General features: G+C 42.8%; 9 protein-coding genes and 2 long non-coding RNA genes across 21 annotated transcripts; 7 read left to right on the top strand and 4 right to left on the bottom strand.

Annotated features, from left to right (window-relative positions):
• Positions 1-18,681: 18,681 nt before the first annotated feature.
• LOC129821727 (protein furry homolog) lies at positions 18,682-240,951 on the top strand. Of its 7 annotated transcripts, none has more exons than XM_055879325.1 (63): positions 18,682-18,790; positions 86,896-87,095; positions 97,580-97,633; positions 99,239-99,381; positions 101,307-101,397; positions 101,847-101,926; positions 102,026-102,106; positions 103,393-103,561; positions 104,284-104,376; positions 107,199-107,297; positions 112,517-112,618; positions 112,752-112,855; positions 115,369-115,477; positions 118,272-118,358; positions 123,825-123,996; positions 124,197-124,329; positions 124,707-124,814; positions 130,875-131,019; positions 131,160-131,270; positions 133,654-133,836; positions 134,303-134,389; positions 136,954-137,213; positions 145,115-145,307; positions 148,216-148,340; positions 155,067-155,124; positions 155,718-155,809; positions 156,373-156,545; positions 157,729-157,889; positions 162,105-162,215; positions 163,310-163,464; positions 165,075-165,174; positions 165,737-165,908; positions 168,739-169,004; positions 170,666-170,812; positions 171,042-171,216; positions 171,481-171,571; positions 172,207-172,289; positions 175,631-175,781; positions 176,198-176,301; positions 178,818-179,006; positions 182,577-182,778; positions 183,379-183,500; positions 183,754-183,941; positions 184,167-184,261; positions 185,093-185,329; positions 185,539-185,897; positions 191,922-192,019; positions 192,283-192,453; positions 192,774-192,914; positions 199,843-200,019; positions 201,315-201,479; positions 207,694-207,768; positions 208,730-208,903; positions 216,525-216,725; positions 217,290-217,439; positions 218,471-218,637; positions 218,943-219,150; positions 224,358-224,507; positions 224,798-224,896; positions 225,275-225,358; positions 228,365-228,475; positions 233,564-233,775; positions 237,873-240,951. In XM_055879325.1, exons 2-63 carry the CDS (start codon positions 86,976-86,978, stop codon positions 238,129-238,131), a joined length of 8,922 nt encoding a protein of 2,973 aa, XP_055735300.1. In that variant the 5' UTR covers positions 18,682-18,790; positions 86,896-86,975; the 3' UTR covers positions 238,132-240,951. The 7 variants fall into 7 exon arrangements, with proteins under 7 accessions (XP_055735300.1, XP_055735297.1, XP_055735302.1 ...); XM_055879322.1 differs by lacking the exon at positions 18,682-18,790 and adding an exon at positions 53,657-54,054 and having other exon boundaries at positions 216,525-216,722; XM_055879327.1 differs by lacking the exon at positions 18,682-18,790 and adding an exon at positions 53,658-54,054 and having other exon boundaries at positions 171,042-171,210; positions 216,525-216,722.
• A 14,262-nt stretch (positions 240,952-255,213) lies between these two features.
• On the bottom strand, positions 255,214-262,378 carry LOC129821726 (uncharacterized). Its single transcript, XR_008754398.1, has 3 exons — positions 262,288-262,378; positions 258,263-258,343; positions 255,214-255,918 (listed from the first exon to the last, which is right to left on the bottom strand). It is a non-coding gene; the product is annotated as an uncharacterized LOC129821726 (long non-coding RNA).
• On the top strand, positions 262,331-271,735 carry n4bp2l2 (NEDD4 binding protein 2-like 2). The gene is made up of 5 exons (XM_055879319.1): positions 262,331-263,340; positions 263,584-263,708; positions 264,082-264,170; positions 264,286-264,362; positions 269,614-271,735. The coding sequence occupies exons 1-5, from the start codon at positions 262,331-262,333 to the stop codon at positions 269,780-269,782; spliced, it is 1,470 nt and encodes a 489-aa protein (XP_055735294.1). The 3' UTR covers positions 269,783-271,735.
• Positions 271,736-283,324: 11,589 nt separating this feature from the next.
• On the top strand, positions 283,325-291,689 carry LOC129822618 (sister chromatid cohesion protein PDS5 homolog B-A-like). Its single transcript, XM_055880985.1, has 4 exons — positions 283,325-285,233; positions 290,188-290,498; positions 290,895-291,049; positions 291,303-291,689. The coding sequence occupies exons 2-4, from the start codon at positions 290,385-290,387 to the stop codon at positions 291,406-291,408; spliced, it is 375 nt and encodes a 124-aa protein (XP_055736960.1). The 5' UTR covers positions 283,325-285,233; positions 290,188-290,384; the 3' UTR covers positions 291,409-291,689.
• Positions 291,690-296,758: 5,069 nt separating this feature from the next.
• trmt9b (tRNA methyltransferase 9B) lies at positions 296,759-325,616 on the top strand. 3 transcript variants are annotated; one of them, XM_055879317.1, is made up of 6 exons: positions 296,759-297,082; positions 301,993-302,045; positions 312,176-312,378; positions 313,064-313,237; positions 323,508-323,738; positions 323,917-325,616. In XM_055879317.1, the coding sequence occupies exons 3-6, from the start codon at positions 312,216-312,218 to the stop codon at positions 324,618-324,620; spliced, it is 1,272 nt and encodes a 423-aa protein (XP_055735292.1). In that variant the 5' UTR covers positions 296,759-297,082; positions 301,993-302,045; positions 312,176-312,215; the 3' UTR covers positions 324,621-325,616. The 3 variants fall into 3 exon arrangements, with proteins under 3 accessions (XP_055735292.1, XP_055735293.1, XP_055735291.1); XM_055879318.1 differs by lacking the exon at positions 301,993-302,045 and adding an exon at positions 299,641-299,740; XM_055879316.1 differs by lacking the exon at positions 301,993-302,045 and having other exon boundaries at positions 296,760-297,082.
• Positions 325,617-327,884: 2,268 nt separating this feature from the next.
• On the bottom strand, positions 327,885-329,995 carry hdac12 (histone deacetylase 12). The gene is given in 7 exon segments (XM_055879253.1): positions 327,885-327,925; positions 327,928-328,028; positions 328,030-328,060; positions 328,354-328,473; positions 328,515-328,547; positions 329,016-329,169; positions 329,972-329,995. Coding segments are annotated over 7 exon segments (504 nt in total).
• An 11,285-nt stretch (positions 329,996-341,280) lies between these two features.
• Positions 341,281-356,272, top strand: zgc:162872 (BAR_ACAPs and ArfGap_ACAP domain-containing protein). Of its 3 annotated transcripts, none has more exons than XM_055879314.1 (23): positions 341,281-341,918; positions 342,115-342,172; positions 342,281-342,400; positions 342,553-342,606; positions 342,707-342,765; positions 343,244-343,427; positions 346,174-346,257; positions 346,379-346,423; positions 346,619-346,714; positions 347,298-347,372; positions 347,458-347,561; positions 347,677-347,728; positions 347,857-347,957; positions 348,229-348,340; positions 348,593-348,762; positions 349,018-349,087; positions 349,315-349,409; positions 350,055-350,131; positions 350,282-350,436; positions 350,838-350,947; positions 352,223-352,333; positions 352,422-352,483; positions 354,651-356,272. In XM_055879314.1, the coding sequence occupies exons 1-23, from the start codon at positions 341,866-341,868 to the stop codon at positions 354,818-354,820; spliced, it is 2,217 nt and encodes a 738-aa protein (XP_055735289.1). In that variant the 5' UTR covers positions 341,281-341,865; the 3' UTR covers positions 354,821-356,272. The 3 variants fall into 3 exon arrangements, with proteins under 3 accessions (XP_055735289.1, XP_055735288.1, XP_055735290.1); XM_055879313.1 differs by having other exon boundaries at positions 348,566-348,762; XM_055879315.1 differs by lacking the exon at positions 346,174-346,257 and having other exon boundaries at positions 348,566-348,762.
• Positions 356,273-359,843: 3,571 nt separating this feature from the next.
• On the top strand, positions 359,844-393,090 carry LOC129821720 (protein IWS1 homolog). The gene is made up of 15 exons (XM_055879310.1): positions 359,844-360,261; positions 360,987-361,072; positions 363,551-364,511; positions 369,846-369,905; positions 370,141-370,342; positions 372,041-372,098; positions 373,853-373,968; positions 374,077-374,227; positions 374,312-374,394; positions 385,079-385,208; positions 385,312-385,429; positions 385,730-385,841; positions 391,085-391,141; positions 391,232-391,343; positions 392,383-393,090. Exons 1-15 carry the CDS (start codon positions 360,219-360,221, stop codon positions 392,506-392,508), a joined length of 2,415 nt encoding a protein of 804 aa, XP_055735285.1. The 5' UTR covers positions 359,844-360,218; the 3' UTR covers positions 392,509-393,090.
• A 600-nt stretch (positions 393,091-393,690) lies between these two features.
• LOC129821721 (coagulation factor IX-like) lies at positions 393,691-410,875 on the bottom strand. Its single transcript, XM_055879311.1, has 8 exons — positions 410,670-410,875; positions 409,953-410,119; positions 401,039-401,063; positions 400,811-400,924; positions 396,969-397,103; positions 395,205-395,464; positions 394,678-394,792; positions 393,691-394,554 (listed from the first exon to the last, which is right to left on the bottom strand). The coding sequence occupies exons 1-8, from the start codon at positions 410,737-410,739 to the stop codon at positions 393,989-393,991; spliced, it is 1,452 nt and encodes a 483-aa protein (XP_055735286.1). The 5' UTR covers positions 410,740-410,875; the 3' UTR covers positions 393,691-393,988.
• Positions 410,876-411,185: 310 nt separating this feature from the next.
• LOC129821719 (diacylglycerol kinase delta-like) lies at positions 411,186-464,273 on the bottom strand. The gene is made up of 26 exons (XM_055879309.1): positions 464,170-464,273; positions 459,688-459,820; positions 457,838-457,944; positions 451,431-451,556; positions 451,061-451,163; positions 450,220-450,382; positions 449,990-450,098; positions 448,949-449,088; positions 447,797-447,881; positions 441,935-442,029; positions 441,574-441,797; positions 440,597-440,743; positions 440,180-440,308; positions 439,188-439,284; positions 438,859-438,969; positions 437,883-437,979; positions 437,266-437,373; positions 436,055-436,168; positions 423,436-423,570; positions 422,880-423,034; positions 422,449-422,560; positions 419,828-419,920; positions 419,620-419,739; positions 417,955-418,072; positions 416,787-416,917; positions 411,186-414,886 (listed from the first exon to the last, which is right to left on the bottom strand). Exons 1-26 carry the CDS (start codon positions 464,221-464,223, stop codon positions 414,794-414,796), a joined length of 3,099 nt encoding a protein of 1,032 aa, XP_055735284.1. The 5' UTR covers positions 464,224-464,273; the 3' UTR covers positions 411,186-414,793.
• LOC129821722 (uncharacterized) lies at positions 460,054-462,519 on the top strand. Its single transcript, XR_008754397.1, has 3 exons — positions 460,054-460,682; positions 461,340-461,399; positions 461,562-462,519. It is a non-coding gene; the product is annotated as an uncharacterized LOC129821722 (long non-coding RNA).
• Positions 464,274-464,654: the final 381 nt, after the last annotated feature.

Below are 464,654 nucleotides of genomic sequence, written 5' to 3'. Positions count from 1 at the left end.
GAATACAGTGGAGGTAAACCTAGGTATTGAGTGATGATGAGAGAGATCTTGTCTCTAGAAACATCATTGAAACCAGGTGATGTCATCGCATATGTGGGTGGTGGAACTGCAGGGTTGGATATGGTATAGAGAGCAGGGCTAGAATCTCTACAGTGAAATAAGCCAATAAACACTAACCAGAACAGCAATGGACAAGGCATATTTACATTAAGGAGAGGCAAGCTTAATCGAGTGATAAATAAGGGTCCAGTGAGTAGAGGTTGGTTGGGGTCGTGGCGATCCAGACAGCTGGCCGGGTATATGGCTATCGGTAGCAGCATAGGATGGAGGTCTGTTTGTAGATACCTCGTGCGTTTCCGTCGGTAGGTTCCGTGTAGTGGGGTTTTGTTCAGATAGCAGCCGATAAGACAGCTAACAATTAGCGGGCCTCAGATGAGCGTTCAGGTAACGCCGGGACGGAGGTGCCGGTTGGATAAATCCCTCGGGCAGATAACGTCGGCAGTCAGTCGTGAAGGCCCGGTGGGGTTCCGTATCTGCAGCAGCAACAAAGAAGCGGGTCCGGATGGTGATGGAACTCCTCAGCTGGCTAGCTCCAGCATGATTTGAGTTAGCTCCGGGGTCGACGTAAGCCAATAGTCACACGGTATGCAGCTAGCTAGCTGCGAAATCAAGGTGCAAGTGTCCAGAGGCTGCGGTTGGAATCCGGGGAAACTGAGAGAGAAAAAAGTCCCGGAATGCTCCGGTCCGAGTCGCGTTGCACAAAAGTGCCGGTAGATTATCGAGCTAGAGGAATAGCTGATGACCGCAAAACGGGGGCAGCTGAAACACCAACGCTAGCCAGCAAACCGGCTAATTTCGGGGCAGCTACAGATTAGCTTCTGGCTAGCTATCGGAGTAGCTTCTGGATTAGCTTTCAGGCTAGCTTCTGAATTAGCCCCTGGCTATCTTCCACGATGGATTTTCAGATTGAGGTAAATAGTACTTATTGTAATTGGTGAAGCGGGTTGCAGGAAAGCTTTTGCAGGAAAGCTTTTGTAGTTGAGTTCTTGGATAATAAAATAAATAAAAGATATGTGAAGAAAGGTGTAAATATATATATATACAGGACACGACACGACAACACGGAAAAATACGTCTGAACTGCTAAGCCACCTTGGTATAGATTAAGGTTAATTAATTAAGGTTAATTAAGGTGGTGCTCTTCATAATATAATGTCTTACTTGTAGGAAGCGGAAAAAGTCCTGCTTTGGGAGTCGATATTTCTCCACCATCTGCTCAAATGACAATAGAATTTTATCAGCAAATAAGTCATTTAGTCTGCGTATGCCCTTATTAAGCCAAAAGTTAAAGCCAGCATCCAGCAATCCTGGACCAAAATCTGGGTTGTTAAGAATTGGGGTAAGAGCAGAGGTTAGTTTGGACCTTCCCAGGAAGCGCTGAACTGACCTCCAAACCTTGAGTGTGTTAAGTGTAATAGGATTATTGCAGTGATCTTCTACAGACTTGAAACTTCTGAAAAATAAAAGATCCTGTAAGGGGTATTTTGAAAGAGAAGTCTCAATGTCTAACCAAATAGAGGAGTCATCGTTTGTGATCCAATCAGAAATATAACATAGGTGGGCACACCACTGATAGAACCTGATATTGGGCAGATCCAAGCCCCCCATAGAACTTGGCAGCTGCAATATTGCCATCTTAAGCCTTGGCTTGCGTTTACTCCATATGAAGGAACTTAGCCAACCGTTTACATCCTTTATTATCTTATTGGAGAGTAATACTGGGATAATTTGGATTGGGTAAAGTAGTCTAGGTAAAATGTTCATTTTCAAGAGGGACATTCTACCCAACCAAGAAATCGGGAGAGAGTTCCAGCGCTCCAGATCCTTTCTTATTGTATCAAACAAGGGAACAAACTTGGCTTTGTACATTTGCTGGAATTTAGGAGTTACAAATATACCCAGATACGTAAAGCCTGAGGGAGACCATTTAAAAGGGAAGGGGGGAAAAGTATTAGGTACAGAGTGAAGGCTACCAAGTGGCATAGCCTCTGATTTAGTTAAGTTAATCTTGTAGCCTGAGAATTCGCTGAATAATTGAATAATATTAATAAGAGATGTAGTTGAGGTCTCGGGATTAGAGATGAATATCAGGACATCATCAGCATACAAGCTTATTTTATGGTGAACATCACCAATGAGTAGCCCCTGTATAGCAGGCGTTACCCTGATAGCCTCGGCCAGCGGTTCCATAGCGAGTGCAAATAGGAGGGGGGACAAAGGGCAGCCCTGTCTGGTACCCCTGTATATAGAGAAGCTATTTGACCTTAGCCCATTAGTAAGGACAGCAGCCTGAGGATCATCATATAAAAATTTCACCCATTTTATAAAGTTGTCCTCTAGACCAAATTTATTTAGAGCAAAGAGTAGGTAAGACCACTCCACACGATCAAATGCTTTCTCAGCATCTAGGGAGAGCACAAGACCATCCCTAGCACTTTGTTGGTAGGCTTGAATTACATTAAGAAGCCGCCTGACATTGTTGCACGACTTACGGCCCTTAATAAAGCCAGTTTGGTCTCCTTTCACAATTAGTGGCAGTGAGCCCTCTAATCTTGTGGCTAGAATTTTAGAAAGTAATTTTCTATCCACATTCAGAAGGGAAATTGGTCTGTACGAGGAACAAGACTCTGGACATTTTCCCTTTTTGAGAATAAGTGATATGTTGGCTTCCCTCAGCGTTTGAGGGAGCTGGTCATTTGAAAATGAGTGGTTAAACATATCACGCAATGGCTCAAGGAACAGGCCATGAAACTCTTTATAGAATTCACTACCAAACCCGTCTGGTCCTGGGGCCTTACCGTTTTGCAGATTCTTAATTGCGAACATTATCTCTTCCTCTTCCTTCTCCATTAATTTGGGTGCGTCATTTGGCAGTTCTGAGGCATAAAGATTTGCATAAAATTTCTTAAATGAGTCATTTATCAATTTATTTTCATATAAATGATTGCCATCCGAATCAGTAATAGTAGCAATTGACTGTGAGTCAGCTCTCTTTTTAGCTAGGTACGCCAAGTACTTTCCTGGCTTATCGCCATGTTCATATAGTTTTTGCCTGACAAATCCCATTTTCTTTTCAGCGTCCTGTGTTAGGAGAGAGTCCAACGTTGATCTGAGAACTGATATTTCCTTTAATAGGGCAGGAGTGGGAGTTTTAATGTAGTCCTTCTCTTTAGTTCCTAATTCAACCTCTAACCTTTTTTGCTTTTCACGCTTTTTCCGCCTCTTAGTGCCTGTGTATGACATAATCAGACCCCTGGCGTACGCTTTACAGGTTTCCCAAAGGAGCGAGGGATTATCTGTTGATTGAGAGTTAATAGAGAAAAATGCTTTAAACTCTGTAATAAAATATGATGTGAACGTATGGTCTTTAAGGATGGTTGTATTCAACCTCCAATGTCTTGACAGATTGAATGCCCCGTTGAGTTTTATGTCCAGGATCACCTCCGCATGATCAGATATGACTATGCTTCCTATCCTAGTGGATAAAACAGACTGAAAAGACGTCCTGGGCATAAAAAAGTAATCTATTCTAGTCTGACATCCATGAGGTGCAGAGAAAAAAGTTAACTCTCTGTTGGAGGGGTGAAAAGTTCTCCAAACATCAGCATACCCCAGATCATCACAAATAGCTTTAAGTGACTTAGCTCGAGGAGAGAGTGAAGCTATACCGCTGGGCAACTTATCAATAAGGGGGTTCAACAAACAATTAAAATCTCCTCCAACCACTGCAGTGTCTGAGTTTAATTCTGAAAAGTCTAGAAATACCTTAGTAAGGAAATCAGGGGGGTGGGCAGGGGGGAAGTAAATATTCATTATGGAGATGTTCTGCCCTTGTAAAGTACCATTAATTATAACAAAGCGACCAAGTTTATCTTTCACACAATTCAAGACCTTAAGTGGTAAGTTCTTTTTCACAAGAATTGCTACACCTCTACTTCTGGATGTAAATTATGAGAAAAACACTTGACCAAACCCCCCTTGTTGTAATTTCAGATGCTCCTTATCATCCAAATGAGTTTCTTGCAACAGGGCAATGTCAATATTTTCTTTCTTCAAAAAAGACAGTACCTTCTTCCTTTTAATGGGATTATGGCTCCCTCTAATGTTCCATGTACATACACGCAGTGTGTTACCTGCCATTGCACTTTGACCGTTTCATATTCAGACTGAATCCCACTGTAAAAATGGGGTGGTACCTTTTTCCATGTGTTGAACTCTCTTCTATCTCACCGAGCATAAACAAACGATATGAACCCAGAACTCGAACTATACTAAACCCAAAAATGAAACATGTAAAGATCCAAAAGGGGGTTTTCCCACTAGCTAACATGCAGGGGATTTCAACTTTCCAATGTAGACTCTTAAGTCTGCATTGCCACTCAATAGCCTCGTCCTTTATACATATGAAAATGAAAATCAATATATGAAGATTGAGGCTCTTCCACCTAAAACCAAGCCCGGGCACCAATATAGATTCACCCATGTCTCAGCCTGAGCTATAGCGGCAGTTACTTTAGCAAGAAAAATAATAAAAATACGAATATTACTGAACCGGAGCATGTGAGAACTCACACCACTGTTTCCTGATCAGATTCAAATAAGATAATAAAGTTATCCAATGCTGCGGCGGCGCAGCTTAAAGTTATTTACCCGAGAGAGTCAATAAACGCAGCAGCCTCCTCAGGTTTGGAGAGTTTCTTAGGCGATCCGTTGACCATAATCTTCAATGTGGCCAGGTACAACAGAGCGTAGTCCATCTTCATTCTCCTGAGTCGAGCCTTCGCCTCATCAAACCCTTTGCGTCTTCGTACAACCGCTGTGGAATAATCATTGAAGAATGAGACCTTTGGACCTTTACGTTGACTACCGTCAGAGCCGATGTTTCTAGCCGCATCCATAACGCGCTGCTTGTCGGTGAAGTTGTGGAACTTTATAACCACTGGCCGTGGGCGCTGGTTGGGACCGGGTATCGGTGCTTGAGAGCGATGGGCTCTGTCCAGCTTCACACGACCAGCCTTAGTGTCCATTTGTAAGTAGTCAGGGATCCATTCCTCAAAAAAATTTACTGAACGTGTCCCTTCAGAATTTTCCGGGAGTCCCACAACCCGAATATTGCATCTGCGTCCTCAATTATCCAAGTCGTCAATGTGCTCCGCCATTTCGCGCACCTGTTTCTCAAGTGCTTTCATCTTAGTGTCCATACATGTAGTTGAAGCTTCCACTGTAGCAATTCTTCCTTCCGCCTCATCGACACGTTTGACCACCCTCTGTAACTCAGCCGAATGGCCTGCTATTGCTTCCAAGACCGTTCTTATCTTAACATCGATCACTTTAGTAATGTTGTCCGTCATCTTTTGAATCACCAGGTCCATTGTGCCTGGATCCGTAACGGTGTTAGCTTCGCTAACGTAAGCTAGCTCCTCCTGCACATCTACAGGGATGGTGGTTTTGGTCGAGTTCTTAGTAGCTCTGCTGGGCATGTTGTCAGAGATTTTTGAGAAATAACCGTCAAGACTCATTGCAGGATAACTTATTTAGCCAATTCTACCACATTTTCAAGCTAGAAGATTAATGAAAGAATATAAATTTACGAATGCCACGGGAGCTCGCTGGAACACAGTGTTCTCTCTACGGCGCCATTTTGTCCCCCCTCAGGCACTGAGTTTTAAGGTAGGCCTTGAAATACATCCATAGGTACACCTCCAATTGACTCAAATTATGTCAATTAGCCTATCAGAAGATTCTAAAGCCATGACATCATTTTCTGGAGTTTTTCAAGCTGTTTAAGGGCACAGTCAATTTAGTGTATGTAAAGTTCTGACCCACTTGAATTATGATACAGTGAATTATAAGTGAAATAATCTGTCTGTAAACAATTGTTGGAAAAATTACTTGTGTCATGCACAAAGTAGATGTCCTAATCGACTTGCCAAAACTATAGTTTGTTAACAAGAAGTTAGTGGGGTGGTTGAAAAACAAGTTTTAATGACTCCAACCTAAGTGTATGTAAACTTCCGACTTCAACTTTACATGGTACTTTTATATAAAGCAGTCACATATTATAATAATAATAATAATAATTGTAATACATTTCCAAACATAAGCTCTTTAATCCCAACTCTCAGCCCATCCCACCTATCACCATAGACCACCCTTGTGTGGTTTCCATATGCCATATATTTTCAATTGTGCTGTGATGTTTTACAAAATGTACATTATCCACAGATTGTGAGCTAAAGAGTACTTTTATGAGTACTTTTATATTATTTATTGACTGACTATGGCTTTCCAAATGACCCAACACTGCTATTTGTAAGGTTCATTTTAATTGCATGTTGTGATTTTTTTTTTTCCCCTTTCTGAACCTGTGACCAGAAACAAACTACATCGGGGAAATACCCGAACAAATTATCTATTGATTCTGTCTCTTTGCAGAAAAATCTACCGAGCTGAGATTGTTGTATTCCCTATAAATATATAGCATTCTGTTGGTGGCAAGAATTTTATATAATAATTTAAATTGAAAAACTTGTTTAATCAAGTGTAGTATTTTGTACCAGTTCATAACTCTTCCGTTTCTATTCATAATATCATTAACAAATATAATTTAAAAAAATGTTTTACCAAAAATAATGTTTTGTTATTCATCAGTATATTTGAATTTAACCATAACATTTTTTGTAATATTTGTTCTATATTTTCTGGTGGATAAAACTGAAATTGTAACCAGCTTTGTATGGCTTGTTTAAGAAAGAACAATACTTTAAACAACATTTAATTTTCAATTTGTCAGAAATGAGAAGTTGTAATCTGTATACAGGCAATTTTTGCACGAAGGATGAGCCTTTCTTAATAATCTACCCGAGAATCGTTTTAGGTTTAAGTATAACTTATGTATGAGTGAAGCTTTTAGTGAGAGCTTTATTTTACTTTCATTTTAGCCCCCCAAACTCATATTCATTATATAAATAGGCACGTTTAATTTTGTCTGGCTTAGCATTCCAAATAAAATGAAATATTCTTTGCTCATAGGATTTAAAAAATGAGACACCTGGAGTAGGCAGTGCCATTAGTAAGTAAGTAAACTGTGATAGGTCCAAAGAGATAAATAGACAAGTATTTACCTCTCCATGGTTGCAGAATCTTATCTATTTTTGTTCATTAATTGTGGTAAGTTCATTTATATTTTGAGATGTGAATACCAAGCATGTCTACTTCACCATCCCCATTTTATTGGTAAACTATAAGGTAGTGTAAACACAATTTTTTTACTATCCAATATGTAATATGGTACACTTGTCATAATTAGGTTTTAATCCAGAGAGGCTAGAAAAGTGAACAAGATCTTCAATGAGACTGTGCAGGGATCCAGATTGCGGACTGAAGAAAAAACTAGAATCATGGACGCTTTTGTTGTTATTGTAACGAACGTCTACTTCGTCCTCCTCCACAGATGAGGAGAGGCGAGAAGGATCAGAGGACCAATGCGCAGCGTGATAGTTTGACATACTGATTTATTTAAATGATAGACGAAACACGAAAACACTTTAACAAACTATCAAAACAAATAAACGATGTAGACAGACCTGGACTTGAGAACTTACAATAAACGAAGAACGCACGAACAGGAACAGACTACATGAAACACAAACGAAACAGTCCCGTGTGGTAGACATACAGACACGAGATACAACCACCCACAACAAACAATGTGAAACAACCTACCTATATATGGTTCTCAATCAGAGGAAAACATCAACCACCTGCCTCTGATTGAGAGCCATACAAGGTCAATTAACACTGACACTTAACATAGAACAAACAACACAGACTACCCACCCAGCTCACGTCCTGACCCACTAAACACAACTATACAAAAGGAAAACAAGGTCAGGAACGTGACATTACCCCCCCCCCCCCAAGATGCGGACTCCGGCCGCAAAACTCAACCTCAAGGGGAGGGTTTGGGTGGGCATCTGTCCATGGTGGCGGCTCCTGCTCCGGACGCTGTCCCCACACCACCATAGTCACTCCCCGCTTCCGTATCCCCCTCCCAATGACCACCCTCCAAATAAACCCACCTAAATTAAGGGGCATCACCGGGATAAGGGGCATCACCGGGATAAGGGGCAGCACCGGGATAAAGGGCAGCACCGGGATAAAGGGCAGCACCGGGATAAAGGGCAGCACCGGGATAAGGGGCAGCACCGGGATAAGGGACGGCAGCTCCGGACTGGCTGACGGCTCTGGCTGGTCATGGCTGGCTGACGGCTCTGGCTGGTCATGGCTGGCTGACGGCTCTGGCTGGTCATGGCTGGCTGACGGCTCTGGCTGGTCATGGCTGGCTGACGGCTCTGGCTGGTCATGGCTGGCTGACGGCTCTGGCTGGTCATGGCTGGCTGACGGCTCTGGCTGGTCATGGCTGGCTGACGGCTCTGGCTGGTCATGGCTGGCGGACGGCTCTGGCTGGTCATGGCTGGCGGACGGCTCTGGCTGGTCATGGCTGGCGGACGGCTCTGGCTGATCCTGGCTGGCGGACGGCTCTGGCTGATCCTGTCTGGCGGAAGGCTCTGGCTGCTCCTGTCTGGCGGAAGGCTCTGGCTGCTCCTGTCTGGCGGAAGGCTCTGGCTGCTCCTGTCTGGCGGAAGGCTCTGGCTGCTCCTGTCTGGCGGAAGGCTCTAGCGGCTCCTGTCTGGCGGAAGGCTCTAGCGGCTCCTGTCTGGCGGACGGCTCTAGCGGCTCCTGTCTGGCGGACGGCTCTGAAGGCTCATGGCAGACGGGCGGCTTTGCAGGCTCAGTACAGACGGGCGGCTTTGAAGGCTCAGTACAGACGGGCGGCTTTGAAGGCTCAGTACAGACGGGCGGCTTTGAAGGCTCAGTACAGACGGGCAGTTCATGCGGCGCTTGGCAAACGGACAGTTCAGACGGCGTTGGGCAGTTCAGGCGCCGTTGGGCAGACGGGCAGTTCAGACGGCGTTGGGCAGACGGGCAGTTCATGCGCCGCTGGGCAGACGGGCAGTTCAGGCGCCGCTGGGAAGACGGCAGACTCTGGCCGGCTGAGACGCACTGTAGGCCTGGTGCGTGGTACCGGAACTGGAGGTACCGGGCTAAGGACACGCACCATCAGGCTAGTGCGGGGAACAACAACAGGGCACACTGGACTCTCAAGGCGTACTATAGGCCTGGTGCGTGGTACCGGCACTGGTGGTACCAGGCTGAGGGCACGCACATCAGGGCGAGTACGGGGAGAAGGAACAGTGCGTACAGGACTCTGGAGACACACAGGAGGCTTGGTGCGTGGTGTAGGCACTGGTGGTACTGGACTGGAGACACGCACCATAGGGCTAGTGCGTGGAGGAGGAACAGGGCTCTGGAGACGCACAGGAAACCTGGTGCGTGGTGTAGGCACAGGTGGTACTGGGCTGGAGCGGGGAGGTGGCGCCGGAAATACCGGACCGTGCAGGCGTACTGGCTCCCTTGAGCACTGAGCCTGCCCAACCTTACCTGGTTGTATGCTCCCCGTCGCTCGACCAGTGCGGGGAGGTGGAATAACCCGCACCGGGCTATGTAGGCGAACCGGGGACACCATGCGTAAGGCTGGTGCCATGTAAGCCGGCCCGAAGAGACGCACTGGTGGCCAGATGCGTTGGGCCGGCTTCATGACATCCGGCTCAATCCTCAATCTGGCCCGGCCGATACGAGGAGCTGGTATGTACCGCACCGGGCTATGCACACGTACAGGAGACACCATGCGCTCTACTGCGTAACACGGTGTCTGCCCGTACTCTCGCTCTCCACTGTAAGTACAGGGAGTAGGCGCAGGTCTCCTACCTGACTTCGCCACACTCCCTTTTAGCCTCCCCCCAAGAAATTTTTGGGGTTTCTTTTCGGGTTTCCAGCCACGTCTCCTTGCTGCCTCCTCATACCACCGCTCCTGGGCTTTAGCTGCCTCCCTCTCTTCAAAAGAGCGGCGATATTCCCCTGTCTGAGCCCAGGGTCCTTTTCCGTCCAATATTTCTTCCCAAGTCCACGAGTCCTGGTTTTTTGGCCGCTGCTGCTGGTTCCTCTCACGCTGCTTGATCCTTGTTTGGTGGGTGGTTCTGTAACGAACGTCTACTTCGTCCTCCTCCTCAGACGAGGAGAGGCGAGAAGGATCAGAGGACCAATGCGCAGCGTGATAGTTTGACATACTGATTTATTTAAATGATAGACGAAACACGAAAACACTTTAACAAACTATCAAAACAAATAAACGATGTAGACAGACCTGGACTTGAGAACTTACAATAAACGAAGAACGCACGAACAGGAACAGACTACATGAAACACAAACGAAACAGTCCCGTGTGGTAGACATACAGACACGAGATACAACCACCCACAACAAACAATGTGAAACAACCTACCTATATATGGTTCTCAATCAGAGGAAAACGTCAACCACCTGCCTCTGATTGAGAGCCATACAAGGTCAATTAACACTGACACTTAACATAGAACAAACAACACAGACTGCCCAACCAGCTCACGTCCTGACCCACTAAACACAACTATACAAAAGGAAAACAAGGTCAGGAACGTGACAGTTATCCCCTGGATTTCTAACCCCTTGATGTTCTTGTTGGATCTAATTTTAATAGCTAGCATTTCAATGGCCATAATAAATAGATATGGAGACAACGGACAGCCTTGTTTTACTCTTCTTAAAAGCTCAATACTTTCTGAGAAGTAACCATTATTTACTATTTTACAGCTGGGTTTTCTGAACATAACTTTAACCCATTGTATAAGAGATTCACCAAAATGAAAGTAATCCAGGCATTTATATATACATTCTAGTCGTCCTTTTCAACTTTTCATATACATTCTAGTCAAACACCTTTTCAAGATCTGCTATGAAGACCAGGCCTGATATCTTCGATGTTTCATAATGTTCAATTGTCTCAAGTAACTGTCGTACATAATCTCCAATATATCGTCCATGTAAAAAACCTGTCTGATCAGGATGAACAATATCTGGTAAAACCTTTTTTATTCTATGTGCTATGCATTTCGCCAGGATTTTCACATCGCAACATTGAAGTGTTAGAGGCCTCCATTTTTTAAATGGACTGGATCTTTATACTTACCACCTGGGTCCTGTTTTAGTAGTAATGAAATCAGGCCACCTTGTTGAGTACCTGAAAGTATACCATTTGTATAAGAGTAATTAAAACATGCTAATAATGGATCTTTGAGTACATCAAAAAAGGTCTGATATACCTCTACTGGTATACCGTCAAGCCGTGGTGTTTTTCCAGACTGAATAGATTTTATAGCCTCAAAACGTTCCTCTTCTGTAAGTTGGCCTTCACACAGGTCTTTCTGTAAATTTGTTAATTTGACATTATTATTAGGAAATAAATCCTTACAGTTAGCATCATTCAGTGGAAATGGAGGAGACTGAAAATAAAAAATATGCTTAAAATATTTTGCTTCCTCTTTCAAAATATAATTTGGTGAATCATGGATAACTCCATCATTTGTAATGAGTTTCTGTAAATAATTTTTGATTGAATTTTTATGTTGAAGATTCAATAAATATTTTGTGCATTTTTCACAATTTTCCATCCAATTCGCTTTATTTTTTTAATACATTACACTTGATCGTTCTTGAATAAGTACCTCCAATTCTTTTTGTTTTTCTTCTAACCTATTTTGTGCCTCTATAGTACAGTTTCCATTACCATCTACCTGCTCTGTTACTTCCTCTATTTCCTTTATTAGTCTAATCTCTTTTGACCTAAACTGCTTTTTGTTTTTAATGAAGAGTATTGTATTGAATGGCCTCTAAAATTACATTTGAAAGTGTCCCATACAATAAGGGGATCTGCCCTGTACAAAAAAAGTTAATTATGAAATATTTTGTCTTAGTTAAGAACAAATTGTTATCCATTAGGCTTTGATTACATTTCCAATATCCCCGTCCATGTGAAAAATCTGTAAGCGTTATATGGAGGCCAATTAGATCCGATCGCATTCGGTCTCCTATTAAAACTTTTTTTAAACTTTTGATGCCAGGAAGAATGAGACTAGTGCCTTTTACTGAGGAGTGGCTTCCGTCTGGCCACTCTACCATAAAGGCCTGATTGGTGGAGTGGTGCAGTGACGGTTGTCCTTCTGGAAGGTTCTCCCATCTCCACAGAACTCTGGAGCTCTGTCAGAGTGACAATCGGGTTCTTAGTCACCTCCCTGACCAAGGCCTTTCTCCCCAGATTGCTCAGTTTGGCCGGGCAGCCAGCTCTTGTCATTATGGGGTATTGTGTGTAGAAAACATTTAATTTAATCCATTTTAGAATAAGGCTGTAATGTAACAAAATGTGGGAAAAGTGAAGGGGTCTGAATACTTTCCCGAATGCACTGTATTTTCCTGTCATATTACATCATTTATGCAGCAGCATACAATACATTTTTGGGCTCACCTTGTTGTGCTGTGCTCACTTGGCACGGCGGTGATTCTTGTGGGCTCTAGAAAGAGACCCGAGTCCCTGACTTGGAATTCCGAGTTCGATGACCGTTCAAAAGAAGTTGTCTTGAACTCACTGATGTCTGATATTTCCCAGTTCCGAGTTTCCAGTTCTTTTGAATGCGGCAGAAGTGATGCTGGCTTGACAGCATGGCCAATGTATTCAAACTTTAAATTAGATATGACAAAATTCGGCAGAAAAAGGTTGGTCCATTAAGAGCATTGGAATTTGGGCGCTCACTGAAGAGGCCTCCAGATATTCAACGCTTCAGAGGCTGTAAGTATAATAGGAATCAGACGGGACATTTCTGACTTTTCCTGGCATGTTTTAGCCAGGGACAATTACACTGAAGAAAAGGCTGACAGCTGATGAAGCTGAGAAGTATTTCTGTCTGTAATGAAGCCGTTTTGTGGGGGGAAACTAATTCTGATTGGCTGGGCCGGGCTCCCAGGGCCAACCATGGCTACACCCCTGCCCAGTCATGTGAAATCCATAGATTAGGGCCTCATTATATTTATTTATTTCAATTGACTGATTTCCTTATATGAACTGTAACCCAGTAAAATGTTTGAATTTGTTGAATGTTGTGTTTATATTCTTGCTGATGACCCATTAGCTGCTTTAAGACTTCCCTGTGAAAATGAAGGACATACTGTTATTCCATTGGAAACCATTTAGGTTATTAACATATAATTAAATGTTTAACAGATATATTTACATTGTTTGTGAGGCAAGGAAGCAAATATATATATTTTTAATGTGGACATTTTTGTTACAATACTATAGCAACCTTAGCTCAACACCTAATCAAGAGATACAAGAGGCATGGTTCAGCCATAACTTAAGAGGTAGTTATGTATCTCTTTGCTGGAAGTTTGAGGACATTATTTTTGCTATAATCATTCCAATTTTTTTAATTTTATTGTTGAGAAAAGTGAAGAGGGGTATCTGATAAACATTGAATTTAATTTGTATGGCCTTAACAGAAATGGAACCCCCCCCCCCAGATGATACAAGGAATAGTAGTAGTTCAGTGCATGACTGATCTGGCAGTCCCAGATAGGATTTATGTGATTTGTCAGTGAGAGACTGGATTGGTACAATAGCTCTACAATATAATCTTAGTGTCAGAAGTTGATAGTTATGTGGGGAGTTTCTCTTGAATATTTGAACCCTTGCGACGAAGAACCATTTATCTCCGTTTTGGAAGATGTTGGTGATATGACATATGACATAATTATATAGTCAATATGAATCATCCAATGTTTTGATACAGAACATAAATGTGCAACATATACAGTGGTTCTTCCTATAAAAGTTGCGTCATACTGCAGCACACCTTGCGGGCTGCCGCAGAATTCTATGGCACGTTATTTAAGTGTCAGCCATTGTTGCTATTAATGCTAGTTGGTGCTAGTTTGACCACCAGAGGGCATCTTTGAGAAGCATTTGACAGTCTTTAATACTGGCTATACTTGAGAATTTAAACTTTTTTTATAGAAATGTAGCTTCATTTATTTGATTAATATTATGGTGTTTCTATTCCAAGAAAAACGGAACCTTCAACGTGTGCAACGTGACTGGTCGGGAGTAGGCTACAGTACTAAGAGCAAAATAATCCTAACAATACCCTAACAGAGATTCAGTGAAAATAAAAATCTCATTGAGACCAGTCCCCATGCTTGTCTCAGAGGAGTACGAAACGGTGCTGAAATAGTTGACCACACGCAGGTAGGCTATTGCTTCAAATCCTTTTGCTTCTATCTTCAATATGCTTTAAATGCCACAATGTCACAAATAATTGAACACACACAATTCTTAAAACTCTGAGAAGGGTAATCGGAGCTGATCTGCACTGCATATTAAACTGACATTCTTATTGCTATATTCCACGCGTTACCATGTGTTTTTTGTCTCTCTCTCTCTCTCTCTCTCTCTCTCTCTCTCTCTCACACACACACGCACTTGCTGTCTTGACCTCTGAATGCTCGGCTATGAAATTTACTCCTTAGGTGCTGACCGGTTGCACCCTCTATAACCACTGTTTATAATATTTGACCCTGCTGGGTCTATGAATGTTTGACTGGCGACTTTAGTGAGAGGTCTAATGCTTTAATATTTAATAATTTCTGCCCTCCAAATTCATATTCATTATATAAATAGGCCCATGTGCACCTTGATATTGGGGGTGCGGGGAAAGGGGGAGCGGGGAAAGGGGGAGCGCTAAGCGGCTGTGCCTAATGGGGAAAGGGGGTGCGCCATGCCCCCGTGCCTAAGGGGAAAAGGGGTGCGCCATGCGGCCGTGTCTAACGGGGAAGGGGGGGGGCGCCATGCGGCCGTGTCTAACGGGGAAAGGGGGGGCGCCATGCGGCCGTGTCTAATGGAGAAAGGGGGGATGGAGCCGGTCGGGCGCAACCCAGGTGACATGGAGATGCTGGGATCCAAGTTCGGGAGAGAGCCGAAGCAGCCCACCCTCCCAACCCTCCCGGCCCAGAACCCCGCGCCGAGGGAAGGGAGAAGTGGAGGGCGTGGGCCCCCTACCCTACCCAGTCCTTAGAGAGTCATAGATACTCCTGTTTACCCGTGCTTCATTGGTCTGTTTCGCTTGATGGCCCTCCGACCTGCAACCGCTTTCTACAGTTATATACAGTTGAAGTCGGAAGTTTACATACACTTAGGTTGGAGTTATTAAAACTCGTTTACCAATCACTTCACACATTTCTTGTTAACAAACTATAGTTTTGGCAAGTCGGTTAGGACATCCTTGCCTTTAAACAGCTTGAAAATTCCAGAAAATTATGTCATGGCTTTATAAGCTTCTGATAGGCTGATTGACATCATTTGAGTCAATTGGAGGTGTACCTGTGGATGTATTTCAAGGACTACCTTCAAACTCAGTGCCTCTTTGCTTGACATCATGGGAAAATCAAAAGAAATCAGCCAAGACCTCAGAAAAAAAATTGTAGACCTTCACACATGTGGTTCATCCTTTGGAGCAATTTACAAACGCCTGAAGGTTCCACGTTCATCTGTACAGACAATAGTACGCAAGTATAAACACCATGGGACCACGCAGCCGTCATACTGCTCAGGAAGGAGACGCGTTCTGTCTCCTAGAGATGCCACCTAAAGACTCTCAGACCATGAGAAACAAGATTCTCTGGTCTGATGAAACCAAGATTGAACTCTTTGGCCTGAATGCCAAGCGTCACGTCTGGAGGAAACCTGGCACAATCTCTATGGTGGTGGCAGCATCATGTTGTGGGAATGTTTTTCAGTGGCAGGGACTGGGAGACTAGTCAGGATCGAGGGAAAGATGAACAGAGCAAAGTAGAAAGAGATCCTTAGTGAAAACCTGCTCCAGAGTACTCAGGACCTCAGACTGGGGGCGAAGGTTCACCTTCCAACAGGACAACGACCCTAAGCACACAGCCAAGACAATCTATGAGTGGCTTCGGGACAAGTCTCTGGATGTCGTTGAGTGGCCCAGCCAGAGCCCGGATCTAATATTTCCAGAGAGACCTGAAAATAGCTGTGCAGCGACGCTCCCAATCCAACCTGACAGAGCTTGAGAGGACCTTCAGAGAAGAATGGGAGAAACTCCCCAAATACAGGTGTGCTAAGCTTGTAGTGTCATACCCAAGAATACTCAAGGCTATAATCGCTGCCAAAAGTGCTTCAACAAAGTACTGAGTAAAGGGTCTGAATATTTATGTCAATTTGATATTTCAGTTTTATATTTTTTCAAAATTAGCAAACATGTCTAAAAACCTGTTTTTGCCCTGTCGTTATGGGATATTGTGTATAGATTGATGAGGGAGAAAAACAAGTTAAAAAAGTGGCTGCTAAATGGCATATATTAATAACAGCATCATTCACAGATAAATTAGCATCTTAAAAGGTACAATCTGCAGTATTTACAGCTGTTCATGGACAGTTCAATATACAGTGGGGAGAACAAGTATTTGACACACTGCCGATTTTGCAGGTTTTCCTACTTACAAAGCATGTAGAGGTCTGTCATTTTTATCATAGGTACCCTTCAACTGTGAGAGACGAAATCTAAAACAAAAATCCAGAAAATCACATTGTATGATTTTTAAGTAATTAATTTGCATTTTATTGCATGACATAAGTATTTGATAACCTACCAACCAGTAAGAATTCCGGCTCTCACAGACCTGTTAGTTTTTCTTTAAGAAGCCCTCCTGTTCTCCACTCATTACCTGTATTAACTGCACCTGTTTGAACTCGTTACCTGTATAAAAGACACCTGTCCACACACTCAATCAAACAGACTCCAACCTCTCCACAATGGCCAAGACCAGAGAGCTGTGTAAGGACATCAGGGATAAAATTGTAGACCTGCACAAGGCTGGGATGGGCTACAGGACAATAGGCAAGCAGCTTGGTGAAAAGGCAACAACTGTTGGCGCAATTATTAGAAAATGGAAGAAGTTCAAGATGACGGTCAATCACCCTCGGTCTGGGGCTCCATGCAAGATCTCACCTCGTGGGGCATCAATGATCATGAGGAAGGTGAGGGATCAGCCCAGAACTACACGGCAGGACCTGGTCAATGACCTGAAGAGAGCTGGGACCACAGTCTCAAAGAAAACCCTTAGTAACACACTACGCCGTCATGGATTAAAATTCTGCAGCGCACGCAAGGTCCCCCTGCTCAAGCCAGCGCATGTCCAGGCCCGTCTGAAGTTTGCCAATGACCATCTGGATGATCCAGAGGAGGAATGGGAGAAGGTCATGTGGTCTGATGAGACAAAAATAGAGCTTTTTGGTCTGAACTCCACTCGCCGTGTTTGGAGGAAGAAGAAGGATGAGTACAACCTCAAGAACACCATCCCAACCGTGAAGCGTGGAGGTGGAAACATCATTCTTTGGGGATGCTTTTATGCAAAGGGGACAGGACGACTGCACTGTATTGAGGGGAGGATGGATGGGGCCATGTATCGCGAGATCTTGGCCAACAACCTCCTTCCCTCAGTAAGAGCATTGAAGATGGGTCGTGGCTGGGTCTTCCAGCATGACAACGACCCGAAACACACAGCCAGGGCAACTAAGTAGTGGCTTCGTAAGAAGCATCTCAAGGTCCTGGAGCGGCCTAGCCAGTCTCCAGACCTGAACCCAATAGAAAATCTTTGGAGGGAGCTGAAAGTCCGTATTGTCCAGCGACAGCCCCGAAAACTGAAGGATCTGGAGAAGGTCTGTATGGAGGAGTGGGCCAAAATCCCTGCTGCAGTGTGTGCAAACCTGGTCAAGAACTACAGGAAACGTATGATCTCTGTAATTGCAAATAAAGGTTTCTGTACCAAATATTAATTTCTGCTTTTCTGATGTATCAAATACTTATGTCATGCAATAAAATGCAAACGAATTACTTAAAATCATACAATGTGATTTTCTGGATTTTTGTTTTAGATTTCTTCTCTCACAGTTGAAGTGTACCTATGATAAAAAATTACAGACCTCTACATGCTTTGTAAGTAGGAAAACCTGCAAAATCGGCAGTGTTTCAAATACTTGTTCTCCCCACTGTACATTATCCTTGATATATGAATAATACATCATTATTAATTATTCTTGAAGAGGTCTTGGTGCAGGCAGACCTTCCCCATTGCAAAACAGAAAACACAGAATCTGTTAGTCTACAGGAGTTACTGGTCTGGAGTAGAAGGTAGGTACAGTCATAAAATAATATTGCAACGCATGGCCAATTTCTCCTGATTTTTTCCATAATCTTTTCCATGTTTCAGTTTACAAATCTAACTCTTTAAGTTAAGGCACATCAGCAGTCATATTGTCACAAAGTATTTTCTGGAAAAGGTAAGTGATCATGCTTTTAAATATTTGGGCTGCTATTCTCTGATTCCAGGTACCCTCTCCTGCCATTGTGCCCTTGAGCAAGGCACTTGACCCCTTAAAAACGGCACCCCATACAGGTGACCGACGGCGACTGCTCTATTCTATTCTATAATATTCTATTCTCCAGAAACAAACTTCTGCTGTTCATTATTCATCATCACTTCTCTCGATGAGTCTGTGGTTGCTAGGGGTGGAACCTGTCTCTGTGCTTTAATAGTGCAGGGAGCAGTGTCGATGGAGAAGGCATCTGAGAGAGAGAGCGAGCGAGCAAGTGCAGTTCGACAACATGTTTGGCAAGGAGATGGACTAAGAACAGAACCAATGAGCACCTGAAACAGTTACAGGTATTTAACATTCTTTCATAAGCACATTTCTTTATGTACGACATTATCCTTTAGACCATTGTTTTTTAAAGGATATTTTTGGGGTAAAAAATACTAAAATCGCTAGGAATTCTGCAAAAATGTGTTTAATTCAGGAAATCTGTGTTCAGGTATTCCCACAAATAAAAATGAGACATATCCCACGGGCACAGACGTCAGTTCGATGCCTATTCCACGTAGGTTTAATGTAATTTCATTGAAACGATGCGGAAACAACGTTGAATCAAGCAGTGCCCAGTGGGATGTGACTGTGTCTCAATGTAATCAAGGTATGAAATGGTTCCTATTTTTAAATACAATCTCTTTTTGGGCTTACTTGCCCCCGAACATTCGCTCCGTCAAAAATCGAGTTACTTACCCCTGCTTTATACAGTCAGTCATATGATACCGCATGGAAATAGACACAAGATAAATTATTCAAGCTCCTGCAGAACACAAGATTACATAAGGACTTAGTTTATTGTACTTTATCGATATGAGAACCAACAGAAAAAACCTTTGAGTAGAAGTTTGTCTAATGGGGATGAGATGATATTGGTTATGTTGAAATGCTTGCATTATTAATTTGTCATTGCGCATAACACATTATTTTAACCCATTTGAAGCAAATGCTTGAAGTGGGCGATGTTGGCAAGGACTTTTAAACAGCAAGCGCGTGGGTGTTTGGTTTTCTTTCAACGTGCTCCAACAATGTTGCTTTCGGTGGAGCGTTGGGGTATTTTAGTTAGGATATTCTTTGCCATGATTGTAGGGCTGGTTGACAGTCTGCAGTACAGTATATGCCATCAATAAGGATGCTATTACTTGCTTTTCCTCTTCAATAGACGTCAACCTATTTTGATTATTTATTTAAGAATCTATTTGCATGTGGCAACAACATTTGTTTCATGCTTTTACAAATTACAAAGCGCTTAGTTGTAGGCCTAGTCTGTAAAATATTTGACATCAAATAAGCAATAAGGCTGGGGGTGTGGTATGGCCAATATACCACAGTTAAAGGACTCTTCACACTCTATGCAAACAGAGATGGTCCGTGTAGGCCACACTTTACGCAAATTACTCAAACGCAGCATAATTCTTATGTGGTTCTACATACTTTTGTTCGGCAAACATTTTTGGAACGGACCGTACAAGACGCTCTGTTTGCATAGGGTGTGTAGAGCCCTTAATGTAAGGATACAATCCTTTTTTCCAATTTTCACCTAAAATGACATGCCCAAATCTAACTGCCTGTAGCTCAGGACCTGAAGCAAGGATGTGCATATTCTTGATACCATTTGAAAGGAAATACTTTTAAGTTTGTAGAAATGTGAAATGAATGTAGAATAATATAACACATTAGATCTGGTAAAATATGCTTTTTTTGTATTGTACCATCTTTGAAATGCAAGAGAAAGGCCTTAATGTATTATTCCAGCCCAGGTGCAATTCAGATTTAGGCCACTAGATGGCAGCAGTGTATGTGCAATGTTTTTAGACTGATCTGTTCAAAATGTTGTATCAAGACTGCCCAAATGTGCCTAATTGGTTTATCAATACATTTTCAAGTTCATAATTGTGTGCACTCCTCAAACAATAGTATGGTATTCTTTCACTGTAATAGCTACTGTAAATTGGACAGTGCAGTTAGATTAACAAGAATTTAAGCTTTCTGCCCATATCAGGTATGACTATATCCTGGGAATTGTCATGTTCTTTACAACCTCATGCTAATCACATTAGCCTATGTTAGTTTAACCGTCCCATGGGGGGGACACTGATCCCGTAGAGGTTTAAACCTAAGAGCTGTTACGCACGATGCAATGCGGAATGCCTGGAAACAGCCCTTAGACGTGGTATATTTGCCATATACCACAAACCCCTGAGGTGCCTTATTGCTATAATAAACAGGTTATCAACGTACTTAGAACAGTAAACAAGTAGTTTTGCTTCATACGACCCAGTTTATAATAAGCTATATTTTCTGACTACAATCAACTTTTTAACTTAAAGCAGGTGCATTGACTACAATGTAGGCTATATCTTACACACACACACACACACACACACACACACACAGATTGGATTTGCATAAAGTCATACACGTATTTCTTTTCACCCAACTTTCAACCTAAATCCAATGACAGCTTATTTACTTATTATTATTTCATGTTCAATTCACATTAGTTGACAACTCAACCAAATGTAAATCAAAACTAGACGTTGAACTAACGTCTGTGCCCAGTGGGTAATGCTTTCCATCCAGCAGCAAGATTTTCAAATTCTCACATTTGACTTTCTTTATTTAAGAACTGGCATGGTGTAACCTATTTTGATGTCTTGAAATTTGAACACAAACATTTTTAAATGTCGTTTTACGATAAGATGTTTGCATAATTGATATCCTGATCCATTTAGGAAACTTCAGTTGGTGGTTGAAACGGTTTCTTTTAGACTATGAGAAGAAACAACACCGTAGCCCATGCCCCCTACAGCCTTGTGTAGATCATAAAATATTGCGTATGTATAAAAATAAAGTAGGAGACCCTCCTTTCCATTTGGAAGGCTGTATGGAATATTAGCCATATTGCTTACACATACTGTATCCAGTTCTCCTAAATCTACAGAAGTGTCTAGGGGGTAGGGGCTAGGGAGTGTTTATGGACAATGACTGCCTTGCCAAAATACCCTCAAGCCCTTACCTGTAAAAAAGGGTGAAATAAATAGTGTGCTATATTGTTCAGAGCCTCTGAAACCTATTCAATCCATCAATCCATAATGACCTTAGGTGTCACTTGATATGGCTGTTGCCCACTGGTGTCCGTAGGTCGACTGTCCAATTTAATCCAACAGGTGATTTCCCTTTCCTTTCCAAAATGGAAGACAGTAGCTGTGTTCGAATACCCATACTAACATACTGTATACTACATTCTTAATGAGTATATACTACATACTATTAGTTCATTTTAGTATACTGTAAATGAACAGTAGTATGCTTTCAGTTGAGCGTACTAGCGCTTCGCCTGTCTACCGGAAGTTGATGCTGTTGCTATGCAACTTCTTGCTAGCTTGTTAGCATAACAAATTACTAGCTAGACTTCGGGTGTGTTTGTAAATTCACTCTGGAGTGCCAGAGAGGGCTAGGAGTGCGCTCCGGGAATTCGCAAATTTAGAGGGTTGTCAGATTGTCTGTTTGTAAATTCAGAGCATTTCGCTCCCGGAGCGTTCAGAGCCCACACTGGACGCTCTGGCCGAGGAGTAGGTTTGATCTGAGCATTTTTACCTCACAATAGCAGTCAAGCAACCAAGCTAACTGGCTAGCTACTTCCAGACACAAATGAGAGAACACCTCACTCTGAACATTTTACTTACCCTAGCAGAGCTGGTTAGGCAGTTTTCATGTTATCCAGAGTGTTGGTGACTGTGCTGCTGGTAACAATTTAATTATGCTTTTTTTGCCAACGTTTACTTCACCGGCCACATTCAACGGGTGTTGAGCGTTCGTAAATTCATCAGTTTATTCTGTGCACTTGCTCAGTCAGACGAGAGTGCTCTGAAATTGGAGTAGATAGTCAGAGAAAATGTATGAACACACCCTAACCACTATACTACTTAGCTAAGCTATGAATGACGTGAATAATCATGTCAATAAACGTTGGGTAGTTAGTTAGATAGCATAAAGTAAATATACTGGCAAGTTTGATGTATTAGTAACCAACTAACGTTACAGTAGGTAGCTAACATACCCGGTACAAACTCCTGTAATGATATGCTATGCGGTTCGTAAGAATAACGTAGCTAACAAATTGTCAGCCAACATAATCTGTAACGTAATTTATTTGAAAAGTCATTACTGAATTACTTTGCTCAATTTTTTTTTAACATTTGTCCTAATTAGTTGTAGCAACGAATTTGTATCCGCTCTCGTCAGACTTCAGCTGCATATTTTCCGCCATTTTCTTCAAATCTGAAAATGTTGTGAAGCCACACCCATTTTCTGAAGAATTGCAGCATGGCCCTAAAAGTACGGAAATATTGTCCTCTGCGTGTATACTTCGTATTTTGTCGAATGTAGTACGACATCCGGGAACTTTTGACACACTAACTATATCCACACTATGGCTAATAAGCATACTACATACTCAATTTACGTCCCAAATAGTACGGTTAGTGCGGTTAGTATGAGTATTCGAACACAGCTAGTGAGTGCTTGTTAACCATATCAATACTCAATACAAATCAAAACAGTAACCTGACTGTAACTAGATAGGCGGATCATGCTGCTCGGTGGCGAGGGCTGAGATTATGTTGTCATCTCAATTGCCTAAAGTGTCTCCCTCCCCTCAATAATTTCAATTAGATTCCTCTGTACGTATCCTTTGATGGGCGTATCTCAATAGTCTAAAGTTGCTTCCTCATCTCCTTGTCTCCTTTCCTGCACTGGTGTAAATGTTCTGGACAGGTGAGAGCAAGGTCCTCTTGGTAGGCTTCAAACATATTTACAGTACCAGTCAAAGGTTTGGACACACCTACTCATTCAAGGGTTTTTCTTTATTTTTACTGACAGCTTTGCACACTCTTGGCATTCTCTCAACCAGCTTCATGAGGTAGTCACCTGGAATGCATTTAAATTAACAGGTGGAATTTGTGGAATTTCTTTCTTTCTTAATACGTTTGAGCCAATCAGTTGTGTTGTGACAAGGTAAAGGTGGTAGGCCTATTTGGTAAAAGACCAAGTCCATATTATGGCAAGAACAGCTCAAATAAGCAAAGAGAAATGACAGTCCATCATTACTTTAAGACATGAATGTCAGTCAATGCGGAACATTTCAAGAACTTAGAAAGTTTCAAGAAGTGCAGTCACAAAAACCATCAAGCGCTATGATGAAACTGGCTCTCATGAGGACCGCCACAGGAATGGATGACCCAGAGTTACCTCTGCTGCAGAGGATACGTTTATTAGAGTTACCAGCCTCAGAAATTGCAGCCCAAATAAATGCTTCACAGCGTTCAAGTAACAGACACATCTCAACAAAAGAAGACTGTGTGAATCAGGCCTTCATGGTCGAAAAACTAATACTAAAGGACACCAATAATAAGAAGAGACTTGCTTGGGCCAAGAAACACGAGCAATGGACATTAGACCGTTGGAAATATGTCCTTTGGGCCCTTTGTGTCCAAATTTGAGATTTTTCGTTCCAACCGCCCCGTCTTTGCGAGACGCAGAGTAGGTGAACGGATGATCTCCGCATGTGTGGTTCCCACTGTGAAGCATGGAGGAGGAGGTAGCTTGGCTACCATAGAATTCCACAGCGATACACCATCACATCTGGTTTCGGCTTAGTGGGACTATCATTTGTTTTTCAACAGGACAATGACCCAAAACACACCTCCAGGCTGTGTAAGGAGAGTGATGGAGTGCTACATCAGATGACCTGCCTCCATAATGACCCGACCTCAACCCAACTGAGATGGTTTGGGATGAGTCGGACAGCAGAGTGAATGCAAAAGCAGCCAACAAGTGCTCAGCATATGTGGGAACTCCTTCAAGACTGTTGAAAAAGCATTCCTCATGAAGCTGGTTGAGAGAATGCCAAGAGTGTGCAAAGCTGTCATCAAGGCAAAGGGTGGCTACTTTGAAAAATCTAAAATATATTTTGATTTGTTTAACACTTTTTTGTTACCACAGTTGAAGTCAGAAGTTTACATACACTTAGGTTGGAGTCATTAAAACTCATTTTTCAACCACTCCACAAATTTCTTGTTAACAAACTATAGTTTTGGCAAGTCCGAAAGGACATCTACATGGTGCATGACACAATTAATTTTTCCAACAATTGTTTACAGACAGATTATTTCACTTAATCACAATTCCAGTGGGTCAGAAGTTTGCATACACGAAGTTGGCTGTGCCTTTTAAACAGCTTGGAAAATTCCAGAAAATGATGTCATGCCTTTAGAAGCTTCTGATAATTGACGTAATTTTAGTCAATTAGAAGTGTACCTGTGGATGTATTTCAAGGCCTACCTTCAAACTCAGTGCCTCTGCTTGACATCAAGGGAAAATAAAAAGAAATCAGCCAAGACCTCAGAAAATAGTAGACCTCCACGTGTCTGGTTCATCCTTGGGAGCAATATCCAAACACCTGAAGGTACCACATTCATCTGTACAAACAATAGTATGCAAGTATAAACACCATGGGACCATGCAGCCGTCATACCGCTCAGGAAGGAGACACATTCTGTCTCCTAGAGATTAAAGTACTTTGGTGATCAATCCCAGAACAACAGCAAAGGCCCTTGTGAAGATGCTGGAGAAAACGGGTACAAAATGATCTATATCCACAGTAAAACGAGTCCTATATCGACATAACCTGAAAGGCCGCAGGGCAAGGAAGAAGCCACTGCTCCAAAACTGGCATAAAAAAGCCAGACTACGGATTGCAACTGCACATGGGGACAAAGATTGTACTTTTTGGAGAAATGTCCTCTGGTCTGATGAAACAAAAATAGAACTGTTTGGCCATAATGACCATCGTTATGTTTGGAGGAAAAAGGAGGAGGCTTTACAAGCCGAAGAACACCATCCCATCCATGAAGCACGGGGCTGGCAGCATCATGTTGTGGGGGTGCTTTGCTGCAGGAGGGACTGGTGCACTTCACAAAATAGATGGCATCATGAGGAAAGGAAAATTATGTGGATATATTGAAGCAACATCTCAAGACATCAATCAGGAAGTTAAAGCTTGGTCGCAAATGGGTCTTCCAAATGAACAATGACCCCAAGCATACTTCCAAAGTTTTGGCAAAATGGCTTAAGGACAACAAAGTCAAGGTATTGGAGTGGCCATCACAAAGCCCTGACCTCAATTCTATAGAAAGTACTGAAAAAGTGTGTGCGAGCAAGGAGGCCTACAAACCTGACTCAGTTACACCAGCTCTGTCAGGAGGAATAGTCCAAAATTCACCCAACTTATTGTGGGAAACTTGTGGAAGGCTACCCGAAACGTTTGACCCAAGTTAAACAATTTAAAGGCAATGCTACCAAATATTAATGGAGTGCATGTAAACTTCTGACCCACTGGGAATGTGATGAAAGAAATAAAAGCTGAAATAAATCATTCTCTACTATTTTTCTGAAATTTCACATTCTTAAAATAAAGTGGTGATCTTAACTGACCTAAAGACAGGGAATTTTTACTAGGATTAAATCTCAGGAATTGTGAAAAACTGAGTTTAAATATCTTTGGCTGAGGTGTCTTTGGCTAAGGTGTATGTAAACTGTATATGATTCCATATGTGTTATTTCACAGTTTGGATGTCTAAACTATTTTTCTACAATGTAGAAAATAGAAAAACCTTGGAATGTGAAGAGAGTAGTACACAGCATTGTGCCAGATCTTCAGTTTCTTGGCCATTTCTCGCATGGAATACCCTTAATTTCTCAGAACAAGTATAGAGTTGTTGTTTTTTTTTTGTTTCTGGCCATTTTGAGCCTGTAATCGAACCCACAAATGCTGATGCTCCAGATATTCAACTTGTCTAAAGAAAGCCAGGTTTATTGCTTCTTTAATTAGCACAACAATTTTCAGCTGTGCTAACAATTACAAAAGGTTTTTCTAATGATCAATTAGCCTTTTAAAATTATAAACTTGGATTAGCTAACACAACGTGCCGTTGGAACACAGGAGTGATGGTTGCTGATAATGGGCCTCTATACGACTATAGACATTCCATAAAAAATCAACCGTTTCCAGCTACAATCGTCATTTACAACATTAACAATGTCTACACTGTATTTCTGATCAATTTGATGTTATTTTAATGGGCAAAAAATTTGCTTTTCTTTCAAAGGACATTTCCATGTGACCCCAAACGTGTGATCGGTAGTGTACATACATACATACACATATAAATACATACATACACACACACATAAATACAAACATATACACATACATACATACATGCATATAAATACATACATATATATATACACACATCTTTAAAAAAAATGTTTTTTCCTTAATTACTTTCTAACCCTACCACCCCTTCCTTAAACTAGTGACTGGTACTGTAGATAAAGATCTTGATTTTTCACATTAATAAAGGAAAGGAGATTAGGAGAGGAAGCCACTTTTCACTATTGAGATGCAGCCACAGTGTCTAGTGTGTGAAGCCCCTGGCTGATAATAGATAGGTAGCATCGGGACAGGTGGACAGGTGTGCTGTGAGGGCCTCTATGCAGCCAGTGAATGGTACTATTGTCTGATAACCCTGCTGAGAGAGAACATTGCCAGGGAGTAGGGAACAATCTGTTTAATAATTACTTGCTTCATCTTGGGTAAGGCCTGTTTCAGTGATCAGCTGTGCCCAGTGTTTGTTTAATAGTTATTGGTTTTCCTTGTAGCCTAGTTGCAAGGCTATCATGTTAGGAAAGTAAATGCTACTGTGAAGTATTTTTTATATTTTTTAAATGTAACCTTTGTTTAACTGTGTATGACAAGTATACTGTACATAAGCAGGTATAACAGTCCAATCGGTAATATCAGCCATACGGTCAGTCAGTCAGTTAGTTAATCAGTGAGTTTGTCTGTCCGTTCATTTGTTCGTTCATTCACTCGTTCGTTCATGATACTAGTGCTGTTGGTGTGTGCTTTGGAGAGCAGGTGGGCCAGTGGGAGGAGGGAATGGATGTTTCTAGAGCCCCAGGTGAAGTGTCCCCCATCCTAACCTTAAGCATTGGTGCGGGAAATGCTAAACCGACTCAAAATCAGCGTGTAGGGGCAACTTCAACCTACTCCATTTCTAGACGGCATGTGAGTTCATAAGGTCATGGTTTACCAATTTGGGCAGGTAAAACGAGAGTCTTGATGAGCCGCTTTCCTATTAGCTTGTCATCATGGAATGTCTGTTGTCTTGCATGCGTCACATTCCCCAAGTCCTCCTTTGAAAAACCACTGGAGCAACAGATTAACCAAGACATTCTACATCCAGTAGGAGTCCAGTCATGATCCTGTGTGGCTCAGTTGGTAAGACTGTGTAGGACTAGTTGTGGGGATTTCCCACAGGGATCACAAATACATACTCAAAATATACGCACTGAAAATCTAAGCACTCACTATAGGTCACTTTGAAATATGTTAAAGTGTCTTCTAAATGGCGTACATTAGACATGTTAGTCTCATTAACTTTACCCAATGGTATCTAATGACAAACTTGATATTTCAAATGGGATTACAATGGGACAGTTAGTGTGTCATTTTGTCGACTGCTTTGCGCTGACTGGATGTTTTGTGTTTGTCGCACCATTCTCTGTGAAGTTAGTTGACCTTATATGAGCTTGTACTAACATTAGCTCGATATCAATTATTCACCAGGCTAGCTGCTTGTGCTACTGCTGCTCCCCATGGAAACAGCTTGAACAGGGCTTTATGTGTCTGAAGGAGTTGGTTTCGCTGACCATACTAAAGCGTGCTCTGTTTTGCCATTCTGTCAGAGCCACTCTGTCAGAGAGAAATTGTTGTGTTGTCTGTCTGGCATTATATATTACACTTCATTTGTACACTAGAGTGCACTACAATTTGGGTCATGGGTCACTGGTGACATACAGTGCATTTGGAAAGTATTCAGACCCCTTGACTTTTTCCACATTTTGTTATGTTACAGCTTTATTCTAAAATGGATTCCATCGTTTTTTCCCCCTCCATTTTCACACAATACCCCATAATGACAAAGCAAAAACAGGTTTTTAAAAATGATTGCAAATATATTAAAAATAAAAAACTGAAATATCTCATTTACATAAGTATTCAGGCCCTTTACTCAGTACTTTGTGAAGAACCTTTGGCAGCAATTACAGCCTTGAGTCTTCTTGGGTATGACGCTACAAGCTTGGCACACCTGTATTTGGGGAGTTTTTCCCATTCTTCTCTGCAGATCATCTCAAACTCTGTCAGGTTGGATGGGGAGAGTCGCTGCACAGCTCATTTCAGGTCTCTCCAGAGATGTTCGGTTTTGTTCAGTCCGTGCTCTGACGTGCCATTCAAGTACATTGAGACTTGTCCCGAAGCCACCCCTGTGTTGTTTTGGGGACCAGATCATCTTGTTTCTCATGGTCTGAGAGTCCTTTAGGTGCCTTTTAGCCAACTCTAAGCGGGCTTTCATGTGCCTTTTACTTAGGAGTGGCTTCCGTCTGGCCACTATACCATAAAGGCCTGGTTGGTGGAGTGCCACAGAGATGGTTGTCCTTCTCTGTACCACACGTGGACTCCAATCAAGTTGTAGAAACATCTCAAGGATGACCAATGGAAACAGGATGCACCTGAGCTCAATTTCAAGTCTCATAGTAAATAAAGGGTCTGAATACTTATGTAAATAAGGTATTCAATTTTAGAATAAGGCTGTAACGTAACAATATGTGGAAAAGGGAAAGGGTCTGAATACTTATGTAAATAAGGTATTCAATTTTAGAATAAGGCTGTAACGTAACAATATGTGGAAAAGGGAAAAGGGTCTGAATACTTTTCGAATGCACTGTACACTCAGTGATCAGTTCCAGTATTTCAGAAACGGCTGGATTCCTGGGCTTTTCACGCACGACAGTGTATTGGGTTTTCCCGAAAATGATGTGAAAAAAACCAACAACATCCGGTCAACGTTATACTTGTGGGCGAAAACAGCTCATTGATTAGAGAGCTTGAAGTAGCATGGCAAGAATCGCACAGGCTAACAGGCGGCCCACAAACAGGCAAATAATGGCGCAGTACAACAGTGGTGTGCAGAATGGCATCTCGGAGTGCACAACTATTGCAGCGGACGACCACACCGCGTTCCGCTCCCATCGGCAAAAAACAAGAAGAAGAGGCTCCAGTAGACACGCAAATCAAATCAAATCAAAAATTGTATATAGCCCTTATAGGCCAGAGTGTCTCCTGACCCTAGCCCCCCGACATAAACTACTGCAGCATAAATACTGGAGGCTGAGACAGGAGGGGTCAGGAGACACTGTGGCCCCATCCGATGATACCCCCAATCAACACTGGACTATTGAGGAGTGGAAAAACATTGCCTGGTCCAAGGAATCCCGGTTTCTGTTGCGTCATGCTGATGGCAGAGTAAGTATTTTATGTAAGCTGCATGAGTCCACCAGGAAGTGGGATGCACAGGGTTGGATAGAGAGCATACTGTTCTTGCCTAGCCCAGCTTCTAGACAGAGATTGTACAGTACACCTTGTGAGTTATTTGCCGACCCGTACCTGTGCCTGTTTGGCGATGATGTTCCCATGACAGGGGTAATATCCATGGACGGTTCTGATAAGAAGGTTGTTTTATGCATTGCTGAGCAGTGCCCAGGAAAGAATTACATCCAAGATAAGATATTGTTACCATTTATATAATGAATATGAATTCAAAGGGCTAAAATGATTAAATATTAAACATACAAAAAAAAATGTTGAGTCAGAATCAAAAATAGTCATTTTTACAGTATCTCTATTGATGCTGTGCAAACAGGAATGTGGCCATGATGAAAATACAGGGTTCCTTGGAGCTTTTTTCCTCTCCACTTGTTTGACAGTTGAGGGCGCTCTAGCACCATAGCAGAATGCATGCTCTACATTTACATGACTTGATTGTAGAGGTTGTGCTGGTTTTAGGCTTAAGTCAGCAGAACCAGTCAACAGAACTCACTGCATTTATGTCAACAGAACTTACTTCAGGATACAGCTCAGGTTGACATCATGCCACATGACATATTTCCGTTGTTTTCTTAATAATATCTTAAATGATAGTCTAAACCATTTGGATGGTTGTTTTCCAGAATGCCTGAAGCAAACTGAAAATGTAGGTGCCTTCAAAAACATTCTTACACAGACAGTTAGTAACAGAGGGGGAGACAGGGGAAGGTACAGTGGGAAGGGTAAACGTGGGGATTGAACCACAGTCTACGGCGGGGAGTAGTATATGACTATGTGTGAGCATTACCGCTTGACCACAGGCTCTACTCAAATTATTTTCAATTTTGGCTTACCTGGGTCCCTAGTTGGTTCCTTGAATGAGCATATATCAAATCAAACCAAGTTTTATTGGTCACATACACGTGTTTAGCAGATGTTATTGCGGGTGTAGCGAAATGCTTGTTCTTCTAGTTTCAACAGTGCAGCAATATCTAACAAGTAATATCTAACAATTTCACAACATATACCCAATACACACAAATCTAAGTAAAGAATGGAATTAAGAATATATAAATATATGGACGAGCAATGTCAGAGCGGCAGAGGCTAAGATACAGAATAGTATAGAAAACAGTATATACATATGAGATGAGTAATGCAAGATATGTAAACATTATTAAAGTGGCATTATTAAAGTGACTAGTGTTCTATTTATTAATGAAGAAATCCAACCGGCAGAACTCCTGTCGCGGTGCTGTGCTCCTCATATCAATATGTAAATATCAGCGACGCGCAGGTTACGGCGAGAGCAACTATGACTCTCTTAAGTTAAGGGGGGAAATGATTTCAAGTCTGTGAATATATTTAACAGTCTGATGGCCTTGAGAAAGAAGCTGTTTTTCAGGCTCTGTGTCCCAGCTTTGATGCACTTGTACTGACCTTGCCTTCTGGATGATAGCGGGGTGAACAGGCAGAGGCTCGGGTGGTTGTTGTCCTTGATCTTTTTGGCCTTCCTGTAACATCGGGTGCTGCAGGTGTCCTGGAGGGCAGGTAGTTTTCCCCCGGTGATGTGTTGTGCGGACCTCACCACCCTCGGGGGAGCCCTGCGGTTGTGGGGGCGTTGCAGTTGCCGTACCAGGCGGTGATACAGCGTAACAGGATGCTCTCAATTGTGCATCTGTAAAAGTTGGTGAGGGTTTTAGGTGACAAGGCACATTTATTCAGCCTCCTGTTGCGCCTTCTTCACCACACTGCCTGTGTGGGTGGACCATTTCCTTTTGTCAGTGATGTGTACGCCGAGGAACTTAAAATGTTCCACCTTCTCCACTGCTGTCCCGTCGATGTGGATAGGGTGATGCTCCCTCTGCTGTTTCCTGAGGTCCACGATCATCTCATTTGTTTTGTTGATGTTGAGTGTGAGGTTATTTTCCTGGCACCACACTCATAGAGCCCTCACCTCCTCACTGTAACTGTCTCATCGTTGGTGGTAATCAAGCCTACTACTGTTGTGTTGTCTGCAGACTTGATGATTGAGTTGGAGGCCACGCAGTCGTGTGTGAACAGGGAGTACAGGAGGGAGCTGAGTACGCACCCTTGTGGGGCCCCAGTGTTGAGGATCATCGAAGTGGAGGTGTTGTTTCCTACCTTCACCACCATGGGGCGGCCAGTCAGGAAGTCCAGGACCCAATTGCATAGGGCGGGGCTCAAATTTAATGATGAGCTTGGAGGGTACTATGGTGTTGAATTCTGAGCTGTAGTCAATGAACAGCATTCTTACAAAGGTATTCCTCTTGTCCAGATGAGATAGTGCATATTGTAACGTGTGATGGCAATTGCATCATCTGTGGACCTATTGAGGCAGTAAGCAAATTGGAGTAGGTCTAGGGTGACATGAAGATGGAGGTGATATGATCGTTGACTAGTCTCTCAAAGCACTTAACGATGACAGAGGTGAGTGCTACTGGGTGATAGTAATTTATTTCAGTTACCTTTGCATTCTTAGGTACAGGAACAATGGTGGACATCTTGAAGCATGTGGGGACAGCAAACTGGGACAGGGAGAGATTGAATATGTCTGTAAACACACCAGCCAGCTGGTCTCCGCATGCTCTGAGGACGTGGATAGGGATGCCTTCTGGTCCGGCAGTCTTGCGAGGGTTAACACATTTAAACGTCTTACTCACATCGGCCACGGAGAAGGAGAGCCCACAGTCCTTGGTAGCGGGCCGCGTCTGTGGCACTGTGTTATCCTCAAAGGGGGCTAAGAACGTGTTAAGCTTGTCTGGAAGCAAGACATCGGTGTCCGCGACGTGGCTGGTTTTCCTTTTATTGTCTGTGATTGTCTGTAGATCCATCCACATACATCTCATGTCTGAGCCGTTGAATCGCGACGCCACTTTGTCTCTATACTGACGTTTTGCCTGTTTGATTGCCTTGCGAAGGGGATGACTACTCTTTTTGAATTCTTCCATATTCCCAGTCATCTTGCCATATTTCAGTGCGGTGGTTCATGCTTTCAGTTTTTCGCGAATGCTGCCATCTATCCACAGTTTCTGGTTAGGGTATGTTTTAATAGTCACAGTGGGTACTACATCTCCTATACACTTTCTGATCAACTCAGTTACCGTTTCAGTGAATTCTTCAATATTATTCTCGCAAGCTACCCGGAACATTTGTTTACCTTTTGCTAATACAGGCCAATTGACAAATGTTTCACTAGTTGAGGCCTCTCTCAATCGCTGCTCTTGTAATTTTATCTCAACATGTTCACCCAATACATTTTAAGAAAGTTTAAGCTCATTTACTGCATTCTAAACAATTTAAAAACTCAAAAAATGCTATTTGGAGAGCAGAAAAAACAAAAATGACACCAGCCATTATCACATTGGTTGCTGTAGCTTCATTCACCTCACTCGATCTACAAGTACTTAGCCTATTCGCTATACAATTACCCGCTACACATTCTCACATTAACTCAGCACCAGGATTAAAAACGATAAATTAATACGTACGGAGGGATTGTCACGGCCGTCGTAAGGAGGAGACCAAGGCGCAGTGTGATAAGCGTACATTCTTCTTTATTTAAAGAATGAACACTGAACCAAACGAACAAAATAACAAAACGAACCGTGAAGCTAATATGGCTAGTGCAGACAGGCAACTAAACATAGAATAAGAACCCACAAAACCAAAAGGGAAAATGGCAACCTAAATATGATCCCCAATCAGAGACAACGATAAACAGCTGCCTCTGATTGGGAACCAATTCAGGCCACCATAGATATACATATGCCTAGACTTACCAACACCCCTAGACATACAAAAAAACCTAGACAATACAAAACAAGCATATCCACCCTTGTCACACCCTGACCAAAATAATAAAGAAAACATAGATAACTAAGGTCAGGGTGTGACAGGAATCTGTTGGCAGAAAAGAATTGTATTAGCAAACGGTAAACAAATTTTTTCTTTAACCAGTTAGGCCAGTTGAGAACAAGTTCTCATTTACAACTGCTACCTGGCCAATATAAAGCCAAGCAGTGCGACAAAAACAACAACACAGAGTTACACATAAACAAACGTACAGTCAATAACACAAAAGAAAAGAAAAATAGAAAAATATATGTACAGTGTGTGCAAATGGAGAAGAGTAGGGAGGAAAGGCAATAAATAGGCCATAGAGGTGAAAATAATTACAATATAGCATTAATACTGGAGTGATAGATGTGCAGATGATGATGTGCAAGTAGAGATTCTGGAGTGCAAAAGAGCAAGAGGATAAGTAACAATATGGGGATGGGGCGGTTGGGTGTGCTATTTAGAGATGGGCTGTGTACAGGTGCAATGATCGGTAAGCTCCTCTGACAGCTGATGATTAAAGTTAGAGAGGGAGATACAAGTCTCCAGCTTCAGAGATTTTTTGCAATTCGTTCCAGTCATTGGCAGCAGAGAACAGGAAGGAAAGGTGGCCGAAGAAGGGTTGGCTTTGGGGATGACCAGTGAAATATACCTGCTGGAGCACGTGCTACGGGTGGGTGTTTCTATGGTGACCAGTGAGCTGAGATAAGGCGGTGCTTAACCTAGCAAAGACTTATAGATGAACTGGAGCCAGTGGGTTTGGCGACGGATATGTATTGAGGGCCAGCCATTGAGAGCATACAGGTCGCAGTGGTGGGTAGTACATGGGGCTTTGGTGACAAAACGGATGGCACTGTGGTAGACTACATGCAGTTTGCTGAGTAGAGTGTTGGGGGCTATTTTGTAAATGACATCGCCGAAGTCAAGGATCGATAGGATAGTCAGTTTTACGAGGGTATGTTTGCCAGCATGAGTGAAGGAGGCTTTGTTGCGAAATAGGAAGCCAATTCTAGATTTAATTTTGGATTTAAGATGCTGAATGTGAGTCTGGAAGGAGAGTTTACAGTCTAACCAGACACCTAGGTATTTGTAGTTGTCCACATATTTTAGGTCAGAACCGTCCAGAGAAGTGATGCTAGTCGGGCGGGAGGGTGCGGGCAGCCATCGGTTGAAGAGCATGTACTTAGTTTTACTAGCATTTAAAAGCAGTTGGAGGCCATGGAAGGAGTGTTGTATGGCATTGAAGTTCATTTGGAGGTTTGTAGGCACAGTGTCCAATGAAAGGCCAGATGTATACAGAATGGTGTCGCCTGCATAGAGCTTGATCAGAGAATTACCAGCAGCAAGAGCGACATCATATATATATACAGAGAAAAGAGTCGGCCTGAGAATTGAACCCTGTGGCACCCCCATTGAGACTGCTAGAGGTCTGGACAACAGGCCCCCTGATCTGACACACTGAACTCTATCTGAGAAGAAGTTGGTGAACCAGGCGAGGCAGTCATTTGAGAAGCCAAGGCTATTGAGTCTGCCGATAAGAATGCGGTGATTGACAGAGTCGAAAGCCTTGGCCAGGTCGATGAAGACGGCTGCACAGTACTGTCTTTTATCAATGGCGGTTATGATATCGTTTAGGACCTTGAGCGTGGCTGAGGTGCACCCATGACCAGCTCGGACACCAGATTGCATAGTGGAGAAGGTACGGTGGGATTCAAAATTGTCGGTGATCTGTGTATTAACTTGGCTTTCGAAGATTTTCGAAAGGAAGGGCAGGATTTCGGGTTTTCAAATCAGTTGATTCAGGAAGTGAATTGAAATGAAATGTATGAATTGAATGGTTTTCTATGAGGATTTTTCTGTTCATGAATCTAATTTCCAATTCACTTCCTGAATTGAAAACTGAACTGACCCCAACAGCAGTGAAACACTCTCAGATAGATAACAGTAGTTTGGGGCGGCGTCCCAAATGGCACCTTATAGGGAATAGGTCTTTACTGTAAACATGTCAGTGTTGTGGTTATCACAGTGCCTGACCCCAGGAGGTACTGTTCCTACAGCTTCCTGCTTATTTGAAAATACAAACATTGACATGGGGTAGAATAAACAAGATAGGGGACAATTATTCTTTGAGATACAGTGTTTGTATCAGTCTTGAAATGTTTAAAATACCAGTGATAGATACCGAAATGTAATAACCTCAACAGGAGTATTTGTGGAAAGTTAGTGGACAGTAGAAAACAGAGGCACTTGCACACAGATAAAGATCAGTGGGAGTTGTGTGTGTGTGTGTGTGTGTGTGTGTGGGTGGGTATGTGCGTGTCTTAGTGATTGGTTTGACTCATAACCCGTGTTCTCCGGGGTGCGGTTATATCCTCGTTGTGAGCCGGTTGAATAAAGAGAAAACAATGGCTAAAAAAAATCCATAAATGTATCATTCTAAGTCATATCTATAGGCTACATTGAGGTTTTTTATCTGCCATTAGTGCGTAAGCCTAAGCTTTCGGGCCTATATGTGCGCCAACTGAAACCTGGCACATTGGATGGTATTCTGTTTCTCAACACTGCTGCAAAAAAAAGGAAGTCAAAGTAGGCCATTATAGCCTCAAAATGTAATTGTTCAATAAATTAAATGGCAAAGTAGCCTAATTGTGCAGTGCATTTTCACAAAAGCATGCGCAATGTGGGATTTATTAATTTATTTATTTTTCGCAAAAGCATGCGCAAGGTGTACAAAATGTTGTTTGACGTTTTCTTTCAGCGAAACACTAGCCCACTGTTCAATAGGCCTACATTTTACAGTAGGGTAGCACTCCAGGAACAAAGTTGGTCAGCCGTGCATTCAGCTGTCCTCTAAATATAGAACTATGCAAAAAGGCATTACAGGTATTGGATATGGGAAAGTATACTTCAAATATTTGAACTCAGCACACCTCTCAGCTTGTTGGGCTAACAGAGAAGTGTGAACAGGTGTCTTTATCTGCATCCCAAATGGCACCCTATTCCCTTTTATAGTGCACTACTTTTGACCAGGGCCCATAGGGCGTACTGAGCTTCATCAGTTATATTGTTTTTTCTTTGCTCAATTCTGTCATTGACTCTAATCAGAGAGCCTGGATCTTAGAGGACTTTTTCAAAAGTAGGTCAGAGGCCTAACAAGGTAAACTGTCAGCTACAGGAGTGGCATTAGGCAACGGTGGTGGTGAATGTATAGTAGGCCCTATGTCTGATGACTTATTTTACAGGTTTGTTCTAAGCACACGTTTTTCTTAAGGTTACCTGTTTGTCTGACAGCTTGATGGAAGTCAAGGTGGAGAAGGGGAAGTGCGATGAGGGGGTGGTGTTTCATTCTGCTCGGATCTATGTTGTATTTCGGTTCACTGCGATTATACTGTCTGGTAGAAAACAATTGAGCTAATTGTTTTTCAGCCTGTGTATATAGGCTACTTCCTGAGTTAGAGCTGTTGTAATTATATCAACATAGTTTATATTTGTATAATTACTGTATATCTAACACGTGTTATTTTGAAGAAAAGAGCATAAATGAGCCTGTTCAGATACACTCAGTTCAGGTGCTTTTATGAATTGTCTCTCTGTATCCTGTTCGATTGAGTTAATTTCTGTTTGTTCAGTTTCGAGAGTACCAATCCACATGTATTTAGGAAACTAATCAGCAGCTTCATTCAATAAACTAATTGGAAATGAGTTTAGCTGCCCAGGAACAGGGAAGAATGGTCCAGTTGTTCGCTGGCTAAATGTGGTGACTCTTTCAAACAGAAAACGCCTTCAAGTGCATACACAGTATGTTTGTATTACTGATGTAGCCCGACCAGCTTAGGAAAACCTTGTACATGTACAGTAGGTGTGTCCAGTTTACTTGTCTATTGAACATGATGGATTGAATACACCCTGCTCAGAGAGAACAATTTTTTTATTCATGTCAATACTGCAATATATTTGTTTTACTTGTTGTGTTTAATATTTTAACCTTAAAAATGTTTACAGTTTTGAAAGTAAAAGTGGTAAAAGTGCAGTAACTGCATTGCATGGTGTTATTTTCTACGCAGTACTAGCCGAATCACTGCAAAATAACTGCAGTGTATTGCATTTGAACTGTTATACTGCACTGTAACTGCAATCTTTTTTTCGTGAGGGAAATTTACTTAAAACTCTAGAGACATTGTTGTAAATGCTGGGTTGACATGTGACCCTGACCCAAAACGGAACTGGCTGTGGATGTGGCATCTGATGATTGTTTGAAACTGGGTCTTGTGCACGCCACAAGACTGTGTTAGCCCACTGAGCAAAAGCCTAGGTGTTTGCATAAACGTCACACAGCCTCCGTTACACAGGATCAGGGTAACGGAGGAAGCAGGGAGAGGCGGAGGTGACTTTCAGGTTGATATGGGGGATGCATTGTCCTGACGACCATGGCGGTATTCATAAAGCGTCTCAGAGTAGGAATGCAGATCTAGGATCCGTTTTTTCTTTTAAATCATAATGCATAAGATCACATGGACAGGGAAAACCTGATCCTATATCAGCACTCCTACAATGAGATGCTTTATGAATACGGGTCCAGTAATTAACATGAGGAGTAGTCAGCTCGAACACATTAAACACCAGTGCTGTCATTCTCTCTGGTTCTGAACGCTGCTCACAGCTAGTTAAAACATTTTTGAAATGGGGAGGTTCCTGAAATAGTTCAATAAGAAATGTTAACTTTCAGAGTGGCTGATCAATTAGAGGACCAGTGTTTGTGTGTGTGTGTGTGTGTTGTCTTGGGAGAAAGTGCAGACTGCCTCATGCCTGGACTGTGTTAAATGTATGGAGAATGTTTGTTTGGTAACACCTCCTGCACATAAAAGGTTCTGTTGAAGTTGGCAGAGCTCTGCTTGCTTGGCCCTGTTACCTCTCCTTTCACTCCCAAGCTTTGGCTCTGCCCCTCTCTCTCTCTCTCTCTCTCTCTCTCTCTCTCTCTCTCTCTCTCTCTCTCTCTCTGCGCGGTGGGCCAACTCTCTCTCTCTCTCTCTCTCTCTCTCTCTCTCTCTCTCTCTCTCTCTCTCTCTCTCTCTCTCTCTCTCTCTCTCTCTCTCTCTCCTCTCTCTCTCTCTCTCTCTCTCTCTCTCTCTCTCTCTCTCTCTCTCCCTTCTCTCTCTCTCTCTCTCTCTCCCTTCTCTCTCTCTCCCTCCCCTCTCTCTCTCTGTCTCTCTCTCTTTCTGTCTCTCTCTGTTATCTTTGCTGAAAAGAGGAGGGGCCAACCATGAAGTAATCAGACACCTGCCCAATTCATGCATGTTACTGTAACTCGCTGAACTGCTCTGACAAGTGCAGGGGTTAACACACACTAGCAGGACTGGAGGCTGGCTGGATGCTCCTCTACATCTCTTTACAGCAACACACGGTTATTCTCCCCAGACGGAGCGCTAGATAACAAACGGTGGGCTGGGAAGGAGGAAAAGGACGGAGGAGAAAATTCAACAAAAAGCAGAAATACACTGCCCTCGCAGGCTCTCGATGTTGCTCGGACAGAGGTCTTGAACTCTGCGCGGTGGGCTCCTTGCCATTCAATCAGCATGTCTCTAAAAGAGTGGGACGTGGGGGAGAGTGCTGAAGCGGACTGCTCGAAGGGACAGGATGAGGTGGTCATGACTCGCATGGCCAGTCTACATGTGGACCTGTTTCCTGCCAAGGACTTCCAAGGGAAGTTTAAAAAGATGCATCCCAAGAAAAGGCCCACCATTCTGGACCTGGAAAGTAGGTGCTGTTTTGGATGTTTGACGCGCTGGGAAACATCTTGGTGCTGAAGGCTAGGGTTTCATCTGCCAATGTAGTAGTCGGAGGATAAGTCTTGGAACCTGGTTTTAGTGTGGGACCTGTGTAGACTTGATGCCAGAAAACGAATAACAGACTAATTGCAGCTACTCATATCACCACTCTATGAAATACCTCACTCTCCACTTATATTTGTCACGGTTACCTCGAATCTTAGGACTTTGTACTTGAAGATTCATAGAGAAACTTGTGTGCTATGTAGGCTACGTCATATTACTAATTTCAAGTTTTAATGTCACGTGCACAAATACAGTGAAATGCCTTTTTTGCAAGCTGTAAACCCAACAATGCAGTAATCAGGATCAATGTAGTACTAAAAATAACAACAGGTACAACAAAAACAAGAAATTCAAATAAGAAGAACACGAGAAAGGAAGTAAGCTATATTCAGGGTCAGTTCCAATACCATATTTACAATGTGCAGGGATAGTGGAGTGATGGAGGTAGATATGTATAGTGGTAAGGTGACTAGGCATCATGATATAAGATAAACAGAGTAACAGCAGTGTATATGAAGATTATATGTGAGTATGTGTGGGTGAGCAAATTAAGCGAGTGTGTGTGCGTGCGTGTGTGTTGGAGTGTCAGTGAGTGTGCATAGAGACGGTGCAAAAATTAAATTCAAGGGTCAACTCAGATAGTCCGTGTAGGCATTTTGTTAGCAGCCTTATGGCTTGGGGATAGAAGGTGTTCAGGAGCCTGTTGGTGTCAGACTTGATTTTTTATTTTATAAAAAAAAAAAAAAAAAAAACTTTATTTAACCAGGTAGGCCAGTTGAGAACAAGTTCTCATTTACAACTGCGACCTGGCCAAGATAAAGCAAAGCAGTGCGACAAAAACAACAACACAGAGTTACACATGGGATAAACAAACGTACAGTCAATAACACAATAGAAACATCTATGTGCAAATGTAGTAGAGATAGAAGAGAGGAAAGGCAATAAATAGGCCATAGAGGCGAAAATAATTACAATTTAGCAATAACACTGGAGTGATAGATGTGCAGATGATGATGTGTAAGTAGAGATACTGGAGTGCAAATGAGCAACAACAAAAAATAACAATATGGGGATGAGGTGGTTGGGTGTGCTATTTAGAGATGGGCTGTGTACAGGTGCAATGACCGGTAAGCTCCTCTGACAGCTGATGATTAAAGCTAGAGAGGGAGATACAAGTCTCCAGCTTCAGAGATTTTTTGCAATTCGTTCCAGTCATTGGCAGCAGAGAACAGGAAGGAAAGGCGGCCAAAGAAGGTGTTGGCTTTGGGGATGACCAGTGAAATATACCCGCTGGAGCTTGTGCTACGGGTGGGTGTTGCTATTGTGACCAGTGAGCTGAGATAAGACGGGCTTTACCTAGCAAATACTTATAGATGAACGAATATGTACCGAGGGCCAGCCAACAAGTGCATGCAGGTCGTAGTGGTGGGTAGTAAATGGAGCTTTGGTGACAAAACGGATGGCACTGTGATAGACTACATCCAGTTTGCTGCGTAGAGTGTTGGAGGCTATTTTGTAAATGACATCGCCAAAGTCAAGGATTGGTAGGATAGTCAGTTTTACGAGGGTATGTTTGCCAGCATGAGTGAAGGAGGCTTTGTTGCGAAATAGTAAGCCAATTCTAGATTTAATTTTGGATTTGAGATGCTGAATGTGAGTCTGGAAGGAGAGTTTACAGTCTAACCAGACACCTAGGTATTTGTAGTTGTCCACATATTCTAAGTCAGAACCGTCCAGAGTAGTGATGCTAGTCGGGCGGGAGGGTGCGGGCAGCAATCGGTTGAAGAGCATGCACTTCGTTTTACTTGCATTTAATATCAGTTGCAGGTCATGGAAGGAGTGTTGTATGGCATTGAAGCTCGTTTGGAGGTTTGATAGCAGTGTCCAAAGAAGGGCCAGATGTATACATAATGGTGTCATCTGCGTAGAGGTGGATCAGAGAATCACTAACAGCAAGAGCGACACCATTGATATATACAGAGAAAAGAGTCGGCCCAAGAATTGAACCCTGTGGCACCCCCATTGAGACTGCTAGAGGTCTGGACAACAGACCCTCCGATTTGACACACTGAACTCTATCTGAGAAGAAGTTGGTGAACCAGGCGAGGCAGTCATTTGAGAAACCACGGCTATTGAGTCTGCCGATAAGAATGCGGTGATTGACAGAGTCAAAAGCCTTGGCCAGGTCGATGAAGACGGCTGCACAGTACTGTCTTTTATCGATGCGGTTATGATATCGTTTAGGACCTTGAGCGTGGCTGAGGTACACCCATGACCAGCTCTGAAACCAGATTGCATAGTGGAGAAGGTACGGTGGGATTCAAAATGGTCGGTGATCTGTTTGTTAACTTGGTTTTCGAAGATTTTAGAAAGGCAGCCCAGGATGGATATAGGTCTATAACAGTTTGGTCTAGAGTGTCACCCCCTTGCCACCTATACCGTGGCATCTTTCCAACCTTTGGGGATCTCAGTTGATACGAAAGAGAGGTTGAACAGGCTAGTAATAGGGGTTGCGACAATTTTGGCGGATAATTTTAGAAAGAGAGGGTCCAGATTGTCTAAACCAGCTGATTTGTAGGGATCCAGATTTTGCAGCTTTTTCAGAACGTCAGCTGTCTGAATTTGGGTGAAGGAGAAGCGGGGGGGCTTGGGCAAGTTTCTGCGGGAGGTGCAAAACTGTTGGTCGGGAAGGGGTAGCCAGGTGGAAAGCATGGCCAGCCGTAGAGAAATGCTTATTGAAATTATTGATTATCGTAGATTTATCGTTGCTGACAGTGTTTCCTAGCCTCAGTGCAGTGGGCAGCTGGGAGGAGGTGCTCTTATTTTCCATGGACTTTACAGTGTCCCAAAACTTTGTGGAATTAGTGCTACAGGATGCAAATTTCTTCTTTCCTAACTGACCGTGTATATTGGTTCCTGACTTCCCTGAAAAATTGCATATCGCGGGGGCTATTCGATGCTAATGCAGTATGTAACAGGATGTTTTTGTGCTGGTCAAGGGCAGTCAAGTCTGGAGTGAACCAAGGGCTATATCTGTTCTTAGTTATAAAAAAATTTAATGGAGCATGCTTATTTAGGATGGTGAGGAAAGCACTTTTAAAGAGCAACCAGGCATCCTCTACTGACGGGATGAGGACAATGTACATCCAGGATACCCGGGCCAGGTCAATTAGAAAGGCCTGCTCACTGAAGTGTTTAAGGGAGCGTTTGACAGTGATGAGGGGTGGTCGTTTGACCGCAGACCCATTACGGATGCAGGCAATGAGGCAGTGATCGCTGAGATCCTGGTTGAATATAGCAGAGGTGTATTTAGAGGGCAAGTTGGTCAGGATGATACCTATGAGGGTGCCCATGGTTACGGATTTAGGGTTGTACCTGGTAGGTTCCTTGATAATTTGTGTGAGATTGAGGGCATCTAGCTTAGATTGTAGGACGGCCGGGGTATTAAGCATATCCCAGTTTAGGTCACCTAAAAGTACGAACTCTGAAGATAGATGGGGGGCAATCAATTCACATATGGTGTCCAGGGCACAGCTGGGGGCTGAGGGGGGTCTATAACAAGCGGCAACGTTGAGAGACTTATTTCTGGAATGGTGGATTTTTAAAAGTAGAAGCTCAAATTGTTTGGGCACAGACCTTGATAGTATGACAGAACTTTGCAGGCTATCTCTGCAGTAGATTGCAACTCTGCCCCCGTTATCAGTTCTATCTTGTCGGAAAATGTTGTAGTTGGGGATGGAAATTTCAGAATTTTTGGTGGCCTTCCTAAGCCAGGATTCAGACACGGCTAGGACATCCGGGTTGGCGGAGTGTGCTAAAGCAGTGAATAAAACAAACTTAGGAAGGAGGCTTCTGATGTTAACATGCATGAAACCAAGGCTTTTACAGTTACAAAAGTCAACAAATGAGAGCGCCTGGGGGATGGGAGTGTTGCTGGGGGCTACAGTGCCTTGGTTGACCTCTACATCACCAGAGGAACAGAGGAGGAGTAGGATAAGGGTACGACTAAAGGCTATAAGAACTGGTCGTCCAGTGCGTTGGGGACAGAGAATAAAAGGAGCAGATTAATGGGCATGGTAGAATAGATTCAGTGCATGATGTACAGACAAAGGTATGGTAGGATGTGAGTACAGTGGAGGTAAACCTAGGCATTGAGTGACGATGAGAGCGGTTGCGTCTCTGGAGGCACCAGTTAAGCCAGGTGAGGTCTCCGCATGTATGGAGGGTGCGACAAAAGAGCTATCTAAGTAAGGCATTTAGGGCAGAGCTGGGGGCTCTACAGTGAAATAAAACAATAATAACTAACCTGAACAGCAGTAGACAAGGCATATTGACATTAGGGAGAGGCATGTGTAGCCGAGTGATTATAGGGTCCAATGAGCAGCATTGGGTGAGTCAGGGAGCCGTTCGGTATTCGCTATTACGCTAGGCGAGCTGGAGCTAGCGGGCCATGGCCAGCAGATGGGTCTTCGGCGACGTCACAACGGAAAAGCTTGTTGAAACGACCTCGGACGATTACGTCGGCAGACCAGTCGTGATGGATCGGCGGAGCTCTGTGTCGGCAGTAAAGGGTCCAGGCCAATTGGCAAAATATGTATTGTAGCCCAAGAATTGGCTGGTAGACCTCTTCGGCTAGCCGGGAGATGGGCCTAGCTCGAGGCTAGCTCCAGGCTAACTGGTGCTTGCTTCGGGACAGGCGTTAGCCAGGACTAGCCACTCGGATTGCAGCTAACTAGCTGCAATGATCCAGTGTAATGGTCCAGAGCTTGCGGTAGGAATCCGGAGATGTGGTAGGGAAAAAGCAGTCCGATATGCTCTTGGTTGATATCGCGCTGTGCAGACTGGCACATGGGACAAGACAAAACACGCGTCCGACCGCTACGCCATCTTAGATTTATGTTACACGTTTTGGTTTTTCCATTTATGTTTTGAGGTTGGACTTTTAGCACGTATAGCATATTAGCACATAGGGCTTACAGATTGGTGTCACCTCGTCAGTCATTACGTTGGTTGCCAACTCGTTAGTGGGAAGGTGTTTTACCTGTGTTGGCCCAGGTGCTAATGAGGAGATGCTGGCCCAGTGCTCCAGTGGAGCTTGAGAGATGCTGGGAGAGCTACACTTCAGGTCAGCTGAGGTGCGATTTCGAGCTCAACTTAAGTTTGAAAGAAGCATGACTTGTGATGTTTTCCCTGTTTAGTGTTTTTTTCACCATATCCTTTTTACTCCCTATCTTAAGTTGTGGGTTCTTCTTTTAGTTTGTCTTTTCGGAGGCAAACCTAGTGGGCATCCATGGTGGGTGTCTTTTAGTGCCCCTAACTAGTCTCTTTGCCAACTTTGTGGGCACCCATATCAGTGCCTTTCAGAACCCCTTTTTAACTCCTTTCTGTTTTGCTTGGTTGTTAAAGTGATTTTCTTTGTTCGTTCCTTTTGTTGTGAGCGACATTTTGAGTTTGTCTGGTGGGAACGTAACACCCGCGCACCACTGGCCTCCACTATTTCAGCACCATTTCAACTTCAACATTTCAACATCATCAAATGACCTATGCTTAGTCTAATACAGTGACAGCTAAAAGATACCAAAATCAATGTAAGTTACATATGGTGTGGCTTTCCATGGTACTTATTTCTCTTTGTGTGGGTGTGTATGTGTGAGTGTGTGTGTGTGCATGCGTGTGTGTGTGTGTGTGCAAGTATAAAAAACATGTTGACTTAGAAACGCCAATGCCATCCTCCTCTTTCATGTTGCCGAAACGGTCTATGACTCTGTCAAACAGTACGCTCTTTTAGTTTTTGTTGTCCTAGGCTATCTGGCTAAAAATGCTTGCTCGCTAGCCTAACTTCCTTTCATGGGTAATGATGAGCCTGCTAGTTAACATTAGCATACTGCATCTAGCTACATGTTGAACTTCCATCCTCTCAGGCCAGGGGCAAAATGTATGAACTTATTGTTGGATCAGAATTGCCCTTATAATCATTGGCCAGTATGGAGAATTAAGTTTAACCACAAGACCACATCCCTATCTCCATCCATTTAGGAAAGGGACCATTTTAGCTAGCTAGCTAGCCACCGGAGGACAAAGACACAACGAGATGCAACAATTAAATTTTTTTACATGACATTTTACTTTGGCTTCCCTTGACACCTTTTTTTGGTGTGCCAGGACCATTCAGGTGTGCCAGGACTCACTGTGCCAGGAGTGATGGGCGGATGGGCTATTATTTATACTTTTTTTTATCAAGGAGAGGCCAAATTCTCACTGTTTTTCTTTGCATTCAATGTCCTACTCTTTCTGACCAGAAAGCATCAGATAGATGTGCTACACATACAGAGACAGAAGTGCGGTGTTTTGTTCCATTTGATGATTTCTCCGGTGAGATACATTCACCCTCTTGTGAATTGAAGGAAAATTATGAAACAGAGAGACAAAAGATACATTATTTGCTATATTTTAGTATTTTTTTGTTGTTGTCATTTTGTTGGGGAGGCCTGGCTTCCCTTGCCATCCATAAATACACGCCACTGACCACACTGTCAGGTCACTGACCTCCTCCCTTGAGGCTGTCTCATCATCGTAGGTGATCAGGCCAACCACCGTAGTGTTGTGACATCGTGTGTGTGTGTGTGTGGAAGGTGTTGTACAGCACACAGCTGCAGGCGAGACAGATGCAGTTTCCTAGTAAAACTTGTGATAAGCCTTCACAGCTGGGACATCGCTGAACTCACATTTCTCTGCTTTTCTAGCAGTGGGGCTGTAACTTTGTAGCAGTGTGTCTGTAGCTTTCTTGCAGTGTGTGGCTGTAACTGTAGCTGTGGTGCTGTAGCTTTCTGTCATTGGTCTGTAGCTTTCTTGTAGTGTGGCTTAGGGTTGAATAGAAAGAACCAGGTTACCGAGATTTACAGAGAGTTCCCGCCCAAACCCACTCCCTTTTCGCAGGATAAGTTACTGCGAGAAACCAGTCAATTATAATACATTATTTATATGAACAGACGTGAAATGGAACTGTTAAATTATGTGCAGTGTCTATATCTGACTTATCTAGGGCCTTCTCTCTGCTATCTGCATGATCAATCATCAACGCTCAGGGTGGGGACAGACAGCGCATCTCAGTATGTAGCGCACTTCACAATGCATGTATCACCTCGTCGTGGTCACTTTTTTTCTTGTGACAGGTAGGCCTAAATTTGCTGCAACATAGCCTATAGCTACAGTAATATGTAATATGTAATATGACAGAATGCGGGTATATTCCCAAATTTCCATCTGGCTTTTGGTGGTCATCTTATTTTTTATTTGCAAAGATGATTTTTATTTGAATTGCAGTTGCAGAGTTTCAAAACAGCCTACCACTCGAACATCGTTGCTTTAAATCAATGTGCAGATTATTTTGTGCCCAATTGAAATGAATGGTAAATAATGTATTGTGTTATTTTGGAGTCAATTTTATTGTAAAGATGAATTAAATATTTTTATGAACACTTCAACATTAATGTGGATGCTACCATGATTATGGAAAGTCCTGAATGAATCGTAAATAATGATGAGTGAGAAAGTTACAGATGCACAAATATCAAGACATGCTAATACAGTTGAAGTCGGAAGTTTACATACACCTTAGCCAAATACATTTAAACTCAGTTTTCACAATTCCTGACATTTAATCCTAGTAAAAATTCCCTGTCTTTAGGTCAGTTAGGATCACCACTTTATTTTAAGAATGTGAAATGTCAGAATAATAGTAGAGAGAATGATTTATTTCAGCTTTTATTTATTTCATCACATTCCCAGTGGGTCAGAAGTTTACATGCACTCCATTAGTATTTTGTAGCATTGCCTTTAAATTGTTTCACTTGGATCAAACGTTTCGGGTAGCCTTCCACAACCTTCCCATAATAAGTTGGGTGAATTTGGCCCATTCCTCCTGACAGAGCTGGTGTAACTGAGTCAGGTTTGTAGGCCTCCTTGCTCGCACATGCTTTTTCAGTGCTGCCCACAATTTTCTATAGGATTGAGGTCAGGGCTTTGTGATGGCCACTCCAATACCTTGACTTTGTTGTCCATAAGCCATTTTGCCACAACTTTGGAAGTATGCTTGGGGTCATTGTCCATTTGGAAGACCCATTTGCGACCAAGCTTTAACTTCCTGACTGATATCTTGAGATGTTGCTTCAATATATCCACATAATTTTCCTTTCCTCATGATACCATCTATTTTGAGAAGCGCCAGTCCCTCATGCAGCAAAGCACCCCCACAACATGATGCTGCCACCCCCGTGCTTCACGGTTGGGATGGTGTTCTTCAGCTTGGCAAGCGTCCCCCTTTTTCCTCCAAGCATGATGATGGTCATTATGGCCAAACAGTTCTATTTTTGTTTCATCAAACCAGAGGACATTTCTCCAAAAAGTACAATCTTTGTCCGCATGTGCAGTTGCTAACCGTAGTCTGGCTTTTTTATGGCGGTTTTGGAGCTGTGGCTTCTTCCTTGCTGAGCGGCCTTTCAGATTATGTCGATATAGGACTCGTTTTACTGTGGATATAGATACTTTTGTACCTATTTCCTCCAGCATCTTCACAACGTCCTTTGCTGTTGTTCTGGGATTGATATGCACTTTTCGCACCAAAGTACGCTCATCCCTAGGAGAAAGAACGCGTCTCCTTCCTGAGCGGTATGCCGGCTGCATGGCCCCATGGTGTTTATGTTTGCATACTATTGTCTGTACAGATGAACGTGGTACCTTCAGGCGTCTGTAAATTGCTCCCAGGGATGAGCCAGACTTGTGGAGGTTTACATTTTTTTTCTCTGATTTCTTTTGATTTCCCCATGATGTCAAGCAAAGAGGCACTGAGTTTGAAGGTAGGCTTGAAATACATCCCCAGGTACACCTTCAATTGACTCAAATTATGTCAATTAGCCTATCAGAAGCTGCTTAAGCCATGATATCATTTTCTGCAATTTTCCAAGCTGTTTAATTAAAGGCACAGTCAACTTAGTGTATGTAAACTTCTGACCCACTGGAATAGTGATACAGTGGATTATAAGTGAAATAATCTGTCTGTAAACCATTTTTGGAAATATTAATTGTGTCATGCACAAAGTAGATGTCCTAACCAACTTGCTAAAATTATAGTTTGTTAACAAGAAATTTGTGGAGTGGTTGAAAAACAAGTTTTAATGACTCCAACCTAAGTATGTAAACTTCCGACTTCAACTGTATCTCACCATTACAATAACAGGGGAGGTTAGCATTTTTGTGGGTGTGATATTTACGGTTTGCCTCTAACTTTCTCACTAACCATTATTCACAATTCATTCAGGATTATCCATAATCATGGTAGCATCCACATTAATGTAGAAGTGTTTCGAAACACATTCTATTCTTATTTACAATAAAAGTGACTCCAAAATGAAACAATATATTATGTACCATTAATTTATATTGGGCACAAATAATCTGAAACGCAACCAAAACAAACAGTAAATGCATCCAACCTGTTTGTAGAGTGAGAAGCGTGATGTAATCATTGTGTGCTAGGACTTTTGACTACTTTAATACACATATAAGCAAATTTGTCCCAATACTTTTGGTCCCCTAAAATGGTGTGACTATGTACAAAAACTGCTGTAATTTCAATACGGTTCACCTGATATGATTGAAAATATCAATATTAAAGCTGACAGTCTGCACTTTAACTTCATCGTCATTGTATCATTTCAAATCCAAAGTGCTGGAGTACAGAGCCAAAACAACAACAAATGTGTCACTGCCCCAATACTTTTAGAGTTCTCTGTATTTCCAAATTAAAATCAAATTCGCTAGCCTATAATTGTATAGGCCGCGTGTCCTGCACCAGCATCAAATGTTCTCTCCCAGCTTCATCGTTTGACGGACGTGCGTAATTCCAGTCCACGTAATACAGTATAATACAATACAGTACAGTAATACACTCCACACTCAAAAAGATTAGCCTACTGGAGCTTGTTTCACTGATTTAACCCAGAGAGCAAAGCTACATCCAAGGGCTTTGATTTTCTGTGCTGTGTTTTTTCTGTCCAGCGTAATGTGCGGTACACTGTCATTTTCAACCTCTGCCTAATCCAGTCTGTAATACCTACATGTTTCAAGCAGACTACCATAGTCCCTGTGCCCAGGAATGCCAAGGTAACATGTCTAAATGACTATCTTCCTGTAGCACTCACAACTGTAGCCATGAAATGCTTTGAAAGGCTGGTCATGACTGACATCAACACCATCATCAACACCATCATCCCAGACACCCTGAACCCACTCTGAACCCACTCTGAACCCACTCTGATCTCCATATCGCCCCAAACAGATCCACAGATGACCCAATCTCTAAGGGGCGGCAGGTAGCCTATTTGTTAAAACGTCTGGCCAGTAACTGAAAGGTTGCTGGATGGAATCGCCGAACTAACAAGGTAAAAATCTGTTGTTCTGCCCCTGAGCAAGGCAGTTAACCCACTGTTCCCCAGGCGAAGAAGACATGGATGTCGATTAAGGCACCCCCCCCCCCCGAACCTCTTTGATTCAGAGGGGTTGGGTTAAATGCGGAAGACACATTTCAGTTGTATAACCCTTTTCTATTGCCCTTTCCAATCTGAATAAAAGCCACACCTATGCAAGAATTCTGTTCACTGATTCAGCATGAAACACCATACTGCCCTCCAAGCTCATCACTAAACTAAGGACCCTGGGATTAAACACCTCCCTCTGCAACTGGATCCTGGACTTCCCAACCGGGCCGCCTCCAGGTGGTGAGGGTAGGTAGCAACACATCCGCCACGATGACCCTCAACACGGGGGCCCCTCAGGGGTGCTTGCTTAGTCCTCTTCTGTACTCCAGTTTCACCCACGACTGCGTCACCGCGCACGACTCCAACACCATCATTATTTTCGAAAAAAAAACAACACGACAGCGGTAGACCTGATCACCGATGACAATGAGACAGGTGGTTAGAGACCTGGCAGTGTGGTGCCAGGACAACGACCTCTCCCTCAACATCAGCGAGACAAAGGAGCTGATTGTGGACATGGAGGGCCGATCACGCCCCCATTCACGTTGACAGGCTGTAGTGGAGCGAGTCGAGAGCTTCAAGTACCTCGGTGTTCACATCACTAAGGACCTATCATGGTCCGAACACACGAACAAAGTTGTAAAGAGGGCAAGACAACGCCTCAGTTGGCTGAAAATATTCATCATGGGCCCTCAGATCCTCAAAAAGCATCACCGCTTGGTATGGCAATTGCTTGGGATCCAACCACAAGGTGCTACAGAGGGTAAGGCGTACAGCCCAGTACATCACTGGGGCTGAGCTCCCTGACATCTAGCACCTAAAAAGGCCCTAAAGAAATGGTCAAAGACTCCAGTCATCCAAGTCATAGTGTTCTCTCTGTTACGGCACAGCAAGCGGTACCGGAGCGCCAAGTCTATGACCAAAAGGCTCCTGAACAGCCTCTACCCCCCAAGCCATAACACTGCTGAACAGTTAATCAAACGGCTACCAGGATTATGTTTTTACACTGCTGCTACTCACTGTTTATTATCTATGCATAGTCATCCTACCTACATGTACAAATGACCTCGACTAACCTGTACACCCGCATTGACTCGGTAACAGTACCCCCTGAATATAGCCTTGTTATTGATACTTTGTGTTACTTTGTGTTTTATTTTTTACTTTTGTTTATTTAGTCAATCTTTTCTTAACTTTATTTCTTAACTGCATTGTTGGTTATGGGCTTGTAAGTAAGCATTTCACGGTAAGGACTACACCTGTTTTATTCAGCGCATGTGACTAATAAAATTACATTTGATTACATTTTGTAATTTTTTATTTTATTTAACCCTTATTTTACCGTGTAAGTTGACTGAGAACACGTTCTCATTTACAGCAACGACCTGGGGAATAGTTACAGGGGAGAGGAGGGGGGATGAATGAGCCAATTGTGACACCATTTATACATAATAAAAAAAAAATCACTGGCTCTATGCACACTCACTGGACTCACACATGCTACACTGACACGCGCACGCACGCACACGCACACACACACACACACACACACACACACACACACACACACACACACACACACACACACACACACACACACACACACACACACACACACACACAGGAAGGGTAGCTGCTGCCTAGGGATCCAGATTAAAATACAGAAACAGTCTCAATACTGAGCATGACCTCAGTGTTGTACTGTCAAAAACTGATCCCAGAATAGACCTGCTTGTTAAACTTCAACCAGCTACACACCTCTCATTAGGACTGTGTTTGTGTTTTCTGGTATACATCTGTGTTATGTGATCAAACAGTGTATTCCCATTCAGAATGCAAATTATTTATTGTATTTTAACAGCAACAGTTCCAACCAAATGTTTTTTTTCAACAATACTTTCTATAGTAAGATGTACAGCAGGCCTGATCATTTTTCTTCTGTATTGTTACTTAGGGTTGCACTATTAAAATTATAAAAATACAAAACTGAAATACCTTATTTCCATAAGTATTCAGACCCTTTAATATGAGACTCAAAATTGAGCTCAGGTGCATCCTGTTTCCATTGATCGTCCTTGAGAGTCCTCCTGTGGTAAATTCAACTGATTGGACATGATTTGGAAAAGCACACACCTGTCTATATAAGGTCCCAGTGCATCTCAGAGCCAAAACCAAGCCATGAGGTCGAAGAAATTTTACGTAGAGCTCTGACACAGGATTGTGTCGCAGCACAGATCTGGGGAAGGGTACCAAAAAAATGTGTGAAGCATTGTAGGTCCCTAAGAACACATTGGGCTCCATCATTCTTAAATGGAAGAAGTTTGGAACCACCAAGACTCTTCCAAGAGCTGGCCACCCGGTCAAACTAAGAAAATCGGGGGATTTGGGAAACGGAGAGCAGGCAGATGGTTATTTTTGGCATTATAAGGCACAGGACCCTACGGCGTTCACAGAGCGCTTTGTACACAAATGTCAGTCGGAACTGGTCCAGAACCCCTCAATGGGGAACTTAACATCTACGATTAACCCCCCACAACAACAGCGCCACGGGCGCCCAGTGTGGCAGCCCCCCACTCCAAAACCTGTATGTTGGGTTAAAAGCGAAAGTCAAATTTCGGTTGGACCTTGCAATTGACCAATAAAGTGAACTCTCTCCCTTATGAAGCTTGCATTATCCCAATATTATGAGATATATGTTTTGACTGAAAAATATGTGTTGAGCCAAATTCCCAGTAGGAAAAACTCAATACTTTCAACATTGTTTTGCCCTCTGTGTTACTGATGTTGGTAAAGGCATTACTGTGGTAAAAATATAAATAGTCAGTCCCGAGTTGATGTGCAGGGGTAGAAGGTAATTGAGGTAGCTATGCACATATAGGTATGGTTAAACCCTAGGCAACATGATAGATAATAGACAGTAGCAGCAGCATGTGCGTGTGCGTGTGCGTGTGCGTGTGCGTGTGCGTGTGCGTGTGCGTGTGTGTGTTGGGATGGGTTGTCAAGTGTACTGTAACCTCCTGTACTATAGCTCCCATCCTCTCCAAGTCTGAGAGTCTCAGGTTGCTCAGTGACAGGGCTCAGCAGCTCTAAGAGGGACGAGTCCCTCATCGCTATCATCATTATCAGACCGCTGCAGAGACAAACACTGGTTATCATTAACTGAGCTCCGCTAAGAGGATTGCTTCCTGCACTTCCAGCCTCCATGTAGTTATTTAAAGGGAGCTTGCACATCGCCGCCCTGCATGCCTGCCTGACGCGCGGCTTTAGATACACAGAGAGAGAGAGAGGGATAGATAGGAAGAGAGAGGGCAGGAGGGAGGGTGGAACAGAGAGGGACGTAGGGAGGGAGAGGAAGAGAGAGGGAGGGGAGAGAAAGAGAGAGAGGGATTGGAGAGAGGGGAAGAGCGAGGGAGGGAGCAGGAGACAGGAAGAGTGAGGACAGGGAGAGAGAGATAGTGGGAGAGCGAGCAAGTGCAGGGAGAGAACATGATGGAGTGAGAGAGCAGAGAGAGAGAGCGAATGAGTGAGTGAGCGAGGAGAAGAGAGATAGAGGGCTGAGCGCCAGGAACAGGAGGAGGAGGAGGAGAAGGGGCAGCGCAGTGTCAGTTTGTTCTGGTGCTCGCCAGCGCAGCAGAAGTGTTATGCATCACAGTGTGGTGACAGTGACAGCAACGGCAGCTTAAACTGCTGCTCCAGAGCTGCAGGAGTAAACAACAACAACACCAGTAGCATCAACAGGGAGACGTTCTACCTGTGTGCAGCCTGCATAGGCATGGCCAGCCAACAGGACTCAGGCTTCTTTGAGATCAGCATCAAGTCTCTGCTCAAGTCCTGGAGTGGATGTGAGTATACACTAGTTTTGCCGGCCAGCCTGCCTGGCTTCCAGCGCAGCATGCTTGTTTAGTGCTGTTAGCGTTAGCTACCACACCAGACTAAATTTAGCGTCAGTCATTCAGAATGACAGACAGCGTAGAGATGATAGCGTAGCTTAGTGTTGCGCACATGTTGGCTGAACTACTTAGTGGTGCTGATTCACTATGTGTTTCCCCCCAAGTTTTGGGGGTTTTGGCTCCTTTTCCTGTTTGTGGGTAAGGGTCAGGGTAAGACTTCTTTCTACGTGAGCTGCCTGCCGTGGAGTTTAAATAGCTGCTGTTCAATGCTGGGCTGCCTAATAGGATTAGGGAGGTTCAGCTCTAGAGTGCAGCTTCACCACCCTGCCGTCCCATAGAGAGGCAGGTTGGATAGGATGCTATTTGATGTGATTTATTAGGATCCCCATTTAGCCCGACGCCAATGGCGACAGCTAATCTTACTGGGTTCCCGGCGCATAGCGAGAAATACATTACGTACACAAGAATATACAGTTTCACATACATTTAAAAACATTACCATGTAGTGTGTGTGCATCTATCAGTTCCACATGCATGTCAGTACATACACACAGCAAGTAGGTCACATGGGGGAGAGATTTTGGGGCCATGAGGTGTTGCTTTATTTGTTTTTTGAACCCTAGTTTGATGTTCACTTGCCCTATATAAGAATGAAGGGAGTTCCATGCACTCATGGTTCTGTATAATACTGTGCGTTTCCTTGAATTTGTTCTGGACCTGGGGACTGTGAAAATACGCCTGGTGTTGTGTGTGTGTGTGTGTGTGTGTGTGTGTGTGTGTGTGTGTGTGTGTGTGTGTGTGTGTGTGTGTGTGTGTGTGTGTGTGTGTGTCAGTGCTGCATGTAAGTTGACAATTAAAACCGTTTTTTTAAACGTTCAACTCATTAATGTTTCTTTTAAAAACAAGACGTGACACAGTCAGTCTTTCCTTAACTCTTAGCCAAGTGAGACTGGTATGCATAGTATTAATACTAGCCCACTGATTACTATGAAGAACAAGATGTGCCGCTCTTCTTGACCAGCTGCAGCTTAACTAGGTCTTTCTTTGCAGCGCTTGACCATATGACTGGACAATGATCAAGATAAGATCAAACTAGAGCCTGCAGGAGTGTGGTGTCAAAAAAGCAGAGCATCTCTTTATTAGGTACAGACCTCTCCCCATCTTTACAAACATTGAATCTAAAGTTGAAATCGGAAGTTTACATACACCTTAGCAAAATACATTTCAACTCAGTTTTTCACAATTCCTGACATTTAATCCTAGTAAAAATTCCATCTTAGGTCAGTTAGGATCACCACTTTATTTTAAGAATGTGAAATTTCAGAATAGTAGTAGAGAGAATGATTTATTTCAGCTTTTATTTCTTTCATCACATTCCCAGTGGGTCAGAAGTTTACATGCACTCAATTAGTATTTGGTAGCATTGCCTTTAAATTGTTTAACTTGGGTCAAACGTTTCGGGTAGTCTTCCACAACCTTTCCACAATAAGTTGAGTGAATTTTGGCCCATTCCTCCTGACAGAGCTGGTGTAACTGAGTCAGGTTTGTAAGGCCTCCTTGCTCACACACACTTTTTCAGTTCTGCCCACATATTTTCTATAGAATTGAGGTCAGGGCGGTGTGATGGCCACTCCAATACCTTGACTTTGTTGTCCTTAAGCCATTTTGCCATAACTTTGGAAGTATGCTTGTCCATTTGGAAGACCCATTTGCGACCAAGCTTTAACTTCCTGACTGATGTCTTGAGATGTTGCTTCAATATATTCACATAATTTTCCTTTCCTCATGATGCCATCTATTTTGTGAAGTGCACCAGTCCCTCATGCAGCAAAGCACCCCCACAACATGATGCTGCCACCCCCGAGCGTCACAGTTGGGATGGTGCTCTTCAGCTTGTAAGCTTCCCCCTTTTTCCTCCAAACATAACGATGGTCATTATGGCCAAACAGTTCTATTTTTGTTTCATCAAACCAGAGGACATTTCTCCAAAAAGTACGATCTTTGTCCCCATGCAAACCGTAGTCTGGCTTTTTTAGGGCGGTTTTGGAGCAGTAGCTTCTTCTTTGCTGAGCGGCCTTTCAGGTTATGTCGATATAGGACTCATTTTACTTTGGATATAGATAATTTTGTACCTCTTTCCTCCAGCATCTTCACAAGGTCCTTTGCTGTTGTTCTGGGATTGATTTGCACTTTTCGCACCAAAGTACGTTCATCTCTAGTAGACAGAACGTATCTCCTTCCTGAGCGGTATGATGGCTGCATGTGCACATGGTGTTTATACTTGCGTACTATTGTTTGTATAGACGAACGTGGTACCTTCAGGCATTTGGATATTGCTCCCAAGGATGAACCAGACTTTCTGAGGTCTTGGCTGATTTCTTTTGATTTTCCCATGATGTCAAGCAAAGAGGCACTGAGTTTGAAGGTAGGCCTTGAAATACATCCACACCACAGGTACACCTCCAATTGACTCAAATGATGTCAATTAGCCTATCAGAAGCTTCTAAAGCCATGACATAATTTTCTGGAATTTTCCAAGCTGTTTAAAGGCACAACCAACTTAGTGAATGGAATCTTCTGACCCACTGGAATTGTGATACAGTTGTGAAATAATCTGTCTGTAAACAATTGTTGTAAAAATTACTTGTGTCATGCACAAAGTAGATGTCCTAACCGACTTGCCAAAACTATAGTTTGTTAACAAGAAATTTGTGGATTGGTTGAAAAACGAGATTTAATAACTCCAACCTAAGTGTATGTAAACTTCCGACTTCAACTGTATATGTTTTGACCATGACAGTTTTACAATCTAAAGTTACACCAAGTAATTTAGTCTCCTCAACTTGTTCAACAGCCATACCATTCATTACCAAATTCAGCTAAGGTCTAGAACATAAGGAATGGTTTGTACCAAATATAATAGTTTTAGTTTTAGAGATGTTCAGGACCAGTTTATTACTGGCCACCCATTCCAAAACAGACTGCAACTCTTTGTTAAGGGTTTCAGTGACTTCCTTAGCTGTGGTTGCTAATGTGTATATGGTTGAGTCATCAGTATATACACATGCTTTGTTTAATGCCAGTGACAGGTCATTGGTAAAAATAGAAAAGAGTAGAGTGCCTAGAGAGCTGCCCTGTGTTACACCGCACTTTACATGTTTGACATTAGAGAAGCTTCCATTAAAGAAAATCCCTTGAGTTATATTAGATAGATAGCTCTAATCCACCATATGGCAGAGGTTGAAAAGCTGTAACACATACGTTTTCTCAACAAGAGGTTATGGTCAATAATATCGAAGGCTGCACTGAAATCTAACAGTACAGCTCCCGCAATCTTCTATAAGTATGCTGAAAGTCTGCTGTTAATTTGTTAACAGATTAAAACAATGTTCAACAGTTTGTGAGATGCTTGAAGCAAGTTGCTAGGTCTGCTGTTAGAACCAGTTAAGGACTTTGGCTTAACTCCAGGCTTGAGGATAAAGACTTTCCTCTAGGCTTAGCTATGATATGTGTCACGCCCTGACCATAGATAGAGAGCTGTTTATTCTCTATGGTGGTTGGGGCGTGACAATGACTAGGGTGGGATATCTAGGGGAATTATAATTCTATGTTGGCCTGATATGGTTCCCAATCAGAGGCAGTGTCACGCCCTGGCCTTAGTATTCTTTGTTTTCTTTATTATTTTAGTTAGGTCAGGGTGTGACATGGGGAATGTTTATGTTTTGTTGGTTTTGGGTGTTGTTTATGGTAAAGGGGTTGTGTATAGTATATGGGTTTGTGTTGAGTGTAGATGTCTAGCGTTGTCTATGTATGTTTAGTTATCTAGGAGAGTCTATGGTTACCTGAATGAGTTCCCAATTAGAGACAGCTGATTTCGGTTGTCTCTGATTGGGAGCCTTATTTAGGGTAGCCATAGGCTCTCATTGGTTGTGGGTAATTGTCTATGTAGAACGTTTGTAGCCTGTATGTATGTGCACAACGTTTGTAGCTTCACGGTCGTTTTGTTGTTTTGTTAGTTTGTATAGAGTTTTGTGTCGTGTTCATCTTCGTGGTGTTAATAAAGAAGATGGCTTATTTTCCAACTGCTGCATTTTGGTCCGTCAATCCGCCACACGATCGTGACAGAATTACCCACCATAGGACCAAGCGGCATGGAAGGCGGCAACAGGACCTACCCACAAAGGATTTCTGGAGATGGGAGGAAATTCTAGACGGGAGAGGACCCTGGTCACAGCCAGGGGAATATCACTGCCCCAAGGCAGAGATAGAGGCAGCACGGCGACACGGGAGGAAGCCCAAGAGACAGCACAAATTTTTTTTTGGAGGGGGGCACTTGGAGCAGTCGGCGAAGTTGAGGGGTGAGTCTGAGTGTGTCGAGGAGTTATTGGACAGATTGGAGGAGAGTGAACGAAGGGGAGATTATGAGACATTCGAAGAGTTGTTGACGAAATTGGAGGAGAGTGAAGAGAGAGAGCTGTTGGTTTGGCAGAGTATGCAATGCATTCTTCCTGAGGAGCGTATTAGCTGTCCGATGCCACCTGTGTCAGTTCCTCGTACTCAGCCTGAAACTCGTGTTAAAGTTCCGGAAGATTTGATGCCGGCTATACACACCAGGTCTCCAGTACACCTTCACAACCCGGTGTGTCCTGTTCCTACTTTTTGCACTCATCCTGAGATGCATGTCCCCAGCCCTGTACCACTAGTTCCGGCACCAAGCACTAGGTCTAAGGTGCGTCTCCAGAGCCCTTTACGCACTGTTCCTGCTCCCCGCACTAGCTTTGAGGTGCGTGTTTCCAGCCCATTACCACCAGTGCCTACACCACGCATCAAGCTTCCTGGGTGTCTCCAGAGCCCTGTTGTTCCTCCACGTACTAGCCCTGTGGTGCGTGTCTCCAGCACATTACCACCAGTGCCTACACCACGCACCAAGCCCTCTGTGTGTTTCCAGAGTCCTGTACGCACTGTTCCTTCTCCCCGTACTCGCCCTGATGTGCGGGTCCTCAGCCCGGTACCACCAGTACCGGTACCACGCACAAGGCCTATAGTACGCCTTGAGAGTCCAGTGTGCCCTGTTGCTGCTCCCCGCATTAGCCCTGAGATGCGTGTCCCCAGTCCGGTACCACCAGTTCCGGCCCCACGCACTAGGCCTAATGTGCGTCCCCAGGGTCCAGTATGCCCTGTTCCTGCTCCCCGCACTAGCCCTGAGATGCGTGTCCCCAGCCCGGTACCACCAGTTCCGGCACCACGCACTAGGCCTAATGTGCGCTCCCAGGGTCCAGTATGCCCTGTTCCTTCTCCCCGCACTAACCCTGAGATGCGTGTCCCCAGCCCGGTGCCACCAGTCCCGGCACCACGCACCAGGCCTACAGTGCGCCTCAGCCGGCAGGAGTCTGCCGTCTGCACAGCGATGACTGAACTGCCCGTCTCCCCAGCGCCATCTGAGCCATCCGTCTCCCCAGCGCCATCTGAGCCATCCGTCTCCCCAGCGCCATCTGAGCCATCCGTCTCCCCAGCGCCATCTGAGCTATCCGTCTCCCCAGCGCCATCTGAGCCGCCCGTCTGCCATGAGCCTGCAAAGCCGCCCGTCTGCCATGAGCCTGCAAAGCCGCCCGTCTGCCATGAGCCTACTGAGCCGTCCGCCAGACAGGAGCCGCTAGAGCCGCCAGCCAGACAGGAGCCGCTAGAGCCGTCCGTCAGACAGGATCTGCCAGAGCCGCCAACCAGACAGGATCTGCCAGAGCCGCCAACCAGACAGGATCTGCCAGAGCCGCCAACCAGACAGGATCTGCCAGAGCCGCCAACCAGACAGGAGCAGCCAGATCAGTCAGCCAGCCATGAGCAGCCAGATCCGTCAGCCAGCCATGAGCAGCCAGATCCGTCAGCTAGCCATGAGCAGCCAGATCCGTCAGCTAGCCATGAGCAGCCAGATCCGTCAGCTAGCCATGAGCAGCCAGATCCGTCAGCTAGCCATGAGCAGCCAGATCCGTCAGCCAGCCATGAGCAGCCAGATCCGTCAGCTAGCCATGAGCAGCCAGATCCGTCAGCCAGCCATGAGCAGCCAGATCCGTCAGCCAGCCATGAGCAGCCAGATCCGTCAGCTAGCCATGAGCAGCCAGATCCGTCAGCTAGCCATGAGCAGCCAGATCCGTCAGCTAGCCATGAGCAGCCAGATCCGTCAGCTAGCCATGAGCAGCCAGATCCGTCAGCCAGCCATGGGCCATCCCTCAGTCCGGAGCTGCAGTCCCTCAGTCCGGAGCTGCAGTCCCTCAGTCCGGAGCTGCCCCTTATCCTGGTGCTGCCCCTTATCCTGGTGCTGCCCCTTACCCTGGTGCTGCCCCTTACCCTGGTACTGCCCCTTACCCTGGTACTGCCCCTTACCCTGGTACTGCCCCTGACCCTGGTGCTGCCCCTTACCCTGGTGCTGCCCCTTACCCTGGTGCTGCCCCTTATCCTGGTACTGCCCCTTATCCTGGTACTGTCCCTTACCCTGGTACTGTCCTTTAGTCCGGAACTGCCCCTTAATGCAATGGGGTTAATGTGGAGAGGGGTCATTTTGAAGAAGCTAAGGAGGTGGTTAGGGACTGTGGTGAAGTGGGGACCACGACCAGAGCCGGAGCCGCCACCGTGGAGGGAAGCCCACCCAGACCCTCTCCTAGACTGTGTATGGTGCGCCCGGAGTTCGCGCCTCAAGGGGGGGGTTATGTCACGCCCTGGCCTTAGTATTCTTTGTTTTCTTTATTATTTTAGTTAGGTCAGGGTGTGACATGGGGAATGTTTATGTTTTGTTGGTTTTGGGTGTTGTTTATGGTAAAGGGGTTGTGTATAGTATATGGGTTTGTGTTGAGTGTAGATGTCTAGCGTTGTCTATGTATGTTTAGTTATCTAGGAGAGTCTATGGTTACCTGAATGAGTTCCCAATTAGAGACAGCTGATTTCGGTTGTCTCTGATTGGGAGCCTTATTTAGGGTAGCCATAGGCTCTCATTGGTTGTGGGTAATTGTCTATGTAGAACGTTTGTAGCCTGTATGTATGTGCACAACGTTTGTAGCTTCACGGTCGTTTTGTTGTTTTGTTAGTTTGTATAGAGTTTTGTGTCGTGTTCATCTTCGTGGTGTTAATAAAGAAGATGGCTTATTTTCCAACTGCTGCATTTTGGTCCGTCAATCCGCCACACGATCGTGACAGGCAGCTGTTTATCGTTGTCTCTGATTGGGGATCATATTTAGGTAGCCATTTTCCCCATTGTGTTTGTGGGATCTTGTGTTTGTCCAGAACGTCACGTTTAGTTTGTTTGGTGAGTTTCGATTTATTAAAATATGTGGAACTCTACGCACGCTGCGCCTTGGTCCATTCATTGTGTCGAACGTGACAATATGACAGATAGGAGTGGCTATAGAGTCAGCTACCATCCTCCGTGGCTTTCCATCTAAGTTGTCAATGACAGTAGTAGATCAGATTTAATATTGCAGATATATTGTGGCTTCCATAATTGTTATTGTCTGCATCATTTACAATCCCCCATATATATGTTTTGTGTATATATATACAGTGCATTCTGAAAGTATTCAGACCCCTTGACTTTTTACACATTTTGCTACATTACAGCCTTATTCTAAAATGGAATCTATCTACACATACCCCATAATGGCAAAGCGAAATCAGCTAATTTAGTCAAAATTAAAACATTTAAATATCACATTTACATACAGTGGGGAGAACAAGTATTTGATACACTGCCGATTTTGCAGGTTTTCCTACTTACAACGCATGTAGAGGTCTGTAATTTTTATCATAGGTACACTTCAACTGTGAGAGACGGAATCTAAAACAAAAATCCAGAAAATCACATTGTATGATTTTAAGTAATTAATTTATTCTCTGCAGATCCTCTCATGCTCTGTCAGGTTGGATGGGGAGCATTGCTGCACAGCTATTTTAAGTTCTCTCCAGAGCTACTCGATCAGGGTCAAGTCCGGGCTTTGGCTGGGCCACTCAAGGACATTCAGAGACTTGACCCGAAGCCACTCCTGCGTTGTCTTGGCTGTGTGCTTAGGATATTTGCCCTGTTGGAAGATGAAGCTTTGCCCCAGTCTGAGGTCATGAGCGCTCTGGAGCAGGTTATCATCAAGGATCTCTCTGTGCTTTGCGACGTTCATCTTTGCCTCGATCCTGACTATTCTCCTAGTCCCTGCCGCTGAAAAACATCCCCACAGCATGATGCTGCCACCACCATGCTTCACCGTAGGGATGGTGCCAGGTTTCTTCCAGATGTGACGCTTGGCATTCAGGCCAAAGAGTTCAATCTTGGTTTCATCAGACTAGAAAATCTTGTTTCTCATGGTCTGCGCGTCTTTGGGTGCCTTTTAGCAAACTCCAAGCAGGCTGTCATGTGCCTTTTACTGAGGAGTGGCTTCCGTCTGGCCACTCTATCATAAAGGCTTGATTGGTGGAGTGCTGCAGAGATAGTTGACCTTCTGGAAGGTTCTCCCATCTTCACAGAGGAACTCTAGAGCTCTGTCAGAGTGACCATCGGGTTCTTGGTCACCTCCCTGACCAAGTCTCTTCTCCCCCGATTGCTCAGTTTGGCCGGGCGGCCAGCTCTAGGAAGAGTCTTGGTGGTTCCAAACTTCTTCCATTTAACAATGATGTAGGCCAATGTGTTCTTGGAGACCTTCAATGTTACAGAAATGTTTTTGTACCCTTCCCCAGATCTGTGCCTCGAAACAATCCTGTCTCGGAGCTCTAATGACAATTCCTTCGACCTAATGGCTTGGTTTTGGCTCTGACATGCACTGTCAACTGTGGGACCTTATATAGACAGGTGTGTGCCTTTCCAAATCATGTCCATGCAATTGAATTCACCACAGGTGGACTCCAATCAAGTTGTAGAAACATCTCAAGAATGATCAATGGAAACAGGATGCACCTGAGCTCTGTTTTGAGTCTCATAGCAAAGGGTCCAAATACTTATCTAAATAAGGTATTTCTGTTTTGTTTTTGTTTTAATTTGCAAAAATGTATACACAAATGCTCTGAACCTTTCTATTCTCATAGATTCTACATATTGTAAATTACAGATAAACATTATTATATTATTGATCGATTGACTATGACTTTATAAATACCCAGTAGTGCTGTTTGCAGTTAGCTCCAGGTAAATATTGCAATGCTTCAGCCATTACTCCAACAACTTAACAAAATGTAAACTTACAATGCCTTTCCTTCATTATGAGTTTTTTATGCATGAGTACTCACTGCTCACTGTTTATTGTTGTCATTTCCTGCTAAATTTTCCCACTTTGCCAGTGAAGTAATCATTAAAATAATTGGCAACATCAAATGGTTTTGTGATGAATATGCCATCTGATTCGATGGAATTGAATTAGTCTTTCTGCCCATAATTTCATTTAAAGTACTCCAAATTTGGTTTGCTTCATTCTTTATATCATAGATACTGGCTTTACGATACAGTTTCTTCTTATTTTCGTTGTGTTTCGTCACTTACTTTCTCAATTTGCAGTAAGTCAAGATGTGCAGCCAGACTTCTTAGCCACCCCATTTGCCCCTTCTCTTTCAAACATACAGTTTTTAATTTCCTCATCGATCCATGGAGATGTAACAGTCAGTTTCTTAACAGGTGCATGTTTATCAATAATTGGAAGAAGCAGTTTCATAAATTCATCAAGTGCCGTGTCTGGATGCTCCTTATTAATCACATCAGACAAAGAAATATTTTAACATCATCCACATAAGAGTCACAGCAAAATCTTTTGTATGATCTCTTATACACTATTTTAGGCCCAGCTGTTGGAACTTTGGCTTTCTTTGATTAATAAGGTTGATTAATAACCTGAACCAGATTATGTGCGCTGGTTACAGTGAGACGCTTCCTCTTCAGTCCTCTCAGTCAATTTTCAGGTCCCCAAGAAAGTAAATCTCTGTTTACATCGCATACACTATCAAGCATTTCACACACATTATTTAGATATTGACTGTTAGCACTTGGTGGCCTATAGCAACACCCCAAAAGAAAAGGCTTCAGATGTGCCAGGTGAACCTTCAACCACAACACTTCAATAACACTTGACCTAAGATCTTCTCTAAGGATTACAGGGATATGGCTCTGAATATATACAGCAACACCTCCCCCATAAGCAATACTGTCTCTTCTATAGATGTTATATCCTTGTATTGCAAATGAATTATCTAATTGAGTCTCAGAAATGACTAGTATATAAATGTTATCTGATGTTAGCAAGTTATTGATTTAATTAGCCTTCTTTCTAAGGCTGCATATAGTAATATGGGCTACTTTCCTGGGTGGCTTATCAGAGATAGACCTAATATGTAAAATATCTAACAAAGCAAGATAAAATAAATATATTCAGCAGTCCATTAATCAGTTAGCCTTGGCTCTCTCATCCCTTCCAGGCTTCTGGGAGGGAGCATGGACAATGAGCCTGTCATGGCGGGTGTAAGCAATGTCCCCACGCGCTCTGTCAGCTTTCATGGCTGGGATAAGTACTTCCTCTTCTGGCGCACAGCTGGGCCTGTCACCTGGGCTGATAGTGGGTTAGCCAGTCCTGTGGGCGCTCTCCACCTAAATGTTATTGTGGTCCATCTTTAGTTTCTCCGAAATCATTTCCCTCACTTTGTCCTCGTGGGGAGATTCTGCAATTCCGTCCACAACAATGTTGTTCCCCCTTGATTGTCCCTCGAGATCATTTGATTTCTCCGTCACTGTTATCATGGATTCACATGCAGAACTGATATCCTCTCTCAGTGACAGATTTCTGTCATCTGCCGTTCTCCTGTTTACACTCACTGAGCTGATCCTGGGAGAACTGCAAACTGTTCTTCAGGTCCTGAACTCTGGTCAGGTCGTCCATTCTTTTAGTAGTTGACTCCACCAGTATTTGGACACAAGACTTCAAGCAATGTTCTTGTTGTTGTAACAACTGCTTGCAGAAGTATTTTTGTTCGTTCAAAAGATCCTTCACCTGTGATAGAGAGACACCACTGTCCTCAACGATAATCCCACCAGCTTTAGTCTTTGTTATGGTAGCAACGTTGGTTACGCTGTTACCCTTCGCAGTTCCACACTGGGCAGGTCGCAGGGATGATTGGAAACAACAACAACAAACAGCAGGGATATAGAGAGCCACAAGGCCGGGACAAGCCACAAGGGGCTGCATTGCGGGGCTGCATTCAAGACCTCAAGAAAATACCACTAGCTTGATAGGCAGCTAGCTATGCCCAGAAGCTCCTCAGACCCGTACTTAGTCGGCAGAACCATTGGAATCACATTTTTGTTGTGACCCTTGCAAGTTTAGACCGTTGCGCCATTCACCTGCTTGCTAAAGCGCTACCAGACTTTGGTTGCTTCCCAATGGCACCCTAGTACCTTTACGGTGCACCACTTTTGACCAGGGCCCATAGGATCTTAAAATAACTAAATTAACTAGGCCTAAACCCCTTTCTTTGTGGGGTCACATATCTTAAAAGCATTTTTAAAATCACACATATCAATGCATAGCATTCAAATACACAGTTTTAATCCAGGATATTGACAGCCCCCAAAAAATAAGTGAATGTGTAAGAATAATATGAAGTACTGTACATATTTAAGTGCATTCTACAAGTTTGGCATTTCATAAGAACATACTGTAATACAACAGAATTATGTTATTCTAACAATAGAGCCTTCTTGGAAAGTTATGAAGGATTTGATTTGTTCGTTTGACCATTTAAAAACACAATTAAAAACGAATGCTAAATTATGTCACCCGTTCTACATGGTAGCCAAAAGGGTTCTATCCGGAACCAAAAGGGTTCTACCTGGATCCAAAAGGGGTTTTTCGCAGGGTTCTCCTAGAGTGTAGCTAGCCAGCCAGCCCATAGAGAGCATTGCATTGCATTGTGGGTTTTGTATTCGACTTGAGCTGCAACAGATTTCCACAATAATTTTCACGTTGCTACCAACCTCATTATAACAACAAAATGAAACATTTGTTCACAATAAATATTGTTCTCACGTATTAGTGTTATTTAACACTGTAAATTTACAGGAATGATTGGTTTTGGGTATATTTTTACTTTAAGGTTTTTGGAAGTTTATAACAAGACTTATGGTGGCCTTTTTGGGTACTTCAGATTATCACAGTAATTATCGCTGGCCCTTTTTGTAGCCTTACAACAAGTAAAATAATCAAATAAGATAATACGTTTAATAAAAAAATAGCATGATAAAGCTGTGAAAGATTATCCTAAATATAAACCATCAACTTAGCGAATACCTTTTGGTGTTTAATATGAGGGTTTATATTTATATTTATTTTTTCACACTTGTATTTCATTTACTATGTCAATAATGAATACCATTGGTGTTTAATATTATGTCTTTGTTGTAAATGTTTTGGCACCAAACTTGTCAATAGTTGGAAGAGTTGTAGAGTTAATTGAAAATAATACCGTTGTTGATTAGATGCTTTAAAAAAAATTATTAGGCTATTTTCTCTGAAACCATATGTTCTATCCCCTAGAAAATCATGCATATTATGGACACAGATAAAAAAAAAAATGTGTACTATATATAAATACATATTGCAGTTATTTAAGTATAAATGGCCAAAGTTACCATAGATTTCATTAATTACAAAAATTACTGAAGATTCCGGTCACTTTGGTAAATTATTTGCAATCCTACCTAAAACTATGGATAGTGTGGTTTAATCTGTGGAGATATTGATTGATGTTATCTCATATGTATAGGTACCATACAGGCAACACTTAAGCCAACATTTGAGGTAAACAATTAGCCACTAAACTTTGTCCGGGATTCAATCCAAGTTGCATTGTAGACTAGAGAAGTGCATTGCATTGCCGACAAGATGCCTTTTAAAGGGAATATTGTTTTGCTTGACACACAACATGAAAATGCTTGTAAGCAAAACTATTATACTTGTTTGATCATTTAGATTAGCTGACTAGCTATTGGTCAAATAATTTGAGTAGTCTACACCAACATAAGTTTCCATTCATACAAAGTGTCAAAAAGATTTCCAGACACTAGTGTTGGGCGATATCCAGATTTTCATACCGTTTTCATACTGTACATTACCAAGTTATACATAAGGGGCACTATTTAAAAAATGTATACAAATGTTTTGGCACACAAAACAATTTAGGCAACAGGGATCTTGATCCAGGTTGGGGACTGAATGTCTCTGCTGTAACCAAGAAGTTTCATCTTGACATCTAGCCACTTAGCTAGCAATGGCTAGATTTGGTTACCATACCAAATGTATAGCTGGAGCCCTGAGTTTGCTACAATTTATTTGACATGGCACAGCATGCACCCCCTGCAGCACCAGCAAGGTGGGGGTGCCACCAACCCCCCCCCCCCCCCCAAAAAAAAAAAACAACCCAAAATTAAGATATACAGTGCCTTCAGAAAGTATTCACACCCCTTGACTTTCCCCACATTGTGTTGTGTTACAAAGTGGGATTAAAACGTATATCTATATACAGTATGTGTATATATATATATATATATATATATATATATAATTATTATTATTTTTTTTTTTTTTTGACCATTAGTACCATTTGACCATATATATTTATACACACACTAATGGTCAAAAGTTTTAGAACACCTACTCATTCAAGTTTTATTTTACTATTTTCTATATTGTAGAATAATAGTGAAGACATCAAAACTATTAAATATCACATATAGAATCATGTAGTAACAAAAAAAGTGTTAAACAAATCAAAATGACATGTCATATTTGAGATTCTTCAAATAGCCACCCTTTGCCTGATATCTGGTGATGTAACTGGAAAGATGAGACAGATGTTCTTCTTCTCTGTTTTGTTTTATTATTTCACTGCCATACTGTGTTCGATCTTGTCTAGCCATCTTGTCTCAAGAGGACCACAATGGAAATAAGTCCCAGAATTTATTGTGTGTTATCCTCCATGATTTTATTCATGCGCATGTATGGCTTTTTCAAGTTTTATGTGTGCTTGTTTTTTAAAATGGTCGAATTAATAGACTTAACTAAACTTGCCTTGATGACAGCCTTGCACACTCTTGGCATTCTCTGAACCAGCTTCACCTGGTATGCTTTTCCAAAAGTCTTGACGGAGTTCCCACTTATGCTGAGCACTTGGTGGCTGCTTTTCCTTTACTCTGCGGTTCATCTCATCCCAAACTATCTCAATTGGGTTGAGGTCAGTGTGATTGTGGAGGCCAGGTCATCTGGTGCAGCACTCCATCCCTCTCCTTCTTGGTCAAATATCCCTTACACAGCCTGGAGATGGAGGTGTGCCACTAAACGTAAACCAGATGGGGTGTCGTATCTCTGCAGAATGCTGTGGTAGCCATGCTAGTTAAGTGTACCTTGAATTCTAATAAAGCACTACCACACCATCACACCTCCTCCTTCTTGCTTCACGGTGGGAACCACACATGCGGAGATCATCCATTCACCTACTCTGCATCTCACACAAAGACACGGCGGTTGGAACCAAAAATCTAAAATTTGGACTCATCAGACCAAAGGACAGATTTCCAACGGTCTAATGCCCATTGCTCGTGTTTCTTGGCCCAAGCAAATATTTTCTTCTTATTAGTGTCCTTTAGTAGTGGTTTCTTTGCAGCAATTCGACCAAGAAGGCCTGATTCACACAGTCTCCTCTGAACAGTTGATGTTGAGATGTGTCTCTTACTTTTATTTGGGCTGCAATTTGAGGCTGGTAACACTAATGAACTTATCCTCTGCAACAGAGGTAACTCTCTCCTTTCCTGGGGCGGTCCTTATCAGAGACAGTTTCTTCATAGCGCTTGTTGGTTTTTTGCGACTGCACTTGAAGAAACGTTCTTGACATTTTCCAGATTGACTGACGTTCATGTCTTAACTCTTAAGGATCCCACCCCTTTTTTTCAATTTTCGCCTAAAATGACATACCCAAATCTAAGGTCCATGGAACTGTAGCCAACCTCCATGGGCGCGGCCGCAAGAGGAAAATCAACCCCAGAAGGATAGTGCGAATGGTAGAAAAAGAACCAACAATAACTGCCAAAGAGATACAAGCTGAACTCCAAGGTGAAGGTACGTCAGTTTCTGATTGCACCATCTGTCGCTTTTTGAGCTGAAGTGGGCTCCATGGAAGAAGACCCAGGAGGACTCCACTTTGAAAGAAAAACATAAAAAAGCCAGACTGGAATTTGTTAAAATGCATATTGACAAGCCACCCTCCCTCTGGGAGAATGTCCTTTGGACAGATGAGTCAAAACTGGAGCTTTTTGGCAAGTCACATCAGCTCTATGTTCACAGACGAAGAAATGAAGCTTTCAAAGAAAAGAACACCATACCTACAGTGAAACATGGAGGAGGCTGGGTTATGTTGTGGGTTAGCTTAGCTGCGCCTGGCACAGGGTGCCTTGAATCTGTGCAGGGCACAATGAAATCTCAAGACTTTCAAGGCGTTCTGGAGCGAAACGTACTGCCCAGTGTCAGAAAGCTCTGTCTCAGTCACAGGTCATGGGTCCTCTAACAGGATAATGACCCAAAACACCCAGCTAAGAGCAACCAAGAATGGATAAGAACAAAACATTGGACTATTCTGAAGTGGCCTTCTGTAAGTCCTGATCTGAATCCTATCAAACATCTATGGAAAGAGCTGAAACTTGCAGTCTGGAGAAGGCACCCATCAAACCTGAGACAGTTGGAGCAGTTTTCTCAGGAAGAGTGGGCCAAACTATCTGTTATCAGCTGCAGAAGTCTCATTGATAGCTACAGAAAACGTTTGATTGCATTGATTGCCTCTAAAGGTTGTGCAACAAAATATTAAGTTAAAAGGGTCCCATCATTTTTGTCCATGCCATTTTCATTAGTTTTATTATTTATAATATTATGTTGAATAAAAAATCAAAAGTAAAGTATGATTTCTATTGAATATGGAATACACAATGGTGGATGTTAATTACTTTTGTCAGTTTCAAGCTATTTCAGAGAAAATTGTGCATTCTTTGTTTTTTGTGGAGGGGTACCAACATATACTGAGCACATCTGTATATGGGCTCCTGAGTGGCGCAGCAGTCTAAGGCACTGCATCTCAGCGCTAGAGGCGTCACGGGGTAGGCCGTCATTGTAAATAAGAATTTGTTCTTAACTGACTTGCCTAGTAAAATAAAATGTAAAAAAATTACGAACTCGTAATGCCGAAGTGTGTTGCTCAGACCACTGCGCTACTGCAGTTCACATTGCTCTAGCAAACCGTGAGAATACTGATGATACTTGATGTTATGAGGTCGGTTGGTTTGCAGAGCCTTCCCAAACCCCCTAGGCACGTTACTGCACTGTATAGCCTACGAACACGCCCCCTGGCAGCAATTCTAAATATGACATATTTATTAAAGTCCTCTTGCTAAAGGATTCTTTTCCTCCTGGGACGAAATGGGTCAAATCAAGATCTGACATCTGTAGGGAGCACCACCATGCCCAGAGAGTTTGTCAGTAGCAGTGTGCTGGTGATGTAATGCCCAGTGTGCCTGAGCTAGCCTGTTGTTTATCGAGTCACATGTGGCGTACCAGTCACAGCCTCTGATACAGAGCCCAGAGTGACTACCCACACTGGTTGCTTTCTTCAGCTCCCCATTTACAGCTGAAAGTATGCAACATGAGACCCATTCAGTCAAAATAAGTCGTTTCAGGGAACACTTATCTTTCATTTAGGCTAATAGTCCTCATGTTTAAATTAACAGTCGAAACTTAGTTGTGTTCGGTACTTTGCTGAAAGGACAACCTTATTTTTGGTTGGGTGTTTCGATTTTCCGTTGCTTACGAGCATTGTTGTCACGTCACAAATTCTTTGCATTACATCAACTAGACAACAGACCATTGGCCAAACATACAAGTCAACGCCAATCAACTAAAAGTACCTTGATACATAGCCGTGGGAAGTAGGGGTGTTGAGGGTGCTCCAGCACCCCCTGAATAATCTGAATTGAAACAAAATATTAATATAACAATAAAAAAATTATCAGAAAAGTAGTGCACTGAGCCTTTACTAGTATTAGAGGACCGATATAGACATATTTTTTCAGTATCTCTGCTTTGGCAAGAAAAGGTTGTTGTATAATTAAGAACAGTATCTTACAGGATTCAATTGTTGGAATTGTAAGAGTTGTTGCTCTGTCCACATCTCTGAGATTGTCATGCTAATGATATCCAGAAAGAACAAATCCCTGTCCTCAAACATTTACATCGAAAGGTGGAAAGTTATGGGCAAAGACACAAAACATCCACATTAAATTGAATATTTTTCTTGAACAAATAACATGGAAAACAACAACTTTTTGTGCAGTATTATTCATTTACCATCCTTACGGTTTAAGAATCCCCATGTATACTCACACTATATGCAAGTATTTGTGTGTTTTCTTAAAATTGCGTTAAACAAAGGAGTCACAAAATCTGCAGACAATTTAAATGTAGGATGACGTTAAATTGTCTGCAGATTTTGTGACTCTTTTGTTTAACGCAATTTTAAGAAAACACACAAATACTTGCATATAGTGTGAGTATACATGGGGATTCTTAAACCGTTTATAAGCCCCTCCATGGTTCTACAAACTTAGAGGACTGTCCATTTGCTGAGAGGATAGGAGTTAAAGAGAAGACCGTGGTTCGCTAACTTTAGCTTTAGCTATACAGCACTAGGCTAATTTTGCTTTAGTTGGCTGGCTGAGCCTGACTGAGACTGCTGTTTACACTCTGCTGCTTTGCCCTGTGCCTCATACTCTAGTGGGAGGGAGGGAAGGGGAGGAAGGGAGGGAGGGGGGAAAGGGGAGGGCTGACGTGTCAGTATAGTGTGTACCCCAGGATAAATATAGTCACACAACTATGCCACCGTAGCATGTTAGCCCTCGTCATTCCAATGGGCCGTGGCTAAAAAATTCCTGCCTGACCTTCACTCTTGGAAGGTACTGGTTGATCACAAGGCAGCACACAGCCACAGAGGCAGGCTGGAACTGACTGGGAGATATAGGAAGAGATTTGTGTGGATCAGCAAACAAACCCAGCCTTTTAAACACACCTGTCTCTACAGACCCACCCTGGGTCAGTTCACCATGGAGCGTACACCCAGGAGCACAGACAGAAAATCAACAGAGTCCAGGGACAGACAGACGGAAGGACATTAGAGGATTTGTAGCGTGTGTTTGTCAGACTTTTACAACCCTGGCCACTCTCCCTCCCTTCCCCACCATGGACGGCATGGCTGTGTGCTGGAGCAAGGCTAGTGTCATCAGCTTCATCAAGGGCCTGGGTAGGTGCTGGGCTGGGTAGGTGCTGGACTGGGCTTGGTAGGTGCTAAGTTAGTTCTGGGCTTGGCTGGGTAGGTGTTAGACTGGGCTGGTTAGGTGCTGAGCTAGCCTGAGCTGGGTAGGTGCTGGATAGGTGCTGGGCTGGGTAGGGGCATGGCTCCGCTTAGTATGTGCTGAACTGTATAGGTGCTGAACTGTATAGGTGCTGGGTTGGGTAAGTGCTGGGCTGGGTAGGGCGCATGCTGGGTAGGTGTTGGGCTGTAGGGGCCTGGGAAGGGGCTGAGCTCAGTTGGGCTGGATAGGGGTATGGGAAGGTGTTAGGTTGTGCTGGGGTGGGTTGGGTAGGAGCCTGAGAAGGTGATTGGGGTTGGTAGGTGTATGGTAAGGTGTTGGGATGGGTTGGGCACAGCCAGTTTAGGTGCTTGGTTATGGTGGCTAGAGACTAGTGTACGGCACTTGGCTTTGGTGGGCATGAGAATGAGAGTGTACTGTAAGCCGTGCCAGATAGGCACACATGCTGGGCATTCCTGGCAGATAAAAAGTACATATAAGAATGCGCCATGTGGTTGATTAAAGCAGAGGCATGGACGACACTTCTACTGCTGCCAGCCCCACTCTCTGGCCCCTTCCGACGCGCCGCTTGCTGCAATACTGTAACATATATTTCAGAAAGAAAATATTTACCATGTAGACTAAAACAAAAAGTAAGAATAAAAAGTAACACAATAAGAATAACAATAACGAGGCTATGTACAGAGGGCACCGGTACCGAGTCAGTGTGCGGGGGTACAGGCTAGTTGAGGTAATCTGTACATGTAGGTGCCGATGAAGTGACTATGCATAGGTAACAAACAAACAGTGAGTAGCAGCAGTGTACAAAGGGGGGTCAATGTAAATTGTTCGGTGGCAATTTTATGAATTGTTCAGCAGTCTTATGGCTTGGGGGTAGAAGCTGTTGAGGAGCCTTTTGGTCCTAGACTTGGCACTCCAGTACCACTTGCCGTGCGGTAGCAGAGAAAATAGTCTATAACTGACTGGAGTCTCTGACAATTTTATGGGCTTTCCTCTGACACAGCCTATTATATAGGTTCTACATGGCAGGAAGCTTGGCCCCAGTGATGTACTGGGCCGTTCGCACTACCCTCTGTAGTGCCTTACGGTCAGATGCCGAGCAGTTGCCATACCATGCGGTGATGCAATCGGTCAAGATGTCCTCGATGGTGCAGCTGTAGAACCTTTTGAGGATCTGGGGACCCATGCCATATCTTTTCAGTAAACGGTTTTGTTGTGCCCTTTTCATGACTGTCTTGGTATGTTTGGACCATGATAGTTCCTTGGTGATTTGGACACCAAGGAACTTGAAACTCTCGATCTGCTCCACTACAGCCCCATCGATGTTAATGAGGGCCTGTTCGGCCCGCCGTTTTCCTTTAGTTCACGATCAGCTCCTTAGTCTTGCTCACATTGAGGGAGAGGTTGTTGTCCTGGGACCACACTGCCAGTTCTCTGATCACTTCCCTATAGGCTGTATCATCGTTGTCGGTGATCAGGCCTATCACTGTTGTGTCGTCAGCCAATTTAATGATGGTGTTGGAGTCGTGTTTGGCCACACAGTCATGGGTGAACAGGGAATACAGGAGGGGACTAAGTACACACCTCTGGGGAGCCCCAGTGTTAAGGATCAGCGTGGCAGACGCGTTGTTGCCTACTTTTACCACCTTGGGGCGGCCCGTCAGGAAGTCCAGGATCCAGTTGCAGAGGGAAGTGTTTAGTCCCAGAGTCCTTAGCTTAGTGATGAGCTTTGTGGGCACTATGGTGTTGAACGCTGAGCTAGAGTAAATAAACAGCATTCTCACATAGGTGTTCCTTTTGTCCAGGTGGGAAAGGGCAGTGTGGAGTGCGATTGAGATTGCATCATCTGTAGATCTGTTGGGGAGGTATGCAAATTGGGGTGGGTCTAGGGTGTCTGGGAAGATGCTGTTGATGTGAGCCATAACCTGCCTTTCAAAGCACTTCATTTAGGCAGGTTACCTTCGCTTCCTTGGGCACAGGGCCTAGGCCTGGTTTGCTTGAAACATGTAGGTATTACATACTCGGTCAGGGAGAGGTTGAAAATGTCAGTGAAGACACTTGACAGTTGGTTCGCGCATGCTTTGAGTACACATCCTGGTAATCCGTCTGGCCCAGCGACTTTGTAAATGTTGACCTGTTTAAAGGTTCTGTTCACATCGGCTACCGAGAGTGTTATCACACAGTCAACCAGAACAGCTGGTGCTCTCGTGCATGCTTCAGTGTTGCTTCCCCCGAAGCGATCATAAAAGGCATTTAGCTCGTCTGGTAGGCTCGCGTCACTTTTTATTTTTTTATTTTTTTTATTTCACCTTTATTTAACCAGGTAGGCAAATTGAGAACACGTTCTCATTTACAATTGCGACCTGGCCAAGATAAAGCAAAGCAGTTCGACACATACAACAACACATAGTTACACATGGAGTAAAACAAACATACAGTCAATAATACAGTGAAAAATAAGTCTATATACAATATGAGCAAGTGAGGTGAGATAAGGGAGGTGAAGGCAAACAAAATATATATATAAATAAATAAAAATATAAAAAGGCCATGGTGGCGAAGTAAATACAATATAGCAAGTTAAAAAAAAACACTGGAATGGTTGGTTTGCGGTGGAAGAAGGTGCAAAGTAGAGATAGAAATAATGGGGTGCAAAGGAGCAAAATAAATAAATACAGTAGGTAAAGAGGTAGTTGTTTGGGCTAAATTATAGATGGGCTATGTACAGGTGCAGTAATCTATGAGCTGCTCTGACAGTCACTGGGCAGCTCGCGTCTGGGTTTCCCTTTGTATTCCGTAATAGGTTTCAAGCCCTGCCACATTCGACGAGCGTCAGAGCCAGTGTAGTAGGATTCAATCTTAATCCTGTATTGACGCTTTGCTTGTTTGATTGTTAATCTGAGAGCATAGCGGGATTTCTTATAGGCGTCCATATTAGTGTCCCACTCCTTGAATTTTGGTTGGGTCGGGGTGTGACTAGGGTGGATCATCTAGGTGTTTGTGTGTCTATGTTGGCCTGTTATGGTTCCCAATCAGAGTTACAGTTATTTTACTGCTGGTCTTCAATGATGTGTTATTTTTCTTTTTTCTTTTTTACTTCCACTTGTTTTTTACTTAACACTTATCTTCCTTAACTGCTTAAAACTGCTTTGTTGGGCTTTTAAGTAAGCAATTCACCTGTTGTATTCGGCGCATATGACAAATACAATTTGATTTGATTTCTTGGGGACCTTCAATGCTGCAGAAGTGTTTTGGTACCCTTCCCGCAGATCTGTGACTCAACACAATCCTGTCTCGGAGCTCAACGGACAAAAGCTTATATAGACAGGTTTTGTGCCTTTCCAAATCATGTCCAATCTGTCAATCACAACATTCTTATTGGCAGACTCAACAGCCTTTGTTTCTCAAATGATTGCCTCGCCTGGTTCACCAACTACTTCTCTGATAGAGTTCAGTGTGTCAAATCGGAGGGCCTGTTGACCTCTGGCAGCCTCTATGGGGGTGCCACAGGGTTCAATTCTCGGGCCGACTCTCTTCTCTGTATACATCAATGATGTCGTTCTCGCTGCTGATGATTCTTAGATCCACCTCCACGCAGACAACACCATTCTGTATACCTCTGGCCCTTCTTTGGACACTGTGTTAACTAACCTCCAGATGAGTTTCAATGCCATACAACTCTCCTTCCCTGGCCTCCAACTGCTCTTAAATTCAAGTAAAACTAAATGCATGCTCTTCAACCGTTTGCTGCACGCACCTGCCCGCCCGTCCAGCATCACTACTCTGGACGGTTCTGACTTAGAATATGTGGACAACTACAAATACTTAGGTGTCTGGTTAGACTGTAAACTATCCTTCCAGACTCACATTAAACATCTCCAATCCAAAATGAAATCTAAAATCGGCTTATTATTTCGCAACAAAGCATCCTTCACTCTCGTAAAACTGACCATCCTACCGATCCTCGACTTCGGCGATGTCATTTACAAAATAGCCTCCAACACTCTACTCAACAAATTGGATGCAGTCTATCACAGTGCCATCCGTTTTGTCACCAAATCCCCATACACTACCCACCACTGCGACCTGTAGGCTCTCGTTGGCTGGCCCTCGCTTCATACTCATCGCCAAACCCACTGGCTCCAGGTCATCTACAAGTCTCTGCTAGGTAAAGCCCCGCCTTATCTCAGCTCATTGGTCACCGAAACAGCACCCATGCGTAGCACCCACCAGCAGGTATATCTCACTGGTCACCCCCAAAGCCAATTCTTCCTTTGGCTGCCTCTCCTTCCAGTTCTCTGCTGCCAATGACTGGAACGAACTGCAATAATCTATGAAGCTGGAGACACTTACCTCTCTCACTAGCTTTAAGCTGCCAGAGCAGCTCACAGATCACTGCACCTGTACGTAGCTCATCCGTATATAGCCCATCCAATCTACCTCATCCCCATACTGTATTTATTTATTTATATTGCTCCTTTGCACCCCAGTATCTCTACTTGCACATTCATCTTCTGCACACCCTACCATTCCAGTGTTTAGTAGCTATATTGTAATTACTTCACCACCATTGCCTTTTTATTGCCTATACAGATTTTTCTACTGTATTGATTGTATGTTTGTTTATTCCATGTGTAACTCTGTGTTGTTGTATGTGTCGAACTGCTTTGGTTTATCTTGGCCAGGTCGCAGTTGCAAATGAGAACTTGTTCTCAACTAGCCTACCTAGTTTGTGGCCTGCTGGAGGTCATTTTGCAGGGCGCTGGCAGTGCACCTCCTTGCACAAAGTCGGAGGTAGCGGTCCTGCTGCTGGGTTGTTGCCCTCCTACGGCCTCCTCCACGTCTCCTGATGTACTGGCCTGTCTCCTGGTAGCGCCTGCATGCTCTGGACACTACGCTGACAGACACAGCAAACCTTTTTGCCACAGTTCGCATTGATGTGCCATCCTGGATGAACTGCACTACCTGAGCCACTTGTGTGGGTTGTAGACTCCGTCTCATGCTACCACTAGAGTGAGAGCACCGCCAGCATTCAAAAGTGACCAAAACATCAGCCAGGAAGCATAGGAACTGAGAAGTGGTCTGTGGTCACCACCTGCAGAATCACTCCTGTTTTGGGGGGTGTCTTGCTAATTGCCTATAATTTCCACCTTTTGTCTATTCCATTTGCACAACAGCATGTGAAATTTATTGTCAATCAGTGTTGCTTCCTAAGTGGACAGTTTGATTTCACAGAAGTGTGATTGACTTGGAGTTACATTGTGTTTTTTAAGTGTTCCATTTATTTTTTTGAGCAGTGTATATATCTACCTCCTGTCATTTCATAACTGTGTCAATAAAGTGTCAAAATACCCCCCAAATATCTTACAAAATATGTGTGCAAGTCAGTTCAATGATTTGTTAATTTAATTTTCCCCAAATAATGTAAATCCAGCTTAATATGTTGCTCAAAATGTAAGTCTATTTCATGAAGAGAGATACCATAGTGATTGAAGTCAATGTCAGTCTTTGGTTTTAAACTCCTTGCATTTTCTATCTCAACACGGGACTCTGTTTTTAGAGGATTGTGGGTAATTCAACATTTTTAGACGACTTTATGATTCTTTCACACAATGTTTCTTTCATATGCATGTTTGAAGAAATCAAAGTATATTTCTATATTGCTATTAATCTTGTTGTGCAATGAGGTGCAATGATTCATGATGAACAAATATCAAAATTGTCAGACAAATTGATGTTTAATGAGGACAGCACCCATTCCACACATGATTGCCAATGGATTTTAGGAATGAGAAAGAGGGAAGTGGGTAATTGTAAATGGTGGTGAGGACTAAATGGAGAAAAGGTTGGTGAAGCAATGGCTGTGCTGGAATGTGAACAAAATTGGCAATCCTACGAGAACACAAACTCTCACAGCAAAGAGCAAGGGAGTCCGAGGGATGACTGGAGGAGCAATGGAGGAAGTGGAAGTGTTGAGCGATTCTCTTGGCATGAGTACAGTTGGTGAGAATGAGTGGACGATTGTGAAGAAGGGTGGAGTAAAAAGGGTTAAAGTTGGAAAGGAACAGCAGTTTATGGTTGGAGTGCGATTCGAGAGCAAGGATGTTTTTTGGGTGACCCGTTTACGGTCTCGAAGATGGTGAAGGATGAATTTGGTTAAGTGGAATTGGTCAGAGTGACCATGAACAGTATGATGTTGATTTCGTGTGTATCAAAAGCGCAAAAGGAGAACGCTCTGTGGCTCTGCTCGATGTCGACGTATGTTGTTGAAAACTATGATTTTCAGAGTAGGGCACCGGTTAAAGGTGTCCTCTCTGATGTCTCGTTGGACATAGAGCCTGTGTGGTTTAGGGATAACATTCCGGGAGTGGTAGACTCACGTCGCTTGAATTGAATGATAGACGGAAAGAAGGAGCAAAGCCTATTGGTTTTACTGTTTGATGAAGTGGTTCTCCCAACTTATGTAAAACTTGGATATGTGAGATATGAGGTCGCTGCAGTGTCACAATTATAAAAAAGTTTTGACACGTCGCAAGTGTTTGTCGAAGGAAGAAAATGTAGCAGTTGAAGAGTCAGATGTAGCATGTTGTTGTAATTGTGATGGAATCACATTCCTGAGTTCCCGGAGTACCCTGTACAGATGAAGGAGGTCACAGTAGCTAGGACCAGGGCCATCCAGCAGTTATTCTATGTGGAAGCAGAGAAAATAGCTGAAGGAGTGAGTAGAGATGAGATTGTAGTGAATGTCCCACAGTCTCCAGTGAAGGCCATGCAGGAGAAGGATCCCAACACACAATAAAGTGATTTTGATTAGTGTTTCTTGGTTTTGGTAATTAGTATGAATTTGTTCATCCAAACCATTATATATATATTATTTTTTTTACTATCCCGTACAGTATGTGGCGGCAATACACCATATGAGTGCCAATAAACCTTAAAGAAGAAGATGATTGTCAATGGATGGCACAACATTAAGGGGGAAAGCTACAGAAGATGATGGAGGGAAGATTGACGGTAAGTTGGTGGACAGGGAAAAAAAAGGAGGAAAGTGGAACATATGAGTAAATATGGAGTGGGGGAATGCTCAACCCTTCTAGAAGATCTGATGAATGGGAAGATGGTGGACAAGAAAAAAAGGAGAAAAGTGGAACATGTTTTGAGTCAATATGGGAAGGTGGATCACACAGAACTTTTGCAAAACAGTTGGTGAGGATGAATTAACTGCGATGGCAGGTGCCGTGATGACCGCCGAGAAGAAGCTGAGTGCAGAGGGAAGTGGTGTGGTGAGGAAGGTTGGAGTCGAGTGCAAAAAGATGGACACATGCTCCAGTAGCTTAGAGATGGAACCTGACGAGAGTGATGATGAAGTACCTGCGGGGGCAGGTGCAGTGAGGACCACTGAGTTTGAGCCTCATCCCGATGATGACAAGAATGAATCTGGCCCAGTGGGAGTGAGATTTATTGGAAAGAATGGATCCTTGTATTCTGGCTGGGTGGAGAAGAGGTTGGGGACTGTTGAGTCGGTGAAAGTAACTCGAAGTCGACTCGTGATGATGTAATGTGTTTCTTCCATCCAGAAAAGTGCCCCGGGTGCTCCGGACCACTAGACTAGGGACAAGAACTGTGACTTGCTTTGCTCATCGGAGCAGGGCGCCAGTGAAAGGAGTGATAACGGGGGTGGCATTAAGTGTTTGGGAGGATCAGCTGAAATAGAACTCAGACCCGGTGGAGAGTGTGGTGAAACGGAGAAGACATTGTCTGTCCTGCTGAGTTTTGATGCAGAGTCTTTCCCCGACAAGGTCAAGTTAGGATGTTCAGTTATTCCATGAGAGCTTTTGTTGCAGCAGTGTGTAGGAGGGAGATTCCTAGATGTGTGAAGGAGGGCATGAGACGAAGGAATGTGTAATATCGGTAGAGAAAGTCGTGTCTGTTAGTTCCGGGGGTGCCCATGGGGCTGGAGATTGGAGGTGTCTAGTGAGAGAAAGGCCGGTTGAGGTTGCCAGGGTCGGAGTAGTACTGACAGTGTCGTATGCTGAAGCAGTAAAGAGAGTGGTAGAGGAAGATGGGTACACGGTGAGAGATCCTGAGAGGATTCCTGTGAGTAAGTAGAGACCTATAGAGAGTGATGGGATTAATATGTGCTTCAGTAAGATGGGTTTCATAGCATTCATAGCCATGTTTGTCAACTGTACTGCAGAAATGGAAGGTCACAGGAAATAGAGGTTGTGGTGGCAGCTGCAGAGAAGTTCTTGGGATTGCGAGGTTTTACTGCAGAAGAGTTCCGGGGGGTGTTGAGTCGTAATGTTTTGTCCTTCCAGACCGTTGGCCTGGAGTAAGAATAGATAGGGTTACATAGTGGAATGGGGTGGTGTTTTTTTGTTGTTGTGAGGGCAGATTTTTTTTCCTTCTTCCCAGTTTTGTATTACTATAATGGATTGTACATTAGGTGGCGGAAATACACCAATAGGTGTAGTCTGTCCTTAAACCTAGAAGAAGACGAAGAAGAACATTGTCAATGGAAGAGGCAAGTGCAGAATCCTCAGTTCTTGCAGTTCAACCTCCAATTACTGCTGATGGTTTGAACACTGTGCTTGACAATGCCTGCCAAATAACATATAATGGCAAATTATCTAATACATAGAACAATGTTAAACATTTAGACACTTCTGAAAATGTGATCTAATTCTGCACTAGACAGGATGAAAAACATAATAAATGTTGTTTAGAAGCTTAGAGAGAGGAAATGACACCAAAAGAGAAGGTATCTAATTCTGCACTAAACAGGACTTGAATCACCAAAATAGTGTTTTCAACCTTTTCTGTTAATACTCCCAGTCCCTGGCAAGGTGCTGCACAATATTTGATTAAGTGGTGTTCCAACACACCATGTAATGTTTCAAAACGTCTCAGGATGATGTGGTTCAATATTTAAGGTTCCATCTCCTTCAAGTTGGTGGCAGCTCAGTTGCCACTAGATTTTGTGTTACAACAGTGTAATGCATGTTTCTGAGGGTGTATTCTGGGGTTGAAATCGTACTTTATCTCAGAGTGAGAGTGTTACAAAGTAGCAAAAGCACATTGAGGTCAACATTGGGATCAAGGTTGAGACAATGTTGTGTGGTGATTTTGTGTTTTCTGGGAGTCCTCATCAGCCTTAGGCCATGGAGAAGGCTTTTGTTGCCAACTAGAGTATCTGGGATTTGATATGTGACTCTGATCTGCTTTAATGGCCCCTGATACTAACAGTAAAGACTGTGTAGTAAGGCTGCCACTGATGACCTGCTAGCTGTCCATTCTTATCTATCACACATACAGGCACGCATATATACATACACACACACACACACAATACACACACAATTTTAACCAGCAGATGTACCCCAGTTCACTGACCTAGAAGTATAATTCTGGGTTGAGGTAATCCATGCTAAGGGAACATTTCACACCCCTATTAGGCGTTAGCACACGGCTCTTTGGCTATTTCTAGCAACATTTTCTGGTTATGGGGAGTTGAAGTGAAACTGTGAGATAAAGTCAAACGAATGTGTCAGTTGTTTATGTGTTTTATGGGCCGGGCCAGGCCGTCAGTGATTAAACTCAGGCCTGTATCACAGCGTTGGCTGAATGACGGTCACATGCAAGGGATTTCTTTCCTCAAAGGGCAATGACATCTTGAATAGCAGATGAAAACACCAGCTGCTAGCAGCTAGCCAGGGTGTTTTCATTTCCCTAGCCAGCCACAGACAAGGTCAGATCAGCTGGCTAATGCAGTGGAGCATTGGGAGATAAATGCTCCAGGTTGTTATCCTCTCCTCTACTATCTGCTGGAGGAATTTTCTCCATGTCGGGAACTTTAAATAAAACTTTTCAAAACCAGAAAGTGGAGGCACAGAATCAAATATTAAATTCTGCAGCAAATGCATGGCTTGCCTTCCCACGGTACCCAGTGGGCAAAATTTGGCATATAATGTATAGATATCTTTTTCATGACAACATCAAAATGTACTGCGAACGACGTCATATTTTGGTTATTATCTTGTCAGTTACAACTAGATAAAGATGTATTTTTCTTGTTTCTGAAAAGACATTAATGCAAAAATACTAGCGAAACGCATGGCATTACCAGGTATTGTTCATCCTGATCAGACAGGTTTTTTACATGGACTATACATTGGAGATAATATATGACAACTGGTAGAAATAATAGAACAACATGAAACATCTAAGAAGCCAGGCCTAGTATTTCTAGCAGATTTTGAAAAGGCCTTTGATAAAGTAAGACTGGATTATATTTATAAATTCATGTAATTTTTTATTTCAGTGAGTTTCTTATAAAATGGGTAAAGGTATTGTATAGTAACACCAGGTGTAAAATAGTAAATAGAGGCTACTTCTCAGAGAGTTTTGAATTGTCAAGAGTAGTTAAACAAGGGTGTCCACTGTCACCATATCTATTTGTTAAGGCCATCGAAATGCTAGCTGTTAAAGTCAGATCAAATACAAAATTAGAGGATTAGAAATCCAAGGCTGAAAAACAAGTTTTATTTTACGTCCGCAAGCTAGATCCCTGCAATGTCTCATTGAAGATATGGATCACTTTTCTGGACTCTCTGTACTTAAACCTAGTTATGATAAGTGTACAATATAGAAATAGAAAACTAGTAAAATTAGACAGGATCTTGCAACCATGGAGATGTAAATATCTGTCTATTGATGGAAAAATTACACTGATTAACTCCTTAGTCATATCTCAGTTTACTCACTAACTTATGCTGCTGCCTACTCCTGATGATTTGTTTTTCAAATCTTGCCTGGATGCTAAACCAGACAAGATAAAGTGTGCCTGTCTATGTAATGAATATGAACTGGGTAGGTTGAGATTATGACATATAAAATCACTAAACCTCTCTCTAAAAGCTTCACTTGTACAAACATTTTACTTGAACCCTAAATGGTTCTCAAGTAGATTACTAAGAACAGCTCATCCATTGTTTAAAAAGTGCCTTTGTGCAGATTGCAATGTCTCATTTTCGATTGATTGAAAATGAAATCTTTTTCAAGGTATCTCCCTTTTTCAAACAAGCATTGGTTACAATTTCAATTTCATCCCCACCTGAAAAGACATAACAAATATTATGGTTGAACTCAAATGTGCTTGTTCATTAAATATCTGTATTTATGGGAAAGATGTTTGAAAAGGGTATTTTATTTATAAATTATATTGTAAATTGGAATGGTAGAGTTATGTCTTTCATTGAGTTATCAGAATTGTATGGGAAGGTCTGCTCAATCCAAGATGACAACCAATTGATTACAGCATTACCCCAAAAATGGAGGAGGAGGGTGACAGGGGGAGGAGGTAGGGAACTGGTTAGTCTGCCCAACATAAAGGTTCAAAATTGGCAGATGAATAAAAAAAGCGTTAACCTACCCCCACCTACTCCGCCCCCCCCCCCCCCCCCCCCCCCCCCCCCCCACTGATTAGCATCGCTAGCATAGCGTCACAATTAAATAGTAGCATCTAAATATCATTAAATCACAAGTCCAAGACACCTAATGAAAGATACAGATCCTGTGAATAAAGCCACCATTTCAGATTTTTAAAATGTTTTACAGGGAAGACAAAATATGTAAATCTATTAGCTAACCACGTTAGCAAAAGACACCACTTTTCTAACTCCATCAGTTTCTTACTCCATCAGGTGCTATCACCAATTCGGCTAAATTAAGATATTGATAGCCACTAACCAAGAAAAAACCTCACCAGATGACAGTCTGATAACATATTTATGGTATAGGATAGGTTTTGTTAGAAAAATGTGCATATTTCAGGTAGATAGAGTTTACAATTGCACCCACCGTCACAAATGGACTAGAATAAATGTATAGAGCAACGTGTTTACCTAATTACTAATCATCAAACATTTCGTAAAAATACACAGCATACACTAATCGAAAGACACAGATCCTGTGAATACAGACAATATTTCAGATTTTCTAAGTGTCTTACAGTGAAAACACAATAAATCGTTATATTAGCATACCACATATGCAAACGTTACCAGAGCATTGATTCTAGCCAAAGAGAGCGATAACGTAAACATCGCCAAAATATATTAATTTTTTCACTAACCTTCTCAGAATTCTTCAGATGACACTCCTGTAACATCACATTACAACATACATATAGAGTTTGTTCGAAAATGTGCATATTTAGCCACCAAAATCATGGTTAGACAATGACAAAAGTTGCCCAGCTGGTCAGACAATGTCGTGCGCCATATTAGACAGTGATCTAGTCGTATACATAAATACTCATAAACGTGACAAAAAAATATAGGGTGGACAGCGATTGATAGACAATTTAATTCTTAATACAATCGCTGATTTACATTTTTTTAATTATCCTTACTTTCCAATACAGTTTGCGCCAAGCGAAGCTACGTCTAGCAAGATGGCGTCATAAGCGATTAACATTTCTCGACAGAAACACGATTTATCATAATAAATTGTTCCTACTTTGAGCTGTTCTTCCATCAGAATCTTGGGCAAAGAATCCTTTCTTGGGTCTAATCGTCTTTTGGTCGAAAGCTGTCCTCTTGCCATGTAGAAATGCCCATTGCGTTCGGCATGAATTGGAACCGTGCCCAGAGATTCACAGTGTCTCAGAAATAAATGTCCCAAAATCGCACTAAACGGATATAAATTGCTATAAAACGGTTTAAATTAACTACCTTATGATGTTTTTAACTCCTATAACGAGTAGAAACAGAACGGGTCGGTGACCACCGTGTGTCCGACGCAGCTGGAAAGGAGTGCCTACCTACACGTGTTTTTGTTTTATAGGGGCTGTGATTGCGCAATCGATACCATTCAAATCGTCATCACGTAAAGGCATCCAGGGGAAGACGTAAGCAGTGTCCGTATCCTGATAGCGTTCACAGTGGCCTTTAAACTGACTCCAGATCAGGGGCCAAAATGTGTGAAATCTGACTCCATGTCAGGGAAATTGCTGTAGAATGAGTTCTGTTCCACTCAGAGACAAAATTCCAACGCCTATAGAAACTAGAGACTGTTTTCTATCCAATAATAGTAATAATATGCATATTGTACGATAAAGAATTTAGTAGGAAGCCGTTTAATCTGTAATGCAATTATGCTAATGAGAAAACAGCACCCCCTGTAGTCGCAAGAAGTTAATAAGAAAGTATACCAGTTTCATTTGAGGTCCAGGATGTTAACAGCTGTGCCAAACAGATTGCAAAATAGTTGGGAAGAGATTTTTGATGTACCGATTCCATGGTACATCAAAAATGAGTTGAGTTGAGTTGATGATATATAAAACGAAGCAAGACTCAAGACTTTGTGTATTTCAGAAAAAAAAAATTACAGAATTTTTGTCACCAACAAGATGTTAAATATTTGGGGCATACAATCATCGCAGCTCTGCAGATTTTGTTGTGAGGATACAGAATCAATAGACGATTTGTTTTGGTATTGCCCTCAGCCTGTTTCTGGTCTCAGGTTCAGTAATGGCTGAAAAAGCATAACATGAATCTAAAATTGACTATAGAAATAGCATTGTTGAGAGATCTGGAGAGACCTGGTCAGTCAATTACTAATATACTAATACTCTTAGTAAAAGTATTAGGTGCAGGTGTTTGTACGCGCGTAACACATGCATATACAGACACTAGCATTTAAACGCACACACGTGCACATACACAGACACACACACATACTGTACATACACACATGTAAATACTGCCATACACTCAAACGTATTCAGTTGGGCTTGCTGTTATGATTTTTGTTGTCCTTGTTGTCTTTTGTTTTTGCAATGTTTTCTGTTTAAATTAGTTTTTCTCTTTCGTCATTTTGTTGGTTGTTGGTGCATTGGGGGGACGGTGACTTGAGGGGGGTCTTGTGAATGTAATTACTTTATTAGGATTTTTGGGGGGGGGGGGGGGTCTGTGGGGGGGGTCTTGGACGGTTGAGGGGCAGCTCTCGGGGAACTGTGGGGGGGACTTCGAGGGCTTGTGGCATGACGGTTGGTAGCTTGGGCCATTGGCATTGACCCTGGTTGCTTCTGTGGGTCGCTCTGGATGGGAGTCTGTTAGATGACTGAATGTAACATAAATGTTGAGTGGCTTCACTGCAAGTACTGTAGAATGTATGTTTTAATATTCAATAAAAAATAAAATAACATAAAAGAAGATAACAAAACATCCTGATTCATCCAGTATACAACCTGACTATAACGTCCTAAACGACGGAGTACACTTCTAGCAACAGTACGTTGCTGCTCTTACACAATTACAGGTAGAATATGTCACATGTCCGTCATTTCCTAACCCTACCTGTGTGCTGTGGTGTGTCCCCAGCGTCTCCAGTGGGAACCGGATACAGTAAGCCACCCATCCCTCCAGTGCTGAGTCCACAAGGAGACAAGGGTCCTCCAGCCATGATGCCCATTAGCATCGACCCAGAGAGCCGGCCGGGGGAGTATGTCCTCAAGAGCCTGTTCGTAAACTTCACCACGCTGTCCGAGCGCAAGATACGCATCATCATGGCCGAGCCGCTGGTGAGTCAGCATGTCTGCCCTGTATATCTATCTGTTTGCCTGTCCATCCGTCCATCTGTCCATCCGTGTCTGTGTCTGTCTGTGTCCATCTGTTCGTCCGTCTGTATGTCCATGTGCCACAACTGTAGACCAGGCGTTGTTAAAGCTACAATCTAACTTTGTTGCCTTACAAAGCCGTAGTTGGTTTAAAACTTGTACTTAATGTGGGCAAGACTAAATATACAGTACCAGTCAAAAGTTTGGAAACACCTACTAATTCAAATCAAATAAAATTTTATTTGTCACATGCACCGAATACAACCTTACCGTGAAATGCTTACTTCAAGCCCTTAACCAGCAATGCAGTTCAAGAAATAGTTAATAAAATATTTACTAAATAAATACAAGTTTTTTTTCAAAACGTTACACAAGAAATGTAAATAACAATAACGAGGCTATATACAGGGGGTACCTGTACCAAGTCAATGTGCGGGGGTGTCAATGTAAATAGCCATTTGATTAGTTCAGTTGTTCAGCAGTCTTATGGCTTGGGGATAGAAGCTTTTAAGGAGCCTTTTGGTCCTAGACTTGGCGCTCCGGTACCGCTTGCTGTGCGGTAGCAGAGAGAACAAGTCTATGACTTGGGTGACTGGAGTCTTTGACAATTTTTTGGACCTTCCTCGGACACTGCCTAGTACATAGGTCCTGGTTATAGTATGGAGGTCCTAGAAAATAGTTGGGAAAAAAAGAAAAACCCTGGAATGAGTAAGTGTGTCCAAACTTTTGACTTCTACTGTATGTTGTTCTCTAATTCTCTCAAAAATGTTTCCGATGGACTTTTTAATTTTTTTTATAATTGAATGGTTCTCCCTTCCAATGGGTTCCTATATCTGTGCATTTGGATTGGCAAGGATATAACATTTAAAAAACATACTGATCAGCTAGTTAAAAGCTATGATTTAGAAATAGATCTTGCCTCTCCCTAAACAGCAGGAAGCAGATTGTACAGTCAACTTTCCAGCCAGTTCTTGACTATAGTGACACCATTTACCAGAATGCAGCAGCCACTACTCTTAAGCCTGTGGACGTCATCTACCATAGTTCTCTTCACTTTATCACCGGTCACGGTTTTAATACTCATCACTGCATCCTGTATCAAAAGGTTGGCTGGTCCTCATTTCAGTCCCGTAGATCACTTCACTATTCCTCTTTTGTTTACAAAGCTCTACTACTCAAGCTTCCGACTTACGTAACTTCATTGTTGAAGTATAAAAACATGAGTTACCAAACCCGTCCACAGGGTTGGTTAACTCTTGAGGATACTCGGGTCACTACCGAATTAGGTAAATAATGCGCCTCACTGCTGGAACAATTTACAAAACTCATTACAATTGGATGTTCTGGTGCTGCTAGGGCAATTTAAAGTGTTGATTGTGGACCTAGTAGCTGAAGAATGTAACTGCTTTTCTTAAATGTTGTGCTGTATTTTTATTTTACATTGTATTGATTGCTGTTTTGTTTTATATTGTATTTGATTATTGTGTTGCTGTGATCATAATAGTAATATAGCAGAGCAGTTTAATGATCAAGGGAGTTCCTCGTGGCATGGGGGGAAGTGAGGGCATGACCCTAGGTCAGAGGAAGGTCAAGTGCCAAGCCTGGAGACATAGAGAATGTTGCATGCTGGGTAGCACACTGAATGGTTTTAGGGTAATATTGATTTAGATTGTTCAAGTATACAGTGGCTTGCGAAAGTATTCACTCCCTTAGGCATTTTTCCTATTTTGTTCCCTTACAACCTGGAATTAAAATGGATTTTTGGGGGGTTTGTATCATTTGATTTACACAACATGCCTACCACTTTGAAGATGCAAAATATTTTTTATTGTGAAACAAACAAGAAATAAAACTAAAAACTTGAGCGTGTGTAGCAATTACAGCTTCAAGTCTCTTGGGGTATGTCTCTAAAAGCTTGGCACATCTAGCCACTGGGATTTTTGCCCATTCTTCAAGGAAAAACTGCTCCAGCTCCTTCACGTTGGATGGGTGTACAGCAATTTTTAAGTCATACCGCATATTCTCAATTGTATTTAGCTCTGGGCTTTGACTAAGTCATTCCAAGACATTTAAATGTTTTCCCTTAAACCACTCGAGTTTTGGTTTAGCAGTATGCTTAGGGTCATTGCCCTACTGGAAGGTGAACCTCCGTCCCAGTCTCAAATCTCTGGAAGACTGAAATAGGTTTCCCTCAAGAATTTCCTCATATTTAGCGCCATCCATCATTCCTTCAATTCTGACCAGTTTCCAATGAAAAACATCCCCACGGCATGATGATGCCACCACCATGCTTCACTGTGGGGATAGGGTCCTCGGGGTGATGAGAGGTGTTGGGTTTGCGCCAGACATACCATTTTTCTTGATGGCCAAAAAGCTCAATTTTAGTCTCATCTGACCAGAGTACCTTCTTCCATATGTTTGGGGAGACTCCCACATGCCTTTTGGCGAACACCAAATGTGTTTGCTTATTTTATTCTTTAAGCAAGGCCTTTTTTCAGGCCACTCTTCCGTAAAGCCCAGGTCTGTAGAGTGTACGACTTAAAGTGGTCCTATGGACAGATATTCCCATCTCCGCTGTGGCGCTTTGCAGCTCCTTCAGGGTTCACTTTGGTCTCTTTGTTGCCACTCTGATTAATGCCCTCCTTGCCTGGTCTGTGAGTTTTGGTGGGAGGCCTTCTCTTGGCAGGTTTGTTGTGGTGTCATATTCTTTCAAATTTTTAACAATGGATTTAATGGTGCTCTGTGGGATGTTAAAAGTTTCTGATATGTTTTTATAAACCAACCCTGATCTGTACTTCTCCACAACTGTCACGACTTCCGCCGAAGTCGGTCCCTCTCCTTGTTTCTTCGCTAGAAGACGGGTGCTGTTTTCACCCGTGCGTAACTGATTATTGTTTATTGTTGGTCAAGTCTATTGTTACCTTGTGCCTTTATTGTGAGTAAAGTACGTTGCTCACTCATTCTGCTCTCCTGCGCCTGACTTCATGCACCAGCTACACCCACCTTCTGACAACATCTTTGACCCTGACCTGTTTGGAGAGCTCCTTGTACCTTCATGGTGCCGCTTGCTTGGTGGTGCCCCTTGCATTGTGGTGTCCCTTGCGTTGTGGTGTTGCAGACTCTGGGGCCTTTCAGAACAAGTGTATATATACTGAGATCATGTGACACTTAGATTGCACACAGGTGGACTTTATTTAACTAATTATGTGACTTCATAGCAAAGGGGGTGAATACATATGCACACACCACTTTTCATTTTTTTTTCTATTGAATTTTTTGAAACAAGTCATTTTTTTTGTTTCACTTCACCAATTTGGACAATTTTGTGTATGTCCATTACATGAAATCCAAATAAAAATCAATTTAAATTACAGGTTGTAATGCAACAAAATAGGAAAATCACTAAGGGGGATGAATACTTTTGCAAGGCACTGTATACGTCATGTGTGAATAACATAATCATTGATGTATATACACTGTATGTACATATAACTAGTAATAAAGTGACAGATAGTAAACAGTAGAAGCATCGTTTGTGATGAGTCAAAAAAGTTAGTGCAAAAACGGTCAAAGCACATAGTCCGGGTAGCTATTTAGTTAACTATTTAACTAACTATTTAGCTGTTTTATGGCCTGGGGGTAAAAGCCGTTCAGGGTCCTGTTGGTTGCAGACCTGGTACATTAGTATCGCTTTCCGTACAGTAGCAGAGAGAACAGTCTATGACTTGGGTGGCTGGTGTAAAGTGTTAGGGCCTTCCTAAAAGTGAAATCTCCTACAGTTTGTCGTGTCATTGGACAACTGACCCTGCCGACTAACATTTCACAACATTGATCCCTCTTATGGAGGGGAAGGACTGGAGCAGGTGGGAGCGACGGGTAGCTGCAGGTTCAGGTTTCAGGTTTAGTCAGTGGGGGATCCTGTTACTACAGGATGTTTACCAAGACAAACTCTATGTACATGACCGGTGTTCACGTCCCTGACGTGTTCTCTCTTATTAAGAAACTCTTTAAAAAAAAAAACTCTGAAGGAAACTCCTAAGAAACTTCTTAACCATCTTTATGTTCAGTAAGTAGACCTATGTCCAGTTAATCAGGACCCATTATAATTATATTTTTCTTAAGACATGTTATTATACTGTATATATAAATCAAAGTTAAGGATTTTGTCAGGTTATCATGCACTGGTGCATAAAAAATATATATTAGACCAGTATTCAAAAGAGTAGTAACTTGCAGATAGAAATGTAATGAATAAAATCTGACACAATTTCCTATTCTACATGACAGACGTGTTCTACACCGTACATTTCTATCTTGACGTCTTTAACTTTGCACCCTCCTGAGGGTGTAGGGTAAAGTTGCCCCGAGACGCTGATCTGTGTTCAGTTTGGCATTTTCCCCATTAATGGCTAAGGTTTTTATTTTATTTATACTTTATTTAACCAGCCAAGTCAGTTAAGAACAAATTATTATTTACAGTGACGGCCTACCCCGGCCAAACCATAACCCGGACGACGCTGGGCCAATTGTGCACCGCCCTATAGGACTCCCAATCACGGCCGGTTGTGATACATACCTGGAATCAAACCAGGGTCTGTAGTGACGCCTCTAGCACGGAGATGCAGTGCCTTAGACCGCTGCGCCACTCAGGAGGTTAGGAATGGGGGAGGGGAAGCTGATCCTAGATCTGTACAGAGGGGAAACTCCACCCTGCACTGACCAGTCACCAACTAGATGTATACCACTCCAAAACCCTAGGTGAACTGAGGGAGACCCCATTTACATTTGGTATTAACATGGACTTTCTGTTATCTGTTTCACATTTTAATAGTAGTATAAATTGGGTCTGAAAGTTACCCTTGAATATTTGATCCACATAAAGTATGATGGAAAAAAGGTTTGAAATACTTTTAAAAAAAAAATGAAATTATGATCAGAAAGACTAATTCAACTGCATCTTTCATTGAATCAGGTGGCTCATTTCTTGCAAAACCTTTGATTTTGCCAATTACTTTCATGACTATTTCATTGTCAATGTAAGCAAATTTAGCAAGCATACAATACCTAATAATGAAGAGAAAGTGTTGTAATTTTACATTTTGTAAAGTTAGTGTGGGTGAGGTGGATACATTATTGTTGTCCAGCAATAATGAGAAACCACCTGGTATTGGTAACTTAGATGAAAAGCTACTGAATATGGTAGCGGACTATATTGCCACTCCTATTGTCATATCTTTAATCTGAGTCTGGAGAAAAATGTTTGTCCTCAGACCTGGAGGGAAGCCAGAGTCATTCCGCTACCCATGAATGGTAAGCACTCTTTACTGGTTCTTACAACCAACCAATCAGCTTGCTGCCGACTCATAGCAAACTTTTGGGAAAAATAGTGTATGACTATATACAAAGCTATTTCTCTGTAAACAAATGAACAACAGACGTTCAGCATGCTTATAGAGAATGGCACTCAACATGCACTGACACAAATGACTGATGATTGGTTGAAAGAAATGGATAATAAGAAGATTGTGGGAGCTGTACTGTTTGACCTCAGTGCAGCCTTTGACATTATTGACCATAACCCGTTGTTGAAATTGGCTTTTCAACCTCTGCCATATAGGTGATTCAGAGTTATTTATCTAATAGAACACAGAGGGTTTTGTTTAATGGAAGCTTCTCTATTGTTAAACATGTAAAGTGTAGCGTACCGCATGGCCTGTGTGTCTACGTATGCTAATGATTCAACCCTGCAGTATACGTGTCAGCAACCACAGTTAGTCAAATCAATCCCTAAGTTCTAGTCCTCAGCTGAATCTGGTATTGAATAGTGTGGCTGTTGAGCAAGTTGAGGAGACTAAATTACTTGGTGTTACCTTAGAATGTCAACTGTCATGGTCAAAACATACTGATTTAAGGGTTGTAAAGACGGGGAGAGGTCTGCTCTGCTCTGTTGACACCACACGCCACAAAGCAAGTCCTACAGGCTCTAGTTTGATCTTATCTTGATTATGGTCCAGTCATATGGTCAGGTGCTGCAAAGAGGGACTTAATTAAGCTGCAGCTGACCCAGAACAGAGAAGCACGTTTTGCTCTTCACTGTTACCAGAGGGCTAAAATCAATACTAGACCGACTGCATCGCTTCTTGTTTTTATAAGGAACATTAATGTGTTGAATGTTGTAAATTGTTTGCATAGTCGACTGCACTGACACACACATTATCCCACCAGACATGCCAGCAGTGGATTTTTCACAGTCCACAGGTCCAGACGAAATTCAAGGAAACATACAGTATTAAACAGAGCCGTGATTGCACGGAACTCCATTCCGTATAGTGCACGTGAACAACGAACCGTGTTTCAAAAAGCAAATTAAGAAACACCTCATGGCACAACGGCTCTCCCCCACGTGACCTACTTTTTGTGTGAATGTACTGTCAAGTATGTATAACTGATAGATGCACACACAAACACACACTCTCTAACACACACTCTACACACACCCACACATTATTTGTCTTTAGTTGTATTCTTTCTTTCATGACATTTGTGTGTATTTATTTATTAAAATGTTCATGTATACTGCATTCGGAAAGTATTCAGACCTCTTGACTTTGTCCACATTTTGTTACGTTACAGCCTTATTCTAAAATGGTGGTGGCAGAATCATGCTGTGGAGATGTTTTTCAACGAGAAGGGACTGGGAGACAAGTCAGGATCGAGGGAACGATGAATGGAGCAAAGTCCCTGAAAGATCTTTGCAGAAAACCTGCTCCAGAGCGATCAGGACCTCAGACTGGGGCGAAGGTTCACCTTCCAACAGCACAACAACGCTAAGCACACAGCCAAGAGAACGCAGGAGTGGCTTCGGGACAAGTCTCTGAATGTCTTTGAGTCACCCAGTCAGACTCCGGACTTGAGCCCGATGTGCTGTGCATGATGTTCCTTAACAAACATGACAGAGCTTGAGAGGATCTGCAGAGAAGAATGGGAGAAACTCCCCATATACAGGTGGACCAAGCTTGTAGCATCATACCCAAGAAGAATCGAGGCTGTAATCGCTGCCAAACTAATGAAACCAACCTTTCTCTGCACTAACAACAAGCACAGCCACCACATCAAACATGCACTTGAAACTTTGCAACAAATTACTGTAGAATGTATAACTACTGAAAATGTACGTTACAGCCTTATTCTAAAATGTATTAAATATATGTTTTAACTCATCAATCTACACACAATACTCCATAATGACAAAGCAAAAACAGGTTTTTGGAATTTTTTGTAAATAAACAACAGAAATACCTTATTTACATAAGAATTCAGACCCTTTGCTATGAGACTCGAAATTGAGCTCAGGTGCATCCTGTTTCACCTATATATCTATATAAGCTCCCACAGTTGACATTGCATGTCAGTGCCAAAACCAAGCCATGAGGTCGAAGGAATTATCCGTAGAGCTCCGAGACAGGATTGTGTCTAGGCACAGATCTGGAGAAGGGTACCAAAAAAATTCTGCAGGATTAAAGGTCCCCAAGAACACAGTGGACTCCATCATTCTTAAATGGAAGAAGTTTGGAACCACCAAGACTCTTCCTGTAGCTGGCCGCCCGGCTAAACTCAGCAATCGGAGGAGAAGGGCCACAGAGTTCCTCTGTGGAGACTGGAGAACCTTCCAGAAGGACAACTATTTCTGCAGCACACCACCAATCAAGAATTTATGGTAGAGTTGCACGACGAAAGCCACTCGTCAGTAAAAGGGACATAACAGCCCGCTTCGAGTTTTCCAAAAGGCAAAGGACTCTCAGACCATGAGAAACAAGATTCTCTGGTCTGATGAAACCAAGAATGAACTCTTTGGCCTGAATGTCAAGCTTCATGTCTGGAGGAAACCTGGCACCATTTTTCAGCAGCAGGGACAGGGAGACTAGTCAGGATCGAGGCAAAGATTCTGCTCCAGAGTGCTCAGGACCTCAGACTGGGGCGAAGGTTCACCTTCCAACAGGACTATTGGTTAGCCAATGACAAACCCCCGATACTGTATGTCCTCTTCCTATACATACACTGCTCTTAGAGTGATTACGTCCATGCAGGAAATTGGATCATTATAACCGCTTGATTATTATAACCTCATTCACTACAAGTGGAATGCGCTGTTTATCATTTTAGCTTAAGGGTTTAAATGTCATGTAATGTTATGGACTACAGCGGCAGTATATTGCCATAGCAATGTAAATGAGTAGTATTGAATGTGATGATCTGTGTCTCCACATTGCTACTGTTTGAGAATAATAGTGTTGGATTAACCCTCCACCAACGCCTTGAACTCCATCTAGATTAAAAGTGCATGAAAGTCTTTCATCAATTATGCACTGAAAACAAGACTTAAATATCACTTAATAATGCACGAGTCAACACCTACTGTAAAAGGTTGTCTGAATGAACAGAGGACCAGTCCCGTTTGAATGTATCTGTGTCTGCGTCCCAAATTCCACCTGATTCCCTATGTAGTGTACTACTTTTGACCAGGACTCATAATATAGGAAATAGGGACACACAAGTTGTGTGTCACAGGCTAGGCTGCCTGTCCTGCTTCTACAGGAAGGTCTGTAATGCTTTACTTAAAACCTGCAGGTAGAATGCATTATGATGTGGTTATAATGCATTGTACAACTTGTAATTAGCATGTACAACCCCTTATAATTTCTTATGATAATCTCATAATGGTCCTGATGAATTTACAACCGTTGAGTCAGTTTGAAAGTTCCTGCATAGAGACATAACATACAGAATCATTACAATAACAAATAAATAAGGCATCATACCTGCAGGCTTTAAGTGAAGACTTACCGGATTGCTTGTTGACTTCTCGATCAGTTATCTCCCCACCCTACTCACAGTCACAGTCAAACACTTACGACTGTTAGCTTTGGGTGGAAACATCAATACATGGCTTCTGTGCTGTCCTGTCTGACCAAATAGGACACTTAACACCCTGATACACCTTGAAGGCCATAATCAGCACTGTCCGGCTGTGTAAAATGCTGATGCACTGATTCTGCTTTCACAAAGACAGAAAGAACTACATTTTTTATTGATTTAATCTTTATTTTGACAGGGAGTCAATGCTGAGACCAAGGTCTCTTTTCCAGATGAGCCCTGGTTTGCACAACAATATAAAAATCAAAATGTAATATACACATTAAACTACATGTTATTATACATGAAAAGCAAAACACAATAATAAAAAACAGACACATTCTCCCTGTAAGAAGGTCCCCTAACAGCCGTCTGAAATTCCCTAGCGGCACCAATTCTTCCAATCTTAAAGTGCATTGGAGATTACTCCACACATAAGGTGTACCCAACTCTGTGGAGATTGAAGGGATGTCCAGAGTTAGCCATCCCTGAGACCGGATCTGATGCAGTGCCTCATATGTCTATAAGTTAACAATGAAGTGATGTAGGCAGACGTTTACGCAGGAGAGTATAAACTTGACTCTTGAGATTTCAATCACTCCAATGTTTTCTAGATTCAGACTGTGTGTAGCTACATGAACAATCTAAGAGTATGGCTGGAATCATTGGAATGTACCAACGTGAAGTGAAGAACACTGGCACAGAGTTAAGACAAAAGGCCTCCCCAGGGGTCATGAGAGGTAGGCCGGTCCTGGGGCCTCATAGAATTTGCCTAGTTTTATACGTGCGTACCTTCAGTTCTTAAAACGAAGGGAAATGCATGCTAAAAAAGGTACCGTCTATGCATTAAACACAAGCGTGTGTAAATCACTTCATAAGTATGTTTCATACATTTGCAACGGAAAAGAAATGACCCATTTAGGTTTTTACATCGAGGTCAAGATGCGTCATTTACAACCTTGGTGTGTGGAAGACATTATTGGCATACGACATCAACGCACAGCACGCACTATTTATGGTCAAATCTGAGCGCAAGACTATTTTGACAAATAAATGAGACCCCCAAGGCGCTAACTAGGTGACTGGCATTATGGGCATTATCCAGCTGAGTAAAGACTGATGCGGCACGTCATTAATGTCCCATCTCTCCTGTCTGTCTGACAGAAGCTGCCCAGACCTCCAACTGACTGATGTCTTTTCTCATTAACTCTGGGGCTGCATCCCAAATGGCACACTATTCTCTATATAAACCCTGTGGTTCTTGGTCTAAAGTAGTGGACTACATAGGGATTAGGAAGTAGTGCACTGTATAGGAAATAGGGTTCCACTTGGAACCTACCCTGGGTTATATAATGACCATACATCAACTGATCATAACTCCCCTTTCCAAAAATACCCACAACGTCCAACACTAGGTCCTGATATGAGAAATGGAGAGAATTAGGAGAGGAAGCTCTTTAGAGCTTTGGTGTGTCACTTTTTTGTTTTTGAATTCATTTATTTTTTTATATTATTTTTCTGTTGTGTTTTCACAGGAGAAACCCTTGATCAAGTCTTTGCAGAGGGGTGAGGATCCTCAGTTTGACCAGGTAAGAACTGTTACTCTCTAATGGACAGAAAAATCAGTGAGGCAGGGTTGTGGTCGCTGAGCTCAAGCGAATACATTTTAGCTCCTGGAGCCAAAGCACGTTTTCAGGTCTCAGAAAAAGTTACTCAACAAATGATACACAAGCTTGTTGTATTGAGCAGTCAGTCCATCATCACTGTTAATGCTTGTTGGCTGGGTAGTGCTTAACTCAACCTTCCCCACTGGGTCTCTCCAAATCTGTGGTTCTCTAGGTGCCTGTATAGTAGAAGGTTTGTGTGTGTGTGTGTGTGTGTGTGTGTGTGTGTGTGTGTGTGTGTGTGTGTGTGTGTGTGTGTGTGTGTGTGTGTGTGTGTGTGTGTGTGTGTGTGCACACGTTTGTGTGTTTGTGTTCCTATGTGCATGTGTTTCCGGGTGCCTAAGGCTTGAAGCCATTCAACAGTGTACAGAGGCAGGATTCTTCTCCTGTTCGTGCTGAATGAAGGCCCGCTGTATTCCCCTGGTCTCACCAGACTCCCCTCCCTTTCCGTGTGCTTGTATCCAGGTCCAAGCCGGCCCGCCTTTCCTTCCTTCCTTCCCTCTCCTCCCTGGAGAGATGTATGCCACCCCATGGGCACCTCAACTCCTAGTCTCCTAGGACCCTGTCTCCCATCTCTCTCTCTCTCTTCTCCATTGTTCTTCTGTCCCTTCTCCATTCTCTCTCTTCTCCACTCGTCTCCTCTTTCCCCTTGTCCCTCTCTCTTCTATCTTTTACCTTTCCTCTAATCCCCTCTCACTGCCTGCAGCTTCTGTTGTGTGGAGGACAGTGAGGGTTAAGACACAGTGATTTTGATGCAGATATAAATGAAACATGACTGGGAAAAAGATACAACCCATTGGCAAAAATATGTTGAACCAACATTCCAACAACATCTGTCACACTGGTAGAAAGGATTTTGGAGACAGGCGCAGGAATACACAATAGGGGTTTTTAATACACCCAAAACTAACTCGTATACAAAAACACTGGGCTGTACCCAAACAAAAGAGCGAGGGTAAACCTCGTTGAACGACACGGGACGATACACGTAATACACAGTACATAAAGCATGCAGCATAACAGCTGCACCAATGCATAGGTACTCACGCGACCAACGGACATGGGAACAATAACCGACAAAGACAGAGGGCACATATATAACATACTAATCAGGGGAAATGGGAACCAGGTGTGTGTAATCAGACAAGAGAGTCCAGGGTTGATGATAATGAATCCCGTTCAGTGAAGGCTAGAAGACCTGCGGAACTGGTGAACAGAATGAGCAGCAGTACCGGGGGGGATCCGTGACAACGGTCAATGGAATTTTTTGTTGACAGAAAACAAAGGGGTCAACGTGCACTCATTTTAACCAGATGTCAACCACAAATCAACGACAAGATTTGAAGGGTTGGTTAATTTCAAGAAAAATTCACATTTGTTGGCAACTCCAATTAAATCTAATCTAATCTAAATATGGATGTTGATTTTACATTACGTCAGGTTCTTGGCTGGAGGGAACAGTGTTATGTAATAATGATCTGACTGACCAATATGTATACACCATTTTCATGTATTTGCTTGTTGTTTCAGGTGATCACTGCTATGAGTTCTCTGGCGGAGTACTGCCTCCCGTCCATTCTGAGGACACTGTTTGACTGGTACAGAAGACAGAACGGTCTAGAGGACCCAGAGTCACACGAATACAGACCCAGAGCCAACACCAAGTCAAAAAAGTAACACACGTATATGCACAGACACACACACACACACACACACACCTTTTGACGGTACAGGAGACAGAACGTCCAATAGGACTTCCCATGAACACTCTGTCACATTTTATAACCAGAACTCAAACACAAAGAAAACACTGTACAGTATAAGACATTGTGCCTGAATTGAATGACATTATCATTGACTTATTGCATAGCAGATGGCTATGGAAGCATATACAGTTGAAGTCGGAAGTTTACATACACCTTAGCCAAATACATTTAAACTCAGTTTTTTACAATTCCTGACATTTAATCCCAGTAAAAATTCCCTGTCTTAGGTCAGTTAGGATCACCACTTTATTTTAAGAATGTGAAGTGTCAGAATAATAGTAGAGAGAAGGATTTATTTCAGCTTTTATTTCTTTCATCACATTCCCAGTGGGTCAGAAGTTTAGATACACTCAATTAGTATTTGGTAGCATTGCCTTTAAATTGTTTAACTTGGGTCAAATGTTTCGGGTAGCCTTCCACAAGCTTCCCACAATAAATTGGGTGAATTTTGGCCCATTCCTCCTGACAGAGCTGGTGTAACTGAGTCAGGTTTGTAAGGCCTCCTTGCTCACCAACGCTTTTTCAGTTCTGCCCACAGATTTTCTATAGGATTGAGGTCAGGGCTTTGTGATGGCCACTCCAATACCTTGACTTTGTTGTCCTTAAGCCATTTTGCCACAACTTTGGAAGTATGCTTGTCCATTTGGAAGACCCATTTGCGAACAAGCTTTAACTTCCTGACTGATGTCTTGAGATGTTGCTTCAATATATCCACATAATTTTCCTTTCCTTATGATGCCATCTATTTTTTGAAGTGCACCAGTCCCTCCTGCAGCAAAGCACCCCCACAACATGATACTGCCACCCCCGTGCTTCACGTTTGGGATGGTGTTCTTCGGCTTGCAAGCTTAACCCTTTTTCCTCCAAACATAACGATGATCGTTATCGCCAAACAGTTCTATTTTTGGTTCATCAAACCAGAGGACATTTCTCCAAAAAGTACAATCTTTGTCCCCATGTGCAGTTGCAAACCGTAGTCTGGCTTTTTTATGGCAGTTCTGGAGAAGTTTTACTGTGGCTATACATACTTTTGTACCTGTTTCCTCCAGCATCTTCACGAGGTCCTTTGCTGTTGTTCTGGGATTGATTTGCACTTTTCGCACCAAAGTACGTTCATGTCTAGGAGATAGAATATGTCTCCTTCCTGAGCGTTATGACAGCTGCGTGGTCCCATGGTGTTTATACTTGCATACTATTGTTTGTACAGATGAACGTGGTACCTTCAGGCGTTTGGATATTGCTCCCAAGGATGAACCAGACTTGTGGAGGTCTACAATTTCTTTTGATTTTACAGTTATGTCAAGCATAGAGGCACTGAGTTTGAAGGTAGGCCTTGGAATACATCCACAGGTACACCTCCAATTGACTCAAATTATGTACATTTGCCAATCAGAAGCTTCTAAAGCCATGACATCATTTTCTGGAATTTTCCAAGCTGTTCAAAGGCACAGTGAATTTAGTGTATGAACTTATGATTCAGTGAAATTGTGATACAGTGAATTATAAGTGAAATAATCTGTATGGAAACAATTGTTGGAAAAAGTACTTGTGTCATGCACAAAGTAGATGTCCTAACCGACCAGCCAAAACTAGTTTGTTAACAAGACATTTGTGGAGTGGTTGAAAAATGAGTTTTATTGACTCCAGCCTAAGTGTATGTAAACTTCCGACTTCAACTGTAGCTGCCGAAATGCAAATTGGATAATGATAAATCAATTTCACTTTTGTAATTTATTTTCCGATTTGTGTGGTGTAATCTGTGACATTACTTGGTAACTGCTCTCGTTTGACAGCTTTGAGCTAACTTGTCCAACCCTGTTGATGTTTCACAGTGATGAACAGCACAGAGATTTTCTACTTGAAAGGAGGGATCTGGCAATCGACTTCATCTTCTCCCTCGTACTTATAGAAGTTTTAAAACAGGTGACTCATTTTCTCTATATACTCCACTCTAAAACACTAAACCCACCTAGCACATTATTGTCCTTCAATGTTCTGGGAAGAACAAAACTCTTAATTTCTTAAAGTGAAAGTTTGTGTTGTATACTGAACATAAGTGCCATTTTGACCAACGTTAGCATTCACATCGTCATTAGATATGGCTCCCCTGAGGGATACTTTACAGAACAACCACTTCTTGGTTAAATCCCAAATAGTACCCTATCCCTTATACAATGCACTACTTTCCACCAGAGCCCGATAGGCTTTTTGGGAATATGGTGCCATTTGGGACGCAGATTAAAGGGCAGATATATTCCGTTTGCTCAATCTCAGACTCATGACTGGAGTTTTCTGTTTGTAACAGAATGTTGTCATGACAGTGTCCCCCCCCCCCTCTTTCCCTCTCTCTTGCTCTCTCTCTCTATGACCAGATGCCGCTCCACCCTGTCCTGGACAGTTTGGTCAGTGAAGTCATTAACTTGGCCTTTAAGCACTTTAGATACAAAGAAGGGTATGTTTAGCTCTGCTTTTATATGACTTTCTGTGTATACAGTATTTATTTATTCCTTTCCTTTTCCCCTATTCTTACACCTGTCTGTTTGTTTGCCAGGTATCATGGTCCTAACACTGGTAACATGCACATTGTAGCAGACCTCTATGCAGAAGTCATAGGAGTTTTAGCCCAGGCCAAGTAAGTCCCACAGTTCATTAAGTCATCTTTAAACAAGAATCCATACTGTATGTCATTAATTCATTCATTCATTCTTTCATTTGTTTGTTTGTTTGTTTGTTTGTTTGTTTGTTCATTCATTCATTCATTCATTCACTTATTCATTCCTTAATTAATTCATAGGCTACTGTGTAGTTAAGATAGTATGCTGTCAGACTTTGGGCAGTATTTGAACGTATTTCAATTACCCTACACTTGAGGATGCAGGACAATAATGTATGCGGTTAAAAAAAAACATGTACCATAGCACTGATCAGGTGTGAGAATATTCTGTTGTCATTCAGGGGGATACCATCGGATTTGTCCCAAATGGCACCCTATTCCCAATATAGTGCACTATTTTTGACCAGGACCTATAGGGCTCTGGTAAAAAGTAGTGCACTATGTAGGGAATAGATTACCATTTGGGATGCATTTCATGTTTAATGTTGCCATTGGAGATGACTAATGACTGTTTAGCAATTGTGGTATGTTTGAATTGTCACAATGCTCTCTCCTGCTTCTGTTCTGTACACATCTGCCTGAGAATCTCACTGGTTTAAATAGAGAGCTAGACCTGAGTGGATCACAAGACATGTGTTTTGGACAAGTCCTTTGCCCTCCATACTAGGACTGAAAATCACTGTGTGTTTATTGGAACTTTCCAGATCATCGCTGCGAAGGAACAAAGCCCTTAAAAATAGAGCTATGGTTGGGTAGTATTAGCGTAGTGTAGGAGTGCTGATCTAGGATCAGTTTTGCCTTTTAGATTATAATGAATGGATCGGGGGTCCTGATCAAAACATGTGTCTGTTGCGTGCTCTTATGAACACAACCCTGTAATTAAACTGGGACAACAGGTATGAGCATCTCCAGCCAATCTTTAGCATTCATTGATCAACACATGTTGCTCCAGCCAGTACTGTTGTTCCTTCAGACAAGCACAATGTCTCTCGTTGACGTTCACTTGTAAATGTTCAAACTCACCAAAACTGACATTCGGTAGATCCTGCCTATATATGTATAACTTTATGAGCTGGATTGACTGTCTTTGCAATTAGATTATTTTCTTTTGCCTCGTTAGCATATTTAGCTAGCATCATCCATTGAAATTCGTTATTATTTGCGTTAACTATGTCAGCATTCTGGTAATAGACACCCAATGGGCTATTTTCCCCTGGTCCAAAGTAGCGCACCCTATTTCGATTAGGGCGCTCTTTGGGACGCTACCTTTGTTCCGACTCTCTGTCTCCTCCTCTCCTTCTCAGATTTCCTGCTGTGAAGAAAACGTTTCTGTCTGAGCTGAAGGAGCTGAGACAGAAGGAGCAGAGTCCCTACGTGGTCCAGAGCACCGTCAGCCTCATCATGGGTGTCAAGTTCTTCCGCGTCAAGATGTATCCAGTGGAGGACTTTGAAGCCTCCTTCCGGTTCATGCAGGTACAGAAGTGAGCAGTGAGCTCGACAGAAACTGCAGAAGTGATGGTTACAGGCCCACCGGTCTCGAACAAGTGTGTAATCCTGCATGGTTGAAAAGGACCAGTGAATTCTAGAAGTGATAGGAACCAGTCTTTTCTGACAACTCACCTTTTAATGTCGAAATTGTCCTATATTGGTCAATTTCCAAGGAGCTGGTTGCATGACCTGTTTTGAGGCCATATCATCTTCTTAGTAAACATATTAACTTGACTCATGTCTCCCTGTCTTATCCATGTAGCTAACAATGTAATACGTGTCAGAAGTGGGATCTAAACCCATAAGTGAGAATGGTCATCTCTAACAATACTAAAACAAGTCCAGAGTTTCTTGATTCCTCTTGTTATCTTCAGCTTGCATTCCCTCCTTTGCATTATGTATACTTTTCTAATCCTAGGCCTTTTCTTTTCTCGTCCCAATTCACCACCTATTCCAGAAATTCCTGTCAATCATTTGAAAGCATATGATTGGTTTAAGCATTGGCTGGAGTGAGTTTCCACCATTATTGAATCCATGCTAGAAAGTGTTCAAGTGTACACTGTGAGAAGGGTGTAGTTTCGTGACTTAGCCTTTTTGTTGACCAGCATGTGACCTGACCTTAGTGGCTGACTGTATGGTTTACAACATGTAATCCTTATGATTTAAGGGTTTATGCTGTATTTAATAAGTGCTGCTGTCCGTTGCAGGACTGTGCCCAGTACTTCCTGGAAGTGAAGGACAAGGACATTAAGCACGCCCTGGCCGGCCTCTTTGTGGAGATCCTAGTTCCTGTAGCGGCAGTAAGTTGGTCATCTGACCAGATGACAACTACAATATGACGTATTTTCCATGACGTCTTGAGGATGTCATGAAAACGATACTTGTTTGTAAAAGAGACCAGATGTTGTAACCAATGATGTATATAAACCCTGGATTGCTGATGAGAGGCTTTGAAGCCACCGGTCGGCCATATTGGTACTCCCCAGTAGGAGCAGTCCTCTATAGGATTTAATGGAATTCTACAGCATTTAAATTCAATGTTTCAAGGACAAAATTATATGTATTTGTATATTTTTTTGTAGTGTGGACAGTAATATTAGTCATCTTTAAACATTACACTTTAAGAAAAATATTTTAATATATATATATTTTTTTCTTTTTAGCTCACAAACAAATGTAGATATTAATAAATGCATTTTTATAGCTTCCAAAATATGTTTTACAATGTTGGATTGCCAAGATGGAGGCAAGGTGGCTTCAACAAAGCAACCCCTGTTTTATCAATCAAAATAACTGCACACCTCAGTGAACTCATTTATCATCAGGGTTTTAAATGCCCTAGTGGTACCAAGGAATCCAAATGTAATTCATTTTGTAAGTGATTCCAAAAATGTGGAGGGTGAAAACTAAAAGCGGATTTACCTAATTCCGTGGAGAGTTAACCAACCTTGTGAACAGGTTTGGTATCTCTATCTTTTTAACAGGGCATTGGGAAAATATTCAGACTTTTTCCACATTTTGTTACGTTACAGCCTTATTCTAAAATTGATTAAACAGTTTTTTCCCCTTATTATCCCATAATGAGAAAGTAAAAACTGTTTTTTATACAGTACCAGTCAAAAGTTTGGACACAACTACTCATCCCATGTTTATTCTTTATTTTGACTATTTTCTACATTGTAGAATAATAGTGACGACATAAAAACTATGAAATAACACATAACGAATCATGTAGTAACCCAAAAAAGTGTTAAACAAATCAAAATATATTTTATATTTGAGATTCTGAATGCACACTCTTGGCATTCTCTCAACCAGCTTCACCTGGAATGACAGACGTTAATAACGCACAACACTCTTCTTTTATGACCAGTCTGGGACACCTCAGTGATATCTCAAGATGCATTGTAAGGTTATCCCCGTCAAGGGGCTTTTCCGCTCCTCTCTGTTCTCGTGGGGAAGTTCACAACTTGATTTGTTACCTGATCGGGCGGCCTCGTACAGTGTTGCACGTAGCCTCGACCCCCCAATTGCATCGACGAGGCTCATCATAGGTCTGAGCTCGTATCCCCCCCCCCTTTGTGTCTCGAGACCACCCCCCCCAACCAGCAGTTGTTGTTGGTGTCCGAGGCAAAAGGGTTGGACCCTTTGTACGAGTTGTCAGCAGCCACGTTGTTAGTAGATTGGCTGTAGCCTTTCAACCAAATATCCTGGTATATGTGCTTCAAAACGCTCAGTGGCTGTCGTAGCCTGCATTCAGCACAGCGTCCGCGTATGGCAAACGTTCCAGTACCTGCGAACTGAGACGAGGATATCTTTCGGCGATATCGCAGGGTTTCACCAGTTGGAGAAAACCGGGTTAGTGGTGGGACTGACACCGTTAGTTTCATTGTAAAGGGTTTCAGTCCCCCTCGAAGCGGAAAATGTATCATCGTAAGCAGAGTCCACTCTGAACGTTGATGCTTTCTTTCATGATACGGCTTCGGTGCTTGCGTAAGTGTCTGAAGGACAAGAGAAGTTCAACTTAGCTACAGTATCGCATGAGTCCAAGGAGGAGGGAAGTTGCTCACTCACAGAGACGTTTGGCTCGAAATCATGAAAATAATAGTCAATCAGGTTTTGCTGGTTGAATGTGACGAGATATCGTAATATCTGCTTGAGTCAGATTTTTCACCAAGAGGTGTTGAAACGTATTTTTCCCAAGGGGTCCTTTCAACACATGCTCCTTGTGGATGACTGTGTTGCAGCCAGCATTAGGAGAAGACAGTGTTGTCAGTGGAGACAGCATGGTTATTTGTAACCACAATTGGTTGTTTTTCCAATCCATCAGTGGGACCAAACCATCCATCAAGTCTGTCCCGAGTAGCAGGGGTTTAGTTTCGAGGCTGGTAACATACACAGGGTGAACAAGCGACACGTCTTGGAAGTGTAATTTCAGCATGAGTCTCAAAGTCAGAGACCTTGGAGTTTAGTGTCGCATCGTTCCATTTTTAACCAACGTTTAGCTGGGTTCAAAGCCCTTTCTATACATACTTTACATTGTTTGCAAGATCAGACATAGTATCACTATAATCTGAGTTTTCCTTTTCAGAAGTGGCTTTCATTTCAACGCATCTCATTTGTGAACATTTCAGCTGTATTAAATCATTACTTTCTTCAATTACACAAAAAATCAACACCCACCAAAAAAAAGTGATCTTTCTTCTCTTTCTTGTGATGTAAGTGTTGAGACAGTGTATTAAATCCCCAACCAAGCATTAGTGTTCTTATAGATGCAACGGAAAGCCAATGTAGTCCATTGAGTCCATTTCAGGCAATTCTAGAGTGAGTTTGACAGGTCATTGCACATGTTTCCGCTGTCGTTATGTTAACGGGAAAACATTTATGGCACTAGCAACAGTAGGAAAGAGTCACCAGAGTAAAATGAAAGAAATCGATCCAGAGATTTAAGTGACAAGTGGATTTTGCACCCCTCAAACATTGGAAATAGATGGTTGAAAAGGAGAGCTCCTCAGGTGGGTGAGGCATGCGCATATCAAAGTTTATTGTATTTGAGTGTGCTTGAGTGTATGTGTGTGTACGTTTGTGTGTGTGATGCTGAGTGTGTGTTCTCCATTTCCAGGCTGTAAAGAACGAGGTGAACGTGCCGTGTCTAAGGAACTTTGTGGAGAGCCTGTATGACACAACACTGGACCTCTCCTCCAGGAAAAAACACTCTCTGGTTAGTCGCATGCACGCACGCACACACACACACACACACACACACACACACAGCCCAGAGTTGTTGATGTTCTTCTCCAAAAGCCACAGTGGCAGGCCAGTGTAAAACTGGTGCATAGCAAACATGCCTGTGGTGTCTCTCAAGCTTCAAAGCATTTCAAGGTCAATCTTGTGTAGAGGCTCTCTCCTTGTTGCTCCTCTAACTAATGATTCACAAGAGAGGACAGGCAAGCTCTTCAACCTCTTCATAATAATGGCACCGGAAGAGATTGCTGCCGTTTTACCGTCTCCTAACCAGTTGTGCTAATGTGTGTGTTTTTTCACGTTATTTGTAACTTATTTTGTACATAATGTTTCTGCCACCGTCTCTTGTGACCGAAAATAACTTATTGATATCAGGACAGCGATTACTCACCTGTACTGGAATACATTTTTTCTTTAATAAGTCGGACGCGAAGGATTTACTTCAGACAACCGATAAGGCCCAAATCCCCGTCATTCACATGAGAAAGAAACGGAGATATCGGGGACGTAGGTTGGGGTGCCTTGTAAGGATCTGACGGCGAATGGGTAATCTGCCTCTACTATCAGTACTATTAACCAATGTACAATCATTGGATAACAAAATAGACAAACTACAATCGTGAATATCCTACCAATGGGACATTAAAAACTGTAATATCTTATGTTTCACCGAGTCATAGCTGAACGACGACATGAATAACATTCAGCTGGCGGGGTTTACGCTGCATCGGCAAGATAGAACAGCTGCCTCTGGTAAGACAAGGGGTGGCCGTCTGTGTATATTTGTAAACAACAGCTGGTGCACGAAATCTAATAGTAAGGAAGTCTCAAGGTTTTGTTCGCCTGAGGTAGAATATCTCATGATAAGCTGTAGACCACACTATTTACGAAGAGAGTTTTCATCTATATTCTTCGTAGCTGTCTATTTACCACCACAAACTGATACTGGCACTAAGATTGCACTCAATGAGCTGTATACGGCCATAAGCAAACAGGAAAATGCTCATCCAGAGGTGGCGCTCCTAGTGCCCGGGGGATTTAACTTAAATCCATTTTACAGTTGAAGTCGGAAGTTTACAAACACTTAGGTTGGAGTCATTAAAACTCATTTTTCAACCACTCCACAAATTTCTTGTTAACAAACTCTAGTTTTGGTAAGTCGGTTAGGACATCTACTTTGTACATGACACAAGTAATTTTTCCAACAATTGTTTACAGACAGATTATTTCACTTATAATTCCCTACATCAGATTCCAGTGAATCAGAAGTTTACATACACTAAGTTGACTGTGCCTTTAAACAGCTTGGAAAATTGTAGAACATGATGTCATGGCTTTAGAAGCTTCTGATAGGCAAATTGACATCATTTGAGTCAATTGGAGGTGCACCTGTGGATGTATTTCAAGGCCTACCTTCAAACTCAGTGCCTCTTTGCTTGACATCATGGGAAAATCGAAAGAAATAAGCCAAGACAGGAAAAAAACTGAAGACCTTCACAAGTCTGGTTCATCCTTGGGAGCAATATCCGAACACCTGAAGGTACCACATTCATCTGTACAAGCAATAGTACGCAAGAATAAACACCATGGAACCACGCAGCATGCATACCGCTCAGGAAGGAGATGCGTTCTGTCTCCTAGAGATGAACTTTGGTGCGAAAAGTGCAAATCAATCCCAGAACAACAGCAAAGGACCTTGTGAAGATGCTAGAGGAAACAGGTACAAAAGTATCTATATCCACAGTAAAACAAGTCCTATATCGACATAACCTGAAAGGCCGCTCAGCAAGAGGAAGCCACTGGTCCAAAACCGCCATGGGGACAAAGATCATACTTTTTGGAGAAATGTCCTCTGGTCTGATGAAAAAAATGAGATCTGTTTGGCCATAATGACCATCGTTATGTTTGGAGGAAAAAGGGGGAGGGTTGCAAGCCAAAGAACACCATCCCAACCATGAAGCACGGGGGTGGCAGCATCATGTTGTGGGGGTGCTTTGCTGCAGGAGGGATTGGTGCACTTCACAAAATATATGGCTTCATGAGGAGAGAAATTATGTGGATATATTGAAGCAACATCTCAAGACATCAGTCAGGAAGTTTAAAGCTTGGTCGCAAATAGGTCTTCCAAATGGACAATGACCCCAAGCAAACTTCCAAAGTTGTGGCAAAATGGCTTAAGGACAACAAAGTCCAACAAAGAAATACAAGCTGAAATAAATCATTCTCTCTACTATTATTCTGACATTTCACATTCTTAAAATTAAGTGGTGATCCTAACTGACCCCACACAGGAAATTGTTACTAAGATTAGATGTCAAGAATTGTGAAAAACTGAATATAAACGTATTTGGCTTAGGTGTATGTAAACTTCCGACTTCAACTGTACCTCATTTCTACCAGCATGTTAAATGTGCAGCCAGAGAAAAAAAAATCTCTAGACCACCTTTACTCCACACACAGAGACACATACAAAGCTCTCCCTCACCCTCCATTTGGCAAAATTGACCATAATTTTATCCTCCTGATTCCTGCTTACAAGCAAAAACTAAACCAGGAAGCACCAGTGACTCGTTCAGATAAATAAATAAATAAGTGGTCAGATGACGCAGATGCTAAGCTACAGGACTGTTTTGCTAGCACGGACTGGAATATATGTTTCGGGATTCTTCCGATGGCATTGAGGCATTGGCTTCATCAATAAGTGCATTGATGACGTCATTGATGTGATTAAAACCTTTAAACAGGTCAACATTCACAAGGCCGCAGGGCCAGATGGATTGCCAGGACATCTACTCTGAGCATGCGCTGACCAACTGGCAACTGGAACTGACATTTTCAACCTGTCCCTGACTGAGTCTGTAATACCAACATGTTTCAAGCAGACCACCATAGTCCTTCAGCCCAAGAACACTAAGGTAACATGCCTAAATGACTACCGACCCTTACACGGAACCCAAACCGGCTGCGCGCGTGCACCTATCGTGCACTCCCCACACCAAACGCGATCACGACAAGCAGTTTAAAATATCAAAACAAACTCTGAACCAATTGCATTAGCTTGGGGACAGGTCGAAAGCATTAAACATTTATGGCAATTTAGCTAGCTAGTTTGCACTTGCTAGCTAATTTGTCCTATTTAGCTAGCTTGCTGTTGCTAGCTAATTTGTCCTGGGATATAAACATTGAGTTGTTATTTTACCTGAAATGCACAAGGTCCTCTACTCCGACAATTAATCCACACATAAAATGGTCAACCGAATCATTTCTAGTCATCTCTCCTCCTTCCAGGCTTTTTCTTCTCTGGACTTTATATTGCAATTGGCAACTTTCATAAATTAGGTGCATTACCGCCACCGACCTCGTTCGTCTTTCAGTCTCCCACGTGGGTATAACCAATGAGGAGATGGTACGTGGGTACCTGCTTCTATAAACCAATGAGGAGATGGGAGAGGTAGAACTTGCAGCGCGATCTGCGTCACAAATAGAACTAACTTTTATTTTAGCGCTTGGCAACGCAGACGCTCGTTGGCGTGCGCGAACAGTGTGGGTGCAATAATTGAATAATATAGATTTCTAAATTTATTTTGCAACGCTCGCACACGCGACGCGAGCGGTGTAGTCAGCTTGTTAGCACTCAAGTCTGTAGCCATGAAGTGCTTTGAAAGGCTGGTCATGGCTCACATCAACACCATTATCCCAAAAAACCTGGACCCACTCCAATTTGCATACCGCCCCAACAGATCCTCAGATGATGCAATCTCTATTGCACTCCACACTGCCCTTTCCCACCTGGACAAAAAGAACACCTGTGTGAGAATGCTATTAATTGACTACAGCTCAGCGTTCAACACCATAGTGTCCTCAAAGCTCATCACTAAGCTAAGGACCCTGGGACTAAACACCTCCCTCTGCAACTGGATCCTGGACTTTCTGATGGGCCGACCCCAGGTGGTGAGAGTAGGCAACAACACCTCCGCCACACTGACCCTTAACACGGGGGCCCCCCAGGGGTGTGTGCTTAGCCCGTTCCTGTACTCCTTAACCCATGACAAGAGCTTCAAGTTCCTCGGTATCCACATCACAGTGGACTTAACTTGGTCCTCTAACACCAGAAGATTCTTAAAGAATGCACAGCAATGCCTCTTCTCCCTCAGGAGGCTGAAAGGATTTGGCATGGCACCTCAGATCCTTTTACGGCTGCACCATTGAGAGCATCCTGACTGGTTGTATCACATGCTGGTATGACAACGGCACCGCCCACAACCAGAAGGCCCTACAGAGGGTGGTGCGGATGGCCCAGCGCATGACTGGGGGTGAGCTCCCAGACATCCAGGACCTACATGCCAGGCGGTGACTGAGAAAGGCATGAAAAATTGCCATAGACTCCAGCCACCCGAGACATGGACTGTTCTCCATGCTCCCACCCGGCAGGCTGTACTGGTGCATCAAGGCTCAGACAAACAGACTCCTAAACAGCTTATATTCCCTGGCCATAAGACTGTTATGGCGAACAACTACCACTCTCCCTCTCCCACAGACTATCCACAGTGACTCTATGTCCATCCACAGGTCTCTACCCACTCAGACACACCCTACGTACGCTGCTGCTAAAATTATTATTGATTAGATTTAGTACGCTGCTGTCGATTGATTATTGATTGACATTACCATTAGTACAGTATTCATCTATTTATCCTACTACTGGTCACTATTACTCCTGTTTACATGTATATATTTCCATAAGTATAACACCATAAGTATTTTGACTGTATATTGCAGATACTCATCCCTTTTCAGCCATTTACATGTATATCCTAGTACCTGTCATTTTTTATGTATAAACCCACCTGAACTACTCCAGTACCACTGCACATTGAATAAGGTAATCACACTGACCTGTATATACTTGTTCTTTAACTCTCATCGTACTTCTTGCGTGGTTTTTATTCCTACTTTTATATTTTTTTATATTTTCTATTATTATCTATATTATTATAAGTGCATTGTTGGGAAAGAGCTCTCAAGGTAGGAATTTCACTTTACTGTTTTACACCTGTTGCATCCTGTGCCCGTGGCGAATTTAAACACACACCTCATTGAAGCATAGGAATGTTCTATCTGAAGATTTCATAGACCTAAACGCCATGCTGGCTCTGTCTCCCTTAGTGACATGTCTACTGTGTGTGTGTGTCCTAGGCTCTCTACCCGTTGGTGACCTGTCTGCTGTGTGTCAGCCAGAAGCATTTCTTCCTCAACAAATGGACTGTCTTCCTCAACAACTGCCTCTCCAACATCAAGGTACTGTACTGCAATCAGCGGGAATCTAACCCACAATTCCTTATGTTGCAAGCGCCATGTTCTACCAACTGAGCCACACAGGATCAACCAGTACTAACATCAAGTCTGTCTGTCGGTCTGTCTGTGTCTGCAGAGTAAGGACCCCAAGATGGCGCGTGTAGCCCTTGAGTCTCTTTACCGTCTTCTGTGGGTCTATATGATCAGGATCAAGTGTGAGAGCAACACTGCTACGCAAGGGTAAATGTTTCTACTGCTGTGTATACACAGGCAGACAAGTTCAGATTAGTTTTTCCACTAATTGGTCTTTTCACCAATCAGATCAGCTCTGAAAAATATCTGTTTTGGTATGATTGGTCAAAAGACAAATGAGTGGGAAAAATGATCAGATTTGGGCTGCGTGTGTAAACGCAGCCAATTTCACACAGCAATTGTAATGTTTGTGTTTTGTGGCATGTCATGTAAATTTTTCCACAAAATACAGCTTGTTACAAACAGTACCACCATACACATTGCAACTCAGTTGTAAATATCTTGATCGTGTTCAACACTGCAACCATTTACCTCCCAGCTACACTGGACTGTGTGGCACGTAACATCCTCCCCCAAGGTCACTCCTCTCAATGTTGAAGCCACAATGTCTACGTTCCGAATGGCATCGTATTCCCTACGTAGTGAACTACTTTTGACCAGGGCTCATAGGGACCAAAGTAGTGCACTAAATTGGGAATAGGGTGCAATTTAGGACGCAGACAAGGAGAAGAGACCGGTGCATGGCAGCACCCATAGGAAGCTGTGTACATAACCTAGTCTGTTCGTGAATAGTATATTTCTCTTGGTAGAACTGTAGAGAAAAAAAGTGTTTTTATATATTGCATCCCTCCCCAACACACTCAAGAACACATTCATACCCGCAGGTGTAACGGATGTGAAATGGCTAGCTAGTTAGCGGGTACGCGCTAGTAGCATTTCAATCAGTTACGTCACTTGCTCTGAGACTTAAGTAGTGTTGCCCCTTGCTTTGCAAGGGCCGTGGCTTTTGTGGAGCGATGGGTAACGCTGCTTCGTGGGTGACTGTTGTCGATGTGTGCAGAGGGTCCCTGGTTCGCGCCTGGTTCGCGCCCGTGTCGGGGCGAGGGGACGGTTTAAAGTTATACTGTTACATTGATGCTGTTGACCCGGATCACTGGTTGCTGCGGAAAAGGAGGAGGTTGAAAGGGGGGTGAGTGTAACGGATGTGAAATGGCTAGCTAGTTAGCGGGTACGCGCTAGTAGCATTTCAATCAGTTACGTCACTTGCTCTGAGACTTAAGTAGTGTTGCCCCTTGCTTTGCAAGGGCCGCGGCTTTTGTGGAGCGATGGGTAACGACTGTGCTTCGTGGGCGACCGTTGTTGATGTGTGCAGAGGGTCCCTGGTTCGCGCCCGTGTCGGGGCGAGGGGACGGTTTAAAGTTATACTGTTACATTGATGCTGTTGACCCGGATCACTGGTTGCTGCGGAAAAGGAGGAGGTTGAAAGGGGGGTGAGTGTAACGGATGTGAAATGGCTAGCTAGTTAGCGGGTACGCGCTAGTAGCATTTCAATCAGTTACGTCACTTGCTCTGAGACTTAAGTAGTGTTGCCCCTTGCTTTGCAAGGGCCGTGGCTTTTGTGGAGCGATGGGTAACGCTGCTTCGTGGGTGACTGTTGTCGATGTGTGCAGAGGGTCCCTGGTTCGCGCCTGGTTCGCGCCCGTGTCGGGGCGAGGGGACGGTTTAAAGTTATACTGTTACACAGGCATGCAAACACACATACCCAGGTGCATGCACGAGCGCATGCACACAAACATATACACACACACCAACACACACAGTCTCCTCCCCTTCGTTGATAATGGGAGACTTGGCTGACTTGGCTCTTTACCTGTCAGAGTAGCAAGCCCAGTCTGTAAACAGGCAGCCTGTTACACCAGGAGGGATGGAGGAGGGTGGAGGAAGGAAAATGGAGAAAGTGGGTGGGGGAGATGAGAGAAGTGGGAGGTAGCTAGGAGGTAGGCCAGGGACGGTCAGGGACTGGCTGATGATCATCACACTACAGGGAGTTAAAGCTCTTTCACATTGGAAGATGAGCCAGGGGACTTTAGTATCAGAGCCACACACACTAGTGTAGTAGGCCGTGGATAAGGGCTCGGCTCGTAGGTTAAGAGGCAGAACTCAGACAATACGCATTACCAGGGATGTGTACCAAATGGCACCCTATTCCCTTTATAACGCACTTCTTTTTACCTTGACCCATAGGGCTCTAGTCAAAAGTCGTGCACTATGTAGGGAATATGTTGCCATTTGGGACATAGACCATACCACAGGAGGAATAACAAACAGGTCAAGCCTTTAACACGTTGTAATTAGCCCGGAAATAAACCAGGCTTAAAATAAAACACTTGTTAAGAAATGGGACAACGGCATACAGGCCAGCCAGTGTAAAGCAATCCAATGTAACATTTTTATCTATGTCAGTTCTAACTGTTTGTGATCCCTATGTATCTCATCTGTTGAATGTTTGTCCTGTGTTGAATTCCCCGAAGCTCTATCCTTAGTCTGTCTCTCTCTCTCTCTCTCTCCCTTCCTCTCTCTCTCTCTCTCTCTCTCTCTCTCTCTCTCTCTCCCCCCCCTCTTTCTTCTCTCTTCTCTTCTCTCTCTCCCTCGCACTCCTCTTTCTTCTTCTCTATTCTCTTCTCTCTCTCTCTATCTCTCTCCCCCCTGTTCTCCTGCAGGCGTCTCAACACCATCATTACAACACTCTTCCCCAAGGGCTCTCGCAGTGTGGTGCCCAGAGATATGCCCCTCAACATCTTCGTCAAAATTATCCAGTTTATTGCACAGGTAAACTGCTGTCAACAAGATTATCATTATTGAAACATTTATAACAAACATTTATGTTAGTTTTTCCTGAAGCATGCACAATAAAAAAACGTTAAATTTTTTACAGTTCAGTCATCTAGCAGACACTCAAGAAGATAGTTCTGAGAGAGAGCGTGAGAGTTTTTCAGAGACAGCACGCTCAAGTGATTTTGAAATTAAAGAAAATAGGGATACCAGATACCAGTCAGAAGAGTCGAGTGTTGGTTTTCCTGAGGAGGGAAGCGACTCTGGCCATTGTGAAGTCAGAGGGGACTCAACCAGTGGTCAGGGATGAGTTGATGAGGGAAGGGAGGAATCGGAGAAGGTCTCCAGAGATGGTCTGGAGAAGGGAAGAGAGGATGTGGTCGAGCGGGCAGGTTGTTGGACTGCCGGACCTCACTAGTCGCAGGATTTCATCTGGAGAGAGAGGAGAGAAAGAGGTCAAGGCGTAAGGTAGTTCTGTGTGAGGGGGACCAATGAACTGAATAGGCTGAGTGAATGAGGAGCGGATGTCGTAAACCTTATTTTTAAAGCGGTTGACAAAGTCGTCCGCAGAGAGGGAGGAGGGAGTGGAGGATTAAGGAGGGAGGAGAAGGTGATAAAGTTGCCTATGGTTAGAGGCAGAAGCTTGAAATGTAGAATGATAGAAAAGTAATATTAGCAGTGGATACAGAGGAAGAGGAGATCGAGAGGCGGGAGTGAAAGGATGATAGGTCCTCCGGAAGTTTAGTTTTCCAAAATTTTTGCTCAGCTGCCAGCAGCCCTGTTCTGTTAGCTCGCAATGAGTCACTCAGCAAAAGAGCAGGAGGGGAGGGCCGAGCCGGCCGAGAGGTAAGGGTACAATGCGAGTCATAGGAAAGGGAGGAGAGTAGGGTCGAAGAGGCAGGAGGAAAAAGGTGGGAGATTTAGCAGACGGGAGAGATGATATGAAGAGTAGTAGGAGAGAGAGAACGAAGATTGCAATGGCTCATCAGCATCTGGGTAGGGACTGAGGGGCTAGTGTTGGAGGAAAGGGAGACAGAAAAGGAAACAAAGTACTGATCAGAGAACTGGAGAGGGGTTGCAGTGAGATGAGTAGGCTAACAGCCTCTAGTAAAGATGAGGTCAAGCATATTGCCTGCTTTGTGAGTGGAAGGGGACTGGAAAGGGGTGAGGTCAAAAAAGACACGGATGGGAAAGAGTGAGGTGGAAAGAAATGAATCGGGATGTTGAAGTTGCCAAGTATGAAGAGCGGTGAGCCATCATCAGGAAATTAACTTATCAAGGTGTCATGCTCATTGAGGAATTCTCTAAGGGCACCTGGTGGGCGATAGATGACAATAATGTTAAGCTTGAGTGGACAAGGGACAGTGACAGCATGGAATTCAAATGAGGAGATGGACAGGTGAGAGAGTGTGAAATAAGAAAATCTACACTTGGGAGAAATGAGTAGCCCGGTGCCATCACCTCGACGAGCAGATGTTCTCGAACTATGAGAGAAATCGTAGTCAGCTGAAGAGAGAGCAGCTGGAGTAGCAGTGTTCTATGTGGTGAGACATACATTGGCAGTAGAATGGCCCATACTGAAGAGCTCAGTGACTTTCAACGTGGCACCGCCATAGGATACCACCTTTCCTACAAGTCAGTTTGTCAAATTTCTGCCCTGCTAGAGCTGCCCCGGTCAACTGTAAGTGCTATTATTGTAAAGTGGAAACGTGTAGTAGCAACAACGGCTCAGCCGCAAAGTTGTAGGCCACACAAGTTCACAGAACGGGACTGCTGAGTGCTGATGCACGTAGCACGTGAAAAGCACCTGTCCTCGGTTGCAACACTCGCTACCCAGTTCTAAACTGTCCCTAGAAGCAGCGTCAGCAGAAGAACTGTTCATCGGGACCTTCATGAAAACTGTTTCCATGGCCGAGCAGACGCAGACCAGGCTAAGATCACAATGCACAATCCCAAGCGTTGGATGGAGTTGTGTAAAGCTCGCTGCCATTGGACTCTGGCGCAAAGGAAACGCATTCTCTGGAGTGATGAATCACGCTTCACCATCTGGCAGTCCAACGGACAAATCTGGGTTTGGCGGATGCCAGGAGAATGCTACCTGCCTCAATGCATAGTGCCAACTGTAAACTTTGGTGGAGGAGGAATGATGGTCTGGGGCTGTTTTTCATGGTTTGGGCTAGGCCCTATAGTTCCAGTGAAGGGAAATCTTAATGCTACAGCATACAATGACATTCAAGACAATTCTGTTGCTTCCAACTTTGTGGCAACAGTTTAGGGAAGGACCTTTCCTGTTTCAGCATGACAATGCCCCCGAGCACAAAGCGAAGTCTTTACAGAAATGGTTTGTCGAGATCGGTGTGGAAGAACTTGACTGGCCTGCACAGAGCCCTGACCTCAACCCCATCGAACAGGCCTAATCACCCTACATCAGTGCCCGACCTCACTAATGCTCGTGGCTGAATGGAAGCAAGTCCCTGCAGCAATGTTCCAACATCTAGTGGAAAGCTTTCCCAGAAGAGTGAAGGCTGCTATAGCAGCAAAGGGGGGACCGACTCCATATTAATGCCCATGTTTTTGGAATGAGATGTTCGACGAGCAGCTGTTCTCATACTTTTGGCCATGCAGTTTAGTTGCCAAAGCTACAAAAGAGCAAAATGAGATTTGAAAATAATTAGGTAAGATACTCAATTGAGAGGGTGTTGTAGAGCCTTCCTCTCTGATGTGAATGTGATGATATGAAAAACAGCAACAATAATACAAATCTGTTCTCAACCCTCTTCTTCCACCACAGGAACGACTGGACTTTGCCATGAAAGAGATCATCTTTGACCTTATGTGTGTTGGGAAACCAGCCAAAGCCTTTAGTCTTAACCCAGAGGTATAGTACATAATTGGCTTTGAATTCCATCACTCTTCAATATTAATTATTTACAATTCTACAACCGTAACACCAAATAACACCAAATTCAGTATGTTGGCCCATGCTACATCTCTTAACTTAGTTAGAAAAAACCTAAGGGATTGGTTAAGCGATGGTTGAGTTATTGATAAATCAGGAAATCAGATGTTACGTGTCCATTTAAATCCTTTGTAAATCCACTCTACAATGAACTGTCAACTTGAAACATTGTGGGGTCATCAAAGACATTGCCATGATGAATATCTTAAAAAATAAAGAAGCTATTAACAATGAACTTTTTCTACTATGTAACACTAGTGCTTAAAATAATCATAAAATGTCACTTTTACTCCAAATGTGGTCTTTGCGCGAATCTCAATAATCCCTAAAGAGTGAGAAAAAATGGTTGATGCATTCAAAGATGGCCACACTATACCAGTAAAGGCATATTAGCACATACTCTAACATTCCAAAAATATGCAAGAGAAATACTTCAAAAATCTTCTTCTCATGAACCATGAGTCCAAATGAGACCACTTTGTAATGTAGGCCCATGATACATGTCCTAACTTAGTTTGAGAAAAGCTAAGCGATTGGTCAAAAGATGGCTGCGTTATTGATTTTACCTGTCCATTTAAACCACTGTAAATCCACTCTACAGTGGCCAATCAACTTGAAGCTTGTCATTACTATCATGGACGTCCCTAAGATGAACCACACTGAATTTGTTATTCATATCACAAAAAACAAGGAAACTATTAACAACTCATTCTTGGTATATAACGCTAATGCTCAAAATCATCTGCAATCATCTTCTCCCCATGAACCATATGTCAGATTGTCTCCAGATTTAGCATATAGACTCAATGAATTAGCCTCTAATGAATTTGAGAATTATTAGTTGCTGCATCAAAATCCGACCACGCTACGCCACACATCATATCACACCAGGTCTACAAGAACTGAACCGATGGACATTGGGCCATGGAAATTGGTATGTAAATCTTATGTACACTGAGTATACAAAACATTAGGAACACCTGCTTGTTCCATGACAGAGTGACCAGGTGAACCCAGGTGAAAACTATGATCTCTTATTGAGGTCACTTGTTAAATCCACTTCATTCAGTGTAGATGAAGAGGAGGAGACATGTTAGAGAATGATTTTTAAGCCTTGAGACAATTGAGACATGGATTGTGTATGTGTGCCATTCAGAGGGTGAACTGACAAGAACAAATATTTAAGTGCCTTTGAACGGGGTATGGTAGTAGGTGCCAGGCACACTGGTTTGTGTCAAGAACTACAACGCTGCTGGGTTTTTCACGCTCAACAGTTTCTCGTGTGTATCAAGAATGGTCCACCACCCAAAGGACATGTGAATATAATGTCACTGCAACCTTAGATGGCTGCACCAGACCAGTTGGAGGCACTATATATGTCATTGGCACCAGTGGCATAGGTTACTAGATAGCTATTGATCAAGTGGACTTTGTCTCAGGCAAATTAGAGTTAGATTTAAATTATGCAGACGAACAATGTGAAATATCATAAAAATAAGACAAAAAAATATTTCAAAAAGCTTAAAATAAACCATTAGTCAAATTAACCCCAGAATTGGTATATAGCGCAATACATTAACACTATAAAAGCCTGGCCTCATTGGATCCCCCTTTGTGCCAATGACACGTCTTTTGGACGTCAACATTCTTAACAGTCTAATAAATATATTTAATGTATCGGGAAAAATTATAATTTGGTTGTGTTTATGAAGGTCTAGAAAAAAATCCCCCCCACAAAATATTTTGACCTCTAGGGTACATATCAGAATTACCTGTATAAATGACTTTAAAAAGGATTATCTGATACATTTTAAACTTTGTTTGACAAGTGGTTCTGAAAGGTCATGAAACTACCTATCAACGTATATATAATATAACCAACTTTGAAAGCACCAGCTACAACTGTTATAAAGAAATCGCCCATATTGTGCCATTGACATTAGAATGTTGGAAGCTTACCCATAAAATTCCATTCAATGGGGTAGCTATGTGTTTGGATTGCAACTTTGGTGATAGAGAGACCAGAAAAATGAGGTTTCCTGAGAGCGAGACCAGAAAAATGCAAGTCCAATTCAAGACCATGATTGTAATTGTCAAATTACAACCACCATATTAAGAGTTCAAAATGTCCAGTATTTCTCTGTTCATATTTCAGAAGAACATATGGATTCTGTAGACATTCAGAATGTTGGAAAAATGAGTGCTGAGGGCAAATAGAGAGCCACTCTACAAATGATCACTAACCCAAACAGCTCTATAATAGATAAAAGTAGATGGCCGTGGCTGCGAATATGTGAGCAAAACATTTTAGCAGCCCCCCTCTTGACAGCAGAGAGAAGATTTAGCAATTATATAACTAATTTCATGCAATTCTACACATTTACATTGTAATGTATGCAGCAAGTTTCTAGTCCTGTTTTATGAAATCAGTTAATAGGATAACATTGTAATCAGTTCACATCCAGGACTATTCACATGTACATATCCATTTTGACAAGTTTGAAGATGAAATACTGCAATTAATGATCCTAACATCTTCAGAAATCAGGGATTCAGACAGCTTCTTAACACAATTCTGTGAGTAATTTAACAATTGTATATATCTGGCACACCTGGCTCATGTGGTTGTGTATCTACATCACTCAAACAGTTTTTGGGGAATACTACAATTATATTTCATACAGGTATGGTCATGTAAAATTGTCCAATAAGACCCCACTGTGTTGCTTGACATCCATATTGGAAAAAGGTTTCTGTGGTGTTAATGCGCCCTGTAACTACAATTTTTTTTAAACCCAGCTCTAGCTGTGAGTGTGCAATTTTGTGTCACCATAGTTAAAATCCCAAAACATAGCTGCCTCATTACACAGAATTTTTATGGGCAACCTTCCAACATTCTAAAGTCAATGGCACAATATGGACAATTTTTAAACAATAGTTGTAGCTGGTGCTTTCAAAGTTGGTTATATTATATATAATTTGAAAGGTAGTTTCATGGCCTTTCATAACCAATTTGTAACATCTGCTTCCAACTCACACTCTCAAACACGTAGATCCCCTGAACGCAGCTCACTCTCCAGATCCCAATAACCGGCATGTTATACTACACCTGTAGGGCATTTATCAGTTCAGTTCTTTGCACCCCATCATTGTGAGGTATTGTTTGTTTTGTGACACACTTCTATTCGAAGCTCTGTTTTTCCCGTAATTTAATCCTCCCGTGTATGATAGTTTTGGCCTGCCTCACTAACGATACCTTTTGCATATTCCCCGCCTGTACTTTAGCAAATCGGATTTCCTGTTATCAACCTATTGCCTGATCTCCCGGACGATGTTACTAGCCTTTTCCCTGCCTGTACTGTTGCCTTTTTGGACCCCCTGTGTATGACCTTCTGCCTGCCCCTGGACCTAGCTACCTGCCTCTTCCTGTGGCCCTTTACAAATAAACTCCTGCTGCGCCCTGCGCTTGAAACCAGCTCTCTGTCTCCCATCGTGTTCATTACACACTTGTCAAACAAAGTTTAAAATGTATTAGTGTTTCCTTTTTAAAGTAATTTATAAGGTCATTCTGATATGTACCATAGAGGTCAAAGTTATGTTGACCTGAACATTCCTCCCAGAAATGTGTCTGATGGATAGCTGTGAATCTAAGCTTTCCAATTATACATGTTTAAAGGGTATAACTTGTTGTATATTGTTGTTTGTCATTGGGTAAAATCCTTATGGGAAGAATGTAAGGGATGGGGGATGACATGTCAAATTACACGGTCCCGTGTGGCTCAGTTGGTAGAGCATGGCGCTTGCAACGCCAGGGTTGTGGGTTTGTTTCCCACGGGGGGCCAGTACAAAAAAAGTATGAATGTATGTACTTGTAAGTCGCTCTGGATAAGAGCGTCTGCTAAATGACTTAAATGTAAATGACAGAAAGAGTGATAATACACAGATAGCTACCATTTTTGCAATGCTATCACACATTTTCCAACTTTAGGGACATAGACCTTCAAGAAAATCACTATAAGACACCATCGGCCCAAGTGAGCTCGAGCTGCCCGACCGACTTCCCTGGCTCATGGACAAAAAAACTGAAAAAACACATCATTCCAAGTGTCAATTACATTATATTCGTGGAGTGCTTTTGTTACAACTATAAAACAAAAAGCATGTGAGTTGGAACACAGTAACAGCTTATTTTTATAATGACAAAAAAACCTAAAAATACCCAAACCACCAAAACACTGAGCAAGACGCTCAGTGAAATTAAGACAATTTCAGTTGCCTAAACATCAGTATAAGCGCCAAGTGTGCTTGTGAATAGTGTGAATAAATCTGCACAAAAGCAATAATGGGATTATGATGAATATGTTGCAGTCAAAAATAGTCCATTATTGTCAGTTATTGGACACATTATTTGGTCATACCATGGATCATTTAGCTATCTGATTTTTAATTTACGGACCACAATTTATAGAAGAGTGCCCGCTATTTTATAAATTGTTTTATTTGATTCATATATGGCAAAAAAAATAGTCAAGAGGTTTTGAAGTGTGTGCTATATTTAGAAGATATAAGAAAGCTCAGGAAATATTTTTGTAATTTCTATTCATATTTAACCCCTTATTTTTGTTGCCACAAAACTACCTCCCTTAATTTGTATGGGTTACCTTCAGACGAGTCCTGGGACACTTGTGGGGGTCGTAGAGCAAAACGGAGAACATTTTGATTTGAGAGTCTCATCTTTCCATAGAGTGTCTACAGCCGTTTTCGTGAAAAGACTGTCTTATGGTCTGACAAACATCGCTGTAGCTCGGCCACATTCCACTGCAGATGCGGAAGGCCGACATATTTGGATGTGGTGGATTGAGACGCAGCCCAATCTTAAACTGACGGATTTACATGGGGATTTTTTTGACTATGTTACTTAGATTGAAGCACAGGTGCGTCAATAGACTCCTAAGGATTTTTAAGAATCATTACATACTGCATTAAAAGGACCAACATACAGGACTAGATTAAACTTCAATTGGGTCATCCTTGTGGTATTGAGAGATAAATATGGTAATGCGTTCACTGATTGCCCTTTAAGCAAGATAGTTCCTATAAATAGAGTGCTTTGTTATCCAACTGATCGTGTGTCCTTTCTGTTACCCTGTGAACAGATCCATGTTCATTTCTGCTTGCAGCTATATTTTCTAAATTGTAATGCCATTTTTGAAAGCAGAACTGCATAGAACACATTGAACAATATACCAGATTCAGAATAACAATACATTTGAAAATAATTTCCCGTAAAAGGACAATACATGTAATCAATCAATCAATTACCAATCAAATCAGTCATCATATCATGACAATTAACATAACATTCCAGTGTGTGCCTTTGTCCAGAGAATGAATATAGGTCTGAGAGCGTTCCTGGTGATAGCTGACAAGCTCCAGCAGAAGGATGGGGAGCCACCCATGCCCAACACGGGAGCCACGCTGCCTTCGGGCAACACACTCAGGGTAAAGAAGACTTACCTGAGCAAAACACTGACCGATGATGAAGCCAAGGTCATAGGTGGGTCACCAGGTGGACTACCTACTGTTTCCGGTATGTTGTGGATGTGTGGGTGGAAGGATGGATGATTGGATGGATGGATGGCACAATTCACCGCTGGAATGAAAGGTTGTGTTGTTCACCATGCACCTTCCCGTGTAAGTATGTATGAATAGAATAGATCCTGAAAGTAAATGATGTGTTCTTCTCCTGTGGTGTAGGTATGTCCCTGTACTACTCCCAGGTGAGGAAGGCCATCGACAATAGCCTGAGACACTTGGACAAGGAGGTGGGCCGATGCTTGATGATGACCAACGTCCAGATGCTCAACAAAGAGCCTGAGGACATGATCACGTACGTGTGCTACTCGGCTGATGTGAAAAGGGCTTTATAAATACATTTGATTTATTGATCTTCCTCTACAAGTGTTAGGGTTGTACATTTCCAGAAACTTTCCCAACGTTCCCAGCTCTCCAGGGTCCTACGACTGGTAATCCCCCAAGTTTCAACTTGGATTGGCCAGGAAAAAGGTTTCCTGGTTAGGTCATGTGGTCAGGAAAAAATACAACTAAAGGCCCTATTCTTGATGTACCATGATTTGGCAGTTGTCAAAAATATTTTTGCATGTCATTATTGGGGGACATTTTACATTGCATATGTAATGACAAACTGAAAGGCAGGCAGTTCTGCTGTTGACCTGATCTTGATGGTGTCTCACCTTGTCTTGTCAGAGGAGAGAGGAAGCCGAAGATCGACTTGTTCAGGACGTGTGTGGCGGCCATCCCTCGCATCCTGCCAGACGGCATGTCCAAGCCCGAACTCATAGACCTGCTATCTCGGTGTGTACGTGCGTGCATATCTGCCTGTGTGTGTGTATGTGCAAGGAACCCATTGTAATGAATGGGCCAACCCTTCACGTTTCCCAAAACCTCAGTAACACGATCCTGCAGAGGCCCGCTGCTGCCTATTTGACCAGGGCATTCAGATAATTAGGTGTCATGTATCATGCAGAGCCCACTTTAGACCAGGAACCATTCCTATCTTACCTGACTGGAAAAATTCCAATAAACCTCATTATAATCTGGCAGCCTGATTTCATTGAAAACTTTTCTTCAACAATGTGTGTTTTAAGGAGGCAATTACTTAAAGCTAGAATCCTTAATTGAAACAGTAACAGTGTTCACCCCACCTGTGTGTTGGTAAAAAGCTGAGGGATGGGCTTGGAGAAATGTAACCCCTTTCAAATTCATTGACAGAGGTATGGATGCAAGGACTGACCATCCATTATAATCAAAATCATAGTTTTAACCATGTTTTGAGGCTAAACAGTGTTTGTTTATTGTGTACAAATATCGAAATTAACAAGCTTGTATTTTTGGGTTTTGATGCGGTGTGACAGTTGAACTAAGCTCATGAGGTATTTTTAAGTTATTGTTATGAGAATTCTGTTCTCAATGTTCATAAACTGAACTTCAATTAAACTACTCGGTTTGTTACCAAGAATTTGTAAGGTTCTTGTTGAAATGAAACAGACAGGGGCCAGTCTACAATAGTCAGCAACGTTTATTTACGAGAGCTCTGTTATCATTTCATGTACATTGGTTTATATACCTCTCATTTCGTCATAAATGTCCCTCCTCCTCTCAGACAATGACAATATTGTTCACAAGTCTTCTCCTACTCATACATTGCTTATCCCATCCTGCCACCTGTTATACAATCTACTACAAGCCCAAGGTTTCTCCCCTCCCTGGGTGGGGAGACTTCCTTCCCTGTTATCACTTCCAGAGTGGTCACAAGTTGTCTGCCACAGTTACTTGTCTGCTAACAGTCCCTTTTTTCTTATGGACAAACTTTCTTCATCATTATACAGAGACAGGGTAGAATTCTGTTGGATATAGTCCTATCATTACTTTAAATGTATACAGCATTTAGTCATTATACATACAATTCGTAACAGTTATGTTCTTCAAGAATCAATGGGCATATGTCATTTATTTATACAGTACCAGTCAAATGTTTGGACACACCTACTCATTCCAGGGTTTTTCTTTATTTTACTATTTTCTAAGTTGTAGAATAATAGTAAGGACATCAAAACTATGAAATAACACATATCGAATCATATACTAACCAAAAAACTGTTCAACATATATTTGAGATTCTTCAAAGTAGCCACCCTTTACCTTGACAACAGCTTTGCATACTCTTGGCATTCTCTCACCTTCATGAGTTAGTCACATGGAATGCATTTCAATTAATAGGTGTGCCTTGTTAAAAGTTCATTTGTGTTATTTCTTTCCTTCTTAATGCGTTTGAGCCCATCAGTTGTGACAAGGTAGGGGTGGTATACAGAAGAAAGCTCTATCAAGATGGTGCCAACAGATAGGGCAGCCGTGCTTTTAGCTCCTAAGCTAAAAGCTTGGCTGTATTTTGTTTTTTATGTGTTATTTATTACATTATTAGCCCAGAAATGTTTTTGTGTTATTACATACAGCCAGAAATAACTTTTGGATATCAGAGCAGTGGTAGCTCACCAGCATTACCAGCATTACGACCAGGAATACGACTTTCCCGAATTGGATCCTTTGTTCGTACCCCCCAGGGCAATTGAACTGATTCCAGAGGCTGATTCTAGTCCGACTCAGGAGGGATTCACAACCCCCACCGCTTCCGAGTATATTACTCGCTAATGTTCAGTCTCTGGATAATAAAGTTGACGAGCTCAGAGCGAGGATCTCCTTCAAGAGAGACATCAGGGATTGTAACATACTCTGTTTCAGGGAAACATGGCTCTCTCGGGATATGCTGAGTCTGTACAGCCAGTTGGGTTCTCAGTTCATCGTGTAGACAGGAATAAAGATCTCTCCTGGAAGAAGAAGGGCAGGGGTGTATGTTTCATGATTAACTACTCATGGTGTGATTGTGATAACATACAGAAACTCAAGTCCTTTTGTTCACCCGACTTCGAACACCTTACGATCAAATGCCGACCCATATTACCTCCCGAGAGAATTCTCTTCGGTTAGAGTCACAGCCGTGTATATTCCCCCTCAAGCCGATACCACGACGACCCACAAAGAACTACACTGGAAACTATATATCCTGAGGATGCAATTATTGTAGCCGGGGATTTTAACAAAGCTAATGTGAGGAAAATGCTACCGAAGTTCTACCAACACATTGACTGTAGCACTCGCTCTGCAAAAACATTGAACCACTGCTACTCAGCTTTCCGAAATGCCTACAAGGCCCTCCCCTGCCCTTGCTTCGGCAAATCAGATCATGACTCCTTTTTGGTCTCCCCTTATATAGGCAGAAACTCAAACAGGAAGTACCCGTGCTATGGTCTATTCAACGCTGGTCTGACCAATCAGAATCCATGCTTCAAGATTGTTTTGATCACGCGGACTGGGATATATTCCGGGTACCCTCGGATAATAACATTGATGTATACATGGACACGGGGACTGAGTTCAACAGGAAGTGTAGAGAAGATGTTGTTCCAAGTGTGACTATTAAAACATGCCTAAACCAAAACCGTGGATAGATGGCAGCATTTGCGCTAAACTGAAAGTACGAACCACCGCATTGAAACATGGCAAGGTGACTGGGAATATGGTAGAATAGAAAACAGTGTAGTTATTCCCTCAGTAAGGCAATCAAACAGGCAAAACGTCAGTACAGAGACAAAGTGGAGTTGCAATTCAACGGCTAAGACACGAGACGTATGTGGCAGGGTCTATAAACAATCACGGACTACAAAGGGAAAACCAGCCACGTCGCGGACACGGACGTCTTGCTTTCGGATAAGCTAAACACCTTTTTTGCCCGTTTTGAGGATAACACAGTGCCACTGACATGGCCAGCTACTAAGGACTGTGGGCTCTCCTTCTCTATGGCCGACGTAAGTAAGACATTTAAGCGTGTTAACCCTTGCAGGGCTGCCGGCCCAGACGGCATCCCTAGCCCCGTCCACAGAGCATGTGAAGACCAGCTGGCTGGAGTGTTTACGAACATATTCAATCTCTCCCTATCCCAGTCTGCTGCCCCCACATTCTTCAAGATGTCCACCATTCCTGTACCCAAGAAAGCAAAGGTAACTGAACAAAATGACTATCGCCCCGTAGCACTCACTTCTGTCATCATGAATTGCTTTGAGAGACTAGTCAAGGATCATATCATCTCCACCCTACCTGTCACCCTAGACCCACTCCAATTTGCATACCGCCCCAATCGATCCACAGATGATGCAATCGCCATCGCACCCTCACAATCCCATCTGGACAAGAGGAATACCTGTGTAAGAATGCTGTTCATTGACTATAGCTCAGCATTCAACATCATAGTACCCTCCAAGCTCATCATTAAGCTCGGGGCCCTGGGTCTGAACCCCGCCCTGTGCAACTGGGTCCTGGACTTCCTGACGGGACGCCCTCAGGTGGTGAAGGTAGGAAACAACATCTCCACTTCGCTGATCCTCAACATAAGGGCCCCACAAGGGTGCGTGCTCAGCATCCTCCTGTACTCCCTGTTCACTCATGACTGAGTGGCCATGCATGCCTCCAACTCAATCATCAAGTTTGCAGACGACACAACAGTAGTAGGCCTGTTTACCAACAATGACGAGACGAGGTTCCTGGTAGTGTGGTGCCAGGAAATTAACCTCTCACTCAACATCAACAAAACAAAGGAGCTGATCATGGACTTCAGGAAACAGCAGAGCACCCCCCTATCCACATCGATGGGACCACAGTGGAGAAGGTGTAAAGCTTCAAGTTCCTCGGTGTACACATCACTGACAAACTGAAATGGTCTACCCACACAGACAGTGTGGCGAAGAAGGCGCAACAGTGCCTTTTCAACCTCAGGAGGCTGAAGAAATTTGGCTTGGCACCTAAAACCCTTGGCACCTAAAACTTTTACAGATGCACAATTGAGAGCATCCTGTCGTGCTGTATCACCGCCTGGTACGACAACTACACCGCCTGGTACGGCAACTACACCGCCCGCAACCGCAGGACTCTCCAGAGGGTGGTGCGGTCTACTCAACGCATCACCGGGTGAAAACTACCTGTCGTCCAGGACACCTACAGCACCCGATGTCACAGGAAGGCCAAAAAGGTCAAGGACAACAACCACCCGAGCCACTGCCTGTTCACCTCGCTATCATCCAAAAGGCGCGGTCAGTACAGGTGCATCAAAGATGGGACCGAGAGACTGAAAAACAGCTTCTATCTAAAGGCCATCAGACTGTTAAATAGCCATCACTAGCACCTTAGAGGCTGCTGCCCTATATACATTGACTTGAAATCACTGGCCACTTTAATAATGTTTACATATTTTGCATTTCTCATCTCATATGTATATACTGTATTATATTCTATTCTACTGTATTTTAGTCTATGTCAGTCTGACATTGCTCGTGCAAATCTTTATATATTCTTAATTCCATTCCTTTACTTTAGATTTGTGTGTATTGTGTGTTTTGATGTGAAATTGTTAGATATTACTTATTAGATATCACTGCACTGTTGGAGCTAGAAACACAAGCATTTCGCTACACCCGCAATAACATCTGCTAAACATGTATGTGACCAATAAAATTGGATTTGATAAAAGGCCAAGTCCATATTGTGGCAAGAACAGCTAAAATAAGCATAGCGAAATAAACAACAGTCCATCATTACTTTAAGACATGAAGGTCAGTCAATCCGGAAAATGTGCAGTCGCAAAAAACCATCAAGCGCTATGATGAAACTGGATCTCATGAGGACCGCCACAGGAAAGGAAGACCCAGAGTTACCTCTGCTGCAGAGGATAAGTTCATTAGAGTTACCAGCCTCAGAAATTGCAGCCCAAATAAAAGCTTCACAGAGTTCAAGTAACAGACACATCTCAACATCAACTGTTCAGAGAAAACTGCATGAATCAGGCCTTCATCGTCGAATTGCTGCAAAGAAACCATTACTAAAGGTCACCAATAATAAGAAGAGACTTGCTTGGGCCAAGAAACACGAGCAATGGACATTAGACCGGTGGAAATCTGTCCTTTTGGTCTGATGAGTCCAAATATTTGATTTTTGGTTCCAACCGCCGTGTCTTTGTGAGGTGCAGAGTAGGTGAATGGATGATCTCCGCATGTGTGGTTCCCACCATGAAGCATGGAGGAGAAGGTGTGGGGGTGCTTTGCTGGTGACGCTGTCGGTGATTTATGTAGAATTCAAAGCTCACTTAATCAGCATTGCTAAAACAGCATTCTGCAGCGATACTCCATCCCATCTGGTTTGCGCTTAGTGCCACTATCATTTGTTTTTCAACAGGACAATGACACAAAACACACCTCCAGGTTGTGTAAGGGCTATTTGACCAAGAAGATGAGTGATGGAGTGCTGCATCAGATGACCTGGCCTCCACAATCACCCGACCTCAAACCAATTTGATGGTTTGTGATGAGTTGGACCATAGAGTGAAGGAAAAGGAGCCAACAAGTGCTCAACCTATGTGGGAACTCCTTCAAGACTGTTGGAAAAGCATTCCTCATTAAGCTGGTTGAGAGAATGCCGAGTGTGTGCAAAGCTGTCATCAAGGCAAAGGGTGGCTACTCAAATATAAAATATATTTAGATTTGTTTAACACTTTTTTTGGTTACTTTATGATTCCATATGTGTTATTTCATAGCTTTGATGTCTTTACTAGTATTCTACAATGTAGAAAATAGCAAAAAATTAAGAAAAACCCTTAAATGAGTAGGCGTCCAAACTTTTGACTGGTACCGTGTGTCAAAAAATGTATATAGCAATTAAGGATTTCAACTTTAAGTAGAATTTAGTAAACCGAGCAATACATAAATAGTTGCCTCTTTAAAACGCACATTGTGTGTATTTTTTTTCTCCCAGGTTGACGATTCACATGGACGACGAGCTACGCCTCATAGCCCAGAATTCCCTCCAGAGTTTACTGGTAGACCTCCCTGAGTGGCGTGATGACGTCCTGTTTGGCTTTACCAATTTCCTGTTGCGGGAGGTTCAGGACAGCCACCAGGTACAGATGGATGGATCTGTATGGAACTATCTGGATGGAATGGAACTAGCTGGATGGAACTATCAATGGATAGATGGCTTGATGAGTTGATTTCTTGATTGATTGATTGACTAATGTATTGACTAATTGATTGATTGCAGGCCCTACTGGACAACTCTCTCCGGCTGCTGCTTCAGCTGTTGACCCAGTGGAGACTTGCTCTGTCAGCCCCAGAGAAGGGCTGCGACACAGCCAAGATACGCCCAGCAGAGGTACAGTAAACATAGATAGGCTGTCTATTATTTCCTTATTGCTCTTACAGTGGAGATATAGGCTGGGAGGTGTAATGAGTAGCTACATTAAGTGCCTGTATGTTTACGTAGTGCTGAGCGATTAGGTTTTTAAACAACTAATTTGACCGATGTCGGTTCAATTATTTGAATTACATTTTGTTCCGTTTTTTTTTGTGAGCTCGATGTGTAATTTCTGTAGAGATAAATATGATCAAGCCTGAACTGTGCAATGTAGTAGGGAGTTGTAGTTTCCAACAGGTCAATATTCTACACAGTTTAGAGCAGAAAATGTGTTAATTAACTACAATGACCATAAATCATTGTACACCCGCTTAAACTTGTCCGGTCTGTGCAGAGCAGACACAGATGCCTCTTTCAAAAGAACTGGGAACTCTGAAAAATATGAGATCAAATCATGAGGTCAGTGATCTTCAGGTCGGAAAGTCAGAGCTTTAGAAAGAGGCCCGAAATCCTGAGTTGAAATTTCGAGAAGGGATGACCGTTCAAATAGTGTTTTTTTTAACGCACTGATGTCGGAAGGTGGAGATTTCTCAGTTCCCAGTTCCTAGTTCCCAGTTGTTTTGAACCCGGCAAGAGACTGAGAGAAGATCGAGAGGGAAAGAAAGCAGTTGCTTTGCAAGCTTGAAAATACATGATCTAAGTGACTGATAGTTGGTATTCAGTATGCCTTATTTACATTGAAGAACTACTTAAATTGTGATTTTGTCAGAAGCACTTGGAATGAAATAAAATGTATCAAATTAAACAAATATTTTATTAAAGTAATGTGAATAAGTTATGGTTAATACGTGATAAGCAGTAATGGGCAGTCACTACAATCATGGGACTTTTATTAATTATTTTGTTCAACATTTATCAACATTATCAACATTTACTGGGGGGAGGGGTTGTCCCAAATGGGGACAAATATCCCTGATTTACATTCGCTCTTCTGCTCGTATTTTCCCTATAAAACAATGGCTCGACTTACTTTGATATTACCCTAATGAAGTTTAGAAACGTTTGTGAAGGTTTGGTATGCTGTGGCTATTATTAAGCTTTAGCTACTGCAGGCCTTCAATATGACGGCAGTGTGCCTCGGCGCTCCAACTGACAGTTAAACTTGAGGTAAGGAAGACCCTTTCAGGACAACCAGAGTTACTCCTGTAATCTAACAATATAATTCTTATCTTTATACAAAATATTTGAATCAAAAATGAACTAATAGCAGACACAGTAGGCATCTGACATGAAGAAATGCATGTCGGTAACATAGCATGCCACCGGCAAATCTCTATCTCTCTAGTTTATATAGGCTATATATTTATAAAAATATGAATATCATACAGTGAAAGCCATTGCATGATGCAATGCCCTGATACTATAAATGTACTGCTAAAATATCTGACAGCTGAGCCTAACCCCCCCACCCCCACAAATAGGCTAGAACGTTTTGCATATGCTACACATTGAAACACAAGGAATCGTGTTTTTCTAATTTGTTATAGGCTGTTTTTAAAGGACACGTAAAATGTGGCTCATTTGGCCAACAGGCCTCTTTTTTTTTTGATGGTGCTGGCTGCGCCAGGTTGGATCTGAATGCATATGGGTGTATGTTACATTTATCAAATGTCCGGTAAATTCAAATCTTCCCTGTCATGTAGGTTCGGCGCTACATTTACGAAAGGAAAATCTTCCTAAAGGAATATTCTTTCGAATATTCACATGAAAATCTGTCACCAATTGGATGGAAACCTAGCTATTATAGACACCCTAAAGACTCTTGCAGGTGAGCTAGTCCAGTGTCACTTTGATTAAGCCTGCACATTATGGTTCACCAGCAGCCCCAGAACATCTGAAGAATAAGCTACCAGCCAAACAAGCTTGTAAGAATTGTACTTGTATTCATGTACAAAATAAAAAAATAGGGACCACAATGGAAATAACAGTGTTGCTACAGTTATTGTTATTTGTGGTCGTAAACATGATTTTGAGTTAATCGTATGAGGGGGAAGGGTGTTCGATTTATTTTCAGTACAAGGGGAGGGTCATATGAAAATATGTTTCATCTTGGGGAGGAGGGGTGCATTTTTGTTAATGACACTGAGTTGGACCCCCCATTCCCCGAAAAACAGAATTCAAAAACCGTGATAATGTTTTTATCAATGAACTTAAACCAAACCGACATATTAAAAAAAACAGTAATCGCTCAGCACTAGTTTAAGGTAGGGGCATGGTTTCTGTTTCCTCAGAAAGGAATACAAATATGTGTCAATGTCCCTTCTAGTTCTGGCGCTGTTGTGAGTGCGCCCTGCTCTTCTATTGAGTTGTTGTTTGCACCTGTGTCCGCTGTGTGTTGTAGCTGTTGCAGTTGGGCTCCAGCCAACGCGTGTCGGTGGAACACGGACCCCACTCCACAGTGCTGCACGCCATCGAGGGCCTGGCCTTGCTGCTGCTCTGCTCCTGTCAGCTCACAACGCGCAAACTGGCCATGGCAATCCTCCGGGAGATACGCTGCCTGTTCCTCGCCATCGGACAGGCTGAGGTAAGGGCGAGAGGGGGATTGTCAGAACGTGGGTTAAAATCGCCGGTCTGTTATTGTAAAATTCATTGTTCAAACGTGGCTGCGTAACCATAGGAACCACCACATCACACCCAAAAGGCTATTTCATGGACATGTAACTTGTGCGGAGCGCGAGACACTGCCATTCGTTTCATGAGAGGTATGCACTGCTCAGCGTAAAATGTCCCGCTCTTTTTTCATCTTCAAGAATTCGATGCGCGTCTCACGCCCCGAGAGCGCTTGATAAAGTGGCTCGCGCTCTTCTCGCGCTGTCAACAAGTTACAGGTCTTATGTAACAGCTAAAAAGCTACGGTTTTCTCGAAGCCCCAGTGTAGCTCCATAGCAAAGCCGATTAACTGGAAAGTTAACCAGTAAATTGTGTGCTGGTTACGGAGTATTGGACCAGAGTTGGTTGAACATGATGGATTCTGTGATCATACCTTACAGGATGATGACAAACCCATGATAGAGGTCATGGATCAACTGAGCCTGGCGGTTCTGGAAAGTTTTGTCCATGTGGCAGCGTCAGATACGGTGAGCGTTTCTCTGTGTTGCACTCTGTGTGTGTGTGTGTGTTTTAGAGGGAGAAGAGGAGGCAGAGGGTGGGGGTGGAGAGAGAGAGGGGAGACTGAAGGCGTCAATGTGTACTCATACAGTATAGCTTCTGTGTAAGTCTGGCTGCATTTTGCTCATCTAAGTAATCCACTTATTTCATGTACAATTTCTCACATTTCATAACTTTGTTATTACTCCAGACAGTGATTCAGGATGGGTATTACAGCCCAGTCCGCTTAACATACAGTGCATTCGGAAAGTGCATTCGGTATTCAGACCCCTTGACTTTTTCAACATTTTGTTACATTACAGCCTTATTCTAAAATTGACTAAATTGTTTCTTTTCCTCATCAATCTACATACAATACAAAGCAAAAATTTTTTTTTAGAAAAAAACAAACACATTTACATAAGTATTCAGACCCTTTACTCAGTACTTTGTTCAAGCACCTTTGGCAGTGATTACAGTCTCGAGTCTTCTTGGGTATGACGCTACAAGCTTGGCACACCTGTATTTGGGGATTCCCTCCCATTCTTCTCTGCAGATCCTCTCAAGCTCTGTCAGATTGGATGGGGAGCATCACTGCACAGCTATATTCAGGTCTCTCCAGAGATGTTCGATCAGATTCAAGTTCGGGCTCTGGCTGGGCCACTCAAGGACATTCAGAGAACTCCTGCATTGTCTTGGTTGTGTGCTTAGGGTTGTTGTCCTATTGGAAGGTGAACCTTCACCCCCAGTCTAAGGTCCTGAGCGCTCTGGAGCAGGTTTTCATCAAGGATCTCTCTGTACTTTCATCTTTCCCTCAATACTGACTAGTCTCCCAGTCCCTGATGAAAAACATCCCCACAGCATAATTGTAATGATCGTCTATAGGTGATTGAGCGGACCAATGCGCAGCGGGTGCTGAATACATAATGAATTTATTAAATCAAGACGACGAACACGAAGAACACTTGATAACTACAAAACAATAAACGATGTGAACAAACCTGAACTAGAGAACATATAACATGAACGCACGAACAGGAAGGAAGACACGAAAATGAATGAAAGAACGAAACGAAACGAAACAGTACCGTGTGGTGCGACATACACAGACACAGCAACAATCACCCCCAAACAAACAGTGAGAACAGCCTACCTTAATATGGTTCTCAATCAGAGGAAACGTCAAACACCTGCCTCTAATTGAGAACCATATCAGGCAACACATTTAACCCAACATAGAAACACATAACATAGAATGCCCACCCCAACTCACGCCCTGACCAACTAAACACATACAAAAACAATGGAAAACAGGTCAGGAACGTGACAATAATGCTGTCACCACATTACTTCACTGTAGGTATGGTGCCAGGTTTCCTCCAGACGTGACACTTGGCATTCAGGCCAAAGAGTTCAATCTTGGTTTCATCTGACAATATAATATTGTTTCTCATGTTCTGAGAGTCCTTTAGGTTCTTTTTGGCAAACTCCAAGCGGGCTGTTATGTGCCTTTTACTTAGGAGTGGTTTCCGTCTGGCCACTCTACCATAAAGGCCTGCTTGGTGGAGTTTTGCAGAGATGATTGTCTTTTTGGAAGGTTCTCCCATCTCTAGAGAGATGGAGCTCTGTCAGAGTGACCATCGGGTACTTGGTCACCTCCCAGACCAAGGCCCTTCTCCACCAATTGCTCTGTTTGGCCAGCTATAGGAAGAGTCTTGGTGGTTCCAAACTTCTTCCATTTAAGAATGATGGAGGCCACTGTGTTCTTGGGGACCTTCAATGCTGAAGACATTTTTTGGTACCCTTCCCTAGATCTGTGCCTCGACACAATCTTGTCTCGAAACTCTACAGACAATTCCTTCGACCTCATGGCTTGGTTTTTTCTCTGACATGCACTGTCAACTGTGGGACCTTATATAGACAGGTGTGTGCCTTTCCAACTCATGTCCAATCAATTGAATTTCCCAAAGGTGGACTTCAAAATCAAGCTGTAGAAACATCTCAAGGATGATCAATGGAAACAGAATGCACCTGAGAGCAATTTCGAGTCTCATAGCAAAGGTTCTGAATAGTTATGTAAATAAGGTTTCTGTTTTTTATTTTGTATACATTTGTACAAATTTCTGAAAACCTGTTTTTGCTTTGTCATTATAGAGTATTGTGTGTAGATTGATGAGGGGGAAAAAACGATTTCATACATTTTAGAATAGGTCTGTAACATCACAGAATGTGGGAAAAGTCAAGGGGTACTTTCCGAATGCACTTTACCGTCAAGCGATCTGGTTAGCTTCCATTAATCACGTTAGTGATTTGTATGAACAATCTTCTCACTGATCATAGAATTGTGGATGGCAGTTTTAGCCTGGTTCTAGAACTGCAATTGAAATTCCAGTTGAACCTAAAAAAATTGCATACATTTTTTATGATTTCTAAAATAAACAGTCTATAGCCTTTAATTGTAATTGAAGATCATTTCCTGAATTGACTGAAACCTCTAACCCTCGACTTCTAACCCCTGACCCTCCTGTCTCCCAATCCCCAACCCCCTCTTTAGGCCACTCTTCCATTGGGCCACCAAGTGGACCTGCAATGGCTGCTTGAGTGGAACTCCATGCTGGTCAACAGCCACTATGACATCCGGAGCCCGTCCCACGTGTGGATCTTTGCCCAGTCGGTCAAGGACCCCTGGGTTCTCTGTCTCTACAGCCTGCTGCGCCAGGACCACCTGCCCAAACACTGCCCCACCGCCCTTAGCTACACCTGGTCCTACGTCTTCACACGCATGCAGCTGCTCATGCCCCTGGTGGACCCCACGTGAGTACTGCTAAGTTCTGTTCCTGATTGAATAGAATAGATTTTTATTGTCGCCAACCCGAGCCAACCTGACACAACCCCATGTTGGATTTGATTTATTGTACAGATTGCGTACAGCACAGCCCCAGAGGATAACACATCAGAGTATTGAACAAAAGTTTATTTTACAATTTGGATCTTGATGTAAGAAGATAGATGGTTAGATAATCCATATAAAAGAAATGGACGGCACTCTAAGGGGCGCTTTCCCGTACACAGAGTAGGCCTAGTCCCGTGCCCTTATCCACAAAGCATCTCTGAAAAAGGTTGTTGTTGCAAATGATGGGGAATAACCAATCGCGATGAGGCATCGGCAGCTGTGAACTCTATAGCTCGCAATGGTAAAACTTTTGATTGAACTTTGCCCACTCTTAATTCTTGCCCAATATGTTGGAATGCATAACCCTTTTTTTTGGTACAAATTCAGATATTTTGAATAATGTGATTGGCATATTGCACTGAATCATACAGTATGACTATTGCTAAACACATACTTTTTATAATATTACCGTTATATCAACACATTTGCACTGGATATATATTTCTGGATATCTGACATGTTATTAGATATAAGGAGTAGACATGCTCCCATATACGCATGTCATTCATTTCATATACGGAGCTAGGATATTCTCCGTAATGGGACAGTTTGTACATGCATCCAATCTGGACCTCAGAAATCTCCCTTCTACTGTATGAGTCCAGGGAGATATCTGGGGTGAGATGCATACAAGACACGCACCTGATGCGCATGCACCCGCTTACATATTTGTAGAATATTCGATCTCCGGAAAGGGTAGGTGTCAACATGCTGACATATCTAAGCCTTTATACTTAGGTATGAATGAAGCCACATATTTTCTGAAATGTATCACATCCTTAGTCGTTACCTGATCATTTATGCATCCGTATTCCTTACATGATATGTAGTATTCATCCTCATGTCTGATCGAAAATGGGGTAAAGCTCATCAAATATTATTTGACCTGTTCCGGCGGGCAAAAATCATTGTGCCATATCTGAGCATACATTTGTACCATATTCAGTAGTAGGCTATACAAGGCATGGATAGGCAAACATCGTCATACATGTATTTAATCCAGGTTGCTATTTCCAAAGCACATCTGTACTATTTCTGTTTAAAAAATGCAGCATAGCAAATCCACATTTTTGGGTATGTGTACTTTACTTCACTATTTATATTTTTGACTACTTTTACTTCACTACATTCCTTAAGAAAATATTGTACTTTTTACTCCATACAGTTTCTTGGTCTTTCTTGGTCTTAAACTGCAGTAATTTACAGTGCATTCGGAAAGTATTTAGACACAATACTCCATAATGATACAGCAAAAAACTTTTTTAATTTTTTTTTAAATATCACATTTACCTAAGTATTCAGACCCTTTACTCAGTACTTTGAAGCACTTTTGGCAGCGCATACAGCCTCGAGTCTTCTTGGGTATGACGCTAGAAGCTTGGCACACCTGTATTTGGGGACTTTCTCCCATTCTTCTCTGCAGATCCTCTCAAGCTCTGTCAGGTTTGCATGGGGACCGTTGCTGCACAGTTATTTTCAGGTTTCCCCATCGATGTTCAATCGGGTTCAAGTCCGTGGTCTAGCTACGTGACGCTTGGCATTCAGGTTAAAGAGTTTCATCTTGGTTTCATCAGACCAGAATATTTTGTTTCTCATGTTCTGAGGGTCTTTAGGTGCCTTTTTGCAAACTCCAAGCAGGCTGTCATGTGCCTTTTACTGACAAGAAGCACATGGCTGAGCTCTTTAATCACCACTTCGTTAAGGCAGGATTTCTATTTGACTCAGCCATGCCTCCTTGCCTGTCCAACATTTCCTCATCTCCCACCGACTAGCCCTGAATGCGACTAGCCCCGATGCTCCTCCCTCTTTTTCCCTGGCCCCACTACAAAGTTTCTCCCTGTAGGCGGTCACTGAGTCTGAGATGATAATGGAGCTCTTTAAACTTGACCCCAAAAAAACATCTGTGTCAGACCCTTTCTTCTTTAAGGTTGCTGCCCCTATAATCGCCAAGCCTATCTCTGACGTTTTTAATCTGCCTCTCCTCTCTGGGAAGGTTCCCATTGCTTGGAAGGTAGCCACGGTTCATCCTTTATTTAAAGGGGAGATCAAGTTGATCCTAACTGTTATAGGCCTATTTCTATTTTGCCCTGTTTATCAAAAGTGTTGGAAAAACTTGTCAATAATCAACTGACTGGCTTTCTTGATGTCTATTGTATTCTCTCTGGTATGCAATCTGGTTTCCGCTCAGGTTATGAATGTGTCACTGCAACCTTAAAGGTTCTCAATGATGTCACCATTGCCCTTGATTCTAAGCAATGTTGTGCTGCTATTTTAATTGACTTGGCCAAAACTTTTGATACGTTAGACCATTTCATTCTTGTGTATTCCGGCTAAGGAGTATTGGTGTCTCTAAGAGGTCTTTGGCCTGCTTTGCTAACTACCTCTCTCAAAGAGTGCAGCGTATAAAGTCAGAACATCTGCTGTCTCACCCACTGCCTGTCACCAAGGGTGTACCCCAAGGCTCGATCCTAGGCCCCACGCTCTTCTCAATTTACATCAACAACATAGCTCAGGCAGTAGGAAGCTGTCTCATCCGTTTATATGCAGATGATACAGTCTTACACTCAGCTAGCCCCTCCCCGGATGTTGTGTTAAACGCTCTACAACAAAGCTTTCTTAGTGACCAACAAGCTTTCTCTGCCCTTAACCTTGTTCTGAACACCTCCAAACCAAAGGTCATGTGGTAAGAAGAATGCCCCTCTCCCAGCCGGTGTGATTACTACCGCTGAGGGTTTAAAGCTTGAGATAGTCACCTCATACAAGTACTTGGGAGTATGGCTAGACGGTACACTGTCCTTCCTTTAGCACACATCCAAGCTGCAGGCTAAGGTTAAATCTATACTTTCCTCTATCATAATTGCTCCTCTTTCACCCCAGCTGCCTAACTAACCCTGATTCAGATGACTATCCAACCCATGCTATATTACGGACACGTAATTGCTTTTCTTTTTCTTTTTTTTTATCCCCTTTTCTCCCCAATTTTCGTGGTATCCAATCGCTAGTAATTACTATCTTGTCTCATCGCTACAACTCCCGTACGGGCTCGGGAGAGACGAAGGTCGAAAGCCATGCGTCCTCCGAAGCACAACCCAACCAAGCCGCACTGCTTCTTTAACACAGTGCGCCTCCAACCCGGAAGCCAGCCGCACCAATGTGTCGGAGGAAACACCGTGCACCTGGCCCCCTTGGTTAGCGCGCACTGCGCCCGGCCCGCCACAGGAGTCGCTGGAGCGCGATGAGACAAGGATATCCCTACCGGCCAAACCCTCCCTAACCCGGACGACGCTAGCCCAATTGTGCGTTGCCCCACGGACCTCCCGGTCGCGGCCGGCTGCGACAGAGCCTGGGCGCGAACCCAGAGACTCTGGTGGCGCAGTTAGCACTGCGATGCAGTCACACGGGAGGCCGAGACGTAATTTATAGACCGACAGGTAACGGTGCTCTCGAGCGGCTAGATTTGCCACCAATTCTCGTTATAGGACACATCACTGAACTCTATACTCCTCTGTAAACTGGTCATCTCTGTAAACCTGTCGCAAGACCCACTGGTTGATGCTTATTTATAAACCCCTCTGTGGCCTCACTCCCCCCTAACTGAGATATCTACTGCTGCCCTCATCCTCCACATACAACACCCGTCCTGCCAGTCACATTCTGTTAAAGGTCCCAAAAGCACACACATCCCTGGGCTGCTCCTCTTTTCAGTTCGCTGCAGCTAGCGACTGGAATGAGCTGCAACAAACACTCAAACTGGACAGTTTTATCTCAATCTTCTTCATTCAAAGACTCAATCATGGAAACTCTTACCGACAGTTGTGGCTGCTTTGCATGATGTAGTGTTGTCTCTACCTTGTCTTTTGTGCTGTTGTCTGTGGCCAATAATGTTTGTACCCTGTTTTGTGCTGCTACCATGTTGTGCTGCTGCCATGTTGTGTTGGGTATGTTGCCATGTGTATGTCGTGCTGCTGCCATCCTCTTTTCGACTCCGTCTGCATATTTGCAATCAAACGGCAGAATTTTTCTCCATCTTCTTAGCTATCATACTCGAATTCCACTGATTTCAAAACTCGGTCCTCCAGAAAGTGGAGGGCAACACTTATAGTTCTACTACGTGATATCTTTCAAAAAAAGCTGTGTTAGAAAGGATTACCTACACATACTGACCAGCTCATATTATAGACCGAAGCGTGCTACATGGCAGACCAATCTGAACTCATCTCTCGGCATGTCCAGCGCACTCATTATCTCAGCCAATCATGGCTAGCGGGAAGGTTTCTTACTTTTTCCGTGGCACAACCAACTAGGCTCCTAATTTAACAATTGTATTCGTATTTACAGGTGGCATACACGTTTTTTATTAAGGCACATGAAAGTTCATAGGTTCCAGAAGGCATTTCTGCCACAAAACGCATTTTGATAAAATAAAAAAGTTTACGTTCAAATGGAGCTCCTGTAAAGTATTGACGTGCGACATACGCCTAGTTTCCTGAAACTAGTCACATATACACAACTGCAATATTTGATTATTATTATTATTATTATTATTATTATTATTTGATTATATTTGATAACCCAATGTGGACCTGAAATAGACAATTGAATGTTTTTTATGTTTTGGCAATTGGATATTCACCATTTTTGGCTTTGGAATGTCCGTTAAAAAGCTCTATAATAATTTTAATGTCAGTATTTCATAATGCATTTATTTACAAAAATAACCAAAATCTATTTTTTTTATAAATAAAATATTATCTAAGCGAAAGAGAATCAACCTCAAAATGCACTAATTGCTCAGCACTAGGCACCTCAAAGGAAATATAGTGATACGCTCGTTGACATTGTTGGAAATGATGGGGAACAACCAATCATGATGAGGCATCGCCAGCGGTCAACTCTATAGCACGCTTCAGACAACCACGTACATAAAATGTTGCAATGGGAAAACGTTTGATCTCATTTTCACCTGACACCATCAATGTGCCTACTCTTAATTACTGTCTAATATGTTGCCATGCATATATACTACCATTCAAAAGTGATTTTTTTTTAAAGAAAAGCACATTTTTTGCCCATTAAAATGGCATAACATTTATCAGAAATATAGTGTAGACATTGTTAATGTTGTAGCTGGAAACGGCACATTTTTAATGGAATATCTACATTACATACATTTTTTTATTTAACCTTTATCTAACTTGGCAAGTCAGTTCAGAACAACTTCTTATTTACAATGACAGCCTAGGAACAGTGGGTTAACTGCCTTGTTCAGGGGCAGAACGACAGATTTTTACCTTGTCAGCTCAGGGATTCGATCTAGCAACCTTTCGGTTACTAGTCCAATGCTCTAACCACTAGGCTACCTGCCGTACAGAGGCAGGTATAGTATTCTCTCTGGTACGCAATCTGGTTTCCGCTCAGGTTATGAATCTGCATATTTGCATATTTGGCACGTTGTGTTAGCTAATCCAAGTTTATAATTTTAAAAAGGCTAATTGATCACTAGAAAACCCTTTTGCAATTATGTTAGCACAGCTGAAAACTGTTGTCCTGATTTAAAGAAGCAATAAAACTGTCCTTTAGACTAGTTGAGTATCTGGAGCATCAGCATTTGTGGGTTCGATTACAGGCTCAAAATGGCCAGAAACAAATAACTTTCTTCTGAAACTCATCAGTCTATTGTTGTTCTGAGAAATGAAGGCTATTCCATGCGAGAAATTGCCAAAAAACTGAAGATCTGGTACAACGCTGTGTACTACTCCCTTCACATAACAGGGCAAAATGGCTCTAACCAGAATAGAAAAAGGAGTGGGAGGCCCCATTGCACAACTGAGCAAGAGGACAAGTACATTAGAGTGTCTAGTTTGAGAAACAGATGCCTCACATGTCCTCAACTGGCAGCTTCATTAAATAGTACCCGCAAAACACCAGTCTCAAAGTCAACAGTGAAGAGGCGACTCCGGGATGCTGGCCTGGAGTTGCAAAGAAAAAGCCATATCTCAGACTGGACAATAAAAATGAAAGATTAAGATGGGCAAAAGAACACTGGACAGAGGAAGTCGCCTCTTCATTGTTGACGTTGAGACTGGTGTTTTGCGGATACTATTTAATGAAGCTGCATGTTGAGGACTTGTGAGGCGTCTTACAGCCTGCACACGCCATTTTTATCAATAAATCACTATCAGAAAATGTTTTGTGTGGTATTATTGATATATTTACTATTTTTTCACGTTTTTCAATTACCGGTGATAAATCATGCATTCCGATTTTTGCATAGATTTTACTGGGCACATAGTATGTGTGTAAAATAATTTTTTGAAGGTTGTACTGATTATGATGAGCTAAGCTAATTCCAGCAATGTGTGTGGAGCCATGTTTGTTGACATACAATGCATTCTTGGTTTAGAAAGTAATCGTCGGATTACTTTAGATTTCTCTAAAGTGTTTTCCTCAATTATTTTGATCAACGCTGAGCTCACCCGTGATGTGATTAATTATACATAGTAATTGCTATTAGCTAATTCATATTGTAGTTTATGTCAGCCGAGAGTTAGAAAATATGACCGCTTGTGTTGCGTCAATCTTTCCTCAGTTAGCGCTAGGACAAATGTAGCCTACATTTTTCCGGTTAGGATGATTGTGTTATGCTATAGATACTTCTGTGAATATCTGAACATTGCATCCAAAAATAAACTGCTCACATTCTGGACATTACTTTGTAAGGACTGTGTTTGTGTAAATAGTTCCTGAAAAAAGTGTGGCCAGCTCAAATGCTGATTATTGCGTCATTCGAAACTGGCCGTTCTAAATAAGCGTTATAAATGAGCGTTCTAATCACACGGTTGTGATCGTATGCTTCAGGGACCACTGTAGAATGATCACACCCGTGTGATGCCCTTCTTCAGTTTTTTATTCTTCTCTGCGCAATGTACTGAGAACTCAGCTGGCTGTATGGACGGGGACAGTATATCCAGAGAGAGCCATGATTCTGTGAAACAGTGTATGTTACGGTCCCTGATGTCTCTCTGGAAGGAGATCCTCGCCCTGAGCACGCCTACTTTATTGGCCAGAGACGAAACATTGACGAGTAATGTACTCGGAAGTGGTGGATGGTGTGCCCGCCTCCTGAGTCAAACTAGAAGTCCACTCTGAATACCTCTTCTCCGCCAGCTGCATTTTGGAGCAGCCTCTGGGATAAGTTAAATTGCCCTGGTGGTGCGGAGAAAGCATCCAATTCGGGAGAGTCGTATTCCTGGTCGTAATGTTGTTGAGGTACGCCGCTCTGATATCCAAAATTTATTTCCGGCTGTATGTAATAACATAAAAAAATATATATATAGGCTGTCGGGCCGTCTTTAGGCAAGAGATACTGTTGCATGTAGGTCTAGATCATTTATGGATTGATCATAAAGAAAATTTTGAACAACTCCAAAGCAATTGCATGTGTCACAGGAACCACTGACTCGCTGCATTTTTCTATTATCAAAACACCTGCAGGTATCTCTTAAAATTGTTCATGAGGTCTCTTAAATATCTGTCGACTAGGTGGGACTCTTGTGAATGAAGAGGCTTCATGCATAGCTTTTAAGAATAAGAGTAAAATGTCTCTATTCTCAGCACAAATGTTCTACTCTGAGACGCTTTGTGGATACGGGCCCAGGACTAGGCTTAATCTGTGTCAGGAAAACTGCCCCTAAAGGTTCAGTTTGATTTACCATGCACTCTCAATGCACTGTGTGTGTGTGTTTACCCGTGGTCTCTCCAGTAACCCGGTATACACTAAGAAGGCCAGCAGCACGTCGGGTGGTGGAGACAGCTACGTGACCCTGTGGAGGAACTACCTGATCCTGTGTTTTGGAGTGGCCAAGCCTAGCATCATGAGCCCCGGCCAACTGAGAGCCTACACCCCTGAGATCACAGCCACTACACCTGACGGCAGCATCAGCTACGACAACAAGGTAGATACACTACATTACCAAAAGTATGTGGACACCTGCTCATCTTACATCTCATTCCAAAATCATGAGCTTTAATATGGAGTTGGTTCCCCCTTGGCTGCTATAACAGCCTCCTCTAAAGTCAGGGGTCTGTGCAGGCCAGTCAAGTTCTTCCACACAGAACTAGACAAACCATTTCTGAATGGACCTCGCTTTGTGCACGGGGGCATTGCCATGCTGAAACTGTTGCCACAAAGTTGGAAGCAGAGATTTGTCTAGAATGTCATTGTATGCTGTAGCATTAAGAGTTCCCTTCACTGGAACTAAGGGGTCTAGCCCGAACCATGAAAAACATTCCCAGACCATTATTCCACCTCCACCAAACTTTACAGTTGGCACTATGCATTGGGGCATGTAGCGTTCTCCTGGAATCCGCCAAGGCCTGATTTGTCCGTCGGACTGCCAGATTGTGAATCATCACTCCATAGCACTCGTTTCCACTGGTCCAGAGTCCAACGGCATCGACTCTTGGCATTGCGCATGGTGATCTTAGTCTTGTGTGCGGCTGCTCGGCCATGGAAACCCATTTCATGAAGCTCCCAACGAACAGTTCTTGTGCTGACGTTGCTTCCAGAGGCAGTTTGGAACTCGGTAGTTAGTGTTGCAACCGAGAACAGATGTTTTTGGCCATCCCGTTCTGTGAGCTTATGTTGAAATAGCCAAATCCACTAATTTCAAGGGGTGTCCACATATACTATATTTACAAAAGTATCTCCCCTCTCACAGCTAGATTGTCCCAATTAGGGACCTAGGGGCTAACTAACCCCCCCAAAAGGACTAATTAACTCCCCATAGAGACTAACTAACTCCCCATAGGGACAAACTAACTTCCCCTAAAGTTTGTAAAGTCACATGGTTATCCTTTCTACTGTGGTTTGCTCTGGTTTGGAAAACCGTGTAACTAAGTTGTGTTGTCATTTGTGAAGATGTCTGACTAAGTAGTGTGTGTTTGTGTACCAGGTGATTGGAACTGAATTGTGTGTGATGCACAATGTTTTGAGTGTGTGTACCAGAGGTGCATTCAACAATGGAAGTAGTTTGGGAACGTTCGTTTACGTTAGCTAACATATTCCACTTGTTTTGTGTTAGCCGTAAACATTTGTTAGCTAAAAGTCTGAGACGCCATGGTGCAGCGAACGTACAGTGCCTTCGGAAAGTATTCAGACCCCTTGACTTTTTCCACATTTTGTTATGTTACAGCCTTATTCTAAAATTAATACCCATAATGACAAAGCAAAAGCAGATTGTTAGAAATGTTTTGCAATTTATAAAAAAAATATTCAGACCCTTTGCTATGAGAGTAAAAATTGAGCTCAGGTGCATCCTGTTTCCATTGATCATGCTTGAGGTGTTTCTACAACTTGATTTGAAGTCCACCTGTGGTAAATTCAATTGATTGGACATGATTTGGAAAGTCACACACCTGTCTATATAAGATCCCACAGTTGACAGTGCATATCAGAGCAAAAACCAAGCCAAAAGGTTAAAGGAATTGTCCATAGAGCTCTGATACAGGATTGTGTTGAGGCACAGATCTGGGGAAGGGTACCAACACATTTCTGCAGCATCGAAGGTCGCCAAGAACACAGTTGCCTCCTTCATTCTTAAATGGAAGAAGTTTGGAATCACCAAGACTCTTTCTCAAGCTGGCCGTCCGGCCAAACTGAGCAATTAGGGGAGGAGGGCCTTGGTCAGGGAGGTGACCAAGAACCCAATGGTCACTCTGACAGAGCTCTAGAGTTCCTCTTTGGAGATTGGAGAACCTTCCAGAAGGACAAACATCTCTGCAGCACTCCACCAATCAGGCCCTTATGGTAGAGTGGCCAGACGGAAGCCACTCCTCAGTAAAAAGCACATGACAGCCCACTTGGAGTTTTCCAAAAGGCACCTAAAGACTCTCAGACCATGAGAAACAAGATTATCTGGTCTGATGAAATCAAGATTTACCTCTTTGGCCTGCATGCCAAGCGTCACGTCTGGAGGAAACCTGGCGTATCTACGTTGAAGCATGGTGGTGGCAGAATCATGCTGTGGGGATGCTTTTCAGCTGCATGTACTGGGTGAGTAGTCAGGATCGAGGGAAAGATGAACGGAGCAAAGTACAGAGAGATTCTTGATGAAAACCTGCTCCAGAACACTCAGGACCCTCAGACTGGGGCGAATGTTCACCTTCCAACAGGATAACGACCCTAAGCACACAACCAACACAAAGCTGGAGTGGCTTTGGGACAAGTCTCTGAATGTCCTTGAGTGGCCCAGCCAGAGCCCGGACTTAAACCCGATCAAACATTTCTGGATAGACCTGAAAATAGCTGTGCAGCAATGCTCCCCATCCAACCTGACAGTTCTTGAGAGGATTTGCAGAGAAGAATGGGAAAACTCCCCAAATATAGGTGTGCCAAGCTTGTAGCATCATACCCAAGACAAATCTAGCCTGCTGCTAAAGTTGCTTCGACAAAGTACTTTGTAAAGGGTCTGAATACTTATGTAAATGTAATATTTTTTTATTTTTTATTTTTAATAGATTAGCAAACATTAAATAAATAAATATATGTTTTTGCTTTGTCATTATGGGGTATTGTGTGTAGATTGCTGAGGGGGGGAAAACTATTTAATCAATTTTAGAATAAGGCTGTAACCTAACAAAATGTGGAAAAATTCAAAGGGTCTGAATACTTTCCGAAGGCACTGTAAGTGTCTGTTTCGGGTCTAAACTGCCTGTATAAATAATAATGTGAACATGTAGGCTTACATGTATATTTAATGTAGTAGGAATAGAAAATGATCTTCTGTCGTAAATGGAAGCCTTGTTGAACGCTCCTCAGGTGATTGGCACTGGATGGTACAATGTTTTGTGTGTGTGTACCAGGTGATTTGGACCCCCTCAGTAGCATGGCTCCTGAAACAGCTGGTCCCTCTAATGAGAGCAGAGAGCATTGAGCTGACAGAGTCCTTGGTGCTAGGCTTTGGACGCACCAACTCCCTGGTCTTCAGGTAACACACACACACACAGACACACACACACACACACACATTAGAGTTGCCCCTGATCAGTGTAGGAGTTAGCTAAGCAAAGGCTATTTGTTTTTAGAGTTTCCTCAGTAGGTGATTAGGGTGATAAGATAAGAAAAATGCTGAGCATGCGTTTCAGACATTCGAGTTATATTATGGAACGCCGTTTGGGTCTGTGTGTGTCAAAAAAAGATGCATGTCAAATAACACTATTTAACACTACTATAAATAAAATTGTTGACCAATCAGAACCAGAATTTGACTGCACGTCACATAATAATTTAACCCGTTCATAATTTTTTTACGTAGTTATTACACATTGATTACACTATCACTCGTGTTTCATATGTCACAACGATTCATATATACGTATGCTATGATGCTGGTAAAGTTTTCTCGCGCACCTACAGTGCTGGTCATTAAAGAAAAACTAGCTAGCTCATGGATGCAAACAATGTTCTTCCCCAAAAACATAGACAACGACATTTGTTTCCGTAGCTATTGTTAGCTAGCTAACTATATAGCTAGGTGTCATCATCTAAAATAACGCACATTTATAAGACGGTTCTTATTTGATTAACGGTGGTCGGACACAATAACGATTAGCATAATAGTGGACTTTGCGGTTAGCCTTCATAATAAATGTATGCCATTGACAGTGATGCAAATTAATACAAATAGTAGAATTATGTCAAAATTGAATAGATCATGCTAAACGAGGTTGGAATGTTGTTATATAAAATCAACAACATACAATCATTTGTTAATTTGACAAATCTGTTGAAATCACACTGGATGTATTATACTTTAGAATTGCATTGGGGGGCATACTTATTTCACTGTACAGCCTTACCTATGGATTGTGGATCAATGACATGGGGTATCAGTCTTCTCAGTGACACCCAGAGAACATTAGCGTTATAGCTCTTATTGCGGGACTCAGAAACAACTGTGAATTGAGCCACATTTATTGTCAATCTATGTGTATTGAACACTATTCCCGAGGAAAAACAATATGCGTGGATGTTTTGGAGTCAGATAACTCTGAGGAGGATGTTGGGAGAAAATATATTGGGTATTGAGTAGACTGATTGATCCCCAATCCTTAGGTAAAGCTGTACAGTGCAATATGAATGTCAATACACACAAAAGGCTGACTAGGGAGGTGATTTCACACAGTCACAGTCCCGCGATAAAAGCTACAACGCTAATAACTCTTTACAGTTGTGTTCTTCGAGTGTCACCGAGTAGACTGATAGCCCATTTCATTGCTTCATATTCCAACCGTGTTTAACATTATCTAGTCTAAATATGGCATAATTCCACCAATGGTAACCTTCTGATTCGCTTTCAAATAGGTACTTTTATTTTGAAGTTCCACTAAATTCCACTATTGTGCCTAAACCTTATTGTGGCTAGCTTCACAACACATAACCTGGTCCGGTCGAGCCTCACTAGCCAGATGAAGCAAACTGGCTGCTTATAACGTTAGCTGTGGGCAACAAGTGTCACGGCTTCAATAAGTAGTGAGTGCAGGAGTCAGGCGCAGAGAGCAGGGTAGTTCAAAAGATGTGGATCTTTAATATTCCAACACAACCAGAGAGACGGTCACGCCACACACACAAGGGCGCGTAATGTCCCAGTCCAACAAACAGGACGAAACTGATCAGGAAAAGAAACCACAAGAATAATCAAACACCACAAACAGAAAAACAAGCCCGCACAAAAGCCGGCGGGCCTACTGGGTTTAAATAGCCCAAAACCAAACCTAAACACAAAACAGGTGCAACAAATCAGACACAACTAAATGAAACAGAAAAGGGGATTGGTGGCAGCTAGTAGGCCGGCGACGACGACCGCCGAGCGCCGCCCGAACAGGAAGAGGCACCATCTTCGGCGGGATTCGTGACAACAAGGTTAAGTAGCTGGCTAGCAAGTTCAATTTCAATAGGTGAACAACAAGTGGCTACCTAGCTAATACTTACTCACAAGAATTCCTAAATCATTGCTAAGAATAATGAAAATGACTACAGTTTCTACTGGTCATTGTTTACAGGCTGGATGTATTGGTGCTAGCTAGGTCTTGTAGGCTTTTATTCACTGCTTTAGCACATTCTGCCAAACCGGATGTCTTAGCCGTGTCTGAATCCTGGCTTAGGAAGACCACCAAAAACCCTGAAATTTCCATCCCTAACTATAACATTTCCTGCCAAGATAGAACTGTCAAAGGGGGCGGAGTTGCAATCTACTCGCAATCTACGAGTTCTGTCTTTCTATCCAGGTCTGTAACCAAACAATTTGAGCTTCTACTTTTAAAAATCCACCTTTCCAGAAACAAGTCTCTCACCGTTGCCGCTTGCTATAGACCACCCTCTGCTCCCAGCTGTGCCCTGGACCATGTGTGAATTGATTGCCCCCCATCTATCTTCAGAGCTAGGTGATCTAAACTGGGACATGCTTAACACCCCGGCCATCCTACAATCTAAGCTTGATGCCTTCAATCTCACACAAATTATCAATGAACCTACCAGGTACAACCCCAAATGCGTAAACACGGGCACCCTCATAGATATCATCCTAACTAACTCGCCCTCCAAATACACCTCTGCTGTTTTCAATCAAGATCTCAGCGATCACTGCCTCATTGCCTGCATCCGTAATAGGTCTGCGACCAAACGACCACCCCTCATCACTGTCAAACGCTACCTAAAACACTTTTGCGAGCAGGCCTTTCTATTCAACCTGGCCGGGGTATCCTGGAATGACATTGACCTCATCCCGTCAGTAGAGGATGCCTGGTTATTCTTTAAAAGTGGCTTCCTCACCATCTTAAATAAGCACGCTCCATTAAATTTTTTTTTTAACCAGGAATAGATATAGTCCTTGGTTCACTCCAGATCTGTCACAAAAACATCCTGTGGCGTTCTGCATTAGCATCGAATAGCCCCCGTGATATGCAACTTTTCAGGTTAGGAACAAATATACACAGGCAGTTAGGAAAGCTAAGGCTAGCTTTTTCAAACAGAAGTTTGCATCCTGTAGTACAAACTCCAAAAAGTTCTGGGACACTGTAAAGTCCATGGAGAATAAGAGCACCTCCTCCCAGCTGCCCACTGCACTGAGGCTAGGAAACACTGTCACCCCCGATAAATCCACTATAATTGAGAATTTCAATAAGCATTTCTTTACGGCTGGCCATGCTTTCCACCTGGCTACCCCTACCCCGGTCAACTGCCCGGCACCCTCCACAGCAACCCGCCCAAGCCTCCACCATTTCTCCTTCACCCAAATCCAGATAGCTGAAGTTCTGAAAGAGCTGCAAAATCTGGACCCCTACAAATCAGCCGGGCTAGACAATCTCTTTCTAAAATTACCTGCCGAAATTGTTGCAACCCCTATTACTAGCCTGTTCAACCTCTTTTTCGTATCGTCTGATATTCCCAAAGATTGGAAAGCTGCCGCGGTCATCCCCCTCTGCAAAGGGGGTGACACTCTAGACCCAAACTGCTATAGACCTATATCTATCCTACCATGTCTTTCTAAGGTCTTCGAAAGCCAAGTTAACAAACAGATTACCGACCATTTCGAATCCCACCGTACCTTCTCCGCTATGCAATCTGGTTTCAGAGCTGGTCATGGGTGCACCTCAGCCACGCTCAAGGTCCTAAACGATATCATAACCGCCATCGATAAGAGACATTACTGTGCAGCCGTATTCATCGACCTGGCCAAGGCTTTCGACTCTGTCAATCACCACATTCTTATTGGCAGACTCGACAGCCTTGGTTTCTCAAATGATTGCCTCGCCTGGTTTACCAACTACTACTCTGATAGAGTTCAGTGTGTCAAATCGGAGGGCCTGTTGTCCGGACCTCTGGCAGTCTCTATGGGGGTGCCACAGGGTTCAATTCTCAGGCCGACTCTCTTCTCTGTATACATCAATGATGTCGCTCTTGCTGCTGGTGATTCTCTGATCCACCTCTACGCAGACGACACCATTCTGTATACTTCTGGCCACTCTTTGGACACGGTGTTAACTAACTTCCAGACGAGCTCCTTCCTTGGCCTCCAACTGCTCTTAAATGCAAGTACAACTAAATGCATGCTATTCAATCGATCACTGCCCGCATCTGCCCGCCCGTCCATTATCACTACTCTGGACGGCTCTGACTTAGAATACGTGGATAACTACAAATACCTAGGTGTCTGGTTAGACTGTAAACTCTCCTTCCAGACTCACATTAAGCATCTCCAATCCAAAATTAAATCTAGAATCGGCTTCCTATATCGCAACAAAGCATCCTTCACTCATGCTGCCAAACATACCCTCGTAAAACTGACCATCCTACCGATCCTCGACTTCGGCGATGTCATCTATAAAATAGCCCCCAACACTCTACTCAACAAATTGGATGCAGTCTATCACAGTGCCATCAGTTTTGTCACCAAAGCCCCATACACTACCCACCACAGCGACCTGTACGCTCTCGTAGGTTGGCCCTCGCTTCATACTCGTCGCCAAACCCACTGGCTACAGGTTATCTACAAGTGTCTGCTAGGTAAAGCCCCGCCTTATCTCAGCTCACTGGTTACCATAGCACCCACTCATAGCACGCGCTCCAGCAGGTTTATCTCACTGGTCACCCCCAAAGCCAATTCCTACTTTGGTCGCCTTTCCTTCCAGTTCTCTGCTGCCAATGACTGGACAAACTGCAGAAATCTCCCTCACTAGCTTTAAGCACCAGCTGTCAGAGCAGCTCACAGATCACTGGACCTGTACATAGCCCATCTGTAAACAGCCCATCTATCTACCTCATCCCCATACTGTATTTATTTATTTATCTTGCTCCTTTGCACCCCAGTATCTCTACTTGCACATTCATCTTCTGCACATCTACCACTCCAGTGTTTAATTTAACTGCATACCACTGCTGGTTTGCTTCTGAAGCTAAGCAGGGTTGGTCCTGGTCAGTCCCTGGATGGGAGACCAGATGCTGCTGGAAGTGGTGCTGGAGGGCCAGTAGGAGGCACTCTTTCCTCTGGTCTAAAAAATATCCCAATGCCCCAGGGCAGTGATTGGGGACACTGTCCTGTATAGGGTGCCGTCTTTCGGATGGGACGTTAAACGGGTGTCCTGACTCTCTGAGGTCATTAAAGATCCCATGGCACTTATCGTAAGAGTAGGGGTGTTAACCCCGGTGTCCTGGCTAAATTCCCAATCTGGCCCTCAAACCATCATGGTCACCTAATAATCCCCAGTTTACAATTGGCTCATTCATCCCCCTCCTCTCCCCTGTAACTATTCCCCAGGTCGTTGCTGCAAATGAGAACGTGTTCTCAGTCAACTTACCTGGTAAAATAACGGTAAAAAAAATAAATAATAAAAAATAAATAAAAATTGCTATATTGTAATTACTTCGCCACCATGGCCTATTTATTGCCTTAACTCCCTTATCTTACCTCATTTGCACTCACTGTATATAGACTTTTTGTTTTCTTTTTTTCCACTATATTATTGACTGTGTGTTTTGTTTATTCCATTTGTAACTCTGTATTGTTGTATGTGTCGAATTGCTATGCTTTATCTTGGCCAGGTCGCAATTGCAAATGAGAACTTGTTCTTAACTAGCCTACCTGGTTAAATAAAGGTGAAAAAATAAAATAAAAAATAAAGTTCCAAGCTAGAGCTAGCTACCCCAGAAGTTGCAGTCGAACAAATAATTCCTTATTACCAACGCGGTATTGTAAACACATCGTTCGTGGCCGGTGTTTGCTTGTTTGCAGACTTTTTTTGTAGAGCTTTGGCAGTGCTACTTATAGTAGTGGTGGCGCTTGGCTTGCACGTGCAAATTCAGAACACACAACATTCTATAATGTAACTGTGTTATTTGACGTGTCAAATTAAAAGCTTTTTTAACACATCAAATATATTTTTTTGACATACAAAGACCCAAACGGCGTTCCATATATTTTACATGTAGCAGCTGGGTGATTTATCACAGTGTCTTACCTCTGCTCCAGGGAGACGTTTCCCCTTAGCACAGATCAAGGATCAGCTTCCCCTCCTCCAACTGACCTAAAATAAACTGCTAGGGGAAACTTCACCCTACACCCTTTTACTCTAAGTCAAACAGATACTCAAGCTATTAATTGCTAAAAGGCACCATTTGTGATATATACCCATTGATTCCTCATGTACTAACTGTCAGTCCGTGCATTCATAACAGGGAACATGACACAATACGGTCAGCTGTGTAAAGTTTTAAAGCATTTGTGAGGGTTTAAAAGAGAGATGAGCGAGGGATTACACAGTGGTACATTCTGGTCTTTTTCAGTTTGGATATCCCTTCTCTTTGTTCCGTGTAGACTTCCTTTTATCTTAAATACCCTTTTCTTGGAAATCAATTCAATCAGTGCAAAGCACTATCTATGGTACATCTTTGTGAATGTTTATGAAATTGTATGTCCTCTTTGTTATAGTAACTCATTTTTGTGATCACAAAGATCCTATTAAATTACTAACTAGCTACTGTGCGACTGTGCGAAACATACTGTGCGATATGTTATTATACCACATGTATGATATTATACCACATGTGATCCTTTTCTAGATTGAAAGGTTTCCTGAGCAAGATGGATGTTTATTAGGCATGTGCTAGGATCCAAATGTCCGTTCTAGAGTTTATATGTAATCCTGTGTGTGTCCAGGGAGCTGGTAGAGGAGCTGCATCCTTTAATGAAGGAAGCTTTGGAGAGAAGACCAGAGGTGAGCTGTGGGCATAATCATCATAACACTTCAGTTTGTTCTTATATACACAACTACTACTTCGCAACATATCGTAAGTCATTGAATAGAGAGGGGGGATCATTGCCTGACAACTCACTCTGAACTGAATTCCGCTGCTCTATCGATCTCCACATACTGTACATTTCATCTGAATCTGCCATCCTAGAAGTCGTTTGTGTGACTTCAATATGAGGGGTGTTGTACAAAACAAATTCCTCAGTGATTGGATCGTCTCTAAAAAAAAAAAATCGAACCAATCTGAGTATTTAAGTTGATAAAGTCATCATGTAGGCTGGCTCTGGCCCAACCCATCAGTTTCTGGGACGAATCAGAAAGGTCAGAATGTGTTCGCAAGCTAAAATCGTAGGGGAAGAAGGCAAAATCCAGACTCATTGTGGAGAAGAAACTTTGGCCGAAGCGATGTGGATGGGTAGCCAGGCAAGGGAGATCACACATTGTAGATGAAACAGCTATTAGAAGAAGTGCTTATCTGATGGATCTCTCTCTCTCTTTTCTTCCCTTTCTATCGCGCTCGCTCACTCCCCGCCTCTCTCTCTCTCTTTCTGTCTCAGAACAAGAAGCGCCGTGAGCGGAGAGACCTCCTGAGGCTGCAGCTTCTGAGGATATTTGAGCTGCTGGCTGACTCTGGTGTCATCAGTGATAGGTTAGAGTCACATTCACTGACCAATCACTGCACAGGAAGCTGCTGAGGGGAGGACGGCTCATAATAATGTCCGGAACGGAGCTAAAGGAATGGTATCAAACAAATGGAAACCAAATCAATTTAATCAGTGCAAAGCACTGCTAGGCTCAATCTACTGAACTTTTTCTGCTCCAGCCATTACCTTAAGCCCGTACTCCCAATTAAGGTGCCACCAACCTCGTGTGAATCACTCTGACACGCTCACTGACAAGCTCTCTGACACTCTGACACAACCCACATTCACTATCACTCTCAGACACACTCTCTGACACACCTACTGACACACAATCCACACTCATTGACATGCTCACTGGCACACTCACGGTCATGCTGGAGACACTGCCCAACACACTGGGAAGCACAGGACTTCCCAGAATACCTCTGTCCTCCCTTGGATGTGAAAGTAACAGTATGGTTTTCGAATATGTAAATAAACTAAACGAACTGCTGTCTTGACTGATGTTCTCTTCTACTTCTGTATGTCCGTCTGTCCATCTGTTTGTGTTTCTGTCTGGTGTCCACAGCACCAACGGGGCTCTGGAGCGGGATACATTGGCCCTGGGAGCTCTGTTCCTAGAGTACGTGGACCTGACGCGGATGCTTCTGGAGGCGGAGAATGACAAAGAGCTAGAGATTCTCAAGGACATCCGAGCTCACTTCAGTGGCATGGTGGCCAACCTTATCCAGTGTGTTCCCGGTAAATAACCAAATTACTTTTTGGCCGACATTTTAGGCTGTGTCCCAAACGGCACCCTATTCCCTATATAGTGCACTACTTTTTATCAGAGCCCTATGGATCCAAAATAACTTTGTTTCAAAATATTTTCACCGAAAATATCTTACTGAGCCGTACTTTTTGGTAGCTTATGAATGATGAAAACAGGCCTCCGTGTGGCAAGGATTGGTGCAGGCACAGGGAAAGCAGGGACTCAGGACACTTGACATTGATCTTGATTAGGCCATAGCCCAAGGGACGCCAGTCCTAAAATAGTGTAGCTTAAATGGGGAAGGGCAGATGATGACTCATTGGCAGCCAGACTTCCTGACTGCCTGATGAATGAGAGATGACTGACGGAACACGACTGTAATCCATCGGTGAATCCCAAACTAGCCCCTTGCCCCTACCAACTCGTTCGGAGGACGACTTCCATAGAGTGGAGAGGGGATCAATGAACCCATCAACCCCGGGACACACTTGTGACTTGGATGATGCAATTCATATTCCACTTTTTGTTTTAAATAATAAAACAAGCATGAAATTCAAATGAACAAATTCCCTGTTGTGTTTTAGAAGATATAAACGTCATTAACAGTTAAACATTTCATTTGGGGGTATTTCATTTATATTATGTGTCAAACCTCACAATCAGACACAAAAGCACATTTCATAAAAAAGGCACGCCTCTCAATTCTTTTGTATGAAATGGCGCAAACTCCAAACATATTGTAGTGCGTGATGAGTTGGCACTTCGCTCTGGAGCCTGCAGCCTTGCTGGCTTGGTCAAAGTGACTATCTGAGGGTCTAATTAGCCCTTACGCCCTTGATAATTTTCACCACCTTAGCTTAGGGACACTTGTACATATGGCGGAGGCGCACGTGAATGCGCAAATGGAGGGCCGAGGGCCAAGAGGAAGGGACTAGTTTGGGATTCAGCTCTTAGTCACTCAGTCCCATACAGTAGCAGTTTGTAATGCCCCAGTGATTTTGATGCCCATATACTGTTCTGAGAAGGGGACTAACAGATCAATTTTACTGTCCTTCTTTTCTTTCTCTCCTTCTGCATTCCTCTACTCTCCTCTCCTCTCTGTTTCTCCCAACCTCTCTGCTCCCCTGTGTCCCCCTCTCCCCTTTGCCCTCCTCTCCCCATCTTCTTCTCCAGTCCACCACCGACGCTTCCTCTTCCCGCAGCAGAGCCTAAGGCACCACCTCTTCATCCTGTTCAGCCAATGGGCTGGTCCCTTCAGCGTCATGTTCACGCCTCTCGATCGTTACAGTGACAGGAACCACCAGATCACCAGATACCAGTACTGCGCCCTCAAGGTACATCAATCAATCACATGTGTTATTTGTATAGCGCTTTTACTAAAACATTTGTCACAGTGTTGAACAGCTTATCTGTTTTGTATTTAATTGAACTGTAGTGTATATAAAACTATGAATAAGTATATACACTGAGTGTCCAAAACATTATGAACACCTGCTCTTTCCATGACATAGACTGACCAGGTGAATCCAGGTGAAAGCTATAATCACTTGTTAAATCCACTTCAAATCAGAGTAGATGAAGGGGAGGAGACAGGTTAAAGAAGGATTTTTAAGCCTTGAGACAATTGAAACATGGATTGTGTGGCATTCTGAGGTTGAATAGGCAAGACAAAATATTTAAGTGCCTTTGATAGGAGTATGGTAGTAGGTGCCAGGTGCACCATTTTGTGTCAAGAACTGCAACAGTTTCCCACGTGTATCAAGAATGGTCCACCACCCAAAGGACATCCAGCCAACTTGACACAACTGTGGGAAGCACATGGGCCAGCATCCCTGTGGAATGCTTTCAACACCTTGTAGAGTCCAACTCTATAATACAGTAGGAAGGTGTTCTTAATGTTTTGTACAGTCAGTGTATGAATAGTGCGTAAATAGTATTTTTGTTGTCTCTTGGTGTCTTTCCTATATTTAACTCTTATTTCATTTGATTTTATTTTGAATGGGGATGGCCAGTGAAATATACCTTCTGGAGCGCGTGCTACGGGTGGGTGCTGCTATGGTGACCAGTGAGCTGAGATAAGACGGGGCTTTACCTAGCAAAGACTTACAGATGACCTTGAGCCAGTGGGTTTGGCTTTGAATATGAAACGAGGGCCAGCCAACGAGAGCATACAGGTTGCAGTGGTGGGTCGCAGTGGTGGGTAGTATATGAGGCTTTGGTGACAAAACGGATGGCACTGTGATAAACTACATCCAATTTGCTGAGTAGAGTGTCGGAGGCTATTTTGTAAATGACATCGCCGAAGTCAAGGATCGGTAGGATAGTCAGTTTTACGAGGGTATGTTTGGCAGCATGAGTGAACGATGTTGCGAAATATGAAGCCGATTAGATTGAATTTAGGATTGGAGATGCTTAATGTGGGTCTGGAAAAAGAGTTTACAGTCTAACCAGACACCTAGGTATTTGTAGTTGTCCACATATTCTAAGTCAGAACCGTCCAGAGTAGTGATGCTCTTTGGCTGTCCCCGTAGGAAAATCCTTTGAAGAACCCTTTTTGGTTCCAGGTATAACTGTTTTGGTTTACATTTAGAACCCTTTCAACAGAGGGTTCTACATGGTACCCAAAAGGGTGCTACCTGGAACCGAAAGAGGGTTATACCTGGAACCAAAAAGGGTTATTCTGTGGGAACAGCCAAATAACCCTTTTGGAACCCTTTTCTCTAAGAGCTTAGCTTGGTCTGAGTTCAATAGCACAACCCTGCTATCAACAGATCCTGTGTGCTGCCATTACTATTGTGTAAAGCGTGTAATTTCAGTCAGTTCCCGAGCGTCAAAAACAATAACCTCATAATATGAGCCATAAAGATATTTTTCATTATTCTCTTCATAGATGTATGCATTTCCTTCAGAACGTGACTGCAATTCATCCCTTTGGGTGTCTTATTTCAAAAAGGACAAAGCAGTCCTGAACCGCAACCTTCATGGTCAGTGTTAGGTACCATGGTACAAAAGCTGAGCAGTACTTTGAACCACCCAACCTTAAGTGCTAGAGCCCGCTGGGTGATGGTACAAAAGCTACAGTGCCTTCAGAAGTATTCATATCCCTTGACTTATTCCAACTTTTGTTGTGTTACAGCCTGAATTTGAAATGGATTAAATATTTTTTCTCTCACCCATCTACACACAATATCTCATTGTGACAAAGGGAAAACATGTTTTCCAAAATGTTTGCAAATATATTGAAAATGAAATGCATAAATATCTAAATTACATAAGTATTCAGAGCCCTGAGTCAATACATGTTAGAATCATTCTGGTTAAGTCTTTTAAGAGATTTGTACAATATTTGCCCATTATTCTTTTCAAATATTTCTATTCTGTACAGTCTTCCTTCTTTTCACTCTGTCAATTAGATTAGTATTGTGAAGTGTGATGTAATGTTGTTGATCCATCCTCAGTTTTCTCCTATCACAGCCATTAACTCTGTAACTGTTTTAAAGTCCCCATTGGCTTCATGGTGAAATCTTGGCGGTTTCCTTCCTCTCCGGCAACTGAGTTAGGAAGGACACCTGTATCTTTGTAGTGACTGAGTGTATTGATACAGCCTCCAAAGTGTAATTAATAAATTCATTTTTTAAATGAATTACCGTGCTCAAAGGGATATTCAATGTCTGCTTTAAAAAAAAAAAAAACATCTACCAATAGGTGCCCTTCTTTGCAAGGCATTGGACAACCTCCCTGGTCTTTGTGGTTGAATCTGTGTTTGAAATTCACTGCACGACTGGGGGACCTTACAGATAATTGTATGTGTGGGGTACAGAAATAAGGTAGTCATTCAAAATCATGTAGGTTCATGCTCTACAACATTCGCAGAGTACGACCCTGCCTCACACAGGAAGCGGCGCAGGTCCTAATCCAGGCACTTGTCATCTCCCGTCTGGACTACTGCAACTCGCTGTTGGCTGGGCTCCCTGCCTGTGCCATTAAACCCCTACAACTCATCCAGAACGCCGCAGCCCGTCTGGTGTTCAACCTTCCCAAGTTCTCTCACGTCACCCCGCTCCTCCGCTCTCTCCACTGGCTTCCAGTTGAAGCTCACATCCGCTACAAGACCATGGTGCTTGCCTACGGAGCTGTGAGGGGAACGGCACCTCCGTACCTTCAGGCTCTGATCAGGCCCTACACCCAAACAAGGGCACTGCGTTCATCCACCTCTGGCCTGCTCGCCTCCCTACCTCTGAGGAAGTACAGCTCCCGCTCAGCCCAGTCAAAACTGTTCGCTGCTCTGGCACCCCAATGGTGGAACAAACTCCCCCACAACGCCAGGTCAGCGGAGTCAATCACCACCCTCCGGAAACAACTGAAACACCACCTCTTTAAGGAATACCTAGGATAGGATAAAGTAATCCTTCTAACCCCCCCCCCCCCCTTAAAAGAGTTAGATGCACTATTGTAAAGTGGTTGTTCCACTGGATATCATAAGGTGAATGCACCAACTTGTAAGTCGCTCTGGATAAGAGCGTCTGCTAAATGACTTAAATGTAAATGTAAATGTAATGTTAAACACTATTATTGCCCACAGAGTGAGTCCATGCAACTTATTATGTGACTTGTTAAGCAAAGTTTTACTTCTGAACGTATTTAGACTTGCCATAACAAATGGGTTGAATACTTATTGACTCAAGACATTTCAGACTTTTATTTTTAATTCATATGTAAAATTTTCAAAAAACACAATTCCACTTTGACATGATGAGGTATTGTGTGTAGGCCAGTGACAAAATATCTAAATTAAATCCATTTTAAATTCAGGCTGTAACACAACAAATTGTGGAAAAAGTCAAGGAGTGTGTATACTTTCTGAAGGCACTGTATAAGCAGCAGTACCCAACCTTCATGGTAAGCCAGCAGCATACCACCCTGCATACCACTACTGGCTTGCTTCTGAAGCTAAGCAGGGTTGGTCCTGGTCAGGCCCTGGATGGGAGACCAGATGCTGCTGGAAGTGGTGTTGGAGGGCCAGTAGGAGGCACTCTTTCCTCTGGTCTAAAAAATATCCCAATGCCCCAGGGCAGTGATTGGGGACACTGCCCTGTGTAGGGTGCTGTCTTTCGGATGGGACGTTAAACGGGTGTCCTGACTCTCTGAGGTCATTAAAGATCCCATGGCACTTATCGTAAGAGTAGGGGTGTTAACCCCGGTGTCCTGGCTAAATTCCCAATCTGGCCCTCAAACCATCATGGTCACCTAATAATCCCCAGTTTACAATTGGCTCATTCATCCCCCTCCTCTCCCCTGTAACTATTCCCCAGGTCGTTGCTGCAAATGAGAACGTGTTCTCAGTCAACTTACCTGGTAAAATAACGGTAAAATAAATAAATAAAAAGTGCTGGAACTCACAGGGTGATGGTACAGAAGCTATACAGCGCCCAACCTTTATTAGGGATGTAATGATCCTGAGTTTGAGCATGGGGGTCGATCCTACTGCATGTGGTGCGTGCATGCCATGTTCTACTGTTTCTAGAGTGGGTGTGTGTGTGTTTCTCTAGGCCATGTCTGCGGTGTTGTGCTGTGGACCTGTGTTCGACAACGTTGGACTGTCCCCAGACGGATACCTCTATAAGTGGCTGGATAACATACTAGCCTGCCAGGACCTACGGGTATGTGATGTGGCCAATCACACACACAAACACCCCCACACACATGCGTTTTGTTCTTCTCTCCTCATGGGGGCCTAAAATGTATTTTCATTCTAAATCCTTTTTTCCCTATTTCCTAAACCTTAACCCTAACCTTAACCCTTAACCCAAACACTAAACCTAACTTCTAACCCCTTACCCCAACCCTAATTCTAACCCTAACCCTAATTGTAATCCTAAACCTAACCCTTAATCTTAAAATAGCCACACACATACACACACACACACACACACACACACACACACACACACACACACACACACACACACACACACACACACACACACACACACACACACACACATTAATAGCCCCTGATAGTTTGCTTAGTTTCCTCACAGTAAAACAACATCAGCTCCTGCCAACTGTTCCCTAATTGTTTTGATCAGGTGCTTTTGTCTCAGGGTAAATTTGCTCAATTATTTGTCCATTTATAACATGACTGGCTGGATTAAGCTCCTGTCCCTCCCTGTATATGTTTTTTTACTCCCTCATTCAAAGTTAACTTTCAGCTTGTGTTCTGGTGTTTAGTGTTTACATAGCCTCGTCCCAGATCTGTTTGTGTTGTCTTGCCAACTCGTGTGGTCATTGTCAGCTATACAACACAAACAGATCTGGGACCAGGCTCGTGTTTACATTCTTTAACCTTGGAATGAACAGTAAAAACTAGGCATGTAAGCCCTGAAAATGTGATTTATCCTGTTAAGACAGATGTCATATAGCTTCTACTAGCCTTTCAAACTAGTCCTATTCAAGGCTTTTAAAAATGAGGAAACCATTTACACCTCAAAGACATTCACCTTTCAATATGGATATACTGTATGTAGTATGGAATATTTTGGTCTAATGACACTTTCCCTCCCCCATTCGTTATTGCAGAGCAACACCTCCAGTTATTTTTTGTTCAACTTTGATCGTATCACCAACGGTCAAATCGTCATTGAAGATGCATGATTAATCTGGTAGTTTGGTTGCTCGAAGTAGTTGATGGTGGTCACGTACACAGGCACCCACACAAACACACTCGCACTGACCACCTGTCATTGACCACTAGGTTCACCAGCTGGGCTGTGAGGTAATTATTCTGCTGCTGGAGTTGAATGCTGACCAGGTCAACCTGTTTAACTGGGCGGTCGACCGCTGCTTCACCGGCTCCTACCAACTGGCATCTGGCTGTTTCAAGGCCATCGCCACCATCTGTGGCAGCAGGTAGGAACTACAGACATCGGTAGGAACCCTTCTAATTCCACCATCTCTTGCACAAGTAGAAAGTTAAGAACATTTGGTCATTACTGTAAGTAGGAAATACTGTAATAGAGAACTGGAAGGAAAGGCGGCCAAATAGGTGTTGGCTTTGGGGAGGACCAGTGAGATATACCTGCTGGAGTGCGTGCTACGGGTGGGTGTTGCTATGGTGACCAGTGAGCTGAGGTAAGGCGGGGCTTTAGCTAGCAAAGACTTATAGATGACCTGGAGCCTTTGGGTTTGGCGACGAATATGTCGCGAGGACCGGCCAGCGAGAGCATACAGGTCACAATGGTGGGGCTTTGGTGACAAAACGGATGGCACTGTGATAGACTGCATCCAAATGAACTAAGTTAAGAACCATACAGATCATTGGTAGGAACCGCTCTACTATAGACATCATGAGTAGGAACTGATCAAATGCCGCTCTCTGTAACATAACTCAACCTTACACTTCAAATACTGAACTGAAGCATCACTATTCGTTGAAAAAGTCTGTAATACTTTAACCTGCTGGTATAATGCTTTATACAACATCATTGTCCAATGGGTAAAATAATATGTTAATTGTGTAGATACATGCTCCTCTAAGAAAAGCAATGGTCCCAACCTCATGTCTCTGTCATAATACGTTCAAAAGTTATCGGAGTGGTTACACTTTTATGATGGCCAGAATTAGGGAGAAAAAAAATCTGGAAAATTGCCTCGCGTCAACTAGGCTGGATTCTGTGCAAGAAGTAAGGCTATTGGCTACCTTGGTTCAAAATATACATAGCTGGCTACCTGTGACAGGCTCACTCTCCCATTTCTTGTCATCTTTCTTCTCGAAATCCACAGGACAAAAAAACAATATAGCGATGAGATGGATATCGATTTTGACAGTGGTATCATATTTTAGAATATGCTTTTCATATTTATTCGCAAATTCCCGTTCTTTTTCTAAGATTTCTTACCAAAATAAGCTTATCTCTGTGAAATTTCAACAGAGCACTGAGCGTATTCCAAGCTTTTTATTTTCAGACTTTTACATTTAACTATGTTATGCTAATTTAGCTTTTTGCGACCCGTGGAAACAACTCTGAAGACGACCACCACAAAATGTAAAATCCTCAAAAGGCGTTACGAGAAACATGCACCGCCATGTCAACAGAGCTCAGTGCTTATTATCGGATGCATTCGGTTACGAAATCCGACTTTTAGGATGTAATATTAATGACATGCAAGAGAAGACCCCACTGAACGATTCTGAACAAGATTAATCATATTAGTCTTGGTAAAAATGTATTTTATGACATAATGAAGTGAAATTTCATCGCCAAAGCACGCTTACACCCACTCTAGGCAGTGTGGGTGGACACCCTATTTATACCTTCTTAACATAGATCATGTCTGTATGGTATTTCAACATTATTATTTTTTCTCCGGATCATTGTGAGATGATTGAAGACATTATGATATACCTGTCCAAGACACATCTTATGATGCATAATAATGCATTACACCTACAAGCTTTATTTCAGTACTGTAAAGTGTCAGCAAATATTAGATTCATCTTGATTATCATTCACTTGCAGAAACTATCCCTGTGACATCGTGACTTTGTTGAATTTGGTGCTCTTCAAGGCATCAGACACCAGCAGGGAAATGTATGAAATCTCAATGCAGCTAATGCAGGTAAGGACCAATTACACTGAGTAAAACTTTATGCGAATAGTCTGTCTATAGACGCTCAGCAAACCAATACACTCAATAGACTCAATCTGTAGGATGTGCATAGATGGACTATCTAAATAAAGTTCTACTGGCCAATGAAATGTATGATATCCTTCCATTGTAAACTGATAACAGGGGTTTTTTCAGTTTACTTCCTGATTTAGCTGAAATTAATGCAGGTTAATGTTTTTTTGTCATGAATCTTGTTCTGGAAGCAGGTCTTCAGAGTGGTCACTAGGTGGCACAGCCGCAAAGTCAAAAAATCTGGTTATACACCTTACCTTAACCCTAACCTTAACCACACTACAAGCCCTAATGCCTAATCCAACCTTAAATTAAGACCAAAAAGCACATTTTTACAATAAAGGCAATTTTGACTTTGCAACTGGCCCATCTAATGGAAATCATTCAGTTCTGCCTCAAGGTCAAGACTCATCCCAATAAATGTCCACCTGTGAATTTAATTAGAATTGACTGCTAATATCCTAGACTAAGAGTGTGTTTTTTCTTTCTTGATAAACAGATTCTGGAGGCAAAGCTGTTTGTGTATTCCAAGACGATAGCAGACCAGAAGCCCAGTAGTATCCTGTATAGGACCCACAGACCTCTGCCTCCCCTCTACAACGTCTCTCTAGCCCAGCTCTCACAGCAACTGGCTAGGATGTACCCCGAACTCACTCTGCCTCTCTTCTCAGGTATTGTGTGTGTGTGTGTGCGTGCGTGCATGCGTGCGTGGTACTCACGTAGTACTCACAAGCAGGTCATCTTCATTTGGCTTCCTGCTAAATGTGTGTTCTTGTGTTAGGATGGCGCCTTCCACTCAAAAAGGTTCCTTGTCGGTTAGCTATGGAAGCTCCCACTGCTCTTTGCTATAGCAACAGTGAAGTGGGTTCTGATTCAGAGGAATTCTGTAGGTATAAACTGGACCAAATAAAAACACTGATCATCAGTTATCAAATGATGGAGACTCAATATTCAGTTATCAAAAACAAGGATGAAAACAGACAATGACGAGAACAGACGATGTTGATTCAATACTCATAATCATGAAAATAAGTATTGATTGGAAGTCGTTGTTGTTTCTTCAAATGTACCGTTTTTCAACTGTGTTCCGGATACTCTGCCATCCTGTCATTACCAGCACCTTGTAGAAGGCGCACTGCTGTGCACAGGACATTTAACTCATTGTTATTCAGTTATGAAATATATATTATCTTTTAACCCTATTAAGCAACAACTGTCATGTGTGCTCCCTCTCCGGCCTCTAGGTCACCAGGCTGCTCGTTAGGGCGCACACCTGTCACCAGGGTTACGCGCATAATGACACCTGGACTCATCACCTCCTTGATTACCTGCCCTTTATATGTCACTCCCTTTGGTTTCTTCCCCAGTCGTCATTGTTGCTGTTTTATGTCGGTGCGCTGTTTGTGTTTCTTGTTTTGTTCATTCATTAATTAAGCGAACATCGTTACAACAACCCTTAGTAAACTTTTGGCATAAATTGCATTTGACCAGATACAATGTTATTTTACAGTAAACATATTGACAACAGACTTTCAGCATGCTTATAGTGAAGGACATTCAACAAGCACTTACACAAATGACTGATTGGCTGAGAGAAATTGATGGGAAAAAGATTGTGGGCGTTGTTTTGTTAAACTTCGGTGCGGCTTTTGACATTATCGATCATAGTCCGCTGCTGGAAAAATATATGTGTTATGGTTTTACTTCCCCTGCTATATTGTGGAGAAAGAGTTACCTGTCTAACAGAACACAGATGATGCTCTTTAAGGGAAGCCTCCAACTTAATCCAGGTAGAATCAGGAATTCCTGACTTTTTTCAATCTTTACTAACAACGTGCCACTGGCTTTGAGTAAAGCCAGTGTGTCTATCTATGCGGATGACTCAACACTATACACGCCAGCTACTACAGCCACTGAAATGACTGCAACACTTAACAAAGAGCTGCAGTTAGTTTCAGAATGAGTGGTAAGGAATAAGTTAGTCCTAAATAATTAAAAAACTAAAAGCATTGTATTTGGAACAAATCATTCACTAAACCCTAAACCTAAACTAAATCTTGTAATAAATAATGTGGAAATTGAGCAAGTTGAGGTGACTAAACTGCTTGGAGTAACCCTGGATTGTAAACTGTCATGGTTAAAACATATTGATACAACAGTAGCTAAGATGGGGAGAAGTCTGTCCATAATAAAGTGCTGATCTACCTTCTTAACAGCACTATCAACAAGGCAGGTCTTACAAGCCCTAGTTTTGTCACACCTGGACTACTGTTCAGTTGTGTGGTCAGGTGCCACAAAGTGGGACTTATGAAAATTGCAATTGGCTCAGAACAGGGCAACACAGCTGGCCCTTGGATCTACACAGAGAGCAAAAATGAATAATATGCATGTCAATCTCTCTGGCTCAAAGTGGAGGAGAGATTGACTTCATCACTACTTGTATTTGTGAGAGGTATTGACATGTTGAAAGCACAGAGCTGTCTGTTTTAACGACTAGCACACAGTTCAGACACCCATGCATACCCCACAAGACATGCCACAAGAGGTCTCTTCACAGTCTCCAAGTCCAGAACAGACTATGGGAGGCGCACAGTACTACATAGAGCCATGACTACATGGAACTCTACTCCACATCAGGTAACTGATGCAAGCAGTAGAATAATATTTAAAAAACAGATAAAAAACCTTATGAAACAGCGTAGACTGTGAAGCAACACAAACATAGGCACACATGCACATGGATTTTGTGTTGTGAAATCTGTTATGAATGTATTGTAATTTTTTTAAATTGTATAACTGCCTTCATTTTTACGGTCGCCAGGAAGAGTAGCTGCTAATGGGGATAATAATAAATACAAATACAAACAGGGTCTGTATTTATCAAGTGTCTCAGGGTAGGAGTGCTGATCTGGGAGCATGTCCTTCCTGTCCACAATTATCTGATTCATTATGATCTATAGTGGCAAAACAGATCCTATGCTTCTACCCCTCCCTCTGCAGAGGACAACTTTACAGTACCTCCAGGATTTAGCGATTCTGCGGTTGCATTTTTTTGGAGCAAAATCAACAATTTCCCCATATGTGAAGTGAGTGCTCGCAAATTTGACCAATCACTGCACTATTATCATATGTAACAGTCAAATCGCTGCAATATTACTGCATAAAACTGTAGAATTACCGCACTGCAAAAAAAGGGCTCTCAATTTTAACCAATCACCACTTTTACAAATCAATCAATTTTACCACATAACATTGTTAAATCAATACACACGTCAAAAAAATGTTTTTCCCCATCAGTGCATTTTCATGTCAAATTGGACAAAAATCATCACAAATTTCCATGCAAAATGTCATAATTTCCACACCAAAATCAAGCATTTTTGTCCACAAATACCACAACAACATCCTGGAGGGACTGACTTTGTAACAATTATTTATGACTTTTTATAAATTCATAAATTTACGGTTTCTGCTCCGTTGTGTTTCTATCTCCTGTCCCAGAGGTTAGCCAGCGTTTCCCTACCACTCACCCCAACGGCCGTCAGATCATGCTGACCTACCTGCTGCCCTGGCTCTCTAACATCGAGCTGATGGACAGCTGCCTGCTGCCACCGGTCTCCAGCCCCTGCAGCCCTGAGGAGGAGACCCCGGACCAGACCGGCACCACCGCGGGACAAGTCCCCCAACACACGCTAAGGGGAATGGGCTGGGGCTCGCTGCTGGCCACCTCGCTGGTCCTTAACAACCTCATGTTCATGACCGCCAAGGTCAGAATGGTCTGTGTGTGTGTGTGTGTGTGTGTGTGTGTGTGTGTGTGTGTGTGTGTGTGTGTGTGTGTGTGTGTGTGTGTGTGTGTGTGTGTGTGTGTGTGTGTGTGTGTGTGTGTGTGTGTGTGTGTGTGTGTGTGTGTGTGTGTGTGTGTGTGTGTGTGTGTGTGTGTGCGCATTGCTCGTTGGAAGGCAGACAACATACAGGAAACATTGGAGCAATAACACATTTTTTGCATTATACAAATTAAAAAACGGATATGATATTTACATAAGTATTCAGACCCTTTACTCAGCACCTTTGGCAGCGATTACAGCCTCGAGTCTTCTTGGGTATGACGCTACAACTTTGCACACCTATATTTGGGGAGTTTCTCCCATTCTTCTCTGCAGATCCTCTCAAGCTCTGTCAGGTTAGATGGGGAGCGTCGCTGCACAGCTATTTTCAGGTCTCCCTAGAGATGTTCGATCGGATTCAAGTCCGAGCTCTGGCTGGGCCACTCTAGGACATTCAGAGACTTGTCCTGTTGGAAGGTGAGGTCCTGAGTGTTCTGGAGCAGGTTTTCATCAAGGATCTCTCTGTACTTTGCCCCGTTCATCTTTCCCTCGATCCTGACTAGTCTCCCAATACCTGCAGCTGACAACCAGCCCCACAGCATGATGCTGCCACCACCATGCTTCACCGTAGGGATGATGCCAGGTTTCCTCCAGACGTTAGGCTTGGCATTCAGGCCAAAGAGTTCAATCTTGGTTTCATCAGACCAGAGAATTTTGTTTTTCATGGTTTGAGAGTCCTTTAGGTGCCTTTTGACAAACTCCAAGCGGGCTGTCATGTGCCTGACATGTTCCGTCTGGCTTCTCTACCATAAAGGCCTGATTGTTGGAGTGCTACAGAGATGGTTGTCCTTCTCCCATTTCCACAGAGGAACTCTGGAGCTCTGTCACTGTGACCATCGGGTTCTTGGGAACCTCCCTGACTAAGGCCCTTTTCACCCGATTGCTCAATTTGGCCGGGCGGCCAGCTCTAGGAAGAGTCTTGGTGGTTCCAAACTTCATCCATTTAAGAATGAAGGAGGCTACTGTGTTCTTGGGGACCTTCAATGCTGCAGAAATGTTTTGGTACCCTTCCCCAGGTCTGTGCCTCGACACAATACTGTCTCGGTGCTCTATGGACAATTCCTTCAACCTCATGGCTTGGTTTTTGCTCTGACATGCACTGTCAACTGTGGGACCTTATACAGACTGGTGTGTGCCTTTCCAAATCATGTCCAATCAATTCAATTTACCACAGTTTGACTCCAATCAAGTTATGGAAACATCTCAAGGATGATCAATGGAAACAGGATGCACCTGAGCTCAATTTTGAGTCTCATAGCAAAAGGTCTGAATGCTTATGTAAATAAGTTATTTTTGTTTTTAATTTTTCATTAATTTGCAAAAATGTCAAAAAAACTATTTTCACTTCGTGATTATGGGGTACTGTGTGTAGTTTGATGAGGGATTTTTTATTTATTTTTAAATTAGAATAAGGCTGTAACGTAACAGAATGTGGAAAAAGTCAAGGGGTCTGAATACTTTCCGAATGCACTGTATATGTTTTGTTCAATGAAAGTTGTCAATCTATTGTTACTTATCGCTGATACTCTGCCCTGTCATGTCAGTACGGTGATGACGTTCCAGGACCAGAGATGGAGAATGTCTGGAACGCTCTGGCCAGTAACGACAGGTGGACCAACAATCTGAGGACTACCCTGCAGTTCCTCATCAGTCTGTGTGGAGTGAGCAGCGACACTTCTCTGCTGCCTTATGTGAGTGCTGCCTTAGAACCCCTTTCATTTCATTACTGTCTGAATAAAGTGTATTTAAAACCATCAAAAAATATATGAAAAGATAATTAAGCTCAACCACGCAGCCTTAGAACAATACAGAGAAAACTAACTTTGATACCTTAGAACCATACAGAAAACTAATCCTATCTCAAATCCTAACCCTTTGTTTGTGTCTGTGTGTGCTTGTGTACTTCCATGTGTGTTCCAGATCAAGAAGGTAGTGATCTACCTGTGTCGTAACAACACCATTCAGACCATGGAGGAGCTGTTGTTTGAGCTGCAGCAGACAGACCCGGTCAACCCGGTGGTACAGCACTGTGACAACCCACCTTTCTACTGCTTCGCTGCCACCAGCAAGACCTCCACCGCCGCCTCAGGTATAGGTACAGACAAACGTACGAACACACAAACAAGAATGAAACACAAACACAGATGAACACACTAACAAACACACGCATACACACAAACGACTACGCACAAACATGAAGTGAACGAACACACTAACACAGTCAGTCAGACTGGACATATAGACCCCCACTGGCGCCTCTGCTAGTAACATTATGTTACACGTTTTACATTTCCCAAAACATTCACAATATGTATGTTTGAATGAAATGTATCTATTAACCTTGTACTTTTTTGTTTAGGTACAACATCCAGTAGCAACACTGTAGTTGATGGCCAAGAGAGTTTCCCTGACGCAGATGACATTAAAGCAGCCAAAGAGAACGAAGAGAGGTATAGTAGCACAGTAGAGTACCTGGAATGAGGCCTGGTCTCAAATTTCTTTCTGCTGTTTTGCCAACTCCGTTTGGTATGGCGACAACCATGGAAGTTGACAAAATAGCACAAAGAGATCTGGGACCTGACTAGGTGAAATATAACTTGGTCCTAGATCTGTTTGTGCTATCAGGACCAGGTTAGATGAAATGTGATGTAATATAAGATCAGCATTAGCAGAGAAGAAGAGGCGAAGCGAAAGGTTTTACATGAAAATAAGACCACGAGGTGAGGAATGTTTATATGGAGGTACAACGAGAGAGTTTCGAATTTGGTCAACAGAAAAGGTCATTGATCATTTGCTACATGAGGCTTATTGGATCAAATATACATTTCCTTATGGTTAGGATTACATTTCAGCAACTTTGGGAAAAAACGACTTTATATCGGGAGTTCTGCCTGTTCACTCGCGTATCTGCCCTCTCATTGACTAGAATGGTCCAACCTGATCTCGTCACCCCCTCCTGCCTTCCTTCTTTGTGAACATGTATTTCCATTGTTAGAGCTGTTACTCGGCTATCTTGTCAATAAAATAGATTGTCTGTTGCAGTAGCCATGGCGACAACCTCTGACCTCTGACCTTTGTGATCCAGGTTGAGTAACATCATGAGGCACCACAACTGTCTGGAATCCCGATACAGCAACAGTTCTGGAGGCTCCTACGAGGAGGAGAAGAGTGAGTAGAGATTATACTCTATATACAGTATTACGTTTTACATGCCCCCAACTGATTGTGTTTTTTTGTTTGTTTATCTGCATTGTTTGTAACTTGTTTTTTTACTCATTTTGTACATAATGTTGCCGCTACTGTCTCTTATGACCGAAAATAACTTCTAGACATCAGGACTGCGATTACTCACCACGGACTAGCAGAATTCTTTAATCTTCTTTCACGACTCTGACGAGCCCAAGGATATATGGCTCCCTCGGGAACAGGCCCCGACCCCAGTGATCTGCATGAAGAGGAGGCGGAGAAAGATAGGCCGGAGAGCGGGCTGCCTTCTGAGAATTCGGAGGCGATTGAATTAACCCCCACTTCCCTCAATTCTGATAGCAAACATGTAATCTTTGGACAATAAAATCAATGAGTTACGGGGAAGATTAAACTACCAACGGGACATTAAAAAGTAACATCTTTTGCTTCACGGAGTCGTGGCTGAACAACGACAATATCATCATACAGCTGGCTGGTTATACAATGTACCGGCAGGATAGAACAGCGGCGTCTGGTAAAGACAAGGGGCGGCGGACTATGTATTTTTGTAAACAACAGCTGGTGCACGATATCTAAGGAGGTGTCAAGCTATTGCTCGCCTGAGGTAGAGTATATCATGATAAGCTGTAGACCATACTACCTACTGAGAGAGTTCTCATCTGTATTCTTCGCAGCTGTTTACATACCACCTCAGTCAGAGGTTGGCACTAAGACAGCATTGAATGAGCTGTATTCCGCCATAAGCAATCAAGAAAACGCTCACCCAGAGGCGGCGCTCCTAGTAGCTGGGGACTTTAATGCAAGAAAACTTAAATCTGTTGTACCAAATTTCTATCAGCATGTTAAATGTGCAGCCAGAGGGAAAAGAACTCTGGACCACCTATACTCCACACACAGATACGCATAAAGCCTTCCCTCGTCCTCCATTTGGCAAATCTGACCATAATTCCATCCTCCTGGTTCCTGCTTACAAGCAAAAATTAAAGCAGGAAGCACCAGTGACTAGATCAATATAAAAGTGGTCATATGAAGCGGATGCTAAACTTACAGGACTGTTTTGCTAGCACAGACTGGAATATGTTTCGGGATTCCTCCAATGTTATAGAGGAGCACACCACATCTGTCATTGGCTTCATCAATAAGTGCATCAATGACGTCGTCCCCACAGTGACCGTATGTACATACCCCAACCAGAAGCCATGGATTACAGGCAGCATCTGCACTGAGCTAAAGGCTAGAGCTTCCGCTTTCAAGAAACAGGACTCTAACCCGGAAGCTTATAATAAATTATAAGGATGTGTTCTTACCTACCCTTACCACCTGGGGGCGGCCCGTCAGGAAGTCCAGGATTCAGTTGCAGAGGGAGGTGTTTAGTCCTTAGCTTAGTGATGAGCTTTGAGGGCACTATGGTGTTGAATGCTGAGCTGTAGTCAATGAATAGCATTCTCACCTAGGTGGGAAAGGGCAGTGTGGAGTGCAATAGAGATTTCGTCATCTGTGGATCTGTTGGTGCTGTATGCAAATTGGAGTGGGTCTTGAGTTCCTGGGATAATGGTGTTGATGTGAGCATTTTATGGCTACAGACGTGAGTGCTACGGGTCGGTAGTCATTTAGGCAGGTTACCTTAGTGTTCTTGGGCACAGGTACTATGGTGTTCTGTTTGAAACGTATAAGATTTCACCTTCCTTAAAACTGTAAAATACATATTTGTATGTTTAGTGTGAAGAGAACATTTACATATTTTCTTAAGGTCTCTCTTGATCAAAACGCCTGCCCCCATCGCGGTGAATGTCTAGCTTGGCTTCCTGAACTCATTAGGAATTCGCCTTTTATCTCTTATTAATCTTGTCCATCTATAACAAACAGAACTTTTTTAATTTGTTCAAAATCTATGCATTATTTTTGATTAATGGCTCTAACTCCATCTCTGCTACAGTGATGAAACCACTCTCTCTTGCTGCGGTACGATGTAAGGATTGCAGATATGTGCTTTGTCAGTAGCTGTGAAGTAGAGTTCAGCCAGGAGTTCATGGACAGTTGGCAGAGCGAATGAAATGGTAGGAGTGACATTCCAGCCTAAAGTGGTTTCAGATTTCACATCCTACGTCACACAGGCTCAGAATATACTACTGTGGCCGTGGCAACCAGGGCTATCGTTCAATGCAAACCATTTCGGGCCACGGTGTCCATAGAGCGATTTATAAGCAAAAATGTCAGTCGGACCTAGTACCAAAACCATGCATGTACCCTAAACAGGGGACTTTACATGGCCGTCTAAGTTAGTGCCATTGATAATGCATGATAGGCCAAGCGCTCCTAGGAGATCCTTTGTAAGAATTGACAGTGAAACACACAAGCAGCTCTGTGACAGGGCCTCTCAGATGCTACCAGTAAACAGCCGGTTACCCCAAAACTCCTTTGTTCTACTCATTGGTTCTACTCTCTGGAGCAGAGGTAGCCTGGGTCATGTTCACTAGGCACAAAACAGAATAAAACTGAGTGAAACAAGAATGTCCAATAAGAAATGCTTGTTTTCGTTTTCCGTTGCAAAACATCTTGCTACGGTGTGCCCTAATGAACACGACCCAGGTCAGAGCCAACTCCTCGAACTGAAACGAATTGCATGACGATTTATTTTATTTTATTTTATTTCACCTTTATTTAACCAGGTAGGCAAATTGAGAACACGTTCTCATTTACAATTGCGACCTGGCCAAGATAAAGCAAAGCAGTTCGACACATACAACAACACATAGTTACACATGGAGTAAAACAAACATACAGTCAATAATACAGTGAAAATAAGTCTAAGTCTTATAAGACGATAGTTAGAGGAGTTGGCTAAAGCACAAACAGATAAGACCATGCTAGAGCTGAGACAGTCCTTCTCGGCTCGCCAAACTCAATGACCTTTCCAAAGAAGAACTTTATAGAACACTGATCCTCTGCACTATAGCCCTCCTCAATGACTTAACATGCCTGCCATCAACAGACACAGTTATTGCTTTGAAAGGCAGCTGAATGGTGGGTGCATGTATTCACAGGAATGCTCATAACATTTTCTTTGGGGAGAGATGGGGTCTGAGTGCTAAATGCAAACAGGGTTGCATTCAGCAGGCACGAAAGGGGATGAAACATTTTGAAACGAAGGGAAACAGGGAGGTACCAGCTACCAGAAAGTGTCCAATAAGAAACACTGGTTTTGCCCTAGTGTGCCACACTGAACATGACCCTGGAGAGGGTGTGGCCTGGCGAGGCTTGCCCTACTTTGTCATGAGTGTAACTTCCTGTGTGATCCCTAGGTGAACCCCTTCCGCTGTACACTGGTTGGCTGATGAGCGTTGTGGAGACCAATCAGCCACTCCCTTTGCCTATGCCTGTCAACGGAGGCTGCTGGGCTCCCCTTGTGGACTACCTCCCTGAAACCATCACTCCTAAGGGACCTCTACACAGGTACACACAAACACACACACACACAGGCACGCACACAAGAGTGTGCAAAGCTGTCGTCAAGGCAAAGGGTGGCTACTTTGAAGAATCTCAAATATGAAATATATTTTCATTTGTTTAACCCTTTTTTGGTCCCTACATAATTTTTTTTTAAATGTACCTTTATTTAACTAGGCAAGTCAGTTAAGAACAAATTCTTATTTTCAATGACAGCTTAGGAACAGTGGGTTAACTGCCTTGTTCAGGGGCAAAACGACAGATTTTTAGCTTGTCAGTTTACCTACTACATGATTCCATATGGGTTATTTTTATAGTTTAGATGTCTTCACTATTATTCTACAATGTAGAAAGCTCCTGGAATGAGTAGGTGTGTCCAAACTTTTGACTGGTACTGTACATTGTTGATAATGTGTCTGTAGGTTTAACATTGCAGTGATCTTCATGACCGAGATGGTGGTTGACCACAGTGTAAGAGAAGACTGGGCCCTGCACCTGCCACTGCTGCTCCACGCCCTCTTTCTGGGTATGACAAGCACATTCTTTTCAATGAGCAATTTACAATTAGCTCATTCATCCCCCTCCTCTCCCCTGTAACTATTCCCCAGGTCGTTGCTGCAAATGAGAACGTGTTCTCAGTCAACTTACCTGGTAAAATAACGGTAAAATAAAATAAAATAAAAAAATTACTGAATGAACTGGTTCTGAACTTGCTCCAACTTGGACACGCTAGAAAGTAGCTGGCAATGGCTGCCAATCGTTTTGCCCCCTTTTACAGATGGAGACAATAGAGTAAGGGAGCAATAATTTGAATCCCAACCCTGTCTAGTATCACCATGTTATTCCACTGCTAAAGACACTGTTTGTAAGGTTTTACAGTGGGGTCAGAAATTATTGACACCCTTGATAAAGATGAGCAATAATGACTGTATAAAATAAATAATTAAATACTGAGCTATATTGTATGCTCCCAAAATTTGGAAATTATATTATTTTATATTAATACCATGGCTCAAAGAAAGAGATAGGGGTCAAATGTAAAGTAGAGTAGTCAAAAGTTTAGTATTTGGTCCCATATTCCTAGCACGCAATGTCTACATCAAGCGTGTGACTCTACAAACTTGTAGGATGCATTTGCAGTTCATTTTGGTTGTGCTTCAGATTATTTCGTCATTATTCACGATTCACTCAAGTAGCATCCACATTAAATGTAGAAGTGTTTAGAAGATATTATTGTTAGGTATAATAAAAGGTACTCTAAAATGACACAATACATTATTTACCATTCATTTCTATTGGGGACCAAAAAAAAACTGAAACTAGCGATGCGCCGATATGACATTTTTGGCCGATACCAATCACTGATGTTAAAAAAATTTGATGCCTTTTAAGCATTCTAGTACAGTTAAATAGTTGAAACACACACACACACACACACTGACCAAAAAGTTATTTTGTTGGCATTTACGTATGTCCCCATTACCAGTAAAACATAATCAAAACCTATTTATTTTACTTACTTGCTGTGCTGTTTCGTTGTTCATTTGTTCAGCCTCAACCAGGATTTCATCATACATGTCAAGCAGTGAAGTTTCAGCTCTGTCTGTCTGTGGCCTCTCTTCCTCGGTGCACACTGTCACTGTGTCCGTTTCCAACTTGTCCAGCTGTGTCTAACATTTCACGTAAACCCTGTTTCTTGTCTGCATCGAAGTAACGGTCCTTGTACCTAGCATCGAGCATGGTGGCGACACGGTAAAGAGGCTCAGAGAGAATGCCACCGAATCGCTTATTCACAGCCTCTTGTAGAGTACTTTTGCAAGTTTTAACCCCACAGCCTGTGTCGGCAGTTTTGTTGAGCAGGCGTTTCAATGCCTTGACAGAGGGTATCACATCTGCTGCAGATGCAGTTGATGAGCTTATTTCTCGAGCCAGTTCTTCGAATGGAGCTCGGAGTGTGTTCATGTTCCCAAGTTTCAAACATGTTTTGAAATGGCAGCATCGGTATGAGAACCAGCACATTCTTGAACATGCAATATGGCGTTCCTCAGTACGAAATCCTCGTCGACCCACTGTGCTTTCAGACTCAGCATGCTCATGGGGCTGACTCTCTGGACTGTGCTGTCAGACTCAGCATGCTCATGGGGCTGACGTCGCTGGTCCAAATGTTAGTCGTGAAGCTAATAGCGGTGACACCCACAGCAAGTAGCTCATGGATGTGCGTTTCAACAATACTATGTAACTCTGGTAGGGCAACATCTGAAAAATAGCTCTTACTTGGTAGTGTGTACCGGGGCTTGAGGTACTTGATGTCGAGAGCACTGTTGAATGTCAAGGGCAATTATCTTGGCGTTAATGGATTTTGCCTTTGAGTTGTCTCGCTGAAATGTTCTTACTCTTTCAAATGACTGCTCGACTTGAACTTGTTTAGTTGTTGGAAGTGTGGTCTTAGTATTTTTATGCTTTTGTTCTGTGTAGAGCTTTATTTTTCATGGCGTCATTACGTCATCTACCTACGTTATATAGTTATGCACGTCAGCGTTGACATCGGTTTTGCACATAGCCATTAAAGTAAACATCGGGCCAATGCTGATGTTGGCATTTTTAGCTAATATCGTCCGATTCCGATATGCTTACCGATATATCGTGCATCCCTAACTAAAACTAAAACAAACTGCAAATGCATCCAATGAGTTTGTAGAGTCACAAGCTTGATGTACTCATTGCATGCTACTGTAGGAATGTAGGACCAAGTACTTAACTTTTCACGACTATATTTATAGGAGTCTTTAGGGCGTTCAATAATTCTGACCCCTACCTTTTTGAGAGAGAAAAAGTATTACTTGTTAAACAAAATCCCTTTCTCTGAGCAATTGTATTAGTATGAAATAATTTCCCTATTACTTTGAGCATACAATACAGCTCAGTATTTGAGTTATTTATTTTATACAGTAATTATTGCTGATCTTTATCAAGGGTGTCAAACATTTTGGACCCCACTGTATCTGCTGTCACTGTATTATGATGTATTTTTTTCACCACCAGGCATGGATCACTACCGTCCCGAGGTGTTTGAGCACAGCAAGCGTCTCCTCCTGCACCTACTCATCACGCTGTCCTGCAACCGCAACTTCCAGAATATCGCCTCCGTCCTGCTGCAGACACGAGAGGTCAATAGCAGCAAGACCTTGACCAGCAAGTCAAGCTACCAGCCTGAATACTTCACTACTACAGGTAGTACACAGTATAGAATATATTCCAGGGCAGTGTACATTAGGGAATGGAACTTAATTTTTTTTTTTAACGTTTTGTCTTTATCATTATCATAACATGTGTGGTCTAAATTGAAGTTGATGTTTTAAAACTATAACAATTCAAATAAGCATCTGCAATACATGCCATCAGTTCTGAGATGGTGGTTTACAAACAAATTTGTATGCATTGATTTTAAGAAAAAAAAGTTTAAATGAAAAATGGAAATGAGCATTTCTTATTGGACAACTTCTAGTAGTCCCTACCTGTTTCATCCCGTTTTGTGCCGAATGAACATGACCCAGTGCATTTGACTGTCAACAGATGCTGTTTACTTTGGAGCTGGGATACACAGTGCTTTTGAGCTCTGCTGTCATATAGACTCGTTTGCTCCGTATTTTAGGTGTTTGGATTGAATCGAGAAGTACTCCTGTTACTCATTCCTTAGGCCATTAAGATAATTTAATACCATTTTGATTGGAGTGCATCAGAAAGGATTCTTGGTAAATTGTGTCACTGCATATCTCATTCGGGAGTTAATAGTGTCTAACCATGGGAACAAGTGTAGGTAAAAGGTGCAAATGCATTTATCTCACTTTAGTAAAAAAAACTCTCATGTCAATTCAATGTAACTGTATTTATCCTCTCGCATTGTCAAAAAATGTATTTGTTCAATGCTGTATATTCTGCCTATTTGTCACGCTCGTCATAATAACTGGACCAAAGCGCAGTGTGATCTGGGTTCCACATCTTTTATTTACTAGGTGAAACTCACAGCGAAACAAAACAATACATCTCAAACGAAATGTGAAGCTAACAATAGTTCTAACAGGCAACTATCCATAGTCAAGATCCCACAAAGCACAAAGGGGAAATGGCTGCCTAAATATGATCCCCAATCAGAGACATACCTGGCCAACATAGAAACATAATCCCCTAGATGACCCACCCTAGTCACACCCCGACCTAACCAACATAGAGAATAAAAAGCTCTCTATGGTCAGGGTGTGACACTATTTGTGAAAAATACATACATATACTGAACAAAAATATGAATGCAACATGTTAAGTGTTGGTCCCATGTTTCATGAGCTAAAATATAAGATTCAAGAATTTTCCACACCCACAAAAAGCTTATGTCTCACAAATTTTGAGCACAAATTTGTTTACATCCCTGTTAGTGAGAATTTCTCCTTTGCCAAGATAATCCATCCACCTGACAGGAGTGACATATCAAGAAGCTAATTAAACAGCATGATCAATACACAGGTAAAATGTGCAGTTTTGTCACACAACACAATGCCACAGATGTCTCAAGTTGAGGGAGTGTGCACTTGGCATGCTGACTGCAGGAATGTCTAGCAGAGCTGTTGCCAGATAATTACATTTTAATTTATCTACCATAAGCCACCTCAAACGTCATTTTAGAGAATTTGGCAGTATGTCCAACCGGTTTCACAACTGCAGACCACGTGTAACCATGCCATCCCAGGACCTCCACATCCGGCTTCTTCCCCTGTGGAATCGTCTAAGACCAGCCACCTGGACAGCTGATGAAACTGTGGGTTTGCACAACCAAAGACTTTCTGCACAAACTGTCAGAAACCATCTCAGGGAAGCTCATCTGCATGCTCATCGTCTTCACCAGGGTCTTGACCTGACTGCAGAAGGGCAAATTCCCATCTTCGAAGGTCACTGGCACGCTTGAGAAATGTGCTCTTCACGCGGAAATCCTGGTTTCAACTATACCGGGTAGATGGCAGACAGCGTGTATGGCATCGTGTGGGCGAGGGGTTTGCTGATGTCAACATTGTGAACAGAGTGCCCCATGGTGGCGGTGGGGTTATGATGAGGGCAGGCATAAGCTACGGACGACGAACCCAATTGCATTTTATCGATGGCAATTTGAATGCACAGAGATAACGTCACACCGATCCTGAGGCCCATTTTCGTGCCATTCATCGGCCGCAAGGATCTATACACAATTCCTGGAAGCTGAAGATGTCCCAGTTCTTCCATGGCCTGCATACTCACCAGTTATGTCACCCATTTAGCATGTTTGGGATGCTCTAGATCGACGTGTATGACAGCATGTCCCAGTTCCCACCAATATAGATCAACTGAATGCGAAGGAGATGTATCGCGCTGCATGAGGCAAATGGTAGTCACACCAGATACTGGCTGGTTTTCTGATCCACCAATTTACTCTTTTTTTTGGTGTCTGTGACTAACAGATATCTGTATATGCAGTCATGTGAAATCCATAGATTAGAGCCTAATTTATTTGTTTTATTTTCATGATTTTCTTATATGAACCGTAACTCTGTAAAATGTTGCGTTTATATATTGCTCTAAAAAAATAAAGGGATTTTCCGTTTTTATCAAACTGACCATCTTAGACAGACAGCCTTGTGGTTCTATGGGGGCCTATGGGAGGGAGCGTAGCACTGGACACATGGCTCTTCTCCATGGTTAATCTAGGTACAGGCATCATTATTTGTGTTCAAAACTGTTCAACTATTGTCTTTCTCTCTCTCTGAGTCAACTACTCACCACATTTTATGCACTGCAGTGCTAGCTAGCTGTAGCTTATGCTTTCAGTACCAGATTAATTCTCTGAACCATTGATTGGGTGCACAACATCCCAGTTCGTGCTGCAAGAGCTCTGATAGGTTGGAGGACGTCCTCCGGAAGTCGTCATAATTACTGATTAAGTCAATGGAAGGGGATGAGAACCATGAGCCTTCTAGGTTTTGTATTGAAGTCAATGTACCCAGAGGACAGAATCTAGCTGTCCTCCGGCTATACTGGCTGCAACAGAGTGCTGCTGAGGCTACTGTAACACTTCATTGCAAAACAGTGTGTTTAAATCAATTTTTTGGTGACGGGAATATATTTAGTATAGTTTTCTAAAAAGGATAACTTTTCAGTATATTAATTTTTATGAAATTCACTGAGGATGGTCCTCCCCCTTCCTTCTCTGAGGAGCCTCCGCTGTATTCAACAGAGGACTACTTATCCTCTTGTTAAAAAAAAATATGGTGATAGCATTATTATTTTATGACATACATGACTCGATAAAGAAAACTTCACTTGACCTGACTAGGGACAAGCTGGTTTCTTGGATTCACTCGTTGTAATATAGAAAAACAGAGCATAGAGTTCACCTCACACCTTGCTACATTGGATTCACAACAGGAGCAGTCAGGAAGTTATGTGAAACCACAAAACGTACCTCTGTTAACTGGGTGCTCTTCATTAAACACGGTTTTGAAGATCACATTGCACCTCCTCTGTTTCGAAGAGTTTCCTCCTGTCTTGTGCCTCCTGAACAGTCCCTATTGTGATTCCTCTCCATCTTCCTCTCTCTCCCTCTCCTTCTCCCGTACCCTCTCCCCTCCTCTCATCCCTCTCCCCTCCACCCCCCTTTCATCCCTCTCCACTCCCTCTCATCCCTCTCCCCTCCCTCCCCCTCTCCTTCTTTCTCCTCTCTCCCGCTCCCTTCCTCATCTTCTTCCTCTCCTTCCCTCTCCCACGCCCTCTCCCTCCCAGGTGGGATGGACTTCCTGCGAGAGGGCCAGGCATCCCCAGTACCAGACTCTGGCCTCAGCTCCTCGTCCACCTCTTCCAGCCTCAGCCTGGGAGGCAGCACCTCCAACCTGCCCCATATCTCCTCCCAGGAGGCGGAGGAGCTGAAGAGCCCCTCAGAGACGGACGAGAAGACCAACAAGCTGATTGAGTTCCTCACCACCAGGTAGGTGGACCACGGACTGAAGGACGTGCAATCCGACGGACAGGCAGGCAGGCAGATAGTCGGTCGGACAGACAAACAGGCAGTCGGCCAACCAGTCAGTCACATAGTATGTACCACTACCAACAGACAGACACTCGCACGCACACGCAAGCACAAACACACCGATTTGAGTGGACCACTAGAACTTCATTACCTCTTTATCCTGGCAAGGGAAAACCGAAATATCATTTGCAGGCCTTTTTTGTTATCGATACGTGGCCATGCAATTTCATGTCAGGCCAACTCCTGACGTCCCACGCCACCTAGTGGTCTAGTGTGGCTAACACAACAACAAACTTGCCATTGTTGTAGTAGCAACACCACTGTAGCTCCACTTTGCTCTGCGGTAAAGTTTCCCCTAGGTAAAGATCTAGGATCAATTCCCCTCCCATCCTAACCTTAACCATTAGTAAGGAAAATTGTAAACTGACCCAAGATCAGCGTCTAGGGGCAACTTCACCCTCCACCAACATACTGTAGGTATACTTCTGTTTGAATTATACATTTGTTATCCTCTCTATGATATCATAGTCGTTTAACAATTGTGTTATTGTTTTCCAGGGCCTGTGGCCCCATGTGGTGTCACGAAGCTATCTCACCCAAGAACCAGACCTCAAAAAGCACGGAGCAGCTTGTCAACTTTCTGCGTTATGTGGTGTCGGTGTTCAAAGAGTCCAAATCAGGTAATCCTCCCCAAGAGTCTCGCGCTCTTCTACACCTTACCACACTACATGGTCATGCCGGAACCACTGCACTTTCTTTCACCTATTGCCTTGTAAAAGCGTAGTCTGACTCCTACCAACGTTAGACATCAGTGCGCGTGTGTGTGTGTCTGTGCGCGCATGTATGTGTATTTGCGAACATGCATGTGTGTGTCCGTGCCTGTGTGCCCATGCTTTGTGAGTGTGTGTCTCATACCTCTCATGTGTGGGCCAGACTTCCACCTGGAGCAGCAGTTGAGTGACATAGCTCTGCAGATGGGTCTGTGTAGCTTGTCACGCCACTACGCCGGGAGGTCCTTCCAGGTGGTTCGGGGGCTGCGGCAGCCGCTCTCGGCCCACGCCGTATTCGACCTGCTCTCGCGACTGGTGGAGGTGGTGGGGGAGCACGGGGAGGAAGTACAGGTGGGTGTGGGCAGAGGGAACGGGGGAGTGTGTGTCCAGGGGAGGGGGAGTGTGTGTGTGTGTGTGTGTGTGTGTGTGTGTGTGTGTGTGTGTGTGTGTGTGTGTGTGTGTGTGTGTGTGTGTGTGTGTGTGTGTGTGTGTGTGTGTGTGTGTGTGTGTGTGTGTGTGTGTGTGTGTGGGATGGTTGTGCAGATACCCAGTTTTAATGTCCTCCTGCTCTTCTAGGGTTATGTTATGGAGGTGTTGCTCACCTTAGAGTCTGTGGTGGACAACCTGGCTGAATGTCTCAAGAACAATGACCTAATGGCTATCCTGAACAGGTTGGTTTGCAGATCACCTTTGCTGACCGCATGACTTTAAAACAAATGTATTAACAGAGACACTTAGAAATGTAGCTAGATTGGGATACAGAGGGATACAGTACATAAATTGCGTTGCGAACGAACTGCTGCCTCCAGGGGCATGTGGTCTGGGGGCGGAAGCACTACCACTAGATCAGGTAATGGACCTTTATATTAGCCTGGAACCCACACTGTTCTGGCTGTAAGAATGGCTGTAATTACTGGCGTTATAAAACGAGAATTAGTCAGCAAATGGGATCACCTTCAACCAATCAGAAGGCCAAATCTTTTGATGTTCTCCAAACGCAACATAAGCTAAACCCGCCCATAGTTACTAAGTGGACACTGATTGGACTAGCTACTTTCAAGCCTGTCCAAGTGCCCCTTTATTGGAGAAAGTTCAGACTGAATCAGTAAAGTGAACCAATAGTGAAACAGAAAGTAGTAGCTGCAGCAACAAATCACATTTTATTGGTCACATACACATGGTTAACAAATGTTATTGAAAGTGTAGCGAAGTGCTTGTGCTTCTAGTTCCGACAGTGCAGCAATATCTAACAATTCCACAACAAATACCTAATGGAATAAGGAATGGAACGGAATAAGAATATATAAATATATAGTAGCTGTGAGTAGTAGCTGCATCAACAGAGTTCACACATCTATTATCACTTACAACCTTACAACCCAGCACCCAAAGATGTTTAGTTCAAACTATTTAGGGTTGAGTACGCCAATCCTTTATTAGGTATTTGTATGCCAGGTTGTTAAGGGTTTCAACTCATCGCTAGTCTCTTATTGGCTCTCCAGGGCATCCTCCCCAGACTTCCTTACCAATGGGAAGCTGGTGTCCAACAGGAAGAGCACGGGGCAGCTGAACCTGTTCCAGCGGGGCCTGGGGACAGCAGAGCGCAGCCGACACCAGAGGAGCTACTCCGTCCCCAAGAAGTTTGGTGAGGCTGACCGCTCATCCGACCCTCCTCGCAGCGCTACACTGGACCGCATCCAGGCCTGCACCCAGCAGGGAGGGCTGACCAAGAACCGCAGGTAGGGGACAGCAAGTAGCCTAATAGACTACAGCAGTTTTTATTCATCCTTTCATTTGGCATCTCCCAGTCGTTTTGAGGTCATGTTCATTAGGAGACACCTTGGCAAAACGTTTAATGAAAAATTGGCAAAGGCTTGGGGGTGCCACAAGGGCCATCTATTGGGATAGAAAAAAGAAAAAGAAATGAACACATTGCTCTCCTCTGCAGTCCGTCCTCCTCCAAAGAGCCCCTGAGTGACCCGGCCAACGTCAACCACCCGTCCAACCTGCTGGCCACCATCTTCTGGGTGGCCGTGTCCCTGATGGAGTCAGACTTTGAGTTTGAGTACCAGATGTCGCTGCGGCTGCTCCTCAAGCTGCTGGCCCACGTGGCCCTGGACAAGCAGGAGAACAGGGAGCGGCTGGAGAAGCTGCAGGGCCAGCTGAGGTGGAGCGGCTTCGCCGGACTCCAGCAGCTGCTCCTCAAGGGCTTCACGTCCACTTCCACCACCGACCTCACCCTGCAAATCTTCTGCCAGCTCACGCCTGTCTCGCGCGTGCCCGTGGTGGACACCTCACAAGCCATAGGTAGGTTATCTGTAGTCCTGTGTGACTCGATTGGTAAAGCATGGCACTTGCAACGATATGGTCAAGGCTTAAATTCCAGCTTGTGCAACCCATATTATAAATGCATGCGCACATGACTGGAAGTCTCTTTGGATGACAGCTTCTGCAAATTTGTATATACAGTATATACAGTGGGGTCTGAAATAATTGACACCCTTGATAAAGATAATGACATAAATGTATAAAATAAATAATTATAGTACTGAGCTACAGTTGAAGTCGGAAGTTTACATACACCTTAGCCAAATACATTTAAACTCAGTTTTTCACAATTCCTGACATTTAATCCTTGTAAAAATCCCCTGTCTTAGGTCAGTTAGGATCACCGCTTTATTTTAAGAATGTGAAATGTCAGAATAATAGTAGAGAGAATGATTTATTTCAGCTTTTATTTCTTTCATCACATTCCCAGTGGGTCAGAAGTTTACATACTACACTCAATTAGTATTTGGTAGCATTGCCTTTAACAATTTAAACTTGGGTCAAACATTTCAGGTGGCCTTCCACAATCTTCCCACAATAAGTTGGGTGAATTTTGGCCCATTCCTCCTGATAGAGCTGGTGTAACTGAGTCCAGTTTGTAGGCCTCCTTGCTGTGACCGACCGGCTTAAATCGGTCTTATGGAGCAAAATTTGAAATTGTGTTTTTTACATCGGATAAAAGTAGAGACTTAGAGCTACAAAATGGTATATCATACACTACAGTTGAGGAACATAGGGAAAGTAAGTTGCTTTTAAAGTTGATCATGAAGTAACCAAAAAAGTGTTAAACAATAATATAATAAAATATTATATATTCAAAGTAGCCAACCTTTGCCTTGATGACAGCTTTGCACACTCTTGGCATTCTCTCAACCAGCTTCATGAGGTAGTCACCTGGAATGCATGTCAATTAACAGGTGTGCCTTGTTAAAAGTTCATTTGTGGAATTTCTTTCCTCCTGATTGCATTTGAGTCAATCAGGTGTGTTTTGACAAGGTAGAGGTGGTATACAAAAGATAGCCCTATTTGGTAAAAGACCAAGTCCATATTATGGCAAGAACAGCTCAAATAAGCAAAGAGAAATGACAGTCCATCATTACTTCAAGACATGGTCAGTAAATGCGGAAAATGTCAATAACTTTTAACGTTTCTTCAAGTGCAGTCACAAAAACCAACCTTTGCTGCAGAGGATAAGTTCATTAGAGTTACCAGCATCAGAAATTGCATCTCAACATCAACTGTTCAGAGGAGACTGCTTGAATCAGACCTTCATGGTCGAATTGCTGCAAAGAAACCACTACTATAGGATACCAATAAGAAGAGGAGACTTGCTTGGTCCAAGAAACATCAGCAATGGACATTAGACCAGTGGAAATCTGGCCTTTGGTCTGATGAGTCCAAATTTGAGATTGTTGGTTCCAACCGCCATGTCTTTGTGAGAAGCAGAGTAGGTGAACGGATGATCTCTGCATGTGTGGTTCCCACCGTGTAGCATGGAGGAGGAGGAGGAGGAGTGATGGTGCTTTGCTGCTGACACTGTCAGTGATTTATTTAGAATTCAAGGCACACTTAACCAGCATGGCTACCACAGCATTCTGCAGTGATACGCCATCCCATCTAGTTTCCTCTTAGTGGGACTATAATTTGTTTTTAAACAGGACAATGACCCAACACACCTATAGGCTGTGTCCGGGCTATTTGACCAAGAAGGAGAGTGATTGAGTGCTACATCAGATGACCTGGCCTCCACAATCCAGCCAGCCTCCACCCAATTGAGATGGTTTGGGATAAGTTGGACCACAGAGTGAAGGAAAAGCGGGTAACAAGTGTGACAGCCCCTCCCTGCTCTGTCTACTGGGTTTTGCTGTGTGTACTTCCTGTAGGAGATCGGTGGACGGAGTAGGAGAGGTGGGCGGAGCTGGGAGGGTCGTCAGTGCTGATGGGGCATACCTGTGAAAGCTCAGCTGTGGCATACAGCCACTGTTTCCCCATTCAGCAAGAGATTCCTCTCTCCATGCATACCTTTGGTTGTTTTATTGTGACTTTGGCAGTGGACACTTAGTTTACTGACCTTCATGCCTCATTTGATTATTGTTGTGAGTGTTTATTTATGGAATAAATTCATTTTGATGTTCCTTTACTCAGTGTGTGGTTTCCCATTGTTGGTTACAATCTTGAGCCAGGTTGTAACACAAGTGCTCAGCATATGTGGGAACTCCTTCAAGATTGTTGGAAAAGCATTCCAGGTGAAGCTTGTTGAGAGAATGCCAAGACTGTGCAAAGCTGCCATCAAGGCAAAGGGTGGCTACTTTGAAGAATCTAAAATGTAAAATATATTTTGATTTGTTTAACACTATTGGTTACTACAGTTCATGATTCCAAAGGTGTTATTTCATAGTTTGTCTTCATAATTATTCTACAATGTAAAAAATATAAAAAAATAAAGTAAAACCCTTTAATGAGTAGGTGTGTCCAAACTTTTGACTGGCACTGTACTTCCAAACACAAATGACAGAACAGCTCACTGAACATTACTCGCACTAGCAGAGCTCGTTAGGCTGTTATGTTATCCAGAGCGTTGGTGACTGCAACTGTGCTGTCAGATTGTCTGTTTGTAAATTCAGAGCATTTTGCTCTCGGAGCGTTCTGAGCTCACACTGGACGCTCCGGGTATATTACTTCCGGGTATATTACTCACTAATGTTCAGTCTCTGGATAATAAAGTTGACAAGCTCAGGGCTGTAACATACTCTGTTTCACGGAAACATGGCTCTCTCGGGATATACTGTCTGAGTCCGTACAGCCAGTTGGGTTCTCAGTTCATTGCGCAGACAGGAATAAATATCTCTCCGGGAAGAAGCAGGGGTTTTCATGATTGGTGTGATTGTGATAACATACAGGAACTCAAGTCCTTTTCTTCACCCGACCTAGAATACCTCACAAACAAATGCCGACCGTATTACCTCCCAAGAGAATTCTCTTCGGTTATAGTCACAGCCGTGTATATTCCCCCTCAAGCCGATACCACGACGGCCCTCAAGGAACTTCACTGGACTTTATGCAAACTGGAAACCACATATCCTGAGGCCGCATTTATTGTAGCAAAGCAAATTTGAGGAAAATGCTACCGAAGTTCTATCAACACATTGACTGTAGTAATTGCGCTGCTAAAAACACTCGACCACTCATACTCCAACTTCCGGGATGCCTACAAGGCTCTCCCCCGCCCTCCCTTAAGCAAATATGATTACGACTCCACTTTGCTCCTCCCTTCCTATAAGCAGAAACTCAAACAGGAAGTACCCATTGCTAAGGACTATTCAACGCTGGTCTGGCCAATCGGAATCCACGCTTCAAGATTGTTTTGATCACGCGAACTGGGTTATGTTCCGAGAATAACATTGACGAATACACGGATACGGTGACTGAGTTTATCAGGAAGTGTATAGGAGATGTTGTACCCACTGTGACTATTAAACCTACCCTAACCAGAAACCTTGGATAGGTGGCAGCAGTGCGCAAAATTGAATGTGCGAACCACCGCATTTAACCATGGCAAGGTGACTGGGAATATGGCCGAATACAAACAGTGTAGTTATTCCACCGTAACAAAGTGGAGACGCTATTCAACGGCTCAGACACAAGACATATGTGGCAGGGTCTATAGACAATCACAGACTACAAAGGGAAAATCAGCCACATTGCGGACACCGACGTCTTGCTTCCAGACAAGCTAAACACCTTCTTCGCCCGCTACCAAGGACTGTGGACTCTCCTTCTCCGTGGCCGACATGAGTAAGCCATTTAAGCGTGTTAACCCTCGCAAGGCTGCCGGCCCAGACGGCATCTCTAGCCTCGTCCTCAGAGCATGCGGAGACCAGCTGGCTGGAGTGTTTACGGACATATTTAATCTCTCCCTATCCCAGTCTGCTGTCCCCACTTGCTTCAAGATGTTCAACAAAGGTAACTGAACTAAATGACTATCGCCCCGTAGCACTCACTTCTGTCATCATGAATTGCTTTGAGACTAGTCAAGGATCATATCACCTCCACCCTACCTGTCACCCTAGACCCACTCCAATTTGCATACCGCCCCAATAGATCCACAGACAATACCTTTGCCATCGCACTGCACACTGCCCTATCCCATCTGGACAAGAGGAATACCTATGTAAGAATGCTCTTCATTGACTATAGCTAAGCATTCAACACCTTTATATCCTCCAAGCTCATCATTAAGCTTGTGGCCCTGGGTCTGAACCCCGCCCTGTGCAACTGGGTCCTGGACTTCCTGACGGGGCGCCACCAGGTGGTGAAGGTAGGAAACAACACGTGCACTTCGCTGATCCTCAACACTGGGGCCCCACAAGGGTATGTGCTCAGCCCCCTCCTGTACTCCCTGTTCACCCAACTCAATCATCAAGTTTTAAGTCGACACAACAGTAGTAGGCCTGATTACCAACAATGTCGAGACAGCCTACAGGTAGAAGGTCAGGGCCCTGGGAGTGTGGTGCCAGGAACATAACCTCTCACTCAACGTCAACAAAACAAGTGTCTGTACATGTATGAATGATCAATAGGGCGTAGTAAAGGGGGCAAAAGTCCTTCAGTAAGTATCTAGATGAAAAAAACTAAAAAAGGAAAGCTCTGCAAAAGCCTGGAATTGTATCCATGCATTACTACTCTAGCCATCTAGCCAAATAAAAAAGACCTCCCAAACGTGTAGCTTAAATAACAACCACACAAGACAGTAGTCGTCATTTTTATCAGAGTTCAATAGTGTTTCTGCAAAGTAGAAAATGAATGGCAACAGGGGGAAAAAAGCCCTGCTGTAAAAATCAAAACATATCTTCGACTTGGAAGGTAGGCTAGGCTATGCATGCTACCTGGCAAAAGAGTAGGTCATAGATCCAAGACATGGCTCAGAAGTGACTATTGAACCAACGCTTGGCATCCTCGTGGGAGTCGAACTTTAGCTTTCCCCCCGGTATGTTGAACGTGGAGATGAGCAGGGGAGCGGAGTGAGAATTTAACTTTCTTCTGATGAAGGTTGCGTTTCACATCGAGGAATTTAGCTCTGTTCTTGGTGACACTCGAGCTGAGGTCAGGAAAGATGAACACCTTGCATCCACAGAAGTGTAGCTGGTCTCTGCCCTGCCTCTGGAGGATGTGCTCCTTGTCACAGTAGTAGTGAAAACAGACGATAAACACTCTAGGCTTGGAGTTGTCATCTCCGCCCGCTGGGGCTATGGACCCCCAGCACCTCCGCGATAAAGTCGGACAAGAACTTAACTGAGTCCCCTCTTTCAAGTTTCTCTGGTATACCAACTACCTGAAGATTGCAACGGCGAGAACGTGATTCCAGATCATCGGTCTTGTCAATCAACTTTTGGTTTTCAGAGCTCAGACGGGCGACCGTTTTCTCAAGGGCTACTATGTGGTTATGGTAGTCACACAAGTCATGTTCAAAGCCGTCAAGTCAGCGGCCTTGTTCATCCACAGCGGCTCGGACACCATCCAGGACAGCGGTGAAGGGGGTCAGAGCAGCATCGATGGCAGTTTTGAGCTGAGTGGCAATGGTAGCTGTAATTTCCGCGATCAGAATCATACGGAGTTTCTGAAGATCTGTGTGGAGTGTGACCGCATGAGACTCCGTATCGGTTGGACATCGCGGTTCAAACGTTAGTGACAGGTCTTCTGCTCCTCAGATCGTGTGACATTTGAATCAAAAAGACAACTTACCAATTCATCAATCGAATTTGATATGTAAGAAAGTGAAATGCAAAGTACAAATTTGGCCAAATTAACTAGTGCGTAGGAGCCTCGTCCACGAGCGTCTTCTTCATTCACATGCTCAGCCGCGTCAGTTGGGTTCGTTGTGTCTGTCTCTCATTTTATGCCGTCATTGTAGCACTTTGATTTTCTTTCAATTAAATATATTGTTATTATTTATTATTTGTCATTTTTGAGTGAAATGGAAGCCCTATTTCTCTTGTTCCCCAGGTTTCCCTCTGAACGTTCTCTGTCTGCTGCCACATCTGGTCCAGAACTTTGACGGCCCATCCCAGTTCTGTAAAGACGTGGCTCAGAGAATAGCTCAGGTTAGTCTCCTCGTCAACTTTCTCGTCAACTTTCCAGTCAATATGCGTTATTTAATAGATAAACAAGGACTTTACACACACAAAATGAGGTGAAATAGGTAAATTTTCTCCACAAATTAAGCCAATGTAAAGTATAAAAAAGTATATAAATGTACTCTTGGTCATTTTGAAATCGAATTCATGTCAATCTAATTCATTATTTAGGATTCATTGCCAATATGTACTGTAAATATTTAGTATTTGGTTTCTGCTTGGATGGCCAGGTATGCTTAGAGGAGAAGAATTCGAAACTGTCCAACTTGGCCCATGTGATGACCCTGTACACAACACACTCGTACACCCGGAACTGCTTCTCCTGGGTCAACGTCGTCTGTCGCTATCTCCACGAGGCCTTCTCCGAGATCACCCTCAACATGGTCACTTACATGGCCGAGGTCTGTATGGCTGTTCTATGGATAACCATACTCCTCTTAAGCCTGATTCACACTATAGGGCCAAACCAATTCAGTTCAAGACGAACTGTACAGGGCTGGCCTGGTTTGGTATCTACCTTAGTTGCTGGAACCGTGCAGTAAAGGACAATGTGAGAAGAAAATATCTGAGCCAGTATAGTGCTGTTCAGGTCAGCCACATAGTGTGAACTATCCTTAAGAGTTTCTGATACATAAATTATGTTTCTCCTCGAGTAATATGGATCAATGGATTAAATCCATTTCAGACTGTCATTAACTGTGAGTGTGTCCTGATTGGCCAGTTGTTGGAGAAGGGTCTACCCAGCATGCAGCAGACCTTGCTCCAGATCATCTACAGCCTGCTGAGTCACATGGACCTGTCAGTCATTCAGGCCAAGCCATTCAATATGGAGGTCCTCAAGACCATCGAGAAGTTTGTCCAGGTGAGAGGAACATGGTGTTGTTATTAATGAAATAATACGTTTTGAAGTTGAGAACTTCTCCCCTCCTGACTGACTGGCCATTTCAAGATGGTCAGCTAATTCGGTTCTATGTGTAGGCTAAAGCCTCTCCTGACCTTGTGTTTAGCCAAGCTGACAGCAGCTAGCTAGCATAGTTTGGAGATAGGCTAGCCAGCTGCAGCTATCTAGCTGATATTTCTCTGTCAAATCCATTATGGCAGATACTGTAGCAGGAGCCAGTGTCTGAAATTAGTTTCATAACACAATCGTTCTACAACATCTTGCTATGAAAGTAGCTTGCAACTTAATGTCAAACGTTCATCATGTCGTGTTAAGACATGTTACCATGGAAACGGTATCAACTGCGACTTGAATGCCCGTTCTTAAGTCAGCTCTGCTGCCTTACAACACAATATACTACATATAACTGGCTAGTTATGTCTTGTCTCGTCTTTCCTTAAGTCGGCTGTAAGATCCTAGACGGAACTACTAATGTCCCTACAGATGTAGGTTACATGTGGACATTGCATAAACATTGCCCAGCATGAATGTAGATACATTTGTCTACAAAAAATGTATGGTTGTGTTTGTGTTACAAAGACAAATCATTTTATGCTGTAAATATCATATTGATGCGCTTACAAAGACAGTATGCCTACACATACCTAGCAAATACAAATAAGTTGTGTATAGAGTACAACTAGAATGGCATTCTATTTGTCTATTTGGCCAAATATAAGGATTTTGCTGTCTAACCACACACTGACATACACAGCTCTCTGGGTGAGGTTCTGTCTTCAAGTCTCCAGTGGGTGATGAAATCCTTCCATCTATGTAATGTATTACAGGTTATGGACAATGTAGTCAGGTGGCAGGACAAGTGGAGTGCATGACAATCCTGGATATGACAGTTTGCCTCAACCCATGGGTCCATCAGGCAGAGTTTAATAACTACAGGCAAATACCCCATAATCTCAAAGTGGAATTATGTTTCTAAATTAAAATGACAAGCTGAAATGTCTTGAGTCACTATGTATTCAACCCCTTTGTTATGGTAAGCCTAAATACGTTCAGGAGTAAAAATACGTTTTTTCATTTTTTTGCCTAAAATGGCATACCCAAATCTAACTGCCTGTAGCTCAGGACCTGAAGCAAGGATATGCATATTCTTGATACCATTTGAAAGGAAACACTTTTTGTGGAAATGTTAAATGAATGCAGGAGAATATAATGCAATAGATCTGGTAAAAGATAATACAAAGAAAAAAACGTGCGTTTTTTTGTATTTCTTTTGGACCATCATCTTTGAAATGCAAGAGAAAGGCCATAATGTATTATTCCAGCCCAGCGACAATTTAGAATTTGGAAACTAGTTTTAGACTGATCCAATGAACCATTGCATTTCTGTTCAAAATGTTGCATCAAGACTGCCCAAATGTGCCTAATTGGTTTATTAATGCATTTAATATATAACTGTGCACTCTCCTCAAACAATAGCATGGTATTATTTCACTGTAATAACTACTATAAATTGGACAGTGCAGTTAGATTAACAATAATTTAAGCTTTCTGCCTATATCAGACCTCAATTCGAGTCCTTAGGAAACTTTGCAGTATTTTGTTTTTTTATCTATTATTTCTTACATTTTTACCCCAGGAAATCTTAAGTCTTATTACATACAGCCGGGAAGAACTATTGGATATAAGAGCGACGTCAACTTACCAACATTACGACAAGGAATACGACTTTCCCGAAGCGGGACGTCTGTTTGGACCACCACCCAGGACAAAGGATCTAATCCCAGAAGTCGACCCAAAACAACGACGCCGCAGAAGGGGCAGATGGAGCGACCTCCTGGTCAAGCTACGTAGACGTGCAAATCGCCCACCGCTGCCGAGTATACGACTCACCAATGTTCAGTCTCTTGACAACAAGGTAGACGAAATTCGAGCAAGGGTTGCCTTCCAGAGATTGTAACATTCTCTGTTTCACGGAAACATGGCTCTCTCGGGATATGTTGTCGGAATTGGTTCAGCCACCGGGCTTCTCCATGCATCGCGCCGACAGAGATAAACACCTCTCTGGGAAGAGGTGCATGCTTCATGATTAACGACTCATGGTGTAATCATAACAACATACTCAAGTCCTTCTGCTCTCCTGACCTAGAATTCCTTACAATCAAATGCCGGCCATATTACCTCCCAAGAGAATTCTCATCAGTTATCATCACAGCTGTGTACATTCCCCCTCAAGCAGACACCACAACGGCCTTCAAGAAACTTCACTGGACTCTATGTAAACTGGAAACCATATATCCTGAGGGTGCATTTATTGTAGCTGGGGATTTAACAAAGCAAATTTGAGAACAAGGCTACCTAAATTCTATCAACATATTGATTGCAGTACTTGCCTGGGTAATACTCTCGATCACTACTACTCTAACTTCCGTGATGCATACAAAGCCCTCCCCCGCCCTCCCTTCGGCAAATCTGACCATGACGCCATCTTGCTCCTACCGTCTTATAGAAAGAAATTCAAAAAGGATGTACCAGTGACGAGAACCATTCAACGCTGGTCTGACCAATCGGAAGCCACGCTTCAAGATTGTTTTGATCACGCGGACTGGGATATGTTCCGGTCAGCCTCAGAGAACAACATCGATCTATACGCTGACTCGGTGAGTGAGTTTATAAGGAAGTGCATTGGAGATGTTCTACCCACTGTGACTATTAAAACCTACCCTAACCAGAAACCGTGGATGGATGGCAAATCGCCCGGCATTTGCACAAAACTGAAAGCGCAAACAACCGCATTTAACCATGGAAAGAAGTCTGGGAATATGGCTGAATATAAACAGCGTAGTTATTCCCTCCGCAAGGCAATCAAACAAGCGAAATGCCGGTACAGGGACAAGGTGGAGTCTCAGATCAATGGCTCAGACACGAGACGTATGTGGCAATGTCTACAGGAAATCACGGACCTCAAAAAGAAAAACAGCCACGTCACGGACACTGACGTCACAGTTTCCAGACAAAGTAAACACCTTCTTTGCCCGCTTTGAGGATAATACAGTGCCACCATAGCGGCCCGCTAACAAGGACTACGCCCTCTCTATCTCTGTGGCCGACGTGAGTAAAACATTTAAACGTGTTAACCCTCGCAAGGCTGCTGGCCCAGTTGGAATCCCTAGCCACGTCCTCAGAGCATGCGCAGACCAGCTGGCTGGTATTTTTATGGACATATTCAATCGCTCCCTTTGCCAGTCTGCTGTCCCCACATGCTTCAATATCACCACCATTGTTCCTGTACCCAAGAAGGCAAAGATAACTGAACTAAATGACTACCGCCCCGTAGCACTCACTTCTGTCATCATGAAGTGCTTTGAGAGACTAGTCAAGGATCATATCACCTCCACCTTACCAGCCATCCTAGACCCACTTCAGTTTGCACACCGCCCCAACAGGTCCACAGACGATGCGATCTCCATCACACTGCACACTGCCCTATCCCATCTGGACAAGAGGAATACCTATGTATTCAACACCTTTGTACCCTCCAAGCTCATCAAGCTGGAGGCCCTGGGTCTCAACCCTGCCCTGTGCAATTGGGTCCTGGGCTTTCTGACGGGCCGCCCCCAGGTGGTGAAGGTAGGAAACAAGATCTCCACTTCGCTGACCCTCAACACTGGGGCCCCACAAGGGTGCGTGCTCAGCTCCTTCCAGTACTCCCTTTTCTTCACACGACTGCGTGGCCATGCATGCCTCCAACTCAATCATCACGTTTGCAGATGACACAACAGTAATGGGCTTGATAACCAACAATGACGAGGCAGTCTACAAGGAGGAGGTGAGGGCACTTGGAGTGTTATGTCAGGAAAACAACCTCTCACTCAACATCAACAAAACAAAGGAGATGATCGTGGACTTCAGGAAACAGCAGAGAGAGCACCCCCCTATCCACATCGAAGGGACAGCAGTGGAGAAGGTGGAACATTTTAAGTTCCTCGGCGTACACATCACCGACAAACTGAAATGGTCCACCCACACAGATAGTGTGGTGAAGAAGGTGCATGTCACGCCCTGGCCATAGAGAGGCTATTTTTCTCTATTTTGGTTAGGCCAGGGTGTGATTAGGGTGGGCATTCTAGTTTCTTTATTTCTATGTTTTCTATTTCTTTGTTTTTGGCCGAGTGTGGTTCCCAATCAGAGGCAGCTAGCTGTCTATCGTTGTCTCTGATTGGGAATCATACTTAGGCAGCCTTTTTCCCACCTGTGTTCTGTGGGTAGTTTCTGTTTAGTGTCTGCACCTGACAGAACTGTTTCGGTTTTTCACTTTGTTATTTTTTTCAAGTGTTTTTTGAGAGAAAAAAATATCATGAACACTTACAGCGCTGCACTTTGGTCCATGCCTTCCGACGAGAGGCGTTACAGCGCAACAGCGCCTCTTCAACCTCAGGAGGCTGAAGAAATTTGTCTTGGCACCCAAAACACTGACGAACTTTTACAGATGCACAATCGAGAGCATCCTGTATCACAGCCTGGTACGGTAACGGCTCCGCCCTCAACCGCAAAGCTCTCCAGAGGGTGGTGTGGTTTGCACAACACATCACCGGGGGCAAACTACCTGTCCTCCATGATACCTACAGCACCCAATGTCACAGGAAGGCCAAAAAGATCATCAAGGACAACAACCACCCGAGCCACTGCCTGTTCACACTGCTACCATCCAGAAGGCGAGGTCAGTACAGGTGCATCGAAGCTGGGACAAGAGACTGAAAAACAGCTTCTATCTCAAGGCAATCAGACTGCTAAACAACAATCACTAACTCAGAGAGGCTGCTGTCTACATTAAGACCCAATCACTGGCCACTTTAATAAATAAATCACTAGTCACTTTAAACAATTCCACTTTAAATAAAGCCACTTTAATAATGTTTACATATCTTACATTACTCATATCATATGTATATACTGTATTTTATACCATCTATTGCACCTTGCCTATGCCACTCGGACATCGCTCATCCATATATTTATATGTACATATTCTCATTCACCCCTTTAGATTTGTGTGTATTAGGTAGTTGTTGGGGAATTATTAGATTACTTGTTAGGAAATTACTTGTTACTTGTTTACAAGATTACGTGTTAGGAAATTACTTGTTAGGAAATAGAAGCACAAGCATTTCGCTACACTCGCATTAACATCTGCTAACCATGTGTATGTGACCAATAACATTTAATTTGATTTGACATGTCTATGTCCTGGTAAATTTTCTTGTTACTTACAACCTCATGCTAATCACATTAGCCTACTTTAGCTCAACCGTCCCGTGAGGGACCCACCGATCCTGTAGAGGTGAACATGATTTTTGAATGACTACCTCATCTCTGTACCCCACACATACTGTAATGTCCCTCAGTCAAGCAGTGAAGTACAAACACAGATTCAACCACAAAGACCAGGGAAGTTTTCCACTGCCTCGCAAAGAAGGGCATTGATAGATGGGGAAAATATATAAATAATTGCAGACATTGAATATCCCTTTGAGCATGGTTAAGTTATTATTTACACCCAGTGACTACAAAGGTACAGGCGTCATTCCTAACTCAGTTGCCGGAGAGGAAAGAAACTTCCCAGGGATTTTACCATGAGGCCAATGATGACTTTAAAACAGTTACAGATTTTCATGGTTGTGATATGAGAACTGAGGATGGATCAACAACATTGTAGTTACTCCACAATACTAACCTAATTGACAGAGTGAAAAGAAGGAAGCCTGTACAGAATAAAAATATTCCAAAACAGACATCCTGTTTGCAACAAACAGGAAAAGTAAAGCAATACTGCAACAAAATGTGGCAAAGCAATTCACTTTTTGTCCTGAATACAAAGTATTTCCAATACAACACATTACTGAGTACCACGCTCCATATTTGCAAGCATAGTGGTGGCTGCATCATGTTAAGGGTATGCTTGTAATAGTTAAGGACTTGGGAGTTTTTCAGGATAAAAAAGAAACGGAATATAGCTAAGCACAGTTAAAATCCAAGAGCAAAACATGGTTCAGTCTGCTTGCCACCAGACACTGAAAGATGAAATCACCTTTCAGCAGGACAATAGCCTAAAACACAAGGCCAAATCTACACTGTAGTTGCTTACTAAGAAGACAGTGAATGTTCCTGAGTGGCCCATTTACAGTTCTGGCTTAAAATCTGATGAAACTCTATGTCAAGATCTCCTGGATTGCCATCACCACAGCAGCCTAATTACCATGGCCTTACGATGTCTACATGAGACTGCAAGCTAAACTCTACAGAGTCCACCTCACGGATTCTTAATCTGCAGTCTTCGGGCTTCATCCGGTCCATTCTCATCCCCCCCGGGAATCCTTCTCACATCCTTTCTATTTCCTCAATTATATTTTAAACCCATTTCAATATCTGGTCAAATCAAATCAAATTTGATTGGTCATGGTTAGCAGATGCACATGGTTAGCAGATGTTAATGCGAGTGTAGTGAAATGCTTGTGATCAATGTCTGGTCCTTGTGAAAAATAATATGATGAACAGAATACTGAATGTAGTATTCCTTTAACTACTGCAAAAAGGGAAAACAGAGTCTTGCGTCTCAGCAACAAATTTAAAGGCACACCCAACATGACTCTATAAACAGCCTGCTGTGTTGGCTGCAGGCCCTCATTCCAGGCTCACACACACTGAAACCTTTCTCCTGGAGGATTCTCCTCAGAGGCTTTGCTTTATGGTAGCTTTCAGGAAGCCCTGTATTTATGCTTCTCTGATAAATGAAAACAGTTTTGACGTCATATGGTGGATATCTTCGAACAGACTCTGTGTGTGTGTCTCTCTCTCTCGTTGTGTGTGTGCTCTGCCTGCACACGCTCTTCAGACGGCCCACTGGAGGGAAGCCCTGAACATTCTGAAGCTAGTGGTGTCCCGGTCGGCCAGCCTGGTGCAGCCAACGTCCCCCCACAGCGAGCTGGCCCACCTGGACCTCCAGGTTTGGGAGCGCTCTTCCAAAGCCCTGCCCGGGAAAACACTGGATTTTACCTTTGACATCTCTGAGGTTAGTCAGACATCAATGGTTCTCGGGTTCTTTTGATCTGTTTCTCTCTCTTTCGCTCTATTTTGCTCACTCTGTCTTACTTTCTCCCACTCTCTGTCTCTCACTCTCTCGCCACTCTCTAACTTCCTCTCACTCTGATGTAATGTTGTCACTCCCTGTCTGACAGCCAAGCCACGGACAAGACAGGGTTTGTTCTGTGCATGAAGCTGTTCTGTGTTAAAGACTGCTTCCCAAATAGCACCCTATTCCCTATATAGTGTAATACTTTTGATCAGGGCTCTGGTCAAAAGTAGTGCACTATAGGGAATAAGGTGCCATTTATGTCAAAGCCAAATGTGTGGTGTTAAAAGCATGAAGGGCACTTAGAGGAATGTTTACTGTCTCGCGTTTTTCTTATACTTTTCCTGTGTTTTCCAGGGTGTGGTACTGGTGTGAGACTGTTGATGACTGGATCTGTTTTGGACAGGAAACATGTCTTTCCTTCCAGTTAATTACAGATTATGCCTTTTAATAATGACCCCAGTAGATTAGCAGGAAAGCTAGAAAAGTACACACACACACAGTAAACACTCTCAGCCAGTCTGGGCAGAGCTAGACGAGAGAGCGATGTTGTGAGGGCTGACAGACAGACAGACTGGGAACCAAACAGGCAGCTATTTGTGCGGTTTATGAATGGCAGGAAATATTGTCAGACAGGGCTGCTGCCGTCCTTTGTGTGGGAACCAGGGAGGAGGAGAGTTCAAACTGGGCTGGGGTGGAGAGGGAGTGAGCTCCAGCCAAACAGAGAGCATTACAGCCTAGAGAGGAATGATTGAACAAACTTACCCCTCGTTTCTCAGACAAATTCCTCAGTATTTTTAGACGGAAGGGGGTGGGGAGAAGAACACAACAGAAGAACAGCATGTTACCAGAGGCACATGGAATCTGTATAAATTGACTGGAGGTGGATTGAATAAGATAATTTAGCCAAGATGGGAGGGGATATGTTATTTTCCTAATGTGCGAATCTCTCCTGCTCGGTAATTGAGCTGCTGGGGCTATGAATGGCTGCCAATGGACAGTACTAAGGGCTTAACAAACGCTGCCTGTCAGGGGTTGAAATATTGATGAGCGGCTGAATAGTTGGTCTGCTGCGTGTCCTGGCTAGGAGGGCTAGACTGGAGCAGTCATAGAGGAATGGGAGCTGTCCAATCATGGACTTACTGCTGCAGAGACACTCCGGTTCTGCTCCAAAACTGTGCTCTGTGTGTGACTTACTAAGGTCCCTGTGTTTACTAAGGCATGTGTGTTTGTAGACCCCAGTGATTGGCAGAAGGTATGAGGAGCTGCAAGGTTCTCCAGGCCGGGAGGGGAAAAGCCGGGCCATAGCTGTGACCTACAGCACCTCCTCCACCTCCTCGGGCTCCACCTCCAACAACGTCCTGGTTCCAGTCAGCTGGAAAATACCCCAGTCCTCTCAGGTCAGCCTTCCCTTTCACCCCTCCTCCCCTAGTCTTTTCAGGAGGTCAGTGTCCCCCGTTCTCCCCCACTCCTCCTAGGTCAGTCTCCCACTCCACCCCCAGTCCTCTCAGCTCAGTGTCCCCCTTACATTTTACATTTACATTTGAGTAATTTAGCAGACGATCTTCTCCAGAGCTATTACAAGGAGCAATTATGGTTAAGTGCCTTGCTCAAGGGCACAATCAACAGATTTTTCACCTAGTCATCTCGGGGATCCGAACCAACAACCTTTTGGTTACTGGTCCAATGCTCTTAATTCATTCATTCAGACTGCTCTTACTTCCTCATTTTTCAGAATACAAACCTGAAACAATTTCTAAAGACTGTTGACATCTAGTGGAAGGCATAGGAACTGCAATTTGAGTCCAAAGTCAATGGATACTGTAATGGCATTGAATAGAAAACTACAAAACCCCCCCAAAAAACTACTTCCCGAATGGATTTTTCTCACGTTTTCGCCTGCCAAATCAGTTCTGTTATACTCACAGACACTATTCCAAATCTAACAGTTATATGCATATCATATCTTCTGGGCCCGAGAAGCAGGCAGTTTAATTTGGGCATGCTTTTCATCCAAAATTTCGAATGCTGCCCCCTACCCTAGAGAAGTTTTAACAAACTATAGTTTTGGCAAGTCGGTTAGGACATCTACTTTGTGCATGACACAAGTACTTTTTCCAACAATTGTTTACAGACAGATTATTTCACTTATAATTCATTGTATCACAATTCCAGTGGGTCAGAAGTTTACATACAGTCGTGGCCAAAAGTTTTGAGAATGACACTAATATTAATTTTCACAAAGTCAGCTGCCTCAGTTTGTATGATGGCAATTTGCATATTCTCCAGAATGTTATGAAGAGTGATCAGATGAATTGCAATTAATTGCAAAGTCCCTCTTTGCCATGCAAATGAACTGAATCCCCCAAAAACATTTCCACTGCATTTCAGCCCTGCCACAAAGGACCAGCTGACATCATGTCAGTGATTCTCTCGTTAACCTTTCAGGGCTACCCATCCCGGATCCGGGAGCATCCTCATCAAAAAAGCTGACTAGCATAGCCTAGCCTAACGGGACAGGGATATCATATAATATAATTTCATGAAATCGCAAGTCCATTACAGCAAATGAAAGATAAACATCTTTCATTTGAATCCAGCCATCGTTTCCGATTTTTAAAATCTTTTACAGCGAAAACACAATATGTATTTATATTAGCTAACCACAATAGCCAAACACACAACGCCATGTTTTCACCATGTTTCCACCGCATAGGTAGCTTTCACAAAACCCAGAAATAGAGATACAATTAATCACTAACCTTGAACAACTTCATCAGATGACAGTCTTATAACATCATGTTATACAATACATTTTTGTTTTGTTCGAAAATGTGCATATTTGAGGTATAAATTGTAGTTTTACATTGCAGCCACCATCACAAATAGCACCAAAACAGCCAGAATAATTACAGAGAGCAACGTGAAATACATAAATACTCATCATAAAATATTTATGAAAATACATGGTGTACAGCAAATGAAAGATAAACATCTTGTGAATCCAGCCAATATTTGCAATTTTTTAAGTGTTTTACAGCGAAAACACAATATAGAATTATATTAGCTTACCACAATAGCCAAACACACAAAGCCATTTATTCACCGCCAACATAGCTTTCACAAAAACCAGCAATAGAGATAAAAATTAATCACTAACCTTTGGACAACTTCATCAGATGACAGTCTTATAACATCATGTTATACAATACATTTATGTTTTGTTCGAAAATTTGCATATTTAGAGCTGCCAATCGTGGTTATACATTGTGAATACGTAGCAACAATTCACCAAAATGTCCGGAGATATTTTGGACAGTCACCTAATCTAACCAAAGAACTCATCATAAACTTTACTAAAAAATACATGTTGTACAGCAAATGAAAGATACACTGGTTCTTAATGCAACCGCTGTGTTAGATTTAAAAAAATAACTTTACTACAACATACAGCATGCATTATTGTGAGACAGTGCTCACCTATTCTCCGCCGTGTTGGTGCCAACATATTACACAAAAATACGAAATAACATCATAAATATTCTCTTACTTTTGCTGATCTTCCATCAGAATGTTGTGCAAGGAGTCCTATTTCCAGAATAAATCGTTGTTTGGTTTTAGAATGTCCATTTCTTCTGTCGAATTAGCAACTTTGGCTAGCATTGTGGCGTGAACATGCCCATCAACTCTTGGCGCCTGGAACGAAAAATTCCAAAATTCCCAATAAACGTTGAATAAACTGGTCAAACTCGGTTGAAAATCCTACTTTATGATGTTCTTCTCATATGTATCCAATCAAATCAGAGCCGGAGCAATTCGTCGTGTATACCGAACGCTTTTCAGAAGACAATGTGAGGTTCCCCGGCGCGCAGTTGAAAACTGACAAAAGAGCGGACCTGTCACTCCAAAAGCTCTTATTCGGCCTCACATCAAGCTAGACACCCCATTCAACCTTCTACTGCCTGTTGACATCTAGTGGAAGGCGTATGAAGTGCATACAGATCCATAAATAAAAGCCAGTTGAATAGGCAGGACCTGACACAGAGCCTCATTTTCAGAATTTTCACTTCCTGTATGGAAGTTTGCTGCCAAATTAGTTCTGTTTTACTCACAGATATAATTCAAACAGTTTTAGAAACTTCAGAGTGTTTTCTATCCAATAGTAATAATAATATGCATATTGTATGATCTAGAACAGAGTACGAGGCCGTTTAATTTGGGCACGATTTTTTCCAAAGTGAAAACAGCGCCCCCCCTATTAAGAAGAAGTTTTAACACGTGTGAGTGTTGACAAGGACAAGACTGGAGATCACTCTGTCATGCTGATTGAGTTCGAAAACAGACTGGAAGCTTGGAGGGTGGTGCTTGGAATCATTGTTCTTCCTCTGTCAACCATGGTTACCTGCAAGGAAACACGTGCCGTCATCATTGCTTTGTACAAAAAGGGCTTCACAGGCAAGGATATTGCTGCCAGTAAGATTGCACCTAAATCCACCATTTATCGGATCATCAAGAACTTCAAGGAGAGTGGTTCAATTGTTGTGAAGTAGGCTTCAGGGCGCCCAAGAAAGTCCAGCAAGCGCCGGACCATCTCCTAAAGTTGATTCAGCTGCGGGATCGGGGCACCACCAGTACAGAGCTTGCTCAGGAATGGCAGCAGGCAGGTGTGAGTGCATCTGCACGCACAGTGAGGCGAAGTCTTTTGGAGGATGGCCTGGTGTCAAGAATGGCAGCAAGGAACCACTTCTCTCCAGGAAAAACATCAGGGACAGACTGATATTCTGCAAAAGGTACAGGAATTGGACTGCTGAGGACTGGGGTAAAGTCATTTTCTCTGATGAATCCTCTTTCCGATTGTTTGGGGCATCCCCAAAAAGCTTGTCCGGAGAAGACAAGGTGAGCGCTACCATCAGTCCTGTGTCATGCCAACAGTAAAGCATCCTGAGACCATTCATGTGTGAGGTTGCTTCTCAGCCAAGGGAGTGGGCTCACTTACAATTTTGCCTAAAAACACAGCCATGATAAAAGAATGGTACCAACACATCCTCCGAGAGCAACTTCTCCCAACCATCCAGGACCAGTTTGGTGACGAACAATGCCTTTTCCAGCATGATGGAGCACCTTGCCATAAGGCAAAAGTGATAACTAAGTGGCTCGGGGAACAAAACATCGATATTTTGGGTCCATGGCCAGGAAACTCCCCAGACCTTAATCCCATTGAGAACTTGTGGTCAATCCTCAAGAGGCGGGTGGACAAACAAAACCCCACAAATTCTGACAAACTCCAAGCATTGATTATGCAGGAATGGGCTGCCACCAGTCAGGATGTGGCCCAGAAGTTAATGCCAGGGCGGATTGCAGAGGTCTTCAAAAAGAAGGGTCAACACAGCAAATATTGACTCTTTGCATCAACTTCATGTAATTGTCAATAAAAGTCTTTGAAACTTATGAAATGCTTGTACTTATACTTCAGTATTCAATAGTAACATCTGACGAAAATCTCTAAAGACACTGAAGCAGCAAACTTTGTGGAAATTAATATTTGTGTCATTCTTAAAACTTTTGGCCACGACTGTACACTAAATTGACTGTGCCTTTTAAACAGCTTGGAAAATTTAGGGAAAATTATGTCATGGCGTTAGAAGCTTCTGATAGGCTAATTGACATCATTTGAGTCAATTGGAGGTGTACCTGTGGATGTATTTCAAGGCCTACTTTCAAACTCAATGCCTCTTTGCTTGACATCATGGGAAAATCAAAAGAAATCAGACAAGACCTCAGAAAAAAATGTGTAGACCTCCACAAGTCTGGTTCATCCTTGGGAGCAATTTCCAACAATTTCCACGTTCATCTGTACAAACAATAGTACGCAAGTATAAACACCATGGGACCACGCAGCCGTCATACCGCTCAGGAAGGAGACACGTTCTGTCTCCTAGAGATGAACGTATTTTGGTGCGAAAAGTCTCTTTTTTTTGTCTCTTTTCTTAATCATGATCAAACTGGTGGAGGGACAAGAATGCAATTTCAGAATGAGGGGGCTGTTTGGAGTGTTTAGACATCTGGATTTAGGACCACGCGGACACCATAGAACGGGCAGACATGCTGTGTGAAGGCAAAGCTTCTGGAAGGCTGGCTGGACCAGCACGGCAAAGTTGAGCATAGTTCAATGTGTATGTGTTGCGCTCTTGGCTAGAGTCAACGATACTTCAAATCTTCAAAACGTGTGCATAAGGAGTGATGACAGAAATATTACAGTACATTTCTGTGTACTATAACTTCTCTGGGATATGTGGGACAGTAGCGTCCCACTTGGCCAAAAGCCAGAAAAAATGTAGCGCGCCAAATTCAAATATATTACTATAAAAATCAATCTTTCATGAAATCACACATGAAAGACACCAAATTAAAGCTACACATGTTGTGAATCCAGCCAACATGTCTGATTTCAAAAAGGATTTACGGGGAAAGCATAAGATGCTATTATCTGATGATAGCACAACAGTAAACAAAGAGAGTGTAGCATATTTCAACCCTGCAGGCGCAACACAAAACGCAGAAATAAAATATAAATCATGCCTTACCTTTGACGAGCTTCTTTTGTTGGCACTCCAATATGTCCCATAAACATCACAAATAGTCCTTTTGTTTGATTAATTCCGTCAATATATATCCAAAATGTCCATTTATTTGGTGCGTTTGATCCAGAAAAAAACAGCTTCCAAATTGTGCAACGTCACTACAAAATATCTCAAAAGTTAACGGTAAACGGTCTTAGGTAACGGTCTAGTTAACGGTCTTGCGCAACTCTCAAACAGTAGACATAAAGTTACTCTGATTCAAGACGGCCGTACTTCTTCATTTCACAAAGGAATAACCTCAACCAATTTCCAAAGACTGGTGACATCCAGTGGAAGCGGTAGGAACTGCAAACAAGTCCATTAGAAATCTATTATCCCAATGATATATCATTGAACAGACAGTGACCTCAAAATACAAATCTGAATGGTTAGTCTTCTGGGTTTTACCTGCTACATAAGTTCTGTTATACTCACAGACATGATTCAAACAGTTTTAGAAACTTCAGAGTGTTTTCTATCCAAATCTACTAATAATATGCATATCTTATATTCTGGGGATGAATAGAAGGAAGTTGAAAGTGGGCACGCTATTTATCCAAAAGTGAAAATGCTTCCCCCTATCCCGAAGAAGTTAAGTAGAACAAACACATTCCTACGGTGTTCTAGTTATCCAATGTTTACAGTGGGCAGGAACAGGGTAGTCTCTTTAAAGGAAACAACAGAAGTAAAAAGAGTCTGTGTAGCTTAAAGGAAATTTTACTCAACTATCTTTTAGTATTTTGATCTATTGTTAATACAATCACAAAATTGTGCATGTCATCAGCCAAGTTTTCAAGATGGAGAGCTTTCAGTACGGTTATGATGCATTTCCTTGAAAGAGATGCAAGGTCAGATCATGTTTTTATTTTTATGTTGACGTAATCTGATTTCTTGCGTCGCTGTCCTCTCAAGAGGTCCTACTCCACAATCTGAACTACGCTGCTCTGCTCTGGTGGGACGTCACCTCACTTCTCTCTTCTCTCCATATCTGCAGAAGAGAACACGGGAGAAGCTGGTGAATGTGTTGTGTCTGTGTGGACAAGGAGTGGGGCTCACCAAAAACCCTTCGGTGAGACACACAAACACACACACACACACGCAGTTAATGTTGAGTATTCATAAAAGTGCATTTTTTTGTTCAGAATCACTGACAGACAGCAGCAGTCTTATCACTTATTCAACAATTAGACACACTCATTTTGATAATGGCTTACTCATATTGCAGACATTGTGTGAAAGTTATACACTGAGTGCACAAAACATTAGAAACACCTGCTCTTTCCATGACATAGGCTGACCAGGTGAAAACTATAATCCCTTATTGATGTCACCTGTTACATCCACTTCAATCAGTGTAAATAAAGGGGAGGAGACAGGTTAATGATTTTTACACCAAATTGAGAGACTAATTGTGTATCTGTGCAATTCAGAGGGTGAATGGGAAAGACTTAAGTCCCTTTGAACGGGGTATGGTAGTAGGTGGCAGGCACACCGGTTTGAGTGTGTCAAGAAATGCAACGCTGCTTGGTTTGGCACGCTCAACAGTTTCCCGTGTGTATCAAGAATGGTCCACCTCCCAAAGGACATCTAGCCAACTTGACACAACTGTGGCAAGCATTGGAGTCAACGTGGGCCAGCATCCCTGTGGAATGCTTTCGACCCCTTGTAGAGTCCATCCCCGACGAATTGAGGCTGTTCTGAGGGGGTCCAACTCAATATTATAAAGGTGTTCCTATTGTTTTGTACACTCAGTGTGTATGTTGAGGGGTTAAGAATGATGTGTAACCAATGTCATAGTAGTGCCTTAAGATTGTGTAACTTGACCGGCTATTTAATATTGAAGACGTTTAAAAAATAGATATACTAAAAATGTTGTTTATGCACCGTGATCCCATATCAAAAAGATTGATGAGAATGATATTTGTTTGATATGAATTGTAGATTTAAGCATACTTTTTTTATGGAGTGGGGTACTCCCACGTATGCTCCGTATGCTTTTAACACACCCCTATGTATCCTCCCGTCCCCAGGTGATCTTCTCCAGCTGTGGCGAGCTGGACCTGATCGATCTGCAGCCCAGCCTGGTGTCATCTGAGGATGGGACACAGGAGCAGGACAACAACATGGATGACACCACGTCCGAACAACAATTCAGAGTCTTCAGAGACTTTGACTTCCTGGATGTGGAGCTAGAGGAAGGAGAGGTGAGATTGGTTGAATGATTTGATCATTTAAAAACATAATTCTAATCACGCACCTGGATGCAAGGCCTTTGAAATCATTGAGGATAAACGCAGAAAAACCCAGCTTATTACAGTTTATTTCCTGTGTGGTCCTCTGGTTTAAGCAGGCAAGCTGACTGTCAGGGCTGAGAATATGACTAGCTTAGTGGTGTGTAAAAGGGTGGAAGACGTGAATGCATTGGCCAAATCACTCACAAGTTGCTCACCTTGGTGCACCCATACAAGTTTTCTGGATGTACCTTCTTGCTCAGGGGATTTTGGAGTAAGATATTCATGGGTTGGCCCTGTAACACTGGGGGGCAGTGTTGCAGTGCACAGATGTACTCGGTGTGTAGTGCTGTTATGGAACCTCAGTCTCTCAAACCTAATGATAGAGGTTTAAAAAATCATAAAGTTCTGTGTACATTTTATGACACTAATGTACTACATTATTGGTGCTATCATCTTTTCAATTAAATCAGAGAGCTGGAAACCTTCTCAATCCCAAATGAGTGTCTCAACCATACGAATGGATTTACTAGAAGGGGCCATCTCCATTCAACTCAATGAAGCCATAATGGGTGGCCCTTTCTAGTAATTATATTTCTATGGTCTCAACATATCTCTAGGACACTTTGTTGTGTCTACTTTGATTTATTCTCTTCTATCCTCTAATGTAATGTGGGTTTATTTTTTTCTGTTTTTGTCTGTGCCACCATCTAGGAGATCCAGGTAAGTTCAGTCATGTTGCAATGCAATGCAAATACTGTATTGTGTAGATGGGATGTAGTAGTCTATGGATGCATCCCAAACAGTATCCTATTCCCTATGTAGTGCACTACTTTTGACCAGAGCAGAGTGTGTGATACAGTAGCACTGTGCATGCCCACGCATATGTTTGGAGTGTGTTCAGGGTTTAGTCACCCTAATGTTAAGTCAAGTCGTCACTCAAGCCTCTACAGTTCTTGTCAGGGCCTGTGGTCTTAGTACTTCCTGTCAGAGGGATACTATAGTATCATGTAGCTCGGACGTGACCTGAAAGAATCCCATCAACACACATTACACACACACTTCCATTCACTGGATATGAGCAGACTTATTGCTCTTAAACGAGTAGTATGCAACTTAATAATCAGCTGTTGATCACTGTTGAGGTAAATGCACCCTATTCCCTACACAATGCACTACTTATAGATTCCTCTCCATTTATGTTGCATTTGCTCAGATTATTATTTAATACCAGTCTTGTACAGTGAATTATGTTAGAATGGCATTGATTTTAATACATGTGAATAATTTTCATAATAACACTGTGTACATATGTAGAAAAACAAAGAGGGCAAACCCCACCCCATCTGTCAGCCCAGCTAGCAACAAACGTTCCCAAAACTTTAGAGAACATTTCCTTCAGAGTCTCATTAGGTCATTACCTAACATTTTCATAGCAATGTTCCACTGATGTGCAATAACTGTTTTCAAGAGACCATTCCCTTAATGTCAAACAGAACGTGGTTACCATTTTCACTGAATATTCAATATTAATGTTCTAGACACGTGTCATGGGATCGTTGTAAGAACATTCATGTGTCCAGTTTTTTTGGGGTTAGGAGAATATTTAATCAACGTCACACCAAACATACACAGAACATGGTTGCCATGTTCTCAGAATATAAGTCATTCATTTTCTAGATAGGTTTCATGGGAACATTGCAAGAACTTTCCTGTGTCCAAGGACGTTTAAAACACAGGACGTTCTGTCATGGTCCCCTGGAGGTTTTTGTCTAGTTCCCAGCTTTTTCTAGGGACTTCCCTAAAGTCGTTTTTAGGCCTATGCCTGATGGTCCCAAAGAAACGTTCTCCGGAAGGAAAATACTTGTTTCTTTACACACCACCCCTTGTCATGGTTGCCGAGCCCATCAAGGCCCTCATTGGTGAACCACTTATCCATTCACAGCTTTTTGTCTGTTTGCAAGGTTAGGGACACCCACACACACAAACAGTACTTTCAGCACGCAATGTTTTCAACTTACATATTTGAAACACTTTGACATACAGTGCCTTCAGAAAGTATTCACGCCCCTTGACTTTTTCCACATTTTGTTGTTACAGCCTGAATTTAAAATCGATTAAGTTCAGATTTTGTGTCACTGGTCTACGCACAATACCTCATAATGTCGGAATGGAATTATGTTGTATTTATTTTTTACAAATTAATAAAAATTTAAAGATCCCTTGAGTTAATTATTCAATCCCTTTGTTAAGCCAAGCCTAAATAAGTTCAGACTTAATAAATATGCTTAATAAGTTGCATGTAATCACTCTGTGTGCAATAATAGTGTTTAGCATGATTTTGTAATGACACCCAGTCATTAAAAAAATACAGGTGTCCTTCCTAGTTACCGGAGAGGAAGGAAACCACTCGGCGATTTCACCATGAGGCCAATGGTGACTTTAAAACAGTCGTTTAATTGCTCTGATCAGAGAACTGAGGATGGATCAACATTGTATTTACTCCAGAATACTAACCTAATTGACAGAGTGAAAAGGAAGCCAGTACAGAATACAAATGTTCCAAAACATGCATCCTGTTTACAATAAGGCACTAAAGTAAAACTGCAAAAAAAAATATCAGTGTCCTGAATACAAAGTGTTATGTTTGGGGCAAATCCAACACAACACATCACTGAGTACCACTCTTGATGTTTTCAAGAATGGTGGTGGCTGCTTTATGTTATCGGTATGCTTGTCATCGGCAAGGACTAGGGAGTATTTTAGGATAAAAATAAATGTAATAGAGCTAAGCACAAGCAAAATCCTAGAGGTGAACCTGGTTGTGCTTTCCAACAGACACTGGGAGACAAATTCACCTTTCAGCAGTACAATAACCTGAAAGAAAAGAGAAACTCGCACACTGCTCTTGCTAGTATCACTGTTCTTTATTAAGCTTATGTATCGGCCTCAAGGCCTTCATCAGAGCTTTTAATAAAGAACAATGATACACTGGAGTTGCTTACCAAACATTGAATTTTCCTGAGTGGCCTAGCTACAGTTTTGTCTTACGTCGGCTTGAACATTAATGGCAAGACTTGAAAATCCCACGTAAACACAACAACAACAAGAAGTCAAGGTGTGTGAATACTTTCTGAAGACACAGTAATTATTATTACCTGGGATTTGAACTCAGATCTTGGGCCACGGCATTCTGATCTTCTTGCTACTCCACAATGTTTGTGTCAGTTGTCAGTTAATCTGATTATTGTCTCATCATTGATTTGATTGACTTATTTGATACATTTTAAGGGTTGTCTGTTTTATTTACCTCATGTTGGTGGGAATATTACTCTGTTTAATGTTACTCCAATGATAAATAAAATAGTTTTGATTTAGTGTACTTTTTTCTTCTTTTTTTCTCCCCAATTTCGTAGTATCCAATTGTTAGTAGTTACTATCTTGTCTCATCGCTACAACTCCCGTACGGGCTCGGGAGAGACGAAGGTCGAAAGCCATGCGTCCTCCAAAACACAACCCAACCAAGCCGCACTGCTTCTTAACACAGCGTGCATCCAACCCGGAAGCCAGCCGCACCAATGTGTCGGAGGAATCACCGTGCACCTGGCTACCTGGTTAGCGCGCACTGCGCCCGGCCCGCCACAGGAGTCGCTAGTGCGCGATGAGACAAGGATATCCCTACCGGCCAAACCCTCCCTAACCCGGACGACGCTAGGCCAATCGTGCGTCTCCCCATGGACCTCCCGGGCGCGGCCGGCTGCGACAGAGCCTGGGCTCGAACCCAGAGTCTCTGGTGGCACACTGCGATGCAGTGCCCTAGACCACTGCGCCACCCGGGAGGCCTGATTTAGTGTACTTTTTACTTCAAAGTTTTACAATGTAGGTGAAATCAGTCTTTGACGGTGGTGTAGCAGTAAGATCAGAATGCGTGAACCGAGAGGTTATTAGTTAAAAAGTGAAGAAGAAGAATTACTGGAAATGAACATGCACAAAGTGTCAAATATGTAAGTTGAAAATGCTGTATGTTGAAAGCACTGTTTGTGTTTATCCCTAACCTTGCCAACAGAAAAAGAGCTGTGAATGTATCAGTGGTTCACCAATCAGGACCTTGATCTGCTCAGCAACTGTAACAAGGGGTGATGTGTAAAGAAACATGTTTTTTTTCTCCTGAGAACATTTCTGTGGGAGCATCAGGGGATGTCCTAAAAATGTATTTGGGGACGTCACCGGAACAACCCGGGAACTAGACAAAAACCTCCAGGGGACCATGACTTTACATTTCAAATTTGAGTCATTTAGCAGACACTGTTATCGAGAGCGACTCACAATTTAGCTAGGTGAGACAACGCATCACAATTATATCAAGTACATTTTCCCTCAACAAAGCATTTATGAGCAAAGTTAGTGCTAGTGGGAAAAGACAAGTGCATTTTATTTTTTATTTTGGAGCCACTGAGTTATTTACGATACTCTTCAAAGAGGTAAGATTTCATGCGATTTTCGAAAGATTGGCCGGGACTCCGCTGTCCTGACTTTAGGGGCAAGCTTGTTCCACCATTGGGGTACTGGGACATAGAAGAGCTTTGACTGGGCTGAGCGGGAGCTGACCTCCCGTAGGAGTGGGAGGGCCAAGAGACCAGAAGTGGCGGAATGGAGTACTCGGGTTGGGATTTAAGGTTTGAGCATAGCCTGAAGGTAAGGAGGTGCAGTTCCACTTGCTGCTCTATAGGCAAGCACCAGGGTCTTGAAGATGATGCGAGCTTCGACTGGAAGCCAGTGGAGTGTGTGCAGGAGTGGGTGAACTTAGGAAGGTTGATCACCATGCGGGCTGCGGCGTTCTGGATAAATTACACGGGTTTGACACAAGCGGGGAGCCCAGCCAAGAGAGTTGCAGTAATCTAGACGGGAGATGACAAGTGCCTGGATTAGGACCTGCGCCGTTTCCTGTGTGAGGAAAGGTCGTGCTCTATGGATATTGTAGAGCATGAACCTGCAGGAGCCAGTCACTGATTTGTAGAAAACGACAGTGTTGACCAGGGTCACGCCAAGGTTCTTTGCACTCTGGGAGGGGGACACCGTGGAGTTGTCAACCATGATGGAGAGGTCTTGGAGCAAGCAGGCTTTTCCCGGGAGGAAGAGCAGCTCCGTTTTGTCGAGGTTGAACTTGACGTTTCAGGCCGACATCCAAGCTGAGATGTCTGCCATGCACGCAGAGATGCGTGTCGCCACCTGGGTGTCAGAGGGGCGGAGGAGAAGAGTAGTTGAGTGTCATCCGCATAGCAATGGTAAGATAGACCATGTGACGATATGACCGAGCCGAGTGACTTCGAAAAGAGGAGAGGGCCTAGAAACGTCCAGGTAGGATGCAATCCAGGAGTGAGCCCAACCCTGAGAGGGTGGAGAGGAGGATCTGATGGTTCATGGTGTCAAAGGCTAGACCTAAGAGGATGAGAACAGAGGAGAGAGTCTGCTTTGGCAGAGCAGAGAGCCTTTGTGACACAGAGGAGAGCGGTCTCAGTTGATTGAGCCGCCTTGAAGCCTGACTGGTTAGGGTCAAGAAGATTATTCTGATAGAGATAACGAGAGAGTTGGTCAGAGTGTTTTGGAAAGAAAAGAAGGGATACTGGTCTGTAGTTTTTAACGTCAGAGGGGTCAAGTGTTGCTTTCTTGAGGAGCTGACCGACTCTGACCATCTTGAAGTAAGAGCGGACGCAGCCAGTGGTCAGGGATGTGGGGAATGGGAGAAGATCTACAGAGTTGGTGAGGCGAAGGCATGAGGGGATGGGGTTAAGTGGGCAGGTTATCAGGCGGCCGGACATCACTAGTCGCACCAGTGGACTTTGAACATCCCAAACACAGAACATCCTATGTTTTAAACGTCCTTGGACACAGGAATGTTCTTGCAACTTTCCCATGAACATTCATATCTTTATAGTCTGAGAACATGGCAACCATGTTCTGTGTATGTTTGGTGTGACCTTGATGGAATATTCTCCTAACCCTCATAAACTGGACACATGAATGTTCTTGGAACGTCCCATGGAACGTGTCTAGAACATTAATATCTTTATTCTGAGAACATGGTAACCACGTTCTGGGTAAGTTTTGTTTGACAATAAGGAAATGTTCTAACTCTAACGTCAAAACATGCTTAATAGGTTCTCAGGAGGTTTTTGCTAACATACATATAATGTTCCCCTAACTAATGGAAAACTGGACACTCAAACATCAGGGGAACATTATGGGTAACATTACAAAAACATTATCTCTCCCTAGAATTGTTAGCTGGGACTGCAGGCAGGCTCAAACAGATCTGGGACCAGGCTGGCCCTCGCTTTCCACCACAAGTAAACTATGATGAAGCTAGTCAGTCACCACTGGTCCAGGATCTGTCCTGCCTGATGTGGTGACCTGGGTGTATTCCAAATGGTACCCTATTCCCTTTATAATGCACTACTTTTGACCTGGGCTCATAAGAAAGTAGGGTGCCATATGAAATGCAGCCCTGAGGAGGCTGGTTCGAATGTGGACATTGGCTGACATTCTCCAGAATCGTGACCTGATGGAAAGTCATTTTTGCATCTCAACTCGTGTAGGATGAAGTTGTCACTAGATGCATCTTGGGTCAGTTTTGTATTTTTCCCCTGTAATGGTTAGGATTGGTGGAGGGGAAGCTGTACCTAGAGGAAACTTCACCCAGGAGGATCTGAAATAAGACTGACGCCATTAGGCTCAGGGGGATAATACTCCACAATATTTAAGGAAGTCCAAAAAGCTCCCAGTGGAGTCAAACCCAAGTTGTTTTTCGTTAAGAGGGCTATTTTGATCCGATCCATTGGAAAGTTTGTGTTATGATGCACTAAAAGACCACTGTTTCACGTGACTGTGCCAAACCGTACTGTGCTGTCTTGGATATTTTCTGTTCACATGGTCCGTCAGCACGATTTCAGCAACTGTGGTTGAATGTGTAACCATGCTAGGGTAGTACATCTCAGCCTGGCTTGTATCACCTCCGCTCAGTAGTCTGAAATGGTATAAGTGAGGCTGTTGACATTGTCATTGGGTAACTCTCCCATGAAGAACAGCCTTGACTTGCCTTGCACTGCATGGTCAAGTATTTGTGGCTGCTGGTTACTCTGTGTGTGTGTGTGTGTGTGTGTGTGTGTGTGTGTGTGTGTGTGTGTGTGTGTGTGTGTGTGTGTGTGTGTGTGTGTGTGTGTGTGTGTGTGTGTGTGTGTGTGTGTGTGTGTGTGTGTGTGTGTGTGTGTGTGTGTGTGTGTGTGTGTGTGTGTGTGTGTGCGTATATGCGTGGGTGTAGACCACTGTGTGTGTGCGTGCATGTGTGTAGACCCCTTTTTGTGTGCATGCGTACATGTGTGTATGCGTAAACCCCTCTGTGTACGCGTGTGAGTACATACATACAGTACGTGCATACGTGGGTGTAGACCCCTGTGTGTGTGCGTGGACCCCCGTGTGTGCTTGTGTGTAAACCCCTTTGTGTGTGTGTGTGCGTAGACCCCTGTGAGTGTGTATGTGTGAGGCATCTGGCTCTGTGTTGTCTAGTTTCTTAAAGCTGTGTGCATCGTCCTTGCAGGGGGAGACGATGGACAGCTTCAACTGGGGCGTGCGGAGACGCTCCATGGATAGCCTGGACAGGAGTGACATGGTGCCCCTGGATGACAGTGAGCTGTCCAGCAGCACACCCAGCCTAGGCCAGTTCACCCACCAGGACTCAGAGGAATCCTCAGAGGAAGAGTCCATCACCGCCAGCCAGATCCTCTGTCACTCCCAGGTGGTACGTCTCTCTAAGCACAGACCTAGGATCAGATTACCCCCCCCCCCCCCCCCCAGTCTTAACCTTAACTACTGGGGGGATTAAATCATATCTGACCATGTATAAACGGTTACAATTGCTAGGACACAACCAGGAGGCATGTCCTGCTGCTCTGTGCTTATCTCATACAATTCTGCTCAAATACTTTGTTTGTACTTTATGTATGGTGAAATGGTTTTCTCTGCTCTCACAACAGTTGCCTCGTGCATGATGTCCTGACTAGCAGATCTGGGTTCAAGTAGTATTTGTTTTCTTCCAAGTACTTCAAGTTCATGGAACCAATGGAATAGTCCCAAAAGTGAAAACCTCGCCCATCTGGCACTGGTTCAAGTAGTATTTGTTTTCTTCCAAATACTTCAAGCTCGATTGAGCTCGCCTGGTGCCATGGAACCAAGGTAGTCCGAAAGTGTAAACCTCGCCCGATCGCTCAATCCAAATATTTGAAAGAAAGCAAATACTATTTTAACCCGGATCTGATAATTAGACTGGAGGAGGACTCTGAGCTGTACTTTTGTCTCGTTGCAGATTGTGAATCTCTCCCCCACCGAGGAGGTCAATCAACTGGACTCTCTGTACACCTCCGTTGACAACTCAGCCGCTGACCCTCCTCTTCCCCCTCTGCACACCCGAACGTCCAGTTTCGAGGTCTCGTTGGCAGAGAATTCAATGCCGAGGGTGAATAAGGACTTCAGAGTGTCTGAGATATGGGCGCCCGCTCACTCCTATTCCTCCTGTCAATGCTGCCAAATAATACAATTATATCCTATCCTTTCGCAGTTCGATTTTAGCGATAAGTGTTGATGTTTCTCAGTAAGGTATTTCTCTGTGAATCTTTGAGATTTTCTCCAGAGAGGATATGGCAGGACCCAGTCTTTAGTCTTCAGCTTCTGGTTAGCTGGATGGCACAGCTAAATCTTCTAATACCTGTTCAAACACCTTTTATCTAATGTGTTGGGTCATGGGCTGGTTGGTGCTGCAGATGCATCCATTTGTATTCTATATTATCTTTTGAGGAATAGCATCGCTGTGTTCTTGGGGTTTTGTGGTTGTATGGTAGCAAGGTGGTTCTCTTTCTGTGTCTGAAACAATTGGCATAATTTGGATGTGCTCGTGAAAACAAAAATGTGAAATGAAACACAGCATAGAGTATCTCTGTCCATTGGAAAGGTCAGTGTGCCTATCATTTATTCCTAATACTGTACTTTCAAAAAATGTCTTACCTTTAGGAGGAAAGTGTCATAATTGTGAGTCATTCGCATCCTTAAGCAATATTACGCATATTCCCCCAAAAGCACATCATCAAGAATATTTGTGTGCATATAATAACAATGGATTCACGGAGTGCTTTGACACTTAGGTGCTCTCAGTGATTTACCGTCACTCACTGGATTCCGTTAGTAGAACACCATCAGTGTTCTATTAAATTACGTAGACCAGTGTTTCCCAAACCTGTCCTCAAGTACCTACAGCCAGTTTTGAAGTACTGGAATAGATCAAATTGGCTGGGGGTACGACACTGAGTTTGCTTCCCAAATAGCACCCTATTCCCTATATAGTGCACTATATCTGACCAGGGCCCTATGAACCCTAGTCAAAGTAGTGCACTACCTAGGGAATAGGGTGACACTTGGAACACAGGCTGATATTGACCGTCTGATGCCGGCCCTTCGAGTAAGTCCCTCCCTCCTTTCCTCTCTTCCCTCTAGGCTGAGGTATCAGTAGAAGACGAGGACACGGACATCCATGAGGATGACCTGTCCATCAGTGAACTCCTGCCGGGGTTTGACTGCAGCGGCGACAGCTTCAGCCTGGAAAATCTGGCTCCGGGAGACTACCGAGGAGAACTGGACCTGGACTTTAGCGCACTGCCCAGGTACATAGCACTGTTCAGGTCCTTTAGAAGAAAACGTGGTCAATGAAAGTGTTTATAGTGCTTTATACATTTTAGGCCAATAAATGCTTATTAATTGTAATGGAATTGGTCATAAAGTGTGATCATGAAAGTCTAATCAAACCTGTCAGTATTTATACCCTTTTCATGCTACTGAATGGTAAAATAATATTATGTAAGCCAACACAATATGGTTCTGGTCAGCATGAGGGTCTGAAGTGTTTTGGAGTGCTGCTATTTCTTCATGTGTGTTCTGGTGGATGTGTGTGCCTGGTTTACCCCACCAGTCTCGGCGAGGAGGAGAGAGACGAGCTGATGGAGTCTCGTTCTTCCCTTCCTCCGTCACCCTTCTTCTCGGCAATCCTGGCGGCGTTCCAGCCGGCGGTGTGCGATGACGCCGACGAGGCGTGGCGGAGACACATCAACCAGCTGGTATCCGACTCAGACGGCTCCTGCGCCATCTACACCTTCCAAGTCTTCTTCTCCTTCTTCCAGGTAGATGGTGGATTCACATTGCTCACTACCTGTGCTCTCCCCCCTCTGTGTTTCTTTTTTACAGCATGTGAAACAGCATCGTTGGTGGTCGAGCACAATGTTAAAGCTGGCTAGCGAGAGCTTCCCTTTTCTGATTGGTTATCACAAAGTTGTGTTCCTGAAATTCGCAACTATAGTTGCCAACAGTCAAATCTTCGAATGTCGCTTCGTGTCTCCTTCCATTGAAAATGATATATTTATTTTTTGTTGTTGCTGAAACTAGTAAACCATCTGAATCTGTCGTAACAGCCAAAGAGACCTTCCGGTACCGCGTCAGGACCTGGTAATACAGATCCCAGTCTGCATCTCAAAAGACACCGGGTGTGTCCCAAATGGCAACCTGCATTCGGGAAAGTATTCAGACCACTTAACTTTTTCCACATTTTGTTACGTTACAACCTTATTCTAAAATGGATTAAATAAACATGTTTCCTCATCAATCTACACACAATACTCTATAATAACGTAGTGAAAACAGATTTTTAGACATAAAAATAAAAAACAGATACCTTATTTAGACTCGAAATTGAGCTCAGGTGCATCCTGTTTCCATTGATCATCCTTGAGATGTTTCTACAACTTGATTGGAGTCCACCTTTGGGAAATTCAATTGATTTTACATGAGTTGGAAAGACACACACATGTCTATATAAGGTCCCACAGTTGACAGTGCATGTCAGAGCAAAAACCAAGCCATGAGGCCGAAGGAATTGTCCGTAGAGCTCCGAGACAGGATTGTGTCAAGGCACAGATCTGGGGAAGGGTACCAAAATAATTCTGCAGCATTGAAGGCCCCCAAGAACACAGTGGCCTCCATCATTCTTAAAAGGGAGAAGTTTGGAACCACCAAGACTCTTCCTAGAGCTGGCCGCCCAGAGTCATCTGGGGAGAAGGGCCTTGGTCAGGGAGGTGACCAAGAACCCGATGGCCACTCTGACAGAGCTCTGGAGTTCCTCTGAGGAGATGGGAGAACCTTCCAGAATGACAACCATCTCTGCAGCACTCCACCAATTAGGCCTTTACGGTAGATTGGCCAGACGGAAGCCACTCCTCAGTAAAAAGCACACGACAGCCCGCTTGGAGTTTGCCAAAAGGCACCTAGAGGATTCTCTGGTCTGATGAAATCAAGATTAAACTCTTTGGCCTGAGTGCCAAGCGTTTCGTCTGGAGGAAACCTGGCACCATCCCTACGGTGAAGCATGGTGGTGGAAGAATCATGCTGTGGGGAATTTTCTTCAGCGGCAGGGACTGGGAGACTAGTCAGGATTGAGGGAAAGATGAACGGAGCAAAGTACTGAGATCCTTGATGAAAACTTGCTCAGGACGGGTCACCTTCCAACAGGACAAATACCCTAAGCACACAGTCAAACGCAGGAGTGGCTTCGGGACAAGTCTCTGAAGGTCCTTGAGTGGCCCAGCCAATGCCTGGACTTGAACTCAATCGTACATCTCTGGAGAGACCTGAAAATAGCTGTGGAGCAACATTCCCCATCCAACCTGACAGAGCTTGAGAGGATCTGCAGAGAAGAACAGGAGAAACTCCCCAAATACAAGTGTGCCAAGCTTGTAGCGCCATACCCAAGACGACTCGAGGCTATAATCGCTGCCAAAGGTGCTTCAACAAAGTACTGAGTAAAGGGTCTGAATGCTTATGTAAATGTAATATTTCATATTTATTTATTTGCAAATGATGGGGTATTGTGTGTAGATTGATGAGGTGGAAAAATTATTTAATCAATTTTAGAATAAGCCTGTAACGTAACAAAATGTGGAAAAAGTAAAGGGGTCTGAATACTTTCCAAATGCACTGTATGTCATTACACTGTTTCATTTTTTAGGATCCCCATTAGCTATTGAACATGCAGAAGCTACTATTCCTATGGTCCACATAAAACATACAAATACATAAAGTACAGAACAGTAATAGACAAGAACAACATAAGATATTACATTAAATTCAAAATACAAAATAAGGGTTATACATTGAACAAAAATATAAACACAACATGTCAAATGTTGGTCCCATGTTTCATGAGATGAAATAAAAAATCCCAGAAATTTTCCAGACGCAAAATGTCAGTACTTCCATGGCCTGCATACTCACCCATTGAGTGTGTTTGGGATGTGACCGACGTGTACGACAGCATGTTCCCGTTCCCGCCAGCATCCAGCAACTTCTCACAGCCATTGAAGAGGAGTGGGACAACATTCCACAGGCCACAATCAACAGCCTGACCAACTCTATTCAAAGGAGATGTGTCGCACTGCATGAGGCAAATAGTGGTCACACCAGATACTGACCGGTTTTCTGATCCACGCCCCTACCAACAGATGCATATCTGTTTTCCCAGTCATGTGAAATACATAGATTAGGGCCGAATGAATTTATTTAAAATGACTGATTTCCTTATGAACTAAATCAGTAAAGACACAAAGAGACAAATCATATGTACATTTTCTTATATACAGTACAGTTAAATTAGATCTTTAGAAAGAGGAGAGGCGTGTGATACAAGATGTTTTTTAAAGCCAAACATGCTTTTTACCTGAGTAACCTCTGGTGGCAGAGCTTTGCACGATGGCATGGCTCTATACATAACTGAGCGACGCATTACATCGTTTTGGGGAGTTTGGTACCTTGAAGAAACACATTGTGGTGTGTCTGGTCTGTTTGAAGTCTATGCAAATAGATTATAAAGTGGTTAGGCATTTTCAACACACAAATGTTTCTTAAAAAGATTAGAAAAATGGCGCCGAAGAGGATGGCTGACGTTTTACATGCCTGTAATAAATTGTGCTATTTTGTAAAAAAAATTGCGTTGTTTGTAACATATTTTAAAAACTTATTTTGCACATAATGTTGCTGCTTTCGTCTCTTATGACCGAAAATAAATTCTGGACATCAAAACTGGGATTACTCACCACGGACTGAAAGAAATTTTTTCTTTAACGAGTCCGACGAGAAAGATATACTGCTCTCCCTGGAACAGGCCCAGATTCACATCATTTGCATGAAGAAAAGACGGAGGAAAAGAGGACGCAGATCAGGCTGCCTTATGAGAATCCGTAGGCGAGCGAGTAAACTCCCCTTGCCATCAATTCTACTTGCTAACATTGCAATCATTGGAAAATAAAAATGGATGACCTACGATTATCCTACCAATGGGACATTAAGAACTGTAATATCCAATGTTTCACCGAGTAGTGGCTGAACGACTACACAGACAATATAGAGCTGGAGGGATTTTCAATGCACCGGCAGAACAGAAGCTACTTCTGGTAAGACGAGGGGTGTGGGGGGGTGTCTTTTTGTCAATAACAGCTGGTGCGCGATATCTAATATTAAAGAAGTCTTGAGGTATTGCTCGCCTGAGGTACCTTATGATAAGCTGGAAACCACACTATCCACCAAGAGAGTATTCATCTAAACTCAGCAAAAAAAGAAACGTCACTTTTTCAGGACCCTGTCTTTCAAAGATAATTCGTAAAAATCCAAATAACTTCACAGATCTTCATTTGTAAAGAGTTTAAACACTGTGTCCCATGCTTGTTTGATGAACCATAAACAATTAATGAACATGCACATGTGGTACGGTCGTTAAGACACTAACAGCTTACACACGGTAGGCAATTAAGGTCACAGTTATGGAAACTTAGGACACTAAAGAGGCCTTTCTACTGACTCTGAAAAACACCAAAAGAAAGATGCATAGGGTCCATGCTCATCTGCGTGAACGTGCCTTAGGCAAGCTGCAAAAGAGGCATGAGGAATGCAGATGTGGCCAGGGCAATAAATTGCAACGTCCGTACTGTGAGATTTGCTTCTCCAAACGTGAAACCCACATCGCGCCGCGTATGTTAAAAGGTATTGCGTGTTAAAAGTGATATGACAAATCTTTAGGTCTAGGCTACTAGGCCCACAGAGATCATATATGAAATGAATAGGGATTCTATAGGCCTATGTAATTCTATAATTAAACCTAGGCTATAAAAAAAATTGTGTGCGTTCTTGGATGTCCCGTACCTGTAAGAAATTAAATCTACTTTCACCCCGTACTGTACTGTATTTTTCAGTGGAAATTGTTATAAGTACTCCTTGTGCAATCAATGTTTTTTGTTTGGCATACATTTTTAAGTAAGAAATCTGAGTCTCAGCGTTACTGTGGAATTAGCCACCACCAACCCCCGAAAATCTTATAATGGAGATGATCGTGACAACCAACCCCACATTCCATGTGACAACCATCCCCCTGAATGCTAATTAAGATGTTTGTTATCACATGGCTTGACCTAGGAACTCAGAAATAGGTTTGAAATGTAGCTCTCCCGTTCCTATTTTCATCAAACATAAATGTTCATCGATACACCCATAATTCAAACAATATCAAAGAAAATACTTTATTTTTTTACTTTCACCTATGGGAATGCAGAAATTCCCCTCACCTAAATTTTTTGCCATGCTGACATGGATTGACCTGGTGGAATCACACATTTTGACCTTAAAATTACTAGCACCATTTAGACTGGGACTAATTAACACTGTGACAACCAACCTCGGTCTCCCCTACATGTTGTTGTATGGATGGCCCCAGCGGCAATCAAACTCACAATTCTAGCACAGATAGAACAATGAGCCAGATATTTCACCGGATATGTAAATGTGAAGCATCTGGTTGGCGTTTCCACTCACTACCAAATATGGTGATGAGAGCAAACCCAGTGGCCGGCAGTGGGAGAAGATGGAGCGAGATCGATTTTGGCCGATATTCTGCGAATGTTCTCATCGCTGAAACATTTGATCTCCATTTCTGTTTCCAAAATGAAAATCTGTAACAAACAGTGGACTGCGTTTTATACCCTTTGCCAAGTTTCTAAATAATTGCGTTCTTTAGGAGTGCAAGGGCGAATTGAGTTATTGCACACGTGCACTTTAGAGTAGGCATTCCCTAACAGAAATATGCAAATAAATGGTAGAACATGCTAATGGGATCTCACTAGCTCGTGCTTGGTTCTTCCCACCTTGCTTGTTCTACCCACTATGATTAATTTGCGCCCATTGGAAATGGTTGGTCTATCTTGGGTTAGTTATAAAAAATCTTTGATTTTGGCGTTGCAAGCGCCGTGCTCTACCAACTGATCCACATGTGTTCGTTTTTTTTGCTTTTCAGAGTATTCAGAGCAAGTTCTGCTCCCTAACCTGCGATGCTGCGGGTTACCTAGGAGATGGCCTGCGAGGGATAGGTTCCAAGTTCCTCAGGTCGTCCCAGATGCTGATCTCATGCTCCGAGTGTCCTACGCTGTTCGTAGACGCTGACACCGTGAGTAATAGATCAGCATTTACTAATTATATTATATTCATGTGTAATGGGTGTAACTTGTGGTATTTTGGTAGATCAGCAATTAATTAACTTCTATACTTCAGTTTTATAATTAGTAGTGTAATGCAATGCCCACGTTTTTTATATTACGTATGTACTGTATGTATTGTGTATATTTTTTGCTGATGTACGATTTTCTCATGTACAATCTTATCAAACAATAACAATGTGTCATTAGACCACTCTTTTGGTCACCCCAAGTATAAAACAAAATGGTTTCCATTCCCCAGATCATCTCCTATGGGCTCCTGGAGAAGATTAAATTTAGTGTACTGGAACTCCAAGAATATCTGGACACTTACAACAACAGGAAAGAAGCAGCCATAGCTGTAAGCCCTGATACATGAGTTGCTGTTACTACATGTTTTAAATACACCCGGTTACCAAAGTCACCTTGGTACAGCCCGAAGAGGATGGACTCTGTGTCTGGTTTCTCTCGAGGTTTCTTCCTGCTAACAAGTTTTTACTTAGCACTTCCGCTTTCTCTTTGTCTCGGCTGAGTTACCTGAGTTACTTTTTTTTTAAACCTAAGTTACTTTTTTTTTAACCTGAGTTACCGCATCCCTGAGTTACTTTTGTGACAACTGTTGGTGTTGAGGGCTTTATACCTTTGATTGATTTGATTGATTGAAGTACCAATGTTTCATCAACTCCTCGTGCAATTCAGAATATGATGTTACAATAACTCCCCCTTTCCTGTCCCACAGTGGTTAACCAACTGCAAGGCCACCTTCCCCAGAGGCAGTGGGGGTGTCATGATTACCAACCAGCCGGGGGAATACGAGGAAAAGGTAGGACCTCTGTCCACGGGTGTGCTTGCATACTCCCTTAAAAGAACTAAGCTTGAAAAAAGCGGCAATAGTACTAATTGTCCATCTTGAGACGCTGTAGCCACTTCTCAAAATAGTCTGAATTAATTATGAAATTTGACGTTTTTGCAAAGGAGATCTTAAGATGTTTGGTGCAGTATTTCTCAAGTTAAATCATTTGCATGGAAACAAGTCTTCTCTTGTTGAATGACAACAAGCACTTAGTTTAATAATCCTTACTGTTGACCAATTACCGATGAAGGGGCATAGACTTCGGCTACCAACTTCGGCTTGCCTCGGAAACATCCAAAGACCAAAACTAACAAAAACGTCACAAAATGTTGTGATAATACACTGAACAAAAATATAAATGCCACAATTTGGATGCACTGAGATACCGTGACGAGATCCTGAGGCCCATTGCCGTGCCATTCATCCGCCGCCATCGCCTCACGTTTCAGTATGATAATGCACGACCCACGTCGCAAGGATCTGTACACAATTCCTGGAAGCTGAAAATGTCCCAGTTCTTCCGTTGCCTGCGTACTCGCAAGACATGTCACCCATTGAGCCTGTTTGGGATGCTCTAGATCGGCATGTACGACAGCGTGTTCCTGACAATATCCAGCGACTACACACAGCCATTGAAGAGGAGTGGGACAACATTCCACAGGCCACAATCAACAGTCTGATCAACTCTATGCGAAGGATATGTCGTGCTGCATGAGGCAAATAGTGATCACACCAGATACTGACTGGTTTTCTGATCCACGTCCATACCTTTTTTTTTTTAAAGATATCTGTATTCCCAGTCATGTGAAATCCATAGATTAGGGTCCAATGAATTTCTCAGTTGACGGATTTCCTTATACTGTATACTTGATCAAATATACTTGATAAAATATTTGAAATTGCTGCATGTTGCTTTTATATTTTGTTACTGGTTAATTGGTTAATGAGGCCTCTTGTTATTGGTTAGTCAGAAACTAAACGTTTTGTAGACAATGGCAAAGATGAGTGACATGAATAATGCTTACTTATTGAGACTTAGTGGCTAAACTAACCAATTTGTTCTCAGTACTATTGCCTGTTATGTATGCTAAACTGACAGTATAACCCAACGTAAAAAAGCTGTATCATTTTGATATTTCTGGAAATTGTCATGTTGGAGAATGATAGATACTAGAAGAATTATGTTCTGTCGTGTAGATTTCAGATACAGTATGTTCTATTTCTCTGTATACTGTTCTCACACATTACTGGCATGAGAGGGTACTTCAGATCTCAACTGATCCTTTCACATTTCCTGCCTTTCGGTTACTCTGTGGTAACTCTGTGAGTGAAATACTTACATTTTCTCCTTGAATATCATCATGACCTCCAGATTTGAGCTTGATTCTGGGCAACCCCTGAGTTGCAGCGCATCACATTGACTCCCTCATCCCAATGTGTAATGTGGCCATTTTGACTCTGCTGGGAAGGGGAGCAGTAGGCTATGTGCTAGTCTGTTAGTGCTATCATGCCAACTCTTGTCACTCATTGTAATGTTTGGCTTGGCAATGAGCAATGGCAAGAGTATACATAGTTCTGGGACCAGGCTAGGGAAGCAGGTTCTGCTAATACACGGATACATCAGTAGCCTCGTCCCAGATCTGTTTGTGCTGTATTGGACATGACAATGACTACAGGAGTTGGCTAGCACAAACAGATCTGGAACTTGGCAAATTTGCAGAAAACATTAAGACTTGCATTATAATCCCAAAACATCCAAATTTAAAGATATATAAATGTCAGCCTTATAAATATTGAGTGAAATATTAAGTCAAGTTTAAAACGGCTTTGAGACTCCCAGCAGAGTCCTAGTGCATTGAAGATAGTGACAAGGCAAAACCGCTTACTTGTTTGGCTTTTTAAAAAATCACGGGACCACCCGGCTTTCAGTCCCTAGACTTCAGCTGGTCCTTTCTCCTCACTCTCACTCGCATTCTCTCCCTCTCTCTGATTCTCCGTCTCTCCTTCTCTCTATCTCTCTGTTCATGTGTCAATAAAATGAACGCATTTTATGACTTAGGCTTATACTGTTCACCTAACCCCGGACTGCCGATAGTTGCATGCCTGCTATTGATTTTCGATATCTTCCTTTCACCTCTCTCTTGTCTTGTAACACGCTTGCTTTGTAGCAAATGGAATTTCTGGCAGTAAGTTCAAAATGACTTATTCCTATTTTCTGATAGTGCCCTGTCTAAATTAAGCTGGGCAGTGTCTCTTGCTCACTGTTAATATTCTGAAGTAGTTTAATAAAAGGAAAAAATAAAATGTTCTCCCTTATATATTCACCCATTGTGATTTTTGTATTAACTTGTATTTATTCAGGGTAGCCCACAAAATTGTTCTCTCAACGTGAATAAAAATTTAGATTACAATTAAAACAAGAAGAATAAAGTATACAATATTTTACAAGTCAGTTATGAACAAATTCTTATTTACAATGACTGCCTAGGAACAGTGGGTTAACTGCCTTGTTCAGTGGCAGAACGACATATTTTCACCTTGTCAGCTCGGGGATTCGATCTAGCAACCTTTCGATCTAGCAACTGGCCCAACGCTCTAACCACTAGGCTACCTGCCGCCCCATATGACACATTGGCGGTGTTACCAAAGGATATTGCCTGGCATCATCCAAGATGCTGAGTTGATGATAATAGGTCTTTGCAAAATAAATAGGCCTACAATATTGTACCATGGCCAAACCTACTGCTTCTTGGTGATGTCAATAACACTACTAAAGCCAACATTACTCAAGTAACATGTTCACATGTAGCTGTACCTTCTTTTCTTTCAATTGAGAAACCAATAGGCTATGTCAAAGTGTAAAATAAATTGGAATGAAATGAGCATAGAGTATTTTAAACGCAACAAAGTAATACAACTTGAACAGAGTTTCAACGAGTTGTTGTTGACCGCCATTTTGTTTGTGTGTTTGTGCAGCAACTGGAGCTGTGTCAACGACTCTACAAGCTCCACTTTCAGCTGCTGCTGCTCTTTCAGTCCTACTGTAAGCTGATTGGGCAGGTCCATGCTATCAGCTCTGTCCCAGAGGTAAGGCTGTTGGAAGTGCCCAAAATGACAATCTATTCCCTATATAGTGCACTACTTTTTTGACCAGAGTGCCATGGGCCCTGGTCAAAAGTAGTGTACTACATAGAGAATAGGGTGCCATATGGGATGCATTCATTGTCTATGGTGATATAGACAGTAATCTGCTTTATTAACAAAATACTTTGAGACATTTACATTGTGTTAAACACTTAAAGGAAAGGTTCACCCATTTTTTTTAATGTTATATATTGGTTTTGTGCATCATGAGTATTCTATCGATTCCCTGGGCCAATATTTTCACGTGTATCAGCGTTATTGGCGTTAAAGCAGGCAGAGATCCAGTCGGTATGACGTAGCACTTTGATAAAGTCGCTCTCACTTCACTGGAAGTTAATAGGAATATGACTTTTAGAAAGCGAAAACGTCTATCCTACATGTCCGATTTCACTACTGGCCAATGTCAAAACTCGGGAGGATATCTTCTTTCGAATGAGCCATTGATAAGGAGGATGGGATCCATCCGCATTATAAGGCCGCGTTGAGACAATGGCTTATCAATAACCCAAGCACAGATCAGTTAATCCCTACTAGTGTGTCACTGAGTTGTCATAATAATTCAGCAAATGTACAATATCCCAGGGAAGTTGGCAGACACAATGTAAGTAACCTGTAAGGTGAAATGCACACCTGTTGTATTCGGCGCACGTGACAAAAACTTTGATTTAATATGTAATTTATGTCCTTCTAACTGACCTGAATGCCTCTGCTGATCCTACAGCTATTGTAGGCAGTAATCATGTGCCTGCCTATGAACCAGAGTTATACTGTTAGCACTGAGGCGGTGTGCCCTAGTAAGAAGTCCACTGTGGACATAAATCACATGAGCATGTCTACTTCTGCTAAGCTTCCCAGTAAAGGAATGAAAAAATCAAGCATCCCAGAAAAGTGCAAAAAAATTGCCAGCAGGGGTTCTTCAATTAAATGTTCAGAGCTTATGTCGCGACCGTTTGTGGTAGATGTTGGCAGATTGTGGCAAATTGCATCATTCTGTCATTGCACCACACTATCACAAATAAATGTTTATTTGTCACATACATGTGTTTATTTTTTATTTTACCTTTATTTAACTAGGCAAGTTAGTTAACTTCTTACGGCTGAAATCCCGCTAACGGGATCGATATGACAACAGCCAGTGGAAGTGCAGGACGCCAAATTCAAACAACAGAAATCTCACAATTAAAATTCCTCAAACATACAAGTATTTTATACCATTTTAAAGATAAACTTGTTGTTAATCCCACCACAGTCTCCGATTTCAAAAAGGCTTTACGACGAAAGCACACCAAACGATTGTTAGGTCAGCAACTAGTCACAGAAAAACACAGCCATTTTTCCAGCCGAAGAGAGGAGTCACAAAAGCAGAAATAGAGATAAAATGAATCACTAACCTTTGATGAAGATCATCAGATGACACTCATAGGACCTCATGTTACACAATACATGTATGTTTTGAATGGATACATAACGAATTACTATGGGAATAAATATAACTGAATGACAGAAATATTGGAATAAATTAGGCTAATGCAATTGAATTCAACAAATTGTTGCTTACTGAAACACCCAAAGTCGTCCAATTGTTATAATTGGATTTGAAGCAATAGCTTCCCCGCGTGTGAGACGTGTGAGACAAGCATAAGGACTCGTCTTGATAAATCAATCAGATTTGTTTTCCTTCTTTTCACTGAATCTCCATTTGGGTATTTGTTAGCCTACAATTAGGGTGTGGAAATGTTAGGATTATTTTGCTCTTCACTCGCAGTCGCTTAGTGGCCTAGGCCTACTCCCGACCGGTCACGTTGTACAGCTCCATATTTTCCTAACGGAAACCCTGATGCCTACATAGGCTACTGTAAAATACATTTGTGTTTTTCTTTGAATGGAAACACCATAATATTAATCGATTTAATTCAGCTAAATTTTGAACAGTATAAACAGCAGAACAAGTACAATAATAATTTACAAATAAATTATAATCAATCCCATATAGTTTGTTGTAAGAAAAAAGGTTTTAAAATCTCTAGTACAGCCAATATTAAAAACAGTCAAATGCATTTGTGAATTATATCGCTTTAGCCGACATTTTGCGGTTTATTCATTGTTTAATTATTCAAAGCTCCCTTTGTTATTTTGTTTTATAACTAAAAACAGCTACAGTAAACAGAACTCTTAGGTCTACTGTACAGCTCCATGTCATTTCAATAACTTAGCTTCTCAAAGATGCCCTCTGGTGGTCGAACTAGCATTAATGGCAACAATGGCTGACAGTAAAATACTTTGACGTCATGCACTCCAACGTGCCATACCATTCCGAAGCACCCCGCAAGCTGTGCTGCGGGTATGACTCAACTTTTAAAGGAAGAACCACTGTACATTAACATATGTAGCTTAAGAAACAAGGTACATGAAATCAATAACTTAACAGTAACAGATGACATTCATATTCTGACTTTCACTGAATGAAACTCACTTAAATAATACCTTTGATACAGTGGGAGCAATACATGGTTATAACATATACAGAAATGCCATTGGTGAAGGTGTTGGTGTATATATTCAGAACCACATTCCTGTAAAGGTTAGAGAGGATCTTATTTTAAATACTGTTGAGGCATATGGCTACAGGTTCATCGTGTAAGAAGCTGCTATAAACCACCAAGTGCTAACAGTCAGTATCTGAATAATATGTGTGAAATGCTTGATAGTGTATGTGAAATCAACAGAGGTATATTTAAATATTGACTGGCTTTCATCAAGCTGCCCACTCAAGAAAAGCTTCAAACTGTAACCAGTGCCTGGAACCTGGTTCAGGTTGTCAGTCGACCTACCACGGTCATTACAAACAGCAAAGGAATTAAATCATCAACATGTATTGATCACATTTTTACAAATGCGGCAGAAGTTTGCTTTAAAGCAGCATCCAAATCCATCGGATGTGGTGATCACAATATAGTAGCCATATCTAGGAAAACCAACTTTCCAAAGGCTTGGCCTAATATAATATATAAGAGGTCATACAATAAGTTTTGTAGTGATTCCTAGGTTGCTGATCTAAAGACTATTTGCTGGTCTGTGGTGTGTAATGAGTAGCTACCAGATGCTGCACTTGACACATTTATGAAATTGCTTATTCCAGTTACTAATAAGCGTGCACCCATTAAGAAAATGTTAAACTGTTGAATCCCCATGGATTGATGAGGAATTGAAAAATTGTATGGTTGAGAGGGATGAGGCAAAAGGAATGGCAAATAAGTCCGGCTGCACAACCAATTGGCAAACATACTGCAAATTGAGAAATCATGTGACTAAACTGAATAAAAAGAAGAAACTATACTATGAAACAAAGATGAATGATATTAAAAAGCTTTGGAGCACCTTAAATGAAATTTAAGGCAAAAAAGCAAACCCCGCCCCATCATTCATTGAATCAGATGTCTCATTCATTACAAAACCCAGTGATATTGCCAACTACTTTAATGATTTTTTCATTGGACAGATTAGCAAACTTAGGCATGACATGCCAGCAACAAACGCTGACACTACACATCCAAGTATAACTGATAAAATGATTAAAGACAAGCATTGTAATTTTGAATTCCGTAAAGGGAGTGTGTAAGAGGTGAAAGAATTATTGTTGTCTATCAACTATTACAAGCCACCGGAGTCTGACAACTTGGATAGAAAATTACTGAGGATAATAAAGGGACAATATTGCAACTCCTGTTTGTCATATCTTCAATTTAAGCCAACTAGAAAGTGTGTTCCCTCAAGCCTGGAGGGAAGCAAAAGTCATTACGCGACCCAAGAATAGTAAAGCCCCCTTTACTGTCTCAAATAGCCGACATATCAGCCTGTTACCAACCCTTAGTAAAGTTTTGGAAAAATTGTGTTTGACCAGATACAATGCTATTTTACTGTAAACAAATTGACAACAGACTTTCAGCACGCTTATAGAGAAGGACATTCAACAAGCACTTACACGAATGACTGATGATTAGCTGAGAGAAATTGATGATAAAAAGATTTGAGTTGTTTTATTAGACTCCTGTGTGACTTTTGACATTATTGTCATCCCTACTGCCTCTGATCTGGCAGACTCACTAAACACAAATGCTTCGTTTGTAAATGTAATGTCTGAGTGATGGAGCGTGCCCCTGGCTATCCGTAAATAAACAAATAAATTGTGCCGTCTGGTTTGCTTAATATATGGAATTTGAAATGATTAATTATTTTACTTTTACTTTTGATACCGAAGTATATTTTAGCAATTGTATTTACTTTTGATACTTAAGTATATTTAAAACCAAATACTTGTCGACTTTTACTTAAGTAGTATTTTACTGGGTGACTTTTACTTGCGTAATTTTCTATTAAAGTGTCTTTACTTTTACTCAAGGATAAATTTGAGTACTTTTTTCGACCACTGTGTGTAGCTACGTTTGCTCGCCAGCCAGCCCATAGAGAGAGCATTGCATTGTGGATTTTGTAGTCGACCTGAGCTGCAACCGATTTCCACAACGACATTCCATGTTGCTACCAACTTTATTATAATGTTCACAAAAAATATTGCTCTGACATATTCATTTTTAACACTATACATTAAAAGAATGAGTGGTTTTGGGTGGATTTTTCCTTTAAGGCAATAGATTGATTCTCTATCCCTACCTCATGGGTTTATTGATGTGTAAAGAGCATGTATTAATACTACATTTATTATTTTAATATTTATATGCCAGTCAGCAGACATTTTTACCGAAAGCAACTTAGAGTAGTGTGTGCATACATAGCTAGCCCCATCGGGAATTGAACCACTGACCCTAATGTTTCAAGCACCATGCTCAACCAAGTGAGCCACATTTAAGACTGAATGGTGGGATCTCCCGCTCAGGAAACCATGTCTTAACCATTAGGTCCAAGAGGAAGTTACCTCTTGAGCCGAGGGTGACGCTGATTTTAAGTCACGGGCGGGGCTACGTCCTCCCGAGAGCGTGAGTCCGACTCACCTCCACTATACTTCCTCTCCCTCAGCTGATGAATATGTCCAAAGAACTGAATGAACTGAAGGGCAGTCTGCGGGCTGCAGCAGCCTCCGTGACCTCCAGTGACCTCCAGGCTGCCCAGGAGACATGCTCCTCCTCTGAGCCCACCTTCCTCTCCTCTGAGGCGGCTGTACAAGCCATCCTGGAAGCTCTGAAGAACCACGAGTTCACCACGGCCATCCGCTACATCCGCGAGTGCAGGTAAAAAGAGAAAATTGTGTATTGCATTTTATTTGTGTGTTGTGTTGCCGTTGTTTTGAATCCTTAAACTGATTATTCGGGCGGGAACCTCGTTGGTGGTAAATATAAATATTTAAATATTGTAAATGATTGTAAATGAAAAAAGCCATAATAATGCTTAAATGTTGATTGGAAATGCTTAAATTATTACAAATGTTCTAAATGCTTTTTCTTTTCTTTTACCCTTATTTTCACGATGACATATTGAGACCTAGTTCTATTTTCCAAATGAAACCTGTGTAATACAGTATAAAAAATACAATATATATATATATATATAGTTGAAGTCGGAAGTTTACATACTCTTAGGTTGGAGTCATTAAAACTCGCGTTTCAACCACTCCACAAATTTCTTGTTAACAAATCACAGTTTTGGTTAGGACATCTACTTTGTGCATGACACAAGTAATTTTTCCAACAATTGTTTACAGACAGATTATTTCACTTATCACAATTCCAGTGGGTCAGAAGTTTACATACACCAAGTTGATTGTGCCTTTAAACAGCTTGGAAAATTCCAGAAAATTATGTCATGGCTTTAGAAGCTTCTGATAGGCTAATTGACATTATTTGAGTCAATTGGAGGTGTACCTTTGGATGTATTTCAAGGCCTACCTTCAAACTCAGTGCCTCTTTGTTTGACATTGTCACGTTCTGACCTTAGTTCCTTTGTTTTGTCTTTTGTTTTGTATGGTCAGGGCGTGAGTTGGGGTGGGCAGTCTATGTTTGTATTTCTATGTTGTCTATTTCTATGTGTTTGGCCTGATATGGTTCTCAATCAGACAGGTGTTTTGTGTTGTCTCTGATTGGGAGCCATATTTAGGTAGCCTGTTTTGTATTGTGGGTTATTGTCTATGTTATGTTGCATGTTAGCACAGTGTTTATTATAGCGGTCACGTTCGGCTTATTCGTTTTGTTGTTTTTTGTTTAAGTGTTCTTCATTAAAATTGAAGAATGTATTCAAACCACGCTGCGCTTTGGTCCGCTTCTTACGGCGATCGTGACAGACATCATGGGAAAATCAAAATAAATCAGCCAAGAAATCAGCCAAGAAAAATAATGGTAGACCTCCACAAGTCTGGTTCATCCTTGGGAGCAATTTCCAAAAGTCTGAAGGTACCACGTTCATCTGTACAACCAATAGTACACAAGTATAAACACCATGGGACCATGCAGCCCCCATACCGCTCAGGAAGGAGACGCGTTCTGTCTTCTAGAGATGAACGTACTTTGGTGCGAAAAGTACGAATCAATCCCAGAACAACAGCAAAGGACCTTTTGAAGATGCTTGAGGAAACGGGTACAAAAGTATCTATATCCACAGTAAAACAAGTCCTATATCGACATAACCTGAAAGGCCGCTCAGCAGGGAAGAAGCCACTGGTCCAAAACCGCCATAAAAAGCCAGACTACGGTTTGCAATTGCACATGGGGACAAAGATCGTACTTTTTGGAGAAATGTCCTCTGGTCTGATGAAACAAAAATAGAACTGTTTGGCCATAATGAACATCGTTATGTTTGGAGGAAAAAGGGGGAGGCTTGCAAGCTGAAGAACACCATCCCAACCGTGAAGCACGGGGGTGGCAGCATCATGTTGTGGGGGTGCGTTGCTGCAGGAGGGACTGGTGCACTTCACAAAATAGATGGCATCATGAGGGAGGAAAATTATTTGGATATATTGAAGCAACATCTCAAGACATCAGTCAGGAAGTTAAAGCTTGGTCACAAATGGGTCTTCCAAATGGACAATGACCCCAAGCATACTTCCAAAGTTGTGGAAAATGGCTTAAGGACAACAAAGTCAAGGTATTGGAGTGGCCATCACAAACCCTGACCTCAATCCTATAGAACATTTGTGGGCAGAACTGAAAAAGCGTGTGCGAGCAAGGAGGCATACAAACTTGACTCAGTTACACCAGCTCTGTCAAAATATTTGACCCAAGTTAAACAATTTAAAGGCAATGCTACCGAATATTAATTGAGTGTATGTAAACGTCTGACCCACTGGGAATGTGATGAAAGAAATCAAATCTGAAATAAATCATTCTCTCTAATATTATTCTGACATTTCACATTCTTAAAATTAAGTGGTGATCCTAACTGACCTAAAACAGGGAATTTTTACTTGGATTAAATTTTTACTTGGAATTGTGAAAAACTGAGTTTAATTGTATTTGGCTAAGGTGTATGTAAACTTCCGACTTCAACTGTATGTGTGTGTATATATACAGTAAATAGTGAACAGGTCTCAAAATCAACACCTATGGGTACACCCTTATGCTCTTCAAATTCAGACTCAACCCCATCAATCACGATGGCCTGAGTTCTGTCACTAAGATAGTCATGAAACCATGAACAGACCTGAGAGCTCAGACCTATCGAGGACAACTTATTCAATAAAATAACAATCAAAAGATTTTGACAGGTCCACAAACAAAGCAGCACATTTCATTTTAGTGTCCAAAGGATTGGACAAGATCATTAATAACTGAAGTGGATGCTGTAATTGTGCTGTGCCCAGGCCTAAATACATTTATCTGTTTTTTGTTTTTTTTTAAGAGCAAAGTTGTAATTTTTCTAAGGATTCAAGAATCTTAGCTAGAAAAGGAAGCCTTGAAATGGGGCGATTAAGTATTAAGATCACTATTAACCCCACCATTTATGTAGTGGCAGCACAAGAGCTGATTTCCATACTTTTGGAATATTTGCTGATAGCAATGTCAAATAAAAAATGTGTGTTATTTCACCAACAATGATGGGCGCTGCACACTTAAGCAGACCAGGATCCAATTGGGCTGCCCTGTGAATTTCTTGTTGTCGATTGCTAGTAAAGCAAACATTTGTAAATGGCCTAAAAAAGCTTTGACTATCATTTATCTGATTCAGCAAGTTTTCCTTATCAGCATCCATCACAATATCATAGTGAACATGCTTAGAAGTATTTTAAAGAGACAAAATGGTGACCCGCTGAAATAAAATGGTGATTATCGTTTTCAGCTAACATTGTCATTCTCAGCTAACATCAAGGCGGTGACCCGTTCCTGTAGGTTCATGCTCTACAACATTCGCAGAGTACGACCCTGCCTCACGCAGGAAGTGGCGCAGGTCCTAATCCAGGCACTTGTCATCTCCCGTCTGGATTACTGCAACTCGCTGTTGGCTGGGCTCCCTGCCTGTGCCATTAAACCCCTACAACTCATCCAGAACGCCGCAGCCCGTCTGGTGTTCAACTTTCCCAAGTTCTCTCACGTCACCCCGCTCCTCCGCTCTCTCCACTGGCTTCCAGTTGAAGCTCGCATCCGCTACAAGACCATGGTGCTTGCCTACGGAGCTGTGAGGGGAACGGCACCTCCGTACCTTCAGGCTCTGATCAGGCCCTACACCCAAACAAGGGCACTGCGTTCATCCACCTCTGGCCTGCTCGCCTCCCTACCTCTGAGGAAGTACAGTTCCCGCTCAGCCCAGTCAAAACTGTTCGCTGCTCTGGCACCCCAATGGTGGAACAAACTCCCTCACGACGCCAGGACAGCGGAGTCAATCACCACCTTCCGGAGACACCTGAAACCCCACCTCTTTAAGGAATACCTAGGATAGGATAAAGTAATCCTTCTAACCCCCCCCTTAAAAGAGTTAGATGCACTATTGTAAAGTGGTTGTTCCACTGGATATCATAAGGTGAATGCACCAATTTGTAAGTCGCTCTGGATAAGAGCGTCTGCTAAATGACTTAAATGTAATGTAATGTAAATGATTAAATGCATAAATTATAGTATTTTTTTTCCCTAATGAGGCCAGTGTCTGAATTAATTTGTTGTGGCAGAGAGGAAGTAGAACCCTTCGGGAATTTTACAGTTTTCCAGAATTTAGCTGGGTTTCCATTACAATCTGAAAGAGCGGTTACATAATTATGAATGGTAATTCTTATCATGCTTATAAATAATACTTACTTGTTAGTTTAGTTTATTAGTAATTTATTAAGCTTTTAAGAAAAGTATTAGAAAGTGCTGAGTTACATAGAATTCAGGTTCATAATGGTAACTGCTTATTTTGTCTGAAGGAGGGTGTGGCCCAGTGACATTTTCGGCAGCAGCTCTGAGGACGAGACACAGACGTTGCTGAACATCTACTTCAGATACCAGACGCTGGGCCAGATGGGCACCTTTGCACTGGTGGGCTCCAAGCAGGACCTCTCGGAGATCTGCGTCAAGCTGATGGAGCTCAACAGGGAGATCAGGGACATGATACGCCGGGCCCAGGGCTACCGAGCCATCACCACCTTTCTCCCAGACTCCGGTGTGTCTGGCTCCAGTCTCTGACACTCAGGAGGAATGCTGTGCCTGACTCCAGGCTCCAGTCCCAGCCCAAACTGAGCCCCCAGCCTTAGCACCAGTTCACTGCCCTGCTCTAGCCCCAACACCAGCCCTATACCTTAGCCCCAGCTCACTGCACTGCCTCAGCCCCAAACTTCGGCCTAGCCCTAGCTGCAGTTCACTGACCTGCCTCAGCCCTATACCCCAGCATTATATCAGCTACAGCCCTCCACCCTAATCCTACCCTGGGTATGCTGCTATGGTTACCGTGGTCACAGCAAGCTCTCTCCTTGTGTCCCTTCTCAGAGCAGGGGGCCCTAAGGATGTACCACTATTCAGCTCGCCAGATGTGCAGCAATACTGTGGGAGTGAACGTGACGAAGCACAACTTTGCTCTTAGAAACAAACATGAGCTTTTATTGCACTAATATTTCTGGATAACATCACACAGCGGCCACTTGCTACTGAGGTCAATGGTTTTCACGTCTAACAGAAGACATACCAAAGTTACAATTAACTTTTTCTTCTGCTGAGTATCTGTTATTTTACATTTTTAAGGGAAAATGTGCAATGCTTCACAGAAGTGAAAGACTTCTGTGAAGACTACTGTAACATGAAATAATGTTTTCTTTTAATTTTAGTGCTTTTCGCTACTTGAATATTATGGATTGCAGGCAGAATTATGCTGAATATTTTGAAATAGAGAGCCTGTGTGTTTATGTGAAACTGACTGTAACCAGACTACAATCCATTAACACTGCAAAGCACAGACATTCGGATTGTATTCAGACCCCGTGACTTTTTCCACATTTTGTTATGTTGCAGCCTTCTAAAATGTAATGCATAGATTTTTTTCCCTCATCAATCTACACACAATACTCTGTAATGTCAAAGCAAAAACAGGTTTTTAGAAATGTTTGCTAATTACTTTTTTTTTTAAATCTGAAATATCACATTTACATAACTTTTCAGACCCTTTACTCAGTACTTTGTTGAAGCACCTTTGGCAGCGATTAAAACCTTGGGTCTTCTTGGGTATGACGCTACAAACTTGGCACATCTGTATTTGGGGAGTTTCTTCCATTCTTCTCTGCAGATCCTCTCAAGCTCTGTCAGGTTGGATGGGGAGCATTGCTGCACAGCTATTTTCAGGTCTCTCCAGAGATGTTCGATCGGGTTTAAGTTCAGGGTGTGGCTGGGCCACTCAAGGACATCCAGAGACGTGTCCCGAAGCCACTCTTGCTTTGTCTTGGCTGTGTGCTTAGGGTCGTTGTCCTGTTGGAAGGTGAACCTTCGCCCCAGTCTGAGGTCCTAAGCGCTCTGGAGCAGATTTTCATTAAGGATCTCTCTGTCTTTGCTCCGTTCATCTTTCCCTCGATCCTGACGAGTCTCCCAGTCCCTGCAGATGAAAAACACCCCCACAGCATGATGCTGCCACCACCATGCTTCATCGTAGGGAAGGTGCCAGGTTTCCTCCAGACGTATTGCTTGGCATTCAGGCCAAAGAGTTCAATCTTGGTTTCATCAGACGTCTTTAGGTGCCTTTTGGCAAACTCCAAGCTGGCTGTCGTGTGCCTTTTACTGAGGAGTGGCTTCCGTCTGGCCACTCTACCATCAAGGCTGCAGAGATGGTTGTCCTTCTGGAAGGTTCTCCATCTCCGCAGAGGAACTCTAGAGCTCTGTCAGAGTGACCATCAGGTTCTTGGTCACCTCCCTGACCAAGGCCCTTCTCCCCCGATTGCTCAAGTAGAGTCTTGGTGGTTCCAAACTTCTTCCATTTAAGAATGAAGGAGGCCACTGTGTTCTTGGGGACCTTCAATGCAGAATACATTTTTTGGTACCCTTCCCCAGATCTGTGCCTCGACACAATCCTGTCTCAGAGCTCTATGGACAATTCCTTTGACCTCATGGCTTGGTTTTTGCTCTGACATGCACTGTCAACTGTGGGACCTTGTATAGACAGGTGTGTGACTTTCCAAATCATATCCAATCAATTGATTTTACCACAGGTGGACTCCAATCAAGTTGTAGAAACATCTCAAGGATGATCAATGGAAACAGGATGCACCTGAGCTCAATTTTGAGTCTCATAGCAAAGGGTCTGAATACTTATGTAAATAAGGTTTTTTAATACATTTTCTTTTTAATACATTTGCAAACATTTCTAAAACCCTGTTTTCACTTCATTATGGGGTTTTGTCTGTAGATTGCTGAGGATTTTTTTTATTCATACATTTTAGTATAAGGCTGTAACGTAACACAAATGTGGAAAAAGTAATGGTGTCTGAGTACTTTCTGAATGCAGTGAAGATATACACGCTCAACTACTCTGATACGTTGCAGATCTACTGTCTCGAGGACCTAGATACCGCATTGGGCTAGCTATTACTTAAAATCGTATTTACAAATGTTACCTTTCTATGCTATAGCTATTTTGCTTAAATGAGAATTATATTTACATGAAATGAATATGCTTTGAACTGACTAGTTTTTATAGAAAGATGATGAGAATAAGAACATTTATTTTGTCTGTTAAAACTGCCAAGCATGCACATTTTATGTACTATAAAGTGTAATAGAAATATTTATGAATATGAGAAACTATTTTAACCCCGTTACATTTGTACTGTACATAGTGTAAGTGGAGCTTTGCTCATGCTTGTAAGATTGTATTTTCACGTTTTAAATTTATGGTTGGACTATGCATGTAACTGAATATTTGTAAAGCTTCTGTAGGGACTGTTTCACCTGTAAATACTACTGCTTTTGTGATGTATACTGTACTTGTGTTCTGTACACTTCTGTAACAATAAAAAATATACTTTATTTTATTTTGCCTTTATTTTAACAGGGAGTCATACTGAGACCAAGGTCTCTTACAGATGAGCCCTGAATTACATAAATCGAAATATAAATACAAAATCCAAGCATTTGCAAAATGAAAAGAAAAACATGGTCATAAAAAACAAACACATTCATCAGTAATAAGGTCCTCGATCAGCTTTCTGAATTGCCCTAGAGGCACCAAAACATGAAATGTAAGAACAATTTGAAGATTGTTCCACAAATAAGGTGCAAGAGAACTAAAAGCTCAGAGACCAAAGGAATTTCCAGATGTAGCCATCCCTGCGACTGTGTGTGACAACTCGTACTGTAAATCTACAGTTCAGTCATGTTTGGTACGGTGAGACTTTTTGTAAAAGGGCTTTATAAATGGTAACATAGCAAAATAAGTAACATCAGAGGGCCAACCAACTTCCTGGTGGAGAATGCAGTGATGAGTACTACAATTTTGCCCGTAATAAAGCACAGTGCTCTATGATAAACTGCGTCTAACAGAGTGGCAGCTGTGTTCATATAGATGTCACCATAGTCTCGGACCGATGGGAAGGTTGACTGAATAATTTGCTTTCTACTATTTAGCGAGAGGCAGGACCAATTTCTATAAAATAAACCCATTTTTATTCTGAGCTTCTTAACCAACTCATCAATATGCTTTTTAAAAGACAGCTTTTCGTCTATTCAGATGCCCAGATTTTTGTAAGCGGGGACATGATCAATATGGACACCGTCCAAAGTATATATGCTTAAATCATCAGTTATTTTTACTCTCTATAGAACAACATATACTTAGTTTTACCTGCATTCAATACTAATTTCAGGTCAAAGTTTTTCTGTAATACAATGAAGGCAGACAATAGTTCAGATAGAGTGCAGGTTACAATTTTTTACAGACAAGTCGATATTGTTAATGTAAAAAGTACAGGACCCAGAATCGACCCCAGCGGGGGACAACTTTCGTAATATCCAGGAAACCTGATTATAACAATTATAATTATTTAGGTCACAAGGGTCACCATCTGTGTGAAGGGGGAGTACAATGGCCACCATCAAAACCTTGAAGATAGTACCAGATATAATTGTCATGTTAAACATATGGGTTAATGATTAAGCAATCAATGTGGCAGAGTTACAGCATCAACATTAAGCAAGGCATCTAGCACATCACAGATAGTAAAATGTTAAAAAATCTAAACAAAGATTGTCGTGGAAAATGACATTATTAGTCATGCTATCCCATGTTTTACTGTTTAAAGAACACTAGCAAGAGACGACCAGTCTCTTGCTAGTGTTTTTTCTAACCTGATCCAAACCTGTCTTTGTGGGACTTAGTCATAAGACTGGTCGTATAGCTAAGGTCTGTTTGGGTGCGACCTCAGCATGTGACATCCCGTGGGTTTGTTATCTACAGAAAGTCTCATGTATGGAAACTTGCAGAAAGGAGCACATTATAGTGTTTGTTGTTGTGAATACAGTTAGATGGTTGAACCCTCAGGGTATCAACCTTGTGCTATCTTAAATCTGCACAGACAACTAACTGCATTTTACACACTCTCTGCTGACATCCCCGTATACAAAAAGGATGTGCTTCTCTATAAAAGATGAGAACCGACAATGTTTGTTGAAATGTTCAACTATGCACTGTTGAGTGGATGGTGGATTCTCCATTTTTGCAAATCTTGTAATAAAGTGTTGTTTGAAGAACCTGCAGTCTCTCTTCCTATAGAATTGCTACCACATTCACTAGAAGTTAACGGGTTAAGCGTAGCGTCAGCTTGTCACACCCTGATCTGTTTCACCTGTCTTTGTAATTGTCTCCACCCCCCTCCAGGTGTCGTCCATCTTCCCCATTATCCCCTGTGTATTTATACCGGTGTTCTCTGTTTGTCTGTTGCCAGTTCATCTTGTTTGTCAAGTCAACCAGCGGTTTTGTGTCTCAGCTCCTGCTTGGTTCAGTCTCTCTTTTTATCGCCCTCCTGGGTTTGACCCTTACCTGTCCTGACTCTGAGCCCGCCTGCCTGACCACTCTGCCTGACCCTAAGCCTGCCTGCCGACCTGTACCTTTGCCCCACCTCTGGATTATTGACCTCTGCCTACCCTGAGCCTGCCTGCCTTCCGGTACCGTTACCCCACCTCTGGTTTACTGACCCCTGCCTGCCGTCCAGTACCGTGGCTCCACCTCTGGTTTACTGACCCCTGCCTGCCTTGACCTGTCTATTCCCTGCCCCTGTTGGATTATTAAACCATTGTTAATTCGACGTCTGCATCTGGGTTTTACCTTCATACACAGAGGCTGGCAGAGGGAAGAGCAGTTGATTGACTGACCAGGGTCGATTAAACCACTTTCTCTCAAATAAAGATCCTGCTGTGATAAAATCCTGTTTTTATGCATCACTTATCCCATTCTTCTCAGTTATGATGCCCGAGTCAGACAGAACCTGCTTAGGCAGGGAAGAACAGGAATGTGTACGCTTTAGCGCATTTACTTTTTATTTTTTATTTCGAAGGATCACCAGCAGAGTCAAAGATCGAGCTTGAATTCGCTTTCTTGATCAAGACAGTACATATGTTCCTCAATTGAAATATGAAAGGAGCGAAGACCAGGTAAAAAAATTCAAGGAACACCCGCCTCAATCTTCTGAAAACGTAACCCTGGGATAGATGTTTTTTTTTTTTTAACTGTATTTGAAACATTATTTTAAATATACATTTCTGTCTTGTTAATTCCTGTAGATGCCACAATAGAGACTGGTGCCACTGTAAGTCCAGAGCAAGGTTATAAAAAGTCTGTCAAATTCAGTCATAGAGGAATAAAAAATACTAATTTCTCCCAAAATAACACGTTTATTGTAGTTATTTTTTGTAGCTTTTTTAAACATATCCTTTGCATCAGAGGCTGCCTGGATGAGAGCCAATTGCCACTGGAGTTCGATGAAAACAAGACAATATCTGATGTGTCTTGAGTCTGCCACACTGGATGTTTTGCTTACAAACATCATCACTGGCCTCCTTCTCTCAGATGCTCTCCTCTGGATAACCTCCTGTCCAGTAGACATTAAAGCAACCTGGCACTTGCTTCTATATCGTGCCATTTCCGGTGTTCTGGTGGATGGCAGTAACTGTGCTTCAAGATATACTGAGTAAAGCCAGCAAGAGCGGACCAAAGCCTCGAGTTTTGCCTACAACCATCACTGAAATGAACATGCAGGATCCAAACAAGTATACGTTTCTAGAAGCCTGGGTCAACACATGGGAAGGGCAAACAACATACTTTGATGTCAAACTGACATAATTCTTTTTAATTGTGAAAGATAGCATATCAGAACCTCGAAAGTCAAAATGTGCTTTTCACAGAACAGGACAACACTGTGGCATTAGTGTCACGGAAGCTGCTACATGCCCTGGCCTGTGTACGGAACTTGTAGAATTAGAGCATGGACTGTATCCCAAGAAAGTGTATTGTTTTGTACACTTAAATTGCAACGGTGCATAAAAACTAACTTCTCATTTAGAATATGATCGATATGAGTCAGAAACATTTGTTCTACTGTCAAATTGACTACAAGGTATAAAAATGATACTTTTGGTCATAAAGTCAGTCTCGTCCAAAACAGAATTTTGTAAGACTTGAGGTCGTGATTGCAACGTAAATTAAGGTTGGGTTTGTATCAATCTTGCGTACACGCGCACAAGCTGGCAGCATACAAGTAAGCATCAATTCGGAGTGCAGCTGCATGCGACCAAATTGTAATGACCCAATTGTAATGTCCGTGGTAAATTTGGATTGACTTTGATATTCCTATGGGGCAGTTAGGGATCGTCGGTAAATTGCACAATGCACACGGGACAATGTCAAATACTTAAAAACCTCCAACCAACTATAAATTGTAGAAATTCATATACAAATATTGAACGAATTTAATTAGAAAACTAAAAGGTGTGCAACCTGAAAATATTGTCTCATTTACATTGTGCAATTATCCAAAGTGAAACCAATTTTAAAATAATTTTAAAATAATTTGGATAACTTTTCCCACCTGCAAACACACACAAGAGACACACACATCAAACCACAAGATTGACTCAGTGAAATCCTTTATCAAAAAGAAAAAAGGGAGCACATCGATTGATTTGTTCGATTTTATCGAAGGTGCACTCGATAGTGCATTAGATCGTAAAAAAATTGACACCTGAACCTTTTCACACGTTTCCTTTTTTAGATCTCTCACAACTCCAGCCGGGACCTCCTTCAAAGCATTCTGGGAAAGACATTCAGCAGTTCAGAATGAAGCAAAAAGTTGATCGGATATATCAAGATGTTGAAATGGACCCCACTGGGCACAGACGTCAGTTCAACGTCTAGTTTTGATTTACATTTGAATGGCAAGATGGCGCTGACATACATGACAGCTCTGCTTCTAGCTCCTAAGCAACTTTGCAGTATTTTGTTTTTTTGTGCATTATTTCTTGCATTATATTTTGTTATTACATACAGCCGGAAACAACTTTTGGATATCAGAGCGGCGGTAACTCACCAGCATTATGAAAAGGAACACGACTTTCCCAAATTGGATCCTTTGTTCGCAATTGAACTTATCCCAGAGGCTAATCCAAGACACCGCCGAGACATCAGGGACTGTAACATACTCTGTTTCACAGAATTATGGCTCTCTCCGGATATACTGTCCCCGTCCATACAGCCAGCTGGGTTCTCAGTACATTGCGCAGACAGGAATAAAGAACTCTCCAGGAAGAAGAAATGCAGGGGTGTATGTTACATGATTAACTACTCATGGTGTGATTGTGATAATGGACAGATACTCAAGTCCTTTTGTTCACCCGACCTAGAATACCTCACAATCAAATGCCGACCGTATTACCTTCCGAGAGAATTCTCTTCGGTTATAGTCACAGCTGTGTATATTTCCCCTCAAGCCGATACCACAACGGCCCTCAAGGAACTACACTGGACTTTGTGCAAATTGGAAACCACATATCATGAGGCCGCATTTATTGTATTTGGGGATTTTAACAAAGCAAATTTGAGGGAAACGCTACTGTAGTTCTATCAACACATTGACTGTAGTACTCACGCTAAAACACTCAACCACTCATGCTAAAACACTCGACCACTGCTACTCCAACTTCCGGAATGCCTACAAGGCCCTGCCCAGCCCTCCCTTCGACAAATCAGATCATGACTCCATTTTGCTCATCCCTTCCTATAGACAGAAACTCAAATAGGAGGTACCCGTGATAAGGTCTATTCAATGCTGGTCTGACCAATCGGCATTCTATGTTTTTGTTCTATGTTTTATATTTCTATGCGTTTCGCCGAGTGTGGTTCTCAATCAGAGGCAGCTGTCTATCGTTGTCTCTGATTGAGAACCATACTTAGGTAGCCTCATCCCACCTGTGTTTTGTGGGTAGTTGTTTTCTGTTTTGTGTGTCTTCACCAGCCAGAACTGTTTCGGTCGGTCTCTTTGTTATTTTTGTTATTTCAGTGTTCATTAAATAAATATGGACACATACCACGCTGCACCTTGGTCCTCTCCTTCCAACAGCCGTTACACTCGCCTGCTTTGTATTCATGATACCTGATGAAATCACTGTACAGTATGATCTTGTTACCATCTGATGCACATTCAAATGTCATAAGAAATCAACACTGCAGAGCTCTCCCTGTCCTCTGCCATGCCCTGATTGTATTACTGCTTATGATATCTGGAAATGTGCATATACACCCTGGCCCATCTAAAGTTGCTAGCCCCAATCCTGCCTTGTCCTCTGATTTCTGCTTCACTGTCACACTCGTTGAAATGAGTAGACCAAGGCGCAGCGTGAATAGAGTTCCACATATTTTTAATAAACTGAAACTCACCAAAACAAAACAATAAAGCATAAATGAAACGTGACGCTACTGGTGTGCACCCAGGCAACTTCAATGTAGACAAGATCCCACAAAACACAAAGGGGAAATGGCTGCCGAAATATGATCCCCAAACAGCTGACAACGATAAACAGCTGTCTCTGATTGGGAAGTATACCAGGCCAAAATAAACCATTAATCACCTAGATGACCCACCCTAGTCACTGTCACGCCCCAACCAACATAGAGAATAAGCAGCTCTCTATGGTCAGGGTGTGATATTCACAGATTTTTGCTCAAGTAAAAAAAAGTACAACGTTTTTAAAAAACATTGATGCCATTCTTTGTGATGCACCCAACTATGTTCAAACTATGATTAGAAACTATATTTAGAAACAATGACAAACTATGATAAGAAACTATGACCAACTATGTAGCCATGTCTGTGTCTGTGAGAGTCTATTATTTCATTGTGTAATATTACACTCTCGCTCTCTCTTTCTACTACCTTCTTTCAATGTATACCAAAGTAACAAGTATTTAACAACGTTTCAATGTTTTCCATTGCGACAGTTCTGAAAGACAACGACATCCAACTTTTGGGGAATTATTAACATGATGTGTTACATAGTGTGCATCTGATCACTTTATGTAATAGATCCTATCTCTCGCTCTCTCTCTGTCTCTCGCAGGCTATGAAAAAGACAAATGATATGACATTGACTTTTGCCCACTCTATAGCCACCCTGGTTATTATCTGACCCATCTGGTCATCTACGAACGTTGGAACATCTTGAATAACAATAAGGGGCACATGTACTCTTAAATGTGCACTCAGCACAGCCCTCGGAGTATGGTTCATCTCTAGTTTTGATCCTAGGTTTATGACTTCTAGGGAGTGTTTCCTAGATGCTGTGCTTTGGCATATTGTGTTTTAGACTGGTTATCTGTAAAACACTTTGTGGCAACTGCTGATGCAAAAAAGAGGTTTTAAGAAATACATTTGCTTGATTGACATATTTGTATTATTATAAAAAAGATATAACTATAGTATTATTATCATAATCATTATTATTATTATTATTATTATGTTACAGGTGAGACATACCCAGAAATGTCAACGTCTTGTCAAGTGCTCAAACACGGGCCTCGTGAATAAACCCCCAAAAAGACGACATGAGCTCAGAGGAGCTGACCGTGAGTGATATTAAAAAAATGTAAATAAAAAAGATGCTCTGCGACTTCTCCGTACAGCAGCCCCAGACAATCATGTACTGTGCCGCCAACTTACAAGAATGGGTTTACAGGGCAGTGATGAAAACAGTTTAATGTAGATGAGCGCTAATTCAAACATGCAATGATAGATATTTGATACAATTACCCTTTCAAAACTGTTGTTACAAAATGACTTCTCATTGTGTACATTTCAAGGTTTCACAAATATAAAACAACTATCTCGTTAATGTTTCTCGGACTAACGCACTGTTGAGTTTCCTATTTTACTAAAGAACAATCAATTAGACAAAACACAAAAAGTTGTAATATAATCTGTATACATGTCATTCTATACTGAAAACAGGTACATTCTGAAAGATTTTGTTGTTGATGTGACAATACAATTTTTATTCACGTCTCAATTAGGATAATACCGCTTAATTTTATTTTACTTTAATTGTATTATACCATGCTAATAAACAACCAGGCAATGCAAGCAGATATGCAATTAACACCAAAACAGTCTTTTTGGATCAAGAATTGATCCAGAATTCCAATAGGTATGATCAGATCCTCTTTCCTATTCAGGCCTCATATAACGCACAGACACATGCAAATCCATAAACTCCAACAATAAAACATTGAAAACCTTAACATGACTACTGGCAATGTCATTATTGTAGTCGCCATCCATCAATGGTTGAATTGCATTAATTTTCAATGTACATGAAGCAAGCTTCCATTGGCTGGAGCCAATCAACGTGGTAAATTAAAAAGACTCAAATAAAACGTATCTGAAAAGATGTGGTCAAAGTAAAGCTTCCCTGCTTGATTTTATCTTCAATTTTTTTTGTTACAACAACCATGTCTTCCTAACATTTGTGCCATAACTAGTAAGCCTTACATCCTGACTCGATATGGGTTAGCAAATATTAACCTGGGCACATATGGAAGGGGTGGGACCACATGCACTTCTAAGTAACTGAGGCAAGAACATAACTGCTATATTGTAATTAAAAGAATTGACTCATAAAATAACACATGACCAAAGCAAGGCATGACCCATATAGAGTTAAAACAACATTTTTCTTAATGAGAAATATAATCTATTAAACCAATGTTTGCATAACTAAAGACATGAAAAGGTTCATGAATGTTAAAGATTTGTTCACAGTGGGGATTCTGAAAGAGGGGGATTAGAACCCCAAAGTGATAGTGGTAAGAAAGATCATCAATGTATTTCAGATTCAGGTTTAGGGGGGTAATAACTTTTTGGAAACCCCTATTCACACTATGTGGATTAGAAACATGTACAGACATAGAGAACCATCACATCAAGGAGGAGTAGCAGTGATGAAAGGCTATTCAATGTACAACAGTAGTCTTCTGTAGCAAGCAATACGTTTTAAATATGTCAACATACATCCATGACAGACGTTTAGAGAAGCTAGGAGATTATTCTACAAGTAAGGTGCAAAGAGCTGATTTCCATAACTCTGTACAGACCAAAGGAATTTCCAGAGCTAGCAATCCCTGAGACTGTGTATGATAACTCCGACTCGTACGTCTGATGGTTATTGTAGATGTTAGCTACAGAGGGAGTTTACACTATGTCAAAGAGCTTTATAAAGGCAAAAAGAGCAATGAATTGACTTATGGGACCTCAGAGTGTCAGCCTACTTCATGATTGAGAATGCAGAGATGTGTACTGAACCTGTACCCATAATAAAACAAAGTGGTCAAATGCATTTAATGGCTTTAATGAAGTTGCAGCTGCATTCATATCAATGATTTCTGTAACAATAATGCTAGTACGAACTCAAACCCAGACGCAGAGGAACACAGCAAGCAGAGGTAAGAGTAAATCCTGAACTTTTACTTAGAGTCTTAACAGAAACAAGGCCACTGCACAAGAGCACACTAACAAAATATGAGACCTAAGCAAAGATACAGGCCAACAGAGGAACCTAAATAACAAGGCACCCCCCCCCCCCCCACTCACAGAGGCAGATCTCTAGTAGGCAACCAGACCATCTGGCCAGGACACAGGAGAGGACTCGAACAGCGATGATGGTTGGCCTGTCATTAAACCCGAGCTGAGGCCCTCAGGAGCGCTGACTGAGCCCTTTTCCAGGTCCGGTGCCAACGAGAGATGAGGCATTGAGCGGAAGCACAGCACCATGAGGCGGTCTCCAGATCCTGGTTCACCCTCTCCGTTTGACCGAGGATGATAGCCCGAGGACAAACTGGCTGATGACCCCAGAAGAGTACAGGACGCCCTACAGAATCTGGAGGAAAACTGGGGGCCCCGGTCGGACACAATGTCCAGAGGAAGTCTGAAGGCAGAAAACATGCTGAATAACTAGCTGAGCAGTCTCACGGGCAGATGGAAGCTTAGGCAGCGGAATGAAATGTGCCGCCTTGGAAAAGCGGTCCACAATGGCTAACATGACAGTGTGGCCCTCTGAGGATGGAAGACCCATGATGAAATCCATAGAGAGATGAGACCAGGGTCGAGAAGGTGTTGGCAGTGGATGAAGAAGCTCCAGAGGCAGCTGACGAGGAGTCTTGTACCGGGCGCATGTCGGACAGGCAGCCACAATCGATTGTCTGCCTCCGCCGAGGGCCACCAAAACCTCCTCCTCAGAAACTCTAGCATTCGCTGCCCTCCCAGATGAGTGGTAAGACAGGACGGGTGAGCCCACTGAAGTACCTTGGATCGTGCCTCAAGAGGAACAAAAGTATGTTAGATGGACAGCTGTCAGGAACTGCCTCCCTACCTTGCTGGGGAACTGGCGAGAAAGGGCATCCAGCTTCACGTTCTTAGACCCCGGATGGTAAGATAACGTGAATCTGTACCGAGTGAAGAAAAGAGCCCAACGTGCCTGTCGGGAACTGAGGCGTTTAGCCTCCTGAATGTAGGCCAGGTTCTTGTGGTCAGTCCAAACCGTAAAGGGATGTTCCAAACCCTCCAACCATTGCCGCCACTTCTCCAAAGCCAGTTTGACCGCAAGAAGCTCCCGATTGCTGAAATCATAGTTCCTTTCTGCTGGAGTGAGACGCCTGGAGAAGAAGGCACAGGGATGAAGCTTTTGGTCTTTAGCCGAGCGCTGAGACAGAACATGCCAACGTCAGAGGCATTCACCTCTACCACGAAGGGAAGCGAAGGATCCACATGAACTGGAATGGGTGCAGAAGAAAACCAATGTTTCAGGTCCTGGAATGCCTTCTCAGCAGCAGGGGTCCAACTTACATGCCCAGCCGAGCCCTTGGTGAGCACTGTCAATGGCGCAGCCACCAAACTAAAGTATCTCACAAACCTACGGTAGAAATTAGCAAAACCCAAACAACGCTGGACTTGCTTGACTGTGCTGGGCCGCAGCCAATTGACCTCCGCTTCTACCTTTTGGGAGTCCACCCGTACACAGTCCTGAGACACGATGTACCCCAGGAAGGAGATCTGAGGAATGTGAAACTCACACTTTTCGGCTTCACGAACAAGTGGTGATAAAGGAGTCTTTGAAGAACCTGGCGAACATGTTGGATGTGTTCAACCATGGACCTGGAGAAGATGAGGATGTCATCCAGGTACACAAACATGAACTGCTGAAGGAAGGATGGCTGGAGCATTTGTAAGTCCAAACGGCATGACATGGTACCCATAATATCCATTTGGGGTGTTGAACGCTGTCTTCCACTCATCTCCCTGTCTGATGCGCCCCAGATTGTACGCCTTCCGTAAATCCAATTTTGAGAAAACCGTATCTCCTTGTAGTCTCTCAAAGGCTGACGACATAAGAGGAAGAGGGTAACAGTTCTTAATGGTTATGTTATTTAAACCCCGGTAATCGATACAGGGATGTAATGCCCCATCCCTCTTTCCTACAAAGAAAAAACCTGCTCCTGCAGGTGAAGTGGACGGCCAAATAAAACCAGCCGCCAGCACCTCCTTAATATAACTGTTCATGGCTGCAGTCTCTGGACCTGAGAGAGAATACAGCCCTCCTCTCGGGGGAGTGGTGCCGGGCAGGAGGTTGATGGCACAATTGTAGGACCTGTGAGGAAACAGTTTGCTGGCCCTTCGTTTGCTGAAGACCTGACCCAGATCCCAGTAATCCCGAGGTACGCGGGAAAGATCAGGCTTGTCATCCCCAGCCGGGGGAACAGGATAATCAGAAGCTTCCAGATAAGCAGGGCCAGGAAGATGTGGACAGAGTTGCTGGCAGGTGGACTGGCATGAAGGATTCCAGCCCGGAACTCTTCCTGAGGGCCAGTCAATTTGAGGATTATGGATAGAAAGCCACGGATGTCCAAGAACCAGGGGAAGTTCAGGAGAATCCACCAAATGTAACTGGATAAGCTCCACATGGTAATCCAGAATTTGTAGCTGAATAGGCATGGTGAGTTGTTTCACCTTCCCAGACCCTAGGGGTTGACCCTCCAGCGCAGTGACCGACAACGGAGTGTCCAGCTTAGTGAGAGGCAGCCCCTGTTGGCGAGCTAATGTGCGATCCAGAGTCTATGAAAGCAGGAATGTCCAACTGTCCATTGTCCCACCGCAGGTTGGCCGGAAGCAAGGTGCGTACCGTGTCGGCAGCTGGAGACTGTATCTGACTCGCCAGTATTCTCCCGTCTACTGGCGAGTAGAGTCACAATTCAACTGCTCAGACACGAGACGTATGAAGAAGGGTGAAAAGGAAATCACGGACTACAAAAAGAAAAACATCCAAGTCACGGACACCGACATCTCGCTTCTAGACAAACTAAACACCTTCTTTGCCCGCTTTGAGTATAATACAGTGCCACCATAGCGGCCCGCTAACAAGGACTACGGCCTCTCCTTCTCTGTGGCCGACATGAGTAAGACATTTAAACGTGTTAACCCTCGCAAAGCTACTGGCTCAGCCAGCATCCCTAGCCGCGTCCTCAGAGCATGCACAGATCAGCTGGCTGGTGTGTTTACGGACATATTCAATCGCTCCCTATCCCAGTCTGCTGTCCCCACATGCTTCAAGAAGGCAAAGATAACTGAACTAAATGACTACCGCCCCGTAGCACTCACTTCTGTCATCATGAAGTGCTTTGAGAGAATAGTCAAGGATCATTTCACCTCCACCTTACCGGCCACCATAGACCCACTTCAGTTTGCACACCGCCCCAACAGGTCCACAGATGATGCAATCGCCATCACACTGCACTCTGCCCTATCCCATCTGGACAAGAGGAATACCTATCTAAGAATGCTGTTCATTGACTACAGCTCAGCATTCCACACCTTTGTACCTTCCAGGCTCATTATTAAGCTGGAGGCCCTGGGTCTCAAACCCACCCTGTGCAATTGGGTCCTGGACTTTCTGACGGGCCGCCCACAGGTGTTGAAGGTAGGAAACAACATCTCCACTTCGCTGACTCTCAACACTGGGGCCCCACAAGGGTGCGTGCTCAGCCCCCTCCTGTACCCCCTGTTCACCCATGACTGTGTGGCCACGCACACCTCCAACTCAATCATCAAGTTTGCAGACGAAACAAAACAGTAGTGGGCTTGACTACTAACAACGACGAAGCAGCCTACAGGGAGGATGTGAGGGCGCTCTGAGTGTGGTGTCAGGAAAACAACCTCTCACTCAACGTCAACAAAACAAAGGAGATGATCTTGGACTTGAGGAAACAGCAGAGGGAGCACCCTATCCACATAGATGGGACAGTAGTGGAGAAGGTGGAAAGTTTTAAGGTCCTCGGCGTAGAAGTTTTAAGTTCCTCGTTCCATCCACACAGACAGTGTGGTGAAGAAGGAGCAACAGCGCCTCTTCAACCTCAGGAGGCTGAAGAAATTTGGCTCGTCACCCAAAACCTTGACAAACTTTTACAGATGCACAATCGAGAGTATCCTGTCGGGCTGTATCACAGCCTGGTACGGCAACTGCTCCGCCCTCAACCGCAAAGCTCTCTCGAGGGTGGTGCGATCTGCACAACGCATCACCGGGTGCAAACTACCTGTCCTCCATGACACCTACAGCACCCAATGTCACAGGAAGGCCAGAAAGATAATCAAGGACAACAAACACCCGAGCCACTGCCTGTTCACACCGCTACCATCCAGAAGGCGAGGTCAGTGCAGGTGCATCAAAGCTGGGACTGAGAGACTGAAAAACAGCTTCTATCTCAAGGCCATCAGACTGCTAAACAGCAATCACTGACTCAGAGAGGCTGCTGCCTACATTGAAACCCAATCACTGTCCACTTTAATAAATGAGTCACTAGTCACTTTAAACAATGCCACTTTAAATAATGGCATATTAATAATGTTTACATATCTTACATTACTCATATCATATGTACATACTGTATTTTATACCATCTATTGCACCTTGCCTATGCCACTCAGCCATCGCTCATCCATATATTTATATGTATATATTCTCATTCACCCCTTTAGATTTGTGTGTATTAGGTAGTTGTTCGGGAATTGTTCGATTACTTGTTAGATATTGCTGCACTGTCGGAACTAGAAGCACAAGCATTTCGCTACACTCGCATTAACATCTGCTAACCATGTGTATGTGACCAATAACATTTGATTGAATTTGATTTGATGTGATGGTTCTCTCTGTCTGTACATGTTTATAATCCTCATGGTGTGAATAGTGGTTTCCAAAAGGTTATTACCCCCCTAAACCTGAATCTGAAATACATTGATGATCTTTCTTACCACTATCACTTTGGGGTTCTAATCCCCCTCTTTCAAAATCCCCATTGTGAACAAATCTTTAACATTCACGAACCTTAACTGTTGGAGCCAGTTTTCATGTCTTTGCTTATGCAAACCTATGTTTATTAGATTATACTTCTCATTAAGAATAATGTTGTTTTATTATATATGGGTCATGCCTTGCTTAGTTCATGTGTTCTCTTATGGGTCAATTATTTTAATTACAATATAGCAGTTATGTTCTCGGGTCAATTACTTAAAAGTGCATGTGGTCCCACCCCTCCCATGTGTGCCCAGGTGCATATTTAGTAGCCCATATACATTCAGGATGTAAGGCTTACTAGTTATGGCACAAATGTTAGGAAGACATGGTTGTTATGACAAAACAAAAAAAACTACGAAGCTTTACTTTGATCACATCTTTTCATATACGTTTTATTTGGGTCTTTTTAATTTACCACGTTGATTGGCTCCAGCCAATGGAAGCTTGCTTCATGTACATTGAAAAATAATGCAATTCGACCATTGGTGGATGGTGACTATAATAATGACTTGTCAGTAGTGATGTTAAGGTTTTCAATGTTTTATTGTTGGAGTTTATGGATTTGCATGTGTCTGTGCGTTATATGATGCCTGAATAGGAAAGAGGATCTGATCATGCCTATTGGTATTCTGGATCAATTCTTGATCCAAAAAGACACACAACTGTTTTGGGGTTAATTACACATCTGCTTGCATTGCCTGGTAGTTTATTAGCATGGCATGAAACAACATAAATAATACAATTTGAGTCAAATAAAAATAAACAGTATTATCCTAAATTGAGACGTGAATAAAATGGTGTTATCACAACAACAACAAAACAATCTTTCACAATGTCGTTCAACCAAATGTATTTCTTAAAACCCATTTTTGCATCAGCAGTTGTCACAAAGTGTTTTACAGATACCAGTCTAAAAGCACAAGACCAATCAAATAGCCATGCTCCGAGGGCTGTGCTAAGTGCACATTTAAGAGTACATGTGCCCCTTATTGTTATTCAAGATGTTCCAATGTTCGTAGATGACCAGCAGGGTCAGAATATAACCAGGGTGGCTATAGAGTGGGCAAAAGTTCAACACTCAGGAGTCAATGTCATGTCATTTGTCTTTTTCATAGCCTGAGAGAGACAGAGAGAGAGAGGATCTATTACATAAAGTGATCACAGATGCACACTATGCAACTCACACACACACAGACAAGGCTTCATAGTTGGTCATAGTTTGTCGTTGTTTCTAATTATAGTTTCTAATCATAGTGTAACGGCTTTCGTCCTCTTTGTCTGAGGAGGAGTAGGAAATATCGGACCAATGTGCAGCGTGGTACGTATCCATAATATCTTTTAATAGAATGAATACAAAATACAAACAGAACAAGAGAATCAAAATGAAAACTGAAACAGTCCCGAATGGTGAAAACACTGAAACGGAAACAACCACCCACAACACACAATGGAAAACAGGCTACCTAAATATGGCTCCCAATCAGACACAACGATAAACAGCTGCCTCTGATTGGGAACCACACCAGGCCAAACACATAGAAAAGAAACAACCTAGAAAAAGAACATAGACTGCCCACCCCAACTCACGCCCTGACCAACCTAACACAAAGACATACAAAAGAAACTAAGGTCAGAACGTGACACATAGTTTGAACATAGTTGGCCATAGTTTCTAATCATAGTTTCTAGTCTGAGAGGTTTGATATAATAAGAGGGTCAAATAGAACCTAAGAGTGTAGAAGCTACTGTCAACAAACAGTATAAATAAAAACAATGGCTACAGCTCAATGGATAAATAGCCTTCATTTGTGAAAACAATTCATAAATATCAGTCTTAAATAATATACACTACCAGTCAAAGTTTGGATACACCTCCTCATTCTAGGGGTTTTCTTTATTTTTAATATTTTCTACATGGTAGAATAATAGTGAAGACATCAAGAAATGTGAAAGAAATCAAAATAGATTTGCCAGTTTGGCTCATTAATCCCCCTCCTCTCCCCTGTAACTACTCCCCAGGTCGTTGCTGCAAATGAGAACGTGTTCTCAGTCAACTTACCTGGTAAAATAACGGTAAAATAAAAAAAAAATAAAAAAATCTTTGAAGTAGCAACCCTTTATGACAGCTTTGCACACCCTTGACATTCTCTCAACCAGCTTCATGAAGAATGCTTTTCCAACAGTTTTGAAGGAGTTCCCACATATGCTGAGCACTTGTTGGCTGCATTTCCTTCACTCTGTGGTCCAACTCATCCCAAACCATCTCAATTGTGTTGAGGTTGGGTGATTGTGGAAGCCAGGTCATCTGATGCAGCACTCCATCACTCTCGTTGTTGATCAAATAGTCCTTACACATCCTGGAGGTGTTCTGGGTCTTTGTCCTGTTGAAAAACAAATGATAGTCCCACTAAGCGCGAACCAGATGGGATGGTGTATCGCTGCAGAATATTGCGGTAGCCATGATGCTTAAGTGTGCCTTGTATTCTAAATAAATCACCAAAACTGTCACCAGCAAAGCACCCCCACATCATCACACCTACTCCTCCATGTTTCAAGATGGGAACCACACAAGCGGAGATCATCCACTCTGCGTCTCACAAAGACACAGGGGTTGGAACCAAAAATCTCAAATTTGGACTCATCAGGCCAAAGGACAGATTTCCACCAGTCTAATGTCCATTGCTCATGTTTCTTGGCCCAAGCAAGTCTCTTCTTATTATTGGTGTCCTTTAGTAGTGGTTTCTTTGCAGCAAGGCCTGATTCATGCAGTCTGCTCTGAACAGTTGATGTTGAAATGTGCCTGTTACTTGAACTCTGTGAAGCATATTTTGGGGCTTTAATCTGAGGTGCAGTTAACTCTAATGAACTTATCCTCTGCAGCAGAGGTAACTCTGGGTCTTCCTTTCCTATGGCGGTCCTCATGAGAGCCAGTTTCATCATAGTGCTTGATGGTTTTTGCGACTGCACTTGAAGAAACTTTCAAAGTTCTTGAAAATGTCAGGATTGACTGACCTTCATGTCTTAAAGTAACCATGGACTGCCATTTCTCTTAGCTTATTAGAACTGTTCTTTCCATAATATGGACTAGGTCTTATAGGGCTATCTTCTGTACACCACCCATACCTTGTCACAACACAACTGATTGGCTCAAAGGCATTAAGAAGGAAAGAAATTCCACAAATGTATATGCATTCCAGGTGACTACCTAACGAAGCTGGTTGAGCGAATGCAAAGCTGTCATCAAGTCAAAGGGTCGCTCCTTTGAAGAATCTAAAAAAAAAAATTATTTTGATTTGATTAACACGTTTGTGTTATTTCATGGTTTTGATGCCTTCACTATTATTCTACAATATAGAAAATAGTCAAAATAAAGAAAAACCCCGGAATGAGTAGGTGTGTCCAAACTTTTGACTGGTACTGTATATCTATATACAAACATCACATTGAATATTTAACTCACTTTCAAAAAGCACCATGAGGAAGAAAGGATTCCCAGATGATCGTTTAGATGTTCTGTCTTCAGGATGTTCTGGGCTGATGGCTGTTGGAGAGGGGAGGGGAAGTTGAGTGAGCTGGGCCCTTTTATGGCCTTGCCTCTGGGAGCCTGTCAGCTTGTGACATGATAAGAGAGTGAGAGAGGGCCTACCTGTAAGATATTTTGTGATATTTTGTGCTACAAACATACTTCTATTTGAAGAGGTTTTGACCATTCAGGGACCTAATCTCAAACACTCATTAAAATATGAACAAATTATTGTCTACACTAGAAAGAAGGTGAATGGATAAATGTCTAAAAAGATAGATTGGTATGAGATCTGCTCCCTTTTTGGGGCCCATGGAGGGGAATATTGACCAACTGAGCATCTCAGTGTACAGCTCAATAAACACAATAGGCGTTTTGTTACATTTCAGTCTTCTGTGAAGTATTTAAAGTGTCATATTGGGATGCAAACTCAAAAATGAATACATTTAAATTATATCTGACATGTTACTGGTGTCTTCTTTTTAAACAATAACCATGTGTGTGAGGTGTATCCTTTTGTTTCATAGTATATTTGTTTAAGACACAGAAACACAGAAACACTCTGTGTGCCCCTGATTTAGCCTACTGCTGTAAAATGTTATTAAAGGGGTAAAATTATCTGTTTATGTCATAAGTAAAGGGCCCATCTTAAAGAGTACAATGACCCTTTCAAATAGGATGGTGTGAGGCCTCTGGAGTTATGTTTTTTATTTTTTATTGACTGAGACATCCACTGGACATTCCTCCCCGGACATCTCCGCAATATTAAATTATAACACTGTTTGTTACTAAACCTTTATATGGAGCTGGGCTGGGATCATACATATTATTATTACACAATACAACACTTCATACCCCAATAAATGTTTATATGTATAATATTTCTTTATAGGAAAGACTGTTTTTTATTATTTTCTTAGAAAATAAGGCCTCGGGAAGGGCCCTCGTCTGCTTGTAACCCCCACAGCTTGTAACCTGACACCATCTCATGCTACCAAGCCCCACACACTGTCATGGTTCCTCCTGGCACCAGAGGGTGGCAGAGACCGCCTTAGAGACTTTTATTGGATTCAGGTGTGTCTTATTATTTCATGATTGTGTCCCTGTTAAAAGAGGGGTGTTTTCTATGGTCCTTGAATTGTTTACTGTGTGGGGTAAACCACTGATTCCTAGTCTGGTCTTTTCGCTGCACCTGGATCCAATCTTACCATGTCACAGCAAGCTTCTGCCACAACGTGGACCAGCAGAGGTCACCCAGATCCGGAATGAGGTAGCCCACCAAAGAGCATTGTAAGGAATTCACGCCCAGAAATCTGCTCCTTTTATTCTCTGTTCCCAACGCACTAGACGACCAGATCTTATAGCCTTTAGCCGTACCCGCATCCTACTCCTCCTCTGTTCCTCTGGTGATGTAGAGGTTAACCCAGGCCCTGCGTGTCCCCAGGTGCTCTCATTTGTTGACTTCTCATTTGTTAACTTCTGAAACCGCAAAAGCCTTGGGTTCAAGCATGTTATTAACATCAGAAGCCTCCCCTCTAAGTTTGCTCTATTCACTGCTTTAGTACACTCTGCCAACCCAGATGTCCTAGTCATGTCTGAATCCTGGCTTAGGAAGACCACCAAAAATTCTAAATCTTGGTTTCTCTAATGACTGCCTCGCCTGGTTCACCAACTAGTTCTCAGATAGAGTTCAATGTGTCAAATCGTCGGGCCGACTCTTTTCTCTGTATATGTCAATGATATCGCTCTTGCTGCGGGTGATTCTTTGATCCACCTCTACGCAGACGACACCATTCTGTATACATCTGGCCCTTCTTTGGACACTGTGTTAACAAACCTCCAAACGAGCTTCAATGCCATACAACACTCCTTCCGTGGCCTCCAACTGCTCTTAAATGCTAGTAAAACTAAATGCATGCTCTTCAACAGATCCCTGCCCACACCATTAAGCATCTCCAATCCAAAATTAAATCTAGAATCGGCTTCTTATTTCACAACAAAGCCTCCTTCACTCATGCTACCAAACATACCCTCGTACCCCCGAACTGCCGCTCGGGAACTGGGAGAGAACCTTGAGTCCCTGATAATGCTGGCAATCAGGATTGACAACTGGGAACGGGTGAGACAGATATCCTTTAGACACCACTCCAGCATTCCGGTTTCCTGAGCACCCCAAGCTCACCGAGCATAGCATGGATGATCCCATGCAGCTGAGTCGCACACGTCTGAGCCCACAGGAGCGTGACAGGCGAAGGCGCAGAGGCTGCTGCCTCTATGGCGGAGGTCTCGGCCATCTCCGTGTTACCTGCCCAGAGCTGACGGGAAACACCAGGGCATGCCAGGACAGGGGGAAACCCTGACAAGCTGTACAGTTACCTCCCGGCTACCCAGTCTGTTACTACCCGCTACCCTACCCTCGGTAACCTAAAGCTCAGAGCCAAGCCCTCCCCCATCCGCTGTGCCATCCCTGGCCTGTACGCTGGAGATCTGGCCTTGTTTTCCAACAACCCTAAGGAGCCACATCTACAGGAGGCTGCCGCTCAACTCAAGACCCTTATCCAGGTAGCTAGGGATTGAGGGCGTTTTGAAGGTTTCGAAATGTCACAATCAAACCTGGAGTGGGAAAGTGACAGAAGCTGTTATACAGGGAAATTGGCTACCTTACTCCTGTGAGGTCAAGATTTGTCTTCCTCGCTGCCACTGATTTGAGGATACTGGTGTGTGTTTGAGTTTAATGTGTGTGTGTGGTTCAAGCATGGCCAGGAACACTTCTATGCTGCTGCAATAGTTTGTGTCGGGGGGGGGCTAGGGTCAAATTGTTATATCTGGAGTATTTCTCCTGTGTTTTCTGGTGTCCTGTGTGAATTTAAGTATGCTCCCTCTAATTCTCACTCCCTCTTGGAGGACCAGAGCCGTAGGGCCATGCCTCAGGACTACCTGACCTGATGACTCCTTGCTGTCCCCAGTCCACCAGGTCATGCTTCTGCTCCAGTTTCAACTGTTCTGCCTGCGGATATGGAACCCTGACCTGTTCACCGGATGTGCTACCGGACAGAAAAGGGGTTGTCTTGGCCAACTCCGGAACTTTTTTAGTGAGTCTGCTTCAGTGTTTTCTTAGATGGCATTAGAAGAGCTGACACTAACTGTATAATATAAATCCAAAAATACTGTAACATTTTTGTCCTTGAGTTTATGACCTCATGTCTCTCACATCTGCATGTTCACAATAAATGTTCTAATTTATTATTCAATATGAATATAATATATAATAAAATAATATAATAATTTATAAGCAGAATTTTTACTGGTGTGGTCAAACACTTTCACCGTAACAGCAGGTGGCAGTGTCGCTGCGAAACTGCCTCCAGTGTTTCACACAGACTGAAGAAGTCAGACTTCCTGTTAACTTCCGTAAACAAAATGCTAGTTAGCTAATCCAAAATTATGAACATGATAACATGTAATGCTTCAAGTTGATCACTTTATGGTAAGTAGTTAATTCATTCGCAAAATACCCATAGGCAACAGCCAGAATTGTGTCAGTTACCAAAATCTTGCCAAACAATAACTTTGCAAGGCTTGTTTTGACATTAGCTAACTTGCTAATGTTTAACTGTTATACGTTAGCTACACGTCGTTGTATACTCTTAGTTTTATCTAGATTGTATAATTTGAATTGCTTTACAATAAAAAAGACGTTTGCTAATGTTGGCTGGCTAGCTAGCTATTTAGCGTTGTTTTGTTTAGTTAACTTAGCTAGGTTTAAAGAATGACAGGTATAGTTCGAGCTTGCTGCTTGTGAATGAAGTGCAGCAATATTGTTTCTTTAAAAAGCATCGAACCTTTTGCCACTGATTCAGCTTCACTACCAAGCTAATTTGCTAGATAAGTATTGCTAATCAAACCCATGAACTATGATGTGCAGCAGAGGTATTTTTGATTTGTCATTGAGGTCTTGTTACCTTCATAGCATGTTGATTCAAAGGATTTCCCCCCACCATCTCGATGTCTCATGGAAATGCCAACTCGTTAACTTCTCTCACTGGAAGAAATGGAGAACTACTGGAGTGTTCAAAAGCGGAGACAAATGGAGCCTCTGCAACAGACAGAGTGCTGCCAGTGAGAATTGATGGAGGTCCTGGTGTAAGAGGCCGAGGGCCAGTTAAAAAAAAGCTGGGTACCAGCAGCACTGCCTTCATTGGACCTGTATGCTGTCCTCCTAAGGCAGTCCAGAGAGCTCCCAAACCCCCAAAAGTAAGGAAACTTGCCAAACCTAACATTGAAGAGACACTGAGTGAGTTCTACAAAGAGCTTGAGGAGATTGATCCAAAAGACAGCGTTGACAGTAGCACGGCCAAAAATGAAGGCTCAGTTGAATTACTCACCGCTCATAACCCACCACCTGCAAGAGAAGGGTCAAATGCAAGCCATGGCCATAAGCAACCGAATCACGTGCCTTGCCCACACTGGTATGACAACGAGCCATACCAGCCCAGGAGACCGATACCTAGGGGGCCCAGCTATGGTCCCTACTCAGATCATAATCACTGGCAACCTCCCGCACCTTTCCACAGTCAGCCATACTACAGGTTCCACAGACCTCCCCACCGCTTCCCGCCACCACCTCCGATCCCCTGCCTCCCGCCACCACCTCCCGCAGACCACCGGTATCACCCCCAACGAGAGGGCTCCCAGCAGGTCCCACCTTTTCACAGGTTCCCTGTCCCTGATGGGTACAGGAACTCTCCAGACTTGGATGGCCATGGCTTTCCCCCACAGCACTCTAACAACAGAGACAGAGGGGGCTACGGTTGGAGAGATGACAAGTATGACCAGCAGGGTAATGACCAGCAAGGTTCTTCTGAATGGCAGCAGAGGTTTGACCAAGGACCTGAGCCACCTCAGCCAGAGGATCAGCACCAACCACCAGAAGATAAAACATATGACTATGATCCTTCTCTGGTTCTCATTCTGATGAGGGGAGCCCCGGGATCTGGGAAATCAACACTGGCCAGGTATGTTTTTATCAGGGAAACATTATTGGGTAACTAACAAGCTATAAAAGGTTTAGAACAAGTATATAGACATTTTATGAATCAGTAATAAAACAGTTGTAAATGTGTCTTTTTCAAGCATCAAAATTACAATCGCACAATTTCAACCAATAAGTCATACGTTAACTGTTTACTCATGTTTGAATGAATTGACCTCTATTTTAAAAGCATTTGTTTTGAGCCATTGCGTGTGTGTTTCTCCAGGGAACTGCTGTCGACAGGCTCCAGCGGGCAGGTTCTGAGTACAGATGACTACTTCTCCCAGGAAGAAGGCTACACCTACGATCCCAGTCTGCTGGGGGCCGCACACCACTGGAACCAGAACCGAGGTTGGCTCTATAGAAGTGTCTTAAAAAATGTGTTTGATTTTCTTTTGATGAAGTAGTAATAAATGAGGTCCATCGTTGCGATTGTTTTAAAATATATTTTTAAGGTATATTCTGATTGTATTGAACACATAGAGAATGACAGTGGGAAAGAGATTTGTCTAAGGGCAGTAGACCTGATTCAAACCTATGCCGATACAGTAGATGCGTTTTGGAAGCTGAGGCATTAATGCTAGACCAGCCAGGCCACCATCGTTGCTATTAATATTATATATTGTTTGATTGGATATGTTTAATTTATTATCTTGTTTGTTTTGTAAACATGTAAAAAAGGAGTGTATAAATGATTTTGCCTCAATGCTTTGTATTCTTTCAGCCCAAGAAGCCATGTATAAATGCTGTTCTCCTGTCATTATTGATAACACAAATATGCAAGCTTGGGAAATGAAGCCATATGTTAAACTGGTATGTTTATCCTGTTATATTCTTTTTTGCAGACAGTATTTTTCAGTTATCAAAAATCTACCCATTTGATGTACATTTTAATGAATGTGATGAATACTTATTTCTCATCATGCAGGCCTTGGAGAGAGGATACAGTATCAACTTTCATGAGCCTCACACCAGCTGGAAATTTGATCCCGTCGAGTTAGAGAAGTAAGTCTGTCCATGATTGTCTGCATTAAAAGATACTATCGTCATGTAAGATGCTATGTATTTAGAGAATATACATTATACAAATGATATATGGTACATCGTTGGGCGTTCACTCACTGCTCTAGAATGCAGGGGGAAACAGGCCAATTCAAGAGGGTGCTACTAACTTAATGTCTAAACGTAGTTTTCTTTGCCTCATGTCATCATAAATCAAATACAATTATTAATTAGATTGTTCTCTACAGTATTTAGAATCTTACTATGCTTGTACTAACAGTGTTGATGAAATAAGAACGTTAGTTTGTTGTGACCGTTTCTAGTTTAGACTGTGCTGCTCTTAGTTGTATCTCTTCCATTTTCGGCATTTGGAGGTGTTTCCGCGCTTTGAACTAATCAAAATCAACTATACACCCTCGTCAGTTTCATCTCCAGATCATTGGCTTTAACCACGATCAATCTATGTTGAGAGGGGCTGTTATGGCGATTTAAAACGGCCACACCAGCAGAAATCCACTTTTTTGAGCTGAAAGATGATGGCCAGAGTTTACCCATGATGTACAACGATTAATGTCAAAAGGTCATTTTTGTCAAAGTATGATATATTTGGCCTTAACGTGGGAAATCTGAAGTGAAACATTCGTGGTAATCCGTGTCAATGCCGTGTCTTCCTATGAAAAGTATAGATGGGTCTAATGCTGATTGGTTAAAAGCGCATTCCAGCTGGTGTCTATTCCACAAATTACAACCGGCTAAATCTAGGACGTTAAAATGCCTATTTACTCTGTTCCATCTGCGCAATCCACTGTCTCATCAGCCCAGCCATGCAAGTTATACACTTTATCTCTACTATAATAGCATCTAGACATGATCTCACATTTAATTTTTTCCTAACATTTAGTTTCCAACAGAGGAAATTTGTATCAACCTATGTCTGTCTCTCCGACATTTGCAACATTGTTTCAATATTCAAATTCGATCTCCAGCTGTCCCCTAGTAATGAACGTGTAGGAGTCCGGACGAAATATGCAGGCAGCGTTTCTCAGCAAGTCAAAATCATGAATCAGCTGGCTTCATTTTTTATGGATATATACAAAGAAATGTCAATTGAAAAAAGGTTAAACAAAAAGAAGTGCTGCAAGTTTGCAGTCTTTGCAGCTTCAGTTATTGTTAACTGTGTTGTTGTCTAGCTCCTTTAAACAACAGTGTTCTGACGAGAGAGCACATTTTATATTCGAGGCAAAATCGTGCCTCAATAGTTCATCGTTATTGATGTATCCCCCCAAAATTCACTAGAAAACAGCTTAAACAAACACAAATGCAGCTACTGTTATTCTGGCTGCATTGTTTGACGTGACTAAGTTAGCTGTAGTTGGCTAACTAACAAGCAAGGGATAAGAACGTTGCCAGCCAGTATGGCAATGGAACATTTAAAACGAACGACTGGGTCGCGTCCATAGATGCAGAACAAAAAGACTGAACGACTGAGTCGTCTCTGGCAACCCGAACCAATAGAACGGACGACCAGCCGGCTTGGATAGCAACCCTATATTTGTATCGGGACTATATCTTGTGGAACGATTAAATATTATGAATGAATGCATCAACGTTTTTAAAGAAAATATGTTGGTAACCCATTGTATAAAAGTCATAATGCCCTTGAAGCCAGTGTTTGGAGGATATATTGGCACGGTTTGCCAATATATCCTCCAAGCACCTGTGCCAACATATCTTCAAAACGGTTTCTCGGGCATTATCACTTAAATGAAACGGCACCCACGGAAGAAAAACAAGTCCCTTATCTATGTTGTGCTGTTACATTTGTATTGGTGTTTCGTATCCGATGCCCAGGGTGTTACATGTCATTTGCGGTGTGCATCATGGGCAAAGTCGTAGTAGCCTATCATTTCACTTCCTCTGTGAGAACCATGAGCACGGTCTGACTTGGCTTTGCTGTACTGAAGCCTACCAGCAGCCTACCTACTAAAGGATGCACCTTAGCTAGCAACACTGACACCTGTCTGTGCCCTATTTGTTGATATTTATCCACTCCATGTGGAAATCACCACAACGTTCCTTCCCACCCCCAATTTATGAATATGTATTGTAATGAATATACATTACAATACATAATAGCCTGCATCATTCTTCGGAGGTGGAACGCTAACGAACATTTCCGCTCTAGGACTAGATAGCTCTAAATAGGAGCGGTAACTTCCTCTGGAGGGGTCCTTTAAAGGGAAAGACACAGAAATACACCATGAGAACTGGAACAGATCACTTTTGCGTAGGGTAGATGTTGAAATTTAGTCTGTTAGCGTTGTAAATGAATATACTGTGTGTATAGAAACCGTGCATTCGGAAAGTATTCAGACCCATTGAATTTATCAAAATTGTTACGTTACAGCCTTATTCTAAAATGGATTAAATAAATGCCCTCATCAATCTACACACAGTACCCCGTAATGACAATGCGAACACAAGTTTTTTGAAATGTATTACACTTTTTTTTTTAAATTATACCTTATAAATATAAGTATTCAGACCCTTTGCAATGAGACTAGAAATTGAGCTCAGGTGCATCCTGTTTCCATTGATCATCCTTGATGTTTCTTCAACTTGATTGGAGTCCACATGTGGTAAATTCAATTGATTGGGCATGAGTTCGAAAGGCACACCTGTCTATATAAGGTCCCACAGTTGACAGTGCATGTCAGAGCAAAAACCAAGCCATGAAGTCAAAGGAATTGTCCGTAGAGCTCCGATACAGGATTGTGTCGATGCACAGAACATGGGAAGGGTCCCAAAACATTTCTGCAGCATTGAAGGTCCCCAAGAACACATTGGCCACCATCATTCTTAAATGGAAGAAGTTTGAAACCTCCAAGACTCTACCTAGGCATGGCTGCCCCAAACTGAGTAATCGGGGGAGAAGGGCCTTGGTCAGGGAGGTGACCAAGAACCCGATGGTCACTCTGACAGAGCTCCAGAGTTCCCCTGTGGAGATGGGAGAACCTTCCAGATAGATAACCATCTCTGCATCACTCCACCAATCAGGCCTTTATGGTAGAGTGGCCAGACGGAAGCCACTCCTCAGTGAAAGGCACATGACAGCCTGCTTGGAGTTTGCCAAAAGGCACCTAAAGGACTCTCCGAACATGAGAAACAAGATTATATGGTCTGATGAATCCAAGATTGAACTCTTTGGCCTAAAATGCCAAGCGTCACGTCTGGAGGAAAACTGGCACCATCTCTACGGTGGAGCATGGGGGTGGCAGCATCATGCTGTGGGTATGTTTTTCAGAGGCAGGGACTGGGAGACTCAGGATCGAGGCAAAGATGAACGGCGCAAAGTACAGAGGAGATTGATGAAAACCTTCTATAGAGCGCTCAGGACCTCAGACTGGGGCAAATGTTCATCTTCCAACAGGACAACGACCATAAGCACACAGCCTAGATAACGCAGGAATGGCTTCGTGACAAGTCTCTGAATGTCCTTGAGTGGCCCAGCCAGAGCCCGGACTTGAACTCTATCTAACATCTTTGGAGAGACCTGAAAATAGCTGCTTAGCGACGCTCCTCATCCAACCTGACAGAGCTTGAGAGGATCTGCAGAGAAGAATGGGAGAAACTCCCCAATTACAGGTGTCAAGCTTCTAGCGTCATACCCAAGAAGACTCAAGGCTGTAAACGCTGTCAAAGGTGCTTCAACAAAGTACTGAGTAAAGGGTTTGAATACTTATGTAAATGCTATTTCCATGTTTTTATTTTATTTATGAATTTGTAAACCTGTTTTTGTTTTGTCATTATGGGGATTGTGTAGATTGGGGGGGGGGGCGCGATGACTATTTAATCCACTTTAGAATAAGGTTGTTGGATTCTGGGTTAAACTTGGAACATTGCTATCCTAGAGACATGATACATCAGAAGTAAGACTAGTATCTGAGGGGTGATAGAGACTGGTTTTTACACCAGAAGTTATTGGTGATCTGTAGGAGCCAGATGGCTTTGGAATGTGCTGGGTAGATGGAAGTCACAGGATTGCTATAGGTAATACGGGTGGAGATCTTTGGATTAGGCATCAAGGGGGTTGAGGTCAGATCACCTTAAGGGAGAAGGAATGGTTTATTACCCCATCACTTCGTCTTCCTAAAAGTCTGAATACTTTCCAAATATACACTACCGTTCAAAGTTTGGGGTCACTTAGAAATGTCCTTGTGTTTTAAAGAAAAGCACTTTTTTAGATTTTTTCACATTAATAATAACTCAAATTTGTCAGAAATACAGTGCAGACATTTAATGTTGTAAATGACTATTGTAGCTGGAAACGGCAGATTTTTAATGGAATAGCTACATATCAGCAACCATCACTCCTGTGTTCCAATGGCATGTTGTATTAGCTAATCCTAGTTTATCATTTTAAAAGGCTAAGTGATCATTAGGAACCCCTTTTGAAATTATGTTAGCACGCCTGAAAACCTCAGGATGCTGGCCTTCTAGGCAGAGTTGTGAAGAAAAAGCCATATCTCAGACTGGCCAATACAAATTAAAGATTAAGATGGGCATAAGAACACTGACACTTGACAGAGAGATGGCTTTTTCTTTGCAACTCTGCCTAGAAGACCAGCATCCCGGAGTCACCTCTTCACTGTTGACTTTGAGACTGGTGTTTTGCTGGTTTGGACTTCATTTAACGTTTATGAAAATATGTCAATTCAATAGAGAATTGCATCAGAAAAACAATTGGTGAGTCATTATAGTGCTCTCTGACTTGTATTCAGACTTATCTGATTACAAAAAAAAACTGAATCCGTTACGTTACCAGCAAAAAATATATTGTAAATAGATTACAGATACTTTTGAAAAACTACATGATTACTTATTGTATTACTTTTAAATTCAGAAAGGATGTTTGTGAAAAAATCCATGATGACACCTTTGTTTTCGCAATGACATTCAATTCAGCATTGAAAAAGGCGCAAGTTTAAGTTTGTTCCACCTGAGCGAGTCTGACCACAACTCAGAGACCAGTATGACGACACACACAATTGTTTTTCTGACGCAATTCTCTATTGAATGGACATATTTGTATAAACCTTGAATGAGACTAATTTTATAGGTTAACACCCTATAATTGAATGCCTGTTTTTTTTTACATGTTTTGCATGGAGAGATACGATTTGTTCTATAAATAAGCTATAAAGTATGTAGAGCAGAAGAAACCTCCCAATACACCCTTCCTTCCTCCCTCCAGGAGAAACAAGCACAGTGTGTCAAGGGAGAAGATTGGACAGATGCTGGAACGGTTTGAGCTGCCCATGTCCTTGGACATTGTGATGAACTCCCAGGAGCCTTTCAGACCCGCAAGACATCCCTCACAGCAGCAGAGACACAGCGGGGCCAACCACTCAGACTTCGACTAGTCCCTATGTCCTGGTGTGTATTCATTAGTGCACACCATAGCAAAATGTTCTTCAGTTTCGCAAAATGCTATGCGAAAGAAAAACAAAAGCAAATCTTTCTTATTGGACAAGTTTAAGTAGTCCCTCCCCGTTTCTGCTTTTTTCCCCCTAGTAAATACAACCCTGATGACTATCCACCAACCACTCTCTGCCTTTTGGTTTGAAAAATAACTAAACCACACTCAATGATCAGAGACGGAGCTGTATTACTATTTTTTTTTTTTAAATGATACTACCAGCATTTTACAGGATTGTTACTGTATTTGATTTATACTGGCAGAATTTAAACCTATTTTTGTGAAAATAAAATTTTCAGTGGCACTAAAGTCAATTTTTTTCTATGCATTTCAACTGTATAAATTACAGTACCAGTCAAAAGTTTGGACACACCTACTCATTCAAGGGTTTTTATTTATTTTTTACTATTTTCTCCATTGTAGAATAATAGTGAAGACATCAAAACTATGAAATAACATATATGGAATCATGTAGTAACCAAAAAAGTGTTAAACAAATCAAAATATATTTTCTATTTTAGATTCTTCAAAGTAGCCATTCTTTGCCTTGGTTGGCAGCTTTGGCACACTCTTGGCATTCTCTCAACCAGCTTCACCTGCAATGCTTTTCCAACAGTCTTGAAGGAGTTCCCACATATGCTGAGCACTTGTTGGCTGCTTTTCCTTCACTCAATGGTCCAACTCATCCCAAACCATCTCAATTGGGTTGAGGTCTGTGATTGTGGAGGCCAGGTCATTTGATGCAGCACTCCATCACTCTCCTTCTTGGTCAAATAGCCTTTACACAACCTGGAGGTTTGGTTGATCATTGTCTTGTTGAAAAACAAATGATGGTCCCACGAAGCGCAAATCAGATGGGATGGCGTATCGTTGCAGAATGCTGTGGTAGCCATGCTGGTTAAGTGTGCCTTGAATTCTAAATAAATCACAGACAGTTTCACCAGCAAAGCACCATCACACCTCCGTACATCACGGTGGGAACCACACGTGCAGAGATCATCCGTTCACCTACTCAGTGTCTCAGAAAGACACGGGGTTTGGAACCAAAAATCTAAAATTTGGACTCAGACCAAAGAAGAGATTTCGACTGGTTTAATGTCCATTGCTCGTGTTTCTTGGCTCAAGCAATTCTTTCTAATTGCTGTCCTTTAGTAGTGGTTTCTTTGCAGCAATTTGACCATGAAGGCCTGATTCACACAGGCGCTTGATGGTTTTTGCGACTGCACTTGAAGAAACTTTCAAAGTACTTTAAATTTTCTGTATTGACTGACCTTCATGTCTTAAATGAATGATGGACTGTTGTTTCTCTTTGCTTATTTGAGCTGTTCTTGCCAATATATGGACTTGGTCTTTTACCAGATAGCCCTATCTTCTGTATACCACCCCTACCTTGTCACAACAAAAGTGATTGGCTCAAACGCATTAAGAGGGAAAGAAATTCCACAAATGAATGTTTAACAAGGCACACCTGTTAATTGAAATGCATTCCAGGTGAAGTGCATTCCTCATGAAGCTGGGCATCAAGGCAAAGGGTGGCTTCTCAAATATAAAATATATTTTGATTTGTTTAACACTTTTTTGGTTACTACATGATTCCATATGTGTCATTTCATAGTTTTGATGTCTTCACTATTATTCTACAATGTAGAAAATAGTAAAAATAAAAACCCTTGAATGAGTAGGTGTCCAAACGTTTGACTGGTAGTGTATGCATTTTTAATTCCATTATTTTACTTTTAGATATGTGTGAATTTTTAGATACTACTGCACTGTTGGAGCTAGGAACACAAGCATTTCGCTACATTTGCAATAACATCTGCTAAATATGTGTATGAGACCAATAGTTTGATTCGATTTTTTACTTGTACATTTTTGTCATTAAAAATTGTTAAATGGGTGTTGTGTTCTTCAAGTCTATCCTGCATGTTGGGGGGGTCTTAACCTTTTCATATGTAATATACAGTTGAAGTCGGATGTTTACATACACCTAAGCCAAATATGTTTAAACTCAGTTTTTCACAATTCCTGACATTTAATCATAGTAAAAATTCCCTTAGGTCAGTTAGGATCACCACTTTATTTTCAGAATGTGAAATGTCAGAATAATAGTAGAGTGATTTATTCAGCTTTTATTTCTTTCATCACATTCCCAGTGGGTCAGAAGTTTACATCCACTCAATTAGTATTTGGTAAAATTGCCTTTAAATTGTTTAACTTGGGTCAAACCTTTTGCGTAGTCTTCCACAAGCTTCCCACAATAAGTTGGGTGAATTTTGGCTCATTCCTCCTGACAGAGCTGGTGTAACTGAGTCAGGTTTGTAGGACTCCTTGCTCGCACACGCTTTTTCAGTTCTGCTCACAAATGTTCTATAGGATTGAGGTCAGGGCTTTGTGATGGCCACTCCAATACCTTGACTTTGTTGTCCTTAAGCTATTTTGCCACAACTTTGGAAGTATGCTTGGGGTCATTGTCCATTTGGAAGACCCATTTGTGACCAAGCTTTAACTTCCTGACTGATGTCTTGAGATGCTTCAATATATCCAGATAATTTTCTTCCCTCATGATGCCATTTATTTTGTGAAGTGCACCAGTCCCTCCAGCAGCAAAGCAACCACACAACATGATGCTGCCACCCCCGTGCTTCATGGTTGGGATGGTGTTCTTGGGCTTGCAAGCCTCCCCATTTTTCCTCCAAACATAACGATGGTCATTATGGCCAAACAGTTCTATTTTTGTTTCATCAGACCAGAGGACATTTCTCCAAAAAGTATGATCTATGTCCCCATGTGCAGTTGCAAACCGTAGTCTGGCTTTTTTATGGCGGTTTTGTAACAGTGGCTTCTTCCTTGCTGAGCGGCCTTTCAGGTTATGTCGATATAGGACTCGTTTTACTGTGGATATAGATACTTTTGTACCTGTTTCCTCCAGCAACTTCACAAGGTCCTTTGCTGTTGTTCTGGGATTGATTTGCACTTTTCGCACCATAGTACGTTCATCTCTAGGAGACAGAACGCATCTCCTTCCTGAGCGGTATGATGGCTGCGTGGTCCCATGGTGTTTATGCTTGCGTACTATTGTTTGTACAGATGAACGTGGTACGTTCAGGCGTTTGGAAATTGCTCCCAAGGACGAACCAGATTTTTCTGTGGTCTTGGCTGATTTCTTTAGATTTTCCCATGATGTCAAGCAAAGAGGCACTGAGTTTGAAGGTAGGCCTGAAAAACATCCACAGGTACACCTCCAATTGACTCAAATTATGTCAAATTAGCCTATCAGAAGCTTCTAAAGCCATGACATAATTTTCTGGAATTTTCCAAGCTGTTTAAAGGCACAGTCAACTCAGGGTATATAAACTTCTGACTCCCTGGAATTGTGACACTGAATTATTCTCTCTGTAAACAATTGTTGTAGAAATTACTTGTGTCATGCACAAAGTAGATGTCCTAACCGACTTGCCAAAACTATAGTTTGTTAACAAGACATTTGTGGAGTGGTTTTAAAGTTTTAATTTTAGTTTTAATGACTCCAACCTAAGCGTATGTAAACTTCTGACTTCAACTGTAGTCTATCAATGCTCAACTGCAAGTATCATTCCATTCCACCTAGCGAAAATTATTGGGTGTTAGTTTGCTTTTACTTAAGTATGCCAATTTGCAGGGGTCACTATAAAAGCATTTTCGATTATTGTCAGTCAGCACCATTGTCTTGCCTGACGACTCAAACTAAATTATTTCGCTGACATTTACGTCCGTGGGCGTGGCGCTGTGTTTGACCAGAGCAAGGAGTGTTGGTGGGAAAGACTAAGGACACAGCTGACGCTTAAACCGAATAGCAAAAAACTAAAACCGACCCTTACCTTAACCAAACCTTAAACATAAATTTAATCAATTCTGAAATTAAATATCGTTTTGGTCGTCAGGCGTGTCCTTATAAACTTTTCCAGTGTGGGTAGCCAGGCAAACCCCCCAACACTGGATTGGTGCAGCAATGGACAAATTGGCGCCATTTTGAAGCCGAGAGGAGGATCACAGCCGTAGAGCGAAAGACGATTGGCTACAATTCATCATTTTCATTAAAAACCGATTAACATGTTGTATTCCAACAAGGCATGACGTCGATTATTTTGTACTGCAACGAAGAGGCGACAGATTAATTTAAATAGCTAGCTATGATTCAAAGGACGTATTTGTAATGCATTGGATTGTAGTGGCTAGTCGTAGCTTGCGTGTGCCCACACTGTCCAGTCTAGATAGCCAGCGTGTGTGTGACTGCAGTGTTATTATTGAATTGCTTCAGCCTTGCCATCTATTCTAGTTCCTCGCCGCATACAACGCAGTCATTGAACCGTAGCTAGCTAGATGTGTCTATAAGGCTGTAACTAGCAGCTAACTACCTGAATAAAAATAGCCTGGTCAATGGTATGGCGTTTGTCTAACCATAACTCTGACTAGACGTTCGTTACGTCTCTCTCTAGTTGGAACGGTGCTATGCCTGAATGTGAACACCGCGAAGCCAGCACGACATGCGGTATCTATGGCTTGGAAAATGTACCTAGACCCAGGGATGGGCACCGTGGCATAGAGAAGTTTCGCGGGCCCTCGCAAAGTCCGAGATAGGCCACTCTTTTTCCTTTTTTTTCTCTCCCATGGGCTAGATACATGTGCGGTGTTATTGCTAATCTCCTGCTATTTTACAAATTTTGTCATGAGGCTGAGAGAAAATGTTTCTGTTTTAGAGCTAAGGGATTCTTGAAAGACCGGATAATAAACTTTTCCCCCCACGTATTTATGGCATTCACTCACTGCTCTTGAATGTAGTTAAATACCAGTAAATTCAAGATGGTGATACTAAATTAATGTCTAAACCTAGTTTTCTTTAGCGTATGTCATGAATCATATTAATTAATTAATAATTAGATTGAATAAACAGTTTGGGAACAATCTCCAGCTGCGTACCTCCTCTAGCACCAGGGTCAGCGCACTCTCAAATATTTTTTGCCATCATTATAAGCCTGCCACACACTATACGATACATTTATTAAACATAATGAGTGTGCGTTTTTGTCACAACCCGGCTCGTGGGAAGTGACAAAGAGCTTTTATTGGACCAGGGCACAAATAATAATCAATAATTTTGCTCTTTATTTAGCCATCTTACATATAACACATTATTTGTTCATCAAAAATTGTTAATAACTCACCACAGGTTAAGAGAAGAGTGTGCTTGAAAGGATGCACATAACTCTGCAATGTTGGGTTGTGTTGGAGAGTCTCCGTCTTAAATAATTTCCCACACACAGTCTGTGCCTGTTTTTAGTTAGTGAGGACCGAGTCCACTTTCACATAGGTACGTGGTTACAAAGGGCATCAGTGTCTTAACAGAACGATTTGCCAAGGCAGGATACTCTGAGCGCAGCCCAATCCAGAAATCTGGCAGTGGCTTCTGATTAAATTACATTTTCACAGAACCGGTTGTTGCAATTTCGATGAGGCTCTCTTGTTCAGATATTGGTAAGTGGACTGGAGACAGGGCATGAAAGGGATAACGATAACTATGTCTCTCTGTCATGGCTTTTGCGCCATCAGTACATATACCAACACATCTTGACCACCAAAATCCATTTGATTGCAATTTCGATGAGGCTCTCTTGTTCAGATATTGGTAAGTGGACTGGAGACAGGGCATGAAAGGGATAACGATAACTATGTCTCTCTGTCATGGCTTTTGCGCCATCAGTACATATACCAACACATCTTGACCACCAAAATCCATTTGATGTCAAGAAGTTGTCCAGTACTTTAGCAATATCCTTTCCGGTTGTCCTTGTTAGCAGAAGAGGATCTCTTCCTTAATTGACCCCCCATAAACGTAACGGACATATACCAAGAGCTGTGCCATGCCCGCCACGTCTGTTGACTCATCCAGCTGTAACACATAGAATTCACTGGCTTGTATGCGAAGCAGTAGTTGTTTCAAAACATCTGCCCTATCACTGATGCATCGTGAAACAGTGTTGCTACTCAGGCGAGAAAAAAACATCACCCAAATGTATAGCCCCGCTAGAAAATCTAAATGGACTGTTTAAAAATGTGATCACATTTTTATTTGGCGTACCCCAGACGGCATTGCGCGTACCCCTAGTTTGGGAATAGCCGCTCTGCAGGATTACAACCTTAATATGCTTGTACTTAACAGTGTTGATTAAATAAGAAGGCAGTGGTGTAAAATACTTAAGTAAAAATACTTTAATGTTCTACTTAAGTCGTTTTTTTGGTGTCTGTACATTTACTTTACTATTTTTATTTTTGAAAACTTTTACTATATTCCTAATTAAAATGATGTACATTTTATACCAAAGTACATTTTGAATGCTTAACAAGACAAGAAAATGGTCCAATTCACACGCTTATCAAGAGAACATCTCTCTATGGCCTCTGATCTGGTGGACTTCATTTGTAATTTATGTCTGAATGTTGGAGTGTGCTGCTGGCTATTGTGTGATCTGGTTTGCTTAATGTAAGGAATTTGAAATGAATTACTTTTGATACTTAAGTATATTTAAAACCAAATACTTTTAGACTTTTACTCAAGTAGTATTTTACTGGGTGACCTAAATTTTTACTTAAGTCATTTTTTACTAAGTTATATTTACTTTTACACAAGTATGACAATTGGGTACTTTTTCCATCACTGTAAGAACGTTAGTTTGTTGTGACCGTTGCTAGTTTAGACCGAGCAGCTCTTGGATGTATCTCTTCCATATTTCGGCGTTGGGAGGTGGTAACATTGAGGCATTTCCGCGCTTTGGACCAATCAAAATCATGTTGATACCCATGTCATTTTCATCTCTACATCCTCTAACCCTGTTTAATCGATGTTGAGAGGGGCTGTTTCTTTGGCAATTTTAAAGGAGAAGACTCAGAAATTCACAATAAAAACAGGACACATTTTCTCTGTGAGGGTAGATATTGAAATTCAGTCTGTTAATTTGCGGATTTCATCTAGAAAAGCCCATGTTATCACACACGAACCTGCAGCCACAAGCTAGTTTGTCAGTTGACGTTCGAAGTTGGCGCCATTCTGCCCACGGAGCAGTGACCACTTTTTGACCATGGTCGTAATGACATTCTATTCACTCTAATCATGGTAAATTCTCTGAGTAAATACTAAAAATGTTGAGCTATACTGAACAACATTATAAACACAACATGTAAGGTGTTGATCCCATGTTTCATGAGCTGAAATAAAAGATCCCATTATTTCTCTCAAATTTTGTGCAGAAATTTGTTTACATCCATTTGAGTGAGCATTCCTCCTTTGACAAGACAATCCATCCACCTGACAGGCGTGTCATTACAAGAAGCTGATTAAACAGCATGATCATTACACAGGTGCACCTAGTGCTTGAGACAATAAAAGGACACTAAAATGTGCAGTTTTGTCACAACACAATGCCACAGATATCTCAAGTTTTCAGGGAGCGTGCAGTTGGCGTGCTGACTGCAGGAATGTGCAACAGAGCTGTTGCCATAGATTTTAATGTTCATTTCTCTACCATAAGCCACCTGTAATGTTGTTTTAGAGAATTTGGCGCTACATCCAACCGGCCTCACAACCGCAGGCCACGTGTAACCACACCAGAGAAGGGGGAGGAGTATTTCTGTCAGTAATACATAATTTTTGTGGGGGGAAATCATTCTGATTGGGTGGACCTGGCTCCCATGTGGGTGGGCATATGCTCTCCCAAGCCTACCCATGGCTGCGCCTCTGCCCAGACATGTGAAATCCATAGATTAGTGCATAATTTATTTATTTAAATTGACTGATTTCCTTCTATGAACTGTAACTCAGTAAAACCTTTGAAATTGTTGCATTTATATTTTTGTTCCTCTGTCCAATGTCTGTGCTCTTTTGCCCATCTTAATCTTTTATTTTTATTGGCCAGTCTGAGATATGGCTTTTTCTTTGCAACTCTGGGTAGAAGGCCAGCATCCCGGAGTCACCTCTTCACTGTTGATGTTGAGACTGGTGTTTTGCGGGTACTATTTAATGAAGCTGCCAGTTGAGGACTTGTGAGATGTCTGTTTCTCAAACTAGACACTCTAATGTACTTGTCCTCTTGCTCAGTTGTGCACCGGGGCCTCCCACTCATCTTTCTATTCTGGTTAGAGCCAGTTTGCGCTGTTCTGTGAAGGGAGTAGTACACAGCGTTGCATGAGATTTTCAGTTTCTTGGAAATTTCTCGCGTGGAATAGCCTTCATTTCTCAGAACAAGAAGAGACTGACGAGTTTCAGAAGAAAGGTCTTTGTTTCTGGCCATTTTGAGCCTGTAATCAAACCCACAAATCTGATGCGCCAGATACTCAACTAGTCTAAAGAAGGCCAGTTTTATTGCTTCTTTAAAAACAGGACAACAGTTTTCAGCTGTGCTAACATGATTGCAAAAAGGGTTTTCTAATGATCAATTAGCATTTTTTAAATTATAAACTTGGATTAGCTAACACAACGTGCCATTGGAACACAGGAGTTATGGTTGCTGATAATCGATGCCTATGTAGATATTCCATGAAAAATCATCCGTTTCCAGTTGCAATAGTCATTTATAACATTAACAATGTCTACACTGTATTTCTGATCAATTTGATGTTATTTTAATGGCTAAAAAAGTCGCTTTTTTTCAAGAACAAGGACATTTATAAGTGACCCCTAGCTTTTGAATGGTAGTGTATATACACTACATCACCAAATGTATGTAGACATCTGCTCGTCAAATATCTCATTCCAAAATCATGAGCATTAATATGGAGTTGGTCCCCCCACTCTTCTGGGAAGGCTTTCCACTAGATGTTAAAACATTGCTGCAGGGACTTGCTTCCATTCAGCCACGAGCATTAGTGAGGTCGGGCACTGATGTTGGGCGATTAAGCCTGGCTTGCAGTCGGCGTTCCAATTCTTCCCAAAGGTGGTCGATGGTGTTGAGGTCAGGACTCTGGGCAGGCCAGTCAAGTTCTTCCACACCGATCTTGGCAAACCATTTAGTTATGGACCTTTCTTTGTGCACGGGGGCATTGTCATGCTGAAAAAGGAAAGGGCCTTCCCCAAACTGCTGTGAAGGGAAATCTTAACGCTACAGCATACAATGACATTCTAGATGATTCTGTGCTTCCAACTTTGTGCTAACAGTTTAGGAAAGGCCCTTTCCTGTTTCAGCATGACAATGCCGCCGTGCACAAAGCGAGGTCCATACAGAAATTGTTTGTCGAGATTTGTCTGGTAGAACTTGACTGGCCTGCACAGAGTCCTGACCTCATCCCCATCAAACACCTTTGGGATGAATTGGAACGCTGACTGCGAGCAAAGCCTAATCGCCCAACGTCAGTGCCTGACCTCACTAATGATCATGTGGCTGAATGGAAGAAAGTCCCCGCAACATTGTTCCAACATCTAGTGTTTACACTTCCAAATTGTCAGAAAAATAATATTCATAAAAATAATAACCCTCCTGCTTCTTCATCTCCTTATTGTTATCATTTATTATTATGATCATCATTATAATGATAAGTAATGTCATTGTCATTAGTATGCATAGTATAGCAATCCTGTATAACCACCATCGAGCTGTATACCTATTTAGTCTTAATACCGTAACTTACTTAGGTCTATATTTCAGTAGTTATATACGCTCATCATTCATTCATCATTCATTCATGTCATCACACAGCAAAGTCATTCATGATTTGAAATGCAATCAAGCATTTTACTTTTAAAATAAAATAACATAGCGAACCTTGAATAATTAGCTTAAACAATAAATAAACTGATCCATTTCGGGAAATTGCAAAAATGTTACAACAGAGTCTCTGGTAAGCTTATAATTTATTTAGTGTTTACATTGTTCCAAACGGTCAGAAAAAAATGTACTGTAATCTAACAGCACCTGTTTATCACACATAATATACATAACCTTTTTCTTGATCTCCAGTATTTTCCACAACTAGTCACATTTATTCCACATATCTGACTTCCCCTTTACCTCCTGAGCAACCAGTAAACATTTCCCCATTTCAAGTGTATTTGTCACGTGCTCTGCATCCATTTTGCTGTCATTGATGTGATTAGGATATGTTATAGGTCAGGCCCTATTGGTTACGTTCATGCGATGCGTACTAGAGGTCTACCGAATAGTATTTTTCAACACCGATACCGATTATTGGAGGACCAAAAAAGCCGATACCGATTAATCGGATTATTTATTTATTTATTTATTTGTAATAATGACAATTACAACAATACTGAATGAACACTTATTTTAACTTGATATAATACATCAATAAAATCAATTTAGCCTCAAATAAATAATGAAACATGTTCAATTTGGTTTAAATAATGCAAAAACAAAGTGTTGGAGAAGAAAGTAAAAGTGCAATATGTGCCATGTAAAAAAGCTAACGTTTAAGTTCCTTGCTCAGAACATGAGAACATATGGAAGCTGGTGGTTCCTTTTAACATGAATCTTCAATATTCCCAGGTAAGAAGTTTTAGGTTGTAGTTATTATAGGAATTATAGGACTATTTCTCTCTATACCATTTGTACACTGCTCAAAAAAATAAAGGGAACACTTAAACAACACAATGTAACTCCAAGTCAATCACACTTCTGTGAAATCAAACTGTCCACTTAGGAAGCAACACTGATTGATAATAAATTTCACATGCTGTTGTGCAAATGGAATAGACAAAAGGTGGAAATTATAGGCAATTAGCAAGACACCCCCCAAAACAGGAGTGATTCTGCAGGTGGTGACCACAGACCACTTCTCAGTTCCTATGCTTCCTGGCTGATGTTTTGGTCACTTTTGAATGCTGGCGGTGCTCTCACTCTAGTGGTAGCATGAGACGGAGTCTACAACCCACACAAGTGGCTCAGGTAGTGCAGTTCATCCAGGATGGCACATCAATGCGAACTGTGGCAAAAAGGTTTGCTGTGTCTGTCAGCGTAGTGTCCAGAGCATGCAGGCGCTACCAGGAGACAGGCCAGTACATCAGGAGACGTGGAGGAGGCCGTAGGAGGGCAACAACCCAGCAGCAGGACCGGTACCTCCACCTTAGTGCAAGGAGGTGCACTGCCAGAGCCCTGCAAAATGACCTCCAGCAGGCCACAAATGTGCATGTGTCAGCATATGGTCTCACAAGGGGTCTGAGGATCTCATCTCGGTACCTAACGGCAGTCAGGCTACCTCTGGCGAGCACATGGAGGGCTGTGCGGCCCCACAAAGAAATGCCACCCCACACCATGACTGACCCATCGCCAAACCGGTCATGCTGGAGGATGTTGCAGGCAGCAGAACGTTCTCCACGGTGTCTCCAGACTCTGTCACGTCTGTCGTATGTGCTCATGTGCTCAGTGTGAACCTGCTTTCATCTGTGAAGAGCACAGGGCGCCAGTGGCGAATTTGCCAATCTTGGTGTTCTCTGGCAAATGCTAAACGTCCTGCACGGTGTTGGGCTGTAAGCACAACCCCCACCTGTGGACGTCGGGCCCTCATACCACCCTCATGGAGTCTGTTTCTGACCGTTTGAGCAGACACATGCACATTTGTGGCCTGCTGGAGGTCATTTTGCAGGGCTCTGGCAGTGCACCTCCTTGCACTAAGGCGGAGGTACCGGTCCTGCTGCTGGGTTGTTGCCCTCCTACGGCCTCCTCCACGTCTCCTGATGTACTGGCCTGTCTCCTGGTAGCGCCTGCATGCTCTGGACACTACGCTGACAGACACAGCAAACCTTTTTGCCACAGTTCGCATTGATGTGCCATCCTGGATGAACTGCACTACCTGAGCCACTTGTGTGGGTTGTAGACTCCGTCTCATACTACCACTAGAGTCAGAGCACCGCCAGCATTCAAAAGTGACCAAAACATCAGCCAGGAACTGAGAAGTGGTCTGTGGTCACCACCTGCCGAATCACTCCTGTTTTGGGGGGTGTCTTGCTAATTGCCTATAATTTCCACCTTTTGTCTATTCCAATTGCACAACAGCATGTGAAATTTATTGTCAATCGGTGTTGCTTCCTAAGTGGACAGTTTGATTTCACAGAAGTGTGATTGACTTGGAGTTACATTGTGTTGTTTAAGTGTTCCCTTTATTTTTTTGAGCAGTGTATTTCATATACCTTTGACTATTGGATGTTCTTATAGGCACTTTAGTATTGCCAGTGTAACAGTATAGCTTCCGTCCCTCTCCTTGCCCCTACCTGGGCTCAAACCAGGAACACAGACAACAGCCACCCTCGAAGCATCGTTACCCATCGCTCCACAAAATCCGCGGCCCTTGCAGAGCAAGGGGAACATATAATCCAAGTCTCAGAGCGAGTGACGTCACCGATTGAAACGCTATTAGCACGCACCCGCTAACTAGCTAGCCATTTCCCATCGGTTACACCAGCCTAATCTCGGGAGTTGATAGGCTTGAAGTCATAAACAGCTCAATGCTTGAAACATTGCGAAGAGCCGCTGGCAAACGCACAAAAGTGCTGTTTGAATGAATGCTTACAAGCCTGCTGCTGCCTACCATCGCTCAGTCAGACTGCTCTATCAAATATCAAATCATAGACTTAATTATAACATGATAACACACATGAATACAAGCCTTTGATCATTAATATGGTAGAATCCGGAAACTATAATTTCGAAAACAAAACTTTTATTCTTTCAGTGAAATACGGAACCGTTACGTATTTTATCTAACGGGTGGCATCCCTAAGTCAAAATATTGCTGTTACATTGTACAATTTTGGCAAATTAATTACGGTCTTTGTTAGGAATAAATGGACTTCACACAGTTTGCAACGAGCCAGGCGGCCCAAACTGCTGCATATACCCTGACTGCTTTCACGGAACACAAAAGTGGGGCGGCAGCGTAGCCTAGTGGTTAGAGCGTTGGACTAGTAACCGGAAGGTTGCAAGTTCAAATCCCCGAGCTGACAAGGTACAAATCTGTCGTTCTGCCCCTGAACAGGCAGTTAACCCACTGTTCCTAGGCCGTCATTGAAAATAAGAATTTGTTCTTAACTGACTTGCCTAGTTAAATAAAGGTAAAAAAAAAAAAGAAAAAGAAGTGACACAATTTCTCTAATTATAAGAAATTCACGTTAGCAGGCAATACTAACTAAATATGCAGGTTTAAAAATATATACTTGTGTATTGATTTTAAAGAAAGGCATTGATGTTTATGGTTAGGTGCAACGACAGTGCTAAATCATCACCCGTTTGGCGAAGTAGGCTGTGATTCAATAAGAAATTAACAGGCACCGCATCGATTATATGCAACGCAGGACACGCTAGATAAACTAGTAATATCAACCATGTGTAGTTAACTAGTGATTATGCTCAGATTGATTGCTTTTTATAAGATAAGTTTAATGCTAGCTAGCAACTTACCTTGGCTTCTTGCTGCCCTCGCATAACAGGTAGTCAGCCTGCCACGCAGGCTCCTCGTGGAGTACAATGTAAGGCAGGTGGTTAGAGCGTTGGACTAGTAATCGGAAGGTTTCAAAAACAAATCCCCGAACTGACAAGGTAAAAATCTGTCGTTCTGCCCCTGAACAAGGCAGTTAACCCACCATTCCTAGGCCGTCATTGAAAATAAGAATGTGTTCTTAACTGACTTGCCTAGTTAAATAAAGGTGTAAAAAAAACGGCCAAATCGGTGTCCAAAAATACAGATTTTCTATTGTTATGAAAACTTGAAATCGGCCCTAATTAATCGGCCATTCCGATTAATCGGTCGACCTCTAATGCGTACGTGTCACGTAAAGAGAGCAGTTGTTTAGGGAATGTTTTTCCTAAACAAATTAGAGATTTCGGTAACAACTTTTCAGTCAGAAATGGCTGTAATTATGTTGCAGCTTCAGCAACATGGACAGCAGGAGAAACACTAATGTTCTGTGGTGGTTGTTGCAGCAGGGAGGAGAAAGAGACAATATGTGCAAGTCACACAGTCACTTGCTGTCATTTTTTTAACACAGTGCAGAAAGTCTGAACCTGGCCCGACAAAATCGAATAAATTGCGGTCAAACTCCCTATAGTCATTTGTGTGTCTTAATTGTTTCATCAAACATTGCGCTTAAAGCATCAGACAAGCTCAGTGCATATTTTTATTTTTGGCTCACCTGTTTTGGGGGAGTTTCTCCCCTTTGTCTCTGCTGATCCTCTTAAGCTCTGTCAGGTTGGATGGAGAGCGTCGCTGCACAGCTATTTTCAGGTCTCTCCAGAGATGTTCGATCAGGTTCAAGTCCGGAGTGGCTTTGCAGAGGCCGGGCCACTGAAGGACATTCTGAGATTTGTTGTGAAGCAACTGCGGGTGAACCTGTCACTTACAGCAGATGGGTGCAGTGAAATGTGTTGTTTTACAGGGTCAGCCATAGTAGTATGCTGCCCCTGGAGCAAATTAGAGTTGAGTGCCTTGCTCAAGGGCACGTCGACAGCTTTTACACCTTGTCAGCTCAGGTATTAGAACCAGAAATCCTTTGGTTACAGGCCCAATGCTCTAACCACTAGGCTACATTGACACCAGTGTAGCAAATTGGGGTTAGGGCCCATGTCTAATTTTCTACCGTATGGATATTGCCAAAGATAACATTTATTGTGATCTCTGATGTACCACAAATCTGAAAGACCTTTAACAGGCTTGTTATAATTGCATTCATGTTCAAACAATTCCTGGCTGGCCTTGTGTATTGGTAGACAAATGACCTTTCTCCCCCCCCTGGGAACCAGCTTTGGTGTGTTGCTATACTGTTTCTATACAGAAGTGGTTCCGTTCTTATCACATGATGGTCACCAGCAGCAGATAGTTGCTGCTGTCATTAATACAGTGCTTTAGACAGCAGCCTACTACTCTCTGCTTGGGTATTTCTTATCTCTTTTTATTTTCAACACTCAGGCATACTGTTGGCAAAGTAACTCGCTAATAAAGCCAGGTGTTGTCATACTCAACATGTTTGGAAACTCTTAATCAGGCTATACAATTATTTAACTTGTGTAGCCTATTTCTTTTTGACAGGAAGCAGGGTAAAAAACCATAGGTATACATTTTTGAATACACCAGAGACTGTGGCTGGTTCACCAAAAAGGGTCATGCTCTGCAGGAAGTACAAGATATTAGTCATTTAATCATGTATTAGATGCCCACGTCGCCAGTTTGAGGTTGAATATTTCAAAACACTCATCCAGTGATGTGTCCATATATGTTTTGTGTGGTTATATTCCAGCTAGCAGCCAATGGAGAGCATGGCTCACTCAAAGGGTCGGGCCACAGATGGCAAGATCACCTATCCGCCCGGGGTGAAGGAGATCTCGGACAAGATCTCCTTGGAGGAGTTGGTCCGCAGGCTCAAGGTGAGTGGAGAAACTATGGGGAATACACAATCTACATGGTACCTCATTTGTCAAATCATCAGGTCAAAATAACTGGGAATACAGGGTAAATATGAGGAGATTGATTCATTCTCTGTCTAGAGTTTGCCTATGATGCCATAGATTCAGTATCCTCTGCAATGAAAGAGTTGGTAAAAGGAAGAGCTGACTGAGAGGGAGACCAACCAGCTCAGTGAAGAGTGTTGTTGTTAGTATTTGTGTTATTATTGATGTTAATATGCAAAAGAAGACCCACCTAAAACAACCTAAATGTTTACCCCTAATGGGCTATACATTTGCCAGCCAGGAAGGAAAATACATTGCAGACCCCTTTTTCCACATTTTTTTATATTCTTAAATGGTTTCAAAAAGAATTCTCATCAATCTACACACAATACCCCATACAGATTTTTTGGACATTTTTGCAAATGTATTTACAAAACAAACCCGGAAATATCACATTTTACATAAGTATTCAGACCCTTTACTTTGTTGAAGCACTTTTGGCAGCGATTAGAGCCTCAAGTCTTTTTGGGTATGACACTACAAGCTTGGCACACCTGTATTTGGGGACTTTCTCGCATTCTTCTCTGCAGATCCTCTCAAGCTCTGTCAGGTTGGATGGGGAGCATCGCTGCACAGCTATTTTCAGGTCTCTCCAGAGATGTTTGATTGGGTTCAAGTCCGGGCTCTGGCTGGGCCACTCAAGGACATTCAGAGACTTGTCCCGAAGCCATTCCTGCGTTGTCTTGGCTGTGTGCTTAGGGTCGTTGTCAGTCTGAGGTCCTGAGAGCTCTGGAGCAGGTTTTCATCAAGGATCTCTCTGTACTTAGCTCCGTTCATCTTTCCCTCGATCCTGACTGGTCTCCCAGTCCATGCCGCTGAAAAACATCCCCACAGCATGGTGCTGCCACCACCATGCTTCACCGTAGGGATGGTGCAAGGTTTCCTCCAGACGTGACGCTTGGCATTCAGGCGAAAGAGTTCAATCTTGATTTCATCAGACCACTCTATCATAAATGCCTGATTGGTGGAGTGCTGCAGAGATGGTTGTCCTTTTGGAAGGTTCTCCCATCTCCACAGAGGAACTCTGGCGCTCTGTCAGAGTGACCATCGGGTTCTTGGTCACCTCCCTGACCAAGGCCCTTCTCCCCCGATTGCTCAGTTTGGCCGGGCGGCCAGCTCTAGGAAGAGTCTTGGTGGTTCCAAACTTCTTCCATTTAAGAATGATCGAAGCCAGTGTGCTCTTTGAGGATCTTTTAAACCTGCAGAAATGTTTTGGTACCCTTCCCCAGATCTGTGCCTCGACCCAATCCTGTCTAGGAGCTCTACGGACAATTCCTTAAACTTCATGGCTTGGTTTTAGCTTTGATATGCACTGTCAACTGTGGGACCTTTTATGTAGACAGGTGTGTGCCTTTCCACAGGGGGACTCCAATCAAGTTGTAGAAACATCTCAAGGATGATCAATGGAAACAGAACGCACCGGAGCTCAATTTCGAGTCTCATATCAAAGGGTCTGAATCTTATGTAAATAAGTAAGAGGTAAGAGCGTCTACTAAATGACTGAAATGTAAATGTATTTCTGAAAAAAAAAAAAAAAGAAGATTATTTCTGTAAAAAAAAAAAAACAGAATGAAATAAAACATTTAGCATATTTAAAGAACTGGTTTAGATTAATAAATAGGCATACAATAATAATAATGAGATACTAACATTAAAACGCAACAATTTAAAAGATTTTACTGAGATATATTTCATATAAGGAAATCAGTTAATTGAAATAAATTCATTAGGCCTTAATCTATGGATTTAGAGGAAGTCATAGAGGCAAAGTCATCATCCGTGTTCAAAGGAAATATACTGATCAAAAATATAAGCGCATCATGTAAATTTTTGGTCCCATGTTTTATGAGCTAAAATAAAAGATCCCAGAAATTTTCCACACGCGCAAAAAGCTTATTTCTCTCATTTTGTGCACCCATTTGTTTACATCCCTGTTAGTGAGCATTTCTACTTTGCCAAGATAATCCATCCACCTGACAGGTGTGGCATATCAAGAAGCTGATTAAACAGCATGATCATTACACAGGTGCACCTTGTGCTGCAGACAAATCGCCACTCTAAAATAAAATGTGCCGTTTTGTCACACAACACAATGCCACAGACGCCTCCAGTTTGGAGGGTGCATTGAATTGGCATGCTGACTGCAGGAATGTCCACCTGACCTGTTGTCAGATAATTTAATGTTAATTTCTCTACCACACGCCACCTCAAGTCATTTTAGAGAATTTGGCAGTACATTCAACCGGCCTCACAACCAGAGACCATGTGTAACCACGCCAGGACCTCCAGACCTGGCTTCTTCACCTGCGGGATCGTCTGAGACCAGCCACCCGGACAGCTGATGAAACTGAGCAGTATTTCTGTCTGTATTAAAGCCCTTTTGTGGGTGGAAAAATCATTCTGGTTGGCTGGGCCTGGCTCCCCAGTGGATGGGTCTATGCCCTCCCAAGCCCACCCATGGCTGCGCCACCTGCCCAGTCATGTGAAATCCATAGATTAAATGCACCATAACTCATTGAAATTGTTGTATGTTGCGTTTATATTTTTGTTCAGTGGCAAGAAAAAGTATGTGACCCTTTGAAATTACCTGGACTTCTGCTTAAATTGTTCATAAAATTTGATCTGATCTTCATCTAAGTCACAACAACAGACAAACACAGTCTGCTTAAACTAATAACACACAAACAATTATACGTTTTCATGTCTTTATTGAACACACCGTGTGAACATTGACAGTGCAGGGTGGAAAAAGTATGTGAACCCTTGGATTTAATAACTGGTTGACCCTCCTTTGGCAGCAATAACCTCAACCATACATTTTCTGTAGTTGTGGCTCAGACCTGCACAACGGTCAGGAGGAATTTTGGACCATTCCTCTTTACAAAATTGTTTCAGTTCAGCAATATTCTTGGGATGTCTGGTGTGAACTGCTCTCTTGAGGTCATGCCACAGACACTTAATCGGGTTGAGGTCAGGACTCTGACTGGGCCACTTCGAGAAGGCGTATTTTCTTCTGTTGAAGCCATTCTGTTGTTGATTTACTTCTGTGTTTTGGGTCATTGTCCTGTTGCATACCCCAACTTTTGTTGAGCTTCAAGTGGTGGACAGATAGCCTTACATTCTCCTGCAAAAAGTCTTGATAAACTTGGGAATTCATTTTTCCGTCGACGATGGCAAGCTGTCCAGGCCCTGAGGCAGCAAAGCAGCTCCAAACCATGATGCTCCCTTCACCATACTATACAGGATGAGGTTTTGATGTTCGTATGCTCTGCATTTTTTTCTCCACACATAGTGTTGTGTGTTCCTGTGGAACATCCAGCTGCTCTTTTGCGAACTTCAGACATGCAGCAATGTTTTTTTGGACAGCAATTGCTTCTTCCGTGGTGTCCACCCATGAACACCATTCTTGTTTAGTGTTTTACGTATTGTAGACTCATCAGCAGAGATGTTAGCATGTTCCAGAGATTTCTGTAAGTCTTTAGCTGACACTCTAGGATTCTTCTTAACCTCATTGAGCATTCTGCGCTGTGCTCTTGCAGTCTTCTTTGCAGGACGGACACTCCTAAGGGAGAGTAGCAACAGTGCTGAACTTTCTCCATTTACAGACAATTTGTCTTACCGTGGACTGATGAACATCAAGGCTTTTAGAGATACTTTTGTAACCCTTTCCAGCTTTATGCAAGTCAACAATTCTTTAATCTTGGGTCTTCTGAGATCTCTTTTGTTCGAGGCATGGTTCACATCAGGCAATGCTTCTTGTGAATAGATAACTCAAATTTTGTGAGTGTTTTTTTATAGGGCAGGCCAGCCCTATCCAACATCTCCAATCTCATCTCAATGATTGTACTCCGGGTTAGCTGACTAGTGACTCCAATTAGTTTTGGAGAAGTCATTAGCCTAGGGGTTCACATAGATTTTCCAACCTACACTGAGAATGTTTAAATGTTGTATTCAATATAGACAAGAAAAATACAATCGTTTGTGTGTTGTTAGTTTAAGCACATTGTGTTTGTCTATTGTTGTGACTTAGATGAAGATCAGATCTATTTTTATGACCAATTTTTTAAAATAAATAATCCAGGAATCCAGATAATTCCAAAGGGTTCACATACTTTTTCTTGCCACTGTAAGTATCTGAAAGACTAACTCAGAGTTCTGGGTTTTTATTTTTCTCGATTTTTCGGAAGACAACATCGTTGTCCAATACACCACACTGTCTAATTGTATGGATCAGCCATTTATCCAAATTGTTTGTCAGATCCTCCGTATTCGGTGGCACGCATTTGTAATTGAGATGTGGTTTTCTGCACCAGTCTACGAAAAACAAGCTGCCATGTTTGTCACCAGGCTGTATACTTAAAACAAATCCTTGTCATTTACATCATCTGGGAGAGAGGGAGTGAATCACATCTGAACTGAATAGATGAATGGGGAATGTCCTGCCAAGGAATGGAGTGATGCGTAAATTAAAGATGATTTTGATGATAGGGCTGTATACGTAGGTGGAGGGAGTGGGAAGTCAGATGTCGCTACTAGTCAATTTTTCCACTTTACCTTGAGGGGACAGGTGCATTTATTATAGTCTGTAGCGGGTGTTGTTTAGCTACATTTACACTGCAGGTACAGTATAATGCAGCTATGTTCCAGGAGAGCTGCAGAAAAAAGGGTCAAATCCGCTCACTGCTGCTTCCACAAAAGAGAGCAGGAAAGTTACCTTTTTCCTACGGTTACTCTGTAAGAAACCACTGGCAGTTTGGGAACCATTGGCTTAGACCACCCCAGACCACTCCTACAGTTCATTGTCTTTTTTTGTCCAGTCCCTGTGTCAAGGCAGACACGCTTAATAAAACACTATCTCTTATTGTCCCAGGATCGACAGTGCCGAGGTGGACCACAGTGAGAACGAGGATATCACGGTCATGAAGAGTCTGGCTGCTCAGGACGACGACAGAAAGCCCGGCCCGGGGACGCAAATGAGGGGCAGCCGCTGCCAGCCAGGACGACAAGGCAGGCCAGGAGGCCAAGCCCAAACGAGGGTGGAGGAAGGAGCCGGCGGCTAACACCAGCATGGGTGTGGGGGAGGAGCCGTGGGCCGAGACCAATGCCGCAGACACCACCCTGGAGACGAAAGACGAGCAGAACAATCCTCCCAAAAGAGGTCGCAGGAGACGGCCCCCCAAGGTACCATTTTGTTTTTGACCCCGGTTGCCTTATTTTCATGGGGAAGTTCAGGATTTTACAATTTAATTTAATGGCCCATAGACTAATTTCAGGGTGAGGAAACATCTACATCAAGTTGTAAAATCCTGAACTTACCGCTTAATGGTTGCTTTCCAACTTATCTTCAACACAGCTCACATAATTTATCAGATCTCACAATACTCAGAGAAGTGTTTATACAGACCATCTTTATAGTGCCACTGCTATAAAGATGGTCTGGAACGCAACCAATGTTTACAACAATACTGTGGGTCTTGTTGCGGTTGTTTGATCTGCTCTTGTATTTAATACTTTTACTCTATAATGTGTTCTTGGAAGTTAGTTGGAATAAAATGTATTATTATTATCAATATTGAGGCTGCTGCGCCCAATAATGACAGACTTACCAAGGGCATGAGGGGCCGGAAGAAGGCTGCGTGTCAAGCTGAGGAGGAAGATGGCAGCAGTGAGAACATGGAAGTGAAGCCCACGGTGCAGAGAGGAGGCAGGGCACCACGGAGGCCGCAGCAGAGGTGAGATCCCTCTGGATTCTGATCTAACTAGTATTATAGTCTACTGATGACTTTTTTAAATGGCTAATTGTAGATTGCCGCGGAGCAGTATGTTGCTCTGGAGCCGCGGGTTTCAGGTCCCTGGTCTAAATGGACACATTGATAGGTTGATAAATCGATAGCCAACTCCTAACATGCTCTTAATCTCTTGAAAGAGAAGGTGTGGATGGGGAATCTTTTGTGACATTTTGTTGATGTATGTGTTCTTTTACAGACTGGAGGCCTCAGAGGCCACAGACGACTCTGCAGAATCCATGCCACAGAAAAGACGGGGGAGACCTCCCAAAGCACAGCAACATTCAGCCAAGAAAAATCTGTAACTGTGGCATTTTCTTCAACTTCATTCATTATCCTTTATATTTTGAATTAATTCAGTGCCTTGCATGAGTTACAGACTTGCTGTTTGCAGGTTTTTGTTTTGTTTTGTTTTGACTTCAATGTCAACCCTGTTACTCAGTGAGGAGCAGGCTGTTGTTTTGCTGTTGTACAATGACCTGCTGTGTGTTTCAGGCGCACAGGGCGTTTGAGTAAAGAGAACGAGTCCGAGGTGGAGGAGATGGAGATGTCTCAGAGCCAGGAAGAGGAGGAGAGCAAGACCACACCCAAAGTAAGTAGTCCACTCACTCACCTCTGCCCACCCCTCACCTACCTCCCCCTCGACCTCCAGTCCCCGCCTCACCTCCACCTGACCCTACATTCCCTCACCGACCCCTCTCCTCTCAGCCCCCTCACCACCTCTTCACCCTCCTTCACATACTCCTCCACCCCTTGACCCACCTCTCTCAATTCTCACCCACCTCAATGTGCCATCTCTCAGCTGTGCTGGTAAAGTCTTTATATACAGTACCAGTCAAAAGTTTGTTTTTTCTTTATTTTTAATATTTTCTCAAATGTAGAATAATAGTGAAGACATCAAAACTATGAAATAACACATCATGTAGTAACCTATTTTTTAATATTTTTAATCCAAATCTATTTTAGATTTCAGATTCTTCGAAGAAGCCTGCCTTGATGACAGCTTTGCACACTCTTGGCATTCTCTCAACCAGCTTCATGAGGTAGTCACCTGGAATGCATTTCAATTAACAGGTGTGCCTTGTTAAGTTTATTTGTGGAATTTGTTTCCTTAATGCGTTTGAACCAATCACTTTTGTTGTGTTCTGACAAGGTAGGGGTGGTATACAGAAGACCAAGTCCAGACCAAGTCCATATTATGACAATAACAGTTCAAATAAGCAAAGAGAAACGACAGTCCATCATTACTTTTAAGACATGGTCAGCCAATCTGGAAGGTCAGCCAATCTGGAAAATTTCAAGAACTTTTAAAGTTTCTTCAAGTGCAGTCGGGAAACAAAATCAGGCGATATGATGAAATTGGCTCTCATGAGGACCGCCACAGGAAAGGAATACCCAGAGTTTCCTTTGCTGCAGAGGAAAAGTTCATCAGATTGCAGTCCAAAGAACTGCTTCATAGAGTTCAAGTAACAGACACATCTCAACATCATTTGTTCAGAGGAGACTGCGTGAATCAGGCCTTCATGGTCGATTTGCTGCAAAGAAACCACTACTAAAGGACACCAATAATAATCAGAGACTTTCTTGCGCCAAGTAACATGAGCAATGGACATTAGACCGGTGGACATCTGCCATTTTGGTCTGAGTCCAAATTTGACTAACCACCGTGTCTTTGTGAGATGCAGAGTAGGTGAACGGATGATCTCCGTGAAGCATGGAGGAGGAGTTGTGATGGTATCCCTTCTGGTTTGCGCTAAGTGGGACTATCATTTGTTTTTCAACAGGACAATGACCCAACACACCTCCAGGCTGTGTAAGGGCTATTTGACTAAGGAGAGTGATGGAGTGCTACATCAGATGACCTGGCCCCCAGAGTGAAGAAAAAGCAGCCAACAAGTGCTCAGCGTATGTGGGAACTCCTTCAAGACTGTTGGAAAAGCATTCCTCATGAAGCTGGTTGAGAGAATGTCAAAGAGTGTGCACAGTTGTCGAGGTAAAGGGTGGTTACTTTGAAGAATCTAAAATATAAAAAATATTTTGATTTGTTTAACACTTTTTGCTTACTACATGATTCCATATGTGTTATTTCCTAGTGTTGATGTCTTCACTATTATAAAGAAAAACCCTTGAATGAGTAGGTTCGTCCAAACTTTTGACTGGTACTGTATGTCTAGTGGGCTTTAAAAACAGGATCTCCATGCTGTTGTTGTGCCCAGGTGCGACAGAAGACGGGCAGGAGAAGATGAGACAGACATCGTGTTTTTTCTCGAAGGTCAGAGGACGAGAACAGATGGAGAGTACATCGATCTGCCTAGGCTGTGTGTATCCGTCCTTGATGTTCAGTTGTTAAGCTTTGCCACACACACATCCACCTTGGTTTGTCTAACATTGTTATGTGTGTCGCCGACCACAGGAACGATCCAAACTGATTCAAATAAATGTATGTAGTCTTTCTTGCCTTTTTCCCCCCCGTGCTGGGGAGGCAGTTGTATAGCTTCTATCTCACAGCTTTTAGATATCGCACCAGCTCTAACTGTCAAAGTGAATGTTTGGTATGAACTTTTAGCAGTACTGTATCGGTAATTTTTCAGTATTTTTCGTTCTGTGACAAGGAAAAACAGTGTTGTAGATTTGATTTGTTAAGTTAATTTTTTAATTCGTTTTTGTTCATTCGTTTGTTTACTCCTGTTTGCATTTTATTGTGCATGTGCAAATGTGCCTCTGCAGACGAAGAAAAAAACGTGGCAAATCCAAGATTAAATCAAGTATTTGGTCCATTTTGCTGCCCAGCATTGTTTTATTAGTGTTTTCAGAATGAGAAAGGAGTATTAAATAGATAAGAATACAATTAACTAATTTCAATTTCCTCATACATTTTTCTAGTCTGTTTCAATTAATGAAATATGTGTTTCCTTTGAATTCCTCCGTGGAATTGGTCCTTCTGCATGGTGGCTGTGTCCCAAATCAAATGTTATTTGTCACATGTTTCGCAAACAACAGGTGTAGACTAACAGTGAAATGCTTACTGATGGGGCCTTTTCTAACAATTCAGAGTTAATGGGAAAAAATGAAAAATAGTGACATTAGGAATAAACACATAGTAAATAACGAGTAAAACTAAGAACAATAATGAGTGAAAATAACATGGCTATACCCTGGGGTACGAGGTAATTGAAGTAGCTATACAAAAATATAAACGCAACATGTAAAGTGCTGTTCCCATGTTTCATGATCTGAAATAAAGGAGTATTTCCAACTGTAACAAAGCCCTTTTGTGGGGAAAAATTAATTCTGATTTGCTGGGCCTGGCTCCCCAGTGGGTGTGCCAATGCCCTCTCAGGCCTACCCATGGCTGCGCCCCTGCCCAGTCATGTGAAATACAAACATTAGGGCCTAATAAATTTATTTCAGTTGACTGATTTCCTGATATGAAATGTAACTCAGAAAAGTATTTAAAATTGTTGCATGTTATGTTTATATTTTTGTTCAGTACACATATCAGTAGGGGTACAGGGACTAGGCAACAAGATAGATAATAGACAGTAGCAGCAGCGTATGTGTGTGGCATCAGTATGCATGTGTGCGCATGTTATGTGTGGGTGGGTGTACTGTGTGGTGTGTGTGTGTAGAGTCAGTGCATGAGAGTTAGTGCAAAGAAGGGTCAATGCAGGTAGTCCGGGTAACCTTTTTGATTAGCTATTTAGCAGTAGAAGCTGTTCAGGGACCTGTTGGTTCAGACTTGGTGCACAGGAACTGCTTGCTGTGCGGTAGCAGAGAGGAAAGTCTATGGCTTGGGTGGTACTGTAGTGACCTCTTCACAACTGTGTGTGGAGGCCATGTTAATTCCTTAGTGATGTGGACCCCGAGGAACTTGAAGCTCTCGATGTGGATGGGGGCTTGCTTGCCGCTCCGTTTCCTGTAGTCCACGAACAGCTCCTTTGTTTTGCTGAGTTTGAGGGAAAGGTTGTTGTCCTGGCACCATGCTGCCAGGTCTCTGTCAAAAGTAGTGCACTAAATAAAGGGATTAGGGTGTGTTTGTCAAAAGTAGTGCACTTTACACTGAGTATACAAAACGTTAAGACCATTTGCTCTTTTCATGACATAGACTGGCCAGGTGAAAACTATGATCCCTTATTGATGTCACTTGTTAAATCCTCTTCAATTAGTGTCGTTGTGGAGGAGACCGGTTAAATAAGGATTTGTAAGTCGTGAGACGATTGAGATATGGATTGTGTTTGCCATTCAGAGGTTGAAGACAAAAATGTAAGTCCTTTTGAACTGGGTATGGTAGTAGGTGCCAGACTCACCGGTTTGTGTCAAGAACTGCAACACAGTTGGGTTATTCATGCTCAACAGTTTCCCATGTGTATCAAGAATAGGCCACCACCCAAAGGACATCCAGCCAATTTGACAACTGTGGGCCAGAATCCCTGTGGAACGCTTTCGACACCTTGTAGAGTCCATGCCCCGACGAATTGAGGCTGTTCTGAGGGGAAAAGGGGGTGCAACTCAATATTAGGAAGGTGTTCCTAATGTTTGGTATATAGTGCATTCAGAAAATATTCAGACCCCTTGACTATTTCCCCATGTTACGTTACAGCCTAATTCTAAAATTGATTAAATAAAACATTTTCATCAATATACACGCAATACCCCATAATGACACATTTTTGCAAATATATATATTTTTTAAAACAGAAATACCTCATTTACATAAGTATTCAGGCCCTTTGCTGCAAGACTCGAAATTATGCTCAGGTGCATCCTGTTTCCATTGATCATCCTTGAGATGTTTCTACAACTTCATTGGAGTTCACCTGTGGTAAATTCAATTGATTGGATATGATTTGGAAAGGCAGTGCATGTCCGACAGTGCATGTCCGAGCAAAAACCAAGCCATGAGGTCCAAGGAATTGTCCGAGACTGGATTGTGTCGAGGCACAGATCTGGGGAAGGACACCAAAAAATGTCTGCAGCATTGAAGGTCCCCAAGAACACAGTAGCCTCCATCATTCTTAAATGGAAGAATTTTGATACCACCAAGACTCTTCCTAGAGCTGGCCGCCGGCCAAACTAAGCAATCGGGTGAGAAGGGCCTTGATCAGGGAGGTGACCAAGAACCTGATGGTCACTGACAGAGCTCCAGAGTTCCTCTGTGGAGATGGGAGAACCTTCCAGAAGGACAACCATCTCTGCAGCACTCCACCAATTAGGCCTTTACGGTAGATTGGCCAGACGGAAGCCACTCCTCAGTAAAAAGCACATGACAGCCCGCTTGGAGTTTGAGATTTAAGATATTAATGTTAGAAACGTTTCATGAGAATGTTACAAGAATATTCATGTATCCAGTTTTCCGTGGGTTAGGAGAATGTTCCACCAAACGTACACAGAACATGGTTGCCATGTTCTCAGATTAGATATTAATTTGTAAAAATGTGTATAATTTTATTTTCACTTTTAATTGTAATTTCTTGTCATGTCAACATATTTCAAACCCACTTTGTAACGCAACAAAATGTAAAAATTCATGGGGTGTAGACTTTATTTAGGCACTGTGTGTGTGTTTATTGTGTGTTGGTCATGTGAGACAGCTAACCAATGACAGTCGTGGATTAGATGTTGCCAGTGTGCCTTGACCGCGGACATAATGTCATGGCTAGATGGGAGACTGTTTGTGTCAAATTGACGTCTAATAAAGTTGAATAATTTTTCATTCTAGCTAACCAGAATCATTTTCATAACCTTAATCTAACTATCTTAACCTGCTACATTAATTCGCTTTACCTGCAGCGTAAAATATCCTAACCTGCTACGGAAAGTCAATTCTGACATAAACTGTATCCCATCTAGTCAAAATAGGACTGAATCAGAACGCCAATTTCACTCAGGCTTTATCAACGTTGCCAACCTATTTGTACATATTTCCTCCGTTGCTGACATGTAGCCGACACGATAAATTGGCCGGCAGAAGTATTTACGGTAATTATAATCTTACATTGTTGCTGATTGAACGCGATACAAATGTAAGTGAGTGTGCTACGCGATGATACGTTCTCTGTTGAATTTGTGGTTATAGTTTTAACGTAGAGCGGTTTCTTTAGGCTAGCTAGAGTAGTACTAATGCAGTTGTTCCCAGCCTAGTTCTCAACCAGGGGTACTTGGCCTAGCCACAGTGGGTAATTGATTAGTCTCATGAGACCGTAGGCCTACTGGTAAAATGCACATGAGGGATACTTCAGGGGTACTCCAGGCAAACGAAAATAAATTTACCCGACAGTGGTACAGTAATCGAAAAAGGTTAGCCCCCTTAGCCCAAGATGTACTCTTAGGTATTCTTAATTTTAAGGTCCAAGGACCTTGTATGTTATTTTCAGAGGTAGACTGGCAGCCAAAACAGCCAAATACTCTAGCTGAACATGAATTGATTTCTCAATTGCTATATGATTCTAGAAACATAAAGCCCTTTACTATCACATCAAAATAATTTCACAAATGCAAAATATACACTTACTGTACACCAGGGGAACCACTTTGGTTTTAGAAGTGGGGGGACATAATCTGGCGGGGGTCTGGTGGTCCTCCCCCAGAATTTTTTGGGACATCTAAAGCTGTTTTCCTGCATTTTTACACAATCCAATATGCCGTCTCTATTTAGAACAAAAAGTAATCAAAAATACCCACTGTCATCAAGCTAGGTAAAAGATCATTATTAAGTATGTTTATTGTGATTAATCAGACTGAACTAGATCAAAGGTAATTCAATAATAAATATTGTTGCACCTTTAACCAATAGCCTAACAAATGAACAAGTCGCTGTTTGGGGTTTTAGGCTGGGTCTCTGTACAGCACTTCGAGATATTAGCTGATGTACGAAGGGCTATATAAAATAAACTTGATTGATTGAGTTACCTTATCAACTAAAGAGTAGCCAGTTTCTGCTGTGCTTGCTTTTAGAACTCTGGGAAACAGTGCAAATCATACAGTGCATTCGGAAAGTATTCAGACCACCTTGACTTTTTTCTCATTTTGTTTCCTCTTTTTGTCATTTTGTTCCTTATTCCAAAATTGAATGAATAAAAAATATTCATCAATCTACACATAATGACAAAGTGAAAAAAGGTTTTTAGAAATTTGTATTAAAAATATAAAATCTTATTTGCATAAATATTCAGACAAATTTTGCTCCGGTGCATCCTGTTTCCATTGATCATCCTTGAACTGTTTCTACAACTTAATTGGAGTCCATCTGTGGTAAATTCAATTGATTGGATTCAAGGGAGTTCCCCCAGCATCCTGAAAATTGAAGATGCCTCAATAACTCAGTGGCCTACATCATTCTTTAATGGAAAAAGTTTGGAACCACCAAGACTCTTCCTAGTTCTGCCCTCCCCCGGCCAAACTGAGCAATCGTGGGAGTAGGGCCTTGGCCAGGGAGGTGACCAAGAACCCGATAGTCACTCTGACAGAGCTTCAGAGTTCCTCTGGAGATGGGAGAACCTTCCAGAAGGACAACCATCTCTGCAACACTCCACCAATCAGGCCTTTATGGTAGTGGCCAGACGGAAGCCACTCCTCAGCAAAAAGCATATGACAGCCCGCTTGGAGTTTTCCTAAAGGACTCTCCGACCATGAGAAACAAGAATCTCTGGTCTGATGAAACCAAGATTGAACACTTTTGCCTGAATGCCAAGCATCATGTCTGGAGGAAACCTGGCACCAATGGCGGACTGGCCGTTGGGAGCACCGGGACATTTCCCGGTGGCCTGAGGGTCGTTTTGGCCTGCGGTGAATAGTCAACTTGACCAGCAATAATATAGCAAGCAGAAATGAGTTGAAGGAGAATCCACTCATCAGGCGCAACTCTCACTCACTCGCTGCAGTGTCCCCGCACCAAAAATGACACCAAGTCTCTCCGCGACGCACATAGCAACCGTCTACCTGCCTCTCTACAGATAACATTTTAGACAAGTCGCACGGTGAAATGGACAGTCAGAAGAGGAAAGGTGAAGCAGAGAGGGAGAGAATAAAGAAGAGGCCCTTGCCACCGATGATGCAAAATAAGCGACATGTTCGCCAGTACCAGGTCAATCAAAAACATTAGCTAAACCACACACACTGACAAACAGTTTGAACGTCTTACATCATAGCACTGAGTGCAACATAGCGTTCATAATATGACATTGAAGGCAATATGTTTCAACTAGTAGAAAATAGTAAACCTAGACTATGGACTTGCCAGCATTCGGTCATGACTCATGCCACAGAAGCTGGGGAAAGTGCACATACACTGTACAGCGAAACAGGCTACAGTAACGTAACCATAATACATCCATGAACGTAACACAGTAGCCTGTGTGACACAGGACAAGCAATGACAAAGATCGTTAGCGCCATCAGTACCAGCATTACAAGTTACAATAATATACAGCTCTGGGAAAAATTAAGAGACCACTTAATTTTTTCCAGAGCTGTATTAATGTAGCCCACTGATACACTAATGATAGTGAGTATGATAATAGAATATTTTCTTTGTAAAGGTGGAGAAGGAATTAGCAGCAGCAGTAGAGCTTCAGGTCCTCCTGCAGAACAGGAAGATGGTGGTCAGTTCAGACTCAGACTCCGAGCAGGAACCTTCAGGTACAACTTCAGAGCACAAACCTAAACATGTAGGCTATGATTTTAGATTAATATGTACTTTATTTATGAGATTACCAGTAGGACTGTAATCGGGGAGGGGCATACAATCGATGAGTGCACAACTAATACAAGTTTAAGTTTAGGTTATTTACAATGTTAATCTCATTCTGCAGAGCAACTAGCTGTGCAGAGAGATGGAGGTTCAGAGCCCAGTACAGGGAAAATAGAAAGAGCCAGCGAAAGCACTGAAAATCCATTTGATTATTTTGCCTGTCCTCAGTCCAAGGATTTTGACTTATTTTTTCAGTACCACCCAAAACAAACCCCTCAAACAGTCATTCCCAATGTAATTCCACTCCGAAGATGGAACAAACAGAAAATGGCTGACATACAATGAAGTAACTCACTCCTTGTTCTGCTCAGTATGTCTTGCATTCGTAAAACCTTCAGCCAGTGATAGTGCATTTATCAAAGGAGGCATGTAGGCCTGGAAACATGCCCGTCAGAAGGTACAGGAACATGAGAGAAGCAAGACCCATAGAGAAAGTGCAGAAGCCTTTTTCCTCAGAGCCAGCAAAGCAGACATCTGTACCCTTCTGAGTGATAAGCAAATGTCAGTTCAACGAGAGCAGGTCAGAAAGAGGAGGCAGGTCATGGAACGTGTGATTTATGAAAGTTATTGGGAAATGTGGGCTTAGGTACAGAGGACACAGACATGAAGCTGCATATAACTTGGAAAACATTGCTGACAATCATGGCTAGTTTTTTTGAGTTTATATTGTTACTAGTGGTAATTACTTCCTGGTTACTCTGAAGTAGCTATGCTCTGACTCTTCCTTAACAGGCTGACAAGGGTGAAAGAACATTTGCTGTTAAAGCTTTTATACAGAGGCATGTTTTTTGGACTTTCACGTTATACTTGCAGTTATGTAGCCAATGTTCAATTTCATTGACATGGTGTATAGATGTGTTTGTGTGCTGTTGGCTTTATGGACACCAGTGAGGGAACATTGTAGTCTACGTTTTTTTGTAGAGGAGTGCTTTTTCAATTTTTGTATTATACTTACGTTGTTGTAGCTAATGTTCAAGTTCAGTGAATGTGTGTGTGAAGTTTTTTGATATGCTTGAATATAAAGATGAGCATTTGAGCTAACTATCGCATTCTCTTTTTAAAAAGTGTAGGCTAATTGTTTTGTGTGTCTAGCCTTGTACATTTGTATGTGCTATGATTGGTGTATTCCTAGTGAGTGTTTGAGGGTGCACCCATAACCATAGCATACCTTAAACTCAGTGTTCAGATAGGCTACTTGTTGGTCAGTCCCAAGTGTTTGTATTTTGTTATGTGGATAACAGATGAACATAGTGTCCAAATTTACAACTAGTTTGGTAACCGTTACATCAACAAATAGGGTTAGCCTACAAAATTAGCGGTCTGGTGGTTTGCGTGAACAGGGTGGCCTGGGAAGGAGTCAAATTCCCGGCTTGAATTATTGTTTCAGTCCGCCCCTGCCTGGCACCATCCCTACGGTGAAGCATGGTGGTGGCAGCATCATGCTGTGGGAATGTTTTTCAGGGACTGGGAGACAAGTCAGGATCGAGGGAAAGATTAACGGAGAAACGTGCAGAGATTCTTGATGAAAACCTGCTCCAGATCACTCAGGACATCAGACTGGGGCGAAGGTTCACATTCCAACAGGACAACGACCCTAAGCACACAGCCAAGACTACGCAGGAGTGGCTTCGGGACAAGTCTCTGAATGTCCTTGAGTGGCCCAGCCAGACCCAGGACTTGAACCTGATCGAACATCTCTGGAGAGACCATGCTCCCCATCCAACCTGACAGAGCTTGAGAGGATCTGCAGAGAAGAATGTGAGAAACGCCCTAAATACAGGTGTGCCAACCTTGTAGCGTCATACCCCAAAAGACTTGAGTCTGTAATAGCTGCCAAAGGTGCTTCAACAAAGTACTGAGTAAAGGGTTTGAATACTTGTGTAAATGTGAAATTTCTGGTTTTCTTTTTTTAAACATTAGCAAAAATGTCTAAACGTGTTTTCACTTAGTCATTATGGGGTATTATGTGTAGATTGGTGAGGAAAATAGTGAGATTTCAACCGGCTTCATCCCAGTTGCAGCAGACTGTATTTTTCAGTGCTAATACATTTCTGGCGGCCTTCTTCCATTACACACAGGTGTTCAGAGCATACTAGATACTGTAGCTAATTAGCACAGGTGGTCCCTCTGTCTTCCGTAGACACGTGCTGCAAAATGGAGATCTGGCCATGTGGGAACACTAACCCTATAAAGGTGTGTATCAATTTAACCTTTTGTTTTTCGTTAATGATTTCTCACTGATATGAAAAATAAGGTCCTTATGCTTCCAAAACCTTACCGCAAGCGATGCGTGTTGATGACCCCATACAGAAGATGCCTTCCTTTAATGACTGTAATGTAATGGGCTAGGAACCACTGTACTACTGTATGAGTTGTTGAAAGGGAAGTTTCCCCTTTATTTGTCTAAAAGAGGATAACAATTACTTATGCGTCTACTAATGTCTGGTAAGTCGTATCACTTTTCAGTCAATGTATTAGAGCTCGTGAACCACATTTCAGAAGCATGCATGTATTGTCTAGAATATATATATTTGGCTTAATACATTGTTAAACCACTTTTAAATATATATCATTTTTAACTGCATTTCATTTTACAAACTTCTGATGGGGGTTAGACATTAGGATTAGAATGAAGCATATTTTCGTAGGGTAAGGGTACATCAATGTAATCAACCCTGATCTAACAGATTTAGCTCTATTGTGGCCCCTGAGGCCCTCATAGCATTATCAGCCTAATCGGAGTGAAATAATAATCTATCTGTAACTACTGTATGGGGAAATTCCACGGTAACAGAGACTCCGATCTTTCTACTCAGATGCATAGTTTTGGTCACAGAATATAGACACACATGGCACAAACCGTCATTCTGTTTCCAAACGTTTGCATCTGCATTGTTCAAGTAAATGTGTTTTTGTAAAATGTTCAGTGGAAATTTTTAAAAGTAGTCCTTGTGCATAGAGTAGTATGGTTTGTTAAACTTTGCAATCATTGGTTTTTGTTTTAAAGTGAAATGTCTAATTTAGAGCAGGGTTTCCCAAACTCAGTCCTGTGACCACCCCCCCCCCCCCCCCCCTCATCCAAGTGCACGTTTTGGTATAGCACAGGTGGTAGAGAGTGCATGTTCCATATAACTGCAGGATTGCTGGCTCAAGCCCCACTCTGGCTGTGCCTCTTTAATCTCTACACTGGTACTCTGCCGGGGAAGTAACACTACCTAGCAGTATCTTCATTAGCCTAACTGACTCGCAATTGCACAGCAGAAAGCCTTTAGCAACTGCTGAGATTTTAAAGGTCAGTGGCCTGTGTCTGTTCAAATCATAGAGATGGATGGAGCAAAGCTGTCATTAAGCCAAAGGGTGGCTACTTTGAAGAATATCAAATAGATTTTTGATTTGTTTAACACTTTTTTTTTTGGTTACTACATGATTCCATATGTGTTATTGCAGTAGGTGCTGTCCAAACTTTTGACTGGTTATGTATGTATAAAAAAAATCCTGTTGCCTATAATGTAATTGCAGCAAGTGTGAGAGGGCAACATAAAGCACGGTTTAAATGTTTCTTTTCTCTCTGGTAGTCAAGATCAAGAGCACAATTTCTCCCAAACACAGAAGTCTTTGTTATTCATTTTGGAGCTGATCTTTTTGTGTTACCTGTGAACTGATTTTAGTCTCTATTGTCATTGAGGCTGAGCACTAGGCAGGGGAGCCTTGCATCTCACAACTGCTTACATAATACCCATTGATTGAGTTGTTTAGTGAATGGAAGTGAAACTGAGGTGGAATACAGTGCCTTGCAAAAGTATTCATCCTCCTTGGCGTTTTTCCTATTTTGTTGCATTACAACCTGTAATTTAAATAGATTTTAATTTGGACTTCATGTAATTGGTGAAATGAAATGTAAAAAATAACCATGTTTCAAAAAAATGTCTCCCCGACCCACGCCCGAGGGCTACGATAACATAACATTTGACAGAGGATATGGTCAACTTTTAGGATATAGCCTGCTTGGTTGGTTTGGTCTTTCTCCAGCAAAAATAAGACATTTTAGTTTTGCTACGGTCTCTGCCAGTGGGTACAACCTATTTCTCTGTCACAATGTACACTGGCTGCTTCTCCTGAGAGTTTCAACAAGATGCAGCCAAGCACAGAATATTGACTACAAACTAAGTTCCCCATCCTCTGACTATCAGATACTGAGTGAGCACGTGCCCAGTGCTCACATGCTCCCTCTGTCAATAGAGTACCACAGTACTTGACAGTACTCAAAGTCATAATACCCATCAAATATAGAGGTCAAACAAGGAAATAATTCAATTTTTTCCCAAAGGGGATTTAGAAACACTTATAATAAGGGCTGAGTTTTGTGTAGGCTTACCCTGGCGTGACATTTTGATAACTACGTAAATCTCTCTTGGACAAGGTAACTTTAAATCAATATATTTGGATCTGAATACTCTAATTAGATTTTAAAATGCTAATTAGCATCAAAGTAGACATCATGCAAGACTACAAATCCCTGCAAGTTCTTGCACATCGTCTCTAGTTGACACCTTTGCCAACAGGTATTGTCAATTTACAACTTGCACAAGAATTCACAGAATTGTCCATTTAAAGAAATTTAGCCAATTTACTCATTACAAAATTTTGCTAACATTAGATAGTTCCTTCGGAGATTCTTACCTTTGCCTCGATTCGGCAGTTTCGTCCAAATCATCATGGCATTTGTAGTGCTTTATAATAGCCACATTTAGCAACTAATTAGCATTTCATTTTTGGGGTTAAGTACAGGCGAACATATTGATAAAAGTCACCTTGTCCTAGAGAGAGAGATACACCTACACAAATCAGTCCTTATTTTAAGTGTTTCTGAAATTCCCAATGGAAAAAATGAATGGTGGAAAAATGATTGGAACCAATTCCCTGTTTGACCGCTAGGTTTTATGGGTATTATGACATCTCCACTGTGGGGCTCTATAGACAAGTTCTCCTTGATGGCAATATGTGCTCCAAAAGGAGCCATGTGTTTTCACTTCATCTGACCTGGCTGATGTCATCACCAAGGTGCTGGGCCATCTGAAGGAAATATTATTATATTATTAAGGCAGAGCATGCACATTGCACAAGATATCAAAAATGGCAGTGTGCTTGTATTTATGTGAGGACTTCTTGTGTCAGTGACATTGCTGTTAAGTTATCATGATCTGCTTCAAAGATGACTATATTTTGTTGAAAATGTTATCTGTCCAACCAGCCTTTGGGGGAAATAAATGGATGTTGTGGTTTGACAAGCCTATAATTAGAATGACTCATGATCATATTAGACCATGAGATAATTATTGAGATTCAAACCGCCACTGTGTGTCTCTTTGTGTGAGATTCAAACTGTCTCTTCATGGAGCTGTAAGCAGCACAGCAGAAGTAGGACGGTACTAAAGGTAGGCGTTGCCTCGCATCTTAATAGACTGAGGCAGACCACAGTACAGTCACGACACACTCGCATATTCTCACACACACTGTCACACACTCACGCAAGCTCACTCAAACGGTATGTTCTCTGTGATTAAATTTGACATCACTGGGTGTAATTTGTGCCCTGTTCCATGGAGTCGGGTTTTATGTGGCTGAACAGTGGCAGAGAATGGAAGGACACATTTAAACATGTAGCAACTGACCTGGGTGGTATTCAGTAGGCAGATTAAATAGAGTGAAACCTGAATCAATTTTGTTTCCTGTAGAAAAGAGTTTTACGATGTGCCATATTTAGGTTTGCAAAATTCCGGTAACTTGCACAAAATGTAAAAGGTTGAAATGCCAGTTGGAAGATTCCTGGAATCAGCTGGGAAACCTCCAACTGGGATTTCTGTAAAACATGGTAATTTTGGGAAAGTTAGAAGAATTGAGCAACCCTGGCCCTACTGACGGTGGCCACAATGCAATCGGTTGCAGAAACAAGACAACCACACTATGGTTTCACTCCGAATGTTTATGCTGTATCAGAGGTTTTAAGGTGGATACACGACTCAAGCTGTTCCTCTCATGGACATTGTCATTGGATATTGACACTATATCGATAGCTGTCCTTAAAGGGATACTTCAGGATTTTGTCAATGAAGCCCTTTATCTACTTCCCCAGAGTCAGATGAACTCTTGGATACCATTTTTATGTCTGTGTGCAGTTTGAAGGAAGTTGCTAACTAGCGTAAGCTCAATTGCTAAGTAGTGTTAGCGCAATGACTGGAAAACAGCTAGCATTGCGCTAATGCTAGTTAGCATTGGCTCGCAAAACTACCCCTAACTTCCTTCATACTGAATGCAGAGACATCCATGAGTTCATCTGATTCTGGGGATGTAGATAAAGGGCTTAATTTCCGAAAACCCTAAGTATCCCTTTAAACTACACCATAAATTGAGTGATCCTGCAGTGGTGTTTCCCTGCAGCGGCCTTAGTAGTTTACATCCATACCTCCAACAACCTCTCCGTCAAGGAATTAATATGGTCCACACACACCCACATAGTTATGAAAAGGGCACGACAGCGCCTCTTCCCCCTCAGGAGGCTGAAAATATTTGGCATTGGCCCTCGGATCCTCAAAAGGTTCTACAGCTGCACCATTGAGAGCATCGCTTTGTACAGCAACTGCAAGGCACCTGACTGCAAGGTGCTACAGGGGGTGGTGAGTACAGCCCAGTACATCATTGGGGCTGAGCTCCCTGCCATCCAGGACCTCTATACAAGGCGGTGTCAGAGGAAGGCTCCAAAAATTGTCAAGCCATAGACTGTTCTCTCTGCTACCGCAGGGCAAGCGGCCCCCCCCCCCAAACTATAAGACTGCTAAACACGACTGCTAAATAGCTAATCAAATACATTTAAAGTCGGAGGTTGGAGTCATTAAAACTCGTTTTTCAACCACTCCACAAATTTCTTGTTAACAAACTATAGTTTTGGCAAGTCGGTTAGGATATCTACTTTGTGCATGACACAAGTAATTCTTCCAACAATTGTTTACAGACAGATTATTTCACTGTATCACAATTCCAGTGGGTCAGATGTTAACATACACTAAGTTGACTGCCTTTAAACAGCTTGGAAAATTCCAGAAAATGATGTCATGGCTTTAGAAGCTTCTGATAGGCTAATTGATTGTATATATAATTGTAGACCTCCACAAGCCTGGTTCATCCTTGGGAGCAATTTCCAAATGCCTGAATGTACCATGTTCATCTGTACAAACAATAGTACGCAAGTATTAACACCATGGGACCACACAGGCATCATACAGCTCAGGAAGGAGACGTGTTCTGTCTCCTAGAGATGAACGTACTATGGTGCGAAAAGTGCAAATCAATCCCAGAACAACAGCAAAGGACCTTGTGAAGATGCTGGAGGAGTCCTATATCGACATAACCTGAAAGGCTGTTCAGCAAGGAAGAAGCCACTGCTCCAAAGCCACCATAAAAAAGCCATACTACGGTTTGCAACTGCACATGGGGACAAAGATCGTACTTTTTGGAGAAATGTCCTCTGGTCTGATGAAACAAAAATAGAACTGTTTGGCCATAATGACCATTGTTATGTTTGGAGGAAAAAGGGGGAGGCTTGCAAGCCGAAGAACACCATCCCAACCGTGAAGCATGGGGGTGGCAGCATGTTGTGGGGCTGCTTTGCTGCAGGAGACACTGTTTGGCATCATGAGGAAGGAAAATTATCTGGATATATTGAAGAAACATCTCAAGACATCAGTCAGGAAGTTAAACCTTGGTTGCAATTGGTTCTTCCAAATGGACAATGACCCCAAGCATACTTCCAAAGTTGTGGCAAAATGGCTTACAGACAACAAAGTCAAGGTATTGGAGTGGCCATCACAAAGCCCTGACCTCAATCCTATAGAAAATTTGTGGGCAGAACTGTTAAAGCATGTGCGAGCAAGGAGGCCTACAAACCTGACTTAGTTACACCAGCTTCTGTCAGGAGGAATGGGACAAAATTCACCCAACTTATTGTGGGAAGCTTGTGGAAGGCTGCCCAAAAAGTTAAACAATTTAAAGGCAATGCTACCAAATACTAATTGAGTGCATGTAAACTTCTGACCCACTGGGAATGTGATGAAAGAAATTAAAGCTGAAATAAATAATTATCTCTTATTCTGACATGTCACATTCTTAAAATAAAGTGATGAACATACCTGACCTAAAACAGGTAATTCTTGCTTGGATTAAATGTCAGGAATTGTGAAAAACTGAGTTTAAATGTATTTGGCTAAGGTGTATGTAAACTTCCGAAAAGAAAAACTCCCACTGTACACTGCGTTTATTTTCAGCGAACTTAACATGTGTAAATATTTGTATGATCATAACAAGATTCAACAACTGAGACATAAACTGAACAAGTTCCACAGACATGTGACTAACAGAAATTGAATAATGTGTCTCTGAACAAAGGGTGGGTCGAAATCAAAAGTAAGTCACTATCTGGTGTGGCCACCAGTTGCATTAAGTACTGCAGTGCATCTCCTCCTCATGGACTGCACCAGATTTGCCAGTTCTTGCTATGAGATGTTACCCCACTCTTTCACCAAGGCACCTGCAAGTTCCTGGACATTTCTGGGGGGAATGGCCCTAGCCCTCACCCTCTGATCCAACAGGTCCCAGATGTGCTCAATGGGATTGAAATCCGGGAAGGGAAGGGTACCACATGAGGGAGGAGGATGTCTTCCCTGTAACGCACAGTGTTGAGATTGCCTGCAATGACATCAAGCTCAGTCCGATGATGCTGTGACACACTGCCCCAGACCATGACAGACCCTCCACCTCCAAATCGATCCCGCTCCAGGGTAACAGGCCTCGGTGTAACGCTAATTCCATCGACGATAAACGTGAATCCGACCACCCCTGATGAGACAAAACCGCGACTCGTCAGTGAATATGCACTTTTTGCCAGTTCTGTCTGGTCCAGGGACGATGCGTTTGTGCCCATAGGCGACGTTGTTGCCAGTGATGTCTGGTGAGGACCTGCCTTACAACAGGCCTACAAGCCCTCAGTTCAGCCTGTTGCGGACAGTCTGAGCACTGATGGAGGGATTGTGCGTTCCTGGTGTAACTCGGGCAGTTGTTGTTGCCTTCCTGTACCTGTCCCGCAGGTGTGATGTTCGGATGTACCGATCCTTGTTACACGTGGTCTGCCACTGCGAGGACAATCAGCTGTCTGTCTTAGGTAGAGGTCGACCGATTATGATTTTTTTAACGCCGATACCAATTTTATTGGAGGACCCAAAAATAAATTGTCAGATTAATCAAACAATTTTTTTACATTTATTATTTATTTTTGTTTATTTATAATTGTAATAATGATAATTACAACAATACTGAATGTACACTTATTTTAACTTACTATAAAACATAAATAAAAACAATTTAGTCTCAAATAAATAATGAAACATGTTCAATTTGGTTTAAATAATGCAAAAACACGGTGTTGGAGAAGAAAGTAAAAGTGCAATATGTGTCTTGTAAAAAAGCTAACGTTTAAGTTCCTTGCTCAGAACATGAGAACATATGAAAGCGGTTCCTTTTATCATGAGTCTTCAATATTCCCAGTTAAGAAGTTTTAGGTTGTAGTTATTATAGGACTGTTTCTCTCTATACCATTTGTATTTCATATACCTTTGACTATTGGATGTTCTTATAGGCACTATAGTATTGCCAGCCTAATCTCGGGAATTGATAGGTTTGAAATCATAAACAGCGCTGTGTTTCAAGCATTGCGAAGAGCTGCTGGCAAACGCAGGAAAGGGCTGTTTGAATGAACGCTTACGAGCCTGCTGCTGCCTACCACAGCTCAGTCAGACTGCTCTATCAAATATCAAATCAGACTTAATTATAATATAATAAACACACAGAAATACGAGCCTTAGGTCATTAATATGTTCAAATCCGGAAACTATCATTTCGAAAACAAAACGTTTATTCTTTCAGGGAAATACGGAACCGTTCCGTATTTTATCGAACGGGTGGCATCCATAAGTCTAATTATTGCTGTTACATTGCACAACCTTCAATGTTATGTCATACTTATGTAAAATTCTGGCTAATTAATTACGGTCTTTGTTAGGAAGAAATGGTCTTTACACAGTTCGCAACGAGCCAGGCGGCCCAAACTGCTGCATATACCCTGACTCTGCTTTCAGAGAACGCAAGAGAAGTGACACAATTTCCCTAGTTAATATTGCCTGCTAACATGAATTACTTTTAACTAAAAATGCAGGTTTAAAAATATACTTGTGTATTTATTTTAAGAAAGGCATTGATGTTTATGGTTAGGTACACATTGGTGCAACGACAGTGCTTTTTTTTCGAATGCGCTTGTTAAATCATCACCCGTTTGACGAAGTAGGCTGTGATTTGATGATAAATTAACAGGCACCGCATTGATTATTTGCAACGCATAACAAGCTAGTTAAACTAGTAATATCATCAACCATATGTAGTCAACTAGTGATTATGTTAAGGTTGATTGTTTTTTATAAGATAAGTTTAATGCTAGCTAGCAACTTACCTTGGCTCCTTGCTGCACTCGCATAACACGTGGTCATTCTGCCACGCAGTCTCCTCGTGGAGTGCAATGTAATCGGCCATAATTGGCGTCCAAAAATGCCAATTACCGATTTTTGTTATGAAAACTTGAAATCGGCCCTAATTAATCAGCCATGCCGATTAATCGGTCGACCTCTAGTCTTAGGCGTCTCACAGTACGGACATTGCAATTTATTGCCCTGGCCACATCTGCAGTCATCATGCCTCTTTGCAGCATGCCTAAGGCACGTTCACGCAGATGAGCTGGGACCCTGGGCATCTTTCTTTTGGTGTTTTTCAGAGTCAGAAGAAAGGCCTCTTTTCAGTGTCCTAAGTTTTCATAACTGTGACCTTAATTGCCTACTGTCTGTAAGCTGTTTGTGTCTTAACGACCGTTCCACAGGTGCATGTTCATTAATTGTTTATGGTTCATTGAACAAGCATGGGAAACGGTGTTTAAACCCTTTACAATGAAGATCTGTGAAGTTATTTGGATTTTTACGAATTATCTTTTTATATAGTTTAAATATCCTAATAAGCAACTAATTCTGAAATATAAAAACGTAATAAATTACAAATTACATGACCCTCCCTTGGACTAGATAAAAAAAAATATATATATATACTATACCCTCCCTTTGCCTGAAATTGAAAACGCATGACTTTCCAGGTAATCATTCTGTAAATTTGGATCTGTCCCTAATGACATAAGGGTCCTCTATTTTGGCTGTCCTTTAACCTTGCTTGACCTCTAGCAATCATGTTAAATCTGCTATGATGTTGCTGGGTTTGACATCCGTACTGGCATTGTAATTCTCACACCAATCATTATATTAACCTTGTAGGGACATTTTAAAAGGCCAGCGTCGTGTTCTGTAGGAACAAAATGACAGAAAATGTTTTGAAATGGAACAAGGTACTACCTGTCCTGAACAAAAAGGCCAGGGTTGTGTTTTGTACGCACGAAAGGGCAGATTTTTGGGGGGCTGGAAATGGAACAAAGGCATTGGTGGAAAAAGTACCCAATTGTCATACTTGACTATAAGTAAAGATACCTTAATAGAAGATTACTCATGTGAAAGTCACCTAGTAAAATACTACTTGAGTATAAGTCTAAGTATCTGATTTTATATATACTTAAGTATCTAAAGTAAATGTAATTGGTAAAGTATACTTAATTATCAAAAGTAAAAGTATAAATCATTTAAAATTCCTTATATTAAGCAAACCAGACATCACCATTTTCTAGTTTAATTTTTTTTTACGGATAGCCAGGGACAGTCTCCAACACTCTGGCATAATTTACAAACAAAGCATTTGTGTTAAGTAAGTCTACCAGATCAGAGGCAGTAGGGATGACCAGGAATGTTCTCTTGATGAGTGTGAATTGGACCATTTTCCTATCCTGCTAAGCATTCAAAATGTAACGAGTACTTTTGGGTGTCAGGGAAAATGTATGGAGTAAAAAGTACACTTATTTTCTTCAGGAATGTAGTGAAGTAAAAGTTGTCAAAAATATAAATAGTAAGGTAAAGTACAGATACCCCCCCCAAAAAACAACTGAAGTATTACTTTAAAGTACTTTACACCACTGGACAAGGGACTACCTGTCCTGAACTTATCCCATAAGAACACTCTGGTTATGTCCCAAATTTCATCTTATTTCCTATATAGTACACTAGGAAATAGGGGTATCATTTGGGATGCAACCTCTCCTTTGGAAATCCAACCTGTTGTTATTGTCTGCCCTGTAGCTGTGCGGCTGAGGTGGGCTGGTTTTATGAGTGAGCCTGGATGACCGTGATGGAGGAGGCTGCCACTCGGCTGGAGAGGGAGCATGTGCACAGCGTCTACGAGAAGATTGCTCCTTATTTTAATGACAGCCGCTACAAGGCCTGGCCCAAGGTGCGTCAGTTCCTACTGGAGCATGAGCCTGGCAGTATCATCGCTGACGTGGGTATGTATGCTACTGTGTCTGTTCTACTGCTGATGGACATGCATTAAGTGGGTATGTGTCTCTGTCTTAGTACTGGCCTCTGTCTGTCCTACCACTGACTATCTCTGGTGGCCTGAGTCTAATTGAAATGAACAAAAAGGCCAATAACATACTCTGCCTAAGGTTTTCTACCTGCTATTGTTTGATTTCATGATGCAATGTTTCGTTGTTGACAAGCAAATTAGTCTTTGGTTGACTCTTGCTTTCAGCTACTGTCTAAGATGGTGTGTGCTATTCTTCATTTCGCGCCAGGGAATTGGTTTTCACACTCGAAAGTACCAGTCATCCTGATTCTGAGATGGCCTTGATGTCAATGTCAAAACACAAGTAGCACTTCCAAAGGAGTGCACCATATAAGCAAGCAAATAGGGTGCCATTTCATATTGGCCTCATGCATGTCTTTCTCCTGGGGTTTATATCTAGGCTGCATCCTGATTCTCTGCCCTTCTCCAAAAGGGTGCACATGCACACTCCCGGTCATGGATTAAACAGTGGTGGAAACTCCCTCCAGCCAATGCTTACACCAATCCAATTCTTTGAAATCTATGATTGTGAGTGAGCAAGTGCACACTTTGGGAGAAGGGTGGAGAATCAGGACTGGGACCTGGTGTTTGTTGTTGATTGTCTGCCTGCATCCCCATCACAGGCTGTGGCAATGGCAAGTACCTGCACATCAACAGCAGTGTGTTCAAGCTGGGCTGTGACGTGTGTCGCCCCCTGGTGGACTCTGCCTGGAGCCAGGGCCACGAGGTGCAGCTGTGTGACAGCCTCAGGCTGCCCTACAGGGACAGCTGCTTTGACGGTGTCCTCTCTATCGCAGGTAGGCCTATGCTTCACTCAACATGGGAGGGTACTGGCCTGTGTTGTCTAGCGGTTAGTGTGTCTGACCCCGGTTCAATCGGGGGTCAGACCAACTGGCTTGCATTCTGACTCACACTCCTGCTACCATTACTGTCTTCTTTTCACTGTCCTCCTCACGCCCCCTCGGGCCCTAACCCTACAATGTTTGCATATCGGAAGTGTCTGCATAGGTATAAGCAGTGCTTGTCTTGGGATGAAAGAAGTGCAGGAGCTGTCTTCTTCCAAGTCGGTCCATTAGACTATGTTCATCGAAATTCACAAATGACATTATGCTATAGAGACCTCTGTTTATTCACTGTTAAGGGTTTGTACACATTGTTCATGACTATTATTATAGCCTACGTGAAAAAGTAAGCATTATTGACACTGGAAGGCTGCTGTGTCTGATCCCATGTAGACCAACCATCTCCCACCATTGTGCCCTTGATCAAGGCACTTAACCCCCACGAAGTACAACTGCACGGTTAGTCACATGTGGTCAACCCTCCATCTGGAGAGCTCCTGGGTGTGCGGGCTTGGCTTTTGATCCAGCCGTGAAACACCCTAGTCTGCTTATTAAGAATCTGTTGAGTAGCTGATTTTAATGCTACAATGTGGTTAGACCAGGGCTTGAACAAAAGAGTGCCACCACTGAGGATGGTTGCCACCCTCAGTGGTGGCAACCATTACTGAAGTAAAAGTGAAAGGCACCCAGTAAAATACCACTTGAGTAAAAAAGTCTACAAGTTTTTGGTTTTAAAAATACTTAAGTATTAAAAGTAAATGTAATTGCTAAAATATACTTAAGTATCAAAAGTAAAGTATATATAATTTCAAATTGCTTATATTAAGCAAAGCAGACGGCACCATTTTGTTTTTTTTAAAGTATGCATATCCAGGGGTACACTAGACATCATTTACAAACGATGCATTTGTGTTTAGTGAGTCTGCCAGATCAGAGGCAGTAAGGATGGCCACGTGTTCTCTTGACAAGTGTGTGAATTTCACCATTTTTCTGGCCTGTTAAGCATTCAACATGTAACGAGTACTTTTGGATGTCTGGGAAAATGGATGGAGTAAAAAGTACATAATTTTCCTTCGGAATGTAGTGAAGTTAAATTACACAGTAACATCCTATCTTTCTGTAGTCTCTCCAACACTTCTAGCTCAACTACAGGAGGCGGGAGTAGCAATGGTGGATTTACAGGAATAGCTACTGTTGGACTGAAACTCCCTTCTATACAGTCCCATCTCCTTCACCCACCCACCCAAAGCTCTGTTCTGTCTTCGCTCATGTTCCCAGCATGCCTGTAAAATCCCTTTCTCAGGATGAGACACCCCGTGTCCCTGTAGGTTGACCCAAAAAATAATTGCCAGCTGGTGTCTCCTAATCTGCAATGGCTTATCCCCCATCTCCACCTGTCGTCCAGACACTAGGGAGGTCTGAAACGCCCCACTACATATTGAGTCCTTGCCCTCTGTATGACATCTAGCCTTTCAAAAGAGGTCCGGGCTGTCGAACAATTCTCTGCCATAGCCTATTACAGATCGGATCAATGCAACATACATGGTCCTCAATGAGGAACGCCCCGCCCCCCACTCCTTCCCCGTCAGACAGGGCATCACATTTAGTACCTTCTTACACTTTCCCACCACTCTCTGTGTGTTCTACCTAGGTCAGTCTAGTGTCAAAGTATACCCCAAGGAACCTGAAGGGCCCCACCTTCTCCAAGTTTCTCCCATATAACCTCAAGTGTACCTCATCTCCCACCTTCCTCTTACATTTACATTTAAGTCATTTAGCAGACGCTCTTATCCAGAGCGACTTACAAATTGGTGCATTCACCTAATGACATCCAGTGGAACAGCCACTTTACAATAGTGCATCTAAATCTTTTAAGGGGGGGGGGGGGGGGGGGCAGAAGGATTGCTTTATCCTATCCTAGGTATTCCTTGAAGAGGTGGGGTTTCAGGTGTCTCCGGAAGGTGGTGATTGACTCCGCTGTCCTGGCGTCGTGAGGGAGTTTGTTCCACCATTGGGGTGCCAGAGCAGCGAACAGTTTTGACTGGGCTGAGCGGGAACTGTACTTCCTCAGTGGTAGGGAGGCGAGCAGGCCAGAGGTGGATGAACGCAGTGCCCTTGTTTGGGTGTAGGGCCTGATCAGAGCCTGAAGGTACTGAGGTGCCGTTCCCCTCACAGCTCCGTAGGCAAGCACCATGGTCTTGTAGCGGATGCGAGCTTCAACTGGAAGCCAGTGGAGAGAGCGGAGGAGCGGGGTGACGTGAGAGAACTTGGGAAGGTTGAACACCAGACGGGCTGCGGCGTTCTGGATGAGTTGTAGGGGTTTGATGGCACAGGCAGGGAGCCCAGCCAACAGCGAGTTGCAGTAATCCAGACGGGAGATGACAAGTGCCTGGATTAGGACCTGCGCCGCTTCCTGTGTGAGGCAGGGTCGTACTCTGCGGATGTTGTAGAGCATGAACCTACAGGAACGGGCCACCGCCTTGATGTTAGTTGAGAACGACAGGGTGTTGTCCAGGATCACGCCAAGGTTCTTAGCGCTCTGGGAGGAGGACACAATGGAGTTGTCAACCGTGATGGCGAGATCATGGAACGGGCAGTCCTTCCCCGGGAGGAAGAGCAGCTCCGTCTTGCCGAGGTTCAGCTTGAGGTGGTGATCCGTCATCCACAGTGATATGTCTGCCAGACATGCAGAGATGCGATTCGCCACCTGGTCATCAGAAGGGGGAAAGGAGAAGATTAGTTGTGTGTCGTCTGCATAGCAATGATAGGAGAGACCATGTGAGGTTATGACAGAGCCAAGTGACTTGGTGTATAGCGAGAATAGGAGAGGGCCTAGAACAGAGCCCTGGGGGACACCAGTGGTGAGAGCGCGTGGTGAGGAGACAGATTCTCGCCACGCCACCTGGTAGGAGCGACCTGTCAGGTAGGACGCAATCCAAGCGTGGGCCGCGCCGGAGATGCCCAACTCGGAGAGGGTGGAGAGGAGGATCTGATGGTTCACAGTATCGAAGGCAGCCGATAGGTCTAGAAGGATGAGAGCAGAGGAAAGAGAGTTAGCTTTAGCAGTGCGGAGCGCCTCCGTGATACAGAGAAGAGCAGTCTCAGTTGAGTGACTAGTCTTGAAACCTGACTGATTTGGATCAAGAAGGTCATTCTGAGAGAGATAGCAGGAGAGCTGGCCAAGGACGGCACGTTCAAGAGTTTTGGAGAGAAAAGAAAGAAGGGATACTGGTCTGTAGTTGTTGACATCGGAGGGATCGAGTGTAGGTTTTTTCAGAAGGGGTGCAACTCTCGCTCTCTTGAAGACGGACGGGACGTAGCCAGCGGTCAGGGATGAGTTGATGAGCGAGGTGAGGTAAGGGAGAAGGTCTCCGGAAATGGTCTGGAGAAGAGAGGAGGGGATAGGGTCAAGCGGGCAGGTTGTTGGGCGGCCGGCCGTCACAAGACGCGAGATTTCATCTGGAGAGAGAGGAGAGAAAGAGGTCAAAGCACAGGGTAGGGCAGTGTGAGCAGAACCAGCGGTGTCGTTTGACTTAGCAAACGAGGATCGGATGTCGTCGACCTTCTTTTCAAAATGGTTGACGAAGTCGTCTGCAGAGAGGGAGGAGGGGGGGGGAGGGGGAGGAGGATTCAGGAGGGAGGAGAAGGTGGCAAAGAGCTTCCTAGGGTTAGAGGCAGATGCTTGGAATTTAGAGTGGTAGAAAGTGGCTTTAGCAGCAGAGACAGAAGAGGAAAATGTAGAGAGGAGGGAGTGAAAGGATGCCAGGTCCGCAGGGAGGCGAGTTTTCCTCCATTTCCGCTCGGCTGCCCGGAGCCCTGTTCTGTGAGCTCGCAATGAGTCGTCGAGCCACGGAGCGGGAGGGGAGGACCGAGCCGGCCTGGAGGATAGGGGACATAGAGAGTCAAAGGATGCAGAAAGGGAGGAGAGGAGGGTTGAGGAGGCAGAATCAGGAGATAGGTTGGAGAAGGTTTGGGCAGAGGGAAGAGATGATAGGATGGAAGAGGAGAGAGTAGCGGGGGAGAGAGAGCGAAGGTTGGGACGGCGCGATACCATCCGATTAGGGGCAGTGTGGGAAGTGTTGGATGAGAGCGAGAGGGAAAAGGATACAAGGTAGTGGTCGGAGACTTGGAGGGGAGTTGCAATGAGGTTAGTGGAAGAACAGCATCTAGTAAAGATGAGGTCAAGCGTATTGCCTGCCTTGTGAGTAGGGGGGGAAGGTGAGAGGGTGAGGTCAAAAGAGGAGAGGAGTGGAAAGAAGGAGGCGGAGAGGAATGAGTCAAAGGTAGACATGGGGAGGTTAAAGTCACCCAGAACTGTGAGAGGTGAGCCGTCCTCAGGAAAGGAGCTTATCAAGGCATCAAGCTCATTGATGAACTCTCCAAGGGAACCTGGAGGGCGATAAATGATAAGGATGTTAAGCTTGAAAGGGCTGGTAACTGTGACAGCATGGAATTCAAAGGAGGCGATAGACAGATGGGTAAGGGGAGAAAGAGAGAATGACCACTTGGGAGAGATGAGGATCCCGGTGCCACCACCCCGCTGACCAGAAGCTCTCGGGGTGTGCGAGAACACGTGGGCAGACGAAGAGAGAGCAGTAGGAGTAGCAGTGTTATCTGTGGTGAGCCATGTTTCCGTCAGTGCCAAGAAGTCGAGGGACTGGAGGGACGCATAGGCTGAGATGAGCTCTGCCTTGTTGGCCGCGGATCGGCAGTTCCAGAGGCTACCGGAGACCTGGAACTCCACGTGGGTCGTGCGGGCTGGGACCACCAGGTTAGGGTGGGCGCGGCCACGCGGTGTGAGGCGTTTGTATGGTCTGTGCAGAGAGGAGAGAACAGGGATAGACAGACACATATTTGACAGGCTACAGAAGAGGCTACGCTAAAGCAAAGGAGATTAGAATGACAAGTGGGCTACACGTCTCGAATGTTCAGAAAGTTAAGCTTACGTAGCAAAAAATCAATAAAATTAAAAATCTTATTGACTAAAATGATATAGTACTGCTGGCTGGTGAAGTAGCCTGGCTAGCAGTAGCTGCGTTGTTGAAAGTGAAGCTGGCTAGATGACCTCGACAATTTCACTAAATTTCTCTAAACTACACAATTATCATGGATACAAGGACAGCAAAGACAACTAGCTAACACTACGCTAATCAAGTCGTTCCGTTGTAATGTAAGTTTCTACAGTGCTGCTATTCGGTAGAAGTTGGCTAGCTAGCAGTGTTAGCTAGCAGTGTTGGCTAGGTAGGAGGACGGCAGCGCGGCAGGCGAAACTAGCTGGCTAGCTAACCGATAATTACTCAAAGTTACACAATTATCTTAGATACAAAGCTAGCAAAGAAAACTATGTAGCTAGCTAACACTACACAAAACAAGTCGTTCCGTTGTATTGTAATCGTTTCTACAATGCTCTTCGGTGGCAAGCTGGCTAGCTAGCAGTGTTGGCTACGTTGCGTTAATTTCGAACGAAAATAGCTCGCTAGCGAACCTCAGTAACGACGCAATTGTGTTTGATAAAAGACGGCTATGTAGCTAGCTAAGATCAAACAAATCAAACCGTTGTACTGTAATGAAAATGAAAATCAGACCGTTGTACTATAATGAAATGTAATGAAAAGTTATACTACTATTCGGTAGACGGTGGACGTTTGCTAGCTGCTGGGCAGATAGCAGTGGACAACGAGACGACGAAATACGATAATTACGCAGTTATCTTTGATACACAGACGGCTATGTAGCTAGTTAAGAAGAAATTGCTAAGGTTGGACAAATTAAATCGTTGTACTATAATGAAATGTAATGAAAAGTTATACTACCTGCAGAGCGAATGCAAATGCGACCGCTCGCCCCAAACCGGATGTCAAAGAGCGATGGTAAAGAACACGGTCTGAGTTTTATCTACAGAGGACCTGAATCCCCACATTTTAAGGATCGGTGTCCCGCTAGCGGGACAACTTCCAGTGAAACTGGAGGGTGCGTAATTAAAATAAATTCTAATAAATATTGTGGATTTTAAACATTTAGTTACATGTAAGTGTCTTATATCAGCTGAAAGCTTAAATTCTTGTTAATCTAACTGCAATGTCCGATTTACAGTAGCTATTACAGTGAAAACATGCCATGTGATTGTTTGAGGACGGCGCCCCATATCAAAATATTTTTCCACCGGCACAGGTTTCATACATTCACATATAAAGATTAAATATTCACTTTTTAAAAATCTGATTTGTCATCCAAAGGGTCCCAGCTATAACATGTAGTGTCGTTTTGTTAGATAAAATATATATTTTTTTTTTCAAAAAGTCAGTTTAGTTGGCGCCATCATTTTGAGTAATCCACTCGTTCAACTTGTAGAGAAAGACATCTGAAAATCTACCCCTAAACTTTGTTTCAACAAGTCAAAATGAGTTTCGTGCAAAAACACGAATTTCCAAGTCTGTGTCCTCATACTAAAACTGTTATTTCTTATTTGTTTTTGAAGTTACAAGCCTGAAACCTTGAACATAGTGACACCCTGTGGAAGCCATAGGAATTGCATCCAGGGAGCTATTTTACAATATTACCTTTCTCTTGCATTTCTTTTTTTAAATTTATTTTTATTTATTTTTTATCCCATTTTCTCCCCAATTTTCGTGGTATCCAATCGCTAGTAATTACTATCTTGTCTCATCGCTACAACTCCCGTACGGGCTTGGGAGAGACGAAGGTCGAAAGCCATGCGTCCTCCGAAGCACAACCCAACCAAGCCGCACTGCTTCTTAACACAGCGCGCCTCCAACCCGGAAGCCAGCCGCACCAATGTGTCGGAGGAAACACCGTGTACCTGGCCCCCTTGGTTAGCGCGCACTGCGCCCGGCCCGCCACAGGAGTCGCTGGAGCGCGATGAGACGAGGATATCCCTACCGGCCAAACCCTCTCTAACCCGGACGACGCTATGCCAATTGTGCGTCGCCCCACGGACCTCCCGGTCGCGGCCGGCTGCGACAGAGCCTGGGCGCGAACCCAGAGACTCTGGTGCGATGCAGTGCCCTAGACCACTGCGCCACCCGGGAGGCCCTCTCTTGCATTTCTAAGAGGATGGTCTCTCAAAAAAAGAAAATTCCAGTTGGTTTTTCTTTGGATTTTCTCCTACCATATCTATTGTGTTATATTCTCCTACATTATTTTAACATTTCTACAAACTTTAAAGTGTTTTCTTTCCAATAGTACCAATTCTATGCATATCCTGGCTTTCAGGGCCTGAGCTACAGGCAGTTTACTTTGGGCTCATCATTCAGGCAGAAATGGGGGCCTAGCCCTAAGAAGGGGGGGGGGGGGGGGGGGGCCTAGCCCTAAGAACTCATTAATGCCCACCGCTCTACCTCATCAATTGCTTCCTGTACCTTCTTGACTATGTATGGCACATTTTTTTTCCCTCATCCATAAGGCCCCGTCTGCAAATAATGACCTCCCAATATCTGGCTGTACCTGAGATTATTATTTATAATGATTGAGAACAACAGAGGACTAATCACGCTCCCCTGTGGTTTACCATTATCCACCATGTAGCTGCCTGAGAGGCTTCCCCAACCTGACCTGGATTGACCTTCCAAACAGGAAATCCTTTATCCAGGTGTACGTTCTTCCTCCTAACCCCGGAATATCGAGCTCGATAAGCAACCCCTCCTTCCACATCATATCATACACCTTCGACCACATCAAAAAAGACAGATACAACAGATTCCCTGTTCACTTGAGCCTTCCTGACCTCTGCTTCTTAGCAGAGCACTGGGTCCATAGTTCCCCTACCTTTCCTGAACCCACTCTGATGTGGCGATACTAGCCCCTTGCACTCCAGGAAGTAAGTTAGCCTCTCCATCATAAATTCTATCTTCTTAAATACATGCGATGTTAAAGCTATTGGCCAATAGCTTGTTGGCTTAGTTGGGTCCTTCCCTGGCTTCCGGATTAGTACCACTACTGTAGTTTCCCTTCCTCCCACACTCTTGTACAACACCAATACCTTATCCAGTGCCTCAACACAAGATGGGCCAACGTAACATGGCATACCTCAAATTTCCCAGGTGAAGGTAACCCAGTCTTACCTATTTCCCTTTTGTGCATTCAACGCATCACTTACATCCTCCCTCCTATCTAGCACTCCTGGATGCTTCTCTCTGCCCCTCCATCTGACAAATGAACCAGGTTAATTTGGCGTTCATCTGTTACTGGCACATCTTTCCCACTCATCAATACTGGATTATCCCACTCCCTTCTGACCCCACTCATCAATACTGGATTATCCCACTCCCTTCTGACCCCACTCATCAATACTGGATTATCCCACTCCCTTCTGACCCCACTCATCGTCTTAATCATCCCCCAAACCTCTCCCACAGGTGTCGCCCTCCCAATGGTGTCACAGAACCAACGCCAACATGACCTCTTAGTTCTCCTCACCAGGGCCTGGGCGTGTTTATACTGAATCAGATGTTGGAAGTTATGTGTCCTTTTCCATACCAACGCAATCTTTAACAGCCTACTGTCACGCAGATTGACAGACTAGCGGCAAATAAACGTGAACAAAACGGTAATCAGGAACTGAATGCCCACTCTCCATTGCTATTCAATGCAGATCCCGCCTTCGTGCGTTGATCAACCTTTTTTGCCTCCGTGTGTGAATCTGGGCCTGCGATATGCTACTTTTGTTTTATAGAGGAGCCAAAATGCAATTCCCCAAAAATTAGAAGTGCCAGTACGGTGCTCTGGAAAGCTCCGGCCCAAATCAAGCACTGTGGTAGGGAGTGAATTGGGACCCAGTGTTAGGCTAACTGGGCACTTCATTCAATTCAATAAAAAAAAAGCTTTGTATATTCAATTTACATTTGAAAATTGTCTTTGGCATGAGGCTCACATGCATCACATTCATTTATCCATCTCTCCTCGATTTAAAGGGGCAATGTGGGATTGGCACATAGATTTTTGGACTTCGAAATTCATGATATATAGCCATTGATTATAAACTGGGTGGTTTGAGCCCTGAATGCTGATTGGCTGACAGCCGTGGTATATCAGACTGTATACCACGGGTACGACAAAACATTTATTTGAAGTGCTCTAGTTACATTGGTAACCAGTTTATAATAGCAATAAGGCACCTCAGGGGTTTGTGATATATGGCCAATACATCACGGCTATAACACGGCGTTGCGTTGTGCCCAAGAACAGCCCTTAGCCGTGGTATATTGGCTATATACCACACCCCCACGGGCCTTACTGCTTAAATATAACGTATGCATGGCTCATGAGCTTAGTTGAACTGTCTTACCTCGTCACCCAAAATATAAGCTGGTTTTACTCCATTGTTTGTAAATGTTGCAATCGTAAGTTGTAAACAAATACTGTATCAGCTTCAAAACATGGTTAAAAATCATTTTGATCTCATGGATGGTCAGTCTTTGCAACCATAGCTCTGTCTATGAATTTGAGTGGTTCCATTTCTCCAGCCCCATCCCAAAGCTGTTTACCCCCCAAAAAGTGGCTGGTTCTGTTTTGTTGTTTTTGAATCCCAAATTTCCCATTGAACATACTCCCAACTGTCTCTGCTTGGGTATCATGTAGCTGTTCATGTTCAGTGCTTCACTTCAAATCAGAGTGGTTGTGACATGTTGAAAACAAGGCCGAGTTTCATAGTTGACATGAGATACACTTCCTGGCACAGCGCCCTTGTTGCCTCGGCAGCCGGGTTACCAAGATAACAAGGGTATGTTTGGGAAATAACGAATGGTTTTATTGCAAGGTTAAAGCGGTGTCTAATTACCAACGCGTGAGTAGGCAGGATTCGGGTGATCATTTGTCCTAGGACAGTATTAATAATCATAAACACTGGCCCCTCAGTGGCCTCGGGTAGGCCGCTGCCTTCAGAGCATAGCGTTGTTGACGTGGGTTCAAAAGCAGCCCATCAGTATTGTGGTCAATTCAAATTGAAAGAAGTCAATTCAGGAAGTCATTTGAATTTAAAATTGACCAACTTTTGAAATAAATCAATATTTTGATGCCCCTATGCTATTATTGAACCCTTTTCGCTATCTCAATCCCCCCCCTCCACTCCAATTCTGAACCTTCCATTCAGAAAGATCTGTTGAAAATGTGACAATACTGTACAAGAAGCTCCAATGCCCACCACTTTCCTAGTTGCACTGCTGAACTGCTCAACTTTCCGACCCTCAAATGTTTTTTCTCCTTCTAGTCATCCATCATCTGTCCACCAAAGAGCGTCGTATTCGAGCAATAAAGGAAATGGCAAGGACCCTACGCGTGGGCGGGCGCATCATGATATACGTGTGGGCCATGGAGCAGACACGGCGGAAGTTTCAGAAGCAGGACATCTTTGTACCCTGGAACCCCAACCCCCCGTCCCCCACCCTGGGCAGGAAGAGTTCCACACCCCGGAGGAGGGGTGCTGTACAGAGCATGAGCGGTAGGTAGCTGGATAGGGAGGTTCCGGAAGGTTGCTATTTTTTGTTGTTGATCTCAGGTGCAATCTCCTGCTGTTGTGCTCTTGAGCAACGCTCTCAACCCCTAAAATATTTTTGAGGTGAATGTGTGTGCGTGTGTTTGGACTAACCAAGTACGATTTATTTTCTTACCTATCCAAGAATGCCTCTACAGCGACAAGAACAGGAAGGTGAAAAGCACATCGTCCATGCTGGACAAAGAGGAAATGACCTGCAGTCCCCATCAGAGCCACAGGCTGTGGTTCTTCTCACGCTCCCTGGACTCGGTCTTTGACTTTGGTAGCTTGACCATCTCCAGATCCACCTCCAGGGAACTCATCAGCACCGTCTCCTCCCGGCTTGGGGAGGCGGAGGGGGGAAAGGTCGGCCGCAGAGGCAGGGGAGCGGGCCTCATCAAGCAGCTGTCCAGCCTCTTTTCTGGCTTCTCCAGGAACAACTCGGAGGAAGATGTCTTTGACTCGGTCACAGACTTAGCCAGGAGCCAGAGAGATCATGGCGACGACAACCACTCCAACTCCACAGAGAAGACCAGTGTCTCTACTGCCTTGGTTCAGGAGTGTGGCTCTGTGGCCCTGCCTGACCTGGTCTCCTCCTACCAGAGGGAGCACACAGAGGGACCAGGGCGGCCAGTGGAGAAGGACACAGGCCCACCAGGAGACCTCAAACAGGACAGCGAAGGGGAGCCGGCGGCCGCCTCGTGTCTGCGCTATTACCACGTGTTCCGGGAGGGCGAGCTGGCGGAGCTGATCGAGAGCCACGTCGAAGAGCTCCACGTCCTTTACTCCTACTTCGACCACGCCAACTGGTGCGTGGTGGCCGAGAAGGTCCAGGTTTGGAACATATGACTTGGTTTTAACAAGTTTGATTTTATATTTTTTATCATGATTTATTCATCTTGCGCCTCAAAGGAAAAAAATACACTATTTTTTAAGAGATGTTGAAGGTTCTGTTTATATTCTTGAGGTGTTGTTTTAAGAGTTAGTGTTTCGCAAATGGAAAGCACCTAATAAGCAGTGTCCAGAGACCCAGGGCCAGGGTATATCTGGCCTGCGTCCCAAATGGCACCCTATTCCCAAGACTTCTATCCCCCGTTCCAATGCTGCTATCAATGGACCATCAATAACTATGAAAAATGTCTGCCAAGGAATCAAGTCATTTATGTTTTCCCCCTCTAGATTTTTGTTCTTCTGTTTTTAGCCATAGAGGAACTTATAGGATACCCCCCCCCCCCCATTCCGTTTACCTCTTAGACTAACCATTGACCATTATGTTATATAGTGGTGGAATGGGTTTCTCAAATGCAAAGTCTGCCTGTATTTGTCTTCATATGTTCCGCAAAATACAAGAGGAACCAATCTTGCAGCGACGTTCTGTGATGTGTTTGGTGTCCCTTTCTATGGACCACCCTGTGTATAATGGGTCACGTTCTAAGGAGCCGTGTGTTGTTATTAAGAATGCTTAATTAAGTCAAGTGCTATAGTGTCAATGCTGTCTGTGTGATTTGGTGTTAACATGTTGTCCAGCTGAACTAAACCAATAGAATTTTGGGGGGGGGGGAATGAACAGACATATGTCCTAGATGATACTGTGAAATGTTGCTGCTTGCTGAATGTCAGTGGTTCGCAGATGAATAGCTCCCGAACATTTCTGTAGTCATTGAACCGTGGCAGTTGCATAAGCCAGACCCACTACTATGATACTGGTGTACAGATTATCTCACCTACCATACATTATTTTTGTCAAATGTTTTATGGTTGATTTTTAAAAAGGACAATTTTTAAATCGAATTTGTCTGTGTGTGTTTTTGTTTAGCCCATGAATAAATAATTAGTATGAATCTCCTTCTTGTGATTGATTTTACTCGTCCTAATCATAATCTCATGTTTATTCTACCAATGTTCTCAATTTCCTGATACACCGAGGACAGGGATGTGGGTACAGAACAACATTTACTATGTCAGACAAATTTAATGGACTACACTTCATAATAAGCTACATGACTGTGACCACTCACTACACCACAAAGGAGTGGGAGATGCGAAGTCCGGCGCTACAGACACGTCCGGTGCTACAGTCACACAGGCACACATCTGGCGCAGGTACTGCTAGGAGCAGTAGCAGAGTGGAAGCTAGAGGCCCAATTAACAATATCCCAATCACCACACATAATGCCAAGAACAAAGTAAATGCAGTGATATAAGCTGGACTGGGGCCACAGATAGCTTGCTTTGCACATGTGATCAATTTAGCATCCCAAAGGGGAATCTCAGTGAACCAGATGGACCGCCTCCTTGGGAGGATAAGGAAGGTGGTTGCCTTTTTCCACCGAAGCACAACAGCTGCTCATGTGCTTAAGACCAAGCAAGAAATGTTACAGCTACCGACCCACAAGCTCACACACCATGTCACAACAAGATGGAACTCCACTTATGACATGTTGGAGAGCTATCTTGAGCAGCAGACAGCTGTACTGACAGACAAGACCCTGAAAAAATAAATAAAGCCCATCGTCACCTTGTCTGATGATGACGTGAAAGTGGCAGAGGAGGTCCTCCAGGTGCTTAAACCCCTCAAAACGGTTACAACCCTATTGAGCACTGAAACAGCACCGTCTGTGTCCATGATCCTACCTCTGAAAACAAGGATTCTACAATCCATGGCCCCAGGTGAGGAAGACCGCACCATCACTAGAGATGTCAAGGCTGCCATTCGAGAGGACCTGAACCCCAGATACCCCCCTAACGTACAGGACTACCTTCATAGATCTACTGCACTGGATCCAAGGTTCAAGTCCCTGTCTGTTAAAAGTCCCTGTCTCACCTAGACCCTGCACTACATCGGAGGACATACAGTGATCTCACCACTGAGATTGTGGCCACTGAAAAGGTAAAAATAAAAAAAAGAATAAGAGGGAATTACTTAAATAAATATACTGCAGTCTAATCTTAGTCTATACTATTGCTATTACAATCATCCATTTTTTTATTTGGAATAATAATGGCTTTTATTAAATGTTATTGACACAATTATTAGTTCGTTTAATAGATCAAGTCATTTTTTTCTGCAGGGTCAAGCCACAGCCGACAGGAGCAGACTCAGAAGCATCTCCTCCACAAAATAATTTGGCCATGAAGGAGCTTTTCAGGGAGACCTTTGCGAGCAAGGACACAGGCAAGTGTTTGCCAACACCATCAAAGAGGAGGTGGCATCCTACAAGGCAGCAAGCGACATTCCAGTGGATGGTGATCCACTGGCATGGTGGAAAAGCAATGAGTGTAAATACCCTCACATTGCCATGATGGCAAGATGTTACCTGGCTGTGCCTGGCACTTCAGATCCTAGCGAGAGGGTGTTCTCCACGGCAGGGGACATAGTGACTGCAAAGAGGTCTACCCTCTCCCCAGACAATGTAGACATCCTCATCTTTTTGAAGAATAATTTGAAGTTATAAGCTAAGTAATAAATGGAAAGCAAAGTTATATTTGTCTCCCTTTTTTTATATGATCCGAAAAATGATCCGATCCATGACTCAAAACCTTGATCCGAACCGGTTTGTTATCCATTGCACCACTACTGGAAAGTGTCATGTGTTCAATACATAAAAGGAAACCACTATCTTCAAGAAGAGATCCTATTAAACACTTTTAACACCACCTGGTGGCGGATCTTTGTAACTACAATATCGGAGATTGGCACTGAAAATGGTGGACATCACCAATGGTAAACATGGATATTCTACTCCCCCGAATGGTCTGGTATGTTGTCAAAAAGATGAGTTTCTGAACTGTAATGGATGAAAAACACTCATAAGATATCCTGAGACTCCTGAGTACATTTTCAAATAAAAATATACATTTTGGGTTAAGTACAGTCACTGTAAATATTTGTGACTTATATGCGACATCGGGCATTAAGTGATGTAAACCATACATTTGCATAGATTTTGTTGTAAATCAAAATGTTATTTGGGGTTTCCATGGGCAGTCCTAATCACTGCTTAATTTGCAATGCAAGGAAAACTTCAGGTTTCTAAGGGTTAACAATCAAAGGTTTCTAAGGGTTAACAATCAAAAAGTCTTGATACCTTTAAATCGACAAATTTACTGTACCTAATGCACATCTAGATCGACAATGAGAATCTTTCTCCTGGATGCTTGGCAGCTACTGCCAGGTTGTTGAGGAGACAGAAGCCTGATCCGAAGCTGGTGAAAGCATGGTGGGTCCCCCTGGCCATTCTGCATGCAAGCCCTCTGTAAAGCAATTTCTGCTGCTAGCACAGTGCCACCTGGGAGGGGGGATACATATTTATTGATGTCTTTTAGGCTTTGTGTCAACTGTAAGGGTAACAGATTTTAAAGTCCCCTTGTGATAAATGGTGATATCACAGGAGGTTGGTGGTACATTAATTGGGGAGCATGGGCTTGTGGTCATGGCTGGAGCAGAATCAAAGGAATGGTATCAAACCATTCCATTTGCGCTGTTCCAGCCATTATTATGAGCCGTCCTCCTCTCAGTAGCCTCCTATTGTTTTTCAGACAGTCCAATTGATGAATGTTCATCTAACCTGCTTGAGCATACCTGTTTCATATCTGCAGCGTCGCACTATGCCCTCACTCCACGCAACGCCCGCCCTCCTCTGCTCTTTCTCATCGATCTGGCCATTTATGAAGTTGTTCAGGTATCATTCTGTGCACACAGCTTAAAAGATTGTGGGAGGCAGGGGCCCATACTGTGCACACAGCTTAAAAGATTGTGGGAGGCAGGGGCCCATACTTGGAGAAAAATCTACAAAATATGGACTGTCATAGCTGAGCAAACATCAACTATCATCCCACATATCACTGACTGGCCCAATTATCTACACTTGTTCACTTCCCTTCACTGATTTGAAAGGAAGTGATTGGTATAGGAAATATGGTCGAAAGTCCCTGGATCTGTCCCAAAAATATCTCCTTTCTCCTGAAGTGTGCACTCATTCACTACTTCCCACCAATCTAAAAGCATTGGATTGTTGATGCATGGGTTAGTGGGAGCTAACCCATGCATCACTAACCCATACATATAATAGTAATTTCCTTTCCGTGAAGGGAAGTGAACAAGTGCACTCTTGGGGAGGAAGGAGAGATAATTGGGACATAGCCCCTCTAGCCCATGCCTCCACCAAGACAATGCTTTTAGATTTGAGGGAAGTAGTGCTTAAATGTACACTTCAGGAAAAACATTAGATTATTGGGACAAACAATGTCTTACCTGTTGGCCTTTGATGCCTTGGTCCTTGATGAGGAAGTCTAGTACTCTGGGAAATTTCCCCATGGGCAATCTGTGGTTGGGTGGCAGCTCACACAAATACTTGCTGTGATGAACTATTGGAAGGCCTCTTGTATCATGGCTAGTCTATTTAGTTTAGTTTATTAATTCGAACATTTTTAAAAACAAGCACACATAAAACTTAAAAGCCATACATGTACATTAATAAAATCATCGAGGATAACACACAAAGTCTGGGACTTATTTCCATTGTGGTCCTCTTGAGACAAGATGGCTATACAAGATCGAACACAGTATGGCAGTGAAATAATAAAACAAAAACATAAAAAAAGAACATCTATCTCATAATTCCAGTTACATCATAGGGGTTATTCATATGGGCACAGAGGACAAACATATTTTTACTTTATTTTTAAAGCTGTCCAGAGAGGACTTTGTTTTTATAGACAGAGGCAACTCATTCCATTCTGAGGCTCCAGTATACAAGAAAGTACAAGAAAGTACCTTTCCCAGCATTACTCCTGAACCTGTATAAGCACACATCAGCAACACCTGATCTGGTGCTGTGATTGTGTGCATCCCTAACACGAGGAAAGTAATCACTTAAATATCTGGGTGCAGAACCATAAGTATTCCTGTAAACCAAACCTAGTCTAATCTGGGACACCCTAGCCTCAACAGGCAACCAGTTTAGTTCCTGAAAGCAGCTCCTGCCTATGTGAGTACGTGGACTCACCTTCAATACTACCCTGATCAACTTATTCTGGGCTATCTGGAGCTTCCCCATCATAAGTTTAGATAAGCCACCAAACCAGGAAGTACTAGCATAGTCAAAATGGCATTTAATGAGGGCAGTAGCTAGCACTTTCATGGAGTCCTTATGAAGCAGCTTGGACTTTCTAGCCAAAAACTTAATCCTGCCATTAACCTTCCCTAGCACCTTATTGGCCATGCTCACCCATCCCAAGCTTCCATCAAGGATACATCCCAAGTAGCTAACAGAGGTTTTAGTAGTCAGCACCTCACCCCCTAACCCCATCCATCCCAGGGAGCTAACAGAGGTTTTAGTAGTCAGCACCTCACCTCCTAACTCCACTCTGATTTCAGACAACCTACACAATTTAGGTCTGGATCCAAAAATAATTGCTTCAGTTTTCCCTAAGTGCAGAGATAGCTTATTATCTCCAAGCTATTTACTAATGTTACTAAGCTCTGTGCTAAGTATGCTCCCCAACATAGTTTTACTTTTGTGAAACACCAGAAGTGTAGAGTCATCCGCATAAAGAAAAAGACGGCAAGAACAAGCATCTTTCATATCATTAATATACAATAAAAACAACAGAGGCCCAAGGAACGCCACAACTCATTGGTTTTGCCTGAGAAAGTGAACCATTAACCTCTACTTGCTCCCTTCCTGATAAATAGGACTTTACCCAGCCTAGAGGGGTACTGCTTAACCCCAGTGCCTCCAGTTTGGAGATTAGGAGACAGTGGTTAACTGTATCAAAGGCCTTCTGTAGGTCAAGCAGTACCATTCCACACAGATTCCCCTCATCAATCTCTTTCCTGATGAAGTCAGTCAAGTTGTCACGATCGTGTGGCGGATTGACGGACCAAAACGCAGCATTTGGAAAATAAGCCATCTTCTTTTATTTTAAAGACGACGAAAAATAAACACGAAACACTTAATACAAACTAACAAAACAACAAACGATCGTGAAGCTAATAAACGATGTGCACACACTGGCTACAAACGTATCACATAGACAACTACTCACAACCAATGAAAGCCTATGGCTACCCTAAATAAGGCTCCCAATCAGAGACAACCGAAATCAGCTGTCTCTAATTGGGAACTCATTCAGGTAACCATAGACTCTCCTAGACAACTAAACATACATAGACAACACTAGACACATGTACTCAACACAAACCCATATACTATACCCAACAACCCCTTTACCATAAAAACACCCAAAACCAACAAAACACAAACATTCCCCATGTCACACCCTGACCTAACTAAAATAATAAAGAAAACAAAGAATACTAAGGCCAGGGCGTGACACAAGTAAAGTAGACATGAATCAGTGGAGTATGTTTTTCTAAAACCCAACTGAAAATCATACATTAGACCCTGTTTGTTAACATATTCATACATTTGCTCATGTACAATTCTCTCCAGGATCTCTGATGTTACACAGAGGATAGATACAGGCCTATAATTCCCAGGGTCAGACTTTATCCCCTTCTTATACAGAGGTATAACTTTAGCTTGTTTCATGTCCCTGGGAAAGGTGCCTTGTTCAAGAGAGAGATTAACAATATGCATAATACAAGGGCCAATTTGCTCAGCAGAATCTATTAGAAACCTTGCAGGAATATTATCCAGGCCTGTGGCTTTGGAGCATTTAAACTCTGCCAGCATACAGAATAAATATGAATAAATATATATGCATTATCAATCAGCTTCTTTAATGCAATGCATTAGGGCAAGGTTTCCTATCTCTGGTCCTGGCTAGCTACTGGATGTGCAGGCCTTTTTTCGATCCAAGTTATCATGATGTTATTTATGGGCTGGAATACAAACCTGCACAGTAGCTCTCCAGGACCAGAGTTGGCGAACCCTGTATTGGAGTATGGTGCATGTGCAAGAGGAAAGACCAAGCTTCTGTCAGACACAAGGTAATACTTACCATAAATATTGCATGCTACGTTACATTTGGTACAGAATTGCAAAGTTCAATATAGACTGAATGAACCAAACAACAATGAATTATGTAAACTTTTAAGCCGGCCCTTACGAAAAAAGATTGCAATCAGAGTGCAGTATACAGTTGAAGTCGGAAGTTTACATACACTTAGGTTGGAGTCATTAAAACTCGTTTTTCAACTACTCCACAAATGTCTTGTTAATAAACTATAGTTTTGGCAAGTTGGTTAGGACATCTACTTTGTGCATGACACAAGTAATTTTTACAGACAGATTATTTCATTTATAATTCACTGTATCACAATTCCAGTGGGTCAGATGTTCACATACACTAAGTTGACTGTGCCTTTAAACAGCTTGGAAAATTCCAGAAAATTATGTCATGGCTTTAGAAGCTTCTGATAGGCTAATTGACATCATTTGAGTCAATTGGAGGTGTACCTGTGGATGTATTTCAAGGCCTACCTTCAAACTCAGTGCCTCTTTGCTTGAGGGGGAAAATCAAAAGAAATCAGCCAAGACCTCAGAAAAACAATTGTTGACCTCCACAAGTCTGGTTCATCCTTGGGAACAATTTCCAAACGCTTGAAGGTACCACGTTCATCTGTACAAACAATAGTACGCAAGTATAAACACCATGGGACCACGCAGCCGTCAGACCGCCCAGGAAGGAGATGCGTTCTGTCTCCTAGAGATTAATGTACTTTGGTTCGAAAAGTGAAAGTCAGTCCCAGAACAAAGGACCTTGTGAAGATGCTGGAGGAAACAGGTACAAAAGTATGTATATCCATAGTAAAACGAGTCGTATATCGACATAACCTGAAAGGCCGCTCAGCAAGGAAGAAGCCACTGCTCCAAAACCGCCATAAAAAAAGCCAGACTACGATTTGCAACTGCACATGGGGACAAAAATAGAACTGTTTGGCCATAATAACCATCGTTATGTTTGGAGGAAAAGGCGAAGGCTTGCAAGCTGAAAAACACCATCCCAACCGTGAAGCACGGGGGGGGCAGCATCATGTTGTGGGGGTGCTTTGCTGCAGGACGGACTGGTGCACTTCACAAAATAGATGGCAGGAAAATTATGAAAAGCGTGTGCGAGCAAGGAGGCCTACAAGGCTGAGTCAGTTACACCAGCTCTGTCAGGAGGAATGGGCCGAAATTCACCCAACGTATTGTGGGAAGCTTGTGGAAGGCTGCCCAAAAAGTTAAAAAATTTAAAGGCAATGCTACCAAATACTAATTGAGTGCATCTAAACTTCTGACCCACAGGGAATGTGATGAAATAAATAAAAGCTGAAATAAATCATTCTCTCTACTATTATTCTGACATTTCATATTCTTAAAATAAAGTGGTGATCCTAACTGACCTAAGACAGAGAATTTTTACTTGGATGAAATGTCAGGAATTGTGAAAAACTGAGTTTAAATGTATTTGGCTAAAGTGTATGTAAACTTCTGACTTCAACTGTATATGCTGCAAATACCACATCCAAAAATATTTTTTTTTACTGCAGTAATTTTGCAGTGTAACCACAGTTACAGTGCAGTATAACTCTGCAATTAGTGTCCAAAATACTAGACAGAGTCTGATCCGTGTCAACCCCCAGGGAGCTGCGAGGAGAGCCATGTAGCAGCCATGCAGCAGCGGCTACACCGCAGGCAGTACAGAGTTGCAGGCCCAAATTCTTTGTGGCACATCGGTGGCAACCATAAGCTGTTCCGGTATGTGCATACGCTTAGGCCTTCTGAATACTCCACGTTTTTACAATCTTAACGTCATAAAAAATGAATGATTTATATGCTTATATGGTCATGAAAGAATTGTGGCCCCATTCCTGGATATACAGTCCCTTCAGAAAATATTTATACCTCTTGAATTTTTCCACATTTTGTTTTGGTACAACCTGAATTTAAAATGGATTAAATTGAGACTTTGTCACTGGCCTACACACAATACCCCATAATGGGAAAGTGGAATTGTGTTTTTTTTTACAAATTAAATTTTAAAATGAAAAGCTAAAATGTCTTGAGTCAATAAGTATTCATCCCCTTTGTTATGGCAAGCCAAAGTAAGTTCAGGAAATAAAACTGTCACATAATAAGTTGCATGGACTCACACTGTGTGTGCAGTACGTGTTTAATAGGATCTTTGAATGACTACCTCATCTTAAGGCACGGTAACTGGAATAATGTTATAATGCCCCTTCATCTTAGAACATGCTTCAGAAGATTTTAAAGTTAGGAGAGTTAGTGTCCTTGTCTGTTTTTATGACTCTGATCGACAACACTGTTTGTGACAACTGCAGAAGTTTCTAATCTTCAATTGTATCTTTAACTTGTGACACTTTGTCTTTTGTGTGTATTCTGTATTTTTCTGTAATGATTTATGGACACGCTGAAAACAACATTTTTGTAAAACAAACGCATCTTGTTTTTTAGGTGTAGGATTGTTATCCATGGTGCTGTGGATTGTTACAGCAGACTTGTTGTATTTCTGAAGGCCTCTGACAACAACAGGACTGCCACAGTCATGGAGTCATTCGAAGCAGCCATCACCAGCTACGGAGTACCATCCCGGGTGAGATGTGACCGGGTGGTGAAAACAACCGTATCTATGCCTTCATGGAGCAGTTCAGTGGTGGTGAGAGGGGAAGTGCTCTCAGAAGAAGGAGCACTCACAACCAGAGGATAGAGGGGCTGTGGGGGGGGACGTCTGGCAACTGGGACCACTGTTACCATACAGTACCTCAGTATGAAGACTGGACCAAATGAATCTATGGTGACAGTGTTGTCTATATCATGCCCAGCATATAGTTATAATGACTGGTAGACTCCCCCCGTGTTAAGCTTTAGTTCAACACTGACTGCATTAAGACAACACTGTCACCGTAGATTCATTTGGTCCAGTCTTCATACTGAGGTACTGTATGGTAACAGTGGTCCCAGTTCAACTCAATAAAGCTAAAAGAGAGCCAGTGTACACTTCACCTGCTAAGGATGACTGCTTAGATGTTCCCTTACTGACTATAAATGCTGTCTAGATGTTTTTCAAACCTTACTTGCATATGTCAATGTTCCCCTTTTTTGGTCATTTCTTTTTTTTTTTTGAGTCTCCAACATTTACCATGACCTGTTCACCTTCTTGGAGACGGAGCAGATCATCGACATCAACAATGAGGTGCACCTGTGGGCACTGCACTTTGTGTTCCTGCCACTGGTGAACAGAGATCTTACTGTGTTTGCCAGTCAGTGGAACCACCATGGGCTGAGGACTGAACAACGGCAGTCACTTCTGCAGTTGTTTGTCTTGGCTTCCCTGGCAATGCAGAGGGCCAATCTGACAGCAGTCAGGGATTTGTTCGCCCCAGCTTCAACCACCATCAGCTCTCAAGCCACCACCACCACCTCAGCTCCTCCAACCACCAAACCTTAACAAAGAGTGTCAAGGTGTATGCCCCCTCGGTGGGTTCAGAGATATATCTGTGTTTAGGTACTACTGGAGTTGCCAGTGCGCAGTGGTCCCGACACCGCTGAGGTAACTAGGTAACTTGTGCTGTAGCTGAACTGTGGCGGACCTTGACCAGAGTTGAAGCGATGAGAGGAGACCTTCCCAAAAGCTAAGTACTTCTCCATTCAACATATACCCCGCCTATCCATTTACCTTTGATTTTGAATGACCTTATCACACTTTGTTGATTTCCCCATTGAGTTGTGGATTTATATAATATTATTCATTGTTTTTTTCTTTGCCATTATTGTATTCCTGCTTTTGGAAACCCCTTCCACCCTCCCCACTATTTCACACACTATGATTTGGTCTCTAGAAAGGTACGACAGACATCTTCAACTCTAAACGGATGGGGACCAGAGTTCAGACACAGGTGGCCTGTTAGGTCATATTTGGAGAGAGTCAGGTACTGTTAAGATATACGGCCTATGGTTATTTTGCTCTATTGCGCTTTAGCACAGCATTCCCATCTGCTGACACAATATTTGTCTTCCACTCAGTACAACACGACCCAGGAGAGGCCTACTGCAAGCACTGGATTGGAGCCTTCAGAGCGTGCCTGCCGTGGGAGGACAACAGAACATTCCGAATGGACATTATTAAAACAGAACTTTCATTTTTGTAATGCCCAATTGGGACTTTTATAAATTGTTAAAATAAATCATTGTGTGGAGAACGCCCTATAGTTTAAAAAATAAATTATGAAGATAGGGATTCTACTGGACCTGTGGTTCGTCCCCCGTTACATTTTATATCATTGTGATTAACAGCAACCTATTACAGTTAGTAACATAACATTGTTGACACATTGTGACAGCTCAAATGATGTGGTTGAAGATGGACTAGTGCAGGGCTCCTAACCTTGTTCCTGGAGAGCTACTGTCTTGTAGGTTCACTCCAACCCTAATCTAGTGCACCTGATTTGAATAATTACCTGCTTAATAAATGAATCAGGTTAGTTACAACTGAGGTTGGATTGAAAACCTACAGGAGGGTAGCTTTCCAGGAACAGGGTTGGAGAGCCTTGGACTAATGGATCTAGGTCTTAGATCAATGCATTTGAAATTTACAAAGGTGCAGTTCCCAGAAGTGGAGCTGTCACTTAATGCAATGGATGGGAAGCCTTATTGCATGTATCTCCAATTAAATTATAATGGCTGAAGTTAATTTGTTCTTAAATGTAGGACATCAAATTATCAGATTTGGATGAGTAGGCAGCAATATGGCAGCAGTTCTTCAGTCAATATCAGTAAAGGATATTGGTTATTAGTGAAGTGTCCGTAAAGTGTTTCTAAAAAACAAAACCATAAAACACCAAGACAAACAACAATATGGACTGTATAATTAATTTAGAATTACTAATCATTAAGTGAACATTAACAGCCAATACAGATATACAGTGCATTCGGAAAGTATTCAGACCCCTTGACTTTGTCCACATTTTGTTACATTAGAGCCTTATTCTAAAATGGATTAAATAAATACAAATGTAGTGCCAAGACTCGATGCTGTAATCGCTGCCAAATGTGCTTCAACAAAGTACTGAGTAAAGGGTCTGAATACTTACTACGTAAAATGTGATATATATATATTTTTTATACATTTGCAAAAATATCTAAACACCTGTTTTTGCTTTGTCATTATGGGGTGTGTGTAGATTGAGGAAATAAAAGGGTCTGAATACTTTCCGAATGCACTGTACTAACAATACATAGAAGGTAAGTAGATAAATGCTTAAAATGTTGATGTGCAGTTACATTTTCAAACACTCAATTGTTACTGTAGTTTAGTGCTACTGGATACAATTCTATAATTTCTGTATCATAATATGTTTTTATGCAACACTGAAATGCGGGGAATTCACAATACCAGAGGTCATGAATTCCCTAAAGGCATTGTAGGTGCTATGAAGAGGGAGCCTTAGTGTCACAGCACATGTGTTTGCCTCTGGGTACTTTTTCTTCTGCTGCCCAGTGAGACTCCCTCGCGCTGTGTGGAGGAATTCGATGGTCGGGGGTCACCACTGTTGCCCCAGTAGCAAATGCCAACACCATCGCCACTGTTAGAGGTAGACATTCTCCATCTGAGGAGTACACAGTAAAACATTTCAAATACACGTTTAAATCCCAAAATGGAATAATATGCATTTACCGACAAACTTGAGCAATTTAACTATCTTACCTTGCACCTCGGCCAGCCAGTTGAACCACTGGCAGATGGTGTTGTTCTCCAACCACTGCCGGTTGCCGCCAGGTATGGAATAGGTTACTTTTAATAGGTGGGAGGCTTTATGGAGTCAAGCTGTCGGGTGGTTCCCCAATGCCTCCAGCAGCCCAAGAGAGTTGAGACCATATTTGAACCTGTTATGGTTTAGAGATGGTATGTATATTTAAAAAATAAGTGTTAAGTGCAAATTTAGTGATGTGTATTGATTTCAGGTGGTGGACCGATTAAAAATACTTATTTTAGAGGAGGTAATGACAAGTACTTCACATATTTTTGACAGAGTTGACTTACTGCTCCAAGGCCACCTGCATGATCCCTTGGACAAATTGTTAAGCCACCAATTCAATCACACCATCCCTGTCCTCCATTGTCTTGACAACAATCCTTTTCAGCCCCAGTAGGCTCAGCCAGTCTTCCAAATCCTCCAATTTGTTCTTCACAAATGATCGGTCCTCTGCTTTTTTGATCTAGAATTTAAAAAATTTATGACAGGCAATCAAGAATTTTAAACACAGCAAAAGAAACCATACCTGTAAAAAATGATATATTATTTCCTGTTGCTGTTAGGGAGGACATCAAACTGACATTTTCCAAATGTGCTCTCAGAGTAGTGTGGCTCACCTCCTTCAGACTGAGTGGTGGTGCAGGCTTCCCACACACTGCTGCAAAGAGTCGCTCAGAGAAGAAGTGTGGACCAACCCCTCCATGGACCACACACACACTGATAATTTTCCCAATTGTTGTATACAGGCCCTCGTGATGCTAAAAAGACCATTTCAAATATGTGCCAGCTGTATTATCCCTATGATATATCACCCTGGACAAAGCACCTGAAAAAGCCTCTTCACTAATTGTTTTTGCTTCATTTTTGTATTTTACATGAAAATCTGACCTTAATAATACAGATAAAAAGAAGGCTTACCATGAACATCAAGGGACAGGTGTCTCGCTCCTTCCGGACCCTCGAAGATGGCCGAGTCCCTGATGTCCCTCACGAGGAGCCTGTAATACTCCCTGGAGGGACCCCTTGGTCAACTGCCCCCTCCGCTTTGGACTCAACGTACACGAATGCAACATCCATCTTAGCCCCTGCATTCAAGTTTTTGCGTTGAAACGCATACAGGCTACTGTTTAGGACGTTGCCCCTGTGGACATTTATCATGTCGACGATGGGGCAGTTGTCCTGGTCCACTCGGCTCTATAGCGAACGTAAAATGTCCCTTATGTCAAATCAAATCAAATTGTATTTGTCACATACACATGGTTAGCAGATGTTAATGCGAGTGTAGCGAAATGCTTGTGCTTCTAGTTCCGACAATGCAGTAATAACCAACAAGTAATCTAACCTAACAATTCCACAACTACTACCTTATACACACAAGTGTAAAGGGATAAAGAATATGTACATAAAGATATATGAATGAGTGATGGTACAGAACGGCATAGGCAAGATGCAGTAGATGGTATAGAGTACAGTATATACATATGAGATGAGTAATGTAGGGTATGTAAACATAAAGTGGCATAGTTTAAAGTGGCTAGTGATACATGTATTACATAAAGATGGCAAGATGCAGTAGATGATATAGAGTACAGTATATACATATACATATGAGATGAGTAATGTAGGGTATGTAAAACATTATATTAAGTGGCATTGTTTAAGGTGTCCGTTCTAGAGGGGGGGCGCTCATTCAAAATGTATGACAAATCGAATAAGGATTGATCCTAAGGGAAAATACTCGGACATTAAGGTTTTAAATACTACAATTTGTTTATAAACAAATGGAGATGAGGGAGGTGAAGGTGAGGGAGAAGGAGAAAGTGAGTTAGAACATGAGGGGTGAAAATAAGAAAAGAGCTGCTGGATGGTAGGGTCAGCGATCAGGCAAACCCTCATATTTATCAGCTGGCTTCTCCCTGTTTGCCGCCTTTGGACTCCAGCATTATGCCGTCTCCTGAATGATTGAAATCTGACAGGTGCAAACGTTATAAAAAGTTACACTAATGACACTCAGCATAATCGACGCCGCCCATACTCGCACACCCCATGGTAGCTGTTGCTATAGTTAGCCATACCTAGCTAGTTAGTGTAGTTCAGTCCAGTCCTATGACCCTTCATGTTCAAGTGATATTTGAAGAAAAAATCTACGAAATCATAAAACAACATAACAGCAATGTAAAGGCCTAGTTTACTCGAACGGACATACTGTTAAATAACAATTGATAACATGGCTAGATAGGCTAATAATAGAAAGGGGGAGCGTTACATTAACGTTAGGTAGCTGTGCCGGTTAATGTTGACTTTTGCCAGGCATTACCAACCAGAATTAATCCTACCTTTGAGCCACCTGATCCTCCTGGGGTGGTTGTAAAGGTGGTTGTACTTGGTTGGCAAAACTTTAAAAGCGGTGTCATGTTTGTTGGTGATGATGATTGACAATGTTTTTCACATAGCTGGCTTCACATGCGCCTTATTTGTGATTGGCCAATATTTGCATATTGTTATTTGACGCATCAAATAGTGTTATTTGATGTGTATCTTTTTTGACACATAAAGACCCAACCGGCGTTCCATACACTTAACCAGCATGGCTACCACAGCATTCTGCAGTGATATGCCATCCCATCTGGTTTACGCTTAGTGGGACTATCGTTTTTTCAACAGGACAATGACCCAACACACCTCCAGGCTGTGTAAGGGCTATTTGACAAAGAAGGAGAGTGATGGAGTGCTGCATCAGATGACCTGGCCTCCACAATCACCTGACCTCAACCCAATTGAGATGGTTTGGGAGGAGTTGGACTGCAGAGTGAAGGAAAAGCAGCCAATAAGTGCTCAGCATATGTGGGAACTCCTTCAAGAGTGTTGGAAAAGCATTCCAGGTGAAACTAGTTGAGCAAAGGGTGGCTACTTTGAAGAATCTCAAATATAAAATATATTTGGATTTGTTTAGCACTTTTTTGGTTACTACATGATTCCATGTGTGTTATTTCACAGTGTTGACATCTTCACTATTATTCTGCAACGTAGGAAATAGTAAAAATAAAGAAGAACCTTTGAATGAGTACGTGTGTCCAGACTGGTGCTGTAGATCCTACAGACCCTACTGAGTACTCCCAAAACCACTTTTACATCGCCTCAAATAATATTTTTTTCTCTATAAGCCAATATGTAAATAATATAATATGTAAAGCATATACAGTGATTTTCATTGTGGCCAATGGAATGGGTGTAGTAAAAGGCCAGCAACACTCTGTATTATTCAGTGCCCCATGAAATGACACTATATATAGATTCTACAGACCCTCATGAATACTCTCAACCCCACTTTTACATCCGCACAAAGAATATTTTTTTCTATATAAGCTTATATGTAATGCATATACAGTGATTTTCATTGTGGCCAATGCAATGGCCGGAGTAAAAGGCTAGCAACACTCCGCATGATTCAGCACCCTTTGAAATGACACCATATATAGATTCTACAAAGTCTAATGAGCACTTCCAACTCCACTTTGAAACTGGCACAAATAATAGTTTTTTCATTATAACACCAATATTGTGACATGCCAGTCTAAAATGTGTATTTTTCAACAGTATTCTGAAAATAATGTTTTTAAAAACATATATTTTCCATGAATTGCTTCTTGAATTTGCTAAGAAGCACAGTAAAAGTAGACATTGATTCAAATGTATTATCTTTAGAATGATTTATCCACCTTGCAATGTTTTGAAATGGGGGCTTTTATTTTGAAGGTTTCATCATTACCATAGGGACGTGACGTCATCGTTAGTGCCGCTAGCAGAAAAATAGTCATCATTGGATATTTTCAAAAAGCGATTGGCAACACTTTGCATGTATGCGGAGACAGCTGTTTGAGACTAGTATTTATAGTTAGTTATTACAAAGGGACATATCTACAATTCTGTTGAGCTGCTTACACGCTCATGCAGTCCATCACTTGTTGTAAGCGGTCATTGCCGCTCGTGCTCAGAAAAACGAATGACAGTTTTTCAGATCCCATCGATCGTCTTTCAAGGAAGGATACCTAGCCGGCTAGCTTTTAGGCTATCCTTTACTCGAAGCCTAATGATAGGCATGCCATTTTAATGCACTAGCTACTGAACATGTCAATTACATTTTGTTTCATTCTTTATACTTGTAGCAACTGGTTGTGTTATTGTCACTGTTGGTGATGCAAGTTGTGACTTTAAATCTGTATCATGAATAGCCTAGACAGTTTATAAACATAGCTAGCCTAACGGTTTTAGCTAGCTTAATGCTATCTAGGTCTCCCCATTGCATTGAATTATTTTGTCAAAACGATTAGCCAGCTACCGTTCTACCGAAGAGAAATCGCAGCCAAAATGGATTCATTCTTGGACTATGAAGAATGCATCCAGGACTCACCTGCATTTAGGTTGGTAACCTTCACTAGGGCCTCGAGTTTTTCCTGCTCAGGTGTTAAGGAAAAACTCCTTGCTCCTCTACCTGTCACAACACTGGTCTGGATGATTTTAAACAATATGACACTATGACAATATGGTGCATTTCATAGCTTTGATGGTGAGTTTCTGGAGACTGTGGAATAATCTGGTTTTATTGGTTTTGCTCAGGCTTACCCTGGATAAGTGTCAAACTGATGTTGCAGAGCTGCAGAGTCGAGTGGAAAAGGTGCAAAGTTCTTTGTGCTCTGAAAATGTAGCAGCATGATGATTTTGCTTCTGCAGTGATGTCAATTGTAAGTGATAAATATCTGAGTGTGTATACCTCCCGATGCAGGTGATGAAGCTCTGTGGCAAGATGGTTGAATCAGGGCAAGCATACAACACAGCAAATCAGCATTTCCTCGCCGGACTGGCTGAGTTCTCCACGTATCACAAACGTGACAGCGTCATCATGGTATGTATGAACAGGGAGAGGGTTAAAATGTAGGAAAGAAGGGTTTGGGGCAATTATAAGGGACACAAATCATGAGGCTAAAATTTGAATTTGGTTCTGTTTTATTATCACTAAATTGATGTCTGTTGCGTTCTACTCTTCTGTCCTCATAGAACTGCATGAGTCAGTTCATTCAAGGACTACAGGAGATGATCAACTTTCATACTGTGAGTTGAGTTCCACTTGAGACGGATGATTGTTGTCCACTTGTTATGTGCTTTAGTCAGCGCAGGTTTTACTCTCCTAGTGGTTCTCTCCTGTCTTTAGGTGCTGTTTGACCAGACGCAGAGAGCTATCACTCAGCAGCTGTCAAACCTTCTCACACAGTATGTTGCCGTGCACACACACACACACACACACAGGTGCACTTATAACTTGTTATAAGCATGAGCCTTAATAATGTCTTATAATAAGGCTTAGGTCTCTCGATGTTTCAACATTTCAACTTACTCAAAATGGCTGGAATCTAGTCGGGATCATTATCATTAGGGTGGCAGGTAACCTAGCGGTTAGAGTGTTGGGCTACTAACTGCCGGTTCGAATACTCGAGCCGACAAGATGAAAAATCTCTCGATGCCCTTGAGCAAGGCACTTAACCCTCATTTGTTACAGGGGCACCATACTACTATGGCTGACCCTGTAAAACAACACATTTCACTACACCTAACAGGTGTGTGTGACAAAAGAAGAAGAGATAATTATAAGACAGTGTACGGGGGTCATACATGCTCATGACAAGTTTTACAATGCATTATAACTGCATCATAATGCATTATAAATGTCCTTTATGTCTTTGTCATTTAGGTTCATACCCCAGCTAGGAGAGACTAGGAAGGAGTTTGTGCGGATTGGGGAGGATCTGGAGACAGCGGCGGTGAAAAATGCCCAGATATACCTCCACAAAGTCACCGATGCAGAGCGTGCCAGCCATCTGCTGTTGGCCACACGCAAATGTCACCAGCACTTTGCCCTTGATTACTGCTTGCAGGTAAATGCAATATCCAGATGCATAACCACAGATCAGTACATACAATTGGAAAATAAACTGCTAGTTATAGTCAAAGAATTTCACTTTAGTTTGAGGAAGTACTAAGTAGGGTTGCAAAATTTCGGAAAGGTGTAAAAAGTCTCCAACCCGGAATTCCGAAAATACCTGCGAACTTTGGAGACAATTTCTGGAATTTTGCAACCCTACTTGGGATTAGGGATGTTTACACAGGGTAGGAATTGTTAGTGGAGTGAGTAGCACTCAGGTAATTCTTACTTAGATGATTCTTTTCATTCTGCTCATAGTGTAAAGTACACTCAGCTGTGATCTTTTTTATTTTAGCTGGTAAGTTTACCGAGAACACATTCTCATTTACAGCAATGACTTAGGGAATAGTTACAGGGGGGAGGAAAGAGAATGAAGGGAGATGCAGTGGGGAGAACAAGTATTTGAAACACTGACGATTTTGCAGGTTTTCCTACTTACAAAGCATGTAGAGGTCTGTAATTCTTATCATAGGTAAACTTCAACTGTGAGAGACGGAATATAAAACAAAAATCCAGAAAATCACATTGAATGATTTTTAAGTAATTAATTTGCATTTTATTGCATGACATAGGTATTTGATACATCAGAAAAGCAGAACTTAATATTTGGTACAGAAACCTTTGTTTGCAATTACAGAGATCATTTCCTGTAGTTCTTGACCAGGTTTGCACACACTGCAGCAGGGATTTTGGCCCACTCCTCCATACAGACCTTCTCCAGATCCTTCAGGTTTCGGGGCTGTCGCTGGGCAATACGGACTTTCAGCTCCCTCCAAAGATTTTCTATTGGGTTCAGGTCTGGAGACTGGCTAGGCCACTCCAGGACCTTGAGATGCTTCTTACGGAGCCACTCCTTAGTTGCCCTGCCTGTGTGTTTCGGGATGTTGTCATGCTGGAAGACCCAGCCACGACCCATCTTCAATGCTCTTACTGAGGGAAGGAGGTTGTTGGCCAAGATCTCGCGATACATGGCCCCATCCATCCTCCCCTCAATACGGTGCAGTCGTCCTGTCCCCTTTGCAGAAAGCATCCCCAAAGAATGATGTTTCCACCTCCATGCTTCACGGTTGGGATGGTGTTCTTGGGGTTGTACTCATCCTTCTTCTTCCTCCAAACACGGCGAGTGGAGTTTAGACCAAAAAGCTCAATTTTTGTCTCATCAGACCACATGACCTTCTCCCATTCCTCCTCTGGATAATCCAGATTGTCATTGGCCAACTTCAGACGGGCCTGGACATGCGCTGGCTTGAGCAGGGGGACCTTGCGTGCGCTGCAGGATTTTAATCCATGACGACGTAGTGTGTTACTAATGGTTTTCTTTGAGACTGTGGTCCCAGCTCTCTTCAGGTCATTGACCAGGTCCTGCCGTGTAGTTCTGGGCTGATCCCTCACCTTCCTCATGATCATTGATGCCCCACGAGGTGAGATCTTGCATGGAGCCCCAGACCGAGGGTGATTGACCGACATCTTGAACTTCCTCCATTTTCTAATAATTGCGCCAACAGTTGTTGCCTTCTCACCAAGCTGCTGGCCTATTGTCCTGTAGCCCATCCCAGCCTTGTGCAGGTCTACAATTTTATCCCTGATGTCCTTACACAGCTCTCTGGTCTTGGCCATTGTGGAGAGGTTGGAGTCTGTTTGATTGAGTGTGTGGACAGGTGTCTTTTATACAGGTAACGAGTTCAAACAGGTGCAGTTAATTTTTATTTTATTTTATTTCACCTTTATTTAACCAGGTAGGCTAGTTGAGAACAAGTTCTCATTTGCAACTGCGACCTGGCCAAGATAAAGCATAGCAGTGTGAACAGACAACAACACAGAGTTACACATGGAGTAAACAATAAACAAGTCAATAACATGGTAGGAAAAAGAGAATCTATATACAATGTGTGCAAAAGGCATGAGGTAGGCAATAAATCGAATAATTACAATTTAGCAGATTAACACTAATAATACAGGAAATGAGTGGAGAACAGGAGGGCTTCTTAAAGAAAAACGAACAGGTCTGTGAGAGCCGGAATTCTTACTGGTTGGTAGGTGATCAAATACTTATGGCATGCAATAAAATGCAAATTAATTACTTAAAAATCATACAATGTGATTTTCTGGATTTTTGTTTTAGATTCCGTCTCTCACAGTTGAAGTGTACCTATGATAAAAATTACAGACCTCTACATGCTTTGTAAGTAGGAAAACCAGCAAAATCGGCAGTGTATCAAATACTTGTTCTCCCCACTGTAACTAGGTTACGATGATGGTATGAGGGCCAGATTGGAAATTGAATGAATGTGTGATTCCTCAGAGAGCAGATGATGGCTGCTGAAGTAGGGCATTCCCAGCAGAGACTATTTAGCAGAGAACTCAGATGACAAAGGACTCACTGACAAAGACATCCTGGAACAGCGGGAGGGGTTTATTTGTTTAAGGTTTGAGTAAGCAGGTGAGAGAACACGTTTAGGTACGTTCTAACAGAGCAGGAACAGATACTGTATGTCATCATAAACAGGCCGGTGCATAACCAGACAACCCATGACATGGCTAAACAGTAGCAAACGTGCATTTTAGGATGGCTATTAATGACAAGGATGAGGCCTGGGTCGTGTTCTTTAAGGTGGAATTCAAATAATAATAATTGCAACAGAAAACAAAATATGAGCGTTTCTTATTGGATAAGTGAAGGAAGTCCCTCCTTGTTTCAGTCCATGTTCTTCTGTTTGGTGCCTAATAAACAGAACCCAGAGTTAACGGAGTTAAGGCATTCATTTTGGTTTCTTCAGCGATTGGTGAGGTCATATTAATACGTTCAATGCTTTGAAATTCATTTTGTAAAGTTGAACAGATTTTTAGATTGTGGCTTGCATTGTTTTTGTTAATTTGTCCTTTTAACCATTGCTCTTCTTGCAGCTGAATAACTTCAAGGCCCAGCAGAAGCTGGACATCCTAAATTCTGTGAGTCACAGTTTCTAAGCTGTAGTGGGTGATCTTAAATGCAAACGTAGTTAAATACCCAGGTGAACACAGTGCAATGAATGACAATAAATAATTAAAACGTGAATTGTGAAGAACATTGGAGAGTGGGCATGTCATATTGAAACTGAAGATGTAGAATTGGTTGATCAGTCATCCCTATATTGTTTGTTTCAGGTGTTCTCCTACTTCCATGCCCAGTATACCTTCTTCCACCAAGGCTTTGACTTGCTGAGAGACTTGGAGCCCACTATGAAGTCCATGGCCGCACAGGTGAGACTACAGTGACAGACCAGACGATGTGATTATTAGTTGAGGGAAAGTCACTATAATTAAGGACAGGAGTCTTTACTGACCATGCGACCTGACCAGGAAAAACTCTGTAGCTAAAAATACCTGGCATAACTGTAAAAAAAAAAAAATAGCCTGGTTCTCAACAACAAAAAAGGACATACTCTCCATTCGGTGTCAGTGGCCACTGATTGCATGCGGAAGTCAGACGTGCGCACTTTAAACTGGAGGGTGAGGAGGGGGATTTTTCCCAAGAGTTAATTAAATTAGCTAGTTTAATGTGAAATTTGTTACATTTAAAATTAAAACATTGAAAAAAGACTAAAAATACAATTTGAAAAAGTCGTTAATAAAAAAAATCTGAGCGGGGAGGACATTTTTTCAGAGGTCAAAAGGGCAGGTGCTCGGGCACTGGTTGAGCCCTATCTGTGCTTGTGCCTGCCACTTAAATACAAAAAAATCTGTGCTTGTGCCTGCCACTCAGGGAGTATATAGTCCAGAATGCGGCTGCCAATATCATTGCCTACTGGTTCATTGAGATTTATGATAATATGCCCTTTGACAGCTTGCTCAACTCTCGACTGAATGTACAGCTAAAAGAAAGGACCTGGAGAATACCCACCTACTGATCCAGCAGAGAGTGAGTGTTATCATCAGATGCCAGACGCTCACAGTTGGTGAAGGATTATCACTTAACTAACACAAATGTGTGTGTTTGTGTCCAGGATGCCTCAGGGGAGCCCATACTACGTTCCTGTCCTGATGGTGGGGAAACCATACAGGGCTACCTCTTCAAAAGATCTCGGAGAAAGAACAAGACATGGAAGAGGTAAGCGAGAGAAACACAAATTCTTTACTGTGATACCTTACAACTTATGTCACACAATGGCAGTTAATTACTCCCCTGTATTCAACACGTCACTAAATCTCAAATCTTGCTTTAGATGCTGGTTCTCCATTAAAGACAACCAATTGGTGTACACAAAGTCACACAAGGTAGGACAGTTTATTTATGTATTTATTTGGTCTTTTGAGCAATCATTTATTATAGTTGTACTGCAGAATTTTATTACAGACATTTTTGTGTCCTTGAATAGTTGTGATTGAGAGTTGTCTTCCTGTAGGAGGAGCCTGTGTCGCTGTTTGATGACCTCAGGCTGTGTGCGGTGAAGTCTCTGGACAGCATTGACCGCCGCTTCAGTTTTGAGCTGGTTTCTGTTAAAAAGTAGCTAAGCAGTTTTAAATTCTATATTTGTTGTTGTATTTACATTTTTTCTGAAGTTTTCCACCAAATGTTGTTTAAATGTATCTCCGTGGGGCTTTATCTGTGAGATAATAAAAACTCAGTCATTGAAGATTTAACAGTGCAAGCATCGCAGCTGATTTCGGATACAGTGGAAATATTTGACTTATATTTTGTATGTGACGCATTGAATTAAAGCAGAGCTCAAGTCCAAGTTATCCCTCATTGACCTGTCTGTCTTCCCTCTGCCCAGATGCTGTGCCCTTCAGGCTGACTCAGAGGAGCTGAAGCAGGCTTGGATCAGTGCCGTTCTAGGGAGCATAGACATGGCCTACCGCGAGAGAGTGGAGTCCCAGCAGCCTCAGGTATTTACAACTCAGACAAGCTTACAGACACATTAACAGATTTTCCATACTACAATATTTAACTACAATTGTCGAGCACTTAGATTTTTGTATTAAAAAAAATAGTACAAAGAAAACAAAACAAAGTCACATTTAACTAAACAAAACAGCATACCGTCAGTGTCCTATTGACCTATTAACGAATCTCTAGGCAAATACATTCTAACTATGCCTCTGTGTGCCCAGCCCAAAGAAATCCCTCTGCCCCTCCAGAGCCCCTCAGACCCCCAGCCAGGACAGCCTCCTCAAAGGCCTGCGGCTTTGGTTGTGGCCCTCCAAAGTCCGGGGAACCACCGCTGCTGCGACTGCAGTGAGGAGGAGCCACGCTGGGCCAGCGTCAACCTGGGTATCACCGTGTGCATCGAGTGCTCCGGCATCCACAGGTACTCCCTTGCTAGTGTGTGGTGTTGATAGTCCTGGGGGACTGACAGGGCGTGCAGGCTTTTGTTTCAGTCCAGCACTTTCACACCTCATTTTACAGATCAAGGTCTCAGATCAAGATCAGTTGAATCAGGTGTGTTAGTGCTAGGCTGGAACAAAAACCTGCATGCCCTGTAGTCCTGTTAGTCCCCCTGGAGCTTCCCAAGACCGGTGTTACTGACCACCATGTTTCTGTTGTGTTGTGTTTTTTTTAACAGGAGCCTTGGGGTCCATCTTTCCAAAGTGCGATCTCTCACCCTAGACTCCTGGGATCCCGAACAGCTGAAGGTACTGTAGCAGAATTCTCACATACATGTTACAAATTAAAGTTGAGAAGCTCAAGATAAAATATTACAATTATGAGTAGTAGCCCTGAGATTTTCCTGACTGCATGACCAGCTGGCTATACCTAGGGCCAAGAGTTTTACTTGTCAGAGCTCATGGTCAGGAAAAAACGAATTGCCCCTAAGTATGAGGTTAGTTTCTTAACTCTTCTGCTCTGTTCTTCTCGGCAGCTGCTGTGTGGTCTGGGTAATGATGTCATCAATGGGATATATGAGTCCAGGTGTGCAGCAGAGGGCAGAGTAAAGCCTAGTCCTGGCAGCCCTCGGTAAGCATTTCTCAACAGAGGTTCTTTGGCAACACTGTCAAACCCCTTATATTCCCCTTACTTCACTACTATGGCCTATTTATTGCCATACCTCCTCACGCCATTTGCACACACTGTATATAGACTTTCTTCTTTTTTCCCTATTGTGTTATTGACTGTACGCTTGTTTATTCCATGTGTAACTCTGTGGTGTTGTTTGTGTCGCACTGCTTTGCTTTATCTTGGCCAGGTCGCAGTTGTAAATGAGAACTTGTTCTCAACTGGCCTACCTGGTTAAATAAAGGTGAAATAAAAAGAAATAAAACCCTTTATATAAGTCTCACATGTTCCAATTGAAAGAGACGTACTCCATCAATTGAAAGGCATTGCTTTTATTAAAGAGCTACACTGAATGAACTGAACTCTTAGAAAGGTTCCATCTAGAACCTAAAAGGGTTCTTCGGCTGTCCCCATGGGAGAACCCTTTGAAGAACCCTTTCCACAGGGTTCTACATGGAACTATTTTTTCCTAAGAGTGAACACTCTTAGGTTTCAAAAGACTTCACATAGGGCTTTACAATGTTTGATTTGAAACAAAACTACTAAAATAGTTTGACTCCCTGCACAGTCCCCTGCTTTAACAGTTATTCTCTCTCTCTCTTTCAGCCCAGAGAAAGAGACATGGATTAAAGAGAAATATGTGGAGAAAAGATTTGTGAAGGATGCCAGCTCGCCTGAAACACGTAGGTCCCTATCGTACTACTCAGCTCTGCACGAGTTTGATGTTGTTTGTGTGTCTCTGTCGGTCGGTATGTGTGTCTTTGTGTGAATTTAACTCCTAAATTTCGTCTCAGTCCATTCCTCTTTCAATGACGCTATTATTGTTACTGTAGAGATTGGGAGGGAGAATGCAGGACGCCAGTTGTACCGGGCTGCTTTCCAAGGGGACCTGGTCACCATGGCATCAGCGTTGGCGCAGGGTGCAGAGGTGAACTGGAGCCAAGCTGAGGAGGAGGGACGCACTGCTCTCATTGGCTCAACTTTTGGGGTGAGTAGCGCCATGGACATTATTTAAGGGTACAGTCAGCGATGCACAAAGTAATCAGCAATATCAAGCTGCTCAGGACATTCAATCCCAGGGCTAAACTTCTCAGCTGTTTCGGTTTTGCAGTTATCACACTGAAGCTATTGAAGTGCACCGATGCACATGTGCAGATATTCTGTGATACTCTTGAGTGCATCGTGATGCATCATCTGCAACATCATGGCAACGTAATATTGCTAAGTCTGTTTGACATAGATTGTGTTATATTTATACTTTAGCATGGTAGGCCCCCAAGGTTATCCTGACTAGGTAGTTTGTTTTATGTGTATTTCTTTTTACTTCAGGGCCCTAAACATGGGTTGTGCACTTGTCTTACATGTATATGCTTTTCTGTCTGTCTGCAGGGCTCCCTGTCGGCCTGTGAGTTCCTACTGCAGAATGGAGCCAATGTAAACTACCGTGACCAGCGCGGTCAAGGTGCCCTTCACACTGCAGCCACCTGGGGCCACACAGGGTGAGGGTCACACCCATAGAGATACATCAGTTCCATATACAGTATATGTATGGTGTTGGAATAGTGTTCTATTTAATTCACACCAATGCTTTCCCACAGACTAGGGTTGGGCGATATTACTATAGTATCGTCTATTGACGATGATTGACAGCTAGGTAGCCTGAATGTGAAGAGCGTCGGAAATAAATGATCTGGGCGGGTCAGAAAACCCCCTGACCCTCCATGGCCAATAACCTATCCTCCTACTAGGCCTATCATAAAAGCTTTAAGACAAGTTAGAATGAGATACAGTTGCCTATATCCCAAATATTCAAATAGCCTCAGAAGGTTGACGCTTTAAAAAGGAAGAAGAATGAAAGTCGGAGTCTATAGGACCTAGGCGTAGGCTATTCTCAATCACAGCTTTACGAGAGCGATAGAACAAACAATATTAAGGGAGGATGAGGCAAATAGTCCTAAAGCGATTATTATCCAGTTCTAAAGACGGTAGACTTTGCTTCTATTCAGCCCTTGATTTATAACTCACTACTGTGAGACGGCCCATTTGACTGATAATTTGCTCCATCATGGCATGTGTCACAAAGACACACACACACACACACACACACACACACACACACACACACACACACACACACACACACACACACACACACACACACACACACACACACGGACACACATAAACCTGTTTCACTTTGGCCAATAGGGGGCGATACCATCGTCCAACCATAACACAGTCAGGGAATACAGTATATAGAGCAGGGATGGGCAACACCATAGACTACGGCTGGCTATTTTACAATATCTACACTATGCATGCCCAAAACGTAGCTTCGTTTTTAACTGGTATGCTATTGGAACAGTGCCTGTAACTAGGACCCAGAGTTTATAGCCAGGGTAAAGTCCTTGGCCTCCATATAGCAGTAGAAGAAGTACTTCCAGGTCAGGCCAAGGGTTTTCTTAAGTTTTTGGGGTCAGGGACCCCTTTTGTGATAGCAAATTCCTCCGGGATCCCTTCATAATCAGAACACAACTCCTACTTGAGAATTCAATGAAAAAGCATGCAAAGGGTTTTACTATGATTTCTGCAGTGCATGATCGGACTAACCAAGTATCTGGCTCCTTTTCTTCTTTTTTTAAAATAATTTGGTCGCTGACCCCTTGCAGTACCACATTGAGAACCACTGATGTCTTAGGCTATAGTATATCAGTATATGATTGGTTAAAATCTGTTTGGTGGGTGCAAATGAATAACTATCATGTTTCTCACAGGCAAGTGTGTCTACTTCTAAAAAAGGGAGCCAATCAGTATGCAGTTGACGAGAGGGGGCAGGACCCACTCGCCATTGCCATAGAGACAGCACATGCCGATATTGTAACCCTGTAAGTAAATCCACTCTGAAATGCAGGAAAAGTGGAAGCTTTGTGGTAGTTTGTTAACGCCCTGTATTTTTTGGGGACTGTTTTCCAGACTACGAATGGCTCGCATGAATGAAGAGATGAGAGACTCCGAGGGATTCTTTGGATCTATGGGTAACATTCACTATGTTGATGTTTAATAAAATGCTGATACCTTTATTTGTTTCTCGCCTGTAGGCCTTTACACTCGTACCTGTATACGGGTTGAAAATGGAAGATATGTTAACTGATAAGTGACTAAATTGGAACGCAGTGGCTGCACAGTAACATGCTATACATGACATCAGAGCTCAGGGCCTCCACTTCACAGCTCTGTATGGGTTTTGACCCGTCAGCTTTTCTGAAATTGAGCACCGCACGTGACAAGAAGTTGCCCCCATCCTTCCCACTAATTGGGCATCTTTTGCAAATGTTTTGTTGTCTGAGTGAGGGGAATGCTGTAAATTAAGAGGTATTTTAAGTGTATTTTGAAAGATGAGACGTTGAGGATTATAATAAATACCGCTGTGATGTCATACAAGCAAGCCAAACACCTGTGAGTCCAAATGTGCACTTCACATTTCCATAAAACTCATGTCATATACAGTGCCAACGTTTATGATCACTATGTTGATGTACAGTTACAAGATGACATGGCTTCATACCCTAGGTTGTTATGAACAGAATGAGCCAATGTTTGTCTATTGTGAAGAAAATTTGCGGCAGAACTTGCACCTAAATGCACACATGACTCCTTTATGACTCCTTTTTAAGATTGTATTTTATAACTTAGCTAGTCATGTTGGCAATAGAACAAGCTTTCAAATTATGCCCACCTGACCCAGATTGCCATTTATAATGGGACGGTTTTGAATTGCGTAAACAACAACAGTAATTATGCTGGGGACAATAAAAGGCCACTCTAAAATGTGCAATTTTGTAGCACAACACAATGCCACAGATGTCACAAGTTTTGAGGGAGATACAACTGGCATGCTGACTGAATTAATGTCAACCAGAGCTGTTGCCAGAGAATTCAATTGTTAATTATTTTACAATAAGCTGCCTCCAACATTGTTTTAAAGAATTTGCCAGTATGTCGAACTGGCCTCACAACCGCAGACCACATGTAACCACACCAGCCTAGGACCTCCACATCCGACTTCTTCACCTGTGGGATCGTCGGGGGGGGGGACGACTCATTCTGATTGACTGAGCCTGGCTCCCCAGTGGGTGGGCCTGGCTGCCAAGTGGTTGGGCCTATGCCCCCCCCCCCCCCCCCCCCCAGGCCCACTCATGGCTGCACCCCTGGCCAGTCATGTGAAATCCATAGATTAGGGCCTAATGCATTTATTTCAATTGACTGATTTTCTTATATGAACTGTAAATGTTGCATGTTGCGTTTTTATTTTAGTTCAGTATAAAATGCACAGAAAACAGTTCTGCGGTGAACTGTTGTGTCCTCAATTTTGGTCAAATAATTTACCCGTAATCTCCAAACTGCTCCCTTTGAATTGCTACCATGCTTATGCATATGCTTTTCATATTTCTTCTGTAAGAAACATTTCAATTTAGCCCTATCCATAGAGTCCAATTCCAGTTGCAAGTCATAGTGATTTCCAGAGTTGAGGTGAACCAATCGACCCAACAATGTTTATCTAAACTTTGTGAGTAGACTTTGTTCTTTCACCTTCTGTGGTATTTGTCTGTAGCTTGGCTGACGCCACCCACATGGTACACAGCTAGGGAGTGCTGTGCCCCACTGGTCTGGACAGGAATTCATTTGTTGGTGCAATATTCATTCAGAAATAGAGCACGCTTTGATTGGTTATCTCAAACGTTAAGACCTCTCGTTTGGATGTGAAAAATCTAACATTTGTAAAGGAAGAGGGCGGTGCTCCGGGGCTGTGTGAGGCTGTCCATGAGGGTGTTTGAGAGAGAAAGACGAAGAGAACAAACCAGTAAAAGCACAGCCCCCTTCATTATTGACGCATAGTGCTGACAGCATCTAACAGCCTCCCTAGACTCTGTAGTCAGGAGGACTTCGAGTTTTGGTATCAGCCAGACTTCTCTGTCCGTGCTGAATGTGAAAACTCCTAGAATGCTATTTTGCTGTGCCGGGTTGTATTCATTAGGGCTCACCATAGCAAAACGTTTTGCAATGAAGACTAAAATGGCTTGTTTTTATTGAACAAGTACAGATAGTTCAGCCTGTTTCACTCTGTTTCATTTCGTGCCTACTAAACACAACCCTTAATTGAAACACAAAATGTTGCTGAAATGCTTGTGTGTTTCTTTCCAGGTGACGATGAGACATTTCAAGACATCTTCCGTGACTTCAGTGATATGGCTTCTCACGATCCAGAAAGACTCACCCGTCGACAGTTCAGCAGAAGCGGACAAGAGGAGGGACAGGACAAGAGGATGGTGAATTACCAGCACAAGGCAGAGAAGGAGGAGGAAGACACATAGGGAGAATCTCAATTGCATACTCCTCGTGTCCTCTCATCTTGCCTCTTTCTAAAAACCCATTGGAGGAAAAGGTCAGACGGGTGGGGACTCTGGCATTCTCATCCAATAGGTTTTGAGAAGGAGGTGAGAGAGCACGCAAGGATTATGCAATAGAGATTCTCCCATGTAAATAAAGAGGAGGAGACCTAGGGTTTGGAATTCTAAAGGAAAAGGGGTGTTACCACTTTTCAGGTCAAGAATGGGGAACCCAGGGGTGAATCCAATGAGGTGAAACGTTCACAACGTTTAAGGTAGAAATGACATGACTCTCAGTTCTACATAACAAACACTCACACCTCATCTATACAAAACATCTACAGTATATCTAAACATTCTGTAAAGTTGCTCCCGCCTGGTCCTTCAGGGCTGCAGTGTCGGACAGTTGTCATTGTGCCTCAGCAGTTAAATAACAAATCAAATTCTGACTTGAACAAAGTAAAACATATAGATTTTTTAAACTTGCTTCAGTTTTGAGGCACACTTTTAAAGTTATTAGAAAAGTTCCCTGAACAGTTTTACAAAGAAAAAGAAAACTTAAACTACTAGGCCTACTGCTACAAGGAAGCAAACGGTCTCAGGATCTCAATCCTGTTTAGAACTTATTATATTCAATGTTACAGATGCATATGAACTGTGTTTGCTCAGTCTGCTGTAATGCCCAAAAAGGACATAAATAAGGAATATAAAAGGGTTACATATTGAAATACTAAAGTATTATATTTTTTATGTATTGTTATTAGCCACTCCAATATTTCAGATGTTATTAGATGACTTACACTTACTGACTGAACTGCTGCATGCCATAGCCTATACATGTTGCTAATTACAGGTCATCTGAGGGAACAGTTGATTCTCGCTGAACGTGGGGTGTATTCACTAGGAACCAAACAGGACGAGACAGGGAGGTACCTACCCAAATCTGTCCAATAAAAACTCGTTTTCATTGCAGAACATTTTCTGTTGTGAAACATTTTTGTTACATTGTGTACTAATGATTACACCCCGGTTAATCTTTCAATTTGAGTCTGGATCAATCCCATTGAAAGCAATGGCTCCTTATAATAGACTGTTATTGTTATGTTTTTTTTGCAGAGGAATTAAGTGGACCAAAACTGTAAAATGAGAATGCAGGGATTTAGAATGTATTATAAAGCGGGTAGTTTGGGTCCTGGATTATAATTGGCTGAAACAGCATTTCAGCTGTGTGTATATCAGACAATATGACGCAGAAATACTTGTTTACTGTTCTACTTATGTTGGTAACCAGTTTATAATGGCAATTAGGCATCTTGGGGGTTTGTGGTATATGGCCAATATACCACATCCCCTTGGGCCCTATTGCTTAAATATAGGCCTATTATATATTATTTTACTGAGGCACAGTCAGATATAATAAAATGTGTCTTAATACTGTTTTGAGTTTTTATTGAATTATGGTGCACTGTCCCAGATGTGATTGAAATAATGAGTAAATGATGAGTACAGTCCTTAATGGAAAAGTAATTTTTTACAACCAAATCTCTATTTTGTATGTAAATGGATTGTTATAGAAGGGTCCAGACAAATATTTTGTGATTTCACCTTTTATAGAAATTGACCCCAGCAAACAGCAAATCACTTCCTCATCCTCGTTGTGTAGTATGTGGGCCCTGAAAAAGACATGAACAAGGCTCAAAAAACACCAAAATACATAATTTTAGAAACAGCAAAGCTCTCAGTATTGTGATGCAGGTCTTTAGATGTTGTACACATGAAATTGTGTCATACTGAACTTTATACACAACTTTATATTCCATTTTGTTGTGACTCCAGAGATACCCCTGTCCATTTTACAGGTAACTGCCAAATTAAAGGAAACACTTAACTAAATGAGGGGTACAAAATATATTGAAAGCATGGAGTGCTTCCACACAGGAAGTTCCAGACACTTGTAGAATATATGCCAAGGTGCACTGAAACTGTTCTGGTTGCTTGTGGTGTCTCAACGCCCTAATAAGGACACTCACTATATACTCACTATATGCCACTGACACGGCCCGCTACCAAAACCTGCGGACTCTCCTTCACTGCAGCCAACGTGAGTAAAACATTTAAACATGTTAACCCTCGCAAGGCTGCAGGCCAAGACGGCATCCCCAGCCGCGTCCTCAGAGCATGCGCAGACGAGCTGGCTGGTGTGTTTACGGACATATTCAATCAATCCTTATCCCAGTCTGCTGTTCCCACATGCTTCAAGAGGGCCACCATTGTTCCTGTTCCCAAGAAAGCTAAGGTAACTGAGCTAAACGACTACCGCCCCGTATCACTCACTTCCGTCATCATGATGTGCTTTGAGAGACTAGTCAAGGACCAGCAGCATACCACCCTGCATACCACTGCTGGCTTGCTTCTGAAGCTAAGCAGGGTTGGTCCTGGTCAGTCCCTGGATGGGAGACCAGATGCTGCTGGAAGTGGTATTGGAGGGCCAGTAGGAGGCACTCTTTCCTCTGGTCTAATAAAATATCCCAATGCCCCAGGGCAGTGATTGGGGACTGTAGGGTGCCGTCTTTCGGATAGGACGTTAAACGGGTGTCCTGACTCTCTGAGGTCATTAAAGATCCCATGGCACTTATCGTAAGAGTAGGGGTGTTAACCCCGGTGTCCTGGCTAAATTCCCAATCTGGCCCTCAAACCATCATGGTCACCTAATAATCCCCAGTTTACAATTGGCTCATTCATCCCCCTCCTCTCCCCTGTAACTATTCCCCAGGTCGTTGCTGCAAATGAGAACGTGTTCTCAGTCAACTTACCTGGTAAAATAATGGTAAAAAAAAATATCACCTCCACCCTACCTGACACCCTAGACCAGGGGTGTCAAACTCATTCCACGGAGGGCCTAGTGTCTGCAGGTTTTTGGTTTTTCCTTTCAATAAAGCCCTAGACAACCAGGTGTGGGGAGTTCCTAACTAATTAGTGATGTTAATTCATCAATCAAGTACAAGGGAGGAGCGAAAACCCGCAGACACTCGGCCCTCCGTGGAATGAGTTTGACACCTGTGCCCTAGACCCACTCCAATTTGCTTACCGCCCCAATAGGTCCACAGACGACGCAATCACAACCACACTGCACACTGCCCTAACCCATCTGGACAAGAGGAATACCTATGTAAGAATGCTGTTCATCAACTACAGCTCAGCATTTAACACCATACTACCCTCCAAACTCGTCATCAAGCTCGGGACCCTGAGTCTCGACCCCGCCCTGTGCAACTGGGTACTGGACTTCCTGACGGGCCGCCCCCAGGTGGTGAGGGTGGGAAACAACATCTCCACCCCGCTGATCCTCAACACTGGGGCCCCACAAGGGTGCGTTCTGAGCCCTCTCCTGTACTCCCTGTTCATCCACAACTGCGTGGCCATGCACACCTCCAACTCAATCATCAAGTTTGCAGACTACAGTGGTAGGCTTGATTACCAACAACGACGAGACGGCCTACAGGGAGGAGGTGAGGGCCCTCGGAGTGTGGTGTCAGGAAAATAACCTCACACTCAACGTCAACAAAACAAAGGAGATGATTGTGGACTTCAGGAAACAGCAGAGGGAGCACCCCCCTATCCACGTCGACGGGACAGTAGTGGAGAGGGTAGTAAGTTTTAAGTTCCTCGGCGTACACATCACGGACAAACTGAATTGGTCCACCCACACAGACAGCGTTGTGAAGAAGGCGCAGCAGCGCCTCTTCAACCTCGGGAGGCTGAAGAAATTCGGCTTGTCACCAAAAGTGCTCACAAACTTCTACAGATGCACAATCGAGAGCATCCTGTCGGGCTGTATCACCGCCTGGTACGGCAACTGCTCCGCCCACAACCGTAAGGCTCTCCAGAGGGTAGTGAGGTCTGCACAACGCATCACCGGGGGCAAACTACCTGCCCTCCAGGACACCTACACCACCCGATGTCACAGGAAGGCCATAAAGATCATCAACATTTACATTTAAGTCATTTAGCAGACGCTCTTATCCAGAGCGACTTACAAATTGGAAAGTTCATACATATTCATCCTGGTCCCCCCATGGGAATTGAACCCTGGTCCCCCCGTGGGAATTGAACCCACAACCCTGGCGTTGCAAGCGCCATGCTCTACCAACTGAGCCACACGGGACCACATCAAGGACAACAACCATCCAAGCCACTGCTTGTTCACCCCGCTATCATCCAGAAGGCGAGGTCAGTACAGGTGCATCAAAGCAGGGACCGAGAGACTGAAAAACAGCTTCTATCTCAAGGCCATCAGACTGTTAAACAGCCACCACTAACATCGAGTGGCTGCTGCCAACATACTGACTCAACTCCAGCTCACTTTAATAATGGAAATTGATCAAAAATGTATCACTAGCCACTTTAAACAATGCCACTTAATATAATGTATATGTATATACTGTACTCTATATCATCTACTGCATCTTGCAATCTTTATGTAATACATGTATCACTAGCCACTTTAAAATATGCACTTTTATGTTTACATACCCTACATTACTCATCTCATATGTATATACTGTACTCGATACCATCTACTGCATCTTGCCTATGCCGTTGTGTACCATCACTCATTCATATATCTTTATTTACATATTCTTTATCCCTTTACACTTGTGTGTATAAGTAGTTGTGGAATTGTTAGGTTAGATTACTCGTTGGTTATTACTGCATTGTCGGAAACTAGAAGCACAAGCATTTCGCTACACTCGCATTAACATCTGCTAACCATGTGTATGTGACAAATAAAATTTGATTTGATATGTTGGTGTTTCCGTTATTTTGGCAGTTACCTGTATCATCAGGCAAGGTATTTCTTTCTTTTAAAGGACTCTATTTACATATTTTTTTTTTTATAGATTTGGTTGTAAAAAGAAAACCTTTCCTTTAATGTATGGTAGCCTACTGTACAACAGGAGTCTCGAAGAATTTCAAAATACATGCGCATAACACTACGTCATTCGAAGAGCGACCAAACTGAACGCATGAGCATATGACGGCGCCAGTCCTTTGACCCCATTTTAGACATCGCAGGACTGTTTTATACAGCTACTTGCTAATGTTGATCAATTAGCTGTTGTTTTAACTTGTTGACCGGCCAGAGACACTAACATTGCTGGCTAGCTTTCCGACTCATCTGCCCAGATGTTCTTATTTCGTTAGCTAGATCTTGACATTGTTCAAGTTGTGGTTGCTAATTAGCTAGCAGCAGGGCCCATTTTCGATGCAGATTGCTTGTTTCAGGACTTGCATTTTCTCGTTGACACAATAACCACATATACAATTGATTATTCGCCGAGCCTAGGTACTGAGTTGATTGTCCATAGTGTCCTTCGCACAAATGGATGGCGAAGAGGACGAATTCTTCTCCGGGAACCACTCTGGTAAGAACGGCTTTGATCCCGGCTCGGCGCGGACTACTGTAGCTTGCTAACGTTAGCCTAACCCTATTTATTTTATAACCCTATTATCGGTTAGGTCCTATTGGCAATAGGTTTATTTAAAAAAACGAATTATTAATAATAGTATTACTTTTTTTGTATTTGTTATGGATATCGTTGGCTGCTGCCAAGGCAACAACTCACTGTTACTCTTCCTGTGGTCCAGCAAAAATTAAGGAAGTACATTATATCATTTTTAAACATTAAAATACATTTTACAACAGGTTTCACAATACATTAATTGTGTGCCCTCTGGCCACTCGGGTGGCATGTCTTGTGGGGTATGCATGGGTGTCAGAGCTGTGTGTTAGTAGTTTAAACAGACAGCTCGGGGCATTCAACATGTCAATACTTCTTACAAAAACAAGTAGTGATGAGGTAAATCTTTCTTCTACTTTGAGCCAGGAGAAATTGACATGTTAACTCTACGTGTACATTTAAGGGCCAGCCGGTGCTACCCTCTTCTGGGTCAGTTGTAATTTTCCCAAGGCCCTATGTGGCACCTGACCACACAACTGGGCAGTAGTCCAGGTGTGACAACTAGGGTTACTGTTGCATCAATGTTATTGTGTGCACGGTCCTCATGCCCGTTGTATATGATACACATATCTGTGAACATTAATTCTGGAATACCAAAAAAAAGTGTTGGTTATGTCCTGGTCCTGTAGATGGTGGTGGCACCCCGGTACAGGACGAACATGCTCCAGGTTCAGATGCGGAAGAGGAGATGAGGAATGAGCCACGCCACTCTGAGGTAAGGGGATAGTTATCTAAGCAAGACGTTCAGATAACCAGTGTGGCGGTCAAGCCATCTTCCAGACCATCTTGCACATACCGATTTAACATTTAAAAATAAATATACAGTATCAGTCAGAAGTTTGGACACCTACTCATTCAAAGGTTTTAATTTATTTGGACTATTTTCTGCGTTGTAGAGTAATAGTGAAGACATCAAAACTATGAAATAACGGAATCATGTAGTAACCATAAAAGTGTTAAAAAAATATTTTATATTTGAGATTCTTCAAAGGAGCAACCCTTGATGACAGCTTTGCACACTCTTGGCATTCTTTCAACCAGCTTCAAGTGGAATGCTTTTCCAACAGTCTTGAAGGAGTTTCCACATATGCTGAATACTTGTTGGCTGCTTTTCCTTCACTCTGTGGTCCAACTTATCCCAAACAATCTCAATTGGGTTGAGGTAATGTGATGCTGCACCCCATTAGTCTTCTTCTTGGTCAAATAGCCCTTACACAGCCTGGAGGTGTGTTTCAAAATCAAATCAAATTTTATTGGTTACATACACATGGTTAGCAGATGTTATTGTGAGTGTAGCGAAAAGCTTGTGCCTCTAAGTTCCTACAGTGCAGCAATATCTAACATGTAATCTAACAATTCCACAACTACCTAATACACACATCTAAGTAAAGGAATGGGATAAGAATATATTCATATAAATATATGGATGAGCAATGACAGAGCGGAATAGGTAAGATGCAATAGATGGTATAAAATACAGTATATACATATGAGATGTGTAATGCAAGATGTGTAAACATTATTGAAGTGGCTTTATTAAAGTGACTAGTGATCCATTTATTGAAGTGGCCAATGATTTCGAGTCTGTATGTAGGCAGCAGCCTTTGTGTCAATGATGGCTGTTTAACAGTCTGATGCCCTTGAGATAGAAGCTGTTTTTCAGTCTCTCGGTCCCAGCTTTGATGCACCTGTACTGACCTCGCCTTCTGGATGGTAGCGGGGTGAATAGGCAGTGGCTCGGGTGGTTGTTGTCCTTGATCTTTTTGGCCTTCCTGTGACATCGGATGCTGTAGGTGTCCTGGAGGGCAGGTAGTTTGCTCCCGGTGATGTGTTGTGCAGACCGCACCACCCTCTGGAGAGCCTTGCGGTTGTGGAGGGTGCAGTTGCTGTACCAGGCGATAATGCAGCCCGACAGGATGCTCTCTATTGTGCATCTGTAAAAGTTTGAGGGTTTTAGGTGACAAGCCAAATTTCTATAGCCTTCTGAGGTTGAAGAGGCGCTATTGCGCCTTCACCACACTGTCTGTGTGGGTGGACCATTTCAGTTTGTCCGTGATGTGTACGCCGAGGAATTAAAAACGTTCCACCTTCTCCACGGCTGTCCCGTCGATGTTGATAGGGGGGTGCTCCCTTTGCTGTTTCCTGAAGTCCATGATCATCTCCTTTGTTTTGCTGACACCACACTCCGATTTCCCGCACCTCCTCCCTGTAGGCTGTCACGTCATTGTTGGTAATCAAGCCTACTACTGTTGTCGTCTGCAAACTTGATGATTGAGTTGGAGGCGTGCATGGCCACGCAGTCATGGGTGAACAGGGAATACAGGAGGGGGCTGTGCACGCACCCTTGTGGGGCCCTAGTGTTGAGGATCAGCAAAGTGGAGATGTTGTTTCCTACCTTCACCACCTGGGGGCGGCCCGTCAGGAAGTCCTGGACCTGTTGAAAGACAAATGATAGTCCCACTAAGTGCAAACCAGATGGGATGGCGTATCGCTGCAGAATGCAGTGATAGCCATGCTGGTTAAGTGTGTCTTGAATTCTAAATAAATCACTGACAGTGTCACCAGCAAAGCACCCCACACCACCTCCTCCATGCTGCACGGTAGGAACCACACATGTGTACATCATCCGTTCACCTACTCTGCGTCTCACAAATACACAATGGTTGGAACCAAAAATCTCTATTTTTAGCTAGGCACACCTGTTAATTAAAATGCATTCCAGGTGACTACCTCATGAAGCTGGTTGTGGGAATGTGCAAAGCTGTCATTAAGGCAAAGGGTGGCTACTTGAAGAATCTCACACTTTTTTGGTTACTACATGATTCCATATGTGTTATTTCATAGTTTTGATGTCTTCACTATTATTCTACAATATAGTAAAAATAAAGAAAAACCCTTGAATGAGTAGGTGTGTCCAAACCATTGACTGGTACTGTAGTATCCCATGGCTCTATGCTGACCTTTTTTGTAAGGAAAAATGTAGGCTCACACAGAAATTTAGGAGCACAATGAAAAATAAGGTAATAAAGCTAGAATCCTTAATTTTTCTAGGGGCACTAAATAAAAATGTCAGGTCGAACAGCAAAATATTTAGGGACATGTGCAAGTAAAACGGTCACACTGTAGAGCCTTGTATCCATTCCTAACCGTAGACTTATAAAGCGTTTTATATTTATATATATTTTTTATTCAGGATGAGAATAATGATGGTGAGGGAGCTGCTCGGGCCATGGAGACAAACAGCGTGGCCAGCGGGTCAGACAACAAGGGCCCCAAAGGGGCGGACAGTGACTCTGATGGGGAGGCCCCTAGGCCTGCAGACAGGGATAACAAGGAGGAGTCCCCACCCAAACGCGGATGCAGCACCTCTGACATAGAGGAGTCCCCGCCCAAACGCGGAGGCAGCACCTCTGACATAGAGGAGTCCCCGCCCAAACGCGGAGGCAGCGCCTCTGACATAGAGGAGTCCCCGCCCAAACGCGGAGGCAGCGCCTCTGACATAGAGGATTCCCCGCCCAAACGCGGAGGCAGCACCTCCGACATAGAGGATTCCCCGCCCAAACGCGGAGGCAGCACCTCCGACATAGAGGATTCCCCGCCCAAACGCGGAGGCAGCACCTCCGACATAGAGGATTCCCCGCCCAAACGCAGAGGCAGCACCTCCGACATGGAGGATTCCCCGCCCAAACGCGGAGCCATCACCTCCGACATGGAGGATTCCCCGCCCAAACGCGGAGCCATCACCTCCGACATGGCGGAGTCCCCGCCCAAACGCAGAGGCAGCACCTCCGACATGGAGGAGTCCCCGCCCAAACGCAGAGGCAGCACCTCCGACATGGAGGAGAAAGAAACCAAACGGGATGCAGCCGGGAGCGACTCTGAGAACGAGAACCGGCCCCCATCCCCTGCCCGGAGCAGACACTCGACTGCACGAAGTGACTCTGAGATTGAGGCGCCCAAACACAAAGCGCAGATAGAGTCTGATGGAGAGGAGGGCGGTGAGAATAAAGGGAAGTGGAAGGCTGTAATCCACTCCGACAGTGAGGATGAGGTGGAGGCTCGGCCAGTGAAAGCAGCTGCAGGCAGTGACCAGGAGAAGGAGAGTCCCGCAAAACAGGTGGTGGAAGTTAGTGAGGATGACGACGAGATGCCAAGTAGGTGCAATTTACATCAGTTGACTCTTGATAAGTGCACAATCTACTGATCCCTATTCAAAAATATTTTCTATTCACTTGCTCTAGATATCGACATGCTCGGGTTTAGTACACACATTCATACTACAACAGTTCCATGTTATTGTTTAAACCAGTGGTTCCCAAACTTTTTATAGTCCCGTACCCCTTCCAACATTCAACCTCCAGCTGCGTACCAGGGTCAGCGCACTCTCAAATGTTGTTTTTTGCCATCATTGTAAGCTTGCCAAACACACACAGTATACGATACATTTATTAAACATGAGAATGAGTTTTTGTCACAACCCGGCTCGTGGGAAGTGACAAAGAGCCCTTATAGGACCAGGGAACAAATAATATAATAATAATCAATATTTTTGCTCTTTTATTTAGGCATTTTACATATAAAACCTTATTTGTTCAAGAAAAAATGTTAATAACCACAGGTAAATGAGAAGGGTGTGCACATAACTCTGCAATGTTGGGTTGTATTGGAGAGTCTGTCTTAAATCATTTCCCACACACAGTCTGTGCCTGTATTTAGTTTTCATGCTAGTGAGGGCCGAGAATATACTCTCACATAGGTACGTGGTTTAACCTGTCTAGGACTGGGGTTCCGCTAGCGCCAACAGCCAATAAAAATGCAGGGCGCCAAATACAAATCAACACAAATCTCATAAATCTAATTTCTCAAAACATACAAGTATTAGGCACCATTTTAAAGATACAATTCTTGTTAATCCAGCCACAGTGTCTGATTTAAAAAATGCTTTATAGTGAAAGCTCCACAAATGATTGTTAGGTCACCATCAAGTCACAAATGAATCCAGCCATTTTTCCCGCCAAAGAGAGGAGTCACAAAAAGCACAAATAGAGATAAGATGAATCACTAACCTTTGATGATCTTCATCAGATGACACTCATAGGACTTCATGTTTCACAATACATGTATGTTTTGTTCGCTAAAGTTCATATTTATATCCAAAAATCGTATTCTACATTCAGTAGTTCCAAAACATGCAGTGATATTGCAGAGAGCCACAAGAATTCACAGGAATACTCATAATAAATGTTGATGAAAATACAGCTATTATAAATTAAACTTTAGATACACTTCTCCTTAATTAATGCAACCGCTGTGTCAGATTTAAAAAAAAACTTTAATAACCGCCATGTTGGGTTGTCAACATTATTCATAAATAGTATAATAAATATTCACTTACCTTTGAACTTCATCAGAATGCACTCCCAGGAATCGCAGTTCCACAATAAATGCTTGTTTTGTTCGATAATGTCCATCATTTATGTCCAATATATTCTTTTGTTAGGGCGTTTGGTAAACAATCCAAAAACGCCATCTGGTCCATTCGGAAGAAACGTTCAAAAAAATATATTACAGGTCGAAGAAACTTGTCAAACTAAGTATAGAATCAATCTTTAGGGTGTTTTTTATCATAAATGTTCAATATTGTTCCAACCGGAGAATTCTATTGTCTGTAGAAAAGCACTGTAGAAAAGCACAATCGTATTCTACATTCAGTAGTTCCAAAACATGCAGTGATATTGCAGAGAGCCACAAGAATTCACAGGAATACTCATAATAAATGTTGATGAAAATACAGCTATTATAAATTAAACTTTAGATACACTTCTCCTTAATTAATGCAACCGCTGTGTCAGATTTAAAAAAAAACTTTAATAACCGCCATGTTGGGTTGTCAACATTATTCATAAATAGTATAATAAATATTCACTTACCTTTGAACTTCATCAGAATGCACTCCCAGGAATCGCAGTTCCACAATAAATGCTTGTTTTGTTCGATAATGTCCATCATTTATGTCCAATATATTCTTTTGTTAGGGCGTTTGGTAAACAATCCAAAAACGCCATCTGGTCCATTCGGAAGAAACGTTCAAAAAAATATATTACAGGTCGAAGAAACTTGTCAAACTAAGTATAGAATCAATCTTTAGGGTGTTTTTTATCATAAATGTTCAATATTGTTCCAACCGGAGAATTCTATTGTCTGTAGAAAAGCACTGGGACGAGAGAAACCTCAAGTGAAAGCGCGTGACTGAGAACGAGGCTGTAGGCAGACCCCTTACTCAAACATCTCCCATCCGGCCCCCCTTCACATGAGAAGCCTGAAACCACGTTCTAAAAACGGTTGACATCTAGTGGAAGCCTTAGGAAGTGAGAAAATACCCATATCCCAAAGTGTATTCAATTGGGGTGAGTTCAAAAACTACAAACCTCAGATTTTCCACTTCCTGTTTGGATTTTTTCTCAGGTTTTTGCCTGCCATATGAGTTCTGTTATACTCACAGGCATGATTCAAACCGTTTTAGAGACTTCAGAGTGTTTTCTATCCAATACTAATAATAATATGCATATATTAGGATCTGGGGCTGAGTAGGAGGCAGTTAACTCTGGGCATGCTATTCAACCAAAAGTGAAAATACTGCCCCCTATCCCAAACAAGTTTTAAAGGGCATCGGTGTCTTAACAGCATGTTTTGCCAAGGCAGGATACTCTGAGCACAGCCCTATCCAGAAATCTGACAGTGGCTTCTGATTTAAATTAAATTTTCACAAAACCGCTTGTTGCAATTTTGACGAGGCTCTCTTGTTCAGATGTCGGTAAGTGGCAGGGCATGTGTGCCGGTAAGTGGCAGGTCACATGTGCCGAATACAACCGGTGTAGATCTTACAGTGAAATGCTTACTTACGAGGCCTTAACCAACAATGCGGTTCCGAAACAATACAGATAGCAGGCAATATTAACCAGGTGAAATTGTGTCATTTCTCTTGCGTTCATTGCACACAGAGTCAGGGTATATGCAACAGTTTGGGCCGCCTGGCTCTTTGCAAACTGATTTGCCAGAATTTTACGTAATTATGACATAACATTGAAGGTTGTGCAATGTAACAGGAATATTTAGACTCATGAATGCCACCCATTAGATAAAATACGTAACGGAATAAACGTTTTGTTTTCGAGGTGATAGTTTCCGGATTAGTCAAAGGTATATGGTTTAGAGAGAAATAGTCGACGCGTTATAATTCCTGTAATAACTTGCGGCTGAACTTGAAAGGGGTTCCTTCGTTATTTTACCGTTCATGTCTTCCATAGAGAATGTCTTGATCTACTTCAAATAAGGTCTGTGTTTCACGGAGGAGCAGACTGACAGGGGACCATGCAGACAAGCTCTGCTTTCTGCACTACAACCTAAAACATAACTGGGATATTGAAGACCCATGAAAGCTGGTGGTTTGTTTTAACATATGTTATTTGAGACTAAATTTATTTCATTTATGTATTAAATACTTTTTTCTTTACATAGTTGAATGTGCTGACTACAAAATCACACAAAAATTTTCAATGGAGATCAAATTTATCAACCCATGGAGGTCTGGATTTGGAGTCACACTCAAAATTAAAGTGGAAAACCACACTACAGGTTGATCCAACTTTGATGTAATGTCCTTAAAACAAGTGAAAATGAGGCTCACTAGTGTGTGTGGCCTCCACGTGCCTGTATGACCTCCCTACAACGCCTGGGCATGCTTCTGATGAGGTGGCGGCTGGTCTCCTGAGGGATCTCCTCCCAGACCTGGACTAAAGCATCCGCCAACTCCTGGACAGTCTGTGGCGCTGGTGGATGGAGCGAGACATGATGTCCCAGATGTGTTCAATTGGATTCAGGTCTGGGGAACGGGCGGGCCAGTCCATAGCATCAATGCCTTCCTCTTGCAGGAACTGCTGACACACTCCAGCCACATGAGGTCTAGCATTGTCTTGCATTAGGAGGAACCCAGGGCCAACCGCACCAACATATGGTCTCACAAGGGGTCTGAGGATCTCATCTCGGTACCTAATGGCAGTCAGGCTACCTCTGGCGAGCACATGGAGGGCTGTGCGGCGCCCCAAAGAAATGCCACCCCACACCATGACTGACCCACCGCCAAACCGGTCATGCTGGAGGATGTTGCAAGCAGCAGAACGTTCTCCACGGCGTCTCCAGACTCTGTCACGTGCTCAGTGTGAACCTGCTTTCATCTGTGAAGAGCACAGGGCGCCAGTGGCGAATTTGCCAATCTTGGTGTTCTCTGGCAAATGCCAAACGTCCTGCACGGTGTTGGGCTGTAAGCACAACCCCTACCTGTGGACGTCGGGCCCTCATACCACCCTCATGGAGTCTGTTTCTGACCGTTTGAGCAGACACATGCACATTTGTGGCCTGCTGGAGGTCATTTTGCAGGGCTCTGGCAGTGCTCCGCCTGCTCCTTCTTGCACAAAGGCGGAGGTAGCGGTCCTGCTGCTGGGTTGTTGCCCTCCTACGGCCTCCTCCACGTCTCCTGATGTACTGGCCTGTCTCCTGGTAGCACCTCCATGCTCTGGACACTACACTGACAGACACAGCAAACCTTCTTGCCACAGCTCGCATTGATGTGCCATCCTGGATGAGCTGCACTACCTGAGCCACTTGTGTGAGTTGTAGACTCCGTCTCATGCTACCACTAGAGTGAAAGCACCGCCAGCATTCAAAAGTGACCAAAACATCAGCCAGGAAGCATAGGAACTGAGAAGTGGTCTGTGGTCACCACCTGCAGAACCACTCCTTTATTGGGGGTGTCTTGCTAATTGCCTTTAATTTCCACCTGTTGTCTATTCAATTTGCACAACAGCATGTGACATTTATTGTAAATCAGTGTTGCTTCCTAAGTGGACAGTTTGATTTCACAGAAGTGTGATTGACTTGGAGTTACATTGTGTTGTTTAAGTGTTCCCTTTATTTTTTTGAGCAGTGTATATAAAAATACATATTATTATTTTAATCGGCCGATTAATCGGTATCGGCGTTGAAAAATCATTATCGGTCGACCTCTAGTACAGACATTGTAATTTATTGCCCTGGCCTCATCTGCATGCCTCCTTGCAGCATGTCTAAGGCAGATGTCATGTCTAAGGCAGATGAGCAGGGGCTTAGCATTTTTTTTTTTTTGTCAGTAGAAAGGCCCCTTTAGTGTCCTAAGTTTCCATAACTGTGACCTTAATTGCCTACCGTCTGTAAGCTGTTAGTGTCTTAACAACCGTTCCACAGGTGCATGTTCATTAATTATGGTTCATTGAACAAGCATGGGAAACAGTGTTTAAACCATTTACAATGAAGATCTGTGAAGTTATTTGGATTTTTACGAATTATCTTTGAAAGACAGGTCCTGAAAAAGGGACGTTTCTTTTTCTGCTGGGTTTAACTCCATCTATCTGTCGGTATGTTAATGTGATTTTGATATCTATATACTGTTACAGTGAAGAGGAAGAAAGCCATCCTGTCAGACAGTGAAGGTGAGGAGAAGGCTGACGAACCAGGTAATATGACAGACCGGCAGCTGGGCATATGCAGTTGGGTGGCTCTAGTCAAAAGTAATGTACTGTATGGGGAATAGGTTGCCATTTATGAGGCACACCTTATCTTGAAGTCTATGATGGCTAGCTAGTGTGTGGTGATTTGAGGCTGCATCTTAAATTACCCGCTATTTCCTACATAGTGTACATGGTAGTGATGGTAATGATGATGATAATGATGGCGACTTCTCTTCCTCAGTGGTGAAGAAGAGCCGCGCTGTGTCTGACGATGACAGCTCCGCCAGTGACGCAGGCTCAGAGGCACACGACAAAACCATGGCCAAACTGCGGGAACTGGGCTCAGAAAGCGAAGACGAGGATGATGGACAGAAGGTGGAAGGAGGGAAGAAGGACGAGAAAACACTGTTTGGTAGCGACAGCGATTCAGGCGACGAGGAAGAGTAAGTATTCGGATCCCCCTCTCCCCCACACACACTCCTTTTTAGTTTAAGTTATGATTTTCCTTACACAAATGACAATTTTGTTGTTTACTTTCGTTTTTATGCACTTTGAGATTCTTACTGTAAGGAAAGTAGTAGTAGTATTTTTATTGTGGAACTTGACATAAATCCAATCAAATGCTTCGTAAACAACAGGTGTAGACTAACAGTGAAATGGTTACTTATGGGTCCCTTTCCAACAATACAGAGTTACAGATAGATTGCAAAAAATGATATTAAAATAGTGACACAAGGAATAAACACTTAGTGAATAACAATGAGTAAAAAATAACAGTTACAAGTACTGAGTCAATGTGCTGGGGTATGAAGTAGCTATGTACAGTGCATTTGGAAAGTATTCAGACCACTTGACATTTTCCACATTTTGTAACGTTACAGCCTTTTTCTAAAATGGATGAACGTTTTTTCCCCCTCATCAATCTACACACAATGCCCCATAATCACAAAGCAAAACGTTTTTTTTTATATATATAAATAAAACTGAAATATCACATTTACATAACTATTCAGACCCTTTCCTCAGTACTTTGTTGAAGCACCTTTGGCAGCGATTACAGACTTGAGGCTTCCCGGGTATGACGCTACAAGCTTGGCACAACTCTATTTGAGGAGTTTCTCCCATTCTTCTCTGCAAATCCTCTCAAGCTCTGTCAGGTTGGATGGGGAGCATCGCTGTACAGCTATTTTTTAGGTCTCTCCAGAGATGTTCGAACAGGTTCAAGTCCTGGCTCTGGCTGGGCCACTCAAGGACTGAGACTTGTCCCCAAGCCACTCCTGTGTAGTCTTGGCTGTGTGCTTAAGGTCGTTGTCCTATTGGAAGGCGAACCTTCGCCCCAATCTGAGGTCCTGAGCGCTCCAGAGCAGGTTTTCATCAAGGATCTCACTGTACTTTGCTCCGTTCATCTTTCCCTCGATCCTGACTAGTCCCCCAGTCCCTGCCGCTGAAAAACATCCCCACTGATTGGTGGAGTGCTGCAGAGATGGTTGTCCTTCGGGGAGGTTCTCCCATCTCCGCAGAGGAACTCTGGAGCTCTATCAGAGTGACAATCGGGTTCTTGGTTCTTGCCCTTCTCCCCCGATTATTCAGTTTGGACGGGCGGACAGCTCTTGGAAGAGGCTTGGTGGTTCCAAACTTCTTCAATTTAATAATGATGGAGGCCACTGTGTTCTTGAGGACCTTCAATGCTGCAGACATTTTTTGGTACCCTTCCTCAGATCTGTGACACAATCCTGTCTCAGGGCTCTGCGGACAATTATTTCGACCTCATGGCTTGGTTTTTGCTCTTACATGCACTGTCAACTGTGGGACCTTATATAGACAGGTGTGCCTTTCCAAATCATGTCCAATAAATTGAATTTACCACCGGTGGACACCAATCAAGTTGTGGAAACAGGATGCACCTGAACTCAATTTCAAGTGTCATAGCAAAGGGTCTGAATACTGTTTTTGCTTTGTTATTATGGGATATTGTGTGTATAATGAAGAGGAAAAAATGTATGCAATCCATTTTAGAATAAGGCTGTAATGTAACAAAGTGTGGGAAAAGTGAAGGGGTCTGAATACTTTCCGAATGCACTGTATGTACTGAAAGGATGTGTGTGTGTTGTAGTTAGTATGGTATGCTCTCTCTCGTATAGGAAAATGATTGCAGACATTTTTGGTGACTCTGGCGATGAAGAGGGGGAAGAGTTTACGGTGAGTTGTACAAATCAAATTTTATTCGACACATGCTTCGTGAACAACAGTGAAATGCTTACTTACGGTATCTTCCCAACAATGCAGAGAGAAAGAAAATAGAGAAATAATAGCAAAGTAATAATACATACAGTGAGTAACGATAACTTGGCTATATACATGGGGTACCAGTACCAAGTCGAGGTAGATAGTGCCTTCAGAAAGTAGTCAAACTCCTTGACTTTTTCCACTTTTTGTTGTTACAAAATGGGATTAAAATTGATAGATTTTCTTTTTTATCTACACAGAATACTCTGACAAAGTGAAAGAAATGTATGGATTTTTTTTTAATATTGAGAAATAAAACACAAATCTACAGTATCTTGATTAGATACATGTCAGAATCACCTTTGGCAGGGATTAAAGCTGAGTCTTTTGGGTAAGTCTCTTAGAGTTTTGCACACATGGATTGTACAATATATATATTTTTTAGCTCTTATTGTTGATCATTGTTAGACAGCCATTTTCAAGTCTTACCATAGATTTTCAAGCCCATTAAAGTCAAAACTGTAACTATACCACTCAGGAACATTAGTCATCTAGGTAAGCAACTCCAGTGTATATTTGGCCTTGTGTTTTAGGTTATTGGCCTGCTGAAAGGTGAATTTGTCTCCCAGTGTCTGTTGGAAAGCAGACTGAACCAGTTTTTTTTGTTGTAGGATTTTGCCTGTGCTTAGCTCTATTACGTTTCTTTTCATCCCCCCCCCCAAAAACTCCCTAGTCCTTGCCGATGAAGAGCATACCCATAACATGATGCAGCCACCACCATGCTTGAAAGTATGAAGATTGGTACTCAGTGATGATGTTAGATTTGCCCCAAAAATAATGCTTTGTATTCAGGACAAAAAGTGCAAACAAATTCTGGAATATTTTTATTTTGTACAGGCTTCCTTTTCACTCTGTCATTTAGGTTAGTATTGTGGAGTAACTACAATGTTGTTGATCCATCCTCAATTTTATTCCCATCCCAGCCGTTAAACTCTTTGTAGTGACTGGGTGTATTGATACACCATCCAAAGCATAATTTATAACTGACATGCACTGTCAACTGTGGGACCTTTTTATATAGACAGGTGTGTCTTTCCAAATCAAATTCATAGAATTTACCACAGGTGGACACCAATCAAGTTGTAGAAACGTCTCAAGCATGATCAGCGGGAAAAGGATGCACCTGAGTAAAAAGGGTCTGAATATTTATGTTAATAAATGTGCAAAAGTGTATTAAAAATAACTGTTTTTGCTTTGTCATTATGGGGTATTGTGTGTAGATTGAGTTTTATTTTTAATCCATTTTAGAATAAGGCTGTAACGTAACAAAATGTGAAGTGGTCTGAATACTTTCCCGAATGCACTAAGTTTGGTTGAAGATTGGAGCAAGCCCATTTAAAAACACTTAGAATTAATTTGTTGCCAGCCTTGGGGTCATGCACTCCCCATAAAACTTATTTACCCTAGAACCTTTATTATTCAGTAACATCAAATACCGCCATAACGTCAAATTTGAAAAACACAGTGAAAAGGTCGAACTACCATATCCCGTCCTTTTCAGATCTGTGAACACCAAGGGTCGGTTTCCCAATCATAGATCAAGCTTAATGAGTCTGGGAAACCGCCCCCAAAGGTTTAGGGACTCTCTGGAATTGTCTAGACACCGAAACTATACCGCATCTGATTCCTGTTCCCTACGGCTGATGTTGTTGTTTCTGCACCAATAGGGTTTCAATCAGGAGGATCTGGAGGGGGATAAGAGCCAATCTCAGGCCTCTGCAAAGAAAACAATGGCAGATGACTCTGATTCTGATGAGGGCGTGGACAGGGGTGGTGGCCAAGAGTGAGTAATCTCATGTATCTCCGTCAATGTTTTCAATCAGTCGATTTTCCACTTGCCACGATACTTTCATTCTATAGTGGAGGCATGGCTGACTCTGTTTCTATTCAGCACCAGTTTCATGTCGGACTTTGACGTGATGCTGGCTCGTAAGAAGGCCCAGAGCGGGAAGCGACGGCGGAACCGCGATGGGGGAACGTTCATCAGTGATGCTGACGACGTGGTCAGCGCTATGATCACCAAGATGACCGAAGCTGCAGAGGTGAGGTTCTGGCCCCGAAAATGTGTGTTCTGTCATAGGTCTTCACAATACTGGTGTGGGTGTACCATTCTATGTGATTTACAGGAGGACAGAACACTGAACGCTCAGAAGAAGCCAGCGTTAAAAAAGCTGACCCTCCTCCCCACTGTAGTTATGCACCTGAAAAAGTGAGTCCATCCATGGCTCTCGATACTACCACAAGCCTTAGTCTATAGACACTGAGTGTAGAAAACATTAGGAACACCTGCTCTTTCTATGACAGACTGACCAGGTGAAAGCTATGATCCCTTATGGATGTTCACTTGTTAAGTCCTCTTCAATCTGTAGAGCAGGGGTTCTTAAACTTTTTCAGCCTGGAACCCAAATGAGAAATTCTCATAATTTCCTGGGACCCAAGCTTAGGAACGTATACGTAAATATTGGTACATTTCATTGCCCTTATGCCTAAAACAAATGCAATATAGACAAAATCGAATACCAATTAAATTAAATAGCCATATCAATAGCTAATCATTTTTATTTTCCCCCATTTAAAAGCTCTTACATATCTGTCTAGGTTGGAGCTGTTGCTGTTAAAATTCCATAACTAATTTCCATTCTGAAATGGAACAAACTGATTGATCACATCACACAGATGCATAACAGAACTGACATGCAGGCTTTTTGATAGTGCAACCCTAAGTATATGATCAGACCTACTGTAGAAATTATTGTCGAAAGAAAGTCTAGGTTGGAGCTGTTTCTGTTAAAATAGAAGACATAATTTTTATTCTGAACTGGAATAAACTGATTGAACCCAGGCTGTATCTCATCCAGACGCGATTGGGAGTCCCATAGGCGGCGCACAATTATCCCAGCGTCGACCAGGTTTGGCTGGGGTATGCCGTCATTGTAAATAAGAATTGGTTCTTAACTGACTTGCCTAGTTTAAATAAAGGTTCAATTTAAAAAAAAAAACATTCACACAGATGTAGACCAGGAAAGACACACACACACACACACACACACACACACACACACACACACACACACACACACACACACACACAGTTCTAATGAGAGGTGTGTAGCTGGTTGAAGTTTAACAAGCAGGTCTATTCTGGGATCAGTTTTTGACAGTACAACACTGAGGTCATGCTCAGCATTGAGACTGTTTCTGTACTTGTTTTTTAAGTAATCCAGAGTTGAGAACCCTGACTGACATGGGCATGTGGTACCAAACTAGACCAGAATATCTACTGCTTTCTCAGGCAGGAGACCGCTTCCTGCTGTAGATGAGAAACCCAGAACTGTGTGTGTGTGTTTGTTTCAAAGTATCTTGCTTCAATCAGTTTATTCCAATTCAGAATAAAAATGATGACTTGTATTTTAACAGCAAAGGTTCCAACCTAGACTTGTTTTCAACAATAATTTCTACAGTAAGATGTACAGTAGGCCTGATCATTTTTCATCTTAATCTGTACTGTTACTTAGGGTTGCACTATCAGTAGCTGGCTAGCTTGCCTTGGCTAACGTTAGCTATTACCTGTGTACAAGGCCAGGGGATTATTTGAAAGAGAAACTCACATATAACGTTACTACTATGAGATAGTACTCCCATATTTCTGCTTAACACCTGTTTATAAAATGACAACAATGCCTTGCTAGCTGACTTACTTTTCCACTGTCGAAGCAGTTTCCTGAAGCATTCTGCCCTGTTCTGAAATAATTCCCTGGGTATACCGTCACGCTGTGGATGTTTGGTCATGACGTGTCGTTATATGAATTTGTTCGTTTTGATTGACTCATTACTAAGCACTTCCCCGCACAAAACAGATTGAGGGAGCTTCTCTTTATTTCTCAAAGTTTTCGGTGTATTGGCGTTTCATGACGATTGAGCTCAGTCAAAACTTGTTGCTAGCATGAGTCCATTTGATGACAGCGGTGAGTGTTGGCGAGTGGGAATGACAAGTCAGTGCCTGACAGCGCATCGTCTGCTGCTGAACGACAGCGCTGCATCGTGTGTCGCCGAGTGATCTTCAAGAAAACTGCGAATTACACGGGCGTCTCCCTATCGCGCAGCTGCCAAGCTGAGCAGAGACCGCAGTTGCACTTGGCCAAATCAATTCCAATAATTAAATAATTATACATTTACTCTTGACGCATCGCGACCCATCATTAACATACTTTGAGAAAGGCTGGTGTAGTTGAAGGGGAGGAGACGGGTTAAACAATGTTTTTTAAACCTTGAGACAATTGAGACGGATTGTGTATGTGTGCCATTGAGGTTGAATGGGCAAGACAAAATATTAAAGTGCCTTTGAACGGTGTATGGTATTATGTTCCAGGCGCACCTGTTTGAGTGTGTCAGGAACTGCAATGCTGCTGTGTTTTTCATGCTCAACAGTTTCCCGTTGGTGTCAAGACTAGCCCACCACCCAAAGGACATCCAGCTTTCGACACCTTGTGGAGTCCATTCCCAGACGAATTGAGGCTGTTCTGAGGGGATAGGGGGGGTGCAACTCAATATTTGGAAGGTGCTCCTAATGTTTTGTACACTCTCTGTGTGTGTTACAGGAGGTTCGTGGCACCTTTAATTAAGGGAGGATGGGCTCGTGGTAATGGACTGAGTAGAATACTATCAAGTACATCAAAAGTGTAGTTTGATGCCATTCCATTCGCTCCGTTCCAGCCATTATTATGAGCCGTCCTCCCCCTCAGCAGCCTCCACTGGTGTGTACAGTACCAGTCAAAAGTTTGGACACACCTACTCATTCAAGGGTTTTTCTTTATTTTCTACACTGTAGAATAATAATGAAGACACAAACTATGAAATAACACATATGGAATCATGTACTAACCAAAAAAGTGTTTAAAAATCCAAATATATTTTGTTTTAGATTCTTCAAAGAAGCCACCCTTTGCTTTGATGACAGCTTTGCACACTTGGTATTCTCTCAACCAGCTTCATGAGGAATGCTTCAACAGTCTTGAAGGAGTTCCCTCATATGCTGAGCACTTGTTGGCTGCTTTTCTTTCACTCTGTGGTCCAACTCATCCTAAACCATCACAATAGGGTTGAGGTTGGGTGATTGTGGAGGCCAGGTCATCTGATGCAGCACTCCATCACTCTCCTTGGTCAAATAGCCCGTACGCAGCCTGGAGGTGTTTTGGGTCATTGTCCTGTTGACGAACAAATTATATGCTCACTAAGCGCATACCAGATGGGATGGCATGTTGCTGCAGAATGCTGTGGTAGCTATGCTGGTTAAGTGTGCCTTGAATTCTAAATGAGTCACTGACATTGTCGCCAGCAAAGCACCATCACACCTCTTCCTCCATGCTTCATGGTGGGAACCACATGTGCAGAGATCATCCGTTGACCTACTCTGCGTCTGACAAAGACACGGCGGTTGGAACCAAAAATCTCAAATTTGCACTCATTTCCACCGGTCTGATGTCCATTGCTTGTGTTTCTTGACCCAAGCAAGTCTCTTCATCTTATTGGTGTTTCTTTGCAACAATTTGACCGTGTTAACTCTAATGAGCTTATCCTCTGGAGCAGAGGTAACGCTGAGTCTTTCTTTCCTGTGTCAGTCCTCATGAGAACCAGTTTCATCATAGCTCTTGGTTTTTAAAAATGTTCTTGCAGAAACTTTCAAAGTTCTTGACATTTTTTCAGATTGACTGACCATCATGTCTTTAAGTAATGATGCACTGTCGTTTCTCTTTGCTTATTTGGACTGATCTTGCCATAATGTGGACTTGGTCTTTTACCAAATAGGGTTATCTTCTGTATACCACCCCTACCTTGTCACAACACAACTGATTGGCTCAAATGCATTAAGATGGAAAGAAATTCCACAAATTAACTTTTAACAAGGCACACCTGTTAATTGAAATCCATTCCAGGTGGCTACCTCATGAAGCTGGTTGAGAGAATTTAAAGTGTGTGCAAAGATGTCATCAAGGCAAAGGGTGGCTACTTGAAGAATCTCAAATATAAAATACATTTTGATTTGTGTAACACTTTCTTGGTTACTACATGATTCCATATACCTGTTTCATAGTTTTGATGACTTCACTATTATTCTTCAATGTAGAAAATAGTAAAAATAAAAGAAACCCTTGAATGAGTAGGTGTCCGAACTTTTGACTGGTGGTGTGTGTGTATACACATACAGTGCGTTTGGAAAGTATTCAAACCCCTTGACTTTTTCCACATTTTGTTACGTTAGAGCCTTATTCTAAAATTGATTAAATCGTTTTTCCCCCTCATAAATCTACACACGATACCTCATGATGACAAAGCAAAAACAGGTTTTTAGAAATATTAGCAAATTTTTTCAATTTTTTTATATAGACCCTTAACTCAGTACTTTGTTGAAGAACCTTTGGCAGCGCATACAGCCTAGAGTCTTCTTGGGTATGACGCTACAAGCTTGGCACACCTGTATTTGGGGAGTTTCTCCCATTCTTCTCTGCAGATCCTCTCAAGTTCTGTCAGGTTGGATGGGGAGCGTCGCTGCACAGCTATTTTCAGATCTCTCCAGAGATGTTAGATCAGGTTTAAGTCCTGCCTCTGGCTCGGCCACTCAAGGACATTCAGAGACTTGTCCCGAAGCCACTCCTGCATTGTCTTGGCTGTGTGCTTAGGGATGTTGTCCTGTAGGAAGGTGAACCTTCGCCCCAGTCTGAGGTCCTGAGTGCTCTGGAGCAGGTTTTCATCAAGGATCTCTCTACTTTGCTCCGTTCATTCTTCCCTCTATCCTGACTAGTCTCCCAGTCCCTGTCGCTGAAAAACATCCCCACAGCATGATGCTGCCACCTCTGCTTCATTGTCGGGATGGTGCCAGGTTTCATCCAGACCTGACCCATGTCATTCAGGCCATAGAGTTCAATCTTGGTTTCATCAGACCAGATAATCTGGTTTCTAATGGTTTGAGAGACTTTAGGTGCCTTTTGGCATACTCCAAGCGTGACATTTTTGGGTACCCTTCCCCCGATCTGTGCCTCGACACAATCCTGTCTCGGAGCTCAACGGACAATTCCTTCGACCTCATAGCTTGGTTTTTGCTCTGACCTGCACTGTCAACTGTGGTACCTTTATATAGACAGGTGTGTGCCTTTCCAAATCATGTCCAATCAATTGAATTTACCACAGGTGGACTCCAATGAAGTTGTGGAAACAGGATGCACCTGAGCTCAATTTCGAGTCTCATAGCAAAGGGTCTGAATACTTATGTAAGTAAGGTAATTCTGTTTTCTATTTCATGTGCAAAAGTTTAAAAAATATATATTTAAAGTGCTTTGGCATTATGTGTAGATTGCTGAGATTATTTAATACATTTTTGAATAATGCTGTAATGTAACAAAATGTGGAAAAGTCAAGGGGTCTGAACACTTTCTGAAGGTAGTGTGTGTTTATATACACTACCGTTCAAAAGTTTGTGGTCACTTAGAAATGTCCTCTTTTTAAAAATTTTTTTAAGAAAAGCAACAACAAAAAATGTCCATTAAAATATGTGTTTTCTAATGATCAATTAGCCTTTTAAAATGACAAACTTGTATTAGCTAACACAACGTGCCATTGGAACACAGGAGTGATGGTTGCTGATAATGAGCCTCTGTACGCCTATGTAAATATTCCATAAAAAAATCTGCCGTTTCCAGCTACAGTAGTCATTTACAACATTAACTATGTCTACACAGTACTTCTGATCAAAAACAAGAACATTTCTAAGTGACCCCAAATTTTTGAACCGTTGGTGTGTGTTATTATATATATGTATACACACACACACACACTCTGAGTGTACAAAACAGGGACACTTTCCTAATATTGAGTTCCACCCCCTTTTTTCCCTACGAACAGCTTCAATTCATCGGGTCATGTACTCTATAAGGTTTCGAAAGCATTCCACAGGGAAAGTGCCCATGTTCACTCCAATGCTTCCCACAGTTAAGTTGGCTGGATGTCCTTTGGGTGGTGGACAATTCTTGATACACAAAGGAAATTGTTCAGCGTGAAGACGCCAGCAGCGTTGCAGATCTTGACACTTAAACAGGTGTGCCTGCAACTTACTACCATACCCCGTTCAAAGGTACTTGTCTTGCCCATTCACCCTCTGAGTGGTACACATACGCAATCCATGTGTCAAGGCTTTAAAAAAATGTATCTTTAACCTGTCTCCTCCCCTTCATCTCTACTGATTTTGAAGTGGATTTAACAAGTGACATCAATGAGGGATAATAGATTCACCTGGTCAGTCTGTCATGGAAAGAGCAAGTGTTCTTAATGTTTAATGTGTACTTGGTGTGTGTATATAGTACCTGTCAAATTTGGACACCTACTCATTTCAGGGTTTTTCTTTATTTTTACTATTTTCAACATTTTAGAATAATAGTGACGACGTCAACACTATGAAATAACATATGGAATCATGTAGTAACCAAAAAACTTTTGAACAAATCAAAATATATTTGAGATTCTTCAAGTAGCCACACTTTGCCTTGATGACAGCTTTGCACACTTGGCATTCACTCAACCAGCTTCATGAGGTAGTCTCCTCGAATGCATTTCAATAAACAGGTGTGCCTTGTTAGAAGTCAATTTGTGGAATGTTTTCCTTCATACGTTTGAGCCAATCAGTTGTGTTGTGACAAGGTAGGGGATGGTATACAGAAGACAGCCCTATTTGGTAAAAGATCAAGTCTGTATTATGGCAAGAACAGCTCAAATAAGCAGTCCATCATTACTTTAAGACCTGAAGCTCAGTCAATCCGGAATATTTCAAGAACTTTGAAAGTTTCTTCAAGTGCAGTCACAAAAACCATCAGACACTATGATGAAACTGGCTCTCATGAGGACCACCACAGGAAAGGAAGACCTAGAGATCAAATCAAAGTTTATTTGTCACGTGCGCTGAATACAACAGGTGTAGTAGACCTTACAGTGAAATGCGTACTTACAGGCTCTAACCAATGGTGCAAAAAAAAAAAGGTATTAGGTGAACAATAGGTAGGTAAAGAAATAAAAACAACAGTAAAAAAAGACAGGCTATATACAGGCAGTGATGCAACCGGTCAGGATGCTCTCGATGTTGCAGAACCTGTAGAACCTTTTGAGGATCTCAGGACCCATGCCAAATCTTTTTAGTTTCCTGCGGGGAATAGGCTTTGTCGTGCCCTCTTCACGACTGTCTTGGTGTGTTTGGACCATTCTAGTTTGTTGATGTGGACACCAAGGATCTTGAAGCTCTCAACTTGCTCCACTACAGCCCCGACGATGAGAATGGGGGCGTGCTCGGTCCTCCTTTTCCTGTAGTCCACAATCATCTCCTTAGTCTTGGTTACGTTGAGGGTTAGGTTGTTATTCTGGCACCACCCGGCCAGGTCTCTGACCTCCCTATAGGCTCGATCGTTGTTGTCGGTGATCAGGCCCACCACTGTTGTGTCGTCTGCAAACTTAATGATGTTGTTGGAGTCGTGCCTGGCCATGCAGTCGTGGGTGAACAGGGAGTACTTGTGACTGAGCACGCACCCCTGGGGAGCTCCAGTGTTGAGGATCAGCGTGGCAGATGTGTTGCTACCTACCCTCACCACCTGGGGGCGGCCCATCAGGAAGTCCAGGATCCAGTTGCAGAGGGAGGTGTTTAGTCCCAGGGTCCTTAGCTTCGTGATGAGCTTTGAGGGTACTATGGTGTTGAACGCTGAGCTGTAGTCAATGAATAGCATTCTCACATAAGTGTTCCTTTTGTCCAGGTGGGAAAGGGCAGTGTGGAGTGCAATAGAGATTGCATCATCTGTGGATCTGTTTGAGCGGTATGCAAATTGGAGTGGGTCTAGGGTTTCTAGGATAAGGGTGTTGATGTGAGCCATGACCAACCTTTCAAAGCACTTCATGGCTATGGACGTGAGTGCTACGGGTCTGTAGTCATTTAGGCAGGTTGCCTTTGTGTTCTTGGGCACAGGGATTATGGTGGTCTGCTTGAAAAATGTTGGTATTACAGACTCAATCAGGCACATGTTGAAAATGTCAGTGAAGTCACCTGCCAGTTGGTCAGCACATGCCCGGGGCACACGTCCTGGTAATCAGTTTGCCCCCTTCAGCCTTGTGTATGTTGACCTGTTTAAAGGTCTTACTCACGTCGGCTACGGAGAGCATGATCACACAGTCTTCCGGAACAGCTGATGCTCTCATGCATGCCTCAGTGTTGCTTGCCTCAAAGTGAGCATAGAAGTGATCTAGGACAGTTAACTCTAATGAACTTATCCTCTGCAGCAGAGGATAAGTTCATTAGAGTTAACTGCACCTCAGAAATTGCAGCCCTAATAAATGCTTCAGAGTTCATCTAACAGTCACATCTCAACATCAACTGTTCAGAGGAGGCTGTGTGAATCAGGCCTTCATGGTCAAATTGCTGCAAAGAAACCACTACTAAAGGACACCAATAAGAAGAGACTTGCCTAGACCAAGAAACATGTGCTATGGACATTAGACCGGTGGAAATCTGTCCTTTTGTTCTGATGAGTCTAAATTTGAGATTTTTGGTTCCAACCACTGTCTTTGTGAGACGCAGAGTAGGTGAACAGATGATCTCTGCATGTCTGGTTCCCTCTGTAGCATGGAGAAGGTGTGACGGCGTGGGGGTGCTTTGCTGGTGACACTGTCTGTGATTTATTTAGAATTCAAGGCTTACTTATCCAGCATGGCTACCACAGCGATTCGCCATCCCATCTGGTTTGCGCTTAGTGGGACTATCATTTCTTTTTCAACAGGACAATGACCCAAAACACACCTCCAGGTTGTGTAAGGGCTATTTGACCAAGAAGAGTGATGTAGTGCTGCATCAGATGACCTGGCCTACACAATCATCCAACCTCAACCCAATTGAGATGGTTTGGGATGAGTTGGACTGCAGAGTGAAGGAATAGCATCCAACAAGTGCTCAGCATATGTGGGAACTCCTTCAAGACTGTTGGAAAAGCATTACAGGTGAAGCTGGTTGAGAGAATGCCAAGAGTGTGCAAAGCTGTCAACAAGGCAAAGGATGGCTACTTAGAAGAATCTAAAATATATATGTTTTTCTTTCACACGTTTTTGGTTACTACATGATTCCATATGTGTTATTTCATAGTTTTGATGTCTTCACTATTATTCTACAATGTAGAAAATAGTAAAAACAAAGGAAAACCCTTGAATAGGTGTCTCCAAACTTTTGACTGGTTCTGTGTTTGTATGTATATATGTGTATGTACAGTTGAAGTCGGAAGTTTACATACAGCTTCGCCAAATACTTTTAAACTCAGTTTTTCACAATTCCTGACATTTAATCCTAGTAAACATTATCTTTCTTCGTGCAGTTAGGATCACCAATTTTATTTTAAGAATGTGAAATGTCAGAATAATAGTAGAGAGAATGATTTATTTCAGCTTTTATTTATTTCATCACATTCCCAGTGGGTTAGAAGTTTACATACACTCAATTAGTATTTGGTAGCATTGCCTTTTTAAATTATTTAACATGGGTCAAATGTTTTGGGTAGCCTTCCACATGCTTCCCACAGTAAGTTGGGAGAATTTTGGCCCATTCCTCCTGACAGAGCTGGTGTCACTGAGTCAGGTTTGTAGGCCTCCTTGCTCGCACATGCTTTTTCAGTTCTGTCCACAAATGTTCTATAGGATTGAGGTCAGGGCTTTGTGATGGCAAGTCGAATACCTTGACTTTTTTGTCCTTAACCCATTTTCCACAACTTTGGAAGTATGCTTGGCTTGGGGTCATTGTTCATTTGGAAGACCCATTTGCATCCAAGCTTTAACATCCTGACTGATGTCTTGAGATGTTGCTTCAATATATCCACATAATTTTCCTTTCCTCATAATGCCATCTATTTTGTGAGGTGCACCAGTCCCTCCTGCAACAAAGCACCCCCACAACATGATGCTGCCACCCTCGTGCTTCACGGTTGGGATGGTGTTCTTGGGCTTGTAAGCCTCCCCCTTTTTCCTCCAAACATAACGATGTTCATTATGGCCAAACAGTTCTATTTTTGTTTCATCAGACCAGAGGACATTTCTCCAAAAAGTACGATCTTTGTCCCCATGTACAGTTGCAAACCGTAGTCTGGCTTTTTTATGGCGATTTTGGAGCAGTGGCTTCTTCCTTGCTGAGCGGCCTTTCAGGTTATGTCGATATAGAACTCCTCCAGCATCTTCACAAGGGCCTTTGCTGTTGTTCTGGGATTGATCACCAAAGTACGTTCATCTCTAGGAGACAGAATGCGTCTCGTTCCTGAGCGGTATGACGACTGAATGGTCCCATTGTGTTTATAATTTGGTACTATTGTTTGTACAGATGAACGGGGTACCTTCAGGCATTTGGAAATTGCTCCCAAGGATGAACCAGACTTGTGGAGGTCTACAATTATTTTCTGATATCTTGGCTGATTTCTTTTGATTTTCCCATGATGTCAATTAAAGAGGCACTGAGTTCGAAGGTATGCCTTGATATACATCCACAGGTACACCTAGAATTGTGATACAGTGAAATAATCTGTCTTTAAACAATTGTTGGAAAATGTACTTGTCATGCGCAAAGTAGATGTCCTAACCGACTTGCCAAAACTAGTTTGTTAACAAGAAATTTGTGGAGTGGTTCAAAAACAATGACTCGAACTCCAACCTGTATGTAAACTTCCGACTTCAACTGTGTGTGTGTGTATTTTATATATGTATATATATTTTTTTTTTAACTCTGACTGAATGATTAGAGTTTTCAAATAAAATGTAGTACCATTGAGTTTTCATGTAGCACATAGGTGATTTGGTGTTTTGGATGCGTATATGGTCTGACGTATGTGTGCGTTCAGGCAAGACCTCAAGGAGACGTTCATCGACAGCGGGGTGATGTCGGCTATCAAGGAGTGGATCGGCCCGCTGCCAGATAAGAGTCTACCGGCCCTCAAAATCAGAGAGGATCTCCTCAAAATTCTACAGGAAGTAAGTGCTAGGGATTCCATTTCCGCAACCCCCCCGAGACGTCACCATGGTTTTTAATCTTTATAAAGAACTGTTTTCAAAAGGTTGTCCGTTCTCCCCCCAGCTCCCCAGTGTGAGTCAGGAGACTCTCAAACACAGCGGGATAGGCCGAGCCGTCATGTTCCTATACAAACACCCCAAGGAGTCGCGCCCCAACAAGGACCTCGCCCTCAAACTCATCAGTAAGTCCCCTTACATACCTATACTCAAAAACATATCAGATGTGCATTTAATCATGTGCATCTGTCTGAAGTAATAGCTGACCCAAGTATTGTCAGACTGAGTCAAGTAAAGAATGAATTAGGTCATTAAAGGGTTAAAAAGTTTCTCTCATTTTCACTCAACTGTTTCATAGTGTTTTTTTTTCAAGTTCCAGCAGCTTCTAGTTAGCATGTAGCAATGGGACACGGCCCCTCTGTAGAGGTTTGAGTGTTGGTGTTATTGCTAGAGTTTTAGTATTGATACTTGCCGTGTCTGTACAGACGAGTGGTCCAGGCCCATCTTTGGCCTGACGTCTAACTACAAGGGCATGACGCGCGAGGAGAGACAACAGAGAGACCTCGACCAGCAGATGCCGCAAAAAAGACGCCTCAGGTAAGTGTGTGCACACACCCCGGGGTTTCCGTTAGGACAATGTGGAGCTGGAAAATGTGACCAGGAAGATTTTTTTTTTATTTACCCATATGCTTTGGGTGCATAACATATTAGAGCGAACACCAACAGCGCTCAGAAGGATAGATATCACATTTAGATTATGGCAACTCATGTATTAAAGAGGACAATGAAGCATTTTCAAACTTTTATCGAAATGCAATTCGCGGGAAAACACCTTTCTAAACAGTTAACCTGATAGCGGTTATGATATGTGACAGAGAGTAAAATCGAAAGATTTTTCAAACTTTACATTTGGCACTATGCATTGGGGCAGGTAGTGTCCTCCTGGCATCCGCCAAACCCAGATTAGTCTGTCAAACTGCCAGATGAAGAAGCGTGATTCATGACTCCAGAGAATGCGTTTCCACTGCTCCAGAGTCCAATGGCGGCGAGCTTTACACCACTCAAGTCGACACTTGGCAATGCGCATGGTGATCTAAGGCTTGTGTGCGGCTGCTCCACCATGGAAACCCATTTCATGAAGATCCAGATGAATAGTTGTTGGTGCTGACGTTGCTACCAGAGGCAGTTTGGAACTCGGTGGTGAGTGTTGCAACTGAGGACAGACTATTTTTTACTTGCTTCAGCACTCGCCTGTCCCGTTCTGTGAGCTTGTGTGGCCTACCACTTCACGGCTGAGCCGTTGTTGCTCCTAGACGTTTCCACTTCAGAATAACAGCACTTACAGTTGACTGAATCAGCTCTAGCAGGGCAGGAATTTGACGAACTGACTTGTTCTGAACCTGCAGTACCTCCGGAAAGTATTCAGATTTTGTTACGTTACAGCCTTATTCTAAAATGGATTGAAAAAATAAACAATCCTCTGCAATCTACACACACTACCCCATAATGACAAAGCGAAAAGGGTCTGGGTGACTAGTCAGGTTCGAGGGAAAGTTGATCGGATCAAAGTACATAAAGCTCCTTGAAAACCTGCTCCAGAGCGCTCAGGAACTCAGGAACTCAGGTTGGGGTGAAGGTTCACCTTCCAACAGGACAACCACCCTAAGCACACAACCAAGACACCGCAGGAGTGTGGCCCAGCCAGAGCCCGTACTTGAACCCGGTCGAACATCTCTGGAGAGACCTGAAAATAGCTGTGCAGCAAAGTTCCCCATCCAACCTGACAGGGCTTGAGAGGATCTGCGGAGAAGAATGTGAGAAATTCTCCAACTACAGATGTGCCAAGATTATAGCATCATACCCAAGACTCGAGGCTGTAATCGCTTCCAGATGTGCTTGAACGAAGTACTGAGTGAAGGGTCTGAAAACTTATGTAAATGTGATATTTCAGTTTATTTCAATACATTTGCAAACATTTCTAAAAACCTGTTTTTGCTTTGTCATTATGGGGTATTGTGTGTAGATTTGATGTTTTTGATAACGATGTTAACTAACAAAATGGAAAGTCAAGGTGTCTGAATACTTTCTGAATGCACTGAATGTAATATATATGCTGTGTCTGTAAAATGTATATGATCTTGTTTTGTTATTTTTAGTCCCATTTACGCTTCGCTCAACCCCTCCCGTCTATCTCTGAACACCAGCCAGTTCTATTTGCCATATATTTTTCAGCTGTGATATTTCACGAAAGTTCTGAATCGAGGCTCATTAGCTTCTTTTAATTTTTTTTTGCTGCGGATTGTTTCAAATCACAAGCAGTTTGGATAGCGCACGTGGCAATAGCCCTAGCTGATTGAGTTGCGTCGGTCAGTGAAAAGCATCTAAAATATGTGTGCCGATAGTGTCTCGAGTATAATTTATAATGTTGAGACAAGAAGGGGGGGGGGGTGTATGGCAATTGTTTCATTGTGTATCTTGTTTGCTCTGTTATTTAAAAAAATATATAATAATTAGTAATTTTACCGTTCTCATTCTCGAAGTTGAAACATTGTTTACGGAGTTCACTACCTGCTACAGGTTTATTTTATAACCATCATTTATGAGATTTATCCATTTATTTCATTGTCTTTTGTTTGTAGTGCTCCATGTGAGTGATGAGCCTGTCTGCTATCTCTGTCCTGATAATGTTGAGGAAGTATGTGCACCTGAGCACGCGTACAAGTACCTGGCCTGCCGAATGATAATATATTACAATTATAGTTCCTCACAGTAAGCTATTTTGAAATATCTAATCAACAGTCTCCCCCTCGATAATCACCAATCCTCTGTGTGAAAGAGCAATGGAAATTATAGGCCTACTGCTGCATTGGCCTATAGGCTATGAATTCCATGCGCTCATTTCTTCAGCCGCCAATGGATCACGGTGTGCCAATGTGTCCATATGGCAGAGGCTGGTGATCTCGCATTAGTTGAGTTAACTTTCAGATTTGTATCATTTTAATCCAGATTTTTATGATTAACCACTTGACAATGATTTTAAGAAAGAAAACGTTATTATTGCGATGAAACTGTTCCACGAAAATGCTCCTGTGAAAATCAAAACTAGCACGCAGAATAGTAGAAATGGTAGGATAAATTGCATGCTTCTGTAACGGATGTGAAATGGCTAGCTAGTTAGCGGGTACGCGCTACTAGCGTTTCAATCAGTTACGTCACTTGCTCTGAAACCTAGAAGTAGTGTTGCACCTTGCTCTGCAAGGGCCGTGGCTTTTGTGGAGCGATGGGTAACGATGCTTCGTGGGTGTCAGTTGTTGATGTGTGCAGAAGGTCCCTGGTTCGCGCCCGTGTCGGGGCGAGGGGACGTACTAAAGTTATACTGTTACACTTCCCTCAACTTGAAACTCACGCACTGCACTGCCTATGAAGTCTTTATAAAATAATTTCCTCCCAAGTTTCTATGCTTGAATTTAGCCTATAGGCTACTTTGAAGCAAGGTAAGTCATGCCTCATATTAAATAAATTCAGGTTTCAAACAATTAAGTATATTTTCATAATGCATACTGCCTCTAGCTCATATTGTAAGTTGGTGGGTGATGCGCTGATAGCCTGTTTCCTGCACTTGAATGGGAAATAGTTGTGCTTCAACTACCAGTTGAGAAATAAAAATAGTCCTTTTCAATCGTGCACCAAAACGGTTTTAAACACGCGATTTGCATTTAGAATTGTTGCGCAGTAAATGGGCTTATTATAAAAGCACGTTTTACTCCAGGAGAAATCCTGCACAATATAGGCGGTGATAGTTGGATAAATAAGATACTAACGAAAATACACACAGGCCAATTTAATTCCACTAAATTATGCAAATTAACCTATAAGCATGACTGTCAAATGTATTTACATCAACTGGTATTTTCATCAATTAATAAAACGCATTATTTTGCAATGGGATTTTGTTTCGCCGGGTCATTTTTATCGGCTTCATTTTTTTCAGCGGATGAAAGCCTCGCCGGCTAATGGAAACAGTTAACACACACTCATAGATGTCCCACACACATACTCACTTGTTATACAATATACCCCCTTAAACACATGCATGCAGTTGTCTCATGTGATCACAGTAGACGTGATTTGTTCACTCCAACCCACCCTTTCCAGCTCATTGTCCCACTGTTCCTATCTATTCCTCTTGTCTGTCTGTCATTAATCCACTTTTCAGTCCTCACTCCTCCTTTCACTGTGTCACTCTGCTCATCTTTGTCAAATCAACCCTCTCTCTCTCCATGACTGTCTACTTCCCAACGTGGTGTGTCTCCCCCCCCCAGTCAGCCCCAAAAGATGGAGAGGTCCAAGGAACCGGATGTCTTCTCCCCGCAGCAACTCAGGTTCATGGTTGCATGATTGCTCCGCCACACGAGTGACTTTGGCTGCAGTCAGATGTTCAACCCCCCCCCCCCCCCCCCCCAGGTTGTTTTTTCCCCCCCAGAGACGATGATAGTTGTTGGTATGAATGATATTAGAAGAGTCAGATTGAGCCTAGAGTTAATGAGGCTTTCTTGTGAGTATGGCTTCATTTTGGTGCAGTGTTAGTGGTGAGGGTTAGAAAGGCTGCTTTGTAAGCGTGTTGTTTGTGTGGGAGATTCTCTTCATTTTAACCATGTTGGAGCAGTGTTTGCCGTTGTAACTCTTACCATGTCTGTCAGAAAGCTAAAACGCGTCACTGGGCCAGGGCTTCGATCTTGGCACAAAGCGGAGTATAGCTACGGCTCTCTTCCTCAGTTAGCAGTGAAGGTTGTCTGGCCATTTGCCCTCCCGCTGACCTTTAAACCCTAACCTCTGTGTACTTCATATCCTCTTGCTCTTCAAATGACATTTCTCTCCAGTTCAGGAATAAACATCTTTGTTTTTTTTGGTGTTTCTTCATATAGCCTGTATGTAGCCAGTACGCTTTGTTTGGTTGTGCATTGTGTGTTAGAGTTCAATGCTTTATTAATACACTTATGTTAGGACCTAAGGAACTGAGTCAATCCGGGCAGCCACAGCAGGGCAGTACATGAGTGACATTCAGAGTAAATTTGCTATAACCTATTTCATGAAATGTTATATACACAACTCGAGGCTAATGTTGTCTCGACAGAGTGGATAATTCCACCAAAGCAGTGCCAAAAGGGGGGCGATTACAGTCATCTATCAAAATGTTTTTTTATAAGTACTTAATCACCGTAGAGTTTCTAAACCCAGAGGTGGAACATCTTGAGACTTCCCGGGAACGCTTGCGAAACTGTCCAAGCAAACCAGGCCGGGGTTTGGGGTTTGAGAAGTCAATGAGAGAAGGGGAAATTCTTCCTTAGTTAATTTTCTTGAAATCTAAAGGCACAGCCTAGATTCGAGGCCAATGTCTTACGTAGTTATTCCTGCAACCTTGTGGAAGTGACCAACTGACACATTTTTAATTTGACTCAAAAACAACATATCAAAGGAGTGCCTTCGATATGACATGCAGCACGTGCGCAGTTCGGGCACGAGACGACCGTTAGACCCGATGACGTGTTTCTGCGCATGAGCTTAGCCAGCCGACGTCGCCATGACATCGCCTACAAGCATGATCAGGGATTTTTAATCGATGGAGCAGTTTCTGCCCGTCTTCATACTGGTACTGTCTTTTTCTACTATTCTCAAACACTAACCTTTGAACAGGGAAGTGGCAGTAACGGCATGTGTGCAGAGTGCTAGCGACACCCTTACTGTTGGTTAACTGTGTGTGGCCAGGTCAGTCAGTGGTCACTCAGACTCTGTCAATTCTGTCTCTCTTCCCATCTCGCTCTCCCTCCCTCTCTCTACAGCTCAGGGGGACAGACTCCTCATAGAGACCTGGAGAAAGTGCTGACGGGAGAAGAGAAGTGAGTAGTGGCCATCACATGTTGTGTGTCTGAGTCCGTTGTCTGTGTTGCTCTCTGCTGACACCCCTCCTGTGTTTTGTTGCCCGACAGAGCTCTACGCCCAGGCGACCCTGGATTCTGTGCCCGGGCCAGGGTGCCCATGCCATCCAACAAGGACTACGTCGTGCGGCCCAAATGGAACGTGGAGAGCGAATCCAGAGCAGTGAGTGTTTGTCCGTCCAGCTATCTGCCTGGGAGGAGAAAGGACCCCTTGATAGTTTCCCCATTTCTTTTAACTGTCTAAATCAGACCAATTTTCTTCTCCAACCTGAAATCCTGGATTCCGCAAATAACCGTTTCCAGGTCATTTTAGCTAAGTTACCTTAGTTGTGACTGGGTCTGAACTGTTAGCTTGTTAGATGTTTTGTCACTACATGACGTGGGCATCGGTAAGGAGCTGAATGTGATTGGTTCCCGACTGTAGACATGCTTTAAGAAAGGGATAAGCCGATTGGAAAAGCACAAGCGTCGCATCGCCCAGCAGAGGTCACAGCGGCGCATCACGGCGGTGAAGATCAATGTGGACGGCAATGGCATGCCCCTGTAATTCCTACTGTCACCACACGGGGCAGTAAGTGCCACCTGCATGTCTTTTGCTGGTCCTGGGTAGGACAAAGTTGCCCATAGACTCTGATCTTAGGTCAGCTAACGGTTACCCCCACTAATGGTGAATGTTGGGAATGAGAGAGGGTAAGCTGATGGTAACTTCTACCCAGGGCCACTGTGTGCAGTGTGGACTGGAGTGCAACCATCCCACCACTTACCGAGTCAAACGGTTCTGCACGCTGTTGCCCAGCCGCCTAATGAATGAATGAGTCCCCTGTTTAAAACATATAACACACAGTACTACACTGCTTGAGCTGTGACATTTGAACTTCCCTGGTTTTAAGACATTAGGCTATACCATCGTTGCTTAAGTTTGTGTCCAGCATGGTGGGAATGTGTTACTATTCAACTTAGTGTTCAGAGTTTTATGGTTGCGAAACTCAACGAGAAATATCAGATCGACAGAACATTCCAAATTTGATGCGAGTGTGTTTGTGTGTCAGTAACCTTGCTCGCTAGGCTTGTAGTGGTACTACCACTGTCCAATATTGTGGCGTAGGCGCACTGTGTTTTGGCGAATGTTTGCAACAGAGTAGTTCCACTTTTCCTGTCTCTCCTTTTGTAATCCTCTCTTCTTTCCTCCCTCTGTCTCCCAGGCCCCGGTTAAGAAGGGCATGTCACGGGTGGACAAACAGTTGCGTCGCTTCGCCGACATAAAGCGTATGACAAAGACAGGCCACGCGGTGAAGATCAGCGTCCAGGGCAACCGGATGCCCCTCTGATGACATCTTTTTTTTAACCTTTTGTGGCTATGTGAAAGCATAGGTTTCAATACATAGCTTTTACCGATCCAATAATATCAGAGCTATGATTATTCCAAGGAAGGATGCAATTATTTAAATCATTTGATTAGGGCAAGGATCCCACTTCTGTGTGCTTTAGCCAACTTCTCTAACTAGCATGACGATGGTCAAAGCAGTTTGCTAAAGCACATAGATGAGACCATGCTATCGTCAAACCCCCTCAGGCCAGCCTGAATGTATGATAGCGGTGTGGCTTCACAGGCTGGTTGGCCTTCGGTCCTCACGCCTTTGAGAGATTCAATACGGAGTGTGGAAGATTGGTGTTATAGCACGATGAAAGTTTTAAGGTCATTTCCAATTGTGCAGACATGCAGCGTATACCGAACGCTGGCCTTAAGTTTCTATAGCGCGGATCTTCCATGCTCAGTTTTGAATGTACGTTAGGCCTTTGTTTTACTTTGTTTCTGAAGAAGCTGTACAGACTTAGGAGCTGCCTGTATGTCTTGACTGTGTGCCGGTTGTTTCCGAAGTTACTTTCATAATAAAGAGGGTTTCACCAGATCTCTTAGTCGTCTTTATTTGAGACGCGTTACCTATGGCCTTGAACTAGATTCCTCTCAATCTCATTTGACCACTGTTGATGTCTAACATGATACATTGATTGGAGTGAACTATCACTTTAATGCACACAGTGAAATAATTCAAACGACTTATTGCTAGTGGCAGCTTATGTACTTTCACAAAACACTCCAACAAACTCCATTTAACAGTTCTAAAACTTGAAGCTTTGCATTACTTTAGGGGAAAACATTTAAATGGGGCAGTGAAACTGATCAAGTGCTCTCAGAACCAAATCTTACCTGAATAATAATGTGCACAGTTTGTATGTGGCCAATTCTTTGGTAACTTATTTCATTTTATTGTGAATAACATTATAAGATAACTGTTTGAAGCACCAGGGTCATGTTCAGTGAATTTAAAACAGTCAGAATAATGCAATGACTTGAGCTGACATGATTCCCAATTATACATCGTCATGACAGAAAATCCGGGTTTTCAAAATGCATTTATCTAAACACATTGTTGCATTGTATTCTGAACTCACCCCAGGTGCAACTTATATTTCACAATGCACTCGGGCATTTCTGTAAATGTGAAAGGATTGGATGTATGCTATAAATTCTTCCCCGAATTCCCTCAGAGGTCAATTACAAGCTATTACTGTATTGCTAATACCTGGTTGGGGCTAGGGTTTGATACATTTGACTTGGAATTTATCATCGCCACTCCCAATTTGGGCCTTGTCCCCAACCCTTCGATCTTTGCAGGTGTGTAAGCAATATGGTAAAGGCCACCACCAAACTGCTTGCACCTATCCAGATCCTTCAGATGATCAGAGCTGCAATCGTTGAAGGGCCAAGGGGTAGGGACTGAATTGGGATCGTCTCCGAGCTGCACCTCAGGTATGTGTACTGTTATGCACCTGCCTTTCTATAGTATCTTGTATCCACTGCAGGTAGTTCCCTAGCCGGGTGTAGATGCCATACTTCCCCTTGGCGTGACACTTCTCCCCCCAGCTCACCACCCCTGTGAGGAACCAGGTCCCGCGGTAGTTGACCACAAAGGGACCCCCACTGTCCCCACTGCAGGCGTCCAAGCTGGCCTCCGGGTAGCCGGCGCAGAACATGTTGTCCGTGATGACCTGCTCCGTGGAGCTGATGCACTTCTGCTGGTCGACCACGGGCAGAGTGACTTTCCTCAGGAAGCGTGAGGAGAGCCCCAGGTACTGTGTGACGCCCCAGCCTGTGACCATGCCCCTCACGTCCTCCCGCTGGAGGTGACGGGCCAGCTGACCATTGGGAAGGCAGGCGGGCACCGCCACGGGGCTCAGCACCACGGGGGAAGAGAGGTAGACGAGAGCAATGTCGCTATCGAAGGTGTAGTCGTGGAAGTGAGGGTGGACGACGACCTTGGCCACCTTAATCTTTTGCTCATCTGGGTCGGGACGCCGCTTGTCGTAGTCCCCTGTAAAACACAGACAGTTTAAACGGGCACAGTGGATCATCACCGACGTGTTACTCAACTCAAACTGCCGGAGCATTCAACAGTGTGCTCACTACTTCTAAACACTGGATCACATAGTCTCACCGATAGTCACATGGTCAGGGGTTTCATGCATGCAGTGTGCGGAACTGACCACCCAGCGCTGGCTGATCAGAGTTCCCCCACAGAAGCCATACCCATCCTCCCTCCAGATCATGACCTGCAGGGTCATGGAACAGGTAGGACTAGTATTAGGGGTACGCCACAAACACTATTATCATCATGCACTACATGCCCTATGATTTATGAGATTAGTGCCTGCAGTGCCACTGACGCCTTCCACAGGGTTCTGTCAGTAGGACACGCCATAGAAAACCGCCTTGTAACCGGATACAAAAACATTGTTCTCATTGGACTTATTCAGGGGCCTCACTTTTACAATTTTCTTTTTTATTCTACATTTCTGCAATATGTTTCTTAAACTGCATTGTCGTGGTCTAAGCCACTGCCTCCAGCACACATACTCCCCCCCCCTCCACCCCTCCACTTTGTTCTGGACTGTTTCTTCCAATATGTGCCTACTGAACACGACCCTGCTTACCACCCCGTAGCCCTGGGTGTTGTAGGCCTACCTGCCATGGGCTTCCTCCCTGCCTCTCCAGCTGCCCTCCTACTATCCGGGTGTCTTCATTAACGTCCTCCATGTAATCAGTGCTGTTCTCCCCTGGCTGGGTTGAGTTAATCGCAAATAGGTTGGAGGTTGAGTTCCTTTCCCCCTCCATGGTGAGGTTCCTGTCAGAGTGGCGGAAGGTCGGGGTGAAGGGCTCGGACTCGTCCAGTAGAGAGCGGCGCAGCGAAGCCTCACTCTGCTTCTTCCCACAAGGGAACGCCACTGGCAATGACAATGTACAGTATAACCATCACATTGACTTGACACCTACTCATTCAGGGGTTTTTGTATTTACTATTTTCTATATTGTAGAATAATAGTGAAGACGTCAACTATGAAATGACACGTTGTAACCAAAAAAGTGTTGAACAAATCAAAAGATATTTTCATTTGCCTTGACAGCTTTGTACGCTCAGCATTCTCTCAACCAACTTCATGAGGTAGTCACCTGGAATGCATTTCAATTCACAGGTGTGCCTTGTTAAATTTACATATGTGGAATTTCTTTCCTCAATGCGTTTTAGCCAATCAGTTGTGTTGTGACAAGGTAGGGGTGGTATACAGAAGATGGCACTATTTGGTAAAAGACAAAGTCCATATTATGGCAAGAACAGCTCATATAAGCAAAGAGAAATGATAGTCTATCATTGACTGACTTCATGTCTTAAAGTCATCTGAAAAATGTTAAGAAATGTGAAATATTCTTCAAGTGCAGTCGCAAAAACCATCAAGCGCTATGATGAAACCGGCTCTCATGAGAACCACCACAGGAAAGGAAGACCCAGAGTTACCTCTGCTGCAGAGGATAAGTTAATTAGAGTTAACTGCACCTCAGATAAATGCTTCACAGAGTGCAAGTAACAGACACATCTCAACATCAACTGTTCAGAGGAGACCGCGTGAATCAGGTGTTCATGGTGGAATTGCTGCAAAGAAACCACTACTAAAGGACACCAATAAGAAGAGACTTGCTTGGGCCAAGAAACACAAGCAATGGACATTAGATTGGTGGAAATCTGTCAAAAAAATTTTTTTGCAACCGCCGTGTCTTTGAGTAGGAGGTGAATGGTGAATCGCAGAGTAGGTGAATGGATGATCTCTGCAAGTGTGGTTCCCACTGTGAAGCATGGAGGAGGAGGTGTGACAGTGTCGCCAGAAAAGTACCCCGACACCGTCTGATTTATTTAGAATTCAAGGCACACTTAACCAGCATGGCTACCTCAGCATTCTGCAGCGATACGCCATCCCATCTGGTTTGTGCTTTGTGTGTTAGTGCTTGTTTTTCAACAGGACAATGATCCAAAACACACCTCCAGGCTGTGTAAGAGAGTGGAGTCCTGCATCAGATGACCTGGCTTCCACAATCACCTGACTTCAACCCAATTGAGATGGGTTGGACTGCAGAGTGAAGGAGAAGCAAGTGCTCAGGATATGTTGGAAAACTGTTGTAAAATAATTCCTCATGAAGCTGGTTGAGAGAATGCCAAGAGTGTGCAAAGCTGTCATCAATTCAAAGGATGGCTACTTTGAAGAATCTATAATAGAAAATATATTTTGATTTGACACTTTTTTAGGTTACTACATGATTACATATGTTATTTCATGGTTTTGGTGTCTTCACTATTATTCTACAATGAAGAAAATAGTACAAATAAAGAAAAATCCATGAACGAGTAGGTGTGTGAACTTTTGACTGGTACTGTATGTTTTTCAGTGCTTAGTCTACCGGTTTCAGAGCAGGTCTTGCCGTCCTCATCTAACTGGTAACCCTCTGCACAGCTGCACTGGACCCCTGTGGTGCGCTCCTGGTTGGTGCAGTAATGCAGACAGCCTCCATTCTTAAACTGGCACTCAAACACCTCTGGAGGAACAGAGCAAGGTTCAAAGGTCAACAAAAGCACAATTGTATGGTATTAGAAGAGTAGAATAGAATTGACTCCTTAATTGTATTTTATTGAGCAGGCATTTAGCTGTCTTTTAAGGTGGTCATTTGAAACCTGAAGGGGTCCTACAGTGTCAATCAAAAATAGCTTATAAATATTTCCTATAAGTACAGTAATTAGTTTGCTAGCTAGTTTTTTAATAGCACGTCACAATTCTATTGTTTAATATGCTGGTTTTCCCTTAGAACTATGTGAGTAAAATGTGAATGTAAAGTAAGTTCTGCAAGTGGTTTTCCAACAACTGTTGTAAGTGGATGCGGTGAAGTCACATTCACAAAATAATCCGCAGTGTAGTACAATTGTTGTAGACCAAAGGAGGATGGTGGGAGGAGCTATAGTTAAATAAAAAAATAAAAGGACAGGTTCATTGTAATGAATGGAATAAATGGAACTGAGTCAAATGTGATTTTCATACATTTATTCCATTCCAGCCTCCTATAGCTCCTCCCACCAGCTTCCTCTGTTGTGGATGCTCCAGTGTGAACGGCACCAGTACTGTAACAGAGCAATACTCAGTGTGGATTCCAGGCTATGACGGGGAGGGCCAGGGTCCTGTAACTCAGGAAGTGAGAGTTTTTATAGGTCTATAAAAACTCACTTCACAGGTAAAAACAGATGTATTATGACTATGGTTGCACATTTTGGGGAATATTCAGAGGTGGGAATTAACGGGAATATATGGGGAATTAACACGAATATATGGGAATTAATGGAAATATATGCAACTTAATGTCAATACCATTTAAATGTATATGTTTTTTGCATTAGTTATATTTACCATATCATATGGAGACCGAAACATAAACCTTTCTACTTATCATAAGTAGACATCATTTCAAATGATTAAATCCTTAGAATAGAAATAAAGAAAACTATTTAGTTACGAATTGAACTTTAATTAAATGAGTTGACTCTTCACATGCAATGATTTCACTGAACAACAAAAGGGAATATTGAATGATCCATTGCATCTCCCAAAAAATGTTTTCAACATACATCTGTAAAATTATAGTCTAGAAACTAAAGCTTTAATTGTCTTCCTCTCAGGCTTCCATGTCTTCTCCCTGGACCTCCTCAATGTCCACCAGACTCTGAGGCCTCATCTTCACTGTCCAACCTTGTTGAGGATGGCTCGTTGTCAGGCTCAAAAATCCTCAAATTTGCCTGGGTGACCACTTGTATTAGTCAGATTTGGTGTGTGTGTGTTCCCAAACAAGGACCAGTTGTGCTCTGAGGTGATGTTGGTGGGATTTGGAGGATGATGGAGGCAACAGGGGAAAGAGCCTCAGATCCACAAAGTCCCCTCCACCCGATGAGATTATTTTTTTAAACCTTTATTTAACAAGGCAAGTCAGTTAAGAACAAATTCTTATTTTCAATGATGGCATCCCTTGTTCAGGGGCAGAAAGACAGATTTTTACCTTGTCTGCTCGGGGATTCGATCTTGCAACCTTTCGGTTACAAGTCCAGCGCTCTAACCACTAGGCTACCTGCCGCCCCAAATATGTTGGCATGACTGCCATATTGCATCGCCATCCCAAAGCTCTTGCTTGGAAGTGTACTTAACCAGACTGCCAAGAATCTTGCCCTCATCCAGGCCAAGGTGGCGAGACACGGTAGTGATGACACCATAGGCCTTGTTGATCTCTGCACCAGACAGGATGCTCTTGCCAGCATACTTGGGGTCCAACATGTACTCTGCGGCATGTATGGGCTTCAGGCAGAAGTCTTCACACATTTTGATGTATTTCAGAACTGCAGTTTCCTCTGCTTGGAGCAACAGTGAAGTGGATAGGGCAGTACAGATTTCTTCTCTTACATCTGCAAGCAGAGTCTGAACATCAGACAGGATGGCATTGTCTCCCTCAATCCGTGCAATGGCTACTGCTATAGGTTTCAGGCTGCTTACCAATCTCTCCCAAAATACATCATCCAGGAGGATCCTCTTGATGGCCCTGTCCATGTCGGCAGACTCTCCATTTCTTGGCGAGACCCCTCCAGGAGACTGTCAAACATGATGACAACACCACCCCAATGGGTGTTGCTGGGCAGCTTCAATGTGGTGCTCTTATTCTTCTTACTTTGCTTGGTGAGGTAGATTGCTGCTATAACTTGATGACCCTTCACATAACTAACCATTTCCTTGGCTCTCTTGTAGAGTGTATCCATTGTTTTCAGTGCCATGATGTCCTTGAGGAGCAGATTCAATGCATGAGCAGCACAGCCAATGGGTATGATGTGAGGGTAGGACTCCTCCACTTTAGACCAAGCAGCCTTCATGTTCGCACCATTGTCTTGTCACCAGTGCAAATACCTTCGGTGGTCCAAGGTCATTGATGACTGCCTTCAGCTCATCTGCAATGTAGAGATCGGTGTGTCTGTTGTCCCTTGTGTCTGTGCTCTTGTAGAATACTGGTTGAGGGGTGGAGATGATGTAGTTAATTATTCCTTGCCCACGAACATTTGACCACCAATCAGAGATGATTGCCATACAGTCTGCTTTCTCTATGATTTGCTTGACCTTCACTTGAACTCTGCATCCATTAAATTAGTAGATAAAGCATGTCTGGTTGAAGGAGGGGTGTATGCTGGGCAAAGACCATTCAGAAATCTCTTCCAATAGACATTGCCTGTGAGCACCTGAGGTGAACCAGTTGCATACACAGCTCGAGCAAGACATTCATCAGCATTTCTCTGACTACGTTCCTCCATTGAGTCAAAAAAAACTTCTGATTCCAGGAGGACCATGTGCTGTTGCTATCGGTAAGATGTCTGATTCATCATTTTCACCTCAAATAGAAGTAGAGGGACTTTTGTCAGAGGTTGCTTGTTGTGAGCGTTGAGGGATCTTTATGTACTTGGCCAGATGATTCTGCATCTTTGTTGCATTCTTCACATATGATTTGGCACAGTATTTGCAAATGTACACAGCTTTTCCTTCTACATTAGCTGCAGTGAAATGTCTCCACACATCACACACCGTGGCATTTTTCTGTAAAGATTAGAAAAAAATTAGTAAAAAACTAACAAATACAATTCCATGTATAGATAAATAGTTAAGCAATTAGATTAAACAACTCCTTTGTAAGGTAAATGTTTTAAAATGAAACATGGAAACAGGTGAATTAACACTCCTCAGTTAGCAGGCTCAAGCAAGCTAAAACCCACATGGTAGCAAAAAAAACTAGCAGAAATTGTTAACAAGTTAGAAATGATTTAAACACACTTTGTGGTAGGCTACAATTTACACGTTAACAAAAAATCATGTATGTCATATAAAATATATTCACCCCACCCAGTATTGTCATCAAAACTTACCAGAAAACATGTGCTCAGACAGTGTAGTAGTGTGGGCTCAATAGCATCTCATTAGTGTGCAAGATCTTGAGAATCACCTGTACATGTGATGGAAGAATGCACTGTGCATGCAGAGGGTTGCAATTCCATTGAATTGGGGATAGTTTAACCAAAATATGCCACAAGACCTAGAATTGCCTTATGTGTATCCAGCAAAAAACATTCACTGTTATAAACTTTTTTGATGAATTTAAGCAAAATTCCAGGGCTTAACTTCCGGAAAGTTTCCAACCCTTTCCACCCCTATTATGTCTGAGTACAACTATACCTATTGCACAGGTTTTCCCATCGTAGCGTGGGGGACACAGACAGTGGTATCCATCCCGATCGATGGTGCAGATTCCTCCATTCTTACATGGGTTGTAGTGGCAAGGATTCAGATCTAATTCACAATTCATAGAGACATCATCACAAGCGTTCCTTTTAAGTGACTGGATTTTTGATGCAGTTTTTTTAAATAACTGAAAATAATCTAATGAAGCAATACCATACTCACTCTTATATCTATACCAAAACTCCATCTGTAAGAGAAGAGCAAAGGGATACAGTCAGTTTGAATGTTATTTTGAGCTTTATGAGCCTACTCCTCTGACTATCCTTGTATTTTAAGAAGGCCTGGTTACACCTTGCATTAACATGTGGTTTAGTGATGCGTGGGTTGACTCTGCTGCGAGGCGGGTTTAGGCGGGCCGGTGGGTGAATAAAGAGAAAGCATTGCGTAAAAAATACATAAATGTAAAATTCCTGTGCAATTCATGTCTATAGGCTACATTGAGGTTTTATTTCATTATTTTTATCTGCCATAAGTGCTTAAGCCTCTTGACAAGGTTTTGCTCCAACACGCTTGAACAAATTTGCAATTTTACATTTTTCTACTGCTTAGCTAGCAGGGTTCTCGTTGCTCACCATCCCAAAATTCCATGCACATTTCTCTGCGTACCCTTGTTGTAAACGAATGGGGATGGAAGTTCTGCTGAATTCGCAGAATCGCTTTAGTGGAAATGAAAACTGCCCTCAGTCTGCTACTCCACGTAGCTGATTGGTCAGTTCACAACGCTAGTAAACCCTTGTTTCTGATAGGCTTTCTTTGAAAGGTGCGCTTGGCTAGCTTGCTGGATCGTCTCAGCATCCGATGAATATATAGCTAGCTACAGTCAGAGATGGGATAAAAACTTGTAGCTATAATCTTTGATGTTTTTTTATGGATTCTAAAAGAATATGAAGCAACACTGACGGTGAGGACAGGTAGCATCGATGTACCAGTGACTCTCTCAATAAGGAAGTGGTCAGATGACACAAATGCTAAGCTACAGGACTGTTTTGCGTTCAGGGATTCTTCCCATGGCATTGAGGAGTACACCAATCAGTCACTGGCTTCATCAATAAGTGCATCGATGACGTTGTCCCCACAGTGACTGTACATACCTACCCCAACCAGAAGCCATGGATTACAGAGCTAAAGGGTAGAGTTGTAGTCCCGCTTTCAATGAGCGGGACTCTAACCCGGATGCTTATAAAAAATCCCGCTATGCCCTCGACGAATCATCAAACAGGCAAAGCATCAATACAGGACTAAGATTGAATCGTACTATACCAGCTCTGACGTTCGTTCTGATGTGTCAGGGCTTGCAAACTATTACGGACTACAAAGGGAAAAACAGCCGCGAGCTGCCCAGTGACACGAGCTTACCAGACGAGCTAAATAACTTCTATGCTCACTTTGAGGCAAGCAACACTGAAGCATGCATGAGAGCATCAGCTGTTCCAGGCGACTGTGTGATCAAGCTCTCCGTATCCGATGTAAGACCTTTAAACAGGTCAACATTCATAAGGCCACAGGGCCAGACAGACTACCAGGATGTGAACTCCGAGCATGCGCTGACCAACTGGCAAGTCTCTTTACTGACATTTTCAACCTTGTCCCTGACCGAGTCTGTAATACCAACATGTTTCAAGCAGACCACCATAATCCCTGTGCCCAAGAACACCAAGGTAACCTGCCTAAATGATTACCGACCTGTAGCACTCACGTCTGTAGCCATTAATTGCTTTTAAAGACTGTTCATGGCTGACAACACCATCATCCCAGAAACCCGAGACCCACTCCAGTTTTCATACCGCTGATAAGGGAATTATATGCTTAAAAGGTAATGATTAAAGAATCCTACCTATCCTACCTATCCTACCCTGAAACATAACTAATTAGTATTTATTAGTTTATATAGCATGTATGATGAATAATTCAAGTACTAAACGTAAGTCCAACAAGGTTCAGAAGAGACCTGTGAGGGAGAGAAATGTGTGTGTGTGTGTGTCTAAGAAAATACCGAGAACAATTCAACTGTGTTTGACCCGTCCTGGCTAGAACTCTGAGAAACTTATGATAGGACAGGGAGCCCTTCTCAAGGTTCCTCTAATCTCGGGGGAATGGAACTGTCGGCTGGGTAGTGATAAACAGTGGTGAGAACTCTGGGGAAGGATACAACTCACCTACTGTTCGTGTGTATGAATGTGTGTAGGATATCTACTGTTTGTGTGAAAGTATGTGCGTAAGTAGGGAGCAAGTTATAAAATGGATGTCTTTGTATTATGGACTTCAGAGCGCTCTCGTGAATAAACTGTACAAACCTTTTGCATAAGCTGAGTCTTTGCCTAATTATTATTATACCCATGGTCTTACAAACCTCGGGGATTGGTCAAAGCTATTGATTGTTAGTTATTATCATTGGGATTGAAAATTCCCCTGACAACTTGGTCCTTTTCGAGACAGATTTCAATACCTGCTTCTGTCGGTCCATGGAGACACCGAAACCATGCACGGGCGGATGAAATATCCGTAGATTAAAGACCTGGCCCCAGTTTGAGGGTTCTTCACAGGCCGGTGGCGAACTGGTATACGACAGAAACGGTGACGAAATCGAACCAACATTGAAACCTCAGCTGCAAAAATAAGGTCAGTACTTTTTATTCACGGATAATAGGGGATAATATCTGTATGATAGCATTAAATGAGGTAAATGATTTTAATGTATTCTGGGTGTTAGACGCTAAAATATCCGAAGGAGTTTATATCTGGTGGCCTGTCTTTAGAATTTTGTGTGGAGAAAAATGTTTTAAAGGGAACCAAGTATTCTATGCAAATGTAAGACAGGAATTAGTTGTACATTTATCAATGAAGCAGGGTCCGTAATGACCCTGGGCAACTGTGGCCACTGCCAATTTAAAATAGTTAATGGTGAGACCTAAAACGTATTATAGGGTCAAAAAACATAGACAGAAAAACGTAAATTGGAGGGCGAAATAGAATAATTTAATTATAAGAGAGGAAGTCAGAGACATAATTATATTAATATAAGTCGCCTGTCTAAATACGTTTAAATAGAAGGGGATAGTCGGATCTTTCGGAGGCGCACATCTAGGTCTGATTATCCAATGAAGAAGGGAAACCTAATATAGCAGGGTGAGATACGAGATATTAACGAGTCAAAAATCACAAGGAACAACAGAAAAATAGCCTGTTAACTAGGACTTTAAAAACCCTGGGATTTAGCTTATAGTTTTATACGTGTGGGACCTAATCGAAAGACACCTCTATAGATAAAGTTTCAAGAAAGGAAAAAGCATACACATAGATTGTTAGAAGAGATCATAGTTTTAAAAGCACACACATTGAATAAGAAGATAATTATTTGCGTGTGAGAGATATATTGATCGGTCAAAAGACACAAGGAACAACAAAAAATAAGTAGAACTTATGGTTGTATACGTGTGAGATCTAAATAATATATCAGGACTCATACAAATAATTATTCTAAAATTCTAGGAAAGATTAACGGGAGGTATTTATCAACATAGGTTAAGGATAATAACGGTGAAAGCACACACACAAAGAAGGTAAAAAGCACATACACATAGATTGTGAGGAGAAGCATAATAACAATAATAGTAATTTAATAAACATGGGTAGTAAATCCTCTAAGGGGATTCTGGAATTAACGGTAGATGAGAGATATATGCAGGGAAAAGATAAAAGGAACATCTATTTTGGCGCGAAATTGAGGGAAAAGTACGAATTTGACGGACGTTTAAATATAGAAAAACTGGAATCAATGATTAAACAAATAAATAGGGTTTGTGGGGACAAGGCAGAGAAGCAACGGACAGAAGGGCTCGAAACCGCTCGTATTTGGCTGGCTGAAGCTAGAAAAAGAGCAGAGGGGGCCAAGAAAAAGGGAGCTACTAAGGAGGAAGAATTAGGTAGCCAGGAGCAGACAGAGAGGACTCCCGCGGCTCCTGATGTGGAGTAGCAGACTGTTCTTTGGGCAGTTTTTGTTTCCACTTTAACGCGACTCTGCGCTAATTTTTTGTTGTTGTTGGCCTAACTGTATATGCGCAAAATACACGCTAATCGCCAAATGCTTTTGAGAACATGGGCAGAAAAAGTTAACAGCGATCCACTGACGCAAAAAGGACAATGTCTGAGTTGAATTAAATAACAGAAAAGCTGCGAAATGGATAGTTGAAAATAAAGAAAAGGGAGGGCCAGAACACTGTTTGGGAAAGATTTTGTTAAAGAAGATGATAGCAGTGCCGGCTATGATATGCATGATGATTTGGAGGCGCTATACAAATTCAAGAGTCAAGACGGGGACTTAAAATATGACAAGATATGTCAAGGGAACAGTAGCCTAACTGAAATCTGGACACTGAATGTAGATATTTAACCTTTCACATAGCCTAATGTAATATTAACTGCTGCAGAATTATATGCATTTATTGCAGTAAAGTTATACACCAAATGTACATTTTGACTCCGGAAAAGGAGTCGAGAAATATTAATGATTTATTTCAGCATCTTGAGAGAATGAATACGTGGCTAGGACCCGTCTGTAACAGTGCTATCTTTATCAGCATCATACAAACTGATAGTATTTAAACCACATAAAATATGCATCCAAGCCGAACTGAAATCTTATCAAACATTTTGGGTCATTTCACATTTTTAAATTTCCTTAAAACCTGTCAAACTGGAAATCTCGCACAGAAAATCTTTCCATTAAAAAAAAAAATGCGATGTAAACTAGATTGAAGAATTCATAAATGTATTCTGGTGAGCAGTGTTTATTTAGTGTTCTAGGGCAGCAATGACGGAAGAGAAACTACATGTATCTAATTAGGCTATTTGTTAGTCAACTTGTCTCTATCAAATGTCGGAAATTACAAGCAGAAAAATATCTAAATTAGGCTTCAAAAATAATATCCTGCACCCCCTGTCAAAAATGTGTTATGCCATCCGTGTCTGTACAGCGCATATTCAATCTGCCTATTTGCGGGTAAGGGTCGGTTGCGGGACTCAAATTTTCACTTTAGTCAGGCGGCTGACCCGCTTATTCTGTCGACTAGTGGAATTCACCAGAATCTCCGAATCTTCCCCTCATACTAAAGAACTACCCGCCTGCCCTCTGATCATTTTCGCCTCTCTTCTTCATAGAAGAGTTCTACTTAGCTCATCTCAGCACGACTTGATCTGTTTTCCTCTTAACTGTTCAAAGGTGCGCCGTCAAGGTTACGGCGCCGAACGCAGGATTTATCAGCTCTCATCTTTTGTGTTGGATGTCTTTATCGAAAGGAAAAGTTTTAGCTTTGGGTAACAATTTGCTTCACCGCAAGGCTAGCTATCCTACCAACTGTTTTTTCTACCTGGAAGGGTAGAATTACTAGTTCGCTCTCTCGTTTAGCTCAACCCACTAACGCCATTGACTGTCCTAGCGTCACTGTTTATTGGTCAAGAGCCACGCGTTTGTTCGTCGTAAGACTAACATAGCTCTAACCTTGTCCTAACTAGCTAGGCTACTATCCCACATGGTGAATGCTAGCTATGTTCACATTGTTAAAGGGTTAGCTTCTCTGGCTAGCACTGTGCTAACTAGCTAGGCTACTAAGCCCAAGTGGCGAACGCTGGTTACGTTTCACTTTGTTCTCTTATTAGCTGTTTTCTGGAGCCATGGAACCTGCTAGCTTGGCTCAGAGGGCACCAAGCAAGGACCCTGCCCCAGCACCGGCACATCTATGCCTATGTGGGGCGACCATTTCGGGCAGGGTGTCGAACACGCAGAAGAGGCATTCAACGACCACCGGTCATGCATCCATTGCAAAGTTTTGCTGCTAACACACTCCACCAATGAGTGTGCAGAGTTGCCCAACGGGTGGGGAGACTTCTTCGCAGACCCAGCCCTCATGGGCTGACATCTTGGATGGCTACCCCGAGGACCTTCACCCAATTTCCCAGGGCTTGGCTCCAGAGGAGGGGGGAAGGGGACCTCGTTTTCGAAGAGGAAGATGGAGAGGGTATGACCGACCTCCTCCAGGCAACGGAGGAGGAAGAGGATGAGGAGGCGCAAGCCACTCGGCCCTCTTCCGCTTTTAGCAGGGCATCAATGGCAGATGAGATATTTGCTCATTGACGTCTGCAAACAGGTAGCTGAGCCTTGCCATGAGCGTTGCAGTGGTTGGGGATAGAGCTTTGTGGCTCAACCTGTCCAGCCTGATGGATGCTCATTTTCACTTTATTTTATTTCACCTTTACTTGCCAGCACACAGGTTTCTGAAGTTCGCTTTTCAGGGCACAGCCTACAACTACCTTGCTATCCCATTCGGGCTAGCGTTAACTCCCCGAACGTTCAGCAGGTGTGTAGAGGCAGCTCTCTCACCCCTAAGAAACAAGGGGCTAAGAATCTACGCCTACATAGATGATTACCTGCTTTGCTCCCTGTCCTGGGAGGAAACGGTATGAGACACAACTGAAAAAGAGCTGTTTGGTGCCAACACAGAGAATAGAATACATAGGCTTAAGGATTCGCTCTCTGATCAAGCAACACTAGGAAGACGGCATTGCGTCTTTCTGACAGTGCCTCTCCCTGTTCCGCAGGGGGTGCTCGGTCATGTTCAGGATGGGTAGAACCACTTTGCCTACTACGGTTGAGAGACTTCCAGTGCTGGGTGTTTGCCCAACGCCTGTGTGCATGGCGTCACCTCAAATCGGCAGATAGATGTGACTTCTGCATGCTTTTCGGCCTCTCCATCACTTGAAGAGCCCCACGATCTTAGTTCATGGCATTCCCCTCGGGGTAGTGGCAACAAGGAAAGTGGTGACGACAGATGCGTCACTCACAGGCCTGGGAGCAGTTCACAAGGGAAATGCAATAAACGTACCCTACAACTCCACATTGCTCACATACATTTTCTACCTAACCAATCGGAATTGTCACGTCTTGATCGGAACAGACAATATGACTGCCAGGGTAGAACTCGCTCCCTGCGCTTACAGAGACTATACTCCTGGATTATTCTGTGGAGCAGAGCACACCTACTGCCCATATGTCCCGGGAGTACTGAACATAGGAGTGGACTCATTTTCCAGAGGGAATCCCAATCTAAGGGGCTGGAGACTCCTTCCCCATGTGGTGAAACAGATCTGGGAGAGATACGGTCAAGCGTCCGTTGATCTCTTCGCAAGAAAACACATTCTGCCCAATGCTTTTCATGCTAGCAGGAGACGCACCACTGGGAGTGGGGACGAGCTGGCACAACCTTGGCCAAGGGTGTTGCTTTACACTTTTCCTCCCCTCAGCCTCACTCCCCATTCTGGCCAGAGTGAGGAAACAGGGCTTTTCCCTTATCTTGATAGCCCGTCGATGGCAAGGCAAGCTCTGGATAGCGTAGATCACTCCCCTGCTATACAACAAGCCTTGTCAACTACTGTTACGCAGGGATCTGCTGACCCAAGCAAACAGAAAGATTTTCCACCCTCACCCGGAAATCATGGCCCTCTGGACCTGACCCGTGAGAGGTTAAATCTGGATGCAACTGGCTTGCCTTTTGTAGTCATTGAGACAATCCAGAGTGCTAGGGGCCCTTCTACAAGCTCACTGTATGGAAATAAGTGGTGCATTTTTTTAGAAGTGGTATGACCAAAAACAGATCATTCCTAACCAATGCTCTGTATCTGAGGTTATCTACTTCTTGCAGGACCTTTGGGACAGAGGGAAGGCTTTATTCACTGTCTAAGGTCTATCTAGCCACTATTTAGGTCTGTCATATAGGCTTTGTCAAGAACACAGTGGGAAAACTAACCGTTATGTCATTTCATGAAGGTGGCACGTCGCTTATGTCCAGTTCCCAAGCATTTAGCCTCTTAATGGGATTTGTCTATTGTGCTTGAGGCTATTTCACAGCAGCCTTTTGAGCCATTGGAATGTGCTGAGATTAAATAGCTTGCCTTTAAAACCACATTAAGTGAGCTACATGCACTGTCAGTTAACCATTCGCGCCTGCAGTTTGCCCGGGGCTTTTCCAAGGTCACCTTGTTGCCCAACTCCGCCTTTATGCCCAAAGTTAGTGGCAATTACAATTGTCTCGCTTTGAAGCTTGTGGATTTCCACAAGCCAGTTTTCCTTTCTATGGAAAAGGAGCGGCTGCACCATTTGTGTCCAGTACGCACGCTGCACATATACTTGGATAGGACGAGAGCTTTGCGCAAGCAACTCTGTGTCCTGCAAGAGGAGGCCCCTCTCTCGTCAAAGGTTATCACATATTGTGGAAGCTATTATATTGGCCTATGAAAGCAAGGGGTTACAGCCTCCAGAGGGCCTAAAGGCTCACTCCACCAGAGCTATGGCTACCTCTTGGGCAATGCTCAAAGGCATGTCCTTGCGGGAGATTTTCGATGAGGTGTCACTGCGCCCTTTTTGGCGCATATTGTCCTTAGTGTCTGGGCCTCTGAGGGTTGATGTTGAGACGATCTGGCTTCAGAGAGCTCGTGCGATACGGGAGTTAGCCATATCCCAATAGTGAGATGTCGAAATGAATAATTGAAAGAGAACTAAAGGCTACTTGCGTAACTCCGGTCCTTTGATATTATGAGTGCGACAGCTCACCACATTTTCCTACTTGCAAGAGTGTGAGGAAGTTCGGTACGCTCGATAATGATCCGAGGGCAGGCGGGTGGCTCTTCAGTATGAAGGGTGGTGCACCGACAGACATATATGATTGGTTCTTTGAGATACTTAGGAGATTCTGGTTAATTCCACTAGTGAGATGTCGCACTCATAATATCAGAAAACCGGAGTCACGCAAGTAACCTTGAGTTTGTCTTCCAGTCAAGATGATCCAATCACTATCTAATCAAGGCTCAGTAAGTCTATACATGGTATTAAAATGTATCTCTTATTGGTCCACTGTGTCCGCACTGTGGCCAGATGAGGGCACAATCAGAATGTGGTCAAAATCCTGACATAGGACACGTTAGTGCAAACTGCAAAGTATGAACAGAGCGTTCATAAGCTCTGGTCCAGGGGGCGAGTGCGAATTCCCTGCACCAGAGCTTTCATGTGATGGAGCTGTTCTAGTACCGTCTTCTCCTTGGTCTGGAAGATCTCGGCAGCCTCCTCCTGGGAACAGGTCTCCTCGTAGCACTCCCGCTCCAGGTTGCCGGGCATCATCTCCTCAAGGAAGAAGTTGGCCCTGGGCCGCCGGGGCCCTCGGAGTAGCTGCACTGCATGCCTCTGCTCCAGAAACACTGTACAAACAGAGTAGGGTGAAGTTGCCCCTAAATGTTGATTTTGGGTCAGTTTAGCATTTCCCCCACTTATGGTTAAGGTTAGGATTGAGGGAGGGGAAGCTGATCCTTGATCTGTACCTAGGGGAAATTTCACCCCAGAGTGGGCACAACACTGCAGTCCTGTGTGGCTCAGTTGGTAAGAGCATGATGCTGACAATGGCAGGGTTGTGGGTTCAATACCAACACATTAATGTAGGCCCATGCTTCTTTGAAGGAAAAAAAGTGTTTTAAGTTGCATTTATATACAATACTGATGTCTGTAACCCATTGACAAGAGCCTCGAGCAGAGATTTGCTGGTTTTAGTTGTGTAGCTTAATCATATCACTGAACTGAGTTCCATTTTAAGTTACTGGAGTGAGAATATCAGCCATGTACGACACCCATCACAAAAGTAAATATCTCATCAAGTATATAGTAAGCTGGAATTGAGGTAGGTGGTTTAATTACATATTGCAAATACAGTACAATAAATAGGCACTTTCCACTGACTACAAGGTGAGGTGTTACCTTTTGATTCAAACAGGGAACCGACTGAGACCAGAAGTACTGTGAGGAGCCAACCGTCGGACTGTGACATCCCTCCGCTCCAGGTAGAAGTTGAAGGGATTGAACTGGGATCAGCTAGGTTCACTAATCTAGATTTAGTTACGAGAGAGAACCTACCGTTTTCTGTGGGCGCCTGCTAAAATGGTGGCTTTTCCCCACAAGCTCGGCAATTGATCTTTAACTAGATTCTAAATATTGACACAGTGAATCATTGGCACTAGCCAAGGCAGCATTCAAGTCACTCAACAGTTGTGCACTACTCATCATACTCATTCATGTGTGTGATTCTAAAGTATCATGAGACAATGTTTTATTGAGAAACACATTTTCATCTGCCATAGTTCTAAAGTGTGGCCCGGGAATATTCAGCACAATGTTTCACCTTCAATTTACGAACGAAACATTTTGAAACAATTTAAATCTTGAATGTAATCCACGTGAAGGAAATTACTAAAGAAACATATCCAAAGACCCAACTCACACAGACAATTTTTATTACAGGATGGTGGTATTTCACTGTACAAGACAGCCATATTACAGCCCAGGGCGTTGGGGTTATGTACATGGAAAAGAGAGGTATAACATTCAGTATTATTTCTAACGTATAAATTATCAATAAGTACTGGAACGTTAGAGACCACTTCCCAGGGGTTCACGATTCAGGACAAGCAAAGAAAAAAGGGACAACCCCAAAGGTTGTGAGGAGGGAAATGATATGACCATACAGACCATAATAATGAGAACATAAAACACACCTCTGACATCCACACAAGACTGAGCGGGAGAGAACATGACTACATTTTAGTCATTTAGCAGACGCTCTTATCCAGAGCGACTTACAGTAGAGTGCATACATTTTTACATACTGAGACAAGGATATCCCTACCGGCCAAACCCTCCCTAACCCGGACGACGCTATGCCAATTGTGCGTCGCCCCACGGACCTCCCGGTTGCGGCCGGCTGCGACAGAGCCTGGGCGCGAACCCAGCCCAGCCTGGGCGCGAACCCAGAGACTCTGGTGGCGCAGCTAGCACTGCGATGCAGTGCCCTAGACCACTGCGCCACCCGGGAGCCGAAGAGTTTCTCCTGACCCAGGTACTTAACCAGGAAGTACACTGGGCCTACTTATTATACCCTAGATATTCCCTGAATCCCAAATAAACCCTGTACCTCTTATTCACTTGTGCAGACCTAAGAGGATAGGTAAGAGTAATTTGCGACAATTCCACCTGGCCCGTCAGAGGGAAAAACTGAGCTACCACCATGCTGCTTATTTTCCTATCTAATCCTCTCAGATCTACACAAGTGCCAACGGGGGTAGGGGCTAGTGGTTGAGTTTCAGGATATAACATGGTCAGGAAAAACTAGAGGCTCTAAGCATTACCGTCCGGTTTCTTGGACCCAGATTGAGTCTACTCCTGAACTAAAAAGCACTTCTGAGGTATATTCTCCATTAAGTGTGCCTTTCTAATCCAGAAGTAGGCATAATCTGGGTCTGGGGAAACTACATTCACTGAGGAGAATAATCTTAAAGCAGTGTTCATTGTTTGAAAAATGTGACACAGATCTACTGTAACTCTACTTGACACCAAAGAGTGCCGAAACGTGCTCCACAGACCCTGAGACCTGCCCGATATGTGACAGTTTGTAGATTATGTAAGGCATGGTTGAGTTTGGCTTTTCCATACAATACATAATAAGTGTTGTTCAGTAGGTGGGAAACTTTTTGAAACCTGATTCTCTGATAAGAACACAGATCTTTGTTTTTCCTTGCCAATCATTTCACTATGGTGTGTGCTACTGAACACGACCATCGGGGGGTGCTTCACGCTCTAAAATAGGACGTCTGGTGACAAAGCAAGGTCGTCTAGTTCACCAGCCCCACATTCAACCTAGGTAGTTGAAATTGTAATCTGTATAAAAAGGACACAGATGAGGAGAGACATACAGAGAAAGAAATTACACATGCACATGGTTCGATTCATTAGAGTGATTGGTTGATTGTCACTGCTTATCCTTGTAGTTCAGACCTCTTCCACTCTTTCTCTTTTGGTTTTGGGAGCATATTACAGTACCTGACGTCCCACGTCATTTTCAGAAATATCCTGGTTCAAACACATTCAAACTCTGGGACAACATATCCGGTACAATGCATATAAGAAATAAATAGATGCATATTTCAATACAAAAAACAGTTCCATTCGTCTTTTCTATGATCCAGTCAGTGGAAACTCTGGAAATATAGTCTGCCCCCATACGTTGTGCAGCTCAAAAGACACCTCCTAGTATCCCCCATACACTACATTACCTCTTGACCAGAGGCCTATGAAGTTCTAGTCAAAAATAGTGCACTATATGAGGAATAAGGTGTCATTCGAGATGCAGCCTTGCTAGTTTCTACATCATTCTTGACTTGGCTAACGAGCTTCTAAAATGTATCAACGACTGAATTAAAACTTTAGGGCTAGGCCCCTTATTTCTCCACTTCCTGTCTGAATGATGTGCCCAACGTAAACTGCCTGTAGCTCAGGCCCTGAAGCCAGGATATGCATATAATTGGTACCATTGGACAGAAAACACTTTGAAGTTTGTAGAAATGTTAAAATAATATAGGAGAATATAACAATAGATATGGTAGGAGAAAATCCAAAGAAAACCCAACCAGATTTTTTTTTTGAGAGAGACCATCCTCTTAGAAATGCAAGAGAAAGGTCATATTGAAAATTAGCTACCTGTATGCAATTCCCATGGCTCCCACAGGGTGTCAGCAGTCTATGTTCAAGGTTTCAGGCTTGTAACTTCAAAAACAAATAAGAAATATCAGTTTTAGTAGAGGGACACAGTCTCGGAAATTTGTGTTTGAGCTCCATAAAGACATTACGCACCTACTAAAACGGTTTCCTATTAAACATACTTCTTTCTGAAATAAACATTATAGTTTGATTACATTTTAAGGTATCTGAGGAGTAAATAGAAATGTATTGTGACTTGTTGAAACAAAGTTTAGGGGTAGATTTTTGGATTCCTTTCTCTGCAAGTTGAACGAGTGGATTACTCAAATCGATGGCGCCAACTAAACTGGATTTTATCTATCAAAACGACACTACATGTTATAACTGGGACCCTTTGGATGACAAATCAGCGGAAGATTTTCAAAAAGTAAGTGAATATTTAATCGTTATATGTGATTATATGAAACCTGTGCCGGTGGGAAAAACATTTTGATGTGGGGCGCCGTCCTCAAACAATCGCATGGCATGTTTTTGCTGTAATAGCTACTGTAAATCGGACAGTGCAGTTAGATTAACAAGAATTTAAGCTTTCAGCCAATATAAGACACTTATATGTACATAAATGTTTAAAATCCATCATATTTATAATTATTTATTTGAATTGCGCACCCTCCAGTTTCACCGGAAGTTGGGTGTCTAGCCCTAAGAAAAGTTAAATTGGTCTAACATTAATTGCTGGAGTCTGGCGCTGGTTTGTTGATAAGGCATTCTGGGTAGTTGAGTTTTTCTGTCGGCAGGCTTTGTTCCTGGTAGTCAGCCCGACTGGATTCCGTGCAATCTCTCCTGACTTTCCTCTCTCAACTGACGTCATTGAACACCCCTCCCCTCCTTACACGGGGCAGCAAAGATTAGGGGCGGCAGGTAGCCTGGTTAGAACATTTGTCCAGTAACCAAAAGGTTGATAGATCGATTCCACAAGCTGACAAGGTAAACATCTGTTGTTCTGCCCCTGAACAAGGCAGTTAACCTGTTCCTAGGCCATCATTGAAAATAAGAATTTGTTCTTAACTGACTTGCCTAGTTAAATAAAGGTTAAATAAAAAAATATAAAATAAAATAGTGGTTTGGCCTCCCCCGTTTGCAGTTCAGTTGGTTGCTGCCGAGGTGGAGAGTGAAGAAAGGCACTGTGTTAAATCTGATTGGTTGACTAAACTCAAATCCATATTTGAGTGTATAGAGGTTAAGGTAAGTGAGTTGTTGGTCCCATTGCGTTCAAGCTGTTCAGCGCGGCTGGGTACAGTCAGTTTGGGTAGAGGGTCTGGTGCAGCACACACAGACGTACAGGAGAGAGCCTAGGCTTCGCTGGCAGTGCTGCTGCTGCGACTCAACACTCTGATACCCTGGAGGATACGCTTCATGTGGCCAACCTTCGTCACCCCCAAGTCCTGCATTGGACGGACGGACACACACATTAGAACAAACACCAAGGCACACATATGGACCAATGTAACATGTAGGGTCAGGATTTTTTCCAGACGTCACCTAGCAGGGAAAACTCCAAGCTCTATATAGACTATAAATCATTTAAATCAACGACGAGGGAGTAAAATCAAACACTCATGGTAAAGCCCCAGAGTAGTGAAACATAAGAAAGCTCTACCTGAAACAACGGGTTTGTCCCAATAATATCTCCTTTCACATGACGTGTGCACTCGTTCACAGTGTTGGGGAAGCTACTCTGAAAATATAGTTTACCAAGCTACAAATGACTTCGCAATGGAAGAAATGAAGCTGACCTTAAGGAACATAGTTCACTTTACTACTTTTTCAAAGTAACTTTTAGTTAACTACATCCAAACTATACTGAACAAAACATTTTATGCAACAATTTAGAGACACCACATGTTCAGGCTATCCTAACTTCAAATTCTTAACTTTTATCTACTCTAACTATATTGAACAAAGATATAAATGTAAAACGCAAAAATTTGAAAAGATTTTGTTGAGTTAGTTCATATAAGGAAATCAGTCAATTTAAATAAATTCATTAAGCCCTAATCTATGGATTTCACATAACTGGGAATACAGATATACATCTGTTGGTCACACATACTTAAAAAAAAAAAGGTAGGGGCATGGATCAGAAAATCAGTCACTGTCTGGTGTGACCACCATTTGCCTCATGCAGTGTGACATCTTCTTCAGATAGAGTTGATCAGACTGTTGATTGTGGCCTGTGGAATGTTGTCCCACTCCTCTTCAATGGCTGTGCAAAGTTGCTGGATATTGGCAGGAACTGGAACACACTGTCGTATACGTCGATCCAAAGCATGCTCAATGGGTGACATGTCAGGCAAGTATGCAGGCCATGGAAAAACTGTGTCATTTTAAGCTTCCAGGAATTGTGTAAAGATCCTTGCGACATGGATTATCGTGATGCGGCATATGGTAGAGAAATTATAATTAAAATCTCTGGTGGACATTCCTGCAGTCAGCATGCCAATTGCACGCTCCCTCAACTTTAGACATCTGTGGCATTGTGTTGTGTGACAAAACTGTACATTTTAGTGGGATTTTATTTTCCCAAGCACAAGGTACACCTGTGTAATGATCATGCTGTTTAATCAGCTTTTTGATATACCACACCTGTCAGGTGGATAAATTATCTTGGCAAAGTAGAAATGCTCCCTAACAGGAATGAAAACAAATTTGTGCACAAAATTTGAGAGAAATTTGCTTTGTGTATATATGGAACATTTCTGAGATCTTTTATTTCAGCTCATGAAACATGGGTCCACTTTACATGTTGCTTTACAAAAAAAAATTGTTCAGTATACTTTGAAAAATGATCATATTGAAAATGTTATAGATTACAAATTGCACACCGGAGTCAGATGCTAACATAATGTGTAATTTAGCCGTTTAAACACAAAAAACTATGTTTCAAGTGAAAATTAGGCAGGACTGATGCCGAAAAAGGAAATCTTGCCTACTTTACCCATATTTTCAGTTCTTTTTGCAAAAAAAGGTTCATTATAGTTCCAGTAGTTAGCTACATGGCAAAAAAACTACTGAAAACACTACCAAGATTTGAATTTAGTTAAACTACAACCAAGCTACAGCAAAATGTAATTAAATTGCTAGTTGAACTACATTTGGTTCTCTACTCACCATCACTGCTCGTTCACTACCTCCCACAAACCTAAAAGCATTGGATTTTTGGAGGCATGGCCTAGTGGGAGTTTCTTATGCCATTATTTCCTTTCAAATGAGTGAAGGGAAGTAAACAAGTGCACACTTCGGGAAGAAGAGAGATATTTGGGACAGCCTGTATGTGTGCAGTACCTTGAGGTCCCTCCTCTCCAGGTGCAGCAGCTCGGCGCCACGCACGTCGTGCCCAATAAAGATCTCCTTGTACTCGGTGAGACAGATGAGCTCCAGCCAGGCGGCTACCTCCTCTGTGCCCCACTGGTGCACTGCAGAAAGCAAGACCCCCCCTTCAGACCCCCAACACCATGGACAGACACCACAGAGAGACGCCACAACCCTTAACCGCAGCTCTAGGGTCAGATGAACCTACCGTCAATACTAACATTGACCATTAGGGGGAAAAATTATATGACCCTGTATCAGTGGTTAAGGGGAACTTTGACCTACTACAGCCCATAAACTGGGCCAGGGTAAGTTTAGATTGTCAGAAGATGCTGATCTAAGGTCAGTTTTGCAGTGGTGTAAAGTACTTAAGTAAAAATACTTTTAGGGACTTCTTAAGCAGTTTTTGGGGGTATTTGTACTTTACTATTTATATTTTGGGCAACTTTTACTTTACTACATTCCATCTACTTCCTTACTCCCTACATTTTCCATGACATCCAAAAGTACTCGTTACATTTTGAATGCTTAATAGGAAAGGAAAATTTTCCAATTCACACTTATCATCCCTGCTCATCCCTCCTGCATCTGATCTGGTGGACTCACTAAACACAAATGCATCATTTGTAAATTTTAAAAACAAGAAAATGGTACCTTCTGCTTTGCTTAATATAAGCAATTTGAAATTATTTATACTTTTACTTTTGAAACTTAAGTATATTTAGAACCAAATGCTTTTAGACTTTTACTCAAGTAGTATTTTACTGGGTGACTTCAACTTTTACTTGAGTAACTTTTGGGTACTTTTTCCACCACTGCAGTTTTGTGGTTTTTAACTTGTAATGGTTTAAGTTAAGATCAGGGTAAGCTGATCATAGATCTACGAATACGTTCTACCTGGAGCCACTGGGCCAGGAGCTCTGCTTATGATAGCCAATCAGGGCGAAGGTGTTGATTCGGTTAACCAATCAGAAGAGAGATCGTGTGTGGAAGGTTGTGCCGACCTCAGATAGAATTGAACGTGATTTTCAAAGAGAGTTGACCCCGATTTGTCATCGTCCAAACATTATTCAACCCAGAGTGTTCCAGATTAATTGCTGAGAGAGAGAGAGAGTGCGAGAAAAAGAGAGGTAGATAGTACCTGGCAGTGTGAGAGTGGCACAGGCCTCTTTGTTCTTGTTGTTTTTGTCCTTCTTGAACTTGGGGACGAGACAAAACTTGGCACTGCGGCTACGCTTGGAGAAATCAGCCAGGTGTCCCTGCAGAAACACAGACAGGTTAAAAGAAAGACAGCCAGACAGACAGGTTAGACATTAGGTGATACAGACTGTCCAGTACTATTGACCCACAGAGGTGAACAGTTTTACTCTAGCCTAGCGCTAACACACCGACCTGATTCAATGAATCAATCATCAAGACCTTGATTAGGTAGCCCTTTCCACTCGTACCCGTATACAGGTTGAAAATGGCAGATTTGGACACGGATAAGAGCCTACATTGGAACACAGTGGCTGCACAGTAACGTGTCATACATGACGCCAGGGTCTCCACTTCGCAGATCTGTATGGGTTTTGACTGACAGCCGTTCTGAACTTGAGCACCGTGCCCCCATCCCTCCCGCTAATTGGGCAACTTTCCCACATTTATTGTTGTCTAAGTGAGGGAAGTGCTGTAAATCGCGAGGACTCGAAAGATGAGACGTTGTCGATTATAATATATACCGCTTTGATGTCCGACAAGCAAGCCAAAACACCCGCGAGTCCAAATGTGCACTTCACATTTCCATATCATAAAACTCATGTCATATACAGTTTCAAAAGTTTACGATCAATATGTTTGATGTGCAGTTACAAGATGACATGCCGTTATACCCTAGGTTGTCCCGAATAGAATGAGGCTGTTTTGCTGTATTGTGACGAAGATTTGCCACAGACCACGCATCTGAATGCACTCATGACTCCATTCTAGACGCACCAAAAGTACCATCTGCTTCTCTGAATTGCCTTGTGAAAGCCTAACAATGTAAGATAGTATTTTATAATTTAGCTCGTCATGTTGGCATTAGAACAAGCTTTCAAATTATGCCCACCTGACCCAGATTGCGATTTAAAATGGACCATTTTTGGACTGTGTAAGCAACAGTAAGTGTGTAAAGGCAGGGATGCAGGGTTGTGTTCCAAAGAAAACAACCACAAGTGTGATTACTATGGCTCCTCAACGGCACAGCTAGGAGAGATAAAAAAAACACCTTATAGTTGAAGACTGTTCTTTGAGTCATAAAAGTGCATTGACGTTACTTTGGAGAGAAGGGTGACCACTTGGAATCACCAGTTAGACCTCTCACTCAAACCCTTGTAATTATTTTTTTATATATTTTACTGAATGTATCCAGAGTATTTTCAGATTTTGTTATCAAAAAAATGTGTCAAAGTACAGCAAATGTAAAAAGTACAGTAAATGTAAAATGCACATAAAATTAACTGTATGTTTAGATTCGGTCTTGTGTCAGGTGAACTGTTGTGTTGTCACCTTTAGTCTAATAATTTCCCCATAATCTCCAAACTGTTCCCTTTTAACTGTTACCATGGTTATAGATTATTTCCATATTTCCACTTCTGTAAGAAACATTTCAATTTAGCCCTATCCATATAGGCCAATTCCCACAAGTGTAATGGGTTAAATCAGGTGTGGTATTACTGGACTGGGACTAAAACGTACTCCCCTGTGGGTCCCTAGGACCTAAGATTGAAAAACACTGAGGTAAGTGGCTGGTGTGAATAGTGTGTGTGGTGGCATCTAGATCTACCTCATCATCCCCAGGTTCAATGAGCTGACACAGCCAGGGTATGTCTGACAGTCTGCGTAGCTGCTGAGCCACAGTGCCCAGGGCTTCAGTCAACTGCTCCTTCTGTGGAGGGTCCAACTGCTGGGAAGACATTCGTATTTACAAAAAAACACATTGAACCCCCCCCCCCCCCCCCCCCAGGCAGACAGACAGCAGCTTTGAGACTTACCAGGCACATCTTGCCTGCCAGTAGCAGCTCTGTCTCACTGTGAAGGGCCTTGACGTTGCTGACCATCTGAACCACAACCCTGCAGTTCAGACCCTACGTAGAACAGAGATGAACACAAACAAACGACATGTGTACACAAACCACAGATGCGTTTAGTTAACCACAGAAGCAGGGGGACAATGTGCATTAGGTTGTGTAGATATTTGATTTCAAATGTCATACACCATTCGGTGCCCACTGCCCAGGCCATATGGGCTAAATCACAAGATCAAAGCGCAAAACAAAATGACAGCAAGGGCTCTATAAATACATTTGATTGATTGATTGGAGTGATTGGAGTGTCATGGACTCCATTGACCACTGGAGGCAGAGGCTTGAGGATATTTAGAAGACTAAATAAGAAAGAAGGTAGTGGAGGAGAGAGAGGTCATGATTGAGGACAAAGAAAGATGTGAGGAAGATAAAAGGGCCTTCATCGAGGACTGAGAGAGAGGAGGGTGAGTAACAGATGGAAGACTGAGAAAGACAGTTGAGATAGTATGCAAATTCCAAACTGCGTCAGCACAAGAACTGTTCGTCGGGAGCTTCACAAGCCTAAGATCACTTTTCGCAATGCCAAGTGTCAGCTGGAGTGGTGTAAAGCTCGCCACCTTTGGACTCGGCATCAGTGGAAACGCGTTCTCTGGAGTGATGGATCACACTTCACCATCTGGCAGTCCAATGGACGAATCTGGGTTTGGCAGATGCCAGGCGAACGCTACCTGCCCGAATGCATAGTGACAACTGTAAAGTTTGGTGGAGGAGGAATAATGGTCTGGGACTGTTTTTCATGGTTCGGACTAGGCCCCTTAGTTCCAGTGAAGGGACATCTTAACTCTGCAGCATACAATGACATTCTGTGCTTCCAACTTTGTGGCAATAGTTTGGGGAAGGCACTTTCCAGTTTCAGCATGATAATGCCCCCGTGCACAAAGCGAGGTCCATACAGAAATGGTTTGTCGAGATTGGTGTGGAAGAACTTGACTGGCCTGCACAGAGCCCTGATCTCAACCCCATCGAACATCTTTGGGATGAATTGGAACGCTGACTGCGAGCCAGGCCTAATCGCTCAACTTCAGAGCAGACTTCACTAATGTTCTTGTGGCCGAATGGAAGCAAGTCCCTGCAGCAACGTTCCAACTTCAAGTGGAAAGCCTTCCCAGAAGAGTGGAGGTTGTTACAGCAGCAAAGGGGGGACCAACTCCATATTAATGCCCATGATTTTGGAATGATATGTTCAACAAGAAGGTGTTATGCAAACGCTTCTTGTAGCCATCAATGAGCTTGCTGCAGCTTTCTACTTCTAAAACCTATGGCGAGATCTGAAAACAGCACTTGGTGGCAGGCACCACTCAAATATTGAAGAATTAGAGCAGTTTGCTACTGAAAAGTGGGACAAATTGTCAGTAGAAAAGGTGTAGCAAGCTCATTGATGACTACAACAAGCGTTGGCAGTTATCTTGGCCAAAGGCTGTGTAACAAAGTACTAGCTCTGGGTAAGCAACTCCAGTGTTGCTTACCCAGAGTGGTGCCTGCCACCAAGTGCTGTTTTCAGGCTTTCACTGCCGTAAGCTTGTAGCTTATGGTATTATAATATAGACATGGGCGCCAGACAAATTATATTGAACTCAAGAACTCAAATGAAAAAACAACATATTTTTAGAACACAAGGCCAGAAAAAAAATGATGCATTTATCTAGGCCTGCAAAAAACATGGTAAAGCACTTCACTTTTTGTCCTGAATACAAAGTGTTGTGTTTTATTGTATTTGCCCCAAACATATTACTGATTACCACTCTCTATTTTCAAGCATAGTGGTGGCTGCATCATGTTATGGGTATGCTTGTAATCATTAAGGATTGGAGAGTTTTTCAGAAGCACAGGCACCAGACACTGGGAGGTGAATTCACCTTTCAGCAGGACAATAACCTAAAACACAATGCCAAATCTACACTGGAGTTGCTTACCCAGAAGATAGTGAACGTTCCTGAGTGCCCAAGTTACAGTCTTCACTTAAATCTACTTGAAAACCTATGGCAAGACCTGAAAATTGTTGTCTAGCAATGATCAACAACCAGAAGTTAGAAAATAATAAAATGGGCAAATGTTGTACAATCCAGCTCTTACAGACTTACTCAGAAAGACTCACAGCTGCCATCGCTGCCAAAAGTGATTTTACAAAGTGTAGACTCAGTGGTGTAAATACACATTTTCTAAAATGTAAAAAAAACATGTTTTCACTTTGTCATTATGGGGTATTGTGTGTAGATGGGTGAGGAAAACATGTATGTAATCAATTTTGAATTCAGGCTGTAACACAACGAAATGTGGAATAAGTCAAGGGGCATGGTTAGAAGTTAGAAAATAATAAAATGGGCAAATGTTGTACAATCCAGCTCTTACAGACTTACTCAGAAAGACTCACAGCTGCCATCGCATTTCGTTGTTTTTTCTAACCATATGAGCCAAAAAAGATTGGCACTCGGCCACATTTGGCATGCGGGCCGTATTTTGGGCACCCCTGTACTACTAGAAGTTGGTTGACTGGTATAAAAGAAAGGTAGAACAGGAGCCCCACGTACCTCTGTGCTCTTGGAATTGGCGTAGACCACGTCCATGGCCTTTGAGCTTGCGTTGACGGCATGGGCCAGCTCCTGCTCCATACTGTGGTGGGACTGGGCGATCTCTCGGATACTGGGAACACACACACAGTTCGTCACGACATCGAACATCTAATGTTACTGTGAAACTACACTGCACGCATATCACAAGTGTTCCGTAAGTGCTGTTTTTGGCTTGCTACTGTATGCCAGAAGCAGCAAACGGAGCATCGGAGTATAGTTTGGCCATAAATTGACCTATTGAGGGCATTGTATATCCATTTAGATGAACTGAAATTCCAATTTGAGAAAATATTTTTGTTCCACGAATGTTTCAATCTAAATGGAATTTAACTCTACCCTGCTTTAATCTAATGCTATTATTAATTAATAATGAATTCAAGTAATCTTACCTGTGGATGAGAGCGCCGGCCGCCTGGCCAAACAGGTTGATCTGGGAGGCTTCTTCCTCGGATACGATCTCTGGCTGCAATGCATACTGGGGCAGCGGACGGGGGAACTCGCACCTCTGCTTGTCTTCCCATGACTTCAGCGTGCTCTCAAAGGCCTGGGACAAACAGGCAACAGGATAAATAGAATAGAATAAAATAGCCGTATTCTTCCCAAAAAGAACAATAGTTGTGGTAAGTCAGATGCGATACGTCAAGTAAACATATGACGGCAACATTTACACAAGACAGATACAAATACTATACAAACAAATCATGTCAATTACAACTGCAGAATATGATACGGTGAAGCTGTGCCTTTTCGTGATAATTTGCACTTTAATGTAATATATACACAATAGCGTATTCACGGAATGAGCCTCAATTTGTCAGGTTGAAGGCCAATGTTAGGCGGTCCGGACCACGACCGGACCTGGAAAAACTGGATCCTAATTGGTCAGGCAAAACTCGAGGCCCTAGAAATAAGGCATCTAATGTGACACCATAGATTTGTACTCACTCTGTCTCTGGTGAGAGTCTGAGTGCGGTTCTTGTGGATAATCTTGATGTACCCCGGGGGCTGGACCCAGGCCTCTCCGTCCACCTGCACCGGCACGCCCTCATCCCCGAGGATGGTGATCTTCACTGTACGACACTGCAACAGGAGAGCAGATGGGGAGAAACATTAAACCAGACAGTACGCTATGAAACTACGAAAGAGACTGTTCATTTGCTACCAATGTCCATATTCATGGTCATACGCACACGATTAAAAACATAAGTGCTGGGCTAATAAAGTATACATGAAAATAACAGAAAGGCCCGCACACTGTATATGCTTCCATTTACAACCCTCAAAAGGGAGAGTTCACCCAAATTACAAAATTACATATTGGTTTCCTTACCCTGTAAACAGTTTACGTACAAGGTAAAACAGCAATCGATAATCTGCTTTTGCTTACCTGGCCACCGTTTCCAAATGCACACTTTTTAGCATTTGTGGCACAAATCCAATGCAAGTCAATGGTACCGATATTAGCATTTAGCTTCATGATTTGGACAGGAAGTGCAAAACAATTCTAATATCGGTACCATTGACTTACATTCGATTTGTGCCACAAATGCTAAAAAGTTAGCATTTGGAAAAAGTGGCATGGTTAACAAAACCAATGCGTGGATTGTTGTCATACCTTGTCCTTAGACTGCTTACAGGGTAATTACGTGATTTGGGTGAACTATCCCTTTAATGACAATGTTCAATGTTTTCAATCACTTTGATGCATTTTACAGAAGTAGATTTTCAAAACACGAAATACAAAACTCTAAACTGATAACACTAATGTCCCCTGTATAATGTTCAGAACCTTTGATGGTGCATTCATTGGAGTTGAACACATCTTTCACCCGAGTCATTCATGCAAAAAACCTATTCTTCATGAAATACCATTTCATTTAGTCACCAATACGTCAAATAATTATCAGGTCAACATTTAGTGATTTTAACAAACATTTAATTCAATAGCAAAAAATGCAAGGCCCTATTTTCAAAACTGTGCTTTTTGACGTGCTGAATAGAAGGAATAGTAGATGGTAAATATAATTTTCCATCCAGTATTTGGCTATAACTTCACATTTTCAATTAACTGAGTACATCAAACAAATTCAGTCACTTGTTCACTGCACCAAATCACTCTTTCAAATTTGATACATATTCAAATCTCAGTATCTGCTTTTCAAAATACAATATTCAAATCAAAATGTTATTAGTCACATGCGCTGAATACAACCTTACAGTGAAATAAAATGCTTACTGACGAGCCTCTAACCAACAATGCAGTTTTTTTTTTAATTAATAAGAAAGTAAGTAATTAAAGAGCAGCAGTAAAATAACAATAGCGAGACTACAGTCGTGGCCAAAAGTTTGGAGAATGACACAAATATTAATTTTCACAAAGTCTGCTGCTTCAGTGTCTTTAGATATTTTTGTCAGATGTTACTATGGAATACCGAAGTATAATTACAAGCATTTCATAAGTGTCAAAGGCTTTTATTGACAATTACATGAAGTTAATGGAAAGAGTCAATATTTGCAGTGTTGACCCCTCTCTTTCAAGACCTCTGCAATCCGCCCTGGCATGCTGTCAATTAACTTCTGGGCCACATCCTGACTGATGGCAGCCCATTCTTGCATAATCAATGCTTGGAGTTTGTCAGAATTTGTGGGTTTTTGTTTATCCACCCGCCTCTTGAGGATTGACCACAAGTTCTCAATGGGATTAAGGTCTGGGGAGTTTCCTGGCCATGGACCCAAAATATCGATGTTTTGTTCCCCGAGCCACTTAGTTATCACTTTTGCCTTATGGCAAGGTGCTCCATCATGCTGGAAAAGGCATTGTTCCTCACCAAACTGTTCCTCGGAGAATTTGTTGGTACCATTCTTTATTCATGGCTGTGTTCTTAGGCAAAGTTGTGAGTGAGCCCACTCCCTTGGCTGAGAAGCAACCCCACACATGAATGGTCTCAGGATGCTTTACTGTTGGCATGACACAGGACTGATGGTAGCGCTCACCTTGTCTTCTCCGGACAAGATTTTTTCTGGATGCCCCAACAATCGGAAAGGGGATTCATCAGAGAAAATGACTTTACCCCAGTCCTCAGCAGTCCAATCCCTGTACCTTTTGCAGAATATCAGTCTGTCCCTGATGTTTTTCCGGGAGAGAAGTGTCTTCTTTGCTGCCCTTCTTGACACCAGGCCATCCTCCAAAAGTCTTCGCCTCACTGTGCGTGCAGATGCACTCAAACCTGCCTGCTGCCATTCCTGAGCAAGCTCTGTACTGGTGGTGCCCCGATCCCGCAGCTGAATCAACTTTAGGAGACGGTCCTGGCTCTTGCTGGACATTCTTGGGTGCCCTGAAGCCTTCTTCACAACAATTGAACCGCTCTCCTTGAAGTTCTTGATGGATTTAGGTGCAATCTTACTGGCAGCAATATCCTTGCCTGTGAAGCCCTTTTTGTTACAAAGCAATGATGATGGCACGTGTTTCCTTGCAGGTAACCATGATTGACAGAGGAAGAACAATGATTCCAAGCACCACCCTCCTTTTGAAGCTTCCAGTCTGTTATTCGAACTCAATCAGCATGACAGAGTGATCTCCAGCATTGTCCTCGTCAACACTCACACCTGTGTTAACGAGAGAATCACTGACATGATGTCAGCTGATCCTTTTGTGGCAGGGCTGAAATGCAGTGGAAATGTTTTGGGGGGATTCAGTTTATTTCCATGGCAAAGAGGGACTTTGCAATTAATTGCAATTCATCTGATCACTCTTCATAACATTCTGGAGTATATGCAAATTGCCATCATACAAACTGAGGCAGCAGACTTTGTGAAATTTATATTTGTGTCAATCTCATAACTTTTGGCCACGACTGTATATACAGGGGGGGTACCGGACCAGAGTCAATGTGCGGGGGCACCGGTTCGTTGAGGTAATATGTACATGTAGGTAGAGTTATTAAAGTGACTATGCATAGATAACAACAGCGAGCAGAAGTGGTGTAAAAGAGGGGTAGGGCAATGCAAATAGTCTGGGCAGCCATTTGATTAGATTTTCAGGAGTCTTATGCCTTGGGGGTAGAAGCTGTTTAGAAGCCTGCGATGCGGTGCTGTAGCAGAGAGAACAGTCTATGACTAGGGTGGCTGGAGTCTGACAATTTTTAGGGCCTTCCTCTGACACCGCCTTGTATAGAGGTCCTGGATGGCAGGAAGCTTGGCCCCAGTGATGTAATGGGCCCTACGCACTACCCTCTGCAGTGCCTTGCGGTTGGAGGCTGAGCAGTTGCCATACCAGGCAGTGATGCAACCAGTCAGGATGCTCTCGATGGTGCAGCTGTAGAACCTTTTGAGGATCTGAGGACCCATGCCAAATCTTTTCAGTCTCCTGAGGGGGAATAGGTTTTGTCATGCCCTCTTCACAACTGTCTTGGTGTGCTTGGACCATGTTAGTTTGTTGGTGATGTGGACAGCAAGGAACTTGAAGCTCAAAACTTGCTCCACTACAGCCCCGTCAATGAGCATGGGGGAGGGGGGGGGGGCTCAGTCCTCTTTTTCCTGTAGTCCACAATCATGTCCTTTGTCTTGATCACGTTGAGGGAGAGCTTGTTGTCCTGGGCAGGTCTCTGACCTCCTCCCAAAAGGCTGTTGGTGATCAGGCCGTGCAGTCATGAGTGAACAGGGAATACAGGAGGGGACTGAGCACGCACCCCTGAGGGGCCCCTGTGTTGGGGATCAGCGTGGCAGATGTGTTGTTACCTACCCTTACCACCTGGGGGCGGCCTGTCAGGAAGTCCAGGATCCAGTTGTAGAGGGAGGTGTTTAGTCCCAGGGTCCTTAGCTTATTGATGAGCTTTGAGGGCACTATGGTGTTGAACGCTGAGCTCTAGTCAATGAATAGCATTCTCACATAGGTGTTCCTTTTGTCCATGTGTGAAAGGGCAGTGTGGAGTGCAATAGAGATTGCATCATCTGTGGATCTGTTAGGGCGGTATGCAAATTGGAGTGGGTCTAGGGTTTCTGGGATAATGGTGTTGATGTGAGCCATGACCAGGCTTTCAAAGCACTTTATGGCTACAGACGTGAGTGCTACGGGTCGGTAGTAATTTAGACAGGTTACCTTTGTGTTCATGGGCACAGGGACTATTGTGGTCTGCTTAAAACATGTTGGTATTACAGACTCGGACAGGGAGAGGTTGAAAATGTCAGTTGGCCAGCGCATGCTCGCAGTACACATTCTCGTAATCCGTCTGGCCCTGCGGCCAATTTACTTTTTGTATTATTTTATTGTCATTTGTTACCAATACAATTAACTAGTGGTTCCTCAATTAACAGTTGCATCATAGTGCGATATAGCGTGCACTATACAGTGGTACAGTACAGTGTGTTACAGTGCTGGCTGTTAATGCTTGTTCGAACCACCAGAAGGCATCTTTGAGCACATCTACTCCATTTATTAAAGAGGGCATTTGAAGCCGAGCAGAGATCATCATGCCATGCAATTGTGAATAAATGTCATGATTTAAAATTGAATTGAGCATAATTTGACCGGTGCAGTTTGAGATTATATATAAAAAATAAAATGCCTTTTACATTAGCCTATGTAGGCGTATATCATATGTAGGCGTATATACTATTGTACTAAAACATCCGTTAATACAAGTCCTTAAAAAATACAAATATGGGCAGAATATTGTATGAAATATTTCAAATCTGGTCAAATCTGGTCGTTTCAATTCATAAGTGACTCGTTCCATTCTAAATCAAATCAAAACAAATCAAATCAAATTTTATTTGTCACATACACATTGTTAGCAGATGTTAATGCGAGTGTAGCGAAATGCTTGTGCTTCTAGTTCCGACAATGCAGTAATAACCAACAAGTACTCTAACCTAACAATTCCACAACTACTACCTTATACACACAAGTATAAAGGGATAAAGAATATGTACATAAAGATATATGAATGAGTGATGGTACAGAACGGCATAGGCAAGATGCAGTAGAGTACAGTATATACATATGGGATTAGTAGTGTAGGGTATGTAAACATAAAGTGGCATAGTTTAAAGTGGCTAGTGATACCTGTATTACATAAAGATGGCAAGATGCAGTAGATGATATAGAGTACAGTATATACATATGAGATGAGTAATGTAGGGTATGTAAAACATTATATTAAGTGGCATTGTTTAAAGTTGCTAGTGGTACATTTTTACATAATTTCCATCAATTCCCATTATTAAAGTGGCTGGAGTTGAGTCAGTATGTTGGCAGCGGCCGCTAAATGTTAGTGGTGGCTGTTTAACAGTCTGATGGCCTTGAGATAGAAGCTGTTTTTCAGTCTCTCGGTCCCTGCTTTGATGCACCTGTACTGACCTCGCCTTCTGGATGACAGCGGGGTGAACAGGCAGTGGCTCGGGTGGTTGTTGTCCTTGATGATCTTTATGGACTTCCTGTGACATCGGGTGGTGTAGGTGTCCTGGAGGGCAGGTAGTTTGCCCCCGGTGATGTGTTGTGGGGACCTCACTACCCTCTGGAGAGCCTTACGGTGGTGGGCGGAGTAGTTGCCGTACCAGGCGGTGATACAGCCCGACAGGATGCTCTCGATTGTGCATCTGTAGAAGTTTGTGAGTGCTTTTGGTGACAAGCCAAATTTCTTCAGCCTCCTGAGGTTGAAGAGGCTGCTGCACCTTCTTCACAACGCTGTCTGTGTGGGTGGACCAATTCAGTTTGTCCGTGATGTGTACACCGAGGAACTTAAAACTTACTACCTTCTCCACTACTGTCCTGTCGATGTGGATAGGGGGGTGCTCCCTCTGCTGTTTCCTGAAGTCCACAATCATCTCCTTTGTTTTGTGACGTTGAGTGTGAGGTTATTTTCCTGACACCACACTCCGAGGGCCCTCACCTCCTCCCTGTAGGTCGTCTCGTCGTTGTTGGTAATCAAGCCTACCACTGTAGTGTCATCCGCAAACTTGATGATTGAGTTGGAGGCGTGCATGGCCACGCAGTCGTGGGTGAACAGGGAGTACAGGAGAGGGCTCAGAACGCACCCTTGTGGGGCCCCAGTGTTGAGGATCAGCGGGGTGGAGATGTTGTTACCTACCCTCACCACCTGGGGGCGGCCCGTCAGGAAGTCCAGGACCCAGTTGCACAGGGCGGGGTCGAGACTCAGGGTCTCGAGCTTGATGACGAGTTTGGAGGCTACTATGGTGTTAAATGCTGAGCTGTAGTCAATGAACAGCATTCTCACATAGGTATTCCTCTTGTTCAGATGGGTTAGGGCAGTGTGCAGTGTGGTTGCGATTGCGTCGTCTGTGGACCTATTGGGTCGGTAAGCAAATTGGAGTGGGTCTAGGGTGTCCGGTAGGGTGGAGGTGATATGGTCCTTGACTAGTCTCTCAAAGCACTTCATGATGACGGAAGTGAGTGCTACGGGGCGGTAGTCGTTTAGCTCAGTTACCTTAGCTTTCTTGGGAACAGGAACAATGGTGGCCCTCTTGAAGCATGTGGGAACAGCTGACTGGGATAAGGATTGATTGAATATGTCCGTAAACACACCAGCCAGCTGGTCTGCGCATGCTCTGAGGACGCGGCTGGGAATGCCGTCTGGGCCTGCAGCCTTGCGAGGGTTAACACGTTTAAATGTTTTACTCACCTCGGCTGCAGTAAAGGAGAGCTCACAGGTTTTGGTAGCGGGCCGTGTCAGTGGCACTGTATTGTCCTCAAAGCGAGCAAAAAAGTTATTTAGCCTGTCTGGGAGCAAGACATCCTGGTCCGCGACGGGGCTGGTTTTCTTTTTGTAATCCGTGATTGACTGTAGACCCTGCCACATACCTCTTGTGTCTGAGCTGTTGAATTGCGACTCTATTTTGGCTCTATACTGGGACTTAGCTTGTTTGATTGCCTTGCGGAGAGAATAGCTACACTGTTTGTATTCGGTCATGTTTCTGGTCACCTTGCCCTGGTTAAAAGCAGGGGTTCGCGCTTTCAGTTTCACGCGAATGCTGCCGTCAATCCACGGTTTCTGGTTTGGGAATGTTCTAATCGGTGCTGTGGGTACGACATTGTCAATGCACTTTCTAATGAACTCGCTCACCGAATCAGCGTATTCGTCACTATTGTTGTTGGACGCAATGCGGAACATATTCCAATCCGCGTGATCGAAGCACTCTTGAAGCGTGGAATCAGATTGGTCGGACCAGCGTTGAACAGACCTGAGCGAGGGAGCTTGTTGTTTTAGTTTCTGTTTGTAGGCTGGAAGCAACAAAATGGAGTCGTGGTCAGCTTTTCCGAAAGGAGGGCGGGGGTGGGCCTTATATGCGTTGCGGAAGTTAGTATAACAATGATCCAAGGTTTTACCAGCCCTGGTAGCACAATCGATATGCTGATAGAATTTAGGGAGTTTTGTTTTCAGATTAGCCTTGTTATAATCCCCAGCTACGATGAATGCAGCCTCAGGGTGTGTGGTTTCCAGTTTACAAAGAGTCAGATAAAGTTCGTTCAGGGCCATCGATGTGTCTGCTTGGGGGGTAATATATACGGCTGTGATTATAATCGAAGAGAATTCCCTTGGTAGATAATGCGGTCGACATTTGATGGTGAGGAATTCTAGATCAGGTGAACAGAATGACTTGAGTTCCTGTATGTTGTTATGATCACACCACGTCTCGTTAATCATAAGGCATACACCCCCGCCCCTCTTCTTACCAGAAAGATGTATGTTTCTGTCGGCGCGATGCGTGAAGAAACCAGCTGGCTGCACCGACTCCGTTAGCGTCTCTTGAGTTAGCCATGTTTCCGTGAAGCAGAGAACGTTACAATCTCTGATGTCTCTCTGGAATGTTACCCGTGCTCGGATTTCATCAACCTTATTGTCAAGAGACTGGACATTGGCGAGTAGTATGCTAGGGAGTGGAGCGCGATGTGCCCGTCTCCGAAGCCTGACCAGGAGACCGCTACGTTTGCCCCTTTTACGGCGTGGCATAGGGTCGCCGGCTGGGATCAGATCCATTGTATTGGGTGGAAGGCAAAACGCTGGATCCGTTTCAGGAAAGTCATATTCCTGGTTGTAACGGTGGTGAGTTGACGTTGCTCTTATATTCAGTAGTTCCTCCCGACTGTATGTAATGAAACCTAAGATTACCTGGGGTGACCAATGTAAGGAATAACACATAAAAAAACAAAATACTGCATATTTTCCAAGGAACGCGAAGCGAGGCGGCCATCTCGGTCGGCGCCGGAAGTAACCGCTCCCATTCTCGTTCCATTCTCTTGTTGATATTATATCCTGGCCTTTATTTGAGATTATTATCATTTTAAAGAATGTATTTTTTTCATACAAATTAGTTTCAATCACCAATTAACTATTATGCGAGTTTGTGCTGGCTACTATCCAATTTAATGGCTCATCAAGGCGTGAACTGTGACCAACTACTGTAAGCCCAGTACTGTATTCTAAAAATAAAAAACACAGCATCTGCACTTACTGTAGTAGAAATATATTATTGAATTAGATTTATTTTAAAGACTGTTTCAAAGTGCAGATGTTTATTAGGCTACACAGTGTGACAAGAAAACAGAACGATGACATTTTAGATAATGGAGAGAAGACCATGTCTGGACATTCTCGGCGACCTCAAGTACTCATTTACTCTGTCTTTGATGTTTTTCTGGGTTGCATCGCTGGAGGGAAACTTTTGAGACACAGTATTCATGATGAACACTCAGAGGTTCACTTGTAAGTCAAATTTGCCTCGGGATCCATACCAGTAGGTATTCTGTGCCCACTCGTGGTATCTCTCTTTGGTTCAGCATTATTGGAATAGCAGAACAGCATAATGGTCCAGATGGCCCTTGCTGTGCTTGGTGAGCAGTTCCTCAAGTTCTGGTGTCAGATGAGGAATGTAAATGTCAGGGTGAACCAATGACCTGACGAATCTGACACGGTTGTTGCCACGGTTGTTGGAGGTGGAGTTCCAGAGATCAAAAGGTGTGGCTGATAAGGATCGTGACTCCAAAATCTGTCCTTTGGTCTGATGAGTCCAAATTTGACATTTTTGGTTCCAACCGCCTTGTCTTTGTGAGACGCAGAGTAGGTGAACGGATGATCTCTGCATGTGTAGTTCCCACCGTGAAGCATGGAGGAGGTGTGATGGTGCTTTGCTGGTGACACTGTCAGTGATTTATCAAGGCACACTTAACCAGCATGGCTACCACAGCATTCTGCAGCGATACGCCATCCCATCTGGTTTGCGTTTTTATATATATTTTTTTATTTAACAAGGCAAGTTAGTTAAGAACAAATTCTTATTTACAATGACAGCCTAGAAACAGTGAACAACTGCCTTGTTCAGGGGCAGAACAACAAATCTTTACCTTGTCAGCTCGGGGATTTGATCTAGCAACCTTTCGGTTACTGGCCCAACACCCTAACCCCTAGGCTACCTGCCGCGCTTAGTGGGATCATGAGAAGTAAGGTTCTCTGGTCTGATGAAACCAAGATTGAACTCTTTGGCCTAAATGCCAAGCGTCACGCATGTTGGTGGCAATATCATGCTGTGGGGATATTTTTCAGCGGCAAGGACTGGGAGACTAGTCAGGATCAAAGGAAAGATGAACGGAGCAATGTACTGAGAGAACCTGCTCCAGAGCACTTAGCCCCTCAGACTGGGGCGATGGTTCATCTTCCAACAGGAGCACGACCCTAAGCACACTGCCAAGACCACGCAGGAGTGGCTTCGGGACAAGTTTTGAACCTGACTTGAACCTGATTTAACAACTCTGGAGAGACCTGAAAATAGCTGTGCATCCAACCTGACAGAGCTTGAGAGGATCTGCAGGGAAGAATGGGAGAAACTCCCCAAATACAGGTGTGTCAAGCTTGTAGCGTCATACCCAAGAAGACTTGAGGCTGTAATCGCTTCCAAAGGTGCTTCAACAAAGTACAGAGTAAGGGGTCTGAATACTTATGTAAATGTTATATTTCAGTTTGTTATTTTAAATACATTTGCAAAAATTTCTAAAAACCTATTTTTGCTTTGTCATTATGGTGTGTAGTGTGTAGATTGATGAGAAAGAAATGAATTTAATCAATTTTAGAATAAGGCTGTAACGTAACAAAATGTGGAAAAAGTCAAGGGGTCTGAATACTTTCCGAATGCACTGTATAATAGCCCTACAGTTGGCTATGCATAGCCGAATCACAGATACCATCCAATAATGTATTTAAGAGTCTTGCCCCCCAGGCCTGCATCTTTTGTGGCGTGCTGTCAGGACCACCTTTGGACTAGTATAAATTGCTAATTGGGCCATGGGGTGGGGGCATTCCAATGAATTGGGTCCAGGGCTGTTGGAGCCGAATATGTTATATTTATACACAGCTTAAAACAACCCATTCTTTCTGATCGTCTTAAGCAGACAGTCTCCTCTCGCTCCAGCTCATCTCAAGAGTAATTATTAGGAATATTATAATAAAATGATATATTTGTAGGGTGTTGATGCATTTTTCGTTAAGGCAAATCAGGTCTTTGATTCTAACTCTCCGCCAATGCGGCCGGGTAATCCATCAATGCCGCCTTGCGCCGGATATATGCATTAGCCGTTGCCTGTATCTCTGCCCTCTGAGAATGTTTCTCTTTCGCTGGTCTGCCTTCAATGACTCGATCTCAGTCTTCAAAGTTGTTGTCTTGATGGGGGTCACCTTGGGGTCATGATAGGGGCTGCACCAAATGATTGATGTATTATAATAATTGATTACGCTTATGTTGTATTAATAGAAGGGGAAGGGCTAAAGCAACTTGGACCTTTCCTATTTTGCAGAATTTACTCGGAAACATGCGTGCTATGTTCCCATTGTCAACTTCAGTCTGCAATTGCATTAAAGGTTTGATTGATTTACCTAAAGATATTGTCTGATTGCTGATTTCACCAATAAGCAAATGATTGACAAGGACCAAGGAACCTACCCCAACTGTCTGATCCATGTGGACCTTTATCAAATGACTGAAATGGTACTGCCCTGAGTCCCCAATCTTTGCTGTACTAAAGACTTTAAAACCTTTTTTCTATCTGGGATTGATTATAATTTGTTTGCCTTCCTTTAATATAATCAAATTGTATTTGTCACACAACAGGTGTAGGACCTTAACGTGAAATGTTTCAAGCCCTTAACCAACAATGCAGTTAAGAAAAGACTTAAGAAAATATGAACTTAAAAAAAAAAACATTTGTTTATTTAGTAACACAATAAAATAACAATAACGAGGCTATATACAGGGGGTACCGGTACCGAGTCAATGTGCGGGTGTACAGGTTATTCGAGGTAATTGACGTAATATACAATATGTAATTCAGCAGGTTAAACCCATTCATTCAGAAAGTTAAAACCTCGCTCAGATGACTGACCGCAGCAAATATCGGTAGCCTGAACTGTAGCACAAATTGTCGGTAGGTGCATCCGATTCAGCTGCCCTGTGCGCCGGGTGTTTGAAGGTACAAACTCTGCCTTCCCGGAGGGCCCGGAGAGCAAATAAAGTGCACTATAGGCCTACCGCTGGCCAATCGGATGGCTCAGATTACCGTGTCTGCAATAATGAAAGAAAGCTACAGCAAAGTTCTTGTCTAATGATGTTCTGTATTATGTTTTGTGTGGACTCCAGGAAGAGTAGCTGCTGCTTTAGCAACAGCTAATGGGGATCCTAATATAATACCAAAGTTGATATTGGGATATTTCAAAACGTGGTAAATCATGGTATTTCACGGAAAACTTCAGATTTTGCACGAATGACTTATGGGTGAAAGATGTGTGAAACCCCAATGAATGCACAATCAAAAGGTTCTACCCATAAAGATAGGGGACATTACAAGTGTCAGACAGAAAATATACCACTTACAACTGAAAGATGTGCCATTTAAGTGATAAAAAAAAAGACAAGAAATCATATCAAAAGTGATGTGGATATTGCTTTTTAACAGATACTTAGATTGAATATGTATACACATTGAAAGTGATTTGGTGTAGTGAAAAAGTGCCTTTGTAAATTTGTTCGTTGTACTCAGTAAATTGAAAATGTGCTTAGTCTGCTTAGATTGTTGTCCTTAATTGCGCCAAAGTGATTGAAAAGAACTGTAACACTACGCACGTGTGACAAGCAGAGCAGCACAACTAACGGTTGCTTGTCAGACAAGCATCAGCCAAGTGACTCAAGGTGTCTTAGCTTTCATGGTGTATTATGACATGACATGAAAACTTGGACAAACGGCCACCTCTTCTGTCCATTGAGCCAATGCTGCTGACCTGTTTCAAGGGAATTTATGTCTCTAGCAGACAACTCTGTCTGGATGCCTCACCTAAGCAATGTTGCGGGTGGTGCGGCAGGTTAACCTACGACACAGGTTGTGTCCCAAATTGCTGTATATAGTGCACTACTGTTGGGCCCTGGTCATGAAAAGGGAATAGGGTGCCATTTGCGACACAGCCTGCGTCACAGGAATAGGGTGCCAGGGCCCATTTGGGATGCAGACAGTCCTCTGTATATTAACAGAGTCTGCAATGTGTGTGTGTGTGTGTGTGTGTGTTACCTGTGCGATACGGTGGTGCTGCAGGTTGATGACTCTGGACACAGCCATTTGAATGCTGCCAAACACCGCCACCACCTCCAGGATCTTATCGTCAAAGGACGGCGCAGTGAACGTCTGCAGGGAAGAGGACATGTCATTTTTTAATACACAATATACAAAACATTTGGAACACCTTCCTGTACACACAGAGCTAACATGAATAATATACAGTACATGTCAATCTCTCCTGGCTCAAAGTAGAGGAAAGATTGACTTCACCACTACTTGTATTTGTGAGAGGTACTGACATGTTGAATGCACCGAGCTGTCTGCTTAAACTCCTATCACACAGCTCGGACACCCATGCATACCCCACAAGACATGCCACCAGAGGTCTCTTCACAGTCTCCAAGTCCAGAACAGACTATGGAAGGCGCACAGTACTACATAGAGCCATGACTACATGGAATTCTATTCCACATCAAGTGGAAAAGAAACTCATGCAGGCAGTGAAATCAGATTTACAAAACATATTTTTTTAAAAGACACATTATAGAACAGTGGGGATTTTGAAGAGAAACACACACAGTTGTCAGTTCATGTCAGTTCATAATGGTTTTAAAATTGTATAACTGGCTTAATTTTGCTGGACCCCAGGAAGAGCTGCCTTGGCAGCAGCTAATGGGGATCCATACACAATGGCACACATACACAATCCATGTCTCAATTGTCTCAAGGCTTAGAAATCCTTCTTCATCATGTCTCCTCTATTTAACAGTTGACATCAAAAAGGGAGCATAGCTCTCACCTGGATTCACCTGGTCAGTCTATGTTAGGTGTTTCCTAATGTTTTGTACACTAATTGTATATCTCACGTGGTTAGCCACACAAACACAACAACGCTGACTGGGGTGATTGATGTGATGTGGGTTAGATTTGTGCTGCGGATATTCTGGTTATGTCGAGGGAAGGGGTTATAAATATGATTTTGGGATTTAAAATTATTTTGTATTATTAGTAGTATAAAAACACATGGCATTTTACATAGCACTTTTCAAAGACCCAAAGATACTTAAAACATTCAAAACAAAAATGTGGAGGAAACGTGTGAGTACTGTTACAATGTCATGTAATCTTTATGACCTTGTATTATGGTGTTAGAAACAAGATCCAGTCGTAATGTAGTTACGAAACAACAACAACAACAAAGAGAGGGTTTTGATGACACTTACATCATCCTCTTTAGTCCCGCCCCAGAAGTTGGTGCCGCCTGCATAGCTGGGGATGTTCAGGACAGCTATGCCCTGCAGGCTGGGGAGGGGGATAGGCCTCCCGTCACACTAAACACACACACACACACACACATGATCATACTGTGACAGAAAAAAACTTTCTGCATATGCTCTGTTACAAACACCCAAAATCACAATAACAACACCAGACATTAATCGAAAAGTCCAAAAACGGAGGTGTCAATCCCAGATTGCCCTTTAAGGTTAAGGTCAGGGTTCGAGGGATGACAGTCAAGTCTCTTTAGGGTATGGCACACTGAGGCGCATGACACAGATAAAATAGTATTTGACGTACATCATTGTCTGTTTTCGTCTGTGGAAAGTACAACTCATCCCTGCTTTTTTCCCCAGACGAGTTGCATACGTACAAATGTGGATATATTGTCTTTGTTGGACACGTTTTTTTGTTGGACAATTTCAACTAATCTCCGTTGTCATTCATCCAGCAACGGATGACACCCATTGAAAAACCATTGGCTCCACCCGGAATATTCAGACAAAATCTCAATGTGGACGTACCCTTAGTTGCACTCACTTGGTTATCATTGTTTTCTTACCTCCAGCAGTACCTTCTGCTCTAGGTTCTTGTAGGTGCGATGCAGCAGCTCTTTGGTACCCAGAACCCCGTACCACATCATGTTCTTGGTGCGACTCCTGAACACAGACCGACCCACAGCTTACCACAGTGGCCGAGCACACACACACACACACACACACACACACACACAGTATACATAGAACCAAAACAAACATTAGGCTCTTTGTGGAAAGCAGCAGCACAGAAATGGAAGACATTGCTATTCTAAAGGACAAAACACACCGTGAGGACAAACAGTTTAAAGCAGCAGGTGAAAGCGGCCAATCACTGCTTTTAGCCGTAGGTCTTTGCGGTGTGTCTGAGCTACAAACAGTTTCTCCAGGATTTTGTGATTTTTTTGTTGTTGATATTTGCAGTCAAAAACGCTTGATTTTGCTGCGGCAATACAGACATTTTGCATAGCAATTTGCAAAGATTTTTGTCCACATTCTCACGAAAAGTGACTGACGTGGGACAAATTTACTACAATTCTGCACATTTTGCCTTGGCTAAAGCTATGATCTTATGTTCAAACATTAAAAGAAATTCAAAGTGGGACCCAACTGGTATGCCCTTCTTGCCCGGTCGGAATTCGTTGTTTTTTAAATTTTAATTTTCGATTCTTACCGACTGTCTAGATTTACTTTGGTGATTGTTATTTCCATAATATTTTCTGTATTCTTTGTGTTGTTTCAGTCATTTAAGTTTACACTGAAAGCATTTGTCCAATCGCCAAAATGTATTTCTAAATTGTTTGGTCTGTTTTACACAGACCCAGACTAGACCCCCACCCAAACTATCAAAACCCAGACCCTGTGTACCGAGTCCATGACCAGACCAACACTGTATTTCTGTGGCCTCAAGACAAAGACCACGAGATCAAGACTACATCTCTGCTTACCACCCGATCCAGGGCTGGGTCTATCCGGTTTAGTTTAGCCTCGTTCCTCAGTTACCTGCACTTCTCGGGATGCTCGTCCCGCTTATTGTTGAAGTCCAGTGAGATCTTAGCATCCAGGCCGATCCCAAAGTAGTTGTTCATCACACATTTCTCAGTGTAGCAGTCACTGAAACCAAACACAGTACAAGGTCACTCACGACTCTGGAGCAAGAGGTAGATGATGATGGGCTTAAAGGGATAGTTCACTTCAAAAGCATGGGGAATGCAGGGACATGGAAAGAGGAAGACAGAGTTCTTTTTCCCATGAAGCTAAAATCAAAAAAAAAAAAAAGTTAACTAACCCTTTATGCGAAGGAGGAGAGAGACTGAAACGTGGACACTCACAAGGTCTCTGGGTCACAGCTGAAGGAGTCAGCGTTGACCAGCAGTTTGCTGATGACCGAACTGCTGGAGAGGGAGCCAGAGATACCAGCCCTGAGACCTGAACAAACACATAAACACACTTAACACATACTGAACACTGACTGACAATTGAGCACAGAGAGAGCAAAATTATATCACAGGAATATAAAGTGGAATAGTGGAAAAAAATAGTAACAATTTTGGTTATTTTTTGGTTTTTAAACTAATTGTCCAATGTCAGTTCAATTATTTGAAATTCCATTTCATTCAGGGTTTTTCTGTGAGCTCAATGCACTGCAGATTCTCTAGAGATGAATCAGATCATGCCAAACTGTGCGATGTAATAGGGAGTTGTAGTTTCCAACAGGCCAATGTTCTACATAATTAAAGTTTTCTGCGCAAAACTAACTTCAATGACCATAATCCATTGCGTGGCTACTTTTCCAGTCTGTGAATGCGGATCATGAGGGGATACATAGAGAGCAGTTTCTTCGCGAGGTATCTCTACCTGAAAATACATGATCTAAGTAATTGATAGTTGGTATTCAGCAGTCATAAAAGTATGGCTTATTTACTTTGAAGAACTACCAAAATAGTGATTTTGTCAGACAGCCTAGGCAGCAGCTCTGTAGAGGAGATGATGACTTGGAATGAAATCATCATCAAATAAAACAAATGTAATATACACAACAACTGAAACATTTTATTAATGTAAAGTTATTATTAAGTGATAATCAGTAATGGGCAGTCACTACCATCCTGGGACTTTTATTTATTGTTTTATTCTGTGTTTTTACAGCATTTAACCTACATGATGCATAGTGCATTTGTTTTTTAAAAAGTATTGAAACTGTAACAGAACCAACCTCAAAAAGCACTACGGTGTACACAAGTGTCCAAGGGGGTAGGGGTCGATTTGGGATTGGGGAACTGAGGGCCCTCGGTACAGAGCTGGTGAGAACTTGTGCCCTTACTTGGGTAGAGGATCTTGGTGTTGAGCATTGGCATGCTCTCTCGACTTCCTGTCTGGGCAGGAAGTGACGCAGAGCTGCCCAGTGACAGGCTTCCTTTGTTGATGAGCTTTTCACAAGGAGTCTTGGACACTACGGGATCAAACAGAGACACAGAAAGACATGAGACACTGGGATGATGATTAAAAGCCCACTCCTTAATTTAAAAAACAACACACATTTAGAAGAGATAATCTTCAAGAATAAATGGGCACGCATCGTTAATTAAAATTATCAATTTCGTCTGGGCTGTGTTCATTAGGGCATGCAACGAAAAACACTTTAAAAAAGGTAGTCCTTCCCTGGTTCGGTCTTGTTTTCTTATATTTGGTACCAAATGAACACGACCCAGTTTAGGAGACTCAGGGTTCAATGACTGACCTCTGCGGACTGGATGGCTCCTGGTGCTGTTACAGGCGTTCCCACTGTAGGACGACTGCAAAAACAGCTTGACTTGCTCTTCCTCCTCCTCCTCCTCTGCCCCCAGAGCAAACACCTCCTGAGTCTGGGCATTCTGCTCGTCCACCGCTGATAGAAGAATAGAGAAGAAAACCGTTTCTGCAACAAGAGTAGGTACAGTGCCTTCGGGATGTATTCAGACCCCTTGACTTTTTTCACATTTTGTTACATTTCAGCCTTATCCTAAAATGGATTGAAAAAATAAAAATCCTCAGCAATCTACACACAATACCCCATAATGACAAAGCAAAAGCAGGTTGTTATAACAAAACTTTAAAAAAAAACAGAAATACCATATTTACACAAGTTTTCGAAAGACAAGGGGTCTGAATACTTTCCGAAGGCCCTCTATTTTGAAAAAGTACAGGAGAGATTAAACCACTCTTTTTTTCTTTAACTAGGCAAATCAGTTAAGAACCAATTCTTATTCTTATTTGGATGAGTATAGATAGCAACTATATTATCTCAGGGTTCGCGTACGTCTATTCCATTTCACTTCACTCAATTCAGGAAGTAAACTGAAATTCCTATTCCAATAACTATAATACGGGCGGCAAGTCTGATCTGAGTCATCGCTACAGGGAGTCCTGCTCTACTGTTGCAATGCTCATGGCTTTGATGTTATTGGCTGTCCTCTGTCTTTATGTAACATGTGAAACCTCAAGTATGCCAAGTAGGTCAGTGTAGCCTACTATGTTTTAATGTTTGTTCATTTTTTAACCACATCAGACATAAAATGTGCTTACAGGAAAAATAACCTTACTGTAATTCTAATTCCAATTTTCATAATTGCTTTTCATGGAGGTCTGAATTGGAATTGGAAATTCAGTTTACTTTCTGAATTGACCCCAACTATGAACTATAAAACAGAAATAGCAGTAGGAATTGTAACATCTTACCTTTCTCAGTGTGCTCGATGATCTGCCTGATGGCTTTCTTCAGGCTGTTGGCTCTCAGCATCAGCTGTTCCCTGGGTTTAAAGATGGCCGTCAGGGGCCTGGGGGAGCACGGGGGGGCGGCGGGCGATGGCACCAGAACCCCCTCGCCCTCCTCCTGCTCCTCAGCGATGGTAGGAGGAGGGGCAGGCATCGTAGCAAAGTCTTTCACTGTCTCACACAGTACCCTATGAACATGCACAACACACACACACAGTCAGGGCAACGGAAACCTACACCTAACAATGCCCAGGGTAGTGAAGCTGGACTAAAGAAACTGTATGGGCATAGCAGGTGGGCAGACGTATTGAAGTTACAGACATACTTAGCCGAGGAGATGACCACTGAGTGCTGATCTGAAGTCAGGATCATGGACAGATGGGCAGCCACAGAATCCTCGTAGGTCAGAATCTGTTGCACCTGTGGCAGGTAACAATCAAGGTCGAAAACAGGCTATTCTTGAGGAAATGTGTCTTGAACTGCACAGCATCACCACATTCAGGGCATTCTGAAAATATTCAGACTCCTTCCCTTTTTCCACGTTCTTTTACGTTATTCTAAAATGTATTTATTAAAACATGTTCCTCATCAATCCACACACAATACCCCACAATGACAAAGCGAAAACAGGTTTTTAGAAACTTTTGGAAATGTATAAAAAAAAATACCTTATTTATATTAGTATTCAGACCCTTTGCTATGAGACTCAAAATTGAGCTCAGCTGCATCCTGTTTCCATTGATCATCCTTGAGATGTTTCTACGACTTGGTTGGAGTCCACCTGTGGTAAATTCAGACTTATTGAAGTCAATTGATTGGACATGATATGGAAAGGCACACACCTGTCTATATAAGGTCCAACAGTTGGCAGTTCATGTCAGAGCAAAAACCAAGCCTGGAGGTTGAAGAAATTGTCCATAGATCTCAGAGACAGGATTGTGTCGAGGCACAGATCTGGGGAAGGGTACTAAATTATTTCTGCAGCACTGAAGGTCCCCAAGAACATAGTGGCCTCCATCATTCTTACATGGAAGAACTTTAGAACCACCAAGACTCTACCTAGAGCTGGCCGCCCGGCCAAACTGAGCAACCAGGGGAGAAGGGCCTTGGTCAGGGAGGTGACCAAGAGCCGAATGGTCACTCTGACAGAGCTCCAGAGTTCCTCTGTGGAGATGGGAGAACCTTCCAGAAGGACAACCATCTCTACAGCACTCCACCAATCAGGTCTTTATGGTAGAGTGGCCAGACAGAAGCCACTCCTCAGTAAAATGAAAATTGCAATTGGCTCAGAACAGGGCAACACGGCTGGCCCTTGGATGTACACAGAAAGCAAGCATTAATAATATGCATGTCAATCTCTACTTCATCACTACTTGTATTAGTGAGAGGTATTGACATGTAGAAAGCACCAAGCTGCCTGTTTAAACTACTAGCACACAGCTCAGACACCTATGCATACCCCACAAGACGTCTCCTCACAATCCCCAAGTCCAGAACAGACTATGAGAGGCGCACAGTACTACATAGAGCCATGACTACATGAAACTCTATTCCACATCAGGTAACTGATGCAAGCAGTAAAATTCTATTTAAAAAACAGATAAAAATACACCTTATGGAACAGCAGGGACTGAAGAGACACAAACATAGGCACAGACACATGCATAGACACACATGATAACATATGCACTATACACACACGTACACATGGATTTTGTGTTGTAGATATGTGGTAGTGGAGTATGGGCCTGAGGGCACACACTTAGTGTGTTGTGAATTCTGTAATGAGTGTATTGTAATGTTTGTAAAATTGTATAACTGCTTTAATTTTCCTGGACCCCAGGAAGAGTAGCTGCTGCGAAGGCAGCAGCTAATGGGGATCCATAATAAATACAAATACAAAAAGGCACATGAAAGCCCCGCTTGGAGTTCGCCAAAAGCCACCTAAAGAACTTTCAGATCCTGAGAAACAAGATTCAGAATGCAAAGCGTCACGTCTGGAGGAAACCTGGCACCATCCCTACGGTGAAGCATGGTGGTGGCAGCATCATGTGGTGGGGATGTTTTTCAGACTAGTCAGGATGGAGGGGAAAATGAACGGAGCAAAGTACCGAGAGATCCTTGATGAAAACCTGCTCCAAAGCGCTCAGGACCTCAGACTGTGGCGAAGGTTGACCATCCAACAGGACAACGACACTAAGCACACAGCCAAGACAATGCAGGAGTGGCTTCGGGACTGTCCTTGTCCTTGAGTGGCCCAGCCAGAGCCCGAACTTAAACCCGATCGAACACCTCTGGAGAGAACTGAAAATAGCTGTGCAGCAACGCTCCCCATCCAACCTGACAGAGCTTGAGAGGATCTGCAGAGAAGAATATGGGAGAAACTCCCCAAATACAGGTGTGCCAAGCTTGTAGCGTCATACTCAAGAAAACTCAAGGCTGTAATCACTGCCAAAAGGTGCTTCAACAAAGTACTGAGTAAAGGGTCTGAATTATTATGATAGTTTTTTTTAATTTTAATACATTTCTAAACATTTCTAAAAACCTGTTTTTGCTTTGTCAATAAGGTGTATTATGTATAGATTGATGAGGAAAAAAACGATTTAATACATTTTAGAATAAGGCTGTAACATAACAAAATGTGGAAAAAGTCAAGGGGTCTGAATACTTCCAGAATGCACTGTATAGTGTATTATAAATATTAGGGCTGACCCCATGGCACACCAGTATCACCAGTGGTACATTTACCGTTAATTCCCATAATTTCTAATCTACAATGTACAATGTTTGTTTGGTTACCATAATTTCCATTAATACATTCAATGTATTATTATTACAGTATTTTACTGTTGTCGTTGTCGGAGGTACACGTTGTTTACAGAGCGCACAACCTGTGCTACACTTGTGAGAAACACGTTTGGTTTATTTCTTTTAATTTAAGAGTTGTTCATTTATTAATTGTGTTTTTTGTTTCTGATTGATTATTTTCCCTTACGCAAATACTGTAAATAGCCTACAACTGTATCTGTCTGGAGCTCAGGGTGTGAGAAACTCTGAGGGTCCAGGATATATACAATGTTGCAAGTTTGTTAGTACAAACTTTCTGGTTGGACCAAGTTGACCGTTTCAAGTTCCTTGCAGACAGGCCATGCGTAGCCAATACGATTTATTTTTATCAGGATATTTTCTACCTGCAGGCTTTGTTTTGTTTTATTTTGTTGGCTTTACGTACGCAATTTCTTACATAGTTGGCAATGGCAATATAAGTTACTTTAAGATTTGAATAATAATAATTTAGATATCATTTTTATTAACCACATGATGATATTGCCACTCCTATTTGCCATATCTTCAATTTCAGCCTACTAGAAAGTGTGTGCCCTCAGACTTGCAGGGAAGTAAAAGTCATTCCATTACTTCAGAATAGTAAAGTCCGCTTTACTGGCTCAAATAGCCGACTAATCAGCCTGTCAACAACCCTTAGTAAACTTTGGGGAGATATGGTGTTTGACCAGATACAATGCTATTTTACAGTAAACAAATTGGCAACAGACTTTCAGCACGCTTATAGGGAAGGACACTCAACAAGCACAGCACTTACACAAATGACTGACAATTGGTGATAAAAAGGTTGTGGGGGCTGTTTAGTTAGACTTCAGTGCGGCTTTTGAAATTATCGATCATAGTCTGCTACTGGAAAAACGTATGTGTTGTTATGGCTTTATACTCCCTACTATATTGTGTAAAGCCAGTGTATCTATGTAGGCGGATGACTATACACTTCAGCGACTAAAATGACTGCAACACTTAAAAAGCAGCAGTTAGTTTCAGAATGGGTGGCAAGGAATACGCTAGTCGTAAATATTTCAGAAACTAAAAGCATTATATTTGGGACAAACCATTCACTAAACCCTAAACCTCAACTAAATCTTGTAATGAATAATGTTGAAATTGAGCACGTTGAGGTGACTAAACTGCTTGGAGTAACCCTGGATTGTAAACTGTCATGGCCAAAACATGTTGATACAACGATAACTAAGATGGGGATTAGTCTGTCAATCTCTCATGGCTCAAAGTGGAGTAGAGATTTACTTTATCACTACTTGTTTTTGTGAGAAGCTGAATGTACCGAGCTGTCTGTTAAAACTAGTAGCACACAGCTCAGACACCCATGCATACCTCACAAGCCATGCCACCAGAGGTCTCTTCACAGTCTCCAAGTCCAGAACAGACTATGGGAGGTGCACAGTACTACATAGAGCCATGACTACATGGAATTCTATTCCACATCAGCTAACTGATGCAAGCAAAAAAAATACATAAAAATACACCTTATAGAACAGTGGGGACTGTGAAGAGACATACACACGTATACGCACACAAACGCTAGCACACGCACTTTACACACACGTACATTGTAATACTGTTGTATGGTGGTATTATACATGTTGTATTGTAGTTACAGTATGTAGTGGTGTAATAATGTTATATAATGTACTTTTTAATCTTTTGTTTAATGTAAGTGCCTTAATGTGTTTGGCCCCCAGGAAAAGTAGCTGCTTCCTTGGATCTCTAACAAATACAAATACAATGATTTGGAGTTACAAAGACTTTGTAAAATAAATGAAACTGTTTCACGAAAATGATTGGCACTCTAAATGGAAAAGGTTGGCGACCAGGTGTAGCATATTACCGGCAACTGCGTCAGCATAATGGCATTGTAGAATAATAGTGAAGACATCAAACTATGAAATAACACAACTGGAATAATCTAGTAAGCAAAAAAAGTATAGAACTAATCTAAATATATTTTATATTGTTCAAAGTAGCCACCCTTTGCCTTGATGACAGCTTTGCACACTCTTGGCATTCTCTCAACCAGCTTCATGAGGAATGCTTTTCCAACAATTTTGAAGGAGTTTCCACATACGCTGAGTACTTGTTGGCTGCTTTTCCTTCACTCTGCGGTCTAACTCATCCCAAACCATCTCAATTGGGTTGAGGTCGGGTGATTGTGGAGGTCAGGTCATCTGATGCAGCACTCCATCATTCTCCTTCTTGGCCAAAAAGCCCTTGCACAGCCTGGAGGTGTGTTTTGGGTCATTGTCCTGTTGAAAAACAAATGATTGTTCCACTAAGCGCAAACCAGATGGGATGGTGTATCACACCATCACACCACCTCCTCCATGCATCACGGTGGTAACCACACAAGCAGAGATCATCCACTCTGCGTCTCACAAAGACACAGGGGTTGGAACCAAAAATCTCAAATTTGGACTCATCAGACCAAAGGACAGATTTCCACCGGTCTAATGTCCATTGCTCGTGTTTCTTGGCCCAACCAAGTCACTTCTTCTTATTAGTGTGTCCTTTAGTAGTGGTTTCTTTGCAGCAATTCGACCATGAAGGCCTGATTCACACAGTCTCCTCTGAACAGTTGATGTTGAGATGTGTCTGTTACTTGAACTCTGTGAAGCATTTATTTGGGCTACAATCTGAGGTGCAGTTAACTTTAATTACCTTATCCTCTACAGCAGAGGTAACTATGGGTCTTCCTTCCCTGTGCCGGTCCTCATGAGAGCCAGTTTCATAGCGCTTGATGGTTTTTGCGACCACAACTGAAGAAACTTTCAAAGTTCTTGAAAGTTTTCCATATTGACTGACCTTCATGTCTTAAAGTAATGATGGACTGTCGATTCTCTTTGCTAATTTCAGCTGTTCTTGCCATTATATGGACTTGGTCTTTTACCAAATAGCGCTATCATCTGCGTACCACCTCTACCTTGTCACAACACAACTGATTGGCTCAAACGCATTAAGAAGGAAAGAAATTCCACTAATTAACAAGGCACTACCTACCTCATGAAGCTGGTTGAGAGAATGCCAAGAGTGTGCAAAGCTGTCATCAAGGCAAAGGGTGGATAATTTGAACAATCTCAACCACAAAATATATTTCGTTACTACATGATTCCTTCCATATGTGTTATTTTCATAGTTTTGATGTCTTCACTATTATTCTACAATGTAGAAAAAATAAGAAAAATCAAGAAAAACCCTGGAATGAGTAGGTGTGTCCAAACTTTTGACTGATACTGTATACATAAATGGCATGTAACTGCAATTGTACTCGAATTCAGCTAAAACTATCAGGATGTGTATGATTGAAAATGATGTAATTAACAAGTACCTCTTGCAATCCGCTGCAATCCTCTGTCATCGCGGAGCTGGAATATTGTCGCGGGAACTTGGTCTCGTACACCATAATACTCCACCTGGGCAAAGAATTTAAACAATGGATAGTTTAGGGGCTGAAAGTTTTTTCACTCTGACCTGACCAGGAGAAACTCCTGGACTAATGATAGCTGGTTTAAAGCTACAATATGTAACTTTTTGGGACGAAATTCACATAGAAATCTGAGTTATAGATCTGTCACTCTCATTGAAAGCAAGTCTAAGAAGCAGTAGATCTGTTATATGTGCTCTATTTCAATGTTTCCCGTTCTTAAGTTTAGTTTTTGAGTCTTTTACTCTCGTTTTTTTTTACACGAGCTTCAAACTGCTTAAAATACAATATTTTTGGTTATGGAGAAGATATTTCACAGCGGTTTAGATGGTACTCTACACAATGATTCTCTACACAATGACGGATTGCTTTGTCACAAACTGAAATTAGGCCAACTGTTAGAATTTTAACAACCAGGAAATGGCGGAGCGATTTCTGCATATGGTTCCTTTAATGTCTTATTTATAAAAAACAATGTATTTTTCTCCCCAATTTCGTGATATCCAATTATGATCTTGTCTAATCGCTGCAACTCCCCAACGAGCTCGGAAGAGGCCAAAACATCCTCCAAAACATGACCCACCAAACCACGGTTCTTAACACCCGCCCGCTTAACCCTGAAGCCAGCCACACCGAAGTGTTGGGTCGCACCACCGACGTGTCGGACCACCGAAGTTAGCCTGCAGGCGCCCGGCACGCCACAAAGAGTCGCTAGAGTGCGATGAGCCAAGTAAAGTCCCAAATTCTTATTTTTAATGACAGCCTAGGAACAGTGGGTTAACTGCCTTGTTCAGGGGCAGAACGACAGATTTTTACCTTGTCAGCTCAGGGATTTGATCTTGCAACCTTTCGGTTACTAGTCCAATGCTCTAACCACTAGGCTACCTGCTCTTCCTCCCTCTTCACCCCTCTCTCACCCGTCAAGCATGTTGGTGAATATTTCCCTCACCCCCAGTTCTCCTCCCTCCCTAAGTCTCTCTTTCTTTCGAGCATCTTGGTGATGTCGAGCATCTTGGTGCTGGCCCTCTACAGCGCCTCCCTCCCTCCCTCTCCTACCTGTCAAGCATCTTGGTGCTGGCCCTCTCAAGCTTCTCCAGTATTTGAGGCAGCTGTGCGTCATCGTCGCAGGCCGAGCCCCAGCCCAGGACGCGGGCAAGGTCATTTCCTGTCCCCAGGGGCAGAACACCCAGCTGGCACTGCAAAACAAGTGTTATCCTGTTTCAACTGACCCCTGTTACATTTAGCCTCATTCTCCCCCATTTAATCCTAATTCAGAAAACATGAATACAGTTTACTTATATAAAATCTTTCATTAGTAACTCCTACCATTTTGTTTTTGTCATAGAAATGCATATGGATGGTGATAGTAAGTATTTGTTTGAGCCATTATCCATTGAATGGTGAAATTACCTACTCATTCATTGACAAATGATACTGTTTTGATGGTTTCAGTTTGTTCTGTCACATGTATTATATGCTCCAGGATGTTGCAAAAGTCATCTTCTAGTTAAACGACAAATGATACTGCTTTGGAGAGTTATTTTATCTGTTAGTGCATTTCGAAAGAGAAATGTACTGTTTTGGCAAACACACTTCAGTTTAGTGGGCTGTGGTAACTGTTTTGCAAGAGTGAACCCTGTTTCGAGAAAAGTGTTCGTGCAATCGAGAAAAACGAACACATGTAACACACAGCCTGGTAAGCCAGGACTGTGTGTACTTTACAACCAGCAGAGGGCAGTGTCTGTCTGTTTATCTGTCAATCTAACAACTAATAGAGGCAGGCAGTGTGACAAAACGGTATCTTTGTTACTAGATTGTTGAAAGTGGGACAAGGGAAACATGAGAGTCGCTGGCAGTAGCTAGAGCTGCCTGCTATGCTCAGGGCTTGCTTAGGGATGGTGGGAAAGTAACCAAAGCTCTTTCTCAATTTCTTTCCCTGAGTTCTCTCCTCGTCTCCTTCCCAAAACCCATGTCCAATAACAAGAGTAATCAAGAAAACACTAATTGAGAAAAGAGCCCAAGAGTCAGTGGGTGTAGCCCAACTGATAAAAGCTTATTTTCAGCTCAGTGCAGGTGGCTGGGATGGGTTAAACTTGCTTGTTTGTGGAGCGTCAGAGTGTCGATCTCAGAGAGGACCCAGCCCACGCTGCCATCACCCCCACACACTAGGATCCTGAACGTGTCAAACTTCTGGAAGAGACGCAAACTAGGAAAGACACAGAAGAGAGAGCCCTCTTAACGCAAGCAGCTATACACACAGTGCCGTCGGAAACACACACAGCCATGTCAGATGCATGCACGTACGCACGCACACAGGGCAGACTTACCCGAGATGCGGCCCCCCGTTCATGAGGTCAAAGACTTGGGCGGGATTGAGCAGCTGTTTAAAGCGGCGCAGGAACTTGATGCCCTGGTTGTCGCCGCTCTTACTGTTGACGAACACCAGGAGAGGGCTGGTGCAGGAGGGCGGGCAGGTGGCCTTCCAGAACCCTGAGGACCAATGACAGGCAGATGAGGAACAATGAGTACCAATGACAGGCAGATGAGGACCAATGAAAAACAATAACAGCCAGATGAGGACAAATGACAGGCAGATGAGAACCAATGACCGGCAGATGAGAACCAATGACAGGATGGACCCCTGTGCCAGGAGGGTCAACAAGGTCTGGAGTCGGGAGCTTTAACCGCTATACCAGACTACGGCACACACCTGAACTTCCATGGTCGGCTTCCCAGACACAGATTAATGGATATTCTCCATTGAGCATGCTTTTTAATCCAGGACTAGGCTTAATTTGTGTCTGGGAAACCAGACCCTAACATCTAATAAGAAAGAGCTTATTTAAAAATATTGCTATGTTAACTTTCCCAAAATGTCCTTTTTTTTTTTACAATTCTGAATTTCATGCTTATTTCCTTCTGATTCCGGGAGTCTTCCAACCGGGATTCCTGGAAAAGCTGGGAATTTTGTAACCCGAGGCCTAATGAACACTACGCTGACCAGTCACGCAGATCTCCCTATCTGTCCTGTTCATCTACAAACACAGGTGTAAAGTGAAGTTGCCCCTGATCTTAGGTCAGTTTAGCATTTTCCCCAATAATGGTTAAGGTTAGATCTGTACCTAGGGGAAACTTGACCCCGGAGAGGAAGTGAGGAGCATAACTGACCGTCGGAGTCGATGCTGTTGAGGGCTGTGGGGGGGATGACCGACACCTTACACTGCCCCAAGGGACACTTAGTGGACAGCTGCTCCTTACACACCATGTGCACCTGGACATCAACACGCACGCACGTACACTTTATTTTTAGGCACACTACACAGAGCATTACGACACGTATGTACAGTCAACAACCTGATAAGTTCAATGGCCTTGTGGCTGTAGTGAAAGTGTCATAAATCAGTGTATGCAGAAAACAAAAATACATGAATACTGTATTGTGGCTGCTGCAAAGCATAGTAATGCAATTTGCACTTATCCCTCAAACAGATACCTAAAGACGCACCACCCAAATACGCTTGCAAGCACACAGACTCACCATGGCCTTGCACCAGAGGCAGCGCCAATCCTGCAGTCGGAGCACACTGCCACACGTCTTGTCACACACTGTACACTTAGCACTGACTGGCAGGTTGCCCTCCAGCCACTGGTGAGGCATAGAGATCTACAGTGAGGGAGAAGTCACGGTTATTATTTCAGTAATTACTTATTTCTGTCATCATTGACTTAATATGTTTCTATATTTTTGCTTTGCAAAAACGGTGGTTACACTTTTCATGCCAATAAAGCCTTTAGAATTTAATTGAGAGACAGAGAGAGGGAGAAAGAGGTTGGTGTAACGATCCTCTTCGTCTGATGAAGAGTAGTCAGGGTCGGACCAAAACGCAGCGTGGTAAGTGTCCATGTTAAATATATTATAATAGAACACGAAACAAAATAACAAAGAGAATGTAAGAAACTAAACAGTCCTGTCAGGTGAAAGAACACAAAACAACTACCCACACAATACAGGTGGAAAAAGGCTACGTAAGTATGGCTCTCAATCAGAGACAACGATAGACAGCTGCCTCTGATCTCAACCACACCCGGCCAAACACAGAGAAAAAGAAAACATAGAACACACAACTTAGAATGCTCACCCCAACTCACGCCCTGACCAAACCAAAAATAGAGACATAAAAAGGATCTCTAAGGTCAGGGCGTGACAGTTGGGAGAAAAAGAGGGAGAGGGCAACCATCCTTTGCCCATAGACAACAAATTGCACTCAAGGGAATATACACTGAACAAAAACATAAATGCAACATGCAACAATTTCAAAGATTTTACTGAGTTAAAGTTCATATAAGGAAATCAGTCAATTGAAAAATTCATTAGGCCCTAATCTATGGATTTCACATGACTGGGAATACAGATGTGCATCTGTTGGTCACAGACCTTAAAAAAAGGTAGGGTTCTGAATAGAGGTCGAAATCGGTATTTTTGGGTGCCGATTTGCCGATTGTTTTTGTTGTTCTTTTTTTACACCTTTATTTAATCTTTATTTAACTAGGCAAGTCAGTTATGAAAACATTATTATTTTCAATGACGGCCTAGGAAGGCAGAACGACAGATTTTTAACCTTGTCAGCTCGGGGGATCCAATCTTGCAACAGTTAACTAGTCATATGCTCTAACACCTGATTACATTGCACTCCACGAGGAGCCTGCCTGTTAGCGAATGCAGTAAGCTAAGATAAGTTGCTAGCTAGCATTAAACTTATCTTATAAAAAACAATCAATCAATGACTATCCAATATGTACCAATGTGTACTTAACCATAAACATCAATGCCTTTCTTAAAATCAATACACAAGTATGTATTTTTAAACCTGCATATTTAGCTAAAAGAAATCCAGGTTAGCAGGCAATATTAACCAGGTGAAATTGTATCATTTCTCTTGCGTTCATTGCACGCAGAGTCAGGGAATATGCAACAGTTTGGGTCGCCTGGCTCTTTGCAAACTAATTTGCCAGAGTTTTACGTAATTATGACAACATTGAAGGTTGTGCAATGTAACAGGAATATTTAGACTCATGGATGCCACCCGTTAGATAAAATACGGAACGGAATAAACGTTTTGTTTTCGCGGTGATCGTTTCCGGATTAGTCAAAGGTATATGGTTTAGAGAGAAATAGTCGACGCGTTATAATTCCTGTAATAACTTGCCGCTGAACTTGAAAGGGGTTCCTTCATTATTTTACCGTTCATGTCTTCCATTATTTTACCGTTCCATGTCTTCTTTCATGTCTTGATCTACTTCAAATAAGGTCTGTGTTTCGTGCAGGCTTAAACCACCCGTGTAAATCTCACTAGGATAAGGTAACGTTTGTCAACATATTTTCATAAATCCATTCTACAAAAAAAATTATCTTCGCTTATATTTAGCCAATATTGATCAGAGTTATCCATAGGACAAGGTATCTACACAGATAAAATTGGCACGGTGGTTTAAGCCTACACGAAACACAGACCTTATTTTAAGTGAATCTAAAAATATCCTTTGGAATAAATGAAGGAACCGCTTTTCAGATTTTGCTAGGTGTCATGGGAATTATAACTCGCACTTTGGTTGTCAATTCTTACCATGCCCATTATTAAAATAGGATTTCCTGCATATAGAAATTAAAGTTTTTGTTTTCAACATTCATCACAGGTAACTTAAACTCTATTTTTATTCAAACAGAGTATTTGTCTCCTAAGTAGACTCTTCAGTATCATTGTCACTTCAGAGCTGTGTGTATGTGTGTGTGTGTATATTTATGTATTATATTAAGTTAAAATAAAAGTGTTCATTGTTCATTCAGTATTGTTGCAATTGTCATTATTACAAAAATGTGTGTGTGTGTGTGTGTATGATATATATATATAAAACATTTTTTTCTAATAAATCGGCCGATTAATCGGTATCGGCTTTTTTTGTCCTCCAATAATCGGTATCGGCGTTGAAAAATCATAATCGGTCGACCTCTAGTTCTGAATCAGAAAACCAGTCAGTATCTGGTGTGACCACCATTTGCTTCATGCAGTGCAACACATCTCCTTTTCATAGAGTTGACTAGGCTGTTGATTGTGGCCTGTGGAATGTTGTCCTTCTCCTCTTAAAATGGCTGTGTGAAATTGCTGGATATTGGCGGGAACTGGAACACGCATTGATCAAGAGCATCCCAAACAGGCTCAATGGGCGACATATCGGATGAGTATGCAGGCAATGGAAGAACTGGGAAATGTTCAGCTTCCAGGAATTGTGTACAGATCCTAACGACATGGGGCCATGCATTATCATGCTGAAGCATGAGGTGATGGACACCCTGCCAAATTCTCTAAAGCAAGCTTTAAGAGAAATACGCTTTTTGTGCGTATGGACAATTTACATTTAACATTTACATTTAAGTCATTTAGCAGACGCTCTTATCCAGAGCGACTTACAAATTGGTGCATTCACCTTATGATATCCAGTGGAACAACCACTTTACAATAGTGCATCTAACTCTTTTAAGGGGGGGGGGGGTTAGAAGGATTACTTTATCCTATCCTAGGTATTCCTTAAAGAGGTGGGGTTTCAGGTGTCTCCGGAAGGTGGTGATTGACTCCGCTGACCTGGCGTCGTAAGGGAGTTTGTTCCACCATTGGGGTGCCAGAGCAGCGAACAGTTTTGACTGGGCTGAGCGGGAACTGTACTTCCTCAGAGGTAGGGAGGCGAGCAGGCCAGAGGTGGATGAGTTTGGGTGTAGGGCCTGATCAGAGCCTGAAGGTACGGAGGTGCCGTTCCCCTCACAGCTCCGTAGGCAAGCACCATGGTCTTGTAGCGGATGCGAGCTTCAACTGGAAGCCAGTGGAGAGAGCGGAGGAGCGGGGTGACGTGAGAGAACTTGAGAAAGTTGAACACCAGACGGGCTGCGGCGTTCTGGATGAGTTGTAGGGGTTTAATGGCACAGGCAGGGAGCCCAGCCAACAGCGAGTTGCAGTAATCCAGACGGGAGATGACAAGTGCCTGGATTAGGACCTGCGCCGCTTCCTGCGTGAGGCAGGGTCGTACTCTGCGAATGTTGTAGAGCATGAACCTACAGGAACGGGTCACCGCCTTGATGTTAGTTGAGAACGACAGGGTGTTGTCCAGGATCACGCCAAGGTTCTTAGCACTCTGGGAGGAGGACACAATGGAGTTGTCAACCGTGATGGCGAGATCATGGAACGGGCAGTCCTTCCCCGGGAGGAAGAGCAGCTACGTCTTGCCGAGGTTCAGCTTGAGGTGGTGATCCGTCATCCACACTGATATGTCTGCCAGACATGCAGAGATGCGATTCACCACCTGGTTATCAGAGGGGGGAAAGGAGAAGATTAATTGTGTGTCGTCTGCATAGCAATGATAGGAGAGACCATGTGAGGATATGACAGAGCCAAGTGACTTGGTGTATAGCGAGAAAATTTCTGGGATCTTTTATTTCAGCTCATGAAACATGGGACTAACACTTTACATGTTGCGTTTATATTTTTGTTCAGTGTGGGAATAGTGGGCAGTGGGCAAGGGCGCTATAGGCTACAACTTGTAATCAACAATTTGTTGAATACATTGATTATGAGGCTGAAGTGAGTCTATATAGCCGATACGTACATGCATTTCTTGATACACTGTCCATATAGGATATTCTGCTTTTTTTTTTTTACAATGCATGTTTTTTCTTTTTAATATTGTATGACATATTTGATGTATGCTTTTGCATAGTGTACAATGATGTTTAATAAACTGGCTACACTGCGCCCCTCTCTAGCAGGGGTACAGGGGACCTCTCTGAGCAGTATCCCCATTTTTGAGGAGCCCTCACACAGCTCCAGGGTGAAGTTTCCCCTAGGTACAGATCTAGGATCAGCTTCCCCTCCCCCAATCCTAACCTTAACCATTAGTGGGGAAAATGCAAAACCTACCCAAGATTAGAGGTCGACCGATTATGATTTTTCAACGCCGATACCGATACTGATTATTGGCGGGCCAAAAAAAGCCGATACCGATTAATCGGATGATTTTTTAAAAATGTATTTGTAATAATGACAATTACAACAATACTGAATAAACACTTATTTTAACTTAATATAATAAATCAATAAAAATAAATGTATCCTCAAATAAATAATGAAACATGTTCAATTTGGTTTAAATAATGCAAAAACAAAGTGTTGGAGAAGAAAGTAAAAGTGCAATATGTGCCATGTAAAAAAGCTAACGTTTAAGTTCCTTGCTCAGAACATGTCCCGTGTGGCTCAGTTGGTAGAGCATGGCGCTTGCAACGCCAGGGTTGTGGGTTCAATTCCCACGGGGGGACCAGGATGAATATGTATGAACTTTCCAATTTGTAAGTCGCTCTGGATAAGAGCGTCTGCTAAATGACTTAAATGTAAACATGAGAACATATGAAAGCTGGTGCTTCCTTTTAACATGAGACTTCAATATTCTAAGGTAAGAGGGTTTAGGTTGTAGTTAATATAGTATTTATTTCTCTCTATACCATTTGTAATTCATATACCTTTGACTATTGGATGTTCTTATAGGCACTTTAGTATTGCCAGTGTAACAGTATAGCTTCCTTCCCTCTCCTCGCCCCTACCTGGGCTCGAACCAGGAACACATCGACAACAGCCACCCTCGAAGCAGCGTTACCCATGCAGAGCAAGGGGAACAACTACTCCAAGTCTCAGAGCGAGTGACATTTGAAACGCTATTAGCGCGCACCCTGCTAACTAGCTAGCCATTTCACATCGGTTACACCAGCCTAATCTCGGGAGTTGATAGGCTTGAAGTCGTAAACAGCTCAATGCTTGAGGCACAGGGAAGAGCTGCTGGCAAAACGCACAAAAGTGCTGTTTGAATGAATGCTTACGAGCCTGCTGCTGCCTACCACTGCTCAGTCAGACTGCTCTATCAAATCATAGACTTAATTATAACATAATAACACACAGAAATACGAGTCTTTGGTCATTAAAATGGTCGAATCCGGAAACTATCATTTCGAAAACAAATGTTTTATTATTTCAGTGAAATACGGAACCGTTCGGTATTTTATCTAGCGGGTGGCATCCCTAAGTCTAAATATTCCTGTTACATTGTACAACCTTCAATGTTATGTCATAATTTTGTAAAATTCTGGCAAATTAGTTTGCAACGAGCCAAGCTGCCCAAACTGTTGCATATACCCTGACTCTGCGTGCAATGAACGCAAGAGAAGTGACACAATTTCACCTATTTAATATTGCTTGGTAACATTGATTTCTTTCAGCTAAATATGTAGGTTTAAAAATATATACTTCTGTGTATCGATTTTAAGAAAGGCATTGATGTTTATGGTTAGGTACAGTCGTGCAACGATTGTGCTTTTTTCGCAAATGCGCTTTTGTTAAATCATCCCCCTGCATTGCATTGATTATATGCAACGCAGGACACGCTAGATAAACTAGTAATATCATCAACCATGTGTAGTTAACTAGTGATTATGATTGATTGATTGTTTCTTATAAGATAAGCTTAATGCTAGCTAGCAACTTACCTTGGCTTCTTACTGCATTCGCGTAACAGGCAGGCTCTTCGTGGAGTGCAATGAGAGGCAGGTGGTTAGAGCGTTGGACTAGTTAACTGTAAGGTTGCAAGATTGAATCCCGGAGCTGACAAGGTAAAAATCTGTCGTTCTGCCCCTGAACAAGGCAGTTAACCCACCGATCCTAGGCTGTCATTGAAAATAAGAATGTGTTCTTAACTGACTTGCCTAGTTAAATAAAGGTGTAAAAAAAATATTAAAAAACGGCCAAATCGGTGTCGAAAATACCGATTTCCGATTGTTATGAAAACTTGAAATCGGCCCTAATTAATCGGCCATTCCGATTAATCGGTCGACCTCTACCCAAGATCAGCACTCACCCCATCCTCATCTTCGATGATGTCCTTCCCAATGGATGCCAGAGTAGTCCACTTGCAGTTGTTGGTGGCTCGGACAGCACAGCGTTTATGGGCCTTGAACTTACACACTGTGGGAAGGAGAAATGCATCAGATTGACACACACACACACACAAAAATACAGACACACAGACACCCATATTTATACTGTTGCATGCAATGACTACATCAAGCTTGTGAATCTACAAATTTGTTGGATGCATTTGTGGTTTGTTTTGGTTGTGTTTCAGATTATTTTGTGCCCAATATAAATGAACGGTAAATAATGTATTGTGCCCTTTTGGAGACACTTATTGTAAATAAGAATAGAGTACGTTTCTAAACACTTTACATTAATGTAGACGCTACCATGATTATGGATCATCCTGAATAAATCGTGAATAATAATGAACCCCACGACATCCTAACCTCGCCATTACAACAACAGGGGAGGATATCATTTTTTTGGGGGGGGGGGGTATGATAATTGTGCGTCTAACTTTCTCACTCTTGGTCCCCTGAAATGGGGGGATTATGTACAAAAATTGCTGTCATTTATAAACGGTTCACCCGATATGAATGAAAATACCCTCAAATTGAAGCTGACAGTCCGCATGCACTTTAACTTCATAGTCACTGTATCATTTCCTATCCAAAGTGCTGGACTACAGAGCCAAAACCACACAAAAGATGTCACTGTCCCAAAACTTTTGGAGCACACTGTATGGCTCTACTTTTATTTGTGGGAATACTTGGAAACAGTTTTCCTAAATTGAAATTATTTGTTACTGAATTCCTGGTGATCTTACAGTCTTTTTGACCAAAAACTTCCATTTTAAAAGAAATAAGAATAGCTGGCTTTGGAAGTCTTCAAGGTTCTAAAAAGTTGGACCCATTCCCGGAATGGACTTGGGGCTTTCCCACCCCATAAGCATAATCATGTTTTTTAACTAGACCTGTTGCGAATGGACCCGAGGTCAACTAGAACCGTTCCATATAGACCTGGTCGGGTCCAGACCCGGTTTGATCCAAGTGAGGGAAGCAGCAGAAAAGTCATTTTTTAAGCTACTTTATTAACTGGAGCTGATAAAGTCCGAGAGGAGGGAGAGAGGTCGAAGTGCTGCTCTAGCAGGCGTGGAAGGGGACGTTCTGTGAGTGAGTGAAATGAGAGGGAGAGACAGCAACCAACCAAGCCGACTCGCACTATTGTAGACTATTATCAAATATGATTACGCATTAACCGTCTTGGCTGCATCAAACCGGGAGAGTCAGGCTAGCTAACATTAGCTAGCTAGGCTAATTGAGGCTGCAAGTGCATGCGCTTTCTCATCCTTCAGTTACAAATAACAACAAATAAAATCTATTTGACTCCATTCAAACATTAAGTAGCAGCCTACCTGTTGGCTCTTGGTCATTGTAGCATACCCTTCTCCTTCCAATTTTAATTCTGTCATTTTAATTCCATCTTCCATTGATTAGATATTTCCTAATTTTTGCGCACACACTGAGGCTCTATGACTGTAGCCTATTGCCGCTTTGATGACTTATGATTGGCCAACAGCAACAAGCTACACTCGTGAAATGCAAGAACAGCAGCATAAATTATATAATTTCTCTCTCTTGCTACTGCAGCAGTCGCGTCCTGATCAGTACGGGCCCTTCCCGACAAGTCAGCTAAAATTACACATAGCCGAGACCGATGACAATCATATCAGATCCGAACCTACTCGGGTCCCGGATTGGGTCTCGGGTATTCAGGTACAGGTGGATCCGTGACCTTAAACTGGCAAATATAGCCATGGCGGTGTGTGTGTGTGTTCGGAGAAGTACGTACCTGCACAGGACAGCCCGTGCGAGGTGACTCCGGAGAGAGCCTCGCGGCACACGTTGCAGTAAGTGGGGCGGGCATGGGAGCAGGCGTACCAGTTATGCATCCCAGAGAAGTGATCCATGCTATACTGGGTGGACTGGGAGCGGAACAGAAGAGACGAGAGAGGGGAAATAAGTCCTAAATCGTCCCCCTAACCACTACTCATTTCATGATTTCTTCATCCTGTGTACATACATCCCAAATAGCACCCTATGGTCAAAAGTAGTGCACTTTGTAGGATATAGGGTCCCATTTGGGATATAATCTGATCCTGGGGACCCACAGAGGATTAGATTTGTGTTCTTCATTTTACCCACCACTGATAGGCAACACTTGATTCAACTAATCAAATGCTTAATGTTTTGATGAGAAGTTGAATCATGTGTTAGTTTTGGGCTATAACAAAAAGTTAAAGGGGAACGGAAACACTTTAGGAAGTAAATCCAGGCCAATAGATGTATTCAATCCACTAATACCAAACATGTGCATTTAACATAAAAACATATCTATATTCAGGTTTATTTGAACTGTGGTTAGCACCATTTTAAATTGCCATAGTAACGACTGACGCCAGTGCGTCACTATCAAGAATCATCAAATTGTCTGTGGTATTGAGTTTTGGAGTGTAGAGTGAATCGAAGCGAGTGAGATTAAAAGTAGTAATTCAAACATCAACTGTATAGCGCCAGGCTGTATGAACTGGCTCCCCAAAAAATCCTCGGCAAACTACCATCAGCTGCCCAAGGACCCACAACTTTTGAAGAAGTGGCCTGAAAAGGAAGGACGTGCCAGATCGAGCTACCAAGATCTGTAGAGAGCACTTCGTGGAGGCAGACTTCGTGATGAAGGGCACTTTCGAGGGCTATGGTGTAGCTGTTACTGACCGACTATCATCAACATCGCAAAGCAAAAGCGACTGGGCGAAGGAGGCGACGCGAGTCAATGCAATGGAGCCTAAGGTAACGTTAACCGGCCATGACTTTTGTTGACTACCTTCCGGAGACACCTGAAACCCCACCTCTTTAAGGAATACCTAGGATAGGATAAAGTAATTCTTCTAACCTCCCCCCCCTTAAAATAATTAGATGCACTATTGTAAAGTGGTTGTTCCACTGGATATCATAAGGTGAATGCACCAATTTGTAAGTCGCTCTGGATAAGAGCGTCTGCTAAATGACCTAAATGTAATGTAAATGACTAGGCGTTAGACACTGGACAACTTTGTTGCAACTCTAGTAGAAGGTAACTATCTCATTGCGTTTTGTGTAACACTCCCCAGCAAATAACGTTAGCAAGCAACAGCTGCAACTAAAATTGCAACACAGTTTCTCCGTGTACCCCTGAGATTAGGTAATTACTGTAGCTAACTTCCACCTCAGATAGTCAAATACTGCAATACATTTTGTTGACACAGATTTGTTTTTGTAATGTTTTGTTAGCTCCACCTCATTTAGCTAGACTGAAGTTGACATAGCTAATGTTTGCTGAGAAATAAATGTCCCTGTATTTGCTGTGTGTGTGTGAGTGTTGACAAAGCATACAAGACAGGTAGCTTGTCAATGCCAACTGCTATATTTGGGTTCAGTTTTCTTAACGAAACGTTTGTTTGTTTTCAGGATGACGTCTTAATCCCATGAAAGGTTTTCATCCTGGAGGAGACTGTGCAGGAGGCATAGGTACATGCAAATCCATGTTATTTCTAAGGCTGTTGTTTATTTCAAGACAAAATCTGTCATCCCTGAGGCCATTGTGGATATAAAATGGGCAATACTGTATATGCAGTAATTCTTGAATATAACTGTAGCTTAATAGATGCCTTAATTGTTTTCTACCAACAGGAAAGAACGGTTAGTACAGCATGCCAAACTGACCCCTGGGTGCCAGAGTGTTCCTGTGCTACGGTGGAGAAGAGGTCCACCGGGCCCATCACTAAAGAGCTCTGGGCCCAGCTAGATTGTGTTCACGACCATCAGTGTACAACCGAGTCCTGCCCCTGTTTGCCACAGATGGAGAGTGAGATCAGTGAAGACCATACCTCGCTGTATGAACCTGAGAGTTCAGAGCCACAATCATCACAGTGCGAGCCAAGATATTCTATCGATCACTTTGGGGGAGTGGGCTGGTGTTCCGAAAATGGAGAAGGAGCAGGCCATTCAACCCGCGAATTCAAAGATCCACCCATCCATCGGAGTGGAATTGTTTTTCCACAGATTTTTTTTTTACCCATTCAACGGATATGCTACCTTGTCCTGGTCCTGCTGTTTTGACTCTCTCTCAACATATGAATGTTCAGCTATGAAAAGTCAACAGACATTTGCTCCTGAGGTGTTGAACTGTTGCACCCTCTATAACTACTGTGGTTATTATTTTGTTGTAAAAAGGGCTTTTGTAAAACACATTTGATTGTTTGCTGTGCTGGATGCTGTGTATTCACTAACTGTCTGAGTGATGGGACATTTATATAGTATATGTAACATATTTTGGTGTGTATTTAATCTGCATCTTAACTTCTTAATGTGGCAATCAGCAGTATAAACAATAAGTGTCTTCCTGCTCCTCTTTCAGTAAAAAGCTGAGGAATGGGGCTGAAGAAATGTAACCACTCTCAAATTCATAGAGCTATAGATGTAAGGACTGACCATCCATTATATCAAAATTGTAATCCTGTTTCTATGATGTTTCCACACTGATGCACCCAGTTCGCATTGGATAAAGGCGTCTGCTAAATGACTGTTCCCCGGTAGGCCGTCATTGTAAATAAGAATTTGTTCTTAACTGACTTGCCTAGTTAAATAAAATATATATTATTAAAGTCTACTTTGACTCTGCCAACTAGCTGCCCAGAGTAGTTACCATTCATTTCCAATAGATGGCAGCCAAAGCTAGTTGAAGTCACTACTCCAGGGACATGGGATTAGTGCGCGATGAAAGTAGTTTTATCTTCAAAGCAAGTTGATTTGGTTACGCTCGAACCTGTTGTTATAGTGGACAAGCTAACTAATACTATTTTTTACATAAGGCGCAGGCATTAGGCCTATGTCTTGAATAAAAAAATGACAGCAGGCTAGACTTACTAAATTAACTGGTTTTATTCAAACTCAAACCATATGTAAATGCCTTTGCTTCTGGGTATGCTGCCTTATGGAAGAAACAACACACGAAGGGATGAGACGCGGTACACCTCGTCCAATTCTAATTCTCACTTGTGCCCATAGGGTGAACTGGCGATAAACTGCCAGCCTGTATGCTCTGCAAAGAAAATCATAAAAGTTAGTCTTGATACCGAAACTAAATCACAATGTATTTATAATGAGCACGCCCCATTATTGGTTAGAATGAGATTTCATGAATCATGATGCTGTCTGCGATTCGAACTCCGGTCGAAAAGGTAAATGTGTTACCGTCGCGCCAAACAGCGCTGGTGATAAACATCGTTATAGGATACTGATTATATTTATTTCTATATATGAGCACCTAACTACTACTGATACTAACCTTACATTTTGCTTGATTATAAAATGTTTAAGCAATTATTTAACTGGCATATCGCCTGCTGACTGGTCGGGTAACCTCTTCTACCAGGAAGTCTTTCATAAGGATTGGTGACACGCCCAATAAATTCATCGCTATCCAGACAGACTGACAGGAACCTCTGACTGGTTGCAATACAGCCACCATCCACTGTGATTTTGTGCTGTATCGCCACCATCTCTCCACAACACACACTCATACCCTCTAGCCATTATCTGGCAGCATCCGCACTCACACCTCTAGCTGAGGTGTTTCAGGCGGCATGTTGGTGTTGTTACTGCTACGAGAACGAACTCTGATCTGGGGCAACGATCGGTTCAAACAGGAACGGCTTCAGTAGGTTTATTGGCTCCCTAACTAACATTATTTCATTCTCTGTAATAAAATAATTCTCAGATTCGGAGTTACTCTGTAAATTCAGCCATTTTTTTTTTCTCCCCTAAATCCTAGAGTTACCATTCCCCTTTAAGAAACCCAGCGCAGACATTAGCATAGATATACATTTATTAGAAAGGCAATGACGATACAGCGAAACTTCCAACTAACCTACCAAAGGTCAAATCGGAGCTATTACCTAATTACTTATACCTGTCGAACGTATCCTTTCCCTTCCATACAAATGTGTCTAGGCTATGAGGGCAGGGTCCAGGGGTCAATTTTGGGGTGCCCCAGGTATCTCTGCTTTCCCAAAGTGTGGGTCTTGTTAACGTACCTTCAGGGATTTGGAAGGAAATTACTGATACAGTATATGGAAACTCCCTCTAGCCCATGGTTACACCAATCCAATGCGTTTAAATTTGTGGGGAGTAGTGAACAAGTGCACACTTCAGGAGGAAGGAGAGATTATTGGGATGCACCCTGGGATTGGATGAGAGGGAGAGAAGAGTGACCCCTGACCTCTGATCTTGCCCTCACCTCAAAGTGTTCTCTGTTCTGAACACTCTTCAGGGCTGCCATCCAGTCCTCCATCTCTTTCCTGTTGTCCGCACACAGAATCAGCCGACGACACGGAGTGATGATCTACACACACAGAGAGGACAAATATCACTTGAGAAAGAAAGAGAGCGAGACAGAGACGAAGAGAAAGAGCAAGACACACAGTGCTCAGAGAAATGAAACCAGGGGTTGTGCAATGTGATGTGTTCAGGATTGCATACGGGAGGAAGCACATCGAGTCCCATGCTTAAGCACTCCTACTGAATGGATGTGTGCCCCCCGTGTATTGTGTATCAGCCTTTTCAGATGTACGACTGCTTTTTTAGTACTTGTGTGTGAGTGAGTGCGCAAGTGTGCTTGTGTGCATGTATTGATAGATTGATTGGGTCAGAAGTTGAAAGAATGTGGGTAAGTAACGCTATATTTCTACAGAACGGACGTCAGCTTCCAATCCATTTCCTCCA

Source organism: Salvelinus fontinalis, chromosome 24 (assembly GCF_029448725.1).
Source record: "Salvelinus fontinalis isolate EN_2023a chromosome 24, ASM2944872v1, whole genome shotgun sequence".
In the NCBI taxonomy this organism is placed as follows: domain Eukaryota; kingdom Metazoa; phylum Chordata; class Actinopteri; order Salmoniformes; family Salmonidae; genus Salvelinus; species Salvelinus fontinalis.
The sequence above is the reverse complement of the archived record's forward strand: the minus strand, read 5'-3'. Positions and strand labels throughout refer to the sequence as shown.

Excerpts from the sequence above, each read along its gene's own strand:
- LOC129821727 (XM_055879321.1), top strand. The coding sequence starts at position 53,985 with ATGGCCAGCCAACAGGACTCAGGCTTCTTTGAGATCAGCATCAAGTCT. Across the intron at positions 133,837-134,302 it reads TCGCCATCGGACAGGCTGAG|GATGATGACAAACCCATGAT; the intron begins GTAAGGGCGAGA and ends CATACCTTACAG. Across the intron at positions 170,813-171,041 it reads ACACTTCTCTGCTGCCTTAT|ATCAAGAAGGTAGTGATCTA; the intron begins GTGAGTGCTGCC and ends TGTGTGTTCCAG.
- n4bp2l2 (XM_055879319.1), top strand. The coding sequence starts at position 262,331 with ATGTCTCATGGAAATGCCAACTCGTTAACTTCTCTCACTGGAAGAAAT. Across the intron at positions 263,341-263,583 it reads GGGAAATCAACACTGGCCAG|GGAACTGCTGTCGACAGGCT; the intron begins GTATGTTTTTAT and ends GTGTTTCTCCAG. Across the intron at positions 264,171-264,285 it reads TGAAGCCATATGTTAAACTG|GCCTTGGAGAGAGGATACAG; the intron begins GTATGTTTATCC and ends CTCATCATGCAG.
- LOC129822618 (XM_055880985.1), top strand. The coding sequence starts at position 290,385 with ATGGGTGTGGGGGAGGAGCCGTGGGCCGAGACCAATGCCGCAGACACC. Across the intron at positions 290,499-290,894 it reads GCAGGAGACGGCCCCCCAAG|GCTGCTGCGCCCAATAATGA; the intron begins GTACCATTTTGT and ends ATCAATATTGAG. Across the intron at positions 291,050-291,302 it reads CCACGGAGGCCGCAGCAGAG|ACTGGAGGCCTCAGAGGCCA; the intron begins GTGAGATCCCTC and ends GTTCTTTTACAG.
- trmt9b (XM_055879317.1), top strand. The coding sequence starts at position 312,216 with ATGACCGTGATGGAGGAGGCTGCCACTCGGCTGGAGAGGGAGCATGTG. Across the intron at positions 312,379-313,063 it reads CAGTATCATCGCTGACGTGG|GCTGTGGCAATGGCAAGTAC; the intron begins GTATGTATGCTA and ends TCCCCATCACAG. Across the intron at positions 313,238-323,507 it reads CGGTGTCCTCTCTATCGCAG|TCATCCATCATCTGTCCACC; the intron begins GTAGGCCTATGC and ends TTCTCCTTCTAG.
- zgc:162872 (XM_055879313.1), top strand. The coding sequence starts at position 341,866 with ATGGATTCATTCTTGGACTATGAAGAATGCATCCAGGACTCACCTGCA. Across the intron at positions 347,562-347,676 it reads AAGAACAAGACATGGAAGAG|ATGCTGGTTCTCCATTAAAG; the intron begins GTAAGCGAGAGA and ends ATCTTGCTTTAG. Across the intron at positions 350,132-350,281 it reads TGCCAGCTCGCCTGAAACAC|AGATTGGGAGGGAGAATGCA; the intron begins GTAGGTCCCTAT and ends TTGTTACTGTAG.
- LOC129821720 (XM_055879310.1), top strand. The coding sequence starts at position 360,219 with ATGGATGGCGAAGAGGACGAATTCTTCTCCGGGAACCACTCTG. Across the intron at positions 373,969-374,076 it reads GACAGGGGTGGTGGCCAAGA|CACCAGTTTCATGTCGGACT; the intron begins GTGAGTAATCTC and ends GTTTCTATTCAG. Across the intron at positions 385,209-385,311 it reads TCCTCAAAATTCTACAGGAA|CTCCCCAGTGTGAGTCAGGA; the intron begins GTAAGTGCTAGG and ends TTCTCCCCCCAG.
- LOC129821721 (XM_055879311.1), bottom strand. The coding sequence starts at position 410,739 with ATGTCACAGTCCGACGGTTGGCTCCTCACAGTACTTCTGGTCTCAGTC. Across the intron at positions 394,793-395,204 it reads AGGGAGGAAGCCCATGGCAG|GTCATGATCTGGAGGGAGGA; the intron begins GTAGGCCTACAA and ends ATGACCCTGCAG. Across the intron at positions 394,555-394,677 it reads CCCTGACCATGTGACTATCG|GGGACTACGACAAGCGGCGT; the intron begins GTGAGACTATGT and ends TGTGTTTTACAG.
- LOC129821719 (XM_055879309.1), bottom strand. The coding sequence starts at position 464,223 with ATGGAGGACTGGATGGCAGCCCTGAAGAGTGTTCAGAACAGAGAACAC. Across the intron at positions 450,383-451,060 it reads CAACAGCATCGACTCCGACG|GGTTCTGGAAGGCCACCTGC; the intron begins GTCAGTTATGCT and ends ATTGGTCCTCAG. Across the intron at positions 437,374-437,882 it reads AGCAGAAGGTACTGCTGGAG|TGTGACGGGAGGCCTATCCC; the intron begins GTAAGAAAACAA and ends GTGTGTGTTTAG.